This window comes from Camelus dromedarius, chromosome 3, assembly GCF_036321535.1.
Source record: "Camelus dromedarius isolate mCamDro1 chromosome 3, mCamDro1.pat, whole genome shotgun sequence".
In the NCBI taxonomy this organism is placed as follows: Eukaryota; Metazoa; Chordata; class Mammalia; order Artiodactyla; family Camelidae; genus Camelus; species Camelus dromedarius.
The window spans coordinates 51987493-52490089 of NC_087438.1; the positions used below are offsets into that span (position 1 = coordinate 51987493).

Sequence of the window (502597 nt, forward strand, 5' to 3'; positions counted from 1 at the left end):
TGAATAGCTTCATATATAAAGCAATACCTAGGGCTTGTGATGGAGAAAAATTTTACAAACTGCGCTCAAAATTTCCTTGTCTTTGACCACTATATATAATGCTGCTATGAGCATTCATGTACAAGTTTTTGCATGCATATATGTTTTTAATAATAATGCTTATATACCTATGAGTGAAATTGTTGATTTATGTAGTCACTCCATGTTTAGTCTTTTGAGTAACTGCCAAAATTTTTTCTAAAAACACTGCACCATTTTACATTCCCACCAGCAGTGTATGAGGTTTCCAATTTCTCCACATTCTCATCAATACTTGTCATTGTCATATTTTAAATTATATCCATCCTAGTGGGTCTGAAGTGGTATCTCATTGTGGTTTTGATTTACATTTCCCCAAGGACCAATGATGACCATCATTTCATGCCACAGTCCTCTTACTACATCTTTTTTTTAAAGTTATTTAGTGGATGCCCTGGAAATTACAATTAGTATATTAACTTGCAACCATTAAGTTTTTTTTAATAAAGTCTATTAATTTTTTTAATGGAGGTACTGGGACTTGAACCTAGGACCTCGTGCATGCTAAGCATGCACTCTACCACTGAGCTATACCCTCCCCCGCAACAATTAAGTTTAGATCAGTCGCAACTTAATTTTAGTAGTATATTGAGCAAAAACTTTGCCTCAGTATAGCACCATTTCCATCTTCCTCCTTTGTGCTATTATTGTTACATACATTACATGTTTATACATTATAAGCCTATGAACACAATTTTATAATTATTGCTTTATGCAACTATCTTTTAAATCAGAAGAAAAAAAGAGTTACTAACAAAAATACATTTATACAATCTTTTATATCTACGTGTGTAATAACCTTTACTGGCGCTTTTTATTTTTGGCGGGTAACTCTGAGTTACCACCTAGTGTCCTTTCATTTCAGCATGAACTCCCTGTAGTTTTTCTTGTCGGGCAAGTTTGCTAATGAGAAATCTGCTGCTTTGCTGGTTTTTTTAAAATTGGGAATGTCTGAATTTCTCCTTATTTTAGGCTGGCTGGATATGGAATTCTTGGTTGATAGTCTTTTTCTTTCAGCACTTTGAATATGTTATCACACTGTCTTCTGGCCTCTGTAGTTTCTGATAAGAAGTCAGCTGTAAATTTTATTGAGTATCCCTTGTATTTGTGAGTCATTTTTCTCTTGCTGCTTTCAGGATTCTCTCATTGTCTTTGGCTTTTGATGGTTTGCCTGTGATGTATCTAGGTTTGGAGCTCTTTAAATTTGTCCTACACATTGAACATCTTGGAGGTGTAGATTAATATCTTTTATCAAATTTGGTTTATTTTTGGCTATTATTTTGTTCTCTCTGCCTCTTTCTTTCCTCTCCTTCTGAGACTTTTCTTATGCACACATTGGTATGCTTTATGATGTTCTGAAGTTCCCTTAGGATCGTTCATTTTTATTTCTTTTTTTAAATTTTTAGCTGAAGTATAATCTACTTACAATACTGTATTAGGTGTACAAGATAGTGATTCAATATTTTTATACATTACAAAATGATCACAATTGTGTTCCCATTCAAAATTGTTACAATATTATTGACTACCTTTGTTATGCTGTAATTACATATCTGTGACATTCATTTCATCTGTTTGTTTTTATTCACTCATTTTACTTTCTATTCCTCAGACTAGATAACCTCAACTGACTCATTCGTCTCAATTCACTGATTCATTCTTTTGCCAGCTCAAATCTGCTGTTGAACCCACTGAGCATGATTAATAAACGTTATTTTATTTAAAAATATGAACATATATGTACCATACAAGCAGTGAATACTCGCTTTTTTCACATTGCCAAAAAATGTACCACTTACGAAAAAAAGGATAATATTTTAGGCCAAAAAGAAAATAACTGCAAGAGGTATAATTTGTATTGACTATCTCCTAAGATCATAAAATGCAGTAAATTCTAACCACTCTGAAATTTAGAAACTCTCTTAAATAAATACTGGGTTCAAAAAATAAAACTATATTGGGAATTACAGATCATTTGTATTTGTCTTTATCTGCCTTATTTCACTAAGCATAATACCCTCCAGGTCCATCCATGTTGTTGCAAATAGCAAAATTTCATTCTTTTTTTTTTTTACAGCTGAGTAATATTCCATTTAGAGTATGTGTGCTTGTGTGTGTGTGTATCTCACATCTTCTTTATCCATTCATCTGTTGATGAACACATATGTTGCTTCCATACCTTGGCTATTGTAAATAATGCTGCTTTGAACGTTTGGGTCCATGTATTTTTGAATTAGAGTTACCATTTTCTTCAGATATACACTCAGGAGTCGAATTGCTGAATCATATGGTAATTTTATTTTTAGTTTTTTGAGGAACTTCCAGAAGGGATGCATAGGTCTAATTTCCCCCTTTCTGCATACTGAAGAAAAGACTATAAAATGAAATGGCACTGGATTGTTGCAGCCTACTATGTACTGAATGATTAATGTCTCGCATGAGATGCCATTTATAACTGAGTGAGTCAGAGTTTGGGAAGTGTACCGTCAACTACTGTACTTATTTATTCTGCATAGGTTATGGGGTTCAAAGGATCTCTGAGATGAGGATGGGGATATCTCTCCTGCAGAAATGGTAGACTTATTATTAGTTTTTTGGAGAAAGAATAAAAGTAGCTTTGGATTAGGGGAGGGGAGGACTTCACCCTCTTGCTTGGTTGGTGGCAGTTGGACCTGACTCTGGTTAAGGAGGACATGACTGAGATAATGACTGTGGGAGATAAGATGGCTTTGGCTACTTGTGACATGCTAAGGGCTAAAGAGGAAAATCGCTACAGGGGATCCTCAGTGCAAAGCAATGGCTGATTGACTCTAGGACTAATATCTAAATTTCCATTTTATATTTTTTCTTGTGTATGTTCTACTTCCCCTTTAATATTTTTCAACCTTCACTAAAGTTTCAAGTGCTACGGTCCAGTGTAATCCACATGGTGGGGCATTAGGAATATGCCTGTGTTTACAGCTGAAACAGAGTAATGTAGGAATGTGAGTTTTCCCCCATTACTCCCTCTCCCCTGAAGTCAGCTTGGTGGTAGTTGTCAGAAAACTGAATGAACATCTTGGCTGAGTAGAGAGTATTTGTCATATGCCAGGCAACAGCTCAGTGCAGGTGGACACCATATTGCCAATGTGAGATATCTTCCCTACCAATATTCCAAACAGAGGAAACTGGTCGGTGTTGCAAGATATTCTGTTATCATGTAGATGAGACTGACTATCTAGCCAGTGGATATTTTAGTTACAGCACATCCATCACGTAGAAAGAGTCATCCATGCCAGCTAGGATAATGTGGCAATTAGATTATTCTAGCTTGTGGTACTTAATAACGACCACAGAAAGTTCAATAAAGAACTAAATTACCCATGGTTAATAATTACTAATAAAGTGAGTTTATTACCTTCTCAAAAATGTCTAATACTGAGAAAGAATATGACAAGAACAGAAAATTCAGTTTACACCAAAAGAAAACCAGATTTAAAATGAGTGCAGCCTGTTTCCCCTATGATTTTTTCCCCTATAATCTCTTTGACTAGAATGGAGGGACATAAGTTGACCAAGATATATAGACAAATGTTTTTATGTTAAAAACAGATGTTGTTTGGCATTTCTTTGTTTATGGACCAAAGGTACAAAAATGTTCCTGTTTCCCAGGAAAATTCTAGGACACTCAAGATTGTTAATAACCCAGTGTTTTCTGTGTGTGTGTTTTTTTTTTTTTTTTTTTGCATGTCAGGATTCCAATTACACTGCATAGTAGTCCTAAACACATGCTGAAGGGATTATTTGCTTACTACAATAGCACTGTGGGAAACTTAGCTTGATTTACAAAGTATTATAGTTCTTCAAAGGCACAAACATTAAAAAAAAATTAATTGGAGATGGGCAGCAAAGAGGGAAGCACACATACTAAGATACATGTATTATTTTGTTTTCAGCATCAGTTTTGTCACAAAAGCATTGCAGTTCAGTTACCCTGTGTATAGACAAAATATCTGCAGATTTTTAAAGTTACAGATTCTATTCTGATTGGTAGAATATTGTACTTGTGTGGACACAACTATGCATTGTACATGCATCACAGCAAATCATAGGTACACTTATGTTGTACAGATATTTTAATGAACTAGAACAAGGGCTGGCAAACCTGAGGGTCAAGATCAGCCACACATTTGTTTACATATTATCTTCAAGCCTAGAGTCAGTCAAACTGCAGAGTTTGAGGGCACAGTCCCCAAGACTGCTGAAAGTTTGAGAGGTTCCTAAAAGCACCCTCATGTTTGATAATTCACCAGAAGGATTCACAGAATTTACTGAATATTGTTATACTCATGATGTGGTTTAATACAGGGAAATGATACAGATTAATACCAGCCAAAGGAAGAGATGCATATGCCACAGTTGGGAGTTTCAAAACAAACGCAAAGAGAGTTCCAAATGCAAAGCTTTTGTTGTCCTTTCCCATGGAGTGAGGACCCATTAACCTCCCAGCATTGATGTCTGACAATATGCAGGGAGTATCACCAGGGAAGATCACCTGAGCCTTGGTGTCCAGAGTTTTATTGGAGCTTCATTCCATAGGCATAACTGATCAATTTCTCACTTCTATGGTTGAACTCGGTCTCTGGGTCAACTGATACCATATGACTTAAATCACATGGTCTTTCTGGTATGGCCAGCTTGCACCCTAAACAACAATCCTAGTAGTTATGACATAGATCACTTTCCAGAAGCATTCTTGTGCCTGCTGATCAAAAATAAATTAATTACAAATTTAAAATATAATTAATGCCAATATCAATATTTGGTCCTAAGACATTCAGAGGCAAATAACACTGGCAAGAAAAAGGATGATATGTAGGGAGTCTCCTTTCTAAAGCTGGATTTAAACCTCTAAACATTGTTTTGTTTTGTTTTGCACTGAGTAGGGTGATTAAATTTTAGGAAAGAGCATAGTAGGGACCTACCATGCCATCAATAAATGTTTACTGAGGGCCTCCTTTCAGCAAGGCAACTGCCAGGCACACAAGTTCTCTAATCTTTCACATACCTGTTCCAGACCATGTAGGAGAAAAAAGGTGATTTACAAGCTAAGGTACAGAATTATTTAATTCAAAACAGTTTATCTAGATCTGTAAAGTTAACTTTTTTTCAAATCTAAGCTCTGTGAAGATTTGGGGTTTTTTACTCACATCGTTTAAATCAAAACTAAGAAATATTTTTTCTCCTGAACTTATTTTTAGGTTGTTAACATAATGGATGGTCATTAAATAAATGAAAAGCATTGTAGAAAAAGAAAAATAGTCCGTTGTCTCATCTACTTTCTTTTCTAATTTTAGGTTTTTAAAATGAAGTTGTATCTCTACTCTTTATATACAATATTCAATATATCTTACCTTTCCCCTATTCACTATTATACTTGTTTTTCCATGTTATTACACATTTTTAAAAACCATCATTTTGAAGGTTATATAATAATCTTTGTGTGGACTTAGCATTATTGATTCAATCATTTGAATTATTTTTCTATATTTTTCTCAAATGGTTTTATTTCCTTGTTTGTTTGGTGGGCTAAGTGTAAAATGTCACTTCAAAAAAAATTTTTTTCCAAATCATTTCAAGACATAGGGTAATCTAGAACCTTTCTTCTAATACTTTTCAATTGCTTATATAATAAAACACATGTATTTACATATGAATTAAGTTTAATAATCAATTGAAATAAGCTTTCTTATTTATATATTTCTTTACTTTGACAAATATTTAGAACTATTTAATACTGTGTCTCATTTGTATGTTTAATCAAGTCGAATTTTCAGAAACTTTCCACATAAAGGAACAAAAACCAGCGTTGTCTAGTAAGAAGAGATTGTCTCAATCAGTGTGGTTTAGCCTGAGGTGGGCAGTCACAAGGTTCGAGGATGAGAGGAGTCCTTTATGATTCTGCCCCACCAGAAGGCAGGAAGTGTGGTTTGAGTCTCAGCTCTGCCTCCGCCCTCTCCTCTTGATGTTTCTACTTCTCTCTGCAGGTCATTTCATCATGACCTCCCTCTTCTTCTGCATGGAAGTGCGTGACATTTATTTACCCCCTGTTGCTCAGCCTAACCCCTTCTCTCCACTTTCCCAGTATTGTCAAGGTTCTTTGTTCTGAAGTGAGGTTGTTTCTTCCCTCACGTGACACAGAGCAATCTGTTCTCAGTATCTTGCTGTGCTTCTAGCGATAATAGCTCTTTATTTAGCTTCCTCTCTATTACAGCTTTTCTCTCCCTAGGAATTTGGCATGAGTTTCCGAGGGCTGGATGGGAAGGCAATCGAGTGATGAATCTCCCGCTGCACCCAGAATTGTCCTCTTTCTCAGACCTCAGCCCTGTTCACAGAACAAGCCTGGGATCTCCCATCCCCTCCTCTGGGGCAGAATTCTTTCCCCACCAAGCACATTGCCTGTCAGAGGCTAAAGGAGGAGTTTCTGCTCCCCAGTGGCTTCAGGGCCTCAGGCTTAGAGGCTGGCTGTCAGCATCTCCCACTGTCTTTCCCATGATGCTCCTCGATCCTCTTAAAGTCGTGCTCTGGAGAGCCTGTCTACAGGCTACCCTGACACGTTTAGACTTGTCTGAATTTTCAACTTCTCAACTTGAGCGAATGCTCTGGGACCCTCACTCCATTGATTTAGAAATTATTGGACTGATTATTCTTGTGTTAACATTAATTTTTAAATCTCACATCACTAAATCTCCATTGAGTTTATTTTTCAAATTCATTTGTGTACCAAACTACAATTTAATCAGGAAACTAGTCCAATACTCTTGTGAAAATGTGATTAATTTCTTTGGAACCTTGCCTGACAAAGTAGTTATTTTCTGTTCTTATTTTATGATCACTCTTTTTCCTGTGCTCTTTATGGGGAAAAGTGGATGACAATGCAGGCAAAGGAAGGCAAATAAATTTAAAAATTTTTAAATGGAAATTTCATTGTTCTTAAAATCTTTTTAGAAACTTTTACTACAGATTTTATGTACTATGGTAAAATGTAGCATTTATGGCAAAGATTTAGAAGGTATAGCAAAAACTACTATTAACAAAGAAAGTAATTTTTAAAAAAGGTTAGAAAAGCTGTTAGGTGAGTGCAAATCTGATGTGAAAGGAATTTCTTAATTCCATCCATCCATCCATCCATCCATCCATCCATCCATCCATCCATCCATCCACTAATCCATCCACCCATCCATCCATCCATGCAATCATTTAATTTCATATTATGCTGGTTGCTGTCCTGAGTATCAAGGATGTGAAAATGATCAAGGTATAGTGTGTACCCCAGAGGAATATATAATCTTTTTTAGAATTGGTTTTAATTAATTGATTGATTTTTTAGTTTTTTTGGGGGGGGGTATTTATTTATTTATTTATTTATTTATTTACTTACTTATTTATTTAAATGGAGGTACTGAGGATTGAACCCAGGACCTCATGCATAGTAAGCATGTACTCTGTCACTAAGCTATACCCTCCCCCTGAGGGATATATAATCTAAAGGGGGACAGAGATACATCAAAATGTATGATAGACATGGTTGATGCCCCAGATCACATTTTTTGGCCACTTCTGGCTTGAGCTATGGTAGTCAGTAACCATGAATGTTGATGGCTTGTCATTACTAGTGTCCACTGAGTTTCTCAGCTTTATTGCCTCAGGGATTTCCCTGAAGCTACTCTACTGGCATTGTGTGTGAGTGTGTGTGTATGTGTGTGTGTATATGATGAATGCCCCTGAGAAAATCCCAACCAATACCCACACTTGCAAACTTCTTAATCCCTCCTTTATTGGCTTTCTCTCTTTATCTGACTCATTCTTCCCTCTCCCTCACTCTGGCTTCCTGGGAATACCACCCAAATAAACTACTCATACCCAAGTTCCTTCTCCCTTTCACCCAAGATCCTGCTTTTGGCAGAACCCAGTTCTTATATTACCAATACAAAGTAATCATATCTATAGATGATGGAGATATAAACAGAGTGCTCTTGTTCTACAGAGGGTTGAGCAACTAATTCTCTGAGTAGGACTTGCCAGGAAGGACTATCACAGGAGCCAAAGAAAGGGAGAAATTAGAGATTGACAGTTGAAAGATAAGGCTCTCCAATTTCTTTACTTATAGGTCAATATGAGATAAACAGTCCTGGGATGATGTAATAGAGACTACTTTGCATATCTCTAATTATTTGCATGAGTTATACTTGCCTGAGCCCTTCTGGACCTTCTGGAAGAGTGAATGATGAGACAAGTTGGAGCTAATGCCCAGTTCTCAGACTAAGCAGCTTTTAGAACTAAGAATAGGAACAGTTCTATGCTTTGACCTTTGAAATCAACCCTTGACCAGGGAGGTTGCTTCAAGGTAGGAGAATGTCAGGATACCCAGGGTTGGTCCAGGGGTTATGGTTGTGGTCAGGGATCAAATAACAGTTTGCTTGCAATGCCTTGTGGTGGCTTTCTATTGTCTTGTAACCAAGTTCCCAGGAGAATGTGTGCCAGGTTTCATGAGAGAGGGGCTGTGAAAATTTAGAGAGGGTCAAAAGGAAATACTGTGATTCATCAGATCATAGTCGAAAAAAAAAAAAAAAAAACCACCTGAAATCATGAGAACCTCTCTGTGGAAGTTGTATCAGAAGAACTCAGAGCCTTGGCTAAGACCTCTAGAGAGTATGAGATTTGAGCAGGTGGACACTGGTGTTAATGGAAGGAACATTGTCATCTCTCAGCTCTAGAGCCTAAAACCATGCCAAGAGGCAGACAGAACCATCAAAGTTCCTGAGGCCACAAATGGGGGGAAGCCAACTGTGGCAGCTGCACCATCCTTGGACTGGTCAGACGGAGGAAATCATTCAGTGGGGGTGGAGTGAGAGCTCGGGCTCTCAGACAGAGACAATGAATATGGTTATCCACATTTCTGTCACTTTTGCTCCAGTCATTTGATAGACACTGGGGAAGCATGAATTACAAAGGCATGCTTAATAAACCAACAAGATTATGCTACTTCTTTAGAAAAATCAACATGGATTTCTCCATACAGGCAACAGAATAAAGCCTAATGTAGAATGCCAGGACAAACAATACAAACCCCCAGATATGAGGCCTCTATTTCTCAAAATGATTCTTAAAATATCTTTCAGATTCACCTCACTTCTCTGAGTTTCCGTTTTCTCATTTGTATGAGATGATAATACATCCGGGAAGTATGTTGCATATGAGAAAACATCTGTTGAGCCTCCAGCATCTCAGTGCCTGACATATGCCAGGCCTTCAAGACTTTTTGGCTATCTCTACCTTCTCCTCTCATGAGGTAAGGAAGAGAAGAGATTTCTTTAAAAAAAATTCTCAGCATTAAAGTAAAGGGAGAACCTGAAAGCAACCTTTCTTTCCTTAAAGACCTAAAAAAGATTTGGGGTATTTCTTTCAGGAGATCAGAAAATGGATTAGATTGCTGTGATTATTTCCTTTCTTTCAGGAGTTTCCTGAAAATTTAAGCCTAATTTGCAATCTAAGAATTACAAACTGTCCTTACTTTGAGGCCTTTCATGAAATTGTATAGACATTAGGTAATATCAAGTATGATTATATAATTCATGGTTCATGAAAAAAACAAAATCAGTTCTCTGAAAATGTACTTAGATAAAAATAACAGTAGTCTTCTTTTTATCTATTCACACAGGAACAGATTGAATATCCAAAGTAGTCACAGGACGTAATACTTATTTTACTGTTTTGCTATATTTATATATTACCATATACTGCTATATATAACTATATATATTGCTATGTTTATATACTTTCTTACTACTATATAATTTACTATATACTATATATTATATACCATATATATCATATACATTATAAATCATATACTATTATATATTATATACATATATTATATACCATATCCATTATATACCATACTTTACCACACCATACATTATATACTATATACCATAATTTACTACATAATTTATATATTTTACTATAATACGATTTTACTTTTTTAAAAAGTATTTTAAATATGATCACTGGTAAATGCCTCCTTGATATTTAGTTATATATATATATATGTTGTGTGTGTACCTAATGTATATATATGTGCAAAAATGTCTTTCTGTCTTGCAAAATGAGGATAATTTCACCTAATGTTCTTATGCAGACTGTTCTAGGTAATAAAACGAGCTCTACAGTTAGTTTTTGCATCTCATTGGCTCTACCATTTGAAATGCTTCCATGGTCTTCCTATGAAGTCATCGTTTAGAATTCAGATTTTCAGTCCAGAAGATTTTATCACAGTAGCTGCACAATTCTGCTTGTATTGACCGCTAAAATGCTTACTCTTAATTTTATATTTGGGCTTACTCTGACCAAAGATGTTAAGTGGCAATCTCTTTTTTAAGCTAAGGAATCTTAACTGTAAACACAACTATTTCTTGAATACCTTCTTTGAGCAAGATGCCGTGCTAGGCTCTGTAAATAATATAAAGATGAAAATTTCTCCCTGCCTTCAGGAGCTCACATCATGGACAGAGACACATACATTCATTCACTCCAAATATTGAGAATTACCATATATGCTGGAAATGTGCTAATAACTTTATACCCATAGGTGATGGTATATTGTGAATTCTATAACAGAGATACAGAATTATTTTAGATACTATGGGAAAGCTGACACAAGTTTGGATTAGGGATTGCCAGTAAGGATTTCATTATTCAAAATTGGCCATGAAGGGTTGATTGGACTTGACAAGTGAGAATGGAGTGGGAGGAGGACATTCTTGGCAGCAGGGACTCTATGTGCATGTATAGTCATAGATAAACTGAGACTCAAAACGTACATTTATTTTTGGTAAGTTTATTGTGTTCCCATACTACACAATACTTCTATCCAATCAATTATAAAAGAATGCCACTATGATGTAATGATCCAAAGGCTACTCAGACCATTCTGCCTCTTGAACAGCATATAATCACATGGGAAAAGGTGATTACTTTAGTGGCAGCTGGTTGGGCTAGATAATGGGTAGTGATATGAATCTGTCTATGGGTCTCAAGGGCTATAATCAAGTTGCCAACAGGGCTGGGTTACTTTTTGGACTCTCAGGGAGAATTGTTTCTTTGCTTGTTTAGGCTGTTGGCAGAATGTATCCTCATGGCTTTAGGACTTATGCTTCCATTTCCTTGTTGGCTGTCAGGTTGGGGGTTATTCCCAGTTTCTAAAAGTCACTCTCATGCCTTGGCTCCTGAACCCCTTCCTCTGTATTCAAACCCAGCAACTCTTCTGCCTTCCCTTCCACTTTTAAGGGCTCACATGATTCCACTGGGCTCATCTGGATAATGCAGGATACTCTCCCACCTCAAAGTTCTTAGTCTTCATCATATCTACAAAGTCCCTTTTGCCATGTAAGGTGACACATTCACAGGTACCAGGGATTAGAGTGTGAACATCTTTGGAGGACCATTATTTGGCCTACCATATGGTGCCTTTATCTCCTCAGATCCCTCCTGGAAGTGTAGCCAGTGGCAGAACAGAGGGCCACTTATGCTTCTGTTAGTGTGTGGTGGGTATCAGCAGCAGCATAGCTGGAGACTGAGTCCACTGTGAGAGATGATGGATTTCAATTTTAGTAACCCATTAATGAACCCAGAGTCCAATGACACTTTTGAAATAAGAAATGTAAATTTCTTTTCTTTCTTTTTTTTCTTTTTTTTTTTTTTGCAGGGGGGAGGTAATCAGTTTCATTTATTTATTTATTTAGTTTTTCGATGGAGGTATTGGGAATTGAACCCAGGACCTCGTGCATGCTAAGCATGCGCTCTAACACTTGAGCAATACACTTCCCCCAAGGAAATGTAAATTTCTAACTTGACATTTTCTTAACACTTAACAGCCATAAGCTAGCCAGTATAGAAAACATGGAATTCAAACGACAGCCCTGGCCCAACAGATTCACAAATTAGTAAGATGGAGGGAGAAGCAGCATGATGATGGTGAGGCAGACCCTAAGGTAAGGAAGAAACAGAATTAGGGAGGGCTGAGCCACTGGCACAGATTAATAGAATGTTAAAGCTGTTTAAAGTACCCGAGATATCATTTAGCCATGTCCTGGGCTTTCTAGGAAGTTTCTTGGGAACAGACCCTCCCCTTACAGCTTGTTCACTGCTTCATCTCCAACATCAAAGACATTTTTCACCACTTGGTAGGTGCTCAACAGATACTTGTTGATTGACTAGTGTGGAATTCAGAGAGGTGAACTGCTATGATCAAGGACACACAGCTGGTTTATGGTAGAGCTGGGTCTAGAAACTGGTTTTGATTCTTCATTCTTTTATGAAATTTAGGAGGCAGCTCCTAGAAAATGAACTACTCCAACAGATGAAGCCTTCTGTAATGCACTCTCTCTACCTTGTACATAGCATTTCTTCTTCCTATATGAAATATTACCAACCAAACCTATCAATTTAATGTCTGAAATGTGAGTTAAGAGACCCGAGTTCTGTTCTTAGTTCCTCTAACCACTTCCTTTGTGACTGAGGCAAATGACATAAACTGTCCAAATTCAGTTTCTTCTTTGGTCATGAGAGAGGCTAAAGGTCCTTTCAGTTCTTGTGTCCTGTAATTCCAAGTTTCATGAAAGGTAATTAACAAGCTCACCTGTGGACCGTGTGTCTGCATGTCCTTATATCAGTGTTCTTGAGGTGTGGTCAGCACATCACCTCTATCAGAATCACCTGGGGTCCTTTAACTATACTGATTTTGTAACTGTTAAAAAGAAAATTAGACACATAGCCGTTGATTCAGAGAGATTTCCATTAGGTTATACTTCCCAATCTTTTTCACCTTTATAGTCATGCTACACATAAAAAGTGATAGTATTTATGTGGTGTACTAGGGTAAGAAACCTTAGACTGTCTCTTTGCCAATGCACATCTCACTGAGAAACTTCGCCACTGAGTGAGAAAAACAAGTTGCAGGAAAAAAAAGTATGATCCCGTTTTTCAAGACAATGCCAAAACTCTGTATGATTATATAAAAGCATGTCTGTATGAATATGTATTATATGTTTGTATACATTTGTGTGAGACGTATTATGTGCTTGTATGTATACAATATTGTAATATTGAAAGGAACGTACTAGGTTAAGTGAAGTGAGAAAAGAAAACAAAAAAATTTTTTTTAAAGGTTTAAACCTTTTTAAAGCTATTCGTAGCATAGTATATGCTATGAATCCATTAATGCATTTATATAAAAGAATGTATTCCTATATAAAGACATTTTAAAATAAAATTAAAAATGCAAGTCCAGGGCCCCCTACCTTAGATCCTGTAAAGCCAAATCTCAGGGTTAGGAGATATGGAGAAGTGGGTGTCTGCATCCTTACAAATATTCCAAGTGATTCTGTAACAGTGAAGTATGTAAATCTTTGCATTAAGTGCTAATATCATTAGCCAAAAACAGCATAGTGGGAACTTTCCATCCTGCAATGCAGGCTCAGCTGATCCTCATTGTCTTGGAACCTAGTAGATGCATAATAAATAGAAGCTGATTATTTTGAGCCATTTGGAGGACAGGTGGAGGGAGTCAGGGCCAAAGTGGTGAGAGAAACCCATCAGGCAATCAAGCTCAGAAGAGATGAAGAAAAACACCTAAGAACAACGGACTGCGCCCCCTTGGCACTTTTGAACATTCAACGCTATTTGTTAGGCACTAAATACATCCAAGACACTTTTCTGTATCTTATTTAATTCTTAAAAAACCCGTTACAGACTTAGAGAGGTGAAGTGGGTAGCACAAGTAGTATCAGAAGTGGGATTTGAACCTGCCACGTTTTGAGCTCTGAGCTATAAACTAGATTCCTGGCAGCTGGTGAGGATAGGAGGGTGAGCACAATAGATTGCTCTTTTTCACATCCCCAGTCTTGCAGCTCTGCCATGATTATTCCCGCGTGCTGTGTCTTATTAGTTGACACTCCGAGTCAGCTGCCTAGAAGCAGCTTCTTTGTCATATATTCCATTCTGGAACCCCTCAAAGAGAGATTACAGCAAATGTGGTTTTTTGTCTATCATCTGTAGCTAGTGTTTTCACAGTGAGGAGAAACTATTCCCAGGTGACTTTGTATAATGCAAAAAGGCCAAGACTAACTCTAGTTCCTTCCAATTCTGAGTGAATTAGACCTACCAAGTGAAAATAATTCTGGCTTTTTGTAGTTTTATCTGCTAAGTGTTTTGCCGTTAGAGCAAGAGGAAGAGAGGGAGGAAAGAGATGCCCTCTAACTGAGTTCAGGGGTGGGGCAATGAGAGGTACAAATAAGTTCCTTACACATACTCATTTTTGGTCATCTCTGGTGTTGGGTAGTGAATAGGAAAAAATCAGAGGTGTGTATTTTGCTCCTAAATGTTAGAAAGAAAACAAAAATAGCATCTTTCCGTCATCCACTAGCATTAACTTAAGGGTCTTGATCTCTGCACCTGTGCACCCTCTGCGATCATTTCCGGGGAAGTAGCCATTTTGCAGATTCTGGAGGATGATGGCAACGGCTGGACACTGATACAGAATCTCTTTTCCCCAAACCTACGTGGAGCCAGTCGGGATCCGCAACGCCAATGCTGGTTTCCGGGATTTAGCAGCTACCTAGAGTCTGAAAAACCGGAAGACGGGAAGCTGGGATTCCCAGGTGTGCCAAATTCATTAGCTAGGATAAGGCCTCGCGGGCGTGATCTTTGGAGACTCGTGAGGAGCTTCTCCAGTTTCCCGCGCCTCTCCGCCGGGTTAAGCAGCCATTCCTTTCCTAGGTGTGCAGCCTGCGTCCCAAGCTGCATTCCCAACCTGGGGCAGTGGGGTCAGCCTACGTCTTTGTTGCCCACAAAGTGCCACCTCTTCCCTAGACTACGCTCAGCCAAAAAGGGGCCGGCCGCCTTTAAGTCGATTAGACAACTCGTTCCGTCTAGATGCAGAATCTCGGTCGGGCCTCACCGCCGCTCTCTGCTCCCAGCTCCCTCCGCCCCTAGTTCCTACTCGGTCGTAGCCAAAGCCCGGAACGCTGGATCCCGGCGCGAAGGAACGGGGCGGCGAACCAAGAGCGGCGCGGGCGGCCGGGAGCCCGGCGCACCGGGCATGCTCAGTGGCACGGCTGGCTGGGTGGCCTCGCGAGCGGCACCCGGATCTGTTCGGCGGCGGCGGCGGCGACGTGAGCGCGCAGGGGGGCGGCGGCCTCGCCTCGTCTCTCTCTCTGCGCCTGGGTCGGGTGGGTGACGCCGAGGGCGAGATGTCGGATTTTGACAGTAACCCGTTTGCCGACCCGGATCTCAACAACCCCTTCAAGGTGAGCGTGGTCCCCGGTATCTCCCGCTGCCGTGGTGCGTCGTTGTTTGTTTAAACGGACAAGTTCCTTCGCGCCCACTGCGCCCGCCACTCGGCCCCCCTCAGCCGCCTAGACAGAGGTCGGGGCCGCCGCACTCCTTTTGGGGGTCGCGCCTCGGCCCCCGCGTCACTCGTTTGGAGGTCGGAGTGGAACCTCCTCAGCTCCCCGGCCGCCTTTCGCCAAGTCCCTGACTGGAGAGGGTCGTGCCCTGGCCCGGGGCTGGGGGTTCCCGGCCCGCCTCTCGGGAGCGGGGAGAGTGAGAGCCCCGAGAAGGTGGAGTTGTCACCTGTCTGGCAAGTGTGGCGGGCCGGGCCGGGACGCGGACCGGGACGCGGCGAAGGGGGGCTCACCCTGCCGGGGGGGGGTTGTTATGGGGACCCGAGGCGGCGGCGGCAGCGGAGAGCCGCGCGGGGGTGATGGCAGAGGTACAGAGGAGAGGTGAGGGCCCCCAGTACGCTGCAATTAAAAAAAAAAAAGGTGGTGTTTTTGTTTTTTAAACTTGTGTTGCACCCAGATACCACCAGCGGCGCTGCCATCCCTCCTCCCCACCATTTGTCTGTGATTGAAGGTAGTGATATCAAAGCATAAGTTAAATATAAGTGAACACACCTGGAAAACAATAGTGCACGTGGACGATCATTTTCCTACCTAACTGCTATTAGCAATGTAAGCGACGGGATATTTTCCAAGCTCCTGGTGCGTCCGCGGTTCTCTGGGCTGTATGAGGATACCATTTTCCACATGAGCGCCTTTCCTTCTTGGAGGCGACCTTTATCAACCCAGCTTCGAAAGGTCTTGGCATAGAAATGGGCAAACGAAGGCGGCTGAGATATTCATTATCTGCGCTTAAATTAATACAACATATAAATACTTTTTTAAAAGTACCACTCCGGGTTTCTTAATGAGCTCAGTTGCTTTGCACGTGTCGTTTGTATCCGACTGTTGGTTGAAGTTGGTTGTTTAATTTCCTCTGGATATTCCCCTGGATACGTAATTTGTGGTCACACAAATTTCACTCCTGGCTTGTTGAGTTTACATCTCTTCTTTTTTACTCCTGGTTTTCTCTCTTATTAAGAATCCTGGAAGAGGAAAAGTATCCCTCTTCTGATATTTCTTGGAGGGTTATGTTAATGAAATGATTCTGGTTGTTACTGACAGCTTGACTGACTGTAGAAATGAATAGACTCAGTCAGCTATTCCTTTGCCTCTAATGTCACTTAAGAAAATTCCATACAACTGGCCTGAAACTTTAAAGATGAGATGATTGTACTTGGAGAATTTTTTTTCCCCCCAGAAGTTTAGTATTTAATATTCCATCATTCCATCTTGTGGAGAATTAGATGATTCTTAAATCATAGACATTCTAAAGAGACATTTCATAACTTGCCAGATAGGTGTTATTTTAGAATATTTTGAAGGTGTAGCATTAAGAACTTATAAGTTAATTCAGGTAATTCATTGATGCTGTTTTATTCAGCATCTGACAGTTTGGCTATTTTCTATTTGGTCATTCCATTTCCTGGATCATTTTTTATATCTGGTTCTCTTGTAAGAGCAAGACATAACTGCTGTTTTGTGACATCTAATGTTGCCGTGACACTTCTGCATATAAGGTTGCTGTAGTAATTCTAAACCCAAAAGTAGGTTTAAATACTCATTCATTGTAGCATAAAATTATAAACCTTTTTTGTTCTTTATAAGTGGATGCACTCAGAGGACAGTGATTATTTAGGTTCATAAAATGCTTCAAAGGATGGATAATTTAGGCCTAAAGAAGTCTTGGTTGTACACGTTTCCTGTTTATGAGCTTTCCCTATTTTCGGCGACTCTCCGCACGGCGTATCTGACCTTTTATCTTTCCATTTAAGTTCAGCTCCCTTTCCTCTTCTCAAAGTAAAGATTTACATTTGTAGACTGTTCTTTCTACTATTGGTTTCCTTCTATGTAAATGCGATTTTTGAAATAGCATTTCTGGTCCTCTCTACTTAAATAAAAACAGTTTCTAATTCATCTTTGTGTTATCTTATCATTATCCTTCTTTTCAAATCTGTTCTTATTTTCAATATTTAAAATGTTCCAATATTTAAAAGTAAAGTTCATGTTTTCAAATATGTATTTCACATTTGGCGACCATCCTAATTTCTTCTTGATTAAAAACTGATTTCCATTGCTAGCTAATTTGCTAACTTGCCCATTGTCTTACATACAGCTGTAGGTAGTGTAGAATTTACATTAGAAGTTAGATCACCTGATTCGTGGTTCATTTCGGATGGCCCAGTATATGCCTCCATTTACATTTCTGACAGTAAAATTCTTGTTTTGTATTTGGAACTTGGACTTCAGACACTCGTCTCATATTTGAAAGTTGTGGACCAAGACTTTAAAACAACAAACCTGCATTTGATTTTGGCTTTGTCACTGACCAGCTGTGAGACCTTGGAAAGTTACTTAGCCTTTCTATAACTCAGTTTACTATTATGTAAAATAGAGTAATAATACCTTCTCCATAGGATTGTTAATCTTTAGGGGAACATAGATTTAGCGTATGTATAAGTGCTCAGTGCATGGTGGCTTTAATTAGATAATAATAAATAGTATTAATAATAATTCAAGAAACTGTAATTATAGCTAACCACATTATTCTTAGCTTATTAATTAGGTGAAGCTCATGTTCTCTTTGAATCTTCTAGAGTGCTAGTAGTAGCTGTTAGGTGGATCATTGTTGAGGAATCAAAGTGAAAAAGAATTAAGTGCTTTGTCCTAGCTCACTCTGCCAGACTAGACCCAGGTTGCGTGAGTTCGAGTGATTTGTTAACACACATTTCCTTCCTAATAAAAAAACCCGCTATATTAAAATTGAGTACATTGTCCATTTTATTTTGGCCTCAAAAATTAATTCTACTTTATTGAAATAATCTTGTTAAAATGGCCTTCATTCAGTGTCCTCATTTATATTATTTTTTTAGTTGTGGTAATATCAGTGGTATTCTAAAAGTTTATTTGAAGTTGAATGTTGAAGACTTTGTCATTAAAAAGAGGCCCATAATTCAAGGATTTTATCCATTTTGTTTTCATTTACAGTAAATAGACATCACTCATCCCTTACCCATTTGAAATTTAAGACTGGAGGTTGGATAGCGCTAGGAAAGGATGCAAACTATCTTTCAGCATCCATCTAGAACACAGAGGTAGTAATTTATGGTCTATGGTATTTTATGTTCATGTCAATTGCATGAATTTCTACTCTTCCTCAGGTTGTTTTTTCTTAAAGGTGCTTATCGAGCTACTGGTTTTATTTCATCAAATTGAGATGCATCATTATTTTATTTACATCTGTCTTAGTTATCTATTGCTATGTACAAATATATGTAAAATCCACAGATACGGAGGGCACTACACCAGTTTATATAAGGGACTAGAGCATCTGCAGATTTTGGTATCCGAGAGGGCTGCTGGCACCAATCCCCTGCTTCTACCAAGGGACGACTGTAATCCCAAAATGTAGTGGCTTAAAACAACAATTATTTTCTCAGTATTCTGCTATTTGAGCTAGATTTAGCTGGGCAGTTTGCTTTTAAATGTTACTGTCTGGAGTCAACTCATGTGGCTTCAAACATCTAGCAGTTTGACTGGGTAGTGCTGGGTGGTTTAAGTTAGCCTCAAATATCTGGCAATTACGTGGGGCTGTTGGTAGGGGCAGCAATTGGTTCTTTCATGTGGCCTTTCTTCTAGGAATAGCCTGGGCTTTTTACCTGATGGCAGCAGTGCTCCAAGAGGACAAGAGTGAAAGCCGCAAGGCTTCTTGAGTCATTTCACTTTTGCTACTTTCTGTTAGTCAAAACAAGCCACAAAACCAGCCCAGATTAGAAAAAGGAGTGAGGAGGATTCGACTTCACTTGATGGAAGGAGCTGTGTCTCTCTTGATATAGGTCTAGGAATTGAAAAGATTAACTCAGCATAAAATGGTAAGACAGGTACAGGATAACCTCATTAGAACTTCCATCCAAATAAGAGAGGTGTGGGAGGTGTGTAGCAGTTTCTGTACCATATAGCAAACCTCTGAAATCCAGCCAGGCTTATTAGTCAGGATCCCTTGCTTTGCGGGCAACGAGTGTTCCTTGACCAAGACCCAATTCTACTACCTTCAAAGTCTTTAATATTTTATTTTCTTCTGTTTTTGGCTCCACCCCCTGAGAAGTCTTCCTTTTCTATAAATTACCCCAGTTTGTAACTGAGTTGTATTTTCAGTCTACTTCCTTCCCATTGAAAATTGGGAGCCCAGAAATCTCTTTTCAATTTGAAATGTCTGTCCTTTTAGTCCAAGCTGGTGCAACTGAGTTACCAATTTGTTAATCTTATCAGGGTTCGAACTATCCCTTAAAACACATCTGTGATTGTTTTTGAAGACAGTCTTCTTTAGGGTAGAGTGTCAGGGTGCTATGGATGAACACTCTTGGGTATCTGAAAACCTTTTGTCTAGGTTGGATGTCTCCTATGGCCAGTGAAAGCTCTCAGGTAGGTACAATGGGAGGCTGCTAGTGTAGGTGAGGTACGTCTCACAAATGCTGTATGACAAAACTAATATTTGCACATGATTGTATTTTGGTCCCATGGCTTTAACAGTAATTATAATAGAGATGATGGTGATTCTGAAAAATTCTGACTGTAAACTGTTCTTTTGCTGATATTGCTCCCCAAAAAGTTTTTTTTTGGAGTACAGTTAATATTTAGTAGTGTTGAATGCAGATCCAAGAAACTTGTTGGATATTTTCTTAATAGGAATCATAGTATTTTATAGTTCCTGAAAAATATTATATTAGACTAATGAAGTTAGTGACCAGTTCTTAAAAATGAATCTGTAATATTTTGTTCTCTTTCTCATGGTTGTTGTCTTCAATTCCAAGTGCATATTTGAAGAGTGGTTTGAAAAAGATAGGTTATATCTAAGGGGTCAGAATGACAGTGAATGAATCACTTCCTAGGACAATGAATCAAGTCCTAGGAAGCATAATACAAATTTACTCAGTGGGTTTTGTCTACAGAAGGCTAAAGGGAAGTCTGAGATATTCGGATACTTGAAGGGTTCTTAGTTGGTTGTCTGAATAAATGTGTTCTTGCTTCAGGGGAAAAAAATAAGGCTAATAGGCAGAGTTTACTTGAAACTAGATTTTTGTCCTAACATAAATTTGAAACTATTAGAAGAGCCTGACAGTGCTTTTTTGGTATGGAGTTCCCAGCACTTGAAGGAATTCAAGCATTAGAGATGCCAAGAGCTAACCTCTCAGAGTTTCTACTTTGAAACTCTAATCGTTACATTTTTGTACCATTTTGTGAATGCATAAATTCTCTCATGTTTTAATCTATTGGATATTGGGATTGAGTCTGATTGTCTCAGAGAAGAGGGTTCATGTTCTAGGATGCTATGGTCTGAGCCCCAGCATCTATGGAGGGAGCACCCTTAAGTGATTGCTTACATTTGGGTGGTCATGTCCTTTATTGTGTGACCCTTGGTATGCTGGCCTTAGTGACTGATCTTATTGAAGGCACCTGGCCCAGCAGAGCCAGCCTTTGGGCTGATCAGATAAGTTCGCTTGGTCTGAAATTTTGCCCCAACTAGAACAGTAATAGTTAACTGAGCTGTCTTTTGCAGAAATGTAAACTAAGAGCACAGGGAAAAGGCAGGTAGTTGTAGTGGGAATAACCATGGAAAGATATGAGAAAAGAGGCAAATTATCTTAATCATGAAGCACTGGAGTGGGAATCATCTGACCAGGGCTTCTGAGGTAATTTTCTAGAATTCCAGTCCCTTACTAGAGCTGCTCTTGAACTGCAAGAGAAAAGGCAGCCTGTACTGGCCTTTAGCTTCTAACTTGATATTGTAGACTGGTGTTGGAGACCCTGTTCCCATTCCCAGTGCAAGAAATACCACAAGAAGTCCTTGTATACTACATGTATACAGAGAGCAGTCCAATAATTTCCTTCTCTCTAGCATTTGGCTTTGGGTGCTTTTAAGAAGTAGTAATGCCTATTGATCAGTTGATGTACTTGGGTTGTTTCCACCTGTTGACTATTTTGAATAATACTGCTATAAACATCAGTATACAAGTTTTTGTTTGAACACTTGTTTTAATTTCTCTTGGGAATGCACCTCAGCGTAGTCTCTGGGTCTTAATGGTAACTACATTGAATCATTTGAGGAACTGCCAGACCCTTTTCCAAAGTGACTGCACCATTTTATATTCCTGCTAGTGGTGTATGAGGGTTCCACTTTCTCTACATCCCGGTCAACAATTGTTGTTACCTGTTTATAGTTCTAACCATTCTAGTGGGTGTGAAGTATCTCATTTTGGTTTTGATTTGCATTCCCCAGATGACTATGATGTTAAATGTATGTTTACTTGCTTATTGGTCATTTGAAAATCATCTTTGGGGAAATGTCTATTCAGATCTTTTGCTTATTTTAAAATTGGGTTTTTGTCTTTTTATCATTGAGTTGAAAGAAGTTTTTATGTATTATGGATATAAGTCCTTTGTCCAGATATGATTCACACATATTTTCTCCCAGTTTGTCAGTTATCTTTCTACTTCTTGTTAATGTCCTTTGAAGCACGAAAGTTCTAAGTTCTGATTAGGTCTAAATTACCTGTATTTTGTGCCTTGTATATTGATATTGTATCTAAGAATCCTTTGCCAAATCTGAGGTAGTGAAGATTTACCCCTATGTTTTCTTAGTTTTATAGTTTTAGCTCTTACATTTAAGTTTATGATTCATTTTGAATTAATTTTTGTATAGAGTGAAGTAAGGTCAAACTTAATTCTTTTGAATGAATATCCAGTTGTTCCAGCACCATTTGTTGAACAGACTGTTCTTTCCCCTTTGAATTATCTTGGCACCCTTATTGAAAATCTCTATTCTTAATCTGTGTTTTTGCAAAAGAAATGAAGTATGTTAGTTTAGAAAGTCCTTCATGTTTTATGCACAATAGCTCCCAAATACCTAATGAATGTCCTTAGAGTAAATATGTTAGCTTGCCCAGCTTCCCAAATTGCCAGACCTAGTGTTGCAACTGCTCCTAATCTCTACTTGTTTCAGATTTTTTAAAAATAGTGTAATAATGGGTTTTAAACTTGTTTTTAGAATGTAATTGTGAGTACATCAACATTACCAACCTGATGCTTTTTCTTTTCTTTAAAAGAAACGCTTCTATTTATTTCACAGAGTACAGATGAATTAATTGCTGAATTTTTTTGCATATCAGCAAAAATAGTGGAACCTCTTAAACAAATAAAGCCAGGGATAGGTGTATATTATAAAGTGTGCGTTTTGAGTATTGGTGAGATCGAACTAGGAAGAAGGAATTTGTGATAGTCATACACTGATAATTTAACTTGATTGATAATAGAAGAAAAAATTAGACATTTGAGCGCAACTGATTTAGTATATGAAGTTATTAAAGATTTTTGCTTATCACGCTTAGTTAAAACAATGCTTATGATAGAAACAATATATACACAACAAATGCTGGAAGTTCCCACTTTCACATAAGCAAAAGCGGAGTTTGTACTTGCTACTGGCAGTCATTTTATCTGTGGGAATCCACGTGTAGTGATTTGGAATATATATGGAAGTTAGTAGGTGGCAGGAAAAGAGCATCAAGAACATTGGCCAATCATGGCAGGGGCTGGTATCCTAATGTATTTTACTACCATTTAGCAGTTTTCCTGAAGCTGCTGATGCTTGTTTTAGGTTGATTTACCTAGTCTTGTGGTTTTATTTATGGCCTAGCTTGCCTAACTTTTGGCATCTCAAATAGTCATAAATTTAAGTGCATTGCTTACAAGTAAGTAGTGTATTGTAAAAATGTAAATTAATGTATTCTCTAAGCATCAAAGATGTGTTACATGCCTTTTCTACTTGATTAAAAAATTTTTTATAGGAATGTTTATATTTGAATCTCAGGGGAACTTAACAACCATTTAGACTTGAGAGCATAAGAAAATGTTCTATGGACTATATATATTGCCGACAGACATTTCTGTGTTCTTCAGAGGAAGGAGTTAATGAAGTTTAGGGAGGTTTGTCTTCCATTTGTCTGGTGGAGTAGGTAAGATGGGTAGCTCTGGAACCAGGCAACCTAGGTTTGCTTCTCTACCTAACTAGGTGATCTTAGGCAAACTGCTTAATTTTTCTACCTTCGGTATTTATTTGTTGTTGTTGGGTTTTTTTTTACATTTGTTATAGTTCCAGGAGTTCAGCGTTTGATAAAACAAAGATAGGAAGCTCTTAAAATAACAGATAAAGGAAATAAATAATGGTGCAACATTATCTTTGGTTGTAACATGTGATTATTTATTCTTCTTTATTTCATCCCTAAATTGTGCCTGTATTTTCTAAAGCAGACTCTAATTTTTATTAACTTTTAAACTTTTTGGTATTAACAGAAATAGCAACGAAAACAAAACATAGAAATTACTGGTTGTCTTACAAAGCTTGGAAATTTTAGAGGCTATTATATATCACAACTTGAACTGAGAGTAATAATGAAAGCTCATTTTATTTTTATGACAAATCACTTTTGATGAAAGTTTTGTTTAAATGTTGGAAAGTTGTGCACTTGATTGTTTAATATTGGTTATTTTTGAAAAGGGTATCCAGTGGTTTTTTATTATATTTGAGTCTATTAGTCTTTTTTTAAATTGAAGTATAGGTTGATTTACAATATTGTGTTCCTTTCTGGTGTACAGCATGGTGACTCAGTTATATATATATTCTTTTTCATTATAGATTACTGCAAGATATTGAATATATCTTGTTCCTTGTGCTATACCATAGGACCTTGTTGTCTATTTTATGTATAGTAGGTAGTATCTGCAAATCCCAAACTCCCAATTTCCCCCTCCCTTTTCTGCACAGTAAGCATGTTTGTTTTCTGTGTCTGTGAGTCTCTTTTGTAGATAAGCTCATTTGTCTAATTTTTTTAGATTTTACATATAAGTGATATCATATGGTATTTATCTTTCTGGGTTACTTAGTATGATAATCTCTAAGTCCATCCATGTTGCTGCAAATGGCTTTATTTTATTCTTTTTTACAGCTGAGTAGTATTTTATTATATACATACCACATCTTTATCCAGTCATCTGTCGATGGACATTTAGGTTGCTTCCATTTCTTGGCTATTGTAACCAATACTGCTATGAACATTGGGGTGCATGTATCTTTTTGAATTAGTTTCCTCTGGTTATTTGTTGAGGAGTGGGATTGCTGGATCATATGATAGGTCTATTTTTAGTTTTTTGAGGAATCTCCATACTATTTTCCATAGTGGCTGCACCAAACTACATTCCCACCAACAGTGTAGGAGGGTCCCCTTTTCTCCATACCCTCTCCAGCATTTATTGTTTGTGGATTTTTTAATGATGGCCATTCTGACTGGTGTGAGGTGATATATAATTCTAGTTTTGATTTGCATTTCTCTAGTCTTAACAGTTTTTAAAGTTACCATTATGATTGCTTTTTTAAAAAATTGAGTTATAGTCATTTTACATTGTGTCAAATTCTAGTGTAGAGCACAACTTTTCAGTTATACATGAACATACATATATTCATTGTCAAATTTTCATTATGATTGCTTTTTGAAGTCATGGGAAGCTAGCAGAAAATGAGTCCCTGGTGTCACAGTTGAAACTATGAACATTTTATCCCCTTCCATATATTGTTGTAGAGAATGCTTGGCTTTGGTGGTGCTATGATTTTAACTGCTGGTCTGAAGAGCTTAACCACGAAGTTAACAAGAATAGGTTATTTGTTTAGCCAGAATTCCTTTCATAAGAAAATGTTCTATGAAACATACATTTTGCTCTGAGATGGAAAAACTACATGTAAAAGTTGACTACCTATAATATGACCAAAATACTGAGACCTTTTAAAATTTGTTCATAGGTCTCTGCTTGCTGCATTTAGTGGTAATTGTTTTGCTATTTCAATATTTAATATATTAAAGGAGAATGACAGAAAACTCATTAATCTTGGTAGAGAACCACTATGTAAGATAAAGCAAACTTTTTTTTTGTGGAAAAATTTCATGAGAGCGTACTGAAAATAAGGGAGGTTCTCCCATCCCTAGGATATGAATTCAGTGGCTCATTCATTAGTGGTCATTTGAACTCACTGGTCAGTTGAACAGACATATGACCAAATATTTTCCTTTTCTTTGTGATCAACCTTTTTCTTTTTATGTCTGTATATTTTAGTGCGTTAATATTGGGGCACGTAGCTCTTTTAGCTGCATAACTTCTCAAATTTCAGGGGAAATTTTCGTGATTCCATATAATAGGATGCTAAAATAAAGTATCCAGTTTTTAAGTATTCAAACTCTGATGTCAGTGTAGTGTCTGATTGCTAATCCCCCTACTCTATCCCTTTTTACTTCTTAATGAGCATTTCTGTATTTACCAAGGGCAGTGAGTGATTTGGCATTTAGATTTTGAAGACATATGGATTTATAGTTGGTTGTTAACATTCTTCCAAGAAATGTTACATCTAATTATCTTTTTTTAACACAACTTTGAGATGTAATTCATATACCATACAGTTCACCCATTTAAAGGGTACGAAGTGATTTTTAGTATATTCACAGTTGTGTTATCATTGCTGCTATCAATTTTAGAACATTTTCACCACTCCAAAAAGAAACTCCGTACCCTTTACAGCCATTCTCCATTTCCCTTCCAACTTCAGCACTAGGCAGCCACTGACATGCTTTCTGGACATTTCATATAAATGGAACCATACGACATGTAGTCTCTTAGGACTGGCAGCTTTCATATAGCATCATGTATTTAAGGTTTATCCATGTTATAGCATGTATTAGGACTTCACTTCTTTTTATTGCCAAATTATAATTCCATTGCATGGACATACTACATTTTATTTGTGTGTTCATTAGTTAATATAAATTTGGATTGTTTCCCACTTATGGCTGTTAGGAATAATGCTGCTATGAATATTTGTGTACAAGTTTTTATGTGGACATATACATACATACCTAGGAGTAGAATTGCTAAATCATTTGGTAACTGCTAAAGTATTTTCCAAAATGACTGTACCAGCAGAGTATGAGGATTCTGGTTTTTTAACATCCTTGCCAATACTTTTTATCTTTTTGATTATAGCCATTCTGATAGTATGAAGTGGTATCCCATTATGGTTTACATTTCCCTGGTAGCTAATGATGTTGAGTATCTTTCCATATATGCCTTTTGGCCATTTGTATATTTTCTCTAGAGAACTTCTATTCAGATCCTTTGTGCATTTTAAAATTGTTTCTTTTTCTCATTGAGTTAGAGTTGTTCATGTATTTTAGATACAAGTCACTTATCAAATATATGATATGTGAAAGTTTTCTCCTGTTTTGTAGGTTACCTTTTTACTTTCTTGGTGTATTTTATGGCAGGAAGGTTTTTAGTTTTGATGAAGTCCAATTATTTATTTTTTTCTTTTGTTGCTTGTGTGCTTGGTGTCATATCTAAGAGGTCATTGCCTAACCTGAGGTCATGAAGATTTATTCCTGTGTTTTCTTCTATGAGTATGTGCATGTGTTTAGCGCTTTGATTCATTTTGAGTGAACTTTTGTAAATGGTCAGAGGTATTGATTGTCTAAAGTTACATTTTAAATCTTAAGAATTTATTATAGATGTAAGACATTTTGGTACTAAATATTTAGTTTGTTATCCTGTTGATTGGTTTAAAAAGTCATTTGGTTTCTTGACATTGCTCTATCTTTAGACATATTATCTCTCTTTTAACTGGCTTTTGTGTGGTTCATGTAGGTCAAATACGGTGCCACATAATAAATAAGCAATTTGAAATAGTAGGACCCCTTTACTTTAGTGGTATCTCACAGCATATGCCATGGACCATCTAATTCTTTGGCCAGTGGACTAATTTCTGTTGTTTTGGCTAGATGGTTAATGTGACTGAGTGGGTCCAGTGGCCTGGTTTGAAAAACAAGCAAAGCATATTCTCAGTCTTTATCAACCATTATATTTAAATTGTAGAGTTTGCCAGTTTGATAAGATCTCTGTAGTTACTTAAAATTTTTGTGTAATTGCTGTCACTGTATTTGAGATTAAATAGAGTTTTAAATTCAGTTGTCTTCCAGAGATTTGTTACCATTGAAGATGGAATAAGGTTAGATTATTTGTGTAGCCAAACGTATATGGAGCTCTGAAAGTGAATCAGACACTGTGATAGTCACCAGGAATACAAAGATAAGAGAACTCCCTCATGTCAAAGAATCCACACTTTAGTTGGGAGACATAATGTGCAACTAAATGCTTGGATGCTAGAGAAACAAGAATAGAACGATTTTCAGATTGCAGGAGAAAGGTGGTTTCTGAGAAGGTGATGGCTGAGCTGTCTTGAAGGAAAAGGAGGAATTGGTCACTATTGTAGCCTCAGTTTCCCTAAATGCAGAGTCTAAGGCAGAAGGCTTATGTGTTATAGTTTGCTGCCCTCATTTAATAGATGGGGAAGTTCAGACACAGAGATTAACGGTTCCAAGTTTACTCAGGAATTATAGAACTTAAACTAAAACTATTCCATGCATGGCTTTAATAAGGATAATGCTGTGAGAGGATTTCTCACAGCAGCTGCTCAAAGTGCTGCTGGCAATATGAAATAGAACAAAGAAAGGACCAGATCTCTTAATTTGATTTTGACTGGGCTGAGTTTCTTGCTTTCTGTATTAAGTCCCTTACATGGATCATTTTCTGGATGAAATTTTTACCAAATTATACTATGTTCAGAAATTAAGGGTTTTTTCCCCCCAAAGAATTCTTTCTTTAGAATGTAGAGGGGCTAGATAATGAAATAATTTTTTTGGCACATTATGCTAGTGTTAACATGGGCAGATAGTGCAACTTAAGATGTGGTTGTTAACTTTTAAGTTACGAGGTAAATCTGCTTAATTGTGTTTGCTTCGATTTCTAACTTACTAAGGAGTAATTTGGGTCCATAAAAATTAGTTGTGTGACTCTTTCAGGTTTGAGTAAGACTGTCTTGATTTGCAGTGAAAAATGAATATTAAGTTTTCAAAATCATGATTTATTGAAAAATTCCTAGTAGTCCCTCCCCCGCCTTTTTTTTTTTTTTTAAATGATTAGGACATAAAAAACTGTAGTGTTTCTCCGGGTAGGTGAAGTTCTTGGTGTCTTTTAAATTCATATGATTACAGTAGCTCTGAGAAGTATAGAGTAGGAAAAAAATTTAACTCTCCGAAGGTAAGGCCTCTCATAGCCTCTATCTTGGGAGTTTTCTTGTTTAATCAAGTTGCCTAGTCTAGTGTATAATATTGATTGGATTAAGTAGAGCTGTTGAAGAGTGTTTTAATTAAGTTTTGTGGAGCAATGCAGTGTTTAATTCAGCCTTTTTCTTTTGAAGAAATATTGTTTGAAACATTAATTTGTGTCCTTTATTAGATTTTCTTCTAAAAACTTGGCCTTTGGAGTCAGATTTGAAACTGAATCCTGACCATGTCACTTACTAGCTGTATGGCTGTGGGCAAATTACTTTCATATCTCTGAGCTAGTATTCTTAGCAGTGAAAGAAAGGGTATAGAATCTAAGTCATAGGGTGTTCTGAGGATTATAAGATAATTAAAGAGTCTAGTTTTGAGCTAAACTAGATGAATTCTTTCTCTCCTCGAATCTATCTTTACTATAGCCTTCGTAAATTTCCCATAGGTTTCCTTGACAGAATTGTAAATGTGCCTTTTTTTCTAAGTGTTTTTTTTTTTAATCTTCATATTATTGTCTTCTGATATCTTATGTGAAAAAATCAAAGGAAAGAGAAAGTCTGCTGTGATGTATTAAAACATTAGCTTGGAAAGCTTCTGATCAGGTCTCTTGCCATCTTTTGTAGTTTTGAAAAACTTAGAGGAAATTTAGCTTTAAGTCTGAGTTTCTTGTTTTCCTTTTTGCTGACACAGTTGAATTTGCTGAAATGGATGAAAGTGAAATTATAAGCCAGCCCTGAATAAATCAGTGATTAGATCAACACTGTCCAATGGAAATGTAATTTGTGTCATGTATGTAATGTAAAATTTTGTAGTAGCCATATGGAAAAAAATCAGGTGAAATTAATTTTAATAATACAATTTATTTAATCCCATATATGCAAAATGTCTTTCAACACATAATCAACATAAAAATTATTGATGACATCTTACATTGTTTTGTGCTAAATTTTTGAAATCAGAAACATGATGTGTTTTAGACTTTCAGCACATTTCAATTTGGACTGGTTATTTCAAGAGCTATGTGGCTAGTGGCCACTACATTATATAACACAGGTCTAGATGAATAAAATATATCACAACAGTAGTAAGCTTTAGCAGTGTGTAATAAAAGAATGTCAGTTGTTATCACTGATTTAAAGTTTGTCTTTATTCCTTAGCAGTCACTTACGTGGATGCTGAGAGTTTACCTATCTTTGCAATTCCTGTCCCATAAATGATTTCACCAGTTACTCATAGTCTATTCCCAAATTTTTATAAATTTTCATAGGCCTAAAATATACTCTTTGGTTATTGAGAGCATAGACCAAACTTTAATTACATTTGTTCTTGCCACAGTAATCAAATCTGTAGCTGTGAGATGAGCAAGTCTGTATTTTGAGAAGCTTGTGTGGTTCATTGTGAAGACTGGGGAAGGGGTCAGAAGATGGGAGGGGGAACAGTAGGAAGGGTATTGCAGTTTACAAGTGAGAAATACAGGCCACTGGATGGAAGGGAGTGTGGGGTGGGAGATGGAAAAGTGGATAGAAAGAAGGGGTCTGATAGTTTGAGGGTTATATGTGTTGGAGGGAATGTTTTTATTTCTTTGCTTGTGTGCATTTTAAAGATAATTGAGACTTGAAATGTAGATGTGAGAGGAAGTAGATGAACATAGAGAAAAGGATAAGTTAGGATAATCCTGGGAAAAAATGGGAAGAGATGAAACATATATAGAGTTTTTTCTTTAAAACAGTTTTTGTCAGGTTGGCTTAAACTTTTGAACAGTGGGGAATATCTATCACTGAGAAAAATAAAGGATACATTAAAGATGAGTTTTATTTGTAGTCTCCTCCCACTTTTTAAATTAGAAAGGAGAGAAGGTAAAACTAGAGTTATATCAAGCAGTGATTTAACAGCAGTTTTTAATCAGTAAGTATGTTTGGGATCAGTATGTATACTCTGGATCAGTAAATCTTCGTACTTAGTAAAATCTTTCTCACCCAGCAGATTTTATTTAAATATAGTTAATGACAGTAAACTGTTTTTACGTAGAGTTTTATTGGGGTACAAAATGGCAAAGAATATTAGTTCCACCTGTTGTGGTTTTAAGACAGGGAGGTGTGCTCAGGTTGCCTCAGGTGACGGAGGTTGATTGTTTGGATTCTTGGGAAGGGAAGGAAGGCCAACATAGTCTGTCTCTGCAATTGTGATGAAACAGTTTCTGAGAGCTAACAAGGTGTTTCCTCAGTCCACACTCCCTGCCTTTTACCTCCCTCCCGCCAAGCAGTGGAAACCACTTTCATGTGAAATCAGTATTTATAAAATATAAAAATTGAACTGCACTGATTCAAGTGAAGGTTGGGAGGCTGAACTCTGGCCACCTTTTCCCTCTTCTGCCCCATTACACTTCCTCCTCCTTTTCCCTTCACCCCACGGCCCTCCTGAGGATCTGTGGGACCATGTGAAAACTTCTGTAACACCAGTCATGCCTCTTCAACTGGAAGAGCAGTAACTCTGTTGGCCCTGTTTTCATTTTGGTGACTCATTGGCAACTCTAGTAAATGCCATTCCCTTCAGACACTGAACCTACTGCTCCCTTTTCTGGTCACCTCCTTCTGACTTCGCTTCTATTTATCTGTCTTTCTACTGTGACTAGTGTCAGCTTCTACTGTTGCTACTAATTGCAGTATAATCATTATGTCTCATATTAAAGTGCCTCCAGGAATAGGCTCTAACTGGATTGGTTAGTTATTATCCAAAATACAGTCACTTCTGGGGTTGGCCAGGCTTCCTCATACCCAATTCTAAAAACGGCTACCATTGGCACAGAGGCCAGTTCTTCATCCTTTCGCAGGCATCTAGGCTAATTGGGTCATGTGACACAGACTGGGAGGAGAACGTCTGATTGCTTTCTTCAGAAGGTAGCAGTGGGTGTTTTTTGGCCTATTCATTACGTAAGATGTGCTATCTTGATACCTCAGTTAATCAAAAATGGACAGCTTTTTTGTTTGATTCTCTTTTATTGCTGGTAGTAATGATAACAGCCTCAGCTATCACTCGAGTATTTTACATGTGCAGAAAGTGTATTAATTATTTTACATATAGTAGCTCATGAGCTGTATGAAGTGCATCATTTTACTGATGAAGAAACTGAATCACATTGAAATATGAAGTGCCTTGTTCACTGTTAACAGCTTTTCATCAGTGGAACTGGGGTTTGAATACAGGCAGTTAGCTTTCCAAATAATAAAGACTTACGTTCTATAGCATAACATTTTAGAGCTGCAGCTGACCAGGGTGATCACCTATCATATTTCCTCTTTGTTAGATATGAGACAACTGAGAATTGGTGACTTGCCTAAGATTGCAGAACCTAATCATTTCCAGGAACCCAGAGTCTCTAACTCCTAGACCAGTACTATTTCTACTTCGGAACAAATACCTGAAATGCACAATGTTTTTTGAGTGTTAATCTCGAAACCCAAACCTATTAAATGTTAACAGATGAATTACGTGGATACATAATATATGGTTGTACACAATAATCCATGTAAGCTTTTATGTTTTTAAACTGTTTAGCTTGTGTGTTTACACACACACACACACACACACACACACACACACACACACACACAGAAGAGACTGAGGTTAATTATCCACAAGAAATGTTTATTGAAGAAATTATTATTGAATTAATATCCTCATGTCTAGCTGAAGGTAAAAGTACTTTCTTTCCAGGTTGGAATCTTGTGAGGTTGTATGTGGCCGTGTTTGAGAAATGTCCAACATAAAGCATGATGGAGGAAATCAATTGAAATACAGTGAAGATGTACTACCCTGGAGGGTTTGGCAGAGAAACTTGGATTAAAAATATGAAGAAGCTAATTATGCTAGACATAAAATATTTACTTATATTCTCTTCTTTAAGAAAACATTTATTTTTGTAATGCACCTTGATTTTTTAATGAAACATGACCTTGAAGTTAAGTTGCTTGCTAAAGAGAATCGCCCTGGCTTAACTAAATGACATAACTTATGTATCGTCAGGTCCAAATAGGATATTTAAACTCTAAAGAATGTCTTGCTTCTTGAGAGTTAATACATTTTAGAAGCCTTCTCTAAGTCAATAAAATAAGACTAGCTCAGAATGTTTTCCTTGGTGGAAATGCAAATTCTCAGGCACCATCCTAGACATCAAGGTACATTGAGAAGGCTCAGCAATCTGGGTTTTAACAAGCCCTTCAGGTGATTCCAATGCTTGCTTAGTATAAGGACCACTGTCAGAAGCAACCAACTTGTCAGTTGAAACAGTTTCATTTTGATTGTGTTGAAGAGGAAGTGTGGTATCTTCCTGCTAAAGTTTTGAAATCAATTAACAATCAGCTCAGTGTCTTCCCTCAATAAAGTTATAATTGTGTTAAACTATTTTTAGTATATCTGATGGAAAGAATATATATAGACTTTGTAAAGTTCTGGCTTCATATTTTGTCTCAGACATATGCTAATTGACCTTGAGGCAGTTTCTTTTTTTTTTTTTAAGATCATAGCTTCTTTTTCTGAGAAATGGAACAATAACGTCCACCAGGGATAATCATAACAAGGATTGGAAATAATATAAATTAAGTACTCAATACTTAATAGACATGGAAATATCATTCATTATTACTTAAATCATCAGCTTTGTTGTTTTTCTCCCAGTTTAGAGACTACAGCCTCCTCAACACTGTTTACATTTATTAAAACCAATTTTGAAATGTTAATTATGTGATAATTCAGAGATAGCAGTTCTTTATCTTCCTAAATCATTCTTAGCATATCCTGTACATAGTCTGCTGCTTGGTCACTAATACTACGTTTGGAGAAATTCCAGACAGACTAAGCATGAACTGAATTGACTTGAGACAGTGATTTTGGCAAACTGCCAGTCAACTTTCAGCCTGGATTAAACTTTTCTAGATCTAAAAGGAAACAAGGCCATTTTAGGTATTGTAGTCAAAAGTAGAAAATTGGAAGAATGATTTCATTCTGGGCCTTTTTAGAACTAAGTTATACCTTATGTAGGATTTAAAAAACAGAACTTAATGTAAATTTGAACTTGAGGACCCTTGATAATTGGATATACATATTTGCAGAGAGTTGGGACTCATTGTAGCAGCATTGAGAGCATCACTTTGATGGTATGAATGTTGGCTAGGCAGGATCCATCTTTCTGACCTTTCTTCTTTTTTCTTTTTGAATTAATTTTCTTATGTGATTGTGAAAAACATTTTCATGGTTTCAAAGGAAAAACTATACAACCAGGTACATTCAAGGGAAGCCTAGCTTCTAAGCTTATGTGGTTTGCTCGCTGTTCTCTTCCTCTCTGTATAGGTAATCATTTTTGTTCGTTTTTGGTTTATTCTTTTTTAAAAATAAAATTAAAACATTTTATCTTCCTTTGCTGATAAAAGGCAACATTATATTTACATTGTTCTGCACCTTTTTCACTTATTCCATGGCATGAATAGATCTACTGTTCTACAACTGCATAGTACTCTGTCATAGAGATGTATCATAGTTTATTTTATTTTATTTTTTACACTTTTTTATTGAGTTGTAGTCATTTTACAATCATAGTTTATTTAGTTTGCTTCCAGTCTTTTACTATTACAGATAGTATTTTGCAGTATATCTTTGGGATAAATTCCTAGAAATGAGATTACGGGTCATAGTTTAATTTTCTTATTTCTAGTCGTGGCCTTTTCTACTTAGGGAAGTTCCTTTAGCATTTGTTGTAAAGCTGGTTTGGTGATGCTGAATTCTTTTAGCTTTTGTTTAGCTTTGAAAATCAACTGATAACCTTATGGGAGTTCCCTTGTATGTTATTTGTTGCTTTTCTCTTGCTGCTTTTAATACTTTCTCCTTGTTTTTAATTTTTGTCAGCTTGATTACTATATTCCTCGGTGTGTTCCTCTTTGGATTAATCCTATATGAGGCACTCTGGGCTTCCTGGATTTGGATTACTATTTCCTTTCCCAAGTTAGGGAAGTTTTTGGCTTTTATCTCTTCAGATATTTTTTCAGGTCCTTTCTGTTTCTGGGACCCCTATAATGGAAATATTAGTGTACTGTATGTTGTCCCAGAGGTCTCTTGAACTGTCTTCATTTCTTTACTTTCTTTTTTCTGTTCTGTAGTAGTGATTTCCAGTACTCTACCTTCTAGCTCACTGATCCGTCCTTCTGCCTCAGTCTACTCTTGGTTCCTTCTAGTGTGTTACTCACTTCAGTAATTGTATTCTTCACCTCTGGGTATTCTTTATATTTTCTCTTAGCTAAAAACTTCACTCTATGCATCTATTCTCCTCCCAAGTTTTCTGATCATCTTCCCAATCATTACTCTGAACTCCTTCTCAGGTAGATTGCCTACCTCCTCATCTCTTATTTCTTCTTCTGGGATTTTATCTTCTGCCTTTGCCTGGAGCATATTCCTCTGCCACCTCATTTTGTCTGAATTTCTATTTGTATTTTTATGTAAGTTTGTTACATTTCTTGACCTTGGAGAAGTGGCCCTCTGTATGAGATGTCCTAACGTGTCCCAGCAGTGCATTCCCCTCTCATCACCTGAGAGCTAGAGTCCAGCTGATCCCAGAGTAGAGTGTGGCCTGCATTTGTGGACTCCTTCCACAGGCTGTGGGGTTGTTACTTTCTTTCTTCTGATGTCTCCCCATGGTTGGTGAGGCTGGACTAGAGGCTTGTGCAGGTTTCCTGGCAGGAGGGGTGGATGCCTGCCCTTGCTGGGTGGAGCTGGGTCCTGGCCCTCTGGTGGGGAGGGCCGTGTCCATGGGTGTGTCTACAGGCGTCTGTGGGCTCAGGAAGTCTGCTGATGTGTGAGGCTTTGCTCCCACCCTCTATGTTGTTTGGCCTGAGGTGTCTCAGCACTTAAGCCTACAGGCTGCTGGGTGGGGCTAGATCTTGGTGCTAATGACCCAAGCAAGATGTCAGCCTCCAGGAAACCTCATGTAGATAAATATTCCCTGTGTGTCCACCACTAACTTTTATGTCCCCAGGGTGAGCCACAGCTGCCCCCTACGTCCCCAGGAGACCTTCCAAAACAACAGGCAGGTCTGGCCCAGGTTCCTATGAAATAAATCACTGCCTCTGCCCTTGTTCCTAGTGAATGTGAGATTCTGTGTGCACTCCTTAAGAGAGTGGAGTCTCTGTTTCCTCCAGTCCTGTGGAGCTCCTGCAATTAAGCCACATTGACCTTCAAAACCAAATGCTCTGGGGACTCCTCTTCCTGATGCTATTAGCATACAGTTGACTCTTGAACAAGGCATGGTCCACTTATATGTGGATTTTTTCAACAGTAAATATTACAGTACTACATGATCTGTGGATGCAGAACCATGGATATGGAGTATAGGGAGGACCAGCTCTCAGTTACACAGATTTTTGACTGGGCCAAGGTTTGGTGCCCCTGACCCTTACGTTGTTGGAAGGTCAACTGTAGTTTTAATTAGTATTTCTCTTATGAGTGAGATTAAACATCTTTTTACTTACACTTTTTTTTAAACATTTAAAAAAATTGAAGTATAATTGTTTTACAATGTTACATTAGTTTCTGGTGTACACCATAGTGATTAAGTTATGTATATATTCTTTTTCATTACAGGTTACTACAAGCCATTGAATATAGTTCCTTATGTTACAGAGTAGGACCTTGTTGTTTATCTATTATGTAAATAGTAGTTTGTATCTACCAATCCCAAACTCCCAATTTATCCCTCCCCACCCCCTTTCCTCCCAGTAACTAAAGTTTATCTTCTGTGTCTGAGTCTTGTTCTGTTTTGTAAATAAGTTCGTTTCATTTTTTTTAGTTTCCACATATAAGTGATATCATATGATATTTGTCTTTCTCTATCTCACTTACTTCACTTAGCATGATCTTTAAATCCATCAATGTTGCTGCAAATGGCATTATTTCATTCTTTTTTATGGCTAACATTCCATTTTATATATGTACCACATTCTTCTTTATCCGTTCATCTGTTGGTGGACATTTAGGTTGCTTCCATGTCTTGGCTATTGTAAATAGTGCTGCTCTGTACATTGGGATGCATGTATCTTTTCAAATTATAGTTTCCTCCAAATGTATGACCAAGAATGGAATTGCTGGATCGTATAGTAACTCTATTTTTAGTTTAAGGAACCTCCATAATGTTATCCATAGTGGCTGCACCAATTTACATTTCCACCACAGTGTAGGAGGGTTCCCTTTTCTCCCCACCCTCCCCAGCATTTATTATTTAGACTTTTTGAAGATGGCCATTCTGACAAGTGTGAGGTGATACCTCACTGCAGTTTTGATTTACATTTCTCAAATAATTAGTGATATTGAGCATCTTTTCATATGCCTGTTGGCTATCTGTATGTCTTCTTTGGAGAAATATCTATTTAGATCTTCTGCCCATTTTTTTTTTTTTTTTTTTTTTTTTTTTTTTTTTTGGATACTGAGCTGTGTGAGCTGCTTGTATATTTTGGAAATTAATCCCTTGTTGGTTGCATCATTTGCAAATATTTTCTCCCGGTCTGTAGATTGTCTTTTCATTTTGTTTATGGTTTTTTTTGCTGTACAAAAGCTTTTAAGTTTAATTAGGCCCCGTTTGTTTATTTTTGTTTTTATTTCCATTTACTCTAGGAGATAGATCCAAAAATTATTGCTGCAATTTATATCAAAGAGTGTTCTGTCTATGTTTTCCTCTAGGAGTTTAATAGTATCCAGTCTTAGATTTAGGTCTTTAATCCATTTTGAGTTTATTTTTGTATATGGTGTTAGGAATGTTCTAATTTCATTCTTTGACATGTAGCTGTCCAGTTTTCCCAGCATCACATGTTGAAGAAATGGTCTTTTCTCCATTGTATATTCTTACCTCCTTCACTTACACTTTTTGAATTAACTTCATATTTATGCTAATTTTTTTCAGGAAGTATTTCTTGATTATTACTGCTCCTACTATCTTAAATAATTATTCTGGATTTCTTCCCTCTAGAGGTGGTAATAATCACTCAAGAAAAAATGTTACCTCGCACGTATGATTAAATTAAAAAACCTATTTACCTATTTCTTGTATTCAAAGATGTCAGTCTAATTTGAGAAAGAATATTTGCATGAAGATCATCATGGTTAAGTGAAATAAATGCTAATGGAGATAGATAAATACCAAGTTCTGTGGGAGCATCGAGATTGGGATGGAGTGACTTGAGTATCAGGAAGGCATCAGGAAGATTATTGGTTAGCATATGAAGTAATTTTTGGATTGAGTCTTTCAGGAAGAGAAGATTGCTAGGCTGACCCTGCCTGGAAGAGTATTACTGCCAGAGGAAACAATGCCGAGGAAGAATATGGTGTCTGAGGATTCACAGGTCACCGGATTTTGTGGGTGGGGGTGGGGTGGGATTGAGGCTGCAGCTGGACCATGTGGATTTACTAAAGCTCCATTTTTTGACCCTGAACTCACTTCTGAATTTAACCACAACTATGCCAACTTGAAAAATTTGATTCAAATATTCACGTTGCTGTTTTCTTAATTTTCCCCCTAAAGCATACATCCCCTTCTGATAACCTTCCCACTCCTCACATTTTTGGATAAACTTGGGAGGGTAACCCTGGGAGGTAGAGTGATTTCATTCCCTCCTTCCCATTTTATTGTTGAGCGAGCCTAAAGTCTTTATTTTTCATCTGTGCCATATTTTTAGCTTATTCTTACCACTTACTGCCAAGTTTGAGGCTCCATACTCAGTAGCTTGTTTCGTTACATTGAGAGAGAAGAATCTGGCAAGGTGAGGGTGATTATGAGAGTCGGTAAGGCTGGGAAGGTAGGCAAAGGCTAGGCTAGTCAGTCAGAAGCCTTATATCTCACTTTGAGGAATTTGTATTTTATAGTTCAGAATCTCTAAAAATCTGAAATGGATGAGGAACAGAGGGGTTGGAGGAGGGGAATGACAAAATTAGCTTTACATTTTTGAAAGATACCTTTTTTTTTTTTTTTTTAAAGATTTTTAAAACCTTTATAGTTACTGGCTAGAGAGGCCCTCATTCCATCTGACAAGTAAAAATCATGCTTAGAATTTTAAAAATTCTCTTGAAACCCTCCTCATAATGTTTTTTTGATGACCAACATAGAAACTGAAAAGGGTTACAGAGAGGTTGAGACCCTTGCAGTTCACACAACTAATTGGTGTTTGCCAGTAGTCATGTTTTATTTCAGTGAAAAGGAGCTGTAGAACAGATAGTCTAGACTTGTATATTATTTGGTAACCCTTCCTAGGATGTTACTCTATGTCCTACATGAGGACAGCTACTAACAGATTACTGAGCAATGACTCTGATGCAGAGAATTTGGGAAGGAAAACCTTAGTCTAGCAGCCACTATTTATGGCTGGGCTGGAAGCAATGTGGCTTAGGGGCCAGGGGCCAAGAAACTTGATGGAGAAGGGATTTCACTTAACAGCTGAGTGTCATCCCCTTCTCTGAGATCCTCTTTAACTGCTGTGGGGAGGCACTACAATGCCTGATAAAATGAAGAAAACTAGCTTCTTGTTAACCAGGAATGTCTCAAAATGGAGAAAAATAATTTGTACTGCAGATGTTAGCATTTGGGGGATCAGAAATTGCCTGTACTTGAACTTGCTGCTTTCTTGCTACAAAGCAGCTAGAAAAAGACAACACATCATACTTGAGTTTCTGTTAAGGTGGTGAACTAGCAAAGGTTGCTGGCTTTGCTCACCATAAAAATCAATTTTGGAAGAATTATAAGTCACAAAAATTTTGTTAAAATATTACTGGGGTGGTCTTGGCACCTTTGTAAATCATTTGACAGCATTGGCGAGGGTCTATTTCTGGCTTCTCTATTTTTATTCCGTTTGATTGTATGTCTGTATTAAATATGTTGAAAGGTAACTTTGATGACTGTTGAAGAAGATGGATTGAAGAAGGTACAGTGTAGATAAGAGAGCAGTGGTCCCCAGATCAGCAGAAGCATCTGGGAACTTACTAGAAATACAGATTCTAAGGCCTCACCCCAGACTTACTGAATCAGAAACTCTAGGAGTAGGGTGCAGCAATCTGTTTTATCTGATTCTAGAACATGCCAAAGTTTGAGACTAGGGGTATGAGGGCTGATGAGGCTGTCTGTACATTACAGTTTGCAAATGCGTTTCACATTAATTACGTAGTTGATTTTGTGAAGATGTTCATTATATTTGTGTCCTACATTCATAGTCAAGAGAAATAGAGTAACTAGGCTTGTGTGATTTAGTTATTTATATGAAAGCCCAATATTAAGATTTGAAAAGCTGGGATAATGTAATATACTTGAAAAGGGAGCGAATCCAGGATCATGTGGAACAACAGACTATAGTCAAGGTGAAATTTTGTAGTAGAATAAAATAAGAGATACTTAATCTTGAATACTCTAGATGTTACCTGTATGTGACATTGATTTCTAATGTACTTAAATCTGCAGTAGGGAAAACTGAAGATATTATTTTTAAAAAAGGGACAGGGGAAACAGGAACTCTTTGTGGAGTACAAAGGAAAGGATGGCTGTACCCAAGATTTGCTAAGATGCCCTATGCAAATGGTTTCACACAGCTATTAAGAGGAGGTCTATTTTCATTCCTTCAGTAATAGCTAACAGCTGATTTGTATCTAACCCAGTTTTCACTTGTTTGTCTTTGAGGGTGTGAGGGCTGTGGGTTTAAATTCCAACTTTGTTGAAATGGGGCTGAATAAATCTGATAATCTTCTTTATTTTCCTCTGTTAGCTTTGGTGGGTGACTAAAAGTACAGATAAAGCAAATGCATTGTAAATATCAAAATTGCATCTTTAAAGGATAAGTAATCTTTATTTTCTTTCAAATTTTATTCCAGGACCCATCAGTTACACAAGTGACAAGAAATGTCCCACCAGGACTTGATGAATACAATCCATTCTCGGATTCTAGAACAGTAAGACTATTCTTAATTGGACTACTTTTAAATATTAAAATTGAAATTAAATAGGATTTCTGTTTCAATTATGGTTTCTTTTTTGGTTGACTGGTTAAACTTACATAAAACAAGCTGTTAGTGTTTTATTTAGAATTTAGCAAGTTCATTTTTTAAAAAATAGGGATTAGTAGTGATTAAAAATTACCATGATGGTCCTACAAATTAAATTGCTAATAACCTACCTAATATGTTAATATTACTACAGTTCTTTAAACAGAAGAGGGAAATGTTTTTTGGTATACATGTTGTCTTCATGGTAATATGGGGGGATGTTTTCTTACAAAGAAGGACCTGTGTATGGAACGGTACTGTGAATATTTGTACAATTGTCATTTGAATTAGGTGATTTTGAATAGGATCACCCTTCTACTCTGGTAGACTAGAACCTCTGGAATTTTGTTGTTGTTTTGGGGGGTAATTAGGTTTATTTGTTTATATTGTTATTTTTTATTTAATGGATGTACTGGGGATCGAACCCATGCCCTCGTGTGCTAGGCATGCGCTCTACCACTGAGCTGTACCCTCCCCCCGTAGAACCTGTGGAATTTTATCTGGCCTAGGAACATATTTTCAAAATTTAGTATTGATTTATAAAATGAAGGAGTATGAAAAAATCCTCATAGTACAGGTTTCTCTACTGAATGCATATTAGAAGCAACTCGGGAAACTTTATTACAGTATCCATTAGGGCCCTAATCTTTCACGGTGCAGTTTTGTTTTTTGTTTTTGTTTTAGCCCTTTTGATGATTTTATTGTGAGCCAGTTTTGAGGACAACTGAACTAGATTCTGTTGAGAATTCTCCCTCAAAATTTCTCTCGCAAATAATTTTGTCTCCTGTATTTGAGTCTTTAACTTAAACATCACACTTACGAGGCCCCTAATTATAAACATTGTTGACTCTTGAAATGTTAGTCATCCTCTTACAAATAATGTTCTTCAGTTGTATGCTTGGAATTACACGGCAGCATAAGGATCTTTACCTGATCATCTCTTCCTGAGGTATGTTTTTCATAGTCTTGAAAATAATTCTAGAAGATTATGTAGGCTTTTGCTTGGAAATTTCTTAAAGATGTATCAACTTTTTAGTTTGAGGAAGAGCTTTGTACAAAGTAAAAGAACTGAAAAGAGTGAATTTAAATTTAACTTTATTTCAAAGCCCTCCTTAAATAGCCTCTATTTATGTGTAGCATCTGCAACCCAGGCTGGGATCATTGAGTGTTCATTGAGCATGTAAATTTCAGATTGAGCCCTGTGAAATGACCAGTAAGTCGACCAGTTTTGATGTGTACAAATAGCAGTCTCATATGGCTCAACCTTATAGTAAGCTGTGAGAGTGTATGAGAGTGCAGTTTGGTAGGAGTTGAAAGGGAGTAAAAAGAAGAGCCTGGTATATTTTATTCCACTATGTGTAGATCTTCTAACATGATTTCTGGTGGGGAATGGAGATGGGAACAAAACTTTTTAAAGTTTGCTGGTAAAGAATAAAAAAAGGTTTTTATATACTTTTTTGGAAGATTTCACTAGCAAAAAATATGCTTAACCTTCTTCCAGTAGCAGTGCTAGATGATTCTTTTCAGTACTAGCAGTGTTCTTTAACGAGCTGTGTGCCTTGTGCCATGTGCTTTGCCTATATTATCTGATCAAATTCTTATAACAACATTCAAAATGGATACTTTTTGTTTCCAATTTACTGATAAAGAATCTGAGCCACAAGTCATCCAGCTAGTAAGTTACTGGCAGAACTGGTTACGTAACTCATCTGTTTTTGTAAAGTTTCTGCCTTTTCCATTTTGTCTTTAGAGTAGATGCCTAAGAAATAGAAGATAAAGTCTTGAGTCTGTGGACAATTTCTCACCTAATTGGAATTTTAGAAGTTACACAAAGAAGGAAAAATAAAATAAAAATGTAAATTATGGTTCTAAATGTTGAAACTTTACAGTCTAGGAAAGGTTTTCTGAAAGAGAAAGGCAATAATGACAGCCAGCTTACAATGAAACACTTCTCTTAGACTCAGTGAGCCTTTTTTTTTTTTTTTAAATAATGCAAAACAGGTTAATTTGTATGTCAACAATGAGGATTAGGATTCTAGATGAAAAAGGAAAGCAGTCTTGTGTTAAATGGAAAAGATCAAGATTCTGGACTTGGGACCTGCTAGTGGGAAGACTCAGATGTTGTCTCTTCACCTGATGCAGCCTTTCAGCCTGTCCTTCCCCCTTTGCTGTCTTCTCTAATTCCTCCTGATAGCCAAGCTGGTATTCCAGATGTCTTATGTTCCTGCTCTGTCCACCCAGAAACCTTTTCATGGAGCGTTTTTTGGCTTGTTTTTTTCCGAGAAGCCAAGGCCTTCAGGTCTTGCAGGAGCCTGTTTAACGTGTTCTCCAACTGCAGGGCAGACTCTATAGCTTTTATGCCAGTTTCCCAGTTTTCTATAACTAGCCTCTGTTGGAGAGGAACAGAGGAGTCACTCTCCTACCTGAGGCATACATAGGTTGATTACTTACTACTTCCTGGGTAAAATTATAACTAGGTTTGCAGAGGTCAATAGTTTCCACACTTTGTGACACAATAGACTTGGCAAGCACCTTTAATACTGATGTCTGGCTATAGTTACTATAGTGATACGGTGTCAGAACCGGGAAAATCATTGTTATGAGAACATTTTTGCATTTTCCACTGAACTTTTTACATAATGGAAAATACAGATGAAATAATTTGAAAATTAAAAATTCTTTTGTTTGCTGTATGTATGGTTTCAGAAATTTGTCCTCCTCCCCCTTTTTCTTTTTTCAGCTATAACTGTTTTCCAAAACAGATCAGATGTACTTGGATAATTGATTTGAGTGATATGTTAGAACTCGGTCCAGGTACTATTTTAGGTGATTGGTGGTATCCATATTTGTCTTAGAAAAACATTTGTGAAAATAAAATTTCTAGATTGTTGCATAAGAGCTGCTTGAGGTCAAGTAGGACAATCCTTCAGCAGAATGAGTATATAATATTGTTACGCTTTTAGAGAGTTCCTCTCATTTTATTTTAAATTCTTTTGTTAGATTTTATTTTAAATTCTTTTGTTAGGTTTCCTTTTATATTAGTTTTCTATTTGAATGTAAATTTTAAGGAAGGCAACAATTAAATATTTAAATAACTTACATATTAATTCACTGTGTTATAAATTCAGAGAAAGGAGTCCTCATAAAACACCATAAAGTATAAACTCATTCAATCTGTTGGCAGCAGAGTAGAAGGCTATTTGGCACTTGAAATGTGGTAGTCTGAACTGAGATGTGCTATAAAATGGAAGGTAGTCTTTGGTTATGAAATAATTTTTTTGTTTGAACTTAAAATGCATTTTACCACGAATTGTTTTCAGCATGGTGGGTAGGTTCCCTGGACTACCCTCTACAACTTAATACTAGAAGGATTAGCTCATCCTTTAGAATTGGTATGCATTTGTGGGGAAATATTTTCCTTTTAAATTAGGCAACAGTTTAAAATGCCAACTGCAGCTGATTCTCACTAGTTTCAGACACTGGTCATAGCATTCATGGCTTCAGATAGGATTTCTTCTAGTAGGTGTTGAAATATAGGGATAGGGAGATCTATGTATGGGGGAGGAAATGTGGTGCTGTTGATAAAATCCTTAGTGACATTTCTCAGGACCTACTTTGCTGTCATATTTTTTTTCTTTAGGGATAGGCTGCCTCATACTTTTTCTGTTCTGCCGTTGTTGACGTATATGATTTTTGTCACATAAAGCAGCAAGATCTTTCTAAAGGAAGAAGCAAAAGTAGAAAATTCCAAGTACTGGCATGCCCAAGTAGTCATTTCTGAGCATAAAGGACATAAATAATTGATTTATATATAAATAAGAACTGCCTCTAACTAAGTTAATTTAGGACGTGGAGTAGACTGAGTGTCATAAGACCTGAATTCTAATCTAGGCTCTGCCACTAGTTGGTAACTAGACAAACCATCTAACCTCTTAGGGAATTTTTTTTTTTTTTAGTGTGTAACAGTGGCTGCAGAGAGGAAGATGTTGACTTAAATGATTTTTTTTTCATTTTTTCAGTTTTATTAGGTAAAATTGTTATAGTTTGACTGCATATATAGAATGTATTGCATGTAAATACATATACACAACATACTGCACATATTTTTAAAATTTACATATATGTACTGTTCATTGTTTCTAGGAACATTTAGAGCTTTAGCTTTTTAAACTGAGATTTATCAAAGGAATAAAGCCAACCACAAAATAAGAATTAATTCAAAAAGATACATAAACCCAGATGTTGAGTTAAATAATTTCTAATATCAGTTTCTCTTCTGAAAATGGATAAAACTTTTAGTTCCAGGACTGGTTGGTTGTAGTTGTACTTAGTAGTTTACCTATCATTAGTACTGCAGAAGCAATTTCTGTACTGTAATACCTGTCTTTATTTTCTCTCACCAGACGTTTCTTTTTTAATCTTTTCCTTTTTCATTTGCTTCTCACTGTCTTGTCTTTCTTGGAGCTTGTTATCTGTCCCTTGTGGAACCAGTCTTCTTTGTTTCTAGTCTCATTTAATCATAACTGTTGCCTTCCGTCCTTCTAGTGTCATTGGCTGGAAGTACCTGAGTTCTCTTTGGCTCAGACAGCTTCTTTTCCTGTATCTAATCAGTAGCCACGTCCTGTCACTTGCACCTCCAGGAGGTATTACCTGTCCTTTTCATTACTCCTGAACTGTCCTAATTCAGGTACTCATGTGAGATAATACAATGGCCTATCTACTTACCTGTCTTCAATTTCTCTTAACATCTTTTTTTTTTGTACTGTGATTAGAATTATTTTTTTAAAAACAGAGTTCAGATTAGATTTTCTCTCCTTAGAAATGTGTACACTGATTATGCATTGCCTCCTTGGTAGTGTGCCATGTGCCACCCTCCATGATTTGACCTCAGATTATCTTCTTTTATTTTTTTCTTGACTTTATTTATTTATTTATTGGCAGGGGGGAGATAATTAGGTTTAGTTATTTATTTATTCATTTATTCATTTGGATGGAGGTCCTGTGGCTTGAACCCAGGGCCTCATGCATGCTAAGCATACATTCTACCACTGAGCTATACCCTCTGCCCCCACACTTTATTTTTTAGAGCAGTTTAGGTTTACAGAAAAATTGAGCAAAAAATAGAGAGTCTCCATAGACTTCTCCACCAGGCTGTCTTTTTTTTTTCTCTCTTTCTTCTTTTTGTTCTCTTTTCTTGTGCTTTGATGACTAGAGAAGCTCCTTTAATATTTCTTGTAAAGCTGGTTTGGAGGTCTTGAGTTTTTTTAGCTTTTGTTTATCTGTGAAACTCTTGATTTCGCCAAGTCTAAATGAGAGCCTCACTGGATAAAGTATTCTTGGCTGTAGGTTTTTCCCTTTCAGCACTTTAAATATATCGTGCCACTCCCTTCTGGCCTGAAGAATTTCTGCCAAAAAATCAGCTGATAACCTTATGGGAGTTCCCTTGTATATTATTTGTTGCTTTTGTCTTGCTGATTTTAATATTCTCTCTTTATCCTTAATTTTTGTGAATTTGATTACTATGTGCCTTGGTGTATTCCTCTTTGGGTTGATCCTGTGTGGGACTCTCTGAGCTTCCTGAACTTGGGTGAGTGTTTCCTTTCCCAAGTTAGGGAAGTTTTCAGTTAGTATCTCTTCAAAAATTTTCTCAGGTCCTTTCTCCCTTTCTTCATTTTCTGGTACCCCTATAATGTGAGTATTAGTGTGCTTCATATTGTCCCAGAATTCTCTTAAATTATCCTCATTTGTTTTCATTCTTTTTTCTTCTGTTTGGCAATGGTGATTTCCACTATTCTGTCTTCTAGCTCACTAATCCATTCTTCTGCCTTGTTTAGTCTAGTCTTGGTTCCTTCTAATGTGTTACTCATTTCGATAATTTTATTCTTCAATTCTGTTTGGATGTTCTTTATATTTTCCAGCTGTTTGCTAAAAACTTCACTCTGCATTTGTCAATTGAAAGTTGAGAGTTATGTTTTACTTGGTGGGAGGACCCGAGCTGGGATGACAGCCTCTCAGATTGCTCTGAGGGACTGCTCTGAAGAGGTAGGGGAGGAGCTAGGATATATAGGAGCTTTACAACAATTACCAGGTAGTTGGAACAATAAAAGATGACTTGTTACCTAAAGAAAACCAGGCATCTCAAGTTGCAGAATTTTGTGCTTTTCTATGTATGGGAGGAAGCAAACATTTGGGTTCATTGAATTCATTCCTTTGACAAGCTTCTAGGTATCTAGGGCTAGTATCTTGCGTGTTATTATTCTGAGTCCGCTCAGAGTACACCATTGTGAGTGGCTGCAGAGGCTGGGCTACAGGCTTGTCTTCACTGGGGGGTGGCGGCTGATGACTTGATGGCTTCAGCATTCTTTGTTTACTGATACGGTTTACAGTATTTTTCTTTCACACATCTACACTTCTCTTGAGTTCTGTGAACATCTTCACTATCATCATTTTAAACTCTTTCTCGGATATATTGCCTATTTCCTCATCACTTATTTCTTCTTCTGTGATTTTATCTTGTGCCTTGTCCTGGAGGATATTCCTCTGCCACCTCATTTTGTCTGTCTTTCTCTTTGTGTTTTTAGGTGGGCTAGTTATGATTCACGACTTTGGAGAAGCGGCCTTCTGTGGGAGATACCCTATTCGTTCTAGCAGTACACTCTTCTCTTGTCACCCAAGGGGCAGGGGAGAGCTGATCCCAGTGTAGAGTCCAGCCTGTGTTTGTGGATTCCTTCCACAGGCTTGGGGCTGTTTTCTTATTTCTGATATCTGCCCCCTGGTGGGTGAGGCTGGGCTACAGGCTTATGTAGGTTTCCTGGCAGGAGGGGTGGTGTCTGCCCACTGGCTGGGTGAAGCTTGACCTGGACCTCTGGTGGGTAGGGCCTTGCCTAGAGGTGTTTTTGGCTCAGAAGGTCTGTAGATGGGTGAGGCTGTGTTTCCACCCAGTATGTTGTTTGGCCTGAGGGTTCCCAGCCCTTAAGCCTACAGGCTGTTGGGTGGGGCTGGGTCTTGGTGTTATTGATCCAAAGTATCAGCCTCCAGGGAAGCTCATGTAGATGAGCACTCCCGGAATATCCGCCACCAGCTTCTAAGTCCCCTGGGTGAGCTACAGCAGTCCCCTAACTCCTCAGGAGAACTTCCAAAACCAGTAGGCAGGTCTGGACCAGGTACCTATGCAATCACTGTCTCTGCCCCTGTACCTGGTGCACTTGAGATCCCGTGAGCACCTCCCAAGAATGTTAAGTCTCTATCTCTCCCGGTCCTGTGGGGCTCATGAAGTTAAGCCCCACTGGCCTTCAAAACCAGATGTCCTGGGGTCTCCTCCTCCCACTGCCAGAACCCTGGTCTGGGGAGTCTGACGTGGGGCTCAGAACTCTCATTCCTGTAGGAGCACCTCTGTGACTTAATTGTGCTTCAGTCTGTGGGTCACCCACCCAGGGGGTATAGGGCCCAACTATATCGTGAGCACACCCCTCCTACCATCCTGTTGTGGTTCTCTCTCAGTATTTCCAGTTGAAGCAGATCTTTTTTTTGCTAGGCTCCAGTCTTTTTTCTCAGTGGATGTTCAGAAGTCAGTTGTGGTTTTGTAGTTGCGAGGAGAGGCGAGTTCGTGGTCCTACTACTCTGCCATCTTGATTCCGGCCCAAAAAACTAAGCAACTGAGTTGAAGCTTCTGAGATGCTCAGGCTCATTTCCTTCCACCTCTTCACACATCACACTTCAGCAAACAGTTGCCCCCATTCAAAGAATGGAGAAGGCGGGGACGATGGATGCAGCGGAGGAGGTGCCAACCTCTTTGGTGAGGCTGGGGGCAGAGAAGGGAACGACTGGCCTCAGCCTTGAATCTCGGCAAAAGGAACGGCACTCCACTAAGAAGGCACAGAAGAAGACCTCGTACAACTCTTCTCATGTCCCTGCTCCCTGCCCACTCCCCTAGGCTATCTTTAGGCTTATCCTCTAATGTGCTATTTGCTCCAGCTGAAGTCATCTCCCTTCTAACCCAAACTCCATTGATACCACCACCCCTGGGTCTTTTATTGGTTATTGAATGGAGTAAAGAGAGACTATGTGTGGTCATAATGCCTGGCTTCCCTAATATATCCTCTCCTCCTTCGGTAGGTCAAGGTAAACCTCTCATACTAGGTATATTCATTTTCTATTGCTGTGTAACAAATTACTACAACTTAGCAGCTTGAAAAAACACGTGTATTATTTTACCACTTCTGTAGGTCAGGAGTTTGGGCACAGCTTAGGTGTGTCTTTTGTTTAGGGTTTCATGAGGCTGTGATAAAGGAGTTGTCTGGGCTGCATTCTCATCCAGAGGCTTGACTGAGGAAGGATCTGCTTCCAAGCTCATTCAGGCTGTTGGTTGACTGAATATCCTGTGATTGTATGACTGAGGGCCCCAGCTTTTGGTTTGCTATCAGCTGGAGACTGCCCTCAGGTCATCAGTGCTGTCCACAGTTTTTAGAGGCTGCATGGTTTCTTGCCACATGGGCTTCCCCATCATGGCCACTTATTTCAGAGGGTCTGTAGAGAATCCCTCAGGCTAGTCTACCAATATGGAGTCTTACATAATATAACCCGTAACAGAATGTAATCAAGGGAATGGTAGCCCATCACTTCTACCATATTCTGTTGATTAGAAGCATGTCATAGGTCCTGCATGTACTCAAGGAGAGAGTATTATATAAAAACGTGAACACCAAGAGGGGAGTATCATTGAGATTCACTTTAGGGTCTCTGTGCCACACTAGCAATAAGGTATGTATTACTTCATATCTCTTCATGCCCATTTAAAAGGATCAAAGTGGGGCCCCTAGAACACCTGTCCCTCCCTGCCCTCAACACTTGACTGCCCTAAGTTTATCTGGACTAATCTTATTATGCTCTTGATTCCTATTTATGTCGTTCTTTACTAGAAGCCCCAGACTCCTCCTCTCTTGGATTTTGATCTTCATGATGTTCTGCACATTATTTATTCTGAACCCTTCTATTTCCTTAATTCCTGAGACATTCCATTGTGCTGAGAGTCAGTCAAACTTCATCAAAATCCCCCATATCTTTATCTTTTTCTCTGAATGTTTTGTCCTTTGTTCTGTAGAAACTGGCCTTTGTATGAGGACACTGCTTCCCCTGTACTCTTCCCAAAACTAGGTGATTTTTCTCTCACAGTTCTCAGCTGATCATAAAATTGGGGTAGATACCGTCTTTGTTTCTAATTGCTGCTTCCAGACTTTCTTCTTGTCCAAAAAGTCCCATGTCATCATTTGAATCTCAGAGGGTACCAGTTATAATTGGGTGCCACAACTCATTGTGGCTGTCTTCTACTGATCCCTGAATTACTACTCCTTATTTCTCTCTCTCTTTCTTTTTTTTTTTCTTCTTCATGATTTTAATTCTTGGTTCACTGTTACTCTTTCTAACACTATTCCTGTTTTGAAATCTTAGTGTTGTTCTTTCCAGCATCTTGCTTCTCAGTACCTTGACCTCATCTCTTTCATTGATTTTTGCCTTTTCTGTTACCTCAAGTCACTCACTCCCATGGTCATATCCTAGACTTTGTCATTATAGTTACTTAACTCCTATAAAGTCTTAATTTTGTGTATCTTCTCCGTCACTCTTCTAGTTCCTCAATTGTAACACATCTTTCCACTTCACTAGGACCTCTAGTTTGTTGACCTTACAATGTCACTGCCCTTTATCCACTGGATATTACTCTCTTCTCTCAGCTTAAATTCCACATTCAGTCGTTTTAATCACTCTCTTGCATGCACGCTCAACTCCCTTGCCTTCCCCCTCCTATTTTGACATAATCTTGGCTAAAAGCGAAGCCCTGGTTAAATACAACTCTTTCTGCTCTCTGTCCTTACCCTTGTAGCTAAATATGGAGACACACACATAACCATGCTGAATGGTCTCACTTTTAGTTCATGGCCAGCTCTAAATTGTAGTGAATGTCTTACTTATTTATTTGTCCACTCTCTTCTTCTCTCTCCTCATCTTTAAAATCTGTCCCGCTATCCTCACTCTCAGCTAATGACCTTGCTTCTCATTTACTGAGAAATTTGAAGCAGCCTGTAGAGAATATACACAGACTTCCAGCATCACATCTACTTACCTACCAGTATTTATACCCATATTTTCTGCTTTCCTGCCTTTTAGTTACAGATGAACTATCTGTGCTTCTACCCAAAGCCATTCCCTCTTTTGTGCAGTAGATTCCACGCACTTTTACCAAAGAACTTTGCTGAATTGCTCCTCACCTACATTACTAGTTTTCTTCACTTTCTACTGGATCATTCATATCATCATAAAAACATGTTTCCTTCTGTTTTTTTTTCCTTATATTTTTGTTTCTCCCACCCCTAAAAGAAATCCTGAATCCTTTATCAATTACTTCACATTTCCTCTCCCTCTCCAGCCATAAGCAAGTCTTGATTACCTTCTGTCTCTATAGATTTGCCTATTCTGGACATTTCATACAAATGGAATCATAAAATACGTGGTCTTGTGCGACTGGTTTCTTTTACTCAGCATGATGTTTTCAGGGTTCAGCTGTATTGTGGCATAGATCAGTACTTCATTCCTTTTTATTGCCTTTTTATTTATTAATTTTTTTTGGAGCAGAGAAAGGTTTTTTGCAGGGCCAAGCAAAGAGGACCAGGTGGCTCATGCCCAAGAAAACCCCGAACTCCTTCCCCTTTTTATTGCTTTTTATACCACATTTTACTTATCCATTCATCAATTGATGGATATTTAGGTTTTCAATTTTTGGCTGCTCTAAACATTTGTGTGCTAGTTTTTGTGTGGACATATGTTTTCATTTCTCTTGGATATATACAGAGGAGTGGAATTGTAGGGTAATATGATAATATGTTTAACTTTTTGAGGAGCTATCAGACTGTTTAACAAAGTGGCTGCACCATTTTATATTCTAATCAGCAGTGTAGAAGGGTTCCAGTCTCTTCACATCCTTACCAACACTTATTATTGTCTGATTTTTTGCTTACAGCCAACCTAGTGGATGTGAAGTGATACATCCCTGTGGTTTTGATTTGCATTTCCCTGATGGGTAATGATGTTGAGCATTTTTTTCAAGTGCTCATTGGCCACTTGCATGTCATCTTTGGAGAAATGTCTAGATTCTTTGCTTACTTTAAAAATGGATTTCCTTTTAAATATTAAATTGTAAGAGTTGTTACATATTCTGAACACAGATCCTTTATGAAATAAGTGATTTGTAAATTCAGTAGACCCTGAACAACAACACAGGTTTGAACTATGTGGGTCCACATACATATGGATTTCTTTCACTAAATAGATGCTATAGTACTGCACGATCCATGGCTGGTTGAATCTCTGATGCAGAACCTCAGATATGGAGGGCTGGCTGTCATGTTATACATAGATTTCCACTGTGTGGAGGGTCAACATCACTAACCCCTGCATTATTCAAGTATTTTTTCCTATTCTGTGGAATGTCTTTTTACTTTCTTGATAGTGTTCTTTGACATACAGAAGTTTTAAATTTTGATGTCAAATTTGTCTATTTTTTCTTGGGTTGCTTTTTTTGGTGTCATGTCTAAAAAGTCATTGCCCAACTCACAGTTGTAAACATTTACTCCTAAGTTTTCTTCTAAGAGTTGTATAGTTTTAGTGTCGATATTTAGGTTTACCATTCATTTTGAGTTAATTTTCATGAATTGTATAAGATAGGTGTCCAACTTCTTTCTTCTGTATGTGGATATCCACTTGTTCCAGCACCATTTGCTGAACAGACCTTTTTCCTATTGGATTTTTTTTGGCACTCTTGATGAAAATTAATTGATTAACGTAAGAGTGTATTTTTGGACTCTAAATTCCATTCTGTTGATCTATGTCTATCCCTATGCCAATACCACACTCTCCTGATTACTGTAACTTTGTAACAAAACTCTACCTTGACCTCATTTCCCTTTCCAGTCTACTGCTCACATCACTGCCCTTGAAAAACTTTCTCTGCTTCCAATTGCTGTAGAACTCATCTGAAGAGTTGTCTACTTTTTTTTTTCTCAGACCTTTTTCCTAAACGATATTTCAGCACTCCACCAAAACGCACTTGTCGGGGCAGTCAGTGACTTCCACACTGCTAAATCCAGTGGTAAATTTTCAGTCTTAACCATAACTGATCTATCATCAGTTGATCACTATTGCTTTCTTAGAAAACTTTTTTCATGTGGCTTTCAGAGCACTTAAGTTTTTCTTTTTCAATCTCCTTTGCTGATTTCTCTCTGTTCCCTGTCCCTTCACCCCCAGTATTAGAGTATACCAGGAGTTAGGCTTTGCTTCTCTTCTCTATCTGTTGTCCCTCGGGTGGTTATTTCATCCAGTCTTACAGCTTTACATACCATCTACATGCTGATGACTCCCAAATCTACATCTTCAGGACAACCCTCTCTTCTGAACGGCAGACTCATGCATTCAGCTGCCTCCTACACATGTCTACCTGGATGTCTCAGAAACTGCACATTCAGCTTGTTGAATGCTGAACTGAGCTCACTCCTTGTAAACCTGCTCATTTTGTATCTTTCTCATTTCTGTGTTGCTTAGGCCAAAACATTGGTGATAGTTGACTACTTCCATTTCCTTACATAACATCTTTCTGTCAGGAAATCCTGTTGGCTCTCCCTTACAGGCACCTGCAGACCTGATGCCTTACCTTCATAGCCACCACTCGGCTTGAGCTGCCATCATCCCTTGTCTGGATTACTGGTTTCCTGACTACTCTTCCTTCTTTCGCTTTGCCCTGTTTCGGTCTATTTTCAATTTAGTAGCCAGAGTGATCCCCTGAAAAAGAGTTGATCATTTCAGTCTCCTGCTTAGAACTCTTCATGAGCTTTTAATTTTCTTAAGAGTAAAACAAGGAATGTTTAAATAGCCTATAATCTGGTCTCTAATGTGTCTCACTCTTATCTCCTCACTCCTCTCCCATGTACTCTTTCTCAGCACAGTGGTCTTCCTAAGGCCAAGCATTCTCCTGACTTTGCCTTGATTGTTCCTTCTGCCTAAGATGGTCTTCCCCCAGATATCTGCAAAGCTGACTTCTTCACCTCCATAAAGTCTGTGCTCAAATATTGGCTTCCCTAACCACCTTTGCAAAATTAGCCCTGTTCAGCTTTTACTCATGACCTCTTTACCCTGTTCATTTTTGTTTTTGTTCCATAAAATTTACTGCCTTCTAAGATACTCTATAACGTATTTATTATATGTATTGTTTATCTTACATTGCTAGACTATAAGCTCCATGGAAGTAGGGATGCTTACCTATTTTGTTCATTAATGTAATGTCTGTAATTGTGTCATGTTGTAGTTGATCAGTGAATGTTGTAGTTGATGAATGAATGAATGTTTGGTCACACTGCTCTTCCTCTATGTGCCTTTCTCTACTTGGTAACACCTGTTCTTGTATATCCCTTCTTTCCTCCTATTGTGTATCTCCTCCCTCAGTTCTAATCCTTAAAGCCTTATTTTAAAATGTTCATCTATTATAAAATTATTTCTGTTTGTCCTGACTCTGACATTATGTTTCATTTTCACCACCTTTAGTAACAGGGAAATCTTTGTTAGGCATAGCTACAATCAGTTCTTGTCTACTCAGAGACTGATAAAGTCAGTGAAAGCTGCAGAACATTTTAGGTTTCTTTTGGCAGTCTCTCCATTAGGTAAAAGAATATGACAATGGTTTATAGAGGCTGTAAACTTTGTTGCCTTAAAGGGGAGTTCTCAAATTTCAAGGTGTATAAGAATCACCCTGGGGAGCTTACTAGAAATGTGAGCTTGTTAAAAACGCAAACTTCTTTTCTTCAACCCCTGAGTTTTTGAATCAGTATGTCCACAGTGGGGCCTAGAGTTTGCATTTTCAGTAAGCACCAGGGCTTTATGATGCAGGAGATCTATGAACACATTAAGAAACATTGCTTTAGATGTGAGTATACTTAGAAACATTTTTGGTTCACAGATGGCAGAAAAAGAGCAGGAAAGAACAAGGAGAAATTTTCTTAAATAGGTGTTTTGAATATGGAAGAAAACCAGGAAGGAGACCATATTTGTTTTATGCTTGAGAAAGACAACTTGGGGACCTCCTATGCCTTGAAGGGATCTTACATACCTATTTATTTACTAACAAAACATCTTTGGAACTTACAATGCAGAGAGCTCATTATGTTATAGAAAAGTCCATCCACTATTGTATTTCTATGATTATTATAGTATTCTTAATTCTATTGAGTGGAAATATATCTTCTTGTAATTTTTAGTTATTGGTCCTAGTTGAGTTCTCCAAAGCCACACAACACAGAGTAGGATCCTGGTGGACTACCTTCTGTCACCCTTGCCCAGCAACTTGCCCTGCTTTAGATACCCTACATCTGTGCTTTTACAACATATCTCAATAAAACATATCCCACTGTAAAAAATGTGATTTGTGTTAAAATATAATTATAACCACATAAAGTATATAAGAATTATAACTTCTACAGAGATTTAAAAAATACATTCTATTCCTAACTTGCGAAATTTCACCCACCATGAAAGTAGGATATTGAGCCTTGCTCTGGCCAGTTCTCTGTCCACAAGGTCGCTTCCCTATTCTCTTGGCTTCTCTTAATTTTTCTCTCTGTCTCCCATTTTTGTACCTTCGGTGCTTTTTTCAGTACTTCAGGTTTTTCCCAGGGGCTGCCAGAGAAGTGACAAACACAGTTTCAGGACTGTCAGGAGGAGAAGAGCTCATCTTACTCCACTACATCCAGTTGCACTAGAGTATTCTCTTTTCTTCTACAGTTAGGTTGACTCTCCTGGGTCTGCAGTTTTGATGAGGGTGAAGTGGAGATGGTATACTCTAAAGTGCCCAGTGAGGCAGAAAAATCCTCCCTCTTGCATCTCACATATTCCTTCTGGTACTATTTTTCCTATTCCGAAGGTAGAAGTTCCTTTAGTGAGGGTCTGTTGGTAGTAAATCTTTTAGTATTTATAGATAAGTATATATTATTTCACCTTGGTTCTCAAAAGCTAATCTCACTGGATTTAGATGTCCACATTGACAGTTATTTTCTCTCATCAGTTTGGCACATTCTATTCAGGCTTCTATTGTTGCTGTTGAGAAAATAGCTCTCAGTCTTACTGGATTCCTTTGTGTGGGTATTGTGTCTTGTTTTTTTTTTTTTTTCTTCTGGTTTTTATTGAGACATGGCACTGTATAAGTTTAAGGTGTACAGCACAATGATTTGACTTACATGCATCATGCAATGATTACCACACCAAGTTAAGTGAACATCATCTCATATGGATACAAAATGAAAGAAATTAAAATTGTTATCTTTGTGATGGAAACTCTTAGGGTTTACTCTCTTAACTTTCGTATGTAGTATGTAGTATGTAGTATTTATCATGTTGTACGTTACATCCCTAGTACTTATTTATCTTATAACTGGAAGTTTATACCTTTTGACTCCAACCAGTTCCCATCTCCCCACTCCCTGCCTCTGGTAACCACAAATCTGATCTCTTTTTCTATGAGTTTGTTTTTAAAGTATAATTGACCTACAGCACTATTCTTGTTCCTGTTATATAATGTAGTGATTGGATATTAAATGATCACCATGATAAGTCTATTTACCATCTGTCACCATACAAAGATATTACATAGTTCTCAGTTCTTTATATTTATGAGTCTGTTTCTATTTTGTTGTTTCTTCATTTGTTTTGTTTTTCAGATTCTGCATAGATTGAATTAGTGTAGTATTTGACTTTTTATGTCTGACATATTTCATTTAGCATGATACCCTCTAGGTCATTCCACGTTGTCACAAATGGCTAAGATTTCATCCTTTTTTATGGCCGAGTAATATTCCATTATATATGTTTACATATGTACACACACACATCACATTTTCTTTATCCATTCATCAATGATTCTGAGCCTTCTGGTGGGCAGAACTATGTCCTGGGGCAGCTGGAGGCTCAGGGGGATCTAGGGTACCTGGCTTCCTAGTGAGTGGGTCAGGTCCTGGCACTAAGAAGCTAGTGGGAGGATTCCAGAATGGTGCTTGCCAGCACCAGTGTTCTCATTGTAGAATGTGCTCCCCAAATGGCTGCCACCAGTGTCTGTATTCCCAGGATGAGTCCCAGTTGCCTCTTCCCTCACTGAGAGGCTCTCCAAGATAAGCAAGTGGATCTGGCCCAGGCTACTTTCAAAGGACTGCTTCTGCCCTGGGTCCTGGAGCAGCTGACATTTAGCATGTGCCCTTTGAGTGTGGAGTCTGTTTTCTCCATTCCTCTCACTCTCAAAAGCAAACCCTGCTGGCCTCCAAATTCCAGGGGCTCATCTTCTCAATGCAGGACCCACAGGGAGGGGAGCCCAATGTTGGGCTCAGACACATCATTCCTTGGGAGAATGTCTGCAGTTGTGATTATCTCCTGTTTGTAGGTTGCCTACCCAGAGTATGGTTCTTGACTGTACTGCGACTCTGCCCCTGCTAATCGTCTCATTGCGCCTCCTTCTTTATATCTTTAGTTGCAGGGGATCTCTGCTAATCTTCAGGTCGTTCCCATCAATAGTTGTAAGTAGTTGTAATTTTGGTGTGCCCATGGGAGGAGGTGAGCTCAGGGTCTTCCTACTCCCCCATCTTGATTACACCCTGCTTTCTTACGATGGTTTTAAGAGCTCTTGTTCTTAGGTTTGCTCTTTCACTATAGTGTGTCTAGATGTTAACTTTTTAAAAATGTTGTTTGGGTTTTGGAGTTTTGAATCTGAGAATTAGTGTCCTCCCATTCCCCTTGAATGTGGACGCTCCCTCATTCTCTCATTCTCTTTTGGCTCTCTTCGTTGTACCTTTTCACTCAACCTCTCAGATTTCGTTTTCTTTCTCCCGCTACATTCTGTGCAGTTTCTTTAGAGCCACTTCCATTTTCTTATCTCTTCATCTTTGTATAGTCTGTCATTTCACTTGTCTATTAAATTTATAATTCCGATTTTTATAGTTTTTATTTAAGTTCCATTTGTATCATTTAAAAAAGATATTTGGTAATTTCTTATAGTCTCTTGTTGCTTAGTGACAGTTTTGTTACCTTTTATTTCTTTATTAAGCATATCTGTCATTTTATATGTAATTCCAGTATCTCTAGTCTTGTATGTCTGAGGACCCTTGCTCCTGGTGGGCTTGCTTCCTTCTGTGTTTAAATCATGAGCCAAAGTTACTTGAAACTTTAGCTGTGAAAATTCTTTGAAGCCCAGCTTTTAAGTGTGTTCCTTTACTTTTGCCAGGAACATGAAGTCACTATCAACCTGGGGTCCTTGAAATGAAAATTTCAACTTGAAGTATTTTGTCTGTGGTGGTGGTGTGAATTCTGGCCCCAAGTCTACAAGTTGGCAGGTTTATGATTAGAAGTAATCAGGGAGGATTTCTTTCTTTCTCCCCCCCCCCCTTCTGTATACAGAGTCAAGGGCAAGACAGGCAAGTATTCATACTATTTCTTTCTGTGAAGCTGCTTTTTTGCTTATCCACTGGGAGTGTTGCTTTTTAGGAAGTCCTAGCTTTATGCAGCAATCTCAGATTGATTTTACCTTGTATGGGCTCCCAAGCTTTGTCTCCATCTTATTAAGCCCTCGTGATTTTGTTAATGGCATAGCATCAAGGCTCTTCTTTGTTTGGATTTGCAGTTTTTCCCACTTTCTGGCCTCCCATGATTTCCTATCAGTTTAGTCATGTATTTACAATATTATTCAAATGAAATTTGAATCAGCATTTTTAGGTACTACATATCAAAGGTGTCACTACATTTGTGTAGTCTGTTGTATTGTCACAAATGGAAGCATTGAATGGATTGTTTTAATATGCTTTTTATTCATAAGTGTAAAAGTGAAAAGTTGGAAAATAATTTGGAACCATCATCAGAGCAGGTCTTTAGTTTATGACAAGAGCTTGTACTTGGCTTGAGGTGGCTAATCAAGCATGTTGTGGCTATTGAAAATACTGGGTTCCAGAGCTGAGCAGAGATTTAGCTAGCATTGACAAATAAGAGGAAATTATTGAGATACTAGCTGTCAGATTAATACCATTGGTATCAGAGATTTGTGCTTCTCCAACATTTCTCTTCATTGCTATAACACGAGCAACTGTTACCTCTAATATGTCAAGTTACTAGCTCTATCTGAGCCTTCTTCCTTATCTACTAATTCATTGTACTTAGTACTTCATTTGTTATTTAAAGCAGTAAAGAATTGACAGTATAGTTTCAGCTGGGAGAATTCTTTTTTTTTTTTTAAATTTATTTTATTGAGTTATATGTAGTTTACAATGTTGTGTCAATTTCCAGTGTAGAGCACAATTTTTCAGTCATACATGAACATACATATATATATTCATTGTCATGTTCCTTTTCACTATGAGCTACCACAAGATCTTGTATATATTTCCCTGTGCTATACAATATAAATTTGTATATCTATTCTATATATACCTGTCAGTATCTACAGATTTCGAACTCCCAGTCTGTCCCTTTCCACCCTCCTCTCCCCTGGCAACCACAAGTTTGTATTCTATGTCTGAGTCTGTTTCTGTTTTATATTTAAGTTCATTTGTCGTCTTTTTTTTTTTTTTTTTTTAGATTCCACATATAAGCCATATCATATGGTATTTTTCTTTCTCTTTCTGGCTTACTTCACTTAGAATGACATTCTCCAGGGACATCCATGTTGCTGCAAATGGCATTATGTTGTCATTTTTTTGGGTCAATTGAGTAACTTATTGTGTGCTTTTCCTGAAGTGTGCTGCCAAACTAACTTTGTCAGGCATTTTATTTGGTCATTGTTTTGTGATTGTTACTTATTAAACCAAGAGAATGATGCTTTAGGACCATGATTTTATGGTTGGGGAACAGTTAGGATTGATCAGCTTCAGTTTTTCTGCCTATTAATATGAAATATTTGAGCAGGGAAACAGATAATAGGAATAGATAGTAACAAAAGATTATAGTAGAGATAAAAAATACAAGAAAAAGTTTTTAATTCCACTATCCAGAAATAATCACTGTTAACATATTGATATATTTTAAAATAGAAAATTGGGGACAGAATATAGAGCCCAGAAATAAATGCACACACCTATGGTTAATTGATCTTTGACAGAAGGCAAGAATATACAATGGAGAAAAGACGGTCTTGGCAAGTGGTGTTGGGAAAGTAGGACAGCCACATATAAATCTGAAATTAGAACACTCCCTCACACCATACACAAAAATAAGCTCAAAATAGCTTAAAGATTTAAACATAAGAGAGGATGCCATAAATCTCCTAGAGGAGAACATAGGCAAAACATTCTCTGACATAAATCATAGTGCTGTTTTCCTAGATCAGTCTACCCAAGGCCATAGCAATAAAAGCAAAAATAAATGGAACCTAATTAAACTTACAAGCTTTTTTGCACAGCAAAGGAAACCATAAACAAAATGAAAAGACAACCTACAGACTGGGAGAAAATATTTACAAATGGTGCATCTGACAGGGGCTTAACTTCCAAAATGTACAAACAGCTCATATAACTCAATAACAAAAAACAAACAACCTAATCAAAAAATGGGCAGAAGACTTAAACAGACATTTCTCCAATGAAGACATACAAATGGCAACAGGCACATGAAAAGATGCTCACCATCACTAATTATTCAGGAAATGCAAATGAAAACTACAATGAGGTATCACCTCACACTGGTCAGAATGGCCATCCTTAAAAAGTCCACAAATGATAAATGCTGGAGAGGATATGGAGAAAAGGGAACCTTCCTACACTGTTGGTGGGAATGTAATTTGGTGCAGCTACTATGAAGAACAGGATGGAGATGCCTTAAAGAACTAAAAGTAGAGTTACCATTTTATCCAGCAATCTGACTCCTGGGCATATGTCCAGAGAAAACTCTAATTTGAAAAGATACATGCACCCCTAGGTTCATAGCAGTACTATTTACAGCAGTGAAGACATGGAAGCAACCTAAATGTCCATCAACAGATGACTGGATAAAGAAATTGTGATAGATACACACACACACTAGACTACCCGTCAGCCATAGAAAAGAATAAAATAATGCCATTTGCAGCAACATGGATGGACCTAGAAATTATCATACTTAGTGAAGTAAGTCAGACAGAAAGATGGCTATCATCTATCCCTCATGTGGAATCTAAAAGAATGACACAAATGAACTTATTTACAAAACTGAAACAGACTCACATGTAAAAAGCAAATTTAGGGTTACCAAAGAGGAAGAGGGGATAGGGATAAGTTAGGATTTGGGAATAGCAGATACAAACTACTATATATATAATACGTAAACAGTAAGGCCCTACTGTACAGCACAGGAAACTATATTCGGTATCTTGTACTAACCCATAATGAAAAAGAGTATGAGAAAGAAAATATATGTATAACTGAATCACTGTGCTGTACACTAGAAATTAACACAATGTTGTCAGTCAACTGTACTTATGTTGAAAAAATAAAAAATTGGAACTATACTGTATCTTCAGTTTCATTTTACAACTTATAATTGGTACAAGCTTTTCTCATTTCATTAAATATTCTTTCAGAACTTTTAAATAACTGCATAATATGCTCTCCTATGGATGGATCATAATTTATCAATTTACCTGTATTTTATCTATTCTTGGACAGTTAGGGTATTTCTAACTTTTTTTGCTTTTGCAAATAATGCTGTAGGGAGCATTTTGGCATACATAGATTTGTGCATATCTTGGATTATTTCTGTGATTTTTTTTTTTTAAGGAGTAGCTATTTATGGGTCATAGAGTATAAATACTTCAATGGCTGTTATACATAATGTCAGACTGTGCCCAGGATTATTATATGAACTAGTTTGTATTCCCATTATCAGTGTATGAGAATACCCATTTTACCATATCTTTTCCAAAATGTGCTGGTTATCTTATGGTAATAATCATTTAAAAAATAAATTAGGTGAAATTTGCATTTCTTTGATTACTGATGAGGTTAACATTTTGAATCTTTATTTTCCTTTTGTATTTCTTTTACAAGCAGCCTATTAAAGATTTTTTAAAATGCATTTTTCCTCTGTAACATGTGCTTCTATTTCTTACTGATTTGTACTTGATGAAATGTATTAACTAATTGTCTATGTGTTGCTTATTTAGATTTTGCCTCTTAATTTTGGTTATGAAATGGTTTATGTCATTAAAATTCTAAATTTTTACGTAGTCATATATATTTCCTATTCATTTTAATTTCTCTCCCTTCACCCCGTGGCTTTTCTCCAACCTAAGATCAGATAGTCATCTATATTCTATGTACTATACTATTTCTATTATCTTTATACTTTTTTTTTCTTTGGACTTTAATTCATTTGGAATTTATTCTAGAAAGATACAGGGATCTGATTTTTTTCTCCCGAACATTTAAATACTTGTCACAACACCGATTTATTGATAATCTTTACTTTTCCCCCCTATTTGGAAAACTGTCTTGGTCATACGCTTTAATTTTTATATACACCATCATTGTATATCTACCATAATTACAAATTTTTGTATTTGAGTTTACATTTTCCTACCTAGTGGTTATGAAATGATGTCACTATTTTTGTATTTTTCTTGTTTATATTTTGTTTTTGTATTTCTATTGAGGTTTAACCATTAGTTAATATTTTTATTGTATTTATTGTATTGCCTATTCAGATCTTTGGCCCATTTTTCTATTAGTATTTTGCATTTCTATGGATTTGTAGCAGTTCTTCCCATATTCTGGGTTGCAGGGTTCTTTTTTTTTTTTTTTTTTCCTTTTTACTGTTGTTATAGCCATATAATCAGTTTTTCCCAGTCTGTGATTTGACTTTTCACTTTGTTATTACATTTTAGTATAGTTGAACTCATCAGTCTTAACACTATGGTTTATGTTTTGCAACCTTAATTTTACAAATCCTTATTGATCACTTACTGTGTTTCAGGCACTGTTTTAGACACTTGAGATACATTGTAGACAGGATACACAAGCTTTCTATAGCTTGTATTTGAGAAGCTCTTCTGTACCTTGAGTTCATAAAAATATTCATGTATTTTTTTCCCTAAAAGTTTAAAATTTTGCTTTTTCACTTTTCAGTCATTAATCCACCTGGAATTTATTTTTGCATATTATATCAAGTAGGAAATCTAGTTTAACTGTTCTATCTGAATAACCAATCATCCCAGGATCATTTACTGACATTTATTGTTATTTCTCAACTGTTTTGTGGTATGACCTCGGTTGGGTATCAAGTTTCTGAGAGTTTGCTTCTCTCTACTGTTTATTGGCGTATTTCTGTTATCTTTTGCATCTGTACCACATTGTTTATTACTATATCCTTATAATAAGTCTTTATATCATAGGTCTGCCTGTCTTATTCTTCAAAATTGTCTGACCTATTCTTAGCTCTTGGCCTTCCCTTATGAAATTTAGAGTCACCTGTATTTCAGTTATATCCTTGGTTGTGTCTTTCTTGTTGTCTTCTTTTTATTATGACCATTTTAAAGAGTAGTTACAAATATTTTTCAGCTTAAAAAAAAAAGTAGTATAATGGGGAAAGAAGGCAAATAAGAGAGAAGCATATAAAGCAAAAGTTGCAAATCGCTTTGATAGCAGTTTACTGAGACCTTCCAGATATTTTTCTGGACGTGTACAAATGTTTGTTCATAAAAGAAAAAACTGGTCATATGGATACTGTTTTGTAGTTGGATTTATTCATTTGATATTTTAAAAGGTATTCTTCTATATCTCCAACTCATTCCTCTTGATGGGTGCATTGAATGTATATACACAGTAATTTAACCAATTCTCATATGATGGACTTGTAGATAATTTACCTACTTTTTGAACTTGCAGTTATTTTCAATTACTGTTGATTCTCACTGGAAAAGTGGAGGTTGTGCAGTTTATTTCCCATCTCCCTAATGACTCCCCTCTTATTTTTTTCAAGGAGCATTAGTGGAGTTCTGCCAAGAGCTCTCCTATTTACTTTTTAAGGGCTCTGGAACATAGCTTTGTTAGGTTGGAAGAGTTGACAGTTAACCTAGTTGGCAGTTTCCGTTGGTGTAAATTCTTCAGTTTGGTGCTATCTGTATTATATTAAAAAGAAATACTTAGAGGCTTTTGTTTTGTTTTGTTTTTAATGTATAGTATTCTGGAGAAGAGTGTTAATGGTGTAGTGTTAGAGGTAGCAGCCATATTGAATAGTTGAGAAATGAGTGAATTTATGAAAATGAGATTGAAGAGTTTAAGTAGCTCTTTGCTACACACTTGATTATGAGAATTTAGGGGAGGAAGTGCGGCAGTTCTTGCCATTTTGGTTTTTATTTTGTTACACTTTCTGAAACAAGTTGAAGTTGGATTTTGATGTTACATAACTTGTCCTTTTCTTAATCTTCTTAGCCTCCACCAGGCAATGTGAAAATGCCTAATGTACCCAGTACACAACCAGCAATAATGAAACCAACAGAGGAACATCCAGCTTATACACAGATTGCGAAGGTTAGTCCATGTTAATGTGTAAATTTATATTGGAAGTTACAATATCAATAACATTTGCTTTCAGAGCGAAATAATTCTTTATGTAGTTTATTCCTTATTTAATTTTTAACTCACTTTTGAGTCTGGGTTAGCTAGCTTCTCAATCCTGTAATACTCATAACTCTTTTTCAGCTTAATAACATTTGCTTTATTCCGTTATTAGCAGTTACTGAATTCATATATCATCTTGGTGTACAATTTGTGTTGTGAAATTTTTATTGCTTTTGGTTTCACTTTTTAATACACAGTTTCATTACAGTAACAATGATAGATCAATAGATACTATTGAAAGAGAGTTATGATGGTTAAGCAGAGCACAGTGGTAGGAAGTAGAATGTGGCAAAAGTACCAAGAAAAAAGGAGATAAATAGGATGCCCGGTATTACATGAAGGCAGATGGAGAATTTCTTCTTAAACTGAAATCAGAATTTCTTAACCATAGTTTCCTTTCACCTCATTATCATATAAACTAGAAGATATTGTACAATATTCTTGCATTGGGAACCTTAATGTACCATTTAACCCAATTCACAGGAGCCAGCTCAGTTGCTCATTTCTCCATGTGTCTGTTTTCCTCAACTGTTCTGTTTCTGTCCTTTACTCTCACCTTAATTTTGTTTTCCCAATTACCTTAGGATTTTGACTGTTCTTGCTGAGAGAATTTTTTCTTGTTCTAATGGGCCCAACATTTCCACTGAGAGTTTTCATAACCAAAAGGCCAAAATGGGCCAAATATTTCCATAATACTTATGAAACTGTAATATTCAGTGAATTCTTATATTTTGGAAGAGCATTTGAATTAGGTTTCTAGCATAGTACAGAAGTGGGAGTATAGTAGAAGTATAAATGTTACTGTATTTTATACTTCTGAGACCCTATTCACTTATTTTTTGTTTAGGAACATGCCTTGGCCCAAGCTGAACTTCTGAAGCGCCAGGAAGAACTAGAAAGAAAAGCAGCAGAATTAGATCGTCGAGAACGAGAAATGCAAAACCTTAGTCAACATGGTAGTATCCAAAGAAGTTTAGAAGTTTTTATTTCAAACACTTTAAAAGAGGCCTGAACTAACTCTAGGTCATTTGTTTTGTGGTTAAAACTCTGCCCTGTTATTTTAGCAAGTAGATCATACATGGCAGATTTCCTCTTTGATACTCTGTAACTCTCTGATCTTGGCTGATTTGCATAGTATTTTGATAGATTAGAACAGCCTCTTTACAAGTGAATGCAAATGTGGTAATTTTGGTTTACTGTAAGGTCAGGAGCCTTTGATTCTGCACTTGGGCCCTCTTTGGGTCATTGGAGCTTTATGAGTACATGGGAGTGGGCCTGACATTTGACAGCATTTGACTATTCTAGTTTATTCATATCAGTTTCAAATTAATCTGCCCCTGTCCTTACAAGTATATCCATGTATGTCATACCATGTTAAAAAAGTGTTTGTGGTGTCTCCAAGGAAGCCTAGATATTTTGATAATGTCAAAGGAATAAGTAAGTGGTAGATTAATTATTTGCTATGAAATCTATTCAGGTTGTCACTACCAGAGCTTATTTCAAGGGAGTTTCTTAGGGGAAGCTAGCAAGTCTCTGGGTAAAAACGGATGAGAGAGCTAGACAAGTCATTGTTAGTATGTCTGGATAGTGATGGAGTGACAGTGTTAGGATGATGATAATGTACTGAAACGGTTTCTTCCTTATCTTAGAATGTATAGGTCTAGGGCCTCTTGAGGACACATTTATTCTGGGCTGTTTTCTTGCTTGCAGCAGCATCTGTGAAAGGAGAAGCTAAAGGTTTAATTGAAATAAAACATTTCTGAAATACTAACAAAAATCTGTCTTATTTTCCCTTAGCTTTGTCTAATACAAATTATTTCTATGAGCGATGTTTTAGTAAATGAAGTAGTAATGAAGTGTGGGAAATTAAGACATTTAAGTACTTTTCATCTGTTAACCCATTTCATCATCGGTACAATTCTGTGAAGGGTGGTAAGTTGTTCTCACTTTACAGATGTAGAAACAAAGTCTTCAGGAGGTTAGGTTGCCCAAGGCCCCCCAGCCAGTAAGTGTCTAGGTGCGTATAGTTTCAGAGCCTTGGTTCTTTACTATTATTTTCTGCTTCTCAAGTAATTATGAGACTTGTATGAGAAATGTATAGATTATATGAAGTTTGAAAAGAATGATAAAACAGTGGAGACATGTTGGGAAGAATCAGAAATAGATGATGCTTTTTCCCCTACTATGAAAATGTTCCCGGTCTATGAAAAAGTACATAAAATCTATTTTTAAAAATTGTGGGATATAATATCTAAAACAAGAAAATGGCCTTTAGGTGCTATTTTTAACCGTCTATTTTTAATGTTTGACTTCTTACTTTAACTTTAGTTTTTTATTTCTCCCACCACTTCCCAAGCCTTTTTACAGTCTCATTTCTTTATATAGACATATATTCTCCCCTTACAGTTTCAATATGTTTTTTCTCTAGGTTTTTGAAGGTGCTATAATTCCTTAGCTTGTTTCTCATGACTGTTTCATGTTTTTGCATAGTTTTATGCTTTTCTTATGTGTCTTTGGATATTATTTTTTCCAGACTCAGAGATTTTAAAATTTGATTCTTTGGTATTGGTTATCTTGTGTTTCTTCACTTGTGTTAACAATAGAAAACTTAAAAGATTCAGAAGCTAGTCTTCCTTCTCCATATGGGCTAGGAATTATATTTAAAGAGTTAAGATGCTGAGGAGGAAATTGTAGAGTTGGCCTTCATGTGAGAGTCAAATTCTTGGGACTTGAAAATAAATCCATCTTTAGGGCCGAATCACAGAGTATGTCCCTATGCTCTTTTTTCTTTTCTTGTTTCGACTTACATAAGTGATGAGACACTAGAAAATTATTTTACCATCTAATGAGTTCTAAATTGGGTTTTTTGGGAAGATTTTTAAAAATAAGAAATTTGATTTTCAAAGTTATGGGAATGTAGAGATACAGTGTTATATTTTCAAAACACGTGTTAAAAGAATAATGTTCTTTGTTATGAAACAAATAATTATGTGCAAAAAGAATAGCACATACTTGTCCTAATATAAATAACTTCTTTTTTTACTTTCAGGTAGAAAAAATAATTGGCCACCTCTTCCTGGCAATTTTCCTGTGGGACCTTGTTTCTATCAGGATTTTTCTGTAGACATTCCTGTAGAATTCCAAAAGACAGTAAAGATTATGTACTACTTATGGATGTGTGAGTATGGAATAAATTATATATTTGTTTGACAGTTTATATTTTATTGTCAGAATCCACTTTTTAAAAAGTCCTATATTAAGGATAGTATCATAAATTGGTCTTTTCCCATAGCTCTTTTAATTTGAAGTGCAACTTATCATATTTAGGTGACTTCAGAATTTTACACTAATGTGACAATCTGAATTCTTAGCTGAGGGAGACCTACATATTGAGAACTGGCATTCTTTTGAGGATAGGATTTCCCATATAGTAGAATTTTGCAATGATCGTTTTTCCCTGAAAAATGTTACCTAGGCAATATTTGCTTTAAAAAAATGATTTATACTATTTTTATGCAAATGAAGGTGATTAAAGCATTATGACTATTTTTTAAAAGGGACATAAAGTATTGAAGTATTATAAACTAATTTTTCTTATAGCTTTGAGCACAATTTATTTTTCATTTTCAAGTGGTGATGAATCCTTTTATTATTGAAAGTACCTAATTAATATAGGATGTTTCACTGAATAGAAAATTAAGACATTAATTTTAGGCTGTGATGCTCAATTGCTTTGAATATAATTGCAACACATGGAATACTAAAACTAAATGTCAAGCTGTTACCAGTTTTTTGTATATACACAGAATTCCCACTTACTCTGTTTCGTTTTTATTCCAAACAGCAGTCTCAGCCCCATTTAACATCATTGTGTCAGTAGGAGAGGTAGCTGTCATGACTTATCTACACAACTGCTGGGTTAATGAATACTTTTAGGGTACATTCTTGTTGGAAGAAATTTGTGTGTTCTTAATGTATGACTAGGGAGCCTCCCTCCACCAAATACATGAGAGAATTTTCCTCAAAATCTTTTAGGAGCATTTTTCACATACGTGAATGTGAGAAGTGATTCCTAATGGATAGTACTTTTTTTTTTTTAATTTATTCATTTATTTGAGGGGTAACCAGGTTTACTTATTTATTTTTAGAGGAGGTACTGGGGTTTGAGCTCAGGGCCTCATGGATGCTAAGCATGCGCTCTACCCCTTGAACTATATTGTCCTTTCCCATGGATAGTACGTTTTTAACTCATATTTTTAGTATTCTTTTGAAACAATGTTGTTGATCTGATTTCTTTGGTTAATCCTGAGTGTCAGTAGTATTACATAATTTTATTATTAAAGGTTTTGATTCCATATATGTGCGTACTAAACAACTCATTTTATTTAATTGATATATCATAAAGTATATGCATTTGTCAAATAATTATTTTTTAATGAGCAGAAATTGGCCTAGAATTTTAAGTATAAGTTCTTTGACTTTAGTGAAAAAACATGTTTTTGATGGGGGAGATGGGTGTTGGAAGAAAATTCTGTGAGGAATTTAGTAAACAGAAATTGAATGGGGAAGATGATTAATTTTAACTGAATGGTTAGCTGCTTTACAATGCTGATTGTTTCAAAGTAGGCCTGTTTTATTTTGAAAATACATAAGTTAGAGGTTCATAGAAATAATTTGGTTGGCTATAGTTTTTCCTAACCCTGTTCAGTTGCCAGATCTGTTAACTCTATTCAAAGAGGGCTCAAGATTCCATCCAGGTAAGGCTCTGATTTGAAGCATTATCTGAAATAAAGTAAGATCTAGTGCTAACTCAATAATGTCTCTAAATTTCATAGAATATAACCTGCTTTAATAAATTATTTTCAAGAAGCGTCAGCTTGTTACTGATTTTGGAGTTGACTAATGCTTCACATTGTAATAATGTAAGAAGAGAACATTTATTAAGCATTTACTTGTGCCAGGCACAGTGCTAGTCACTTTATAAACATTATATTATTAAATCTTAACCACACTGTGAAGCAGGTACTCTGTTGTCTAGTTTTGTAGATTGGGAAACTAAAGCTTAAGAGAGTTTGAGGTAACTTGTCCAAGATTACACAGTAAGTAAGGTTGAAGTTGGATACCTTGACTCTAGACCCCAGAGTCCAGATTTCCACATTATTCCACCTACAAAGTACCAAAGGAAAGAAGTAATTTACATTTTAAACCCAAATGGGGTAAAGATATGCTTTCAAATGCGCCTTACTCGAAGCAAATAATTCACTCTACAAAAGGACTGAAGCATTTAGAACTATCACTTTGAAGTGAATCTCAACCTCTTTGAATATACTCCTGAATTTAAAGAAAAAAATAAAAATAAGCCAGCTACATTAAAGACCATTTAGTGAAGAAAATAATATACTGTTATAAAACAGTTTATTTTAGTATCCGTTTTGTAGTGCAGAACTTAGCAAGAAAAGTAGTGTAGTGATAGTTGCAAATTTAGGTCTACTAATACCAGATTTGAGTGTTTAATAAAGTAAATTAAAATTTTATATGAAGGAGGGTTATTCAACTTGGAAAACATGTAAACAAGAGGGCCTAAAATATTCTTAGTGTTTTACCTATGCTTGGAATTCACCAAACAGGTTGGATTGGACTGATATTGGCAACACAGAACTGTGCATTTCACATTGCCTTGTCTTTCTAAGTGTTTTTTGATCTTTGTATAAGTGAACTGATTGTTTAGTTAGTAAGCCTAGATGTTTTACTTTTCATTGGGGTACAAATAAGTGACTTACTGATCATGATTGTTGGTTACTATGAAAACATGTAGAAAAAATTTTAATAGATTATGCAGAATTTAATTGATATTTTAATCTACACTTGGAAGAATTTAAAAATACACATATTCATATATTTTTTTTTCCTTAGGTGGATTAGGAGATACACCTTTAAAAGTTATTTCTCTGAAGATTGAAATTTGAGTTAGAATGTTGTGAACATTTAAAACTTTTTTAGACAGTTGGATGCCCTTTAATATTATAGAATAATACCTTACAACCTCTTGAATTCTGTTTTTAAGCCCTTAACAGAACTACTTTTATTTTGAGGCAAAGGATTTTGAGTAAATTTATCAGTAAGCTAACTTTCATGAATTAGACGTCTTAATAGGAATAAAGTCTTTCCTCTGTAGTAGAATGGAATGGAATTTTAAAGCTGGAAGAACTCCTGCATTTCTCTGCTTGAAAAATTGAAATGCATGAAGGTTTATTAGCTCAATGTTACATCACTATAACCCTGGTGCTTTCACGCTTCCTCTAGAGCTTTCTTTTCCACAGTGTGTATATTTATCTACTTGTTAGAGAAGAGCAAATTAAGAGGCATCCTAAAATGTGTTTTTATCCTGTTTCATTAAGTATTAATTTTATTTTAGTAATAATTTAAAGAGAAAATTATTGTTTCAAAAATTATTCACTAGGTTTTCCATTTGTTATTTTTAATTAAAGTAGTAGTTTGTTGGTAGATTTTTATTGGTAATTTACATTAAACAGTATTTTAACTTTTGAAATAATTTATTTCTGGCAATAAATTAAGCTTATGAGTAAATTTTTAAAAATCCTTTTTAAAAATTATTAATTATGACAGGTAAATATTGTTCTTTAGGATCATAGTGTACTTACATGTTAATCAGATTTATTAGTGTTGGTCTGTCAGGGAAGGCGATTATTAACAACATAGGAGCGTTCGCCAAGATCTCTTTGTGTTAAACAAAAGAAAGGTCTGCCACAGCAGCTGAAGTGCATCATAGTGTACTTTTTTTTCCCAAATAAGTTTAGTTCTCTACCAAAACACTCTTTTTATCCCAGGACTTTAAAAAAAGGACAACTTTATGAAGATGAATTAATAATCCTTACAGATTGGCTATGTCATCACTGGAAATTTCTACTATTTTAGTGTTTTTAGTCTAATGATTTTAATTAATTTTATTGCTTAAAAATATTACAATGAGATTGCACAAGGCACTTCTCCAATTTTCTCTTCTCTTGTGTACTTTGCTCTGGGAGGAGTCTGCAGCCTCACTCTGTGAAAATATAATTCTGAGTAGAGGATCGTTTTCCTCTCACATACTGCCAGATACTGCTTTTCTGCTTGGGCCTTGGATCAAGAGACACATCACATGTTTCCTTCTCAGGGAAGACCCCCCCCCCCCCGGGATGTGCTTCTCTGATTTAGCTGTGTGATTGCCCGTTAGGAGAGGACCAAAAGAATTTTTACCAAGCAGTGCATGTATTAGAACTCCTTTTCCTGTGAATACTCTGTTTGCAAATTAAATGTGTGAGAAACAGCAGTGTTTTGAGAAATCTTAAATGGAAACCATGAGGTAGAACACATTTGCTCTTAGGAAGTATTTTTTCATTTATAATTTTTGTTAAATGAACATTTAAATTGAATGTAAACATTTCTTTTCTATTTTGTTTTTTGATTCCACAGTCCATGCTGTAACACTGTTTCTAAATATCTTCGGATGCTTGGCTTGGTTTTGTGTTGATCCTACAAGAGGGGTTGATTTTGGATTGAGTATCCTGTGGTTCTTGCTTTTCACTCCTTGTTCATTTGTCTGTTGGTACAGACCACTTTACGGAGCCTTCAGGTAAAATGTGTGTAATTTAAAATACACTCTTTAAAACCTGTGAAGTAAATAATTTGTAGTATACTTTAAAGGGAAAATTGATATATTTTCATTGAAATTTTTTTCATTATTGTACAACATATCTTCAGGAAAGTCTGTAGATATCATCTCTGTTAAGTATTAAGTCCATGTATAACATGCTTGTATATTCATTAGACTTTGTAACTAATAATATCCTGTTCTTTTTCTCCCACTTGAGAAAAAGCTCAAACATGAAAATGAATAAGGGGAAAATGAGAACAATTTTAGGCCTTAATATTTGTAAAAGATTCTATTCTATATGATCCAGCTGACTTAAAAGAAAATTTTACTCTTTATTCTCCCCTTCAGAAAAATCGAAAATGGTGATTACCTAGGTAACCTGGGTAAGGTAAATATACGTGTGATGTTTAAAGTGAGTCACTTTTCACCTAGCAACTTGGTAATTATTTTCTGTGTAAATTCATTTTTCGTTTTTCAAAAGGCAGCAACATTTTAAAACTATTTAGACTGTAAGGTTAAGTATACTATTTTGCATGGTATATTTTAATCAGAGGTTAAGGATTAACATTTCTTAAATGCATGCTCTGTGGGATATTACTAGGTGTTGTAGGGGGGAAAAGATTGATTAGCTTAAGTTTGGAAACAGTTGGATAACAAAATTAAATGTTTCTTTATTTCAGAATTTCTTAAACTCTAAGAGCCTAATGTGCTTTGTGATATGACCATGAAACCATTGTGTGTGTGTGTGTGTGTGTGTGTAGTACCTTGTTGGGCTATTGCTTTAGAAAGTAAACATTGGGAAATGCTGATTTAGATGATAGCTATGTATGAGTATATATATTCAGTCATTTATCAACTTACTTGAGGAAGCTCATTTGTGAAGAGCAAACCTCTTTCAACTCTCATATATGAGGAGCAGCATTACTAGGAAATTGCTTTTTTGTGTGTGCAGATGATATTTTAGGGAAATTAGAGGGCCATATTCAGCTGTTGAACTTTTTTTACCATTGCAACAAAAAATTTGATTATCTGAAATGTTGTATCACCACCCTCTCCCAATGGAATTAGAAATGCAGATATGCAAACAGACTGAAAAAAGAAAAAGGGAGAAGATTAGGTAATTTGGATTAAAAAAAAGGTGTAATTCAACAGGAAACTAAATTGGTTAGAAATGGAATGAAGGAAACCAAATAGGTGGGAGGAGGAAAAGGGAGGAAAGAACCTTTGGGTCTATTGGAATATGAGAGGTTGTTTGTCAGGGAATGGGGAGAGGCACCCGGGTAGATGTAGTCTGGAGAAGAATGAAAAGGACCTGTTTGCTCCTTGCATGAACAGGGCATGAGTTACTGCTGCTCTTTTCTGTGTTATCTAAGTCTGGCTTACAAAAGTTTTTAATTTTTAATTTTTTAACATCTGGCCTCTATCTGCCTACTTCTGTCATGTTACCAGTATACCTGTAATGATGCTTGTGGTTGGGAATGGGGATGTCTTTGAGACTTTAAAAGTGACCTGAACCTAGAGCCTGGATTTTAAATCTTCTGTGACAAATGTAGCCAAAACAAACTACAAACTACTAAAAGCCAGCTTTCTGCTGTTTATTACTTCAAGTCACTCGGTTCCTTTTATTCCCTTGCTTTACTAGTTGAAATAAAAATACTTTGTGGAACATTTTTACTTCTGGCATTATTAATTTCTAGGCTGAATTCTTAGCTGCATCTCAGTCAGAGTTTATCACAAGTATGTTAATTATCTGGGCTTCACTGTCAGAGCAGAACTGAGAGGAATAATTTTTTATGTGGAAAGTTGAAATTAAAGTACTTTAAATCATTAACGTACCTTCTCCATGTGTAACTCTGGCATTTCCTTCATCCAGATTGCGAAGGGTTTCTGGGTCTATTAAGTCTCTCCTGAAGTATCCAGTAAAGTTTCTTAAACATTTATTGATGACAGATTTCTCCCTTAAGTATGAAAATCTTAAACCAGATACATTGGATATGATATTTTTATGAAAAACAGGATTTTAAATAGACTTTACATAGTCACACTAGTGCTTTATTTGAGATTAGTTTTGACCGGGATTACTGCCTTTTGAGAAGGAGCAGAGTCAGAGGATATGCAAGTGTTTCATATTCTGTTTTAAGAGCATTGATTAAGAAATGAAACACAAGCACCTAAACATACTACATAAGTCAGTAGGAAATGGGTAACTAAAGTCTTTTTGGCCAGATTCACGTATTTCTTAAAGGAAGTTGTTATTGAATGAAAGCATTTCGTTTTTATTAATCAGACTTTGGAGTGAAGCTAAGGTGCTTTTTAAAAGTTTTTCAAACTTTATTCTTCTCTGGCTAATGATACATTTGCCTCTACTGCTATAAAATTATTTGAATATCTACTGTGAATTTTATTTGTTCAGGTTTCCCTAGAAGTGAAGAAAAGAATAGTAAGCAGTAAGAAAAACATGGCAGGGATTTTAGAATAAATTAGTCATTGCAAACATACAGATTTGAGGGTACCTTAGGTTTGAGAATGTGATCAGATTTTTTTAAGTTGCCCTGTAAATTTTGTTTTTCCTTGTAGATGGGTGGTAATTCCAAATTTCTAGAGTAGCTGTTAGCTTTGTGGTAGAGTGCTAAAAAATAACTAGAAGACATGTTAGTATATCTTTATTCTAGAATGATCTGTTTTTTGTTTGTTGTCCCTTAGGCAGTTGAAGTTGCATTTTTAATTGCTGTATGCAGTTTATCTCCTCTTTTGCCTTCCTGTTGACTCATAGTCTAAAAGTAAATAAATTCAATTTTGATCAAGAAAATCCTTTTTGAAGGTTAACAGTTAACCTTGTTATCAAGAATTTGAAATTTGGTTACTATGATGGCTGAGTAAACCTTTTTTATATTAACTTTAAGCTGAAAAATATAGTAATTTTAACTGAATTATAAAATGCCTTTAGATTGAGTTGAGTATTTGATAAAACTTTAAAGCTCATTGAAAAATTTAAATATATTTAAGTGATTATAGTCAATAATCTAATACAATAAAAATCATACTGATGATTACATATAATGACATTAAAATGTGGTAAAGGTAGATTTTATTTAGGAATAATCATTTTAAAATTAGTTATTACGCATGAGAAGTTGGTTTTCCAGTGTCATCTGAGTTTCTGTTTTAGTACTTTATTTGCAAGTTCTTTTATTGAGATTACTTGATTCTCTTAGGGAGATGGTGATATTAAAATAAATAACTTATGATTGCAAAGCAGTTAGAAAATATGAAGTACCCTAAGGTTAAATTAATCACCCATTGAACGCAGACAGTATGTACTAGGTTGGAGGTACAAAGGAGACATGGTACTTGCCCTGTAGAAATGTATAATATATAAATGATTTAAAATTAGGCATTTCTGAAAGTTTGGCTAGTAGAATTCATATATAAGAACAGTGATACTTAAACACCTCAAAAATTTGAATTACAAAGTAATATTGATATCATACCTGTGATATAGTTCTAAATAGAAGATTAGTTATTTTCAAGTTAGTCATCTTAAATTACCTTTTTGAGGATTCAAGTTTTTAATAAATATTTTTCTCTGATATCAGAAAATTAACAAACCTCGGTTTTACTGGCCCCATTGAAATATCAGAATGTTCATGAAAAAGATGGCTTTTAAACTGTATAAAATACTATTCATTATGAATATGAGTTCTTAGTTTTCATCAAAGAAGCTCCTTTTACTGATATATGGAAAGGACTTTGTCCTCCTAAATGAATATCATTGCCTGAATCTGAAGGAGAATTCTATAGAGACGTTTCAAGTGTGTATGTTTTAAAAAGCTAGGTATATTAGGTGTCAGAATTAAATTTAGAGTTGTCCTTTTGTCATTGACGTGTTTTTAAAAGACTAACTTTGTTCTTAATTTTATGCTTCCACAAATCACTAAGCGTTATGTAAATTCTTTAAAATATTAGATAATTATGAATGAGGCAGTGTTTTGTTGAAAAACTATAACTGTTGGAAACAGACCAATGAAGGGTTAGAATCCTGGCTTCCCCACTTAAAAGTTCTGTGCTCTTATGAAAATGCAGTAAAACTTTTCAGTACCTCAGTTGGTTGAGTGTAATTTGGGCATAATATTTGCAGAGTTGATAAGAAGATTAAGGATCATGCATGCAAAATATTTGACTTTAAAGGTAGCCTACATATGATAGCTGGAATGTTTTACTTTTTTGTTTTTGTTAGGTTTTATCATTTACTTTTGATGATCCATAAAACTAGTATTTGTTATCAATTATTTATTTTAATTCATTGCCCTTTGGTGTCCCATTTGGTGTCTTTTTTGATAATAGCTCTTCTAACAGGCATATTTCATTGTGGTTTTGATTTGCATTTATCTGATGTTTAGCAATGTTAAGCACCTTTTCATGTATCTTTTGGCCATCTGTATGTCTTCTTTTGGGAACTACCTATTCAGATTTTCTGTCCATTTTTGGAGCAGATTGTTAGGTTTTTGTTTTTGTTTTGTTTTGTTTTGTTTTTTTTGTATTGAGTTATATGAGTTCTTTATATATTTTGGGTATTAACCCTTTATATATATGATTTGCAAATATTTTCTCCTGTTTGGCAGATTTCCTTTTCATTTTGTTGATGATTTCTTTTTGCTACACAGAACTTTTTTTCTTTCCTGTAGTCCTACTTGTTGATTTTTGCTTTTGGTGTTGAATCCAAAGAATCATTGCCAAGTCTAATATCAAGGAATTTACCACCTATGTTTTCTTCTAGGAAGTTTTATGATTTCCCAGTTTGATTTAATTTTTGTGTATGGTTTAAAATAGTTGTCCAGTTTCATTCCTTGGTATGTGGCTGTCAAGTTTTCCCAATACTGTTTATTGAAGAGACTGTCCTTTCCCCCATTATGTATTCTTGGTGCCTTTGTAGAATGCTAATTGACCCTGTGTGTGGATTTATTTCTAGGCTCTCTATTCTGTTCCATTGAACTATGTGTCTATGTGCCAGTACCATACTGTTTTGATTATTATAGCTTTGTGATAATAGCTTGAAGTCAGGGAGCAAAGCCTCCAACTTTGTTGTTCTTTCTCAGGATTGCTTTGGCTATTCAGGATATTTTGCAGTTTCATACAAATTTTATAATTGTTTGTTCCATTTCTGTGAATCTGAAAAACGCTATTGATATTTTGTTAGGGATTGCATTGAATCCGTAGACTGCCTTGGGTAGTATGGTCATTTTACAGTACTAATTCTTACAATCCAGGAGTATGGAGTATCTTTCCATTTGTTTATGTTGTTTTCATTTTCTTTCATCAGTGTCTTACAGTTTTCAGTGTATAGGCCTTTTACCTCCTTGGTTAAATTTATTCCTAGGCATTTAATTTTTTTTTAATGCAATTGTAAATGGGACTTTTTTCTTAAATTTTTCTGTATGTTCATCTTTTGTATAAAGAAACAAACAGATATTTGTACATTGATTTTATGTCCTCTAACTTTACTAAATTTGCTCATTGATTCTAACAGCTTTTTGGTGGGGTCTTTAGGGTTTTCTATATATATCTTGTCATCTGCAAATAGTAGCTATTTTACTTTTTCCTTTCTGATTTGGATGCTTTTTTTTTTTTTTTCTCCCTTGCTTAATTGTTCTGGGTAGGACTTCCAATAGCATGTTGAATAAGAGTGGTGAGAATGGGCTTCCTTGTCTTATTCATGATCTTAGAGGAAAAGCTTTTAGCTTCTCACCACTGAGTATGATGTTAGCTGTGGGCTTGTCATATATGACCTTTATTATGTTGAGATATGTTCCCTGTATACCCACTTTGTTGAGAGTTTTTATCATAAGTGGATGTTGAATTTTTGCAAATGGTTTTTCTGCATCTATCGAGATGATCATGTGATACTTATCCTTCATTTTGTTAATGTAGTATATCACACTGATTTGTGACTGTGGAACTATCCTTGCATCCCTGGAACAAATCTCACTTAATTGTGGTTTATGATCCTTTTCTTGTGTTGTTAAATTAAGTTTGCTATTATTTTATTGAGAAATTTTTCCCTCTGTTGCCTGTAGTTTTCTTTTTTTGTAGTGTACTTGTCTGGTTTTGGTATCAGGGTAATGCAGGCCTCATAGGATGAGTTTGTCTTCCATCCTCTTCTGTGTTTTGGAATAGTTTGAGCAAGACTCTTACTAATTCTACTTTAAATGTTTGATAGAATTTACCAATGAAGCCATGTGGTCCTGGACTTCTGTTTGTTGGGAGGTTTTTATTACTGGTGCAATCTCCTAGTGATGAGTCTGTTCAGATTTTCTGTTTCCTCATGATGCAGACTTGGCAGGTTGTATGTTTCTAGTTTATCTGAGTATAAACTCACGTATTAAATTCTTAATTTAAGTAGTTTCTTTCAATTTTACTATGTGTATTTGAATTTTTTAAACATTTTATTCTCTCATGAAATTTTATTAATGTCTTTGTGTGCACACTTCAGTATCTAGATTGCTTTGTGAGTCTCTTTTGTATTCAGATTTTTTCTTGGTTTTTAATCATATGGTGCATCTCTCGGCATGCTTAATGGGACTTGAATGAATCTGGATGAATCCAGATGAGTAAAGAATTGTGGAGGCTTCTGATGATGTTGTTTCAGAGAAAGTTCATCTTTGCCTTGCTTGTCGACTAGAGTATACATCAGAGGCTGAGCTGAGCTAGGGCTGAGTTGCAGTTTTAATTTCTGTCTATGTCTGGTTCTCCCACCAGTCCTAGAGGTTAACTCTCAAGGTTTTAAATTGAGAACCTGATATTTTCACTAGGGCTTCTCCCTCAGCAAGTCCTGGACTCATATCGTGTAATCCTGTGATCCCTAGAGGAGGGAAGGAAGGGAGGACAGCATTCTATGACATGACAACTATTTCATAGTAACATGAAGATTTTGTTCTCTTACAAGTATACAAGTTTTCCAGAGGCTCATGTGACTTGTGATATTGAGAAGAGTTTGAATGTAGAAGCAGAAAAGAGAATGCAGCTATCCTTTATTAAGCCAGACATTAAAGAGGTTTGCAAAGATATAAAGTGATGCTACCCTTGCTGTTTTTTTTTCCCCCAGGGGAAAACAGTTTTCATTAAAATGTTATTTTATTGTAAGAAATTTATTGTCTGAAAATTAATTAAATGCTTTATTTTTCGGTTTTAGTTTCTAATTTAGTAAAGCAAGAGACATAACCTGCATAATCAGAAGTTCCTTGTGATGCTCAATAGTAAAGAGGTCCTGAGACCAAAAGTTTGAGAATTGCTGTTCTCATCTTTTTTTCATTTGCCTGGATCCCATTTGCAATCAGGCCCCCTTTCCACCCACTACTGATCTGTTGTCTGTCTCTAAAATTTCCCTTTCCTGGACATTTCATGGAAATGGAGTCACAGAATATGTAGTCTTTTGCTTGTATTCCTTTACTTACAGTAATGTTTTTGAGGTTGCTCTAGGTTGTAAAATGTATAAGTAATTTTTTAAAAACTGCTGAATAGTCATTCATTGTATAGCTATACCACATTTTATTTATCTATTCATCATTTGGTTTCTTTTCAGTTTTTGGCTTAATGAATAATGTTATGAACATTTGTGGCAAGTCTTTGTGTGGACATGTTTTTATTTCTGTTGGATTGCTTGTTAGGACATTACTCAGTTGTAACCTTTTTTGTTTAACGTGTTCAAATTTTTAAAAAACTACCAAACTTTTTCCCAAAGTGGTTGTACCATTTTACATTCTCATCAGCAAAGTTCAGAGTTCCAGTTCCATCCTGACTAGCACTTCTTATCTGTGTTTTTGATGATAGCCATTCTAGTGGGCGTATAGTAGTACTTTACTGTGGCTTTAATTTGCATATCCCTAGTTACTAATGATGTTGACTATCTTTTTATTCTCTTATTAGCTATGTGTATGTCTTCTTTGAGGAAATGTTGAAGTTTATTGCCCATTTTCAAGTTTGTTTTGCTTGACTTCTTACTATTAAGTTTCAACAGCTTATATTTTATGTTCTGTTGTGAGAGTTACATATTCTGGATACAAGTCCTTTATATGATTTGCATATATTTTCTCGCAGTCTGTGGCATCTTAGTGGTACATTAGGAAGCACAAAAGCTTTCTTTTTTTTTTTTCAGTGTTGTTTTTGTTTTTAATGAAAAGTAGTTGGCATATAATATTATGTTAGTTTCAGGTGTACCACATAGTGATTTAATATTTGCATACATTATGAAATGATCACCATGATGAATCTAGTAGCCATCTGTCCCCATATAACTTTATTACCATATTATCAACCATATTCTTTATAGTGAACATTACATCCCCATAGCCTCTTTATTTTTTGAGGTTTGTACGTCTTAATCCCCTTCTCTGAGTTCATTCCACCCTGATCGCCCTCCCCTCTGGCAGTCACCCATTTATTTTCTGTATCTGTCATTCTGTTTTTATTTGGTTGGCTGGTTGGCTTGTAGATTCCACGTATAAGTGAGATCATATGGTATTCATCTCTCTCTCTCTGACTTATTTCACTTACCATAATACCCTCTAGATCTATCCGTGCTATCACAAATGGCAAGAGTTTTTTAATGGTTGAGTAGTATTTCATTGTGTGTATGTGTGTACATATACACACACACATATATGTATCACACATCTTCCTATCTCTTCACCTGTTGATGGGACGCTTAGGTTGCCTTTATATCTTGGCTATTATAAATAATGCTGCAGTGAATATTGGTGTGCATATATCTTTTTGAATTAGTGTTTTTGTTTTCTTTGGATAAATACCTAGAAGTGAAATTGTGAATTATTTGGCAGTTCTATTTAAAATTTTGAAAAGTTTTCTATAGTGGCTGCACTAGTTTACAATCCTACCAACAACGTACAAGGGTTTCCTTTTCTCCACATCCTTGCCAACACTTGTTATTTGTTGTGTTTTTGATGCTAGCCATTCTGACAGATGTGAGGTTGGTATTCCATGATGGTTTTGATTTGCATTTCCCTGATGATTTGTGAGGTTGAGCATTTCCACATACCTGTTGGCCATCTATGTCTTATTTGGAAAAACGTCCATTCAAGTACTTTGCACGTTTTAAATTGGGTTGTATGTTTTTGTGATGTTGAGTTGTATGAGTTATTTGTATATTTTGGATATTAACCCCTTGTTGGGATTAAAGCTATCTATATGTGCAGGGCTTTTTTGCAGACATAACTTTTCATCTCCTTTTTAGTAAAGAAATCTGTAGAACAAGTTGGGAAGAACTGACATCTTGACAGTATTGACCGTTCCTATCCATGAACATGGAGTCTCTCCCCATTTATTTATTTCCTTAATTTCTTTCATCAGAGTTTTGTAGTTTTCCTCATGTAGATCTTGTACATATTTTGATTTATACCTATGTATTTCATTTTTGGGGTCATAGTGTAAATGGTATTGCAGTTTTTAATTTGAAATTTCATTTGTTCATTGCTGCTGTACATAGCAGACCAATTGGGTTTTGTGTATTAACTTGGTATCCTGAAACTTTGCTATAATTGCTTATTAGTTCCAGGAGTTTTTTTGTTAACTCTTTCAGGCTACACACACAGTCATGTCATCTGTGAACAAAGACAGTTTTATTTCTTCCTTCCTAATCTTTATACCTTTTATTTCCATTTCTTGTAGTGCATTAGCTTGGATTTCTGATACTGAAGGCTGTGGTAGGGGTTGTCCTTGCCTTGTTCTTTGTCTTAGAGGGAAAGCTGCTTGTTTCTCATCATGAAGTGTGGTGTTGGCTGTATATTTCTGTGGATAATCTTTATCAAGTTGAAGTTCTCCCTCTTTTCCTAGTTTCCGGAGAGTTGATATCATGACTAAGTGTTGGATTTTGTCAAATGCTTTTTCTGCACCTGTTGATTCCTAGAGTTTATGATACACATTTACAACTAATCCACGTCCACTTTTAAATAACATTAACTACTACTTGGGTAGTATGAGTACCCTATAATATCAAAATAATCCTAATTCTTCCCTTTTTTCCTTTTTATCATTGGTGTCATGCATTTCACTTATACATGAATACACAGGCACACACTCACACATGCATGTTTAATTGAATACAGTGTTACAGTTACTGTTTTGAACAAATTTAGATGAGAATTAGAAAAAAGTTTTTAGTTATCTTCACTTATTCCTTCTTCAGTGCTTTTTATGTAGATCTTAGTTTCTTACGTTTTCCTTCTCTCTAAAGAACTGATCTCTTGAAAAAGCTAACATTTGGTATGATTTGTCTATTTTTGATTTTCTTTTTCTTCAATTTCTACTCTGATCTTCTATTTTTTTCCTGTTTATAGTCTGTATATTTAAAAAATTTCTCAAGGTAGAACCTGAGGTCACTGATTTGAGACCTCTGTTCCTTTCTAAGGCTTATTACAAATTGTCTTCTAATAACTACCTTAGTAACATTCCACAAAATAGTTATATATTGTGTTTTTAGTTTCATTCAGTTCCAAAATAATTTCCAATTTCTTTTTGCATTTCTTCTTTGATTCATGTTACTTAGAATTGTGTTATTTAAGTTTTCAAATATTTAGCAATATCCCAGATAGTTTTCTGTTATTGATTACCTAAAATTTAATTTTACTGTAGAAAATATAGTTTGCATGATTTTAATCCTCCTATGTATATTGAGACTATTTTCTGCTGGTGTTAGGTTTGAAGTGGAGTGTGCAATAAATGTCAATTGCATCCAAAAAAACAAAAAAACCCCAAAGCAATAGATTCCATCAATTTTTGTTATCTGAGAAAGTCTTTTTTTTTTTTGTCCTTCACTTTCAAAGAATAATTTTTCAGGGTTCAGAATTTTAGGTTGGTGAATTTTTTCCACAAACACTAAATGTTTGCACTTCTTGTTTGCATGATTTCTGAAAAGATGGCAGATGTGTGCTTATCTTTGCTGCTCTGGAGTTAAGGTCAACTATAGTTCAGGTGTCCCTACTGGTTCCTGCAGAGGTTTCCGCTTCTGGGTTTTTGCTCTAGGAAGTTTTAATTCTCTGTATCCACCTGTCTTTCCAGTTTTGGAGTTTCAGTTTGCCCTCTGACTTCACTTCTCTTTCACATCTGAGAGAGTTGTTAATTTTTCACTTTGTTCAGCTTTTTGTTTGTAGTTAGGTTGACTGGCTACTTCTAAGCTTCTTCCAGTTATACTTTTTTTAAAAGTAAGCTATCTCTGGGCAGTAAATTGTATTTTTTGGTCTTTTTTTCTTTATAACATACTTAATATCTGTGGGGATATTGCACCTTTTATTTTAGAATGTTTTGCTAATTGAAATTAGAAATTAAATGTAATTGAACTATAACTCCATTTTAACATCTTGAAGAAGCTATACTAGTGTATGAACCAGAAAGTCAAGTAAATTTGTTCTATAAAAACATATTTTATATTTGATTTTAAGGGTAAAAACATATTCAGAACTTGAGAATTGCTATTAGTTCATTTTTATGTTTTTTAAAAAGTCAAGATAGTTTAATGTAACTTAAAATACCACCTTTTATAGTTAACTTTTTCATCTTCTCTGTATAACCATAAAAAGAGAATTTTTCTTTTTTGATTCCAAAGCAAAGTCTCAAATTAAATTTATCCTAAGGAAAGATAATATTCTTTTTATACCTGTAAGAAGAACCTACTATTTATAGTTTCCTACATGTGCAAAGACTATATAGTGCTTTAGAGTCTATAAGTCATACTCAGTACTTTATATTGTTTAATATTTATTATCTTTCCAATGGGTCATTAATTGCTGAGATTTTCACCTAGGTCTTCAGACTAGAAATTTAGGGCGTCTGTGCTCCTTTCTACTTTGTTATACTTACATTATTATTTAATTTGTAGAGAATCTAGGTAACAATGATCTCCATTCAGTGGGTTAATTTATCTTAGAATACAGTTGAACCTTGAACAAGATGGGTTTGAACTGCTTGGTTCTGTTTATATGTGGATTTTATTCAGTAAATACTGCTACAGTACTACATGGTCCCCAGTTGGTTGAATCTGTGAATGTGGAACCGTGGATACAGAGAGCTGATTGTAAAGTTATGTGCAGATTTTTGACTGAGATGGGGTGGAGGGGCAGTTAGTGCCCATAATCCATTGTTCAAAGGTCAGCTATATTTACTAGCAATGTTGATTTCTTGAATAATTGTTTAACCAGAGTAGTTAAGAGCTTACTATTTGTTACAAATTTCTGTACCAGCTCAGTGTTGAGAATGACGAGAAGGAAAATGACCTGTTAATTTTTATGTGGCTTATTTCATAATAGTTTTTCTAAGTGATGAAAGGACCCTAGGTATTCTCCTTTCAGGGAGCTTAAGTTTCTCCCTTTTCTGACTCTATATCTGTATGAAGCTGATTTTCTTAATTTTCAACCATAATAACATACATTGAGGGCAGAAGCTGATGTGAAAACCCGTATAAAATGTAGCAATGCTGGGGATTTAAAAACTCTGAGACTAACAGTTCCTTCTGTGTGCACTTGGAAGGATGTATATCCTGCTTTGATTGGGTGAGATGTTCTGTAAATATCAGTGTAGTCAAAATGGTTGATAGTGTTGTTCAAGTCTTTTGTGCCCATACTGATTTTTTTTGTCTACTTGTTTTATCAGTTTTCCTGAGAGAGATATGGTGAAATTTCCAACTTTAATTGTGGATTTTTCTATTTCTTCTTTTAGTTCTATTTTCATGTGATTGGACAGTCTTGTTAAGTAGATATGTATTTATGATACATTTTCTTTGTGCTTTGACTTCTTTATCAGTATGTAATGCCCCTCTTTACCCCTGGTGATAATCTATTTCCTGTCATCTATTTTATCTGCTATTATTCAACTACTTCAGCTTTTTTTTGATTCATGTTTGTATATTATATCTTTAATCTATTTTACTTTTAACCTATTAATGTTTTTATATTTATATTGACTTTTCTGGGAGGCAACCTTTATTTAGGTCTTGCTTTTACATCCAAGTTGTCAATCTACATTAATTGTGTATTTATGTCATTTACATTTATTGATATGATTAGATTAAGATCTGTCTTTTTACAAGCTATTTTCTATTTGTTCCAACTGTTATTTTTCATTCCCTTTTGCCTTATTCTGGATCAGCTGAGTATTTGTAAATGATTTTTATGTTCTATGTCTTCATTATTTATACCTCTTATCAAAACCTTTTTCAGTGATGCCTGAGTTTTTACAGTATACTTTTTTTAATTAATCTTGGTCTATGTCCAACTTATAATAGTCTTATTCATGTGTATTGTAAAGATCTCCCGAAAGATTACTCCCGTTTTCTTCCCCCATCCTTTGCACTATTTTTATTAGACATTTTATTTTTTATATACTAGAAACACAGTACATTGCTATTACTTTTGCTTCTGACAGTTGTCTCTTACAAAAATTAAAAATAGAAATGAATTTATATTTGCCTTCATTAATACCATTTCAGCACTTTTCATTTTCTCGTTTAGATCCCTGTTTCTGTCTCCTTTCGTAATTGTATTGCCAGAAGAATTTCCTTAAAATAAACATATTTTAGCACAGGCCTGCCAGTAACCAGTCCTTTAGTTTTTCATTTTTGAAAGATATTTTCAATGGGTATAGAATTTTGGGTTTGCAGGGTTTTTTTCCCCCAGTACTTTAAACATCACTTTAATATGTTCTGACTTGCAGAGGTTTTGATGAGGTATCTGGTATAATTTTTATTCTTACTCTGTTTTATTCTTTACTCTGTATTTTTTTTCTCTTGATGCCTTGAAGATTTTTCCTTATTTCTGATTTTGGGCATTTTAATTATGGGGTGTGTGTGTGTGTATTTTGATGTGTATCTTTAGTGCTCTCTGATGTTCTTGGATTTGTTGTTTGAAGTGTTTCATTAATTTTGGAAAGTTCTCAGTCATTACTGTTCACGTAAGTCTGCCACTTTTTCTTTTCTTGCTTTCTGGAATTCCTATTACATGTATGTCTGACTGTTTGATACTGTCCTTCAGCTCTTGGGTACCCTGTTCTTTTTTCTTCACTCTTTTTTTATCCTTGTATTTCATTTTGTGTAGTTTCTAGCTTCAGGTTCACCCTCAGCTGTATTGAGTGTATTGATGAGCTTGTCAAAGGTATTCATGTCATGTTATTCATTTCTACTGTATTCATTTGGTTACTTTCTATAGCTTACATATGCTGAGAGTCATCTTCTCTTTATTCATGTTATCTACCTTTTTGACTGGAATCATGAACATATTAATAATAGTTATGTTAGTGGATGGAGGGACCACTAAATTAGGAAGCCCACCAAGTGTGGCTTCTTGCCTCCAGCTGTGAGAGAATTCGCACAGCAGAGACGGGGACAGAGCGAAACTGCTTTTTTTCTCAAAAGAGGAAAAGGACGGAAAGTGCTTGAGGAGGGAGAAGGAAAGAAAAGCACTTGAGCAAGGAAAAGGCGCTTGAGCAGGGAGCTGTCAGCCAAGATGGCTGGTAGAGACAGCTCTGGCCCAGGTCCATCCATGTGGACTTTTACTGGAGGCTTCTTCCATCATGTCCTCCCTTTGGGTGTGATAGAGCCATTCAGTCCTTGTTCGAGTTTTTCAGTCCTTATATGGTCTGTTTTGGTTGTTATAGCAGTCGTCAGCTGTCATGGCGCTGGTGGGTGGGTCACTTAGCATGCTAATACATTACAATGGGCTTATAATGAGGCTCAGGGTGCACCATCTTGGACTGGGTTCTAACCAGTTGTTTTTTCTCTGCAGCTGCTTCTTGAGACTTAGATAAAAGTAAATGGTTTCTAGTCAAGAGAGGGGCAGGGGTATGATCCTGGGGGCAACAGCCTTGGTAACAAAAAGAAAAATTGCTTTTAACCAGAATGTCTGCAATCTGGTGGACCCAGCATCCTCCCCCCAAAAAATGTCTCCAAAGATTCTGTTCAGCCATGAAAGTTTTAAAGGGAAATGAAGGAATAATCTCAGTTAATCATTGAGATAGGTGGTCAGAGTCATCGCCATCCCCCAATGCTAGCAGGCTTGTCCTAATCAAGTGCTTGAGCCTGCTCTTCTATGACTTAGGGAGGCCTGGGAGACTTCAGCTTGTCTGGAAACAAGAGGCAGGCATTCGAGGGGGTGGCCATAGGATCCTGCTCCCTTTGAGTATTTTACATTTCTTATCTTACAGTGCTAAAATGTGAGTTATGCCTAGTTCTATCTGAGTCAGTTTCTTCTGATTGCTTTGTCTTGTCAGTTTTTTTTTCTTGTTTTTTTTTTTTTCCATGCCTTATAATTTCTTGTTCAAAGCTGGGCGTTTTTTTGAAGATAATATAGACAGTATTTATGGAAATGGACATGCCTTTTCTGTTGCTAGTTTTTCAGTGTGTCTTTGTGTGGGCGGGGGTGGGGAGTGAGGGGTATGTCAGGCAATCCACTGTTAATAAGTAAACTGTTCTTTGGGACAGAAGGCAAAAGGCAAGATTTCTGATGAAATATATTCTAGTTGTGTCAGAACTCAAGCTGTATTATTGTTTAGTATTCTCTGTTGACAAAAGTGTTTTAGAGTTACATTTGTAGGAAAAAATATACATTGTTAAGTTGTTTTGGTAAGAGCATAGCCTTATATAATATGATGAAAACAGTTTAACTGTGACCTCAGATCTCTGATGTTGACTTCTGTTTTGCTTTAAATTAATTTTGTTATTTAAACATAATTTGAAAATGGTTGGCTATTGGCTGACTTTAGCTGTTTTAAAGTTCATTTCAAATTGAATGACAATTCACATATGAGATTTTAGTTGTCACTCAAGAAAATCTTTGACTAATCAAGTAAAAGTTTCTGTAAATTTTGGGTTTTATTTTCTTATTAGCTGCAAAATACTATTTTGTCTATTGTATCATTTCTGAGTCTTTCTAGAAGGGAGTATTTTAAAGAACCTGAATTACTACAAATGACAAGAAAATTCAGAATCTTCATACAAGAAAGACTACACTGAGCATTTGGGATTAATTCAATTTGGATAGTGGTATTCTATTGATTATTAATTAGCTTTCTTGGACAAGATAGAACTGAAATAACATCCTGGAGATAGTTCTATCACATGGTTCAAAATATCAGCTTTGCAGATACATAGACAGATCTCAACATTTCTGTTACTAGCCCAGTTTTTGGATCACTTAATCTCTCCAAATCTGTTTATTCGTCAGTAAAATGGAGTCAATATTAGTGCCTACCTCATGGGGATAATGTAAGCATTAAATGGGTAATGCATGTGTTTGCCATGGTTCCTCACATGTAATGTTGAACACGCTAGCTGTTGTTACAAAATATGGAGTCATTTAAGTATAGAAGGTCCAGAGGTTGAACCCAGGTTGTGGACCAGGTGTAAAATTGTCCAAGATCAAAATTTCATTACATGCGAACTTTTTATTATGCCCCTCTGCTTTTAGTGGAACACAGCTGAAAGAAAACAAGGTCTAGGGTCTCTTCCATCCCAGTCCTAAGATTTTTCATTTAGGCTAGTGAGTGATTTTAATAGGTTTTATGCCTCCATTATGAATCGAAAAATCTATGAGTCCACTTCCTAAGAAAAATATACACATGCAAAATTTTATGCACAATTTGGGTGGGTTCATGGTGCTGCCTTTTAAAGCCTACCTATGGGACCTCTGTTCTTGGAGAAAGCATTGAATCTGGCACAAAATTATTAGAGGGAAAATGGGGCTGTCTAGATAGTCTTGCATCTCAAAGTAACTAAGACAAGGAAAGCAGCTGTATTTCCTAGGCTCCTTTTATATCATCTGCATCATCAAGAATTTCATGTATTACTTGATTCTGATAGTAATGAAGTTACCAGCCATGTCCCAGAGATTTTTCAAGATCTTACTAGAAGCCACATGTTCCTTCTGTAAGCAGAATACTACTTCTGTGAGCAAAACTGTTTGCAGTGCAGTGTTGTACTCGTGTAATAGAGGTATCAGCAAGTAATATTGTACATTGTTCCCTATGTGCATATACATCCCCTGCTAAGCACTTTACATGTATTATTTCATCCATATAGAGGTAGATTCCACTGTTACTCCCAATTTGCAAATTAAAAAAATCTCAGGTTTAGGCCTAAATTTTCCTTTAAGTTACACAACTTTAACTGGGAGTTGGGATTCAAACCCAAGTTTGACTATAAAGCTATATTGCTGAGTTATCAAAGGTAAAATGTTATCAAAGGTAAAATGTTTAGTACTTTAGCTAAGTTGTACCCATTTATTGCGGTTAAATGTAAAATTTCTGTTTGCCCTTTTGAAATAATGAAAAGCTTGTCTTCCCTGTTTCCCCAAACTGTAGTTCTAATTAATATCTGATATTGTATGTAATGTGAAATAAGCTTTATAAAGTTCATATGAATCTATTTTCTGAGATTTTCAGTAATATATTAGGGAAGAACTTTTTTATGAAGGGTGTGCTGTAACTTGGCAGTATGTTATTTGAAGACATTAAACCGAAAACAAATGGCTTATTCGAGATTAAGTTTTGCAATAGGCTGGAAGGGCCAGGATGGCAAGCAGTGGGAAACTTTTATAACTTAGTTATTTATTCTGATGAAGAAATAGATTATTTAGTTGAATTTATTATGAATAAATATTAATAATACCACAGATACTTCACTGTAAACTGAGGCAGATTACAATATAAGACTGCTTAGCTTAAATTAATTGATAGTGTTTTTCTAGCTATAGTTTTAGTTTTTCTTCTTTGGCTTAAAATGACTATGCATAAACTGGGTTATTTAAATAGTCTGCTTCCTAATCTCTTTCTGCATACAAGACCCATCACATTTGGTTTTGGATGCCAATAAATGTTGTTTACACTCCCAATGATGTTTTTTCTCCTAGACATTTTTCTGATTCTGGCTCTGATACAGCCTTCCACTGGGGATTGAGGAGGGGCGTGGGTATCTGGCCCTTTAAGAGCTTCACAGCCTTACCTGGCTCTTTCCTGAAGCAACTCAAATGAATTTGATATTCATTTGATGATTGTATTGTTCAAGTTTGTTAATTACACTTTACAGAACTTTATACTACTTAGTATATGAGAAATTATTTATACTTAATATGATTTCTTGCACTGTGACTACCTCAGTTTTTTGCATATAAATCTTTAATACATTTTAGGCTTTTGGCAGGGAATGCAACGCCATACTGTAAAATTTGTTTTTACAGGGAAGTCAGATTCATTTTTTTATACTATTGTGGTATGAAGAACTGTATTTCCAGTGATTGCTTGTATAGTTAAAAATGAGGCAACCTTTAAAAAATTTGAATTTGACTGATTTTATGTTTGTTATAATTTGGACAGATAAGAGACTAGATAGAAGAAGATTTATGCATTCTTGGGGGGAAGAGTCAGATAGTTCAGTAAGTGCTGGCATATGGAGTTTATATCTCAGAGAAATTTGAAGTGTTTTAAAATGATTATACTAACATGGTAAGTATACAATGAAATGAGTTTTACTGTCTTGTCTTGAAACAGAAATGTTGGTTGATCAAATAAGGCAAAGTCTTTAGCCTCCTTAAAGACTAAAAGTAGAAAAAAAAAGTTTCAAAGACTTTGAGGTTTCCATTTTATCAATTTAGTATACTGACTGTGCATTTATATGTACTAATTGTACATGTAAAGGAGAAAGGCGAACCAATTTTTACATCCCTCAATTTGTATCTGAAACCAGTATTTTAGAAGAATTTTCCTAGTAAGGCCACTTAATTTTTTTTTTTACAGATTTTTTTGTGGGGGAGGTAATTTGGTTTATTTAATAACTTTTTTTTTTAATGGAAGCACTGGGGACTGAACTCGGAACCTTGTGCATGCTAATCACATGCTATACCACTGAGCTATACCCTCCCCCCAGGCTGCTTAATTTTTAAAATATATTCTTTACCCTCTAATAGGTTTCTGAGAGGTTATTATTAGGCATTTTCAGATTCTAGACTGTATCTGTGGGTTTGGAACTAAGTAGAAAGATCCCCCTGGTAACTGAAATAGCTGTTGTAAAGCCTTTAGACATTATTCTATTTATGAAGCCCTTATTCAGAGTATATATAACATATAATTTTCACCATTCTGTTAGTCTGTTTTCTTGGTACACACAAAATAAAGAAAAAAGGTTAACAAAAAAGAAGAAAATATTAAGTTACAGTCTTTATTTTCTACCAGAGGGATGGGGAAGTAGAAATATATTTTAGATGTATTTACTTCATAACAGAAAAAAAACTATTAAAAGTGATATTTATTTACCTAATGAGTCTGGAGAGATGAAGCATACATGGGGTTTCTATTTAGTATTAACTTAAAAAGTATTTTATATTGTGGGCTTTGTTGTCATTGCTTTTTTTGTTGGTGTTTGGTAATTTTTCTAAGTGTTATGGTCATTAAGCAAGTACCAACTTTGGCATAATATATTACCGATAGAAATACTCTAAAGGTAGAACTATTTAATTTAAATCTGATTGATATAGAAAATACTATTCATGAACCATTATAATCTGCTTTTTTGCTCTTTGGAGTAATGACTGATTCTAGGGCTGGGATAGGGAAAATACAAGATGACTGGAGATCAAGTGCTTAAGCAAACAAATTCTGAAAAACTAAAGCTGGAACAATTTGAGCAACAAAATAATCACAGTGTTTAATTTTAACATAAAGAATAAAATAAATATCTATGAGTCCATACTGATATAAACAAATGATTAATAAATAAAGCAGAAGGGACAGATCTTCCTTACAGAACACTTCCAAATAATAATTGTGGATTCTACTCCATCTAAGAGGTGGAGCTTAACTCTCCTCTGTGTGAGAGTAGAATGGACTTAGTGACTGATCTTAAAAGCTGAGTACATGTTTGCCAGGCTGAAAAGAGGACTGTGTCGGGCATTTTAGGCAGAGTAAAATTAAAAGTAGAGATAGCAAGATACATTCTTCCAGTTTAGAGCAGCTGGAAGAGAGGTTGAATATATGTATTATGAAGAGATGTATATGCTGTGTTACATTATTTAGACTAACTTCATCTTGTAGTTAGTGGTTTTCAAATATTAGAAGATACAAGAATCACCTAGGGAGCTTCCCTGTAAAAACAGTTTTACACTATGACATAGAGGAGGTGGATCTTGAAATGATAGACCGAGAAGCACTCTAGATCAGAGAAGTGACAGAAGTAGAAGTGAGTAATAGTCTGGAAGCCAAGGTCAAAGAGTTTAAGAAGGGTATTCAGTGTCAAACGTCATTTAAAAAAAAAAAAAGTAAAAAGACTTGAGAAATTTGCTTTGGACTTGCCCATGACTTTGAAATACCTCTGAAGGAGAATGTGAGGATAAGCCAAGTTGCAGTGGATTGAGAAGTGAACGAGAAGAGGAAGGTAGAAGAAATCGGAGGTAGAATCCTCCTTTGAGACTTCTGTTATTGATGGGAAGGAAGGAGATAGAGTGTGCATATGTTTACACACTGAAAGGAAGAACCTAGCAGAAGAGGTAAAGACATGTTAGGAGAGAGAATAAGTAGGTAGGGTGCCCCAGAGGAAATAGAATATAAGGAACTATTTCTTATGCGAGTGTTAATTTTGAGAGGAGAGAGTCTGCCTTCTCACCGATAAGCAGTTAGGAATATTGGTGGTACATACAAACATAGAAAGTCATTGTGGAGAACAGGAAATTGAGGAGGCATATTCTTACGGCTTCTGTTTTCCTCTCTGATGAAGGAAACAATTTAATGCGGTGACTAAGTTGAAATGTTAAGGACCTTGGAAAAAATGTGTTGGAATAGTGGCTGTGATGAACAGAAATGGAGTAAACTTAGGACAGTTGAAAATCTTGCCAAACAAATCAAATTCAATGGTATATTTAAAGATACTATGTCACGATCAAGTGAGTGGAGCTTATTCTGGCAATTTAAGGTTGGTTTAACATTAGAAAATTAGTTATTGTTATTCACCATATTACAAACTAAAATGGAAAAACCATATGATTATCTTAATTGATGCAGAAAAAGCATTTGACAAAATCCAACAATTACTTTCATAATAAAAGCACTCAATAAACTTAGAATAAAAGGTAACTTTCTCAACTTGCTAAAGGTTATCTGTGAAAAACTATAACTAATAACTAACATCTTAAGGGTAAAAGACAAAAGTATTCTACATATGATCAAGAACAAGATAAGAATATTCATTCTCACCACTTCTATTCAACTTGTAATGGAAGCTCTAGCCAATATAAACAGGCAAGAAAACCGAGTAAGAGGCATCAAATTAGAAAGGAAGAAGTAAAACTGTCTTTATCCACAGATTACATAATCATCAATGTAGAAAATATAAATGGAGACATATGCCTTGTTAATGGATCGGGAGACTCAATATTATTATTATGTAATTTCTCTCAAAATGAATCAATGGATGCAATGGAATCCCAATAAAAATCCCTGTAGGTTGGTTTATAGAAATGAACCAGGTGATTCTAAAAGGTATATAGAAATATAATAGCCTAGAATGGCCAAAACAACTTTAAAAAGGGCAACAAGGTTGGAAGATTAACACTAACTAATTTGAAGACTTATTAGAATACTCCAATAATCATAATAATGTGATACATAAAGCAATGGAACAGAATAGAGTGTCCAAAAATAAACCCACCCATATGTAGATTACTGATTTTTTAGAAAAGTACAAAGGTAATGCAATGCAAGAAGGGCAATCTTTTAAGAAATGATGCTGGAATAATTGCGTATCCATATGCAAAAAAGAAACTTTAACCATACCTTGCACTACATTTTAAAAATTAACTAAAAAAGGAACATAGTCTTAAATGTAAAGCCAAAAGATATAAAAATTCTAGAGAAAAACAGGAATAAAATTTTTGTGTCCTTGGCTTTGGAAAAGATTTCTTAGATACAACAATAAAATCAAGCTCCATAAAAGAACAATTGGTAAATTAGAGTTCATGAAAAGGCAAAACTTCCTTTCTTTAAAAGACACTCTTAAAAGAATGAGAAGACAAGCCACAGTCTGGGAGAAACATGCAACAAAGTGAGTGATCTGAAAATAATTGTGCTGAATGAAAGAAGGCAGACAAGAAAAAAGTATATACTGTGTGATCCCATTTAAATAAAACTAAAATATGAAACAGTAGTGACAGCAGTGGGGAGGGAGGGATTAATCAAGTGCACAAGGAAATTTTGCGATATGGTCACTATTTTGATTAGAGAAAGTTCACAGTTAAATACTTATGTCAGCTCTTACTGAATTGTATATTACAAGTATTTGGTTTATTGTATGTTAATTATAATTCAGTTATGCTATTTAATTAAAAATAAAAAGAAAACAAAATTTTTCTTTCGTCAGGATGTTTTGTGGTGTAGTTTGAAAGGACAAAGTGAGGTTGGAATAATATCATCTAGTATTTGGATAATGGGTTCACCTACATTATTATGTTATATTAATTTGAAGTCTCAGTTGCCATTGGTAGTTTGTTTATTTTTGGGGGAAGGAGAGGTAATGAGGTTAATTTGCTTATTAGTTTTGGGGTTTTTTTTTTAATGGAAGTACTGTGGATTGAACCTAAGACCTCGTGCGTGCTAATTACATGCTCTACCACTGAGCTATGCCCTCCTCCCAGCCACTGGTATTTTAAAAGGTGTTTTTTAGTGTTTGAATATCAATCTGCATGCAAATGTAAAGGTATCGAGAAAAATGACATTTTTCCCTTTCTTTTTCTCTCTGCTCCCTTTCTTTTTAAAAACAGGAGTGACAGTTCATTCAGATTCTTTGTGTTCTTTTTCGTCTATATTTGTCAGTTTGCTGTACATGTACTCCAAGCTGCAGGATTTCATAATTGGGGTAACTGGTAAGTCATTTACTTTCATCACTCCATTTATAATCTGTTCTCTGGTATCTTTATACAGTTTTTGGCTTCCTAAAACTATTTAACATAGAAAAGCCAAACTAGCAAAAGTAAACAAATAATAAAAATGCAGTTAAGGAATTTCCTAAGGAATAACCTTTGGACAAGCCATCTATTTGAAAATTATGTTCCTATTTTTAAGAACAGTATATTGTATCTAGTTTAAATAAAATGTGTAGATAATTGGCGCTAAGAGGAAGAGTAAAAGGAGATTGAGGAGTGGTCTGATAGGAGGGCCAAGGATTGCTGAAGGGGGAGAAAAGAACTTGAAGGGATTTAAGGAAAAGGGTACCTATTATGTGTAAAGCACTGTTTTAGGCATACAAACATATGTTCATACACACACATGCACGTCTTTGAAAAGTACAGTAAGCTGCACGCACATTTTTTAGCCATTCTGATATGTGTGTAGTGATACTTCACTGTAGTTTTAATATTTATTTCCCTAATCATAATGATTTACATCTTTTCATGTGCTTATTCGCCATCCTTATATCCTCTTGGTGAAATGTTTCTTCATGTCTTTGCCCATTTTCTAATTGAAATTTATTTATTCACATATTTATTTATTTAAAGTCTGTACAATTGTGTAGTTTGAATTGTTATTTTATTTTATTTATTTATTTTACTTTTTTATTGTGTAATAGTTATTTTACAATGTTGTGTCAAATTCTAGTGTAGAGCACAATTTTTCAGTCATACGTGAACATGTATATATTCATTGTCACATTTTTATTTCGCTATGAGCTACCACAAGATCTTGTATATTTTTCCCTGTGCTATACAGTATAATCTTGTTTACCTATTCTACATTTTAAAATCCCATTGCTGTTGACGCTAACCCTTTGAATATGTGGTTTGTAAATATTTTCTTACATAATTAAGCAAAATTTAAAAACTAATCGTGAAATCATTGGCATAAAAAAGTATAAAATCTGGTAGTACACATTCAAGGCTTGAATTTGGTGTTTGACTTGAATTTAGACTATGCTGTTCATTACCTATATGACCTTGGGCAAGTTACGGAGTATTTCTGTGACCCAGTTTGTCACCTGTAAAATAGCGATTAAAAATGGCATGTATTTTATGGGGTTGTTGTGAGAATTAAATGAGTTAATACATACAAAGAACTTGAAAGTTGCCTGGCCCATAAGTGCTGACTGAATATGTATTAGTTGTTATGCTATTGTTTAAAAGCATGCATTAATTTAGTTGCCTACTTTTACTTTATTTTTTTAATTTCATAGTGGTTGGATTTCATCCCTTACTGGTCTCAACCAGAGTATTCCTGTTGGAATCATGATGATAATCATAGCAGCACTTTTCACAGCATCAGCAGTCATCTCACTAGTTATGTTTAAAAAGGTAAGTGAAATTTTATATCTGTAAATTTTCTAGTGAACCTGATGTTCGGTTCTCATTTTCCCATTTTGCTCTTAATTTAGTGTAACCTCAATCCATTTTGTTGTTGTTCTTATGCAAGTTTGCTCCCTGAGAATTACTTTTTGCAATTAAAAGTTACATATAGATAAGTTTTAGAAAATTGCATCACATTTTAAACCCCTTGTAAGAAGGGAATATTTTTAAGTCCTGTTAACTGAAAGAGTCTTTCATGAATTGAAGAGTTTAACTCATTTTTTAAATTTGTATTTTTTATATATTCTGATTTCTTTTTTTGAATATGAAGCATATTAGCGTGATTAATAAATAGAAGTAAAACTATTGTGTGGTGTGTGCATTTTATTTGTATTTAAAATTTAAAGACACTAAATTATTTAAGAGTGTAAAGTGAGCTGGTGACAGATTCAGGCTAAATTATGGCGTGTATTTTGTCTTTAGTGACTGCCCAATTATCTTAGCCTTACAGTTGGCCTTCCACGTCTGAGCAACTATAGTTTGAAAATATTAGGAAAGTTCCAGGAAGTTTCAAAAAGCAAAACTTGAATTTGTCACACACTGGCAACTATTTACATAGCATTTACATTATATTTACAAGTATTTGTATAACATTTACATTGTATTAGGTATTGTAAGTAATCTAGAGATGATTTCAAGTATATGTTTGCGGGTGGATGTGCTTAGGTTATGTGCAAATACCATGCCATTTTATATAAGGGAATTGAACATCCTAAGATTTTGGTATCTATGGGAGTAGGGGTGAGGGGGGTTGTGGAACCAATACCCCACGGATACTGAAGGTCGACTGTACTTCTTCCTGTAAAATTTCCATGGCTGTTGTCACAGCCTTAAAAAAAAAAATCATTACTTAGGGTAGGAAAGAAATCAATGTTTTTATTTGTTTATATAAAATTTTATTGTGTCTGGAGTATGTATTTTGGATATTCTACATGTGGTCCAACATGATATTGAAACCCTGGGAATAGCACCTATGCTTTAAAATGATACTTTTTTTTGTGGGTCTCACATTAAAGAAGTTTTTTTTTTTTTTTTTTTTTTTTTTCCGTTTTTTCCTTCACTTTTTAAAAATTGAAGTAACAGTCAGTTACAATGTGTCAGTTTCTGGTGTACAGCACAGTGTCCAAATCATGCATATACATACATATATTTTCATATTCTTAGACAATAAGTTCTTAAAACATTTTTTTTTCTTTTCTTTATTTTTTACTGTCTGGTAACTTGAGAATAGGTATCAACAATGCATTTAAATAACTCCCTGTATTTAAGAAGACTTCAGACTCTTGAAATATTTCACTTGTACATTTGTCTTTAATCCTTCTTATAACTTTATGAAGCCCAGGCTATGTTCTCTCCATATTTTGCTACTCATTTTCTCTCTTAAGCACTTTTACTTCTTTTGTGGATCTACACACACGTAACTATTGAAACTCAGCTTTCTAAAGTTACTAAATCCTATAGCCTTTTTTCCATTTTCCTCCTCCTTGAACTCCAGCCTTCTACACTACAGGTGGCTTCTCTTCCTCAGCCTTTGTAGTTGTGTTCTGATTCTCCTGCCTCTGAGGCTAGTCTTTCTCCTTAAGTAAAGGCCTTCTTAAATGCAGTCAGCTCCCTGCTCTTTGTGCTCTACAGTCTTTTTCCTTGGGAATTTTCAACCTCCTTCATTGTTTCACTTTCTTCCTTACTTGAATGACCTAGAGTCTTGGAGTGGAAAGACATAATGCTTTACCCAAGCAGTTGCATCTTCAGGTGCCTGTCTACATCTCATGTGATTGGTATCATCATCCCCCACTAACGCATCATAAACTCATTCTCTTCTCAGAACTAGCACTCCTTCCAGAAGTTCTGCTTCATATTCAAGAAACATTTAGTAAGACCACATATTGTATGAGTCCATTTATATGAAGTGTTCGAAATAGGCAATAGAGACAAAAAGTAGATTCATGCTTGCCTATAGCTGGGGGTGGGGTGGAGGGTGACTGCAGATGGTTATAGAATTTCTTTTTAGGGGGTGATGAAAATGTTCTAAAATTAGGTTGTACATAGATACAAACACACACACACACATAAATACACATATATTCACAGCACTATGAATATACTTAAAACCATTGAATTATACACTTCACAAGGGAAAATTGTAGAATACAAAAATTTATCTCAGTGAAGCTGTTTTTTAAAAAAAGGAAGTTTATTAAATACCTGTTATAAACGAGTGGGTCTCGGTACTTGCTTGTGTGGTTCCATGTAACATTTATGCCAGCACTTTGACTGCTTCTGTCAGTGCCTCCATTACTTTTTTAGTCACTTTCCTAGATATTTTCTTAGTGTCTTTTCCATCTTTCTCTTCCTTTCCATTCCCAACTTCAGCTAATCCAGAAATTTTTTTTTTTTTTTACAGGTCACTCATATCCCACCCCTAGTTCTTTCAGTCCGTTTTGTGTATAGTTACTGTATTAATCTAAAAAACCCCAAACAAACCCAGTCCTCTGAAGATTTTTGAAGTGGACTTCGGGTTGGGACATGGGATTGTGGTGGTTGTGGTAGTAGGGCTGGGGGTGACTTTTCACAACTCCCATATCCAGACTTTCTACTCACTCAAAATGTACTACTCAGTTTCTTTAAATATACCATGTACATTCCTTTATCCCAGTTTTTCTTCGTGCTCTGCTTCTTAACCTCTGGGTTGCTTCATCTCTGCCAGGTAAGGCTTACAAATACTCTTCTAAGACCTAGTTTGCCTCTCCCTGCCTGTCCTACAGATCTTTCGCATTCCCCATGTCTTAGGGATTAAGTTGTACCTTTTGACTACCTTCATCCAGTTCCCCATATTCCCGACCCCTTGCCTCTTATAACCACAAATCTGATGTCTTTTTTTAATAAGGATCTGTCTGTTTTTAAATAATTGACCTACAATGCTATGTTAGTTTTTGGTGCAAAACATAGTGACTTGATATTTCTTTACATTTCAAAATGATCACCATGATAAGTCTAGTTAGTTACCATCTGCCACCATAAAAGATGATATATTTTTATAGATTTTATTACCCATACTTTACATGTTTTTTTGTTTTTGTTTTTTCTTTTAAAAGTCCTTTGTGGGTATGTAGCCGTAGTTTATAACCACTAGGGGTCAGGTTTTTCATAAACAGTTAATGTCCTCTGGAAGTTATCTGTACACACTATTTTGGCTCTAGAATAGTAGCTTTTTCAGTAGGCTATTCTGTGTCTCCAGCACCAGCTAAACCATGCTCTGTGGTATATATTTATTTCAGTTACAATGAATACAGTTTTGAGAATTTTGTTGGCATTCTGAAGTCTTGCATACTTCGTGGAGTTAGATAATCATTGGTGTTGAAAGTGCCCAGTATAAGTGGTATAGTATCTTTGTTCCCCCCATAGTGTCATCATATAATCCAAATTTAAAATAATTGAAATGCAAGAATATCTGTCTTTTGTAACTCTTCATAGATAAAGGAATAGTTTAATCCTTACTATCTGCAGATAGATTTTTAAAATTTTCTTTTAGTTTATTTCCAAACAGTATTTTTTTTTAATAGGCTCATCTTTTTATAGTAAACTATTAGAAAGAATTGAATAATAGTTTTGGGCTAAAGGGAGATTTATAAATGGGTCAAATAACAAATGAATGCGTTACTGGAGACTGTGTATCAGGGGAATCCAAATTTTTCCCTTTCTTTGAATTGGTATAAGAGCTAGAATAACATGAGTATGGATGAGATAAATAGATAATACATAATTTGTATTTCCTTTCAGACCTAGTTTGAATGGTTATTTTTTCCATAAAGTTTTAGAAATTGTTTGGACTTTGTGTGTCCACGTTAACAAAATAATTATTAATAGTGATTTTTTACATTTCAAGAGAATTTTAGGAAAAAGTTATTTCACTTCTTTAAAAAAGTTTTTTTTAAGTGCTTTAAAATTTTTTTATATGCCAAAATAACTATTCGGCAAATACTTTTTTATTTTGTGTGAGAGTATAGAATTGAGGTGTATGATCTAGAATAATGACAAGGCTCATTTATTAGTTAAATTGGTGTTTTACAGTAAATGCTTTGTGAAGATATCCTATTATATATAAAGCAATAGTCTTCTTAGATTAAAAGTGAATTTTACTTTCTTTGAAAGCATTATTGTTCACACTCCCCCCACCCCCTTTTGCTTTATTCTGGCTCTAGGACAGAATGCTGATAATTTTATTATCCTATTTTTCTGTGGTCACAAATAGACATGCTGCTTTTCCCTCTGATTCATCCAGCACTATAGTCTTTCCTGATTAGGAATCAGTTTCAGATGATTCACATCGCCTATTAAATGCTGATCCACATGCTTGTTATCTTTATCCAGGGGACACAGAATAGGTACAATAATACTTTTGAATCTCTAGAAAAATTGGCACTCTGAGCAGGTACTTTATATCTTGTCATTAGTTGGTATCCTTACTACATTCACTTTTTTTATTGACCAAATTTTAATTTTGTTATCCTTTCCTGTATGTACTAGACTAGTTACTTAGTAGAGCCGAAGTGTAGGTTAATACAGCTAAATAGATGTGAATTATTTTTACCTAGGCATCTTCAAATTTGGTAGATCTTCTTGTTTATACTGCTGTACATATGATACTTTTACCCAAATCATCTTTATATGTATATTTTAACAGCTTTAATGAGATGTAACTCATAGATCATGCAGTTTACCCATTTAAGTGTACAATTTAATGTTTTTAATAAATTACATTATTTTTATAAATTATGGCAAAATATATAAAACATTAAATTTTCCATTTTAACCATTTAAAGTGCACAATTTGTTTTTATTTTTAATTTTTGATTGATGTATAGTCAGTTACAGTATAAATTTCTGGTGTACAGCATGTTTCAGTCATGCATACACATACATGTATTCCTTTTTATATTTTTTTTCATTATAGTTACTACAAGATATTGAATGTAGTTCCCTGTGCTATACAGAAGAAATTTATTTTTTAATCTATTTTATATATAGTAGTTAATCGTTGTAAATCTCAAACTCCCAATTTTTACCTTCCCCCCCTTCCCCCTAGTAACTATAAATTTGTTTACTGTGTCTGTGAGTCTGTTTAAGTGTACAATTTAGTGGCATTAATTGCATTTACAGTGTTGTATAACCATCACCACCATTTCCATTTTTCATCATCCAGCAGAAACTCTGCAGTCATTAACCAGTAACTTCCATTTCCCTCTACCTCTAGTGCCTGGTGACCTCTAATCTACTTTCTGTCTAATGAATTTGCTATTATAGTTATTTCATATAATTAGAACCATTAAATATTTTCCTTTTGTATCTGGCTTATTTCACTTAGCTTAAAATTCTTAAGGTTCATCCATGTTGTAGCATGTGTCAGAATTTCATTCTTTTTTATGGCCGAGTAGTAGTCCACTGTATGCATATATTACATGTATTACATGTGTTTATTAATTTGTTGATGGACACTTGGGTTGTTTCCACCTTTTTCTATTCTGAATAATGCTACTAAGAATATTAGTGTACAAGTATCCCTCTGAGTCTCTGCTTTCAGTTCTTTTGGGTATATAAGAGAATGGCTTGGTGTTCGTGACAGTTCTGAGTTCAGCTTTTTGAGGAACCACCAAACTGTTTTCTGCAGTGCCTGCACTGTTTTACATTCCTGCCAGCAATGTGCAGGGGCTCCAGTTTCTCCACATCCTCACTAGCACTTACTTTCCATTTTCTGATTATAGCCATCCTAGTAGGTGTGAAGTAGTATGTTCACTTTTTAAACTATTAACCTCTAAGGTTATTGCAAACTAAGGATTTTACTTTGTAACACAGGTATAGTCTGCTAGAGTAGTAGTGAATTTATTTGGTAACTTTTTTTCTTTAATAGTGAGGATAATTTGAGGCCATTTGTTTAATCTCTAGCAGGTATAGAAACAAATAACTGTTCAGTGGCTTCTACCACAAGTTACTATGTCTTCTAGGGGATATAACAATGAGTGGAAATTATGCTTCCTCTCAAGGAACTAAAAAAGCATGTGGTGTCTAAAACATGTAGATAAACCCTACAAAAGAAGAATCAGAATATATATCATTAGAAGTATGAGGAGTGTTCACAAAAGGGAGAGCCACAGCTAGTTTCAGCAGAAAGGCGACAGCAATATTTCAGATAGGTCCCGAAGGGTGAGTGGGATTTCAATAATGTGAATGTAGACTGGTAGTTCAAGAGGCTACAGAAGGGACATCTGACCCAGATCGATGGCAGTGGAGGTTTCTAGGAAATGTTTAACTGAAAAAATTAGGCTTAGAGATCCAGACTTTCTAAAATAAATAAATAAACAACCAAACAAACAAAACCCCCTCAAAAACTAGAATAAATATTTCAAAAACTCATTTTGGTATGACAAGGATCTTAAAAGCATGATTTCATTTTTCCTTCAGTTTTATTGAGATATAATTGACATACAGCACTGTGTAAGCTTATGGTGTACAGAATAATGATTTGACTTAAATAAGTCATGAAATGATTACCACATTAAGTTTAGTGAACATCCATCATTCTATCTAAATACAAAATGAAAGAAATAGAAAAAAATTTTTGCTTGTGATGAGAACACTCAGGATTTCCTTTCTTGACAACTTTTGTGTATAATATACTGCATTGGTAATTATATTTTTCATGTTGTGCATCACATATGTGTTTCTAATTTATCTTATAACTGGGAGTTTGTGCCTTTTGCCTACCTGTATCCAATTCCCCCTCCCTCTATCCCTTTGCCTCTCATAACCACAAATCTGATCTCTTTTTCTATGAGTGTGTTTGTTTTTGAAGTATAATTGACCTACCACACTGTGTTAGTTCCTGGTACACAACATAGTGGTTTGATATTTTTAGACATTTCAAAATGATTACCATTATAAGTCTAGTTGACATTTGTCACCATTCAAAGATACTATATAATTATTAACTATATTTCCCACACTGTACATTTCATACCTATGACTCATTTATTTTGCAACTGGAATTTTACAATCTTAATCTCCCTCAGTTGTATCTCTCCTACCCCCACCACCTTCCCCTCTTGCAAGCACCTGTTTGATCTTAGTACCTATGATTCTATTTCTGTTTAGTTACATTTGTTCATTTGTTTTGTTCTTTCAGTTCCACATACAAGTGAAATCATACATTTATCTTTCTCCATGTCTTAGTTCACATATTATAATACCTCTAGGTTCATCTATATTGTCACAAATGTCAAGATTTTTTTTCTTCTATGGCTGAGTAATATTTCATTGTGTGTGTGTGTGTGTGTGTATGTATCTATCACATCTTTTTTCTCCATCTATCCATGTGCGCTTAGGTTGCTTCCATATCTCAGCTGTTGTAAATAATGCTGCAGTTAACAGCATTCCATATATCCTTTTGAACTGGAGTGTTTTTGTGTTCTTTGGATAAATAACCTAGGAGTGGGAATGCTGGTTCCTTTGGCAGTTTTATTTTTAATCTAGTGGGGAATCTCCATACTGTCCTCCACAGTGGCTGCTCCATTTACATTCCCACCAAGAGTGTATGAAGGTTCCTTCTCCTCGTTATCACTAGCGCTTGTTATTTGTTTTTTTTTTATAGTAGCCATTCTGACAGGTATGAGGGGATATTTTCACTGTGGTTTTGATTTGCATTTCCCTGATGATTAGTGATGCTGAACATCTTTCCATGTGCCTTTTGGCCATCTGTTCATCTTCTTTGGAAAATGCTTATTTGGGTCCTCTGCCCATTTAAAATTATGTTGTTTGTTTTTTTGATGTTGAATTTTATGAGTTCTTTGTATATTTTGGATATTAACCCTTTTTTGGATGTGTCATTTGTAAATATCTTTTCTCATTCAGTAGGCTGCCTTTTCATTTTGTTGATGGTTTACTTCACTGTGCAAAAGCTTTTTAGTTTGGTGTAATTCTGTTTATTTTTGCTTTTGTTCCCCTTGCCTGAGGAGATACATCCAGAAAATATTGCTGAGACTGATGTCAAAGAGCTTACTCCCTGTGTTTTATTCTAGAAGTTTTATAGTTCTAGACTTACATTTAAGCCTTTAATCCATTTTAAACTTATTTGGTATATGGTATGAAAGAGTACTCCATTTTGATTCTTTCACATGCAGCTGTCCAGTTTTCCCAGCACCATTTAGTGAAGAGGCTGTTTGCCCCCCCATTATATATTCTTGCCTCTTTTGTCATAGATTAATTGTCTGTTTAAGTGTGGGTTCTTTTCTTTGCTCTCTAGTCTGTTCCACTGAGCCATGGATCTGCTTTTGTGCCAGTACCAGACTGTTTTGATAACTGTAACTTTGTAATGCAGTTTGAAATCAGGGAGTGTGATACTTCCAGCTTTGTTGTTCTTTCTCAAGATTGTTTTTATCTATTCTGTAGGGCCTTTTGTGTTTATGTACAAATTTCAGAATTATTCTTTTATAGGTCTGTGGAAAAGAAAATGCCATTGCTATTTTGATGGGGATTGCATTGAATCTGTAGATTGTCTTGGATAGTATGGTTATTTAAACAATATTACTCTTCAGTTCCAATGTATTTTTCCATCTGTGTGTCATCTTCAGTTTCTTTAATCGGTGTCTTAAAGTTTTCCAAGCACAGGTCTTTTACCTCCTTAGTTGGATTTATTCCTAGGTATTATATTCTTTATGTGATTGTAACTGGGATTTTTTTCTTAATTTCTCTTTCTGATAGTTCATTGTTAGTGCATAGAAACACAACAGATTTCTGTATATTAATTTTGTACCCTGCAACTTTATCAGATTCATTGATGAGTTTTAGTTGTATTTTGGTAACATCCTTAGGATTTTCTATGTATAGTATCATGTCATCTGCAGTGACAGTTTTACTTCTTTCTTTTTAATTTGGATGCCTTTACTTTTCTTTTTGTTGGTTGAGTTGCTGTGGTTAGGACTTCCAATACTATGTTAAATAAAAGTGGTGAGAGTGGGTATCCTCCTTTTGTTCCTAATCTTAGAGGAAATGCTTTCAGCTTTTCACTGTTGAGTATGATTTTGGCTGTGGGCTTGTCATATGTGGCCTTTGTTGCAATGAGGTATGTTCCCTCTGTACCCACTTTGTGGAGGGTTCTTATTATTAATGGATACTGAATTTTGTCAAAAGCTTTTTCTACATCAATTGAGATGGCAATAGTTTTATTCTTCAGTTTGTTAACGTGTGTATCACATTGATCAATTTGCAGATATTGGAAAAATCTTTCCATCCCTGGGATAAATCTTACATAATTGTGATGTATGATCCTTTTAATGTATTGTTGGATTCAGTTTGCTAATATTTTATTGAGGATTTTTGTATCCATGTTTATCAGTGATGTTGGCCTCTAATTTTCTTTTTTTTGTGCTATCTTTGTGTGGTCTTGGTATCAGGGTCACGTTGACCTCATGGAGTGAGTTTGGAAGCGTTCTTCCTCAGAACGCTTTCTCTGAGTTTTTTGGAATAGTTGAGAAGGATTGGTGTTAACTCTTCTTTAAATGTTGGTGGAATTCACCTGTACAGACATCTGGTCCTAGACTTTCGTTTGTTGGGAGACTTTTTGTTATTGATTTAATTTCATTCCTGGTACTCAGTCTGTTCATATTTTCTATTTCTTCCTGATTCAGTCTTGGAAGACTGTACATTTCTAGGAATTTATTTGTTTCTTTTAGGTTGTCCATTTTATAGGCATATAATTGTTCATAATAATCTCTTATGATCTTTTGTATATTCTGTGGTGTTGGTTGTCACTTCTCTCTTCATTTCTGATTTTAGTGATCTGAAGCCCTCTTTTTTGCCTTTTTAAAAAAAATATTTTAAGGGGTAGGTATTTAGGTTTACTTATTTCTTTCTTTTTAGAGGAGGTACTGGGAATTGAACCCAGGACCCTTGTGTATGCTAAGCATGCACTCTATCACTTGAGCTATACCTCTCCCCAAAACAGATACCTTAAAGTCTATTTTTAGATGATAAGGTATGGAAAATAAATTTTTTAAGTCCAATTTCTACATAATGATAAAGGAAGGATTACTTGCATACAACTACTAAAAATGATTTGATGATGAAAGTAAAATTAACAATTTTAAATAGGGGGGGAGGGTATAGCTCAAGTGGTAGAGTGCATGCTTTAGCATGCCCGAGGTCCTGGGTTCAATCCCCACCCAGTACCTCCTCCAAATAGGAATAAGTAAAAATAAACCTAATTACCTCCCCCTCATAAAAACAAACAAAAAAATTAAAAACAATTTAAAATAGTGACAGTGGCTAGATAAGATAAAATTACCTATAACCTTACACAGCAGAAAAAAATACATATCTGAATAAGCAATCTGGAAGGGAACTGGCTGAAATCAAACTAATAGCATAAAATATGATGTCAAAACCAGTAAATATGGTAGGGATGGGTAAAATGCAGGGTTGTTAAAATGTGTTCAAACCTAAGAAATCAGCAACTTAAAAATAATCACTTATATACAGATTGCATATATAAACCTCATGGTAACAACAAACCAAAAATCTATAAAAGACTCACAAATGAAAAATAGAAAGGAATCTAAACATAACACTAAAGATAGTCATCAAATCACGAGGGAAAACAATAGAAGAAGAAGGTAACAAAAAAAAAGAACTGCAAAACAGCTTGCAGTATTTGAGTGTTGTGCACTGAATGTGAATGTTAGTCTTTTCCCTCTAGGTGGCTCTCTGGGTCTGCATAGATCTAGACTGTGAAATGTGCTATTTCTACCTTTATTTTGCCTCTCTTCTCTGTGGGGCTATGAATTACGTTTTAAGTAATTGAACTGTGAAGCTTATGAATATATAACATCAGCCACACAATTTAATACAAGTTTTAAAGCAAATTAATACAATGTTTGTTAATTACATGCCCATGAATTTGGGGGGAAAGGAGGAGAGACAGAGAAGTTAACTTGTAATTACTGGCACTGTGACTGGGTCTCATAAATAAAGATTTATTAGATTTCTATCATACCTTCATTCTAGGATCTAATTGTATGTACTCATTGTGAGATAAATTTCTTGAACAAAGGAGTAGTAACTTACCTGTATGTTTAATTTTTTATAAAAAACTTAGTTTGGAAAGGGAATAAAAATAGTTCTATACTTATGATAGTGCTGTGGTACTAAAAGAAAGAATTCTAGGGTTTACCAGAATATGTACTTGTCAATGCTCTTTTTCTCCCTGACCCTTTAATACTTTGGCCCATAGTAAAATGGTATTTGCTTTTGCCACTTTATCAGAAGAACTTGGGGCTGGTACCCCTTCTTATTCCCTGACAGCGCTTCATTCCTTAACTACTTTCTTCCCTTGGCATCTGTGAAAAGGTCCTTGGTTTTTCTCATTCCCCCCAATCATTTCTTGTTGTGGGGACCTCTTAAATATTGGTGTCTTAATAGGCTATGGTACTCAGCTCTCTTCTCTGTCTGCTCTGTGTTCATGGACAATTTCATCTATGCCAGAGTTGTAGGTACCATTTATGTGCCAGTGATTTCCAAGTCCGTGCCCCTAGCCCATTCCTCTGAAGCTTCAAACCAAAATTTTACCTGTTTGCTGCGGCAGACTTAGAATAGGTATTCAGTAAACATTTATACAGTGTGTGAATGTTTAGAACTGAGTGTCTCTCCTCCCAGACCAACCCATCCTTTCTGTTCTCTGTCTTCTTGAAACAACTCATCAGTATCCAAGCTTGACTTGAAAGTATTTGACTCCTCCTTTTCCTCACTCCACGATTTCCAGTTCCTATCTGTCTAGGTTTGGGGAAAGAGCTGACTTTGGTGCACTGCCCTCATCCCCCAAACCTGCTTTGATAACAGTCCAGTCAGGCTTCTAATTTAGACGTAATCACACTGCAGTGTAATTACAAGTTCACTTTTCTGTCTCTTCCTCCCTCTCCCCAAGTGTGTAGACATGTGATAAATATTTGTTCTAATTTGCCTTTTATTGCTTCCTTTCTCAAATTGTATTAAGTTGGTTAGCTGATGTTATATATTGACGTGCTTGATAGTTTAGGCATCTTAAAACATATGCTAATAGAGTATTTTTGAACCCTACTCATAAAAATCCACAATTTGAGTGATGAATCATTATGGACAGATAGTTCTCAGAAGTGTTTCTTCATAAATCCTTCAGGACTTGACCATACACAAAAAGTTTAAATAGTATACGGAGTGAATAGCAGAAGTATCTTTAAGGGCATACATATTGCTTGGCATGTTAAAAGATAAAATGGTACTATTTGATAGAATAGGGCCAGTGGCGTAGATATAAGTAACGTATTATTTTCTTTTATTTGTCTAAGGTAGTAAATTAGTGTATTAAAATCAGAATGTCTCTGGTCATGTTTAAACCATTCTTTTGTAGGTTGTAGTATATTAATTAGGAATAGTGGAAAACATAGCTTTTTGCATTTGGTTAAGAAGTTGTTTTTTTTATTACTTTTGGTTTGGCATACACATAATTATCTCTTCAGCTTTGAAGATAAAAAGGAAAAATCTGTTAAGAAAAGAGTTACATAGAGTATTGTGTGCCAATGTGGTGGCTGATGTCCATGGTCTTAGGAGTCATGCCTAGAATCTGGTCCTTTTATCTCTGTATTACTGTTGAGAATAATTGAAGAGCTGTTGATAATGAACGTGTAGGTTACCCCTGATCTTCTCCCACTTTTCTGTGCCCCTGTAGGTACATGGACTGTATCGCACAACAGGTGCTAGTTTTGAGAAGGCCCAGCAAGAGTTTGCAACAGGTGTGATGTCCAACAAAACTGTCCAGACCGCAGCTGCAAACGCAGCTTCATCTGCAGCAACGAGTGCAGCTCAGAATGCTTTCAAGGGTAACCAGATTTAGAGAATCTTCCATCCATACACTGTTACCTTTTGACTGTACTTTTTTCTCCGGTTACTGTATTCTATAAATATTTTTTTGTTCAAAACACACAGTACACACAGCACGTATATTCCCTAATCACTTGTGCATGGGCTAAAACCAGAAAAACTTCCTTGTCTTATTATTTACCTAACTGTTTCTTAATATTTCAGTGCCCCTTGCAGAAAAAAACATTACATGCTAAATAAATATTCTCCATATTTTTGGGGGGATAAATGTTCAGCGAATTATTTCAGTGGTGACACACTGAAATTAACATGGCACTCATGATTAAAAATGCAATTAGTACTTTGCTGCAGTCATTCTTTCAAGAATCTTAGACATAAGGATTATACATTGGAGCCGTAAAGCAATGCTTCGCTCTTTTTTCCTTATTTATATTGAAAGAAATAGGACTTCAGAGACTTCCGGATTTTTTAAATTGGCTTGCTTTTAGCAGTTTCAGTCACCAGTGAGGAGCCTGTGTGCATAGTAGATATGTAAATTATCTTTTTATTTTCTTTTTTTTAGAGTAGGCGATATTTTGATTATCAGTCTCTGATCTTGCATGGGCACCATGTTTCTTAAGAGAATTAGTATTTTGGGTTATGCACTGCCTGTGGTGATAGGATTGGGGAGTTGTTTATAGAATCAATAGAATCAAAGAAGTGATTTCCTGTAATAGTTTCTTTTAAATAAAAATTTATTCGGGTGCAATGTGAGCATATAATATTGCAGTGCATTATCCAAGAGAAAAGGTAGATAATTATGGCATAGAATGTAGTGATGATACCTTTTTTTTTAAGTTTTCAGTATTCATATCATAGTAAAATATTATTCTATGAAAACTTTGGTATACTCTCGTGGCTACCCTTTTTAATTGAACTGAGAATGTGTTTGGCAGCTCTTTTTTGGGGTATGTGTGTGTAATTTTTAATAGAGGTATTAAAGTCTAGCCTAACTCCATGTCCAAAAAGAACATTACAGTATTTAAGGAATTTTTCTTTTAGCCTCTCATCTCTAGTTGGCATTAAAAATAGAAAGACCCTGGCACTTCACATATATTTGAATCCCTAATGCACTTCACTCTTCAAGTTTTTGAGACAGACTGAATACATCAGAATTTTTTAGTAATAGAAAAAATAAAACATTTCACTTGCACCAAGCAAGAAGATACAAACAGTTGAATGCATTAATTATGAATATAATCACATTAAAGTTATACTATGTGGCACAGGAATTCATTCTTATAGTATACTTGGGTTGAAACTTTGAATCACTTTTAATACTGATTAAATGACTCAAAGACGCTTGTAAAGTCACGATACTGTGTTCAAGGAGTCATTAGCCAACCTAAGATTGCAGAATAATAGGTAGTGATTTATTAGACTTTATTTTAAGTAAGGGTAGTCTTTTGGATTATATTATTTGAGACCAAAAAATCATCTGGGCATAAGTGGTTAAATCGCTTTTATTCTTTCCCCCCAAATCTGGAGTTAAAATGAGTATCATGCTGTGGATGGGATTGTGAGTTCTCACCATTTATGAAAGAAGCTTTGTGTGATACTGGATAACACAGATCCATCCAGATGGTGTTTACATTTGATTTATTTGGGACTTTATTGACGTAATATACTTAGAATTTATTTCTTTTATTCTGATGAAAATAGGATTCAGAATATGAATTTAAAGCTGTTTTTATTAATATTTCTGATCAGTGATAATCTCCACCTACTTTCACAACCAAATAAGCCAGTTCAAGTTTTTCAGAGTCTATAATCTTACTGCAAATCTGTTTTGTCAGTGTGCTTCATTGAGTGTGGATTTTACAGACATTCAAAACATTAACCACATAACACAGAGAACTTATGTCCATCATGAGTTTATATCTTAAGTCGATAGCTTTATCATAGAGACTTCTGAAAAGTACTGAGATTCTTTCCTTCAAGAATTATGAATGCTTCTCTCTATTCTTTGGATGTCCTGTATTATTAAACATCAAAGAATGATTACCACCAACAGTACCCTTTTTGTGTGGATGGGGGAAATTGTTTTAAATTCCAGTTATTTGGATTAATACAAGCTTATGAGATAAATTGTTTTTAAAAACATAAATGTGCATTAAAATGATGGCACTGCTTAACAGTTTAATAAAGAGGGATTTTAAATTCTTACATTCTCTATTCTCTTAATAGTAATTATTAGTAAATAGTCACATTTGCACTTAGCAAACGATTGGCATTTGTTAATGTTTAATACTTAATATTAGCATCACCCAGTATTGTAATCATGAAATGGCCTTCACATTGTAAGGCTCCATGTCATTTTTCAGTTTGTGATACTAAGTTTTGGCTACTTTATTTCAAACTGAAGTTTGAACACTGGAAAATTGTCGCTCAGTGGTTTGTAATTTGGGACTTGGATTATTTATCTAGGGATGTTTGTATATTTTGTCATTTAGTAATATTGCGCTGCCATTGTGGTGACTCATGGTTCTATATAAATGCTCTCCATCTGTCCCTCTAATGTTGCATGTTTTCAGTGGTTTGGAAGTTTTGTATATTTATTGTATTAACACAGAGTGTCATAGAATAAAATGCTGTTTACTGGATGTTTGTTCGTACAATTTTAAATGCTGTATGAGCACTTCAGAGGCAGAAATTATGCTGAGGGCTTAAACATATATAGAAATTTCACATTTGATTTTTTAAAAATAATCTATGTATAATTCATCATGTGCTACTAGACAAAATAAATAATATAAAAGAATTAAAAATTCTCAGCGACATAAGATGACAATTTTTTCTGTTTCATTAGACCTTAGTAGGTAGTGGAACATGAGCTTCACTCATTAAATATTTTGACCACTTTAAGGTCAAAATACATGAATTGTCGAGAAGTTAGAGAGATTCAGAATGGAAAACTTGTGGCCCAGATTTCTCCTTGTGGGATACCTCTGTACTAGTATTGATTAGATTGGACTTGTGTTCTGTTTCCTAACCTCACTCACTACCTGTTGTTTTATGTACTGATGAAGGTACCTATTTGCCTATTGTTGGATTTTTCACTTGGTTATCTAAAGAGGACATAAAAATATAGTCTAATAATGTTCATGGTAAATCTTATTTGAGAAATGCATGTTAAATTAAAATGGGAACAGCACTTCCAGTTTTCTGGGTGTTACCTAAAAAAAAAAAGTGAGTTTGGATTTTCACTGTTTGTATCTCCTATACATCGTGTCGAGATAATGTATGGTTTGCATTGTAGAGGGAATTTATGTTAAATTAAGTTTCTTAGTTGTTTCTGTAAATCGTTTGTAGTAGCATAATGCTTTTATAGATAGTGCTTTATCTTCTGAAAATGCTGACGTTAGCATCTAATTTTATATCTTTATTGGTAAAATCTGTCTTTAGACTGTTTCTGCACAGAATTTGTTAGTTTTTTGTACAGTTTTCCCTTGTTAGAATTACCGTGGCTGTCACACACACTTCACTGTATCTCCTTCCACTTTTTCCTTAAGGTAAATGTTAAGAGGAATTTGTTGATTCCATGTGGTTAAGAATTTTAGAGGTAAAATCAGAGTGGTTAATGTAAAAATAATTGAGGATGGTTAAAAATAAAAAATACTTTATTCTGATAGCTTTTTAAGTACCATAGTATAAATTTATTTAGAATAGAATAATATGTTTTAAAATGTTAGAGTTGTTTTCAATTCTTGTTTATTAAACTAAAAAGTTGTATCTCAATGGTCAAATACTATGGAAAGTAAAATAGTTCTACTGGAATCTCAGGGTACATTTTACAAACCAGCATGCTTTTTATAAGGATGGATATTTTTAAACCTTATTTTAAGGGTTTATAACAGTATATAGAAAACAGGAAAGGAATCTATAGAAAATTTCTAAGCCAGGCATTGCCACTAATCCCCAGATAAACAGGTATCTTTATTTTGAAGACTATAGGAAAAGAGGGAAAGGCTCTCTAGTGTTCTTACCGTTCCTATGGGTTTCATAGTTAGAATTTAATTTTGTGGTTTTGGTAAGACAGAGCCTTCAACTTGGAGAATTTTCATTAGCACTGTTCTTTTTTTCAAATGGCAAGGGACATGGGAGCCATTATGTAGCAATGCAGTGAGTGTTACATTTTAAGTTTATCTAAATCTTGATTTATATTTCAGTTTCTTTCTTTCTGACCTTGGCATGGCTGATAGTATAATTAAAATCCTCCTGCCACTAAAACCCATTTTATCTTTTCTCTAATAGGGATAGAAAATAGTTAATTGTCTTCTACCTAGTAATGTTTCATATAATACATTTGTATAAAATTATTCTGAATGTTATCTTCTCTATGTTCAAACAGTTCAATTTGTAGAGTCACAGCATGCAAATTTCATTTTTTAAACTCTACTTGTGTTTAGCTCTTAGATCTTATCCTAGACTCCCTCCAGAACCCTTTAAGAGTTGTGGGCCAGTGATTCTCAAAAGATAAATCATGATTGTGAGTGGTTGCTAATGTAGGAAATTTGTAGTATTCTTCAGGTGTTTGGGGGCTAAGGAAAAAAATGCCCCGAAGCACTGTTTTTCATCTGGTGATCACAGTGGTTCCTCCAATACTATAGTCTCCTACACAGAAACTGAGCCACTAGGCATATGCGTCCCTCAAACTAGTTTTTTTTTTTTCTGGTATGAAGCAATATACATCTGTTGTAGAACTGTTGAAAATATGGAAAATGATAAATGAGAAAATAAAAATAATCCATAATTTTATCCCGTAGGGATACCATTACTACTGTTTAATCATATTTTTTGTTATTTTTCTGTGCACACATACTTTACAGAGTTCAGGGATATAAACAATGTGGATTTTTTTATTCTATTTTTCCTTCTCTTAGCATTGTATCATAATGGCCATCATAGTTTAGCTTTTAAAATTAACTTTAAAAAAATTTTTAAATTAATACATATTTCATTATAAATTATAAAAAATATTCATATAAACAAAAGAGGATAAAGTTGTTCATAATTTTATACCCATAAATAACTACTATGAAAATTTGGTTTGTATCTTTCTTTTAATTTCTAGGAAGAAACTTTTTTCCTAAATTAAAAAAAAATTATTTTATGTTGGCAGGGGTGGGGAGATAATTAGGTTTGTATATTTTTAGAGGAGGTACTGGGGATTGAACACAGGACCTCGTGCATGCTAAGCATGCGCTCTGCCACTGAGCTATACCCACTCCTCCCCAAAATTAAAAAATAAGATTTTCCTCTACATCCTTGTAATAGATCCTTTAGCGATGTTTATCTAGCTCTCACAAGCCCCATTTGTTTGGTCCCTGAACACAACATTGGTACTGGGTGTCATCTAGCCATAGTAGACTTAGGCTTGGCTCATTAAATTTTTATTCTGAATGTAGATTTGTATAGAGCTATGCTGTTTCAGAATTGGGACATATGGGTTGCCATATTCTGACAAGAGGAAGAGTTACCAGCAAGCTGATCTGTAATGAAAATGAAGAATGAAGTAGACATGCAAAAAAGAGTAGGATGAAGGACATATAAAAGACCTTAATTAATAGCTTTCTGCTTCCTGTACAAGGCCTGCCTGTTCACCCACATTTCATTCTGTTACCCAGGTAACATTCTTACTGTTTTCTATCTGAGCTATGTCTTTTTTTTGGGGGGGGGTACAGATATTTTTATTGAAGTATAGTCAGTTTACAATGTTGTCAATTTCTGGCATACAGTATAATGCTTCAGTCGTACATGGATGAGCTATATATCTTGAGTTGGCTTCCTACGACTTTTCACCAGAGAATTTTAACTAACCTAATGGTTTGTAATCTTTTTTCAATTATGACATAAATGTTGAACTTTTTCATATTTATGAATTATTTCTGTAACAGAAGTAATATAGCCACCTTTATATCCATGTATCATAAATTATTTTTCTAAATCCTTAATCCTTTAGGTTCTGATTTTTAGCTTACTATAAATAATTTATCAAGGAATATATGGTTGCTAAATTTGGGGGCCCAAGCTTTTCGTTCTTTTCTTAGGACAAATTGCTCAGTCAAAGCATAAACATATTTTAAAAGATCTTTGATGTGCATTGCCAAATTGCTCTCCAGAAAATTGTATCAATTTATGCCTCCATCCACAGGAAGAAGGCCTTTATCCACACTGTGCCAGGATTGGATGTGACAATCAGGAAGTTTTCTGAGCATTCTGGTTTCCTCTGGATGATGGGCTCACCCGGCACTACATTTATTTTTTTTTGTTTTGCTAACTAGGAGTGACCGTGTATCCTGTATCCACAGAGGAATTTTCTACTTCCTGAAAGCACTAAACTCAAGATGATTAGTACAAGATGGAAGAAAAAAGGTGGCTTCAGGTAGCCAATCCATTGAGTGGGCCTCTCTAGGTAAAACTAGATAAAACTGCTTTTAACAAGTTATGTTTTTCTTCACAGTTTACAGAACAACTCAATTTTTAAGATCAACTCTAAATGATATTAGTCTGGGCAGACAGAAAATCTGTTTAATTTTTTTCTAATAATAACTTTTACTTATGGAGGACTTACTGTATACCAGAGACTATCTAAGTGTTTTACATCCATTACTTAATCCTTACACCAAACCTATGATGGAATTTCCATTATTGGCCTCATTTTTATAGAGGAATGTGAAATTAGTCACTCAGTGAGTGGTGGTGATGGGCTAAGGAGGGGCAGCTAGACCCATGTCCCCTGACTGCTGCCAGGTGTGGGATTGCTTCTGCCACTGAGTGTCACCTCTTTCCAATTCTCTACTTACTTTTCATTCTTCCACATTTCCAGTAATTCATATCCATCCTTTAGGGACATTGGAGCCTAGGAAAAAAATCAGTAATCAAGAAAAAAATTACAACATGTAATTTTGAAATTTCCAGACCAAGGCCTAACTGCACAACGTGTGGGTAAGTACCTTCTGCCTGTCTTTCACAGCAGTGTTCACTTACTTTTGTCTTTGTGTGTGTGTGTGTGTTTGGACAAACTTTAGCTGAAAACAAATCTTGATTAGGTTAACAATGAATAGGCCTCTTAGGTAATCATAATAGCTGCGTCTCCAGGATGAGAGATTATTTACAATAAGAAAACAAAAACTCATTTTTTTTAAACAACTGTCATATACCTGATAAATTTTTAGTGTCTGTTTTTAGGAATATGGGAATTGAGACATATGGTATCATCTTGAAAAGCATGAAAAATTACCAGGTTTTTCTCAGCAGTGTTTTCATCACTTGCCAACTTACAGTGCATCCTTTTTGGAGTTAAACTTGGAAGTCATCCTAACAGTATACTACCCAGAGATGTTGGTGTTCCCAGGTGGTTTGTATTTGCCGTCTTCTCACCCCGTACATCCTAGGTAGAAGGAAACTACAGCTGCTTGAGAATGTAGACTTTGGTATCAAACCTGTATTTGAGCCTTGGCTTTGCTACTTATTAGCTTCTTAATGTGGGGCAAATTACTTACCCTCAGTTAATTTACTTAAGTGATAGTTACTTTACCTATAAAATGAAGATAATTTCTGTTCATAGGGTTTTGATGAACAAATGAATTATATGAATTGCTTAGCACAGCACCTGTACATGGAAAGTGCATAATAGTTAAAAACTCTTATGGTCTGTCCATATGTGTATAATGACTCCCAAATCTCTATCTCCAGTCAGGTCTCCTCTCCACAGTGTATTCGTAGCTGCACACAGGACTTCATTGGCAGCCTGAGCTGAACCTTCAACCTCAGTGTCTGCTCTTGTTAGGTTCCTGATCTGGGTGGTGGCATCACTTTCTACCCAGTGCCCAAACTAAATACCTGGGAGTCATCTTGGACGCTTCCCTCCTTCCTCAGCTGCTTCTGATCAGTCACTAAGCTGGCCGTTCTTTGTCGCTGATATCACTGCAGTTCATCTCATTGTCTTCAGTATCGGCCGCCTTAATTCAGGCTTGTTTCTCTTGAGAATAAATTTTAGTTGTTTCTTCCAAACCTAGGTATTTGGTGGACTGCTTGCCTGTAAGTATTAGATTTTTCAGGATATTTGGCTATAAAAAGTCAAAGAGCTGCTAACAGTGACAAGTTACTGATTGATTTTTTCCATGTGGTTTTACTACTTCCTTATTTATCTGTGCTTTTATTTACATTCTGTGTATCTAAGCAAAATGAGCAGTTCATGTCCGAAAGACTTATCTTGCTAAACTCTGTAGGGTGAGGAGGAAGCTGCAAGGAGGAAGATAGCACTGGACGGCCCCACACAAATGACTAAGCAACGGATAAGGGCTCTGAAACAAAGACAATTACTGGTTCTTACTGCTTTGGAGAGTAGGCTAAAAGTTTGCTCTGATGGTTTTGTGCTTTAGTGTCTGAGAGTTTAAAAAGGTACTGAATTATTGGAAAGTACTGAAATAACCCACTTAAAGGAAATGTTCAGGATGGTCAAGACTGCTCTTAAGTGGTTTTATGTTAAGCAGAGACTTTAAGGAGAGCTAGGAGTAAGTTGAATGCACTGTGTTCCAGGAAGATCAATCATGGAAAGTTGATGCAGTAGCAGAACTGCTAAGTAAAAACTACGGAGAAAACGGGAAGCATGCACGAGGGCTCCCCAGCCTCTGCTGAAATGTAAAGCCGGGGTCCTTTCTCATGTGGATTAACTTTTGAGAAAGATGTAGTAACAGCTGGAAGAGCAACTTTATCATGTCCACTTTTGCTTGGATTGTTTAGATCGTAATTTGGGAAAATATTTTTCTTTATTGATTTGGATAATTCCGTCAGCATTTAATTTTGATTGCTATTAGAAATCTGGCACGTGTCAGGTATGTTTAGAAGCCAGATCATAAATGTAGTTTCAGCTGTCACAGGCCCTGGATCAGGGGGAAAAATAGCTGTTTTTGTTTATTCTATTACATAAGTGCTTCGTGTGATACAGAGAGTTGAGTTAAGAGTTTTTGAAGAGGATTGTTGGTGTTTTCCTTGAGTTAATAAGTTAGAATTCTGTTCCTGGATGAGGCTTTTTGGGGGCAAGATTACCTTCAGGAAACATGGGAGTGCAACTGCACCATCACTGGCTTTTAATTTTGGTGTATTTGTTGGGAGAGGAGATTGTGTCCCTCAGTTGACTTTTCTCTTGTAGTTACTGTTCCTTATTTATAATTACATTGATGCTTCTCCAAGGAAGAAATATCTTGAAGTTAAAGCTAACCTAAGGTAGGAATGTATGTTACTAGTGAACAGTATAGTTAAAATACCTGAATATTTTTTTTCCTATCATCAATATTACATATAAGTTAGTATTTAAAGTAAAATTTGACTGGTTGATCAAGAAAATGTCTAAGTATACACATCATATTGAAACCAATATACTGAGACTTGAAAGAATCAGAATGAGTTTGTAAAATCTGGTTTAATTCGTATCTGGGGAGGGAAGCATGTTGTGAAAATACATATGCACGGGAACCTAATCAATGCTAGACAGACAATGTATTAGTTTACAATATAACAGGATAACCACAAATTCGAAGGCTCAAATTGAGTCCATCAGTGGTAAATACAATTCTATATTTGGCTCAAGTGGCTGTTGAATATCAAGTGGTGCTGAGTTCCTCCAAAGCACCTGTGACCCCCCAGCCTTGGGAGGAGTTTCACCACAGTCTCAGAAGAAATCCCAGTCATGCCTTTAACTCTTTTGGCCCTTGGGAGTCACTGCTGCCCAAATACAAATGCAGGCCAGGGATTTCCAGTGGCCACATGTTATTGCACAGAGAGGTCTGTTCTAAGCCAGACTCTTACGGCCAAGCAGGTGTGAGATTAGCCCTTAAGTAGTGGTCTAGCATTAACGTGGTCTATCAAAGCAAGTTAAGAAATAGCTCCTTAGTGATTATGTACCAGCTACTAGTTATCACACTAACAGAAAAGGCAGCGTGGCAGCTTCACATTTCACATGAAAGACTAGCATTAACTGGGCCTGCCTTGCTGGCTTAACCTTCACATCAGTCTAGTGATTATTTTAATTTAGACCCAGGAAAAAATGATTTCATACCAGTCTTTTCTTCACATAGATTTGTGTAGCATTAAAACTGTTATGGGTTAATGACTAGGCCATGAAGGCAAAATGTTTAACTCTCCTTTGCCAAAACAGAAAACAGCCTCTGTTCTGACTCCTGTCCAGTTTCCAAAAAAACAAAACATACATACACCTTTGTTATTGCACATCTTTCACACAGACGTGTGTATGTATAATATACATATATATTTTTAAATATGCTACACATTAAAAAAGGACTATGGCACTTTACAGAATACATGTTTAACAAAGATCATTACCCCACAGATGTTTGATAACTATACAGAAACCCTTAAGCAATTAATGTAACATTGTTGAATTAGCACACAGGTTTAAAGAATCCACAGAATCCAAGGCAAACACTTTCTTGGAGTTCATTGAGAAGCCCAGCCCCACTGCAAAACTTTTAAGCACAAATGCAGGCAAAAATAAATAAGACTTTTCTGGTAGTAGTAATGGTCCAGGTATATTAGATTTTTAGACTGAGGCAATTACATGACTGATAGAAATTTATTAGAATAATAGGTATGGGTCACCAGTCTGTTTTTAATCTATTTCTTTCTAACACATTCCTCATATTTAGTGGTTTTTAGACAGCCGTGCAGTTTTCGTCTAGACTAGCATGATTTTGCATATTCCATTTATCCCAACTGAAGCCTTGCTAAATGGACTGCAGGTTTAAAAGGCCCAACATTACCTTTCACTCTCTCTGCTAGAGAAATTCCATCTCTGCTCTGCCTAATCAATCAGTGTTTAAGTAGTTTTTTTTGTGGTTTGGGATTTTATATGTGTGCATGTACTTTTTTTCTTCTTCTATAGCATTAGACTAATTAAATAAACACCGTTAAGTGACTTTCTTCTGGCCAAGAGGTCACATTTTCACTTACGACTTTTGTTATCAGTGTGATCTAGGGATACACCAACCCCTTAGCTAAAATGCAAAAACAGCAGGCAGTAAAGATGATGGACATGCTTAAGAGGATCCCCTGGGCTTATGACTTGTCTGTGAGGAGTGTGAGATTGTAAAATTAGTGTTAGAAAATGGGTTCTCTATCGTCAAAGAAGAAAAAGAGTGAATCTTCTGATGATAAATTTAAGAAAAATAGTGAGTTTTTAATCAAGATTATTTGCCGGATCAAGGGAACTGCTTTTTTTTTTTTTTTAATGAAAATTATTGCCAAGGGTTAAGAAGTAGTTACAGTGGTGGTATCAGGCCTTGGTTAGAGCATACAGACACACAGTCAAGGCCAGGAGTCCTGTCCAGCGGCTGCCGTAACAAGTTTCTGTGTGGTGTCAGAGACAGGGTGGTTGTTTCCTGAGCCCTTACCGCAGGCTGCTATGAGGGTACGTATTTACTCCTCTTTTCAAAAAAAAAAAAAAAAAAAAAAGTCACAGATTTACACTTTGCTTATTCTGAACTTTGGTCTAAGAAGGGTGAGCTCATTAGATCTGGTTCCACAGCCCCACCCCTCCTACCTGTTAGCTCTTAATGGTTTCTGCTATAGGCCAAAGGCTGGAATGGAATAAAACTTAGTTGTTCCATTCCATCTATATATAAAGCAATTAGTTGTTCCGTAGCAAGGCATGGTTTAGACTCACACAGCTTTAAGGTGATTCATCCAAGGCAGGGCTGTAAAATCTGAATCAGGTGGCATTTAGCACACAATACCTTGCCCAAACAAGGTGTGTCATTATTCATTAAATTTTCAAAACAAAGCAAGCCCTCGAGTAACCAGATTCATAAGCCCAAAGAGACGTATACTTGTAATCCTTCCAGAAATCTGGCAGGTCCACTCCACTTGCTTAAATTGCAAAGAAATGTCTTTATGTCATTCTGCAGTTCTGAAGCTCAGGGTAATACCAGACTAAGTTCTTTCTGGTCACTTTGATCATTCCAAAGTAAATGTGAAGTGATGGCTAATACCATTTTCCTGAATCAATTATGTTGGTAATTTACAGAAACTAGATTAAGAGCCCCTGAATCCTTTTTAATAGTGGTGTTCTATTCTTTTTGTAAACAGGTGTATGCAGGTGCTATGAGCTTGGTCTAGCTCTCATTTTTACATTAATTTTCTACTTTGTGCTTTCCTGGGAATGAAGCCTTTGATGTAACTCACCAGTAAGAGCAATTTAATGTTATTTCAGTCTGCTTTCAGGATCAATACCATTAACTAGAAACATTGAACTCCCATGACTAGCTCCTTTTTTCAGCACAGAATGCCATGCTGCTGGCGGTGGGGACACAGCTGACCACAGCGTGGTTACCGCACAGTGGGAAGAGGTTTCCCACAAGTGCTGAGAGTCTTGCAAACTCTCCCGGTCAACATCTGAATGAGCCACAGCCGGCTTGGAGACCTCATCCTTGGAATGAGGAAACTAAGTGAGGTTCCCTTCGGCAGTCAAAGCGCAGTCCTGACCCTAGAAGAGAATGAAACGTGCTCTCTGGAGAAGACTGGGCCAGTACTGGTGCTAGCCTGGCTGCTGGGAAATGGAATGAATTTGCCTTCATTAGCAGGATTTTGTACTTTCATTCTCATGATTGGACAGGTCCTTCTTCTTTCTTTACTTAAAACATCTAAAATCTTGGAGTGACAGTTCAGTTGATCCACTTACTCTGGAATTTAGCCTAGAATCAGTTCCACAACAGGATTCCACACTGTCCCTGCTGACCCCTTGGGTCAGCTAAGCAAGAGACAGTGTCTTGCTATGCCTCTGAGCACACATCCTCTCCCCAGTAAGTGTGCAGTCTTTGTTGTAGTCTCTGAGTGAGACAGTTTGAAAGAACTAGGAGGAAATAAAAACACCATTCCCAGGCCTCACTCTGAGGCAGAGGTGCTCACAGGCATGAAACCTAGTGGCAGAAACACATCTCTAAACAGCCTGCTAATCTGGCTAACAGTCTCTTGTTACCAGAGAAACTGCTGCTTTGACGGTTTAGCTCATCATCCTTCATAGAGCCTCGGGGGAGATGGAGTCTGACAGAACTTAACTGCAGGTTAGGGCTTCTGTATTACTGTCATGTTCCATCTCTCACAGCTGGCACTGTGGCCTTCATGTGCAGTCACTGCTTGGCTGATGTTGCCTGTCCCTGGTCCTGTCAAGGCTCTGGGCTGTGGAGTGTGGCTCTGGTAGGTAAAGGCTAGTTCTTCATTTGACTCAAATGATGAAACCAGAAGTGAACTGTTTCACAAGGTTACACGAGCAAGAAAATGGCATTAATGTCTCTTCCAAACTAAAGGAGGCAGATAAGGTTTTTCCCCTCTTCTATTTCCTCCTGTACTTTGTCGCTGGAGGTTGCGATTTCTGCCTGTGCGGAGAAGACGGCACAGATGAAGGTGAGGACCGTGCCCCCGATGGCGGTGTAGAAGGCCCAGCCCAGGGAGCAGTCTCCGGGTTTGTAGGCTGATGCATAGTGTCCACAGTAGCCTATGGCCTTCTGGCAGCCCCAGCCAGCAGGGTAGAGTATCAAACCGAGGATGAGGAACAGGCCTGCGGGGCAGAAGAAAAACACAGCTGAAACCCTCAGGGCTCTACACTGTCCGGTGAGTAAGTGTGCAGGTCTGTGTAACTGTTCCTTGGCTGCCCGCTCTGGGCTCCGGCAGCCGTTCTGCATACCAAGTGTTAGGGGCTGTTTTATGCAACTAAGGTGACCTGGTCAAGAAAACCACTGTATTAGAAACATTTTTAGCCTCTTTTGATCATGTTAGCATATGACCCACTAATAATTTCTCTTCTGGAAAAGCAGATCGCCTTGTTGCTGTTCCTTCCCGCAGGGCTCTTGCTGCAGTGAGCATTTCCCTTTTGGTTTAAGGCAGAGGTTGGCAAACTAAGGCCCCCAGGTCAAGTGGGGCTTTGTTCTTGTAAATAAAGTTTTCCTGGAGCACAGCTCCACCCATTCGTTTACTGACGGCCTATAGCTCTTCTGGGCTGGCCCCGTGCAGTGAGTAGTTGCTACAGACCGTATGGCCTGCAAAATCTACATGATTTACTATCTGGCCTTTGGCAGAAAAGGTTTGCCGACACCTGGTCTCAGAGAGTTCACGTAGAACTGTGGTTAAATGCAAGAGACCAGATGCTTTAAAGATAAGCCCAGGAGGCGTCTGTTTGCTGGCATTCACCAACAACCAACTGCATACCTAGGACAGAGATTTCTGTATTTACATATATATTTAGAAGCCACCTGCAAACGTCATAAGAATTTTTTGTCTGATTGCTTTTAAGTAAACTCAGCCTTGAGTAGACACTACTAAGCTCTGTTTCCATTCTGCTGATCCCATCACCCTGTCACACCAAAGGTCCATTTTTCTGTTCCTTACAGCTTTACTGCTATGTGATTTATTACATAAATAAATGGCTATTTTTCCTGCCAGCCCTGGTGGGTTAGGAGCCACTCCAGGGCCAGGAATAAAGCAAGGCAAGAAGGTGAGGTCACTTTCAGGTGCGTGTTCTGTGCTTGCAGAAGCCTGAGGGTGAGTGCCTGCCTCCCCCTGAGCCTGGCTACCAGCCACACGGGAGCAGCTGCTTCTAAGGAAGTCCAGATCCCAAATCTTCCCTAACCAAGCTTTCTTGGTAAAAGAATGCTGCAGGAAGAAGATGGCTTTATTCCACGTGGCAGGAAAAAACAGTTTTCTCAGAAATGACTGGGAGCTTGGAGCACAACCCCCGGGGACGAGGCAGGCCAGAGAGAAAGTGTTGGTACCCTGGAGTATGCACGGTCCTGGGCTGGGTGTCGAGTCAATTCAAAGGCTAGAAGTCACACAGCAGAAAAGCCCCTACAGTCTTACGCCGGGATACAAACCAGCAGGATAATGGGCCACGGCCCAGACTGAGAGATTGGTCAAAGTTTGGAGTTAAGACAAGAGGTCTATGAGCTGGGTGGCCTTAGGAAAGTCTGTTAACCGAAGTATAATTCCTCACCTCTAAAATGGGCTGATCTCTAACTCATAAGGTGGTTGTAAGTATTAAAGTCTGTAAAGAGTTCTTTCTGTACCCCTAACAACATGGCTGGAACATAAACTAATGCTAGACAACAGGCTCTAAAGCCTTCCGCAGGCCCCTCCCGCACCTCAGCACCAGCAATGTAAAGTTCACCAGTTACGAATAAACAGCTCAGCTTATTTGGGGGCATTATATCTTGAAAGGTGTAATAATGCAGGAGAGGCCAGGCTACAATTCAGCACCCTTCTGAGCTAATTCTTCTGTATTTCTAATTAAGGCCTCTGATTAATCCCCATCTTGTCTCCTAGGAAACCTCACCCAAGGCACATGGAACCCTGGCAGTTTCCCCCCTCAGGTCCTCAGTTACCGGTGGGGAACAATGAGGCACCATCGCTGGGACTTCCATAAGGATTCAGAGGCACTCTCTGCATGCAGCCTGTGGGTGAGGGAGTATTGGCTGTTCTTCCCTTTAAAAGACCAGAGTGGTTATATTTGAATTGTGGCTCCAATTAAATATTAATTGCTCACATCATTTGTATTCTGTGGCTTAAACAAGTCCAATAAGTAAAATTAATGTGTTTTAGGATGGATAGGGACTAGGGGCAGAAGACTCTGGCTCATAGGATGCATAGGATCTGTCTCAGATCCTTTTGGAAGCTGGCAGTTTTAAAATAAATAATGTAATCCTTATTTTAATAGCATTGGACCCCTTTTCACAGCACAGTCAGGAACCTTCAACTCCAGTACTTTTTACCTGTTCCATTTGCTCAGGTTCCTAAAGTGCTTCAGGCTGTCTTAAAATCTTGTGGCTGCTACTGGCCCATCGATTGTGCATAATGACAGTAGGGAGAGTTGTCATAAAAGGGTGCCATGCTTAAGAGTAGCAGAAGCCTCAGCTTGATTATTTATAAGCCCACCGGGAGTCCACATGGGAGGGTAAGAGAAGGACCACACGCTCCCAGCCCAGGCAGCCGTCCCTACACACACAGGGGAGCCTTTCCTGAATCTCAGAGCATCAGTGGGTCGGGAAGGAAGTTGCCTCTGTCTGCCTCGCCCTGGCTGGTGGGCCTCCTCCCAGCACTCACCAGAGCTGCCCTTAGCGTGGTTGCCATGAACATGCAGGACCTCTGGCTGAGTGAGCACGTGGCCTTCAGGTGAGCAAAACCAGAACAGATGTTTGTAGTCTTCCTGGGTGGTTAGGTAGAAAAAGGCTCTTCTATTAGAGGAATTCCAGAAAGTTTAGTGAGGGAGGTGGCTACACATGGTCCTCACCTCCCAAGGTCCTGATTCTGCGCTGCTCCTGGGGCCCGACAAGCGTTCCTTAGTCACAGCCATCGTCCCACAGATTCTTTTTGCTTCCTAGTAAAATTGAGACCGGGAAGCCTTTATGGGCTTCTTCCCTCTAGAGTCAAATCGTTTTCCCTCTGGGCACGCAAAGGCCCACGTGTTCTAGCTCCCTGCTTCCCACCCTTGCCCTCTCTGCTCCTGTCATATTCCTCTCCCCTGCAGTGCCTCCTTACAGACGGCTTTCCGAGGTCTGCAAGTGCCACCTCCTTGGTCTTCCACTTCAATCTATTTACAGTTTCAACCACCTACCTCCTGCTTGCTATCCCCCTTCCTCTGGGGTGGCTCAACTTGATAGGATGACATCCAAGTAGGTACCATTTTCTCCAACCTTAAAAGATATCTCACCCTTGTATCTTTTTTTGGAGGGACGGGTGGAGGGTAGGTAATTAGGTTTGTTTAACGGAGGTGCTATGCACATGCTCTACCCCCGAGCTGCACCCTCAGCCCCACCCTTGTATCTCCTCACCCTGTCTTCTCTCTTGTTAACAATCTCCACAGTTCGTTGTACCAAGAGGACTAGAAGATGCCAGCATACGCTCACCATGGGGTCACTTGGGGGATGACTCAACCTTAGCTGGGGAAGAAAAAAATTTAATGAAAGGAAACTGAAGGTTTGTCACTTGGAACTACCCTAAAGCTGCCACCCCAGGCTGGAGGCAGAGCCCTGACAACTGCACTGAGGCCCTCCACAGGGTGCTGGCGCTCTCATGACCCTTGGGCGCCAGCTATCACCGTGCCACACCATCCTGTCCCTTTGCTATTTTAGTAGTGTTTCCCCTTACCTGGAAGGAGCTTTCAGACTAACCCAGCATTTCCATCCTGCTACACAGGAATTCTGAGTCTGTATGGGCAACTTAAACATTTGGTTTGGGTTTATCTCCAGTAATTAGACTCCATGGGTTCCGAAAGGGAGAGGGTAGGGGCTGCTTCTCATCGCTGAGTTTCCAGTGCCTCAAACTAAGGTGCTAACAAATAAATGAATGAAACACCCCAGGAAAGTCAAGTCATAATCTTCCTGATCAGCAGTCAGCACTGGCTGTGATTAGACCAGCCACAAAATTATATGTTTTAGGTAATTTTCTTGCTACTGCCCTGAAATCAAATACGTTATCAAATGTAAGTTTTAATCAAATCCCTTAGGTGGGGGAAAAACACTGTAATCCTGCCAAGCTCCTAGTTTTGGAAAGACTAGGAGTTGCTGAAATAATACATAATATTTTACTTGGTCTGAAGATGACCACCTTAAGCTTTAAGAGTGTGGGATGCTAGGAATGGGGGAGCCAAGTCTGAACCCCTACTCTTCAGCTGGTGAAGGCGGGGGCTCCAGGGCACCTCACAGTCTTCCTGCTGCTTTAGCGCCACCCCCCTCCAAATCTGTCACACCGTCACCACACACTTTCACTACCTTCTGGCCAAGGGAATGGATGCCAGGTTTCTTGCTTTTTGTGGGTCACTCCCTGTTTGGACAGAAGGCGGCCTTTTTCCCTGGCCTGAGGAGTGTGAGAACTAGAGGCTGGCTTCTGCTGGACAGAGGAACAAGTGAGTCTGTGGACATCACACTCCTGCTTCCTCACTAAATAGTAAAGACTGACTAGACCTCAGTTTGCAAAAGAAATTTTAAGGACAGGAAGCAGAGACAGCCCTCTATTACCGCTACCGGCAGCCTGTGGGGAAGCCCCCAGTGAGGGCCACACTCAGCCCCCACTAGGTCGTAACAAGCTCACTCCCGAGCTGCGGGACCTCCTCATCTCTCTGGACAGTGATTTCAAGCAGACAGTGGATGGCAGGCTTAGTGTTGTGTGATAAATCTGGGCTCCAACTAGGTCATCCTAAGGAGTGTCCAGACTGTGTGCCCATCCTGGTGCCAGGCAGTCATGAGTGGCCCTGCGGGGACGGAGAAGGCGGCAGTGAAGGGTGTCACAGGCTTTAAACACTCGGGCCAGTGCTACTCGGGGAATCTGGTCACACTGCAGTATCACCGCTTCCTGAACCCGGGTCTTCCTCATGCTGACCCCGTGGGCAGTCATCTAACTGGAAATAACCCCTTTCATCTCATTTCAAATGTCACCTCTGTGTGACACTGGTCGTCACTTCCTGCCAGAATGTTATTCCGTGTGTTTCCACTGGCCTGTGCACATCCCTCAGCTTTTTATCATATGTTGCTTCGGTGTATTTGTTCAACAACTGTTTACTAAGTTACCTACTAAGTGGCAGGCATTATTCTCAGCCCTGAGGCTACAGTAGGTCCCTAGCAGGACTCTGAGCTCCTTGAGGGCAGAAAAGCTTTCTTCTTGATACACATCACACTCTTATCACTTACCATAACCCTCTGATGGGTGTGTCAGTGTTAACCTTGGGCAACAAAGATCAAGAGTTCAACATATTTCTGGCTTTAAAAGAGCCACTGACTCACTTAGGAACCTAGCAGGAAACCATCGAACTATCAAACATCCATTTCCCATTCAACAGTGGTCTGGGGAAAAAAAAAAATCACCTGATGGTGTTTATCTCTGTGCTTCAGAGGTTTGGGATGTAGACTTAGCTCGGTTCACTCTAGCACAGGGCCAGGAGGCTGCCCCTGCCCCGGCACCTGTCTCTCTAGCAAGAAGTGCGGCAAATCAGACAAGGGAGTGACGGGCTTCCTGTATCCCATCGCCATTCTGGGACACAGCTCAGAAAGCATTCCAGGCTTACAGGGGGTGACAGCTTCCAGCAGCAGCTCAGAAAGTAATGACAATACTAGATTAAAAGCAAACTAAGGAGACAGGACAGTCCTCGCATGAATTTAGATCGTCTGTCAGTGTTCTGCCTCCAGGTGGGAAGCCTTGTTAGCTTTCCCATCTCAGTATCCTTTGCTGTTCTTCCTCACCTGCCAGGTCTCCAAACACCGGGGGGCCCCGGCCTCAGGCCTCTGTCCTCCTCTCCATGTTCCTTATTGATCACACTTGGTCCTACAGCTTTAAATGCTACCTGTTGGCTGACATCTGAATTTTCACCTCCAATTCTCAACTCCAGATTTGCAGATCCAGTTCATCCTACTTGAACTCCACCGGGATGTCTAACAAGGTACTTGAAACTTACGTACAAACCTAACTCTTGATTCCCACTTCCAAACCTGGTCTTTGCCCCTCATATCTCATCTCAGAAACAGGAATTCAGTTCTTAGATCTGTTCCAGTTAAAAACCTTAGAATCATCTTTGTTTCTTCTCTGTCCCTGAGAACTCATACTGCTCTGCTGGCAAAGCCTACCGGCCTTCGTTCTGACTGTTCCTGCTCCTGACTGCCCACATGGCTGACTCCTCTCTCTCTTCTCACTAAATCCTACCCTGACCACCCTGCTTAATACTGCAGTTTCCCCCCCTTATCCCAACCCTGCTTACCCTTGGCTACACGTTTTTTCCTTCCATAGGACCCATCACTTTTTAACATATAATTTACTTACGTGTCTGATCGTCTGTCTCGAGCAGCTTGAATGTAAACCCCATGGGGACGGACAACTTAGTGCACTTTATCCCAGCTGCCTAGAGTAATGTCTGACACGTAATGGGTGCTCAGTAAATATTTGTTGCATGGGTGAAAAGATAGAGTGCTGTGATGTAGATTGTTATATTTTAAAATGAAGCCATTTTAAGTTCTTGCCAAGTTTTTAAATGGTCGGAAGAAAAGCTTCATTCCATAACGTGACTCCCAGGGGCTGGCCATCCTGGCCAAGAGCACACCAGCCACACTTACTAATGAAACACACACAAGGACCAAACCACGGGACTGACTGCAAGCACTGAAAACCTCCTTTCTGACTACAGAAAATAGATGTTTGTTGGGAGACCACATAGAAAAAAAGTGGTAAGTCAATTGAATGTAGTAAGTTTTCCATAATCTAGAGGTCATTTAGCCTCAAAACTCTGAAACTGTTTCCAACTACGCTTGGCTGTGGCAAGGACATCTGAAAAGTCAAGCTGCACTGACGCTGATGGTGGGGACCGCCCAGGACGCCCGCTGGGCGGGAGCAGCAGTGCAGGGATGAACCTGGGGAAGTTCAGAAACGTGACGAGTGGCACAGGGGTAGTGGGGGAATGAGGAAGAAGGAGGACATGGCCGTTTGCAGAAGAGATAAGGATGGTGTCTAGAAGCAATATGAGCCCGGAGACTGGAAAGACCAAGAGAAAGTGCCAGCACTGAGGCGGGAGTGGAGGACTGCCACCGCCCAGGAAATTCGCTCTCCAGGCAGCAGCCCTGTGGGCTGTGTACCAGACCAGCCTCGGGTGGGGCAGGGATGGGGCGGAGTCTCCCCTTCTAAGAGGAATAACCTGTGTAGTTATTTAATTCTAAGTCTGGGGCCCTCAGGTGGCAGAACAGCTGATGTCAGGGTGATACACAGCAACCCTATGCCTGCCTATGCTCTTTTCTATCTAAATTTGTAGTTTTCCCCAAGTCATCTTCCATACTGACAGTTGGAAGTCATTTTGGCAGTCCCTAGTAGCTAGTTGTAAGTCATCAACTGCTGTTAGATAGGGACAGTTTCTCTTTTCCAATAAATACTCCAAGGCAAACTGTCAGGTATTAACACTGTGCTTTGAGGAAGGGACTACATTAAACCACATCCAGTTCCCCATCCAACGAATCTACTATCAAGCTCTTCTCTTCCCGAAGATCATAGTATGAACCTGTATGCATCTCATAGGCGGGGACTTTGGAGACACTCTGCAGTGATCATTCTCACCAAGACAAAGCTAAACTAGGCCACATACACTGTTTTAAGCAAGAAGAGAGAGAACAGAATTTCATAGGTAAAAAGTGTAAATAAAAATTACAAATAAATGATTAACCAACTATCCGGAAAATTATCCAGAACAATGATAATAAAAAGTCTTACAGTCTATGCACTTGTCCAACAATAAAACACTGGTTCCAAGTTCTTTCAGATGCTTGAAGTATGCATTTTTGGCTCAGATGAACTCCTATTTGATTGTAAACTTGACAGCAATAAGGAGTATGTCCTATTCCTTGGCTTCTATGTCTCCATCTCCATCCCTAAAACACACTAAGTGCCTGTGACACAGTCCTCTACACATACTGTGTTGCTGACCTACTTCACATATCATTTCTGATTCTCCTTTCCTTTTGAGTCTTTTCATCTTTGGAAGAACCTCTTAGAAAGATCTTCTAAGGTAAAAAATGGTAGATTCCAAGTAAAGATGACATGGAGTTTAAACTATAAATACCCTCCCCTGATTTTATACATTCACAACTAATCCTTTAACTAAAGCTGGAAGTTTGAGCAGGTGATGAGAACCTTTTATATCGTAATGGTAACTGTTCTAATGACAACGGCAGCCATGAATGCTTACTGAGCACTGCAGTGTGCCAGGCACTGGCTAAGTACTTTAATGTAACTCATTTAGTCCTTGTGACAATCTTATGAGGCTGGTACCAGTAATATTATCCTTGACAGATGAGGAAACTGAGGCACAGGGGGATCAAGTAAGGTTCCACAGCTAATCAGTGGTGGAGCTGGGACTCCAGTCCAGGCAGTACTGGTTCCACAGTCCACTCCAGAGCCCCTGCCCTGGACTGCCGCTTTACTGCAAACCAAAGACTAGCTTCCAAAACAAAAGCATTTGTCCAGCTGAAGAGGGGAAGACCAATATGTACTCAAAAGCTGGCTTGCTTACCCTATGCGAGGTTATAGAGCAGACGATGAACAATTATCAAGTGGCAAACCCACAGGAGTGCTGCAAGGGGAGGATGGGGCGGGGAAGGCTGCCCCAAAACAAAAGCTCACCTATTCTCAGGCCAGTGGATTTGCTAACCCTACTGCAAGACAACGACAAGGTAAAGAGGTTCCATCCACCCTGTCTCTTACATTACAATCTGAGTGTCACCTGGAAATGGCTGCCATTGGCCAAAGAAACTTCTAGAAGGAAAACCTATGAACAGGTCAAAACAATGTGAGGTTCACTATGATGTCCTCTTCTGCAGGATTTGTGTGAGCATGTAAGTGCAAATAAAGCACAAAACCCATCAGACCACAAGGAGAAAGTGTAAGCCGTATAAGCTGCTCACATTCCAGTCTTTGTTCTGAGGGTCTGTGTGCTTGGGAACCATCTGAAATTGCACATCCACCTACAATACTAATGCCATCCATAGAATGAGCCACAAAAAAAAAAAAAACAAAAAACCGTATCCCATGAACTTGCCAGGAGAGACATCTGCAGCCAATTAGACAAAATCGAGCACCGAGAGCATTCTCAGACAGCCCCCAAATTACATCCTTCCTCCAGCAGGCCAGGCCAAGGTTTAACCATCTCTCCTCCTACAACTAGCATTTCTTAATTCATAGAACAGAGCTGAGGATCTTTGTCTTGCCTCCTCCTAACCCTGACTTCTTGCACCATGGCCAGAAGGCAGTAGGTATGCTGTAGGTTTTAGTTAATCCTGTGTTAACGAGAGATCTGCCTGTCTCGATGTCTGCATTCAGGGGATGCTGCTCTCAATCTAAGGCATCGGGCTCTCATGAAATCTTAGTTATGACAACTGCAGACACCAGGATGGTGGCCCCCAGGGCTCTTCCTTCCATCTAAGAAGAGTTCTGCTCCTTGTCTCCCAAGCCCCCAAGCTAATTAGCAATGGTATTCCAGCCTGCTTGACCTCCAAATGCCAGGACAGGCCGCCCTCCTCAGTACCAAAATGTCGGTTAACCATTCAGAGTCAGAGGAGTATTTAATCAGTACTTATAGATAAGAGTAATATAAATTATTTGTTACAGCATGAATCAAGGGGTTCTGCCCAAGAATTGCCACCTTTGGTTAATCTCTCTTTGAAATCACTTTGGCCACTAAGCTTTTTCAATGAAAATTTATTCTTTAAAGCCCAAACAGAATTTGGTTTTAGTGATTCCTAGTTTTGAAATAATTCTTATTGGTTCTTCAAATAACCGTTAAGCCCCATTAATGATGACTCCATTAATTATGCTCTAACTCTTTGAGAGGGCAGAGTACATGCCAGAATTAAGCAGCATTTGCTAAATCCTTTACTCTTTCCTAGTGCCTAGGAAGAAACAGTTTCTAGCATGGATTCGTGAGCACAGCACAGACTGTTTCCGTCAGTGAGCAACACTGAGCACCTAGTGTGCACGCAGCAGGCCTCATTCTGAACATGAGAGAGAAGACTGAAAAAGTCACAATCCAGACACCCTTGCTCATATTCTAGCAGAGTGGTTCCCACGCTTCTGGACTTCAGACACTAGCACAATAGCCAGAAAAACACCTGGTAGGTCCGTATTTTTTCTTTTGCTAATATAAGGACACTTAAAATAACCATTATCTCCCCTCATTATCATTTCATAAAATAAAGGGTATTTTAACACAAAAAGGTAAAGGATGTAATCTGAGAATAAAGGACAATTCTTTCAACTGAATACATTTAGCACTATGAAATCTTACTACATTGTTCTTATCTTTCTCATTTTTGCTGAGGACTAGTGGAAACTGCCAGCTAAAGATTGGCACTTGCCATCTGCCTCTACAAGGATGAAAGTCACTAGCCACTGCAGTCACTGATCATCAACACACTCTGAAAGGAATTCAGGGTGGAGATCAGGAATGAGGCACTCTGCTCTGCGAAAAACTGGCAGAACAGGCCCTCAGATAGTTATCTATTTTCAGAAGGTTTTATGAGCCCAAATTCTTTCATCTTCCCATATCTGGAAAAGCACTAAAATCATTAACGTACACATCTGCTCCTTGTGACTAGCAGCAACCTTCTGCAAAAATGTGTGCTCGATTGCCTGTACCACCTCCACCAAAATCACACATATACTGACCTCCCCACCTACTTCTTCAGAGTAGTTACTCAGAGCTACGTGGGACACTGTCTCCTGGGCTATAGTCCTCATTTTGTCCCAAATAAAACTGAACTCAATTCTCATGTTATTTTTTGTTGACAAAACCTTAGCAGAGTGAACCAGTGATTGTTCAAGGGCAGTAACTAGTGAGTGAAAGGCTGCTGGGTGTGTGGGTGGGTGGGTGGGTGTGTATGTGTGTCTGAACAGTGCCTGTGTTAGGATGGGGACACCTATCTAAGAAGGCTGTTTATTGTGCAAGTAATAGGGTAAAAAGTAAAGAGATTCTGAGTTCTCTCTATTTGGAATTCAGAATCTAAACCTGTTTTCACTGCACCTCATTTTTCAAGTTTCAAGGGTTTATGGACAAGCCAGACTGGGCTCACCTTTGACGTTTTGTAACTCTGCTTCGAAGGCCAGATCAGAAATGGGAGGTCAGTTCACTGGTCATGAAAAGTGTTTTCAGCTGATGACCACAGTGTCTGCAGAGCAGATTATATCTGCATGTCATTATAGTACATATTCTATAGCAGTAGAGGCTTTTAACCAACAAGACTTTCTGAGGGGAAGGAGAGGAAAAGTGAAGGATCAGGTGTCATTTTTTTTAAAGCTTGAATTAATGCTTATACCGTCTCCCTGATGGAGTCTAGTAGGGTACTTGTGTTCTACTAAAAACACTTCCATGGAATTGTAAGTGGCAAGAAAACTACTCTTGCGGCGGGGGTGGGGGGGTGGTGGTGGTTAGAGAACGGATGACAGAGCAATAAAGAGAATTCTTTGGAAGACAATCAGAGCATAGTTGTCATAAAGAGACCTCACAACCAAGGCCCCCAGAGGATGCTTCTGTTACAGTTACTCAATATTGATGACCATCAATTAAGAGCTGCTGGATGCCCCTAGAATATGTGGAGAAGCAATCTGTAAGAAGGTTGCAGTTTCTCCCGCACGGAAGCCTCCCTCAGCCTTTCTCAGCAATGATTCACGTTTATATGCAAATTACTTCCCTGGCAGCTTCCAAAGCCTTAACGCTTACCTGTTAAAATGCATCCCAACAAACTACTTTAGCCAGATTATTCCTTCCCAGGAGTTAGTGGTAAAGTTTTACTTTGCATTCCACGTGAGAAGCTGTTTGCTAAACTGTTTCTATGCAAATGGAAGAAATTTATGAAATATTTCTTGATAAATTATTCATCCAACATGTAGGATTAGAAAGAGCTCCTATTTGACTATGACCAAAATACCCTGACAATTCAAAATAAGCTACCAAAATAAATAAAATGCAGTGTATAGCAGAATAAAAGACTCTTTAAAAACTTAGTGATTGAGCTCTGAAATTTTCAGGACAGTAAATTTCTTGCCAACTAAAGTTCTGGGGTCCAGATAATGTTAAATAATTCCTACAACCAAGCCGGTGCCATCTTTTCAACACAAGGGCCCTGAGGCTGCTTCTAAATTCTGAACATAGAGCCACTGAGTATTTCGGTTTGAAGTTTTTAACGTTGGCTTCATTTTCTCAATATGCGTATTTTACCTTTCACCTGTACTGAGGGCTATCTTTTAGAAAAAGAAATGGCGGGCCATTTAATAAAGCTACTGGCAAGACTAGATACAACAAGTGAACTCAGACATGGCTGCCTGGGCTACAGCACAGTTCTTCCCGGGAAATGCTGATGACACCTAGAGTGATGTCACAGCTTAGCAGAATACCTCCCTTGCACTAAGCTCTTAAAACAGAGTAGCTGAACCGCTTGTGAAAATGTTCAGAGCCATACTTAAGCAATTATTTGTTAACGAAATTTGAACATACATCATCTGTGGCTTCATGATAATTTATGTATACAACTAAGTGGTTACCATAGCAAACCACTATTTATTTGTGTATCAATTGCATATTATATCTGAATTTGAAGAGAGTTTGCAATTTTCTTCTAGATTTTCCAACTGATTCTTTAAAGAGAGCCCCGTCCCTAGATTTGCTCAAATTAATGCCTGCTTGGTCTATTTGCTCTTAGGCAGTTTTCATCTAATGATACAGTTGAATTCTTTGTTCCTTTATATATGATGGTTTCTTTTTGTTTTTGTTTTGTTTTGTTTTTTGCTTTTCTAGGGTATACCTTATGAAACAATGACTCTCTAACATGGCTTGGGAGCAGAAACTCAAGGAACTGTAGACCTGTGTCTACAGGTTTTGGCACTTAGTGGGCATCCAATAAAAGCTCCTTGCACTGAAATTTAATTCTGGCCTGCCTTGTAACATTTCTGCATTCTTTAGTTTTTACCAAGGGATTCCTCAAGGTTGATGAATTAGTAAATGTGTCATCATCATCAGTGGTACTCATATTGATTCAGACACATAACTGACCTAACTTCTGGTGGAGGCATTACCTGTCTGGAGAGCCAGAAATTGAGCGCCTCCTTCTGACAGCCAGAAGCTGCCAGTGTCTGGTTCTGAGGAGGAGTGGAGGATGCTTCCTCTACTTCCCTCATGCCTTTTCTTTGAAGCTGAGCAACGCAGGTCACACTACTTTCTGAAGAGGAAATCAGGTGAGTATTTCAGGTGTAAAATTATGGGGCCAGATCTCTGCGAGAGTCAGGAAACTCGTACCCTCTCCCTGTGTGTGCTTCCCAAGCCCTGTCCTCAGTTCTCTCCTCTCCAGGGACTGACCTAGTCTTTTTGGCTGGGAGTGAATAGACAGGATATGAGATAAGTCAAAATGGATGCTGCGAGCAGGCTGGGCTGCGGTTATCTTGATACTAAGATTATCCTTCACCCTGTGAAACACAGCACCGAGAATGCCAAGCCTCCGACAATGATCGCCGCGTCTCATACACCAATGGGTACTTCCACACGCGTGCCCATCGACCACAAAGCACATCTACGAGCGGCAAAGACAAAACCTTCCGCTGGTCTTCCCTCTGATTCCTCTCCTTTTATTCCTTTCCCTTCTTTTTTCATATTGTCCTTCCCGCTCAGTCACTGTGCAGCAGGCCCTGAGCTCCCCCTGCAGAGAGTGAAGACCATGAGCACAGCCTCCAGCCCTGCCCAGCGGCGCCCGAGTCCGCCCCACCACGATCGCTCCAGACTCGGGGAGTGGCTCACCAAGGCCATCCTGTTGGACTGAAACGGGTGTAGACAGACAGCGGGCTACAGCGAGTAGAGGGCGTGAGAGCCAGCCAGACCCGACGCAGCACACAGCACCCGAGGGGAGACGGAGATGGAGACGGCAGGCCGCCGGGCCGGCAGCTTGTGTGCGGTTCCAACCCCCATGGCAATCCCAGTGGAACAGCCCAAGCCAGCACGAGCGAGCCAACTCCTGAGCTCATGGGAATGGCTCTGTCCCAAACCCGAGTCACTGGGGATTCCACGGACTTCTAAGAGGGCCCTACGTGCACTTCCAAAACCAAACTGCTCAATGCTGTCATGGAAAACCTGCATCTCTGTGTTTGACGCTTTCACTGTGGACCACATCCAGGTCACAACCTAAGGAAGGCAGCTGGCAAAAACGACCCTGCTGGCTGACTCCCCAGCTTTTTTAATGAAACCCAGAGGGATATGAACTGATGTGTGTTTCTGGTCTGACTAGTCCTGGATGAGTCCTCACCCAGTGAAAACCAATCAGCTTGTGATTTATTCCGCGAGGGGAGCCTGAGAAGCCACTTGCAATCAGGACTCAGCCGCTAGAAGCCGTCTCCAGAAAGGAAAGAAATGGAGAATGCGTGTGTCAGGGGAAGAGGAGTGAGAGGAAGAAGTTCTTTGTTTTCCTGTCAATTCAGCTGCCATCTTCAGCTTTTAAAAAAATACCCGAGGACACCCAGAGGCATGTCAGAGCCACGGGACTGCTCTGCGCTCTTCAGCTGAAACAGGGGCAACTATTAAGGGGCCAGGGAACGGCTCTGTACGACGGAGTCATGTTTGATTTCAACAGAACAAGGTCAATTCTAAAGACCATAAAAGACACCCCTATTCCTTAGAATGCAGCAATTCTAGGAAATGAAAAAAAATGTACTAAAACCTGCCAAGAAAGCAAAAGTGCTTTAACAGTCATCACATAGCTACCACGTACCATTTACTATGTGCCAAGTATTATGCTTAAAAGGCTTTCTCAACGTGTTATCTAATTGGATCCTCAAAACAACCCTGAGGTGTGTACTACTACTATATCCATCTTCCAAGTGAGGAAACAGAGGCTTAGAGATGGGGTGACCTGGGTCAACATTCCACAGCCACTTTAAGTTGGGGTCAGGGCTGATCCGGTGCCAGGTGAGGCTTGAGCTCTAATTGCTGCGGAGGGTGGGCACTGAACAGCTAGGGCGCCTGCGCACAAGTATGTAGGAAGTGTCAGCTGGGTGCCCACCATGAGGTACGACCTTGAAGGCAAACCCTGCTTACCTGGATTAGCTTAATAGTCAACAGTTGTCTTTTTATTTTTTATAAGTAACCTAGATTTTGAGATCTCCACTGAAGTAGCAGATTCTAAAATGAAAATGCTAAGATTTGGATGATTTACATTATACTCTGGACAGTGACAGCTATACAAGCAAGCCTGTGGCCTTTAAGCTTAGGTGTAGTAAAGAAATATGCTTACAGTATCTTGTAATTTTTCACCCAGTTACGTTTTACAAAAGTGTCAAAATGCAAGTTGTAAGAACAGACACAATCTGAGTGTATTTCTAAAACAGCCTTTTGTTGCTCTGCCAACAGCCTCCTTTCTCACCCTTTGTTTCAATGTCGAATAAATCCAGGGTTGAGAGGGGAGTGTGGGGAGAGGAAAGACTGATGCTCACAGCTGCAGCAAGTACTTGGCTGAGGCTGACCGGATGCTCTTACAGACCGGCCAAGAGGACAGAAAGCAAGCCAGCTGCCTCAGACACTGGGAGGTGGGGGAAGGGGCAATTCTCTCACCACAGATTCAAGGACCATGGGGGCCATTTCTGTTGGCTTGAACTGCCTGGTATAGACCTTTATTAGGGGAGAAACAGCCCACTGAGCATCCCTTACAGATGTGCCCCCCACCCCCCACCAACATAAGGGAGTTGGCTGACCAGCGTTCAGCCCAGCTCTCCCACAGTTCCAGTTCTTAGCCTTAGATCAGTGACCCTTCGAGAGGCACAATATGTCTATACAGGAATTGTGAGTAATTTCAGACTTTCAAGATGCTGTATGTATGCATGGGGAACAGAAGCGAAAGGGCTGGGGAGAAAGATTTCTTTTAGCAAATCAAGACTTTTGGAAGAGACAGGTGACCAAAAGACTAACACTGTCATGGGCGTGCTACCACTTCCTTCTCCCCAACCCTTCTTCCCAGAGGCCTGATACAGAGAAAGAGAAAAGTCAAGAATAAGTCACTGGAGTGTATGAATAATACCTAAAATATGTACTAGTCTTTGTGCCAAAATGAACACTCTTGCCATTTATGTGAAATAGCAAATGAGAGCACCAAAAGATTTGGTGGACTAATCCACATTCTTAGAGACTAAATTCACTGGACTAGCCCCTTATTAAAAACTGCACATAAACAGGCTTTGAGACTAAAGGATAGCTGTAATTTGCTGCAAATTGACTGCAAAAGACGGACTGTGGTGATACAGCCCAAGATGTCCCACCCTACTGCACACTGCTGGAAAGCACTAAGTTTCTCAGGCTGAAAAGCATCCCTAGGGGTGACAAAGCAGGAGTCTCACCTGCATGCCAACATATTGATAAAACTCATAATAAAGGCAGGAAGTCATCCAAAATCAACAAATACAATACAGTCAGGGCAAACTGAGCAGAAATATGCCTCTCTGGTCAACCAGGGCTCTTCCGAAAGATTAATAAATGTTTTGTGCTAGCTTCCCTTCATTGACATGGTTATTTTGACTTTCCCTAAGCTTTGGTAATGTTTTTCAGTGTTTTGTGCGTGAGTGTAATTCTGCCGCCCAGAACAAGTTTTCAGACACGCTCGCATATATGCACCTGCCCGGGAGGCACTGTGCGCCTAGGGGAGTGAAGCAGGGGCATTTCTCTGACAAGGAAAAGATGAACCAGTATGGAAACCTAGCTGAATGTTTCTGGGAGCTGGAAAGCCAAGCTGAAGGAGATGAACTTCCGATTTCAGAAATGAATCAAAAGGGGAACAATAAGCTTCACAGAATAAAAAATCTAAGATAAAAAAAAAAAATCTAAGATAAGAACATGTCTTCCACTCTCCCTATCTTTCAGAAAAGGAATGCCAAGGATCCAGAGAATTGGTGCATTTATCTTGAATGAAACTGCAGAAGCAAAGCTGAAAATCAGGTTCCTGGCCTCCCAAGCCCCGCAAGTGCCTGTGCCACTACATAGTACGGCTGATTTTGGCAGATAACAAGGTGAGGGGCCTGAAATCTGAGTATATCCCCCATACAAACAGAGCAGGACCGTGGAGCAGGTCCTCTGTCATTTCTCTGGGCCTATTCCCACCACCCCCACCACATACTCGCATGGGGCCTCCTAAGATTTGAGAAGAAAAAGCCTTATCTTATCAGCAGTTTGGAAAAAACCTCTTGTTTGACCTGTTTATTTAGAAGCCAGCCCTGCCAAGCTCAGAGTTTGCTGTAAGGCAGGCGAGAGCTAATTCATTTGGGGTCTGTCTGCTTCTTATACGCCTGGATGCCAGGCTCAGTGTTTATCTTCACTGTCAGGAGCCCCGGGCACACAGCTTGAGGATGAGTCACCTGTCCCCTTCAGTGCGGGTGGTGGTAGGTGGATTGCTATTTCTCCTGTTAGAGTTCAGATTAATACATACCTTGGTTCTGGTTGTTTAAAAAGTGAATTTTTTCTTTCCTGAAAATCAGAGCAAGAGTCTATTCCTCTCCTTACTAAAGATGTCTTCAAACTCTGCTCTGTGTGTGTGTGTGTTACTTCTGCTGCCCAGAACAAGCCCTTGAGCGTGAACAGACTGATACCCTCTTGGTTCCAGATCCATTTTTCAACACCACATGGGACAATCTATGGAAACGTGGTGGCCATGGAACTTTTCCTGGAGCTCACAGCCTCCCAACTGAGATCCCTGTAAAGAACTCACACTGTACTTTCCACCAATTTCTAACAAGCTCATTAGCGAGAAACTCCCAGAAAGTGGAAGAGTTAGTTTGTAATTTCTGATCTGAGTGCACAGAACATTCTGTCAGGCTCTAGGAGACAGACAATTTAAACCAGAACATTATGAAACACAGAGCAGCGGATACTAATTCCCTCTCAACCAGCTTCTTCCCCTCCCAGAGCTGAAATCATCCTGGGGCTGGGATGGGGCTAAGAGTGGGTGGCAGCACCAGGCTCGCTGCCTGTGAAGGACGTCCCATGCTCACACTCCTCCCCAGCACACGGTGCCTGCTGCAGGTGGGCCTCTCACACTGCAATTCCCCCCTGGTTGCACGACGTGGAAAGCATGTTTTTAATTTAACGAGAAAAGCAAAAAAGGAGTAGTTACTCAGACAAATCTAGCAACTTAGAACCCCAGGAAATAAGCAATGAAGAGCAGCCGGTGAGAGTGGACACTTTGCTTCCGGGGAGTCAAAGTGGGAAAGGGAGCAAGGAGGGCAGCACGTTGCTGTTGCCTAGAACCCGACAGAAGACAGTCCTCCTCATGAACCAGGGAACAGTGGGTGTGCTGCACGCACGCAGGAGCACGCACATGGCTCTCAGGTCCCTCCCTCTCCGTGCCCGCTTACCTGCAATTCCTTGTAACAGCCCGCAGACGTTGAAAATACTCTTCTTCATGATGCTCTGCACACACATTGTGAAGACGGACACCAGGGCCACCGTGCAGAGAATGAAGATGCCCAGGGCTAAGAAGATAGCAGTGGCCTGCCAGAAGCCGCTGGCAATCTCGCCGAAGTTCTCAGCGTAGGGCCCGCACAGCGTCTCCCGCTGGAAGTGCTGCACCCCGGGGTTCCGGATGCAGCGGGCATAGATGCCCAGCGTGGGGTGGTAGGGCTCCGGGTAGCCTCCGCCCTGCTCACCTTGCTCGGAGCTGCCGCGGGTCTTGGCTTTTCCAATCAGCCAGTCTGCGCTCATGAAGGCAATGAGCTCGGCGAAAGCCACCACAATACTCAGGAGGGTCCAGAGCATCGAGCGACAGGTGACAATGACATGACACATATTGATGTTCAGGAAGGAAGAAGTCGGGAGTCCGCGGGGTTAACAGCAGAAATTCGCCGGGCGGGCGGTGGGGAGGGCGCGCGCGGGAAGGCGGCTCAGGCGGCCTGGGCAGGCGGCGGCCGCTGCTCGGGGGCTCCCTCGTCCCGGCGTCGGGCGGCGCGGTCCGCGGCTGTCATGCTGCCATGTCCGAGTCTGCGGCCGCAGCCTCACCTACGGAGAGAGGGAGGAGGGCGGTTAGCGGCGCCGGCGCCGGCCCCGCCCCTGCCGCCCGCCCGCCGGCGGGTCCCCAAACCCCAGCCCAGCGCGCCTGCCTGCCTGCCTGCCTGCGACAGGGCGGCCCCGACGCCAGCCTCTCGCTCACAGCCGCCCCTTCCCGGCCCTGCCGCTGCTTGTGCGCACACAGCCTTGCCTCGGCAAATCCTGGTGGCCGGCCAACACGCCCCCCTCGAGGCGGTGCTGGTGCCTTTGTTTCAGGGTCTCCCTCACCACGCTCCCAGAAGCGTCTGTGGTTACCCTTATCTGTAGGCAGCACGACAGAGGGGGGCCAGGCCACTTCCTGCACCCACCCAGGGGCAGCCTGCGGCCGGAGCTCCCGCCCCTGCTGCGCACTCTGCGGACGGGGCTCCTGCTCCGCTGTATCTTACCAGAAAGAGCTAAAAGGCACAGGGATGCAGGCCGACCAAGAAGTGCCTGCCAGTGAACCGTGTCAACGGACTGGTCATGCTTTTTAAAAGTTTACAGGACTCTTTGCCTGCTGTTTTGGTACTAGATGAGCTCAGTTTTGAAAAACTTGCATCAAAAGCTTCTGCTTACCAGTAGAGAGTAGCAACAACCCAATTTTACTGCCCAGGAATCAAATTACCAGCAGAGACAGAAGACTGAGTATTTGCTTCAGAAGTAAAGGAGCATATAAAAGGGCACAATGCTATGATAAGTAATAAAACTTTGCTACCCAAATTTATTTTTCACTCATTTCTCACAGGGCGATTTTAGACAAAATAAACTACACAAATTAAAACTCAAAGAAGGAAAAAAAAAAGCTCCAAGAAGAGTTGAGGACTTACTTGGGAACTTATTCAAAACAGAGGCATTAATGACCGTTGACTAAGTATCATTATCGCTGAGAGGACTTGATAACAGAGACTTGCCTGTGAAGAATGTGTCCCTTGAACTGTCCCAGTTCATCACATGTGCCTCTGCCTGAGCTCCGATTCACCCCAGGTCTGAAACTCAACATACCCATTGTTTCTGATCCCACAAGGGCTCATTCTGTTTCCAAGGACAAATGGCTTCATTACCAGAGGGCTTTGCTCTGACGGCTCAAACCTCCTTCAGAGAGGCCTGAACCCTGAAATGGGCTGTGGTGCTCCTCGAAGCCCCATTTTCTGCCTCCCTCTAAGGTCAGAAAGAATTGCAGCTTACATCTGACATCTGAGCACATGGCTCTGTTCTGAGTGATTAAATCTTATTAACCGAGGTCATGTCAACTCCCTAAGAACTACAAAGAGCCCCCTGGCATGTGGGCAGCGGGTGGGCAGGGAGATATGGAAGAGGGAGGGAAGGGTCGGGAGAGAAGGAAGTGGGTGTCAAAGCTTCTCCACCATGCGGACCACATTCTAGTGAGAGGTGATTACCTACCTCCCTTATAAAACTCAGGGTATTTAAAAACCCTCCCATCACTGTGCTTATACTAGATGCTGTTCCGGGAAATTAGCTAGCGTACAACTGTGTGTGTGTGTGTGCGTGTCCGTGTCCGTGTCCGTCCGTGTCCCCACCACGGACTCGTGTGTGTGTGTGTGTGTGTGTGTGTCCGTGTCACCACGGACGGGCCACATGGTTCTCAGAGCCTCAGAGTGATCAGCTTTCAGTTTCCTCATGTACCATATGGAGACAAGCATGGTACCTGCCTCACAAGATTATTGTGAGAAAGTAAGAACCTGTGAAGCACCTCACACAGGGCCTGGCATAGTAAGTGCTCAGTAAACATCAACTCCTTTCTCTTAGAAGCTTTTCCCCTAACGTGGGTGACCCTGGTCAGACAACGGTTTGACCCACGGAAGTGCTCGGTGGGTAACAGAAACCTGGCCATTAAGAAGCAGAGAAAGGTTAAGCAGAGACTAGTTAGAGAGGGATGAGGTCACTGGTGTCTAAGCTTCCCTGGTGGGCTTTGAGGGTGAGGTCCTGGTCTTACATCCTATTTGCCTACATCCTAGCACAGCTGACAAGCTCAGCTGGGGAAAATAAATTAGTGTTAGGCCAGAAGCATAACCTACTCCCACTCACTCGTTCTCACTGCGCCCCACCTCAGTATTACCAAATAGAAATGCCTTTTGAGTTGAAAGTTACTGATATAAAAGAGCTTTGGAGGAGACGGTTTATAAGGAAAGCCGTCATTCTGAATGAGAACAACAAAACAAGCCAGGATGACTCCGAGGAGGACCCACACCCCCAACCCAGAAGCTGTGCCCACTCACCAGACTCACAGACACTTTCAATCCACCGGTGGAGAGCCCGCTTGTTAGGAGAAAATGAGGCTCTACAAAATCTTCCAATTTGATTAGAAAGCCAAGTTACTGATGTACCGAGCTGATCTGGATTCCTGCCCCTCTACTGGATCTTAATGAGTGTGCCAAGTGTCTACTGTCCTGGTCAGCCAGCTCAGCTCTGAGTCAGGGATAAAATTAGGCTGCAATCTCCGAAGAGAAAGGATGTGAAACTTTTGGAGAAGGAAAGATGCCACATTCAGGATTAGCCAAGTGGTCCACGCCAAATTTAAGGCAGGATTATTTAGGGACCCACGTGCTTAAATTTAGAAGATAAAGTTCCCTGTCCACCTGTGCTAAAACAATCCCCCCAAAACGGCACCAAATTCTCCCATCCACACCAGGGTGGCTGCAATGAGGCCTTCATTCTTTTGTTTGGAACAGGGAGCTACGATGCTTTGGTCTCACCAGCAAGTCTGCCTATTAGTACTAGAAGAGGAATCACCACGATATGCAAGGCTGAATGACAAAAGCTGACTTTCCTGAAGATCCAAGAAGCGTCCGTGGGTCGGTGGGACAGGGGAAAATCTAGAAATGCAGCAAGGGGCTTCTATCAGTGCTCTGTGGTCTGTACAACACCCCAGTTTGGCCATGTCACATACGCAGGGAAAGGCACCTGCTGAGGTTGCATCCACATCAAAGGGGAAAGAGAGCCTCGGCACAGATCGCGTTCACCCAGGGATTCAGCTCCGAGCTCCTCGGCACTGCTTCCACTGCTGTTCACTGTAATTCCTGCTTCTCCAGAGATCACATAAGACCAGGCCCTCTTCTCTCCACTAAATACATTTCTGCTCCAAGATACCTGGCTTTACTACCACATCCTTGACAGTTGTGGATAATCTGGACAGCCTCTGACTTTCAGAAAACGATGCTATGATTGTCACAAAGGTCCACAGAGTAAAGCCTCTTAGGGACTCCTGCAGAAACCTAGAGGAAGACCATAGTCAGAGTACAGGAGGACTGATACATTCGGGGTCCATGGGGGTCCTCATACACGGTTCTCCACAGAGCCCTAACGCTGAAAAGACGGGGGAGGTGTGAGCAGAGCTGAACGGGGCTTGCAACTTCCATCACAGGGTCCTTCTCTTGACTGCTTCCTGCTGTCAGTGAGAAGGGAAGAAAATGCACATGAGGCAGAACCGCCCAGGGCCAGATGGCTAGGAGCTTACTGGAACAGAAACCTGGGTGCAAAGTTCAAGTCTTCTAGAAAGGCGGAGGCAGACGGAACCGACTTCAATCTAAGCTGCACCAAAAGCCCACACTCTCCCTTACAGCAGCAGCAGAGCCCGAGAATGAGGCCATGCAAACCAAGTTTTGAGGACTGTCACCTCCTCCCTCACTGTGGTTCTGTTTTTCAGCTTCATTATGAACATCTGCAAGCACAGATACGAGGTGGAGAGAATAGACTGAATGCCCAGGCTGAACGTGGCTTAACATGTTGCCGTGCCTGTTCCATCCATCTACTCACAACCATCACACTCACGCTCAGACTTCTTTTCTGGGCCGTTTGAAAATGAGTCACAGATGTCGACATTTCACCCCTAAATAGTTTGCATACACCTCCTGAAAATGAGGACATTCTCCTACATCGCCACAATAAAATTAACACACCCAAGAAAACTGACAATAATTCCCTTATATCCAAAGCCCAGTCCACACTCAGATTTCCCTACCCTGCCCCAAGTTTTATAGCTGTCTTTTTAAAAACATGACTCAACCAAGGCCCATGCATTGCATTTAGTTATGTGTCTTTAGTCTCTTTTAGTCAAAAATAGTCCTTCCAATCCTACCCTGCCCTGCCCGTATTTTTTCCCCTTGACATTGACTTTCTTTGAAGACGCCAGACCAGTGGTCTTACAGGATACCCAACGATCTGATCTGTCTATTTCCTCATGGTGCCATTTAAACTCGTTCTCTATCCTATTATAGAGAAACTGGAGGTTAAATCTAAAGGCTAGTTTAGATGCAGCATAAACATTTTTGGTGAGAATCCTTTGTAGGTAATGCCGTGTAATTCCTACTGAATCACAGCTGGAATATGATTGAGGCTGCACCTCAGAATCAGAGTAATTTTACACGTACATACACACAGGCACATGTGTGTGTGTGTGTGTGTGCACAGAAAAAGAAAGACAAGGACAAAAACAAACAGACAGAACAAGCCTGTCCTGTTCCCTCCAGTCCTAAAGAATCCAAATTTGGCTGAGGAAGTGGGCAGAAGGTTGGTCTGGGCAGGACACTACTGTTTAAAGAGCTCGTCAGGGGGCTTCTGATGCCCCAGTTGAGAAGCCCTGTCCTGCAAGATGCCATCCTGGAAGCTGAAGGAACGATTCATCAAAGAAATTTCACTTCCAAGAAATGTTTGCTGTATTTCTTTGAAATAGAACCATATTTCATGTATAACTTATGAAAACAGAGAAAGATCTGTGGAGTCAGGGAGGGAGAAAGAATTTTAAAGAAACACAGCTCTTCTGGGGAGGTCCAACTTGAAGCAAGAAAGCGCAGGCTGTGGCGAGGAGGACAGCCCCCCTTTCAGGAGGGTCAGCCCTGGCTCCCGGACGCTTCTCTCAGGCCTTGCGCTCTGCCCGCCATCACCGCGCCCCTGCTTGGAGGGGGCGTTAGGCACCGGGCAACACCATGTGCGAAGCAATTTGGGACAGCACTGTTTTAAGAGCTTTGTAAACAGGTGGGATCAAATCAGCTGCATGTCCTTGAACAGGGTATCTATATTTAACTTCTGCCAGCCTCAGTTCCCTCATCTGCACAATGAGGCTATCGGCATCTTCCTCACAAGGCTGCCGTGAAGATTCGAGGGGAAAGTTTACGTAAAATAATCAAATCCGTTTCTACTTTATTGCGCTCAACAGACATTAGCTTTTAATCATTATCATATGATTAGCTCAACACAGTACTTGTGGTTCAGTAAGTACTAAAAAATATTAACTCCTATGATTAATAATAAATTTACTGCACTGACCCACGTGGCCTAAGTAATCGATACACTTTGGCGCAGACTGCATTTTGCCCCCACGTCACTGGGAGTTCCTTGGCCAACATCCATGTTCATTATTACCACTTCCCTCAGATACACAAGTCCCACAAAGGTTCAGCAACACGGCCTCCATCCCAGTGTCTTCTGGAAGGAGAAGTGGATTAGGAAAGTGGAATTTATGTGCTTTAGCCTTCCGAAAGCTGGAAAGACCCTCTAGAGTGCTGCTTCTTAGAGTGTGGTCCCTGGACACCCCCCCCCCATCTACTAGAGGGGGATGTCAGCCACCTGTTTCAAAAGTGCACATTCCTGGTTCCCACACACTGCACCAAACTTGCTGGAGGTGTTGCCAGAAACTGCATTTTTAACAAGCCCCCAGGAGATTCTTTACACACTGAATTCTGAGAGTCAGCTGGGAGGAGGTCCCACACTGGCTGAGATCAGCTTGCACCGAGCAGTTCCTTGGTGCTGGGGGTTGGGGAGGTGTGTGGTCCAGCTCACAAGGACAGAGCCAGACCACCTGTCCTCAGCACAGCTCACAGGGACGAGTGATTCTGCAGGGAAACCAACCATCCCCACCCAGCTCCCACCGGCTTGCATGTTGTCCAGTAATCCTCGTCCGGCACGAGGGGCTCCCCACCCATTGGGACCTCCTCTTCAGAGCACCAAGCAGTGTTAGAACTGAAGAGACAGTACTGGCGTGAACAGCTCAGAACCCTGAGTGATCTTTTTTAAAAAATCAGCTGCCTAAGGAGGTTCTGCAAACTCTCATTTGCCCTGGCCACCCCCTAAAATACCCTGACTATGGAAATGCAGACATCTTGACTCTATTTAAGAAGAGGGTCCAAATGCACTAATAATTATACTGTCCTTCAAGTTATGGTCTCAACATGCTCAACACCTCCTGCTCATCGCCAACATCTTTTCCTCAGAGATAAACCCCTCTCCTCCCCTCCCTCCCATCTCTATGCACAAACTCTCATGCTGCGGTTCTCAGCGGGAGTAATTTTGCCCCTTCCCCCCTTGCAGGGGATACTTGGCAATGTCTGAAGACATTTGTGGTTGCCACAGCTTGGGGTAGGAGGGGTGCCACTGGTACCTGGTGGGTAGAGGCCAAGGATGCTGCTAACACAGGCAGCTCCCAGGATAGAGCCGGTCAGTGGTGCTGGAGGCTTCCTGCGCTTTTTTACATTTGTAAGTGCAGCCCAATACAGAGCTCTGAAACCTTCACATTTTATAAAAAGTCTGCTCTAATGAGGGAGTCATGTTCTATAATCTGGATGGACAAGCACGGAATTTACTAAATTAGGTCTATTTTTAGTTGTTTTTCCGATATTTTTTTTAAGGTCCATGCTAATCTGTATGTCCAAGATGGCAGGCTGACAGAATGTGGAATCCAACTCGTCAGAACAGACAGAACCTTGACCTTGCCTCTCATAGGGCTTCCCCACAGTTTCTTTGGACCACACACCAGTCAGCTTTTGTTTTGAGTAATCTCTATCCTACAAATGGCAAAACAGGGCTCACAGAAAATGCAAGTTTGGCCACGTGGCCTTCATTCTCTCCAATTCTCCTCCTTCTGAGCTGGCCTGGCCAGTGGAAACGTGAGGGAACCTCGAGGAACTTATCAAGCAGACCTCAGTCATTTCAGGCATCCTGGTTATTACCTGACCCCAGCATGGCCCCCCCACCTCTGCAAGATGCTCCTCTCCTGTTGAACCTAGTGGTAACTTCAGCTGCCTGGTGGCCCCTCCAGAGAAGCAGGGGCTCCCCTCTCCAAAACATCTCAACGAGCCTCGTTCTCTCGGGTCTGGAGCACCCAGTGAACTTGTGCTCACTGTCAAGTTTGTTTTCTAACTCACCAGTCCTGGTCAGTCATATATTTCTTCTTCAATGCCCACTCCAATTCCTCTCTACCCAATTAGCCTGCTTTCCGAGCACCCATTTCTAGAGGGGTCATTTGTACACTCTGTCTGGAAGCATCAGCAGCCAGAGAGAGCAGGTTCACTTGTCCGGCCATATTTCCCGAATGATTCATTTTTTAAAGAATTCTCAACCCCACTTACCTATTTATAACCTTTTTTTCCCTTTTATGAATGTCATGATCTAAAAATCTTAAGGAGTAAGTCTTTCTTTATGTGTCTTTCTGTTTTTGTCCAACAGGAGGGACTGAGAAACCAGCTTGTATGGGAGATGCTAACGTGTGATGCAGCACAGAGCCTATTGGCCGGGGGCCACGTGCTTATGCCCTGTACGCACTGTGGGGTCAATGGTTCTTGGTTTTTTAAATGGAAGTAGAACTTGAGCTTCAAGAGCTGCCTTTTTTTCTTCTTCTTTCTTTCAATGCAGCATAGTTGATTCACAAAGGAGCTGCCTGTTAATGCTACCTTTTAAACAAAAGGTAGTTTTCAGATTCGTAATGAATTCTGGCAAAACAGAAGTCTTTAAGTGAGCCTCACTAATATTTTTAGAATCAGTAAGAAAGCAGAGAGTTTTAATGGACAAGAGTAACAAAGGGTGGAAAGCAGAGAACTTAAAAAAAAACTTAAACCTCAAGCTTTTCTTTCTTTGTGAACTCCCTGGTGTCACAGAGGGGAGACTCCAAATGCTCTCTGTTTAAGTGACTCAACTCTGAGAATAAATCACCCTCAGAGGATGCGCTTCTGGCTCGTCTCAGTGGACAGCTGGGCAGCCTCCCCCTTACCGGGGAGCACGGATGTTCATTCTTACAGCAACTGCAAGCTCTCCAGTCCCTTGTTTGGAGAGGCAGAAAGAATCGTTGCTTGTTCACAAGATACGAGCCCATCAGCCAGGTTCCCTTCCAACAGCTTAAGGATGACCAAATTCGATAAATGCAGAGGATTATGCCATCTGTTATTTCTGAGCCTCTCACACAAACCCGTAAAACACCAAGTGAGCGCAAGAATCAACTAGCACGAGAGTCCCTTCCTGACTGAAGCTTCCGGGCAAGCTCCTGAGAAAGACTACATTATTCCTTCACATAGTCTGTCGCTTCCTGGAGGAAGACGGTATTTTTCTACCCGATGACATCAGGCCTGACCAGGGGACTTGTCCAGCCAATCCAGCAGGCAGAAGTGACAAGTGCCACTCCTGGTAAGAAGAGCTCACGAGCTGGTGCTTTGCTGTCCAGCTTTCTCACCTCTCCCATGAAATCAGAAATCCCAGGCAGAGACCTCTCCATCGGGCTGGGTCCTGACAACATGAAGCAGAGGCACAGCTGACCCTTGACAGACACGCAGTGCGGGTGGGAAACCAAAGCTTGGTCACCGCACTGCTGAGATGTTAGGGCCACAGAACAGCCCAGCCTCCTCTGAGGGCTGAGCTCCGGCAGAGCCAGCGCCTGTCCATCCTGTCTGTCTCTGATGTCGGGTCACATTCGATTCCGCCATCCCCGACCACATACACGGCAAAGAACTCCGAAATTAAACAACAATCAAAGGCATCTAGTGAGACACGTTAAAGCTTGGCAACCATCTCAGAAGCATTCACTGTGCAGTTCACTGTGGTAAGCTGCTACGAAAAAGTTTACTCTCTTAATGTGCTTATTTTAGGGTTAGCGAATGAAAGTACTAAGAAAGAAGAAAAAGTCCCTATTGAGTAAATGAGGACAACAGAAGTGACTCTGAGAGCAACAGCCAGAAGGATCACTTCCCACATCAGGCGCTTCTCCGAGGTCTCCTAGCCACAGAGTCCTGACCACTCGGAGCTGGCGCGGCCTTCCTCATCTGCATCAATTTCTTCCATCCTGGGGCACCTCCAGTCACCTGGTGCCACCACCACTAGGAGGTGTGCTTCTCACAAGCACAAGAAGAGAGCTCTGAGCTCTGCCTGAGGGGAGGCTTGGCCAGACCTGCAGCTCAGGAGACACCTCGAGGACCAGCTGGGACAAGGCGTTGGCCCAGGACAAACGTGCGGGGCTGCCCAGAGGCCAGTCTCCAACCTGTGTCAGGCCAGGTCTTCCTAAGGAATGGGGCCCACAGGGCTGCAGGGAGGGTAGCCACGCACCGATGGGGCAAGAGACCATAGAGGAGGGCAATGAGGATGACCGAGGCCCTGATCAGCCCCAGCTGCAGGGAAGTCAACGCAGCGAGAGAGGGAGAGCTGAGCCACCAGGGCACGAGGTGGAAGGGGCAAGTCACAGGCAGACAAACAGCCATGAGCACACGAGAACTGTTTTCAGGCCATCTCCACCATGAGAATCCGAATATTCCCTCTAGGAATGCAGTCATTTCAGAGACGAAGAACAACATGCGGAGTGTTAGGGTGAAAACCGGTGGCTTCTATAAGGAAGAGCTTCATCAGCTCATGAGAACACTTGTCACTTTAAAAATAAAGTTAAGTTAGGTATCAGCTCGTTTTAAACCATGCCTATTATAAATACATACATATATATAAAACTGCAGTATGGTATCATCTTATAAACTCTGTGACTAATATTAGACAAAAATGTTAATCTGGAAACAATCACAGGGAGTTAAAGAATGGCAAACAAGATTTTCTCCCCTTGCACCTCCACTGGCCCTGAAAACCTGACCCATTAGTGCTACGGGAGCAGTTAATGTTCAAGCTGAGCCTCGGTGCCAAGTCTCCAAGCGGCCATTGAGGAGGAGACGGGTGTGAACACAAGTGTGGTGGAAACCTCATCCCAACATGGCCCAGGGGACAGGCCAGCTGTGTGACTCAGAGAGGGGTGCCAGCCCAAACTCCAACCCAGGAACTTCCCAGAGGGCAGAGGGCAGGAGCAGCTCACAGCAGCAGCGACCTTCACCCAGGACCCCATCAAAACAAACAGCCCACGCACATCACAAAGCTCTCAGTGGCCACAGGCTGTGCCGACAAAGCTCCCAGCAGAGTGACACATTTTTAATTACCCCACTAAACGATATTATCAGTGAACTGAGTCTAACGATGTAAGACAATCCATATCCTTAAAAGCCAAGACCAAATTTGGGATTTACCCAGGGACCAAGACAATGCTAGTCATTGCTCACTTTTTTTTTTTTAAACCTTCTATATTCTCACTGAGGTCACTTCTGTCTCTAACAAACATTGCTAAGCAGTAGCAGAATTTCAAAAAGTGTTTGAATGATTTCAAGGAACAAAGTCTATTGTAAGCTGTGTTCATGTTTCTAAGTGCATCACTAAAATATTCAAACTCACTGTTTTTTATTACTTCACTTACACTGATGCTGGCTTTTCACAATGAAAGGGATGACCTGCAGCCTTAAGGTCTGCACTGCCCTGTCTGTGTCCACCGTACATACTTCTTGAAAGCCAGCGAGCCTGGAGAAGGATCTGGAAAGGGGCTATGGCTTTATGTATTGAACACACAAGAAATGAAGAACAAAACGTACTAGTGAGTGTTCACAAACATGGCTCTTTATAATTCTGTTTATATATCAAAAATCTCCCATCTCTAGTGCCTTATTTATAATATTTAAAACCCAGGAACTACTGTATGAACAGGAATGCACAGAAACACACACACACACACACACACACATATACACATTCGTAATGTCAGATTTTTTTAACATCTAAAATATCAGCAAGACAGATTTGCACACTGCATCCATGCCAAGTTCATTAAACACCGTCCACGTCGGTGATTTCACAGCCAGAGATCAAGCTACCCAGCATTTTTCAACCCTAACAAGAATGCCAAACTCAAAGCTGTAGACAGGTTTACGCTTCCTTCATTTATTAACTAGAGGAATTCCCCAGATATTTAGGATTCAAAATGTGTTTTGAAAACAAATGAGCTTAATGCACACTCTTCTAGGAAAAGCAAGTTCAACACACAGCTGCCGGCAGCTTCGGGTACGTGCACACAACACCGACCTTAAACGCAGGCAAGGCCTTGGCCCCAGTACTGACCCGGCCTAACGACGGCGCAGGAACGTACCCGCGGGAGGAGACCAGTGAGCCTTCCTCACTGCAGCCTGGACCAAGTCGGCACAGATGCACACTTCAAGCTGGTCAGAGAGAAAAACCCCATTCTGAGGTCTGAACCCTCGCACTTGTTCACAGGACCCAGCACTCCCTTTCCGGGAACAGGGGCTTATTGTTACAGCTTCTATGAACAGCAAGGCCTCATAAACGGAGATGAACTCAGAAGAAGAGAGTATGTGTCAGAAGACCAAGGCACTTAAAACAAAAGCCAAGTGCTGGCAAGGCTGGGAACACAGATGGCTTTAGGTCCCCATCCCTAAGAAGAGACACCCCAACCCCATGTTCCCCAGCATCTCACCTGTAAGGGCTGCTACACAAGGTGGGCAAAGAGAAAGCCCGATGCACGTGTCAGAGCCATGGGCTCCTGCCCCTGAGACCGGAGGGAAGGGGGCGGGGCACGAGCACTGAAGGACTGACACAGCAGTTGAGGACGGGACAGACTGGTTACAACCAAGACGGCGGAAGATCTGACTTCCAGTAGACCTGGAGCCTCATGCTCACCCACAGGCGCCATGACAGGTCCTAGGTGACCTCACAAGGCCAAAAGTGGGCAGGGCCCAACTCCTGGAAATCCCCGTCCCTTCCAACATAGTTGGACTAATCCTCTTACTTGTTAACATGAAATTACTAAGCCCATAAAAACTAACCATCCCGTACCTCGTGGTCACTCCCTCTCTCGCCTTTGAGATGGTCTGCACTCTGTCTATGGAGTGTATATCTCTAAATAAACTTACCTTCACTTGACTACATATGCCTCGCTCTTGAATTCTTTCCTGTGAGAGAAACAGAATAGTGCTCAGCAGGGGAGCCGGGGGTAGACAGCGCAGGGAAAAAACGGACTATACTTTGGTGAGGTAATAAAAAGGAGCACCCCTGGGATGCTGACACAGATTTCTCTGAGGTGGTTGGAATTAACAGATTTCATCACAGCAGACATTTCCCACAGCTCTGATGACCTCGGGCCTCATGCTGAGACACCCACACATGACAGAGAAAGTCCCTTTCTCCATGTCCCATGTGCCAACCCTCCATGAATAGGGTGGCTGATCGATCCAGATCCTGGCATAAAATGTGGGCAGGACAAAGTTTTGGGGACAGTCTCTCAGGCTCACACATAGGATGAGGGTGGGCTCAACAGCCATCCTTTCAAGGTTGCTACAAAACCCACTGCCCCACCCTCCCAGTCAATGAGCTCATCCAGAAAGGCAGCCTCGGGGAATGAGTCAGTCTGGAGCCACCATTGACATGTGAATCCTGGTTCTACCACTTTCCGGGCGGTAACCTTGAGCTCAGATGTGCCGCTGTACCTCAGTTCCTGTGTCTGTAAAATGGGGCACTAACAGAACCTACCACATAGGCTTGTTGCAAAGACCCACTAAGTTCAAGTAAGCAACAAGCTTGGAACAGTGCTTGGTGGTCAGTAAGTACTCCAAGCAGGTGGGCTACACTCTCGGGGGCAGGATCCAGCCTCCACAGGCCCCACATGGACATGGCCACTCCTGCAGTCACGCCACCAGCATTCCTTTCCCCTTTTAGACCTTCCTGTTCTTGGGTCCGCCTGTCACATGGGTAATCAGCCTTACCCTCAAATACCAAGTTTCTCCATGGAAGTTGTACAGCAGAAAGGACAAAAACAAATGCAAAAGGATACAAAATACCTATTTCAATGCTATCACCCTGGCTGTCCCTTTAACTAGCTCTGTGTCTTTGGACAAGGATGCAGGTGACAGAAGTATCTACCTCAGAGGGGGGTACAAGGATGACAAACTCCCGTGGGTGTAAAGCAAGGTATAATTTTAAGTACTCAGTAGGTGGTAGGAATCATTACTACTATCGTATTGGTTAACATTTATTTTTCTGCTCTAGGAAGGTTATCTCCATGTGGTCACAAAAAAAATTACGTTCTAGTATCAGTAACTGTAGACTGAAATTTTTTATCAAATGGCAAAGTCATAGTTGGGAACAAAACACTAGACAGGAAGCAGGCAAAACATGGGCTCTGGCCTAGGCTCTTGGCTAACGGCAGGTGACCAGACACAGTTCCTTCAGCTGCTCTGACTTCAGGGTCTCAGCATGAAGCAAGTGGTCAGACCTGCCAGTCACCACTGTCACCATCACTTTCAGCTCCCAAACACAGTCATTTCAACCACATGACCACCCTTCATCACTTTCTCCCAGACCAGGGCTCCTGCTGGAACAGATGGCTCTCCAAGTCCTGCATCTCTGGTTGGATGGGAAGGGGGAACACCCTGTAGGTTATGAGGAATACAAGTGTAGAGGCACAAGAGAAGGTCTCCTCTGAGCACAGGGGGCTGTCCAAGGGCCATGGTCAAAGGGCGCAGGCTGGACTGGCTCCCTCTTCTCAACATCTTTTTTTTTTCTGGGGAGGGAGAACCTACCTCTATCCTTTCATTTCCAGGTCCAGAGTGTCCTTCATTCTTGGAAAACCAGCAGAGCAGTCCCCACTCCAGTCTTTGGGCTAACAGCTAAAAATGAGGCCCCCTCTGTCCTTAGCTTCAGAGATGGGCCCTGCAATTAAAGAAGCCTTACTTGGTTATGAAAATCCACGGTCGTAAAAAGGGTCCTCCCTTTCTTACATACGTTGGCTTCTGTTCTAGACAAGTAAAATGCTTGCCTGTGAAAAATTCCATTGCCACATGACAGAGCATATGATAGAATACAAAGTTTTGATCATTTTTTAAAGCGTTTATATTTTGGTATCTTACGTATTTCAAGAAGGATGCCAGCTGATTAACAAATGCATCTGAATACTGGTTCTCCAGTTAGAGAAGCCAGCAATACAACATGAGCGATTCCTTTTTACATGCTTTAGTTTCAGGCAGGAGTTAAGTCATATCCCTTTTATTTCAAAACATAAACCATATGAAATTGTCCAATAAAATTAATGTTTGCTGCTGTTTATTCTCTGTTCCTTGGTGAATTATTAAAGTTAAGCAGTGCAATTCTCTCATCAGTTATAAATGGCCCCAGAAGGCTGATTTGCATCCATCCAGGACCACTTATTTCTGATAAATATCCTTATTAATGATCTAATAAAGTGTCTTATTTTGTTACGGTCATTTGAAATGATTCAAATGATGTTTAAAAATTCAACGCTCCAGCCCAACAGCCTGGTGGTGAAGCTGCTGAGTTGACACCAATTTAAAGAGATTTTTCAGTTTTACTCAGTACTTATCAGTGAGATCATGGACGAATTAAAAAAAAATTTTTTTTTTTAAATTTTGGTCTCAATGTTGTCAAAGGCAGTATTTTACAAAGGTTTGGTCAATTTGACCTGATTACAATGATAACTGCAGGTAGCAAAGGCCAGGGGTAGGAGGTTCTGGTAGACGAATTACCGGGCATCAACCACACACATCCTAAACTGCAGGCATGGGCTGGGAGAAGACCCGCACTCACAAACATGCCCAGCGTCACTCCTCCTAACTTCCTGAACAGTGTTGCAGACTAAGCTCTCACGGAGATGGCCATTCACAAAAGCAAGGGCTAAACTGTTTCGGCCTCTGCGACTTGGGCAGGAAGACAAGTGCAGCCCTCCTGAGGCCACTGCGTGTAGGTGGGAATGAGCTGATGACTGAGCTGTGCACACACAGACACACCTTGCACCCCTGCCGAGGAGTCAAGGGCCCAGAGGCTTCAATGAACAGAAGCAATGCACTGCTGAGGTAACGGGTGAAACTGCACCAATTCTGCAAAAAAATAGCTCTTACTTTTCCCAGGGCCCAGAATATGTGATTTCTGAATCTTTCCTCTGTTCTTATCTCATTAAACCTCACCCTTCTTGGAAAATAATGCTCATTAAACATCTACGGAAACTTAAAGAGGAGTCACATATTGCGGTCTCCCCAAACTGGAGAATTCCTATTCATATGCATGGGTGCTCCTCGTTTATCATGGTGACTAATGAGCAACTGATGCTCTAAAGTGGAAAGACAAGGCAGGTGCCCTCTGCAAGCTCACATCTAGTTCAAGGTCTGACAGTCTGAGGTGTGTGGAGGACACACTGGGTTATGGAAGGGTGCGGGGAGGGGACACAAAGACACTCATGGAACCGATATTATAGTTGGAATCAGGAAACACACAGATTTAAGAAAGACCAAGGCCGAGAGGAGCCTGATGAGCCACTGAGAAGTCCGTGCGCTCCGGTGGGTGGGGCAGCACGAGAGCGGGGAGAACTCCAAGGAAACCATCAGGAAGAGAGTAACTGGGAAGGAATCCTACCCTTAGTTCAAATGGGAAAGTTGCAGTTGGAGAAGGGGGCGGGGCCTGGAGTTTTTCTGTTTCTTTCGGATCACTCTGGATGGTGGCGTAAAAACATTTCTGAAGAGAAAGCTGAAGGGCTGGATGGTGCTTATGCTCTGAGCAAAACAGGAGTGGCTGATGCCCCTCAAGTTTTCTTGGTGTGTATAAGTAGAAACAACAGCTGAAAGGGTGAATGATTGTTCATTCAGGCATATCTGCTGGTTATTTAGTATGACGAAATTTAAACAGAAGGCTGAAAATTAACCTTAGGTTTTAACAGCCCCCTTACCCATTCAGATTCCCTTTTGAACTTACAGGATTATTTGTGAACTTTCTGTAACAATTTCAAGGAATTAGGATAACTTTTAAGTGTGTCTGGTTTTCCGATCCAAGTTTGACCAAGAAAGAAACTCCTAGGCCACATGGGGTTTCGGCAGTTCTGAGAGGTAAACATGCCCCTGACATCAAGGCTGATGGGGTAACACTGGCAGGTCTGCTTCACCCTCTTCTGCTTCTGTTCCAGAACATGGCATCCTCTGGTCCTAAAAAGAATGGTGCTGGTAGGACTCTTCATTACTCAAAGAGGCAGTCTGCCCTGGATTGAATATGTATTAATTTGGCTCAGGGGAAAATTAATCACCACAGTAGGGGAAGAGTCTGTGAGTACAAAGTGTGATCCTCGAAAGGAATCTGCAATCCTTTCTTCAAGCTGTCCCTTCCCACTAAATTCTCTCTTAGCTCCCAACCAGGTGGGACCTTTTCAGGAGAGGAAGGAAGAGGGCTCTGATGGATGTGATGGAGAAATCTACAAGTTTTCATCTTATGTAAGACATTTAGTATCTAGGAGACCCTAATTTCCTTAGACAGAAAGCAAAACTGAAGCAGCCTGGCTGGTAGGGTTCATTCCTCAGAAACCACGTGATCTCATTTCTGATAGTGAAATCCATACCATTCACATTCCACTGACAGTGACTTCTGAAGGCTATTCATGTGCCTGGTGTGGAACCAGTGCTGAGATACCAAAATGACGACTCCCCATCCTCAGAGGGGTCACAGGCTAGTAGGGTGACAGGGAAGTCAGCAGGTGGGCCCTGCACAGAGCAGCTGGTGCCATGGAAGTGGTAAGGAGGGGTGCTCTGTGCTGCCTGGAGGCAAGGAGGGCCACCAGAACAAACACTAAGTGCAGGGCCTGCTCAGATCAGGGTCTTAGCTCGAAGGTGGGGCCGGGGGCATGGGCAGGAATGCAGTGGGAAGAGAAGCAGGCACCATCCTGGGAGGGGCTGAATAGCTTACGTTTGGGATTTCGATCTGTGTTTTAGACATTATGATGAGGAGCCCCTACAATATTTTCAGCATAGAAGAGACAAAATCAGACTTGCGTTTTAAAAAATTTGTCTCTAGGATACCTGTGATGAAAGAAATTTTCACATACTGAGGTATGGGGAAGTCATTCTGGCTTATACATCACTTAACCCCATTTTATGCTAAGACAGTCTGCTTGTGGCCTATCAAACATACATTGCACTTCTGATTTAATTATTAAAGAAAAGGATGCAGTGACCAGAAGTAAAGAATGTCCATGTTAAAAATAATGATTAAATGCCTCCGTCCCTGGGATGTCAATGCTGGTACTCCTTCGATGATAAGGTTCCCTTCCTAGGTGCCACGGCCATACTGACTCGCTTTTCTGTATGCTTGCTAACTTGTTGTTTTGAAACCTTGAAGGAACATAACCTTGACTTGTTTGATGTTCTTTATTCTGACAAGATATAAAACTGCTGAAAGCCAGGCTGCTCCAGAGCATCTCAGAGTGAGCTGAGAGGCTGTCTCTGGGGCTGTCATCTTCTTTCCTATTCCTATTACAGATTCTCTATTGATCATTTCCATGGACACCTGTAAGGTTCAGGGAAGTAACCAAAGGAACAAACCTGCTCTGACTGTGTTTGCACGTACGCCTTGCACACGGCACATGGGCTGTGCCAGGACCTGGGGATCTCCAGGTCTGTCCAAAGAGGGGCAGCAGACCCCAGATCCAGCAGATTGCTGCCAGTGTTTCCGAAAGGGGCACACCTGCAGGGCCAGGAAGGCCAGTTAGGAAGCTCCTGCAGGGATCCAGGCCAGGAAGGAAAAGGCCGGAACTACCGCAGAGGAGGGGGCAGGATTAAGAAATGTCAATGAGGGACCGTAAGACTGAGACTAGCTGGTGGTGGAGGCCGTTGAGAAGAGGAGTCAAGGATGACTCCCAGATCTCTGTACAACTACTTGAATGTTCCCATTCCCTGGAGTAGGACTATAGGAGGAGGGCCACGCTGGGCAACCTTATGAGTTTAGTTGGGGTGGAGGAAACCAGAGGTCTCTGAGGACACACACCAGGCACTGGGGAACCTGGGGTCTTCCGGGGTAAGGATGAGATCTCCCGAGAGACGGTGTGGAGTCAGAGGGCAGGAGGACCAGGATGTACCCTGGGGATAGGAGAAAACTGCCAGACGGCCCAAGGAGCTCGCCAAGGGGGAAGGAAGAACTAGGCACCCGCGGTCCAGTCTGGGAAGGCAAGGCGGAGGGAGATGGGGCGGGGGGTGCGTGGTCCGTAGAGTCCAGCGGCCGGCGGCATTTCACGCTGCAATACACAAATACTCAGCCCTAAAAAGAGAAAAGGAGATGGCTGAGCAGGAGCTACAGCCAGTCTCAAAGTCGTGTGAGATACACTTCAAAATGCTGTGCGTTGCATCTCAGCTAGATTCTGAATTTCCCGGCCCCAAGCATTTCATCAAAAGAAAAAGAAGTCCCAAGGAGTGCCTTATCTGAGTAGTCTTTACAATCAACAGGCAGCCCAAGGTCAAGATGAGGAAGAATGTGAACAATACAGCACTTTGAGGCCGCTAGGGGCGTGAGGAGGGGGCTGGGGGAAGGAAATGGGCCGGACAATGCACAGATGTCCGCGGTTTCGCTGCCAGAAGTATCAGACAAACAGGAAGACCTTAAACTTCTCGAACTGGGAACTCTCGGCTAAGCCTGTTGAGCAGAAGAGTTGAGCACATGACGGGAACACGAAAGCAGAAGGTTGTGATTAAGGCTGCACAAGGACCCTGCAAACAGCCCGGGCTGCCGAGAAACTCCGCGGCTTGCCCTGCGCAGCCTCTGCGCCCTCTCCTGGCTGGTCAGTGGGGCTTTGTGCACGTGGCTTGTGGGGCCACGTGAGCCTCATCCACTCAGGAGACCCAAACAAAGCTAGGACACCCGATTTTAAAACATCCTGCTGACACCTAGCAGAGAATTTACGCGGATGAAGCTTCGAAGTGGCAACCGAAGAAAAACCCTCTGGCCTAATTATCCAAAAGGCATGCTCTGTTCCAATAACCAAATCACAACGGAGGTAGAGGAGGTGTTGGACATCCTGTGCCTTTCAAAAGTTAGGCATTTCATAAAATGTTTTCTCCCTGTAAACAGATAGATATTTTCTCCCTGTTGAGCAGTTTAAAAATATTTTAAACTATGCAAACAAGGAATATTTCTTGAAATAATTAAACTTTCGGAACATCACCTGGATGGTACCCCTTAACTATTAAACACAAACGCTCTGCTGTATCTATAACAGGGGTTCTCAGCCTCAGCACTGTGACATCCGGGGCCGGAAAATTCTTGGTCCTGTAAGTTGGAAGATGTTCAGCAGTGTCCCTAGTCTCTTCCCTCCCACTATATGCCGGAAGCACTCTCCTAACTGTGACAATAAAAAGTGTCTTCAGATACTGCCATATGCCCCTTAAAGACAATTCTGCCCTAAAAGGTACCCACCTGTGGTTGAGGCGCAGGATCTAGACTGAGAGGAGACTCAAGTCCTGGCAACGGCATATTCTAGCAGAATAAAGTTGGGTACGTCACTAACCCCTCCATGCCTCAGTTTCCCCAGCTATAAAACAGGGCTAATGCTACCTACTTCGTAAAGTTGATATGAAGATTAAATACGAAAATACATGTAAAATACTTGGCATAGAGCCTGACACAGTAAGTATTTAGTAAATGGCAGCAAAGATATTGTTAAAAAAGAGAGTTTTAGTCCCATGACCTTGGAAGACAGAATCCAGCAGGCCATTTCTTTGGCCATCGGGTAAGAACAAACTGCCCACATAAGCTCATGTCTCAGCGGTCTGTACAAGGGCACTTGCAGGCAGAATGTTAGAAACACAACGACTATGATACCAGCCTTGATGGAGATCAAGTCGCTTTAATCCCTGTGGGGATGAGAGAGGGGCAGGAATAAAGGGAAGAGAAAAGAAATGAAAAAAGAGCTATAGACCAAAGAGCAACATCCTGGCACAAGGGGGAAAGGTGAAAATCCACGCCTCTGAAAAACGACTTGGGCCACCAATCAGATAAACATGCTGAATCTGGGGAGAGGGTCCCATGGGAAGAGGTGGTGAGCGTCTCAACAGTGACAGCTGGCCACTGGAAGGGGAAGAGGACAGTCGTTAGGGGAAGCAGGAAGGAGGAAAAGTAATGCGGGCAAAAGTGGGGGAGGTGAGCATGGAGAACTGTCTCTCTGGCCAAGCCCTGTCTTCTAACCTGTTTCTGTTAACACAGCTGGGCTGGCAGAGGAAGGTGGTCCAGCCCCCAGGGCTGCCCGGAGGCCACTGCCTTTGAGGAGAGCGAATAGGAACCTTAGGCCAGGACCTCTCCCACCATCTGTTCCCTGGGCCCTTGGCTGGGGGTGGGGATGGGGGTGGGGGGGACACGGGACTGATGGGATTTGACACTGCTTGGTGGGCAACCCTGCCACACCAAGCCCCAGTCCCGGGCACACCTGCACCACCTCTCCACACCCAGGGAGCAGAAGAGCCGCCTCTCCCGCCCAACCCCATGTTGTTTCTGCTTCCAACATAGACTGGCCTTGGATGGAATCATCCAACGCAAACACTGTGAGTCAATCAGCATCCAAGCAGTCTTAGGCTGGGAGATAGTCAGTGACTTTATCCAGCAGCTGAAATCTGAAAGAAGCTGTTTAAAACAGGCATCTGACTCACAAAGAATGCAACACTAAATTGGATCTATCTCCTTTTAGCCATTCAAAACTACAACCAAGTCTTTGTGAGACAAAGCCTGGAAATATTTAGTGAAACACCCTCTTCACTGTCTTTTTCTGACCCATGATTACTGGTATCTTGAGAATATGCAGTTGCCTATTATTACGTCATTCAAATGCACTGTATTTTCCTTTGTTCATTATAGTAAAATAAATAACCCAGAATAGTAGTAGCCTGTGCCCTGCGTTTAGGGCTGCACGCATTAACATGTGACCATGCGCCCACACATCTATAATTTTCCGAGTCCGAGTCTTGTCCACACAAAAACCCCGTGGAGGCGAGTAATTTTTCACCCCGATACACTGTTATGTTGTTGTCAACTGAATGCACGCTGAGAACCACGAGGAAACTGAGACAAGCCTCCATTCTTTCCTGAAGGAAGGCCACGCAGCGGCCTGCATTTGACCCCAACATCAAACCAAAGATATCACATGGCATTGACATTCTGGGCCAAGTTTTCCAAGATCTAAACTTTCGCAGCACAGCTTAAAAAGTTAAGTATCGGACACAAATGAGGCACCCAACAGGTAGTAGAGGTAAGAAACTGGAAAAACTGAGCCTCAAACAGAGAACTGACTTAAAATCTCCTAAACCACTTTGGGACACTTCAGAAAGTTAAATCTGAACCCCCTCTGTCAGAATTAATTTGGGAAACGTTTAGTCCTGCTTGAAGGAGAACTGGGCCTCCCCAGCCAACACTTGGTCACCATTTCCAGGGTTTGTTCCTGTCAGTGTTTCGTCTGAGTAACTGAGTGTTCCTCTCCCACCGGGGCAGGGAGGACGAGCACGGGGCCAAACACCTTGGAGACAGAAAAACAAACGAAGTCAGTTACTATGTTTTTAATGCAGTTCTGCCTGGAAATCAGGATGTGAGACTCTGAAGATCCAGCTTCGGGGAAGTTCTCCATGCTGAGGAGGTTTTCCAAAAGTTCAAATGAGAAGTCCCAGAGAGCTCAGACCGGAGGAGGCTGAAAAATGGCAACATGACTTTCCAAGTGCCTCCCCGGAGGCACAGTCCATCCCTGGCACTGGGGACAAGTTTTAATTCAAAAGGATCAAAATTTGGCTCAGCTTCCTGTCCTGTGATTCTACCTGACCCTTCTGCATTTGCAGATTTTACACACAAAGTCCACTGCTTAAAAATGGGTAAAGACGGCCAGGGTCACCGTACTTCCTGTCGAGCCAAGGAATGAAGAGTTTTAGATTTTACTTCATTTCCATGGAAAGGAAGGAAAAAGATCATTATGAAATGTTTGGATTTCATTATTACAATAGTCTTTCATCTTAATCAAAAGAGAAACTGGCCAGTGTCATTCAACAGGAAGAATCAGCTGTACCCTTCCACCTAACCATCCCCCCAGCTTTATTTACTCAGATCAACCATGTTCACCGACTGCCTGGATGACAACGTGAAGTGTCACCAAGACTGCAGTTCTGAGTCCAGAAGAGGAGGGCAAGTGAGGGAATGGGAGCTGCGCAGACGGAGAGCAACAACCAGTATTCACCCATCTCCACTTGCCATTTCTCCTATTTCTCAGTTCTGATAACCCTCCTTCTTTATTTTCTCAGCTGCCAGGATATTTCATTGATTTACAGTTGATCTCTGAAGCACCACCATCTGTCTCAAATTGGATCTCTCTTGAGAGTAACTGTGCTCCCAGGAACAGAAAATCCTGACATGCTTAAACCAATGCATTTCATGTGGGCATTCTGCCACAGAACTGTATCTGCTGTGGACTTGTGAGTTAAAAGGCACCGTACGAAATAATAACCACGGTCCAAACTCAACCCTGTTTGCACGCTCCCCACTTCATGCTCTCATTCCTCTACTACATTCTCCTCAACTCATTGCCATGTTTGTGCATCTGGTGCAGAATGAGTTCATGCAGCAGAACTCACAGCACAGGTGCCACTGACGGGCTTCCTAAAGCGGCAGGCACCGTGCTGATCGTGCACCACGCACATACCTGCTGCTCAACTTCCTCTCGCGCAGCTTTCAGGAAGGTGCTGGTATCTCGTTTCATGGGTGGGGAAACCGAGGAATGGGTCATTTAATTAAGTTAATAAATACAAAGCATTCCCTCCAATATCTAAGATACAGTGTCCACATTCAAAAGATGCTAATAAATACTGATAATCAAGATACTTCTATTTTAACTAGGCTAATGCTAACAAATTTTGAAAAATTCTGCTTTAGAAAATCATTTTTTTTTGCATTCTTTTTTATTGAAGTATAGTCAATTTACAATGTTGTGTCAATTTCTGGTGTACAGCATAACGTTAGAAACTCATTTTTCAACTGGATACAAACAGATGTTAATTGGCAGAGCCCTGTCAAAGGCAAGCATCTTCATACTTCAAAATTAAAAGTTTATCCATACCAACACCTGGAATCCTACAGCAGGTATATCTTCATGAGAACTGAAAATTAGTTTTACCAGTCACCCCATTTTACTGTCACAGCGTTCCTGTGAAAGGCTCAGAAGAACTGATAAAGTATAGTACTTCTCCCTGAAGCATGAAGCCACAGGCTGTCTCTGAAAAGTGTTTTGCAGTCTGCAGGCAACAGGGCTCAGTGCAGGATGGAGCCAGACCACGCAGCAGGGCTGGCATGGGGCTGGATGATAAAGTGCTCACAGCTTTAAAAACAGAAAGTATTACACAAGGAGACAGATGAAGGGATTTGTGAAACAAATCACTAAATTTTCACAACACTGTAAGAGTCTCAAGAAGGGAAATCATCTGACAGACTGAATCATGAATTTCTGCAATGTAAGAATTTATAAACGCACCAGGGGTATGAATCATAGCCACAATTTTTTTTTTTTTTAAATTTAACATCCTTGCAAAAATCGGCCTTGTGAATGTAGCAACACTTCAAAAGCACTTGTCTTTTTGTTTTAGGTACTGACTCACTGAACAATATGTAAAAGTAATTTATAAAATCTACCTGAAGATTTTAAATTTCTGGAAACTAGAAGAACGAGGTAAAAAAAAAACTAGTTCCAACCCCAGTAGATTGTTTGAATGCTATTCTGTCTACTCCTGAAGCATTACCAAAAAGGGAGATTATCATGTTACTCTTTCTGATGATACCAAGTTAAGCCATAAGATCCATCAGACACTTTAGTTTTTAGTATAATTATTCAAGGACACTCCAATTCATAGCTAAACACCCTCAGTAGGACTTTTCTAAAACTACAAATAGTTTTGTCGTGAAATTTAAAATGAGCTTCTCTGGAATGCCAAATGATTGTTTAAAATTATGAAAAAATTCTAAGATATCTAATAATCAGTCTACCCTTGAACAACAGGGGGGTTAGGAAGTCCGACCCTCTGCATAGTCAGAAAATCCAAGTGTAACTGATAGTCAGCCCTTCATATCTGCAGTTCCTCTGTATCCAGGAGTCGACCTACTCCCCAGTGTCTGGGACTGGAAAAGTATCCTCATATAAGTAGGCCAGCACAGTTCAAACGGCTGGGTTGTTCAGGGGCTCCACTGTACATCTTTAGGATTTAGAAACAGCAAATTAACACTTTTGGTTTAACATATGCACGTGCCCTTAGTCTACTGTTTCGTCACACTCCTCCTTGTAGAAGGCCATAACCACTAAGTGCACACAAAACCAAGATGAACCATAGACATTCATCCTGAGACTTATGCCTACTCGGGGAGTGAGGATGGAGAGCTCCCCTCTGACGTGGTGTCTCCATTAATTTCTCTCCCAATAAGGGCCCATCCTTTAGTGAGATCATCTTCCCAGAGTTCTCCAGCAACTGATAAGCTGCTCTAAGTCAGGGGTCCCTCCCAGAAGCTCCATGCTCCATGGCTGTTGCCTCTGTACCTCCTGGGTCAGGCTGTTGGACCCCAGAGTGGCCACAACACTCTGATCACACACCCTCACCCTTGGTCACCAACAGCACCTGCACCCATCTGAGAATTCTACATGCAGAGATAAAGGTGCTACTGCAAGTTTACTCCCAGATGACTGGGGTTGTTTCTGAGTAGTTCTTGGGTGGTAGGAATAACTCCCTGAGCCCTGCCCTGCCAATAGTGTCCCCCAAATCACAAGCCTCCTCATTTCACAATCAGCAATGGGTAAGGATCTGGGTAAGCAATGGGGACTCTTTCCTTGGCACAGACTATTGGGTCTCTACCCAACATCCATTCTCCTCTGGCTGGGGCTGGGGTGAGGAGACTAAGGCACTTGCCCTGAGCACAAAATTTAAGGGGATGCCAAACATGGATTAATCATGATAAATATTTTAATAAGCAATAATATAAAAATTTTAAATTAAAAATCCACTGTGAAAAAAATATCAAAATTTTAAATAGACTGAAGCAGATTTACCAAATTTTTCTTTTTCCTCAGACTCCAATATGGCACTGTAACATCCCATTAAAACATCATTTATCTTGACTACTGAGTATTTTGGTACTCCCTTATGTTTTACACCAAAGGGGAATGTTTTGTTTGTCTCACTTCATTCCTGGCCCTGAAATAAACTCTATCTTGGGGTTGGGGGTCGGGGGAGATGGTAGATGTGCCCGGCTTAAAAAAGTTCACATTTCCCAGCCTCCTTTGCAGATGGGGTGGCCAACGAGATTTAAGTGGATGAAATGGGTAAGGGTTTCTGGAAGAGCTTCTTTAAAAAAAAAGGACCTGGATCTCTCACCAAAACAAAAACTATGCGAAGTGATGAGTATGTTAATTAACTCAATGGTGAGAATCCTTTCAAAGTGTAAATGTATATGAAATCATCACACCATAACCTTAAATATATTACAATTTTATTTGTTAATTATACCTCGATAAAGCTAAAAAAGAAAACAAAACTGAAAAAAACCAAGGACCTGACTCAGCTTTGATGCTGGCTCCTCTCTGGTTGGGGAATATGATCATAAAGGCTCCAGTGGGGACTTAAAGAATGAAAATTCCTGTGCTAGTGACAGGGAGCAAAAAGACAGAAGGAGCCTGGGTCCCAGACGACATCATGAAGCTAACATCTGATCTGCCTACCTCAGGATTCTTTATTACCTGAAAACATCAAAAATCTTAGTTTGCTTAAAGCGCTGCCAGTGGGTCTCAGTTAACTGACAAAGGCAGTTCTCAACCAATAGACAATTGACCCTTGAACAACATAGGGGTTATTCGACCTAAAACTTATCCACAGTTCCTCCACATTTGCAGATTCAACCCACCACGGACTTTGTAGTACTGTAATATTTACTAGAGAAAAATATCCGCCAGTAAGTGGACCTGCGCAGTTCAAACTCATGCTGTTGAAGGGTCAACGGTACTAGGAATACTTAAAAAAAAAAAAAAAAAAGAGAGAGAGAGAGAGACAAAACAAAATGAGAAAAACCATTTAAATGGGTTGTTCTGGAAAGGTACCACCAATATCTCGGAAAACTCTGTTTCCATCTTATTAACCAAAACACCAATGCTCCCATCCAAACGTTTCTAGCGTCAGTTTACTATTATGAGGTCCATTTCATAGGCTTTCCAGGTAATTACAGAGGCAAAAATCAGGGAAAGACGTGGATGAGAAGCACCTTCCCTGCTGTGTGCTGACAAGCCGACACGCTGAGGCCAGCCAGTGGTGCCAAACGACCCCGTTCCGTGTAGACCTGGTGCCGCGTAGCCAGGGCAGCACATCAGCTGACTTCAGAGGCTCGCCTGTTCTCTCCCTCACCGCGTCCACTTCCACCCTGGCCAGCAGGGGCCAGCGGACTGAACTCTGGCGCTTCCTCGGGGCGTTCGGGACTCACCGCTCAACTGCAGGAAAAATTAACTCAGGTCTACCTCAGTGCAGTCATCCTTTCAAAAACCAAGACTGGAGAAGACATCTTTCACATTCCTGGTTTTGCTCCCCCACAAAGGAGTAACACCTCTATATGAAGATATATTGGGGAGTACTGACCATGAAACCGTAACTATTGAATATTTTTAAACAAATGAAGCTTTGTTCCATTAGGTACAACGGTAATTCAAACCATATGAACAAAGTGTTACCCCGTGACATTCCTTAAAATACGTATGACAACTATACATGAGAATAAATCGGAATGAACAATGCAAGTATTCGTCAGTAAATGTGAGAGTCGGGTGGGAGGTATGGGACACCCTGGGAAAGGTAAGTAAAAGCGTAACTTTTCAATCTCCTTGAACAAAGGAAATAGGGGGAAAAAGCCCTCTCTGGCTGGAAAGATGTCAGTGCTTAAACTAAAGGCTCATATTCCAAGGTCAGAGCCCCCTTTTCAGCAGAAGAAAAGAAAAGAAAGCGTCGTTTACATTTCTGCCTGCTTGTATGGGCTGTTAAGTAATAAACCATGTGCCAAAACCCTAATCTGCAGGATCAGCTCTGAAAAGAGGAAAAGGGCCCTGCCAAGCATTTATCAACACCTTAAATTGTTTCTTTTCATTCTCAGAACTAAAGCTGTTTTATTAAATTTTTTAAGCCCAAGGTCCACCATTCCCTTCCAAACCTGCAGGCACGGCCTCAGATTGTAAGCCACGGCTCTAAGAAAGAAAGGGAGAAAAACAATGCCAGAGAAGCTATTAGAACAAGAGAAGAGTGGGGGCCCCGAGCCGTCCCAGCCCTGCCGGGGTGCAGACACCAGTGCTCCCACTGTGAGTCTGCGCAGGGCTGCTCCTCACACAGCCTTTCTGGGCAGCACCCCAGACGGACATCCTCGGAGGGAGAAGCTGGGCAGCTGCGGCCAAACCATCACGGGATGGTGGAGGGAGAGGTGGGACAGGAGGACAATGACACTGGTCGCCAAAAGGTACAAGTGGGGGAGATCTCTGGAAACAGAGCCCTGAAATCATATTACCCTAGAGTTCCTTTTAGAGGGAAAGCAGAGGGGCTCTCGGCGTCCAAAGAACAGGCAAGGGCAGCTTCCCGGGCCTGGACCCCACCATGTACACAGGGCCACAGGGAGGAGCAGGAAGTCAGTGGATCCTGAGAATCACGTTGGAGCACTGGACTAGGAGTCCAGGAATCTGCTCCTCTTCCAGCACTGTCCCCAACCAGCTGTGTGTCCCTGGGCGGGTCCTTTGCTCTGCCAGGACCCCTGCGGCTCCCTGACAAGTGAGGCAGTTAGAGAAGGAGTTGGTAGGACTCAGCTGCAACGCCTGTGACTCAGTGATTCCCTGTCCCCACGCCTCACCCGTCCCCGGCGCTGACTCACACATGTTGTGACTGGGGTTTCTCTCCCCAGCCGTCCTTCAGATTCAAGGCAAAACAGGAACACAAAGGCAGAACTCCAGACGGGGATCCATCTTCCCTACTTTTCGTGTTACTGAAGCAGCTGCAGAACCTGGGGGGCCTAAGCTTTGGCCCCCAGGGCCTCCTCTGCCCAACCAGGCCTTCGCCATGCCCCCCTCTGCTCCAGCAAAACTCACTGGTCCTGCCAACTTATGACAGGGGAGGCCGAGGTTGGGACAAGGCCCAGGGGGTTCACGTAGGGAAACACTGCCAAAATCACACAGCCACCTTAATGTAAGCTTTTCAAACTTTAGAATATTATTTTTCGCTCTGTACTGTAAGTCCATGGCGAAAACTGAGAAGCTCTCATGGTATTTTGTTTCAAATTGAACAAGTGTGCTGGAATGTAGGAAGAAAAACCATCAACTTCGTTGGAGTAAAAAGAAAAAAAAAGGCCATTTTCTAGTGTCCCAGGACTGCTTCCCATTACATTTTAATTATTTGTATTCCACGGAAGGAAATGAGGCTTCGTCTGAGCCCTGGGACATACTACAGGGTCAGACGTAAAGGAGTGGGGCTCCAGAGAAGGTGGTTTTGCCAAGGACTCGTCAAGACGGCTCTGAAAGGGAACGTGACCCCACGTGCAAGCGGTTGGTCCTTCCACTCAACTCTTACTGTGAGCACATCACTGAGGTGGGGGACAGAGAGAAAGACGATCCCCTCTGTGCAGAGACCCCCTTCACGTCCAGTCCCATCACCCCAATGCTCCCTAAAGTGGCCAGAGGGAGGGGGGAGGGATGGAGAAGCATCCTTCCCCAGCAGAGCTGCCCAGAGCCAGAGGAGTGTGCAGGGACCAGGAGGGAAAATCCACGCACAGAGCTCCTCTCTGGCAGCCCAACCCCACCTGCTCAGCTGAGGCTTTCCCGGGTCTGGAGCCCCATCACAGGAAGTGGGAAGGCCTACCCTGTGCTCCCCGGCCAAGCCCAGCTGGGGGTGTCCGTGGATAACCACAGACACATCCTGACTGCTGCCCACAGCAGTACTTAGATTCTCATCAAAGTTTTAAAATTATCAAATTGACTTTCATCTCCCAGCTTTAACTTAGGCTATTGTTTTGCTCTGAAAATTATGGTAAAATCTGCTCCATCATTTTAGAGAGCCTCAGTTATACATCAGCCAGCACAAGCTGCATTTTACAGAATTAGTCATTCCATCGCCAGTAATCAGAGTCTGCCAAACCATACGCATTTTTACCAGCAAAATTATCATACACAACACTCATCATCTTGTTGTTATGTTAAAGTGTCACCACCACCACCAGGCAGGGAAAACATCTCAGTATGATGAGAAACAGCTGTCAAAACACTTGCCATGATTTTTTTTTAGCTTTGGCCAAATACAAGATGTTAAAAACAGAGTGGGGGTAACCCCCCTGTCTGTGTGCCTTCCTCAGAGCCCTGAAGATCACAGTAGACTTGAACCTTCTGCCCCTCACCGGCATCCCCTGAGGGCTTGGCAGAACTGCAGAATCTCAGATGCCTGCCGGACCTGAAGCAGAGTCTGCACTTAACATTCACAGGCACTGAAAGTTTAAGAAGCACTGCTCCAAGACCTTTCTCCCACACCCCTCCAACCCCCACCTCGTGCATATCCTCTGGCCTCAGATCTGACATCAGCCCCCAACTCCCTGGAGGCCACTAACGCTTTCTCCAAGGGGCCCCGCTGCCGTGGCAACCCCACGCTGGTTGGAATCCACCCACCTGGCCACACCCTGGCCCCCAACGGCCTCCTCCATTGACCTGTCTGGGATAGTTAGAAATGTGCAAGGCATTTTGCCCCTCAAAAATATTTATTCATGAGGAAAAAGATCTATTTTTAGGTGTCAACTGCCAGCCCATCCTGGCTCACCGGGTCCCTCTCCTCCCACTTGCCCAATTAGAAAGATCATATTGTTTCCTGGCATACAACTCCAAGGGCACTGAACACAGGCAGGGGACCCGAAGAGGGCTCCAAGAACAGCTCTCAGTGAATGGAAACAAGATGATTTCTGCTCAAAGCAATTTCCTCAGCACCCACCCTTTCCTCCCACCACGGACCCCATGCTGAAGGGACGCCAAGGCCATGTGGAAGTAACAGAACACCAACATTTGCAAGACATATTTTTTTTTTTTATCCTCAAAATACAGCAGGAGGAAGGGGAAGCCAGTTGGTTAACTCTCCTTTTCTCCCACCCAAGTTGAAAGCTTAATAGTCTAATCCCAATTTCCCAGATGACAGAGAGATGAAGCCAAGCTCTTCCTGTACGGAGGAGTGCGCAGAAATAAGCAAGGAGGATGTAAGAGTCCAAAGCTTCTGACCTAGCTATGTTCTCAGATTCTGACTTTTGGGTGGGATCCTGGAAATGACCACGAACACGATTTATCTTATCATCTTGCTGTACTACAGGGATGGCAAGTATGGCAGGCCGTTTCCCTTTGCTTTGCTCACAGTGGATAGTACTAATTTATCACAGTGCTTTTCCTCACTAAGCCTAGATAATTGCCTTAGAATTCTTTTCAACAGAGCCCCTCATCGTGCATAATCTCAGACCCCCACCCTTGAACTTCTCAATCAGGATGCGCATTTGAACAGGACCCCAGGTGATTCAAATGCTCGCTGACATCTGAGAAATGCTGGTGCAAGCTGGACCTGATGTAGATCCACAAAGTGAGGTGTACTTGCTACTCTTAGTCTGTTTTCTTGGGGCTTCCAACCTCTAGATCCCCATTTCTATTCCAACTTCTCCAAAAGTTTCAAAAACTGAAGGCTTATATACAGCAGGTGATCCATTAAACTTTTCAAAAATTAATGGCAAACATTCAAAGACTGGAAGACAATGTGAAAACTCAAGATTTCTGGCTTTTCTTTTAGGGAAAAAAAATCAGTATACCTAGCAATACTGGACTTACATGTCTACATGACAACAGATGACTGGAGTTAAGTCGTAGCTGTTCTCTTTGAGGCAGGGCATGGATTCTCCAATTTGCCCCAGTCTCCACTACTCCATAGTGTCTCACAGTACAGCTTACAGTAAAGCGGTACAGCAGCCTGTTTTACTCCGGCATGTGTGACTGCCTACCATGCAGTCTATGGTAGTCTGCCATCATGGAGACTATGTCTCCAAACTCAGCAAGAACTGTTGCCCGTGATACCCACCTTTGTATTCAACTCTCTGCACTAATTCTGAAGGTAAGCAACCGCACCTGTAACAGCACAGGTTCCCTCTCCCCCTATGATCCCTGCACTGGGGTGAGAAGCACCTGCAGTGTGAGCTGCCTCTTCACCTAGTTCCCATTCTGCTTCAGGTCCACAGGGTGCTGAGGTCTGCAACCACCCACTGTAAATCCTCTGCACTGTCTGGTGCCGAGCACCGAGCCCTCACCAGGACACACAATCCTGTCTTCAAGCTAGTTCACATGCGAGCTCTGCCACTCAACAGCAGAGTGAGGGGCAAGCCACTAACACCTCCTTCCTCTTCCCGCCAGCTTATTTCCTCATCTGTGAACCAAGGAGAAGCACTTAACTCAGTATTCCACTGAATTACCGCGGGAAACAAGATTGCTTGCAAAGTGCTTAGCGCAGTGCCTCGCCTACGTATGTCCTCAATAAAAGTGGTTATTTGTATCATTATACACAGTTGGTGCTGGACAAAGATTTGTTAACTGTCCTATCACCCTTGACCACCCCATCCCGCAGAGAGATTATGGCTTCCACACCCTCTGCACTGTCACCTAGTGGAGGAGTGAAGTGTTGCAGCCCCGGGGGGCTCATGTTCAGACAGGTGGCCGACACCAGCAACTGATGATGTGGGCCTGTGGGATGGACGGAGGCCGACCTAAACCCACGCAGCCATGCCTGGCATTTTCCTTTCTCCCCTTTCTCAGCTTCCACACAAACCAGCTACACGTTTTGCTTTTTTTTTTTTTTAAAGTTATTAGCATTTCCATATGCCTCCCTTTGAAGTTAATAAGGTATATTTAAAAATTCCATTCCAACCCACACAAAGCTCTCCCTTCTCTGATCCCACACTGCATGGTGAGCACCACACAGTCCAGCATTTAAGGCTCTTTCCATATTTCACATAGGCCGTGGGACTCTCCAGAAAAACTCAAAGGTCACCAGCACAGTGCATGGCAAATAGGAGGTGTTTTTAAAAGTACACACACCTACACATATGTCCATACACAACAGTGTCCTCCTTTTAGGAAAAACAGATTTTTTGTTTTGCATCTATTTCGTACCAGCAAAGCACTAAGCAAGTAACAAACATAACACATGCCATGCCCCTCAGTATCCATCCCCTCATTTGCTAAGAGACATGTTTCATGTTAACTGAACTATGAAATGGAACTCACCCAGTTTTCTCTGGTAATGTTTGAACCATACACTGTAAAATAAATGAAAAGGGACTGAACTGGGTCACCGTCTTGTTTCCTTAAAAAGGGACTGTCTGAGCTGCAACATTTTATCTGCCGACGCTGCAAAATTGATAGAAGAAACATGTGTCTTTTCAAAAACAATGCAATTTTCCATGTAAGTTCCCCTTTTCGGTTCTAAAATATCAGTCACTGATTTCAACAGGCCACAGACCTTGGCCTCAGCCGTCCTTTTTAGGAGCAGCGATGGCCTCCCATCCACAGCCGGAAGAATGCAGAGGGCCAGGTGGCTACTCATGGGAACTGGCTGGGAAGAGAACCACCCTGTCCATTTATAGTCTTCTGGGGATGAGGAGGAAGTGGAGGTGTTTGGGGTCATGCCTGGCACCTGTGGTCCACGGCATTTATTCCAACATCCTGCTGCCGCTGCTGCCCAGTAACCTACCTTGACTCGTAAGTGGCACGTCAAAGCAGCAACAAAATTCACCGTTTTAACAGCAGCCCTTGATGACGGCCCCCCCTCCGTGGGGCAGACAGTGGTCTTTTTGAAGCAGCTCTCTGGGACTGATTTGCAACGATCGGCTTGTCTGAAGAAACCACACAGCCCTGCAAGGCAGACGCTACCTTGCTATGGGGACCCGGGAGGTTGACATCCCACCTTCCTGGCCTTTGACAACAGGGAAAACCCAATGTCTGGGATTTCCCTGTGTCTTTGGTGAAGGAACAATGCTGACCTCTAGCAATGCCAGAGGACACCATGAAAGCCTTTTTGAGTGGAGCCTGAGGTCTCCACGAGGGAAAATGGCCTGAATGTTAGCACGGAGAACAAAGGAACAGAAAATCCTGGACCTCCTACGGAGAGGAAGTGTGTCCCTGGATTAACTGCTCAAGGTACCACCAGTGGGGCCCAGCCCTACCTCCCCATCATCCATCGCCCCTTCACCCCAGACCCGCTGGCTCTCAGGACAGACTCTAAATCAGCTGCTTTGAAAGAAGTCGTCTAGCAGGCCCTCTCAGCTGGCCAGTAGCGAGGGTGGGGAGGTGACAGATTTGGGGAACTAGAGGGAGGGGGAGGGAGTGGGCGAGCATCTTCCAAGTATTTGCTGCGAGCAAAACACAGACGCTCTGACTGGAGGCCCAAGGCCTTGCGGCGCTTCCTGTGCGGTTTCTCACCCCTCCTGAACGAGCGCAGGCATTAGGTGCGTGAGCTGCTGAAGGGGGTTACAAAGCTCCCACGTCAAACACGACTGCTGCTCGTGGCCGCCGTTTCATTTACTGCCACGTGGTGAACATGCTGTGTCGCGCTCACGGCTGAGCCAGCCGCGAAGTCCCCGGAAAAGGAGGTGGAGGTCCTTACCATACACTCCTGCGGTGTCACCAGCCTGGCACCTGATAAATCAGTGACTGAAACAGATCCTGATCCTCCAGTGACCAGGGATCCAATAACACTCAAAAGCAGAGAGAAACATAAAAAATAAACTCAAAAATAAGACTGTGCTGCAAAATCCACACAAAAGAGAACTTACAGTTCAGACTTGCATCACAGAAAAATGGTAACAATTAAAGCAGACACCGAGTACCTGTGGCCTTACTTAAGTGAAGGCAGTCATTGGCTTGTACATACCTAGCCTACTGAGGGCAGGAACCAGAACCACTGAGGTTAAGTTAAACTTAAAAAAAAAAAAAAAAAAAAGGAAAAAGAAAAGCAGCATACCCATCTAAAAATGTATCTGTAATAAACTCACAGACACAGAAAACAAAATTATGGCTACTAAAGGGGAAAGTGGCGAGGGGGATAAATTAGGAGCTTGGGATTAACAGATACACACAACTATATATAAAATAGATAAACAACAAGGTCCTTGCTGTATAGCACAGGGAACTATATTTAACATCTTGTAACAACTTACAATGGAAAAGAATCTGAAAAAGAATAGATATATATACATATATATAACTGAATCACTTTGCTGTACATCTGAAACTAACACAGCATTGCAAATCAACTATACTTCAATTTATAAAAAGGAAAAAATGTATTTCTATAGAAGTAATAGCGTTAGAATGCTTTTAATTTGAATTATGACAAGGCTCCACTTTAAGAGGGTAGCCATTTGTAATTCTAAAATCCTTAAGTAACAAAATTTAATAGGTCTGTGACCTTTGGATGTTTAAAAAAAAAAAAACTATTGTAGTTAAGCTTTTGTCCAACTACCTCCACATCCTTCGGAAATAAATCCTTCAGCATTGTGTGATGGCTCCGATTTGCCACCAGGGACCTCTCATTCCCCTAGAGCGTGCTTCCTCCAGCAGGGTTCCCAGGGAGGCTCGGGTTTCTGAATGGGAAATGCTGCTGTGGCCCCGGCAGGACAGTCAAACACACCCAGTTTCACAGAGCTGCCAAACCCCTGTGCCTCTGTGGAGTCGACCAGCAGACGGCACTTGTGAATTGCTTCCTGGGACATCCAGGAGTCGCCCTGCTGGGCTCCTCCCTGCTGCGGCTGCTCTGTGTCCTGGGAGCTTGGAGCTCCAGCCCAGCAGGGTTGCCACATGTGCCCACGGGTGACCCTCCCACCTGTCCTTCAAGGTCTAGCTCAATGCCATCTCTTCCAGGAAGCCTTCCCTTTAGGCATTTGCCTCACCTGAGCGGGGCCTGGGCTCAGCAATGGCCCAGGCCCCTCAAAGGTACAGCACTTCCTAGTGCAGGGTGAGTTAAGAACACGACATTTCTCCCCAACTGGACAGTCCACACGTTAGTTCCGAATCCTTGTCACATCCCCACAGGGCTGCACACTCTGCACCTGCTCAGGAAGCATCTCCGGAACCTCCATAGAGCTCTGGCCGGCCTGCAGGGAGGGCAGGTGTGCCCACAGGCCTCCCTGGGACAGGTGCTGGACAGGTGCTTCCGCCGAGGCGCTCTGAGTTCCCCACCTTTCTCACTGGCCCTCCGAGAGGGCAGAGCGCGGCCGGATGGTCGTGCCCTCAGCCCTGTCCCTGAGAGACAGCTCTCAGTCCCCAGGCCTGGCCTCCCAGGTGTAGGGGGATAAGGGGAGGTACAGCTCTTTTCCCAGGCCCACCTTGGCCCCCCCGGGCAAGTCCCCAGAGCACAGGTAGCACAGGGAGGCCATACAGGGGCTGAAAAAAGAGCCTTTCCTTGGCCAGTCAGGTCCCCTTCAGGTACACACAGAAGGGGGCCTAAAGGAGACAGGGAGATCTGCACTGTGACAACCAGCACAAAATATCACGACTATCAGGCAAGCCCACAAGCACTGTGGTATGTGCACTCAGGGCCAAGAAGGTGACTCGGGGAGGCAGCAGGAAGAGTCTGCCTTGGCCCTGATAGTTGGAGGCACGCCTGGGCCAGGTGGGAGGGGCGGGCTGCAAGCACCCTCTTCGCTGGCTGTCCACAGCCCACTGACCTGGGAGCAGGGTCGGGGTCCGAGGGCGGCTTGGGAAAACCACTGGTCAGCCACCCGCACCAGGGTAGCGAAAACAAAGAGACGGCTGACTCGCTAACAGTCTCTGGTCCTCAGTTCTGTCCAGCCCCTTGGGTGTTTCCCTTTCGGGCAGAAAGCAGCTCCCTTACTCCAAGTGCCCAGGCTGGGGGCGCGCCACCTCCCGGACAGCTGCAGACAGGGAGCTCCATGAAGGCAGGGGCTGCATGCTTCTCCCTCGCTCAACGCCACATCCTCACACAGCGCCTGGTGCACACAGCACGCGTCCAGTAACTACCTGCTGGCTGACTCCTCAGGAGGTAAGACAGAGCTCTTTGGTTTGGAGTCATCAGAGGTAGCACATTGCGAACACCATGCACAAAGAGCAAATCACTGTCCCCATTCCTAGATTTATACAGAGGGGCAGAGTGGTCATATAGTCTCCAAATCAAAACCCATAGACCCCCTCTCATAACTTAGCTGGGAAAACCTCGGCTGTGACTGCTGTCAATAGGACAAATGCATATCGCACCAGTCTCTCCTTTTCCATGGGTTTCCCATCCTGTGGTTTGTCACCCACAGTCAACCATGGCCTGAAAACACTACATGGAAAATTCAAGAAATAAAACAGTTCACAAGTTTTAAATCACACGCCGTTCTGAGTAGCAGGATGAAATCTTGCAACGTCCCCTTGAATCGCCCCCTTGTCCAGCATGCCCCGCCCATTAGTCAGCAGTGGCCCTGGTCTTGGTTGTCAGAGTGCCCGTCCCAGTATCGAAGTGCTTGTGCTCAAGTAACCCTTATTTTACTGAGCAGTGGCCCCAGAGGCGAGAGCAGTGAAGCTGGAAACTGGGATCTGCCAAAGAGAAGCCGTAAAAGGCTTGCTTTAAGGGAAAAAGTGAAAGTTCTCGACTTAATAAGGAAAGAAAAAAAATCACATACTGAGGTTGCTAAGACTCAGTAAGAATGAATCTTCTATCCTTGAAATTGTTAAGGAGAAAGAAATTCATGCTAGTTTTGCTGTCACACCTCAAACTGCAAAACTTACAGACAGCGCGTGACAAGTGCTTAGTTAAGAAGAAAAAGGCATTAAATCTGTACCATGAGATGTTCTGAGCGAGACAGAAACTACGCTCATGTAACTTTTTGTACAACATATTGTTATAACTGCTCTATTTTATTACTAGTTATTGTTGTTAATCTCTTCCTGTGCCTAGTTTGTAAATTAAACTTTATCATGGGCATGTGTGTATAGGGAAAATCACAGGACATACAGGGTTTGGTGCCACCCAAGATTTCAGGCATCCACTGGAGGTCTTGGAACTGTGTCCCTGTGGATAAGAGGGGCTACTCATATTTGTCTGAATTTTCAAGTCACCGATCTGTGCAGATGCAGTGAGGATCCACAGCTCTGCTGACGACAGCAGTTTTAAAACGACTCATTCCAGTAAGGTCAGGCCACCTTGGTGGGGAAGTTGGGCCAAGGGCAGAAAAGTGTGCCAGTAAGTCCTGGGCCATTACACACACATACACACACAAACAGGACACAAAACCAAAAACAGTGAACTGAAGTGCCTGTTTCGACAGGCGTTATACTGCATCTGAGTCTGCTTTTTAGTAACTTGGTCAGACTCTAAGCTTTCCTCTCTCTTTTCTTTTCTAAAAGAAAACATTTCCTAACCAAAATATGGAATTCATCTGCATTGTAATCCCTCGTGGAGCACAGACTCATTTCCTCTTGATCTGTGTTTCACTTACTCCTACTCACTCTTGTTTCTCATGGACAATGACTGGAAACACTCTCCGGTAAGAATTCCAACTGCCCTCTTCGAGACAGATGTTTTGGGAACTGCTGACAAGCTGCCTGTCACTGTGAGGCTGACCCCACACCCAGAAAACCACTCAGGTCCAAACTGTGCGTGCTTCTCAGGCCCAGCTCGACCAGGATCTGCGCGCCCTGAGGGATCCGTTACATCAGATCAGACAGACACCTGTTACGAGGCAACTTGTTCTCGTCCCCTTAACCAATGCCTCCCCCATCAGGAGGCCACATCTAAGGCCCCGTCTCAGCAAAGTCATCCTCGTCTGCCACTGCACCACGAGTGGGACTTCTCGGCTGTGTTTCTGTAAAGATCTGGTATGGCCAAATCTTTCAATGAACACATTACTTTCAGGAAGGGAGCAAGGCACTTGGGAAAGAAAAATGAACTTTTGTAAGCCACCAGGGCCCTGTTCATAAATGTCTGCTCGGCAGATGGGGCCCTCATGGCTTGGGAGAGTTATTTGCTCAGTACCTCCTAAGCACCCACACAAGTTCATGTTTCTCCTGGAGCGCCTCGCTCGCTCCGCAAGAGGAATGCGCTAAGAGCTTTAGTCTTGTTTAAAATTGGTGTGATGCGTGGAGGCAGATCATTCAAGCCACCTGGATGTGCTGCGAAATAGTTTCTCCAACCGTTCCAGGTTTTCCAAATGCACCTATAAAAACAAAACTAAACGCCTGTTAAATTCACTCTTTAGGGAACCTACTTTGCTCCAACAGAGTCAACTGACAGGAGAGAAGTCTCAGCAGAACCTAACAACACACTCACTTGAACCCCCTGATTATTAGCAGGAATAAGGAACAGGTCCACACACATATGACAGGGCATCTCACAGGTGAAGAGCAGACCTGCGCCAAGACCACCCTCGCCCAGCCTCTGCTAAGGGTGAGCTGGAGAAGCCGAGGCACAATCCGAGAAAACACCCAATGTTTAAAAACTGAAAACCTGGGCAAAGGTTACTCCCATCTGCCTTAGCAATGCTACCTGCTGCTGTGGCTTCAAGAGGTCTAATTTCTCCTGCCCCAATAAAACGCTGGAGTGACCATGAGCCACTGAATCCCAAGACAAACACACACTCCCAGAACTGCACACGTCTGCTTAGGACTAGTACGCGCTGTTCCGGTTAGACTGCTGGCTCCTGTTCCCTACCAGTGAGGATCACTGACATGCAACACGAAATTTCAGCTTTATATGGAGCAATCTTGTGAGTGGATTGATCATAAAGTTGTAGCTATGACAAGAAAGACAACTTTCAAACTAGGTATCCTTAGGTACTCCACCTACCAAAACCACAGGGAGGAAAACACACACAGATAAAAATTAAAAATGGGGCTGCTAACGGAGAGAGACACTGTAGCAGAACATTTAAGGACATAAAGTCTAGCCCAAGGGGCCCCTCCCCAGCTCCATAACTGTATCAGCTGTGTGACCTTGGGCAGATTACCCCATCTGTGAGCCTCAGTTTCCCCATGTGTGAAATGGGGATAAGGACAGAACCTGTGTTTCCTAGCACGGACGATGCATCCGAGGCACGGTGCTCAGCAAAGGGAAAGCTCTCAGGAAGGATAGCTTTTATCACGTGACTCTCACTGACCTCTGCCCCAGGGCCCGCTGGGCTTACTTAAAGATAACACAATCTGGTCGAGTCACCTGCACAGATGACCAGAGCTGGCCTGTTGTTCCCCTTGCCACTCAGAGGTCACAGTCTCCACGTTCTGTTTATACTAAGAGTTTCCTGGTGACATAGCAGTTACCCAGAAACATCTATCTGTTTAGTTCTTTGCTTTCTGCTGCTTCCAAATGTCTGTGGATCGATCTATGTGAATCCCAGAAACGTAATCGTTACTTGCTTGGCTAAAGAGGCTTCTCCTTCTATTTGTTTTTACTAGAAGTCAGTCCTCTGAACCTGCGGTTTGCAAACTTTCTTCTGCCCATAGAGCACTACCTATCAGAGAGAACCTGACAAGCAACCCCAGTGCTGTATGTGAAAGGGATCAAAGCAGACAGTGCTATTAAAAAGGAAGAGGCTGACGAGGGCCACCACGCTCCCGACGTGACCATCACCTCTCGGTAGCCCTGAAAACGGCCCCAGGAACTGCAGCACTCTGTGGGACATGCTCAGAAAAGCCCTGATCTACACAGCTCTCCCTACTAGGACCTCATGGCCCACAAACGCCACATGGCCTGAATGCGAAGGGTCTCACTGCGGGGCCCGCTCTCCAGCTCCCAGCTTCGCTGGTGACAACAAAGTCAGAGACCACAAACCACAACCCCACCCTTACTAACTGTCCCTACCATGGCTGCGGTCCATGCAGACACACAAGCCTTATCTTCTTTGTTCTACTGACAAACTGAGATAATCAACCCCCAAAAGAAACGCCCTGGGACCACCGTGTCCACACGGCTGCACCAACCACTGTGGATGATGTGCGCTGGCACTGTTACTGGCTTCCATGGGAGTCAAGCCCCAGTCACAGGTTTTGTGTACCCAGTGGGCCATGACACATAAACCAGGGTTGATCTAATCTAACATAAACTCCAAACAACTTTCAAATACTTTTCAACAAAAATGACATTCCCATGGCAGACCACACAAACACACACACACACACACACACACACACACACACACACACACTCCTTACAGGGCATGTGATGTGTGGGCACAAGTTTTCACACGTATGAGACGTAACAGGAGGGACGAAAAGTGAGAGAGAAATTTGGAGGAGGGGATCTGAACCCTGGGGCAGCTGGAGAAAGTCATGAGCTGAGAAAGCACAGAGGCTGGGACGCAGGCCCCCCTCCCTTGCTTCGCGGCGGCTCGGGGACGCCTGACAGAGATTGAACTGTGGGAAGGCCAGGGGTGGGGGGCCTTGTTCAGGGTGGTCTGAGGGAGACCAGCCAGAAGTGATGGGGCTGCAGCCAACAACGAAAGGTCCCAACCAATCGTGCGGAGAGTATTTCCTCCCGGAGAAAGCCGCTCCACCTCCCCAGGGGACGTTGGAAGACTCCCAGCCTGAGTCATTCGGAAACAGATTCTACAAAGCGCTGCGGCGTTTCCCAGGGGAACCATCGGGCCATGATGGAGGGAAAGGCTTCAGGACCAAGTGGTCCCTTCCAGCTCCAGCTCCCAGGTTTCTCAGGTCCTTCTGCTTCTTCCTAGCTCGTGGCGGCCAGCGTGGCCATGGCCTGACTGCTTGACTGTCACGATCCTCCATTCGGAGCCTTTTAAGGTCTGGGCGTAGCTATGGACGGGCTCTGCCTGAGGCCTCACGGCTGCGGCCCCAACATCGGTGTCCACAGCTCCCCCGGCCCCCGGGAGCCAAGAGGATGGTGGGGGTGATGCCTAAGCACGCAGTGCGGCCAGGACCACCACCGACAGGCCTCAGCAAAGGGCAGTGCCCAGGCTTCTTACCTTTCCCCATCTCACAGGGCCTGTTGACCCTGGGCCCCTGTGAAAGCAGCTAATCAGATTTGCTCCACAGAGCCCAGCATGATTAAACCTGCCCTATGACGGGGACACTGGCAAGATCGCACATCCTTGCAGCCGGTCGGCAGGTGGTGCAGAAATATGCTGAATCTAATTATTAAGCTGAAAGGACGAGCCCTCAGTGACACTGGTCACCTGCAGAGACAGCTGTTGGACAGCCCTCGGAACACGTCGCTGAGAGCGGGTGGGAGCACGACAGCTTCTCCGTCAGTTAGCTCCTCTGACCTTCCCGGGGCAGCGACAGCAGGACCACGTGGGCCCGCTCCTTCTGTGATGAGGTGCCGCTTTCTGGTGCTGCGAATCACATGCCAGACACATTAGGTTCTTGTTAACCGTTCCTGTGACTCACATTTCTAGAAAATCCCTGTCCAGAAATTTAGCTTTAAGCCAGAAAAGCTACATAGAAAGTATCTGAGTAGATAAACAGCCATCTTTTTTCTGTCTTGTTTCAAAGTTTTTTTCGGGTGCACTGCTGACGTTAATGTGTCTGTTAACTATGGTTGTGTAACAAAGCTCCTCATTCAGCAGCTTAAATCAACAGTGATTTATGACTTCTCACGATTCCGTGGGTTGCCTGGGCTCATTCACGCACTGCTCTCAGTAGGGTCAGCTGTGCTGAAGGCCGTCAGAGGCGTCCGTCGCACGCCTGGCAGTTAAAGGCTGCTTGTTGATGGGGACACCTCGGCTCTCCTCCACGGGCCTCTCGCCCGCTTGTAGGCGAGGCCGGCCTGCTCACACGGCGGTCAGAGGGCAGAGCCCCAACAGGGCGAAAGCAGAAGCCGCCAGACCTCGAGAGACCTGGGCTCTGGAACTCGTGTGACACTTGGGCTGCATCTGTCCCTCCAAGTCAGAAGGCCAGCCCAGATTCAACAGGTAAGAAAAGAAGGCTCCAGTTCTGGAGGGGAAGCTCTGAAAAGGATCTGCGACCCTTTAAATCCACCACGTCGGCATCTTCCTCACTGTGTCAGTGACGTGAGCTCTGGGAGACGGCTGCAGGTGCTTTCAGATCAAAGGGGTCCCAGGACAAGTGCTGAATCTTATATCCCACCCTTGAAAAGACACTGTTACACATTAGTATGTTAAAGCCTCTGAGAAGTTCTGCAGTAAAAATAAATCCTATTTAACTTTGTTTAATGATGAACAATTATGTTTATAGATGCCAAGGAGGACCACTTTCCTGTAACAACATTTTGGAAAGTGCGGTCATGAATCCTGGATTTTGAGAACAATTCTAGTTCAGCATACTTTGGCTTGATGTCTTTTCAAACATCCCAGAAATGTCCCAAGTGTCTAAAATACCCTCTAGTATGTGAGACACACACTACTGCGAGTCCTGGGTTGAGGTTATAAAACTAAAGGTCACCAGTTATCTTCCAGGTAATCAGACATGGAGAAACTTCTACTCAAAATCATCTTGATTAACCCTAGAAAACTTTCCTCAAAGTTGTAGGCACGAAGGTTTCGGGTCTTCATCTGTAGATGTAATATTTTAAAACATTAACAAAAGCCTTGATTCCTAGAGCATGAATGCTAGGGTTTGCTCTAATTGGCTGTCACAAGCCTAAAACTCAGGGAAAACAGCATTGCCCATGTTCCCCCACAAGGGGTTGACAGGCTATTCAAGAACTACTCTCCTTCTGATCTACGGGCCCCCAGTCTGTACCCTCCCATACAATCTTCTGCTCACTCAGAAAGAAAAAGCTCATCCATCCTCAAAACCAGGCTTTGCACAGTTTTCAATAGCTATGGCATAGAAATAATTAATCCAATACTCTGGCCATGAGACTATGATGGTCCTAGCAGTGGGTGAAGATTCATGTGGGCAAGGCCAGGCCAAATCAAGATTTAGGGCTGTGAGGACGAGAGCACTCACAAGACCTGGAACAAGAGCAGACTTCTCAAATTCAAGGACAGGCTCCCATCACAGCCCCTGCACCCAGAGGAGAGTGCCCGCACACAGTGATGCACACTGCAAACTGGATGCTAAATCCAAGACTCGGAAAATATCCCATTTACTTATGTTTTCTTCTCTTGCACTGGGGAGAATGACTGACAAGGGGAAGAGAGAAAGATCTATGCATCTGATTGCGGGATCAGTTTCCTAGAATTGATAATTCATACCTTCATTCGTTAAAGGACAAATGATGCACTCAGAGACACACAGCAGTCAGGGGCCAATTTGCTAAATCAGACTCAGAACATCCTAATATGTCTTTCTTTGGCATCAAATACTTTTAAGTCTTTATCTTTTGCTCTGAAATCATCAGGGAAACATCTCCTGGAAGCCTGAATGCAGTTTCAAAGGCTGGAATAGAAATGAATCTACAGAAGAATGGGGAATTCCATGGGAAAAAACTCTCCATGAATGATAAAAGAGGAAGTGGAAATTCCTAAGGGAGAAAGACTTGTGAGCACACTGGTCAGTCTAAGATATAAACAAGGTGACTGTTTAGGGGAATTCTACAGCAAAGCCATTTGGAGAGCCTTTTTGAGAGTGGATGAACTACGTGCAATTTTTAACTTAAGCAGCCAGAGGCCAGTCAGTCCAAGATTTGGTGAGATAATAATTGAACCAACTTTCCTTGGAGTTTCTAGAGGTGTGTCTGGGAAACACTTTCAGCTCCTGCTCCTAATTCACCCTGAGGAACGTCCCCAGGACCTGCACACCACGTTGAGTTCTCTTCCCCTCTCCCAAGACAGCTACTCCATCGGAAACAAAAGACAATGATGACAACTAACTGGATTTAACTGCTTAACGTAATATGAGGGAAAAACAAAAGCCTATTACTCTGTTCCTCTCCTCAACCCACACAGCGCAGGATTCTAACAGGAGGCGTGCTCCTCAAGCACAGCCAGAACTCCAGCACACTAATGCTTGCAAGACAAACAGCATGGAAAAGGGAGGGGATTAGGAAAAAATAAGCACAACCAATTCTATACACTGTTAAACATAGCTGGGTATTTCCAAAAATGTAGAGCTCTTTAGAATGAATGGAATGATAGAAAATACATGGAAAATAGAGGATACATAATAATTTTTTGTGCATTAATAGACCATCTGCATGAAGCATGTCAATTTCCCTTCAGCAAGGCATCCATTAGCCATACAGGGATCGCTTATCAGTCACTTAGCACAAAATGTAGGTTTCACTACCAAAAGATTGCATCGATGAGATTTTGAATGCCACACAGGGTCTCTAAGCTCCACTCATCATCCTGCACCTAAGTTGTTTGTTTCTACCATGGCAGGATGTTTGATGGGAACGTGGTCATGAGCCAAGGGGAATGCTTGGCCATAAGTGGTACACATATATTGACACTAGTGGAGAGATGGGCACAGGCAGGGTGAGGCCCTCAGGACTTCCACCGGCTGACTTCTGCCTGCCTGCCCGCACAACCTCACTGCATCCTGTATTTCAGTCATACCAACCACTCATGGCTGCCTGACCACACTCTGCACTTTCGGGCCCCCGCCTTTGTCCTCGCCTGTCTCCGCCTGGGCTGACATTCTCCTCCTTCAAGCCTGAGTGAAACCTAGCCATCTTAAAGCCTCAACTCAAATGTCACAGCTCTGAGATGCCTCCCAAACAGCAGAATTCATTGCTCCTTCCTCTGTCCCCCACGTAATCAGTTTATCACAGTAGCATCTACTTCTCTGTCTCATGGCTGGACTAGAGGCTTTTTAAGGACAGGAACACTCTCCTGTTGTCCTGCCATCACAAAATAGGCCTAAATAATTTGACATCTGATAGCTTCAAGATCTTACCCCCTCATCCCCTAAATGACACCAGTAGAACAGTCAACAGGATATTAGGATGGATTTTCCATGTTAAGATGTGTCATCGAGACTGCTGTACAACAAAAAAGAACAAACGTGGATAGAGGATTCTTCTTAAGGTCCACTAGCAGCACTGGATTCCACCTTCTTTCCTTCCCCAGGAATTTCCCCAAGTAATGAAGGTGGCTCTGTTCACATTTGGCTGGCCACAGATTTCCGTCACATTTTTGTTTTCTTCCAGATCTGAGTGCCTGGAAAAAATATCGTAATTTCCTTGTGGGCCTAGTAATAAATCTGTAGGCTGATTAGCACTGAGGAAACCTCAGCCCCACAAGGAGCCCGCACAATCCAGCTGTTCCACTAGTTACAATAATGGCTTATGAACCCTCGTGACTGAGTCACAACATGTCATTTTAGGAACAATAGCTAGACAGCTCTCAGAGGTTCTCTCCATATCCTCCTTTCCCTGTTTTAGGATCAGGGGCAAATTCTCAGTATCTTTTAAATTCACTCCGACATCTATCAGGCACTGATGAGATTCAAGTACATTCTACTAACGATTTCTGAACGCTCTTTGCTTCTGAGCATCTGAGATGTCTCTCTCAAGTGAACTTATCTATCTGTGTTAAAAATGGTAAAGCAGCACACTCAGCAGGCACTGCCGCTGCCCCAGCCAGACTCCCTGACCCCCCATTTCCGCACATACTTGTGGCAAGCACTCAGGATCTCTACCTCCACTCTTTTTGGCTCCAGGAAAGAACAGATCTTAAGTGCTGGCCTCAGAAGAGCCATCAATGATGAATCTGAGTTGGAAGAGACATATCCCAGCATGCTGGCCCCTCAGATGGGAGGATTCAGAAGAACGTTTCTTAGAATTCACCAGGGATTCAGCCACCTTCTCAAGTGCACCCGGTTACTGGCTCTCTTCTCCCCGATTCACACGCCTATTCCCTTGACGATGCTTTCCAGGATTACCTCCCAAGCAACCTACTTGTGCTGGACTCCTTGTCACAGGATCTGCTTCGGGGGAACCTAGCCTAAGAAAAGTACCAACAATGAAGCAACTTGATACCATCAGGGGAAGGCAAGGCCCAGGGGACATCTCACAGTCAGGTGCAGTGAATATTCACGGTAAATAAAACATTGTTATGGCATGTTCGTGCTGAAGAACCTTTCTGTGCCTTGGTCATAAGGAGCCTGACAGCCTCAGGAAGCAAACTGAGCTGTCCTAAATCTCTGGAAATTAGTGTATTGTAAGTGTTCTAAAGACAGACTGGATTTCAGGGGATGTTTCCAGCTTCCATGGTATTAAATTTCCTTTTATCCTTCCCAGCACCATATTTCCAATAAGCTCTGAAAAAAAAAAACGTAGCCCTGGGGAAGGATATTTTGCTATCTTAATAAAGTCTTTCAATCCTTAGGAGACAATTCACTGTATTTTCATTCTCAAAAATATTAATTTTACTCCCTCAAAGAATCTTGTAAAAATATTTGTATTTCTTGCCTGAGTTCCCTGGGAGGTGAAGTTGAAAAAATTAGCTAATAAAGGATAATTTCAATATTACAAAAAAAACCCCAATACATTTGGAATATGGAAATAATTAAGACCCAAAGAATAATTTCAAGCCCTCAAATCAAAATGAGAGTAATGCCCAGGACCTCTCATTTGACTAATATGTACTAGATATTATTCAACATGTATCCTGCTTTAAACCAAGCAAGTAGGTGAAGAATTCAAGTTTCTACAAAAGGTAAATTAATGGATGAGGATTTACTTTATGCAAAGAATTAATAAATATCCCATTACAATTCCATGTTCTGCAAAATGTCAATTTTATCTTAGAGAAACCTGATTTACTTATTTTTAAAGACTATACCTTCAGGGAGTGAAGCCTGGACTAGGGCGGGAGGAAAAGGGATGTGGATGAAGGGACGTGAAGAAGGCAGAGCTGACAGGACTTCACATAACTCATGGGATGTGGGCAATGCGTGAAAAGCAGGGTCTCAAGATGCTGCCCACATGTCAGGTGTGGTGGATGAAGTGGAGGAGAAGTGAGATCTTGTTACCAGGAGAGGGGATCCAGGCTGCAGGGCCAGTCAGGGAAAGGGAAGAGGTTCATCTGGGGGCACACTGCTGCAGAAGTGCCGGTGAGACACCAGGGGAAGACCCGCCACAGGCAGCTGGCTGCGTGGGCCTGCAGCCCAGAGGGGAGGTCCGGTCTGGGGAGGTCTGGCCTGTGGGCGGCAGCTGAAGGCATGGGGTAGGCCTGATCATTTGGAGAATGCAAGGAGATGAAGGGGAGAAGGGGGTCAAAGGCTACCTAGAAACAGTACTGAGCAGCAGGCAAGAAAAGTCTTCTCAGGCAAGCAGCCTGAGAAGAAATATGAGGAGAAAAGAAGCTGACAAGGATCACTTCCAGGGGTCAATGAACACTTTTTTGAGCCCACGTGCTGCGTTTATTGTCATCATTCTGTCAGTGGGAGTTACACCATATCTGCCTGGACAGGCAGGGGGACACAGAAGAAGAGGGTAGGACGCAGGGTGGTGACAGGGTACCCCTGAGGTCCAGGTGAGGGAGGACGGGGTGCTCGCTGGGAGAGCTGACTTTCCACATGCTGAAAGTCTCAACCAACAAGTCACATCCAGACTTCTGAATGTGTTCTCTTTGACATTTCCACACCTGATTTTCACTCAAATATAGGACAATCTGGCACACAATTGATTATTACCAAGAAGACAGGACAGTATGCACAAAGTTACGCATTCCAATAAATCCTTCTAGGAAAATGGGACAAGATCGTAAATGTCACAGCTGTCATAAATGACAATTTCACCCGAAAAGGACATACACAATCACAAAAGAGAAAAAACAAATGACTGTTCTATTTATGAAAAACACAGAATTTCATCAGTAATAAAAACAGTAAAAACTAAACTAAGATGCCATTCTCACTTCCCAAACTGGTTCATCCATAGGCTAGGCTTGTTCCTAGCAGTGGAATTAAAAGTAGTGCTGTAATGAGTATTGTGTTTAGATTATTTGTTTGAGATGCTCATGGTAGAGGCAGGAGGAGGACAATTTCTAGGTCAAAGAGGAGAAATGTGATCGCCACTAAGAAAAATTTTATCAAGAAAGGTATGTGTGATGACTAGAGGGTCAAATCCACCTTCACAAGGACTTGTTTTCTCTGAAAATAGTTCATTGGGAAGTCAGAATGCGATGAATACAAGTAGTGACGTTAGCGCTATGTTTGTGGACAATACCAGTGTGACTTTTTTTTTTTTTCAGATTATACCAAAGCTAACTTACTAGAAGTCAACTGGACTCTTTAATACTAAAAGAATAAGAACCTTATCAAGAAATGGAGACATAAAGGAACAGTCACACGACATCTATGAAATATCAGTATCAAGTGGCAGCTTCAAACCCAAAATGATGATTGGATGCAAAGTGAAATTTTGAATTGACTCAAGAAGCAGACGATGAGGAAAGCGGCGCCGACAATCACATGCAGGCAGTGGAGGCCGTGGCTGTGGAGGACGCCGGCCCACATACAGCATCTGAGAGCAGGGTGGGTGTTTCCTAATACTCTGAAGCCTACGGTAAGGTAACGTGAAGTAAACTCTGCGGGCAACTGTAATACAAAGGGCTTGAAGTAGATGCATGTGATTACCTTCTATGAGGCTGTGACGGGCTCGGGTAACGGATACTCAGAGGCTAACAGGACAGAGGTATTAAGCAGCAGCACTTCTAATGGATTTAGAGGGCAGATGCCTGTTAGCGGTCAGCATCGCCCAGTGCAGGTGTGGGAACAAGGCTTGAACGATAAAAGGCCCAGAAGAAGCCGGTAAAAGAGGACTTCTGAAATAATGAGAGTCATTCCATAACAAAGTCCTTTTTGAACAATTTAGGGGCGTGGGGACTTTGAAAGTGCCCTCTTGGACGACATCTCATAAACACCGATATATTGTTAAGGTATTGGCTAGTAGGCCTAGTGACAGTGGTAACGCTGAACTCAAGTAGAACCGTGTAACTAGACCAGGGGTTATTAACAGGGCTGAGAGGGCTCCGGTAAAGGGTTAGGGGCTTGGATTTGCTGTATGATATGCATGGGTTTGGTGGGTCATTATCATAGTGTTAAAAATCAGGTAGGTAAAGGCTCACTAGTAATGTAGTCACACAGAAATAGGGCCACTGCAAATTCAAGAATAGAAGTAAAATAAGAGTAATGAATGCAGTAAGAGCTGGGGCAGGAATGATACTTATTAGTGCTCGAGTTGTTCCTTCAATTAAGTGAAAAGGTGACCTGCTGTAATATTAGCTGTTAATCATACAGCTAGAGCTACTGGTTGAATGAACAGGCTGACAGTTTTGAAAATTCCAAGCATGGGGATGAGGAGGATTCGCATTCCTTGTGGCAGAAAGTGAGCTAGTGATGCTTCTGTTTTACGGCAGAAACCAGTAATCACAGTTCCTGCATAAAGAGAAACTGCTATACCTAAATTTACTGAGAGTTGTGTGGTTGGCGTGAGTGTGGTAGGAGACCTAACAGGTTTGTTGGGCCAATAAATAGAGTGAGTGAGATGAGTGTTAGTGTTCATGTCTGTCCTTTGTGATCATAGATGGCCACTGTTTGTTTTGAGTTGAATTAATTATTGTTGAATAGAGATTATACGATTGCTAATTAGTCAGTTAGGTGCAGGAAATAGTATACTTGGAAATACAAAGATTAAAATTACAATAGGAAGTCCTATTAGTGTTGGGGTAATGAAAGAGGCAAATGAATTTTCGTTCATTTCATTTCTTAAGGGTTAGATTGTTTTTTGTGTTTTGTTTGATTTTAGTTCTGGAATTGAGGGGTAGGTATACTTTGATATTTTTAGTTGAAATATAATGAATGGAGCTAAAATTATTGATATAATAGTGATACATTATGTTGATGTGTCTAGTTGTGGTATATCATTAAGGAGAGGCTTAAACTCTCATTCTTCAACTTAAAAGGTTAGTGCTATTTCGCTTCTTAACGAATTTATAGTATAGATGTGGATCATTTCTGAAAATATTTTAGTGGCACTTATTGGAGCAAAATAGGTATATAGCTATGATTGGATCCACAAATTCCTAAGCACTGTCCGCAGTATGGACCTGGTCATGCTGATAGGAGCACTGTCCGGTTTAGGCGCCCTGGAGTAGCATCTGTTTTTAACCTAGTGAGGGGTCGGCTCATGAGTGCAAGACATCTTTGGATGAAACTGATATTTGGATTGTTATTTCTACAGGCACTACTACTCGATCAGACACTTCTCGTTGTCATAGTTCTCCTGGTTTTAGGCCAGATGTGTATTTTAAACAGCCAACAAGCTGGCTACTCTGATCTGGAATAATGAGGAGGAGTCCGTGAGAGCAGCTGAACACCTGACCACCACCCCAGGCTGACTGTGTCTTTCTAATCCATAGTCACTCCATGAATATTAGGGGAAAAAAATGGATTGAAATTCAACTGAATCAGGAATGCAGTTTGAGAAAGAAACAAGAAGAGAGAAACGAGGTGGTGAGGCAACAAGAGAGAAGCCAGCTCTTTCAGATTAGTCACGCTGGATTTCCGAAGTGGATTTTCAGTCATATTTGTCTTCATTAGCTGTGAGTTAATCACAGGAAGGGTCCATTTCCTAACACAACTTGGCTGTGTAGAGAGAATAATTTGGATCAAAATCAGGTACACTTACAAGTCCACCTGAACTTGCCAACTAGCTTTAAGAGTTTTTCACAGGCTGTTCTGGGCTGATAACATAAGGTACAGAGATTGGGGGCCAGTCCCACTCTTATAGGCTGCCTGGCCCCTATAACATGTGGTGAGGGGTTGGTCTGTGACTCCAGGGATCCTGGTGTCTGGAAGGACAGGACCTGTATGACTTCTGGTCCCCCCACAGGCCTGAGAGCATAAGAGAGGGAAATGATTACACTTTATTCTGGTTATTGAATTAAGCCAAAAGGAAATGTAGATTATATCAGTATTTAATTCAGAAGAAGTTAGCTTCTGTTAGAAAGCCATGACGAAATTTCAAAGAGTGGCCAGGGTGTTTATGGGGACAGGATCTCGGAACTTCAGAGCTATATACTTCCTTCTTTTGTAGTAAGCATGGATTGCTGTGGTTTGACATGGGAAATGATTACAAAAAAAAAAGAATATCAAATAGAAATGTATGCACCTACTATTAACAAGCTTCATATAAAAAGCATAAGTATACTTTGTGGTGACAATGAGACATGTCTACACTATCCCAGGGTATACTCATTCAGCAGGTCAGTTCATCCCCTTCCTTCCAAGGAACAATTTAAGGAGTAGACCATTAAAGTAGAAAAGCTTTGTATGTTAGGATCATGGCATTTCTTCATGCCGATTGGATGAACAAGAGAAGCACCAGTGGCCCCAGCTCCTGTCCAAAGCTAACCCCACAGGCACCTCCCCCTGCTGGGGACTGGGCTTCCCATCAGTTAGCTGCAGCCCTGCCCACCCTCCCCTCCCCAGTCCTCATCGTTTGCCAATGACACATTCCTACCTGGGCTCCTGGCCTCTGGCCAGCCTGTCACCTGTGGTGCCTCCTCAATGCTCAGCTTCACCTCTCTGCTTAAAAGAACTTTCCTGGCTTCCCAAACTACAAATGGGTTACATTCAGATGGTTGCTAGACTTATCATGGTGATCATTTCCTAATGTATTCAAAAGTCAACTCACTATGTTGTATACTTGAAATTAATGTAATATTGTATGTCAACTATATTTCAGTTTTTTAAAAAGTGAAGATTAAAAAAACATAAAAACAAAGTAGTTGAACCTAATTTTATCCTCACCAGCAGTATCTGAGAGTTCACGCTGTTCCACATTCTTGTCAAGACGTGCCATTATCAGACTTAAAAATGTCTGCTTATCAAAATGGGGTGAGGGCGTATCTGGCAGGGGGTTTGTACTTGCATTACTCATGCGGTTGAGCAATTTCTCATTTTACCGGTTCCTCGTGGCTCCTCCTCCTTATGAAGTGCCCTGCCACCCTTCTCCACTCCAGGATTTCTGTTCCCCTTGGTTGTCCATCCTCCTTACTGACTCGCAGGAATTCCTTACATATTCTCCACTGTGAATTTATGACTGTTTTATTAAATATTTTATCCTTTCACTCTCTACACTGCCTTTTGATAAACTTTATAACTTTAATGTAGCCAAAGTAATCAATTATTTCCTATGTGACTTATGCTCTTTGTTTCTTGGGTAAGAAATTAGTCTCTATCTCATGTTAATAAAGATATTTTAGGGAGGTAGTTATAGCTCAATGAGAGAGTGCATGCTTAGCATGCATGAGGTCCTGGGTTCAATTCCTAGCACCTCCATTTAAAAAAAAAATCTAAAAAAAAAAAGTTTTAAATATCAAAAAATTAATAAACAGCTCATACTTCCAAAAGTCATCTGTAAATGGAAGTTATACTTAAGCCCACATTCATGCCTCCATTTGTCCAACATTTACTGAGCACATAACATGTGTCAGGCACTGTGTTAGGCAGCCTATAAGGTACCTAAACCAAAGTTCTCTTCAGAGAATGCAACAGAACCAGCTCTACAGTCTAACCATCATTTATCCTCCATCCATTCAACCAATATCACTCAGCACCTACCATGCATCAGACATTGTACTGGGCAAAAAGGATAGAAAAGACTCAGACTGGCCCTCAGGAGGTTTACAGTCTACTAAGGGAAGCAACTTTTCATAGAAAGTGCCCCTGCTGGGAAGCATCCTCAGGACTCTCCTTCAGACAGGCACAGTGTCTAACCAGACTTCTTACCAGACAAAAGACAACCTGTCAACATGCAAACAACAAAAATGGAAAAAGAAAAAGAACTGCACTCACCTTAAGTCTTTGATGCATTTAATCACTTTGATTTGCTTTTGTTCAATCTTGTAAACCTCTGTCTTTATACTTTATTTGATCATTTTTCTATCCAGAGAGCACATATTTCATCCAATTTACCCTCAGTAAAAGGAGAAGGCTATTACACCCTTTCTTATTAAGTAGTTCCCATCTCTTATTAACTGCTTCCAAGCTGCTGGTAGAAATGAATTCTGTACTCTAATATGGAATTTAAAAACCTCAAGGTCATAACAGTGAAATTCTCTGCAAGGAAAAGCCACCTTTCTTGAGCTAAAGATCCTTTGTGAACCTTGATAATGGTTTCTATCTGGTATATAAATATCAATCCTGCTTAATTCCTGGATAGAGCTTACAACCCTGGAATGTAAACCCTCACTCAGTCTGGAAAAGAATGAGGAAGGCAAGGTATTTGCCACGTTTATTACACAAAGGAGTATGGGTGTCACAGATCAAGTACCTACACTTGAAGAATTCTGACAAGGAAGGTGGTTAGTGTTTGTTGGCACCAACTACACAGGAACAGAATCAGAGAAGTTAGGAAACCTCACTACCATCACTTTATGACACAGCCAGGACTCAAACCCAGACCAGCATGATTCTGAATCCAATACTCTTCTCCCACCTTAGAGTACACATGAGAGTCACCCAGGGCATGAATGTCAAACAAAATACTGATAACTTTAACTGTATTTTCTCCTCATGTTTCATACATACATGGGTTACAGCTAAATACGAAGCCAGTAATTATTCCCTTAGGAATACACCTCTGTATTCCTGGCACTGCAGTAAGAAGAGAGTACTATTCGCTATAGGTAATTAAAAGTCATTCTCTCCTGGATGACACGTCCTAACCCGATCTCCTGTGGCATGGCGAAATGTGACCTGGGGAACAAGGTATCTGCATCAAATGTCAGAGCCAACAGTCACCAAGGAAGCAGAATATCCAGCTGGAAAATAGTCTGGGGGTTCACATCCTGGTGGATGGCTGTGAGTGCCTCCCTTTGCACATTTTGTAAGAAAGCCGAAGGGAAGGACTGCAGCGAAGACATCTAGATGGAGCTTCAGCACCAGAAGTAAAAGCAAAAATAAACAAATGGGACCTAAGTAAACTTACAAGCTTTTGCACAGTAAAGGAAACCATAAACAAAACAAAAAGACAAACTATGGAATGGGAGAAAATATTTGCAAACGATGTGACTGACAATGGCTTGATTTCTAGAATATACAAAGAGCCTGTATAACTCAACAACAAAAAACCAAACAACCCAATCCAAAAGTGAGCAGAAGACCTAAACAGACGTTCCTCCAATGAAGACATAGAGATGGCCAACAGGCACCTGACTAAATGCTCAACATCACTAATTCTCAGAGAAATACAAATCAAAACTGTAACGAGGTATCACCTCACACCAGTCAGAATGGCCAACATTTAAAAGCCTATATACAATAAATGCTGGAGAGTAGAGAAAAGAGTAGAGAGTGGAGAGTGGAGAAAAGAGTAACCCTCCTACACTGTTGGTGGAAACCTAGTTTGGTGCAGCCATTATGGAAAACAGTATGGAGATTCCTCAAAAAACTGAAAATAGACTTAACCATATCATCCAGCAATCCCATTCCTGGGCATATATCCAGAAAATGGATATTTGAAAAGATACATGCATTCCAATGCTCACAGTAGCACTATTTACAATAGCCAGGACATGGAAACAACCTAAATGTCCATGGGCAGATGAACGGATAAAGAGGAGGTGGTATGCATATATGTGTATGTGTGTGTGTGTGTGTGTGTGTGTGTGTGTATATATATATATACACACACACACACATATATATATATATATGATGGAATACTACTCATAAAAGAATAAAAAGCCATAAAAAGAATAAAATAATGCCATTTGCAACAACATGGATGGACCTGGAGATGATCATTCTAAGTGAAGTAAGCCAGAAAGGGAAAGACAAATACCAAATATCACTTTTATGTGGAATCTAAAAAAAAAAAAAAAAGACACAAATGAACCTACTTACAAAACGGAAACAGCCTTTGCAGACATAGAAAATAAACTTATGGTTACCGGGGGAAAAGCAGGAAGGGACAAATTGGGAGTTTGGGGTTTGCAGATACTAACTACTATATGTAAAATAGACAAACAACAAAGTCCTACTGTATATATAGCACAGGGAACTGTATTTAATACTTTGTAGTAACCTATAATGAAAAAGAATATGAAAAAGAATATTTATGTGTATATATACGTGTATAACTGAATCACTATGCTGTACACCAGACTAACACATTGTAAATCGACTATACATCAATAAAAAATAAATAAACTGGTAATAAAAAATAAATGGAACCTCAGGCAGAATCAAATAAGGTTTAGGTAATACATCTGCTATATGATTTTCTTCTTTCTAATTTTTAGTACTTAAAAAAATTCCTCTAAACTTGTTAATTGGTAGACTGTAAACAAAAACCTTAAAAGCAGAAAAAAAAACCCACTTCTGTAATTTGCATAGTTTACTGGGAAAACTTGTATGAAATTATCCAATTCTTTCCAAGGGTCACCCAGTGCAGCACTGTCCAATGGAATTATTAATGTAAGCTCTGTACATTATTTAAAAATTTTAGCAGCAACACTAAAAAAGAAAAAGAAATTAATTTTAATAAATATATTTAACTCAGAGTATCCAAAATATTATCATTTCCACACAGAATCCATGTAAAAATTATTTAAATAATGACTTTTTCCCCCTTAATACTTCAGAACCTGCTGTGTATTTTCCACGTAAAGCACATCTCAACTCAAGCAATAAATTTTCATCAGAAATATCTGACGTGATTTACACTATAAAATTTACAGTTGAAAAGTAGATCTACACGCCCAAGTTGTCCCAAACATACATCAGTTTTCCAATAACTGAATTATCAGTTCTAAATTTTAAATTAACTAAAATTAAAAATTAAATGCCTTATTCATACTAGTCCTATTTCAGGTGCTCAACAGCCATATGTGGGAAGTGGCTACCATATGGACAATCCAGGTCTACAGACTCATTCCCCTTTGCTTATTTGGTCAATTCTAGGAAGTATTTCTACAGATGGGGAAAGATCTATTTTCTTTTGAAGAAAACCCAGGAAGACTAACTCCCAATGCCCTGCCCTTCTCCTGAGTGAGTCCCACATTGCGGGATATGATCGCTCTTAGTTTATTCAGGACAAAGATGATGTCCCCAGGTCTAAACCAACATAACATGATAGAAGAGGCAGTTCAATAAGCCGAAGTCCCAACCTGAGATATTAAAACTATGGATATTCTTTCGAGTCTGATTCTTTGCTTCTCTTCTAAAAGCATCCTGGTGAATTTATCAGCATATTACTTGAGATTCACATGCCACACACAGTACATCATTTAATCTTACAGCAATCCAGTGAGACGGGTAAGAGCCAGAGAGGGTGTTGATAATTTGCTCAAGGTCATACATCTAATTATAAGGTGGAGACTAGGATTTTCAAGCCCAGAAAGTCTGACCAGATTGGAAAAAAAAAAAAAAAGACTGCCATTAAAAGCCCCCCGATGCTAATAACCCACCCTGAACTCCCACTTTTCAAGGGTCCTCACAGTTCTCACAGAGCAGGCAGAGCAGAACAGAGGCTCAGGAGCTGCCTGACAGACCAGTCCCTCCAGTCTTTGTCCAGTGCTCTTTCCAAGATCCCTGATGTCCAGAACCAGGCAGGAGCACCTGTCATCTGCTATGTACCACATACATTGCCATCTTTGCCTCCTTAAATCTTCCAAACCACGTTGGAAGGAAGGCATATCCACACATAAAGAGATGGAGGAGCCATCAGGTAAAGAAACCTGCCTTAGGTCACACAGCCAACGAGCACCTCCGTTGGAATTCCAGCTAAGGTCTGCGTCCAGGCAAGGTGGAGCCTCAGCCTAGGACCTCCTGATGACAAGGCGCTCCCCAAACCACCATGATTCTCTCTGCTCAAGAGAAAACTTCCACCAGGTTGACATAGTGCGAGTGAATATATAAAAACAACAGAAAGTAGGATTGGATTTTTTCATAATTCAGATGATATTTATCAGAATGGCTGTTCTTGTGTCTATCTTATTTGGTAACATTTTATTGTATTTATATGGGATGAATTCACAATTAAAAAAAATACAGAGAAGGTTGGTTTTATCTGGTTAAATCTTCAGAGACAGGAATTTCAAAGGTAAACACGACTTAGCTCCTGAAGGCGCTGGCAGAATAGAATTGGCTTTTCCCCAGATCTGAATTAAACAGGCCAGCCTGGCCATGATCCAGGGTGACAATCCACAATGGGGGACTAAATCATCACTGGACTACATCGGAAACACGGAGCCACTTAACTCGGGGGTGCACTCCACTCCTTACATAACAGGCTAAATGGCAACCGGACCTGTTTCCACTCAGGCAGTTGGTGCCTCTGAGTGGAAATTAACACCCTGCTCACCAGCACAGGCCTTTCTCTGCTGAGAATACTCCCTTCGCAGAGCTGCATGTGTGAAAGGGGGCCTCACCACCCACCCCAGTGTCACCCGGCTGGCAGGCCTCGGGAGCTCTGGACCTGAACAACGCAGAGGCAGTGTTACCACCGGCCAAATCTTACACAGGTTTACGAACACCTGGTTCAGAAAAATCACATATAATAAATCCCTTGTTTTCAACGTTCAGGAAAAGCTATGTATTTTTTTATTAACAGTCTTTACTGGCAGAAAATCAGTTTCTCCCGCCCCCACTGAATAACTATGAAGCAGATATTTAAGGATTATCAGTTTGATAAGGTGCCAACGAGTAGCTTTCTCAGGACACCCACCTTTCCCAGCTCAGCCCCGGCTCTCCCACGAGCAGGAACTTTCCTCAAATAATTGCCTAACTCGCACATGCTTATAGTTTCCATTAAAAAAAATAATATAAAAAACAAGTCAAGCTTCCTCATCAACCCAGGCAGCAGTTACTGGAGCAATTTAAGAATATTTGAGAAATCAATAGTTCAATTCATGACATAAGAGCAATTTTTTCCTTCCCCAGAATCTATAATCTAAAAAGATCACCTTTCCACAAATAAGACGGTGTCTGTGAAAATACTCTGAGAATCTCCAGCACATGACAGACTCTTCTGGATAAGGTGTCTGTCAGTCCCAAATACACACCACGCACTGGCTCTCTTGGCCTGAGCTGCATCCTCACATTCAAAACAAGGCGGCCCTACAGGACCAAGCTGAACAGGCCTCTCCCTTTTGAGAAACAGGACTGGAGCATAGTCTTTGGGGACAATTATCTAACATTCCACCACCTTGGTTTTCTTGAATGCATACTGTAGAGGGTTACTCAGCCCCTATTATAGTTACTAGTATTTTCCCAAAGTGATCTTAATGAATTAAAATCAATAGAGTGAAACATAAGTCACCTATTAGTCAAATGTTTTCGATTTTTACTTAGGCAATTCCTCTCCCTGAGCTGTCTTAGTACTAGAATTGGGTAATCTGAATTGGCCATCTCTACTTCCCCCTTCAGAGAGAAATGATCACCAAGGGTGAATGGTCTACAGAGAAGCTCAAAAGGAAAGACAATGTAAAGCCAGCCATGCCCATTATAAAGAGCTCTGAAACCTGTTTACAAATGGTGACAGAACAAACCACGTCAGAACTGAAGCATGGGCATTACAGCATTCAACCTAATACCATTTATGAAACCTCACAGGGTCCTATACAACATTCGTGTATGCTCATCAAAGTGGTGTTTCTCAGCAAAAACAAAAACAAAAAAGCTACTGTTTATCATTCAGGGCCCAAAAGTTTAAAACACTGCACCTCCTTCAAGAAGTAAGTTGCTACCCATCTGGAAAAGGTTTCCAAAGAATCACTGCCAATAAGGGCACCTGACTTCATTTACTCACCTTAAATTGTATCTGCAGGGATGTCAGGACGTCTCAGTGAATGACTTCAGAAAAAGGCTGCCTGGAGAAACAAATTGGACAAAACATTACTTTTATTTTTTTAAAACACATAAGGAAGACTTACCATGCAATTTTATGTCTCATTAAAATATGTGATGTTTCAAACATTGGTCCCTGGGCTGCCTACAAGTTCAGTTCAGCCTGCGTTAGAATGTAGCCACCCCTTCCTGGGAACACTGCTACACTAACATGAGGTCCAAACCATCAATGAACCAGGAAAAAAAAAAAAAGACGTCAGTGAGGAAGATGCAGCCCAGGAACATGCACCTTACAACATCCTTTCCTTTTCCTTCACAAAGGGACCAACTTGAAAATACAACCTGTGACCTTGAGGGCACTTTATGAACAAACATAAAAGGCTCAAATAATCCAGAAACGAATTACGGGATGAAATACAAAATTGTGAATGAGGCATTTATCCTGGAAGCACTTTAAATCCTTTTCAGTTACTCTGTTAACTTTTTTTGTTTTAAGCTACATTCACAAGGATGTCAAAGACTGGAGAAATGGAAAAATGGTCATTAAAACTCTAACATAGTAAACAGAGGAATCCAGAAGAATTTCTTTAATGATTAGTTAATTTATCTCAAAATCAAGTATTCCTTTTGGTGTTCTCAAAGTCTTTAAGTAACCTAAGAAGATTATAAGTTTATTTATACAGTCACAGAACAGACCAAAATGTCTGTTCAGCATTGCTTTCAAATATTAAACATAAATGGAACAAATTTCTAATATAAAATATCACAGCTGCCACTTGTTGGGCACCCAGGACTGTGTGGCATCAGATTATAATCTTTCCAGACAGCCAGTATGTCCATTAACAGATGAGGAAGCAGATGTTGAAAGAAGTAGAGAACCTTCCTCAGTATCACACAGATCCAGGGTTTCCAAATCACACTCTTTTCACTCTGCCATGTGGCTGTTTGAAAGCACCCCTTCCACTGTAGGTAGTCTATTCATCACCTTCCCAAATAGAAACCTGACATTCCTTAATGTAAAAGTCTAGAAAAGAAACGGACTAGCAGATAAAATGAACCTATGCTTTCTGCATGTTTAAAAATGTTTAGCCTAATCATGTCATTTAGGACTATAATGTAATATAGCGCATGAGCAAAAACTTGTATCCAGATTACTAGGTTAACATGAGTGGCATCAGTGTTCATCCAGACCAGATCTGAGGTTGAGAAGCCAGCACAGCACTCAAAGGCTCCTCTGTCTAAAGAAATCATTTTAGTTCAGTTACAAACTCGAAGCTATTGGACAATACTCACTGGGTTTCAGTTAAGAAAAAAAATATATACATAAAAGAATTCTGAATTCATAAGGTCATTTGTCATAACAGCTTAGGGGAGTTATGGGTTTTTTAAATGGTTCTTTATAAGTTAATTGCTAGTTAAATTCCAAACATTTCCCACAGTTTAATTTTACCCCTTCGGGGAACTTCATGAGAAGTCATGATCAGCATTTCTATCTGGAAACAGCTTCTGAAAGAAGCCACTAGGATTATTATGAACAGGTCTGTTATAAATGAAGTTCTTGATCAACATCTCATTACTTCTAAAAGCTAAATGGGTCCCCAAAATACTTGAATTAGCACAGTTCAAAATATAAGATAACATCTTAAAAAATCTCTTTTGTTACATACAACACAACCAAAGCTCTGGACAGGTGAGATGGATCTCGAGATCCTAACAACAACAGAGAAAGGAGGGTCCAATCCTGATTCCCACCTGAAGTTTTCCAAACTCACACTGCCGAGAAAAAGCATCTCCCAGAATATATAAATTTGGCCTACGCTCCAAAGAAGAAAGGCATTTGGGAGCAAGTTTTCGGTATCACAATTCATCTTTTCTGATAACCAAGTCATATCTTGTGAAACCATCAAAGTGATGAGAAAAACAAACCACGCTAATTTTGTTACTGGGTTTGGTTGGTAAATAGGGTGCTACAGTTATTTTTATTTTGTTAAATGCTATTTCAAAAAAATATAGTAGACTAAATAAAAATGTATCAAAGCACAGAGCCCTCAAAAGTTCATTAAAAATAGTCAATGTATTAGGCATTAACTGTCAAGCACTGTTCTATGCACTAGATGGAAAGTAACTCATTTATTTCTCACAAACCCTGCAGTAGGTCCCACCTAGTATTACACCCATTTTAAAGATGAAGCAGGCACAGAGAAGTTTAAAAAACTTTCCGTGAGTTACGTGGCTTAAAAGAAGTGAAAACTTGAATCCACCTAAATTATCATACTTAATCCTAACAACTATATGATGCAGGCAGGGCAGAAAATTTTGGCCCCATTTTAAATTTGAGGGAAACTGCAATTCTGAAGAGTAAAGGCTGACTTCCCTACGTCACACTGCTAGTCAGTAACAGGGTCAAGAACAGGAACCAGGGCTCTAACTCCCATGCCGGTGTTGCTTTTCTATTTGCTTATTTTTGTTTTAAATTCTGTAACTCAAAGCAGAGAGTGTGTTCTGCCTTTAATCTCTAAGACACCACAGGGTCCTCTCCTGGGCTGTGGCAACCAGAAAGACATCAAATGCAGTGCTCACAAAGGCATTATCATGCTGCCATATCACCATTTTTCCATTTCTCTACGTGCAAATATGTTTTTCACTTACTGCCTGTTAAACACACTGGAGCTTATTTAAAAAGTCAGAAATACCCGTCTTTCTTATTTATCATTCTTATGTCTTCATTTTTGTAGATTAGCAGTCTGCTTAGCTATTTAAATTATTCATAACCCTATAAATTGAGGTACTATTTCTTCTAGCTAGTATTCTAAAAAAAATTTAAACCACCATATTTCTGCACATTAAAGAGTTAAAAAGTTTTTGCTTCCCTTTCATCCCCATTTGGTTCCCTGCCCTTCGGTTCCACTTCCGGAGATCAGGAGGAGAAACAATAGCTGCCTTTAGTGCCGGAGCACAGCACTCACGTGATGGGCACCAGCTCTTATTTACTGAACCGCATTGCCAAAAACAGGAAGCCGAGTTTAAGACCCCTCTCTCAGTTATAAATTTCTACAGCTTGACATGCACTGATTTGAGTTGTTTCATGTTACTCTGTAAAACTAGAACCAAGAAGAGTAAATTATCTTGGAAGTTATGAGGATAGATTTCAGCTTGGCTGAAGAAAGACTGTCATAACAAACAGTTATCCCACCGAGGTCTAGACTGCCTCTGGGTGGGTTAAGAGGCAGCTGCTTGGGCAGACGCTGCAGAAGGGGGAGTCCCAGCAACTGTCCCCCAACAGAAGGGCATTCCCTGCACCCTGCACCAGCTCGCGATGGCCCTGCTTGGCATGGATGGGGGTTCCTGAGGCAGGAGCACTGTGTAAGTTACAGACATTCCCCGATTCATTTTCTCATTTGATCCACACCAGGAGGGGAAGGCAGCTGGAGTGGCGCAGTAGGGGCAGACGCCAGTCATCATCCCCATTTTACAGACTAGGAATTTCAACGACTTAAGTTGAATCACACGGTAAATGCTAGAATCCGGGTTCTAACCTAGGACTTCGGATTCCCAAGTCCAGTGTATGTCCAGCTAGGCAATACTGCAACAACAAAGACATGAGGCTTTTCAACCAACAAGGACAGGGGCAAGGATGGGCTCCAAAGCCATGAGGCATGAAGTCAGTACCAAAGCTGCTGAGCTGAAAGCAAAACATGGTAAGAGCCCTACTAACTCTCACACACCATCCCCACCACCTCACTGAGACACAGTCTGCATTTCTGGTGGACATGGTCTCTAAGGCTCTGCTTACACGTGTCAGCTCAAGGAATAACTGTCCAAATCCCACTGTACTGTGCTGTGTTGATACAACAACAATTGCTTGGAGAAGTTGGTTCACAGTTTAAGGGGAGCTGGTGGCAGCAGAATCAACACAAAGAGCAGTGTCCCATTTCTGCATCCAAAGCATCAATTGTCACTCAAAGACTAGGCTGGTAGCTTATTAAAAAAAAAAAAGTCATGAAATGCATTGACTATTCTGACAACAGGTCCAGGACAACCTCACACTTGGGTCTGATAACAGGAGTTTAACAGAAATAGGTCAGTCATTGAAGAACTGCTGAACCTTACAAGATTTTCCAGGAAAGATGTAAGTGTGTCACATTTCACGAACCTGTCTACCAAGTAGAGAGAGTGGCAGATTGCCAAAGGCTGGGCTGTGTTAACTCATGTGAAATGCTGGGAACCTGAACCTCTGCAATGCCTGCCCTGCCACTCAGCCACACAGGGAATGACTGAAGTTCAAGTTTCCAAAGACCTCACAGACTACACGCCAAATGCAGTCCATCACAGAAACTTCCTCTGACTCTGAAGGAAAGAAAAATGACTTGATTCAAAAATCCCCGTATCACCGCAAAGCTGTTCAAGGGTAAGTGTTTAAATATCTGGGTACAGCAGAATAGCCAACCAATGAGCCAGAAACAAGTCAGACTGAATGAGACTGCCATGCAACACAACAGGCGTGTGCATCAAAGCACCGCTACTGCTCTACACACATGGCCGGGACCAAGTTCATTCACGTAACTGTGAGCCCTGCGCCCACATTTAGTTATAAATCCACCAGGTCAGAAGCCCCTTGAGAAGGAAACGAACTGTGCTCACTCCGCTCTCACATCTGCACTTAGCACAGGCGTGGCACAGGGCAGACGTTTTATGAATGTTTACTGCGTAAACGAACGAATGATCGCATTAGGACAATTTCCCACAGATGGTCAGAAAAGGCAGGATATGCAGAAGAGAAAAATACTGGGTTAACAGGAAGGAGAAAATCATCAAGCAAAGGTGACAGCAAGAATTCCAGAATGAGGCGAAGGGGGACTCGGCAGACATGGAAGGAGCACGGGGTGGTGATTCCGCTGTCCTCGGGGGGTCCTCCAGTGGGTGTTTTTTCAAAATACCAGTGTCTGGACCAAGTTCTGTGACCTCCTTCTGTCCTGGAGTAGCCTTAGAAAGTGGACGTGGAGGAGGGTGACAGGGGTGGGACTGTGCACAATTCGAGGGCTTTTTAGGTCATTCTGAGGAGCCTTCCTCCAGGTGACAACTATTCTTAATGTTCCTGCTTGTCTTTTAAACTTGAACATGAAGGTGTGATCAGTTTGCAAGAGAGGAACAGTGGTGAATATCATCGGGCACCAGAAGTGAGTCAGCCTCATCAAACACCCCCACCTCTTGCTCGAGTAAAGGTCAGCAAGACCAGCAGACTCACGTCGTCACAGCGAGCAGGTGAGCACGCAGCCGGGGCGCACCGCGAGGGACCCGGACTGCGAGTGCTGGCGAGCCCTTTCTGTGTGACATTTCTCACCAGTCTGCGTTCCAAATCCGGGCATACACTTTAATAACAGACCAACGTTTCTGAAAATCAGATGCCAAGATGAAAACTCAAAGTAAAAAAGCCTACTCATTAAAAGGGTTTCCAAACAGGGTCATATGGACTCACACAAGCCACGACATATATTCAACAAGTGGAGAGCCTGCTCCCAGCCGGGCCGTCAACGATAAAGCCCTTGGGGTCCAGGAACAAGCCCGTGTGACCTGGGCGCTGTTTCACACGGCCTTGCCTTCACACAGGTGAAGCTCACCGAGGGGCAGGGCTGCCACACCATCAAGACACGCCGACTCAGCATTTTGGAACTGCTTTTCCTTCAAAGGATTTGCAACTTCCTGAAAACACAGAAAAAAATCAGGGAAAAGGAGACTCTGCCTCCAAGCAAGGCCAGCTCTCGTGGTGAAATGGATAGTTGTTTTTGGAAGCCCAGCTTCCCCATCTAAAAATGTTTACCCTTTTCATTATCTCACATACTCATAAAAGCACTTATCTGTCCATTATTTTATCCAAACAAGATCTACTGGGCACTTGGGGAGGCATCCACCAGGGCCTGGGGAGGCCAAAAAAACAAGGCATCCTGCTTCTCAGGGAAGTATTTTCTCCCGTGGCACTGCTCAGCAGTCCTCTGCCCGGGTGCCCTCACATCACCCTCCATGACCCCAGCTGCAGGAAGGGCCTGGTAGCCATCGGTCACACCACAAGGCACATGGGTCACTGCTTCTCTCCCAGGTGCATTTGAACCTTAAGTTTAAGTCTTTGTAATCAAAGGCTCTGAGCTTAACTAAACCTTTGACATTAGTGAGCAGGTAACAGGATTTTAGCAACACAGAGCCAAAGGGGATCCTCAGTTACACCACAGAGAGCCCAGGAGGCTGGTGTCACCTGGGCAAGAGGGAGGACATCCTCGGAATGAAGGCCGGAGGAATGAGATCACTTCAAACACTACTTGCAAGAGAACCGTATGACTGAGCTTTTACCACTTCTCAGGGAAAATATTACAAGAAATTCGTAGAAAATCAGTATCACAACAAAACAAAGGGTACAAGAACCTTTAATAAAATAGTCTTACAAAGCTTATGATAGCACTAAATCTCACACAGTAACGTACCGTATAATTTACCAATAAAAATAGATCCTAGTACGCCTCGGCGTGGAGTCCTGGAATAAGGCCTGCTCACTCCAACCATGGCCCCACAGGGAAAATGGAAACACGGCTGCTGCCCTCCCAGGAGGGAGAGAATGAGGTGGGCACTGAACTCCTGACTTCTCCTCCAACAACTCTGCTTACCTGAGCACAGGAGTATGCACACCACAAAGAAACACAGTGTCTTAGGGTTAAAGAATAAAACCATTATACGTAAAAGAAATCTTAGCACTGAATCACTGTATTTATAGTCTTCCCAAGAAAACAAAGCGGGGTGGGGGGGGTTGCAGTGGAAACCTGCCGTGACAGATTAGAGAAAATGCAGGCAAGTACACCAAAACCAGAGTAACGCCAGCGCTGTGTGGAAGATGCCAGAGCTTTCCTGGAGTGTCCCCAGGGCACGTTCATCCCACTCCTAACAAGTGCTCAGACCCGGGGTGAGCCCAGCGCCCACACGCCCTCATCCAGGAGAGCCACAGCCCGTCCTGCTGCCCTCCCTCAACACAGCCCCATCCTCCTGCCCCTCCCTCCCTCCCTCAGGCTTTCAGGCATCACAGCCAGGCGCCTGTCCGGTGACATAACACGGCAGAGTCCTTTCTCAAAACACAGACATGACTGACCTTCTGGCCAAGAGGGCAGAGGCTTCTGCAACAGCTCTGAGAATTGGAACCTTGCTGAAGTTGCCTTTAAAGCCAGAAAAGGGCACAGGATAAGGGGTGTGTGGGGAAGGAACACTCTCAGAGGCGCAACTGGGAAGGGGAGGGAAGGGGAAAACCTAAGATTCTTTTTCCCATTTTTCCTTTCCCAAGGACAGCATTCAAGGTCAGATTAATGAATTTATCCTCTTAGAACACACCTTTCCAGCTCACCTGACCACTCCCCCACCAGTCACAGTGCTGTGCTCCCCTCCCTGGTGGCCTGCTTTGACCCCAAATCTGATGCTGTGCCCTCCAAACCTCAGTGTTCAGGCCCCAGGACATCTACCCATTTCTGTCTGCCTCTAGAACCTTCCCAAGTCCATACATGGAACTCTGTTCAAGACCCCACTCAACTGCCATCTTCCACGAAGCCATCTCCACGCTTACTCTTGCCTTTGCCCTCTTCCGAGCCCTCCCTTCTCTGAGCCCATGCAGACCTCTGGGCATGGCTCTGTCATACCCAGCACACTGGGTAATAATTGTTTGCTTGTCTGACTCCCTGGTCCAAGTGCATCCATCCATCTGCTGGCTAACATTTACAAATTGTGGTTTGGGCAATGTGACAATAATGGCCATGACTCAGTCCTTGACTAGGAAGGATGAGGCAGAGGGCGAGGCGGGCCCTTCTCCAGATCATACGTATTGATATGGTTTATCCCCTCACTTCATTCAGGTCTCTGTTCAAATGTCACCTCGCTCCCTGACCACCCTAGTGGAAGAGCACAACACACATCCTCTCGGTCTCCAGCACCACCTGCCATCCTTCCCCTGCTTTACTTCTCTCCATAGCTCTCACCACTAACAGACAGCCATCCACACAGAAGGAGGAATGGGTAGATACAAACGTGTCTAGATATACAGGTACAGACACAGATTTTTTTTTTTAAGTTAGTTATCTGTTCTCTAGAATGTAAGCTCCATTCAGGCAAGGCCTTTAATGTTTGGGTTTGTGCTGTAGAGACCCCTAACTCTGTCTTAGGTGAGACTTCTGTCTCAAGCTCTCAGTAAGGTGAGATCTCTGTCTTACCTGAGACAGAGTGAGTTCTCAGCATCAGTAGATGAATACGTGTGTAGGCAGATGATAATGTCTTGACCAAGGTAAGAAACTCAGGGAGGGGAAAGGAGATCAGTTGATGGTAGCCTCCATTTGCTCACTGAGGCTTTTTAAGTTTGAAGTACAGGTGGCCCTCTGCATTGGCAGGTTTTAGTCCAAGTCTGGTTGACTCTGCAGATGCAAAACCCGTGGATACAGAGGACCGACTATAACTGGTTGGGCAACCGGGGAGAGGGGATTCCAGCAGGCAAAAGGTCAGGAACTGAAGAAAGGAGTTTAGAGCAGACAACAGAGTTTAAGAAATTATCAGCAGATAGGAGGTGATTGAAGCCACAGTTAAGCATGAGACCACCCCAGAGGAAAGGCAAAGCTGGCTACTGTATAGTTTAAAAACATAACAGCATCTACCTCCTAGGGATGTGTACCAAAGGAGCTAGGTGATCTCTTCAAGGCTCAGCCATATTACTCTAGAGAGCAGGTGCTCGAAAAATGCATACTGAATATATGAACACCTTTTAAGACAAAGACCAACCATTCTTAGCGCCATCTTACTCACAGCATTTTGCTACAGCACAGATTCAAGAATCATACCTTTACAAGAGGCTGTTTTTCCTGTGTAGGACTCTGAGTTACTCGAGTCTGATCAAAGATTAAGAGATACTCCAGGATTATCTACAGGGTAAAATAATGCTGTATAACATTTTATTATCCAGCGGTGGAAAGAAAACAGGCAGAAAACAGACACTAGAATGGCGTCTAGAAGGAAAAAGCTCCTTCCCACAAGGACAGTGGGCATGAGCCTCTACCCCAGCACAAGCACTGCAGTTACAGATTCAAACATCAATCCACAAGGAGAGAAGATTCCTGGCACAGACTGAAAAGCAGTGACAAATGTGGCATTTGAGCTAAACTCAAAAGATGAGTTAAATGTAAAGGTCCAATTTCAGGAGAGAAAAAAAATCACTGGTTGGCTTAGGTGGTTTGCTTTTAAGCTGGTGACTAACTGTAGCTGAACTAAAAATAGCCACCCAGAGTCAGGGATGGGGAAACAGACATCACCGGGGGTGTGCCATTCAGAAGAGTGAGTCAAGGAGGCGAAGGAAGGCCCAACACCAGCACCCTGTACGGCGGAAGTCGCTGGGTTAAGCGCCCGCTGTAAGTGCTGCTCAGAGGGTGTCTCAGCGCAGCGGGGGCGTCGCTGGTGGGGCAGGGGAGGAAGGGGGCAGAGTGTCTTCCCAGCTGCAACTACAGGGTCTCTGCTTTTATCTTTTTTTTTCTATATTAAAGTTCCACTTAAAATGTCGTTTGCTGAAAGCACTCACTGTTAAACACTTTGGAAGCCACTGACCTGGAGCAAATTAATTCTGGGGCTAAAAATCAACAGAAGTCTTTATACCCATTTTCACAACTGGCTCAACAGCACAGTGATCACTGTGGGGGTTGGTTGGTGCAGAGATGAACAGGCCCGTAAGTTTTATAATTCTGTAATGTTCATAATGAAAACGAACACTTTTCTCAAAAAAGTGTTAAAAATACTTTAGTTCAGGTGATTTGTCTTTCCTATCTTTCATAGAAAACAAATTAAGTTGCTTCCCAGGGCAAACATTAAGTCATACTGAGGCCTCATACGTTACTGCATTTAGGCTAAGAAACAAGAGAAAATGTTCCGTGTTTAATTAGTACTAAAAATTTATTCCTACAGAACCATTCTCTGGGGGAACTGTGCGCACTGGAATATTTTTTTCCAAACAACTTTCTTAAGATTCCTGTACGCTATCCTTTTCCACGTGAAAATGGAGTGTTTCAAATTTTAACTACAAAATGGTGTTTCAATGACGAAATAAGAACTACAGAGAACAATGAGCTTTCTTAAGTTAAAACTGAAGCCGATTCCTCTTCTAACGCCAGCCTTTCTCCCAATCCCAAAGAGGAGGAGGGTTCATGCCTATCAAGAACTATCTGGCTTAATTTCAATGATCTCCAGCCCAATTCAGCCTTGGAAGCTCTGTCTTCAGACTGGACACCCCCAAGCAGCAGGCACTTGACCCTGGCTCACAGGAGTATTCCAGGTTTCCCTCACAGCTGTTAGAGGTGTAGACAGGGTGCCCCCCATCCACCTAGATGAGATGCCAAGCCCCTGGCTACCAGGACTAAAGGCCCTGCTAGGTCCCAGGAGGAAAAGCTGAGCTGGAATATTCTTCCAGACTGTCTAACCCTGCCTGTGACCCATGGCACACATGTGAGAAGCAGTTGGTCAGGGTTAAAAGTACAGTCTGGCCACAGAGCCCCACCCAGTTAACTGGCCCACAGAACGACTGAACCCTGACCTTGGCCTCACCATCCCCATTCTTTAACTAAATGTGTTAACTGGCTGCAGATTCTTGAACTATCCCTCAGATGCATTTCCCAACACACACACACATAAAATGATAGAACATGATTTTCTCTACTGAGGAAATTCTATTTTATTTATTAATAGCTAACCACTTACCAGCAAATGTGACCACAATCAATAGTAAACAACAACCCACAACTGTTGCTGTTAAATCCCTTTCTCCATAAGACCTGCCTGCATTGGAGGATGCTGCATTGAAATCTCCAGAAAACATTTTGCTCAGAGGTAATTCCGCAGATGCGTCCGTGTTGGCTCCTGAGCTTTCATCGGCACGCTAGAAAAGGGCGAGTCCTCCCCTAGCCAGGCCTCCGCTCTCCCCATGAGTATTCCTCAGGCACAAACACTTCACCACCCCAAAGCTCTCTGTGGAGGGCCCAGAACTGCTGACTGTTAGGGCGGGAAGGACCTCAGAGATGATCTGATACAAAGCCATCATTTTTTTCAAAGAGTAGACTCAAGTCCAGAGAAGTGAAGTGACAAAAAGTCTTGGAAGCAAACTGGGCAGTCCCTCCTAATCCTGTGGTCATGCCAGGGAATTAAAACCCAGGTTGCTGGGGTCCCAGGCTCTCAGATGAGCCTCAGGAACTATGAGGCTGGAGGGGGCAGAGGGGCAACCCCCAAAACAGCTGCAGTTTATCTGTTTCGTATATTAAACACAAGATTTCATTGGAAAGAAAGGGTTTCACTGTAAATAAACAAACATCTTGAAAACCACCACATGGCAGAACTAACTTCAAATAAAAGGAAACTTAAAAGAGAGAAGGAACTAAAAACATAAGAGTCTTACTTTAATGAATGTGTCCTTTTTAAAATGGAACAAGGAAAGAAAACAGCACTAAAACCAAATGTTATAGCTTAGAGTTCACTCTTTTATTTCTGCCTGCCCAGGACAATAAAACAAACAAACAAAAAAGACAAAGGGAAGAAAAACAAAGAGAAGATAATACTTTTTAGTTTCTAGGTCCCTGGGACTGTCTTAAATCCATATTGTATTAACTGGACAATTTCAAGAAACAGAGTCACAGAGGACATTAACCTAACTGAAATTCTCAAGATAAATCTTTACTAAAAATAATGGAAGAAGGGTTTTCATAAGCTACTGGTACACACACACACACGCCTCCCAATTTTACCTTTGGTTTTCCTGTCTGCTGAGCACATTTAACAGCTTACACTTTCCCTCATTTCTAAAAGCAAATTCTTACAGATGCTCACAAGCCCATGGACAGTGTCTCTTTAAGGTCAGCAGCGAGAAGGGAAGCTGGTTTGACACTATGTAGTAGGTGAGAGCTGGACACAGTCTGCAGAAGGAGACGGCCCCGGGGACACTAGGAATTCAAACAAGTCACCAAGAACTATGCTCACTGTGGTCTGGCATTCCACAAAGAATCTTTCCTTTGACTTTTTAATTTTTGTCATTCTAGACTCACACTGAAGCCAGATGACTTTAAAATCCTGTTTCAGACAATCTTCTTAACTTTTTAAAGTTAATAGCTTCCAATGACATTGAACCAACCAACCTCTTCGCATTTTATAGACCATTTAAAGCAGCCAGCTTGGCCATTCAGTAATGCAACAGTTCTTCACAGGAAGTGCCCTCAAGGTAAGTACTGTTCTTCAGGGAGTTTGTTAACACGCTCAGTCAAGTCAGCTCTGTCAAAGCCAAGTGTCCCCTCAGCACCATCCCCTGAAAAGATCGAATGTCATTTCTAAAAGAACAACTCCTTACTTCCTCCCTCCTACTCACTCCCAAATTTCCACAAGCAACATTAGCATCCAATGCAAATGAAGGGCACAGTCATTTCAGGGCATGGAGAAGTCAACACATGTTTAAGACGTCAAAAGATAATGTAACAAAGTGCTCATTTTCCTTATGCTCTAAGGATATATGACTATTAATATGAGTTGTTTCTTAAACTTGGAACACTGCAAGATGTCATCTTGGTTAGCCTCCAAACAAACTTACTGAAGTGACCTAAGTTTCACGTTCTACTTTTGAAGATCTCCAGGACAGATATTCCACAATCTCCATTTGTAGGCTGACTTGTGGTTTAATTTCCTTCAGAGTCAAAGGGGACTATTTCTCTCAACTTTTTTAAAAAAGTTAAATGAGAGCTAAACTCTTGCTGAAGATGTCATCTGAACTCTGAAACTAACAAATGGAACAACACAAAAGTGGACAAGAACTCTGCTCTATGCTTAACCACAGACACAGGAAATGTGCCCGGCGTACTAAGTCACACTGTTCTCTCTTCCCAGATGAGTCTGCATGCACCATGGCTGTCTGCATTCACAACCCAGATTCACAAATTAAAGATACGACTCCACAGCTTCTAGAAAGGAGGCGACTAATCTGCAACGAAGATGTATTTCCTAGCCACTGGGGGAAGTCATCCCCAGGCTCTCCACACTTTCCAAATGAGAAGAAATTTTGGTTTTGGATGTCCTTTTCCTTTTCTGTTTTCCTAAGAGTCCCTTGAGCAATATCATACTCAGGTTTTCTACATTTTTTTAAGGTGAACTTTCCACTGAGCTACACTCCTTGAAACAGGTCTTCTGGAGAATTTCGCCTTGGCCTCCTGGAATTTTTCAATGAAACTCAAAAGAGATGTTTACCTGACCTCAGATGTTATCCTAATGAAAGCTCTGTTTCTAATTCCTTGAACTCTTCTCTCTGTCTTTTCTTGTCATGCCCCCGGGAAAGAAAGACAAGTACAGATGTTGGCTTGACCTCAGCTGGCAAACACCAAGATTATCCATTTCTAATAGCTTCTCAAGAACTCGGACAGCATCACAAAGACGTCAATTATGTTCCCGTTTCTGGCATGGCCGTCTGCACTTCACCTTTTGAGAAGATCAACGTAAAGACAGGAAATGCCAGCATGTTATCTTTGTGACAAAAACGAGATGTCAATCACAGGAAGAATAAAAGGATTATTACTGGATTTTTCAAAAGCAGTGAGAAAGCAGAAAAAACTATGACCTAAGGGACAGAGAGAAAGAGGAGTGAGACCATGTTTTGCCAACTCAAGAGTCCACATGAGGCTGAGTTCAGGCTCTCTGGCAGGGGGCATTCAGAGATCTTTGGAACTGAGCACCTACAATCAGGCTGTAGTTGATAATTTCCTTTTCGTGCCAGAGGGAAGGTTCCTTGTGTGGAGGTTTTGGCAATTCCGTTTCAAGTAGTCACATTTACCCCTACCGGAGAATGGCCTGAGTCATACATATTTCAGGGGCTTCTTCCTCCACCTGGGGACAGGCACTTAGTCTAGTAACAGATCAATGGGTGAGATGAATGGCTTCACTTTACTGCCAGTTTTCTCTGGGCAGTGTCTCCCAGGAATCAGTACAAGGCTTCCGACACGACTCCACTCGGGCCCACACCCTCGGCTCCCAGCACTATGCGTGCTCTTAGCCACATGCATGTCTTGGAACAAGGAAACTACCACAAGATCCATCAACAATGTGCGTGAGCATGTGGGGCTCAGGGGCGCCAAGTCCAGCTCCCTGCTGCCCAGAAGCTACAATTCAGGAGCAGGGAGATTATGCTTTTCCATAAATAGCTGGGTTTCAAGTGACCCTTCTGAGAAGGTACACCAGGTATAATACTGAAGGTTAACTCAAATCTCAGTCCAAAAGTGTAGTTTATTTCCTCTACCTTTTTGAATCTGACTCTGCTTAAAAAAAGAGAGAGAGAGGGAGATGAAAACTGCCCTCAAACAAAGCAAAAAGGCCCTCACATGGCCTACGAAGGGCTCCAAGTTCAGTGATCATGCCATTTGTTACAGTCTGGCCATCTCCCTGCACTGTGGGTCAAAGCATTCACCTCTGGAGCCGTGGTCAGAACATCTGCAGATTTCAGGACCGAGCCAAGCAGAAAGACGCATCTGACGAAGTGCCCGTGGTGGTGTGTAATTTACACTTGCTGACTGAGGGGGCTGACTGACTTGTAGGACTCTTGAAATACCGCTCCTGCAATCTCATTTGACACTTGCATTTATAGTCCAGCTCAGTACATCTACCCGAGGATTTAACAGGGTTCTTCAGCTGAAGAAGAAACCACGCAAGTCACTGGAGCTTCCTCATCCACAAGAATCAGAAGGACGAAGTCTGAGGAATGTGATGGTACAGGAACTGATTTGATTAGCAGTACAGCTAAATGAGCAGGCAAATAAATAAATAAATACAGGTTTTCAACTTTTTTGTTTATCCTCATCCAGCTCGCTCAGACTGGCTCCTTCTTTAACCCTGGGCCACTCGGCACAAATAGGAGCCCTGCAATTAAAAATAAGGGAACTGAATTTGTCCCTGTTTCATTCAAATTGTCATTGGTTAAGTTAGTATCAATGGCTTCGTTTCTTGTTTTTTGAAAGGAGTGACAGTTTTCTTCCAGATAGTAAATAAGGGACCTTCAGTCTTAGTTTACATTGAAACTATCTGGCGTATATGAGGGTTCTGAGCTCTTGGCAAGAGGCTGATCAGTAGGACCTCGTGAAAGGAGACAGAATTGTAAACTCAGGAAGATTTCAGTTGGGGAGGGGAGGAGCTAACCATTTAGGATTTTCAGAAAATTCAGATTAACAGTGAAAAAGCTGGAACAGAGTCTCCTATAGTCCTTCAATTTCCCATAAGTAAATAAGGAAGAAAAGACAATCAGGATGAAAAATTTCTCAAGAAAGGTTAAGGAAAAGAGCAATAACATGTGCTGGAAAGCACCTCTCACTGACAATGAAAATGAAGGAAGCAGTGTGACATCAGCTTTTAGGTCCTTCTGTTGGCCTGTCGCTACCTGTTTCTAGGAAATGAGGCAAGATGATCCTGGCCCACTCCCAGGATCCCAAGTGATGCAGAGGGACACAAAGCATTTGGTTCTGTTTGGGACAAAAATGCTCCATAAATCTTTAAAGGTTGAATTAAAAGATTAGCTCTGGACAGAGACTGTAAGTACCACTGGCCTTAGGAAGGTGTGAGGGTCACATGAACCAGAGGCCCAGCTGTCTCCACTGTTTGATGAGGTATAAGGATCTTGAAAGTTTGAACTCGGGTATGTGAAATGAATAGGAAACAGATGATGAGAGAGGTTCAAAAGCTGTCATCCCGGGAAACCAGCCCCCAGGAAGCTACTGTGGGTGTGTGCAGCATGGGAGGGACAAGAGTGGATGTTCAGCACGGAAACATCCCAGCCATGCATCCATGGAGACAGAACCCTCCACAGCTAAAACCTCAAGGGCACTGAAAACCGCAGCAGTAACAACAGTCCTCCTCTTCCTCCCCCTCATCGTGTGTGGACTGAGACCCTGCATTTATCTCCATGGAACACGGACAACAGTTAGATGAGACAGGCTCTGAACTCCATGTTACAGGGGGGCCTGAGGTCACACAGCTCACAGGTAGCACAAACCCTTCTCACACTCCCTCCCAGTGGTCTCAAAGGCCATGCACTGTCAGAGCTTAATGTGGAAGGGATGACAAGGCCAGTTTTATACAGTGCTTGGGCCTCTCTAAAGGACTTGGGGAGGAGGAATGGTGTCGACTCCAGAGGTCTAATTCTTAGGTTTAAGTACCAGCTTCACCATTTGCAGTTTGGGGACATCACCACCACGGGTGGTCAAAAACTGTCCACGTTAGTCTGCTCTCCCAGGGGCAAGTTACTCAGACCTCCAAGAGCTTATTGCCTCATCTCTAACACGGGCTCACCATGGTGCTACCTCTCTGGGCAGCTGTGAGGATTGAGTGAGAGGCTTCCACGATGATGACGCAGTAGGCGAGGACTGGGGGTTGTCACTTCACATCGTCCCACTTGAGCTCCACGCCACCTCATCTGCAGAGGAGTGCGCCTCCGCCTGGTTTTGCAGAGGCACCGGGCGTGGTACAGAAGCAGTGTCTGAATGCAGTTCCGGCAGTAAGTGAACCCCACAATCGGAGCCAGCACAGAACCGGCAGGCCCCAGGCTCTCAGTCACCACCAAACAGTAACATGCTCGGCAGCTGAGCCTGCAAAGAGGACCCCCACTCAGCATGTGTAAGTGTCCCACAAGTGACCCCATCCACGCAAGCCCCACCCACACCCTCTCCGGGTCCTCTCCCCCACAGAGCAGGTACATACATTTAATAAAACAACAGCAGAAACTTCCAGATTTTATACGGAAAATAAAGCTGACCCCAAAGTCCTGTTGCACCCTTACCTTAGGGTTCTCTGCTTATTAATATAAGCTGTGTTTTCCAGTAAATGTTATTCGAAAAGCTCTAGAAAAGGGCATTCCAATATAACAAGAACCAGAATATCCTTTTTATATATACTTAGATTTGGAATATCCTTTTTCATTGTTTTTGCCTAATAAACACTTAACTAGATTTTTAAACTCAGTAAGCTCACTTTTTTTATTGAAGGTGGGGAGAAACCTAGTAGCTATGGCTTGAAAAGAACTGTTAGATTATTATAATTACACCTATCCTTTCAATCTTGTCCTTCATTACTAGTAACAAAATGAAAGTATTTCGTACAGTCATTAAAGTTCTTACCATATAAACTGTGACAAACAGGTATTAAACAAGGCAAGCCTGAATGCTGTGAACTTTGCTAACAATGTCAAAATGGCTGTTGCCCAGCCAATTAAAGTTGGCCAGAGACTCACTTTCTCCACAGTCCACCTGCTGGCATGGTTGATGCTTGTTGACAAAGAAACCAATTCGAGTCTTCTTACTAAATAGGACGACAATGTCAGGCACTGTGCACGAACTGTCCTGGAAGGACTTCACCACTTGTAAGGGCCTGGGGGCCAAGAATGAATGATACAACAGGAAAAGACCACCAGAAAATCGTGAAACCTCCAATCTCAGCATCCCCCACCTCCTGGACAGAGGGACTCAGATCTGAATCCTGAATACTCTACGTCCACATGAAAGCCATTATGAGTAACTGTGCTTGAAACTGAACTCCACATCTGCTCTTCTGCAGCCTTTGGAAATCTTATGAATTTCCCTGACAACTGTTTGCAAAGGCCATAATCACAGGCATCTGTAACTGGATCCCCAGCTACAGGGCAAAACACCACATAATTCCAAGAGGCTTTTGGTCCAACCTTATTTGGTTTCTTGTCTCTCTTGCTTTCTCTAAAATTGCGCTGAGCCTTCAATTTGCAGAGAGCGTGATTAGCATTGGAAGAAGGCGGCCCAGGTCTTCCGTATCATCCTCACCACACATGCCAAAGCAAATCCTTATCATCTCCCTTCTGGCTGTAGCAGGAGGCGATTTGGACTAACAACAAGTGAGGGTCCCTGTGCCAGTTACATTCCTCCCTTGTGGCTTCAGAATCCTGGAAAAAGGCATGAGGAGGCACCTTGGCTCCAAATGGACCAGAAGACAGATGCACTGGTACTTCCCCAGCTCTTCACCTGGATTGCTTTGAAGCTGTGTGGCTCTGGGGCTGAGCTGCCCTTTCTAATTACAGTTGGCCACTGACATGACAAGTGATCTTAAACAATGCAATTAACCCCCCTGAGTCTAATCCATATTTAAAAAATTTAACACCATCCACTTACTAAAAGGATTCCTGTACTGTTCTGTCTTTTACTCTATAAACACTCACAAGACTTGAGCGGAAAAAGTTCTTGCACCAATTCAGCCACATACGGATTCAGTAACCCTGGGCAAGCCATCTCCCGTCTGGGAACCTCAGTTTTCTAATCCAATTTCTAGTCATCCCTATTTTTTCTTATGAGGAATAAATGTAACAAGGTACACAGAAGGGTTCCTCAAAGGATGAATCATATTATTACTGTCATTCTCATTATCCTCTTTGGAAGCTCCATTCTGACAGGTAAGTGCGCTGGAGCCAGACTGGCAGCGTTAACTCAAGTTACATAACGTCTCTAACCTCGATTTTCTCCTCTGTAAAGTGGGGATGAAATAACAGCCCCTCACTCTGAATTACTGAGACAATTAAGTGAGGAAACGTGAAGAAAGCACTGAGAATAGTGCAGGAACAATAAATGCTACCCAATATTAGCCACGCTCATTATCCCATCATTAGCCCTGCTTTCTTTCTTGTTTTCATCAGGCAACGTTCAAAATAAAACACCTTTTTCGAGGCCTTCAACTTCAGCATGCTAATGAAAGAGGAGGGACTCATACTGATGGTTCCGTAACCCACCTCATTCAATGCCACCAACCAATATGTGCCGCATATCTCATTATCACCTTTCATGTGACATTCAGAAAGGTCAAGCGGCTATGAGCAGGCAGTCAAGATTCAAAGTCAGACCTGAATAGCCCAGATCAAGCTTCCCATTGCATTGTTTCCATTTAGATATGAAGTGGGAGAGTAATCAAGGTTTCCCTAAAAAAATCAGAAAGTCATTTGATTTATATGATACAGTGTGGTTCAAAGGTTATTGTGAAAAACAGCTTTAGATTTGGACTTAGGTGGTCAAGGTTTAGCTCAAATGGTACCTAGTCTTGACTTCCCTCCCCTGCAGTGAGTGGTGCGTGGTGAGCAGACACTTCTGTGGCACAGCCCAGCCTGTGTGGACTCCGGGCAGCACCTGTCACCTAGCAGCATACCTCCAACAGACCACGGGTGGGTTCACCTCATGTGCCCAAGGCCCCACCTGACCCCAGCCCGGCGCAGGGCACAATGCTGTTAGCAGAGTGAGTGCATGAATCCTGGCTATCCACATAGTTCCTGCTGCATCAAAGACTGAATTACTTGACAGTTATGAGACAATCTGACAATTAAAGGTGCCAGATTTAAACCTGGCCCCTGCAGAGCATCACTGCAGAAGATCACCTTGGTAGTATGCACGGTCACACCTCACGGAGAGTGTTTCCTAAGTCCATGTAATTAGAAAGACATCTAAACAAAACACATTTTACCTTTATCAAACATGACTTGTGTCTGCCGTGAAATGCTCTAGCATCACTATACAAATGCACACACTTCGCACAGATGGCTGCACTATGCCGAGCGCCACCGTTTTGGGGGGTTGGGGTCGGGGGTAGTCCAGGAAGACTCGGTCAGTAATGACAAACAATTGGGCAATACTTTTAAAAGTATGTTGTAATGAAAGGTTACCTTTGGATCATTGTATTTCCTTTTTACAAGTACCTAGCCAGAGAGCAGATACAAACTTAGGTAAAGACACTAATTGATTATGTAAGTAAAACAAAATCCAAGTTCTTTATAATGTACTTAAAGCCTCAAAGTCAATTTATCTTGCCTCTTGATTTTTATCTTTACAAACTATATTGAATTCATTTTTTCCTTCTCCCTTTATACATTTTTACAACTAATGAATACTGCAAACAAAGTTTCTATTTGAAGAAAGTTTGGAGAGTGTTATTTAACTCCCCCACCTCTGCTAGTTTTCAATTAGATCTTCCTCCTGGAAAGGTTGAGAATCAAAGAGACATACAATAGCCTCTTGAAATTTAAATGAAAAATTGCCGGACAATTTTTTTTAAAACCTCTATAATGCTTACTCTTGGACTTAATAAAATAAATATACTTTAGTCACAAAGAAAATTTTATATGAAATAAGTTTACACTTCATTAAACACTCAAACAAAACCAAGAAATAGTTAAATTCATGTTGGAACATTTAGTCTTACCAACATTATCTAGTAAGTAAGGTCATAATATCCCCAGAATTTGATACAGAGAACGCAGATCATGACTTCTGCCACCACAGGCTTATAGCTAAGGATGTTTCCTATTCTCTTAAGCTTTTGAACTATTTTGGGATCTTTGACCCGTTACACCTGGGGGTTTGTGACATTTCTATGTACTAGTAAAAATTAACCAAGTGCTTCTTGGTGCTAACCTAGTGGCACATTTAATGCGCTAGTTTGTGGTGGAAGAGGGAAATATCATTGACTAATACTCATCAAGCCACCTCATACAGTCCGTGTCCGCACTGAAAGACACTCTACAGAAGTCAGACACCCATGCTTAGTATGTATGTCTAAGTGGACATAACCCCTAACTGACCACCGCGTCTGTTCCCATGACCAAGCAGTAGACGAAATGCAAGGAACAGGGGGAAGCAGTTGACCTACAAGAGCCTGAACATTTTTCCCTCTGCAGCTTTTGAAACAGTTTACAGTTTCTTTATCTTTATTAAGACATTTTCCTCATCAAATTAATGAGTCACCAAACAAAAGGCTTACTAAAATGTTTACAGTTGGGAATAAACGATCTGTTAAGGCTCTAGCAGAAAAGACAAGTCATAACTTGCCATTGCTTTTCAATGAAATCATCTGGGAAAAGCAAGGCCAAGTAGTTGGGACAGAAACACAGGATGACAACATGCAATTCTCAGTAAATCCTGAGACCAACGCAAAGAAAATGTCTGCAATCCTCTGGGCCCTGTAATCCTTAACATCATCACCTCCACCCTCCTACCTACATGGAGCTCATTCTTTTTGACAACTATAGAACACAGACATTCTTCTGGAACAATCAGCATTGTTAAAACCGAGTCCTTTGCAAGGTGAGGGGAGGGAAAGTAGGTGGAGACTTTGTCTTGTGAGAACTTAAAGGAACAAAAGGGAAGCTTGCTGGTTGAGGCAACAAAAAGTAGCCACAATTTAGAACATGAATAGAAAAACATAATGGATATCACATGCCTTCATCAATTTTTCTTACCGTTCTATCTGGGCACACACAACTGGTATGAACACGTGGCTTGACAGAGCTGAGGCTGACTCCTGGATTCAAGACTGGGGGCCAGCAGAGGAGGGCTGGGAAGGGCGTATTGTACACTGCACCTGGGAAGTTCTGCAAAGAAATGGCTCCCTTCAAATCATTTCCATCTGGTGGTCTTTTCACAGTGGTCAAGAACACATAATGAATTAGCAAAGAGTACAATATTCTTTTTAACAAGCAGTACAGACCTACATTTAGAAGTCAAAGGGAAGATACCTGTGTGCAGCAAAAGTCCAGCCAAGGAACTCTGGAAGAGACCAGAAGTACCGAGAGATGGCCAGGCCTTCGGTTCCAACAGGACAGGACGCACCTCCAGCAAAGAAGTGGGAGGGCGAAGGCCTCAGGCAGCAGGAGGAGGCCTCTTCAACCTGCAGCCGGTCCTGGGAGGGGATCCCCATCTCCAGGAGACACTCCGGTAGTTCTACTACGTGAGAGCTAACCTGGGGTCATCTGCGCGGTTCACATTTCCCCAGGTAAACTGCATAAACTCTCTGCTCTGTGGGGGGACTGGAGCTCTTTGTCCCTTTTCTCTCTACCAAAGTTTCACAGTAATGTGTCAAATGACCCTTTCTGAACATCTTTCGCTTTCTTCACTTCTAATTTCATCGACATTAAGTGCTGCCTCATCACTCCTCAACTTAGTGATAAATCCAGGTCCACAAACGTGGCTGAATCACTCCTGGCAATGAGGTGGTTGTTCTTTCTGAATTTCAACAAAGATTCAAAGTTGTACAAACAGAGGTCCCTTTGCACAACCAGTCAGAAAAGAATCTACTCCTGGGTCCCTAATGTCCCATCAGAACAAGAACCAATGGGCAGTACACCCGTGTTCACAGCAATAGCATTCACAGCAGCCAAGGTGGAAGCCGCCCAACTGGCCACCGACCGACGGGTAAATGAAACGCGGCTCATACACACAATGCAACACTGTTCAGCCTTGGAAAGGAAGGACGGTCTGACACAGGCTACAATGTGGATGAACCATGAAGACATGCTAAGTAAAACAAGCCAGTCACAAAAGGACAAATACTGTATGATTCCTTTTATGCAAGGTCCCTAGAGCAGTCCAATTCAGAGAGACAGGAAGCAGAGGGTGGTTGCCAGGGGCGGGGGAAGGGGAAGTGGGGAGCTGCTGTTTAATGGGTACAGAGTCTCAGTTCTGCAAGATGAAAGAGTTCTGGGGACAGACGGTGATGATGACTGCACAAAAAGTGCAAATTAACCTAATGGCACTGAGCCATGCACTTAAAAATGTTAAGATGGTTAATTTATGTTACGCATATTTTACCACAATTAAAAACAACACAACCACCAACAGGCCATTTTCACACCTGGTTGTGGCAATTTGTGTATAGCCTCCCTCACTGAAGATTTCTGGCTGGGAGGGTCATTCCATAGCAGTGCCGGGTCACCAGCAGCTTTTGACAATCGTACGGGACATTCAAGGGAGCTGGGCCATTGCTCTTCCCAGGGAGTCCTTTCCTGGGAGCAGCTTCGGCAGCAGGAATGCCTGACTCACTTCCCTTCCTCATGGGAATCAGAAGAGAAACGGTTCACTGCCCTGAAGTGGGACAGGTAATAGGACCTCCAGGCTCCCTGAAGTAAGGACGGGGGAAGAGCTGAAGTCAGGAGCCCAGGGCCCTCGGATCCCTGGGGGCGCGACCACACCTTGCAATTTCACGGTTGAGGAAGAGGCGGCCTCCTCCCGTGGGTACCTTTCCCTTCATGCTCAAGTTCCCATAACAATATCATTTTCATGATTAAAGGCTTAAAAAAAAACAAAACAAAACTGCTCAACATGGCCCTCACAGACGTGGTCCTTGCCTCTAGGAGGTCATAATTTATGATCCACCACTGTGTCCACACTGGCTAAAACATATGGCCGACAGGCTGAGATACTCAATCAGCATTTGATGGGCAATGATGTATTTACAGCACGTGTGGTAGAGGTTGAGGACACACATTCTGGGGAAAACAGGCAACCAGACCAGAGATCGGACAGACCAAGAATGGGAAGAAGCTGGGAGCAACACACACACAGTCCAGGGGGTCAAGGCTGGACCAGGGGTGGGCAGGGCCTCCCTCACCAACCAGCAGTCCATGACCCTCCCTGCTCTGACGCACTCCCACGAGCTGACCCGGGGCTCCCTGCCTGAGGAGGCAAGAAAGAGGGGAGACGGAGAGAACCCCTCATTCTAATCAGACCTCGAGATGATATACAATAAGAGTAAACACTCACATACTGCTTCCTAGGAGCCGTTCTTCTAACACTTTATAGATATTAACTTCTTTGAGCCTCACCACCACGGGCACCGTCTCATCCACTGACGCAGAAAGGGAGACGTAAAACGGCTAAGGAACTTGCTCAAGGTTTGAGAGCTAGTATGTGTGGGAACCAGTCACTGACCTTGCTCTTGCCCATTACACTATTCTGCTCCTCTGAAAGAAAGGTGGAGAAATGAAGGAGGGCCAGCACTGGTCATGCGGTAGCTCTGCCCTCCTTGTTAGGGAGGGAGGCAGGAGAGCTTCTCGTTGAGACATCCTCAAAGTCACACCATTGTGGGTAAGATGTCAGCTCTTACTTGTAAGCTGTGTGGCCTTGGGCATGTTAATTAACCTCCCTGAGTACTGGCTAGTCACTGTATCTGTAATACATGCTATCTAGTGTATCTGTGGGGATTAAATGGCGCTCCTGACACATACCCAAAACATCAAAGCTATTATACACCCAGCTGAAAGCTCTCAAAACAAGCATTTGACACACAGTCACATCTAATAAATTAATCAAAATTTGATAACAAAGTAATAACAGCTTCAAGTCTATAACGGAATCCAACAGTGGGTTCATAGTCACAGCGCTACAAATCTTGAATGGTTCCTTTACCACACTGTTTGGGGGAGGGACTCAGTAATTTTTCCTAAGTGTTCCCCTGGGAACAGTTAAGAACCAAGGAACAAGAAAAAAGAGGCAAATTTACAAGTTAGCAGAATGTTTTACTTAAAAACATAATGGAAAAGTTGAAGCTAATTTTTTAAAATATTTTACAATTGTCCTCCTTTGATGCTAAAAAGTCAAACATTCCATAATTACTAAATCACCTATAGAAAATGGACAGCCTCCAATGACCAAAGAAAGAACATAATTGCACATCACATCCCAAACTTGAGAGAGAAGCCATCTGACAAGGTTAACCTCTGGAATGGGGGTGAGGACTGTGTTTACTCCCCTCCCTCAGAATGGAGCCTGGGGACCGGCGCCTGGCTGGCCCATCCTCAGGGTAAACAGCTCTCTCTCAGCGACCAGACAGCAAGCTTTGAACCCAGCATGTTCTGAATTCACAACCGAGAATGTAAAAACAGCCGGCAATGCCACTGACACACGTGCCGATGGACCGTTTCCAGGGCTGCTTCAAACCAGGAACTAAGATAGAACAACAAGCTACATGAGCCGTGCGCAGACATCCCACCCTCGGTCAGGACGCAGGGATTCTCCTTCCTGGAGACAGACTGTATTTTTACAACAGGCTTTTCTATTTTCCTTACAGATTGCTTCAACTATAAGAGCACAAACCAAACATCTGAAATAATGAGTCATCTACTGGCTTGAATCCGAAGCACCAGGTCAAATGCAGTTTAAGCCACGTCGGTGCTTAAAGGCAACTCTAGTGCAGTGAGTGGACGGATTTCTGCCGCCCGGAATCTGCACACATTCTCATAATGGACAACGCCTCTGCATTAACAGGCATGACGAGCAGTCCCAGCCGTTTAGGATGGTCTACAGGATTCCTTCTCTCTGAAACTGCCCCTCTTTAGAGGGGAGTCCAGATAAGGAAAAGTCAGAAAAGAAACTCAAAATTAAACAGCATCTTTTCCTGTATAAGCACCTCTGGCAAAGGGTAGCCTGAGGGAAGGGGGGTTTAAATTAGCAACAATGGCATTAAGTAATAGCACTCCCGATCTGCAGTTTTAAGTTAAATTTGTTCTCAATTATATTAGATAATAAAGATGAAACATTCCTTCAACACTTTAAAACTAAAGTGGCATTCTCAATTCTCTAGCTATTCTGGACTGAAGAAACAGATCACAAGAGTTGTAATAAATCTTATATAAGCTATTTAATATGACATCCAAATTATCCGGTTCTTTTCCTCCACTATCATTATAATATCTGCATTTAAAGCCAGACAAACATGATTTGAAATTGCAATGAAAAGATCACTTCTCGAGGGAGAAGGCTGGACTTCGAGCACATGCACGCCCGTGTCAGATCACCAAGTTCAGCCTCATCTCACAGGAGGTAAGAGGCCCCTAGGAGGAAGACTGCTCAGAGAGATTTAATTCAGTTGAGCAGGTGAAGCATGCAGGCACGAATGAGTGGCTGAACATCTGAATGAAGTAGCCCTGGAATCGAAAAGTTCCAAGACTGCTTTTCATGAGTTTGTGTCCAGTTTTCTTTTAACATAAGTCAGTCTAACCTCTTCTAAAATATACCAAAATGGGATAAAGAGAAGCACAATAAAAATCACTGGTCTTCCTTGGGCAACCCTTGTGATTCTTACCTAATCACTCCAATTCTGCTTAGGGGTGAAGATGACACACACCTCATGAAAATGTCGACTCCAGCCAAGTCCCACCTGTGCAAAAGGTAGGCCCCCAGAGCCCAGCCATTCAGAACCCAGGTAGGAACCCAGAAGGAAAAAGAAGCTCTGAGCAGGGAAATGTTCAGCTGGTCAGCAAGTCACACGTGGATGCTAGTTGAATATGATTTATAAATAAGCATCCAGAAAAGACAAATTCCTCTTTTTAGGATAATGTTGATAGCTTCTTCTGCTCTCAAGTTTTTGCCTTCTTCCCATCAAAACACGAAAATTGACTCTAAGTTGTCCATGTTCCATAGTAAATTCATATAAAATCAAAATCCAAACATTTAAAAGGAAATTCAGTTTGATTAAATAAATCGCAAAATAATAGCTAACATACTTACACCCGATACTTGTGTGAGCAAAGCGAACTGCTAAGCCCAATTCTCAGCCCCTGTTCAGTACCAGAATTACCTGCAGGACTTGGAAAACTCACAGATGACCCCAAATCACCCCAAGAAAGGAGGAGGGGCCTGGCCTGGAGCTAAACTACTCGGGCTTGGCTCTTCACTCCCCGTACGACCTCAGGTACATCACAGCTCTTGCTTGGGTTTCCTCAGTTCTGCAATGGGAGCACTGTATCAAATGATAACCTAAGTCTCTTCCAGCCTAACATAAGTTTTTTCAGTTTTCTCCCAAACCCAGTTTTTCCCACTTAGGAAACATACATCTCTTAGTGTGGGACAAAAGCAAGGAAAAGTAGAGACAAAGGTACCAAGTTTGTCTCAGGGAATGTGGGTTATTGATCCAACAAAATGAAAGGATGTGTGTGGGAGAGGGAGGAACTGGCAGGGGGGATCAGAGAAGGCTGCGGACAAGAGGCATGGAAAGCCCCAAAACTCAGACCCAATCCTTCCTTTTTCCCCTTTTAAGGGACAGAACAAAAGAAGTTGGTAAGGAGAGAGAAGCGAAGAGACAGTAAGTTCAATACATTCAACGAACATCTGTCAGGTGTACATCATGCTATCTTGTAGGTGTAAGAAGGGGTTTAAGTGAAAAACAACACGGTCTCTGAACTTAAGGGATTTACGATGGAATTCAGTGGTTCTCAAACTTCATACGCATTAGTGTCAACAGGCAAGCTTGTTGAAAATGCTTGGGTTCTGCCTACTCACCCCAAACATACTGAATCAGAATTTCTATGAGGCAAAGTCTAGAAATGTTTTTGTTGTTCACCAAAAATTGACAACAACAAACTAAAATAAAAATGGAAGGCAACAGCAGTCACTATGAAGGACAGTATGGACGTTCCGTTAAAAAACTAAAAACAGACTTACCATATGATCCAGCAACCCCACTCCTGGGCATATTTCCAGAGGGAACTTTAATTCACAAAGACACATGCACCCCAATGTTCACAGAAGCACTATTTACAATAGCCAAGACATGAAAACAACCTAAATGTCCATCGACAGATGACTGGATAAAGAAAATGTGGTGTATGTATGTATGTGTATATGTGTCTTTGTGTGTGTGTGTGTGTGTGTGTGTGTGTGTGTGTGTGTGTGTGTGTGTGTAACAGAATATTACTCAGCCATAAAAAAGAATAAAATAATGCCATTTGCAACAACATAGATGGACCTGGAGATCATCATTCTAAGTGAAGTAAGGCCAGAAAGAGAAGGAAAAATACCATATGATACTGCTTATATGTGGAATCTAAAAAAAAGACACAAATGAACTTATTTACAAAACAAAAACTGACTCACATACAGAGAGAACAAACTTACAGGTACTGGGGGGGAAGGGGTGGAAAGGGATAAATTGGGAGTTCAAGATTTGCAGATACTAACTATTATCTACAAAACAGATAAACAAGTTTCTACTGTATAGCACAGGGAACTATATTCAATATCTTGTAGTAACCTATAATGAAAAAGAATATGGAAACAAAAAAAAAAAAAAAAAGGAAGGCAACTTTTGGGTAATGCAGTTAAATACCAGGCCCTTTAAGGCAACTCTGGTTTAGTTTTACAGAGAACAAATACAGGTTAACCCCGCTTCCCATACTACATGCTCAGGTGCCCAGGAGAGTCACAGTGAATTCACAAGAGGATGGAGGAGTATTTCAATATTGCAAGGAAAACACAGGGAAGTGTTGGACTCTTTACAGACTTCTAGGACAAGTTAATTCACAGATGTACTATATTCCTTTTGATGACACTATCTTTGCAAGAAATCGAGTTTTTTGGTTTTTTTTTTAACAGTTGCTATGATACTAAGCCAAGCATATCTGAAAATCAGTGTGGAGCAAGAAATGAGGGTGGGAGTGGCCAATCTAATACCTAGGTTTTAGTGCCCAATGAGTGGACACATTCCACTGGTAAATAATGGTGGTTATTCAAGAATGAAATAAATTTTATAAAGAGAAAAATATACACTTTGTCTCAATTTATACGTATTACTTTTTCAAATGGCAACTAAGTTGTTAAGACAAATACCTTCTACGTTGTTGGTACTTATCTACTTAAACAAATTGGTTAGATGCTTCTTTTTTAAAATTTTTATTAAAGCATAGTTGATTTACAATGTTAGTTTCAGGTGTACAGCAAAGTGATTCAATTATATATACATAATTTCTTTTCAGATTCTTTTCCATTATATGTTATTACCAGAAATCGAATATAGTTCCCTGTGCTATACAGTAGATCCTTATTGTTTATCTACTTTATATGTAGTAATGTGTGTCTGTTAATCCCCAACCCCTAATGGTTAGGCATTTCTTTTGAAAAAATTATCAAGACACTTAGGGCACCATGAATAGAGACAATTCAGCGAGATTCTTTTCACAGCACAACTTAATTTACTTGATCAAAACAGATCTGTCTAATGTTACATTCTGGTAGAGAAAGTATTCTAGAGGAATTCCGGAATAGTGCTTTCCCGAGTACTCTCAACTGAGAACAAACCGATAATCCATGTGTCTATCTACAAATTAACCAACAATCTCATGAATTATTTTCTTTCATGTTAAATTTCAAATAACAGCCCCCCGAAAAAATCATGTTTTCATGATTAGCAACATTACATTTCTGCAAAGCCCTCAAACATGAGAAAGTCTCAAGAAAAACCAAATTCTTCATTTTTCAAGCAACGAGCAACAGGAAGTGCTGAGCTCTAACTGCTGGTGCCCCAAACTCTCAGCCCGGCGACTTGATCTCCAGCCCTTTTTTGGCACAGCAGTGTTCTTTGTTTTGTTACCCCACATCATGACTCTGTCCTCCCAGGGGTTATGGATATAGTGTTACTTTCTCAACTGATGTGAACTGGATTTTATTTGAGACTTCCATGATTCCCAGAGAGAAAAACTTCCCAAGATTAAATAGTCAAGGATAAACCCTCCTCCTAGCAGGTATTAAGAAGAGGTCAGAGGTCTACAAACAGGCTCTGCCTGCCAGCCCAACACTTAAATGAGTAACAAACACCAAGGCTTCCTGCCCAGGTCTGGGCTCCTGTCTACTTGTGACTGGGCACCAAAGGTGCAACAATGGCCAGACGCCCTTCTGCACGTGTAGCTGCCTCAGCCACTCTGAACGCTTCTCAGTCCTTCAAGCTGGGATTTTTCAAACTGTCCCCCGAATAACTGGCAGTTTCTGGAGTTCTCTTTAGAAAATGCCTGAAAAGACAGAATTTTTGATGTGGCTAGTCAGAAGTCAAATCTCTGACTGAAAGAAAATTTTAAGTGACCAAGCAAGTCCTAATTGTGACTTTCAGCAATTACCCTCTTACTTAGATTAATAATGAGCAAGCAATACACTCATCAGAAAGAGGTGCTTCTAGGAAATGGAGGAGATCAAATAAAGGGAGCTTTTTCATATATGAAAATTAGTATGAAAGACTGAAGTTGAAAGCACGGCACTTACTAAATTCCTAAATACTTTTGAAAATTTCAAGGTGAGGTTTCTTCACTTAAAAGTGAGCCTTTCTTGTGGGGACGGATAACTTAGGGGTTGGGGATTAACAGGCACACATTACTATATATAAAACAGATAAACAGCAAGGACCCACTGTATAGCACAGGCAACTACATTCAATTTCTGATCATAACAGAAAAGAATCTAAAAGAAAAAATATATATATATGTATAACTGAATCACTCTGCTGTACACTTGAAACTAACATTGTAAATCAACTATACTTCAATTAAAAAGTGAGCCATTTTTGCCAGGAAATTAATAATTTAATTCACTTCTCTGAAAAAAAGTGAGCATTTCAAATAAAATTACAGATATAGTCTTGTCAAGTAGTAAGCAAACTTGAACCCAGTTCTAACCAAAGCCCTGTTACTTTATGTTTTTCTCCCATTATACGGCCACACCAAAGCTTCAGAATAAGAGTTCATCAGGAGGCCCTTCAGCCTGGGGTTGGGGCTTATGAAAAGAGAAGCTAAAATTATAACTTGAGCCAAAGGATAATTTCTCTACTTTCTGAGTTTCAAAAATCAAATCATAAAGCTTTCATAGAGAGAAATGACTAATGAATGCAAGCAGACAACATACTTACTCCTTCAGACAGACATTACTAATACAATACTATGAAGCTGGCAGAGAAAATACTTTCCACAATGGAACATAAACAGCAGACGACCAAGACAACACTCTATTTTGGCCTGTGTCTGAACTTAAATTAACTGTGAAAAAAAAAATTAACTGAAACTCCCAAACACTAAACAGCAAAAGGAAATCACATTTAAATCTGCCCGACACTTGACCAGCACGCTTGCCATTTGCCCGACCCCGCAGGCCAGGCAGGCGCTGGAGGCTGAAACATCACGTGACAGCAGGCAGGGAAGCCTCAGAGGAAAAACCGTGAAAACACAATTAAGTAGAGCAACTCCCACCATTTGGTTGGCGATGAAAGGAGAGATGAGGTGTCACTGAGGATGACAAATATTTGGACCCTTGACTTCTTTGTGAGGGTAAGGTAACAGAACAAATGTCTGTTCTTGAAGGGGTGATTTGGTTTGCCCTGAGATTTATTAAGCTGAGATTGAGTCTACAGTGTTCACAAAACCACCATTGAGAACGCAGGTCCCAGAGCAGGCGGTCCCAAGAGTGTCGAGTCACGGATCATTTGTTGAATTTCTCTGCCCAGGACAACTGCCCATTAATGCAAATTATTCCCAGGTTTGTACAGGAATTAAGAGTCATAGTGAAGATGCAAGTAGGTTAGCAGGCAGAACCCCAACAGAAACCCCAATTTTAAGAACAAGCAGTTAAGGGCTAAACCTAATTAGGGTATCAACATTATACCACCGATGATTTCAACAGCATTAAAAGGGAAAACAAAACAAAATGAAACAGAACAAAACATAACTTTCCAACCTCTCACAAGCACTCGTCAGGGCTAGAGCCAGCACAGGGTGAAACGCCCCGGGTGGACTACACTCTCCTCAGGCCACTTGCTAACCTGCTGGAGAAAGAGAAGACACCAAAGGACCGAGGAGGGGCGGGGGCCACTTCTCCAGCCTTTCAGTGTCCTCACATTAAAGTTGTTTTTCTCAGCGCCTCAGTTCATCCAGCAGTGGAAACACAGGTGTAGGCAGTCACCACATCTCTGGCCAAACACTGCTCAACAGTTGCAAAGGCTGTGGCTGGACCCTCATTATGAAGGGCTAAGTAACTAGGTAGAGACGTTGAACTCTTTAAAAAATTTAAAACTGCTTTTTTTTTCTTCAGTAGTATTAACATATTTTCCCGCTTGTTCAGATTATTTCCGGTGAATCTTTGTCAACAGTTCCTTTAAATGCAGATCAGTAAATTCCAAAAAACTACCACTTTTTGACTTCTTCAATGTAAAAATCTTTAAAAAGAAAGGCTGTCTCTTTAAAAGGAAAAAAACTGCTTTTAAAATAAATAAATGTATGTGGAAAACACACCTACACACATTAGTTCTGACTCTTCCCCCCAAAATACTAATGCAATATGGTACCATATTTAGAAGAGGTTCCACTGAAATCTCCAGAAGAGGAAGGCACATCAGATACAAACTATGGAGAAAGACAAATCACTGATCCAAAAATATACACACAGTTAAAGGGGATGAAGAAGGCAACGAAAAAGGGAAATAGGAAAAAAAAATTAAGGCCCAACTGACATTGACACTTCTTTGACTTTTTTAAACTAGGTGGTTTCAAGGCAGAAAGAGTCGAACTGACGTCACAGGAAAGTGAAAGATGCATCATTTTCTTACAAAACTCAAACAACTTAAAATTCTTATCTGCCAGCTTCTCTAAAGGCATTTTTTTTTCAGAAGAAAAAAGAAAATGGAGGATTGAAAGGAACATCTCCTTCTCAAATTCTCCATTTTTTCACCAAACAAAAAGGGATGGTACCAGAAAAGAAGGATCTAAGTTTGCTACATAGACACGTTGACAGTCTTATTAGCTTTAGTCCTGGGGGAAGTCTAGCCACAGAGACCCTTCACCGCCAACGTTCATGCACGTACAAACCGGAGAATGAGCCACGTGTGAGGACTCACCCCAGGCAGAATAGTGCTGACGTGGACTTCAGTGAAAACACCCAAGAAGACCCCAGAGCCCAAGGACTTGGGGTCCAACCTGCCAGCACTGCATGAACCCCACCTCGGAGGTCTGCTGCCACAGGCCCTCAGTCAGCGCAAATCACACAGCAGCTCTCACTCCTGAGCACAGACCTCTGCCGATGACTCACTTTACAGCACATCATTTCATTTAAACCCCACCGCTGCCCACAGTGAGGCAGGTGTCATTATACACACTGTATGAAGTGGAAACTGAGGCTCAGAGGGCAAGGAAACAGAGCTGAACCCGTGCCGGGCTAACTCCACAGCCTGTGCTCCGAACCACTGCATGCAACTGTCCAATTTATTGATTAGCAGACAGCAGGCAAAGTCTGAAACTAGAGATCTGAAAACTATTGTTCTCTTACCAATAAAAAGGTTTCAACATCAGAGACAATGTCTTTTCCTTCTGGTCGTCTTTTTCTTTCCTGTTACATCTTCTCGGAGGGCGCTTGAAGCAAATGGGAAGTAGTGACACAGAGGCATCTCTCTTTGGGGAAACAGATCCCCCAGAGGGGATTCCTCTGGGAAAGGCAATCTGCTTCAAGATGTTTGCAGAAGGATTATTTACGCCAGTCTCAAACTGGAAAAGAGCTCAAATGCCCTAATACGGAGCTGGCTGAGCACACTGCAACACACGAAATGATGAAATACTGTTGACCCTTGAACAACACGGGTTTGACCTGCTGGGGTCCACTTAACATGTGGAGTTTTTTCAATAATAAATACTGCAGCACTACATGATCCCTGGTTGGTTGAATCTGCAGATATGGAGGAACCGCAGGTACAGAGGGCTGACTATAAATTATATGTGGATTTTCAACTGCGTGGAGGGCTGGTGCCCCTAACTCCCAAATTGTTCAAGGGTCAATTTACTAAATGGGCAATTCAAAATGAGCAGAATGTGGTTAATGCATCTATATGGAATGTTAAAGTACAATAACGCTAAATATCTCAACTGCAATGTATTTGCTCACCACTTAAACCCATAAAACAATCCTGCATGGATGCAATATCGGAACCAAACCAGAGAGATATACATGAGAATTCAATCTGACCGTAAAGCTGCCAAAGAAATGCAAACTGTAAAAAGTCAGAACAAAGGCCAATAAGAGATTGCTGTGTGATCAGAGAAAGCTTTATTCATGCCAACATCACATGCACACTCTGGTCACTGAAATTAATTTCTTAATTTGTGTTATTAAAATACCTGCCTGCTCAGTGGCTTCTTGAAGGGTGGCTTTACAACAAAGCCAGCAGGATCCCTGGAGTGAGTAATGAGGTATGAAGTTTTACATCAGTGCTTCTCAGGACACATACCTTTAATCCTTTTTGTTTATTCTATTTCTGCATTCATGAACTCTCTAAATCCCTTCTACTTAAACCATAGCACTAAACCAGTAGGATTAAAGATGTGGTGAATTTTCTCAAGAATGTACTTAACTTTATGTCTGATCAGTGTGTTTAGTTTCGTATGTGAGTAATCTGCTGAATGAACCTATACAAAATAATGTGCCTGAAAACTCATCTTTTCAAATGTGTCTTATCAGAAAATGTGACAGGAGGTTTCCATTATCTCCAGAGTAAGAAAACTTTCTGCAGCCCCACAGTAGACTTTGCATGTGTTAATGGGCTTCTAAGAAGCCAGGTGACAGAAGACAAGGTACATTTAAACAATATCAGAGTTTAATGAAAAGTGATCCGATTAACTGTGGATTAGCTGACAAAATCAGACATTCAGCAGGACACCCAGGCAATCAGTGCAACTTCAAAAGCTGGTAGCCATGAGGATCAAGACAAGCAGTGATGCACCACCCGCCTCCAAACGGGAGGACATCTATCCGGGAAATGGATGGCACCGATCTGGGCATCAGCCATTCTAGGAACCTGTCTCAGGCACCACTTCTCTGTGCCATTAGCTGTCAATCATTCCTTCACTCAACCTTCAAAATACTCACCAGGATTTTTAGGATCTTGTATGTCGTCATTACTACCACCATGACCACGATACCCATGACCACCTAAAGTGGACAGAATTCAGACAAGTCACCGTATGACACATCTGGCTTCTCTGCTGGGCAAAATCACAGAAAAGGCAGCCTTTATGCTTCCTTTTTCAAGTATCAATTTTAATTAAAATAAATTGCAAGACTTTCTCCTTTGATCTGTCACAAATTTAACTCAAGAATCAGGACACAACAACTTACAGATGAGTTATCTTTTGATTAGTTAGCTCTACATTTTAGAATTCTCCAGAACTTAATATAATTCCAGAGCAATCATTACTGTGCAATACCATCAGTAGACAACATTAATTACCTTATGTTTACAATCTGGTTTGAGATCCTTCCAAAGCTTTCACATTTGCTGCTTAACCCTCACAATACCCACATAAAGTGAAATTTCTTTAGTCAGCCACATTCAAGAACACATTTTACAAAATTAACATCTCTAATATGAGCTCTGATGAAAGAGTACTACAATTAAACAGGTGTCACCAGCAAAAAGTCTGTCCTAAAATGCACAACTCCGTTCAACTCAACCGGTATTTACCAGCTGCCCACTATGCCCTAGGCAACATACTCTTGAGTTAGGCATCTTTAGGGGGAAAAAATGGACAAAATAAAAAATTTAACAACCTGAAGTATGTCTCTGAACATTAAAAAAACAAGAACAAAAACACTAGTCCATGAAATCCAAAAGGCTAGGTACCACTGACTTGAAAGATTTTATTGCACCTTTACTTTCCTTACGCCTAAGTGACCGGCTGGTTTCAGCTGAGCATCTCTAGAAGCGGCATTAACTTTTTTCAGCCACTAGGGACCAGGCCATGAATTACTGCACAGGGCGATTTAATGTACAAGGCAGAAATTTATTAAATAGCAATGAAGTAGTAATTACTAAATGGTTCCCCAGTGGCTCAAAGAGTCAGTAATTAACTACCACTTACTGCACTAGGATTGTGAGTTATTAAATAGCACTAAAGGAACAGTTCATTAGTACCTTAGTGTCCTGAAAGAGTCATTTTCATACAACTCACCATGAGGAGGCTTAGACACTGGGGGAATCCAGCTGTTTGCTGGAAAATGATATGACCGTCACACAGTAGTCAACTCGAGCCCAGACCCCTGGCACTTAGCTGGATGGCTGAGCAAGCACTTTGATTCAGTGTCACCCAGTGGAAGCCCCCTGCACTCTGACTTGCCCCGCAGCCTGAGTACTGCTGTGACAAGACAGCAGCCCCGCAGAGTCTACCACGACCCGTCTCTTGTATGAACACACACTCAAAGTTGGTGGGCATCTTCTTCCACAGGTTTATATTCTGCCATTCTGACATGAACAAAGGACATTTAAAAAATAAGTTATGACCTAATTACAAATAAAATTTGCCATATTTGCTCCAACAACCTTCTCCAAAGTGTCTTTTTTGTGCCTCCTAGTGGAGTACTCCCCTCCTCTTGTTCCCCACTTCTCATTCCCATTTGATTCTAGCCTCGCCTCTTCATTAGCCATCCCTGCCCTGCATTTAGTAAACTCAGTTCTTTAAACCAAAATTCAATATGAAAAACCTCTCTCCTCTAGAAGGATATACCTAATGAGGAGACAAGTCATTGAAAAACTCTCCCAAACTACTTTAAAACTCATCCCTTCAAATTCCAAATAAGGTTCCAAACAAACTAAGTTGTTTTTTTCCCTTAAGCTACAGGTGTCTCCACCTTGGTATTGCAATGGTCTCAACAGCAAAGTCTGCGCTTCCTGGGCCTGTCTGAGGCCCAGACAAAGAGCGCACGTAATGAACTTTGAATGTTAAACCACTCTGGGCAGTAAAAGAACACAGACCAAAAAAGCTTTTTAGGAAGATACATGATACCCCTATCATTAGATGAACTCAAGAAAGTGTAAAAGAAAGATAAGTAATTAACTGATGAACTGGTAAGAAGTTTCAGGTGACACCAGGGGATGGACAAACGAGATCAAGGAGATAAAGTTCAAAGAGGTGGAACAACAGGGCATTAATCACACGGACCTGGGAAACCTCTCACAGACGGAAACAAATGGAGAAAGCATTCTAGAAGAAACCAGAGGCGGTCATCAAAGCAGTGCTTCCTCAGGAGAAACGCTAGAATACTCACCTGAAAACTGTACCTCCAAATAAGAACTCAAGAGTTATCTTTTAAAATTTCTATCAGATTACAAAATAGTATTTGCTACTTTTACTGTCAAAAAGCTCTCTTTGGCTAAGTTTTAGGAGTAATGTGAAAATATGGAGCATGACAGGTTGTCCAAAATAAAAACTGAAAAAGGGCATTGTTTTAATTGTACAACCTCCAATATGGTGATTACTTAGTATGAAAGCCAAAAGCAGACATAACTGCATATTAGAATAATGTGAGGGAAAATGCATACTGGGTATATGTTTTTGGGGTTTTAACCGCTGAAGCTACAAAATTAATCATTAAGTCTCTCCTTAAGCAGTTATCCCAAACGTATTTGTCCAAAAAAAAAAAAAAAAAAAAAAAAAAAAGCTAAAAAGTTGGGGAAATGTAATCATTTAAAATACATTAAAGTACAACACTAAACAAAGTCAGCAAGGCTCTTCCTTCATTGTGGGGTAATAAAAAATGGTTCAACCTTTCCGATGGTAGTTGGTCAACCTGCATGAAAATCCAAAATAGTTATACTCTGAATCAGTAGTTTTAATCCATTTACCCTATGAGATAATGTCTAGACAAGTATAGCAGAAGGCTGTTTAATGGAGCATTATTCATAACAGGGAAAAATTCATCTATAAGAGATTGATTAAATAAATCACAGTATGTTCAGAAAATGGTGAACTATTCTTCATATATTAAAAAGGAGGTGTCTAAATTTATTGACATGGAAAGACTATCACAATTTATTGTGAAGAAAAGAAAACAATGCCTTAAAATATGACTTCATATATCCAAGATCGTGTGGGTGTATGTATATATATACATATGTGTGTGTGATAATCATCAAAACTATGGGCAATAATTATCTGTAGAAGGTACTTGACATGGTTTGCCCTTCACTTATACTTATGTACTGTTTGAACTTTCTACATTAAGCATTTTTTAAAACAACAGAAAAGAAACCAGAAAATTAAGAAAAGAGTCATTAATACAATTTTTTTTTCAAAGAAGAATCTTTTTCTAGAGAGAGTAACAGTCATCCTTTATTTATAGGATGAAAATTCACTACCATGCTCCAGAAGCTCCTGAGTGGAAGCAGCCTGATCTGTGGACTGGGAAGCATCTGTCTGGCTGGCAGCTCCCAGCACAACTGGAGTCCTCCATCTAGACTGGCCTGCCAGGGCTGGGCAGAGCTACGCCAAGTCAGCCTCCCTTGAACCCACCAGACCAGCCTCCTGGTCAGCACATGTCCACTCTCCTGCTCCCAGGGCAGGTGGGACAGCACGCCCTAGGTCCTAGGTCCTCAGTACTCAGCATGCACCCTGTCTGGGCAGAGAATGGTGCTAACATGAAACTTCACCAAGAGGGACTGGGAGAACAGAGAGGATAGGAGGCAGCCAGGGGCCGCTGGAAAAGACTCAGTCTGGCGAGATCAATAAGCAGACCCACCAAATACAGTTGACTCTTGAACAACATGGGTTTGAATGGCACGGGTCCACTTACACACGGGTTTTTTTCAATAAATATATTGGAAAATTTTTTGGAAATCTGTGACTATTTAAAAACTCACACATGAACTGGGTAACCTAGAAATATCCAAAAAATTAAGCAAAACTTAGATAGTCGTGAATGCATATAAGTAGATACTAGTCTGTATCTACATAGGCATAAGGTAATATTTAATATAAAACTAAGTGTGTTCATTTTCTTACTGTATTATAATTTTGCTTTCAAAGAATTACATTACTGTACAGTGTGCCTCTCTCTTCTAACTGGAGAAACTGCATATCAGCCTATCCTCACAGGTTTTTTTTTTTTTAAGTAACGGTGTTTCCAATAGGGCATTATGAATATGACAGCAATACCGCACGCCATGACACCGTGTAACGATTCAATCATCAGTGTGCAGGCTAGCCTACTGTGAAGCAACCGTACTATTACACTAGGCTACCATAAAGCCATCATATTGCTGCTTCTTCATTATCAATGCATGAATTGTTACATCTGTAAACAAAACTGAATTTCTTTTTCATATTATCTTTTCATTTCTGATGTCTGGTGTCAGCAACATGTATAACATCTACAGTGTTCTGTATCATATAAGACAATGTTGATGCAGGCACTGATAGACAATTCATCTTGTAAACAGGTGATGAGAACTTACTATACCAATAAATACAGTACAGTACTGTAAATGTATTTTTCTTACGATTTTCTTAGCATTTTCTTTTCTAGCTTACCTTATTGTATGAATACAGAATATAATATATATGACATACAAAATGTGTACTAGTAGACTATGCTATTAGTAAGGCTTCTGGTCAACAGTAGGCTATCAGTAGTTAAGTTTGGGGGGAGTCACAAGTTAGAGGTAGATTTTCAACTGCATGGGAGGTTGACACTCCTGATCTCTGCGTTGCTCAAGGGTAAGCTGTACTGGCAAGATTCTACTCAAGGATCAAAGGATCTAAGAAACTACCAGTCACCAGGTCCACAGCAGAGGCCCGCTGTGGATCTAGAACCGTGGTACACGCTGCAGTGGGTGGGGGGAGGGGAGGGGAGACGCCCTCTCCATATATTCCAAAAATGCAGGGCATCAGCAAATAAGATATTAAGCAAAAAGGCACAACACTCCAGCAAAAAGGACGCCACCAGTGGTCTCTCTGTGGTAGACCAACCTCAAAGTCTGGTCTCATTAACAACTAAAGCAGCAAAGAAGAGTTTCTCTGGCAGTTACTGTTCTCTACCCCCCACCCCCCACCCCCCACTCCCTGCTCCTGTGCATTCCTGAATAATTTTTAATCTGTTTGAAAAATGTGGTTCTGGTCATATTCTGGGATTGTACTAATATTCTGACATCTATCATGCGGCAAACAGAAGATAGGATTAGGCCCTAAAGAAAGAAGCCCTGCATAGGCATTAACAGGATGTGTAAGTGTTTCTCCCCAAGAAGCCAGAAGTAGAATTAAGTGGTACAGCTCAGATTCAGTTTTCATTGCTTAGTTACTGGGGGGAAAAAAGTTGGATAAGGGTATAAATTCTTCCAAGGCACTAGTTTTTAAAATCGAACAAGTCATAATGCCAGTGTTCATCAAGCAAGGGACCACAGTCCCTGCCTGTGACTGGGCAGAGCACAGGCAGCTCTGAACTTGCGACCTGGCTCCGAGGGCAGGACAGAGCAGGGCAAGGTCAGCGTGGGCGGAGGCACGGAAGGAAGACTTCCAAAGTGGAGCCCAGTTTGGGACTTGAACTCTATTTCGTGTCCGCCTCTACACCCTGATGTGGTAAGAGTCACCACCTGACCCCAGCTCCAGGAGGCTTCTGGGCTGTCTTCTCAATAACTGACACACAAGAGCCTGAGGAGGTCGTGCTGAGCTGAGCCCCAAGTCCAGGAAGCCACACCCGAGGCGCAGGGCAAGAGCATGTCAGGTCAAACTGTCACACGTGAAGGTCCTGAGTAGGGCAGGAACTTGGTGGCTGAGGACGGGAAAGAAGGTCTTAGAGCTCAAGCAGGACGAGCTGGGGCTGGCGAAACCGCCAGGACCAACCACACCCATCCTCGTGCGAACTGACAAGGTATTTGGATTTTATCCTATGTGCACCCAGGAAAGGGCTGGAAGATTTTAAGCAATGAATGAATGTACTCATTGACATTTTTAACAATCCTGACAGCTGCTGTGTGTATAATGGATCATGTGTGAGCACCAACTTTCAATTTTACTGAAAATTTATTATTAAAACTCAGAATGTATTAAGGCCACTAAGGGGGCGGGGGTATTTTTCTAATTCCATTTTCCCCACATGTGGTACAGACAAGCCCTTAGAATACACACATCACACACACACCACACACAGACACAATAGGTGCTTCACTCTTTAAAAACCCACAGTAGTGTGCTTTCACTAGACACTTCGTTACAAGCCAATGCAAAGGCAACTGTTCATTGACAATACAGCATTTCCTACTATCTACTTAGTATTCAAACGCTGGTACTCTGGAAACACCTCCTCTCAAATTAAAGAGTTTTTTTAACTAGTTGAATAAAGTTACAGAAATACAAAAATCACTCCCAGTCTTTTGCATAGATGGATCTTTAGAAATTAAAAATAGGAAAATAGCCATAAGGCAATTGGTTAGTAGGAGAGCATGACGTGCATCTTTTAGAGGTGGAATGCCGCTGTGTAATCATTCCTCCAAAACTCTCAAAGTATGACCACTATTTATCCGGAGCCTCCTGTTAAGCAGTTAAAGTGCTTTACAAATATCATCCTCATAATAAGCCCATAAAGAGAGGAGAGTTTGCTATAAAAGTTCATTGGGCATGAAAACTTGGCTCAGTTATTCAACAGCTTGATCCAAAACCAATTATTAAAATTAATTTTTAACAGCAACAAAAATAATTCGGTTGGAAGAGTAAACTAATAAGCAGTCAGCTACCTACCCACGGCACATTTCCTCTACACAAAGGCTGCCCGTTCCTTGCCCCAATACCCAGCATTACTTCTATGAAAGCAGCTCCTGTAATGATGGCTCAGAGGCCTGGTGCCAGGGGCTGAATCAAAAGCACTGGACTCCATTTTACAGCTGCACTTGCTTCTATATTTACAGTGCCCTTAAAGCTGGCACCAAATGAGCTGGAGAGAGAGCAATTTCCTAATAAATTAAGGCTGAGCAAAGAGCCCGCCTTCATGATGCACATAGGATGGTCCACTAATTGCTCGAGGACAGACAGACTCATCCCAGCCTCTCCTCCCCAGTGAGCTCCACCACACGCACACCTGGCAATCCCGAGGTCCTCCTGGCAGATAAAGCACCGAAAGGATGGGGAGGCTCAGTGGGGCTGGCAGTTGTGCACAGAAGCTGATACATTTGCTGGTGTGAAGAATGCAAATTGTCACTGGCCCTCTTCCAGGTTCTGAGGAGCAGAGGCCATAGGAATAAGACCAAGTCCATGGAATCAACTACTTGGAGGTCATGCCTCTTTTGCCAGCCTTCTTCTACCTCCCTTGTTGGCTATTTTTCTCTTTAGCCATGGGTAAATTTCCTGGGTGAGAAATGAATGCAACATAAGGCAGTTGGTTCTATAAGACAATGAGAAACTTAGAACATACATATTTGGTTTTCCTGGTTCATAATTCCATGATCGTCCCTTGTACCCTATGGGATGACTGGAAGTAACTAGGCAATGAGACCTTCCCAGCCTTCCCCCCTTTAACAGCATGGTGTGGTGAAAAAAGGATTCAGATCTCTGCTTTGTCACCTGCAGGCTGCGTTATTCATATAAGTTTCTTACACTCACTTAGCCTCTATTGCCTCATCTGTAAAATGGATCTAATACTCCATAGGGAGGCTGTGAAGACTGGCATAACATAGATGCTAATTAATACTGTCTTCTGTTTACATAAAGCCAACCTTCTACCATCAGTGATTTCCATCCTTCTGTTCCATGTCTATTTCATAGTAAGAGGAAGGCCAGAGCAGTGATTTAAAACAAGCTTTGGATCACGCAGAGCTGTGGTTCAAAATCCGGTTCTACTGCTTACTGGTTGTACCATCCTGGGAAAGATGTCAGACTTTTTGGGGGTGGAATTGTTTTGGGGAGAAAGTTGTTTTTTGGGGAGAGGTTTTTAGGAAACTTCTTGGGGGAAGCAGTTGTCAAACCTGAGACTCAGTTTCATCAGGTACAAAATGAGGATGTTAATATCACCATTAAAGGATTACTGGGAGGAAGGAGTAAACAGCTGCCCTATGTAAGAGAGCCTTGGTAGGCATTCTCCCTGGGGCCTAGTATACCACAAGCAAATGCCATTTAATAACAACACTTTCTTTCCTAGGTCACCAGAGAGTACAACAGTTGAAGAACAGAACTTAGAAACAATACTTTCTGACTGATGCTGATTTGGGCGCCAATGCTATCATGTTAGAAACATTAGTGGATGATGGGGTTTAGCTCTAAGATTTAAAAGCCTTCATGAGTAAAATATATCTGGACAGCCCTGGCCCTGAATCTAGTCTGGTCCCCCTCAAAGCCACTGGGCAGACTGGCCTGGTTTGCATGGGCACTTGCAAAAGGATCAGGACCATTTCTAGCTGGCCCCCTAGGAAGCAAGGTCCAACAGACAAATGCCACTGAATAACTCTACCCACCTTCTCTGGGTCTCAGGAGGGTGGGGAAAGTCAAGAAAGCTTGTTATTACTCATACTCTGAACATCTGAGGCACTGGGTAAAACATACTCATTTTAAGGAGAAAGAATCTACCTTCTATCCCCACCTCTAGAATTAGAAACGCAGTCCCAACCAGAGACTGACACATTGTAACTGACTGTACTTCAATAAAACAAACAAATAAAGATAAATAAAAGGGAATTTTGAACCTCAAAAAAAAAAAAAAAAGCAGTCCCAAGCAGACAAGTGCTCTCACGGTATCTGGCACACAAACATTGTTTCTATCGCAAGACTCGACTCATTTTAAGTCTTTAAGAAATACTCTAAAATAATTGTTATATTTGAACTTAAAACTGATGAAATTTACATTGGTTCTGTAAATTATATATATGAACATCAATATAGCTCATGTTTAGAAAAAGAAAACAAAAGACTAAAAGATTTAGGAATAGGGGGAAGGCCTTGGGATCATTTAGAATGATATTTTATCAGAAAGTAGTAACTACCAAATACTTAAAATATGCCAAGTATTGTTCTAACCCATTTGATTGTCACATAAACCTATAAGGTATTCATTCCTATTTACAGATGAGAGGACTGCAGCAAAGAGACTTCAAGTTGCATCTCAAAGCTCACCCAGCTGGTAAATGTTAGAGCTGGTTAACGTCCCAAAGATCGTCCAGCTGGGAAATGTTAGAGCTGGTTTCAATCCCAGGAAGTCTGGCTCCAAAGCCTGGCCTTTTAACCACTCAACTCTACTAGCTTGTTTTATCTTAGCTAGTCACAGTTTATATATCAAGGTTCAAGATTCTCTCTCCATCATAAATTTTGGGAAAGTCTTTGACTTCCATTCTACAATGTGGGCAGAATTAATTAACATTTCAGGAGGGGTCCAACGCAGACATTTCGGATCCCGGGTCTCTATTTCCTAAAAGCCTTTGCCAGATTAATTACCCTCCCAGATCCAAACACCCAGGGTGTGTGGAGGAGGAATTCAGGTCTGTCTCAGTTGAGAACCATTATAGTAAACAGAAAGGCAAATTAAAAGGACATTTAGAAAATTTAAAAAAGAAATACCTGTTAGAAAGCAAAGGAAGATGAAGAAAGAAACAAAAGGAAGACACCTACCAGATTTCCTCCCTTCTCCTGCCTCAAACCCTGCACTGTTAAACTGGCAATTAGATGAAAAACAATCCAAAGTTTTGAAAAGTCATCAGGACTCAGCAGCTAATGGAAAACTGTTTTCTAAAAACAAATCCATATATGGTAGGCATTCTTAATCTGTTCTTTCATAAAGTCTAAGCCCAAGACTTCAAATTAACTGAGGACCTGCCAGACAATCTCCAATCTACAGAGCTGTCCTATTGATGGGAGCATAGACAGAAGCCCTTCCTTTTGTTCAGCCTAACCCAAAAGAACTCAGATTGTCCTAAAATAAAAAATAAAATTTGGATTCAAACCTTGATGCTACAATTAATAAGAACCTATATTCTGGCACAAGGGGAACCACTAATTTGGCTCCCAAAATGTAGAGAGAACTAAGAAGACCAAGCTGATGGAGACAAGAAATACAACCCCCACGCCCGCTCCTGAGCCCGCCCTCTCTTCTTTACCATCCAGTGGGGGCAATTCGCTGGGAGACCAGCCAAAGGAAGTGCCCCAGATGACGACACAGAGAGCGCTCACCTTTCCAAAGTGGTGCCGGGATGCGGGATAAGAAATGCCCAATGGTCCTCACGCTCTCAGGACCAGGAACGCTTCCACGACAGTCACACTGTATCCTCCACCCCATCCCCCTCACCCACTCCTCCATTCTTCCCTCTGCTCCTCTCTTCCCCATTCTCCCACTCCCCTGAAAAATCTAAACCTCTTTTCTCAGGTTTTCTTTATAATCATCCTGACTACAGATTGCTTCTGAAGACATTTTACGCAAAAATCACAAAGCCACAAAGGGATTTTGGCAAGAATTCCAAGGTAGTCTCATACAGATTTCAGAACAACCTGCCAATAGATGCTCAGCCCCTCTAATCCCCGGACAGTGTACTGTGTACAGCGAGAAAAGGAAAGGACGCTACGAGGGATTCAGAATGGGCATGACCCCCCAGCTCTCCCTAAAGCAGCCCGATTTTCACCAGCAGCCCCTGTCTGCCTAGGTGGAAGGTAACTATCGCTCTTCTTGCCAGATTCCAGCCAACAGGTCCTGATACTAGTCTGACTCTCCTCGCTGGCATCAGCATCAGCGGGGACGTCCCGGATGCTCACACTCCTGACAACCTGGACTTGCTTGTATGTGGGCACCATCTCCGGAAGGGCAGCTTACCTCGCCCACTGGCCCTAAGTAAGGAGAAAGGAGCCGTGCAGGCGGACTGTCAATCCTAACTTTCCTGAAGCAAACTCTGGCTTCTAGGAGAACTCGCTATGTAGGCTCAAAATCTGAAGCATCACAAGTCTCTCTTAATGATGGTCATTGTGTTGTTTCCAGGCTTTCTTAGAAATGCCAGTAACCTCACGTTTACAAGGACACTATTAGCTCTCTTGTAAGAAAGAGGTAAGTGAAAATAGTTGTTTGTTTTCCCCCTCAACCAGGTCAGCCTAAAGGACAGACATTCTGGCTGCTCACAAGCACACAGACACGCATCGATACTCCCAAAGATTCCATTTTTACAACCTACACTTTAACGCTGTTCACCTCCAGGAGACACACCTTTACAGTGCATGCAACCCCAGAACTGGATTTAGGGCAAACTGATCTAATCTCATAAGTATAATTTAAAAGCTTTTTCAAACTGTGCACTTCAGGGAGGATTCAAAGAGTTGACGTGGGACATTAACCTGAGATAAGGCACCAGAGGAAGACAAGGGCTCTGACACTCATCTCCAGATTAAACCATAGAAATTTCACTTTTACTTGCTAAATAGTTGTTACTAAGCAATATTTATTAAAATGAAAATCTGTGATAGTTTAATAGACTATGGCAGAGAGGCATTTAAATTGGCAGGGTGAGGCAAGGCGTGTACACAGTCACAATTACCCTTAAAAACTTCTTTAGGAAGACCAAGAAACCATCTCTCAAGAAGCTTCTAGAGTAAGTTTTTGTAGAGCACTAGACAAAATGGTTGATTTATTTTTATAGGGGTCATTTAAAACAATACCTTTTTAGCGTCTCACATTTTGTGAGATGCCAGGAGTCTGGGCAAGGAGCAGCTGAGTGCTGCTTCTACTCCCCAGGGCAAGGGCAATGGCAGAGGGGGTTAGGTGGTGGGTGGACAGGCCAGCCTGGAAGGTCCACGACAGCTTCATTCCCATGTCAGTAAGAGGGCCTGGATTGTTGGGTTTAGCTGAGGCTGTCCCCTGGAGCACCTGCCACGATGACCACAGGGTAGATCTCTTAACAACGGCTCAGGACTTGAAGAGCAGTGTTCCCACCAGCAAGGCGGAAGCTGCATGGCCTTTTATGAACTAGCTTTGGAAGTCACATGATGACACTTTTTGTCACACTCTACTGGTGACAGCAGTGACAAGCCCACCCAGATTCAAGGAGAGGAATCTTGCTTCAAAATCCAAAACCTCTCCAGCTGTATCACATAAAAAATGATTCAAATGCTCTGACAAAGGCAGTTTGCACTGAGCCTTGAGCGTATCCATTCAGAATTGCCTGTTTGGGGATGCTGGGCCTGAGATCAAGGAACCAGAGTGACTGCTTTTCAGAAAACAGCAGGGAAACAGCCCAGTGGTATTATCTGGACTCAATAAGCAGACTTGGGGTTTAGGAACTGGCCATGAGCCCCACTATTTCCAAGAAATTCTGAACTGACAAGGCAAGGATCTGTGTAAATGGACCAATCACTTTTCTTTATAAGGTGCTGGCTTTTTTTAAAATTCCCTGGGAGACATTTCACTGAGGTGTAATCCCTAATGCTTTAAATGCATCGACTGAGTTATCTTTTGCAGTTTACACTTATTATGTCTCAGTTTTTACGTCATTTTAACTCAGTCATACCCAGTAAGACAAGATGACGTACAGAGGACCTGGACCCCAGAGTGGAAAGTGCCTCCTATCATGCTCACTCTAAGGCAGGGGTTCTCAGCCAGGATGACCTGGCCTCTCCGCCACAGGACAAGGGGCAACATCTGGAGACATGCTGGATCTTCACAACTGGGGTGTGGGGGTTTCTACTGGCATCTAGCCAGCAGAGGTGAGGGATGCTGTTAAAACCTGTAATACACAGGACGGCGCCCACAGCGAAGAATAATTCAGCACAAAAACGTCCACAGGGGCAAGGTTGAGAGGTCCTGCTCTAAAGCACACACTAACTGAGCAGACTGTTAAATTGCTGCACATTATTTTCACTCTTTCTCTCTCCTGTTTTTGCACCATGCATGTAGAGCTGAATTTCTATGAATTAAAGGCACAGATGCCGTGGCTCCACTGGAATATCTCATTTAAAAAAAAAAAGAGTTCTCCTCAAAATCTGAAAATCATAATTCTCATCATGAAATCATTCTTTAATTAATTTTTTAAAATTTTAATTAAAAAAATTTTTTTTTGCATTTTTACTTTTTTAATTGAAGTATAGGTGGTTTACAACATCATGTTAACTTCTGGTGTACAGCGTAGTGTTTCAGTTCTACACTGCAGGCTATTACAGGGTATTGAATACAGAATATACAACTATACAGTGGTGCTATACAGTAGGACCTTGTTTAGTTCTTTAACTCGATTTTTAAGAGTCACCTTTAATTCAGATGACCAGTCACATCAGTAATGAGATAGACAAAAAAAACCCAAACTTTAAAAGGATTCAGAACTCGGGGGCTCCCCAGGCTCTGGTCTTTCTGTTTCCTGAAACAATGGGCTGAAATGTTTATGCATGGGTGCCAGCAAACCCGAGTTACAGCTTAACAGGGCTCTTTCCGCACAGCCGCTCCCATCTGTCACCTCCCAGCAGGAGAACAACAGCAGCCAGAACACAGACACAGCCTCATCCAACCACACACCCCCCGGTCCTCTGCCACCTGTCATGAGACAACACAGATGCCGGCCTGCCTGCCCCATGGACTGACTTTTCTTCCCTGCAGTAACATTCTCGCATGCCCTGCTGTGTCTGTGGCAGTCCTACTTTGGTTTATACTGACAAATCAAATCACTATTTATAAACCCCAATGTTTACCTTTAGGGGAACTTCTGACAGTCATTTTTATTGGGTCTCATACACCATCAATTTGTAAAGCTATTGCCTACTTCTAGCATTAATTGCTATTTCCCTCTTAAAACAAGCCTTCAATGACACCCATCCATGGCATGTAAAACCACAATTCTCTCAGTGAAATTACATCGCTGGGTTGGTGCAAATTGCAGCGCGGGCCAGGCCCGTTAACAGCGTGTGATGTGTTATCACTTTCCCAGGATGAACATAAACACTTTTTATACAATTTTGGGGTTTCGCATCCCCCTTTCCAACTCAAATTGTCCCTCAGGAGGGAGAACCTTAGCTGTCACACCCAGCACATCGCCACCGAGCACAGCCCTTGCTGGGCAGGCAGCCCTCCAGAGAAACACACACCCTCTAACGATTCTGACCACGGGACTAACTTCACTTTTAAATGACTATTAATTTTACCTCATGTCAAAATACATGCTCTAGAACTCCTTTGATGCTGCAGGCAAAGGAAGCGCTGGGAAATGCCAGTTCACAGATGCTGCCGGCTGAAGAAAGGGCAAGCAAGGCAAGGGGCTCCGGGAAACACAGCAGCGAGCTCCCACCCAGGCAGAGCGGCTGGCACCAGCGCTCAGTGTACCCCGTGCTGAAAACAGCAGCTGCCAAAATGCTTTGAGCACCTTCGGCTTGAGGGGCAACAATTCGGGAGAAACTCTGAGAGCTCTTGGGCTACACAAAGCTGACTTGTTGCCAGCGGGGATACTGAACACTAGCTGTGTTCCAGATACACCTTAAGCAGGGGCCGTAAGTAGGTCATCTCCTTCACCATTGTTAACAATTCTACAAAGTGGGTACAATTATCGCCATTTCACAGATGAGGAAACTAAGGCCTGGAGAGATTGGTAACTTGCCTAAGGTCATGGATTCTGGGAGTGGGAGGCGGGGACTGGATCCCAGGTCTGCGTGACCCAGGGTGGGGTCTTCCCCACCATAGATCCTGCCCAAACACAGAGTCCAAGGCCCCTGTGACAAAATGGGGCTGAGAAGGGCTGCCTCCCGAACAGTCTGTCCCCCAAAGAGCCTGATGTATATATAGCTCTCTAACGTTTGTTAACTGGTGAAATACTTAAAACAGGCTGCTTACTCACTGAACAAAATCGAATCCTGCGTGTTTAATCATTAACATGTTTAGGCTACAGAAAATGCCTGCTCTTCAGAGTCAAGGTGAGCTGGGCTGCTTGTTAGGTACAGCTGGGCTCCAGGAAGAACCAAAGACACAGACCAAGACATCTTTGGGCCCTGGCCCAACTGAAGAACTTGGTCCTCTCATAAAGACCCTATGGCTGGGGCCTTACAAACAGGGGGCGATTAAACTGGGATGATGATCAGGCATTTAATCTTGCTGCTGGGGAAAGAGCACACAGGGGAGGAAGTCACCTAGAGAAAATACAGAAGGGATAAACAGAAGACAGATGGGCAGACAAGCACAACAAAGACTTCTCTGATTTGTTATAAAAACAGGAGCAAGGTGCTTGCAAAACAACTACCAACTTTGATTATTACACCCCTACTCCCTATAAAACTATACTTACATGATTTATATCTTATTTGGGGAGTTATTAATGAATGTATATATACACTATGATTTCACTTTACAATAAGAAAATCATGAATAGTAATCTACTAACTTATTAAAATTTTTATAGTAAGGTGGTACCCTACAAATACATCACATTTCCATCACATTTCAGCATTTAATTTTGTAAACAGGAACACTGCTATATATACCTCCACTAGCCTTTTTCTGCCACTGTGGTTACAGATCACCATAGATAGCTTAAAAAGAAGAGAAAAAAAAAGATAAAGAGAACTACTGAATTGAAATTATGTCACATGCAATAAAATAAGTAAATAAATAAAGTGTGCCTTCATGAACAGGCAATACCAAGACACTTATCCACTGAAAGATTTGCTTTCTAGATTACCCTTCATAAAAGCCCCCAGCTGGGAGGTCCGGCACTCCCACCTTACTTTTGTTTGTACTTTCAAGAATCCTAAAGAGGATAATCAAGTTTTCCCCACATGTAAATGAATTCAAGAAACCAGATGTTCCAAATACACTGTTCTTATCAACATACATGTATTCTTGAAAACTGAATTTGTTTCTAATTTGCATGGTTTTCACACAGAATGTTTTGGGTTCAAGTATAATATTTACCGTTCACTTCCAAAGCGCTACACTGGTGCTGGGTATGAGGACAGGGACACAAGGAACCACACCAGTGCCAAAGAGGAGCCCTCCGTGCGAAGTCTAAGCACCAGACTACGCAGGCACGACGACACGACCACTTCCCAAGGCCTGACTGTCACCAGAAGTAATGATTAACGCCACCGTACAAGATCAAGCCTGCCCTTTTTATTCAAGCTCTAATAATTTATCCAACGGTCACCACTCTTCTTGCTGCTATGCAGACCGAGTCAGGACCCCCTCCGGCCTGCAGAATGCCCGCAGCTTTAGATCAATAAGCCCTGTGATCTATAATCCAGAGCAGAAACCAATTACCCTGCTGACTCTTCCCGTAGTCATCAGTCAGGGTGAGACTACAGCTTGTCTCTGACCCACCAGGAGACTGAACGTCCGCTGCATGTTTCCCGGGGAGCAGCGGGAGGAGACGCTGTACAAAGTCAGCTTCAGCAGGAGGCTGGTGAACCTGTGAAGGGACTGTCGGCTGGGACAGGTTTCCAGAAGGAACTGTTCTCTCCCTCGGAAGTGACACAGAAATTCCACAAGGAAGTGGTCGGGTGCCAAGGGTTCTAAAGGAAGGACAATCACCCTCAAGACATCAAGGCATGTGGTGAAGCCTTGAGGTCAATTTAAAGAGAACAAACACTCCCAGCCAGGCTGGGAGGCAGGGAGGCTGTGCCAGGGTGGGCGGACAAAACCTACCAAGCAGCAAACAATGGCATCGCTCCAGTGTTTGTGAATGTAAACAAAATATCTTGACCTTACAAATGCTCTTTGCCAACTTTTCATCTTGAATTAATCTCCTCTAACCATGCTAAATTTTTAAACTTGCCTGCAATGGTAAATCTTTTCGTGAACTAACTGGGAGGTTAAATATGGGAGATAAATGAACAGCAATGCTCTGAGTCACCAGCCTAAAAGCATCAGTGTGGCTTGCCACCGTGGGTCTCTAGGCACAGCACATTGCACGACTTGGTTTACTTGTCTGGAGCCACTGACAGCAGGGCTGCAATTTTCAAAATGAGGCTGGGAGTGGTGGAGATCCCGATTTACTGGCCAACGGCATCTATCAGTGTAAAGACTGAGTCTTCCTCCTGTGGCTCCAGTGCTCAAACCTACCTGGGCCTTCCACTCACACCTACAGCATCTGGTACACACGTGCACGCTCCCAGCAGCGTGTCCTTCTGAAGCGGAAGCACTGGGCACAAAAGGAGTGGCTCTGGCCACTGGGAACTGCTCTGAGGTACAGGGGCAACTTCAAGCCCGACTTCCACAGTTGGCTCGATTCCTCCAAGGAGGCTGAGTGACTGGGGCCATCACCTCCGGACAGCACAGGCTCCGTCCAGCTCCACGGGGCATCACTCACACAGGCTCTCATGTGGCATCCCACCTCCCAGCCACGCCCAAACCTTAGAAAGCCGGTCTTCCCCTCAACCGCACCACTGACTTCAAGCAGTCAGTTTAATCTTGCTGCGTCTCAGTTTTCTAAGTCTACGTGTAATCTCAAGAAAGCCTCAACTGTGTACATGCTACTTGACACCACTTCTTAGACTCTTCAACCTATAAAAGCATCTCCAAGAGCACTAGACCAGGAGTCAGGAGTCAGAGCTTCGTGTGTCCCAGTCACTCACCTAACAAGTGGGTATGAGGCACTCACTACATGCCAGGGACCGAGGGTAAGGACGGTGAACAAACAAGACAGACAAGGGGACAGAGCTTTGGCCAAGTCATTCAGTGTCTTGAACTGAAAGGAAAGGGCTCGGACAAGAAGCTCTTTTAAGTCCCTCCCCAGGCTCCTATTCTCCACTCTCTGCTTTGGTGCCAAGAGGGGACTGAAGCGTTCTGGAATGTTCCGCTTCCCTGAACAGACGTTATTTTTACTCCACATGCATATAGCTCGGGCTGCAGACGTGTGACTTCTCTGCACTCCGCCAAGCATAAACGACTCGTTTTCATCCCAGAGTTTATGAGACGACGGGAGCCCTGATCTAGAAGGCCCACGGGCAGGCACGGCTCAGGCTCCTCGGCACAGCGACCCTCACGGCCTCATTCCTTCTACACGGAGGAAATCTGGTTCCCTCAGATCAAAACTACACAAAAACAAGAGCAAGGCTGCCAAGGGTTCCTCACATGTTGCCTGGGTTTATTTATTTCTTCATCATCAACTCACATCATTTCTGACACTGCTCTTCAACTTCCTGGATGCAGCCAGAGAGAAAGGCTTTTAAGAGGCACTGAAGTCCAGCCAACTTCTGATTAGCCACAGTGATGAAGGAGAGGAACAGCGCCTGCCCAAAGCAAGAGGACCCTTGCCTCTGAGAACGGCAGGGCAAGGATGCTTGTGTGGGATACGAGAAGCCTTAGTGAAACAAGTGACAGTCTGCCCCTCTCCCCACCCCCCGCCCCGAAATCCCCCTCAAATAGTATTTCAGGAAAACATTCGGCTGGAGTTCCGCAGGGCACCACGTCCACCAGAACGGGAGCAGTCTACAGCCTCCTTTATCAACCTGCATGGGGAAATATCAGCTCCCAGATCAACGGGGGGTAGGTTTTGTAGAACTATACAGGCTCAAGCTATGAGTAAATGCACTTACCAGTGGTGAAAGTGTCTATCAGCACATTAGCACTACTAGACACCAGAAGTCTTCTTTTTATTCAGAGCTAAGTTTACATTTATGAAGCAGACATTTCTGCAGGAGAGAGGGAGAAGCTGGAGTCCAGAGAGCAAGCAGACATGAGATGGTAAGAGTGTGAATGAAGACGGACGTGAAGGCTGGGCCCAGAAATATGCCAGCCAGAGGCGGTGATGCCTCGGGCCTTTCTGATCACAGGCTCAGGGCCCCCAGAAGTTACTCAACAATCGCCCAGACTGTTGCAAGCACTGAAAGAGCCCTTCCCATCCCGCTCCCTCCCACCTCCCCCAACCCCCACTCCCCTTGCCCTGCCCACCGCGACCACTCTGCTCCTCCTCAGAAAGCAAACCAAGCTGCCCTGGGGATGGTGCCAGCTGGTGGCTGGTACAGAGAACTGTCTATCCATCAGCACACTCTTCTCTCTCCTCTCTTGGAGGATTCTTTATCATTCACCTCCTCCTCCCCTTTCCAGTTTCCTCTAACAAGATCATAGAGGGCTTAATCTGAAAGCCTGAGGTCCAGGAATAGAATCCCAGATCCCCCACTTCCCTACCTGGAGACCTAGGGCAAGTCACACAACTTCTCTCTGCCTGGCTCCCTTCTCTGTAAACATGGGTAGAAGTCCCTGCCTGTCCAGCAGGGCCTTTAGGAAGCAGCAAAACTGCAACTGCACCATGAGCAGAAAAGTGCTCATCAACAGAGGGCCCAGCCTCACAGCCTCACCGCTCCTCTCACTCCCCACCACCTGGGTCGCCACTGAATGCTGCTCAGCTCACAGGAGCTTCACGGCCATCATGCTCCAAAGCAACGACGTGGATGATAGATGAATGGCAAGCCTTCCCAGAGGTAAAGACACCATCCCAGCTCTGAACCAGCTGTCCTGCTGGCGGATGTCCGTCTTTTCAGTGTAAATGCTGTGGTCCTGAGTAATGAGCTAAGCGGTCCATCGGGACCTGCATCAACTGTCTATAAGTTACTGACTCCCAAGGCAGGAGGAACTCCACGTTCCTGACCACAGTGCCCTCAGTGACCACTGGGCCTCCCCGAGCCCTCCCTGAGCTATGGAAATTGGGCTCCAGGCTCCCCGGGAGGGAGATGGCCAGCTCTTGTGAGGCCCCACTACATCCCCAAATGTCATCTCACCGTGATAAAGATCTCAAAGGGGCTAATGAAATTATCTCCTCTCCCTTTTATTCCTCAGTAACAACCACAAAATTAGATCAAATGACCCCCTGCTCCTCTAATTTAAGGCCTATTTTATTACCTTCAACCCCAGTTCTCTCTCTTTGAAATGGATATGAGACCCTGAAGACCCCACAGGCCAGTGGGATTAGTAATTGACGGCTTCCTCCTCCTGGCCTGTTCTCCGGAGGGCGCTTCTGCTGCCCCACCTCGGGTGGGGTCACAATCAGTTCAATCTTCATGCTTCAGAGACATCCCCTTTGAACAAGATCAAATGTTTCCCACCCCTGCCTGGTACTCTGCTCAAAGGAACAGCAGCCCCCTCTCTCTCAGAGCAGGAACATCAACCCGGCCAGAAAGGCACAGGCAGAAAGAGGAGGTCAGCACAGTTAACTGTCCACCAGGCTCAAACGCAGGCCCACTCAAACCAGCACCTTGGGAGGGCTGATCGCCCCCAAAAAACGGGAAGCGCACTTTGAACCCAGGAACAAGGAGGGTGAGAAGGACCGTCCCAGCCTGCTGGGCTGTGGTGGAGCATCGGCAGTTTTTGGGGGGGTTTTCTTTTTTTGTTTTTTTTGTTTTGTTTTTTTCAGAGTGTAGCCACTAAGGGTAGCAGCACTTCTCTGCAGCAACCCCAGGCAGGCAGATAAAATGCTCGGAGGTGAGCACAAGGGCTTGCCCATCAGGAAATGAAGGAGAGGAAAGATGAGTATCAATGGCATCGGTCTACAGGGAGCAGAACAAGGCTTCCTCTAGCTCTGAAGGAGGAAGCTGAGAACAGAATTCCCAAAGTCTCAGAAACCACTCCATCTAAGAAATGCTCTGCAGAGAAAAGGCATCGTGTAAAGCACAGGGTATTTACTTCTAGTTAAGACATGGAAGAGGAAATTTTCCCACTCTCTTTTGCCTATTTGGAAACGTTACTTTTATTAACTATGGATTAATACTTTTATTAACTAGTTATCCAAAGGTCTCTTTCCAACTCAGATTCATAATTGTAAAGACTAATAGAAAGCAGTCATTTCATAATTGAAAGAGGACATGAGAGTGATCAAAACAATGCCTTCAGTCTTTCTGTAAAGCCAAAGTCTTAAGATACTCCATTTAAAACCAACTTTTCCTAGAAACAAGTACTTTTAAGTTTTCTTCCACATCCGTGAAGCTCCTATAGTGGACAGACTCCTGCAACGGATAAGACAAACCAGCCAACAGATCACAGCTGACAAGTGACCTGATCAAAGTAAAAAGTGGTTCCCAAATTATGCAATGATTGTGCTCTGGAAACAGAAGAAAGCAAACTCTTCCTGAGAGATGTCAATACCTGGGTGCAGCTTTACAATGAAACGTGAAAATCAATTTTGGAGATTTTGCTTCTTCTTTGAGAAAAAGATGTTAAGATAAAGGCTCACCTGAAGTTGAAGATAATGGCTTCACCTGGAAGAACCAGTGACACCTGAGGGAGGATGTGCCATTGTGTGTGTGTATCTGTCACGAGCTGCAAGTCTGGGTTCCCATGCATTTCAGCAACAAATCTCTGGTTGGAGACCAGCGTGCTAATAACACTGGAGACCGAGACCAGCACACCAGTTGCCATGTCCGCTAGTTGCCTTTGCTCTGACTGCTCCCAAGTGTCTACCCTGGATACAAGGCACCCATGCTGGACAGTGTCTTTGGATGAAGGCCGAGGCTTTAAAACAGCTACATCAAACACAAATACACACACACACATCCTGATACACAAATTCTACTGCTGAGGCACTAGCAGTCCCCAGTAAAACTGTTTTTTTAGAAACAGTAAACATTTAATTGAAAGAAAGAAGACCGTATTAGAAGTTCCAAACAAAGTTCAGAAGCACTAAGGAAACTCAGGAACTGTATCACTTCCTGGACTTTCTGATTAGGATGGTGTGGGGCTGTCAAGATTCAACCAGAGAGCTTGTGAAGTGTGCGAGCCCCTGTGTAGAGGAGACCAGCTCAGGACCTTGGTGATTTGACCGGCCTCATTTTTTTTTCTAACCAGATTAGAACTATATGGGAAAACAGGTGACACCCCAAGAATCAACGGTCCCCGAGAAGCTCAGTGAGTAGCTAATTATTATTAAGTGGTAAGCGCCCCCCATGTGTTTGGCAGCATGACATGCTCACCACCTTGCACTCAGCTTCTGCTGGCGGGTGCAACACAAAACAGGCGGTAATATCCCAAATTCCAAAAGCAACTCAAAAGCTAAAACCCACTCATATTTTAACATCTGGGCTTTTAAACTGCAATTTACTTTCTTAGTTTATTTTTCAAGTATGATAGACAAACTGGATTCCATGGACACTGGAAATTCCTGAGCTAAGCTGAAACCCTCCCTCTTCCCAAGCCCTAGGAAGCTTCAAGATGAATGGGGTCAGGTGAGAGTCAAACTTCTTCACTGCTTTGCCTTTCACTACCAGGCTGGGGCTCAGTACCTGGCAGGAGAAGCCACGGTGACAGGACTGCTTTCATGTGGGACTTGTTGGCAGGTACCTCTACTAGGTTGCGGAATGCACACACAGAAACCAGAGGACAACTTTCTCTTTGCTTTAGGGCTGCACACACCCAAACAAAGCAGCTGGAAAGGCTGACCAATGCGTACTGTTACTGCAGAGGCAGGATGAGAAGGCAGAACAGATGCTCAGGCCGGCATTCCCTGTGTAAGAACGTCTCTGGTCAGATTGAAGGATCACCTCCCACCACCCCGCCTCCACTGCAGCTTCTGTGAACTCAGCCGCCAGCCAGTTCCTGAAAGGACCCAGGCCCCACTCTGGCTCCGATATTCAGATGAACCTCTGCCCCGGGGTTTGCTACTCCCAACCCACGGGTTAGAGCAAAACCACTTTAAGCATCTCTCAGAGATGCCAGTGTACTAAGGCTACAGGGAAAATGGACATGCACCATTTAAAAGCTTTTTATTAAAATTATTTAAACCTAAACTGTGTTTTAAAACATATCCTCAAGCCATTTAGAAAAATTTTTATTTCCTCTGGGTTGTAAATTGGTCAAGTCTATTGTTTGCTCCCTTACCGCCTGGATAGTTGGTTACACATTCAATCCTAGGGCTGCCCAGGGCTCCCAGGGGCTCGTGTCTCCCCTGGGCAGCCAAAGGCCGCAGGCTGCCAGTTAGCACATCACTGACAATGCCACAAAAACTCCTGACTTCTTATCCTTTTCAATAGGGGTAAGAATCTAAACTCCTGCCAACCTGACGTATTAAGCTGATGGTAAATTCTCAATCACGCATGGTAATGTGAGCAAACAGCCATGTAATTAATTTTAAAAGGCCCTCTACACATCAGTTTACTGGCTTAGGAATACATTATCTTTTTTTGTGGCTGTGCCTCAGTTTAGTTCACTAGGGTATTTTTTTTTTCTCGGACGAACATGCATTCGTTTACTGAAAGTCTGTTCCATGCCAGGAACCATGCAAGGTGGGCGATGCAAAAAGAACTCACAGACTAGGGGTAAAGACGTGTACAAACAAGCAAGTAAAGCTCATGGCGGGCACGTGCAGTGTACTGAGCAAGCAGAGACTCAGCGAGCCGTTCTGCTGGAAAGCTGGGAAAAGGCTACACTCCGAACACCCTCTCCTTCAGACGGTTTGTAAATAACAAGCGCAATGTGGGCTGAGCCTTAAATGAGGAACAGGAATTCTAAAGTACCAACTCAAATGGGGAGAAGGGTACCCAGCACAAAGGAAGGAGTGCTGGGTGCTGAGAGGGCCAGCAACGCCCCGGAGAAGGCCAGGCAGGTAAATAAACATCTTCGCCAGTAACTCAGTGGGGAAGGTGCCCACTTTACACTTCCCTTAGAGGGGGGGCCGCCCTACACTTAAGGATTTTCTTTGTAATGCATGAGATCTTGGGGGTGGTTACCAGAGAGCATCACATGGCTAGAGTTTTCTCACAACCAGCCTGAGCAGGAGCAGGTCCAGGAAGCAACCCCTTACCTGGGTGAGGAGGAGCTCCTTGATGGGATGCGAAAGCCACAGGCCAGCTGTGAACTCAAGAGTCTGCTTCCCGGTTTACCTGAAAAACAACAGGAAAGGGCCATTTGTGTTAACACGGAAGAGGCAGTCCTTTAATGGCCCCAGGAGAGACCCACAGACCATGCCTAAGACTCCTTGGTCTCGGAGCAGAAAACCTGGCCAGCGTCACTTGGCCAAGGGGTTGGAGCAAAGAGACCTGGGTGAGAATCCTGATGTTTAAACCCAGTGGCAGGGTAACGGTAAGCCAGACACTTAACCTGTGCCTTGGTTTCCTCCCCGGCAGTATCGACCTCACAGAATGACCGAGAAGGCCTTCCTCACGCCAGGCACAACGCCAAGCCTGGAGTCGTGTGAGTGACCATGTCACGCATTCCCCGCCCTCAGGGAGCTGACAGTCCACAAAGACAGAGGAGTAAACAGGTGGCAATCATGACCTTGATGCAGCTGAAAGAAACTGAAGTGAGGAAATAACAAGGGGACAAGGCGCCTCTGCAGAGGCACCAGCTCGGAGGTCAAAGGGAGCTCCCCCAGAGCAGGTGACGGCTACGTGAGGTCTGACAGCAGGAGCCGGCCAGACTAAGGCGGCAAACCAACAGCACGCCCGGCGGAGGGAACAGCAAAACGGGTGCCCAGGAAGCAAGAAGAACACAGAGCGTCACAAGCAAAAGGAGTATTTCAGAGGCTGAGAGGGAGACTGGCAAGTCATTTGAGGAGAGTTTGGATTTTTTCTTAAGGCCGATGGCAAGCCCGTGGTCTCCTGTAGGAGAGCAGCAGGGTTCAGAAAGCTTTCTGCAACAGAGAGAAGGGACTGGAAGGAGGCAACAAAGGCCCCACTCAGCGACCCCGAATGCCACATCGCTGGTCTGTCGTGGAAAGGCCCAGGAGGCCGCAGGGTAAGAGGACAGAGCGAGGGTTCCCTCTAGTGAACCACGGCTTCTGAACCAGGGGCCCTCCAGCACTAGATGATTCCGCCAGGCAGACACCCCATCAGAAGCGGAGTCTGCCTGTCCCAACAGCCCCTCCAGAAGGTGGAGAAGGGCCTGATGTCACAGGGGTTCCCACATCTGCTCCCCAGACCAGCAGCGGCAGCACCTGGGAACGGGCTGGAAATGCAAATTCTTGGCCCATCCCAGACCCAGTGACTCAGAATCTCCGGGAGTGGGGCCCAGCTGGTGTGTAATTTAACAAGCCTCTGGGTGATTCTGATGCTTCCTAAAGGCAGGAAGCACTAAATGGGAGCAGTGCCAGTATTGGGGGACAGGGAGCAGGGTGCAGAGTACAGAGCTGGCCCAGCCTGATACCCTACAGCGCCTCCATGCTCAAGGCCTCACACTCTATAGGGCCTGTGATGTCCATTTCTGCTTAAAAGGAAATGCACATGCTGGTCTTATAGATGCTTGGAACTATTCCTAGCCGCGTGGACCACGGGGAAGAGTACACAGGCCCACCTCTGGGGTGGGAACGTGGTGCTGCAGGGGAGGTGGCCCACCTCCCTCAGAAACGCCCCACCCTCTTCTGCAGCCCCAGTTTGTCTCAGGAGAGACAAAGGAAACTCCAGCTAGGAACATGGATGCACGCCTCCTCTTTCAGACGACATTTCTCCTCCCAGCTAGACACAGAATCTGACCACCCCGTAAAAGAAATGGGCCATCCAGAAGGTTCCCGTGGTTTCACCGAAGGGTCAGGTTTCTTTCTGGAGTGTGGAACAAACTGTGGTTACAGAGATCCCAGGCCTGGGAGCCATAAAGTAGTTCAGGGTTGAGAAGGGATCAGTTCAGTTGCCTTTCTGTTTGAATATCTATTTTCTCTCTATAAGAAAGAAAAAATTACCAAATTACCCCTCCCCTCCAAAAAGCATGTTTCTATAAAGAGCAAGCAGATTCTCACATTGTTGTTTGTGTTTCTATAGCTCTTGCTTTTCTTTATAAAAGGCCAAAAATGGGGTACAAAACATAAAAACAGTGTTCAGATCAACCCAGATCATGGTGATACACTGCACAGCCCAACCACACTCAGCTCTCCGCGAGGATGGCTGAGCTGCAGGACCTCGTAACAGGTCAAAGGACCACGTGTGGTCCAAGGGCAGGGAAGACCCCATACTCCTAGCACACAAGCAATGCTGCAGAAATCCCCACTGCTGTCTGGGTACCGCGCCCCATGTCTGCACACCCCATCTCTCCAGCCTCCTCACCTGCCCCTGTGCAGATGGTGCCACACCTGTAAGGGCCTTTCACCTGTCCCACGTGGCCTATTCACACAGCCCCCCACAACTGCCAGCCCCACTGAAGATAATGGCTGTTCTGTCATCTCCCCACCAGATAGTAAGCTCACTGAGGAGCGCAAGTAAATAAATGACTAAACACGGGGACATACAGACTCGCCTAGAGTAAGAATTTCAGGCCTGGATTCATCCCCTCACCTTCTCCAGCCCAAACAGAGGAAATGACTTGCCCGAGGACACTGAGCAAGCAAATGGTCACCCCAGGGGAGAGTGTATAGATGGTTCTCATTGTTTTCTGACATTCCTGGGCCATTTCCCCTTATTTCCTGGGTACCTGTAAACCATTACCCTGTGCAGGTAAAGGCATTTTACTTGTGATAAGAACAGATTCATTTTTGTGTGTTTCAAGACCCTGCTCAAGAGCCTGGAGGAACATCTTGTGAATTTTAGAATTTGGGGCACTAAGACCAATCTAAGGACAGAGCAGGGACTCTGGGTGGGGGGTGAGCAGGGCCAGAACACGGCTGTGGGTCGGGGAGTGGGTCAGTCTTCCTAGAAGTTCTCAGTGTCCTGGTCCCTGGGACATACTTGTGTGTAACCTCCCAGTTGGCCCAGGAAAAGCAGGCAGCGGTGGCAAAAAGGCTCTCCCCACCTTCCACCTCCACACTGTTCTGAAAACGCGCTGGATCACTCAGACAAGCTCTGACTTGGCACCAGAATGGCCGAGTTCAGAGTCCCTTTTAGGCAGCCAGGAGCCAAGAAATCCCAAAAATGTAAATATTTTTTGCATGTATAAGAAAGAAAGCATGCACTAAAGCACTTTCTAGGTGGCATGGGGGTGGGGGGTCTCAGAAGAGTCAAACCCTCCTCAAAACTGATGGGAAAAGCCCCTCAGTGGAGAAGGGATGGTGGCTGCTGCTGGCCAGGTTCTCCTGGCCAGCAGCAGGTACAGTAGCTGGATTGTTTCCCGGGCTTCTCTCTCAAAACTGAACAGACTGAAAAAAGAGCAAAATAATCCCAAGTATAATCATGGCGTTTAAAAATCTTAATTTTCATATCTAGACCACCTGGCTTTTCATTACAGCTGCTCAGGCATATGTGAAGTGGCCACATGAGACAGAGGTATGCCAGATGCGTCGTGCAAGACAGTGAAGCCCCTATTATACACCACACCACACACACACACACACACACACACACAAATTAAGGGCCTGTTCTTCCTAGTGCCCTCCTGGGCGTCCTGGGCTCCTCTGGACACCACAGCTGCCCTAGGGCCTGGGGCCTCCGGTCTCCCTCGCAGCCCCACCCCCAGCCCCGCCTCCTCACCCCACCTACGTGTCACCCCATCAAAGTCCACTCTCTTCACACCCTGATCCTGAAATTATCCCTGTCAAGGCCTAAATAACTAATGTTATTACCTATTCTATGAATGCTTACATAAGGTTTAAAGAGAAACATTTCACCCATACTCCTCTAATGATAAAATTTTAGGCACAACAGCTTTTGGGCCGAGAACCCTTTCCACGCTCCACTCCCATCACACTGACCGCTTCCCACTTCAACTGTTTCATAAGCTGCCCCTGCCCCTAGGGTGGAGCTGAGATGGAGCCTGCATGGGTAGAAATGGAGGTTGACGCTGATACAGTGATGTGCAAAGTCCAAGTCCTCAATCTGTCAATTCACCCAGATGAGAACCAGTGTCAGCAGAGGATGAGGGGCCCTTCTCCAGCCATTTCTGGTCTGTGCTTCCTTAGGAAGGGGATGCACTAACACTGTCTCCAGTGTCTGAACCCAAGGAGGGGAGAGGGTGGGAAAAGTCAGCCTTAAGATGGTCCTTTCTCTGCCGAGGCCCAAAGCTTATAGCTCAGGATCTCTAAGAATGCCCCAAAGCACTTAACAGTCAGTGTCTGTAAGATCTTCCTAAAAATAAGGGCTTCAGAATTGATTCTTACACTCTTGACAAAGGTCTCTCTGGTTTGGTCCCCTCCAAGATAAGAAAGAGCCTCACTGGAAGAATGAAAGCATGTGTCAAGATAAACTGAAGTGGCTGTCCAAAGGGACAGAAGCCAGCCCTTCACAACCAAGTATCCAAGAGGCCAAGAAAACAACAGGTGAGGGTGCCCCTCTGACCTGGCCAGTATCACAGGCTCAGATACATGTATTTCTAAATCGATGTTTCTCTAACCTGGTGTTTCTAGAACGTGTCCAAATATAAAACCATCAGGACACTTTGCTTTAAAAAAATTCAGACTGCCAGGACCTAGGCCAAACCTATGAATTCAAAACTCGAGGGGAAAGTCTGAGAATACACAGGTCTAGTCAGCACCCAGCAGATTATCAGGCAAGTTTCAGAAATAATGTTCCAAATGAAACAATAGGTAACTTTTTTAAAATGTTGTAACCACACAACTTCAAAGTGACAGGGTATGTGAGAAAAGGCAGGCTTAATTGGAGGAAGTCAGAGCCTTCTTTTATCCAGTTAAAAATACAGAGTATAATCATTATGTAACAGGGAAATAGATTCAATTAAAATGTAGCAAAAACAAAAGCTCTCTGTTTAGCTTAACCATGTTTCACCTGGAAGACCATCCATCACCTTCCTCCCTGCCCCAAGGCCTGCAGGGGGTCCCCACACAGCTGCTCTGCGTGGCTGTCAGAGGCCCAGATGGAAGTGGCAGGGCTGAGGGCCCTCACTGGCATCCCAATCAAGACCAGTCCCAAGTAGCAGGCCACCAATTCCAAGTCAGACCCCACAGCTGCGCCCCCGCTGTCAGCCTTCACAGGCCTCTGCCGCCAGCCAGCTATTCTGTGATCTTAGTCATGTCCCGGCTTTATGTGAGGCCATGCTGCTCAAAACGCGCTCCACAGAACCAGCAGCACCAACGACACAGGGAACTTGTCAGAAATGCAGACTCCCAGGCCCCACCCAGGCCTGCATAATCACAATCTGTGATTCAGCAAGATTCCAGATCATTCCTATGTACATTCAAGTTTGAGAAGCCCTGCTTTAAAGCATGGAGAGAATGCCCCCCGCCTGTAGGACACCAGCTCATCAGCCCACCCCCTTCTGCTCTGGACTCCAGGAGGCCTTCTTCCCTCACAATCCTCACACGAGTCCTGTCAGTCCCGCTTTGTCTCAGAGCCGCATCACTGTCAGCAGGGCCCAGGGACAGCGGACAATCCACAGCTCAAGCTCAGGGAGTTAAAAGGAGGTGGTAAGTAGTGATTGATCGTCTCTTGCTTTCTCATCTGGCTCCCTTAGGAGGCAGGAATATGGACTCTGTGACCATAAATCAGTAGAGACAATCCAAAGTCAAACAATACTATGGAATGCTGGCGCTCTCGGTTCCAGCACAACGTTAATGAGGTCGAGGTCATGAGTATGATTAGCTTCCTCTGTAACTTGGCACAGACTCCAACGCTCTGCCCTCTGGCCGCCTACAAAGGCTGACGCACCCGTGGTTACTAAGAGGAGAGTGACGAGGGGAGGCTGAAAAGAGCAGCGCCAGTAAACAGCTCAAAGAACGTGAATGACTGATGAGTGGAATGTATCGAGGAACAGCACGCAGCCCAGAGGGACGGCTGACGTGACAGGTGACCGCGTGAGAACGCAACATTATCCCAACAGGCTCAATAGCACACACCAGAATGAGAACGCCAAAATGGGACAAAAAGAAATGGGAAGGCCTATGGCCAAGACTTTAAATGTCAAATGCACAAATAAAAGCTAGAGGGAATCTAACCTGATGGCAGTTGTTTTAAAATGTTGACACTTTTTTTTTTTTTAAAACATGCAAGTTATGTTGACTAACCTAGTTGCTAAGAAAGCTAACATACTGAGGGTCCACGAAATCTAGTTTCCAGACCAAGGGGAGCAATGGTCCCTCCGTAGTGGATCTGATCAGACTATCCTAAACAGTCCCCCAGCCACCTGTCCACACAGGTGTGTACATAGCCTGTCCCACCTCTTCATCACCACCGCCACATGGGTTCTTACTATTCAGTGTGACCTCTGTTCCTGGCTACAGCTCTTTTTTGGCTTTGGATTATAGCTTAAACGTTCCCCACATCAGCTTAGCTCCCTCTGACGCTGCCCTTTCTTTATTAATCAAGAAAAGAATTACAGATACAAGCGCAAACTGGAAAAAAATCACATTAAAAAAAAAGACACCCTAAGCAATCCTTATCAAAAGGATTCAGATCCAAAAGCCCTACGGTCACCTGCGTGAGCTGACACACTACGCTATGTATTACAGCACAAATCCGTGTGGAATCAGTAATTAGGTCTGTAAATTACGAGCTTCCACTACAGAAAAACCCTGAAAGGGCTACTATAAGGACAAGCAAACGACAGAGTAAATACCTGTTCAGACATACTTCCCTATGTAGACGCATCCTCTAGAAATGGACAGTTAGCCATTAAAAAAACCAGATACGATTTTAGATTGTTTTTCAGGTAGTGAGCCATGTTTTTCTTAAGTTTATATTTCATATACAAAGGGTAGCCAGTTACAAACACAAAAAGACCACTTACTGACAAGTCTGTAGTTGCCAGACTGGCCAGTCTATTATTTTTAATTTCAGAAAATTTGATCCCTATGGGTAAGAGAAAAAAAATTACAAATTTTTAAGAGGTTAACTTGTCCTGCGTAATAAGTGTGTCAGTAATAAGCGTATCTGAAGATCAAATGAAGCTGCTGTCTATGCAGTTATAGGTGTCTTTAAACAACTGGCAAATTGCCTCAAAACTGGAAAACAACCATGTGAAATCCAGCCCAACTAGCCTGCCCCAGGAGAAAGGAAGCTTGAACTCCAGGTGCCCCTGACAACACAGCTCAGTGTGGAAAGAAAGAGAATGCTGAACAATAGAATCAGGAGAGGAAAGAGCTCCTCTAATTTTCCGGGCGTGTGGGGAGGTTGCTGCTAAAGGGATATTTAAGATCTCACTGCCGGTTCAGGTTCTATTGAACACTGAAACAATTTATAACAAAGGGGAAAAAATCTGACCGTATCAGTGTAGCACATATTTAATTTAGTACATATCAATCAGACAGACGTTTACACATTTAGATACAGAAGTGAAACACCCCTCAAATCACACTTACAATGTTCATAAAAACACACAAAGCACACCCACGGGAAGGAGTGGGTTCTTCCCTGCTGTAGGAGGAAGCCACCCACCCTAGCTCGGGGTCACAGCACCCAGTCCTGGCTGCATTCCTCCATGACGATATTTACAACAAATAGGGACTGCAAGTCTTTTTAAAGACTGAGACCAGCTTTACAATGTACCACAGATGCAAGGAGGTATGCACTGTTGTGGCCAAAACTGCTGATACGGTTTTGTAAAACACAAAACCAAAAAACACCAACAACTGTTTTGTTCTGGTTTTTAAAGTAACATGCTACTCAAAAATCTGGAAAACACAGAAATAAAGAAAATAGTCACCTGTATCCCCACGAGTCCAAAATAACCAGTTAGAATTTTAGCCTATATCGTTCCAGTCTGTCCATGGCTATCACTTTTCCTTTCAACAGCAGCCCAGTTAATTTTGATGGAAATATATTAAATAGTGTCTATAACACCATTTAACCAATAAATGTGGTATTAAATCAAAATCAGAATGAACCCATAGGAGAAAAATTCAAAAAACACTGAAGTTCTCCTTTCTTCTCTGCCAAGTTGCAAAGTCAGAGTCGGGTGTTTTTCTTGACCTAGTTGAAGGTATTACAGTTAAACTATGAAAACATACAGATAACACAGCTCTTTAACTATGTTCAGTATTTTGTGGATGCACACAAAACTAGTTTACATTCTCAGCAAGTGAAGGTTATCTTACATTTTCTTAAACAAAATATATATCTGCATATTAGTCAGCTCAGGCTGCTTTAACAAAGTATCATTAAACAACAAACACTTATTTCTCACTGTTTCGGAGGCTGCAGTCCAAGATCAAGGTGCTGGCAGGTCTGGTTCTTGGTGAGGGCCCTCTTCCTGGCTTGCAGATGGCCACAGACTCATTGCAGCAGAGAGCATGCTCTGGTCTCTCTTCCTCTTCTTAGGAGGACACTAATCCCATCATGGGGGCCCCACCCTCACGAACTCATCTAAACTTAATTACCTCCCAAAGGTGCCACCTCCAAATACCATCACAATGGGGACTGGGGCTCCTACAGAGGAATTTGGAGAAGAGTAGTCTGGTTAGGACATGTGTGTGTGTTGGGGGTCAGGCGGAATCAACTGCATCAGTTATACATCCTAGCTTTTAAATATGTTCAGAGTCCTTCTATGTACATTCCTCTAAACTATCTCAGTTCAAAATAACACAAACAGATCTCACCAATTCTGCAAAATAACACCAGTAAGAGTCTGGTCATTTAAGGCCAAAGTCAGGGGATTCATTATCCCCTATTAGGCCTGTTGAAAAGGATGAAAGAGAAAAATTCTGTTACTAGGACACAGATTATTCTCACCATGAGCTCTAGTTAGTTGAGAGACTAGGCAACCACTTGCCACTACTGTGAAAATAACTCCATCTTTCATCTCCATCTCTTCCTGCCCGTTGGTCCAACTCTCTGCTGGGCACCTCTCCCTGGAAGGCTCATAACTCAGTTCTGCATTCAACTGAACTCATTACTCCTCACCATCTCCCTGCACTGAGGATCCTCCCCAAAGCTGCTGACCTCAGGGCACAGAGTCATGACCCACGCCAGTCACCCTGAACTCCCTCTTGGTAAGAGCCCACCCGGGGAGATGACCGAGAAAGTGCAGTCAGTCTCTCCAGGCCTTTTCCACTCCCCTTCACCAAGTCCCACCAGGACTCCTGCACTAGCCTCCCAACTCACCCGCCACCCCCAGCGGCCACTGACTTCTTCCTAAAGCACAAATCATCACCTGCTGCAAATTCCCCATCTTCCACACAGCTTTTGAGATGAAGTTCAGACTCCCCAGCTCAGCACCCAAGACCCAACACCCTCAGGTACTTCCCTGCACAACTCTGCCTCTAGTCCAAACAACTACTCCCTGCTGATCCTACACCATTTCAAGTCTCCTAGACTCCAAACGTATGCATTATTATTGCATCATGTATTACTGTAACCTTAAAAGTAATGAAAAAGGGGAAAAAAAAAAGGAAAAAAAAACAAAAAAAAACCTTAAAGGTATATGAGGAACCACGTATCCACTCTTCCCTTAACTCTCTCACACAGAGCCAAGTATTTCAAGTGCCAGACTAGACTCTTCCCTGGACCCAATTTGGGTTTTAAAAGCTGATGATCAGAGCCGACCTCTGATTGCTCCTTTGCCTGTTTAAGGCTGAGAAGTCTCACTTCTGAGAAAACTGCTGCTCGTTCTCCTGGTACACTGGCTGGTCATTCTGCTCAAACAGGACACGTACTTCATTATAAAGCACAGAAAGAAACAGGCCCCCCTTTCTCCCTATGGAGGACCCAGAGGACTGGCTGCCCCAGCCAAGCTGGCTGGTGTGTAGATGAGAAGCACACCCAGCATGCTGCTTTCCCAGGGCAGGCTCTTCTAAATAAAAAAGAAAGCTTCTCGGGTTTATTGAGGTCCTTCCCAAACAGAGTGTGCTTCTCCAACTAGAACATGTGCTCTGGGAGTGGAGAGGACTGCTCTTGGTTCTTGCTATGTTACCAGAGGCCAGAACAGAGCCTGGCCCATGGGAGAGGCTCCACGGGTATTTGCTGAATGATCAGATAAAAGAATGGATGAATGAGCAAAGGGCATTCCTCCCAAAGTAGGAAAGTGATATACAGCATCGTTCTCCAGCTCAAAACCTACTGTTCTGCTGAGAAGGCCTTTTGTTCACTCTGCAACTAGGGACAACCTTAGTGAAAACTGGGCAGTGTACCATTAACCCCAAGACACATTTTAAAGGTGCTTTTTGAAATAAATTCTAGAGATCAGATATTTACTCAATATTCGTATCTTTCTAAGTGCAGTCAGCATTGAGTAAAGCATTGCTTTTAAAATTTCCAAGAGAGACCTCATGTCCACCATTCAAGTTCTTTTTCTTAAATAAAATACAGGTGTTGACTTTGGTGGGACCTGGAACCTGAGAAGCTGCCATTGCAAAGGGGCAGCAGAGCCTGGAATCACAAGCCACACCTGAGCTCCGGCCCACAGATCCACATGGAGCCTGCACTGCACATCTCCTGCCATGGGAGTCCTAGGAAAAGTTGAGCAGAAGGGTCCAAAAAGACGCAGCCTACAAGTTCTAGAAAGATCAAATGTTTCTGGGTGTGTGCTGCTGGGGGCATAGGAACAGCCTCAACTGAGCCTCAACCCAGAAGCAGACCTAAAACCAGCAGTTGCTCTAAAATCAGCTATCCTAGCAGCCCAGCTCTTTGAAGGGCAACACTTTCCTGGGGCATTTGAAATGTTTGACGACCATCATTAACATTTTCTGAGCAATTACTCAGCATGAGGGACTACCCTGTTTGAGATTTACAAATATTAGCCGCTATATAAAAAAAAAAAAGATTAAAAAAAAAGTTTCTTCTGTATAGCACAGGAAACTATGTTCAATATCTTGTAATAACCTTTAAGGAAAAAAGTATGAAAACAAATATATGTATGTGTATGCATGAATGGGACACTGTGCTATACACCAGAAATTGACAAATTGTAACTGACCGTACTTCAAATTTTAAAAAAGCATGTAATCATAGTTAAACTTCAAGGTGGTTCTTTGACTTGAACTTTTATTACCACCATTTTATAGACACAGATACCAAGGCTGAGAGAAATCAAGTAACTTGCCCAAGGTTCAGGTAGTGACAACTCTGGGAAGCTCAATAGTCCCAATTTGGGCATCCTATATTTTGGTCTCCTACTTTGTCAATTCTTTGCAATGAAGAAGTCGAGAGGCTGTATACACTGTTCATTAAAAATGGGTACTTTTCTACATAGTCATTTTCTATCTTCTCCTACTATGGACTTTTCCTTCCAGCCCCGCCCAAACACTACATGGAGTAAAATGTCTTTAATTCATCAGTCCACATCAGAACCCAGCCGCATGGTTGAACAGCATATATTACTCTTTCCAGAAGGCTCTGCTTTAATCTACAAAGATCCCTTTTCCTTCCTATAGACAAATTACTGGTTCATGTATCATGACAAATTAGATTATATTCAAGAATATTATATTTGCAGTGTAATTATTCTTCCTAATTGGACTGCTCTGAAAACAGATGATTCCCCCCTTGCCACCTCCATCGTCTCCTGCAACAGTGTCTTTTTTTCCTGCCATAAAATGTTTGCTGCACCCTTTGCAAACACTCCACAACAGGCCACACTATCTTATCTCCGTCTGACCACTTAGGAAAAATATTATAACATAGAGTTTCATCTAGTATAACCTCAAACTCCTCTAATGTTATTTCATCAGAATCAGACCTCTGACAAAGACTAGTAACAAGCCTATTGCAGTGTGACAGCAACAAGAAGTGAGAATCGTGGGTTTTATTCTTTTCCCTAACTTTAAAACATTTAATCTCCTCACCAGCTTGTGCTCCCTAATCTCTTACATTTGAAAAGAAGTCGTTTTTAAAGAGGACCGGTAGAAAAGAGTCAGGGATACTCAGGAAAAAGCTACACCAAAGAAATCAGTATCCATCATTGCTTACACCTGGCGGGGGTGCGGCTCCCAGGCGAGTTGGTGAAGCAAAAGCAACGTGCGGACTAGAAACTTCCCTCGGAACTGGGTTACTCAGGTTTAACTCTCGGGACCAGGATCCAACAACTCCTCCTCCCACTCCCGCCCACACCTCTCCTCCCTCTAGCTCCAACACGCTCCCGTCTATAGGGGCCGCTTTGCGATTTTAGACAGAAGTTCTACTTTTGCATGTGGGTCACTGAATGGCAGCTTACATGCACGCACACAATCAAAGCAGAGAAACTGGGAAATACAGGAAATGGCCGGGGTGGGAGTGAGAGTGGGGGAATGAGACTTTACTCCCATTTACTCCCATTGATGAAACCGCGCATCAACTCTCATAAAACTCCTGACCCTCCAGAAATAGAAAAGTTGAACAGAATTGAAGAATATCCTCTCGCTCTTCCGAGTTCAAAGAACACTAGATCGCTGAATGAAGGGGGGGGAAAGGGACACAAACACACAAAAGTTTGCCTAAAAACATCCAGAAACCCATCGGCTCAACCCACCCAGCCCAGATGTGGTCTTCCTACTCCACGCCCACCACCTCCTTCTCTAGCCCGCACCCCCAATCCCTGAGCTGCCCACAAAAATGCAGCCCAGATCTGAGAAGCAGCTGACGTCTGTGGCCGGCGTGACCCACACGCCACAGACCAGGCCCCGCGGAGGCGACCACGGGGTGGCCCCCGGGCGCGGTACCAGGCGCGCCGAGCCCGGCGCCAAGCAGAGCCCAGGACCCGTGCGCCGGTCGAAGCCCGCCAGCGGCGGCGAGAGATTGGGCTTCCGCCGGCTTCCCGGCCAATTGCGGTTCCAGGCACAACTTTTTTCCACTTCTGCTGCGGGCAACCACGGCGGCGAGAGCCGAAACGGCGTTCCCTCCCGTTCCCACCATCCCGCCAGCACCTCCCCGGCCCGGTCCTCCCTCCCCGCGGGCTCCGCGGGCGCCGGGAAGACGTTCCCGCGCCCGCCGCCGCGCATGCAGCCCGGGCTCCGCCGGCCGCGACGGCTCCGCGAGCACCGCGCCCCGCGCCCCACCTGGCCGGGGCTGCGGGCTCTCCCTCCGCAGGCGCGCGCGGGCCCGGCGACTCCAACTCACCCAGTCCCGGCGCGGCGTCCCCGGCTCCGAGCCCGTAGCCTTCTCCAAGCCGGGGCTTTCCGTTACGCCTCCCCGCAGCCACCCCTCTCTCTCTCTGGTCCCGCCGGCTGCTCGGGAAAGGAGGAGGAGGAGAAGGAGGGAGGGGAGAGGGGAGGAGACGGCGAGAGGAGGGGGCGAGGGAGGGAGGGGAGGGGGTCCCCAGGCGGGAGAGGAGGAGGAGGAAGAGGAGGAGGAGGCGAGAGCGCCGACCTCGGCCGCCCCCGGGGCTAGCACGCTAGGAGGGGAAAGAGGGGCGGGGGCAGAGAAAGAAAGAAGCCGCCGAGCCTCCCTGCCCAGGACCCGGCCCCTCGCCGCTGCCCAGTCACCATCGCCGCCGCGTCCGGCTCTCGGCCGGCGTCCGGGGGGAGGGGTCGGGGCCGCGGGCTCTCCCAGCGCGGCGCGCGGGGCGGGGCGGGGCGGGGCGGGGCGGGCGGCCCGGGGCGATGCGAGGGCGGGCGGACGAGGCCCGGCCTCCGGGGGGAGTGTCCTGCGGGGCTCGCGAGGGTGTGGGCGAAAGGGGATCCCCGAGCGGAGGGGCGGAGGCCTGGGGGCCTGGAAGCCGGTCACTGAGCCCGCCGGGTGGCGGCGGCTCCTCCCGGAGTCCTGCGAGGGTTCCCGGAGCCGCGTCGGGGACCTCCCCGTGCAGTTTCGGGAAACCGTCTCAGGAGCGCAGAGAGCGCGCACTGCCGGGCCTGGGAGGCGGGGAACGGCGAAGTCGGAGTCGGGGGCGAGAGGCCGGACTCTCGGAGGAGAGCCGGCCCTAGAGCGCCTGGAACGGTTCCCCAGGCCGGGCCCGAGCGAGAAGAACGTCCGTCCGCTAATCTTGGGGAATCCAACGCGGGAGGGTGGGTTGGAGTAGCTGGACCCCCATCCTCGCCTTCCTCCTCTGGAGTCGAGGCTCCAGGAGTAAGTTTCCTTGCCGTGTGAATCTCTAGGAAAGGAAACTGTTGCGAATAGTCAGTTACAAAGACTATTCGTAAATTGATTGCTTGAGGTCCTGAAATATCCTCCCCTGAATTCAAAATACGGTTTCAGGGTGAATTTCGAAGCCAGTAGTTTGAAAAGGCATCCTTGTCCAGAAAGGGGACTTACCAACTACCCCACCCACCGCACCCAGGGTGGGAGCAAAGAACATAGCGTCAAAGGGCCACGAGTTAAGGTGACAAATTTCTTGTGATTCAAACGTCGGGACGAAGCATTTAGCCACGCCAACCTTTCTTGTCTTTTTTTTTTTTTTCTTTTTCCTGTCAATCTTGCTCCTGACCCCAACGTCTCAAACTCTTGTATAGGTCACCTGTATCCACTGATTGCCTGAACTCAGACCCCAGCAGTCAATTCTGGGCCGCTCTCCTCCACTGTCAGTCGCCGCCCTCATTGATTCTTTCCAAACCTACTGCCACCTTGCTGGTTCTTGCTGTTTCAGGACTTCATAGCTTCAGTGACCTCCTCCCTGATTCCCTGCTCTGGCCCTCTTGGCCCTGCCATCCATCTGCACACGCCTACAGATAAATGGTTCCAGAACACCGCTTGGGCAGGCTACTTCCTGTTCTAGAGTCTCTCAGAGGCATCTTGCCGTGGAAAATTCTGAATTACTACCTCAAAACCTTTCTATTCAAAGACATCCACCTACCTACTCCTTGGAGCCTGGCACTCTAACCCACCGGGGACCCCCCCACCCCAGATTCCATACTGTATCCACGTGGGAGTTGCTGATGCTCTTGCCAGACTGGCATGCTGCCTTTTATCTTCTCCCACAGCCGAATCCCACTTATCTTAGTTAAAAATGAAGTTTGCAGTACAACTTTTCTTCTATAAAAGGATGTGTGCGTCCCTCCCATTTTTGAAATCATACACTACAGATCACAGAGTTTATGCGGGAAATAGAGTTGGGAACAAACATCTCAGAATCTGTGTAACACTGCAACCAGAACACTAACAAAAACAGTAACCATTCCAAAAAACACCAGCAGAGTTTATGAGCCATGTTCAATTCCTAAGAAACACTATAGTAAATATAAACATAGGACTTTACCTTTATAAAAAGATGGAAGTAACTGGTGAAGAGATTGGAGGAGAGTTGTTTGAGGCTAATGAGTTAGGAAGATAAGCACAAAATGCTCAAATAAGAGGTGAATTCACCCCCTCCCAAGTTAGAGCTCATGGCCAAACCAATCCAAGAGAAAGAACATAGGGTGAACAGGCATCAGGTGTAGAACTGTGTGTTCTCCACACCTGGCATTCCACAGTGTTTTGTTTGCAGCTGCTGTTATTTGAGGGTGCAAAATATTAAGATATTGACAACAACTGCGTGTAAACCAACACAACCACCCCCTTTTACTAATATCCTTTCCCTCCATGTCAATCATGAATGAGTTAATTTCTATGACATATGCTTTCGTTATAGAAACATGCTTATGACAGATTAGACTGTATTGTACTTAATTCTATGCTTAGAAAGACTCTACTTCATTCCACACAAGTTGAGCACTTATTATATGCCAGGAACTGTTTCAGGCACCGGGAATGCATCAGTGAACAAAGAAAAACACAAAAATGTCTGCCTTCGTGGACTGTGGGTACTTGAACACAGCATCACAGGATACGCTGTATTATGGTGTTGTATTATGCTTCATATGTATGTAACTTGAAGCGATGCCTCATCTACATTCGTCTCTTTGAGGGTTAGAGTTGAGCCTTATCTCTTTGTGTCTTTCACAATGTCAGACACAGTAAATATCTACTGGGACATGTAAATAAGGGGGGGTTACACCCATTTTATACCTTGTGTTAGTGAATTCACAGGAGAATCACCTGGGAAATCTAAAACTCAAGGGTTTGTTTTTGTTTGTTTGTTTGTTTTCCAGAGCCGTGTTTGTTGCTATTTGGGCTAAAATCAAAGCGCACATCCCCAGATATTTAATTTGGATCTGAAGAGTAACTAAACTATGCTTAACAGGAGGCAAGAAAATAGGGATGGGCAGGGGAGGGAGAACAGAGAAGGAGAGAGATGCTAAAAGGTGTAGTTCAAGAAGAAAATACCTGCTAAGTTGTCTGGAAAGGCAGGGCTGGAGAAAGAACAATACCAGGAACTTCGGATTATTGTGAATGCTGCTTCTACCGTGCGCTTCAGCCAAATATTCAAGAAACATTTACTGTGAGATAAGCTAGGAGGAAACTATAAGAAATGAAAGGGTACCCGCAATGTTTGATCAGATGACAAGGGGCCTTGGAAGAAAATAATTATGAGCCGCAGGGTCGTAAGGTAAAATTACAGTGGTGCCTGGCTAACATGTTGTGATTCTCAACTTCCTTGCCTGTGCAGATCACTCAGTTCTCTGAGTATTATACCCAACCTGGTGTACCTTGCATCAGCAAGGCTATATATCTTTCATGTGTGAACACTTTGTATCCTATTCGGAGTGTGAACCTGCTTGGAATGTAAATAAAATGTGCATTTATGACGGATGCATTTGATATATTTTCATGATCATCAGCACATTGACTATTGATTAAATTTTTCTATTCATCTTCATAACAATCTACCTCTCAAAAGAAACCACCCCCATTTTGAGAGACTGATATTTCCTAAAACTGTGATGATAGGATTTCAGTGCTAGACACAAACTTGGAAATCCATGTCCTTTGAAGATCACATGAAAAATTAAACAATTTAAGCTGAGAATCTCTTCAAAGAAAGTAGCAAAATTGCAGTTCACCAACTTGGAATCCTGTGAAAATCAGGCTCTTAAAAATTTTCGTTCTACCTTTTTATTCCATGGATCTAAATATACAAAGAAGCCATCTGAGATTCTAGGAATTCATTCTCCTTGACAAGTACATATTGAAAAAGGGCAATTTGAGGGGTTCTACTGATTTAATAGGGCATTGCCAATTAAAATCAGTGCTCTCTGATATACGTGAGACAGAAGCCATCCTTCTGGCCATAGGAATGACCTGACCAATGTCTCCAATGGACTAAGTAATGTCATATTTCAATTTCTGCTTCCAACTGGCAGTTAAGAGTTAAAATTAAATGTATAATTTTCCCTATTTTCACTGAAAGCCCATTACCAAGGTGCTAGACTATCTCTTGAACAAGAAAAATAAAATGTCTCCAATTGAAAACAAATGTTACAAGTGCACATGGACACTTTTCCAATAACCACATAAAGGGAAGGCAGTAGAACCAAGTCAGACACACAAAGGGCCATGGGCTTCTGATAAAATCTCAATGAACTGTAGAAAAGACTTCCTTTTTCTTCATGGATCTACTAAGGACACTACCTACATTCAAGCCAAGGAGAAACAGGGCCCTGAAAATATGCCCTGGCTAAGTCATGAGAGAAAAAATTACACAGAACTTTGGGCATTTGCTTTCTTCTGGTAAAAACTGAGGGCTGTTGGCCACTTTTGTCTTCTGACCACAGTCTCTACCTCCAGGCCTTCCTTTCTTCTATAAATGAAACAGTAGTTTTAATTTGCCACTGACTTCTCTTAAAGTAGTAGTCAAATTTCCCGCCTCTAGTTCTAAAACTAGATTCCATGTGATTCTGGCAAAACTCAACCCAAGAAGGTGCTCCGTTCATTTCCTCCTATTATGTCACTAATACCATAAACAAATGCATCTGGCCCTCATCCAATTGATCTTACCCCTGAAGTGAGGTGGGAATTTCCATACAGGGAGAATGTTTTATTATGATATTACTTTATAAGTTGCATGCAAATTCTGCAACATTCTTAGCTGCTCAATAACGTGTAGCTGGCAAATTCAATTCACTGAATCTTTATTTACACTGAATCCTCACCTGCAGACATTTTCCTGGATTATAAACCTCTCTCAGAAGAGGCACAAAACACAAAGAAGCTTGGGGGATTAGCTGTCTTACAGTATTCATGACAGGCATAAAACCACCCAGAGAAAGCACACTTTAGCCCTTTATAACAACAATGCTGTGCATCTGGCCCCTGACTTGCACTTTTAGGAGCTTTATGTTTTTGATTATGAATTATGTGTTGCATTCAAAACCTCGAAGAGGTAAGGTTTTACTATTTTACCCTCACTAGTACTTACAATGAAATTTGGGAAATAGTCAGCATGACTCAATAGCAATGCTGGGATGAGAATTTGAGGACACCAGTGTTCTTCCTTTTTTGCATTGTGAAGAGGATACTTGTTCCTAATGTGGCCCAGACTGAAAAACCTAACCTCCAATCTGAAAACCTGGCCTACAAGGAACATTTTTTTCTTTTACTTCCTCTTACAATGTTTTTCCTGGAAACAAAGAATACAAACGTGTATCTGTAAAACTAGCAACTGTAGGGCACCCTATTTTCACGTTGTGCTAGATTTAGAATACATTTTGTTTTCTATTGATAATAAAAATATTTAGTATTATGGATTATAACCTGTATTCTGCCTACTTCCGTGGAATGACTTATTATTAAGAATAACAGAAGAACATAAGAGGTCCTCTTACTGGGGTCCTGGCTTACCATAGCTAAGCTTTAAATTTAGCTCTAGGCTTCCCAGAGTCAAGACAAGAATGACGTACAATGAATAATGGTGAAAGAATCATAGTTGTTCTTAAGTTAGGCAAACTTTTTCCTGGCAATAACTTCTAAGAGGGATTGAGTCATGGGAATCTTTACATAAGAGACACTGGACAGTCTAAACATCTAGATGTGGCATCTTCACTGAGAGAAAGCAAGAGACTCTTGCCCCACAGAGGAGAGAGGGTAAAAAATTAACGAGAGGAGAGATAATTGGGAGCTTGGGATCAGCTGATACAAATTGCTATTTACAGAATAGATAAACAACAAGGTTCTACTGTACAGCACAGGGAACTATATTCAATAACTTGTAATAACCTATAATGAAAAAGAATATGAAAAAGGATACATACATATGTATAACTGAATCACTACGCTATACACCAGAAACTAACACAACATTGTAAATCAACTATACTTCAATAATAATTTTTTTAAAAAGTTAATAAGAGATGACATTGTCTAGACTGTGTTTCTGTCATGGCTGAAACTGGATTATCTAAACTTAACTTCTATCCAGACTCTGGGACCCAGAGGATACTCTCTGTGCCCTCACTTAAGAAAAGAAAAATAAAGGAGTCTTGTATTAACCGACTTATGCAAAAAATGCCATTTCTTCATTGACTTCACAAATCTTTCTCAATTCTAAATCTTCTATTATTTCACATAGAACTCATTTGACAACTATGACCTGTATTCATTTCAGAGCAACCTTGGGAAGATTTTCAACGAAAACAAGCATTGAGGACAAGGCTAATCCACCCACATAGCTGAGATTAGTTCTAGCTTTTCTTCCAACAGGATGGCATTGTGCTATACTAATCATACAGAAGAATGTTCAATCTCTTTTGAGGCCACATAAATGAGAATAACATAAGCTGTGAAATTAAAATTGACCATAAAACTAGTTTTTATAGTTGAAGAGTGATTTCTTAAAATATCCTGTGAAATTCTGCTGTTAGACAGCTGTCTCAAAATAGTTACAAGTACCCCTTTAATTTCCTAGAGTGTCATGAGAAAAACGTTTGAGATTAATCGATTCAAGTCCCTCCAGTGCCTTCAGATTCAATTTGTGTTCACTAAATGTGTGGTAAGAAAAGCTCCTTTTTATGAAAAGACCATGAGTTTGAAGTCCTAAGGACTATGTACAAATCCCACTCCTCCACTAGTTACTAAGTTATTTTAGGCAAGTTACTTAACTTCTCCAAACTTTAGTTTCCTTGCCTTTAAATGAAGATAATACTACCTATTGCATGGGATTATTACAACTCTTACATGATTGTTATTACAATATGTGTGAAGGAGTCTACGGTAGTGTCTAATATAAAACAGTGCTCAGTAGATGTGTATCCCCTTCCCTGACATCCATATTCCTGCAAAAAGAATCTTCTTCCAATTCAAGGAGACCACTCTTTCCAGCTTAGCGATACATAGCTTTCCTATTCTTTTTTTTAAAAATGATATGAGAATCAAAACACTGTAGGGCTGGCATAAGGATAGACATGTAGATCAATGGAGTAAAATTGGAAGTCCAGAAATGAACGCTCATATTTATGGTCAACTGATTTTCAACAAAGAGCCAAGACATTTTAGTGGGGAAAGAATATCTTTTCAACAAATGGTGCTTGGACAACTGGATACACACATGGAAAACAATGAATATGAACCCCTACTTCATGCCATACCAAAAGATTAGCTCAAAATGGATCACACACTTAAATGTAAGAGCAAAAACTATAAAACTTTTAGAAGAACACATAAGAGTAAATCTTCATGACCTTGGGTTAGGCAATAACTTCTTAGCTATGACATCAAAATTATAAGTAACAAAAGAAAAAACACATAAATTGTACTTCAAAAAACTAAAAACTTTTATGTGAAAAGAGGACACCATCAAGAGTGAAAAAAAACATAAAATGCATTAAAACATTTGCAAAACATGTATCTGATAAAGGATTTGTATCTAGAATATATAAAGAATGCTTACAAGTCAATAAAAGTAATAATAAAATTAAAAATGGGCAAAGAATCTAAATAGACATTTTTCCAAAGAATATATACAAATGGCCGTTAAGCACCTGAAAAGATGTTCAACATCATTAGTAATCAGGGAAATGCAAATGAAAACCACATTACACATTCCAGGATAACTAAAATAAAGAAGACTGATAGTAACAAGCCTTGGTAGGAAATGGAGAAATTGAAACTTTCAAATTTTGTTGGTGAGGCTGTCAATGGTGCCACCACTTTGAGAAACAGATCCATCCCTTTGCCACCAGACTGGGGATTTGGGCCTAGCTGTACCTTCCTTGGTACTCAAGCCAAGAACAGGCCTTCGGGCACTAGAAGACACCAGCTTTTGTCTCAATAACTTGGACTACACCAAGTTGGACTAGACGGCGGTGAAAAATCTTGGCATACTGCATGCTTTCTAGCCAAACGAAAAATGTCAGCCAACAGGCTGTAGGAAAGACTCTCCCAGGGGATTTTATGATCCAGGTTTTAATAGAGGCTGGGAAACTATCTTCAGAAGTTTGCCTAGGTTGAGTTAAATCAAATATCATTGTCATTTATTATGGGGACATGTGACACCTACTAGTGGTCTAAATCAGTACTCCTGGCGGGCACCCTCTCCTTAGCTAGGTCAACAACTTAATAACAAGTAAAAAGAGAATTTCCCTTCTTTTGAGTTGCCCTTTTGCAGTTATACAAAATACTACTTTATAAACCCTCATAACTTTGTAAACCATATAAGGCCTTCAAATCCTAATGGAATTATTGACTCTTAAGTCAAAATAAAGTTTCGGTGCAGCTCTTAATGCATTTATTGATTGCCGATGGGATCAAAATTAACATGAAAAAATAATCCATAAAAATATCCTAAAAATAAAGTTACGTCAGAAACCATCTCTGTGTCTTCTAACGTGGGATTTTATCTGTCAGTGCAAAGTTTCCTTAGAAACCTGAACTTTCTTTGACCTGATAGAATCTAGCCACTTCAGCTTAGAATGAAAGACAATACAATATGCCTATTCAAAAATAAACAATTATTTACAGAGCATTTTCACCCCAGAGACCTCCAAAGAAAAAGCAACTTCCATGTTTACTGATAACAAAAATGGAATTCAGGAGAAGCATTTCAAATTTAGAAAACAAACTGTTAAATCTTTCTTATTCTTTGTCTAAAACTGGCTGTGGTCCAGAAGCACAGCTTCTCTTTCTTAGCCCAGAACACTTTCCAAAGTTTCCAAGCTCCTGACATTGCAAGCAAAGAAAATCTGCCAATGCCTGCGGGTAGCAATGACAGCAACCTGCTGACATTTGAATGCAAGAGACAGTGCATTTACTATGTTCTTCAAGGAGCTAGCTTGTGAAAAAACCTTGAGGAAACGTACTAATGTCTCTCATTTCTCAATATTGCAAAATAAAGCTGTTTAATAACGCTTGTTTATATGCATTCATTGGATTTCAATGAATTCAAAGTTTTATTATATTTTTAAACCCCAAATCTCACATTTTATGGAAATTATTAGCAATAGTTGATAGCATTTTACAAAGTTCAAACTGCAGCTGTGATGGTTCAGTTATTATCTCGAGCCATGTCAGGTAGTGGTGGAGTAGCAGAACCAAAGGTTGATTTCTTATCTCACAATTTACTATCCAAGCCCTAGGAAGGACCATGATTTAACTCTAGGCCATTTTTCTAATAAAGTAATCCCACCAAACATTCTGTATGGCAGTGGGATTGTGAGGAAATGCTTTTAAAAGATTCATTTCTAGGTTTAGTTTTATTTATATCTTGAGAGAACTTATGTTAGAACATATCCCCCATTGAGACAGAATCATGATGAAATAACTCACTGAGCAGGAAGTTCCAGAAGCGACCAAGTGCCTGCTGACCCAAGTCTTCCTCTTCATTCAGTATCTCATGACCAGTTTACAGTAACCTCTCAAGTGGAAGAGAAAGTTGGACCCTCACCTCACACCATATAAAACAATGAATTCAAAATGGATTAAAGACCTAAACGTGAAAGTTAAAAAGATAAAATTCTCAGAGGAAAACATGGGAGTAAATCTTCAAGAGCTTGCATTTGACAATGAATTCTTAGACATGGCAGCCCAAAAGGAACAGAAGAAAAATAGATGTTACATTTCATCAAAAATTAAAACTTCTGTGCATCAAAGAACACTATCAAGAAAGTTAAAAGATAACCCACAGAATGGGAAAAAATATTTGCAAATCATATATCTGATAAGGGTCAAGTATCCAGGACATATAAAGAGTTCTTTTAACTCAATAACAAAAAAACAAACAACCCAGTTAAAAACAGACAAAGGATCTGAACAGACATTTCTCCAAAGATATACAAATGGCCAATAAGCACATAAAAAGATGCTCAACATCATTAGTCATTAGGAAAATGCAAATCAAAACCATAATGAGACAGCACTTCATACATACTAGGGTAGTTACAGTAAAAAAAACAAAGGGAAAACAACGTGTTGGTAAGGAGAGTGAGAAGTTGGAACCTTCAGTCATGGCTGGTGGGAATGTAAAATGATACAGCTGCTTCAGGAAACAGTTTGGCAGTTTCTCAGAAAGTTGAATGTAGGGTTAAACATGACACAGTTCCACTCCTGTATTAAAATCCAGTGGTTTATCTTGCAAAAGTTGAAAAAAAAAAAAAGATGAGATTGAAAAATAGAAAGGGAAGGCTTTTTTCCTTTGTGTATACACATATATATCACACTGATTTAATTTCTATAAAGAATACATAGAAAAGGATCAATAATACATTCAAGGTTATTTGTTAATGATTAGCAGTGGAGTTGCTCAGCTTTAAGGAGCACTTGATGTTGAGTGACAGGGAGAGAGGCATTTTATGTTTAAAGATATGAAATTCCCTTCAATCTGTCAGAAATGTGGCAGGGCAATAGGAGCAGGATGCAGAAAGGAGGTGGGCTGAAGTGTACAACAGAAGCCTCTGTTTCCTTCAAAAGTTCACCCAGCCAGGCTGGGTTAAGGCTGCTTCCCCAGGATCGGGCGGTGGTGGTGAGGAGAGCTCGCAGCCCTGCCATCCTGCACCAGATACAGACTTCTCAGGACAAGGCTGAGACGACAAGAGCACAGCAGGTGCTCAAAAATCCTTGCTAAACTATATGAATTAGAATAATGTATACCAGCGAAAAGATCTTTCTTTACTGCTACTTGACTTAAAATTTTTTTTAAATCTGGGGAAGGGTATAGCTCAAGTGGCAGAGCACATGCTTAGCATGCATGAGGACGCACATGCCGAGTGCTTGTAACAATACGTGGCAGGTAATAAGTACGCAATGTATCACAGCTGCTATTATAAATCCTCAGCACAGACAACCTGGGCTGGAAGCCCCCATTTTCCACTTGTTCCCTAGTGTCAGCAGGCGCCTTGTTGAACGTTTCAGTGCTTCGGTTTTCTACCCTCTAGAGTTGGTATGATGACACCCATCTCACGGGGTTGTGAGGATGGACATCTAAATGAGCTCAGCGCAGAGCAGCTACAGGGCTTGGTCCCAGGGGGCACACAGGAATTGGCGGTTACATCTCAGGCTTCTTTTATAAGCCCCACCCTGCAAAACCACAAAGCCAGTGCTCAGAGAACTGAGGAGAGAAGTTTGGAGACAGAGGATTTTCAGGGCAGGAAGGGGGCACAGTCGCCGGCATTTGGGTGGCTTCCTTCTTAGGTCCAAAGGACGGCTGAGTGAGAGGCCCCAGGGGTCTTACCCACTCAGGGAGGCGAGAGGGACTCCCTGGGCCAGCAGACTGTCTGAGTTTCCTTAATTTGTTTCTAATCAAATGTTCTGGCTGGAGGACTGTTCCAGCTGTGGGAGGGTGGGAATGTTTCAGTGAATGTGTTATCAAAAATATCCAGTTTCTCTGTTTAAAAAATATCTATCACTTGCAAAATCACAGAAATGGAAGGGTTTGTGATGAAACAGGCACCCCAGGCTGTTCCCAAACAGAAGGCTTCTTTCTAGAGTTTTCTTTGGGTGACTTTTCAAAGTCTCCTGCCTGGCTGGCCTGCCTCAGGCAAGTCTGCAGAGTGTGGGACAGAGGTTGGAGACTAGGTGGCTGTCAGCAGACAGGGCCCCGGGCAGCGGTCCCTCGCTTTACCCCTTTCACTCCAGTACAGCACGGAAGCTCAGCCAGTTTTTAAATGCCTAAGTACTCTGGGAAATTAGGAAAGGGAATAATAGGAATCAATTAATATGTAAGTCTGGTACTCAAGTATCTCATGAATGATTAAAACATGACTCAAGAAGTTTATCTGTCTCTCTGAGGCAGGCCTGCTTCCTCTTCCCCTCAAATCCCAGTTCCTCCTCCAGCTCCATCTTGGAGCAGCTCCTTTCCTGTATTTCATCTTACTTCCAGCGCCCTATTCAAGTCTGGGATCTCTCCTTTAATATCCTTAAACCATCCCTGTAGACTCAAGTTGTTGCCAGAGCTGCTCTATGTCTTTGTTTAAAACCTACCAAACCTTACCCTTAGCAGGAGTTAACATAAGTCTTTAGGCTAAAGGGTCCAGAGATAAGAAAGGAAGCTACAAACAAACAAAAAAACAGACAAAAACCCCAGTTGGAGAGGGTGTGGAGAAAAGGGCACCCTCCTACTCCGTTGGTGGGAATGTAGTTTGGTGCCGCCTTATGGAAAACAGCATGTAGTCACCACCCTCCACCCTGGTTGGAGTCTTAGTTTGTCCAGAACAATTCAACGATATGTGTCAGCTTGTTGTCTGTGTGCCTTCGGGAGGGGCTAGGACGCTCCTGTCTGAATCCTTCACCTCATCACTTACCGAGCCTGCTCTCTGGGCCCGGGGGAGGGCCTTGGACACAGAAGCCTTTTGTTTCTACAGACAAGAAACGGGGGATATAGGGGGCTTTTGTACCTGTAAAACTCCACAAGGTCCTGCTCAGTTTCAACCCACCCCTTTTCTTTGATACTTCTCAATCCTGAGGGGAGTAGGGTAGGACAAGAAAGGGGAATAAAGTTTTGGATAGAGGGATTAATCATAAACTCAGTAAGGGAACTCGGTTTCAGGGGGACTTGGTTGCACTAGTGGCCTGAGAGTAAAATGTTGTAAGACTTGGTTTCATGGTCACTGAGCTTCTGAGCTAACTTAGGGTCACATAAGGCGACAAGTGTTAGGTGCCACTGAGTGTACTCATCCTGGCAAGCAGGAAGGACTTTCCTCCCCGGCATGGTCAGGGAAGTCTTCCCAGAAAAGGTAGGATTTGACCTGAGTATTAACAGAGTAGGCAGGATAGTGGTTCTCAATGCATTTTATTTATTTACTTATTTATTTTTCAATGCATTTTAGAAAAATAAATGTGTTGGGCTCTACCCCGAAATTGGGGATATAGTTGCTGAATTCTTTTTCTTTCTTTTTTTTTTTTTTTTTAAGTTTCACAGATGATTGAGTCAGGTGATCAGTGTTGAGAATTGCTAGTTTTTGCCAGGCAGAGGGAAGAAAGAAGTCATTTCAGACGGAGGAAACAGCTGTAACCAAAGAGGAAAGGCAGGAAAGCACAAAACTTTTATTTTGGGGGGGACAAGTAAGAAATAATTTAGACAAATTTCACTGGTATATATTTAGTGCTTGGAAGGCTCAGAAGTTTAGATTCTATACTTTATGCAATGGGGAGCCATTGGTGGTTTTTAGGGAGGGGAGAATTTCTAAGAGATAGAGAAGTGTTTCTACATCAGATACTCGCTCTGCCTGGAGCCAGCAGAATTAGACTTGGAAGAGGCATACTGCTTTCCTGTGTCCACAGCTGTTAGTCCCAGTCTGTTTTGTAAATTGCAGACGAAGCTAAAACTAAATGTCATGTCGAATCCTGCCCCAGAAAGATTGCAGTGATGATACCCACTGTTTTGTTCCTACGTTTTCCAAAAGACAATCTGATGTTCTCACGTTCCCCAAACTTTCAACTGTCTGATCATGTCTATGGAGAGGTAGTGAGTTTTCACAGAAGTACAGGTACATGTGTTGGAAGAGGAAAAAAAGGGGGGGGGGACAATGTAAGAGATAAAGTAAGGGAAGAAATTTAAGATTTATTGTTCAATTGGATTGGGAAGCAGGCAACCAGGATAATAAATAAGGAATTCTTAAGGAAAATGGGGAGTTTTGATCTGCAGAGCAGTGAACTTCAAAGACCCAAAAGGTCTCACAAGGTAGAGGCACTAGGCTTGTTGTATGTACTGGTAAGCTTCCCCAAGAGGTGATGAGATGGGAATGTTCAAAACAGATCATGGAAACGAAGATGTAACATTGGAGGATTCCAGGTACTATTAAGGGCTTAAACATATAGAGTCAGCCATTATCTTCAGCAAAAGGCCATTAGTAACACAGGACTGCAACAACTGCGCTGCTTATAATAATGATGGTAATAAATACTTTGTTTATATAAGGTCAGGCATTAAACTTCTTTTGGATGCTGCACAAAACCAAGTATGATTTTGGGCTGGAGTAGTTGCTGATGAAAAATATATTTCTTAGGGCTCCTTGAACCTAGTAGCCCAAATGAGCAAATGCATTATTTAAAGAAAATGCATGTTATACTTCCAAAACATAATCTTTTCCCCACCCTTGAAAATTAAAAATATCTTTTTCAAGTGTTGTCCACTATTTTTCAGGATATACCCCAGTGGTCAATTCTCTCTGGAGTCAAGGAAGCCCCCTAGGGACAAGTTAGATGCTCGACAATATCCATGAGCTCTGCAAAAACTCTTTCCAAATAAGACCTTCAAGAGATAGATGGTATAATAGAAAAACAGGAAAGGGGCAGCTTGATAGCTATTCTACTAAAATATAGAGAGTTCCCATTAGGAGGATACTAAGCAAAATGTCTTCACGACTGTTGAGAATAACAAAAAAATAGTCCTAAATTTAACAGTAATATCAAGAATGAGCCTCAGGAGGATGTAATAAAGTATTTTCCAAGTAAATCTCTGAATAATGCAATCTTCTTCTTTGAGTCTGGTGTTAAACTCGGCCTCTAGGGGTTGCATCTGAGTCCTCTTAGTACCTCTCGTTGTGACACATGTGCTAGACTATGAGCACCATGAGAGCAGGTGCATTGTTGTCACCGTTTCTATGATTGTCATCACCACATCCCCAGAATCAAACACAGTACCTGGCTCATGGTAGGCACTCACTGAGCATTTGATTAAACGGGAAAAAAAGGATAGATTTGATTACCTACTGCCTGAGAGTATTACATAGCTTATTTTTTTATTTGTGAAAGTAAAGAAGTAGCCAAAAAGAAAACCACCAGCACCACCAATCTCCCCACGTAATATGATTTTGGCAAGTAAAGAAGAATCTTGGATCACAGAGAAGAGCTATGAGGAGGCAGTCACTGGAAAAGGTACAGACTTAGAGAAGGACCACAAATGTTCAGGCAGGTCCTGAGTTCAGCCAGCACAAGATTAGAACAATAAATTGAGCATATTTATCACTTAAATGAAGAACAAATGGGAATCTGAGATAAGCTGACATTCAAACTCACTTAAACTTTGTACTTACAGAACGAACACTTTGCAAATGGCCTTAGGGTTACAGTTCTTTTAAACTTTTCACATTCTTATCTAATATGTGGTGGACCTGAAATACCACAATGGTGTAATGACTGTGCCAAAAAGCAAGCAAGGTAGGTACAATCATAAAAATGAGCCTGACGTTGTTCTGTAAAGGAGATTGCTTTCTTTCTCCCTGACTGCTTGTTTCAGAAGACCAGCTATTTTTACAGATGGAAAAAATTTAAAAAGAAATTTTCTAAAAAGTAAAAACGAGGTTGATAGAAAAGCAAAAGTGAAAAAACAATAGTGTACTTGGAAAAAAGAAGAAAAAAGATTAAGGAATGGCAAAGGACAAGAGAGCAGGAGGATGAATAAAGATTCTAGGACCTTATAAGAGGAGAAGCTTTGAAGCTCTATCTGCAAAAATAGTCCAAATACAAGGACAGAGCAAAAGCCTTTGGGAAGTCTTGACATTCAAAGATGGACCATATACAAGTCTTGTAAGCGCAGCTTGATGTTTTATGTTCACATTGTGACAGCGGATCCAGATTTCCTGTGAATCCCCCTTTCTCTCAAAGAGAAATACTATCTCCAAGTAGGCACAACTCAGTTGTGAATAGGACTTAGAGAGCTGTGCATGGTCAGAGCCAACTCTACCACCCCCCACCCACATCAAAATCCTTCTTCCCACGGACTCCAGATAGTGGCCAAACTAAATGATGAGAAGCTTGAATAATAACATTTCCTCTGTTCCTTCCTCACCACTTCTTTCCTCTCTCCAGTTTTGATCTTGGACATGAGTCCTTTTTTACCTCCATTTTCCACCATTCATAGGACATTGACTTTTACCTCAGGCACTTTATTTTTCATAAACTGAAAGAACATAATAAGATGCCAGCATCATTACTCTCTAAAGACCTTAAGCCAGCCTAAAAATTCTATTCAGGATTTTCAGAAACTTTCTGATGGCTTATTGCTGCGTGCTCCAGCCTTCACCATAAGTGAACACTATTTCTTTTGCTATTTATCATTCTTTCTGTCATGTTTAAATACAGGTGTGTTGCTTTCTAATCCTCTTCACTCCCATTACATTTCAGCGACCTTTTAAATGACATAGCCTTTCTTGGAGTTGAGCTTGGCATGGTGACAATGGATGTGGTCACAGACAAGGCACCTCATCTGGCTCTCCTTGCTTTGACGTGCACCTGTGCTTCAAGCCTAGACCAGTATGGTGCCCTCATTCATGTTTCCAAGGTAGAATCTTCCTCACTGTCTCTGTTTCAACTCTTAACAATCCAAATGGCACAGACCTATCAGGACCTTACCTCTCTGAGGTGAGCAGGTTTGAACATGGCTCTCCATCCCTGTACAAACAGCTGAGAACAGGGCTAGGAGGGGAAGCAGGTTCTAGAATGAGCAGATGTGAGTGGGGAGGAAGTGACTGGCATCTCTTCCACAATCCGCTACAGTCTCCTGCTCGACTATGGTCCATGTGGGTAATGAGCAAATTCCTGCTGATTTCTGCTCTTAACCTTAACAGTTAATGCAGTTATCCATCAAATCAGTTATCAAACAGATCCTGTGAGAGTTTGATTTTATCTGATTTTCCTCCCCCTGGCTATTTGTTCTACAGAATGATGAACTCTGGGAACACTTACGGGGTTAAGTCCCTTCAGGTTTACACAGAGCAACAGATCATGGTACAAAGATCATGTGTATAATGACTTCTATGTGTAATCATTTAGAACAGGCCCCAGGAAAACATCCAGAATGGTGAGGTTTATGTGTCCCTCTTTGGGACTTCTCTCCCACCTCCTTGCAGGTTATTCTAATGACCTCTATTTGCACAGCTCCTTACAGTTGACCCACATTTTGACATAGATGATCTCATCTCATGCTCAGAGACACCCTGAGAAGGGCCGTGTTACTGTCAACCCCATTTTACAGTTGAAAATACTGAGGCTCATGGCTCAACCAACTAATATTACAGAGTGAAAACTATGGGTCAGGCCCAGGGGGATACAATGATGAACATACAAAGCTCCTCCCTCCAAGGAGGCCTGTAGAGAACACTGACCACAAACAGGAAGTGACAACACAGCCCTTGACCACGAGGGCTCAAAGAAGAGCCCATGATCCAAGACTGGAAAGAGGTTTCTGCAAGAGGTGTTACTGATTTTTATAGGACCAGGTGAGTAAGGTAGCACGAGCTACAGGAAGAACATTCTAGGCCCCCAACTCATTTTTTTTAACTTTTAATTTTTATACAATTTTGAAAGATTACTTTCCATTTACAGTTATTACAAAATACTGGCTATATTCCTTGTGTTGTATCCCACTCATTCTTACTTGACCTCATAAAGAGGAGATCTAGCAACTCAAATGAATTGCTAATGGTGAGATTTCAGAACTTACAACAAAGCCAGCAGGAAAAGGCAATGTGTGGGGAAGTTTGGGCTCAGAGGTCTCACCCTGTAGTCCCCAGATTGGACATGCCTCCTTCTGGGGATCCCAGACCAGCCACCAGGGCACTTTTCTGAGTAGTCCTGTCCGAAAACTGGAGCCTCCTCTCCAGAGGTAGAGCACAGAGTAACTCACCCTGCATCTTCTCCTCAATAAGAAAATACACATATAGAACACATCTATCATGTGCCCTTCCAGAGGTGACAACTGGGAAAACAATGTCAAAACTTTTCAACCACAAAGATGTAGTCTAATAAAATCAAGCACCAAGAAGTATTACTACCAATTGTCTGTGGTCTGGCATTCTATCCAGAATAACTTTTCCTGCTTCTTCTAATCTCCCTAGAAGAGGTAGTGTTTGAGTACCCCATTAGTTCCCTGAAACAGGGGTGCAAAGACAGCTAATCCTCCAAGGCTGCAAACAGAGCTCCAGAAATTTACTCCAAGAGACTAGTCCAAAATTCCCAAGGATAGTCAGGCATTACCACCACGGCACACCTTTGATCTTCATCTCAGTTGGACAAAATAGAAAATTGGAATTATTTTGAGGAAAAAGAAAACATCACTTGCAGCCATGCTAACTGCCCCCCTCCCCTTAAAAACATCTGGGATAGCAAAATGGGTAGGATAAGTGCAAAGTAATTTTGGAAGATGCTATTCCTAGAAATAGTACAGAACTGCTTCCTTATGCGGCCTGCCTGGTGGCCAGGGGTCTGCAGGCTGTCCTGGATCCAGGCCCAGGAAGTGATTCAGATGCGGCAAAGAAGCCACATTGTTGAAGAGTATCTTGGGGCTGGATGGGAGAATGGCACGGATTCGATGATGATATAAATTCTGGTCTTGTGCACATATTGTTTTGCAAAATCCAGGCATGAGATCATTTGGCCTGAATGTTTTCCCTGAGGGTTTCTCACAGACAAACAGTTATCTGGGTTGAGTTAGACCAGGGGAAAGGCATTTTGGAAGTTATCTGATGGTGCATGTGGACATTTAAACATTTCCCAATCAGGGCAAAAACCAAAGGCTTTCCAGAGGGCCCGTAAAAAAGGAGCCCACAGATCTCTAATCATATCATCTTTCTCTACTACTTAAGAGATAAGCACTGAAACGCTCTCTCCAATCCATGGGCCAGAAGCTGCTGCTGTTGTTCCAGGCAGCATTTCTTTGATTAGATGGGTGGATATTTTTGTTCTGTTTTGTTTTTTGCTTTAGACTATTCAGGAGAATAAGAGCCTCTAAGGTGGCTCATAGTTTTAAGTGGAATTTTCGATGACAGGGGGAGGTTATGAATCGTCCTAGTTTTAGATCCACTGCACAGCCTCTTTCTAGAAGAGAATGGTTTGATCACATCACACCACTGCAGCGCTTCTGACCACCTGCCTCAGAAGTACCCCAGGGGGCAGAGGGAGTTACATTGAAGATTCCTGGACTCCACCCTAGAGAGCTTCATTAATTAGGTCTAAGGTTGAGCTCAGGAATCTATGGTTGTTTCCAAGGCCCACGGCCCTTGTGATCCACAGAACTTCTGGTGATCAAACAAGGTGGTCATTTTCCCTCTCTCCCACATCCTTTGCTTGATTCTGCTCAGAATTTTTTTTTAATATAACAGTTTTCTAAATCTAAAATGTTAGCACTCATCAGAAAATAGGAGATATTTTGTCTTATTAACAGTGTGAAATACTGAAGGGCAAGAAAGGACCTAAATTCTAGCTGGTTATTAGTTCCTTGAGTGGAAAGACAGAGGAGAGCAGGTGTCCTAAAGGCAGACGTGCAGGACACAGGGGGAAGGAGACCACATCCAACCAGGGAGAGGCCTGTGAAAAAGGCCAGGTAGGCAGGTTTCATTTTTTCCTTCATCTGCAAAATGTTCAGAGTCAACTTCAAGCAATGAAGATACTTGCTTATGAGGATAGATTCAGACTCAGAAATTGAGTATTCTTAATTAGGAAGAGACAAGCAAATTTTACACAATTCTGAAAGTATGGATAGGGAAAGAATGTGTACCCCAAAATTTAGAACACTACAAATGGGGACTATTCATTGAAGTTTGAAAAAAATATTTTAGGTTTATATAAAAGCAATACTAAAAATCACAACTGACAGTAAACTTAAGGTACTTCTCATCCCAAGAGATATTCTAGGTTGGAACTGTAAATAAATTTAGGAAATATTAAGAAATTTATGCATTACAGACCTATGTCAGATTTTCTCAAATATCATTAGTGATATTTGAGATGCACATTCCAATTTTGAGGTTAATTTCCTTGGAGAACAAATGAGATATTCCTTCAGTTCTCCCTGGGGTCACAGGTTGAAGTACATTATTTCTAGAGTTTTTAATGTCCTTAATTCCCTGGGGTATACATCTGTTATTTGACAGTAGCCACATAACAGGACCTGAACTGCAATTCTGTTTCTCCTGCTTACTAACTATGAAATGTTGGGTAAGTTATTTTACCTTTCTGGGCCATGGTTTTCTCAACTATTATATATATATATATTTATATATTTTATATATATATATTTTTTCATATAAAAATAAAAATATAAAAATATTTTATATTTTATATAAATATATTTATATATATTATATATGTATTTTATACATATATATTTATATATATTTTTATATGTATATTTAATGTAGTGCTTAGAATTATCATGAAAATGAAATATGATCACCTTTGTGAACATGATTGTCTTGAGGTAGATGGGTGCTCAATGAATGCTTCTGAATTGTGACACTTCCAGGTTGAGTTCTGAGTAAACCACACCTTCTATGTGTCTGGCCACACATAGTAATTTCAGACCACATAGTAAATATCAGAATGTCCACACTAAAAATATATGGGAGAAAAAAATGGATGAATACATTTATCCATTAGCAAATTAAAAATACAACTTAGTCGATTTATCTCTGAGTTTTAAAAATCATTTATGGCAAATGCTCTGACTATGGTAGAAAAGCAACTTATTAAATAAGAAATGCTGAGTGTGTGCATCTGAGAGTCCGTATCTGATAAGACAAGGCTGGGGAGCAGCTGTGTCAAAGGTTCCTATTGCTATCTCCCGTTCCTGGTGGGTGGATTGGGTGGAATTTGACTTCCTCCACAGGACAGGTAAAACCTTGAAGGTCTAGATCCTGAGGAAAAGGACATGACTCAGACACTTAGGCCGACTGCCCAGCAGTGCTCATAAAATTATGGAAGGCACAATTAATTCTTTTCCATTCTGAATACACATTACCTCTCTGTTCCTAAATGCAACTTTGTACTTTATATTCTATTCCTCACATGGTTCCAATGAAGAGTTAACTCATTTATATTTTTATTAAAACTTTCCTGTACTGTAGAAAATGCCATTGGGTAAACAGCTTTTTTTTTTTTTAGGCAATTAATTAGGTCCCCAAAAAAGATTTCAAGTGGCATGTTCAAATTCATGTGTCATCTAAGGAAGCAACCGCAAGCAGATGTTTGGATGCTTACACAGGCAAGGCATTCTCCTGCAGTCACTGAAAGACCATGGTGAATTCAGCTTGTTAGACCATTGTAGGTCTGAAAGGAGCTGGTGTGTGCTCTTTTTTCATTGCATGTACACTGCTGGCTTAGGACCTATGTGGTAGTCTGAACTTACTGTTACCGTCTTCTTACATGTTTTATCTTAATAGCATTTTGTTGCAATTTTCCCCACTGTCTATTTTTCCTATGTAACACTGGGAAAAGGACATTTTTTTAAGGACACCATTCTCTGATTATTGCTAACTAAATAATCTCTTATGAAAGCTTTCTTCTAGAACTTTCACTGGTGACAAGTATTTCTATAACACTTAACACTTTCTACTGTTCAGTTTTTCCTTTGATTTCCACATCAAACCCGTGAGAGAAGCAGGCAAGAATTATTACCCCTCTTTTAGGGATTAGAAAACTGAAGTCAGAAAGTTTAGAGAGGACATAAAAAGACTTGCTGGTTTTTCATTCCCGATAACTACAAAGATCTTCTTTCAATGGTAAGACCTTTTCAGCTTCCTGTGGTTTTCTTGAGTTCTAAGTTATTACTCAAAAGAAACTCTAAAAAAGTAAAGTCCATAGTATACATTCCCATATAGTTAAACCCTGCTGCAACAAATACTATTTCAAAGAAGGTAATTAGAATAACAAATATATTGAAATTTTTTTTAAAAAGAAGCAGAAGAAAAGAAAAAAAAAAGAAGAAAAAAATTTTTTAAAAAGACCAAAAATAGGAAAAACATAAACCAAAGAGAGAGAAAGAATAAGAATAATTTACATTAATCACTTACTATGTACCAGGTTCTGTATTAAGCACATTATGCTTTTTATCACATTTAATCCTCACAACAAACCTAAGTAGAGAGGAACTATTACTTTTCCCATATTACAGATGAGGAAAATAGGCTTGGAGAGATCTAGTGACTTTTCCAGAGTTATAGAGGCAATATTGTTGAATGTAGTAAAGGGCACAGCTCAGTCTGACTTCAGGTCCAGGGCTCTTAAGCATTGCTTCATAAAAAGCTAATTCTCTGTCCCTGCTGATGACACAAAATAAAGGTGTTTGTAGATCGGTCTGCAATTAACCGTTGTACATTATGCCTACATCATGTCTTTGACAAAAAAAAAACCAGTACTACATTGCAGCTGCAAATAAAAAATACTGCAGCCATTGAAAAATAGTTGGTCAATTTCTCATAAAGGTAAACACACACTTAGCCTATGATGCAGCTGTCCCACTCCTGGGTATTTTCCCAAGAGGCATGAAAACACATGTTTGCACCAAGACCTGAGTAGCAATATTCACTGCAGTATTATTCATAATAGCCCCATATTGGAAACAACCTAAAAGTCTATTAACTGGTGAAAGGATAAACTGTGGTACATCCATACAGTGGAATACTAGTCAGCAATGGAAAGGGAAGCCTACCAATAGAGGCAGCAGTGTTAGATAAATCTCAAAAGCTAAGTAAAAGAAACCAGGCACAGAAAACTACATTCCATGTGATTCTATTTACACAGAATTCTAGAAATAAAACCATACCGACAGAAAACAAATCAGTGGTTGCCAGGAGCTAAGAATGGCTGAGGGAACTGACTAAAGGGAACTTTTGAAGTAATGGAAATATTTGGTGTCTTGATTCTTACAGTGGTTGTGTGAGTTTATATAGTCATCAAAATTCATCCAATGTTCTACTTAAAAAGGGTGAGTTTTATTGTGTGCAAATTATACCCCAGTTAGTCTGACATAAAAACAAATCCAGTATTAAAAACAGGCACCAGCCTCTACTCCCGCTGCTTTCCAAAAGTATTTGTCATGGGTTGTTGTCACAGCAAGGTTATTACAGCACTTCTGCTCACTCACAAAGCAGCAGTAACTTTTCAGTTCCCCTTGTCCCTTCAGAAGAATACTACAGCTCTCTTCATTTCTTCTCTTCTCAAATATTCTATCCACTCCCCTCAGGAAAGAGCCATGCGGTAGTTCAAGTCTGAAGGCCACCTGCTGCAGAACTCAGTCTTGCTCAAGGGACATCAGCCTTTTGTCCTATTTAGGCCTTCAACTGATTGGATTAGGCCCACCTACATTATGGAGGGAACTCTGTTTTACTCAAAGTCCATGGATTTAAATGTCAGTCTCATCCAAAAACACTCACACAGAAACATCCAGAATCATGTTGGGCTACATATCTGTGCACCATGACCCAGCCACGTTGGCACATAAAATTAACCATCACAATCTGCATTCAGCTCTTTTTCTTCTCCAAATTTTAAAGACAAGGAATGGAATTTCAGGCAATGAACTCCTCAAAACAGCCTATGGAAAGGCTTATTAAAACTGCAGTTCCCTCCCCTGCAGATTCTGATTCAAGAGGTCTGGGTTGGGGTCCAGAACTCTGTAGTTTAAATAAGTTCCCCAGGGGCTTAGGATCAGGTCAATTGGGGCAACAGCACCACAAATCTACTTACAGCTGAGGAACGAGGCTATCTGGTGGGATGTACATGGGTCTTTGCTCAATGTGAATCTATCATTTGAAGTTGCCTTAAGGCACACAACAGAGTCTACTTAAGAACCCTTTTATTAAGCAATTATTACTGCCCTGAACTCTTCTGGGTCTTCTCTTGAAGGAATTCCATTAAGGTTTGTGCAACTTCAGAGGCTGATGTATGAGACTCTCCCAGCTTATAAAGGCCCATCTTGGCCCTTTGCAACCATGGGTTTAGGGCAGAGTCATAGCTGTTTTCTGGACAGCAGCTTCCACCCACACACCAAAGAGATCCAGTGTATGCCTTCTCACAAGGCTGAGCCTTTGGTCCCACAGCCTCACAAGTAGGAAAAAACCTTAACTGAAACCGAAGGGAGAAATACACTTAATACCTTTAAAACAGATACTGATCTTCCTTTCTTTTCTTCTTCTTCCTTTTTTTTTTTTTTAAAGAAAGTTTTAGCCTGGAGTAGAAAGGACATGAGATAAATATCTTGAAATAGCTGAAGAGTGCTCATGTGGAAGAGAGGTTAGGTTTTACCCTCTATGCTCCCAAGGGACAGAAACAGCTCAGGTAGATGAAAGTTTAGAGGAGGGGTGTGATAAGCTTGACAAAAGGAAGGACCAGTAGAAAGAATGAGGAGTTACAGCCAGAGAGATCATTGTACACCTGCTGGCGCTGCTACTCCCTAGCTGTGAGATCTTGGGCAAACAGTTAACCTCTCGAGTTTTCTGAATTGTAGAATGGGAATGATAACACTTCCAGGGCTGTGGTGAGGGTTAAATGTAAAGATTTTGGCAGAGGGCTAGGCCCATAATTGAAGTTCAGTAAGGGGTAGATAATAAAAATCAGAACAGTTGAGCTGTGAAGGGTGAAGGGGTTGCCTAAAGGAAGAGTACATTTTCATCCCCAGAGGAGTTCAAGCAGAGTCTCCACCTCCTTTACAGACTGGCGGGGATGATGGCGGGGATGATGGCGGGGATGATGGCGGGGTGGGGTGGGGTGGGGCGGGGCTTGAAACACTGTATCACTGTATGAGTGGTTGGATTGGACAGCCTTTGATTTCTTTTCCACCCTGAGTAATTTTATGGCTCTTAGAAGAGGTAGAGAACACAGTTTTGTGCTTTCAAAAAGATTGTTCTGTTACTTTTAGTGAAAACATTTACTCTCTCTAGGCAGCCTTTGAGTTTAAAGTTCTGAGGACTTATGATTTGAATTTCTACTGGGAAGTTAGGATATTACATAATGGTCACTCCTATTCCACCCTTAATACCAAAGCTTGGAATATGAATCACAAAAGAAAGTCATGGCAGAGTACATTCCAAATTAGTAGGGAAAAAAACTGAACCAAAGTCTTGACTGACATGCACCCTGCACGACGAACACTGTGTGACATCCAGAACAATCAAGGAAGCAGATTTATCAGAGAGTCATGGGATGCTGGAACTTCAATTTTCCCTAGATATGTAATCAGGATGCCCAGATGTTTGCAAGAATTAGAATGAAGTTAAAGGGAAAAGATTACGGTCTTCCTGTAAGCCCACTGGAAATTCATGTCAGGGATTTTCAATTAAACATGGTACATTAAATACATGCATTTATATCTCTTCTGTCTAAAAGAGTGCTAGTAAAGACATGTTAAATATATATATATATATTCCAAATAAAAGAAAACAGCCACCAAAAGGTATGAAAGTCTTGGAAGAGTGGACCTAGGAGAAGTGACTGATACAGCAGAGCTGAGAAAGCTGAAATGTAAGAATGTGCTGGAAGAGGGCGGTGCGGTGAGAAGCGAGCCAATTCACACTACGAAACCCTGGAAAGTCTCAGACACTGGAGTGTTAGTTGTTATGGAAGGTGTCAGTTAAATATGGAAATGAAAACAGGGGACTAGTTGAAAGTTGCATAAAGATAATTTGTAGTCCTGTATCTTTCCCCTCCCCTACCCAGCAGGCAACAACCTCCTACCTCCAACCTGTAGTTAATTTGGAAACTAGATATTTATTCTCTGGAAAATTTGAATGCAAGAAGTTCCCCATTCTGGGACCGCAGCACATCTTAGAGGAGGATGGGAGGGAGATGCCCTATTGGAAACAGGGAGGCTGAGTAAAAATCTGTGTGCTAAGTGGAGAGTCTCTCAGCCCATTTCCTTCCTGGTTTTCGAAAAATTGGCAGCCAAGATTGCAACACACAGACTAGAGTCTTCTTCTTGAAGAGAAACTTAAAGATTCCAAAGAAAAGTTCTACAGATCCCAACATTTTAGGACCCCCAATTAAAAGGCCCGCTTGCCACTGGGTCTCCCCAGAAGGCCTACCATTTAACAAGCCCCACCTGTACACCTTTCAATAGCTCTAGAATATTCCACTCTTAAATCTGATCAGACAAGGAAAGATCACCAGATGTCTGAGGAAAACCTACAAATTGAAAGACAGAGAACAAAACATACAAGAAAGGAAAGGGGGAAAAAAAAAGAACCTGGAGGAAGTTGAGATAATACAGAGAGCAGAATTAAAAGCAAACAAACAAAAAAAACCCCAAGACAACTCTAACTTCCTCCAAGAAATGGAGATGTTGTGTCTATGAAACAGGAACTGGATGTTATGAAAGAACAGTCAGAGAATAAAAAAGACCCTTGAAAATATAAGCCATGATAGCTGAAGTTAAAAATTCAACAGAAAGATCAGAAAATAAAATCTCTTTTAGAGAGGTTATGAAGAAAAGACAAGAGGCAATAGGAGAGAAAAAATAAAAAAAAGAATCAGTCCAGAAAGTTCTACATCTGACTAGTAGATGCTCAAAGAAGAGAGAACACAAAAAATTAAGTGAAGAAATTGTTAAATAGAAAATTTAAACAAAATTCTCACTGTATAATGACATTATTCTCCAGAATGAACACACCCATTGTATGCCGAACCTAATGAATAAAAAAGATTCACCAAGTCATGTTATTTTAAATTACAGTGGGAATTACACTGAGAATAAAGATCCTAAAAGTTTCCAGAAAGAGAAAAAAGTAGGGGAAAAAGTGAAAATACAAGGAGTGGGAAACAGAATGGCATCAAGTTTATCAACAGCAACATCTGAATCTAGAAGACAATAGAGCAGTTGTTTCCTTACAATTACGTCAAAATGACAAGTCAGAGGAATGGGGGAATCCATACTCAAACTATCAAGTATGAGGGTAGAAAAATGACATTTTTAGACACTCTAGGTTTCAAAAGCTTTATATTCTAATTGTTCTTTGGAACTACTGAGTGTGCTCCAACAAAACGAGGGAGTAAGACAAGAAAGAGGAAGATATGGGATTCTGAAAGCAGGATCTGTGCACAGCTGGAAACGTGCTGCTCAGACCTCCTTCAGGATATGACTTGTTGCCCAACTGAAAGGACTGTGGTTGCCTCCAGCTGGTAGCTCCTTTGGGATATACTTCAGCTTTCAAGCCTAAATTACAGTCTTCTTGGGGTGGCCCTTGGTCAACAACTGAGCAAGGGGGTGATGAAAGGACCTAGCCATTTCTACTACCGTGAGGCCTCTCAAGAAGACACTGTTTGCACTGCCCCTCCCCATTGGGCTGATCGAGTCATTGTCTGGTCTGCAACGTGGCCTGACAGCTCTCCTGTCCAGTCCTGCTCCTTCCTTTCCTTGCGCAGAGATTACTCCTCAGTAAATCTCTTCCTTGTTCTCTTGATTCTGTCTTAGTGTCTCCTTCTCAAAGAATCCAACTGGCCCAAGACCTAACATCGGACAGAAGTAAAAGAGTAGCTCCCGAACGATGTTTGTTCAGCAGGTCTGGTGAGTCACCAGCCCACATTAGGGTAGCCTTCAGGCTCCCTGAAGGTAACCTCCAGATAGGAGAAGGAGGAGAAGGAGAAAGAAGAAGGAGAAAGAAGAAGGGGAAGGAGAAAGAAGAAGGGGAAGGGGGACGAGGAGGAGGAGGAGGAGAAGAAAAACCTGATTAGATAACCTCAGTTTACTATGTGGAAAATTGTTTTAGGAGAAATTTTATTTACAAGTCTGTGGGAGAAGTCTACAAAAATTCAGGGACAATATACATAAGGCTAAGAAAAAGAAAAGACAAATAACTAGAGACAAGACAAAAGGCGTAAAAGAGAAGAAATATAATTACCTTACACTACTTAGCTTGGCTGAGAACATAAAAATATAAAAACTAAATGCCAATTGTATGTTTTAGAGTTTTGATATTGTATTGGGGGAGGAGAAAGGAGGGATGGTATTAAAGAAAGTCAAATCCCCATTCTACCACTGGTTAGAATGTCAACAGAAAATGTAGCTGTGTCTAAAACGGATGTATCTGTAACAGCAATATAATTATAGCAAATAGGAGAAACCACCAAAGCAATCAAAAAAATTGTTGCCTCTGGGGAATGGGACTGGAGTAGAAGATGGAAGAATGCTGTTTCCCTTCACAAGTCTTGTGATACAATTTGACTTTAACTTTGTGCCTGTAAAGAAAAAAAAATGAATTTACAAAAAGAAAAAAACTCATAGGCAGGAAGGAGGAACCTCATCAGTGGGCAACAGTCCCCAGCGGGAATCTGCGGAAATGGTCAAGGGAAGAATGCGGGGAGGAAACTGCCCTGGTTCCAGGCGCCATCCCCGGTGTAGTGTGAGGGCAAGGCCCCTTCCACCAAGAGTCTGTGACCCTGTATGTAAGCCTTGAGTCCTGATCAGTGAGTCCTTCCTCCATTAACTCCACCCCCTGGTTTATCAAAGTTGGAATCTCCTGGTCTCTTCAGGGGTGTGATTGATCCTGGCTGCAATTTACTTACTGGAAGAGAAGAGATAAAGAATTATTATTGACCAGCTGGCTAGGGAAAATGGGAATGTGATGATAAAAGAAGAGGAAATAAACACAACTCAGTGGGCTGCTTTTGTCAGAAAATATTTTTAACCAGCTTCCCAGTGGTTAGTGTCTGTGACAAGGGGTAGGATGGCAAGCTTGGCCAGGGATTTAAAGGTGGGTGGCAGGAGGAAATTTCCAGCAGGTCGGGGTAAGGAGGAAACCTTGTGTTTGCTCCCCTTAGTGATACAGACTGTCCTGGGGAGATTAGGAGGGTGCTTGCTCAAGATAAATCACGGCAAAGGGAGCCAGGGGGAGGTTACACAAACACAGCAGACAGAAAGGGAGAAATGCGCGAAAGGCATCTTAAATGATGGCCCTCAGAAAAAATAGATTACACAGGGAGGAGGGGTGCTCAGTGCTGGCGCTGAACAACTGTGGGTGCTCTGATTTGGAATTTAGCCTATTTGGAAGGGTGATCTGGGGGAAACCAAAGGAGGTATCAGCATAGAAGTTAGGTTTTGAGCTGAGTTTGTAGAGGAAGGTGTACAATTAACTGCAGCTTTTCACTTTTTCACTTTCTCCTTTTGAAAAATGTAAATTTCTTTTACCTTCATTTAGTTTTATGAATTTAGTTACAAGTTCTCAGGAAATGGCAACAATAAAATAAGAGAAGTTCCATGTCCCCCTCACGTGGTTTCTCTCAATGGTAACATCTTAGGTAACTATAGAGTATGTAGCAGAACCATGAAAATTACATTGATCCAATGCATATCTAGAGTTCTGTTCCATTTTGTCACATGTGTGCATTCATGAAACCACCACAAAGATCAGGACACTGAATAGTCCATCACTCTTCTTCCTACCCTGGTTTAGTCTCACTCACTACCCCTCCTCCCTCCACCATCCCTAACCCCTTACAACCACGGTATGTCTCCCCCTTCACAATTTTGTCGTTTTGAGAATATAGTATAAATAGATTCATACAATATGTGACCTCTCATGATTGGTTTTTCTCATTCAACATAATGCTTTTGAGGCCCATCCAAGACTTTGCATGTGTCAGTAATTAAACACAGTAGTATGTTTAACCAGTAACCTATTGAAGGACATTTTGGTTGCTCCCAATTTTTAACTATTTCCAATAAAACTGAGGACATTGTGTCCAGGTTTCATGTAGACAGCAGTTTTTATTTCTCTGGGATAAATTCCCAGGACTGCAATTGCTGGGTTGTATAATAAGAATATGTTTCGTTTTGTAGGAGATTGTCATACCATTTTCCAGGGAGGCTGTACCATTTTACATTCCCACCAACGATGGATGAAAGATCCAGTATTTTCACATCCTCACCAGCAGTTGATAAAAGTTTCTTTCTTTTTTTGAAAGATCAGAAACTTCATTCTGCCTTCCATTTTTTCCCTCTTTAAATAAAAAAAAATTCAGTATTCTTTTAATTAATTAATTAATTAAATTGAAGTATAGTCAGTTTACAATGTTGTGTTAATTTGGTGTGTAGCATAGTGATTCGGTTATACATATATATATATATTCCTTTTCAAGTTCTTTTTCATTGTAGACTATTACAAGATATTCAGCATAGTTCCCTGTGCTATACAGCAGGACCTTGCTGTTTATCTATTTTATATGTAGCAGTTAGTAACTGCAAATCCTGAACTTCCAGTTTATCCCTCCACCTCTCCCCTTCCCTCCTGGTAACCATAGGTTTGTTTTTTAAGTCTGTAACGGTTCCTGTTTTGTAAATAGTTCATTCGTGTCATTTTTTTAAATCTAAAAAGAAATCAGTATTCTATATAGATGGTTATGTGTACACATACACACACACACACACACACGTTCAAGTCACAATAATAAGGCAAACATCTGTCAACTACGAATTTAAAAGCTAGAGCATTACTGAACCCAATTTCACTCCTCTGCCTCCCCCACCAAGGGAGTAACCACGCTCCTGACAGTATAAACCAGTTCTCTGGGGAAAAGCTCTGATTTACAGTGCTTGTCCGTTTCTGTAATGTAAATACTCCCACATGACTGACTTCAGGCTACCAAGCTGAGGTAGCCGAGCATGGAGCTGGGAAGAGATGTGCAAAATCAGCTCTTACAAGACTGCGTAAGCCTGTCCCACGACCACTTACTCCTGAATGCAGTATTTATCATTCTAGGAAGAATTATGTTTGGTAGGGGTAGGCTGAATAATGGACCCACAAGATATCTTAATTCCTGGAACCTGTGATGTTCACCTTATAAGGCAAAGACATTCTAGGTGGGTAAACCAAGGATCCTGAGATGGGGAGATCGGCTTGAATTATCCACGTGGGCTCTGAATACAATCACAAGCATCCTTGTGAAATAAAAGCAGAGAGAGGTTTGACTGTAGAAAAGGGGAAAGCAATGTGACCTTGGAGGCTGACATTGGAGTGACGTGGCCAAGGAATGCTGGCAGTCGCAAGAAGCTGGGAGAAGCAAGGAAAAAAACTCATGAACTCTTCCCTAGGACAACCAAAGGAAGCACAGCCCTGCCCACACCTTGATTTTAGATCAATGAAACTGATTTCAGACTTCTAGCCTCCAGAACTATGAGAGAATGATAATCTGTTATTTTAAGCCATCAAGTTCATGGTAATTTGTTACAAGAGTCACAGGAAATGAATACACACACAGAGTGTTTTAACACATATGGACTACTAAAATATCTATCTAGTTCACTTAGCTAGATTTTATCTTTATAAAATTGCTATGTTGTTATATATGTGGACACTGGAAGTTTTTTCCCTCAACATTGATTTTATAACATCTATTTTATTGCATAGCTGTAATTCCTTTATTTTTCACTGCCAGGTAACATTCCACTATGTACTTAACCACGCTCAGGAGGTTTCTGGTAGGTATCCTTTATCAAGTGAAAGATGACTGGTTTCTTTCCCAGAACCGAGTTCGTACCCAGGATGTCACATTGCCTACGCTCTTTCCCTTCAAACATTGGGTGCCATAAAAATGCTGGAAGATAACAAGTTGGAATGAATGTTTTAAGATTATGGGATTCCAGATACTCCACCAAGAGTAAATATGAGTGAGGCACTTCACCAGCAGGGAGGAAGAGCTGGGGAAGGTAAATTGAGGTGTGGTATGGGCGGGTCCCTCCTCGGCCACCTGCAAATGTGCTCAGCCACGGAAGAGAGGATGCCTGTTCTGCTCCCAGCCCCGCCCCAGCCCACCCCCGCCCCACTCGCTACTGTGATTAGTAAGGAGTTAGTATTGCTCTGGTCAAGTAACAGGCTGAAGTGGCTAGAAGGCCAGCCCGAGATGCAGTGATTCACCAGTGGGACAATGATCCATTAGATGAAAATCAAGAATAAGATGACCTCAAAAAGATTTCTGACTGCTAGTTGGACTCAGAACCCCTGCTTCCCTGAATATCCAGGAAGATCAATGGCGTGAAAGGACCTAAATGAACCAAGGCTGACTCAGCCTGGGAAGAAATGGGTGAGTGTTCACGAGACATTTCTTCATTCTCCCTTTAAAGGTTTGCCCTAGACTCAGTCTTGCGTGACTGGCAGGGAAATCAGTTCACAAACCTCAGAGTTATCATCCCAGCTCCCACTACCTGGCCTCCTGTTTCTTCACCCCTCACTGTAGATTTGAGCTCTTTCTTCAGTTGCCATTAAAATTACCCCCTTTCATGAGAATCATAGAATTTATTGATGATTTCAGGGGGACATATTTTGCACCACAGCCCAACCACCTGAAAAATCTATTTCAGATTCAAATTAATGCCCTCATAGGTCTTCATTTAGGAATTGCTGAGTTAAAGGGCAGGTGCATTTCTTATTTTGATGTACTTCCTTTGCCTTGGAGCATCACCATTCTTTAGCTCATGAATCCCTCAGCACTTCAGATGGAGGAACAGCTTCTTACCTCTCCAGAGGCAGAGCCACAGATGGGGCTGGGTAGGGGGACACTTGGCTGGGCAATTCATCTTGGCAGAACCCAGATGTGCCAGCAGCAAGCACCTTAGCTCCTGGGCAAAGGCTTCCTTGTGGTCATCCTCACAGCACCATCTCTGGGGCTGGGGAGCTGGCTGAGTTCAACCCATAGCAACATCCTTGCTATATAATTAGGGGCAACTTTCAACTGCTTAGCATCTAGTCCTCCAGGCTAAGGATGACTTTAAATTTTTTCCTTCACTCTTTTTCACTGCTTGTCCTTTAACCACTAATTTCTCATGTGCTGTATGCAAGAGACTAGGTAAAAATCTGGAGGATGACTTCTGGGGAAGAAAGGTAAGTTAAGATAGCCTTCACTGTCCACATTACCCCTGGTCCTCATCATTTAGGGATAATCGAGAAGAGTCTGTATGATACAACCTCCTACTTCTAAATTATTCAGCAGACTTCTCCAGAACCCGGTGAGGAATTCCACCCTGCCAGGGCCCATTAAGATTATATTCTAATGATTTGCCATCCAAAGTTCTCTTTCCATTGCACCATATCCTGTTTTTTTAGGGTGGAAATTGAAGACACGTTTGCCATCAGTGGTTCGGTAGGACATTCAACAGGTCACTTCTGGTTCTTGTCACGAATGGGCAGATGTTAACTCTGAAGGTCTTTGCCAAAAGCTGTCAACAGTCTTTATTGCCATAATCAGACTGAGACAATAAACTCACTTGCAAGGGAATGTCTAATGCCTTTAGGAGCAACACTAAGATTGGCTATGTCGCCAAAACCTCCCAACATTTCTAGATCTATTCAAAATCAATAGCTCTCTTTGCATAGCATGAAGGCAAACACCAGACCATCCAAAATCAATAGAGAAGAGTGATAGACAAGGAAATAGAACTGGGTAGCACAAAGGATTAAAAAAAACAACAAAGCCAAAGGTTATGGAGTGATTGCTTTCTAATTTGTCTTTATAAAAAGGGAAAAGAATCAAATGAAAAACTGGCAAGTCACAGAGTGAAAATGTCAGAAACGTTTTATAGTCGAAGACTTTGCCGCACACTGTCTTGCACAATGTTAGAGGAAGTGAGGTTGAAATTGAGAATATTTTTGCAAGTCTGAGCCAGCCAGGAAGCCAGGGGAAAATACTCTTAAATTTGGGAAAATTACAGGCCTGCTATTTGACATTAGTTGGAGGAAAACATCAAACCTCAGAACTTCTTCTGAGAACTTCAGCAGGAGAAGTACTTGGATCCCTGCATTTGCTCCAGGGAGGGTGGACCCTTCTAGGACTTGGAAGCACTGTTGGTGGAGGCCTTTAGCGAAGCCCCTGCTGGAGGAGGATGCATGAAGGGGGCTCACGTGTCTGCTAACCTGTCTTCTAAATGTGCACGGGAACAAGACTACAGAGATCCTGACTCAGGACTGGGCCTGGGAGGACTATATGAGCTGCTTGGAGTCCTGAAGCCTGGGCCCAGCACCACAGTTAAATTAAGAATAAACAAGCTCACTATTTTGAGAAAGAAAAGTGGTGAAGGAAGGCACAAGCTTTATGTGATAATAAAACATGTTATCAAAATGTAATAAGCAAAACTGTATGATACTGACACATGAATAGTCCTAAAGGTCAATGAAACAGCCTTGAAGGTCCATCAATGGACCCAAATCCAAACAGAAATTTAGTATAGATGGACTTATAGATAGTTGGCATTTTAAATCAGCACAGAAAAATGATTCTCTTTAAAAATGCTATTGGGACAACTGGGTAGTCATCCAAAAGAAGACAAAGTAAATTTGAGATAATTGAAAGGCTTAAAAGGATCATATAGTTTAAGAACTATAGGCGACTTTCAGTTTTTACAATCTGGGAGGATAGAAGTCCTAAGTGTGACGCAAAAACCATGAAAGAGAAGACTGACCAGCTTGACCACATGAAAGGAGGACATTTCTGCATGGCAGCTCCTCCAGTGTGTGGTGAAGCCTAAGCCACTTTGCTAACTCTGCGTAAGCAAAGTAAAAAAGTAAACAAACAGGACAAACTAGGGAAAAAGTGCAGCTTAAATTACAATCAAAAGAGCAAGATCCTGTAATATATAAAAGCTCCTACAAATCGCGAAGAAAAAGATGGACAACTCATGATCACTCTTATTTATAATATGAGAAAGGCAAGTTAAAGCTATAATAAAATACAATTTTCACTTATTAGTTTGGCAAAGATAATAAATGTAATAAAGGCTCTGGAAAAACAGGCACTCTCACAACTATTGGTGATGGTAGTATAAATTTGTTCAAGTTTCTGGAAGGTAGTTTGGAAAACATTACTTGAATTGTAATTGCATAAACCCTCAGATCCAAAAATTTCACTCTTAGGAACTTAATGTACAGATATTATTGCACACGTGAAATAAAGTATGTGCGAGGATATTCCTCATAGCGTTAGCTTTAATAGGCAAAAACTGAAAACCTTAATGCCTATCAATGGGAGGCAGGTTAAAAGAATTTTTATTGTACTCAGTCAATGGAAAACAAGGTAGACATTAAAAGAATAAGGCAGCTCCCTATATACTAATATGGAATAGTTTCTAAGATGTTTAAATGGAAAAAAATCAAAGTGCAAAATAGCATGTATGTGTACAGATACACTATATGCGCATAGACACTTATACTTCCATAGTTTACTTTCAGAAGGGCACATAAGAGACTGACTGGTAAAACTGGGACGGGGTGGGATGGAGGCTTACTCTTAACTGTACACCCTTTTGTAACTTTGACATTGGTACCATGAACATGGATTACATAAAATACATAAAATAATTTTGAAATCAAAGTGACTGTTTTGAATGATTGTAAGACTTGAATGTCATGATCATGCATAGGAAGAGTAAATGTCAAGACAGTTAACTCTTTTCAAAATTAATTTATGCACGAGAATATACAATTAAAATATCAAGTTCTTCTTTTCTGTTCAGAACATGATTATGTGATTTTGTTAGTTGAACTAGAAGAAAAATAAGTGAAATAAATTTCCTTTTTTTTTTTTTTTTAAAGGAAGAGACAGTCAGTTACAGTAGTTCAAAGAATAGTCTTTGGAACCCCACAGGCCTGGGTTTGAAACCTGGCTGTGCCACTTACTAGCTTGTGATCCTGAGTAAGGGCTGATTTCTCTGAATCTCAGTCCTCAGCTGTGAAAGGGGAATAATCACAATACCTACTTCATGTGCGTACTGGGAGGGACCCACGTGGAGATCTTAGCCCTGTGTCTGGATCACAGTGAGTACTCAGAAACACGGGTGTTCTTCTTCCTCCTCCACCTCTTCATTATCACTAAGCACAATAAGGAATCACTGGCGTTATCAGCTATTGAAACATGTTGTGAAGTCGCCACAATTAAATTAGTGTGACTTTGGCACAAGATGAACACACAGAACAACAGAGTTGGGCAACTTAGCAAGAGATCCCAGAATTTTATGAATTTAATGAATACCATAGGAGGGTGCATGAATTGGTGGGACAGGGAAGAGCTTGTCAAGATATAACACTGGCATCCTTGGTAACCGTGTGGCTAATCATGTGGCTATAAATCAATTCAGGTTCTCACCTCACACCATATACAAAATACATTTCAGATTAATTAAAGCATTACATGTTTCTATCAACCTTCTATTTTGAAAAAAATTATAGATTTATAGGAAGTTGCAAAAATGGTAGGGTCCTGAGGGCCCGTCCCCCAGCGTCTCCCAATGATGACGTCTTCCATAGCTGTTGTACGAAACCAAGAACTTGACAATGAAAAGTTACTGTTAAACCAGACTACAGACTATACTTAGTTCCTACCATTTTAAATCTGCATTTGTGTGTGTGTGTGTGTGTGTGTCTACAATTTTATCCCATGAATAGATCTGTGTAAGCACCACCACAAACAAGGCACAGAATCATTCCATCACCACAAAACTCCTTCATGCTGCCTCTTTATGTTCTTGCTCAGCCTCAACCATTCCACTCCCCCAGGCTCCCCAACACCCGCTACTCCCCACTAATCACCATCCCTCTCCCCTGACAACCACTAATCTGTTCTCCATCTTACGATTTTGCCATTTTGAAAATGTTATATGTAACTGGGATCACACAGGTAACCTCCTGCAATTGTCCTTTTCCACTAAGAATGATGCCCTTGAGGTCCATCTGGTTGCATGCATCGATAGTTTATTCCTTTTTATTCCAAGTAGTATTTATTCTGCTGTATGAATGGACCTCAGTTTATTCACCTATTCACCAACTGAGTGAGATCTGGGCTGGATGAATAAAGCTGCTGTGGACATTCACATGTAGGTTTTTGTGTAAAGGTAAATTTTATTTCTCTAGGACAAATTCCTAGAACGCATTGCTGGGTTGTATGGTAATGTTCAGTTATATAAGAAACTACTACACTGTTTTCCAGAGAGGCTGTACCATTTCACATTCCCACCGGCAAAGTATGAGAGATCCAGTTTCTCCATATCCTCTCCAGCACTTGCTGTTAGTGTATTTTTGATGTTAGTGGTTCTATAAGTCTACATGAGTTAAATGTTTTTAAAATATGAAATCTTTGAGGAAAAAAAAAAACTAGAAGAAAATATGGTTGAAATTTTCTAACTTCTGGTAGGGGAATGACTTTCTAAAGTCCACAGGTTTGACCAGGTAAAAGCTTAAAATTTCTAATGCCCTGAAGCATCACTAACAATAGCGACAACAACAGATACAAACAGCGAATTAGGGGAAATTGACCATGAAAAGTCAGTCCTGCGTCACTCATACTCCCAAGCCAGGCTCCCTGAAACCCACCCTGTTCCAGGGCCCTAAGTCCTGTCTGTCTTAGAGAGATGTCATATGGTAGAAACATTAAAAAAATTCTTGATACACACTGAAAAAGGCTTGCCGGAAATGTTATATCAGTATTTAGCCCACCAGGAATGTATGAGAGTGACTGTGACAATGGTTATTTGAAGATATTTTTTAAAAAATCAAACTTGGCTCTTGGTAATAAATGAACAAAGGACAAAAGAAAAAAAAAAAAAGCCCAACCAGAATAACAATTTGAAAACATGGGGAAAAGATTGCAACTTCATTAAAACTAAAAATTCAAAATTACCCAGAAAGGATATTCTTATCAAAATGCTCAAGACATAAATGGGGTGTAACACTCAGTCTTTAATAGGAGGGGAGTGAGGCAAATGTTGTTACACATTGTATTTTTTTTATTGGCTTTCGCTCCTTCCCAGTGTTATTCCCCTGGTTCCTCACTCCTACTCCTTGAGCTCACACCCAAGTAAATCAGATGATGCAAGCTTTTATCTCAGACTCAGCTTCTAAGAGGCCAAGGCTAAGAGAGCTGGTAGGAGCAGTTCTAAAAAAGCAGGCTCTCTGGATGGGATTTAGGAGTATGACGGGGATGCAGCATGCGGCAGCATCGTGGTCGCTAAGACTCTCACCTGTACAGGTGTAGGTACGAGGTGAAACACCGGGTTACAGGGCAGCTATGACACTTGAATGGAATGGGGGTAATGGAGGTTACAAAGGTTGGGGAGCTGGCCTGATTTTAACTTTTTGGAAGCCTTGAAAAGCAAATGATTCAGGTTAGCCAACGGTCAACTGAAAGTATGACATGAAAACCAGAAGGCCTCGAGCAGCTGCAGGGTAGAAATGTGCTCCAAACTGGCCCCAGCGCAGTTATAAGAGTGGCAGAGCTGCAGAGGAAATGAATTCACAGCTTTAACAAATTTCTTCTGTCAAAGTCAAGGTAAAAAACAAACACAAAAACAAAAAAACAGTAAGACTCTGAGATTGGGTTTGGGGATGTTTGGGTGGATGGGCCTGAGAAGCACCAACCTTCATGCAACTCTGAACCCCAACCCCTGCAGAGGAAAGCAGACACGTGATGTCTGTGTGCCTCAGGATTACCCTGCCTCCTTTATGGTCTTCAGCAAATAACAAAGGCTAGGTCCCAGCATAGTCTGAGAAACACAGCTCCTTCTTCAGAAGTGAAAATCTTACACACCAGAGACATTGCAGGACCTGGTTATTATGGACCAGTAGGAACCAAGGATCACAAGTGGGAACCAAGGTGGCTTAAAGGAATCAGATGGTGGGGTAGGGGGTGGAGGGGGAGGGGGAGGTAGAATTGGTGACAAGAGAGAAATAGAAGGCTGGAGAGGAGAGTTCACTGACATGGGCGCCCTGTCCCATGACTGAACACTAGGGAAAGGATATCTAGGGCTGATCCTAATACACTGCTGGAATGGATGCTTTAAGTTTGGGCCAAACAATGGCCACAGGGAGTGAGGTGGAAAAGCTCGAATTGCCGCAGCATTGTGTTGATGAAGGGCTCAGAAAGCTCAGATATGTAGGAATGTTTGAAGAGACTAACTGTGCAAGACCACAGGAGCCAACAATGTACTGTATTCTGCCGGAAGGCAGAGAGAATGTTCCCTTCACTAAGGTAATAAGGGGTACAGCTGAGGGAGGCACTGACATCCTAGAGGAGTTGGATGGTGGTTGTCCTTGTAGGGACCAGGGTTGATAGTAGGAGATGCTGTCATAGAAATGGGCTCCCTAGAATCAATGGAAATGACAGAGACTGGAGGGTGGCAGTTAACCATCAGAGCAAAGGAGGCAAAATGGCCATAGTGGGCTGGGCAGCAAGACCAGGGCAGCAGTCAGGGTGCACTGTCCTACAGGGAGGGGTCTATGGACGGCTAAGAGATCACGGTGTCCTCAGAACAAGATACATAGACAGCCTGCTAGGATGTTACTTGATTTGTCAAGAATCATGAAGGGCCTGAGATTTTACCCTAATTGCCTACGAACAAGGTAGTCTGCCATCACTTCATGGATGCCGGCAGAAGACTCCTGAGTCAGAGACAAAGAATTTGCCTGTTCACAGCACAGTGAGCCGCATGAGCTTCACATCTGCATTGGTGCCCCTGGCCCCCAGGTCGCACAGGGGCAATGCTGAGGGACACAGGTGAACAGCGCACATACTGTGGTTTGTGTCAAAACTGGGAAACCCTGGGGTTAGGGAACTTGAATATTTTACAACAGGCAGTAAGCAAGTCTGCCTGGTCTTTGCTCTGTTGGAAAACATCTGCTCTCTGCCCTCTGCCCACAGGGAGCCACTCTCTCTACCTTCCAAGGCTATATGCTACATAAACATACTTGAAGATATAATTAGGAACAAACAGCAGTTAGTGCCTCTGCTCATAAGACATGAAGAAATGAGAGAGACCCGTGGAGAACGAGCTCCCAACACCTGCCTAAAAAACCAAAACAAGCAAGGAAAAAACCAACTTTGTGGTAAATACTGCTAGTAGCAGTATTAACAAAGTGAGCTTTCTCTAGATCATTCATGGATTCTACTTTGTGGGATGTAACCATCACTATGTTGGAGTTGCTATTATAGGAGTTGATCTTCTCTATGGAGTGGGCCTACCCCTAGCTGAGACCAGGAGGGTGTGGTGTGTGCAACCACCCTCCTGAATCCAGCACCCTTTGCCCCATGTCACTCCGTAGTTCCTCTCCCTAAAGAGGTGATATATATCCTTGCTCCTTGAATCTGAGCTTGGCTATGTGACTGACTGCTAATAGAATGTTAGCAACACCTCACAAACAGAAGATAGACGAGCTGGCATGATTCCACTCCCTCCCCTGGGTTCCTCCACCACATCCACACCCTGAGAACACGCCCGGGCTAGCCTGCTGAACTGAGTCACCTCGGTCTCCCAGCCAACAGCCAGCCAGCTCCTAGATGTGTGAGGCATTTCCAGCAGAGCTGCCTGGCTGACCACCGCAGACACCCAAGCAAAATGTTGTTCACCATTATATGTCATGGAGGTTTTGTGGTTATGTATTACACAGGATTTTTGTGGCAAGAGATAAGTGATACAGCAAGGCTGACGTATAAGGATGAAAATGACTTTTAACAGCAAGAAGACATGATTACCTAAAGGAGTCTTCTGCTCTTCTTTACAACCGCACAGTTGGAACCTGGTTAGAGGAGTACTTCCGGTGGGGTTTAATAATAATAACAACAACACATACTAACCCTGTACGTCCAATCTGAGAGGACTAGGCCGGGACAGAGCTGAACCTCACCTACTACCTGGAATATGACTGTGCAGAGAGGAAGAGGTGGGTGGTGTGGATACCGGATGACAGGGAACCAGGAAGCAAGATAATATCAGCTTTATTCAGGGCCACTCTAGGAAGAACTTGGCCTCAGGGTGGGCATTCTGGGGGCACATGCTTCTCCAGGCCTGGGTGAGACCCCCTCAGGGGGCTGGTCCTTTGCCCATGGCTGTCCTGTGTCTTGCATGATGAAAAATGCACACCCTTCCTTTGGATTTGCTGGCCACTTGGGGAGTATCTCATCTGGTTCTTCCTGACCCAGAAACTTGACTCCCTGGGGCAAGCCTGCTGGGTTTGCCTGGCTCCTTTCCAGTACTCCCTGCTGAGATTCTGCAGCACCAGGCAACTTCCAAAGACTAATTCAGCCTCAGGCATCCACCCCCTCTGAATCAGGGAAGAGATCCCCTACTTGGAGACAGGAGTTTGCTGGCATCCTGAGTAACAATTACTCCACAGGGACAACTTTAGAGGAGGAGCATTCAATACAGAGGAGGGCTTAGAAACCCAGCCAGGGACACTTTGAGCTCCTGCAGACCAGCTCAGCTCTATGACAAGTGTCACATTATAACTGAAACAGATTATGACCCCTCTAGACCCCAGTGGACAGAGGCTAGATTTCCTATAAACACTATTTATATGAATAGAAACTAAATAAAACTGTTGGTCTGGTAGCCATGATTATGGGAACTCAGTCCTTGGTTTTTATCTACTCAGCCTGGGGACTTTGAAGAGGGTACCTTTTCCTCCTCAGACTCAAAGGCAGCCCTGTTGGGACTCTGACACTGGTACGAACCTGTCTGTTGTTCCCAGCTCTGGCTGGGTACGTCCTCACAGACTCTAGCAGAGACGTGGCAGCTAAGCTTTTAAGTCCCTGTTGTGGTTCCTGTTAGATCTCACTCAAAACTCTCTGGCAAAGCTCAGGAGTTGCCTGCACTGTCCAGAGTTCAGCCGGGCCCTGTCCTGTGCAGAAAATGGAAATCTTAAGGTTCCAGGAGGCACCTTCTTCAGGCAATAAAGGCTCTTAACAAGCTTTGCAGTAAAAGACACTGAACCAGAAAAGTAAACTTTCACGGAGGGGAGACTGCATTAATGGACTTGTCCCGTCATTAGTACTAACTCGCTAACTTTAATGATTTGCACAGATGACCTGGACAGGAAAAATAAAAGCAAGCCTTCCAAAGAGGTATAGAGCGTCGGAATTCAGAAAGTGGAGCCCACAAGTGGGAAATTCCAAGTAACTATTGAAGGGAATGGAAAAGAAAAGAAAAAAAATGCACTGAAACTCTTGAAGGAAACTAAAATATAAAAGGAAAAGCGAACGAAAGCAAAGCAAAGCAAACCAAAGCACAGTAAGGCCATCTCGTCTAGGGGAGAATGACCTTCAGGCCGACCTAGAAGGCCAAACAGGCATTGGGAGCAGGTGATTTTCCAGTGTCAACACCTAGCAAACAGCTGCAAGAAGAAAAGGTGACCAGGAACCCGGAATGAACCAGAAGATGCTGACAGACCGGAAGTGCTACTGCTCCTGTAGAAGGTGCAGATGAGAATCTCACTTCGTTTCACTGCTTGATTATCTTGAAAAAAGCTTTCATGTTTCTAGCCTTTCTCCCAGGTAGAGAATTCATCAAATGCCCCTTTCAAGAAGTCACCTCTGCCACATCTGAAAATGAACCACAAAAAGGAAAAAAGAGACACCTGTAGAGAAACAAGTACCTTTATGATTTTGAAATACGGAGCTGCATTCTCTCCAATGCTAGATTTTTCCATTTGGTAATAATTAACAACTTCAGGAAGAATATTCATCTTTTTAGACCATAATAATAACAGTGGTTACTCTTTTTTTTTTTTTTCCCATACATTTTAGCAAGAAAAGCTAATTCTAAAATAAGAAGAAGAAGAAGAACATGGAGAGGAGTTTCCTGGCGGCACATGCTAAATGCTATTCTCTCTGCTTTACGTGTAGTAACTCTTTTAATCCTCACACCAATTGTATGAGGAGCTCCTGTAATTACTGCCCCTTTACAGGTGTGGAAAGCCAAAGCACAGGGAGATGAAGTGATTGCTCAAGTTCACACAGCCAGTAAATAATCAAGCTGGGATTTGAACTCAGCCTGGTTCCAGAGTTCAAGTTTTGGACACTAAATTGTGCTGCTGTAACCAAGCAGGACCAGGACCCTGAGGGGCCTTCCAGGGTCAGACCCTCCCTCATATCCTCTGCTGTAGGTCCTCTCTGAAGTCCCCAGATAACAGTATGTCATGTATATTTCCTGAGTTTTTTCAGATGCTTAAAACCGCCACCAACAGGAAGAAATGAACTACTTGATGATCCAGAGCACGTGGCTCCCAGAACTTTTGGCACCTAGGGGTGGATAGTGTTGACCACCCTGTTACCTCAACATCAACCAGTCAGAGAACTGTGCACGAGCTGCTCATGTACCCTGCGATCCCCCTTCCCTTACCTGGGCTTTAAATATGCTTTGCTGAAACCATTTGGGGAGTTTGTGGTTTTCTTGGGCATGAGCCACCCCATCCTACTTGCTTCTGCCCTGCAGTAAACTTTTCTCTGCTCCCAACTCATGTTTCAGTTTGTTCGGCCTCATGGTGCATCGGGCACACAAAGTTGCCTTCGGTAACACTATTAGCAAGAAGATTCTGTAAACACACAGAAGAACTTGTGTCTAACAGTTGAGAATTGACTGTAAATGAACATTTAGGTGAACTGCTCCACCACAAGCTAGGATGCAACATAGGGTTCATTTCACATTAATTTTAGAGAATCCCAAACATGTTTTCCTAAAGTCAAAAAAGTCAACCATTCAAAGTTTTGTTTTCCCTAAACTCATCTTCCTCCTGAGATGAGAGGGACCCTAGTGTATACTCTGCTTCCTTCTAGGAACAAGAGTCACTTCAGTGTGTCCCATTTAAATCAGTTACCTCCGTGGCAACTGTGAAGAGGTCATCATTACATAAGACTAAGTAAGAGTTAGGGAAGGAAAAAAAAGGTCCATAAAATCACAAGTCTTGGGCGTAATTTTAACCTTTTCAATCCTCCCCTCTCCACTTCGATTTTGAAATACTTATTTCAGTTACATTAAAGAGCATTTTTCCAGACCAGAGACCATCAATGAACTGCAAATGAGTCAAGTTTACTCCTAATCCCATTTTATCAAACTCCTCAAAGCCACTGGTCTCCAAGGAGATCCCATTGCATCCCAGGGCCCATCTGGAAACATGTGTCTCAAGTGAGCCAGCCTTAACACTGATTTAGTGTGATCATTTTCACCCTGTAACCTTAAACCCAGCAATGAAATAGAAAGCAGCTTGTTTGTGTGATTACCATGATGTTAGAAAGAAACAAAATCTGATGACCACCCAACCAACAGAGTTGAGAAAAATGGAATCTATAGTTTTAAAAGTTTTAAGATGCTTACTGGAAATCTTATCCCATGCATTCAATAATCACTTGGTCACAAAATATAATTCAGAGTCACTGTTTCCCTAAGTTCTGAAACTACAACCCAAGTTCTCTAGATGGTCATTTTCACGTGTGTGAATGTTTTTGATCAGTTTTGTAAATCTCTTAAGAATCTGAAAACCAATTTTAGTTGAACATGATTATGTGTTAAGAAAGAGTGCTTAACTGCTCTAGAAATTTTCCCTTTATGCCCTGGTCTCCAGCCTTCTTTAAGAGATCCTTTGCAATCTTCTAGGGGAAAACAGATTTTTATCGGCGGTTATTTTTATTTTTTCAAATATACAAATGCTAATGAAGATTTGCTTGTTTAAAGAAAGTCATTAAGGAATTTTAAAGCATCCTTATGGGCCTAGTGGCAGATGTTTTCTGTCTGACACTTGGAGAGAGAGAGGGTAATACCAACAAATAACACGCGAACAATTCTACAACGCGTATTTGCTGATCTCAACAGCATTTTATGAATATTGTTTATTATGTAAACTAGAGGGCCTCTGTTCTACAGTGAAAAGGAGGAGACAAGTTGATCACTGTGGAAAATTAATTTCTAAATTATTTTTAAAATAAAATTGTATTCTATTAACACGTTTTATATATTCATTGTAGAAAATATAAAAATATTTTGAGAGTATAAAGAAAACATTAAAATCACCCAACCTCTCGGAAAAAAGAAACCAACATTTTGTCTCACTCCTTTTCTATGCATATACACACACGTGTATTTGAAAAGTCCGTTTTGAGACCCAGAGCTCTGCTCAGGTTTGCCCCTTTCTCCAGTGATCAAGGCTTGGTGATGGATCAAGCTAGTCACCTCAGTCTTACTCTTCTCCTTGGATGAATTCATTCCTAATAGGATCTTCACAGACTCATTCAAACAGACTTCTGGTGGATATGCCCCAGCAGTTTCCAGAAAGACCCAGGTATTTCCTTGGACCCAGTTGGGGCCATCCTCCCACAACCTTGTCCCTGCCTTTAGTGTGAAGACTAACAGAAACATGGCAGCTGACTTCAAATGTTGGAAGGGTGAACATGGGGAAGAATGAACATGATGCTTTTGTGTCTTTCTAGGGGGCGAAGCTGGAACTGATGGGAAGAGCAGTCCTACGTGAGAAGAGTGAGTTCTCTGCCACTGGCAATACTCACTTGTCGGGATGGATATGGGATGGAGCGTGGAGGCAGAGACAAATGATGACAATGTCTTTGCCATAAGGTTCTAAGACTGTATTTCTCTCCAGGGTTGACCTTAAATCTATATGGTATGATTTGTGGGTGTCCTGAACCTTCTTCCTCCACACAACAGCTTTATCACAGGACCCAGAACAGTGTCTGGCACATAATAGATACTCAGCAAAAGTTTATTGGAATAAATGAGCGAATGAGGCTGGCTGCTGTGGTTGCTCCTCTGCCCTCCACTTCTGGAGACCTTGGACGGGCAAACAAAGTGTTAAATTTTGAACAGGCTTTGGTGGGAAGGATGGAGAACTGTTGGCTTCTCAGCTCACAGAATTACCCATTTTCTCTTGTTTCTTGGGAGGACGCTTGGTCTTGACTTTCACACGGTGGTATGTAGACTGGACTGGGAAACAGCCAATTGGGGCTTTTTCATTGACCAAACAAAACAAACCCAAACATTTGATCTGATGGATGGAATCCCCAAGTGGATGATTGCATTCAGTCCTTTAAATGATGGAATGAGACCACTGGCCTCCTGCAGGCTTTCTCTTGGTGGGGGGTGTGGGGGGAGTGGTGGGCTGGAATGGGGAGATAGCAAGAGTTAAAGGATGAAAAAGGCAGAGAGTTACTTTAAACTGGCAAACACCCTTTTCAGGGATCAAACACCACATACAACCCTAACAATACAGAGTCCTAAAATTAAGCGTTGCTATATTTTTGTGGCTTAAGGAAACATTGTATTTTTTAACTTTTCTACCAAATGGCATTTTAGAAGTTTATAATATTAATATTTTCTGGCCTGCGTAAATGAACACAAGTAGCAATTCCATAAGCAGAGATCAATGCACACGTAGCAGATTTGAAGCCATAGCTTTAAAAGATGACATACCTGAGTTAATTCTACACCTGAGACTGCAGGTGAAGCCTGCCAGCCATGAGTAAATGTCTTTTTTGCCTTTGTCAGGTGCCAGTGGGCTGTGCCTGGAATCTCACCAGAGCTGCTGCGGTTAGGTAAGGTTTTAGCTTGGAAGAGTGGTAAGAGACGGTGGTGTTTCTCAGAAAGGTGGCCTCAGAAGTGAACCAGGTAACTAGAAATACCTTGCCCCACCCTCCACGAGAATGACAAACATAACTGTGGTTTGCGCTTCATTCACACCAGTGTCGTTTACAGAAACTGAACATTAGTGGACACATTCTTCAGGTTGCAGGGGACACAGTGTATCTTGAAGTATGTCATCTGTAGACTCTGTTTAGGTGGGACATTGTTGGACATTTACTTCAGGCAAATAAAAACTTCCGTACTACATGAAAGAGAAAATGTGCTCAGAGTCCGTTTCTGGAACTTACCACAACATGCACTTTGACCCCAGACCAATATGACTACAAGGGAGTTCAACCAACCATACTTACAACCCATCCACTAGTTCCGTAGAGATAACACTTTCTAGACTAAAATGTCAATTCTCAGTGTTTACTGACTAGGAACGTAATGAGGTTATACCCATCAGCAAAATATCCAGGAGCCAGAGAGAATGTTACAGGGCAACAATTTTGAACCTGGTTAGGAATAGCCCAAAGCTGGCCCGGCAGGAGGAATACAAGTTGCCTGACTTTAGCCCCAGAGACTCTCAGGGCCTTATCTGCTGTCAGCCAGGAGGGAACCGAGGCTTCAATACCCTTCCCGACTCCTCCCCTGGCCTCCAGAACTAAGCCAACCTCAGTCCTGCACACCTCCTCTCTCCCTAGTAACTGGACCCACCCCAACCAGACTGTGCCAACCAGCCTTTTTCCCCCATTCCTGAATTTTTCTAAGCTAAAAAACCAAAGAGAAATGTGAAAAATTTTCACTGTGATTTTTCTGAGGCTGCTCAGCTCAGCTGCTCCCTTCATTTCAGTGAGATCTGTGGAAGCTTCTGTCTCCGTGCTAACATACACCAGCCCCCACCCAAACCCTCTGCTCTTGCCTGGAATAAGCATTTATCTTCATCCCCCCTAAAGAAAGCTCACTCCAAAGATTCCTGAGAAGTCATTCCTTCACCGAAGACTTGACAGGGTGTGGGATAGGAGTGGGGTTAGGGGTCAGTTTCCCCACAGCCCCCCACAAGCCTTAACCTCCTGGCCAATCTGCCTTGCCTGCCCTGGCCCCACTCATTGCAGGGCGCTGGGCCAGGAAAGGGCAGTGGTGCAGCTGGAGATGGTGGGGACCTTCCTTTGCTCTAATGAAGCCACAGAAACCAGGGTCCCTGAGGAAGAGGGGAGGGGGACAGGACAGGGAGGCCTCTGTAAAATCCACCCCACCATGTGCCAGTTCCAGAGATTCCAGCAGGAGAGAGAATTCCTTTGTGATAAAGCCCTTCCCAAGTGTTTTAGGAATAAAAATATTCCTGAGAGGGTCAACACCCCCACACGACTGGGCTCCACCATCCTGTGAACCAGCTTGTAAGCTGTCGTAGCTGATCACGGGTGGAGGTCCTGGGAGTCAGGATAGGGGCTGGGGGTACTGAAGGGAGCAAGGAAGCTGTGAACTATTTCTTCTGCTTCACAATTTTCCTGGATTCTGAGAACAAAAGCTTTTCTGCTCAGCTTCTCTTGACAGGTAAAGAGGTCCATGTGAGTTTCCTGTGGCCGCATTTTCCCCCCAATAACAAATTATCACAACAAATTACCAAAGGGGGCTTAAAACAATAAAAATGTGTTCTCTCACAGTTCGTGGACTAGCAGTCTGAAACCAAGATGCCCCAGGGCTGGTTCTTTCTGGGATCCAAGGGAGAATCCCTTCCACGCCTAGATTTCAGGCACCGCCTGAGTCCGTTCGTGTTTTCTGGGTTGTAAACACATCAATCCAATCCCTGCCTCCATCTTCACACCATCTTCTCTCTGTCTCTGTATGTCAAATCTTTCTCTTATCAGGATACCAGTTGTTGGATTTGGGGCCCACTCTACATGCAGGATGATCTCCTCTTGAGAACCTTGACTTAAAATCCATCCATGATGACCCTGTTTCCAATATTCAGTAATACTGACTCATACACTTCAAAACTGCTAAGAGACTAGATCTCAATTGTTCTCACCACAAAAAAAGAAATGATGGTTGTGCAATGTGAGAGAGATATTAGCTGAAGCTGTGGTGGTAATACATAAATGTATCATCTCAACATGCTGTACACCTTAAACTTACAAAATGTTATATGTAAATTATATCTCGATTTAAAAAAATAACTTGAAAAAAGAAAGACCTTACTTTCAAATAAGGTCACATTCATAGGTCCAGAGGTTAGGACTTGGACATATTTTTTTTGGAACCACAATTCCATATACAACAGGGGTTTTAGAGCTTCAGTTTCTTTTTGCTTTTTAACAAATATATCTTTTAGACAGGGTTTTTTTTTTTTTTAATGAAGGTACTGGGGATTGGTCCCAGGGCCTCATGCATGCTAAGCCCGCACTCCACCACTGAGCTATATCCTCCCCTCTTCTTTCCTTTTAATTCATGCTTTACTTGAACTTTTGAGCTTTGTTTTTTTCCCTTGGTAGAAATCCTGAAATCTTGAGACCCATTATTAAATAATAATGTCAAAAACCTCTGCAAATCCGAGACATTTTACAAGTATGCACTGCAAGAGACTGCAGAATCTCCCAGTATCCCGGGAGAATCAGGAAGGAACAATAGCAAATGCCTTTGATCCCTTCGGCAGGGAAGTTGCAACAAGAGCCAAGTCCTGTGCTTTTAATATTGTTGTACATTAGTCAGAACACAGAAATGTGAGGGTTTACAACCCTGAAACTGCAATGGGAAAGTAACAAAAATGTGCTTCTAAGAGACTTTCATTAGATTCATTGGTTTGTTGAAAAATATGGAAAAGCCTAACAAAATGTTTGTGAATAAAACCTCTAAAAACTGAATTCCATTCACCACTCTCTTACCAAGCTTTTAGAACAATTTGCTTTTTAGCAAACTATACCCCAATAGTACCACAGATGAGCAATCAGAAATTTTGCATGATTCCTAATCATTAAGAAAGATTCAACTACCCTGAGAGAGTTGGCTTCCTAAAATTATTAAAAGAGAAAAATGATCTTATAAAAAGTTGGGGTTTGTTTTCCCTCATTAATCTTTACCACTTGGGTCATTTCAAGTATCACCCTGGCTTAGTTCAAGGCCACAGAATGCTCTGCAGATGTGAGATTGAAATTCGTCCCTCTGAGCGCCAGTTTTCTTTCTAGGATGTCAAGTTACCTCCGACTTTCTGCTTTTGTGTGCAGAAAAAAATCCCAAACATCTTAGCCTAATCACATTTCATGATTGGTAATATCACCATGCAGTTACCTTAAGAAGCTGTTTTCATGGAAAAATAAACTAGAAAGAGTAGCCCAGATAATTATAAAAATGATAAATAAGAGGAAGCAGTCCCACCAGATATTCAAATGCATTACGTGGCTGAAATACTCAAAACAGTGCAGGACCATCACATAAAGACCTGCACAAACAAGTGGAACAGAAGACATGGAGACCTCATGAATGTGACATGATTCATGCAACATTGCAGGTCAACTGGATATCCATGAGAAAACAGAACATTTGAATCCTTACTTTATCACACCTTAAAGTAAAATTAATACCAAATGCATCATATGTGACCTCAGTGTTACCACTGGCAGAGGTTAAACTAGTCAAATTATTTAATTCTGCACAAGGAGAAAAAGTTTATTAGGTCTAAGATTACAGTAACTCAGGAAAGAAAAGCAGGACAAAGGTTATACAATGGGAAAGCAAAAGAAAGGATAGATAATCTGTTGAATCTGTATTTAAAAATCACTAAAAATGTGAAAACCAAACCAAACACACACAGAGTGGAAGAAAACATGAAAACACTCAAAATTTCAGAGTGAGAAATGCCTTTCCAAATATGACCCCCCAAAAATCCAGAAGGCTAAAAGAAAAGAGAAATTTAACTACACAATTTTTTTTTCACAGAAAAGCCACCATAAGCAAAGTCAAAGGTGAACAATAAACTGGAAAAAGTGTTTATAACTCACATCACAGACAAAAGACTAATTAGTTTCCTCTCCACCTCCCGTATTAGTTTAACCAATAGAAAAATGAACAAAGGCCACAAAGGCAGTTAGCCAAAGAGGAAGAAAATACTCAAAAGATATTCATCTCACTCACAATAAGAGAAATGAAAATTTAAAAGTACAATTCAATTATATTTAGAAAGAAGTTTATTTTAAAAAACAAATAGAAGCAATCTACAGATTTAATGCCACCCCTATCAAATTACCCAGGACATTTTTCACAGAACTAGAAAAAATAATCCTCAAATTTATACGGAATCACAAAAGATCCAGAATTGCCAAGCAATAGTGAAGAAAAAGAATGAAGCAGGAGGAATAACCCTCCCAGACTTCAGACAATACTACAGAGCTACAGCAATCAAAACACCATGGTACTGGTACAAAAACAGACATACGGATCAATGGAACAGAACACAGAGCCTAGAAATAAATTCACAAACTTTTGGTCAATTAATCTTTGACAAAGGAGGCAAGAACATGCAATGGAGTAAGGACAGCCTCTTCAGCAAATGGTGTTGGGAAGACTGGACAGCAGCATGTAAAACAATGAAGCTAGAACACTCCCTTACACCATATACAAAAATCAACTCAAAATGGCTTAAAGACTTAAATGTAAGACAAGACACTATAAACCTCTTAGAAGAAAACATAGGCAAAACATTATTTGACATAAATCTTAACAACGTTTGCCTAGGGCAGTCTACCCAGGCAATAGCAATAAAAGCAAAAATAAACAAATGGGACCTAATTAAATTTATAAGCTTTTGCACAGCAAAGGAAACTATAAGCAAAACAAAAAGACAACCTATGGAATGGGAGAAAATATTGCCAAAAGATGAAACTGACAAGGGCTTAATTTCCAGAATATATAAACAGCTCATACAACTTAATAATTAATAATAATAATAATAATAATAATAACCCAATCCAAAAATGGGCAGAAGACCTTAGCAAGCAATTCTCCAGTGAAGACATACAAATGGCCAATAGGCACATGAAAAAATGCTCAGTATTGCTAATTATCAGAAAAATGCAAATCAAAACTACAATGAGGTATCACCTCACACTAGTCAGAATGGCCATTAAAAATTCCACAAATGGGAGAAAGGGGAATCCTCCTACACTGCTGGTGGGAATGCAGTTTGGTGCAGCCACTGTGGAAAACAGTATGGAGATTCCTCAAAAGACTAGGAATAGACTTACCGTATGACCCAGGAGTCCTGCTCCTGGGCATATATCCAGAAGGAACCCTACTTCAGGATGATACCTGCACCCCAATGTTCATAGCAGCATTATTTACAATAGCCAAGACATGGAAACAGCCTAAATGTCCATCAACAGATGACTGGATAAAGAAGAGGTGGTATATTTATACAATGGAATACTACTCAGCCATAAAAACCGACAACATAATGCCATTTGCAGCAACATGGATGTTCCTGGAGAATGTCATTCTAAGTGAAGTAAGCCAGAAAGAGAAAGAAAAATACCATATGAGATTGCTCATAGGTGGAATCTAAAACAGACAAACAAACAAACAAAGCATAAATACAAAACAGAAATAGACTCACAGACATAGAATACAAACTTGTGGTTGCCAAGGGGGTGGGGGGGCGGGAAGAGATAGACTGGAATTTCAAAACTGTAGAATAGATAAACAAGATTATACTGTATAGCACAGGGAAATATATATGAGATCTTATGGTAGCTCACAGAGAAAAAATTGTGACAATGAATACATATATGTTCATGTATAACTGAAAAATTGTGCGCTACACTGGAATTTGATACAACATTGTAAAATGATTATAAATCAATAAAAAATGTTAAAAAAAATTCCACAAATGATAAATCCTAGAGAGGGTGTGGAGAAAAGGGAACCCTCCTACATTGCTGGTGGGAATGTAGTTTGGTGCAGCCGTTGTGGAAAACAGTATGGAGATTCCTCAAAAAACTAAAAATAGACTTATTATATGACCCAGCAATCCCACTGCTGGGCATATATCCAGGGGGAACCTTAATTCAAAAAGATACACACACAGCAATGTTCACAGCAGCATTATTTACAATAGCCAAGACATGGAAACAGCCTAAATGTCCATCAACAGATGACTGGATAAAGAAGAGGTGGTATATTTATACAATGGAATACTACTCAGCCATAAAAAGAATAAAATAATGTCATTTGGAGCAACATGGATGGACCTAGAGACTGTCATTCTAAGTGGAGTAAGCCAGAGAGAGAAAGGAAAATACCATATGATATCACTCATATGTGGAATCTAAAAAAAACGTTAAGAAGCATAAACAGTAACTCTCCGCCCTCCCACTCCTGTCTGTCAGCCATCAGCTCTCTTCTCCAAGCAATGGATTTTTGTAAAGATTCCTGGTGTAATTTGTGAAGATAACCATAACTTTAAAAATTTCTCTCTCAGTTGTTTTGCTTCAACTTAACACTGTTTGGACTTCTAGATATTGGCTTCCTAAAATTACTAAAAAAGAAAAATGATCTTATAAAAAGTTGGGGTTTGTTTTCCCTCATTAATCTTTACCACTTGGGTCACTTCAAGTATCACCCTGGCTTAGCTCAAGGCCACAGAATGTTCTGCAGATGTGAGACTGAAATTTTGTCCCTCTGAGCGCCAGTTTTCTTTCTAGGATGTCGTTACCTCCTACTTTCTTCTTTAATGTGCAGAAAAAAACCCAAACATCTTAGCCTAATCACATTTCATGATTGGTAATATCACCATGCAGATATTAGAGCTGAATCTTCAAACTGAAGTGCATTCAACCCTGAGGATCAGGAAGATTTTCTTCCAGGGTATATATTCATGGGGTAGGAGGTGAAGGGAATCAGTTTCTAGATAAAGAATGAATACAAGAGCTCAGGCCTAAAATTCATTTGCCTGGGAAAGTACCTTGCTGGGCTGGTTCCACCTTCTCTCTTCTTCTCTCCCAGCCTTCCTCTTACTTGACAAAAGTCAGTCTCAGAATATAAATGAATATATGTATATATATACATGACTGGGACATTATGCTGTACACCAGAAACTGACACACTGTAACTGATTATACTTCAGTTTAAAAAAAAGCCAGTCTCACCTGCCCTGATTTTACTTTGGATGTGGCCACAGAGAGGAAAGACCCCTGAGAGGCCTAACAGAACAATGCAAAATATTGGCATGGTTTTGAGAAAGTAAACGACTTTACACACTGGGAAATAAATTCTTTAGTAGGTCTGATTTCTTGCAAAAGGTAGTTTCCAAGATTTTGCTTTCAAAATAATCAAAAGAAGACTTACTGAGTTGTCAGCTGATAGAACATTAAAAATAATTTTTGATAATGGATCACAGGGCCATTTTTATATATATTCAGGATTTCAAAGACATGAGTGACATTGCTATATGAAAACTCCTTCCATTGCCCCATTGCTATCTGCTCCTATATAAATAATGTTCCTCAGCCCTGGCATTTTTAAAAATGAAAAAAGGGAATAAAATTGATGTGATAAAATATACTCAATCATAAATAACTCAGTTTGTTTAAAACCTGAAGCAGATCTATCTATCTTACTAAGCGATATATTTCCAATAAAATTTTACTTTTATGTTTGGTGATTACAGTTGGCCAAAACAATTGTAGTGATAACTCCATCTAAAGTGTTTTAATTTTTATTGTTTTTTGGGTTTTTTTTTTTAAGCCTTAGAGCTTTACAGTCACAGGAAATTTTTAAAATTTCAATGTGTTTGCATAATTCTGTTACACTGAAGTATGATAATATGGTTTAAAAAAAAGACTGTCAAGCATACAGATAGTTCAAGAGTAAAATTCTTTGGAGGAAGTAGAATGAAATGAGTTCAAAGTGAAAAGAGAACAATAAAATTTCCATGTATTGAAAAATAATTTTTTATATATTTTAAAAAAGATGATGGTGGTTATAATATGGCTGTGGTATTTGGATATATTTTAATGAATGATATAACAAAGTTTTTTAAATGCCCATATTAATCATGTGTTGAAAATTACATCTTGTGTTAAAGAAACATTTTAAATAATATAAAATGGCTTAAGGGAGAAGGTTCTTCAGATTCTTTAAGTAATATGTAAATATTTTGAACTATTGCCTTAGAGACTATCTGGTTTAGCTCTCTTTCCTTTGCAGATTAAAAACTTGCCCATCAAAGTGAAAATAACTCTCAAGATCACCAAGTGACACATGGGACCAGATGCTGGTCTCCTGCCTCCTGGTCTAGGCAGCCAGATCTAATCCTGCCTGATACAGGTGAGTCCTCTCCCATCCTTGGCAGGAACACCTGCGTGGTAAGGAGCAAAGGGAACCAGCCCAGATGCCAATGTTGTGCACATTCACCAACTCCTCAGGCATGGAGATTAAATTCAAACAACAAAATACTTCCTGCATCATCATGGGGTGTCCGTAAACTTTTGATGCCCTCTTAAGACCATCCTCCATTGTCTTTCACATCTTTCCACCTCCAATTTCTATGAATCTTCTGCTTTCAGTTTGCTTACCAGACACTTTTCCTGACAACCAGTCTCACCCCCACTCTGACGCCAGCAGATGCCAGCCTGGGGCCAGTGAGTGGGAGAATGCGGCTGTAGGAGGGACAGTGGTCGGCACCAGCTCAGCTTTGCCTTAAAGCTCTGCTTTTTCTCTTTCCTCACCCTCGAATTGCCTTCCGGCTTTGCTCACATTCATTCAGCCACAGGTGGGGTTACCATATAATTTATCTTCCAAACTAGCACACATTTGAAAGAGGGATAAATCTATTGATAATTATGCCAGAAAAACAGGTAGAAACCAGGATCATTGGGATGTATGGTCACCTTAGCTATATACGTATCCTAGTGAGGAACGAAGGAGAAAACTGCTCAAAATGTTGGATTAGGTGTGGGCAGTGTTAGAGCAGCAGATAAATTTGGGAGCTGTGGCCTGGAATTGGGTGATAAGACCCAAATGAGGGGGAAACTGTACAATCCATGTTGTTTTGTGTTGTTTTTGTCTAACATTCTGAGGCAAGCCAGCACTACCTATGGACAATATCAGCAGCTATGCACTCAGTGTAATTTGAGGAGTCCAGAAAAATCCATTTTTTTTTTCTCTATTTTAATGATGACTTCTGCAGTACCTAACATTCCACAAATTCAAGATTTTGCCTAGGCCTTCTGGAAACTAGTGCATTTTACCTGGGTGGTCTAATTTGGTGGGAATACCATAAATGAACCCTTCTTTATCTCACCAAGAAGAATCATGAGAACCTGGGTCACAGGACAGGGAAGTTTTGAAGCGGGGACTAAAGGTGATGTGGTTAATGTAAACATTAGAACCGAGGGCACTGAACCAAGCTTAACAGGAGGCGGAGGCCACAGCCCCCGGGGGGATGTCAGGTGTGGCACATACACACATGCCCCTCCATGTACTCCTTCCTACAAGCGGGTTGGTGGGCACAGGCTTTCCCCCTTACTCAGGATGTCTCACCCGGATGGCCTGCTACCTCTCTGACGTTTCTTTGACAGGATGACTACAGGTGATTGTGCCAGAAATCAAAAGAATGACACCATGTACCCGTGCACTCCTCCACGCTGACCAGAGCTCTCTCCTGCATTCATTCATCCAGACCCAACAAGAGCTTCACAAAACGGACTGGCCAGGCATCATTATGATCCCGCTGTCATGAGCACAGCTGAGGCCCACACTCCAGATGGGCTGACTTCCAGTTAAGTGATTTGGTGTTTTTCCCAAAACCTACAGACCTCTAGGCAGTTTATGACAGATCAGTGCTGACAAATTTCCTCATTCCATATCGGAAGGATAATTGGATCTCTCCATACTGAGAAAATATTCACTTACAATTAGAGTCACATAAACCTTTACCAAGGTCTCTAAGTCCCCAAAGACCTGATTCCTGCTCACCTTTCCAACCTCTCATTTAATTTTTTCCCTGTTTTTTCTATATTTTACTGGGCCCACTGGGTGTTCCCTCCACCTGGATGTCTCTCCCCTCAGATCTGCGATGGCTGACTCAACCTCACGCCTCAGGCCAAGGCTGATTCCTCAGACTCTCCCCTCCTCCTTATCTACAGTGGACTCTCTGGATACTCTCTTTCACATCATCCTGTTTGTTTTTTTGATAACACAGCCCAACCTACAATTCCCTTGCTTATCTGTTAAATACTATTATCGTATTTTCTCTATTAGAACACAAGTTCCATTAGCAAGGACCAAGTCTGACTTTTTACTGCTCTATTCCCAGTGCTGCTGGTACATAGGAGGTACTCAGTAAATGTGGTTTCATGAATAAAATGGATAGGCAACTTTAACTGGGATTGCTTGTTCTGGGTCTGTGGCCACTAGCATCTCCAGCAAGGATGGTTATGCTCTAATTCCAACAATAGTTCATTCAGGAAGCTGCAGTCAGTCAGTCACTCAGCTAACCAAGGTGCCCACTGCAACAGGAGGGAACTGTCATCTACTTGAAAGGATCTTCTAATCTACGTGCCTCAGAAAAGGGAGCATCCAGATCGCATTGGGCAAACGTGTCGGGTCCAAATCCTCCAATCTATGTATATAAACTGCTGGATTTCTTTAAAAAGCACATCTCATATGCTCAAATCCAATTATTATGGTGCAGTTAGGAGGAAGCACAGTGTATGACATTATTTAATTGGAAAGTATTCAAGCAAAGACCACTCTTCAGTCTGCTTTGACAAAATACTGAGCTCAGGAATTAATTCAATTCCAAGAGATTCCAAAGGCTCCAGGACATGTTCATCTCAAAGATTTCATCGGGCTCTGGTCAGCTCAGACCTTAGATGCTGTTGTCTGTTTAAAATGTTTAAAATTCCACTTTTACTGCTGTCTTATGATTGATGTTGGTTCCTTTAAAGTGAGAATTCCCTGGGATTCTGGCCTAAGACAGCAACCTTGAAAGGACTGGAGCTAAATACTCTCTGGGAAGGAGGAAGAATCTTAGAAATACAAGGTAGAAAAAAATTTGAAGTCTGAGCTTTTCAAGGGCCAAAACATTTTCAGATTTTCCCTGAAAGAATAAAGGCCAACCAAAACTTATGCAATTCTAAATTTATATATTTTTACCTGGTGAGAATATATCTAAAATAAGTTTTAAAAAATTCCAGTTGAAGACTGAAAATGGAGAGAGACCTTTTTTATCAGTTTACTTCATCCCATCAGAAAAAAAACCTAGCAACCCCAAATTATGACTGTAATTTTAGCAGTTTCTTCCTAGATTCTATTACAGGAAAAAGAATCTTTATCCTCTAATATTGGTATAGAAACTGACTCAATCACCCTGGAACTGAGATCTACATTTTTTTAACCCCTGTGATGTAATGACGTAGTACAATTAAATAGATTTCATACTCATTTTTTTAAAATTACAGAGATTTTGGTGAAGGTAGACTGGCTAATTTAAGCCAATACACCACTGGGGAAAATTACTAGAGTGGGACAAAATATTTTAAATACCTGCTCAAAGGCATCTGAGAAGAATCAAGATAGTGTAGAATTCCCAGGCCAGAGGAAAGAGGCCATGGGGTGACCCAGCATGTGGAGATGGTTTTCCCTGGGGACTTTTGCCATTCTGAAGGAGTGTTGAGAGGCTGGAAGCCACTTCTGACTGTCAGATTGGACTAGAGGGCCCAAGGTACTACCTACCAAAGGGACCTCTGGTGAACATTAAATTGAGACCCCAAAGGGATCAGTCTAGGAATAAGAGTGAACAGCAGTTAGAAAAGCCTTACAAGTGCTGAAGCTCAATTTCAAATAAGCTCATTTCTGAACTTAGGTTGAGGTAACACAATTGGTGGTATTTCTCCCTGGAGGACAATGTCACCCTAGACCTAAAACTGATTCTACAGACAATGCTACAAATACAGCACTGGGCACACAATAAAAAATAACTGAGCAGATGATGAGACAACATGAAACAAACAAAAACCCAGAAACAACAAACCACAGAAACAGACTCATGGGAGCTTCAGATACGGGAATTATCAGTAAAAGTCTCATATTAACTGCTGACTATGTCCAGAGAGACAAATGGAAAGACTGGTAATTTTGACAAGAACTGGAAACCATTAAGAAAGAACCAAATGGAAATCTTAGAACTGAAAAAGATAAAAACTGAAATTAAGAGCAGAACTCAATAGATGGATTGAACAAAGGCTTTGATGCTGATAAGGAGAGATAGGTCAGAGCAAATAATTCAGAATGAGCCATGAAGAGATAAATTAATGGACAGTATACAAGCAATGACAAGTAAAGGAAGATACAAGAAGATATAACAAACTTGAGGGAGAATGAGGAAAAAGTAGTATTTTAAGTAATAATATGAATTTAATCCATATAGTCAACAAATCTTACCAGATTTTTTAAAAAGAAAGCAAAAACCACATCTAGTCAAATTATAGTAAAATCTGTAAAACTAAAAACAGAGAGAAAAATCTCAAATAGAGACTGATTATGAACGACAACATTCAAGGAGCAACAATGAGACCAACAACTGAGTTTAACAGATGGGACGTAAAACAAAAACAATGGAATGTTTTTTTTAAAATGCTGCCATTTGTGACAGCATGGATGAAACCTGAGGGCATTATGCTAAGGGAAATAATTCAGACAGAGAAAGACAAATATTGTGTGATCTCACTTATATGTGGAATCTGAAAAATAAAAACACCAAACCCATAGAAAAAGAGATCAAATTTGTGGTTACCAGAGGTGGGGTGGGGGGCAGTGGGGAGGAATTGGAGGAAGGTCATCAAAAGGAATAAACTTTCAGTTATAAGATACATAAGAATTAGGAATGTGATTACAACATGATGACTGCAGTTAACAACACTGTGTAATACACTGGAAAGTTAAAGAGAGTAAGTCTTAAGAGTCCTTATCACAAAGAGAAAATTTTTTTCTATTCTTTTTATTGTATTTGTATGAGGTGAAGAATGCTCACTAACCTGTGGTCATCAAATCACAAAATATGTAAATCAATCCATCATGCTGAACACCTTAAACTTACCTAATACTGTATATCATGTACCAAGAAAACTGGTAAAATGAAAAAATCCAACAGAAACAAAGGAGAGAAATAAAGAATGTAGGCCAAATAAGAGTAACCAGCTACTCAATAAAATAAGATTATAAACCCCAAAATAGCTGTAATTACATACAATACAATGAGACAATTAACAGTCAAAGATCTTCAAACCAATATTTAAAAAAACTATGTTTGTAAGAATTATCCATATCTATATAAATACAGAAATGCTGAAATTAAAGAGATGGATTAAGAAACATAATGTAAATACCAATGAAAAGAAAGCTTTATTATTAACATCGGATACAGTAAACTGTGCCTGTAAGGAGACACAATAATGCTAAAATGGGCAATTTATTAGGAAGATACGACAATTCTAAATTTGTATTCCCCTAAAAAATATGGCTTAAGTATAAAGCAAAAGTTGACAGAACTAAATAGGAAAATAGTCAAAAATATTCTTTTACTGGGAGTTTTTGAAACATACTTTGTAACTGATAGAACAAGCAGACAAAAATTGGTAAGAACACAGAAGCCTTCAGCAACATGATCAAGTAATCACCTAACAGACAATGTGGAACATTCAGCAACTGCGGGCTATCTAATTTTAAGGCACATATGGAAAAGTTGATCAGATACTGTGTCATAAAGCAAGTCTCAACAGATTTTTAAGGATTGAAGTCATATGGCATATGCTCTTTGACTATATTGCAGCTGAAGTCAGTAATAAAAATACACTAGAAAACCTCCATATATATGGAAATATGCCTCTAATATATTAGAAATATGCCTCTAAATAATCCCTGGGTCAAAGAAGAAATCACAATGGAAATTAGAAAGTAATTTGGACTGCATGAAATGAATGACAATATTATATATTAAAATATGGGGAAATTTCTTGATTTTAAAATGTTAGACATTGTCTATTGACTTTCTATTATGAAAGAGCTAGATTTAACTCTTTAAAACGTTCTTATGCGCCCCATCCCACTCTCAATTTATCCTTTCTCTCTACTCCCCATCCTCCCAAATAATTATAGCATATTTTATTTAAATTAATATTAACTGTTGATATTATTTTGGCTATATAAATGTTTTTCACAAAATATAAATGGGATAGATGGATGTTGCCATCAAAGCAGACCAGTCTTTACCTGTTATCTACCCAATTTCCTTTCTTATAACTTTGTTATCTCCCAGACCTCACCCAGACGCCAACATCAACTACCAGTTAAGTAGTTTAAAATCTCCACAACCCAGACTGCCAGGGCAAACACTTCCCTGAGCTTACTCAAGGTGGAAAGAGATGCGTTTGCATATTGCAAGATGGTAAGAGCAAGCTAAGGAATGCACAAATGAAATTGTGTTAAAAAAATAAAAATAAAAAGAGAAAGAAATAGATATTTTCAAAGCAGATAGAAATAGCTATTTCTTTTTAGCTAACTGTAAGAGCACAGAGTGAGACTGGACTGAGTTCAGCATTCTTAAAGGAGAAAGAAAGAAAGAGGAAGAAAGAAAGGAAGAGAGAGAGTGTGTAAAGGGAAAGAAAGGAAAGAAAAGGAGGGAAAGGGAAGGGAAGAAGGAAAAAGGCAGTTCCCAGGACACAAATTCATTACTTAAGGAATGTCCCAGGATATGAGCACGTGCTTCTCAATGTGAATAGGTGGCGTTCTTTGTGCTGTGACCCCTGGGAGACATCCTCTTTATGCGCTAAGTATGCGGGGTGGGGGAGGTATATAAAGAAGAGACAGAATCCTCTCTCACTGCTAGAACACGTGGGGAGGCAGAAAGCAACTATCTTCCTTAAAAACACTGAAGCAGGATCAGCACATTTTGGGCATCCTGAGATCCTGGTTAAAGCTAAAATGCATTTTCCAACAGAAGCAATGGAAATCTGTAGCATTATTAGGAAAGGTCCCACATAGGGTACACTCTTACATCAGGATGGGAGAAGAGAACAACAGATATTATCTATAAAAACAAGAGTTACGGTTTTATTTTTTGTTTGTTTTAATGTATAGGTTCCTACAGAAGAGCTGGAAACTTAACAACTGTTCTTTTTTTTTCATTCGTTCAATAGATAGTTATGGAACTGTTACTGAGGACCCAGTGCTGAGCTAAAGCAAGAGAATTTTCTCAAAATGAACTTAGAGTCTATCAGGGGACACAGATACACAACAGCAACCACAACAGTGTAATAAGGTGAAAGCGGGTGGATTCAGGTGCTACAATGGTCCCAGGAAGAGGCGGTCCTCAGTGCAGGCTGGGTGGATGGATGGGATGCTTTTGGAGAAAACTTCATCTACATGAGGATTTTTGGCCCTCTAACTATGGGAAAATGTTTCAAGTCCAAACTTCGGACTTATTAACTAAAGACCTAACCAGCATATAAATTTCACATTGCTTGTATATTATTTCTTTCTAACACAGAGAAAAAAGTCAATCATACTCATTGTTGCTAAGACTTCTGATTTTTACCAGCTGTCTTAAACCTGAAACCATTTCTGTTGCTTTTCTTTTCACATTGCCACCTAAAAAGGTCCCAATGCACTCATCTGCTTGGCTGTACTTCTTCCTGACCCGTTATGTAGTGTCGCCTCAAACTATGACCTGGGAGTCCAAGAAGAGTTGATGATGGGGAAGGCTGAGAGCTGCTTTTTAGAACTTGCTTTCAGAAAATGCCATCAAAAATTTTTGATCAAATTTTAATGATCACACTGATCTAAACCACTTTCTGTTCCTGATCTATTTCCCAGGATCTTTGCTGCAATTAATCAGCAGCTGAATGGAATCTGGGGCTCCAGGCCAAAGTGAAAATGCTCTGAGGCTTGCAAGCATCTCAGTTTGTGCACGGATATTACAGAGCACTTTTATTAGCTCTGACTCACCCTGGGCTGACTCCACAGCCTGAAGTCAGGCTGCCTGTTACCTTTATTTCTTCCAGTTTCCATGGATACCACGTGAAGGGGCTTTGAAAGCTTCTGCTATAGGCTTCCTGTGTCTTTTGGTACTTCCCTTGGCAATCCATGGTGGGGTCCATCTGGCGCTTAGTTTTCCAACAATACGGCATTCTCGTGGTCCCTTACCCCAGGGTGGCAACAAACCCCTCCAGGGTTCAGGAAGGTGACACTGTAGTGACCAAAACACCATGACTGCCTCTAGAAGCAGCCTCTTGGACTTGGGAGTTGAAACTTGTCAGGAACAAGGCAATTAACTGAACTTCCTATAGGCTAGCTGAACGAGTAAAGTGGGGTAGAAAACTGAGGCAATTTTCTGGGACAGTCAGGATGGAAATGAATAAATAAAAACAACCTAGCTTCAACTCTCTAGACCTTTCAGTAAAAGAATTTTAGCCCAAAGGATCAGAATTGCCTCCACTTCTCCTGTGTGTGTGTGATCGCGGCCTCAGGCAGTCCATCCCACCCCCCAACCCCTGGACATTTCAACCCTGCAGGCGCTTTTGTACAAGTGCTTGACTGAAGAAGTGCTTCTTGGTTCCCCCATCTTCCTTTACAGTCCGTGCAGGGGAGACAATCATTCCTACTTCTTTCCCTTTCCCAAGCAATGCTTATACACAAGTGGTCACAGCTGGAAACTGTAACAAGCAGGGTGGAAGGACTCCTGTCCTAGTCACAGCTGATGGGTGAAACTGCAAGTTAATTACTGCTGCAGCTGCTCAGGGTTGCTAAGGAGCCAGGTAATGTTTGCGGATGAGCTAAGTGCAGGTGGGCTGTCCTCAGCACGGCCTGATTCCGCCCCGTGTCTGGGCGGTCCAGAGGGTGGGGTGAGGGGCAGGGGAAAGGGCAGCGGTGAATTTTGTCTCCTTGGCAGCCCATCTGCTGAGGTCATGAACAAGCCCTACTCCGGCCTCCCTGCCATCCCAGCCTTGTGGGTGGTCTCTCATACTCACACCCAGCTAGACAACACAGCCCACCCCCTGCTTATGGCCTCTGCCAGAGTATTTATTGGGAACCCTGTCCCCTTGGAAGACTAAACAGCGAGGACTTTATAATTAAAGACTTCATTAGTTTCCCATAGCAAATTTCCATGGCTAATGGGATGTAGGCCTGCATTATTTATGGCATCAGAAGGTGTACCATCAATCAACCTTAGCGGTCCTCTTACAGCCAGGTGCCTACCACACCCCGCCTCCCTCACGAGCCTGCCAGCAGAATAGGAGGTAGTCAGTGCCAGAGTTAACAAGAGAGGCTCCCAGGGTCTCCACACTGGTTTGCATGAATTTGTAATGTAGCCAAAACTAGCTGGGCAATGTAACAAGTCTAACATCCATTTATCATTTAATTGTCTTCTCTTCTGAGCTCATCCCATAAGTCAGTGGGGCATTCCAGCAGATGATGCTGGAACGTCTCCATGGCTTGTCTTTCAAGATTGTCACTCGGGAGTATTTTAGGAGCTCTCTGGGGCAGAGGAATGGAGGCCCGTAGAGAAAAGGGGCTGAGTGATGTGCTCAGAGCTGCCAAGGGAACCTGGCAGAATATGACCATGAGATCAGAAACATTTTTCCTAGAAAGAGTCATTTTGTGGTCTAGTTTGAGGAAACACTTTTTTTCCTTATTCTCACTGCATGAGAGAATTAACAATACTGGAACAGCGAATGTTTGAGGACTACCCGGTGGTAGAGAATATTCTAAGCACCTTAAATGCATTATCTCATTTACTCCTTGTTCAGGGGCTCTCTGCCAAAATCTGTTCTTCCCCCCTTCCCTGGCAGGAGTTGTACCTGGACCACAGCTGTCCAGCCTGGGAAAGTGTTTCCCATCCTCCCTTGAGCCAGGTGAGGTCCCATGTCTACACCCTCACCGATGGATCCTGAGCAAGAGTGTACCACACTCAAGAGGAGATGCCTCTTCCAGGCTCTTTTCCCTGTTGGTTAAATAGATGCAAAATGTAGTGGTCTTAAAATCCATGAGTTGCTATCAGATTTGATGTCTAAGCCACCCACCAACCCAAGCATGTGTCCTGGATGGTTTCATAACAGAAGTAAATCACTTCTTAGCTCACTATGTTGTAAGGATCTTTGTTAGAAAGCTTTGTTAGACAGCCTAGTGTACTTTGTAACAAACCCCCCAAGGTTTTTTTTTAATTAAGTCCATTTTACTAATCATAATCCTGCAGCTCAAAGAAGTTAGTTTGCCTACAGTCATACTGTTAATAGTTAGCAACACTGGGATTCAAATCCTGGTTTCCCAGCGATCTACAGCGATAGAGGTCAGACGAGTGGTTCCTTTGGGTAGAGTGGACTGGTTGGGAGGGTACATGTGGGGACTCCCTCGCTCCTTTTCTTGTAGGAGAAAGGCGCTTGGATTAGTAATTAACATTCAGGCAACGCTTTATCCTTATACAAAGCACCTTCACACAATTAACTCATTTAAGCCTCACAAGTACCTTGTACATTGTACAGATGAAGAGACTGAGGTTTGGACAAGTTAGGTATCTTGAACACAGTTAATAAGAACCAGCTCTAGGCTTCAAACACAGGTCTTCACTATGAATCCTTTACCCAATCCATTATACGTATGCTGAAGCAACTCTCTCGGGTGTAAATTACAAAAACCAACTCATATTAGCCTAAGCAACAACCAAACCCCTCCCCACACCGTACATCCCCCCAATATGTCTATTCACAGAAGTGGGGTGGGCTGGGATGGGGGGGTGGGGAGTCATGCTACTTCGGAGAACTGGCCAAAATAGCATGACTGTCATCAGATTTCTTGTTCTCTCACTCTGCTAGTGGTCTTCCGCCACATGGCTGGAGGAAAGTGGGGCCAAAGACAGCTCTAACTTACAGCTTTGAAGCTTAGCAACTCCTTAGGAAAAATTGAGTTGTTGCCTGCTACTTTAATATAATAGATAAGGGAAACCCCTAACTGGCCCAGCTTGGGTCTGTTGCCTTTTCCATGAAACAATCATTGAAGCCAGGGGCACAGAGCAAAACACTGTGACTGGCAGTCCCACTGGGACCACATGCAATGGTTAGCAGGACACTTCACAGAAGTGGAGGAAGGTGGATGCTGATGCCAGAATCAGGAAGGGCTGTTGGACTGACATAAACAGAGCTGTTATGCATACTTGCATTATAGAAAGGGTTCAGCACAAAACTGGCAGCAGAAATCCATAGTTTGGAAAATAATGTATGTATACATGTAATTACATACATATAACTGTCTCTTGGTCTTACTATAGTAATCCTGTTGCCCGGTGTGGTCCAAAAAGTTGCACTCTGTGATGTGCCTATTCATTCAAAACCCTCTCTAGAACTTCTGAGCAGTTCCCTTTTAATTACAGCCCCCAGTGTGTGTGCACACAGTCCTGTCCCAGGGAGACAGAAGTTCCTGATTTAAGGGAGAGAGAGAGTGAAATAACTGCACACAGGTGTGGGTGTCTGTGTGGGGACAGGAAAGGAAGGGTCACATATACCCTGAGTTTCCTGTCTCCAGGGTTTGTTTCCCATTACTCTTGGAGGATCAAAATTCATTTTCACCATAGTCCCTCAATGTGAAGGGAAGACTTAAAAAAGTCAGATCTGCCATTCTGTGTGCTCCTCAGGTGGGCAGCGGTTTTTGACTGCCCTCAGCCAGGCACTTGGTTACCCTGTGGGACCAACTGCTGGGCCACAGACATGAATGTCATGTGCTGGGCCGAGAAGGCAAGCAGTCAGAGCTGCTGGCCTTGCGGGGACCATCACCTCTCTGTTCTGGCACGTGGCCTCTCTAGCAACTGGTGATCTAAGACTCCAGACATGTCTGTTCCAGGCTTTGCATTAAATAGTGGCTTTTAAACTTTTAAATGAAAGAAAATTAAACCCATGGTAAAACATCAGTTGTACGTTGACTTGTGTGCAAACACACACACAATATAACCAAAAACATTTCTTTAAAAATGCCTAATATTTACCCTGACCCTGTGTATTGCACCCTGATATGTTCTATTCAATTGTATTTCATTTTTTAAACATTGCTGAGTACCTGGATTCTGTGACAGGTCACCACCTACAGTTCGGAGAGCACACAGCCCAACCATCCTACGTGCTGCCCCAGTACATCAGCAGCTAAAACTGTGAGCACCGTCCCATCAAATGCTCCCAAAGGGCTCTGTTTCAGGGCTCTGGCCCAGGAGAGCATGAACTGTGCTAGATCGGGTAGGCGGGTCCTGGGCCTCAGACATCATCTCCCTACTCCTTCATGAGGTGTCTCATGTTGGAAGGGACACTTCCTCAGCTGCATAAATTCCTTCCTCAGTATGTCACCACAGGTGGTCACCCAGGCTCCGCTCCACTCCTCCAGCAGCCAGGAGCTCACTGCCTGCTGCTTTAGCTGACTGAGTTATTTAAAAAGTCTTTGACGTTTCCAACAGAAATTCCATTAGAGGAATGCCATGTGCATTCCTCCTTCCCGGGCCTGCCCTTTGAAGCCAGGTGAGTTGAATCACTGTTTAGTGGGTACAGAATTTCAGTTTGGGAAGATGAACAAATTCTGTAAATGAGTAATGTTGATGGTTGAACTACATTGTGAATGTGACTGAACTGTGCCTTAAAATGGTCAAAATGATAAATTTTATATAATGTATATTTTACCACAATTTAAAAAATGGGAGTGTTAGATATAATAATCTCTAAGATTCCTTCCAACATTTCTAAGCCTTGACCATGACCCCACACTACTTTGGTTTTGTAGGCCCCAAGGGCCAGTCTCAGATCTGGGCCTACTGTGGAAAGTGGTGGGAAGATGCTGACGGAGATTCTCAGTCCAGAATGGGGGTAGGCTGGCATTCAGCCCCTGGTGCACAACCCCTCACCCACATTTTCATGGAATTGAGACATCTAGTAAAGCCTGAACACTAAACACATCCCCCAAGAAATCAGAACAGTGATTCTGGCTAGAACCGCTGGGCTCTGGGTCCCTGCACAGCATTTAAAACAAGCAAATGCTCCTCTGATAGCCTGAACTCAGAGAAGACCCAGAGACCCAGCCCTGAGAAATTCCTTCCCTGCTCCTTGGCTCTGTTTTTTAAATTTTATTTTATTGTTTATTTTTAATGGAGGTACTGGGGATTGAACCCAGGACCTTGTTCACGCTAGGCACACACTCTATCCCTGAGCTATACCCCACCTCCCTGGCTCTGCTTTTTAAAATCATTTTTCTGCTGCTGTCTATTTCAGGGTGGTGGTGGGCTCAGAGAGGTGTTGGGGTGCGGGTGGGGAAACCATCTAGTTGGGCTTTAATTCCTTTTCTCTGGTTTTTGGGAAGCAGCCTCAAACTCTTCCATTTAAAAGGTGGAGGGAAGGGGAAACAACCGAACCGCCAACAAGCTGAATCTGAGGACTGAACAGACAGCCTCACATGGGCTGGCACTGGGCAATCAACCTGGTTGTGTAACGTGAGCACCCACGCCTTGGTGATCAGCACCCTCAGGCTGCCCTCCCCTGGGCTGCACCTGGATTCCCAGACCTTTGGAGAAGTAGCACCCAAGTCTGAGGGCTGAGCACCACCCCACCCCCAGCCCCCACAGCCATCCCCCTCCCACCCCTACTGTGAAAAGCACCAGTCAAGAGATATCTAGGGTCTTTGAGGACACTAATGAACTCATCTACAAAACAGACTCACAGACATAGTAAACCATCTTACGGTTACAGGGTGAGGGGGCTGGGAAGGGATAAATTTGGGAGTTTGAGATTTGCAAATGTTAGCCACTATATATAAAAATAGATGTAAAAAAACTTCTTCTGTATAGCACAGGGAACTATATTCAGTATCTTGTAATAACCTTTAATGAAAAAGAATATGAAAACGAATATATGTATGTATATGCATGACTGGGACATTGTGCTGTACACCAGAGATTGACATATTGTAACTGACTATACTTCAATTAAAAAAAGGTATCTTGGGTCTTTGAAGTGAAGAAGGAGGGGCTAGCACATTTTATTTTCAATGATTCTTTTTTCTTTTTACAAACTTTGGGAGAGCCCTCAGGCAGCTGAAAACTACCTCAAGGATCCTGATTTGGGGAATGTGATCATATTTCATATATTCAAAAAACGTCTGGAAGCAAATCCAAGGGGCCAACAGGAGGCAAAATGAGATGATGTTCATTCAGTGCGGATCTGGTACCTTCTTATGAATCAGCAGCTGAGGAGACTGGAGCACTCAGGCCGACAGAAAGCCCATGGAGGGAGTCAAGACTGAGAACCAGGATATTAACTGAAGGCAGCTGGTTCTGTGCTGCAGATGAAAAGGCATTTTTATCCCACCTAATGGAAGCCTGCTGTAAATGACAGGGTTTGTCAATGATGCAGACCAGATTCTGATTTGATGGGAAGCCACCCAATGAAATAGACACACCTGCACAGGTGGAAATAGATGATGAAGCTACAACTGATGTGTTCCAGTAGTGCCTACTAAAAAGGAACCTGTTACTTCACTCCAGCACTCTGTTCCTACAGACCAAGAGTACCAATAGGAAACCACAATTTGTTTTCACCATACCCTGACGATTACAGTACAGTTTTCTCTCTTCTTTTTCCTTTCCCTATTCCTTTACTGTACATCCAGAAACTGGTGTGTGCGTACAAACGGTGCTGCATTTAAAAAAATCTAAACAGCCAATGGTATGCTTTGATCGATTTCAAGATGGGACAGGGAAAACTTGCTGGTTCTGTGGAAATGTTCCCTTTCCATTAGCGGTGTGCTCCTTCAGTTCTTATCGTTACATTCCAGTGAGTTATTTTGCTCTCACTGTTTAACAAAAACAACATAAAAAAATCCTTGCATATTTTGTTTGATCGTCGAATTTTAGTGTTTTTCATGTATCATTGTAAAATCTAGGGCAATTTTTTTGTATATAGCTGTTACATGCAGGATGATCTGTCTTTAAGTGGAGATAAATTACTTTAAATGGAATAAATTCTCTATAAGCAGCTTGTTGTTTAAATAAACTTCTTGTTCAAAATGGAAAAAAAAAAAAGCAAGAGACATGAAATGAGGATTAAACTCCCACGTGGTGCTCTGGGTGTCTATTAACAATGAAAGAATAATTAAAGAACCAAACCATCTGAAACCCATTAGAGGGGGGAGAACAGACTAGCACTCCGGCAGCCCTCCCACTTTCCCCCAAACATCAAATGCCTTCTTCCCAACACAAGGCACCGTGCCAGGCAGCCACATCTGGGGCCCAAGTGTGGTGCATTAGTCATGACTGAGCTCTGGAGTCAGTCAGACCTGGGTTCAAATCCTGTGCCTGACACTTCCCAGCCATGTGACTCTGGGCAAACGTCTCATGCTTCCTGGGCCTTTGCTGTCCTATCTATAAAGTGAGGATGATGGTACTTACTTCATTGCTGGTTGTGAGACTAAATGAAACAGTGCATATGAAGTGCTTAGTGAGCAGGGAGAACTCATAAACCTCCATCATTACATTCTGTGGTATTCCAGGTCTGTGAGAGCTGAAAGCCATTTGCTCTCTTCAACAGTCAGAGCTACGTGGATTTCTTTTCCCCTGATGTTTTATTATAAAAAATCTCAAACATACAGAAAAGCTGAAAATTGTACAGTGAACACTCATATACCTATCACTTAGATTCTGCAATTGGCATTTTGCTATATGTGTTATCATGTACCTTTTTATCTCGTGTCTACCCATCCATTCATTTGGTTTTTAAAACGCACTTTGAAGTTGCAGACATCAGTACTTTGCACGCTGCATATCATCATGCAGTGTTTTCAGAAGTAACATTTATATCTGGTGCATTACACAGACCTACAGTATACCATGAATGCATCCATCTTGGATCCTTAGTTCTGTATCCTTACTCTCCACCCCCTCGTTGCCGGAGAGATTGTTTTGCTATAGGTTGGGCTTTCCCAAGGGACAGGTAGCGGGTGTTATAGGAACACACAAGTAGGGAGGGTCCACCCAACTAGAGACCATTCATCCTTAGAGACCCAACACAGCTCCTATTCCTCTGGGAGGTCCAGACTGAGTTTATGCTCCAGTCACTACTTCATAGGTCCAAGACAGTCTCAGAGGTCATTCATTTTATTCAGTGTAGAAAATCCTTCTGCAGCATCCCTAACAGATGATCATTCAGTCTCTGTATGCCTCCAACAACCTCACCAGGTTGGCTTCCCAACTTAGAAGTTCTTTTTGTTAAAGAGCTGAAATTCTTCTTTCTGTAACCTTCAAGTTCTTCCTTCTGGAGACAGATCCAATATCTCTGTAAAAATAGGTAGTCTGGTCACTCACGTGCCCTCTGTTTTCTCTTGATTTCTACAGGTCTTTCCATCCTTCCTCATGTGGCACTTCATCATGTCCCCTCTGGATTGTTCATTAACATTTCACACAGTTCTGTATCTTCTCAATGAAGTTTCCCAAGGGCAAGGACCCCATGTAATGCTTCCGTATGCTGCCCTGAAACACCGCCCTCCTTGAAGGTGCCTAATGCATGTGTGTGAATGACTTCGATGGAGAAAAGTAAGGATCTTACATGTTAGATATAAATATAATTGATTTTTTTTCAAATTGAGTTATAGTAAGTTTACAATGTTGTATCAATTGTAATTATGTTTGAGTCCAAACAATGTAATGAGCTTTAGTCTTTTAAACATATTTTGGACCACGTATCCTGACTAGGAAAGCTTGTGCCTCAGTCAGTCTACAGCGCGTAGAGGAAACAGCCATAGAATATAACACCTTAACTGGACTGAGCCTTGATTCACGAAGCTACAAACAAAAATATTGTTCTGCTAACTCTTTTAAGGTAGGGCTGGCTGGCTGGGCCACCATGGCTGAACACTTTGCGTTATTAGCATCATAATCTTGGAGGAGAAAACCCTGCCATCCAAGAACCTTCTCTGAAGTGTCAGCCCAACCTTAGTGCCCACCCCAAGGCTGAAGGCCAAGGAAACAGTATTTCAAAGCAGAGCACATCAAAGGGCTTTCTGGTGTGAGGTTTCTTCCAATGCCCCAGACCCATCTTCTAAACAAAACCTTCCTGTTTTCCATTGAGGGCACTGGTCCTTAGTGAACTGTGTAAAGGAACAAAGTCCAGTTCCATCCTGGTCTTATCAGTTTGCTTGCTTCCCAGTTCATTCACAGGAAACCCAAGTTGAAACGACTCTAAGTAAACTTTCCTTGATACCATAAATGCCTCTTTGGGGCTGGGCAAAGACTCTGCCGATTCAGCTGGTTGACATTTTTTTCAGGCTGTGTTTACAGCAAGGAAAAACTGAGCTAATTTTTACCAAGGCGTCTCCTCTCTGCACCCCATGAGATCAAGAGTTAGCCAGAAGCCAGATAATCCCTCTGACAACATAACTGTGTCCTTACCCTACATATTTTTCTTTTCTCCCAAAATTAAGGAAACAAACTCAAATATCTGGTCATGTATGGTTTGCATGAGAGGAAAGAACTTTGACATCACACAGATGGGCCCTGGGAGGCAGTGGTTCTGCCCTGGGGCTGGGGGAGGTTTCCATGCAGCGGAGACGATCAGAGTAGGAGTCTGTGATGCACTTGCAATGACTCAAGTCCACTGGGAATTTAGTAAAGCCTATGTGAGTTTTTACTGCAAATGTCAGGGTACAAAGGCACATCTCCAGCAGCACTATGGTGTTCAAAAGAGACTTTCTGGGGAGATAGCTCCTTGAAAAAAAGAGCAACGCTTTGGGAGAAAAATGTTTTGTTTACTTCCTGCCACAATCTACCTGTTACATATGGGCCCACGGTCAGCACAGGAGTTACAGATTATTATAGTTACTGGTCATTCTCCACACAGGCCGGGCCTGTCCGGTGGAGGTACTCAGAGGTGGTTCCTGAAACAGCCAAGAACAAGAAGGCCAGAGGGGGCAGGTCCATCGTGCCTGGAGTGCACCAAGGGTCAGGCCTGGGCAAGCTCGCGCCTGTGTCCAGTGCACTTAACATGGCGCCTGGAACAAGCACAAAAAGATGGACGGACAGTGAAGGAAAGGATAGGAGATGGTGGGCGGAGATCTCTTGAACTAATTGTCCTGAGTCATCAGGACAGTTTCCCTGAGAAGAAAGAGTGTCCTGGCTCGTATTTTACTTTTGCCCAGTGCCTGGTGAGTCCGTTTGGTTTACATTAAAGCACAAGCACCCAGGAAAGCAGCCACCTTCAAAACAAAGTCATTTTGCTTTCTGGAGCTGACCTATCAGCATTGGCAGTTTTACCTTCGCTCCGGGGTCAAAAAGATCTGCCTCTTGTATGCACAGGTCAAAGCTAAACTGTGTCAAAATTTTTTAAACCTACGACTTTTAACCACACTGTTGATTCATAATGTCAAAAAGCCTCAATCTTCTTTTGGACTGGAAAGTTTAAAGATACTCAGCACAAAGTTGGATAGTGAACCCATATTTAAAAATATCTTTCCAACTCAGCAGGAAGAATTTCATTTTTGCAGTCAGAGCACAGCTTGATGGACTGCATAAACTATGATCATAAAACAGTGAACCTTTTTCACAAGCACATTAGAATGCATCACCCAAATATATGTATGTGTACCCAGATAAATGCTGGTCTTGAAAGCATCTTTTTAGTCCAATGACACCATTATAGCTCAAAGCATTTTCAGAATTTCTCTTGCAGAGTAGCCTTCAAAACAACTGGTACAAAAGCAGAAAGATGTTGCCTGACTTGACAGTCACAGGGTTGCTTCCTTGATCCAATGCAATTTTCTGCCTTTCACATTTTTTGCAGCTTTAACACTGCCCTTCTCCCCTCTTTCACATCATGACGAACCACCAGGGGATACCAAGAGATGTGCTGTTGGCTACAGGTGCTACCTGAGAATGGAAACGTCAGGGAGAAAGACCATGGGACCATCGACAGCCTGGAATCTGAGAGACTGACGGAGCATAGCCACTGCCCCACGTCCTTTGGATATTGAGCGTCTATAAGAAAGTTAAGTGGGTAAGTGGCCAAATCATCTCAAGTTGAATGCCGATTAGGTCAGGGACTATTCCTTGGCTATAGCTAAGCAGTAGCATCAAACATCTAATGTAGATCTGGATTTGTTCCATGTCCTTTTTTGTGACAGATCAGGACATGAACACTGGCCAGACATGCTGGTGCTGATGCCACTGGATGGCAGAGAAGTTTGTGGCACAGAGATAAGGTAGAAATGAACCAATTGTTGTTTGGATCCCCTCAATGGCAGCAGCTGTAAGAGAAACTTATGAGTTGGCTTGGGCCAACAAATGGGGAAAGATTAGTCTGAGAGAGTTCTAGTTGTGTGGGAGGATGGAGCACCAACTCAGGTAGCCAAGAGTAATAGAGAACCTGGGGTGTGTACCCAGATTTGGAACCAACCAGAAGAACTGTTTGGCTTGTTGTGAGGATTAAATGAAATACTTATGCAAATATTTTGGAAGTATAAAATGCTTTCCTTGCAATGTTATTCACCAACCTTCTTACCTACCAGGAAAGCAAACAAACATAACCTTTCTGCCCCTCCAGTTATCACATATCTATATCCACCCCATCTCCTCTGCTCTTTGCTCCTTCCCTGGCTTAGTGGAAAAACCGTTCCTGTTCTTATCCGAGGCTAATCACCTGTGTGACACGTTGCTCTTCTAGCTCCATCCCTTCCTGCTTCCCGAGTCCTTGTTCCATCAGTCATGACCCATTCGTTCATCTCTTCAACCTCCCCCTCCCACCTCCCTGTCATCATTCAAACCGGCTCTATGATTTCCCAACCAGATAAAGAGAAAAACCCTCTCAGGCCACCAATTCATACAAGTACTCCTTGTTTCTCACACTATTGCCTTTTCTTCCCAGACAGCCTTCAGGAAACGGCAATCTCTACTCCCGACCTCTGACTGCTTATGTCCCATCCCTACCTGGGCTCACTGCAGTCTGGTCTTGAACCCATCACTGCACTGGAGCCACATCCAACTAGATGCTTTTTGGATCTATGAGTCAACTTTCTAAACTCTTTCCCTCCAGCTTCTATGGGAACACACTCTCCTGTAGCTTCCCTCATGTTTCCAACCATTACGTCCCATTTTTCTCTTTTCATCCCTCCTGGGCATCCCGCCTGGCCTCTAGGGGAACTGATGGCTTTTTAACTCTTAGGGGGAAACTGGCTGGCATGTAGTTACTTCGCGGTCAAGACATTTTCTTGAGCCCAAAATTTTGGAGTTGGTGCCTTCCTTCTCTTGGACCCGCCTGTGGGGTTCGTAGCCTGAGGCCATCTACTGCTGGGAAAGCACACGCCCTAAGGTGCAGTTTCCATCACCAATGCTCCAAACCTGGAATAAACCTCTCCTGGTTTCCTTACCTTTTTTGCTATGCCTTTTCTAGGGTTCACCTTGCCTCTCTCTAAAAAGGATATGACAGAGAGACTTGAATCTGGGCTTACGAAGACAGGTGGCCACTCAGTCTGTTGGATCTAAGTCTTGGGTTTGCCTTTCACAGTCCAGAGACTCTGTGTGGCTCCATTAGTAAAGACCAGCTCTGCAGGGCTAGTGGTCTTCCCTGAAGTCAAGGGCCAAAGCCCTCAAACATCCATTCCTTGGGGGAATCCTCTGCTATCTTTTTTATGTATACCTGCCCCAGGGTCCTAGAACAGGATTTAGGTGTTGGAGGTCAGGGGAGCAGGCATTCTCAAGTGCATCTGACCAACTTGTATCCACAGCCTCTGTCTTCTCTGTGCGCACTTGTTCTGAGAGATCTGACCCACCCCCAGGGCTTCAGATACCACACGGGGGGGGGGGGGGGTGCTGCCAGGATCGCTAGTGCGCAGACAGGGCTCCCGACTTTCAGGCCCATGTTCACTTACATGACCAGCTCAGCTAAAAGTCAATTTGTTGTCAACACTCCCCAGTGCTACCCAGTCTGTCCCTACCCTACCTCCCACCTACCCTTTTGTCTGGTCAGCTCTTTCTTTTCCATAAAAACCAAGATAGCACCTCACTGGAAGCCTTGCCTAGACCCCAGGATCGAGTTGGTGGCCCTCCTCTATGTCCATATAGTGCCCTGTACATTCTCCCAATATGACACTGTGTTCTAATCACTGCTTTCTTTCCAGGTTTCCCACTAGACTGGGTGTTTTTTCAGGGCAGGAGCTCTGTCTTGGGTATGAAAGTCCAAGCATAAGTGCACTTGCAAAATGGAAAAACTCCCCTGTTGCAACTGGAATATTCCTCTTCCTCAAACATGCCACCAGTTTAGCAACCTGAACTTGGTAAAAGTCAATATTCTTTTTCCCCGCCACTGTTTTTGAAGGAGCTCTGTCTGGATCAACTTTCTTGTTCTTTGGTGATTCCTCCAGGCAGATCTCAGGACTTTGATCGCTTTCAGATATCAGAACAGTTCCATTTTAGGGTATTAAAAGTTCCAATCTGCACCCAAACTTGAGTCTCACCTCCAATTTAACGTTTCTTTCCTCTGCTGGCTCTGGTCTGACAGAGGGGTTAAGACCCTGCAGTGGGGATGGGGGCATGACTTGTTCCTTCATTCTCCTCCACTCTCCTCCCTCCCACCTTCTTCAGGATCCTCCAGGGCTGAGCAGATGAGGAAAAATGAGAGCAAAGGGGCAGAGGCCATGATGATCAACATGTATGTTGTGTGTGGCTTTTGTCTGTGTCTGGAGTCCCCTCTTTTCAGGGCAGATGAATGGGACTCTTGAGATACCCATTCCCACCCCTACTGCGGAGCCTTCCCACACTGCATTCTCCAGCTGACCTCTCAATCCCACTCTGCGGGGACCCTCTTTTGCAGAAGGTAGCCCTCTAACTCCCAAGCAAGCATGGAAGTCTACTCACTCGCAGCCTTTCAAGTGGCAGAAATGCATCTTACTATCCCTGCTGCCCTTAAGGTACGGGAGTTAACCCCCACCCTGCTCCAGCCAGCCTCCGGCTTTCCCAGCTCCCAGTCTTCATGGCCCCTAACTCTAGGAGGCACATGGCAAGCTCTCTCAAGGCCCTTGACTCCCTCCACTCTGGCAGCAACAGCACGCAGGCTGAAATGTTTTTGCCACTCAACAAGCTTCTATGTGATGAGAGGCAAGTTTTTCCCCTTCCCTGCAAGACACCCCCAAACCTGAAGTTCTCTTGGACCCCCCCTTCTTTGCTTGCTTTGGCGGGGGAGCTAAAGCTCCTTCCCTCTGTGGAAGGAAGGAAAAAGAAAGCTTGCTCCTCTTACAAATTCCCTTCCAAGAACCTTCTCTCAGGAACCTCTAGCCTTGTCTTCTCGAGTCCTGTGGAATTTTCTTCAGCACCTCTCTTTAGAATGTGGGGGTCCTTATCACACATGGACTTGAGCTTTGAAGCTTCAGCCAACACCTGACACAACAGGAAAAGTTCCATTCTACATCCTGTTAGCTGTTGCCTCTGCTTAAAATATTCTTTTTTTTTTTTCTTCCTCAAACCTGCCTTTGGCCCCTTATCACTGCCCTCACCAACCTTATCTAAAATGGCATAGTAAGTAGTAAGGAGAAAAAAATAGGTTTGATCGGAACTTTATCTTCGAACAAAACTGAAAATTATAAAAATATATTTTATCTGTTTTATAAACTGGATGTTGTGTTGTGTGGGAATTGTGCACTTAATTTTTAGACAGATAAAAAGAATGAGTTGTGGCTTTTGGCATTAGCTGTTTGAGAACATTATATGACAACACAGTATGTCTTCCTTCATCCACATTCAAGGACAGGAAGTTAAAGAGGAATATTTTTGCAAAAATATTCATGAGTTTCATCAGTTTCCTGAGGGCTTCTCTTCCACCTTTGATATTCAAATCACCTTCTTTTGAAGAGCCTGTGCGGTCAGTGTCCTTGTCAATTTTCTCTCCTCTGCTACCTGCTTCAATTCTGCCAATTCCTCGTTAGGGGGTTTACCCATGAGCAGTAGTTCTCCACCTTAATGAAAGTGCATTTGAATTGCATCTTATTCTGCGTTTGTAAGACACTGAAAATCAGCTGGAGGGTGGCTGTCAAGGGGATGTGGCTGGCTGGGAAGGAGGCTGGTTTAATTAGGGTTGGGGTATTTGCATGACACCTTTTATGAATGGTGGCTAAGTTCATCAGTCACTATTGTGTTCTAACAACTGTTTCTCCCCCAGGCCACCTTATAACTTTGGGGCTCAGATACTGAACCCTGGGTAATCAGGGGCATCTGCCTGTACCCCCTCCCTCAAGGAATTGTACCTTAAGTGCTTCTCAGCTAAGAAGGAGGCAAGGACTGGCAGAGAGCTCACAGGAGACCAGGATGACCAGGGGCTAAGGGTGACTATGCTGAGTCCCAGAGCCATGAAGGGAGTGGAAGGTCTGAAAGGGAAGGCAGGGAAGGTACCAAGACCAGTTTGGCCTCTGTGGCCGTAAGAGCAAGGCTTAGCCCTGAGATAGCACAGAAACTGCACAATTCCGTAGGAAAGCTATTTGGCCCTGTGCCTGCAAAGGGACTACAAGTATCTCTATAAGACAGCAGATGACTTGGCAGCATCAAGGGACAGGCTGGGGCTTCAAGTCATAATTTGAAAAGTGGCTCCCCTCTAGCCACACACTTCCAGAAAGGACTTCTTCCTAAACCTACCACCTTCCATTCAGTACTCGGCCTCTTGAGAGGGGGGCTCTTCCAGTACCACCGAGGCCTTCTGGGTTCCCTACCTATACAAGCAGAACAGCCAACCTTATGTCCTGTTAGGATCTAAGACCATTCCCCACTCATGGTGACATAGAGGAAAAAGGGAAGCAATCACCAGTCCTTTCCATAAGCACAGCCTGAAATGGGAAGGAAGCAATGAGACCCGGAGGAGAATGGGGCAGGGGGGGAGGGGTGTGGTGGGCAGCCCCTAAGATGGCCCCCAGGGACCCCTGCCCCCCGTATCCATATCCCTGAGTAATCCGCTCCCTTTGAGGACAGGCTGGGTTTAGTGACTAGCTTCTAACAAACAGAACATGACAGAAGTAATGGGTGTCCTTTCTGAGAAATTAGGTTATAAATGACTGTGTACTCGAGCTCACACTTGAATCGTACCACCCCCAATTCAGTCGAGTCTTCAGTTGAGATGGCCACCCCATGAGAAACCTTAGCCAGAGACACACCAGCAAGATGCCCCCAGATTTCTGACCCTCAGAAACTGGAGGACTGAATTCAGTCACATTGTCCACTGGAAAAAAAAAAAAAACACAATGTAAGCGCTGGGAGTTGTTCAGTGTTATTCAGTGTCTTACTGAGGACTCCAGCCCAGGAGGTGGCCTCTCAGAGAACTCTGAGGAACCGCTCTGACGAGGCAGGGGGAGGCCAGTATACACATGCCTTTGGCTAAGGACTCTGTGCGCTCAGGCGCACATCTCTGTAGAGGGTCACTGCTAGTCCCCAGGAACTCTCTCCACGAGTGGTTGCAGTGCTTTTCTAAGTCTTGGAAGATGCAGGAATCCAGGTTCACATAAAAAGTTTTCCTGAGCTCCCTCTAACTTTCTAAGGGGTCTTTTTACCAAAGCACAGAGTGCCTCCTCCTGAGCTCCTCTCACAGTGTACTGTCGATCAGCAGCTGCAGTGGCCGGTGACTTGTCCCTTAGTTGAGACCTCAATGGTGGGCAACAGTTTTTGTTTCACAAGATACTAATTTTATTTTGGTTTCCAGATGTAACTTTGCAGTAATTTGTTACACAGCAATAGATAATTAATACATGGGGCTGGGGTATTGTATGCAGGTCATTTCCCTGGCTTTTGAGTCTAGCTGAGAGAAAAACAGGAGACTCTCCAGACAATCGTGATGGTCATGAAGATGTGATCTTGGGCTCCAAGGATTTGAGGGTTTTTCTTTAATCGGCTTTCTAGGTCCCACTGCCACAGTCAGTATCAGTGCTGCCAGGTCAGGGGACATGCGTGTAACCCACGTGGTTCTGCTCTCCCTGCCCCTGGCTCCCACGCTCCCACCTCTTTGTGGCCTTCGCCATCCTGTATTGTCATCGTCCTAACAGACTGTGAGCTCCTTCAGGGTAAGGACCACAGCTTATTTATCTTTGTTACCTATGGTGCCAGACACTGGCGTACACAGTAGGTGCTCAACAAATGTATGTGCGTGTTTTAAATACATCCATGTCTTAACACTTCTTACCAAGCAAGGTTCATGCTATCCTAGTCTGCACCTCGGTGACTAAGCTTAGATCTATATTAATCCCAACTCCCACCTTGTAAAAAAATTTCCAACCCCACCTTCCTTAAGGAAACCACTAGTTTACCTCCACTGTATCTGCATCAAAAAATCCCCACCCACTCCCACCCTGTGGAAGGAGAAGCCTCTTAAAGATGGATCAATAACTAAAGAGCATCAGGAAACATGCCATCTGCCCTTTGCAGCCAGTCCTTGGCGTCGGCAAGACTTCTCAGCACTAAGTGTGAGCTACCCAGTCAGTTTTCTGCAGGGAAAGTCACACAAGGAAAAGCATTTGCAAGAAATGTTGAACAAATGAAGGGGGAAAATCTTAGGGAGGGTTTGGAAGATGAAGGAGGAAAATCTGAGTCTGTCCAAATGTGGACCATAAAAAGTGTTTGAAGCCATCAGCTGATATCTTGGAGGAGATCCCAGTGTAAACAAAACCTGCCTGTGCAGTCTGGACAGTGTAATGTTCAGCCTGATTTGATGAAGGCGCTGAAGTCCTTCCAGCTGATTCAAACAAAATCCTTTGAAGACAACCTTCCAGACATACACTTCTCCAGAGCGGGCAGCAGGGTGGGGCTGCTGTCAGGCTGAGTAAACACCGTCAGCAGGTAGGATGGAAGGGTTGGGAGCAAGGGCCCGACTTTGAAGTCAGGGGCTGCAACGTCCTTCTGAAATCAGAAGGTGGTTAGGTCCTTTGAATTCAATAGAAGGAACGTTCATTCAACTAGTCCTGTCTGAGTGCCAAGTGCTGCTCGATGAGACCAAGATATTCCATTAAACAAACCAGACATTAGACTTCCACCTGGTGGGGAAGATAGAGATTTTTACACGAATAACAATACAGTGTGATGTCCTCTCTCACAGGAGATAGGCAAGTCAGGAATACTGTTCCAGGTCAGCAGGGACAGAGGGGAACCTCCCCAGAGGAAGGGACCTTAGAGTTTACACCTGAAGGATGAGCCGGTCCAGCCAAGGAGAAAGAGAAGAGAACACTGCAGAGGGCTTAGCCTGTGTTAAGGCTGGAATCATGGGAGTGCTGGCAGATTGCAAGAGCTGACAGAAGTTGAGGAAGTCAGATGAAAGGCCCTGGGATGATTCACAGCGGGAAAGGAAAGGCTAAAAGTGGAACGAAAGTTTTCAGCTACAGTAAGTTGTTTATATAGAGAGCAACAACCCTTCTCCACTGAGGCTCGCTTGGAAGAAAGGGGCTTCAGGGGTCCTCACAGAATAAATCCAGACTCAGGGATGGGCGAGCCCATGGATGAGGGCCTGAAGGTGTGAAAGCACCGTTGCCAGGGGGAGAGAGTTGTAATCATCTAAACTCTGCTCCTGCGGAGGGCTGGGTGGGATCTGGCCTACAGGGGTGCAATCACCCCAAGGCGTACGCTTCATAAGGCAAGGGGTTGTTAAACTGCCTCTAAGAAGGGCGAGTCTGTGGCCCGTAGGGCTTGTGCTCTGCCAAGTGGGGTGTGCCAACTGGACCAGACTCGCTGAATTTTCAATCACAGAGGAGTGACTGGCCGGCGGCTTTCCCTCTTCAGCTCTGCCCCTCCCCCCAGTGTCCAGTGCTCCTATTCCAATATTAATATTCCAATCTTAAAAGAACATTACTTTAAAGGGGTGCCAAATCATTAGCCTTCCCAGGGGGCTCACAAGTCTCACTTTGGCTCTGTCCACGAGAAAGGAAAAGGATCTTGTCCATTCCCTCTCTACCTCTTTACTTTGGCCTGCCTCCTGACACGGGTCCAAAGACTGAATGTAAAGCAGAGGCAACTGACCACTTGAGAGGCACCACCTGGAAACCAGCAGCCTCAGCTGAGATGACGGTTCAGGTCCAAACAAAGGCTGGTTGTGCCTTGCACTAGCCTCAACTGGGGCTCCTGTCCCTCCCCCTCCCCCTCCCCCTCCCCCTCCCTCTAGGACCGGGTGGGAGAGATGGGGGGAGGGGAGAGGGGGCTGATCAGTCCACTCAACAAAGAGCCATAGGGGCCAATAAATATTTGGAAAAGTCTAATCTCCTGGCATGGAAAAAAACACAAAATAATGGGCCATTTTAAGGTCTGTCCAACCAGCAAGAATTTTTAAATTGTGTAATAATAAGTAAAGGTCAAGTTCTACTCCCTGCTGGTGTTGTACGTAAAATGCTAGTGACAGAGGAAGAGAGGGTGATGGCACTATCTGCTCATTTCTCCCTACTGCCATCCCTGCCCCAAGATGGCTTTCTCCTTGTCTGGGGACGGACTAGCTACACCTTGGCTTGGCTGTGCTTAGTAACTGGTGAGTCAGCGCAGGGGTGATCATGGGGATAACTTAGTAAAAAGCCAGCAGAAGCCCAGCGCTCCTGCAGCTCCAGACCAGATCCTGCCTTCAGGGGCAGACCCCACCCCCACCTCCTACCTCTGCTGCATGAGACGCAGGGAATTGCCTCTCACAGACATTTTTTCTTCCCAACCCTTAAGAGGAGTTGTGGGCGTAATTATCATGGCTCAGCTGCTTAACTTTTTGACTTAAGGCAACGACGTTTAAGTATAGAAATCAAAGCTTTTCTCTAATCAGGCCCCATTGACTTAGTACGGAGCCCTCTAATTTCTGTAACATTTTAAACCAAAATATACCATCTGAACCTAAACGTAGTCATTATTTGTTCCTCTTTTCAAAGAGAAAACAATACCCGCAAAACAGTATTCCTAGTAAGAAAGTCCACACACACAGGGTAACCTCCGCATTACCTCTATCATCCCAATCCCCAAAGATAAATCATGACAGATAGAACTTTACAAAATATCCCATGTATCTGAAGGGTTTGTTTCTCTTCATCTCAGAGCCCTAAACACAGAGCTGGAATGAGACTCTACTGATTTTGTATAAAGGACAGTAGTCAGTCAGAACCACTAGGAAGTTGCTAGTAAGAACCATTATCTCCTCCAGAATTCAGCAAGATGGTAACTGATGTAACTAAAAGTGAAAAACTGGTTGGTGCCAATGGGTCATAGAGCAAGACTGGATGTGAAATTCCATTTTCCAGGCAGCACCCACACCAGAAGCTGCAGTGTGCTTGGAGAACCCACCTGCAAATCATTCTGCTCCTCCTGCAATCAGCATGGTGCTGTTGGTTTTGCCTGTGCGTCCACACACAGGATAGTAACCAGCCTCAGGGACTTGTGTAGGGGAAGGCGCTTTTCCTATGAAATATATGAAAAACATTAAACTTCCTCTCCAGGCTAATCCCAACTCCTTTTCTGAGCCTCCAGTTAGCGTTTTCTCCTCCTGTTCTCATACCTCTTTCGTTGTCATCACTTCTTACTAAACTGGTCCGCTAGCCTCCTCACTGGCTTCCCTGCCCTCCACTCACCCCAGGCCCTCTGCAGGGCTGATGGGCTTAACTCTAGCTTTAAGTATCTCACCAGAGCCTCCCCGGTCCTGAGTGGTCAGAAGAGGACTTCCTACAAATAATCCTTAAAGGCACAGGACAAAGGAAGGGCGGGAAGGTGAGGACCCGAGGTTGCAGGGAAACATAGTAGAGAGCCAGGGCTTTTTAAGAGCAACTGGGGCTCCAATTCCAACTCTACTGGCTGTGTGACTTCACACAAGATGGTTTCTAAAATGGCAAAACCATTTACCTAGTGATTAGATATTACTGCGAGGAGTTAAGTAGCTATCGTAAAAGTAAAATGGTGTCTGGCGTTCCAGGAAGGTTAATTCCTTGCCTTGCCCCTATAATTAGCAAGATATGACACAGCTGATGTGCTAAATTACAGTACCTAGATGAGGCCCACGTGGGCACCCAGGGGGCCTGAGCAGGCTGTGAGGCAGGTCAGGAGCCATTTCCAGGCATTGGTGACACCGAGTCTCCTGGGAGGGTGGCTTTATGATCCCTGGGACCACAGATTACAATCCTGGAAACAGAGGCTCAGGGAACTTCTGAGTCCAAGAACTTCCATGTTGCCTCTTTTCCCCTCCTCTCAGTGTTTATTTCATCTCTGTATGTTGCATCTCCTCCAACTTGTTTATTGACTTTCCTGGCTTCTTCCTTTGCTTGGATCCTCTGTGATTTTCCTACTGTATTAAAGAGGATGTGTATGTTGGTTTCTTCTTGTGTTTATACATTTAACTCATTTCAAATGCCTCCCTTGCTTTGGGGTCTCCAGGCACACGAGCAAAACAAACTGTTAGAAGAAACGTGCAGCTGTGATTCTTCTTGGAGGAAATGGCAGACGGAGGGGACAGGAGCACATTACCAAGTAGTTACCAGTCACCATGGAGCAAACACCCAGCACCACCGTGGGGCCTGGACACACCCCAGAGACAGCAGGCCAGCCCTCAGGGACCCTTGTCTCCAAGCCAGTGTTGCCTGAGTCACGGCCTTGGCACTCATGACATTGAATCATTTAGTGAAAAGGTTATTCATTCTTCAATACTCTATCTTTCCTTCCAGGCCAGGGACAGTTCCTAGCTCCAGTTTAATAGCAACATATTTATTTATTGGGAGTATTTATTGTATGTATTTTTATGACTACCCATGCCATTAGTTTTCCCCTTACCATGGTGGTTAAAAAAAAGAAGCATCTCTTTAAATTACTTATTCTGGTAAAGATGAGAATTTAAAGAAAAGTACCACATTAAGATGCCCAGCAGTGAACACAGCCTATGTGAGCCACAGAGGTCTGGGGGGAGCTGCATGGGGCTGTGGGGACATCCTCCTGGCCCTGCAGAGTTCACATCACTTTTGGTGGGGAGGAGCTTCTGAGGACTTCAGTGACAGGACACAGGCAGGTCCCCCGGGAGGGGCCCATCTCCTGGTCCTGTATGTTGAGGCCACATATTTCTGTTACCTGTATCTGAACACTTTCACTCAAGCCCTGGTTTAACAACCAGGAAAAACCAGCCACCCTTTTGGGTGGTCTTCAGACCAAACCAGCTGCTTTCCTCACAGATTCAGAGGATCCTCTAATCAAATTTAAAAATAGTTCAGAAAGAACTCACTGCTCTCATGGGTGTAAGAAAACAAGAAGCAAAAATTCGGGTAAAATGAATTCCTTTGCCAGGCATTAAGGGGCATTTCCGCTGACTCTGAGCCCCCTCCTCTCTGCCCTGTCCGGGACCTCCTCTTCCCGTCTGCTGGGCCTCCCATCTGTGCTCCCTGGTAGCGGAGTCTGATCCTGGGAGTGGGGTCTGATCCGATGCACCCATCCTGCCCCTGTCCTGGCCTCCAGTACGTATCCCAGTATGGACTCCACTACAAAACGCTGGCAAAAGGGCAATTCAAAATTCATTTAAAGTAAATAAATCACAGTAATTCCTGTTTCCCTACGAGAGGAGGAGCATGCATGTTTATGCTGAGCCCCTCTGCTCTGCTCAGTAAGATGCTAGTGTGAACAAGAGGCTGGTGCCTATTTGCCGGTTTGATTGACAGCAGGTTGGCTCCTCTGTGCCCAGGTCCTCTGTTGAGACTCACGGAGAGGGAGGGAGGGAAGGGCAGTGGGGAGAAGTTATGTCCCTTTGGGGTAACAATCCTGGGATCATCTATACTTCATTCATGGGATTAAAATTAAGATTTCCAAAAGCAGATATTTTATTTATCTACCATCTTGAGTCTCCAATGAAGGTTCAGTTGGGTACAGTGGGATATGGAAACCAACCAAGGGGGTTACTTAAATACTCTCTTAAAGGGGTGTAAAAAAAGGTGAATGATGGCTATCTCTGGGTGGGTGGTGTATCGATTGCTTAATTTTCTTTTATGTGTTTTCTGTATTTTCTAAAATTCTTACAGTGATATGTGTTATCTCTATTGTCAGAAAAATAATAAAGCTTATTAAATGAAAGAACTTAACCTCAGTGATTGGTTACTTGGGTGAATTAGTTTGAGAATGAAATTGTCTCTCCGGTTCCCTGATGGTCACAGAGCCCTGACGTCAGGACCAGGGCAGCGTGAGGCACTGCTCTCCTCCTCTGCTTTGTGCCATCTGGTAGGTGGCTCCTATGGGGCTAAAAGTGAAAGGGATGTGGCAGGTACCTACCTCTACATCAGTCAAACCTACCTGCTCTTGGTGATCGGTAAGGGTGACAGCCAGGGTGAGCAGGCTGGTCTCTCAATGGCCTGAAAATTAATCAACCCATACAAGCGATGACTATTCTCTGCTTGGACAAAAAAAAAAAAAAAAAAAAACATTTTAAAGTTTAAGTGGTGATTGGGAAGGATAATTACTACTTCAATACATTTAGTATTGGCTGGAATGTTCTTAAAATACTGTTGAGCTGGAAAAAAACTTGGTACCACAACATTCAATCATAAGGCTCTTAGGGGCAGAGGCCATGCCTTCAGTTTTGTTTGTGTCATTTCCTGGTCTCTGTGCCCCTCCCCCAGCACCAATACATGGCTGTGACTCCTTCAGGAACACCTGGGTAGCAAAATTTCAGTTTAGGAAACTCAAATTGATGTATTCAGGTTTTGTAAGTACAAAACCCCCAAATTTGTGTTTTCGAAAGGATTCACAAAAAAATTTTCTTCAAATAGCAGACCTCCTTGCAGCATTTAAAATGTTTTATTAACGAATGTTTGTGTGTTCCAAGTACAGTTTGGTAACATGCTCTTTCTGCGCTAAGAGCAGATATTTTTTGTTTGAAAGTACTTTTTAATTAGGTATAACATATAAACTGTAAAGTGCATTAAGTATACCTCTCAGTGAATTTTTACATATGGATACACCCATGTAAAGACCACCAGATAAAGACATAGAGCACTTTCTGAACCCCCAAATTCTTCAGTATGCCCTTCCCTAGTCAGCATCCCCCCCCCCCCCCAGGAAAGGACTAAATTCTATCACCAAATGAGTTCTGTCTTACATGGAAGTACTCTCTATAAAATAAAGTGCAGCTACTTTGGTTAAAGTAGGTTGGAGGACCTACCCACTCCTCTGCTGATTTCTACTTTCCCCCTACTTCCCAGTCCAGGATCTCTCTGATGCCCTCCCCCCCTCCATTTGTCTATATTGTGGTTTAAAAAAAATATATATATATATATACATAAAACATAAAATTTGCCATTTTGACCAATTTTAAGTATACAATTTAGTGACATTCATTACATTCACACTATTATGCAGCCATCACCACTATTTCCAAAACTTTTTTTTATCACCCCAAAGGAACTCTAGCCATTGAATATACTCCCATTTTCGCCTCCCCTCAGCCCCTCATAACCTCTTAAGTACTTTGTGTCTCTATGAGTTTGCCTGTTCTTGATATTTCATAAAAGCAGACTCATACAATGTTTGTCCTTTTGCATCTGGCTTCTTTCACTTGGCATAATGTTTTCAAGGTTCACCCATGTTGCAGCCTGTGTCAGGACGGCACTCCTTTTTATGACTGAATAATAGTCCACTGTGTGGCTATACCACATTTTGTTATCCATTTGTTGGTGGACACTTAGATTATTTCTCTGATTAACTTTTTAAAAAGACATAAAATATTTCTTCTTTTTTATTTTCTTGATTTAAGTAATTTTATGCTTGGAGAAAGATTGGATATTTTTAAAAATGTAAGGGGTGAGAACTTTTACAATTAAGATTGAACAGATTTTATAAACATTACCTCTAGTTATTTTAAAATTATATTAAACAAGATAATCCTTTTTAGAGCACCTAGTAAATGCCTGACATACAGCAAGCACTTAAAAAATTAGTTTTTGTTATAATACTTCTAAAAATGAATGATTTTCTTTAAAGATTGAGTACAATCTCAGGCTATTTTTACCACAGTACTATTTCACACCCTTGCATTGGAGTTCAGTCAGTTGAGAGTCAATCAACCAGCATTTACTGAACATCTACTATGGGCCAGGCTCTGTTCCGTGCATATATGAGACTTTAGGGATTATCTAATTCAACCATCACTTTACCAGGAAAAAAACTGAGGCACACAGGGTGAAATGATTTTTCCATGGTCATTCTACCCCTAAACAGCGAAGATGGAAGCTTTTCCTACTCTCTCTTTACAAATAGCAGCATTCGATAAATGCACGTGGACTTGACTGTACAGTCGATTCCCCAGGAGGCTACGTTTGTCAGTTCTCCCCTGTTGTCTGTGGTGGTGTCAAACAGGTCCACAAATCTAACAGTTCCTTTACAAGGTGAAGCCTAACTCTCCTCCTCTTGTGTATGGGCTGGACTCAGTGACTCCTTTTTAAGGAAGTGAAAAATGGTGGAAGTGACGGTGTACAATTTTGAAAATCAGGTCATAAAAGGTACCACAGCTCCCCCTTTCTCCCTCTTGGAATACCTGCTCTGCTGGAAGTTAACTGTGGTGTGTTTGATTATACACACAGCCCGTGGAGGGGCCCACAGGGCAAGGAACTGAGGCCTCCAGCCAAGAGCCTTGTGAGTGAGTTATCTTGGAAGTGGGTCCTCCAAACCCAGTCAAGCCTTCAGATGTCTGTAGCTTGGCCAACTACTTAACTACAATCTTATGAGAGACCCTGAGCCATAACCAGCCAGCTAAGCCACTCCTAAAGTCCTCAGTCTTATATAATGTGTGACATAGGACATCTTCACTGTTTCAAGCTGCTACATTTTGAGGCCGTCTAGTATATACCATTAGAGAACCAACACACTCTCTTACTGTCACTTTATATTTACTCCTACCCTCTCTTGACCTTCTTCCAATATCCTATGTTACAGTCTGTATTTTGGGGGCAATGACTGACACGTATGTTTTACCGCTGATATTGTTTGCTATATTTATTTATCTAATAGCTTTACTGAGTTGTAATTCACATACCATAAAATGGGCCACATGTAAAAATTGTGGTAAAATCTACATAACTTAAAATTGATCGTTTTCACCATTCTAATCATTCTAAAGTGTACAATTCAGAGGCATTAAGTGTGTTCATGACGTTGTGCAACCATCACCACTAGCTACTTCCAGAACATTTTCATCTCCCACATGCAAACCCCATACTCACAGCCGATGCACTTTAAAAGATTATTTTTTTGCCCCCCAAATCTGGAATAGGCATGAAGTGACAAAGAAAAACAATAAAATAAAACCCTTCTTTAAAGGTAAACGAATTCAGAAAGAAACACCATTTATACTTCTAATGACAAGATATGAATCTGTTCACATTCTTGTACAGAATAAGAAAATCTAATGAGATGCATTCTCTTACAGCTAATACAAAATCTCCAATCAAAGGTTTACCAAAAAATCAGTCTTTAAAATTCCTTTTAAAGTCATGGAGTGCAGAACATCCACATATGTACACAGCAGTCAAGGAACAAGAATTGGGAACGGCTGCTGGGAGAACAGCAGGGGGAGCAAACAGGTGTCATGTAGTGATGGCTTCCAATCTTACAGTATTAGTGGTACCTGCGGCTCTGGGGTTAGACGGATCCAGAAGGAACATCTGGGCTCAGTTAGTTCATAGCCACAGGCTTGGGAGTGAGAGGTAATAGCATTTTGGCCAGCTGTATGCCAACCTAGGAGCCGAGGACAGGTTAGTGACAGGTGTCATTAGTTCTAGCACCATTTCCTTCCATTCGTTGTATTTTAACACAAGTTAGTCGTCACCAGAGATTATTGCTCCTGAACTGAAGGATGGCTGTACTGTGACCTCTATCTCATTACTTGGTGGTTTTAGTTTCTAGTGTCCTCTGAAGAACAGAACTGAGGATTATTGGCAAAAGGGTACCATTAGAAGGCATATTTCCCTCCAGAGAAGGGGAAACAGAGGATGTTACAACTTGACCAAGGCATGTCCCAGACTGCCCAGAAAAGGAAACTGGGCTCCTGCCTCAGATGGGCAGCTTGAGAACACAAAAGCCATGGATGGAAGATATTTATATTCAGCCCTGCATGCAGCTCACTGGACTGGCACCTTTCATGGTGTGAGACTTTCTCATTGACTCATTTGTTCATTCATTCATTCATTTTTTTTTTAAAGTGTATTCAGTACCCTCTGTGTGCCAGGCACTGGTGATCAGCAGCGAATGAAGCTGTGGAGCTAATGTAAAAAAGAAGATAATTTTTGGAATACATCTCTGAGTTTGACACTCTCTGGCGCTAATTTGGACTGGTCCTTGTTAGGACACTGGTGGGACTGAGAAAGAGCTGGCAGGTCAAACTGTGCATCCTGTTTCCCCAGCCTCAGAACCTCAGCACAAGCAGTCAAGCTGAGAGAATGTGAGAAACGTGGATGCGCCTCTTCTGCATTAAGGCCCAGGATCCCAGATGCCAGCCATTTCCTTTTTCAAACTGCCCACTTACATCATCTCAGGACAAGGTTATCCCTTCCCCAGGTTTCTCCTCACTGCGAGGTAACAGCAGTGCAACTGGGTATCTAATGAGACAGCCACGATCATGAGAATAAACTCCATGCAATGAGGAAAAATGCCAGCAAACAGATGACACAGACCAAGCCCCGCCCACCCAGCCCTCTGGGCGTCTGCTGAGAGGGTGCTCACAGAGCCAGATGCACCTCCCTCTCTGGGTAGTGCTCTAGCTTCAGTGTCAGGGGCAAACGGAAGGCAGGCCTCAGCAGAGTTCCAGAAACCAGTGGTGCCCAAAGTGGAGAAGCAAAGCTGCCTTCCCAGGCATGGGACTCCCAGGTCAGAAGAAAGGGTAGAAAAACAACCATAAAGGGGGTTGGGGGTTGCAGGCAGTCCAGACAAAATGAGCAATGGCTGGGAAAAAACCTGGGGGTAAAAACACATTCCTCTATTGTAAAAGTGAAAACAAGGAGCAGGCATATTGCCACGCCAGTCTCAACAACGAAACGAGCCTTATGCTCTATGACGGGATGAGGGACGAGGTGAGTGGTGAGATGTGTGAGCGAGGGGCGAACCAAGGCGAGTTCTTCGCATGGAATGCCCGAACATGATCTCTCCCAGCCAGGGAGAACCTCTGGCCAGCAGAGCCATTAACAACTGTCTGTTCCTTTCATTTGTTACAAGAAACATGAGTCACCCTAATAAAACCCAGCTATCGGCAGAGGGGTATCCAACATCTGACTTGTGAGGCGAAAAGAGCCAGCTGCTCCGGCCTCCAGGACTCGAGAACTTCCTATTGCAATTCGAGTTCCTAGCGGTCCCACAGTTCAGGAGAAAGAGGATGAACCCAGTCACCCTCTCCTCCTCTGGACACATGCCCCAGCCAAAAGCAGAAGTGTTCAGATTTTATCAGCTTCTCAAATGTACTAGGGGTTGAAATGAGACACCTACATGTGGTTTAGGAGCCAGACAAGGGCCAGGTGAGCCCAGGATGAGAGAACAGATGAGACAAGTCACACAGTAAAGTCCTGAAGTCCAACCTGCAACAGAAGGAATATCTAGCCACCACTGCCCACCCCCATCCCCTGCCGGGCTGCCTGGAATCCTACATCCAAGGGCCCCAAGCCCCAGTGGCCTTGGGGTCACAGCGGGGATCTTGCGCCGGGAAGTACACAGGCACTGAGTGTTTCTGGTAGAACTGCAGGCGGGAGAGGAGCTGCCTGACGATGTGTGGGTATTCCCTTGACAGGTCGTGCCTTTCCTCGGGGTCCTGATCAATATCAAAGAGCCAAAAGGTCTTGGTCGGTGGGTCCGGTGAGGATATCTCAGAAACATTGTATTGAGACGGTGGAGGAAACCAGTAACCACAGCCTGGTGAAGAAATATAATAATTTATTGGGGGAGAAGTATTGTAGACAGGTTCTAATTTTAAGGAAGAAGTCTGCGGGACAAGGCTGAACTGGGCTTGGGTCCGGACATGGAACAAAGTTGTGACCTATATCTAGATCTGCCTCAGATTCTGGGGCTTTAACTAAACATACCTCACCGCTTCACCACCAGGGCGTCTGGAAACACGCATGCATGTATGTGTGTAGCAGGGGGATTGGGGAGGGAGGTAATTTTTAGTCTTCACAGTGACTTGGGTGGGGGAGGGGGTGCGATTGCCATTCAGTGGTCATGGGCCAAGGATGCTAAAGTATCTTACAACATAGGGGACAGCCAAGAATGTCCTCATTATAAACATGGCTTAATTGCATCAAAGTCCTAACCATCATCCCACATACCAGGAAAATATTTAAAAGATGTCACTTTTAGAGAATGTACACAGGGGAAGCAACCTCCTCCCGTGGCTGCACCATGGGTTGCGGATGAAGCGTTCGGAGGTTCTCTTTGCTAGCTGGATGTGCCGTGCATGATGGCCACACAGATCTGAAACTTATTTGCCACGAAGCACTAGAGCTGCCTTTCTTCCTCTTACCCCTCCACCCCTACAGTTAATTCTGAATTGCTTAAAATTCAGAACCAGATTACACTCCTCCTCCTCATTCAGCAGCCCCAGAGATCCTGTTTTACAAAAGGCCATTGTTCTTTGGTAAAGTTTTCCTTGCTGTCCTGGTGGGAGAAGCTAAGTATTCTACCTGGGTGGCCCGTGAGGAGTTTCCAGTTCCTGTGTCTAATTGCAGCATGGACAGATGTGTTGAAGGCTGAATGTTCTGGAAGAGAAGAACCATCCTTTGCTGGAGCCATGCTGTTCCCAGGACCTGGGGAGAAAGAGTTTGGAAGAATTAGATCACTGTTACTGGAATGTGTCGTTATAAATCAACTTTTTATACCCCTCTTGCCGAACAGTAGCTTTTATTCAACTCTGGCGCGTAAATGTGTGTCCTGCCACAGAAACGAATCTTCTATTAAATACAAACAGAAAGCTACAGTTACGTTAAACGTCAGTCATAAACCACCACAAATATAAAGGAAATCCCAAAGAGATTAGAACACTAATTCATCCTTAAAACCACTACGTTCTGCCAGCGTACAGCTGGCCATATGGAGCTGTGTTCTGCGACAGCACACTGGCTTGTTTTTTTGGTATGTTGTGGTTTTGCTTTTAAATGATTGAATTCCATAAATACATTTTCTGTGTATACTTATACCTCTGTAGATAGTATAAGACATTATAAAGTGCACATTTTAATGGAGTCTGTCTCAAGCCATGAGAGTTCAAGCATGCCATGATAATCGTACACGTATACTTTTTCTGGCCCCACTTATGAAATCTAAAAGTAAGTAAGCAATGCTCAGTTAACTATTCAGACACGATAATTCTGGGTTAAGAATTAGTTTGGTATATAAATCATTGGTTGGCATCATGGATTACATTAATCTATCATCTTGATAGATCTTATATTAAGGTCTTGAGGTCTTATATTAATTGATCATCAGATTTTGGGGGGAACAATTAATAGTACCTGCTCTTCTTACCCTCTCGAGTTTTAGAACCAACTGAGAGGTAGAGGCCAGACAGATAGAGTGAAAAATATTGCTTTTGTTACTGATAAAGTTGATTGGAGAGAACACAGCTTCAAATCTGTGGCAGAGAGGACTTGCTAATAACTGACCCTTGACTTAGAAAGACTAAACCAGTCATCACTGATCTTGCTGGACAACCACTGGGCTCCTTCAGAGCACACAGCCCAGAACCAACCAGAGTATTGCCATATATCCTGCGGACAAGCTGGCTCCAAAAGTAGACAAACAGAAGGGTCTGACTGAGCATGCTCAGTTCCTTCTTTCGGATAACTTCCTCCTCTGCCTGGTTGTGAGGAGGAGTGAATGAGGTGCAGCACGAGAGAGCTGAGTTCTACTCTAGTTGAAGACCCTGGTGGATTCCTGACCACAAGGTATGCAGGTCCCCACCTCACTCCTACCTGTGCCTGCTTAAAAGCCTCAACTTAGGGCCTAATTGTGTAATATTCAGTCTGTCTTAAATCCACATTTATCCATTAACTTTTCAAATATGGTCACAGCAATCATCTTGGGTGCACTTTCAAGGGCTGCCAGGCTGCCCTTCCAATGGCTCATAGCTGGTGTGTGAGATGCACTCTCCACCATCTGTCCAGCATCACCATCGTGGTATAAAGGATGCTGAAGAGTGTCCCCCACCCTGCAAGAGCGGGACTTCCATGATGCTCAGGGTTTAAAGCGGGAAGCACCGTCAGTGGTGGAAAAGGCAGGGGGTCCCATTCTTTTGTAGTCCTGTGGGAATGACCCTGAAGAGGCAAACTGAAGACTGAGCCAAAAAAACATTGGTGGTTTCAGACCTTCAGTCTTAACAATCAGTACCAACAAATCGTTAGCACCAAAGAGGAAATCTTTGGACTTCTCATTTCTCTGTTTGTTTATGGCTATTTTGGCTCCAGTACAAACGGATGCTTCTTGTGATGGAGGCGCACAAGGACGTCTATCATAGGAAGTACGTTAACACACAGACTGTGGATGAACTGCGAGCCCTCATCTACTCCTCACAAGTTTGTCCAAAGACCACATTCTGATACCAAAGAATGTTAAATTAAAACAAGTATGCTTTGTGAACATAAGCAAGGAAGGAAATTAAGCCATCTCAGCTATACTTATATTTATATACACTTATTTTTCAAAACAAACAGGAACATAAAATACCCAAACGATAAATAAGTCTAAGACTAAATGATAAAAGATGCTGTTATCTCAACTGAATTTTTTTCATTTTGAGAAATAAAACAAAGAGAAGAGTACAAAGAATAACACAACGAATACCCTGTGAGCCGTCACCCAGAATGAACAGATGCTAACATTTTGTCACACTTGTTTTTTAACAAAAGAAGTAGGACAATTAAGATAAAATGACAGTCTCCTTTCTCCCCCAATCCTCAATCCCAGTCCCTTCATCCACTGATTCAGAGGCTGCTGCTGTCATGACTTCAGGGCATAGAGTATCTTTCAGCCATTTAAAAAATACAGTAACATATGTATGTGTCAAGGAATAATATATAATACTTTTATACTTTAGAAATGCACACGTATGTGTTATGTTATATATACTTTGTAACGTGCTTTTTCATCCACTACTATGTTTTTAGAGCTGTGTGATAATGTATGTATATAAGTGTATATACATATATATGTATCCCTTTTAACTAATACTTCACTATATAAAACTACCACATTTTACTTATGCATTCCCCCTTTGAAGGGAATTTAGGTTACTTTATTAATTTATTTATTAAGCTATTACTGTTGATCCTTGAGCAACACAGGTTTGAAATACATGGGTCCACTTACACATGGGTTTTTTTCCAGAGTAAATATTACAGTACTACAGGATCTGCGGTTGGTTGGATGCGTGGATGTGGAACTGTGGATATGGAGAAACCATGGGCACAGAGCACTGGCTGTAAGTTATGTGCCCAGAGACAGAGACTAGTGCCAAAGGAAAGCTGTAGCAAATGAGGCAGAGAAGAAGAAAGTAATATGAGGAAGAAAACCAATTCAACAGCACATCACAGATGTCAAGAGAGCAGGTTTCAGACCATGTCCAGAAGAGCCAAATATTCCGTCCATCAGCTTGATGGATGAGAAAAGGGCACGGGATTTGTTAACCTCCAGGCAGAGATGAGGGAGTTCAGACAGAAGCATAAACAAACACATCTTTCGCTTGCCTTCTGAGCTGAAAACCACCTCTGAGATAATAAAGCTTTCTGGCCGGACTGAAATACTCAATTATAAGATGGACTGGTCGTGTATATTGATTTTGGATGTAAAGGAGATCAGCAAGAAAAAAAAAATTAAGGCAAACAAAAGAAATCACTGTCTTACATAATACACAGTCAACTTATAGACCTTATCTGAGCAGCCTCCAGAAAACTAAAGGAGTTCAAGTTTCCAGAATGAGCTGTCCAATGGTTTTCAGTGGAGAGCTATGTTTTCTGGAGCCAGAAGGTTTCCGGAAGCATCTTGGGAGTTGCCTCTAGAAGGGATAGTGAGTTAATGGGTGAGAATCCAGGTTCCCCATCTCCATTTCAATCTGTGCAGTTTAATCCTTAAGAAAGAATCTGAAGTACTTGATAAATATATTGTACTTCTCTACATTTTTGTTTGAAAAAGGGTCTGCAGCTAAAATATAACTTGAAAGACACTAATTAGTGATTGGCGATGGATTCATTAAACTGGGAAGGGACTGAAGGATGCCTGGGACACTTCTGATCTTCTGGTGTTACGAAAGGCAATCTTGCCCTCTTGGCTGTTCAATGCAACCTTCCGACTCTTGGGAAGCTACCATCTCATATAATCTATGATTATTATAAAATACATTGATATTTTTCTGACTATATATTTAATATGCTTATTGAATATAAGTTGGAAAATCCAAAAATGTATGAATGGGAAAATTAAAATTACCTATGAATCTATTAGCTGCTGTTAATATTTTGGTGTATAACTTTTGAGATGTTTAACTACACAAGGCTTAAATAAAATAAACATGTTCACTGACTTACAAATAGGAAGAAAGTTCGTAAAAAGCAAAGTTTCCATGTCTAGAGAAAACTGGGCAGGGTGGTGAGGAGTGCTTAGCATCCAGGGGTGATTGGGACTGTCTGGGTCTCTCCCTCTATGTAACATTCAAGTGGAATGAGCGGGGTGTCACTGGAGAATGGGGCCTTTGAAGAGTGAGCGTTGTGACCCTGAAGGACAGCACTGCTAGGGATGGTAATGAGGACAAAAGGAAAGGCTGTGCCACTGAAGTGAGTCCCTGAGAGCCCTCTCCCAGAGGGTCGTGGTTCACAGCAGTACAGAGCATGCCCTTTTGGAACCAGACAGCTTGGTTTCGAATCTCTGCTCCATGACTCACTGGCTGTGTGACCTTAGGTATTCGCTGACCTCTACAGGCCTAGGTTTCCTCATCTGTAAAACCAGGATAATATAATCTATTTCATAGGCTAGTTATGTGGCCTAAATGTGATGATGCATTGAAAATGTTAATTAGCACTATGTCCAGCATATAGTAAGTGCACAATAAATGTTATTATTTCCAGTTGTGCAATCTTGGGTAACTTTCTCAACTTTCCAGGCCTCAGTTTACTATCTATAAAATTAGTATAACGATGTCTCCAGTGAAGACATACAAATGGCCAATAGGCACATGAAAACATGCTCAATATCGCTAATTATCAGAGAAATGCAAATCAAAAGTGCCATTAAGTATCACCTCACACCAGTCAGAGTGGCCATCATTCAAAAGTCCACAAACGACAAATGCTGGAGAGGGTGTGGAGAAAAGGGAACCCTCCTACACTGCTGGTGGGAATGTAGTCTGGTGTAGCCATTTTGGAAAACAGTATGGAGATTCCTCAAAAGACTAAAAACAGAGTTACCATATGATTCAGCAATCCCACTCCTGGGCATATATCTGGAGGCAATTCCAATTCGAAAAGATACACGCACCCTACTGTTCCTAGCAGCACTATTTACAATAGCCAAGACATGGAAACCAACCTAAATGTCCGTTGACAGATGACTGGATAAAGAAGTTGTGGTATATTTATACAATGGAATACTACTCAGACATAAAAAATAATAAAATAATGCTATTTGCAGCAACATGGATGGACCTGGAGATTGTCATTCTACATGAAGTAAGCCAGAAAGAGAAAGAAAAATATCATATGATATCACTAAAAAAAAAAAGACAAATGAACTTATTTACCAAACAGAAACAGACTCACAGACATAGAAAACAAACCTATGGTTACCGGGTGTGGGAAGGGATAAACTGGGAGTTCAAGATTTGCAGATACTAATTCATATATGTAAAATAGATATACAACAATTTCTTACTGTGTAGCACAGGGAACTATATTCAATATCTTGTAGTAACTTGTGGTGAAGAAGAGTATGAAAATGTATGTTCATGTATGACTGAAGCATTATGTTGTACACCAGAAACTGACACAACATTGTAAACTGACTACACTTCAATAAAAACACATGTATACAAAAACTAGTATAACAATATCAAGTGAGACAAGGCACATACAGTGCTTAGCACAGTATCCAGTAAATTGTAAGACTATTGTCACCCTATCAACAGTAAAGATAACAGCTAATGCTTATAAGCACCTACTACCTGCTTACAAACAGAAAACCCTGTGTTAAGTGTTCTGTGTATACTAACTCATGTAATCCTTGCAATAGCTCTATGAAATGGGGAATAATGTCTGGCTGTAAAGGTCACTGAATGCCAGCAATTATCAGTTTAGCATAGGTTTTTTTCTTTTATATACTGTTCTATTCAAGATTTTACACAGAAAAGGAAAGTGGATGGAATTCCTTATTATACCAGAAAAAAAAAACAACCCCAAAATAAAACAAAACAATCATTTCTCTGGTCTGGGTTTAAAGAGAACCTACTTGTCCTCCATTCGTGTTCCAGAGTTTGAGCAGGATTAGGGTGTGGGAAGCACTTAGGGGGGGAGCATTAACCCATCACTTTTAGGGTTTAGTCTTTTTTTGGCCCTGTTGAGTGGCCTGCCATTCATTTCCACTGAGCTCTATTTGTTTCTGCTTTGTTTGTTTTATAATTCACAAAGATCAGTTTAAAATTGCATTCTACCTCTAATGACCCATTTTATTATTCCTGCTAGTGTGATGCATCTTTGTACTTTGATGACAATACACATTCACTTGTGGCAAACTTACTTGGGCTAATGGGGGAAAACCCATTTTATATACATACTTTTTTTTAAATGATTGAACCCAGGACCTCGTGCATGCTAAGCATGTGCTCTGCACTGAGCTATTACCCCTCGCTGTCAGATACTTTTAATCAACAGGTTGGATTTAAGTTTAATTAGCAACAATTGCCTCAACTTTTGTGCTCAAAAGTTCTTGAAAGCAGCTTGTTTGTTAGTTTGTTATGTGAGTCAAATGTGTCAAAGTTTATTACACTAAGGTTTCATTTACACTAAACGCTTGATTTGCTGACCATTTCTTCAATCCAAGGAAAGTTCAAGGGAATCCCGAATTCAAAGCGAAGTTCAAGTCACTCAGGACCTTATTGCGCCAGCCAGTCTGAGCCCCGCTGCCCACTGCTGGCGCGTCCGCCCCATCACAGCGCATGTGGGCTACACGTGGAGGCACAGGCTGGACGCAAATGTGGATCAAACCTCCAGTCTGCTCATGTGTTACGTGTCCAGAAAACTGCGGGCTCACGCCACGGCTGCCTCTCATCTCGCTGTGTGGTGAGGACTTACATATCCAGATGCAAATGTGCTCACAGTTGTCTTGGGTTTTGTTTTTAAATATCGTTCTGGATCTAAAAACAGAAGTTCTTCTCTAAAAAATACTTCCCGAGGAACACTGGCTAGAACCCCTACACTCTGAGCTGACGCCTTACTGACCCTTTTTGCTTAATTTTCCGAGATGAAAAAGCCCCTAATAGCCATATGGAAAGCTGGGATCTACAGAACTGTTGGAATTTAGCAGCAGCATACCCTATGCCATTACTCTAGCTCTGGAAAGAAACTCAGAGAAACCACTGTGCATTTTAGCAGCCTTTAGAATAATCTCTTTTTATTATCTTATTAAGTCATTTAACCACTCTGAATTCCTGTTTCCGTGTATGTAAAATGAGGATAAAACAACGCCTCCCTCACAGGACGATGGTGAGGATGAAGCGAGATCCTATAGGTGGTGAGCATTCCACGCACTGTAAGTATAAAAATCCCAGTTACAGGTCTCCTGAATTCCCACAGCACTTGCCGCAGGACTGGGCACACAGACAAATCGGATGCACATACCGCAAGAAATCGTTTCACTTTCCGTCGAATCTATGACCTTCGACTGATAGCCTCAAAATCGAGGTGTGATCAACTATTCAACCCTCTCACGGCTGAGATCTGTACCAGCTCTGAACCAGCTGCCAAGGGAACAAAGTATTAACAGACAATTACAGGGAAAGGGGGGTGGGGAAATCAGGAGGCATTAGTCAGAGGGTACACAGTTCTGGTGATGCGAGATGAGTATGTCCTAGAGATCTACTGTACAGCATGGTGTATACGGTTAACAATACTGTGCTGTGTGTTTACAAAACTGCTAAGAGGGTAGATCTTATGTTAAGTGTTCTTATCTCACATGCACACACCCAAAATAATAATAAAAGGGCTAGGAGGAAATGTTTGGAGGCGATGGATATGTTTACGGCATAGACTGTGGCACCGGTTTCATGGATGGATACTTATCTCAGAACTCATCAGGTTGTATACATTAAATACGTCAATCACACCTTCATAAAATGGTTGAAAAGCGAATGAATGAATACAGAAAGAAAAAAGAAAAAAAGAAAGAAAGGAAGAAAGAAAAAGGAAGTAAAGGGAGAAAGAAAAGAAAAGAAAAGCAAAGAGAAAGAAATAAAGAAAAGAAAAGAAAAGGAAAGAAAGAAAGAAAGAAAGAAAGAAAGAAAGAAAGAAAGAAAGAAAGAAAGAAAGAAAGAAAGAAAACTATTTGATAAAAATGTGGTGACACCATCTGAAGTCTATATACTATACCAGAGGTCTAGCCAAAATTGTGAAAATAGAGTGAAACAGAACAGGGCTTCCCAACTCTGGTTCTACGTTGGGATCACCTGACCGCTACATGCATCTTAGTACTGAACTCTGGCTCCCTGAGTTCAGCACAGCTCAGCCCTGGTCTCTTGCCTGACCCAACATGGGCTGCCCAGCCTTCAATGACCTGAAATCACCATCTTCAGCAAGCAGCATCTATTGCGCTTGCTGTGGTCTTGCTCTTCCCTCCAAACAAACTCTGTGGAGCTGCCCATCCTATAAAACAGCTAAAAGCAGAGCTGTCCAGTCTCCACCTGGCTTCACTGTCAGCAGGTCCCAGAGGACCTCTCCAGCCCACAGGCCCCAGGGTAAAAGCCAGTGGCCCAGAGCACCCTGCTGGATGCACCCACGTGGACACAGGTAAGTAAGGGGGCTGGGGGTCTGGGGAGCACATCGGCACTGGGGGACGGTGGAGCTGGTTTGTGGGTCTGGGTTAGAGTAGACCACATACCCTCTGCCCTTCAGGGCCAAACCTACCCCTCAGACCTGTGTAGCCCTGCTGGTGTGTGTGTGTGTGTGTGCACGCGCACGCTGGTGTGTGTGTGTGTGTGTGTTTTGTAATTAAATACTTTATTTTATCACAATATAAACTGCCTTAAGCTGTTTGATCATTTTCAGTGATTGCTACAGAAGTAATTTGCAGTATTTCCTTTACTTTTAGATAACTTACATTTAAATACAACCTAAGGCTTCCCTGACCATAAAAATATAAGAGATGTTCAGGCTTTAAAAAAAAAACAAGCAGACAAAATCAAATCTCAAACATTCAAGTGCCCCCAAAACATTCTGGAATAGTATGGGATTGGGTATGGAGGTAGATACACAAATTTGTATAGTTTAACCTAACAACTCCCACATAACTTTCATTTAATCTTCCTCACATTTAAGAATGAACAAATATTCAACAGACCTAATCTAATTATGGAATCATTTCAGGACATTCTGAATAAACTTTTCATTTATTAATATAGAGGCAGAGCAAAATCTGAATTATGTAATTAAATATTTAATTTTTAAGGCATTAAAAAAATTTCAGCCAAGGAATGATGCCTGCTACAGATTAATGTTCACTCTTCCCTACTTGGTTTTTGGAAGGATACCACCATTTCAACCCCCTGTGAACATGGCACTTGTCTGTTTCCTCCCCTTCTAATTTATTTCAGATTTTCAAGTGTTTTCTTCAGTAATGATGCTTTCTCCTGCAGCTCAGGTTTCCTGCAGCTCAGGTTTCCTGCAGCTCAGGAGACGGGGAAAATAGGGAGGCCTGACCACCATTAAAAAGCCCTCGTCAAACTCATCCTGCCCCTCATTTCGGGACTTGAACCTGATTGCTGCAAGTTTACTGTTACACCCACACTACTTACTTAGAATCCTATCTCTCCCTGGTGAAATCCTTACAACACAAAACAGGAGTGTTGGGGAAAATATGGCAGACATAAAGCTAATCAGAAAAAGGTGAGGAGGAATATTACAGATGTTATTTATTACCTACCAGGGAAAAATCAAAATGCCCGTAATTTTTATATATCCACTCCACATGACACATTTCAAATGAATCTAGGTTTATGAGTTTTGGTTTACAAAGTCAGCTTCTCCAACACCTACTCATTCAGTCCATATTTGATATTTAAAAGTCCTAGTGAAAAAAGGGCTTTGATGCAGCTTGCCCAGCCTAGACAGAGTTCAAATGTTAATCATTATTGAATTGCACATAATAAGTGTGCAGAGAACGTGTCTGCATTACAGGGAACTTCAACATTTGGTTAAGGTCTGACATGAACCACGAGTGTCAACTGAGCAGCATAAACCAAACCAACAGAAAACCACCATTCAGTGAATCCTCAAATCACGACTGTCCTAGTGAATTAGGCCACTTATATCTGTAATGGGTTGATGAGAGATCTTCTCATACTTCGATTCAAATGGATCTTGAATAAATATCCTATTTTATATTGCTCATTCATTTGCCTATTAAACACATATTTATTTGTTGATCACTCTACATGCTAGATACCAAATCATCAGAACAAATAAACTGGAGTCCAGCTGGTAATAATAAAATAATTTTGTTGAAACAGCAGAAATTCTAAAATAGTGGAGTGAACAAAGACACCAGCTGCCTGGGAGGATGCAGAAGGGCGGTGCTCACTGAGGTGGGCCCTAAAGGACAGGATGCTGTGACAGCAAAGAAAGGGTGACAAAGATGATCCAAGAATGAGGAGTGTCTCTCTCCTTGAAATTCCCTTCTCCCTGTGGTACCTTCCTCCTTTTCAGTGTCTAAATGAGGAAATGCATGCAAGGCATTTACTAGCGTGCAGGGCACAGAGAAACTGCTCCACCAGAGTTAGTTATTATTTCTATCTGATACTGTCTTCCAGCCTCCTCTGCTTTTTCATCTTTCTCTGTTCATCTCTTAAATGTTTTCCTTCCCCAAGCATCAAAGCTTAACATTCCCCTGGGTATCTGAGACTCCACAGTCACCTCTCACCCAGACATTCTTCTGCCCCTCCAATCCCCAGTGTCCCTAACCTGGACCAGCCTGCCAGGCACCACGCAACTGGAGCCCAGCCTCTCGCCTCATTCACACCTTGCCCTTCCAGTCCTGCTCCATCCTGCATTTGTAGACAGGGAACCTGACATCCATCTTGGCCATCAAGACAGGTTCAACGCTTCAGCATGTCCCGCCCCTCTCCTCCATGGACAAGAGTTTGAGTACTCTCTCTGGCTCCACCACCTTTCAGCTGCCCCCACGAGCCACCCTGCCTTTCTTTAGCCCTGGGGCCTGAGGAGTAGGGACAGGAGTCAGAGCAACCCTGCATATCCGACTGCCCGCAGGAGCTTCTCCAGACAGCTCCTCTCTGATGTTCCGTAGGCAGTGCCAAGTCCTGGCCTCCCAAGCTTGGTGTTTGATCTCCATATCTTCCTGTTGTCTATAAAGTGGTAGAAACATATGGACTGGGAAGAAAAAGGGGCGGGGGATGGAGCCCTGGAGAAGTTTGAAAGGCAAAGCAGAAAGGGAAGGAGCTTCCAAAAGACTGAGGAGGAGGAGTTAGACTAGAAGAATGCTGCAGAAGCCAGGGGAAATATTCCATGCAGAAAGCAGTTCATGTCAAAGAGAGGAAAAGTATGAGAAAGCAGGGAGGGGGAGTGCTTTTTGGCAAGTAGGATGTCACAGATGGCTGTGGCGACGGCACGTTCACTGGGCTGAGAACATATAATGCCCATAAGAAACATGAACGAGGGGGCCAATGAGCTTGTAATAACAAAGATACGACATAGAAGAGCGTGTATTTTCTCTAGTCAGCCTCCCAGTAACGTGATAACAGACGATCATTTCCAGATCTGACATCATTATCCACGTGCCAACCACGGTCTCCATCCTGATCCTGCCCCACGACAGGCTAATCTAATGAAGAACCATGGTTATCTACTGAATTCACAGTTTTAGTCTGTCTCTCTCTAACTACAAGTTTTTCAAGTAATTGGTAGAGTCCGTCAGCAAATAGCTATAAATAGGCACTGTGTATATAAAAAAGGGGAAACTAACCAAAAATATTCATCTTCAGCCTGTGATTAAGATGATGAGCATGAATGAGGATGAGTTGTCTGTTCTCTGGCCAGGGATGAAAGAAGAGAGTCCCCTGCCCCCAACATGGCATTCACTGAAATCCCAACCACAAAGCCTCGCAGTCCAAGACGCCTTGCTGAAGGCCGTGCTCTTCCGGTCTTGCACGGTCTATATTCCAGTGCACAGGAAAGACGTCAAGGCGCTGAGCACATCTTTGGATATGGATGAAATCATGCTAATTTAATCTTTAATTTGGAAAGGGGCTCCTGCCCATGGATTCAGCCCATGATGGCTGTCAGGCAGGCCTGGCCCCTCCGGGCATCTGGTGATGCCGCCCTTCCTGACCCCAGGAGCTCAAACTGGGACAGCAGAGGCAACAATTACAGTGCAGAAAACTGAAGCTGGCTGGCACTCTTGCAGGGACAGCCCTCCACAGCACTGCTATGCCACGGCCCAAACCCCAGCATGTTACACAAACCCTATAATCACTGAAATGAGGGCCACTAGGTGCTGCTTGCCAAAGGTAAAAAAGCAAGCATTTGAGACAACTCTCTCTAGACTAGTCTAGTTCTCAGCAGCAGTGCCGCTGAAACTGAGGATATTTTATATTTTGAGACTATCAGGTTCTCACGGGAACCGGGATCCAGAATACACTCTCTCTTTCCAAGGAAAACTGCAAACACATCCAAGACAGTGAGCAAAGGTGGTGTCTTTGCTCTACGACTGATTAAGAAAGAATGAAATGTTAAAGAGGTCCTAACTACTCTTCACATCAACTTGAAAAGGTTCAGTTCCAGACAGCACCTGCCTTAAACACTCATGGATTCGGAGGTGCTGATTAGAATTTGGCAGCTTGATTATGGAGTCCAACAGACAGACATCCTGAGATTCCTGACACCTCAGTCCTCTCCAGGAAAACCCCGTGTTAACTGTCGCATCCATGGTCCGGAAAGTGCTCCTGAAGAATGCTGGCTGTTAGGTACCTCACACAATTCATGCAATTGCGCACAGAATCATCTGAATCCGTGCTGGCCACCCCAGTCTGGAAAAGTGCTCTCTCCTTCACAGTCATGTTGCCGTCTTTTTGAAGACAAAGCAGGTGCGAGGGACTCAACTCTAAACAATACTCCCTATTTCTCTTTCCCCTGATACTAGCGTCAGCCTCACATGGGAGGGTGTGTACGTACAGCAAAACCCCACTTCTGAAGCCTGCGTATGGAAAACCAATTAAGATGGGGAGAAAAACAAGGCAGTACTGAATTCCCCGTGTGACTCAAATGAGGATGTTGAGAAGCAGGCAGATTTGGAAATGGAATGGAGGGGCCAGCTATACCACCAGGGGCTCATCTCCCTCTAACGGTTTCAGTGATCAAACCCCCCCCGAGTCGGAAGATTCTGCAAATATGGTCGTTTGGTCTGGTGCTCTCTTCTGGTTGTTTTTTTTTTTTTTAATTAAAAAATTCTTTATTGAAGTATAGTTAATTTACAATGTTGTGCTAGTTTCTAGTGTATAGCAATTCAGTCATATATATATTCTTTTTCAGATTCTTTTCCAATATAGGCTATTACAAGATACTGAGCACAGTTCCCTGTGCTATACCGTAGGACCTCGTTGTTTATCTATTTTATATATAGTAGTTTGTATCTGTTAATCCCAAACTCCTAAGTTATCCCTTCCCACCCTTTTCCCCCTTCAGTAATCGTAAGTTTGTTTTCAATGTCTGTGAGTCTCTTTCTGTTTTGTAAGTAAGTTCACTTGCCTCATTTTTTTAGATTCCACGTATAAGTGATATATACTATTTCATGTGAAAAATCTTGATAACTGGGAAATTTAAAAGACAGACCTCTAGGGCAATACCTCTACTCCCTGCGACCTCTTTCTTGGGGGAAAGGAGCATTGTAAATAGGACAATGGGAATATCTGTAACTGAACCCTCTATGACAAACCCAGGGTTGGCCTTCTGAATAGACAGAAGAAACAAAGTAGGAAGCTGCCTACAGACAGCTAGAGAGTCACTGGCAGGATTGGCTCCCCATCAAACATATCACCCAAAGGTCTTCCTTTGGGGCTGGAGTTCCCAGAAAAAGCATCCCCCCTTAACTGACTAAGACTTTACATTTCAGAAGGGGTCATATATTCAAACAACAGCAACAATGACCACAACCACAAGAAATCAAAAAGAATGGTTCTGGGCATCTGCTGTGTTGAGGGAACCGTGTGTTACAGGAATTACAGAAAAGCATCGATTAAGCACTTCTTTTTTTGAGGATGTGCCAGGTACTGTTTTAGATATAGAGGAAAGTATCTCTACTCCTGAAGTTTAGAATGAACTGGAAGGATAAATGTCCATAAAAGGCAAAACACGACAAATGCCAAAGGAGTGGTAAGATAAAATGTAAATAAATTAAGCACAAACCAAGCACCTAGTATTTGCAAGCCGTTGTGCAAAGGACTTTGGGGAGTGTTACAGAACTCTACAGACAATAAGAAATGTATTTTCTAGTTGGTGGGGTAAAGGAAGGCTTCCCAGAGAAGGTGAGACTTGGGGATGAGTGCTGGCACTGAATAATCGCAGAATTCAGAGAAGTGGAGGAGTAGGAAGACGACGTCCCAGGCAGAGGGGAGTAGTATGAGACAGGAATTCACCAAGTCTGTTTGACTCTGGAGGATACATGGACACCCCAGCTGGCTGGAGAGGGCCCAGGATAAGAACAGCTTGGAAAGGATAGGCCAATTTAGTTCCCCCAAACTACAGAAGTTAGAACATTTTTCCAGTAGGTAACTGGAAGTCAGTAACATTTTGAGCAGGCACATTTTTAGAAAGGCACATTTTAGAAAGATTCATCTCTACACTCACTATTGAGACAGGAGGGAATGGGGCAGGGCACAACCATTGAAAGAATGATATAGCCACTGAGGATAGGACATAAAACTGGTTAGCACCACCTAGACCCAAGACAGAGGAAGATTCCACTTCCAGTAGACCTTGAGGCTCATTATATGCTCACTATAATAAAATTAGTCTTGTAGATAAGAACTACCCATCTTGAACAGGTGCCATGACACTTCCGATCAAGACTAAATAAAGATAAAAATCCCTCCTCCCTCAGGAAGGTGGAGCTGGGATGAAAATCAGGAAATACGATCCCAAACCCCTCCATCCTCAAAGAATATTCCACCCATTCATTTTTACATCCCATACAACCAGCTTGCCAAAAATCTCAGCACAGTTGCTCACCTGAGTCTACCTGCTCTCCCTTTGAGAGCGTACTATTACTTAATAAATCCCCACTTTACTTTCTTGACCCCCGTGTCTTGTCTCTGAATTCTTTCTGTGACAAGAGAGGAACCTACTCTCCAGTAACACTATGACTTGATTATTAAACTTCCCAGATGACTTGATACTGCAAAAACATCACAGCCAGGAATAACAGTCACACCGAGGGGATATTCCACATTGCAAATGTGCAAATTAGCGTCTGTATTAGAGCCAGAAGAACCCAATGAAAGGACCTTGCTGGCTGAGTACTGAAACAGACCAAGCCTGGGAGGTAGAAGGAAAGTCTTTAGACAATAGAGCAGGAGAAAAGGACTCTTAGGTATGGACCAGCATTGCTGAAGGAAGAAGAAAACACTGAGAGGACATGTTGCTATTTGAGGGGGATGATGAATTAGGTTTAGACACGTTGTGTGACATAAGCAATCGAACATGTAGGTTTAGACGTGATGATGGATGGACCACAGGTGCTCGAGGAATGGAGCCTAAACTCTGCAACACGGCCCACAGGGTCTGCACGATCTGCTCTGCCTCCTTCCAAGGATCACAGTCCCACCACGTTTCCTGGCCTCCTTGTAGTTAGGTATGTGCCAGTGGAATGTGGACGGGGTGGGAGCACAACTCCCAGGCAGGCCTGGACCCAGAAAACCCTCTTGTGCACAGACTTCCTTGCAGACAAGCATGCCTGCCTCGGCGGCTCATTAAAACTGGCAGAGCCAAGGATGGAAGGATCTGTAGTCCCTAAAACACTGCTGGGAAGATTGCTGTCTGTTGGTCAGGAGTACCTGTCCTGTAATTTACATGAATGAGAAATGTCTTCATTGTCTGGATTATCACAGAGTTTTGGTTTGTGCCAGCAGCCAGCATTATCTAAGCGAATCCACTCCTCCTCTGGGCTCATCCACTCCCCTTACTCAGTCTGTTCCATCCACACTGGTTTCTTTCAATTCTCTGGACACGCTAAACTCTGTTCATCCAAACGGTCCTCCCGGTTGCAGGCGTCTTTGCATTTGCTTTTCGCTCTCCCTAGAGCACTTTCCACAACTCTTTGCCTGGTTAACTCGCTTTCCAGGTCTCAGCTCAAATAGTACTTCCTCAGATTCCTCAGAGCAGCCTTTTTTTTTCCAAATTGTAGTTTCTAGAGCAGCCTTTTTTGACCTCTGCAGTGAAATTAGATCAACCCCTGTGTTACAATCTGTAATTATATATTTCTTTGTTTCTATGTCTCCCTCTAAAAGGATAAGATCCAAAAAAGGCAGGCACGGTGACTACAGTGTTCACCAGTGCACCGTACACTTGACTCAGCACTGTGGATGGAGCTGATGAACATTACTGAGTAAGTGAATGAGCTGGAGCTCCCAGTGATGGTCAGACTTGAGAGGGAGCTAAGTAGGGACAAGATGGAGAGAGGGCAGCGGGCTGAGACACGGCTGTGGGATATGCACATGTGGGTGCAGCACTGTATCTCACTCTCACACCCCAAACAGGGTCATTGCAGAAGGATAAGGTTTAGAGAAAAGACACTAAAATAATTAAGGAGATAATTACTACAGAATGAAGAATGTTAGCGCTCCCACTGGGCCTCAGACATCATGCAACCTGAGCTCCCTTTGCAGAGATGAGGAGTTCAGCTCCCTGTCCCAGCTAGTTGGAGTCCAAGGTGGGAGATGCTGCTCAGGCATCCAGCTTTGCATTAGGACATACTGAAAATGTTTGGTCTCTTCTGTTTGCACAGATAGCTGAGAAGGAATCTGTGGCCAGGATGAACCTGCAGTCCCACTGCTCTATCTAAGGACGTCTCCAGAAGTTCTCGCGATGGACTTAAACGAACTGGTATCTTCTAAGATGTTAACTCCAGAATCTTTTCTCCTGACGGGTCAAGAGAAGGGGGACTGTTTGCAAGCACAAGGAGGACACTTCTACATCCTTATTTGGTTGTGTTTGCTCTTCTGAGAGCGAAACAAGTACTTACCCGGATGAGATAAAGAGCTCGCCTCTGGGGAGTAAAGAGCAGGCGCCCTGGGATGGGAAAGCTGCACTCCCCCTCCCCGCGCAACTCCTCTGCTCTCCCGGAGAGTGTTCTCACTCCTTCATTGGAGCTGGAGCTCCAGCTCTGAGGCTGTCAATTTACCACAGTGTACTTCCCTCTGCACTGGGGATGCTTCTTGTATTAAATCCGATTAAACTGGCTTGTCAGTCCTCTGGTAGCCTGTGAACACTTGAGAAAACCAGCAGCTTACTGGGGCTTTTCCAAAAGAAATATCTGCTACTAAAAAGTGATTTCCACACATATCCCTGCCTCGCTTGATCAGGAGATAATTACTGGGCTGTGCCGGCTGCTGAAGCTGGCGGCTGGCACAGTGCAGTGCGTGCTGCTGCTGATGCCAAAGGCGGCAGAGAAGCCCCTGGATTTGCGTAATTCCAGCCCGCTCCACTCTTGCAAGCTTCTGCGAGGTCAGAGTATCCAAGTTCCCACAGAAACAGTGCTGGTTTCCTCAGCTGGAGGGCTCAGATCAGACATCTGCTTCTCTGCTTAGGGCTGCTTTCCTATTTTATCCAGCCCAAGTCCTTTCCAGAGGCTCAAACGATGCCAGCTCTATAAAGACTGGAGTTCTTCCTCCATGGAACACAGCAATTTATCCATATCTCAACACGTGTTTATTGAGCATTCATTCTATACTTGGTGTCATACCAGGAACTGGCTTTATTCCATTCAGTGATTATGTACCGAGCACCTCATCTGTCCTGGGAACTGTGCTCCTGTGCCGTTCTCTGCAGGCCGGGAGCTCTGGGCCCAGCACAGGGCCTGGTGCTCACTTCAGTGGCCTCAGCCTCCCACCTGCAGGCAGCCGGCAGAACCAGACAGGGAGCCTGGCTGTCCAGGTGAGTGAAGGGTGTTAGAGTCACGGCGCTAAGACTTTTTAGCCATTAATGTCCTGAGAATAGAAAAGAAATGCCCCTGAGTTTCAAGGAGCTCACCTAAGATATATGCAAGGTTAGACTCCTGCCAAAAGAAACAGAAACACCAGGGGAGAGTCTCTCTCAGAATTAGTCAGTGCTCACGGAGATGTAACCAAACTGTGAAATGGAAAGAAAAAGTGTTTTACTCCAGCTCCAGTGAATTTTTTCAAAACTAGTTCGTTCCTTTCCTTGCCTTGCCACTCCCTTCAAACCCACCTGCCACGGAGGCAGGAGGATTTGGTCGATGTAATCACATAATCTTCTCTCAAGGGAAAAACTGGAGGGTAAGTTAGAGGGGAGAGGAAGGTTGAAAGCTGCCTGATTTTCATGTGCCACCGGAGAAATGGAAGCCAGGGAAGGACTCTGACCTCACAAGCAAGGTGCAATGGCCTCTGGAAGGAAGAAGGGCGAGAGCCCAGAGGGATCAGGGGAAATCTCTTGACATGGCAGATAATTAATACACTAAAACTAAGAACCAAAGGTAGAAATGGAAGCTGTAATTAGCCACATGCTTTCAGAGTGGATCCTGGAGAGAAGACAAAGTGGGCGGTTCCTACTTCCACAGATGCTGATGGCCCAGCAGGGACCGGCCCTTCTGTCTCCAGTGACATCGGCTAGAGTTGTCAGGCTGTCTCCACCTCCCGGCTTGCGCACAAGCCTTCCCACTCAGGGGCAGGAGTCCTCACACCCATGCACTCATGGCGCATCGGGACAATGAGGCCAGGTGTTCCATGTGTCCTCAGAGGTCTCTATCAGGTCTCCTATAAACTCAAAGCCACTCTAGGGCAGGGACTATGCCTTCAAATGTCTTTCAGATTACAAGGACTTACATTATATGCAGATGACATACTATATATAGAACCCCCTGAAGACTCCACACAAAAACTACTAGCGCTGATCAGCAAGGTAGCAGGACACAAGATGAACAGACAGACATCTGATGCACTTCTTTACACTAACAATGAAAGATCAGAAAGTGAAAGTAAAAAAATCCCTTTTAAAATTGCATCAAAAAAAATACTTAGTCGGGGAGTGGTATAGCTCAGCGGTAGCATGTGTGCTTAGCATGCATGAGGTACTGGGTTCAACCCTCAGTACCTCCATTAAAATAAATAAGCAGTAAATAAAAATAATAACCTCCCCCAAAACAAAAATAAATAAATAAATAAAACACTTAGGAATAAATCTGACCAAGGAGGTAAAGAATTATATGCTGAGAACTATAAAACATTGATAAAGGAAACTGAAGATGACTTAAAGAAATGGAAAGCTATTCCATGCTCTTGGGTTGGAAGAATTAATATTGTTAAAATGGCCATACTACCCAAAGCAATCTACGGATTTAATGTGATCCATATCAAATTACTCAGGATGTTTTTCCACAGAACTAGAACAAGTAATCCTAAAACTTATATGGAACCACAAAAGACCCAGAATTGCCAAAGTAATACTCAAGAAAAAGAACAAAGCTGGAGGCATAACCCTCCCAGACTTCAGACAGTATTACAGAGCTACAGCAATCAAAACAGCATGGTATTGGCACAAAAACAGACAAATGAGTCAATGGAACAGAACAGAAAGCCCAGAAATAAACCCATACGCCTATGGCCAATTAATCTTAGACAAAGGAGGCAAGAATATACAATGGAGAAAAGACAGTCTCTTCAGTAAGTGGTGTTGGGAAAGCTGGACAGCTGTATGCAAATCAGTGAAGTTAGTACACTCCCACACACCATACACAAAAATAAACCCAAAATGGATTAACTGTAAGACTTAAATATAAGATATGACACCATAAAACTCCTAGAAAAGAACAAAGGCAAAACATTCTCTGACATAAATTGTAGCCATGTTTTCCTAGGTCAGTCTCCCACAGCAATGGAAATAAAAGCAAAAAAGAACAAATGGGACCTAATCAAACTTACAGGCTTTTGCACCATAAAATGAAAAAACAACCTATGGACTAGGAGAAAATATCTTCAAGCAATGCAACCAACAAGGGCTTAATTTCCAAAATATATAAACAGCTCATACAACTCAATAACAAAATACAAACAACCCAATCAAAAAAATGCACAGAAGATCTAAAAAGACATTTCTCCAAAGAAGACATATAGATGGACAATAGGCACGTAAAAGATGTTCAGTCATTAATTGTTGGAGAAATGCAAGTCAAAACTACAATGAGCTACCACCTCACACCAGTTAGAATGGCCGTCATCAAAAAGTCTACAAACAGTAAAATGACTATAACTCAATAAAAAAAGCTAAAAATAAAATTAAAAAGTCTACAAACAATAAATGTTGCAGAGAGTGTGGAGTAAAGGGAACTCTCCTACACTGTTGGTGGGAATGTAAACTGGTGCAGCCACTATGGAAAATACTATGGAAGTTCCTTAAAAAATCTAAAAATAGAGTTACCATATGATCCAGCAATCCCACTCCTGGGTATTCACCTGGAGAAAACTCTAATTTGAAAAGAAACATGCACCCCAATGTTCATAGCTATTTACAAAAGCCAAGACATGGAAGCAACCTAAATGTCCACAGACAGATGAATGGATAAAGAAGATGCGGTATAGATATTCAATAGAATACTGCTCAGCCATAAAAAGAATGAAATAATGCCATTTGTAGCAACAAGGATGGACCTAGAAGCTCTCATAATAAGTGAACTAAGTCAGACAGAGAAAGAAAATACCATATGATATAACTTATATGTAGAATCTAAAATATGATACAAAGGAACTTATTTACAAAACAGAAACAGGTTTATAGACATAGAAAACAAACCTATGGTTACCAAAGTGGGGAGGGGAGAGGGGGGAAGGATAAGTTAAGAGTGGGATTAGCAGATACAAACTACTATATACAAAACAGATAAACAATAAAGTCCTACTGTATAGCACAGGGAACTATATTCAATATCTTGTAAGAAACTGTAACGGAAAAGAAAAAAATAAATTACTAGAACTTAGTTTAGTAAGAGCCCCATAAATATTTGTTGAGAGACTGATCTTTCCCTGCCACATTCCTACATCTCCTGGCCAGAGACCACTAGTGGGGTCTCAGCGACGGCTTCCAGGGTTTTGTGAGAATGACACATAGACACGGTTCCTCAGAAACAGGAAGCTCCGCACAGGTTTACTCAAAGGGATGTGCACTGGAGAGTGAGGGACCCCAACTAAACCATAAATCACATTTCAGAGGGACAGCTGAAAATACCAAAGCTTCTTCCTAATGATTTCTGAGTCATATAACAAACATCAGACTGAATCCTACAGTCATATCAGGTTTACCTGTATACTGACTTACTTTCTGCATTTGCCACTTATCTGCAGTGAAAATCTGACATTTTAGCTACAAGTCAGAGCAGAATCAAGTCAGCAAAGCCCATAGGCAGCTACTAGCACATTATTAGAACCTACACTTTAATCAGTGATTTTATACTAGGTATGAGATGAAGATTTAGTAAGCGCAGAACAAAATGAGGTGACGAGGAAGAAAAATGCCCTTTTTTTCCTATTCATTAATTTTTTTCCCCAGGATTTTTTTTTTATTGAAGTATAGTCAGTTTACAATGCTGTGTCAATTTCCGGTGTACAGCATAATGTTTCAGTCACACATATACATACATATATTTAATATCTTGTAGTAAAACCTATAATGAAAAAGAATATGAAAAGGAATATATGTATGTACATCTATTCATTAATTTTATTTCTAATTATTTTCCTTCTACCCATCTTTCACTGTGGAAGGAAGAGGCAAATGCAAACTTTTCCTGTTTTCCAGGCTGTAAGAACTATTTCTCTTAAAAACAAATTTTTTTTTACTTTATTTAAAAAATTATGGGAGGGAGGTTACTAGGTATGTATGTATTTATTTACACACACTGGGGATTAAACCTAGGACCTTGTGCATGCTAAGCATGTACTCTACCACTGAGCTATACCCTCCCCTCAAAGAACTATTTCTAAGAAAGCAAAACTCTCTCCTTTGCACAAGATCTTTCTGGTTCTCTCTGACCTTGACTAGACAAGCCAACAGGAAAGAGAGGGAATGATGCTATGTGTGGATAAATACCTGCTGAACATGCCTCTGATCAGGAAGATGGTGGGGTGAGCTGGAATGTCTGCTTGAAGAAAATGCCCCCATTTTGGTCCCGTCAGAGAAACTGGATCCTGGGCTCTGGTATGTGTTCACCTAGAAGAGATGCCAGTGGCACTCCCCGCAGCCCTGAGTCCTGCAAAGAATACTCCAGGGAACAGTCCTTCATGCTGGGAAGGGGGCAGCACTGGAGAGGCAGGAAGTGCCTGGATTCTGGCGATAAAGGACGAATCCCAGCTCTACCCCATTCCAGCTGTGCAGCCTTGGGCAAACGACTTAACATTTCTAAGACCTACTTCTCCATAAAATAGGAAGAATGCCACCACCTATTTCCCTGCGGTTTCAATGGAGATTAAATGGGCCAGTGAATACAAAGTGCTGAGCGAGTGCCTGGCACAAAACAGGGAAAATATGGTGGCCTTCATGGTTATTGTTATTATTATTGTTATAAAATCTACTCCAGCCTCAGCCTCTTCTCTACCACCCTATAGTGTAACTTAGGAACTTGAAGGAGCACCAACATTTAGGTGCTTCCATGTCTTGGCTATTGTATTTTTTTTTTTTAATTTCTTTTTAAATGGAAGTACTGGGGATTGAACCCAGGACTCCATGCATGCAAAGCACACACTTTACCACTGAGCAATTTCCCTCCCTTTGCTATTGTAAGTGGTGCTGATCTGAATACTGGGGGTGCACTTATCTTTTCGAATTAGAGGATTCTCCAGACATACACTCAGGAGTGGAATTGCTGGATCATATGGTAGCTCTATTTTTAGTTTTTTAAGGACTCTCCGTACTGGTTTCCAGAGTGGCTGCACCAATTTACATTCCCACCAGTAGTGTAGGAGGGTCCCTTTTCTCTACACCCTCTCCAGCATTTATCGTTTGTAGACTTTTTAATCATGGCCATTCTGATGAGTGTGAAAAAGAATATATATAACTGAATCACTATGCTGTACATCAGAAACTAAGACAACATTGTAAGTCAACATTACTTCAACCAAAAAAAAAAGAGAGAGAGAGAGAGAGACAGCCACCACAAAACTGACTACTACTGAGAAGAAATGAAAGGCTCAGTGCCCCCTGGCACACAGAACGATCTGAAGGATGTCACGAGGCTGTCATAAGAAGGATCTTTATGGACCATCTTCTGTAGGCAACGCACAGTATCAGGCCCCATCACAGAAATAATCACACCTTTCACACTAACAGCTCACATTTATTGAGATGGCCCCCTCAGAAGCTTACAGGAACCAAAGCATGGTGTCTGGATCAGCATTCTTGGACACATTACAGCATCTATGCTCTCAGTCTCCTTTATCCATGCAAACGGATTTAAAAACCCTTGCTTGTGGGTCCCTGCAGCCCCATCATACTGTTGCCTCATATCACGTTCCCAGTCAGCTATTCCTTCTCACACGGCTCTTTGCAAAGGGCCCCAAGCACAGCACTTTACGTTTCCCCAGCTCGCATTTCAACAGGTTAAGATTTGCCTCATTATTCTCCATCCTCAGCATCTCCTGGAACCCGACTGTATTCATGATCACCCATGGCTCTTACGGCATCTGGAATGTGATAATATGGCTTTGGCAGCTCCCTCCAGGTCACCCCACCAGAAAATGGAACATGAACAGGGAGTGAGACCAGATATTAACTCAGACAGAGGGCAGGCATCCCCCAAACTCTGAAGCTTGTACATCATTCCACTTACAAGTCCACTGGTGGGCACACACTTGCCATGCTTACCCCTCCACTTCCCGTCACCCTCCGTGAGCTATTCTTTCTCAGCTCTCTTGCAACCATGTCTGCGGGTTGCACAGGCAGAAAGCAGGGCCATGGAGCTGGGAAGTGTTGAGGACCCTAGAGTGAGCACAGAGCTTTCCACAGTGCAGGGTGCCAGTGCACGTGCAGGTGGGTGTGTGCCTGTGTAACAGGGGGAGGGTGTTTTAGAAACAAGAGGGTGGAAAAAGAAACTGAGGTCAACGAAAATCTACTTGGGAAACATTAAGCTGATGGATTTCAGAGCATCCAGGCTGCAGAGGGAGAGAAAATGGAAACATTGGAGAGATTCAGTGATTCAGTGCTGAGCCTGCCCTCCACACTGTACATCCCTAAGTGGCTGGTGGACCCCGGGCTCTAATAACACATCTTCATCAACTGGCTTCCAAGTAGTCAGCCCCATGAAAGTGTCTTTCTTTTAAAAGGTTCCCATGCCAGTTCCACTGGGATACAGGCAGAGTGAAGCGGAAGGCTTCTCTACTATAACCTGCCATCAAGGAGGTGGTGACTCCTCACTGGGGAGAGGCAATGCTTTGTCCCAAGAGGAGGCAACAGGTCATCAGGCTGTCCCCCGCCCCACCTGACCAACGCGAGTAAGTGTGTCTCCTTTACAAAGGCCTTTAAACATATTTGAGAAACCCAAGGGAAGGCCTTTTAAGAAGCAGCTGGAGGGATGGAGAAGCCATTGATTTGGGTCCTCTTCCTTAACTAGGTGATCCTCAGAGGTGATCGGAGGTAAGGCAAAGAGATGTAATAAAACGAATCCAAGAATTAAGGGGATGACAACAAAACTTCCACTTTCTTTCCTACATAATTAAAAAAAAACTCATTATGAAAAATTGCAAACATACATAAGGGTAGACCGAATAACATGATAAACACCAAGGCACCCAACACCCAACTCCAGCAATTATCCACTTGTGGTCAGCCTTCCTCCGCCTTTCCCTGCTTCCTCTCCTCCCCACATCATGTCAAAGCAAATCCCAGCCATCAGAACACTCACCTATAAATGTTTCAGTGTATATCTCAAAAAGACAAGGATTCTTTAAAAAAAAAACCCATAATCACAATACTATTATCACAATGATAGTGATTTAATGGGCAAAGATGAGCAATGTTTCCTAGAACATTAACAACAACTCCCTAATAGCTTTACATCCTCCAGTGGTATGGTCTGAATGTTTACGTCCTCTCGAAATTCGTATGTTGAGATCCTAACCCCCAAAGATGATGTGATTAGGAGACAGGGCCTTTGGGAGGCACCACCTAAGTCATGAGGGTGGAGCCCTCGTGAATAGGATTGTGCCTGGATAAAAGAGGCTCAGGAGCTAGCCCCTCCCCTCTCACCACACAGGACACAGGGGGAAGGCACAGGGTACGAATCAGAAAGTGGCCCTCATCCGGCTGTGACCCTGCTAGTACCTTGAATTTGGACTTCCCAGCCTTGAGAACTGTGAGAAATACATTTCTGCTGTTAAAAGGCACTTAGTCTGTGATATTTTATCACAGCAGCCTGAACAGATCAAGACATCCAGTTAGCGTTCAAATCTCTGACTCCACGTGGTTTTAAAGACACTTTTCTGCATCACCTGCAGTGTGGCTGGGAGGACCACGTCCTAGTGCACGTAGCTGGCTTGGGGCTGCCCAGCATGCTTGCCCAGCACATCCTGTACTGGGTGGAGGGAGATTCATTTCATGTTGCATTTACACCTCCCAGCACAGAGAAGCACTCCCATTAAAGCATTTCCCTGATTTCCGGAGCCACAGGCAGCTTCAGAAAGCCAAATACTTTGGAAGGCCACCAGGGACCAATCTCACTCTGCCTTCAGGACAGCTCAGAACTCAGAATGGGCTGACACCTCTGCCCCATTTGCAGGGTCACTGGAGGAAACCCGGATGGCCCCTCTTCCCATCCCTCTCTGCTGAGGCCAATGATGTCCTGGCTGACACTTCTGTCGGATGGAGGCAGGCGGCAGGGGGTGGGGGTGGGGGGGATTGTGGGCGGGAGGAGGCAGCACACAGAAAGGCATGAATGTTAGCTATTCCACTTGCCCTGCTTTTGATTTTCTCAACTAATCAGAGCTAAAACGTTAATGAGTGCTCAAGGCTTCCATCTTAGGTAACAGACCTGCAGTACAGACAAGTGTAAATTACAAACTATGTCCTAGGTACTGCTGGGAGGGAATATAAAGATGAACAGACAGACATTCAGGTCCCAGTCTTTGAGAGGTTTGGAATCTAACCAAAAATGTGTATGAATAAGTCTGTCATAATGGGCTAGAGGTGCATCTAAGTGCTGAGTGTTCCTTCATTCCTGCAGGGCAGGGCGGTGGTGCTGGCTGGGAAGCCTTACCAAGGAAAGTTTTTTGAACTGGATCTTGAAGGATTAGCCAGATTTTATCAGGCAGAATAAGGCAAGAAAGGAGAGTCAAGGCGAAAGGAGCAGCATGAGGAAAGCACGGAGGCAGGAGAGCATACGGCATACCTGGGGGGACAGGAAGAACATGGCATTGTTGACCATGAGAACCAGTGGGAGGGACGGCCAGGACTCTGTGGCTGGCCCCACCCGGGCAGGGGCTCCACAGGGTGGACTTGAACCCAGCTCTACTCCGGAGCAACACTGGGTTCTCACTGAGGGATGCTAATCAGGCAAGCAGCTCTTATGGAGAGAATTTCAGGACCCCCTCTAGCCAGCGGGAGAGGCATCTGGTGGTAAACCTTTTGGCACATGTTGTGGGTGACTCTTTCCTACACCTACACCAGAGAGGGACAAACAAGGACACAGATGGTTCTGAAGCATGTTTGGGTAGAGGGAAGGGGCTGTCAGGTCTGGCTCAGCTCCACAGCCAGCAGCACTTCTCGCCCTTCAGCTGGAGCTGGGAGACCCAGGCCGCAGTCAGGCTGAGTCCGGCCAGAGCCCCAGGACCCGGCCGGACACCGGGCAGGCGCAGCCCTGCGGCGCTCGGTAGGAGGCATCCGGCCACACCCGCTGCCTGGAGGTTTTCACCCCTGGACTCCTGCTCTGATGACCACGTCCTGACAACCTGCCCACAAGACCTGGGGCCCGCCCTGCTCTCCCCACAGCAGGCGTGGCTCTGAACCCCATCCCTCTGAGGTGCTTCTTAAACTACAGGTCCATTTGCCTGGCCCTGTGATACTGGCTGACCCTGGGACCCCAGTCTCAGGGAGGTGTCGGTGGCGGCTGGATGTTGGCAGAAGGTGTAGACTGTAGAAGCCGGGCCCACCTCTGCCCCAGCCCCTTCCTCCCCTGTGAAACCACAGTCTGGTGACCCAGCATGGTGAGCTTTCCACTGGAGCCCTGGGTCAGGGAGACAGTGGCCCATCTGCTGCCCCAGGCGAAAAGGCACTGCTTCTCTTCAGCAAAACTTGCTCTCCTAATCTCTATTTGCTTCTCCAACTTCCTGTCACCCTCATGCCTCACTGTCCCCCTCAGAACATGAGGCAGAATGTTCATTTGTCTGTTCTTTAAGTGCTCAGAGTAGGGCAGTCATTTTTCTTTTGGAGACAGACACAGACAGAGCCAGCAATGCAGGGAGTCAGGACAGGAGGGGAAGTAAGAATGGAAATGACTAAATTTACATCCCAAACCAGCTCTCTGATCCCATGAATTTCTAGTACCATTGGTATAAGTATTCCAGGGAGAACTCAGTTGTGAAAAGACAGGTAGAAACAGCACAGTGAAAACTCTCCTTTGAACTGAAAAATGAAGCTGGTGCCGGGGAGTTATTTGTTTCTCACTTGCTTTGGATGGAGATGGGCTAGAGAATTCGGAAACCTACATCCCATTTCAGAAAGCAGACGAGGTTTCCGCGGACGGTCAGTTTGGCAGGGTGGTAGATTTGGTCTATTTTTGCCATGTGAGCTCATGTTCTGGGGGACACACTCTGCAGTTCTAATTCGAGATACCAACAGAGCTGGACCTTCAAGCACGTAACTGTAATTAGCACGGAATGGCTTTTGAGCTTTTATTTTGGACCTGTTTTCAAAAAACACAAGCGCTTCCTTCTGCAAACAGTGAGCACTGCCAGGAACTTTGTGAGTTAAACATCTTCAACCAGGAGCTGCACTCGGCCTGCCTGTGCTTTGAGAGTTTCAGGAACTTTCACCCACTGAACACTCCCATGTTCAACTGTATCAGAAAATGATTGTGGTTGGATTTCTCTCGAACTCTCAAAGGCTTTGAATCTTTGAGCTAATGTTAGCGAAGTTCAACTTCTTGCTATGCAGAAGGCTTTATACCATGTAACAACTTTGCAGTACAAGAAAAGTTGCGAAAATTTCTGTGGAAAATTTAGGTCCCAAAGGGTTGGGTTAAATTTAAGGTTTGGGAAAAAGTGTCTGGAGCTGCGGGTGTGACAAGAAATGGGCACTCCGTTCTCATGAGGCAGCAAGAACACAAAGCAGGCCTGGTGACACAAAGAGCCCACACTTAGCCCGCCCATTGTTATTTTAGATTTCCTCCGTCCAACTAGACTGTGCATTTTCTGAGGTTGGCTTCCATATATGATCTCTGCCTTGCCCACATTCCCTAGCAGAGTGAAGCAAGGGATGTTCAGTCATGTTTTTGATTTAATAATGGAGGGCACACATTGACAGGTTAAACTTTTTTGGGGGGTGGCTCTTCTTTTGGTGAGTGGGATTCTATTATGGGTCATGAAACTGCTTCTTTTATTCCCTCCCCAAGAACCTAAGCTCTATCAAGAAGACACACTCAAACTAGCAGTATAAACTAGTGGGACCTTGAAATTCATCCTAGGAGGCTACTAAAGAGTTAATTCAGTTCTTATATGAGACTTATGAGGCAAGGCTTTAAGAATTACACACAATGGATTTATAACACAATAAGATTTTTTTTCTAAAGGACAAAAGTAGTGGCTGGGGACGTTTCAGATGAAGAAATAACTATGTTAACCTCCCTGCTTTTTAAACATTTGCATCTGTGAATTGCAGAGGCTCAACATAAAGCAGATTGCCTATATCCACTGAAAGTCATTCTGGCATGAGAAATTTCTCTTGCATAAAGCAAAACAGATGTGTGAGAGGGAAAAGCAAACTCTCTTATGGGTGTATCGACATTTGGAATTATACAGTTATCTTAGGAACTACATATTGTGTGAAGCAATGAGTATGAAATCTTGCCCATACTCATGTTCCTAAAAACTCAATATAAAAAGCAGAAACTCAATATCTGGAAAATACTAATTATTAATGCAGATGAAAAATCTAACAGTGGATTCATATTTCATCCACTTTTTTTTTTAAACTGGAAGTATACCAGCCAACTGAACTAAACCTACACCAGAGATTAAACATTCAGAATTCTTGGCCAAGTGCTGCCTGAATGATGTGAATTCAGATTCATCTAACTGTTCAAGCGAGTAGAAAAAGTGCTACCTCCTTGTAAGCAGGAAAGAGTGCACCAGGGTTCTGTGCATAGGTGTCTGCATATTGAGATTGACAAGCAAATCAATTTGGAAACAGGAAAGGGCTCAAAGGCTGCCCTCCTTGGGGTACAGGTCAGACTCTACACAGCAGTAGGCAAGTGCTTAGTGTCTGCCAGGTCTGATCGTGGGAAGCACACAAGAGAAGCACAAACGAGAACGCAGGGACTGAGCCCAGAAGGAAGCACAGTGTCCAGGGGGCACCCACCTGGCCTGAGAGAAAAGCATTTACGGTGAGAAGAAGAGAGAGCAGACCAAATCCTCAGTGAGCAATCATTGTGAAACCAGGCTGGGAGAGTTGTCCAAGGAAACTTCAAATATGATTTTCATGTTAAAAACAAACCAACCATACATATACATGTATATATACATATATATACATATACATACATATACATATACATATACATATATGTGTAATAGATGGGGAATGGCAATATAACAGTCAAGATCAATTTAGTAGAAATTAATGCTAATACTATTAAAATAATCCCAAACATTTGATATGGATACATTACAGAAACAACACACACACACACACACACACACACACATAATATAGCATTTGCTGCAGCTTAGAGGGTTCAGAATTTTCCTAGACACACATGAACATAATAAGAATTGGTGATGTGAGAAATAAAGTTCAGAAAATATGAGTGTACATAGAAAGAATAAGTAAATATATTACCACTAGTAGTTTTTCTACCCATGCAGTTATACATACTAACTTTCAGATACAGTCTCTACCTGAAGCCACACAGCATTAATTTATCACTTAAAAAAAAACCCACAGCGGTGATCTGTACTCTAATTTCTCAACTCTAAATAACAGAGTCATGCAGTACCATACAAATACCCACTTTTCTCATTTTGTACTTATTACAAGTAAAGCAAAACAGAGAGCTCTCTTCATTTTCTTCTGATTTTACTAAACATATTTTCTGAAATTGTGTTCTGATATTCAAAAGTGCTTGAGTGAGAAAGAATTACAAAAAGTATCAAGCACTCTCCGATAAAAACACTTGGGATAGTGATCAGTTTAAAAAGAATGAACCCCGAACATGGGTTCTAGGAATAAACAAAGGCTCCACATTGCAAAAGGTTGATAGAGTGTCTTTACATTTAATTTTGTGACCACTTCCTTGATTTCACTGATTGGCAGTATAGTTTGAGACATCTGTAGGCCTGCCACTCCTGATGGAAAGTATACAGAGCAAAAAAGTACACTGGAAAAAAAAAAAAGCTCATTGTTAGCGAAAGCCTCGGCATCTGAATTTAATAATCAGATGCCATTTGGAGCCTACATAGTTTTTCAACAATAGAGACACTTAAATCAGGCTGAAATTATACATAACTCATGCACAGATTTAAATGCTGATTGATTTCTCTCTATATGTACATGTGCAATCTCTTGTGAGGGATTCTTAAAAGGAACCTACTAAGGCAGAGGAATGAGGTTGTGGTTAAAGAGGGGTCATCAGCGATGCAGAAAGGAGGGATGAGTTCAGTGTCCCCTCCGCCGCTATGAGCTGTCTGCCCACAGGAGATCACAGTGTCTTCATTCATGTATTTCCGCCACCTGAAATGCCGCCTCCCTCCTTTAAAAGCCACGCTGAAATCCAATCTCTTTTCTGAAACCCTCTGAGAACTCTATTCAGGAATCTCCTTCTTCTCTCCCTGTACTATCTCACCCATTAACCACTTTCTCTACCATTCATCTAGCTCTTCAGCATCCTCTGATGCCTATTATTTATCTCGAAATATGCCTACATTTTATTTTGCTGACTCATTCACATGCTCTTTGAGGACAAGGAACTCTGGCTTATGCTCTTTCCATCCCGGAAGCAACCTTTTTCAAAGTGTCATCCTTGTATCATTAGAACCGCCTGGGTGTTTGATCAACCTCTGGCTTCAGAGATCCTGCCGCTGTATGGAGGGAGGGCCCAGGAAGTTGCGTTTTTAACGTGCTGCCTAGATGACTTTCATGTGCTCTAAAGACTGAGGACGACTGTATTCAAGGACTATATATAAGAAACAGGAGAGTGCTGTAAACATAATCAGTACCAAGAAGTGTTTGTTGAATATGTAAAGGCACACCAAAACCCTACACTAAGCCAAACCAAAACAAAAGCAAGCAGACAAACCAAACCCTCCCAAAAAAGGTGTAAAATTAAAGGCATTAGGCTTAATTTTACGTCTATAAGCTTAATTACAATGCAATTACCTTTTCACGAAGTTGACTGAACATGAACTTTATTTCAAAGAAAATGCTTATTTTCTAGTCTAGTCTAGGTTGCTGAACAGGGCAAACCATCTTTCCTAAACTCCTAATTAGGAGGTCACATGGCCACCTCCTTTTTCCCTCTCTGCCCTTCCTTCCCTATTGACTTCCCCCAAGAATTTTTTCCTTGGCTTTCCTTCTTGTCTACTGCTCCTTCCCTGCTTTTTGTCTAAGAAATGGATTACTTTTTACCCATTTCACTGTGACTCACAAGATCAAGATAAGGAGAGAGCAGGCATAGAGAGCAGGGCCCCACAATTTTATATAGTACCTTATTCAGATCAGAACAGGACCCCCTTCCTGTGCCAGGAAGCATGAATTGGCAAAAGAAGGACAAACTGTACCCTTGCACAGTTAGCAACCTGTGGAACTGTGCATGGCAGTTTGTCAGAAAAGGGGGAGGAAAATATCTGAGCCTACTATTCTTGCTCCCACATTTTCCTGAAGATCACTTTTCTGGATCTCTATTTTTATCCGACTTTAATTTTTTTTTTTTAACTCGGGTCCAGGTGCTACTGAGTAATAAGGAAAGTGCCAAGCATTGTTCATTTGAATGAACAAAGGGAAAAGAATTAACACATTGGGAAAAGTGAAATAAAGAACTCTGGAATTATGAGGGAGACTGAGGAATTCTCACTTCTGGAGATGTTTTGAAATAATACAGGGAAATGATGTGTTTTTGGTAGTTTATGGTTGATCTGAGCAAGGTAGCCTCCTGGGACCCCTTCTTCTCCATGAAGGCACTTTCCCTACAATGTGAGGCTTCTGGTCCCTGCCTCAACTGTCATTTCTGCTGGAGCCCTGAGGCCTTGAAGGCCCCTTTCGGAACCACAACCTGAGCTCTGATGTCCCTGCTTCTCAGGGCCTGAGTGGCCTCCTTTAGCAGAAAGCTGGTGGCAGGAGCAACAGCAGCAGGCCCTCAGTCATGTCTGGAAAATATATAAAAGCATCTTCCTAAAGTCATGTAGATTTCTCAGGATACAAATTTGATCAGGACACCATACCTAGTCTAGGAGGTATCTCATAAACCACAGGGACCCCACGTTCCCCTTTGTTATTCTAACGCTTACAGGGCCTTGCAAAGAAACTTCTCTGCAAAAATGCTTATTGAGTAAAGGAGTTGAATTCCTCTTCTGATTCTGCCTCCAAAAGTCCTTTTGTGTTTGGCTTCTGGAGAACATTTCCTTCCTTGTGTCATTTGTCATCCCTCAACCCTTGATTATGGTTTTCGGGGCCCTAGGCCCTGGACCTCAAGGTGTCATTTCAAGGTCAGATGGAGCCACACCCTGGGTGGCTGTGGTTCTAAGCCCCGTGACCTTTGCCCCCTGGTATACTCCCTTGATTATGTGACTTACGTGGCAAAAGGGACCCTGCAGATATGATGATGGGAGATTATCTGGGTGGCCTAACCTAATCACAAGCCTTTAAAAACAGAGATTTCTCCTGCTCAGAGCAGAAGAAAAGTCAGAGATTCCAGACCTAAAACGGATTTGATAAGAGGAAGATTCTTTCTGGCTTTGGGGTCAGCGGGCAAAGACATGAGAACAGATGCTAGAAGCGGGGAACAGTCTCTGCAGGGAGAACAGGGACCTTAGTCCTACAACCACAAGCAACCAAATTCGGCCAACCACTTAAAGCGCCTGGAAGCAGATTCCTCCCCAGAGCCTCCAGGTGGGAGCCCAGCCTGATTGACTCCTGGGCTGCAGCCTTGGGAGGCAACCCAGTGGAGCCTGCCCAGACTTTTGACCTGGAGAACTGTGAGGTAATAAACGGGTGTTGTTTGAAGCTGTGAAACTCATGGTCATTTGTCACACAGCAAGAGGAAGTGATGCCAGCAGCTCCCTGGGCGTGTCTGGAGCAGGGCTCCCCATGCCTTCCGACTCTAGTCCAATCACTTCTCTTCTTGGAGAGATAAAGAATGGGCATTTGTAGACCCCAAACAAACTCCAGCTCTGGTTCATATTATTGTTGTCCTTGTTCACTGACCCGTTCAACCAGCTGCTTCATCCTCTCCCCTATTAGCGCTGCCCTTCCCGATCCCGCACATCCGTCAAATCTTCCTTTCTGCCCTCTGTCTAGCAGGGCTTTATGGTAAAAGCCTCTATGCTCCAGCTAATCCTTTATGAACTCAGCGCTCGGCTTCAACATAAGCACTTAGAAATACAAATACAGACCTTGGAGTTCTACACACAGATCTGGAGGGATCAGTGGGTGTGCCTTTAAGAATTAGATTATGTGACTTGCATAAAATGAACTTGACAGAAATGAATCAAATTAAGACCCCCGACATACAAACAGGGTGGCTCAGACTTGAGCATGTGGGACGAAGACAGCCACAATCCTGGATGCTTTTATTCAGACTTGAGATAACTATCTGAGATAGAAACTCCACGTCTAAGGTTTGGAGCTTCACCCGCACTATGCCGTGCTCAGCGTAACAGCACTCTAGAATCTAGTTCTCTTCACACTTCATCCCTCCTTTTTGAAATCTTACTTCCCTTGTGTTTAAATTGAAAGAACCCATCAAACAAAGCTGCTGGTATTTCGAAGAGAGAGAGAGGAGACAATTTTCAAGTGCCTTGTTTGATCCTCTATCATAACTAAACCCCCCCTTTCTCCTGAAGCAATTTGGCTCAGTCCTCTTTTTAGGGTTTACTGTATTCTGCCTTGAATTCTAAGTGGCTGCTTATACATGCTCCCACCCTTAGCTTCCTCCAGCTTCTCGGGGGCAGGGGCCATGTCCCCTTTATCTTTATATCTCCCCGGGCTGCGCACGGAGCGTTCAGAGTGAACTTCTAGTTCACTGCTAGTGAGCACTGCTTGGATTTATAGTGGAGCTCTGCCTTGCTGTCAGGTTTCAGGTAGGGGCTTAACATCCCTTGATCCAGGGAAATAAGAGCCAGGCGGCAGCTGCACTCAGCGCACTCCTGGAGTCCCCTCACAGGAGTGACGGGCTGGTGGGAGGTGACGGTCCCACAGCCCCAGGAGGCTGAAAAGAACACCTCGAGGATGGAGGCTCCAGATGGAGAGGAGGGCGTGCCAACCTCACTTCCCGCCCCTCGGCCCACAGCAGCAAGCAAGGTTGCTCTCTAATTTGATCTTTCCTCTGCCTTGGCCAAGGCCAAGTGCATTCCCTGTAGAGCAAACGTGAAACAATGCAGTTGCTGTTTCAAAAGCAGAAAAAGAGAGTGGTGGTGGGAAAATGTGAGGAAAGTATTTTTCTTGATTTATTTTTTTAAAATCTACATTATGGGAGAAGTAGTCATGAAGATAAATATAATATGCAGTAAACTCTGAACTGTGAAGGAAAAACATTTTCTATTGTCCTTTAAAATCTTTGACAGCATTGCAAATCAACTCTACTTCAATTTTAAAAAATGATACTGACAAAAAATATGACAAAAATGATACTGTCAAAAATTATGTTAAAAGATGTTTGCATATTAAACTACTTATATTTAAAAAAAAAAAAAACAAACCAACTTCCATACTTTAATCATTCAGTCCCATAGCAAACTTTGCATACACCCTGACCAGGACATGCTTTGCTTTGTGCGACTCCTGTACCTGCTTGATCTTTGGACCAGAGGGTCTCCAGGGCAGGGACCTCTCAGTCCGCCTTCAGATCCCCGGTGCCTAGCACAGTGCCTGGAGGACAGCCAGAGCTCAGGAAGTGGTGGTTGGCCAGCCAGGGAGAGTGAACTGGGGCAACAGAAGCAGAAAGGCTAGGGCAGAGCCTCAGGGGGTGGGGCAGGGCATGCTTCCCGGAGAAGGGTGATGAGCACAAATGTGACAGAAAGGCCAAGTCACCTCACCCAGAAAAGGAGCCAAGGGATTTGGAAATTAGGAGGCTACTGGTAACCTAGGGGGTATTTTGGGGAGAAGGCAGATTGTGGTTGGGTGAAAAGTAAATGGGAGAAACACTCACTACTGGGCACAAATAAACATGTTTTGGAAAATTCATCTGAATGTACATTCTTGCATGACCAGTGAAATAAACTGCAGAATACTATGCAGCAGCTAAAACAATAAAGTAGATTCATATCAGGGTTTCTCAACCTTGGCATTACTGATATTTGGGGTGGGATGTCCTGCATCGCTGGTCTCTACCTACTAGATGTCAGTTGTACCTGAAGTCAGGTTGTGACCATCAAAAATGTCTTTAGAAATGGACCCCAGCTGAAAACCACTGCTTTATATGTCCTGACCTAAAAAGATCTGCAAGGTAGATCATTGAGTTAAAACAAACAAACAAAAAAGAAAAAAAAATGCCGAAAAACAAAACAGTATGGCAAAAAAGTACATTTTATGGTAGCATTTATGCCCCAAAAGTATTTTATATACACACGTACATCCATAAATCCATATTACATAAGTACATCTACAGTGGTCTAAAAGGACAAAACTGCTAACAGTGGTCATCTCTGGGGAGGGGACTGGAGCTGGGGGTCATAGTGAATTTTGGCTTTACTGGTACAGCCTGTGGTTTTTTTGGGGGGGGGTAATTAGGTTATTTATTGTTTTAATGGAGGTACTGGGGATTGAACCCAGGATCTTGAGCATGCTAAGTGTGGTCTATCACTGAGCTATACCCCTCCCTGCTTGTATTTTTTTAAAACATGAAAACGGAAATATACTTGGTGTTAAAATTATATAGTTTGTAAATAAATGGAAATTGACAATATGGAGAAAGCACATGTAAGTCACTCCTTGACAAATTTAGAGATGAAGAAAAAGATGGCCAGGATAAAGCTGAATTAAAGAAAGGAATTTTTAGGATGTGAGAAAACTGAGCACTGCTAAATTCAGTCAACTTACAATTTTGTATAAAGCGTTATGAAGGGGGGGGGTGAGTAACTTCTAGAATGCTTCCACTTATTAGCTCAAGATTTCAACAATGCTTTGCCAGCAATGACTTTCCCACTCCAGTTAAATTTGCACGAAATGACAGAATTTCTCTTTCTGTTTTTCCACCGCATGTTTCTTTAATTTGTGTTTCTTTGGTGTGTGTACAGCTTTCTGTAACTGAAGTGCTGATGCCATTATGGAAACGGTCACTCTTCAGAGTTGGGAAGACCTGGACTAAGAGCTGACTGTGACTTGTGTTTGGTCTGGCATGGCTGGCTACACTGCAGGAGTGTGTTTGTTTTTCATTAATTTGTTTGTCAGTTTTCTCCATGATCTATGGAACATTTATTTCCCCTGAAGCAAATGTCAGAGGTTTCTCTTGGTTCTGCCGGGGTAACGAATTGTTGAGAAAAAGAAATTTTTCTTATGTGCTATTTGATTGTGGAAGAAGACATTTTGTGACCTTTTGCTATTCTACAGTGATAATGAATTTCCTGACAAACGTGGAAACTTTGGGCTTCTTTATTAAAATAATAAGGTTTGAGGAATAACTTTGACCTGGACCTTTGTAGAATTAATCAAATACAGATTTGGGAAAAATTGATGAGTTTGGTCTTTACCGAGCCACTCTAATTTATTCCTGTCACTGAGGCAGTACACAGATCTATACCACATAAAAACATCAAACAACTACAGACACAAGTTCCAGAACAGAGATTTAGACATGTTTGGTGGGAGAGGGTGCAGGCTCCAGGACTTTTCACCTGATCGCAGGGTTGCTTTGCTTCCTGTCTCTCTCTCTCTTTTTTTTTTTTTTTTTTTTGGTGAATTGCAAAAGTAACAGTGTATACTTGCAAAAAAAAAAGTGGGCTTTACTGAACAGAATGAAAAAGATAATAAAAATCATCTATAATTGCATTCTCCAAAGCGAATGGACCATCATAACATTTTGGTGTATTCCTTCTAATCTTGTTCTGATGCCTGTATTTCTGTATATAATTGAGATGATACTGAATATAAAATTCTATATTTTATTTTTAAATTAAATAACGCATGTAATGTTTTGTTTCTAATCTCTATACAGTTTAAAGGAAAACTCTCCTGAATCCTCTTAGGATGTTCCAAACCAAGGCATCAATTCATGGGGAAAAAAAAGAATAGGTTTTCTTCTTTCCAACATTATACGAACAACAAATTCTACCATTTTCCCTCTAAATGTGGCAAGTGACTAGATATTTTTCTCAGATGCTCTGAAATTGGAGACATGTTTATGCTTTTATTTTTGAGAGGTGAGAAGAGAAAAGAAGCTTTCTGAGTCCAGGATGCATGATGAACTCACACAGGGTCACTGGGTGAGGATACTCCGTGTTCCTCGGAGACAGAGAGACAGAGAAACAGGTGTCCCGGTTCTTGCTTTGACCAGCCAGATGGGTGCATGTACGTCAAAACCCACCCCAGAGTAACCTCTCAGTCATTTACAAAGGCATGAACCTGGGGAGTTTCCCTACTTTTCACACAGAAGTAGCTCTGTTAGTCACCTAGTGTCTCCACGCATTCTCTCTGGGGATTCATCGGAGTTGGCTTATATTCATCCCCAATACTCTGCGAGATCAGAGGAGGTACCTGAAAGGAGTCAGAGCCCACAACCCAAGCAGCCTCTCAGAGAATTTGGGGAGAAGTCTGAGGAAGTTGGCTACCTCATTCTTGACTTGGGAACCACTTCCTGGGTGGTAAATGCTCAGTTCACCACCATTTTTTGGAAGTTTGGGTTTTCTTTCTGAATGGTGGCAGAATGAGAACATCAGGAACAAAAGGAAAAAGAAGCCAAACTTCTGAAATAAGCTCTAAACTCTTCACTCCTCACTGGCTGGAATATATTTTGATTTTTTTTTTAACCAAACACTAGATTACTTTAGGATCAGAAAACAATTTGGCATTTGGACAATGAGAGAGACAGTGTAAACTGCTATCCAACTGGCCTTAATAGTAACTTGGGTGGAAATTTATCAAGACCTGTAAAACAGTTCTCAGATTTAAGGTCTTGTATCTCTGTCTTCAATTGCATATCTCACAAAAATATTTATTTAGTGTTAAATCAAATATTTATGCATATATTTTAAATTGTAAACCTTGAGCTTCAAATCAAATGTAAGTCCTTCTAGACTAGAAACTGGCTACTCAAAGTACAGAGAATCAGCAGCATTGGCACCACCCGAGCGCTTGTTAGAAATCCTGAATTCAGGCCCCGGCCCAACCCAACTGAATTAAGTGATCCCTGTGCTCATTCAAGTTAGTGAAATACTGGTTTAGAGGCGGGTGACAGACAAGACTTTTGGAATGCAAGTGTTTCACCTGGTGTCACAGGGGTTTGTCGGCAGTGCAGGAAAGTTGTTAGTACTGTTCACAGACTGCTTTTTTCTCCCCCAATAACAGCCTAATTTCTAGGATTATCTTTTCATCACCACCTCATCGATGGTCAGAAGCTGCCCCTGACTGTTGAGAGAGACTATAGCTCGGGTAACTATCAGTGATTTTCTGAGGTGGGGAAACAATACCAGGATTATTATCCTCTTAATGTGGGGTCAGGTTAAGATAGAGAAAAGAGGGTGACTGGTGTGAGGCTGGAGTTCTGCACTGATGAGACAGTGCCCTTCGACAGACATGATTAGGAACTCTAAGGAGTGTTTTTTTTTCTCACTTGCTCACTTCTACTTCTAGAAATAAAGCAGCCTACGTGCAATATGTGTTTTCTAGAGGGCTTAGAAATAGTCCCAAGGTCACAAATGTGTTTGGTTTAGCAGCTAAGGGAATTTAAATTCAAACCCAGTTGGTTTTTAACTCAGCTTACACACCAAAACTTGATGAAGTGCCATCACGTTATCTAAAAGAAAGCAGATACTGCGCAATGGAGGAGCTGATGTCATCCTTGGAACTGCCAAACCATCAACAATTTGGAAAGTGAATTTTTTTTAAGGGAAAATACAAAATTATGAAAATATGGAATTCTTGATTTGGTACATGCTCTTCCAAGTGTCTGGTGATTTATGTACATCTCTTTCCATTTTTTTCTAATTTGGTTTCCACTGCCAATATTTTCACTCTAAACGAATGTATACTCATTTGAGCTCAATGCAGGAAATATGCCACCCTTTATAATTTGTGGAGCGGGTAGGAAAAAATAACTTCATATAAATTTGAAAATACAGTTCAAAAAGGGAAAGGTTTAGATTTTTTTCAGTCTCTAACATTAAAATTTTTAAGCATTAGTTATTAACAGTTAGAAATCAGGTACTATATTCTAACCTGTCCAGGAAATGACCAAAATCCAACCTTCAACTTTCTTTAAATGAAATCTATATCCTACAAATAATTCTTACATCTCAAGCAAAAGATTATAAGGCAAGGTGGTACTTGAGCTGAGTTTCCTTCTCTTTCCTCTTTAATTCTTAAAAATATGGACTGCGTCACAAATTTGCATGTCATCCTTGTGCAGCGGTCATGCTAATCTCCATATTGTCCCAATTTTAGTATATGTGTTGCCGAAGTGAGCACTCCTCTTTTACTCTTATTTTCTCTTCTGAGAAAGGAGCTAAAAGTCATAGAAGTACCAAATTATCTTCTGGAAGGAGTTTTTACAAAATGATATAAAAGACAGGTTCTGAAATGAGTTTTTATAAGTGGTCAAAATAATTGGGACTTCCTGCCTAAGTCACTCTAGATCACACTAGTGTCAGACTCTCACTTGCTACCCACTGAGCCAAACCTAAGTTTTTTGTCTTACTTGATGAACAGAAAGTAGCTGTTACAAATCAAGTGCCTCTGACATCTGTCCAATCTCTTTTTAAAAGATCTGTTAAAGCCTCTCCCAAGTCTTTCCTTTTTTCCATTTCTCTTTAAATAAAGGAAGACATTTATTTGAAAAGTGCTTTTTGCTGTGCCACGGCTCCAGATGCTTGAGTACAGTGATCAATACAAAAGACAAAAACGTCTGCCCTCACGGAGCTTAGATTTTAATGAGAGAAGAAGATGATAAACAGATAAGAATTGAAAACATAATTATGCCAGATGTGATATGCACTCTAAAGAAAAAAAGCTGGTATGGGGGACGGGGTGGGCGGGTGCCTAGATAGCGTCTAGAACACAGTGCACTGTCAACATTCTTTTCTTTATTTCCTTCCATGTGAGTTTTCACAATTCTCTTTCTTAATCATGTGTGTACCCTGTTCAAAACTGCTTATATGGACACAGCACAGAAAGGGGGCAACTAGCACAGGTATCTAACACCCCTCACATTTGAAAGGGAGGCGCTAAAGCTGACTGAAAGCTCCTTTCCTGAGAAAACTGTAGGGCACCCAGGGAGCTAAGAGTCACACTAGACACTTTAACAAACATTCCTAATTTGGAAATCAGGGCAGGTCATGTGGCAGAAAGGAAGCCTCCAAGTGAGAACCCCTTTCATGACTATGAGTCAAGAGTATTAGAAATCACCTATGCCAGGAAGCAGAAGAGCATCTCTAGCACACTCAACAGGAAGACTGGAAGATTGCATGCAAGGGGGCCATCTTAATCCGGGGTACAGCAGCACCAGGAAAGGAACTGGACAGAGTCACCTGCATACCGGAGCAGGACCTGGGCTGATGAGAAATGACCATAAAACTGGCACCACATCAATGGCTCCATCAAATACAAAAAGACCACCTAGAGATTATTTTCCCTTATCAGGATGGCTCACCGCACGACACCACTTCTCCTCATTTATAAGCTATTAGATCACTGAACCAGCTCAATGTAACTCATATAAACCAGTCCTCCTGCTCTTGTAGTAGAGATTATTCTAACAGCATGCAGAGATAAAACCCAAAGATAATCCATCCCTGCCATGTTTAGCAAAAAACAGCTAATTTATACTCAGTAACAAAACATGGAACATACTAAGACATGCAGAAATTTGAAAATATTTCACAACATAAAAGGAGGAGATGAGCATATCATTGTGGAGGGAGAGGCAGAGTACATCTGAAAACTAGTTACTGAAGAAAAAGAGGAAACTGTCAGCATCAACTCTGTGTACTAAATACAGTCAAGTGAAATATTAAATCTGTGAAAGAAGATGCAAAAGATACAATGATAAGTTTAGTAATTTTTTTTAATAAAAAGAACTGAAAAGCCTACAGAAAGGCAGTGAGGAGAGGTAAGTGCTGTACTACCTTTTGAAATGCCATTGGAAGCAAGTGAGATCTGCAAAAAAAAAAAAATTAGCAAAATGGAACTCACCCCAGACTGCAGGTGAAAAGGGCAAAGAAATAAAAATGAGAAGTGAAAGAACACATATATGAAGGAGAAAGGCTAGCCAACATACATGTAAGTGGTGTTTAAAAGACCAGAGTACATTTAACAGAGATAAAAATCCAAACATACAGCAGCTTAAAACCTTCCTGGGATTAAAAGAAAAATAAACTTGAATTGTTTAGTGATCACTGTGTACCAGGAAAAACTGGTGAAATAAGTCCAAAATATGCAGATGATATAAGTGTTTTTAACTATCAGTACCAAAGACAGAATACTATAATTATCTAGGCAGAGGGAGAAAAACTGGATACCTGCAAAGCAAGGCTATCAGGCTGTACTGAGATAACAATGGATGTCAGAGACCGTAAGCAGTGTCTACAGAATCGTGGAGGCAAAAATTGTGACCTTGGGATGATTTACCCAACAAAGTTGTCATTATGTGTGAAAGTAACAGAAAGACAGATTCTCAAATATGCAAGGCCACAGAAAGCATACTACCCATGAATTTTCCATGGAAAGAAGATAATTCAAAGATATACCTAAGTCAACCTAAAAAAGAATCAAAATAAAATTTCTATTTCAAAATAAAATTAGTTATAGTAAAAGGACGTAAGCATTGAAATCTATAAGAAATTTACATAAAATTAAATCTGTTCCTCACTCCAGCACCCTGAGATCACTTCTTTAGTAAACGGACTACATGCAACTTTGTCTCATGTTCTGCTTTTTGTGAACCAAGACAGCGAACAAGAATGAGTAATTTAATACATGATGCTGAAAATATTAACTAAAAAAACACTTTAGTTCTCTAACTGATACCTCATAGTAAGCATTCATTTCTGGCAGTGTGTTGAACTAGAAATCTCAATAGATCCTCTCTCCAAAAGCAACAAAATTAGCTATATAAGTTTATTTTTAAAAGAAAAAATTTTCAAATGCATTGTTGATAATGTTAAGAAGTTAACCTTGAAAATTATAAGGTGGGGACTGCCCCTCCCAACCAAGTAGGAGAAATGGGAACAGCAGTCGAAAGGTACAAATTTCCACTTGTAAGATTAAAAAGTTCTGGAGACCTAAAGTAGAGCATCGTGAATATAGTTAACAACCCTGTACTGTATACTTGAACGTTACTGAGAGAGTGATCATAAGTGCTTTTACCACCACCAAAAAAAAGAAAAGAAAAGAAAAGAAAAAGGTAACCATGTGTGGTAATGGATGTGTTAACAAACCTTATTGTAGTAATCATTTTGCAATATAAACATATATCAATCAAATAATCACACTGTTCACCTTGAACTTACATAATGTTATATGTCAAATATATCTCAATAAAGCTTGGGAAAAAAAGACAAATATCTCTAGTTCACAGAAACTCTTCCAGAGGACACAAAAAAGGGAGTGCTATTCAAGTTATTTTATGAAAACAGCATAATCTTGACCAAAACCTTACAGAGACAATATAAGAAATCATAATTACCAAATACTCTTATACATACATATGAATGCTTATACATACATAAAAATGCTGAATTAAATATTAGCAAATTGGATCTAGCAATGCTTAAATTGAGTGTATCTTAAAAATGCAAATCTGTTTAAAATCAGAAAATTAACAAATCAAAGGAGAAAACTGTATGATCTCATTCATAAAGGCAGAAAAAAACAAGCACCTATTCATGATTTTTAAAATTCTACAAACTAGGAATACAAGGAGGTTTTCTTACTCTGATATAGAGTGTAAAAAATCTACAATAAACGTTATGCTTAATGGTAAAACTGAAAGCTTTCCCTCTGAGATTAGGAATGAAACAAGGATGCCTGATTTCACTACTTTTATTCAGTACTGAGTAAGAACAGTACAATAAGACAAGAAAAAGTAAAAGATATAGGATGGGAAAGGAACAAATTGTCATTATTTACAGATAAGTTCCTTATTGATATACAAACCCAACAAATTATTAGACTTGAAGACAGAGTTGAACATCATTAGTTGGATATAAGAGCAAATGTCAACTGAATATCCAAAAGTCAACTGAACTCCTCTATACTAACAATGAACAGAATTCAAAAAGAAAAAGGGACCATTTATAATAGCCACAAAACCATGAGGTACCTAGAAACAAATCTGGTAAAAAAAAAATCTCGAAAATTGTAATACTTTACAAGGAGTCATTAGCAAAGATATCATCAAAGGAGAGATACACAGTGTTCATGGAGGAGACTTAATGTTGGTACAAAAGACAACACTCCAACTGATCTACAGATTCAGTGCAATTTCAGTCAAAATCTCAAGATAGTGGGCATAAGAATAACAATTTTGCTATTTTTAAACTATAAACTTATTTTGCATTTATTCTATACCTAAAACATATTTTTTGAAGGACTAGATGTAAAAGATGAAACATTTGTAGGATTGGAAAAAAATATAAGTGAATATTTGAACTCAGGAAGAATTTTAAGAAATATATAAACAGTGGAAGAATTCTACAAAGTAAAAAATTTTAATTTTTAAATTTAAAAGATATTGTAAATAAAATTAAAAGAAAAATATTTGCTATGCAATAGCAAAGAACAAATATTTTAATATATTAAAAGTTCTTAAAAATTGATAAAGAAAAATCCTTTTTTCTTAACATGAGAAAAAGACAGGTACTAGTCATTATGGCCTCTAAATAGCCAATTAACATGAAAAGTGACCTAGGCTCAGCAGTAATCAAAGAAATCCAAATGAAAATGTCCATTATTTTATTTACAAAACTGGAAAATTTTTAAAAAAACTCTAATATACCCTATAGCCAAGATTCTGAGGAATAAGCATTCTCATACAGTGATGGCAGAACCGTATCAACTCATACAACATTTCAGGGAAGCAAATGGGCCATATATGTCAAAGAATCTTCAAAATATTTATGCCCTTTGACCCAGGAATTTTGCTTTTAGACATTATCCTTCCAAAACAATAGATGGTCCTTGCAGCTTTATTCATATTAATGAAAAATTGAAAATATCCTAACAAATGCAAAGATGAGACAATGGTTAAGTAAAGAACTTCCACATGTTAGAGCAGTCCATAGAATACCATGTTGTGCAGCCATTAAGAAAATTGTTACACAAAAACGTTAAAAATAAAATATTGCTACACTTAGTTATGCTAAAAAATTAGGTAATGAAATAATATATCAGATGATCTGCCTTCTGTAAGAATGTGTGCATATTTTATGTCAGTCAATGAGTAGAGGGTCAGGAGAGAGAGAGAGAGAGAACAGAAAAGCACGCCAAATATTAACAATGCTTACTTCTAGGTGGCAGGATGGTAGAACTAAGTGATTTTTATCTTTATCTCGGAGCTTTTCTGTATTTTTCAAAATTTCTACACAAAACCCTCCCATGTATTACCCGTACAAAACAGGGAGCTTCCCACTGTGAGCAGGATCAAGCCTAATCTCCTTTGTCTGACAAACTATCCGAATTTATCTTTCCTGTCTCCTCTTTCCCACCTTCCCTTTATCCCAGGAACAGATTTACCCACATGCCCTTTTACTCATACACATCTATATCCCGGGATTGCCTTTTCCGTCTCAGGAACTCTTACTTCCAAGGACAAAGCAAGGCTCCCTTCCCTTTGTGAACCAGCCTGTGTGGTTCAGCCCTCCTTCTTTCTCAAAGCCGCTCTCAGACTCGAGGGCAATGATCTGGCAATCAATCAAGAACAACCTGTAATAGCTCTACCACTATTGCCTTCAACTGTTATTTGATTTTCTTTTAACTTTTTGTATGTTTTTGTTCTTTTCTCCAACTACGTTATAAGTTACACTTTGTATTTTTCATAAAGTCTAGTGCAACAGAGAAGTTGTCTGTGGTAGGAAGAAGAATGGCTCCCCAAAGATGTCACCTGTGAACAAGGGACTAGGACCCGTGAATACATGAGGTTAGGTTGCAAAGGGGAATTCATGCTGCAGATGGGGTTAAGATTGCTTATCAACTGACCTTAAAAGGGGGAGATTATCCTGGATTATCAAGTGGGGACTAATGAAATCACAAGAGTCCTTAAAAAGTGGAAGAGCGATGGAAGAGGTCAGAGGAGGGATGTGATGGTGGAACCAAGGTCGTAGTGATGCACTATGAGAAGGCTCCCCTCCATTGCTGGCTTCCAAGACGGAGGAAGGAGGCCACGTGCCCAGCAAGGTGGGCAGCCTCTCGAAGCTGGAAAGGGCAAGGAAATGGATTCCCCCCCTAGAGCCTCCAGAAAGGAACGCTGCCCTCCTGGATTTTTGCCCAGTGGGACCCACATCAGACTTTTAACCTACAGAAGATAAATTTCCGTTGTTTTAAGTCACTAAGTTTATAATAGTTTGGTCTAGCACCAATTGAAAATTAGTACAATGTTAAATATTAATTTCATTCATTCAAGAAAGATAAAGCCAAGGTTGTTGAAGTCGCAAATTTAAAACTGTACTTTTTGAGGAAGTCTATCCTAATCACCCCCAAATGCCTCTCAGTATTTATTTCTCCTCAGTGCCTATGTACTCGATGGATATTGCTTATCATTTGTTGCTACTTTATAACTGTGTTAATATCATTTCCTGGGCATGTATTTTTCCTCCGATTCAAAAGGCTCTTCAGAAGTAGGAGCCATATATTCATTCCCTAGGTATTTGCTGCCAGAGGTAACAGGCTTCATTCTATAAATGCCTGATCACTAACATCTTAGATTATGGGTTACTTGAGGCAGACTATGTGCTTGGCTTTCTACAGCTCACTTCTCAGAAATGTTTTTAAAACTTTCATTTCAGCTTTACATGTAAGCACCTTAAAAGCCTCTAAAAAATCTGACCTGATTAGTAAATATTTAGAAAGTGGACTTACTACACTTTAATTCCATTGGATACTACACTTTTATTCCATTGGTCCCAAACAATTTAGTAAGGTTTTATGTTTTTCCAGAATTTTATGTTTGACAATTTCAAGAATGGTATATATCTTCATCCACACAGATGCTAAGACTGGGGAGTTGAGGTAGGAAGATGTCTGGTCTGGACTGGGGAGAAAGGAGAGTCTGGACATCCCCCTATCTTGGGTACAAAGAGGCCTCACAGCTGCTGAATCTGAAAGCGACTATTTGGAGCGCAGTCTGTTTTGGTGTCGAGTATCAAAATTAGCACAGACACTTAAATAAGCTAGAATCACCAGGGTACTCTTGGAAGCCATTGCTACAATTTCTAGGCTCTACCAGAATTAAAGAAAAGTAAGCAAATAAATTAGAGGCCAGTTGGAAATGAGAGGATTTGGCATCTTCATAACCCTGGGGAAAAAAAGAAAAGCTGACGTGTAAATGGGGTTCTGGGCAAGTAACCACATGGCCGGATGCCCTTCTCCCAGAGGCGGGCCCAGCCCAAGCCCCTCAAGTCAATTGCTTTTATCTGGCCGCTAGAAGCCTTCAAAAAGGTGCTTACCCTGGTTTCTCCAAACATAAAACTGGGGCAGTGGGATTTGCCGTTTCTGTGTAGTCTAGGCCTGTGGTGAGGATTAATTAGTGTTTTTAAAGTGCTGTGGGTTTGGTTTGGTTTATTTATTTTCTCAGGATGAAAGCCAGCGCGCCAGCACCAAGTGTTAACAGCGAAGGCTTGATGTATGTTACTTGAGATGCATTGTGTGAAGTGGGGTGGATGGGAAACGAGGCTTGTGGGACTGCCTCCGGCGTCCAAAGGGCCACGTTTCCAAACACACTTTAGTGCTCCCTGAAGGGAAGGAGGCAGAAGAAAAGCCTTTGGAAATTAAAAAAGGAGAAAAGTTACCTGTATTTAGACTCTGTGATCGAGGCCATGTACCAACCCACACCAAAAAATATTCGACGAGTCGCTAAAGACAAATATTGGCAGCGAAAGAAGACGCAAAATTCTGCTGACTTTGTGCCAAGCTGTAAAATGAGCTTCTACACTTGATAAAGAGAAAGAATCTCAACTCAGGGTATCGGGGCTAACAGCTGAGGAGAAATGCTGTCACATGCCAGCTTCCCTGACCCAGGACAGGCAGGCGTGGGGACCAAGAACTCTGGTGCGGCCCCCACTTCCACTTACTAAGAACCCAGCAGCTTTCCAGATGTTACCATCTCACCAGAACCCTCTAATCTGGGTTTTAAAAATAAATCTTTATGGCTTTATTCCAAATTATGGAAGTAATATGTGCTCACTACTAAAAATTAAAACTGCAGCAGTACAGAACATAAAAAGTGCAGTCACTGCACCTCCAATCCCAGCAGCCAGGACATGACGTTGACTATTGTTTGGACATATCTGCAGGAGACACTGCAACTGTTCCCAGTTTATAGCTGATGAAACAGATAACTCAAAGAACTCATCTGCTGGCTCAAAGGAAGTAAGTCAAAGCTGGAATTCAAACCCGGGCCTTTCTGATATCCCAGAATTCGGCACATTCAGTTAGGCGGCCCTATTCCCACACCCTGCTCCCTCGTCCCACCACCAACCTCAGGTGTAAGTACTACAAGGCACCGACAGGGTTTCCACAACTAGGTTTACAAAGAGGAGCTGCCGTCATCTGCAGAGTCAGCTCACATGCGCAAGGTTAGTGTCATGACTAGATCTGTTTTCCCAGCCTCTTGGAAATGTGAAATCCTCCATCAGCATGCTGTTATTTGAGGGAGATGACTGTACTTTTCCCACAGAACCAGTGCAGAACAGAAAGCACAGAGACGCCTGAAGTCAGTAGCTCATGACTTCCATGTGAGGCCCGGACCTGGAGAGCCCTGAGTTCCAGGGCTGTGATTTATCAGTTGTGTGTGACCCTGTGCCTCAGTTTCTCCATCTGGATTACAAAGCGAGTGGATGAACCGACTGCCAAGGTGCCTTCTAGCTGCTAGTATTCCACACAGTGATGGGCGACCTCATTAAGAGCTGGTGGGCCTCATGCGCCCCACCTAACTTTTTTTCATTCTGCTCGATAACTCATTTCAGGTTGAAGGATAGAAAGTGGCTCTGCGTTGCCACTTCTCAAATATGCCCAGAAAGAAATGAAAGTGCTTTGAAAATGATGTATGATCCTATTGTTCTTGTAGATTTATTCCAATTAAATGAATGGATGATAACCATCTTAAACGACTCATTTGTTAGCACGCAGTCTTTCCGTTTGTAGAAATCTCCTATTCAGGGGGCATCAAGAGAGCTGTGCAGATGAAACCTTGCCCTCCTTGGAGCTTTCAGCTCTGGATGGGGAAACACACGAATCTAAATAACTGCAGTATGAAGAAGCAAGAGCTCAGTGTCCCAGGATGCTCCGGAGAGATTCAAGGGGCTCAAATTTGGAGGGACCAGGAAGGGCTTCATGAGTAGCAGGGATGTGAACTGGGCCCTCAAGAAGGGTCAGAGAAGCCAAGGAAGACAGCGGAGGCATTGCAGCGGTGCTGAGGGCTTGACTCAGCGGAATGACAGAGGGTGTAGGATGCAGGCTAAGGAGGCTGCGTGTGGCCGCGGGCCATTGGGAACCACTGACAGCTGTCAAGCAGGGACGTGGGAGGCTGTGCCTGTGTCCCCTTCTAACCAAACCCACAGCCTAAATGACCTCCAGCACCTACAACCCTACCGAGCACATCGAGGGCCGTCGGCATCCACTCAATAATCCCCTTGGAAATGGCAAGCTAGTGTCAGGAAACGGATTTGAATTTGCTCTAAAGGGGAAACAGAGAGCAGCTCCAAGCATGCAAACCTGGATGACTCTTGGACCTCAGGCACGGAGTTGGCAATGTTACCAGAGAGAATGCGTGCATGGGAGAGGAGAGGGGGCGAAGGCCGTTCTTGCAGCCTGTAATCATGAGCAGAAATAGCATCTCATTATAACCTTTAAAGAGAAGAGGCCCTTTAAATGAAATGGTAACAAAGCTGCAGAGAATCACTTTGAAGACTTGGCCTTTGGTGTGGAAAATGCTACCATCTGTCAGGGCCCTTCATCTACAATCAAGCTTCCACCAGCAGAATCTGAGTGCTTCTTACGTGTGCCTGTGTGTCAGGTACCCACGTACACGTTACACAGTGGGATTGGACGTGAGAATTCTAACGATTCCACGTCTGGCTTCCAAGGTGAGTTGCGGCTGCAGACGGAGCAGTGTCTTAACCTCAGAGCAGCCCAGGTCAAGGCTGGGGCCTGTGGCAACCTAATGCTTTTTCTCTAAGGCAATCTCATGCCTTTGAAATCATTTCTCCTCCTGGTTTGAGGCAGGCAGACTAGAACTGAGGGGAGCCACGGAGTCTGGGGCTGGAAAGCCTCAGAACCAGGCAGAGCTGAACTCATACCTGCAGGACCTCGGAGCCTAACCTGGGGTCACAGCTGCTCCCCACCACTTTGGATGTTTCCAGGCTTTCCTATAAATCAGCTTAAACGGTACTATCCTGCTCCCTCAGGCTCTCCCACAGGTTCCCTCCACAGCCCATCCGGGATTGCTGGAGAAAGACACTGTGTAGGTCAGCCTGCTAGAAAGAAATATGTTATGGTAGGGGGCACAGAGATAAATAATTCTTAGGAACTATTCTTAGAAAGGAAGGAGGGAAGAGAAAAAGGTACTAACTGAACAGAGACCAAAACATGTCCATCCAAGGTCACCTCAGAGCAGAGCCTGTAAGGTTGAATAACAGGTTTCCTCAAAGAACACAGGAAAGCAATTACAGCCACACGTGTGACACCAGCCATGGTGGGTGAGGGCAGGGTATTGAGATAAAAGCTGAGCCAGATTTGGGCTACTGAGAGGACCAGTGCCCAATGTAACGAAGAAAAGGGAAGTTTCCAGAGAGGCAGGAATGGGAACAGAGCATAGAGAAGACACCAAGAAGAAGCAGGGCCCTAGACTCAGAGGGGAAGTCAGGTCGAGCCGAGACCAGAGGTGGGGGCTTCATAAACACATATGTGTCTGTCAAGGTTGGAGGGGTGGGGTGGGGTGGGGAACAAAGGAGTGAGTGGCCAAGGCCGCATCATCTCTTGGCTGATATTTTCAATTAGGGGAAGGGTGGGGTGGGCATTTATATGTTGGGCACAGAGTTTCAAACATTTGTATGTGATCATGTTAATTAAAATAAAAAGTAGCTTGTGACTCATATTTTTTAGGCACAAAATGTGGGCCACAGGTTCAGGGATAAGAGGAGAGTGTGAATTGCCATCTGGAGGCACTTTTAGCTTCAAGAAAGGCTAAGAGACAATAAAACAAAGACTTTAACCTGTTGATCTATTCATCACTCATTAACAAACACTTACTGAGAACTTAGTAAGATGGTGGGCTTTGTGCAACACGCTGGGAAGAGGGCAGAGAATGAAAAAGATAGAGACCCTGTCTTCATGGAGTTTCTATGCTTTTTCTTTGGCTTTACATTTTATTTATTTTTAATTTTTTTTAACTGTGGTAAAATAGACATAACATAAAATTTACTATCTTAACCATTTTTCTTAGGTGGTATGCATTTTATTACTATTATTTTTTTATTGAAGGATAGTCGTTTTACAAGGTTGTGTCAGTTTCTGGTGTATAGCATAATGTTTCAGTCATACATATGCATAAATTCCTTTTCATATTCTTTTTCATTATAGGTTACTACAAGATAATGAATATAGTTCCCTGTGATATACAGGAGAAGCTTGCTGTTTATCTCTGTTACATACAGCAGCTAGTATCTGCTAACCATTTTTAAGTGTGCAGCTCAGTGGCAGCAAGTGCACTCACACTGCTGGGCACCGTCGCCACCATCCGTCTCCAGAACTCTTCTCATCTTGTAAGACTGAAACTCTGGACACATTAAAGAGCGATACCTCCACTCCCCTCTCCACCGAACCCCTGGAACCCACCATTCTACTTTCTGTCTCCATGATTTTGACTACTCGAGGTACCGCATATAAGTGGAATCACACAGTATTTGTCATTTTTGGTGACTGGCTCATTTCATTTCCCATACTGCCCTCCAGGTTTATCCCTGTTGCAGCATGTGTCAGAACCCTCTTTCTTTTTAAGGCTGAATAACATTGCACTGTGTGTATGTACCACATTTTGTTCATCCACTCCTCTGTCAATGAACACTTGGGTTGCTTGCACCGTTTGGCTATTGTGAATATTGCAGTTCATGTCCCTGCTTTCAGTTCCTTTGGGTATACATCCAGGTATGAAATTGCTGGATCACATGATAATTCTATTTTTAATTTTTTGAGGACCTGCCATACTGTTTTCTACGGAGGCTGCACCATTTTACATTGCTATCAGCAGTGCACAAGGGTTCCAATTTCTTCACAACCTCATCAATAGTTGTTATTTTCCTTCCTTCCTCCCTGAAGCCATTCTAATGGGTATGATCTATGGTTCTTTGGATCTCTTTATGCTTTATTGCAGAATCTCCTGATCTGTGGGAGATCCTATAACCTCTGGGGTGTGTGTGTGTGTGTGTGTGTGTGTGTGTGTGTGTGTGTACATCAGTCTTTTGGGAATAATTTTACTATTACATACTACCAAGGGTATGTAGCCATGAAAAAAAACCCTAACTCCACCAGTAGGAAGGGCTCTGTGGGTGCCGTATATCTTAGAATAAGAGGGAGGTGGTGCAGATGCTAAAACCTAAGAGGCCAGCTTTTTAGGGGATATGGTACTACTTAGAAAGTAGGGCTTCCCTGGGGAAATTCCTACGAGTCATAAGAGGAGGAGACACTATTCCACCACTGCCAACAAGACCCACTAAAGGAGAGGGAGCAGATGGCAAAGTGGATTGATGCAGTGATATTTTAGAACAGGGATCAGAAAGGTGGGCAGGATGTGGTAATAACAAAATCATATAATAATTCACATTACTCTAGCACTTAAACATTTCTAACATTTTCACTTGTATTCATCTATTTACACCCATGCCTTTGGCTATACGTGCACATTTCCCAGCAGAGTGAAAAGGGGAGAAACTGAGTAAGTAGCTTTGCTCCTTTGAGGTCCGAACATACAAAGCCCCACAGAATGCGGAAGTTGGAAGGGGCCTTAGAGATCACGTAATCCAGTCCTCACTTCATAGACGAGGGAGCGAAGAAGTGGCCTTTGGGAAGGGGGAGGGGGATCCTACTCTCTTCTCCCGTAAGTAAGTACAAATTGTCTAGGAAGTGCTGGAGTTAGAAACCAAAGAAATGTGTCTGTGGTAACACTAACTCCATTGCCAGGCCTAATTTATGCCCTGGATTGACTCTTCTGATTTTATTCCACAAAAGCCTTTAGAGCATATTCATAAAACAGATTCTGTGAATATGACTTGCAGACTTGGTGTCCTATAAACGTGTATTTTCTTATAGCTGGATTTAATTTCCCCCCACCAATTAATTGCACAGAAAAGGAAATGGGCTTGTGTCAGCAACCTATAAAGGAGCTGAATCCCACAAGTAGCTCCCCTCTTTTCTAATTCTGCCACACAGTGGATTGAAATGGATATAAAAACTGGGCAGAAAAGGCACACCACAGTGATGCCCACGTGTGAGGAGGGGGGTGTGGCACGTTGCTGCCCGCAGGCAGACAGTAGAGAATGTCCTGTTTTGTGGACCAACAGTGGATGTGGTGCTATGTCAATGCCGGGGCCTGACAACATCCCTCGTTACACACAGGAGTCAGAGCAAGAGTTCCCAAGCTGGCAGGGAAGGCCAACAGGAAGGCCTGGAATGGCTTCAAGAAGGGGAGAAAGAGCAGCTGGCGGCCGGAAAGCACCCCGACAGCAGCAAAGGGTCTCAGTAAGTCCATCAGTTAACTGGTGGGAAACTGAGTCCAAGAAAACAAAAGACCGTACAATCTATGAGCGACAAGACTAGGACGGTGGTCTATTCTGATTTCCATGCCCTAGTTCTCACACTGGAGAAAATTTTCACCTGTGCTGGCACTTTGCTGGAGGCACTTTAGGGAAGATGGCAAAAATCCTAGCAGGTTATACCAGGAACCCTGTGGCAAGCAGCACTACGGCCACCGGGTCACACGGGAATGTAGTTCTCCAGCTCCCATTCTGATGCCAAGACCAAATACAGCTTAGTGAGTGAAGGGGCGCATGGCTTTTCATTTGTAGATGAAACTTAGTGGGTGAGGACAGCTTACAACCATTGTAATGCGGGCAGCATATTCAGCACTTCCCTGGTTGCTGTACTGAGCTCTGCAGTGCACTGAATTACTCAGAAGTTTTAAAAACCATTCCTGCCTCCCCTCTATTCCCTTCTGGCCACTCTGAGGGATTCTGATACGACTGACCCCTGGTTAAGAACCGCTGCTCTAGCGAGCCAGTTACTGACTGGGATGTGTCACCGCCCTAGGTGTGCTGGGGCAGAGAGAAGTTTAAACCACTGGCGTGGCTCCACAGTAACTAACTGTAGGTCTGTGATCCTCTTACACAGCTGATCAAATCATTTCCTGGCACTTCTAGAACAATTCTTCTAGACCAATAGAAATGCAATGCAAATTACACGTGCAATTTTGAATTTTCTATTAAGCACATTAAAAAAGGAAAAAGAAATTGGTGAAATTAATATCAGAATATTTTAGCTCAGTATATCCAAAGTATTGCCATTTCCACAAGTAATAAATCTGTATTATATTTTTCATTCTAAGTTTTCAAAATCTGATGTGCATTTTACACTTACAGCACAGCTCAACCCACAATTAGCCACATCTCAAGTGCTCAAGAGTCACACAGGGCTAGCGGCTGCCATACGGGACATATGACTACCCTTGCCTCTCTCACTGACATATTTTACTCCAGTAGAAATAGAAAATTCTCCATCATATGGCCATTCCTACCTATCTCAGGGCACTTTCCTTTCCAAGTCTAATGATCCTCTCTGGTCTTTATTCCATCCCAGCTCTCCTCCAATTGTCCATTCAGTCATAAGTAGTCATTACTGAGCACTGACCAAGTGCTGGGTGTTTGTGTTAACTTAGGAGGATGTGAAGATAAATCCGACACAGACTCTGACTTCCAGAGGCTCTCAGCAAATTCACCAAATTCTCTTGTATGTTGTGAATGCTCTACAGAGATACATATGAAGGGTGCACAGAAGAAGGAAAGAGAGCTTCTTCTGAGGCTTCTGGAAAGCACTCACAGAGATAGGGCACTTGGACTGGGTTTTAAGGGATAAGGAAAATTGTGGCGAGGCCGGGAAAGGTGTTTCAGGCATCGGGAAAAGCATATTTAAGACATAAGTATGATGATCTGCATGCTTGGGAATGACAAGTGTCTAGTAGGGCAAGAAGACGGTAGGGAGGGCCTGGAGTGAGGCTGGCAGGGTGAGCTGGATCTCGAATGCCCGATGACACATTCAGGATTACTGTGGGCTCCTTCTCTGGGTGGGGAAATCATAAGGCCATAAGCACAGATTGGAGAGGACAAAAGAATAAGAAGACCATCAACCATGGGGTAGCAGCATGTCTGGAAAGAAGGGGCTGTGAGCACCCAAGTGAACGGAGGGAGTGTGAGGAATTATTTTCTGAAGACAGAATGCATCTCACGATGAAGCATTAGGATGGAACGTGGGCAAAGGGCCTAGGTAAGAATTTTCAGGGCCTAAGTCACGATGTAGGGGCATTAGGGCTCCCGTGTGGTATTCACACAGGACTATTACAACCTGTGGGATATGACAGAACCAAATAGTCTCTTTTCCTGCAGGAAGTAACAGGGTTCCCTAGGGGTTAATTTAGGCAGGAGGCAGAATCAAGCTAAGTTTTGGGATTGCCAGGGAAGTCATGGGTTTATGAGACCCAGCAGGTCTGGGCAGCACCTGGCCAGCCTGATCAGATGATGCGCTTGCTTATCTGACCTTGAGTTTTCTGGAAGGAGGCTCTGACACTCTCAGGTAGGGACAGGGCAATAACAACATGACATTTACAGTAAGAAGGAGCCTCTGAGATCCCATGGGTTCTCCTTTTATAGATGGGAAAGCGGAGGCACGGAGAGGGAAATGCTTATAAGGTCACAGAGCTAATAAGTGGCATTCACTCTGTGGCACCAAAGCCACAGCGAGACTGGTACAACAGGCACCATGGAGAACCGTCTGCCTGTATAGCAAACTCACGTGGAAAAAGAGAACGTTAGGCTAGAGACACCCTAGATAATACAATTGTCTTTGTGAGCCAGAGAGATTTAATTTAGTAGCAATAAACAAGGTACTCACACGGCGAAATGTCTACAAAGTTTGGGTCGATATTATGCAGCAGCTCCATTCTGGGGGATGGGCTTCCTTCACTAGGAAAAAAAAAATTTAGGAAATGTTAATTTCCTTTCTCAAATGAGTATGAATGATTTTAATACCTCCTTTCCTTGTACTTACAGGAAATGACAAGTGAGCCAGTTAACAACTTTGTCAGGAATTCAGAGGTCTCTGAAATCTGTGGCTGGTGCATCTTTTAAGTAGTCATCACTTGTCTACATTATCATCACGACTGAACATCCACATAACAACTCCAGTGTCAGTTTTTTAAAAATTGAGTCCTGTGGCCCTTCACAATAAATAACGTGGCTACATTTGAACAGGACCATTCATTACAGCAGTGAAATGAGAACTCAAGTCATCCAGCATAGACTTTACACAGAACCCTCACAGGGAAACGAAGAAAGAGCGTCTGCTAAGACGCCAGCGCCAATATCACAGATGCAACATGCCTTTTAAATATTAGCCTGGATGAGAAAAATGAATGCCTTCCATATCTAAATTTACTAGGTGAAACTTAATATGTAATACAAACACATGTTAAGTAGTTCTATCTTATTAGATTTTTTACAAAGTGCACGTACAAATACAACCACAACCTATGTTAGTGTTGGAAAGAAACCTGGAGCTCACTTAGTCCAATGCCCTCACATTACAGATGAGAAAGGCACATAGTAAGTTATCGGCCAAAAACTGGGCTGTGGGTGTTCTTTAAAAATGGGGAGCATAAACACCATGAGATGTATGCGGGATGTGCATGAAACACCCGGGTCACCTTGCTACTACAGACTCAGTCTTATGGAAGAAGTTATTAGACATAACTGCTATCATTTTTGCTGGGATCACTGTAGTTTGGTAGCATAGTCTGAAGTCAGGGAGCGTGATTCCTCTAGCTCTGTTCTTCTTTCTCAAGATTGTTTTGACTATTCAGAGTATTTTGTGTTTCTACACAAATTTAAAAATTTTTTGTTCTAGTTCTGTGAAAAATGCCATTGGTAATTTGATAGGGATTGCATTGAGTCTGTAGGTTGCCTTGGGTAGTATGGCCATTTTAACAATATTTATTCTTCCACTCCAAGAACACAGTATCGCTTTCCATCTGTTAGTGTCATCTTCCGTTTTTTTCATCAGCATCTTGTACTTTCAAAGAACAAGTCTTTTGCCTCCTTAGGTAGGTTTATTCCCACATGTTTTATTCTTTTTGATGAGATGGTAAATGGAATTGTTTCCTTGAATTCTCTTTCTAATGTTAAGATATTTTAAAGCAGTACATAACTTGTGAAAATTTCTATGTTCCCACAAAAACATTTAAAAGTATAACAAGGAGAAAACTCAGATCTCAGATTTACAGAGCAGGATCACTGGAGGTGGAACCCAGGCATCAGTATGGGTTTTTTTGAACTCCCAGATGATCCCAACATTCCAGCAGACAAGACTGCAAACCACTGATCTGAGGCAGTGCTTCTCAAACTTCAGATCACTTGGGGAACTTGTTAAACTATGAAGTCTCATATATTAGAGCCAGAGGTTGGGGGAGCCCAGGAATCTACATTTTTAACAGGTTCCCAGGTGATATGTTGTTGTTCCTGGTCTGAGGACCACACTTTGATTAGCAAAATTGGGAGAAATCTCCTGGAGTCCTCTTACTTGGGATCAGAACTCTTCTTAGGAGTTTCCTAAATTAGAAATTCATTTGGATTAGAGCTGATTCTAGAGCACGAGTCTCAATCTTGGCTACACGATGCAATCACCTGGGGAGCTTTAAAAAATACTAATGCTTGACTTACACCGTAAGAGAGTGATCTCATTGATCTGGGGTTCAGCCTGGGGCAAAAAGATTTATAAAAGTACCCAAGTTGATTTTTTTTCAAATTAGCTTTCGAATTTACAAACCATATGACTCATGATGTTTTCAAGGTACATCCATATTGTAGCATGTATCGGTACTTTCTTCCTTTATATGGCTGAATAACATTTCATTGTATGGAGAGAACATATTTTCTTTATCTACTCATCATTTGATGGACATTTGAGTTGTTTCCACTTTTTCCACTATTATGAACAATGCTGTTGTGTTTATTCATGCATAAGTTTTTGTACGGACATTTGTTTTCATTTCTCTTGGGTATATACCTAGGAGTGGATGCACTACATCACATGGTAACTCTATATTGAACCTGTTAAGGACCTGCTAATCTGTTTTCCAAAGCAGCTGCACCATTATACACTGTTACCAGCCATGCATGAGCATTCCAATTTCTCCACATCCTCTCATTAATGACACTGATTAATGTCTGTCTTTTTGATTACAGCCATCCTTGTTGGTATGAAGTGATACCTCATTGTGGTTTTGATTTACATTTTCCTTTTCATGTGCATATTGACCATTTGTATAGTTTCTCTGGAGAAATGTCTAGTCAGATCCTTTGCTCATTTTTAAATTGAGCTATTTGTCTTTTTTATGATTGAGCTGCAAGAATTCTTAATATATTCTGGATGTGAGTTCCATATCAAATACACGATTTGTTAATATTTTCTCCAATTCTGCGGGTTGTTTTTTGTTTTTTTGATGGTATCATTTGCAGAACAAAAGTTAAAAATTTTCACGTAGTACAACTTAACTATTTTTTCTTTCATTGCTTTTGGTATTTTATCTAAGAAACCACTGCCTAATCCAGGCATAGAGATTTACTCCTAATTTTTCTTCTAAGATTGTTACAGTTTTAGCTCTTATATTTATGTCTATGATCCACTTTAAGTTAATCTTTGTGTATTCTGTAAGGTAGGGATCCCATTTCTTTCTTTTGCCTGTGAATATCTAGTTATCCCACTAATGTTTATTGAAAAAATCATTCTTGCCCAGTTGAACTATCTTGGCATCCTTTAAAAAAATGCAGCTGATCCTAACACGCAGCTTAAGAGGAAAACCACTAATCTCAAGCCTTGCTGTATGATGTTACCACATTTGAGTATATGTTCTACATTCTTGATTTTTTTCTGTAGAGCAAAAGATGGATGTCTAGCTTTCAGGGTGTTGATGTAATGAGCCCAGATATAATGATAATGGCTTCCCCTTGAAAGGAAGTCTTAGTTTCTCAGAATATACCTTAAGAAATCTAGCGATAACTTCCTACAATCAGTCCCTTTATATGCCCCAGTTAGGGATAGAAGTATCTTAAACACAAATTTTTAGCATATGATACAATTTCTTCCTTAAAGTTGTGTATACCAAAGTGAGCTGGAGGGGAAAAAAAAGTATTTTGAATACTTATAACACAGTTTTCAGCAATATCACTGTGTGATCATTACAATCCAATTGAATAAATAATGGCCTCATCAAACTCATAAAATGTTTACAAGATTGATCATTGCTATGTTATAACACGTGTTAACTTTTACCTTCTACATGTATCTATGTATTTATAGGTAATGCTTCAATTACTGTGGTATTTCATGATTCTTTTGTACATCATACTTTCCCAAAGTTTCATTTCCATACAACCGAAGCACTAGGAATTGGACAATGTCAATTACTTCAATAGTTTATGGTCTTCCTTCCACCAATTCTGAGGGCCTCACTCTCTCGTGGGCAGCCCTGCGCTGTCTTTAAGAGCGTGGCCTTTCAGGGTTTGCATCTAAACTCCACAAGGTTATATAAACTGGAGCCTTGTTCTTCTCACTAGCAGGAGGTGGATAAAAGTACCTACGTACAGGATTGTTTTGCAAATTATATGAGGAAACACATGTAAAGTGCTTGGGATGGAATAAGTGCTGAATAAGCCAGTAGCTTAAAAACTTAGATACAGATACAAGAATAATATGTAGATACGATGGAACATGAGTATTTCTATCCATTCCTCTTGCTGGTAAGAGTTCCCTTATGAAATACACTGGTGTAGCTATAACGTTAATTTCTAAGACATATTATGATATCCTCTTCCATGGGAGGGTCTCTTATTAGAAAAGTATCAGTGTCAAATATAGCTAAATCACAGTCCACTCATGAACTGCATATAAAAAACATAGACTGCAATCTGTTATCTAGGATTTCCCATTTTTTGGATTAAGCATGTGGTATAGTTTAGCTGTATAAGTGACATCATCTCTATTAGACTGTTGATTGCATTTGTAAAACTTAAATCTCTGAATAATGACCAATGATGTTCATGGAAAAGGACTTTTCAATAAGCACGCAAGTCCATGAAATGCCTTGGTTTTATTATGGCAAGAAAATGGGTGTTTTTATTAGGGCACATGTTTGGGCTCCAGGCTGAAAGGAACAAAGCAGAGCCCTCTAATCAGCTTCTTTAAGGCAGGCACCTAGCGGAGTGTTCAGAGGCCCTTCCTTCCGCACAGTGCTCACTGCCCACCCCAGCACGCACTAATGGTCATGGCAGTAAGGACAAAGAATTACGCAAAGAAAAAGAACTGTAACATGTTCACACTGGCCACTTAATGCAGAGACCTACCTTTAAACCAGTGAAATGGGCATGTTTCATGCACATTCATAACAACCAAGCTGGAATTAATTGTGGGCAGCAGGGGAGTTGTTTGTTTTGGCCAGACTAGTTTGAATGATAGTAGCTGGAATCTATACAGCATTTATTCTGCGCCATATACCATTTCAAATGCTTTGCATGTACCATCTCATTTAATCTTGGACATTATGATGTAGATACAACCTTGGCACAGGGCAGTTAAGTGACTTACTTAGAAGATCACGTGGTTGAGAAGGTGACAGACTTGGGGTTAGACTCAGGCAAACTACTGAATTCCCCACTCCTAACCACTATGCTAAACTGTCTCCTCAGTCAAATGTAGACATGGCCTCAGTATCTTTCTGAATGTTTCCATTCATCAAGTTTATTTTTAAGGCTCCATTAACAAATATCTCTATTAACTTCAAATGCCTCTGTTAACAAAAGAGTTAATCATTTTTTGCAATCCTCTTCTCTTAAAGATGTACAAAATGGTATATAGTTAATTGTCTCTGATTACACTTCAGTGTTCAATTTTAATTTACCCAAATTTCATGTTTTCTGGATTAGTTTAAAAAGGGGAGGGAGTAAGGATACACTGATTGGTAACTAGTTTCCAATCTGCTATAAATATTTTCTAAAAGTCTACAGTTTCAGACACTGAGATCACAGCACTGTCCATTTATAAATAGAGTTTCCAGTTTTTGACTTTCATTTTCCAACTAGTCTCAGGGTGGGGCAGTAAAACATTTTCCATAAATAAATGAAGTGCTATTATATTCCACACTTCTTTCACCACTAGCTGCTGACCATCTGTTATAAAAAAAAAAAAAAAAAAAAGAGACACCCTAGAAAGCAGTATCAAATTTTTAGAAATAGAAATACCCATGGCATATTTTCTGAGACCAAATTTTGGAAAACAAAAAGTGACTGATTAAAAAATTCAAGAAACACTCACAGAGTAACATCCATCCTGTTAACCTTTTGTAAGTGTCATCATCATCCTCATCACCTTCACCTCAGGCTGCTGAGTTGTTACCATGTCCAGGCACCGTGCTAAGTGTTTTCCACATATTCTGTCACTACATCCTCACATAAGTGCCTGTGGTAGGCACCACTGATGCAACATTTCACACATGAGGAAGCTGATACTTAGAGATGTTCAGTAACTTGCCCAAGATCACACAAATAACAAAGGGACAGGACACGGGATCTGAACCGGTTCTAACCACAGGGTTCACATTCTCAAGCATTATACTATTGAAGTTCCTCGCAGGACTTATTTTCTTTGTTATATGGGTGAGGGTGATATTGTGTTTGCAGAAATTTCATGTTCCTTTAAAAAGCCATTTTAACATGCAAACATTATCATGAAAGAAGTTTAGGCATGGATATAAAATTGTAGCTAAATTTGCTGAGGAAATACATAACTTAAATTCATTCGACACAGAGTCATATATGAGGAGAGAAATTTTTCATGCACATTTTTATTAAGGAATCATTTATTTTTTTAAGTAGGCTACTTAAGCAATATGTAGTATTATTAAGAATAACTGAATCACATCCTTATTATACTCTTTTCCCATTCATCACTGAAAAATAATTGGTAGACTGTCTGGGTTAGTATCAGGGCAAACCAGCAGAACCCAATACGCCTTTTTTCCAACTTCCATTATAATCCCCAAGAAGAATTACAAAAAGATGAAAACTGGCAACAGTGTTGGAAACTAAAGAGAAGACCAGATGCCAAAGTCCTGAGGGGATTTTCACTAATGCCAGTGCTGAAGAGATTAACGGCATATTCTTGGATTCTACCGTAAGAATCAAAACCTGACCCCAAAGAAAATAGAAAAAGATGGATTCACTTTGTCTACCTCCAGCTATAGAACTGAGGGGCGGCATGAAATAAAAAATGGGCAGGGATCTCCCATTAGGTGTCTTCAGAGCCGGCCCATCACGCCTTCCCTCCCTCACCGCCAGCCACAAACACCAGGCCAACTTGGAAGGAATAGGAAGAAACAAGGCAGATAGGCTGCATTCTAGAATGTGATGCAGCCAGACAGAAAATATCTGAAACGACCCTCAGAACACTACATAACTGTGGACATAGGGTAGAAGCTCTTTTGTCAAAAAGGGTAAAGGAGGGAATCAAAAAAGAACACACCATTCCTTAAATATTTTGTTTTAACTTAAAAAAATATAGAGAGAGAGATAGATAAATAGATACAGAGATATATACATTCACTGGACTGCAAGGACTATATGCAGTTTTGAATGCAGGGCTACCAGTTGGGTTCCCTATCAACCTCATCTCATAAACCATCACAATGCTTCATCTCCAGTTTCTAGGGCTGTTTTCCTTACGCTGGAGCAAGAGCCTAAGAACAAGTGAATTTCTAGATTTCCACAGAATAATGGTGGCCATCTACATTTGAATCTTTCCACACGTTCTCCTTTAAAAAAATTTTTGAAAAGGAAAGAAAGTAAAATCACCCAACACCCAAGCTTAAAACACAAGCAGGAGACAGAATATATTTAAACTCTGGATGGATGTGAGGAAATAACCATCTAAGACCCGAACGGTCAGTACCAGGGCTCCCTCTAGGGAAGAGGTAGGCTGGGATCATGCAAAGGAGGGTGTGGGGTATGACAGGGGAAGGGACTCAGATAGTGTCTGATAAAACAAACCCCGGAAAGAGAAGGCCCCACCCCGAGTGACCAAAGGCCTGGTACCTAGTGGATCGGCTGACTGGCTACCGGGCAGTCACGAGGAAGCGGCTTGGAAGGTGTGCAGGATCTGAGCGGCAGTCAACTGGTGTCACAAAAATGTCATACAAATTGGTGCCAATCCTGAGAAAGGGAGTTGAAGAACAGGTGTCTTCTAGCAGGTGGATGGTAAGGGACAGGAGGAAGAGGCAAAAGATCAGGGTCCTACTGAACAACACAGTATCTACCATAGGATCCTAAGGAGGCAGACCAGAAAGAAAGGGGCCGCGTGAACTTTAGGCTCCACGGTCTAAAGTGTGAGACTAGAGAAACTGCACTTCCCTGCAGCCACAGAAGAAGCAGGCTCTTGAACTACAAATAACTATCCAAATCCCAGCCCCACAGATCACCTGCCATTGCGGGTCCAGGAAAGGGCTAATATACATAAACACGGACAACAGAAAGGGTTCAGCATCGAAACAAAGTTACCATAGAAGTTAAGAAAATAGCAAATGAGAATTCAAAATTTTGGCAAATGAAAATATTCTCCCACTATGGAAAAAAGAAAGCCGCAAAGCAGAAGAAAATATTTCAATACAAATTAAATATAATTAAATCAGCAACTGTTGTTATTTAAGAAAATGCCATGAATCAAACATTTATGAGCTTAGACACTGAACTAAGGGAAGAAACTGAAAGGAAAAACAAAATCTCAGAGACAAAGGGATATTGTTATATAATTGAAAGTACATGAAAACATATAATGGGTAAAACTGAAAAGGGAGAAGATGATTCAAAATAAGGAGGAAAAAAAAGAAGTAAAAAGGCTCAGAAAGAAACTGATAAAAACAAAAGATATATAAACAAGATTCAATAATATTTATAATTGGAATCCCTGAAAAAGAAACACAAAACAATAGAATATAAATTTAAAACGATAACTCAAAAAAACTGAAATAAAAGACTTGAATGTAGAGGCCAAAAGAGCCCCACTGTGTATCTGGAAAAACTGACCAGTTTGTTCAGCTTTAAGACATATCTAGCAAGAGTCTTAGACTTTAAATAATACTAGCAGTGATAATACAAAAAACCTTCTGGATCTCCAGGCAAAAAGGCCAAGTCACTTGCACATGAAATAATATCAAGGTGACATTAAACTTATCAACAGCAACATATAAAACAAGTAAAGAGCGGGATGACATTTTCAAGAAACTCAAGGAAAGAAAAGTATAAGACAAAGATCTTCTGTCAGTTGAACTGCTTTGCTATTATCAAGGCTGTAGGAAAGGTTTTAATACACAGGCAAAGATTCAAAGAATCCTGAGAAATCTATTAAAGAATGAATTCCTCCAACAAAGAGATAATTGAGAACACTTAAGAAATGGACAAGTGGTTAGCACAGAAAATATTATTGTAGATCTAAGGCAAAAACAAAATTGTGGATAAGGACAGAAGAAAAGCATTATACGTTATAGGCTCTGACAAAGCAGAAGTAATACCACAAAAAATAAAACTGGAAGGGAAAGGGTAAAGCTGAATAAGCCATTGATTTTCTTATGGGTAATAAGTGGGAGTCGAAGATGGTGTTTAAAGCTGACAAACCAAATAGCACAACCTAAAAAGGGACTAAGAGAATTACGTAAAGATATTAGTATAATGGTGACACTAGAATAAACTATACAGTGTTCTAAATATTAAAAAACTAACAAAAGTTCAAAGACAAAAAATAAATATAATGGAACAATACCACAAAGCTAAGAATAAAAATGATAGTTACAGTAACATATAAACTCATCTGCTAAAATAAAATATTTTCTGATCGGATCACAAAGAAAAACCTAATACTACACCCCAAAACTACAAAATACACATTCGTTTCAAGTCCACATGGCACAGACACTAAGAAAGTAGTGCCGAGTCTCAAATTTAGAAGGATTGAAATGATAAAAAATATGTCCTCTGGCAACAACAGAATTAAACTAGAAATCAATAATCTAACTAGAGAAAACCTGAAACATTTATAAATTAAACAACACACTTCTAAACACATAGGTCAAAGAAAAAAATCACTATTTGCACCATTTTCACCATTATACTTGGCAGTAAATTTAACACAAATTCTACCTTGTCAGATACCAAGATCGTCATCTCAACTTTCTTTATGTTTAAACCTGGGATGTTTTGCTGTAAGGGTACTTGCCAGAAGACAACAAAGAAATGTCTATAGAATCTTAAGGAGAAAAGATTTGACAACAATTCTTTGTCAAATTATTATTTATGTTTAATGCAAACAATTCAACCAAGGAGGGGTTAATACCCAAAATATACAAACAGCTCACACAACTCAATAACAACAACAACAAAAAAAATCAAACAACCCAATCAAAAAATGGGCAGAAGACTTAAACATTTCTCCACTGAAGACATACTAATGGCCAATAGGCACATGAAAAGATGTTCAGCATTGCTAATTATTAGAGAAATGCAAATTGAAACCACAATGAGTTTAACACCTCACACTGATCAGAATGGCTAACATCAAAAAGTCTACAAATAATAAATGCTGGAGAGGGTGTGGAGAATAGGGAACCCTCCTACACCGCTGCTGGGAATGTAAGTTGGTGCAGCCACTGTGGAAAACTGCAGCAGTTCTTCAAAAAATTAAAAATAGAATTACCATATGATGCAGCAATCCCACTTCTGGGTATATAAGAAAGCAGAGTCTCGAAGAGATATTGTACACCTACGTTCACAGCAGCATGACTCACAAGAGCCAAAAGGTGGAAACAACACAAGTGTCCAACAATGGATGGGTGGACAAACAAAACGTAGTATATACTTACATGGAATATTAATCAACCTTAAAAAAGGAAGGAAATTCTGACATATGCTACATGAATGAACCTTGAGGACACTATGCTAAATGAAAGAAGCCAGTCACAAAAAGACAAGTACTGTAGGCTTTCACTTAGGTGAGGTATTTACAGGAGTCAAATTTGTAGGGACAGACAGTAGAAGGCTGGTTGCCAGGGGCTGGAGGGAGCGGAAGTGGAGAATTGTTCAATGACTAGAGAGTTCCAGTTTTGCAAGATAAAAAAGTTTCTAGAGATTAGCTACACAACAATGTAAAAACACTTGACACGCTGAACTGTACACTTTAAAATGGTTAAGATAGTAAATTTTATGTGTATTTTAACACAATTAAAAATAAATTTTAAAAAAAGATTAAAAAAAGAAAAATATACTGGATGGAAGAAATGGAAGATTAGGATAATAAACTTGAAGTCAAAGCAACAGAATCTATCCAAAATGAAATATAAAGAGAAAAAATAATTAAAAAACAAGAAAGAGCATAAGGAAGCAGGAGGCAACTTTAAGCCTCCAGGTGAAAAGACTGTGTACCTCCATTCTTCCCAAATTAGTTTTCATGTTTAATCTCATCCACAAGAAGCTTTTCCTTTAATTTAACAAAATAATTCCAGAGTTCGACTGAAAAATTTCAAAAGTGGGACTTGTCAAGAAGCTTTTGTAAAAGAAATATAATGGGGAGGTGGATAGCTGTTTCTAGCAGGTATTTAAATATACTCTAAAAGGTATATTTACAACAGATTAGATTACACCAGTGAGGTGCTACCACGAGAACAGCTAAAACAGACGGCACCAAGACAGATCATAACACTAGTAAGAACTTAAAACATAAAGTGGTACTACCAATCAGTGAAAAGGGAATATTCAACAATACTAATAATGAAATTATATTCAATAGTAATTACTCAAAAATCAGCCTGGGTTGTCATGGTAATGTTTGAAATAAAGCATCATTTTAGTTCAGAGTTTCTTAACCTTTGGCCAATTAAGTATTATACTTCATTGGGCTTCAAGCTAATTGTGAAAATGGGGTGAAAAGTGACACATCCTTCCTTTAACTTTTCTCTTGAAACTGAATCCATAGGTGGGGAAAGTCTTTACAGTTTCATAAAAACTTACTGTTTTTTAACATATTTTACATCATCAGGTAATATTTGATTGTCACCACTGTCATGTTATAACATCTAGAAGAGCTCTCCTTTGATTAGAAGGGAAAAACAGTCCTACCATTATGATCAGGGGTTCTGCTTTTGTTTACATAAGTTTAAGAAATACAAAATAACTTTAAAAAATTATGAAGTATGAATCCTTTGAAATATTTTGAAATAACCTATAGGCTGCTTATCAAGTTGAAAAGCAGAAATACCACACAGAATTGGAAAGAACCTGGAGAAGCCACATCCCCTAGAACTGACAAACATGCTCTGTGTCCTGGGAACAGAGTTAAAACTGAAGCAGTCAAGGAAGTCCTATGGCAAAGAACATCACCCACTCCTGAATAGCTGTTTCTTCTAAAATTTTAGTATTTTGAAGCAGGTCTAAGAGGAAGTGAGAACCATGCAACTAGCAAATCTTTGGACGCTCTCAGCACAGCTGAGAGCTCTGTTACTGCTATTATTGGCATTCCTATTTCATCAGTCCCTTTTGAAATTTTCAAAACTACCATCATTTTGAAAATGGTATTTCCAAGTAAATATCTTACTGGAAAAAAGTTCCAGAATTTTGGGCACAGATCAAGTGTCTCTGACATTTGGCTGTCCCTTTGTTTTTACTGCTTTGGAGAAGCTCCCGACGTCAGTGGGACTGGTTGCTTAAAAGTCTGTATCAGCAGGCGTGGGTGCCAGATGGGCCCCTGGTACCGAATGGACAGTTGCCCAATGCCAGGAGAAGCATCGACTTCCTCGGGGCTGGGGGTGGGGGGTGGAGTGGGGGCTTAATTATTGTTTTCAGGATCTTTGATCAAGAAATGGGAGCAGATGAGAGCACTTCTTCACTTAATAAACAGGAATTTGCTGGATTTCCAGATGAAAGTCTAGAAATGCTTGATTAGACTTTGGGCAGAAATTTTACTTTCTTTCATATAGAAAAGGAAAGCCTACTCTCTCGTGGTTTCACATACCTGGACTATATTATTGATCATATTCTGGTTTCAGCCCTGTAGTCAACATTATGTCCGCCACTGAAGAAGGAAGAGCTCCTACTCTATTTGGGATGGGCCACTATGAGTTCAGTGTTCTCTGACACTGAGGGAAGGCCTTGTGCCATCTGGAGTTAAGAGTGACCAAACTTTTTGCAATTTCTCTGCAGGCAGAAGCAAATATGCACCCAACTCCTAAAGGTGACTTCTGATCAAGACAATCTTAAGATTGAAAGGTGGATTTATAGTCCAAAGTGTGGTGATATGGACGAACACCAATGACTTGGGCTTTGCCAAAGATATTAATAACCTCAGTGAATTTGTGGACAGAGGAAATTATTCGCAATAAATTCAGCTGTTTCTCAACTCAGGCCTACTCTCATTTGGCCAAAGTATGCCACAGAGCTTTGATTCCACTTGCTATTGTGTGCTTTCATAAGCTAGGGTTTGCAACACTTTGCCACCAAAACAAAACACTCAAAACTGATTGGAGGTCAAGCCTGACATGTATGTTGTCATAACAAAATCACTCAAAACTTTCTCCTGCTCCTGTAAGTCAAACTTGAAGTCTTCACAGTGAAAGTTGGCAATAAGCTGAACTGAAGTTCAAGGTTTGCTTTGCTTAGAAATGTTTGTTTTACTTCCCTTTAATCATAAAGCAGGTATTAGTCTTTGTATTAAAAATAAGTGAGAGAGGCAGAGGTTTTCAAAGAATGTCATATTTTCTGTGCGTACATAGAAAAGAATGTGTAATCAATATCTAACATCATAAAAATAAATTCTATCTAAATTTTTGTGCATATGTATAGGTACTTTTTTTTCTGTAGCCTCATAGCTTTCAGACTCTCAAAGAGGTCTATAATTCAAAAGCCTTGGGGGAAGAAAAACCCATTCCTCTGATTTAGATGTTGACTTCATGGAACACACACAATCATCTCACAACAGTTCAAGAATTGCATGGAAGAAAATCAAACCACAACACTTGGAAGAAAATATAGATAAATACTTAACACATTTCAAATCCAAACTATAGACAGAGGAGGTCATGTTTCCCTGGCCACTAGGGGACCAATCAGCTACTACCCCTTGCTATAACACCCAACAGAGGTCAAAAACTATTACACTAGACAACTGTAATCATAATCTCTCCATTGTAAAAACAATACCTCCAGTATATGTACATTTATTTACATTTATTAATCAATTGGGTGTATGCACTCATCTATTAATATCTTATGTATCTTATAAAACATATACTTTAAAAGGCTGAGATAAAGTTAACTACAAGTTTTTAAGGTTTCTTCATGCACCCTCGCAGGTGTGCACCTCCCCACTCTGGGGGCCACGGTTCTACACTGTGGTGGCTAAACAGGGAGGGACGGCCACCACTTCCACAGCCGAGTCCAGTCTGCTCCCCAGTTGTACCTCCTTCACATCTGCAAGCTGTCTGGATCACAACACACTGTTTTACTGCCTTCACAGCACTTATCATTATGGGAAGTCACCTCCTTACGTATGTGTTTACTTGTTTATTTCCCCCCACCCTCACTAGACTATAAACTCCATGAGAGCCATGATCTTGCCTGTCTAAGAACAGAAGACTTCTACGTGTATTGTTATAATTCCTCTGCCGTGAGACCAGGGCTCGGTACATAGTAGGTGCTCATTAGATACTTATTGTATAATAAGTGTATACAGTTGCTCCCCCGCTCAAATTCCATCTCTTTCCCCCTGCTTGATCCTCCATTCTCCTAGCAGCAACAGGACAGGACCCCTGACCCCCTGTAGAAAGCAAACAATACCCTATGCTACTTCTTAGCACAGCTTCTCCACCGCCAGTAGAGGGTGAGCCACTGAGGACAATTTTTCCCTTCATATAAAACACAGGCCCACAATCTCATATCCAGAACATAAAATATATATATATATTATATATATAAATAATATGTATATTTACAGTGTTTCTAAAGGCGTTTCTTTCTTTTTTTTTTTTTTAAATCATCTGTTTGTCAGCTGAACCACCATTTTCACACAAAGGCTATCCTTCTCAGCCGAGATATGCTGATCTTAGAGCTCCTATGCCGGATGGGAGAAGAGAAAGGTGGGCAGGTACCTGATGGTTTTCCACACATCGAAGCCATCCAGAGGCTTGGTGCCCTTGGTGCTGCCCCCGGCCAGCCTCACCAGGGTGGGCAGCCAGTCGGAAATGTGGATGAGCTCCCGATTCTTCACGCCCTTCTGTTTCAGCAAGGGGCTGGCCACGAAGCCCACGCCGCGCACGCCTCCTTCCCACAGGCTCCACTTTCTTCCTCGCAGGGGCCAGTTATTGCCCCCCGCCAAAGTCTGCCCTCCGTTATCTGAAACACAATCAGGTCACGGCGTGAGGACGAGGTTAACTATGAGACATGTTTAAGAACATAAGACTTCTATGTGTGTTGTTATTAAATGGTGCTTAAGAATTAAAATAGAAAATTTCTCTTCAGCCTTTCCTGCACCAACTACCTTCTCCCCACCCAACACGACTCTCCATCACACACAGACATGACCAGAGTGTGGCGCGGCTTCTGTCTGACACAAGACCTTTACATCCTCCGTGGGTAGGGCCACTGAAAAACAAGTCCCCGGAGGATAACAGCACAGAGCCCTGCACTGACCAATGACCAGGGTGCAAATGTATGTGTACAAATGCATGTAACACGGGAGAACGAATCCAGGTAGGTGGAGCCCCTCCCGGTACATGAAAAGATGCCTCTGAGTAAGTTTCACTTAGGAACTTAAAGCTCCTAACAAGTGGGGATAGCGAGCCTTTTTATTTTCCTCCTGGAAAAATTTTCTAACATTTAAACTGGTAACGAAATTAATATTCTGCTCCCTGGTGATCTGAACTCTTTTGTAAGTGTGAAAGTTAAGACTTCACCAGTGGGATGAATGTCTGTGTACGCAGAGCAGTCAGGTGAAAAATTAACTGCAAGAAAAATCCCTCCCCTCTTGATAGGATGGCAGGACAAAGCTTCATCATGCGCTGTGTGCCTGAGAAGAGGTTTCTCTTCCAGACAACCAAAGGAATGGAGGACGGTGGTAAAGACAGAGAAGTTACGAGAGTGATATAAGTTAAGTATCTTACCAGATGGGTGGGGCTCAGAGTTAGAAACTAAGACTGAAGAAAGTAAAAAGTCATATTTCTTAAATACTGAGGTTGTAGAATCATATTATCTCCAAAAGTACCCATACACTTGGTTGACTTCAGAGACATGTTTTGAAAATAATGCTTATTTCAATGTATATTATACTCCAATTAAATGTCTTTTAAAAGCCACTGTTATCCAAATGAACCACAGGAGGGCAGTATGACAGATCTGCTCTATAGAATGCCATGTATAAAAAAATCTGACACAGAAATCAAGATCTGTCAAAAAAAATTTTTAAATAAATAAATTTTAAAAAAGAAAAAAAAAATCTGTCAAACCCACAGGATGCAGGCGGACAGAAAGAGAAGCAACATCTGTTAAGCACCTAGTCCACACCAGGCCCCGCTTTAATTTCACATTATCACAGAATCTGGAGTCCACATTATCACAGAATCTGGAGTCCAGCAGACCTGGAACTGAAGCCTGATGCCAGCCACTCACTAGCGGTGTGAGCCTCATCTTTAATGTAGAGGTAACAACCCCTATCTCATTCATGTATTACGGTGGGAATTCAGTGACACCATTTATGATCATTGTTTCGCTGGGGACCTGGCACAATCTATGTGCTCAATAAACAGCAGCTAATATTTACAACAATACAAATAGTCTAGTATTATAACTATTTTGTCATGCAAGAACAAGAGAGAGAGATGTGAAAATGCCAAACAGCTAATAAGTGGCAAAGCTAGGATTCAAACAAGGTCTGTGCGACTCCCCAGGCGCCATCTGCACCCAGAGCGCCCTGCTCCTGATGTCCCTGGTGTAAAGTGGGTTTTATATCTGCGGGCACATAAAGCCTCACTTCCCTGGGAAAAAGATAAGCACAGTCAAACCCAGCCAAGTGTACACTCTTTCTATGATACAGCAGATGAAGAGGTGTCTCGAGGTGATGATAATTCCCTTTAGAGGAGCCTCTGTCGTGGTGGGTAAGAAAGTCCAGACTCTACTGCCAAGGAGACTTCTCATCAAGCCCTTACCACACCAGACCTTCGGTTCTTCTCTGCTTCCTGAAGGGGAGGGAGAGGGTCTTGAGCTACACTAGATGAAGGTACCAGTTCCTCAACACACGGGTGGGGGACAATCGGTCTTATCATTTGCTATCAGACTTACAAGAACATTTTCTGAAACCTCACATCTCTTCTGGACAAAAACTCAAGGCCCAAAGAGTCATCCAAGCCACTTTATTAAATACACATTCTATTTCACATAAGCATGTTCAAAACAGGGGGCACCATCTCTAGATAAAGGGAACTCCTCCAGGCTCTTCGTATTTCACTGAGTATCAGTCACCAGTAACCAATTAATTAATCAAAACTTAAAAGAAGGTGCTATTCATGTGATACAAAAATACCCTGTAGAGAAATGTTTGCTCTCCACCTGTGACATCAAGAATGGCAGAGACAGTACTACTATTTCCCTCAGTTGTCTGGGTTGCTATGAACGATACTGGCTCAATGCTTGTAGAAGATGTCTGCTGTCTCCATTTTAAATAGATATGCCTCTTTGAAGTATTATGTAATGTCTCTTTCAGTTCCACATATTAGTGCTTAAGACAAAAATGTTGGATGATGATGGTGGTAGAAATAAGAGTGGAGGTGATGGGGATAAGGGCGGGCTGGGTCTGGAATCTGATTTTAGGAGCAGCCCCTGAGGTATGACTCAGGAAGGAAAATACTCTGGGCTGTAAAGAGAACTTGGCCACTGCTGCTACTGTAGGAGCTGGAAGGTGTTTCCGCATCTTATTTGGGAGGTGTCAGTGCAGTGAGTGTGACTGTTTTTGCCATCAGCTTCTATGGTGTTTTTCCCATTAGCAACGATAAGCAATTCTCTCATCGGTTATCAATGTGGCTTCCTCCATCATTTTTTAAAGAGCTCTCCAGAGAGAAAGCACTGTTAATTAACACACCTGCAACTCATTCTCTTGGGCTCCCCAGTCACAAAGCCAACTGCAGAATCCACAGCATGAAGGGGGCCATTCAGCTTTGCCAGGTGGTACCTGGCCGATGGTCACCACTTATCAGCAAAAAATCCAGAGACTTCAAGGCCTCTGAGGAATAGGGTGCTAACCATCAGTTCCAGTACAGCCTCCCAGGTATTTCAAAGAGCTGCACATAAATCTGATCAGAGTAATAGCAAGAATAAAATCAGCTCATTTGAAACAAGGTAGAAAGGGGGTTTCCTATGTTGTTCACTCAAGCCTGACATAAACTAAAACTCAGAAAGACAATGGAACCATCATCATTTCAAACACATTTCTTTTCATTTTCTCTCCTAATTTTCTATTGGGCAAAAGTCATTTTTTTTTTTGTTCTTGCTAAGAATTAATTTTCAAGAGATACTTCTCTAGTTTCATTTCCTGACTGACCTATGAAAAAACTTCCAAATCAAAATAAGATGACTCCAACTGGTAAAGGAAGCTAGGAAACTTTTTTTTCAGGGAAATAGTTTTTCAGCGATGTTTTTGGCAGAGAGAAAACCTAATTATAAAATCTTTGCTGTCTAGAAAAGAAATGTCAAAATAAAACAAATGTTGTCATCTACAGCTGGTAAATCTCACTTTATTATTCATTACTGAACAAAAATAGCTGTCAAAAAGTCATGGAAAAACATCGGTTAGCCAAAGATCTGAGCAAATGCATTAAGTATATGACAATGAAGCCCCACTCGTATCCAGCTGATAAAAATTAAGATGGAACCATGACAACAACCTTAGACTTTAGGACTCCTCCCCTAACAGTGCGATGTTGTGGCTTGGCTGTGGAAGGCTGCCCTGAACCTTCAGTGTACCTCTCCATCTTCCTGCCCCACCAGATCCTTCAACCCTGGTTTACCCAAGGCAGCCTCCTCACTCTGACTTGGGGATCCAGGAAAGAAAAGCCAGGAAGGTTCCAGCAGCCTTGCACTGGGGCCTACACTTCTTTCTGAACAGGGCCACCCACGGGAGTGTGACAGATGAGTAGACAAGAGGATTTCAAACACCAAGAAGTCTCTTAGTCCAATAAAAGGTTTTGTTACTGATGGTTGATTCTTTTAGGCTATTTTTTTTAAATGACTCAAATGCAGATTAGAGAGTTAATGCACGTCTTAGCAGTCATCTAAAGGGTTATGTAAATTCAGTCTTCTCCTCCTAAAAGGCTCTGGAGAAAGTATCTACCCAGACACTCAATTTACAATCTGATGTTCTCTTTCCCTCCTGTTCTATATTCAATGCCTCCACTTGGGCCAAGTCTATTTTTAAAATGGGTTTCCAATCCACCTCCCCCTTTCTCTAGCCCCATTGCCTTGGGTCTGGCACTCCTCTTACCTGGACTCTTGGGGTAACTCACAGAACGCTTCACACTGCTGTCAGAGGCATCTCTGCGAAGCCCCAAACCAACCAGGCCACATGTGTATTTAAAGACCTCTAACTGCTTCCCAATCAGGAAAATGCTCAAACTTTAGTCCAACACACAGAATCCTTCACACATGGCTCCAACCTACTTTTGGGGCATCAACTCCTGCCCTTCCCCATAAACTGTGCCCTGTGCTTCAGTCACGGAGGACACACTTCCTGTTGTTAGAATACAGTGTGCTGACTTTGCCTTTGTACATGTTGGTTCTGTTGCCTAAAATGCCCTCCCTGTCTTTCCTGCCTGACTTAAATGGCACATCGCTGTTTTCACTTACTCCCCCAGTCTTTGTCTCTCCTCTGTCTTTCTGCACTTTATAATTTCTACTTTTCTATCACACTTATTTCTTTTCTATCACACTTATTTCTGCATGGTATTTATTAGTTGTTCATGGTTTGTTTTTTCCAAGAACTCTGGCTCTCTAGGACAAGAACAGGTCTCATTCTTCTTTGCATTCCCAGGACCTCGTATAGGACCTGTCAAAGAGAAGGGCTCCCAAATTGGAGGGAAAGGTGGGGGACAAACAAGTGAATGGAAAAAAGACCACCAAAAATGGAGACTGAAGGCATGAAAAATTAACTCTGATGACTGCATAGCGTTTTCTGAGCCTTCATCCAACTGCTCCATGACCTTGACTTTTAGGAAGCTGTTCTGCACACAGATGCTGCTGATTTTACAGGATATTGGCAGGAGGGACTCTTGCCATGCCCATGAGGATTTAAGCAAATCAAACCCACAAATACTGGCATTGTCATTGTTTGTCCAATCTGGCACCTGATCAGTGACACTGATGTCAAAGGGGTTGCTGGAGAGCCTTTGAGGAAGCCCGTCCTGGCCTGGAGGAGAGTCCTCACTAACTTTTAACAAATCTTTCTGGAGTGACCACCATGTACCAGGGACCCTGAGTTTTGGGGAAATGACAATAAATAAGACAGACAAGGTGTGTCACACGGTGTGAGTAGAAAAAGAGATAAGATCTCCCCACTGGTGTTAAGGGGTGACTGGGCCTCTCAAAAGTGCTGGAACCAGAATGACCAGGCAGAGCCAACCACCAGCAGAAAGAAGAGAGCCCAGGCCTGGGGAGTACGAGGGCCTTATTTAATTACACATGAGATAGTGGGGTGTTCTGCATCACAGCTTCTTAAGACTAAATTAATCATACTCTTAAGAACACTCTAGTGCTAAACTTAAGGAAAACTTGAGTCAAACAATGACTAAATATAAACAAAAAGGTATCTAGCCATTTTATGACTAATATTATTTTTCTCTTTCATTCCTGATTGCTACACTTCTAGTTTTACTAGGGTGTCCTCCAGGGATGGGAGTTAAGTACTGTGAGCCTGCGCAAATTATTCTATCTCTGCACCTAAGTTTCTCATTTGAAAAATGAGGATAATAACAATACCTGTCTGAGCATAAAGCCTGGCACAGAAGTAATGCTCAATAAGTATTAGCTATTTCACTGACGATAATCACCACCAGCAGCAGCATCAGAGTATGCAGAACAGAACTGCCTCCTATCTGGGTATTTATTGAACAGATGCCAGATTTAGGCATTATAACCACACTCTAAAATGCAAGGCTCTTGTAAGAACAAAGTATTCCAAGCACACACACTTCCAGGGTGCACTCTCTTCTCTGTATGTAATTTCTTGAGCATCATAAAAACATGATGAATTATGAGGGGTTTTGCTGTTGTGACTTCTTTCTGTTTCCATGAGTTTAAATAAAGCACATTAATTATCAAAGAAAGTGGTACAATGGCCATAGCTTGTCATTCAAATTAAACTTCAGAAACGGAATCTTTATTCAGATATTTATCTGAATATTTGCAGGGGTTTTAAATGGTTTGCAGCATTCAGGGCAGATCAGTGCTCTGACCCCCAGCTGCCAGTCAGACACAATCAGACTTTACATCTTGATTAAAAGAACCAGCAAGGGGAGCGTTCCCGCTGAGCCAGCATTAGGGGGATTCTGGTGGAATGGAATTGGCAGCCAGACCCCAAATAACTGATGTAACCACCAAGAGAGCAGAAGATAAAGGAAGATGAATGCAGAGAAAGGGCAAAAGCAGGAATGAATGGGGATTAAAAAAGAAAAATGTAACACGGGGCTGTAGCAAAAGATTTCCTCATTTTAATTAGGGCTAGTGTCATTGCTTAGAATGATGAGAGTCTATCAATGGGATTTTATCTTCTCCTTTAAAACTTATTAAGGATGAAAAGACTAGAAGTCTGCTGACAGATTGAAAACATTTGGTCTCTAAAAGTTAAAATGGAACTGGATACTAGAAAACTACCTTAATTTATTACGTACTGGTAGGCAAACAGTTGAACATTTTTCTGTCATTTAAATTATAGGTAGTCACAGGCCTTGGAGATCCTTAAATGAAAGTTTTAAGTACAAAATATTATGAGTCACTCTCACTTAGAAGGCATGGGTCATGCTAGATTTGATCTCCATATCCCGGATCTCCTCACAAGTAGCACAGAAGCCTTGTGTTTGGAATATTTAGGGCCAAGAAAAGTACCAAATGTTTATTCAGCCCTTTCTTACAACTAAAGCCCTCCTTGCTTTTCCTGCAGTTTGATCTTGAAAGAATGCTTGATATTTTTTACTAATGAAGTTATGAATTTCAGGGCAAACTAAAATGTTTTGGCACCTTGAGGGAGTGTCATGGTTTACTCACAAATTATTTGGCTCCCCTTCCAGACTTGAAAACCCTTTAAGGTTGCCAGAAACTTTTTGCCTAGATAGCTGTTTATCTGTCAGTCATGCCAATCACAAAGTGATAGGTGAAAACAGCATCACAGAAGTGCTTTAGAGTCTGGCAAGTTCAAGGACAGCAGGAGAGAAGTGAAAATATCTTCAAGAGGTAGAAAAATCTCATCGGCAAGTGGTGTTAGGAAAGCTGGACAGCCACATGTAAATCAGTGAAGTTGGAACACTCCCTCACACCATACACAAAAATAAACTCAAAATGGCTTACAGACTTAAATGTTAAGACAAGACACCATAAACCTCCTAGAAGAAAACATAGCCAGAACATTCTCTGACATAAATCTCAGCAATGTTCTCCAAGGGCAGTTCACCGAGGCAATAAAATAAAAAAATGGGACCTAATTAAACTTGTAAGCTTTTGCACAGCAAAGGAACCCATAAACAAAACAAAAAGACAACCTATGGAATGGGAGAAAATATTTGCAAATGATGTGACTGACAAGGGGTTAATTTCCAGAATATACAAACAACTCATACAACTCAATAACAACAACAAAAAAATAAACAACCCAATCAAGAAATGGGCAGAAGACCTAAATAAACATTTCTCCAATGATGACATACAAATGGCCGATAAGCACATGAAAAAACGCTCAATATTGCTAACTATCAGAGAAATGCAAATCAAAACTACAATGAGGTATCATCTCACACTGGTCAGAATGGCCATTACTAAAAAGTCCACAAATGATACATGCTGGAGAGGATGTAGAGAAAAGGGAGTTTCCTTAACTGTTGATGGGAATGTAGTTTGGTGCAGCCATTATGGAAAACTAAAAGTAGAGGCACCATATGATCCAGCAATCCCACTCCTTGGGCATATATCTGGAAAAAAACTCTAATTTGAAGATAAATGCACCCCAATGTTCACAGAAGCACTATTTATAATAGCCAAGACATGGAAACAACCTAAATGTCTATCAACAGATGACTGGATAAAGAAGATATAATATATATGTATACACAATGGAATACTTCTCAGCCATAAAAAAAGAATAAAATAATGCCATTTGCAGCAACATGGATAGAACTGGAGATCATCGTTCTAAGTGAAGTAAGCCAGAAAGAGAAAGAAAAATACCATATGATATCACTCATATGTGGAATCTTAGAAAAAAAGACATAAATGAATTTATTTATAAAACAAAGACAGACTCAGAGACACAGAAAACAAACTTATGGTTATCAGAGGGGGAAGGGGGTAAGGAGGGATAAATTGGGAGTTTGGGATTTGTAGATACTAAGTACTATACATAAAATAGATAAACAAGGTCCTACTGTATAGCCCAGGGAACTATATATTCAATACCTTGTAATGACTTGAAAAAGAACTGAAAAGGACTATATATAGAGAGAGTTGAATCACTATGCTGTACACCAGAAATTAACACAACATTATAAATCAACTATACCTCAATTTAAAAAAGAGAGGTAGAAAAAAGTATAATTGTGGTTGCAAAATAAGAATTGTACTAACTACTTGTATGATGAGGAAGATGGGCATTGAGGTTGATGATTTTTCGGAGAGAATGAAACTAGAGAAAGCTCACATACTCTATTTGGGCAAGCATCAAGTACTTTAGTTTGTATGCAACACAAATTAAATGTTCTGATTTAACCCTTGAAGCAGAAACAACGTTTTATTGGATCTCTACTTAATAAGTACTAAGATATGATTTTAGGGTTACTTGGAAAAACAAATAAACCAAACTGAGTGGACAGGCCATTTTGTTTCCTTAAACTTACAGAGAGCTGTATGTCAACTATATCTCAATAAAACTGTAAGAAGGAAAAAGAACAGAAAAGTGAAAACTTTCATGGCCGAAACAAACAAAATCTCAATACACCTAAATATTAGGAAGTTTGTTAAAAGAATTTCAAGTGAATGCATAATTAATAAAGAATAAGAATAAGATTCCCTTGGGAACTGCAGATGACACCTGGTCTAGCGGCAGAATGAACCAAACTCTGAGTTCTCACATTCCTGGTCCTCCTGAGCACGTGAGGCCTTCTGACCCCTTCTGACCAGGATGTACACAGTGAGAGGGAGGAGAAATCCGCTGACAGTGGCCACCCCAAGCAATGAAGACAGCACTAGCTACTAGGAGCAAGGACAGCTGGAGAAGAAATGTGGGAAGCAGCTGGGGTCTCTGTGCCCAAAGAGAGGCAAGTGGTTAAGTAGAGGCATTTTAGCAGGAGACAAAAGGATGCTGAGAGAAAGAGGTCCAGTATCTGGGAAACTCAGTGTCTCTTTAACAGCCATGAACTGGGATTAAAAACCATGACCAAACAATCGAACAAATTAAAAAAAAGAATGCCCCCGGTGACCACAATAGGCATCACCAAGTCCGTGCAATCAGATCCTAACTAAGGGCTCACTGAGTCTCAGACACAATGCAAATAATCTGTATGAGAGCTGGCTTCCTAATTTCAGAGCAGGCTAGAATCTGCAAATCAGGAAGGTGTAGATGGCTGGTCTCTGTTGGCGGCCTAAGAATGAGGGAAGGAAAAGAAAAAATACAAATTTTTTAAGAAAAAAATATGAATTTTAGTTTTAAAACTAAGAAAGTTATTTTCCTGTTTTTCCAACATCAAGTGATCCACACGGACATCACTGTATGAAGCATAATGCAGTAACTAAAACATGAAAATGATAACCCTACACCATTAAAGACAGTAAGAAGCTCACGGTATAATTAAGGATGGCTTAGACCTAGAAAAAGCTGTATAGTCCACATTCATGTCACTGATCCACCTATATCCATACAGTGTGACCACCTCCACCGGTCACTGATCTAGCAGAGGTCACAACCAAAGGCACACAAAAACTTACTATCCTGGTATAGAGTTAAGCCTACACACAGAAGAGAGAAAAGTGATTACAGGTCAGAGTGCTTCGAGTGCCTATAACTTTACCGGAATAATGTTTTGAAACAGTAAGTCAGTGCTTTTCTCATTCCTGGCAATGCCTGTTGCCTTGTGACTTTCCTCCACCCAGGAAGTAGGCAGGGAAATGGGTGAATGGCCTCAGGGAAGGGATAGTCAGCAGACAGAATGGCTACAGGTTTAGCGCAAACAATCCCTCAGAGCCGGTTAGGGGAAGAGAGAGGAATGGAAGTGGAGACAGAGGACACGACTCTGATCCTAGGAAGGCACTCTGGGCCCTGCCCCCAGGCCGGCATCGCAGGGCAGAGGGAACAAGAGCTGTGGGTATCCAAGAGCGGAAACAACCCGTGCTTCATCCCCCAGTGAAGCCTGGCAATAGAGGAAGGGACAGCAAGGGTCCCTGCATTTCCCTGTGCCCGGTGCGGTATCGCAGCAGAGGGTGGCAATGGCTGCAGGCTTAGAGGCTCTCACACCACAGTGTGGAAGAGGCTGCAGCCCCCAGGTGAATGTTTTTCTTTTGCTGTTGAGAAGAGCACAGATGTGGCAAGAGATGGTGCAAGTCTGCAGGCAAGGAGGCTGCAGCGTGCTCTTAGAGGAATGACACACAGAGGCCAGACAAAAACGGGAGGTTTCTGCAGAGAGCTAGTGGGAATGATGTCCAGACTACACACTCCCCTCAGTTCCAATGCTTTAGCTTCCGGAGGGGAGCTAGAGATGAGACAAAGAGACCCTGAATTAACCAACATGGTCTGAATGGACTGAAAACAGGTTTCCTCCAAGCAGAGTGGGGACCCCAGCAGAACTGAGCTCATTTACAGGGGGGAGAAAAGAAGCAAGTAACACTTTTTGCACGTCTCTCTTTGTGATTGAAATCTGTGATTACTATGCCGATGTGTGAGCATTATGGCTGAATGCCCTATGTTTGATGGATATAAGAGCTTTGTTAAGTCATTTTGCAGGTGAAATAGAAAGATTGTGGATGTGGTAATACGTGACCCACCTATGGACTCACTCACAGATTTTACCTTTTTATACAACATCAGCTATAATGGGGATAATTCTGAATTAGGGGAAAGACAGCTTAAATCATGGTTCACAAGCTTTCCAAGCCAGAAAGATACTGCAAGCCTTTCTATAACAAACATTTCATAATGCTCTTTTTACTTCCCTATAATGGAGCTCATACACAATAGTATACTTGTGTACCTAGTTTTTAAAATAACTCTAAATGTCATGTAAAGAGAAAAGGCAATTGATAATAAAATAGCATTTATTTCACATGAAAATGTGCAGGAACAGCAGAAATAGCAAAGTGGTTAGATAATTGCACGTAACATCTATGAATACATTAGGACTCAAAGGAGACTATTCTACACGAGACATACAGAAGAATGAAAAAGAGCAGGAATGAATGCTAGAATAAAATCAGAACATCTCGTTCAGAAAACAAAGAGGAGCCTAAACTTCCCAACTATGAGGCCAGCATTACTGATTCCATAACCAAAGACATTACCAAAAAAGAAAACTACAATGAACAGAGGTGCAAAAATCCTCAATAAAATTTTAGTAAATCAAATCCAAATGGTAATGCATGAGTGTGTTAGTTTTCTATGGCTGCTATAACAAATTACCACAAATTTAGCAGCTTAAACAACATAAATTTATCATCCTACAGTTCTATCAGTTAGAAGTCGTGAAGCAAGTCTCATTGGGCTAAATCAAGGTATTGGGAGGGCTGCATTTCCTCCCAAAGGCAACAGAGGAGAATCTCTTCTTAGCCATTTTCAGCTTCTAGACACTGCTAGAATTCCTTAGCTCAAGACTTCCCCTTCATCCTCAAAGTCCATAATGGCGGGTTGAGTTTTTCTCACTTTGTATTACTTTGATCTCCTCTTTGTCTCTCTCCCACTTTTAAGTGTGATTATATTTGGCCCAATCAGATAATCTTCCCATCTTAAGATCAGCTGATTGGCAACCAGTCTGCAACCTGAGTTCCCCTTTGCTGTATAATATAAGATATTCACAGGTTCATGGCTTTAGGACGTGAACGTCTTTGTTGGGGGGAGAGAAGAGGACATTACTCTGCCTACCACAATCATGATGATCAAATGAGACTTACCCCAGGATTGTAAGCAATTTTCAAACAGGAGAACAGTGTTAAAAGAATTACAATACCCAACTTCCAAGATGTCCTATAACTCTACAGTAATCAAGGTAGCATGGTATTGGAAGAGGGAGCCTAATGAAAGAACAACCCTTAAATGATTATTCAATATTTAGTAAAAGTGCCAAACAAGCCACTTGAAGAAAATGTCTTTGCAACAAATAATTCTAGAGTAATTCAATATCAAGGGGGAAAACAAGGAGGAAAAAAACCTTAACTAATCCCCACTTCACAACATACAGAAAAATTAATTGATGATGGCTTGTATTTCAACCGAATAGTAAAAACAAAACAATTAAAATATGGGTAATTGAATAGATATTTCTGCAAAGAAAGATATACAAATGGACATTATTATGAGCATGAAAAAAGGTCTAAGAAGATGTAAACCAAAACCACAAGAGATACCACTTCATATTACTAGGATGGCTATAATATAAAAGACAGACAGTGACAAGGGCTGGAGAGGATGTGGAAAACTGGGACCCTCATATGTTGCTGTGGGAATGTAACATGGCATAACTGCTTTGGAAATCGTTTGGCAGTCCCTCAAAAGTTAAACATAGAGGTACCACACAACCCAGAAATCCCACTCCTAGGTGTATATTCAACAGAAATGAAAACATATGTCCACACAAAAACTTGTGTATGAATGCTCATAGCAGCATTATTCATAATAGCCCCAAAAAGTAGAAACACTCAGTGTCAATTAATTGATGAATGGATAAAGAAAATGTGATTTATTTCCAGCAATATACAGAAAAAAAGGAATATTATTCAACAATAAAATGAAGTACTGACACATTCTACAATATTGATGAACCTTGAAAATATTATGCTAATGAAAGAAGCCAGACAAAAGGCTACATATTGTATTATTCTATTTATATGAAATGTCCAGAATAGGCAAATCTATAGAGACAGAAAGTAGATTAGTGGTTTCCAAGGGCTGGGAGGAGGAGGGAAATGCTAATGGTACCGGATTTTTTTGTGGGGGTGATGAAAAAAATTGGATAATGGTGATGATTGTACAACTCTGTGAATATATTAAAAACCACTGAATTGTACACCTTAAAAGGGCAAATTTGATGGTAATGTGAATTATATCTTAACAAAACAAAATTGTATGGAGGAAAAAAGATGGATCAAAGACCTAAATGTAAAAGCTAAAACCATAAAACTTTTATAGAAAAATGTAAGAGAATATCTTTGTGACTTAGAGGTAGGCAAAGTTCTTAAAACCAATAGGTTTTGTAATACACTTCTGTATTAAAATGGATAGCTCTATCATGGTGTAAGAAAAAGCAAAGTGACAGTATAACTTTAATGGCAGAATGAACAGTAGGAGAAAGTACAGCCCTGGTCACAGCTGGTGGGATTTCACTGCAATTCAGCATCCTGCCTGCATTTTTTGCCCTGTGGATGAGAGGTGGTTTAAGGAAGAGGCCTCCATTCAGGAAAACTCTTCCTGTCGCCCCAGGAATTGATACGATCTGCTTCATGGACACAGTCCAAGCCTGCCCACTCCATGTATATTTCAGAACACAGGCAAGGATGCACCTCAGCACAACAGATGGGACTCTTCTAGACAGGGCCTTCTAAACACCCCCCGAGTTATCAGAACCCAGAGCTTCCAGGACACGTCAGATTCTTTGTTCTTGTTTTCACCAGTCCATCCCATTGACTTGACTTTTTAAAAAAACAATAGACCATTTCCGGAATCAATGTGTCTCTTTTTCCCTTACAGATCCGTACTTTTTATACCTCAATTTTTGATCAGAGCCTTCTGTGCTAAGCTGACCCTACAAAACATCTGCCTGGCACGTGAGACACCAAATCCTTTTTTGGAAAGCTTTTTGTGTGTGCCCAAAGAGACTGCTTCATTGTTTATTCCATTTTTGGCTTCCTGCAAGTTTAAATGTGGAATCAAGTGGAAAACGACTTCAAAATAGACAAGAGATTACATGAATCTTTCCATGTTTCATGTAGTCATGAAGATACATTAACCCTATCAGATATGAAACAGTGTGCCAGCGATGTGTTTTTTACTTTCTGATTTATGTACAGTAAAATTCACTTGTTTTGGTGTGCTGTTCTATGAATTTTGACAAATGGAGTCATATATCCAGCACAATTAAATGTGACAATAAAGGGAACCCTCACTAAATTGGAGTCAGGAGGCCAGAAGGGGACCCTCTTGCACAGTCCTCAGGTCAATTACAGGAAGACTTGTCAATAACAGACCCAACAAAAGACTCAGCAAATCCAGGCCTCAGCAGGAAAAGATGTGGTTGCATCGCTTACAGGAAATCAACCACCCCAGCAATTCAGCCAATGAAAAACCATCATCACCTTGAACTCTCACTTTTCTCCAATGGACTTTCATTCAAAACAACCCTTCCCAACTTCCTCCTTTTTTCTCTATAAAATAACATTCCCCTCCTTTGTTAGACTTGCCTATGTCTTTCGCTTTCGCTATAGCTTGTTGTCCTGAATTGCAATTCTTCACTATCCCTAAATAAATTCATTTTTGCTGGTAGTGTGCATAAACTGGATCCAGTACCCTAATAGGGTATATTTATTTGTTTATCATCTTCTCCCTGACTTGGGAACACAGGGTCTGGTTATTTTGTTCATTGCTGAATCTATAATCATAAGAACTGTGCTCAAGACAGGACACAGAACAACTCCACCACCCCAGAATCACTCCCTTGTGCTGCCCCTCTGCAGTCAAACTCTCCACCCTACCCTTAACCCCTGGCAGTCACTGTTTTATTTCTTTTCTATCTTCAAAGTTTTGCTTTTCCAAAATGTCATATAAGAAGAATCATACAGTGTATAACCTTTTGAGTCTGGCTTCTTGCAATCAGCATAATCCATCTGAGATTCATGCATGTTAATGTATGTATCAATGGTTCATTACATTGCTAAGTAATAGACCACTGTACAGATGTACCACACTTTCGTTTAGCCACTTGCTAGTTAAAGAACATTTGAGGTACTTCAGTTATGAGCAATTATCAACAAAGCTTCTGTAAACACGTGGGTATAGGTTTCTGTATAAACATGATTTCATTTCTCTTGGGTAAATCCCCACAATCATGATTGCTGCTTTCAAGGTATTTTTCCTTCATCCTTGGTTTTCAGCGGTTTGATTACAATGTGGATATGGTTTTCTTTGGGTTCATCTGATTTTACTGAGCTCCATGAGTCTATACATGTATCTTTCACAAAATCTGTGAAGTTTTCAGACATTATTCTGTCATTTTTTCCTGCACCAATATTTTTCCTCTTCTTCTGGGACTCTAATGACATATATGTTATACCTCTCAATAGTGTTCCATAGGTCCCTCAGCTCAGCTCAATTTTTCTCCTGTCTTTCAGACTATGTAATGTCTACTGATCTGTCTTGAAGTTCACTGACCCTTTCCTCTATCATCTTCATTCTGGGCCCAGAGAGTGAATTCTTAATTTCAGGTACTGTATTTTTCAGTTTTAAATGTTTAATTTGGTTCTTTTTTTCCCCTTCTATTTCTCTGTTGAGAATTTCTATGTTTCCATTCATTCCAAGAGTTTTAAACTTTGTCTCATGGAGAATGGTTATAACCAACCCTGTGAGATTCAGACTACATATTTCGTCTCACCTGCAGACAGTGGTCGTAACATCAGTTCAGTTTTTAAAGCCTGTGCTATGATGTTTGGGTTTGCCCAGTGTGTGCACCACTCAGGGATTGGTCTGGGGCTCGGGCAGTGGTTTATAGTGAAGGTGAGTTCTCAGAGCCTTTGTGTGGCTTCTCTGGGCCTGGGTGGCACAGGTGTGGCTTGGGGCTGAGCCTGAGACTTCTGTCAGTTCACACACAGAATCAGCAGACCCCCTTCTCCAGCTCTTTACTCTTGGGGACTCCCTCATACTTTCCAGCCCCCAGGGCTCCCTTTTCTTGGTTCCTCTGGTCAGAAAGACAGGTTTCTCTCAGGTTTTAGCCCTCTAAAACCTGAGGTTGTCTTTGAGAGTAAACCAGCCAAAAAAAAAAAAAAAAAAGAGAGAGAGTAGTAAGATTCTCCCACCCTCTCTGGACTAAAGGGGCCCATTTTCCCTGGTCCTCTGGTCGGAATCTTCCCGTGGGTTTTTTTAGGAGCCCAAACTCCCACCACAAAAGCAATGCAGATCCTCAACTGAGACTGGCCTTGGGGCAGGATTAGGCGAGAGAATAGAGAGAAAATAAATAAATAAATAAAATGGGAATTTCCCTGTATTCTCCAGCGAAAGATTCCTTTCCCAAGCTTCTGGTTAGAAACAGTGGGTTTCACCTGGAGATTTGTTGCCAAGTCTGCTACAAAGTTCCACGATTCCGTCAGCCCCCTCGGGTCAAAGCCAGGAGAAAGAGGATTGAAAACAAACCACGCAAAACTCACCCTGAGTGTAAGGGACTGGTGGTGCTCTGACTTCATCCTCGTTCACCATTTGCCTGTTGTTTACTTTCCAGGTGCCCCGGGCAGTTGTTTTCTGCATTGTCCGGCAATTTTAGTTGTAATCCATGAGAGACAGGCTCTAGGTGGCTGCCCCAAATAGCCCAGCACCAGAAAGATATGCTCATGACTTTAACGCGAATAGGCCAACAGGATCTATGATATCTAGTCTTGGTTTTTGTTTCACTTTTTCTTTTGCTGTTTTGTATCTACCTTTGCCAGAATTAATACAGAAGCAGAATGCATGACACCGCATGTCAGGTAACAATAAAAAAGAATGATTATTTGAAGGCCTTAATTAAGCACCTGCTCGGCACCCACACCTGCTGTCAGCACTGTGGGAAAAGACAACAGAGGCTCAATACATGGTCCCTCCTCTCAAGGGACACGTCAGCCATGAGAAGCCCTGCCCATGTGAAAGATACAAGACTGTCTGCTATTCGGATTAAAAAGGATACAAAGGAGAGAGATGAAAACGAGGGAATTAGAGAGGGTGACACAGAGGCCTTTCAACCTCGGGCCAGACCTTGACCGAGAAGAAAAGGCACATGCCACCCGAGGGGAAAAGGGCTTGATGGGCAATTATTCTTCTAAAGTTGGTTTTGTACCTTTTTATTATGCGTTGAGTTTATTTGCCCAAAGGAAAGCTAACAGGCGGTTTCTTGGGGCCCTTTTATTACTCCTGACCCTGTTCTTCACCGCCCCCTTCTCTCAACTTGGTAAAAAGCATTTCCAGGACTTTGGTTCAGAGGGAGGACTGGAGGCCCAGTCATGCTGGAGTGAGTCATGGGCTCTTTCCTGGGGAGTCTTGAATTACCACGGACAAAATTCTCAATAATGGTTGTAACTCGGCTGGTTGCTGGCATTGTTCGTGTGCTTCAGCTGAGTTAAAACATTCGGAAGTTTATTTTTCATATTTTATTTGGGTTGATTCCTACAATCACAAAGGCAGTATCTTTGTTCTAGGACAGCATCTATTATATTCAAAAATATTTTTTGTCACGTATCCAGAAAGGCTTTGCATGGAGCACCCCTGTGAGCAGAGAGCCACAGAGGAGGAGAGGCCACGGGCAGAGCACTTGCACAGATGGCCAAGTCCACTGTGAATTTTCACTTGCAGCTGTGTGGAAAATACCTATGCCAGTGACTCAACATCTTTGGACTTCTAGCTTTAAATTACAGCATGGAAGAGAACATTTTCAAGTGCTGAGCAGAGAGAGAGGCAGTGAACTTCAGCCAGCTTTGAGCCAATCAGCTCCCATGCACTGCAATACGGTTGGACAATTAAAAAATAATAATTCACGTATCCTGTCACCACCAGGGCATGAGGCATGGTCTGTGGGCAGCTGGCACGGCCACCGGGCTTGTGGTGGACAGAGGAATCGTCTCTATTTCCAATCATGGAAATTTCGCTTCCTGCTTGTGTGACTTAATGCTGGGGTCTTAGTTTTCTTTTCTGGACTGACATGTGATCAGACCCAGAGTCACTGCTTGGCCAGCCCATCGGGATCACACGTAAATGGCAGGACCCGTGACTGCATCCCATTTGTGCCTTTCCACGGTTCTGTCTGGGGACTCCATTCATCTTTCGTACAAGACCTTGCCTGTGTCCCTCGGTGATCCCCAACCCCCCACTTCCACCCTCCCCCCGACTGGCTGCTGCGACTGTATTTTGTCGCTTATCTAACACAAAATAAACAGAACAATCTGGAGCTAATTTAAGTGGTTTACCATATCAGGATACAGCTGGGAAAGATTTTCAGAAAAAGGCTCAGCAGGAACAATAGTACTGTGAAGTCGAGCGGCGGCAGAGCGCACAGGAAGGCGCTTTCAGACAGCCTGGCAGACAGCTGTCAGCCACTCCAATAACAAGCCCCGAAGCCAATGAAAACGGGCAGGGTCTGGACGCGCAGCTCAGCCGGAACCCTCACAAGGAAAACAAGGGACCCGAGGGCGCTCCGAGTGAGTGGCTCCAGTGTCGGGGCCACCAGCCTCCCGGGAGCCCTTCGGCAGGGCTCCCAAGCAGCAGGGACTCAAGAGGAATCGCAGATGAGGGACGATACTTCATTTCTCCTCAAAACTGGCCAAGACTTTTTTTCCTTTTTGACGTGCACGCATACATGCTGGCTTTATCCGGACTTCGGAATCCAGCAAGGCCCACGGAGGCACATATGTTTTTGACATCAGTTTCTTCTACTCTGCAGGCTGGTTGTCTTTTTTAACTCTTTGGGGGCCTCTGGCTAGACCTTGAATTTCCTGGTGCAACTTGACAGAGGCAAGAGAGCTTGAAGGAGTTAAATGAAGCTATGTGCTGCCCTTGAAAGAACTTGCAAATGCTTTATATATTAAAACTGAAAAAAAAAGCCCACTTGGATCAAGCGCTTGACAAAAATCCAACCAATTAAGTAAACGACATAGTCCTGAAGGCAGTGGCATTCCGTGCAGAGAATACTGGCTTGGAAGCAGGCAGCCTTTGACTGGGAGTCTACTTCTGCCACCACTGAAGGATCCTGGGTCAAAGTTTCCTCACTTGGGACCAGATGCCCTATTCTCTTCTTCCTCCTCTAATTCATGACATTAGCTTCTGCTCGTACCTTCTTCCAGAGAGCATTCAACTCAGTAAAAATTTCCCTCTGACAAGAGAAAATTCTGGGTCTATTATGAAACAATTCCATCTGTGTTTGAGGATAACTTTACAAAATAATACTTGTCTATATTCTAAAGAAAGAAGAATGTCATCTGGAAGATTCAACAAAAAAATTAAAAAGTAGAAATTAAATAAATGTTTTATCTGTCACTTTCCATGGACTGTATCATGCATCACAACAGACCATTTAAATAGCATTGGTTGGTTATCAAAGTTTCTATGATAATAGAACTAACTTAGGACTCAAATTTCTCGGTGTGCCACTAGGAAGAGATATGGATAGGTTTTCTAAGAGCAGAAAAGAACATGAAAACTTCTAAAAGACAAAAAAGATAGGAAGACAGAGAAATATTCCCTTTAGAAATGTATTTCCCTTCCATTTCCAGAGCATGTAAGTTTGGACAATGATTATTTCACAAATAACTGAGCACACTTTAAAAAAAAATCCAACTGCCTGAAAATATAAACTCTTTCTAGAACAGCACTCAAACAACAGCGCGTATCAGAATCACGGAGAAGGCTTGTTGATGCGCAGGTTGCTGGGTGCCACCTCCAGACCTTCTGGTCCAGAGAGGGGCCTAAGAATTTGCATTTCTAACAAGTTCCCTGGTGATGGTGACAATGATGCTTCTGAGACCACGCTCTGAAAACCATTTCTGCAGAGAGAGATTTAATGGCTGATACATTAAAGTCAAACCAGTTTTACTCTGTATCTTTTTTGTTGTTCTTGTGAATCACTGTCAAGTGAGGCTGAAGAGTGAGACTGGAAAAATAAGCAAGAACACAAGTAGGTACTGACTCAATGCAGAGTATTCATTAAAGTCACACAAAGAAAATGGCTGGAGCTTAACTTTTGTGAGGATTAAATTATAAAAGAATTATAAAAGTAGTTATTTTCTGAAGGGCAGAACTGACCTTTGCTTAAGGATGAAAGATGCGGCAAAGGAGAAATTTCTATAGTAATGAGTCCCTGGGTCTAGACTCTACATCTGTGTTTCTCATCCTGGCCACACAACAGAATCACCTGGGGAATCAAATCTTTGGAGAGGGGCTTTGGAAATAAAGAAAAGATTGCAAATCTGCCTAGAAGGTGTTTTGCCCTGTAGAAAAGAGTGAGTTCATGATTGGACCACAAAATCTCAAATAGTATCTTAGAAATCAACCCAAAGATAATGATGTCAAGGGAGATTAAATGGCATGTGAGAAACTGCACAGCTAGTTAGAAGCAAAGCCACAATTAAACCTCTTTTCCTGAAGCCCATCCAGATTTCTATCATTATTTGACTACAATGGCAATAATAATTTAAAGGATAGGGAAAAAAAGGTAATTAGAGAGAATTTAAAATAGAGATCTCAGTACACAACAGTAAGGTTAATAATCACCTTGGAGATTCCAGTGGTGTCATTCAAAGTACCTACTTTAAGAAACTGAGGAGTCAAAGCAGGCTTTTGTCAAGTCTGAAGGCACGCTTCTAATGAGTGGTTATGTAACCAGGCCTTCGCTAGCTACAACCTAAGTGGTTGTGGTGAGGTTGGTTAATAACATTATTGTAGGACACGAAGACCATATGTACTTGAAGAATAAGGAAAAAGAGAGAAGATGGACTAGAATGATGCTGTCTGGCAGCCTTAACAGTTCACAGGCAAGTTCTTCTCAAGTAAGCTGTTTCCGATACTCCATCCATGAGATCACCATATTGCACCAAGAGAGGTTTGCCAGAGGGAAAGTGAGGTCATGGAGGGACTGGATGAGGCCCACAGCTTGTCTGTGACTCAGCCTACTTTATGGGACTCAGATGGAATTAAAACTGCATTTTAAAAGCTGTATCTTCCACCTGGTTCCCATCACTGTTTTTGCTTAGCAGGAAAAGGACCTGTCAGTTTTTATCTGCAGGAGGTAAAAAGGGACAGCACATTTCAGGGAAAAGCAAATAAACACACTTGCCATGATGCCATGATGGTTTTAAGTTTATCAACACAGTAGGTGGGTCAGGAAGCCCTGCACCCATCCAAATAATTGCAACAGCAGCATGTCCTTCAGCCAGACCACATGGCATCACACAGCCAAGGAGAAGGTATGTTTTGAGCACATATTATGGAACAGAGATCAGACAGGAGCTTCTCCAACTATCTGACTAGGGCACTTATATGTTATGGGAACTTTTTTCTCTTGGCGTCAATTCACAATACCACTGTCCACTCCTGTTTCTTGATTAAAAAAAAATAGAAAACATACAATCAGAAATTATTTTTCAAGCAGCTGTGCTGAAAGAATATTTGAGGCATCAGAAAGAAGAATCAATGTGTCATTTTGATCACTTAAAAGCTTTTTTCATGGTTACTGAAAACACACTGAGAGCGAGGGGACAGGTCTCAGTGAGCCAGTGGGATCCACGAATGTTTCCTGATCAAGCCAGGGCAGTGCCTCCCCCACCAGTCCTTTTCTTACCAGCCAAAATCATGATGGGAACCAGGCTTTTAAAGTGCAGTCTTAATTCACTTTGACTATCACAAAGTAGGCTGAGTCACAGGCAAAAGCAGAAGTTTGGGGTGGACTCAGTATTCTTCCTATCCTGTTGTATGAAGGAACCTATTTATTTCATTTGATTCTCATGCTTCTCAGACTATGATCAGACACAAATGTACTGGTGCATTCTATCTGTTTGTTTTACAAAAGTGCATTAGAGTCTTTTGCTCCACATTTCACCACAGGCTCGGTGTTGTATATTCGTGCTTGGAGCTGAAATGTACAGACTTGCCATCTTAGATACATCACAGTTATTCTCTGACACTACGTATAAGTGTTGATGCCAAAATATCAGATTAAGTTACCAAAAACTTTAGCAAAAAAAACCCCAAAAAACAAAAAACCCAAAACCCTCTCTTTTCTAGCTGGAGTCACCCAGAGCATGATTTCTTAAAATGCTGGCAATGGCTAAAACTTATGTTTTAAAATAATTTTTAGTATCAGAGAAATTGTTGCCACAGAGAGTTAAGTATTTACCTCGGGTAGTAGAATAATGAATAATTCAGTTTCCTCTTCATGCCTTTCAATAGTTTTCTAGTTTTCTACCATGATCACATATTAACTTTTTTTTATCAGAAGCATGATTAATTTTAAATAAATGAATGAGAATTCTAAGGATTTCTTTTGAAAGCCAATATTAAATCTAAAATAAGTGTGGCTCATTGTATAAGTAAAGTCTACTCTGGCAAACCAAAGGTCAGAAAGTATTATTTTACAAGTTAATTTACAAAGAAGAAAGAAATGAACCGGAAAGTACATTTTTCAGAGAGAAAAGTAACACTTTAGACCCAAATTATTAAAAAATATAAAATGAAACAAGCCCTCGAAGTCTCCCCCAATCTTTGTCTAAGCCACACTATGTTGGAACAGGGCGGCCCGTGTACCCGAACGGAGTGGCCCCAAATACCCAAATACTCATACAACGGCACTGAGATACTGTATATTCATTGTATTCCATGAAAGTCCTTTTACGGATATTAAACATGCCTGTTAATTTTTTAGGTAACGTGCCAACCAACAGACTACTTTCTTCAGCTCTTGAGCTTGCTCCGCATTCCTTACCTGTGTATTTTTAACTAGAAGAGGCATGGTTCAATGCTGGTAGCATGTCCCCTTTTCTCAAATAAATGTGGTCTTCACTATCAACGTGCATTCTGTGTGGTTTCTGTTTCCCATTCATTTCCTGGATACCTTCTTGAGTTATCTGATAATTACCTGATCAAGTAACAATGGCTGCCACTTCAGTTAAAACTGACACAATTCATCTGGCCCATATATCTAGGCCCTCGGCTTCTTTTTTTGAGCTGCACAAGGGACTTTTCAGAGCTGTGTGGATACTGTAACTCAAAGGAAACCAGCGCTCCCAGGACAAGACCCGCTACATCGAGGATCGTGATAAGTAAAGCATTTTGTTCAAGTCAGTTCAAGGCAAGCTAACACTAAGATAAATGAGTCGTTGTAGTTTTAATAGGAAACTGAAATTTGGGGTGAGGATAACGTGTGGCAAATGAGGCATGACTTCCACAAAATTCAAAATATCCCAGACATTTATGAACATCTCGTGTGTGAACAAATAATAATGCTCATACAGTCTAGCCTACGTTTCTTATAAGGATCTCAGCAGGTCTGCGAAGGCTTCCCATGCGAGTTCCAAGGCCGATAAGCAGCCAGCTACATCAAGATGCCCTGATTTTTGGCACAAGGAGAAAGCACCTCCCCAGCCTGTTCCACTTCAGAGTGAAGAAGACTAGGTCTGGGCACATGGACAAGCTTTCTTTAGTCTAAAGCCAAGAGCAGATTTTTGATCAAATTTCTGGGTTATTGTGGTAAAACATTAAACTTGCCTGTCTTCCGGGAATATCTGGGTAGTACAAGAGGTCACCGAGATAACACCTCCAGGAACCCTACCCCCAAACTGCCTATGTCACCCCAAGTCATTCTTCTCTTACTGACAAAAACCAAAAGATAAGAAGGCAGCCTAGAACATTAATTTGTCCTGTAGATAAAAATGTTACCTTACGGCCAAGTTTTCTCCTTGAGCTTTATCATTTCCCTATTAAACTGTATCATTCATCATGCCCTAAAAGCAATGTAAGTGTCTAAGGAAATCAGAAACAGTAAGGAATGAGGGAAGGACTTAGTACCTGGAGGTGGTTACTCATCCTGGTGGGGAGGGTGTGGGAGGGGGATCTTTCCAGCCTGTTTTCCACCAGGAATTACACATGCACATATACCTACACAAACACATTGCAAACGTTAAAATATCAACCTACTATGTGCAGCGTGCCAAGCACAGGGCTAGAGTAATGAACAAGACAGTCAATGCCCCTGCTCCCTTGGAGCTTAATTTGGATGAGGAAGGCAGGTGATAAACCAGTAAAGAAAAAAACCAAATACAAAAGATGATGTGGTAAGTGTGCTGTGATAAGTGTTATGAAGAAAGCCAACGCTGTGATGTGACAGACAGTGTGGGAACAGGGAAGGCAACATCAGACGAGGAGTTGACTTGTGAACTGAGACTTAAAATGACAAGGCATAAGCCCTGGGAAGGTTAAGATGGGGAGAGTTCTATACAGAGGGAACTCAGGTTCAAAGGCCCTCTCTAATACAATATTAGGGTAGTGGGATACATCATGCCAAAGTTTCTTTAAAATTAAAGATTGTATTGGGGGTGAGGGTATAGCTCAAGTGGTAGAGCACATGCTTAGGATGCACAAGTTTCTGGGTTCAATCCCTGGTACCTCCTCTAAAAGTAAATAAATAAACCTAATTATCTCCCCCTCCCAAAAAAGGTTTTTAAAAAATAAAATATTGTATTAACTATATTGCTGATAATTTGTCAAGAAAAATGCAAGCTAGATGATGCCTGGCAATCAACCACAGAGAAATGTCAAATCAAATTTTACAATCATCGCCACTTTTCTTCCATTATCTGTGCCACCCACCTACTTAATTTTATTGAAATGTATTTATATGATCACATACATAACCGTTTGAAATCCTTTCTTGAATGCAGTTGTGTTTAAAGGTAGCAAATTAAACCACAGGTTTGAGGGGAATCAAGGAAAACCAAATACTCTTCAATTTGGCCAAAATCAGTTAATTTCTTAGAAACTTACAATGGAACAAATCAAGAGAAAGTCACCACACTTCCTCAGGTTGGCCCATCAGCTTCATGAGACTTCCTTTCAAACCTCAAGACAATTAATTCATAGTTTTTAACTGTAAGTTTGAGATAAAAAGTAGATTTACTAGTAAACAGAAGATTTATTGTTTCTCTTGGGAAGGTATCTCCTTGTACATGGCAACTAAATATTCCACACGCGGTTTCCTAGCTAATGTATTTGCACATCGGGGATTTCTGACGGCACTACTAGGAGCTAAGACTGCCACTCCTCACCTCCTAATGCTTCTTTCCTCCTAGATGGAGTCAGGAGCCTTAGCAAGGCCACATAGTGTCAATTTTCTAAATGAAGTAGAATTATTTTAAGTGGAATTATACTTACGGAAACTTTTCAGGGATGTTCCCTTTTAGTTTATTGTAGACTGCATCTAATTTGATTTTTAAGGGCCTTTCAAATATATATACATATTCAACTTTTTATTTTAGAATACCGTTAGAAGCACAGAAAACTTGCAAATGTAGAACAGAGTCCCCATAGACCCCATACCCAGTTTCTCCTACTGTTAACATCTTACATTAATTATTCCTACATATTTTGGGTGACAAAAACCTTGATTTCATGTGCACACACACACTTGAAGAATTTTCAACCCAATTTGGTATTTCTTGTATGGTTTAGTATGAAAATTATAATCTTTCAAGATCTTAATGTCTGATTTTTTTTAAATGTTAGAATAATAGTGATTTATTCAATTAAGTAATTCTTCTCCAGACATTTTTAGAGTCAAAGCAATTTTTCTTCATCAAAAGGTCACTACCAAATAACTATCTAATTAGCAAAAACACATTTTTTCTCAGTTTCAAAAGTAATTAGAAATTACAACCGTGAAGGGTGCTGATTGGGTTTTCACAGAAGCATGAAGTGCCTGAGCCCTTTTGTTTGTTTCACTCCTCTGCTGATGAAGGGTACCTTCATTAACCCTTTGTATTCTGCATGACACTGCCAATGCTGCATTTCTGTAGGTGGTAGAGGAGCAGGAATAAGACAGACTCAGGTGAGCTCTGAGGTTGTCTTAAGCGTGAGGTATTCTACAGATGGGCAGAGTTTCAATATAGGAAATTAGGAACCCCATTCTCCAGTCTGGGAGAAGAAAGTGAAGGTGGGGTGGGGAGAATGGTGCTCCAGAGGCCTCATGGGAAAGCCTGCTGCAGTGACAGCAAGTTAGAGTGACCATGTACATGCCAGTGAGCCTGTGACAGCCCAGACTGGAGAGTGCCGGGGACAGGGCACTCTGTGGGGATCACACAGTCTTTACTCTGCACAGATGATGTCTACTCACCCCAAAATGGCAGCGCATTTGCAACATCCTGGTGGTTCCTGAATTTGGAGAGACTGCCACTGCTGACAACGAGCCTGGGATGGACTTCAAAAATGATCAAGGACAGTCCAAATGCCTGAGGGAGTCTGGTCAAGTGGGATTCACTATTGTGTGCTTAGCATGAAGCCTTGCATAGAGGAGCCAGTGAATATTTGTTGGGTAGATGAAAAATGGAAGAGTTTACTCACCCCATTAAGGATGGCAGAGACTTGGGGTTATATGCAGTTGTTAGAGCTCAGAAATCAAGGGCTTTCCAATAAGGCAACCACAAGACTGCATTTGCATTCAGAGCATTGGCTGATTCGAAGTTGCATCTTAATGTCCAGACTCCTGCTTAGCAAGCCACTGTACTGGAAAGCGTGAAGACATTTTCAAAAGAAAAAGGCTCCTTCACATCCCAAGCCCCAAGAGGCAGGAGGAGGGAATATCAGGGCAGAAGAGCCCCTACTACAAATGAATTCTGGAACTGGTAACCGTGGTGTTCTCTGGGAAAAGAAACCGGGAGGCTGGAGGACTGCAGTTGGTAGACAAACTTTTTTTTCACCCACTTTCGTACCCTTAAAAATTTTGTACTTCATGCATTACAGGTTCAAAAAATAAAATATGTTATTATTTTTAAATGAACTCTGTATTAAGTCATATATCTGGAACAAGACTACTATGAAATAATCAGAGACATGTCTACAACAAGAGACAGGACAGAAGTGAGGGGTCCAAAGATATACTGTGGACTTAGGTCCCAGTCCTCTACCCTCTGGCCACAGGCTACCTGAGCAGGTACCTGGACAGGTGCATCAGTGGATGATGAGGCTGGGTGAGTAGCGATGACCCACACCTCCAACAGCAGGTCGGGTAAGATCATCTCTCAACACCTGGACCCTCATTTCCATAGAGCTCTGCACACCTGGTGATCTGACTCCACATCCTAACCTCTCAGCACCTGAAACTCTTTCTCCTTGCTCCTCACAGACTGTCGTCAGCAGAAGTTCCTACTTTTAGGACTCCTGGCTCTGACTGAAATCTGGCTCTCCCCTGAGGACACCACATCCTCTACAGCTTCATTGCTCATCACTGCACTCCCTAACTTTCCCCACCCTCCTCCCTGCCCACCACGCTTCTCCCTCCAGGTCTGAAGTTCATGCCATCAGACTACACCACTGACTCAACTACTTTCTTGTAGGTGTTTACAGACTCCTGGATGTATCCTTCCACATTGCTTGAAGATTTCAGCACCTAGTATCCTGCCATTCTCTCCAGTACCACTCCTGTCATAATCCTTGATGATTTCAATATTGATACAGATGATCTTTCCAAAACCCTCAGTGACCTGACACCTCCCCCCCTTCAATGATCTTATCTTCCACCATTCTATAGCAATTAATACTCCCGGAGTCACTTTAGGACCTTGCAGTGACAAATTTTGCAAACCCTCCACAATCTCAATTTCAAGCATTACACTTGCCAGCAACCACCAATCATCTTATCAACTCAGTTCCAGTAAAACTGAGCTGTTCAAAATGGTAACCACTAGGAAACTGGGTAGTCACATGTGAAAGAGTGAAATTGGATCCCTATCTTACACTACTCACAAAAATTAACTTGGAATGGATTAAAGACTTCTGTGTAAGACCTGAAACCAACAGCTCCTAGAAGAAAACAGGGAAAAACCCCTTGACTTTGGTCTTGGCAATGATTTTTTGGATAGGACACTAAAAGCATAAGGAATAAAATAAAAAATAAACAAATGGGACTGTATCAAACTAAAAAGCTTCTGCATAGCAGCAGAAACAACCAACAAAATGAAAAGGCAATCTACAGAATAGGATAAACCACGTATCTGATAAGAGGTTAGTATTCAAAATACACAGGGAACTCATACAACTCAACAGCAAAAACAAAACAAAACAAAAAAACAAATAATCCAATTTAAAAATATGCAAAGGACCTGAACAGTTTTTCAATTGAAGTACAGTTGATTTATCATATTATGTTAGGTGTACAGCAAAGTGATTCAAGTGTATACACACACACACACACACACACACACACACACATATATATTTAAATAAAAATAATATATACTAGTGTGTATCTGTTAATCCCAAACTGCTAATTTATCCCTCCCCACCCTTTCCCCTTTGGTAACTATAAGTTTGCTTCCTATGTCTGTGAGTCTGTTTCTGTTTTGTAAATAAATTCATTTGTATCATTTTTTAGATTCCACATATAAGTGATATCATGTGGTATTTGTCTTTCCCTGCCTGACTTGCTTCACTTCGTATGATAATCTCCAGGTCCACCCATGTTGCTGAAAATGGTAATATTTCTTTCTTCTTTACCATATCTCAACAACCCTCCACCAAGTCCTAATTTCCCTCCTTAGCCAGCTCATATTACACCACCTTCCCCGTCTGTCTTTTCAGTGTATTCACTTGGGCAAAGTCAATCTCATTACATTCAGCCTTCTGTGGCTCCTCAGGTATCCAGAAACCAACTTTCATCAGTGCTTCCTTGGCCAAGTTTTATAGCCACAAATTCTCCTCTTGCTGGAAGCCCACGTGGCTTGACAGCCAGCACATAACAGAATGAGTGAGCGTTGTAAAGGGAAGACCAATAGCCAAAAAACCGCATCAGGGTCCTACACCCACATCTGCCTCAGCCTAGCTGTGTGACCAGAGGAAGTCACTGAAACCCTTTGGGGCTCAATATGCAGAGTATGAGATTTTCAGCCTTTCTAACTCCAACGTGCTATGATTTGATGAAGACAATGGGAGTCGGTATGAACTTGGGGCTGTGAGTAAATGTTTTCTGACACTGTCTCTGCTTGGATCAAAAGCAGCAGCTTGCATGCCGGTAGTTGGTTCTGGCAGTGATCCTCGGGGGCAGGAGTGAGAGGCTGGGGTTGAACAGAGAAGGAGGGGAAAGCTGCCCCAGGTGACTCATGCTCAGTCTCACTGGTACCCTTGAGAACCCTGATGATATTCATCTCAGAACTGTCACTGTGGGGAACATCTGGGGGAAACATTTATCCCCTGGCTCCCAGTGAGTGAGGGTGGCCCCACAGGCTGGATGAACTCCTGGCACGTGGGTTACGCACGTGTGAGTCTCTCAGTGTTAGAGAACATGTGGGCTCAGGACAAGGCACGGTGGATGCCATGTGTGAAGATGACCAAAGCCTGCTTTAAAGTGGTCACTAGAGCAGCAGCTGGAGCGAGATGTGGGCTACGAGGATCCGCCGTGATGCAGAGGCATCTGTGACAATTGTCTTAATAAGTGCGGTTTCTAAATGAAAGCCTAGAGTCAAAGGATGCATTTATGGCTTTGCTTTTAACTACAGATCACTCACTGTCCTTTGAACCCATCTCCTCATCTGAACATGGAGACTAACACCGCTCACATTCTGGGAAAGGCTTACAATCGAAGTGTCACAATTCAATGGTTTTAAGAACTTCAGTAATACTTACAGACAGAAACTGACTATTGGGCCATCTGCTCCTGCCTGTCCCAGGCTGCCTGGGTGCAGATCCAGGCTCTGCACGCTGAGATGCCACACTGGAGTCTACGGCTTTCCCTGCCACCCGACGCCCACCCACCCTCAACTGCAGGGTTATGTGTAGGCCTCTGCCTCGTTTCCAAATGCACATTCCAACAGCCTGCCCAGCCCTTATGAACCTCCTCTTTTAGGAGATTCTGGGCTCTGTTCATGTAGCACGACTGAACGGGGTCCTGCTTCAACCTAAACACAGATCCAACATTTGTCCAACATATTGCCCAGAGATGTCTGCTGTGGTGTCCTCCCCAACTAGTGCCGAAGGCAAAAGCTCAGACAGTGATGATAGTAAGAATGGTAGCTGCCATGATTAAACCCCTACCTTAGCCCAGGCCAGCATCAGGTGCTTTATATGAACTGTATTATTTAATTCTCACAACAGTCCTGTGACTAAGCTTTATCCCCATTTTGCAGACAAGAATACTGATGCTCAGAAAAGTAATTTACCCAAAGTCACCCAATTGCTAAGTGGCAGGATGGGATGTGAACTCAGGTTTGTCTGATTACACAGCCCCTCTGTCTGCTACACTGTCTCTCCAAGATGGGTCTCAAACTTGCCATGTCTTCCAGCCCAAATCAGACTCTTCACCAACCTTCTGGAGCCGGTCCTATACTCAACTCAGCCCCCTATTCCTGGCTTGGCCCAGACTGGGCTTCCTGCCCTTTCCCTGTTCCCAACACGCCAAGAAGTTGATTTTCCAGGGAGTTCTATATTGACTGAAACTGGAATCTTTTTTTGGCGTATTATACTGCTCTATCGGGCATTTGACTTGGGCAGCCTTTTGAAGTTAAAATGTAGTCTCAGTTTTGGTGTGTTCCTTTGCATTGGGAGAAAATCGAGGTCCTTTACTAAGTTCCTATGATGAGCAATGTATGCTCAAGGCCCAGAGAGTAAAGGAGACAAAGCAAGAGCAGAACGTGCTTCAGGGAACAGACTGAATTCGAGTTGAGATAACAGCACGGAACCTGAAAAGCAAAGCACTGTCCTGAAAGACCAACATTTTAAATCATTTTTCTTTTCCAAACTACATTTCTTCTTACTCAGCACACGGGATATAAGAAAGAGCCACTGACCGTTAACATACTCTTTGTATTCTATACATTTTTCAAGCTCTTGAACACTTAAGGAAACCAACGCTGGCTGACTGGCTGGGTGTCTCCCAGGAAGAGACTGCTTACGTCTGCTCCTTTCTGAATCCTCAGACTTTGAGTCTCATTATCACAACCCATCACTTCTTTCTCATTTACAATTCTCAGCAGGATCCCTGGTTGATGGTTACACAGACTATGCACGAATCCACAGGAACTCGGTTTCTGCTCTCAGTGTAACAAGTGATCTTGCTGAAGCTCCAAAATCAATCCGAGCTTCAAGACTTGAGAAAAGATTAATAACAAAGGGACGGCCATATCTAAGAGCAAAGTAAATAAATTCCTGCAGAGAAAATAAATGCCATTGGGTTTTAGTCAGACATAGCGATAAGACTGATTAATGCCACAGGAATATGAGCTGACAAATAAAGCAGTGGGATGTGATCATGAAGGCTTCAGAGCTTCACAGCAACAAGCCAGCAAAGATGCCTAAACATTTTTTTTTAATTATGTTTGGAAGAAAGTAAAAGTACCCAGATCAGGAATTCAATTTACCTCTCAACTTTCTAAACACTGTATAAATAACTGTACTATTGAACAAAGCATGGTGTACGATTTAATACAAGGAAGTGTACATGAAAATAAGACGTGCATTCCCACTTTTCAGAACAGCTTGTTCTCAAGTACAAAAGACACTTGAGTACTCAGCCAGCCATGTGATACTATGAATGTAGTAGCTGGAATGGAAAGCAAAAGATCTACATTTTCAAACCATTTCTGTTACTGGTCACGTACGCTTTTCCAACAAATCACCTCCCTTGTGATTATATCCCTATTTACAGAAAGGTGATAATTATTTCTCCTCTGCTCCAGAGAATTAGAAGATAATGTGGCAGTACAGCAAAGGGAACATTTTAAAGACTTTAAGAAGCAATAGCACCTTGGTGGGGGATGTCGATAAGGGGGGGAGGCCATGCATGTGTGGGGGCAGGGAGGATGTGGGAAATCTCTGTATTTTTCTCTTCATCCTGCTGTGAACGTAAACTGCTCTCAAAAAATAAAATCTTTAAAAAATTTTTTCTTTTTTGGAGAAGACTACTTCTATTTTATGGAGAAATACTTTTCCGAATAGCGAACTTGTCCCAAAAAAGACAGTGTAATCTTAAAATAGAAAAAGATCACTGAAAATGGAACCACACTGAGCTACCACCGCTTCACACACACTAGGACGGTGATAATTCAGAAAATGGAAAATGGATACAGAGGCCTTGAGAGTATCTTCAACCTATGTAAGTACTAATGATTAAAATTTCAAAGAATATGTTCTACAATGTGGGCATTTAATAATATGCTGATTCAGGGTCCCATAACCCTATTTGTTGTATGTTGCAACAATATTTCTTCTGGCACCAGGAGGGAAGTGTTATCACATCATAGCAAACGAGTTAAATATTTGGGGTTTTCTTTAGAGCAGTTGGAGAAGACTTCCTTTCCCCCTTTTACCTCCATCATGTTGCACTCTGCTTTTATAAAATAATAATAGGTATGATCTTGGTTCTCGCCCAAGTGTGTTTCTACACGCTACGGCCCACTGGAGGTATGGACTTCCAGTAATCAGACTGCCTTCTTTCTTTCTTTCTTTTTTTTTTTTTTTGAACATTCCAACTCCTGATTTACGAACCTAAATGAACCACATCTTTCAGTGGAATCGATGGGAGGTAACACCCTTATTTCAATAATGCTGTCAATGCTCAAAATTGTTTTTGGAAATGCCTTCAAAGCCAGTTTATGAGCCTCCTAAGCAAAATGACCTCACCATTCATGTCTCCAAACAAGGAGGTTAACAGACACAGCTTTTGCCTCGAAGAAACCTACAGTCTACTATGTGTTATTCCCAGCTTCACCTGATCATTAAGGGAGAAAATTTTCAATTAAAAATCCCTGGGGAACTCCCATGAGTTATGAATTATTGCAAAGCCACAATCTAGAGCAACACTGTCCAATACAAGTATAATCTGAGCCACATATGTAATTTAAAAATTTCTAGTGGCCACATTTTAAAAACGTAAAAAGAAACAGTTAAAATTAACTTGAATAACATATTTTATTCAACCCAATATGTTAAAAAGTATCAGTTCAACCTGTAATCAATATAGAAATTACTGAGATTATTTTACATTCTTTTTTCATACTAAGCCTTTGAAACTCAGTATTTCGCACTTACAGTACATCTTAATTCAAATTATCCACATTTTGGATATTCAATAGCCATCTGTGGTGAGTGGCCACCTACTGGACAGCCCAGATCTAGATCTTTTTCTCCCCAAATAATGAAGGCTAGTGTGCTATTCAGTATTGGGTTGACTAACGGTTCTTCTTGGCATTTTCTTAACTCCTTTAACTTGTGAGTACATGACCATGGTATAAGAAAGCTATTTATGACATTGGGCAGAGTTTGGTGTTATAACAAAAAAATTCTATAATAAGGTCAATTTGATATATGCCAGAAAACATGAAAATTGAAACAGCACTAGTAAAGAAAGGTCTAGAAGCTCTTTCATCCACCAACAATTTGGCCTCGGTTGGCCTCTGAGATGCCACCGTAGCTTGGAGAGGCTGCTTGTGGCCTTCTCAAAACTAGGAAAAGCTGGAGACAGCTTGGAAGAGGAGGGTTATGCCTTTTCCCAGGAAAAACAGAATCTGTGATCTAAGCTGCCTGATCATTCATAACCCAAACATCCTGAGAACAAAGGAATAGTGTGGGGGCAAGGACGTGAGGAGAGCAGGAAGCTGGAGGGGCTGGAAAAGCTAAGACAGGAATTTAGGGCTTAGAACCAGCAGGGGAGAAAGAAAAGGAAATTGAAGACTCAGAAAGTGCCCCTGAAGACACTTCATTCCATTATGCTGGGAGACCAAGGCGGCCAGGACTCCCTGTATTCTTAGCAAGAGCGGAGACTCCATCCACGGCCCAGACCTTCGCACAGAGGTTCCTCATGTCTGTTGTGTGGGACAGAGGCTCATCCTTCAGGGGGAGCCGCACTAACCACCATCAAGATTTCTACCTGAGGTACGCAGTGTCGCAGAGCCTCATGTGAGGTTCTCTAACAGCTGAGCAAAATCCTGGGCCACTTGGCCAAGGGCTGGACTGCTTGCCCCACCTCCCACAGGCACTTTGGAGGAACCACAGCTCCTACCCCAAGCTCTAGGTAAGGATCCATGAGCAATTTTTTGCGAATGAATGGAGTTGCTCTCCTTTAAAGAATTTTAAACTCTTCCATCAAAGGATCAAGGGTGGAAACTTGAAACTTTGAACATTAAAAAAAAAAAAATCCATGAAATTAATCGTGTTCTGTTTCATAATTTGCCTCATTTCTTTTACAATCAAAATGTTTCAAATTATTAACTAGTTAAGTTACGTAATTTTCCTTCTATATATTCAAGCAAAATTAACATCCTAGGAGGACACATCTGTGGTTTTGTATGGCCCTCTGAACACCCACGGGAAGGCCAGACTGGCCAAGCCACCACTCCCAGAATACGCTTCTGCTTCCCTCCTCCGGCCGGTCCGCTCATGCACTCTCCATGCCCAGAACGCCCTGCCCTCTCTTTCCATTCACCTACAGATACCTTACCCATTGCTCAGGTGCAGTTTAATTTACAACCCATCACCTCAGTGAGGCCTCCCTTGCTGACCCTGATCCAGAGGCTCTCTCCTCCAGCCTGCATCATTCCATTCCGCCCTCTCTAACTTTAACCTGCGGACTGTTGGTACGTGGGTGTGTTGCTGTACCTAAATGCAGGCCCAGTCCTCCACCGGCAAACACATCCCGGTCCTGTGCTGGGCACTGCGCTGGACCAGTGGCTCCACAGCCCCTTTGTCCTCCTGCTGACCCTTCCCTGCCCTCAGTAACATTTCTCCTTCACTGAGTGATTTTCAGCCTGGAGGTCAGGGAATAAACACAAGTCCTTCGAGAGCCCCAGACATGGGAAATGGCTTCTCCAAACCAGACACTTGCTTGGCCTCTGCCTCCCCTCCAAGGGAGCGTGATACTTAGGCCTCACATCTTTAGCTTTGCACTCTCCTCAGGACCAGTGCATTGTCCTAAATAAAACTGAGTCATGCTTATTAACTAATTCTTGTTGTCAAGAAAATGATGACTCACCTGGTCAGGTGGCCTCACTTGGTGACAGCCTGATGACCACACCCCACCATAGACACCAATCACACCACTCCCTTCAGGGACTCACAACGTGAGCTGCATAGACTGCACACAGGGCATTTTGGGAATGAGATTTTCAATGGACCCCACCATTCAGCCTGCTCTACTATCTCTGGACTTGAGAAGGACCTTCTAACACTAAACAAGACACCAAAGTGGGATTCTATAGTAGTACCTCAGAGCCAGCATTCTCAGTCCAAATACAGTATTCCCTTCTCCCCTTACCCCCACTTCTTTTACACTTTTGACTAATGTGTGTTTCTCAGAGTACATTACCAGATCACAGGCTGTTTTGAAGACAGATAAAACTCTGGGGTTATTTGCTAGTCTCCACAGCAGTGGATGTCACTTTTAATGTGTGTGAAGATTTTTGAAGCAAGTTTTATTTTTTAAAACTCTGCACAAATAAGAAAGTACTTTGGGATGGAAATGATAACAACAACAACAAAATCACTGTACTGGGAACAGTCATCCTGGGAGAGGTGGATCTGATGCGGCCCTTACTGTGAAAGAGAAACAGGAACAAGATCCTGGAGATTACCGCTGGTTAAGAGTGAAAACCGCCAGAAAGGAATCAACCTGTGGTGCCAATAACCTCTGAAATATTTTCTCATTAAGAAAACATGAAAAAAGAGCCCCTGCTAGTTTAAGAATTGTTCTGTAAGAAAGGAACAAGCCTGGAAGGCAGACTTCTGTATACAACGTTCTGTTGATGCTTTGTACTGAAATGCCAAAGTCAGCAAGAGAAACGATGGGGACTTTTTCAAATGTATTTTTATTGTTTTTAGGCCTGGCAGGGGGAAAAGCAAAGGGTGAGCAGCCTGTTTGAGGCCAAGCACAGAAGAGCTGTCTCCCGCGAAGAGCTCTGGCCCCGGTTCCCAGGCCCTCCTTGGAAAAGCAAGTCTCCTTAAACTCCTGGGAAAGGAGGAGACGCGGCCTTTTCTCCGCTAAGAGGGGGCCTCGGATCAAGTCGGAAAACCACAGCAATCACTGTCTAAACCCAGAGTGGAGAGGAATCTGGGACAGAACGCCGGCAAATGCAGCCCTGGAACTCTCCATTTGGGGAGCAAATGCCTTGTTTCAAATGCAGTCTGCACACAGGCACAGCAAGCGGTCCACTGCCTCGAGGAGAACCCCACACGTGGAGAATAAAAGGGGAAGAATGAGACTGTTTGGGTTCTTTAGTAGCTAAAATTTAGCCACTCTCATTTTTTTGTTTTCTTAAAAAAAAAAAAACAACAAAAAAAACAAACCTACCACAGAGTAAATCTCCATTACTCCTCTCTGGAAGGCATGAGTATAAACGACACACAGCTTTTGTTTGTCAACTCAAAATACTGGTCCCTCTTCGAAACCTACATTTTTATCTCCCATCTATAATGAATGACATTGATTTTTTTAAAATCCCAGACCAGAACCACCTGAAACACAATCCACTTTCTGCTGGTTCAGAAACTAGTAACTCCTAGGCCACCCAGTCCCTTCTCTCCTCCTCCCGCTGCCCACGTGCGTTGGCATCTGTAACCTGGGGAGACCTGGCTTCATTTCAGCCCCTTCCTCTGCTGTGACTGTGGCTCCAATGAGTTCTGCGAGACATGTATGGTCTAAGAAATAGATCCGTTTTAAATGTGACCTTTAAAATGGAGAGCAAAACAAGAGGAGAAAGTAAACCCAAGCACATTGGAGAGCTTGCAATTTAGTCAATAAATGTGCTCAGTTCAACACATAGTTTCCATTAATCATAAACTCAGGGAGAGGCCGCCTCTCATAGCATGAGGACAAAGATTATTTCATGTTTCTCACTAAATATAAGCGTGATACGAAGAAGACAGTTTAGGTCAGGGTTTTCTATACACTAATGGATTCAACAGCTATTTGTTTGGAGGTACCCAGTATTTTCATGCTTATAAAGAAGAGCAGTGCTAAGTGAAGTAAAGTGAGAAAACTGGAACAAATGAATCACCACTCTATAATCAGCCAGATCTTGGGCCTGTTTCCTTGGGTTTTAATCATATTATTATAACACATTATTAAATTCTGCTTTCAGGCAATGAAATTGTCAATAAACACGGAAAAAGTCTCCAGAGGAAGAACTGCAAATTCCGTTTCCCCTTACAGTCAGCCTCTCTCCTAAATGTAAGTGAAATGGTTATTCTGAAAAGAGTTAATACAAATATATAATGGCTGCATAAAGATGCTGAGATGGATCTCTGTTTTCCTTTCAAGGTTTTAGAATCAGTTTTCTGAGTTCTAATTCACGATCTAGTTGCTTCAGAGCTGGCCCTAATTTTAGCCCATTTTATTCAGGGTCAGACTTCTGTGACAATTCCTGGAGTTTAGCAACTATAAAGCTCTGCCGTGGCGATAAGATCCCAGGTTAAAATGGTATCTTCCTGAGGGGGGAGGGTATAGCTCAGTGGTAGAGCGCGTGCCTAGCATGCACAAGGTCCTGGGTTCAATCCCCTGTATCTCCATTAAAAATAAATAAATAAAAACCTAATTACCTCCTCCCCTGCGCCCCCTGCAAAAAAAGTTAAAAATAAATAAATAAAATGATATCTTCCTAATAGCTGCTAATTAACCAATATCCTACTAAAACAACACAGATACAGAATAAGATGAATAATATCATGTTGTGATGAGTTAGAACAAGACGAAAACTCATGCGAGAAACCAAGACTCTGGCAACCTGTAATGCCAGAGGGAACCTTCGAGAAATTTCCATAAGCTGGAGAAGCTGGGCTGAAGGAACAAGGGCTGGTCTCCCCTGTTTGCCTCATGATGGGGAGCCACCTGCCTACCTGAAAAGAGGCAGGAAGGCAGCCCAGGAGGGGACAGTGTTAATTTTTGACATAACCAGAGGATTACTACCTTCTCGATTTTTCTGTCTGCACTTAGAGATCACAACTCCCAGAAAACAATGGGCAGGAGAAGACAGGGTCTGGCAGTGGGGCACACTACCCTGGCAGTGCCCCTGAAATAAAGCCCTGAAGGTATGGAGACAGGAAGAGTCTGGAAGTCGTGCCAAAGAACCAGACAGCCCAAAGAGAAGAAAATGTCAAGTGGTCAGTCAGGTTCACTAGAGTGCAGGAGACTCAGTGCCTGTAAAGGCGCTGGGAACTGAGAGAGTCGTGTGCATCAACCTGACCTCAAGCTACAGATGTGAGAAGGAATCAAGAAGGGAACAGTGGCCAGAGACCAAGAGACAGCCAGGCACTCTGGGTGGACAGATCCTCCACTGTTCACACGCAGAGGAAGCATACACAGCTGGTAAAGATTTACTATGAAAATGAAGATTTTAGAAAAGTTCTGTTTAGAAAGATTCAGGAAAAGCATAGATTCTATGAACAGAAGTGTAGAAAGCCAAAAAGGAGAGATTAGGGGAAACGGGCTGAGACAAAAGGAAGAGACGCGATGTAACAGCACAGCTGATTAGGCTTAAGAGGTGTTGACCTCAAGGTGATCTGGGTTTGAATTCTGGCTCTTCCATCTGCTAGACGTGTGGCTCTTACTCCATTTGGCTGTATAACAGAATGCCATGGACTGAGTGGCTTACGAACAACAGAAATTTGTTTCTCACAGTTCTGGAGGCAGGGAAGTACCTGATCAAGGCATCAGCATGGTCACCTTCTGGTGAGAGCCCTCTCCTGGTTCACAGCCAACCCCTTCTCACTCTGTCCGCACATGGGGGAAGGGGCTGGAGATCTCTCCGGTGCCTCTGTTACACAAGCACGAATCCCACTCATGAGGGGTCCTCCCTCATGACCTCATCCTCTCCCAAAGGCCTCACCTTCCATCATCACCACATATGAATTTTGGGTGAATACAAACATTCAGACCATAGCAGCGGCCTTGGGCAAATCACTTGACCTCTTTAACTTTTGGTTTCTTCATTTGTAAAATAGGGATAAAGAAGCCTATTTCCCAAGGCTACTTGGAGCTTTAATGACTAAAACATGACCAATAATGGGAAAAGTAGAGGAAAAGCACCAAAACAGCCTGGGCATGCAGTAAATATTTACTAAACAGTAGTCATTATCAGTACTAACAAGCTTAGATGAAAAAGAACTGACTGAGGCAAAGAAAGGGTTGCAAAGATACTAAAAACAATCAGTAATAATCTACAGTGGAGATATTAAAAACCAGAATTAAAACTGAAAAATATCTAACTGGTAGTACAGAGGAGCTCCAGAAGGCCGAGAAACAGGACAAAAAACTGAAACTGGTGAAAGAAAAGCTGAGTCAGTAATTCAATCTACTAATTAAAGATATTTTTGAGAAATAAATCAAGCAGAACAAAAGCAGTAAGCTAAAATATGAACAAGAAAAACTTCCTGGAGTGAAAAATAATCTCAGTACACAGATCAAAGGGCTTCATTGTATTTCAGGCAAAATTAATTTTAAAAATATTTTCAAGACCCACCCCCTTAGACAGAATTCAGCAAAAAATTTAAACTATGCCGATAATTTTTTTAAGCCTCCTAAAAAGGTCTCAGAGACCAGCTTACCGGAGGGATCTTTCCAGAGCATAGAAAAGATGGAAAAACCATTCAAACTATTTTATGATGTGGATATAACCAATACAACAAAACCCAACAGAGAAACTCTACTCCACATTCACTTTTAAATTGATGCAAAAATTCTAAATAAAACCCTAGCAAGCTGAATTCAGCAGTATAATAAAAAATACATACACACTAAAAGTTGCAGTTAGTCCAACAAAGCAAAGATGGTCTGAGACTAACGTATCTATTTATACATCAGAGGATTAGAATATAAGACAACCCTATTATAGGTAATCCAAATTTTCTTAATGAGAAGCTCTCGATACTATTTTTGCTGACTTGGATAAATAATATATTATGGATATTCATGAAATAGTCAACTATTTAAAATACAGCTATGTATATACATTTGAAATCATATAATAAAAGAGATACCCATCTCTTAAAATACTGGGTTTTTTTCCCACTCCCACATATCATGAAAAAATTTTATCCCATCTCTTCCCATGCATGCTTGACATCAATTTCTGTTGTCACAGGAGCCTTTCTGGGATATTTAACACTTTCCCAGAGCTACCACTTCACTTCTGTCTGAGTACTTTTCAGTCTCTGTATCAATCCATATGTACCTTCATTTCAGGAAATAATTTATCCTTGAATTGTGTAACTGTGATTTCTACAACAAAGGCTTGTTTTACAAACTTACAACTTTCAATTCTTGAAACTTTGAGGTCATTTCCCAGGAATAATCACTAAATCGGTATTAAACGTCCTGGCCTCCTTTTTAATTGATTCTTTCTAGTGACTTCTACAAGCATTCAATACCAGCCCTGATCAAGGTGCTTTACCAGGCTGTTCAAAACAAAATAAATTGAGAAAGACTCTCAGAATATGAGAGAACTTATGTATAAGATGTTCTCTCTTTTCTGAAGGGTAAATTTTTGGGGGAAAAACACATGTTACACTCAACCTTTTTCAGAGTAGGACATACTTAGAAAATTATAGTACATGTATGGCACTGAAGCATCTGAACGCTGCTGCTCAGGGCGGACGCTGCCCCGGGCCCTCCCAGGCTTCTTAATAGATCAGTGCTGCAGCATACCTTGGGGAATGCTAAGTGCTCAGAGAGCACTCTTTCTGAAAATGCAGCTGCCCTGCATTGAAGTGATGTCCACTCATATCTGCTCAGTTACTGAGCACTTGTTTTCAAGCATAGTCCCAGAATACTTTGATATCTGAGGGAAGAAAGGGAAGGCCCATAATTCTTCTTCCTTAGACACATTTTTCCAGCCATTATTATCATGTCTCCACTCTTGCAGTTAGCATTTATTTTAATAAGGAACTGCTAAATGTTCCAATTTGTCTTCATTCTGTTTATCGAATACCATGTCCTAGGCTTTGCCAAGAGATGATTTTCCTATTGACAGACTTACCTGTGGAGAAGATGAACACCGTGTTGTTCCAAAGCCCGTGGCTTTTTAAGGCTGCAGTGACATTTCCCACCGCTTCGTCCATAAGGGACACCATTCCTGCATAGTAATGCCTATTCTTATCTTGGATAAAGTCGTAGGGCTTCAGGTATTCCTCGGGGACCTGAAGGGGCTCGTGGACAGACTGGAGAGCAAGGTAGAGAAAGAGAGGCTGGAAAGAGAGTTTGTGCAAATCAGTTAAGAAGGCTTGGAAGCATTAAATATAAATATATACAAGCGTGAAATATATATCCAAGTTTATCAGTTAGTAAAAGCAATATTCAGTCAGCCCACAGATTAGGTTGAAAATATTTGTAAATCATTTGTCCGATAAGGGACTCGTATCCAGAGTACATAAAAAGCTCTTATGACTCAATAATAAAACACGATTACCCCAACAACAAAATGGGCAAAGAATCTGAATAGACATTTTCCCAAAGAAGATACACAAATGACCAACAAACACTTGAAAAGATGCTCTCCATCATTAGTCACTAGGGAAATGCAAAGAAAAATCACACTGAGCTGCCACTTCACACCCACTAGGATGGTGATAATTCAAAAAATGGAAACTAAAATGTGTTGGTGAGGATGTGGAGAAACTGAAACCCTCATTTACTGCTGATGGGAATGTGAAGTGGTGCAGCCAGTCTGAAAAACCACTGGGCAGTTTCTGAAAATGTTAAACGTAGTTATAATGAGAGGCAGCATTTCTGTTCCTAGAGAAATGAAAGCACATATCCACACAAAAGCCCGTACACCAATGTTCACAGTGGCATTGTTCCTAGTAGCCAAGAAGTAGAAGCAACCAAATTGTCTACCAACTGATGAATGGGTAAACAAAATGTGGTGTATTTCCAGCAATATACAGCAATAAAAGGAATATGACCCAGCCATAAAAAGAAATGAAGCACCGACACGTGCCACAACACAGATGAACCTTGAAAATATTGTTAAGTGAAAGAAACCAATTGCAAAGGATCACATTTTCTATGAGTCCATTTATATGAAATCTCCAGAATAGGCAAATCTATGGAGACAGAAAGTAGATTAGTGGCTGCCCGGAGCTGTAGGGAGTTGTGGGAGAAAGGGACAGCTAACAGGTAGAGGCTTGTTTTGGGGGGGGTGAAAATGTTTTAAAGTTAGATTGTGGTGATGGTTGCACAACTCTGTGAATTTACTATTGAATTGTACACTTTAAATGGGTGAATTTTATGAAAACAAAAGGTTGAGTTCTAAGATGGCCTAGAAGGCTCGGATCCAAAAAAATAATATTACCAATAATTCTGTCTCATATAATTCTCAAAAAAAACCCCACCTTTTAATACCCATTTTACAGGTAAGTTAATTGAGGCTTAGAAAGATTATATGACTTGCACAAGCTCATATTTATTGCAGAGCAATTTCATAGTGGAAACCCCCCATTCTGGTGTGGATATGCACCAATAGAGGCTTTAGTTTTCTGCGTCAGCTGAAAAATAAGTTCCCACCTTTTAGGAAAGGGTTAGGGAGTTTTTTTACACTTTTATGAGAAAATAAGTGAACACCATGCCTTGTTAGTCTTTGATCTAAAACTAAACATAAGGTCAATTTAATTCCTAGAAACTAAGGCGTGTGATACACTGATTCTATTGTACTTCCTACACTAGTTCACAGAAATTAACATTAGTGATATTCTGGGTTAGCCTCTTCCTTTTAATGAGTCTTTCTGAAGGCACTCTCTTCATTGTGCTCCTATAGAATTCTTTCATGAGTTGACAAGCCCTCAAAGAGATGACAACTGGTACAACTCAACAGTCAAAATATAATTCTGTTGAAGTATTTGAGGCATTAAAAAAAATTTTTTAATGGAGGTACTGGGGATGGAACCCAGGACCTCAGGACCTCGTGCATGCTAAGCACGTGCCTACCACTACACCCACGCCACTGTGGTTGGCTTTGATCAAGAGATGATCTTAAGATTTTCATTTTATTTTATTTTACTGCCTTAATGAAGGTACTGGGGATTGAACCCAGGACCTCGTACATGCCAAGCACGTGCTCTACCACTGAGCTATGCTCCCCCAACCCCTATTTGAGGCATTTAAATCTCATAAATGAATGGGGAAAAGTTACAGTGTAGACTAGGAGGCAGGATCATATTTCCTTCTTCATTACTGTTGATAAATTGTTTTAAATTATATATTATATATTCCTGCAATTCTGGGACCATCGTTAATGGGTCTTATAAATGCACCTACCACTGAGCTATACTACCTTTTGTTATTCTATTTTTGACTTCCAAATTAAGACAATTCTTTCCATGTTGTGGCAGGGAAAATTAAGTGTCTACCACTAGAAATTCACATTTGCTTTAAGAAGCTTCTACTAGACTAGGTGTGTGAAAAAAAACATTGACTTTCATTCTGTAAAGTCTTGAGGGGGACTATTTTTAATCAAAAGACGTTTTGTGAATGTGCTACCTTCCACAGTGCAGTGTTAGTACTAAGGGAATTATCCGGTAAAAAAAAGAGAAAAGACATGCCTTCCCAGCACATGTGCAATGGTTATTAGCAATGTCTCCCTGATTCCAGCACAAGCTAAGTTTCTGTTGCAAAACAGCTCCATATGCTTTTTTTCCCCTCAAGTGCTCTTTAAAATAGACACATTTAAAAGTCAGCTTGTGGATACTTTGTGTATTTCTTTAATGATTTCTATCTTAGAGCAAGTTGCCTATGTTACAGTCTATACATAGCACAGAGAAGTAAGCCTAGAATTAGATTCAACGTTGGAATAAAATTATGAAAATCCTGGAACTGGTGTCCTGCATCATTTTATTGAGAATTAACAATGGATACATCTGCATTTGTTGTCTTAAACTTCTGGGGGCTAGTACTCCCTATTGACTATTCTATTCATTTACATCTATGCTTCAAACTTGACTTTGAGGCTGCTGGAAATGCTGGATACTGCTTCAGAACATTTCAGTCACTGTAGGGAGATGACCACCTCTCACCTGGCAATTTCCAGAATGCGACCTATGCGCAGCACCATTACAATCACACAAGTTTGGAGGCTTCTGGGCTCTTAGGGCCTCCAGTTTTCTCAGTTGCTGGGCTTTCCTCACTCTACCAGTTAAGACAGCCTGTCCACAAAGAATGATTTCACCCCAGGTACTTCCTCTTGCCTTCTTCATGTTATGGGCACTGTGAAAGAATATTCTCTTGCTCCTTAATAGGAACTAATTTTTATTGTAGGCATATTACAGTTATTGCATGATTAAGGTAGTGTTATACAGTGAACCTGTAAAGGACAGCTGGCTTCTGTTTGTCCCCCTGTGTTGGAGGGGAACCAATAGTGACTGGACATCAGAATTGCTGGTGGGGGAGGGGGAGGAGGGGTAATTAAATACCGGTGACAGGGTCCCCTCCCAGACCAATAAATCACAATATTTGAAACTGGTATTTCTTACAAGCTTTCCAGATGATCCTAATATACTGTCAGGGTTGGAACCATCAAGCTGAATCATACACTGGGGCTCATAATGCCTGGTCTTGGATATGAATTGTGAACTAGGGAGGCTTATTAAGTGCATTGAGCTCTGGAGTTAAATGGCATGATTTTAAATTCTGACTCTGTGAGCCTGAACAAGTCACCTCACTTCTATAAGCCAGTTTGCTTATCTGTAAATTGATGCCCACCTCGGGCCTCAAAGGGTAGGAGAAGGACCATAGTTCCTTTAAGATCTTATCTCATTCTTTGGATTTTCAACTGTATGTATGATATGCCAAGCATACAGAAGAAAACTGAGAATTTACACCATTTACCAAGCAATGCACTTTCCAACTATCTGAATATTGGTTTAGATCTAGATTTTAAAATCTGCATATGTCTACATATTTGAAAGAATGTTCCAATTTCTTCCATGTTCCACAGCAAACATGGCCACTCCAAGAGGTCAGCATGTAAAAGTGATAAAAAGCCGAAAGTGGGGCGAAGTTGAGGACAGATACCAGGAGAGACACTCAATACTGAGTCAGAGAAGGCAAAGACAGAGCCAGGAAGAAACCACATCAAAAAGGGAGCCAGCAGCTAGGTACCAAGTCTGAGCAGATATATAAACCAGAATCCAAACCGTGATCTGAACTGAGGACCTTCATTAACTGTCAAAGAGGCAAAGTGCAGGAAATTGGAAAAACCGAGTAACACTGCACATTCTGTAATTTGCTGTGTTAGGGTCCTACTGAAGGTCTAGTTTCGAGGGTATGTTAATACAGTTCTTAACAAAGCCATATTTTGAGCCCGACGTCTGACAACACAAATATCTAACCCATTTTCAAAGGCATTTGTAAGCTAAATCCAGAGAATTCAGCTTACACTTTAGCACATAAGGTTAACTCTAGGTTAACAAAAAATGTTAAAGGTATTCAGACTCTTTTCTATTTTTACCTATAGATTAAGTCAAAAGATTTCAGCACATGACATATACAAATGGCTTCAGTATCAGAATATCATGTTTATAGATTAGAAGACTCAATGTTGGCAAGATGTCCATTGTCCCCAAGTTGGTCTACAAATCCAATGAAGTCCAAATCCAAGCAGGTACTTTTTTTTTTTGGTAGAAACTAGCCACCTGAGTCTAAGATAAACATGGGAATGCAGAATATCTAGAATAGTCAAAATAATCTTGAGGAGGGTTGGGGAATACAAAGTTAGAAAACCTTCCTTGAGCCTGAAGTTTATTGATACCTTAACAGAAAGTTTGCTATAATTATAGCTCATCTTGTACATAAGCCCATTACTTTAAAAAAAAAGTCAATGTACTAATTACCTACAGCACAGGCACATAATACACTAAAATAATAAAACTACATTTGTACTAAAACACTATATTCACAGTGTTCCTCAAGGTGTGATCTGGGGACCACCTGCAGTAGAAACATCCTTGAGGAGTTTCTTTAAAATACTGACATATGGATTTTCCCCAGACTTAATGACCCAGACTTTTAGAGGTAGGCTCCAGGAATTTCTATTTCTAACAAGTTTCCCAGGCTAATATTGGTATACTCTAAAATTTGAAAGCCACTCCCTTAGAATTTATTAGATTTTTTCCTTAAGGACAGTGGCCTTTTCCTATATTCATCTGAAGAGATGCTATCTTGACATGATTTTTATATCTATAAAGAAGCAAGACTTACCTTCTCTGGTGGATGGTTAGTTATGAGGGCTGCAGCCCTTTCAGTAAATACGTTTGTTGAATACATATTTTTGTATCCAGTTGCAACCTCTTCACCATCTCGAAAATCAAGAGCACATCGTGTAACATTCAGAGCATTGATTAACGTACAGCGCTCATGGGAATAGTAATCTTCACTACCTAGGAGATATCCTACAATGAGAATGGGAGAGGAAGGTAGTCAGCATGGCATAAAACTTGTTATACAAATGAATGCTTCAGCATTTAATTGCCTAATGCAACTGATTACCCATGACAAGGCTAATCAAATGACAAGGCTAATCAGAGCACTACTCCTTAATATCTCTATATGTGCTAGCAGAAGACATTAAAATGCTATTGTAAAAAAATTCAAATCCATCCCTCAGTCTAGTCTTTCGAATGTAAGCTCTATCATGTAACCTTCCAAGTGGGTGATTCCAAGTAAGTATGTTTTTAAAAATCAGAGTTTAAATTCAGTCATAGTGATGATATCTTACTCTTTTAAAGTTATCTAATGGCTAAAATAGCATATGGTTAATGTGATTAGTTTCAAATTTTTACTCTGAGATGATCACATAAATGAATGCAGGATTCAAGTAACACTGATATTGACCTTGGCTGAGTGGCTTCAAGGTTATTTACAGAAGTGGCTCTTGAAGGAATCATCTTTAGGCAGATGCTGACACCCACTGGTGAAAGACACAAACCTTTCCAAACAGAGGATCTCTAAATATAACAGAACCAAAAGAGCAAACTAACATGTGGTGTTGAAATTTGATATTTCCACCTACAGTGATTTCGATACTGCCCCCAATTTAAATGGCATCAACGGCCTATCCCACAATTTAAACTTAAACATGGGAGAAAATGGGTTTCCTCAACTTCAGTTGTTTCTGCAGATGTTCCGTATTTTCCTAAAATATTAAAATAAGCTGTGCTGCATGTTGTGTGATCCTATTTCTATGACATATTCAGAATAGGCAAATCTATAGAGACAGAAAGTAGGTTAGTGGTTGCCTAGGGCTCTGAGGGTTGGGGAAGACAGGGAGTGACTGCTAATGGGGATGGAATGATGGAAATGTTCTACATTCGGATTGTAATGAGAGTGGCACAACCCTGTGAACTTATTAAAAATCAATGAACTGTACACTTTAATTGGGTGGACTGTATGGTATGTGAATTACACGTCGATAAAGCTATTTCAGAGAAATAACTGTGTGGGACTCTGAGCTATCTCCTGACAAACACTGCTTGTTAACATTAAAATGAAAACAATAAAATTGACCCAGTTCTGAATGTTCCCTATAATCACAATTAAAAGCCTTACACAGCTTACACAGTAAATGAATTCATTTTTTTCTTTGGGGGGGTAATTAGATCTACTTTATTTATTTTAACAGAGGTCCTGGGGATTGAACCCAGGACCTTGTGTATGCTAAGCACGTGCTCTACCACACAGAATACTATGAACAACTATATGGCAATAAATTGGACAACTTAGAAGAAAAGGACAAGTTTCTAGAAACATACAGTCCACCAAAACTGAATCAAGAAGAAACAGATCATTTGAGCAGATCAATCACTGGAAATGAAATAGAATCAGTAGTAAAAAACCTCCCTGCAAACAAAAGTCCAGGACCAGATGGCTTCACTAGGGTATTCTCAAACATACAAAGCCCTTACACCAATCCTTCTCAAATTCTTCCAAAAGACTGAAGAGGAGGGAATACTCCCAAACTCATTCTATGAAGGCACAAATACACTGATACCAAAGCCAGACAAAGACAGGAGCAAAAAAGAAGACTATAGGCCAATATTGTTGATGAAAAAAGATGCAAAAATCCTCAACAAACTATTAGCAAACAGAATCCAACACCACATAAAAAAAAGATCATACACTGTGATCAAATTGGGTTCATCCCAGGGACACAAGGATGGTTCAACATATGCAAATCTATCGATGTGATACACCACATCAACAAAAGAAAGGACAGAAATCACATAATCATCTCTATAGATGAAGAAAAAGCATTTGTTAAAATTCAACACCCTTTTATGATAAAAACTCTTACCAAAGTGGGTATAGAGGGAACATTGCTCAACATAATAAAAGCTATTTATGACAAACCCATAGCCAACATAATACTCAACAGTGAAAAGTTAAAAGCGTTCCTGCTGAAATGTGGAACAAGACAAGGATGCCCACTCTCACCACTTCTATTCAACATATTATTAGAAGTCCCAGCCACAGAAATCAGACAAGAAAAAGAAATAAAGGGGATTCAATTTGAAAAGAAGAGGTAAAACTGTCATCATATGCAGATGACATGATACTATACATAGAAAACACTAAAGGCCCCAGACAAAAAATACTAGAGCTGATAAAAGAATTCAGCAAGGTAGTAGAATACTAGCTTAACATACAGAAATCAGTTGCATTTCTTTACACTAGCAATGAAATATTAGAAAAGGAAAGTAAAGAAATAATCCCTTTTAAAATTGCATCCAAAAAAAACCACTTAGGAATAAATATGACCAAGGAGGTGAAAGACTTATATGCTGAGAACTACAAAACACTGATTAAGGAAATTAAAGATGATTTAAAGAAATGGAAATATATTCCACAATCTGGGATTGGAAGAATTAATATTGTTAAAATGCCCATATTATTCAAAGCAATCTACAGATTTAATGTGATCCCTATCAAATTACTCAGAACATTTTTCACAGAACTAGAACAAATAATCCTAAAATTTATATGGAATCACAGAAGACCCAGAATTGTCAAAGCAATACTGAAGAGAAAGAATGAAGCTGGAGGAATAATCCTCCCAGACTTCAAACAATACTACAGAGCTACAGTAATCAAAACAGTGTAATACTGGCACAAAAACAGACATATGGATCAATGGAATAAAATAGAGAGCCCAGAAAAAAACCCACACACTTATGGTCAATTAACCTTCGACAAAGGAGGTAAGAATATACAATGCAGAAAAGACAGTCTCTTCAGTAAGTGGTGTTGGGAAAGTTGGACAGCCATACATAAATCAGTGAAGTTAGAACACTCCCTCACACCATACATAAAAATAAACTCAGAATGGCTTAAAGACTTGAACATAAGACAAGACATTAAACATCCTAGAAGAAAACACAGGCAAAACATTTTCTATACTTGATCTTAGCCAAAAGGCCGAGAAGCGATGGCAAAACATTTTCTGACATAAATCTTAGCAATGTTCTCCTAGGACAGTCTACCCAGGCAGTAAAAATAAAAGCAAGAATAAACAAACAGGACCTAATTAAATTTATAAGCTTTTGCACAGAAAAGGAAACCATAAACAAAACGAAAAGACAACCTATGGAATTTGAAAAAATATTTGCAAATGATGTGACTGACAAGGGCTTAATTTCCATAATATATAAACAGTTCATACAATTAAAAAAAACCAATCCAATAATGGCCAGAAGACCTAAACAAGCAATTCTCCAATGAAGACATACAAATGGCCAATAGGCACATGAAAACATGCTCAATATCGCTAATTATCAGAGAAATGCAAATCAAAAGTGCCATTAAGAATCACCTCACACCAGTCAGAGTGGCCATCATTCAAAAGTCCACAAACGACAAATGCTGGAAAGGGTGTGGAGAAGAGGGAACTCTCCTACACTGCTGATGGGAATGTAGTTTGGTGCAGCCATTATGGAAAACAGTAAGGAGATTCCTTAAAAAAGAAAATAGGCTTACCATATGATCCAGCAATCCTCCTGGGCATGTATCTGGAGGGAACTCTAATTTGAAAAGATACATGCACCCTACTGTTCATAGCAGCACTATTGACAACAGCCAGGACATGGAAACAACCTAAATGTCCACTGACGGATGACTGGATAAAGAAGTTCTGGTATATGTATGTGTGTGTGTATATATATACACATACACAATGGAACATTACTCAGCCATAAAAAATAATTTTAAAATGTCATTTTCAGCACTTGGATGGACTGGGAGATTGTCATTCTAAGTTAAGTAAGCCAGAAAGAGAAAGAAAAATACCATATATTATTCATATATGTAATCTTAAAAAAAAATGACACAAATGAACTTATTTACAAAACAGAAACAGACTCACAGACATAAAAGACAAACTTATGGTTACCAGGGGGAAAAGGGAATGGGGAGGAATAAATTGGGAGTTTGAGATTTACAGATACTAACTGCTATAAATAAAATAGATAAACAACAAGTTCATATTGTATAGCACGGGGAACTATTCTCAGTATCTTGCAGTAACCTATAACGAGAAAGAACATGAAAAGGAATATATGTATGTATATACGTATGACTGAAACAGTATCTTGTACACCAGAAATTGACATGATTGTAAACTGAGTATACCTCAATTAAAAAATAAAAATAATAAAAAGAAAATTGTCAAAGGATATATGGGCTGTTTTATCCTCTAGAATTTCCAAGAAGACAAAGAAGTCTTATACCCAAGTCCTATTTCTAACAACCATTTGAGTATACCTAGGATATGTCCAGGTTCACCAAGAAAGAATGCGTGATTGATTAGCAATTTCTGCTGAGAACCCAGATGAGAGCGGGGCATATGGTCTCATGTCTGCATATTCTTACATCCAGACTTTAACCCTCTTCCCAACAAGGCACACAGAGCTGTTAGCTTTGACTGCATTATTTGGGCCCCCGCATAATCACTTTAACTGAAATGTACTTTGGTTCTCTGGCCCTAGCTTGAATAAAGAGAATGTCTTGAAAAACATTTACAAGACAACCACCACTTTATTACTAAAATGATGTTTTTGAGGATGCTGTCCACCTTACCCTCTCCCAAGGGAGAAATTTCTCTCAGGTCTAAGAGCCAGAAAATGCTTTACTCTTCCTGAACATCTGGTTTCCATTTAACTTATAAGTAATGTGACTCATAGACTTCTCTTTTTTTTTTCTTGCTTTGCCCATAGGACTCGAATCTCAGAGTCGAATGTGAAGTTCGCCTACAGCCGTGCAGTTTTTTTTATAACTTGGTGCCAAGCAATTATTTCACCTTTTTCTACTCACCCTCATTTTTTATTCTATTTATTTTTAAAAAATTTATGTCCAGTGTGTGTTTCTTTTTGGCAGGTTGTAAATAAATGAAAAGACAAGTGGGAGGCAGATAGGCAGCTAAACAGCTAGACAGATAAAACAGAATCTCTAGCTAGGTAGAAAGCAAAACAGGTAAAGAACTTGACAGAAAGATATGTAGCCCCTGGCAAGATTAATAGATAAACAGGTTGTTAAGACACAGTTTGTAAAAGGTTTAAAGAGAGCATATTTTAAAACAAACTGTAAGTTTTACCTTTATTTTTATAGGGCTATCAAATTCATAAAATACTTATTATTTCTTACTATCCTTCCTGTTACCATTTGCTATCTACCCTCCCATTTTATCTGTTTGATCTATCATCCCCACTCTAGTGATTTCAAAAACAGATCTCACAGAAGGGGAGAAGAATGCCAGTGGAAAAGAGCCCTTTCCAGGAAAATAAACAAACAAACAAAACAAAGACACACACAATTCATGAAGAGAAAAAAATATTCTGAACCTTTGTGAAGGAAGTACTCTTGTGTTGGGTTTTGCCTGGAGTTTTTTTTTTTTTTCAATTAATCCCTTTTGGTAATAAGGTTCCCAAAGAGAACAGTGGTCTCTGATGTGGAGGTAACACTCTTCAAAGGCCCCCACATGGCGTTAAGAACCCTGGCAAAGGCCTGTCCCACCAGGAGCTGGCCACACAGCCACGTTCATGGTGGCAGCATTAGAGAGTGGCCATGGCAGTGCTGACTGATTCACTCTGTGTCCAAGTTTCCAGTTATTTCATTTGATTACACTTGGGTGTGTTTTAAGAGATGGCTGCAGTGGGTGGGAGTTGGTAAAGAAACGTGCATTTCCATTACCAAAGTAGGTATCAAACCCTCGGCGGGTTGGAAGACATTCTTTCCGGTACATTCCCAGGTGCCATTTTCCGACCATATGGGTGGTGTAGCCTGCTTCTTTTAGAAGCTGGGGCAGGAGTTTTTCATCCAGAGGAACGCAGCTGGGCTGGCAGGGCCAGATAATCTGATGCTGTAAACCTGTGTGGATCTTAAAAGAGATAAACAAAAAATTATGGATTAATGATGTTGAAACATTCTGAACAAGCAAAGTGGTTGCCTAATTTACTGGACATATCTGTAGACCCAAATGTTTAATTCTGTTCCTGTACCGGTTTAAGGCATTTCTGAAAGGCATTTTTCTCATTCAAATAAGGTCATAGACATAAATAAGGATTTGAAAAAAATGAATAAAAGCACTCTAACAAACGTTAGACAGTTTCAACAAATATTTATCAAGGAACTATGTCAGAAACCATTAACTTCAGTTTTCACTTCCTACCTCAAAAAAGTAGCCTTAATATGAAATGTGGATCTATCAAGGAAAAAGGGTTCCAATTTCCCTGCACTTGAGACATTGATGTTTGATTAGAAGGAGCTTCTGTAATCTTTCAAGACTTGATTTTTTTAAGGGTATAATGAAGGCGATGATTTGCATTTTTCATTCCAAATTATATAAACCATAATTTCAAAGGACAGTGACCAACATTTTCTTAAAAAAAAAAAAAAAAAAAGGCAGCCATGTGATCCACAGGTTGGGAGTGGCTCAAACCAGTACGCCCAGGGTGCAAGCAACACACTTTAAGAGATGATCACTTGTTGAGTCTTGGTATAATGTTAAAATAGAATATCCACAATTAAATGAAAAGGCTATTAAAATAACCTTCCAACTACGTATCTGTGTAAGGCTGGATGTTCTTCATCTACTTTTCCAAAATAATATACACTTGACCTTTCAACAACTGGGAGTTAGGGGCACTAACCTCCATGCAGTTGAAAATCCGAGTATACTTTGACACTGACTGCATCTGCGTCTGGGGATTCAACCAATCACAGATCATGCAGTACTGTAGTCTGTCTTTAGTGAGCAAAATCTGTGTATAAGTGGATCCTCACAGTTCATATCCATGCTGCTCAAGGGTCAACTGCATTGCACAGATCGAAGGCAGAAGCAGATGTAACAGTTTAGCTATCTTCTTTTGTCGGGGGAGGGAATTAGGTTTGTTTGTTTCTTTGTTTACTTACTTACTTATTTAGTGGAGGTGCTGGGGATTGAACCTAGGACCTTGTGCACACTCAGCACACACTCTACCACTGAGCTATACCCTCCCTCCTCTAGCCATCTTCTATTAATAGAAGACATGTACAAAGATATAAAACAATACCACTCTTCTCATGTCATTCTTATTTTAGAAAATATAATTATTTTTCCAAAGTTATTTATGTTAATACATAATAGAATTATTATTGCTACTTTTCAACAAATAGTATTTTTAAATTTCTATTTTAACTTCTGATACAGTAAAATTTGAAAGCTATAATCGCATAAACATAAGTGCTCTGAGGTCCTCAACTTTTAAGCAGGTACACAGGTCCTAAGATCAAAACGTTTGAGAACTGATGCTATGTCTGACAGTCATCACTGCTATGAGGAAAAGCAAGCAGGAGAGGGAGACAGTGACAGAAGTGATTCTTTAGAGAGGGTGGCAAAAGAAAGCTTCTTGGAGGAGGAGATACCTGAGCAGAAACCAGAATAAAGTAAAAGAGTAAGTGAGAGCCTTTGCAGAAATCTGGGGCAGAGCAATCTAGGCATAAGAAATGAGAAGTACAAAGGTCCTGAACTTGCTAGGTAAGTTTGAAAGCCAGATGGAAACCAGTGTGGCCCTTGTCACAGCGCCTATGCTGAGGGACGCCACTGTGCCCACTGCTGGGGCACAAGGGGGATCCCAGGGGCTTCTCTCCTTAACTGCCCAGACCCTCCCTTTCCTAAAACATCACTCTCATCTCTTGTCCTTGCTTAGCCAGAAGGGTGCCCTTCCTTGGATAAAGTGGGGCTGGGGTCTCACATTCAATTCTGCACTGATGCCAGAGTCCCCTAACACTCACTGGGTGCTCCTGATTCCCCTAGAATAAACAGAGAGAGCTCCAGGACCAGGAGGTTGACAGTGCCAGTTCTCAGCCCAACCATGACTCTCTGGCACCTCCATCAGCTGTCAGGTGGGTAGCAAGCAATTATTAAGTGGTTTAAAAAAAAATTCTTTGCAAATGATTTACTTGCTTTTATAATTTAAAGGAGAATAGCGCGAAGCTCAGAGAATTAAATCCTATCCCTTCACTCTCACTAAGCACATACCAAACAGTCAACAACTGTCACGGTTATGACTGTAAGCACTGTCATCAATAACACATCCCACCCTCTCACCTACATCTCAGTAACACTTTCTTGAGGAGATGAGGTGGGATTATGTAGAACATGCACCTAAGCCTGGGCCCACCCCCCGAGTGTGATGTGGTGCACATGAACATCTAACGAAATGCATGCTGGTACCAATCTCCAGTTTTACTGGGGCCATTAAATACTGATTTATCATCGATTTTCTCAGGTTCAAGTATTGACTACTCAGACTGGACAGATTTTTGTCTTGTTTGGTTTTAAATTCATGGCAATAAACACATACAAAATAAACACCAAAACAGAAAAGCTTCAAACTCACAATCTTTTTAAAAAAATTTATTATAAGCTATTTACTATTAAATAGTTTTCTCATAAACTTTGACATCTTGAATTTCATTGTGTGTGTGTGTTTTTCCAGAGCCAACACTTTTGGAATTTTGCCTCCTATTGCTTGATTACATGATGCCTTTCCCTGCCCTCCTAAAAGAATCACATGGAATATCTTAAATGTTTAATTAAAGTGGGTTTATTTTGAAGGTGATGGATATGCTAGCTGTCTTGAATGTGGTAATGGTTTCACGGGCATACATGTATTAAAACTTATACTGTATTCTTTAAATATGTGCAGTTTGTTGCAGGTCAACTACACTCCTATAAAGCTGTTCAAAAATAAAGGTGAGGTTAAGTTTTCTATTGAGATTTTTATGTCTTGCCTAGAAATAACTGGACACTTACACTGGAATATGTGCCAGCTGCCTTCCAGGTGCACTCCAAATTCCCAGTCTCTTCTGTCCTGTCTCCACCCTGGGAAGCTGACCTATGTGACCAAATCAAAGGGTTCCCATGCCTTCTGGCTTCTGATTGGGTTCAGCCACTGGGGAGGTGGGACAGGGGACTGGAGGGAGGGAAGAGATGAGTGGGCCTGGGTTGCCAGGCGCCTCTATCCTGCTGGCCATCCTGAAGGCAGCCTTCTCTCCAGGACTCTCTCTTTCTAGGTTCTGGTCAATCCCCCTTCCTTCCTTCCAGTCTAGGGATAGTAACAGCTCCAGTGGGTAATACACGACCCCTTGTGTTTCTCCCATACACTCACACCTTTTAAAATAGTCCTTTTGTGAATAAACTCTCCCTAAATTATCCTAATTTGAATGTGCCACCTTTTCCCCAGCTGGAATCCTGAATAATAAGGATGTTATAGCAACCAGGCTGGGAAAGGGAAATACCACTCTCTAAACATACACACACACATATCCCCCAAATAATATCCTGTCCATGGGTAACACCAGAAGTTTACTCAATAGAAAATTAGTCCTGGGTTCAAAACTTTCATAATGCATACTAACTGGTCACAGCACAGGATAAGAAAAGATAATATTTTATGAATTCAAAATACCCAGTGGAGACAAGTGCTGTGTGCAAATGTCTTTAAATGGAAAGCTCATCCATCACAGGCAGAGAATTAACTCCGATCCCTGTAAGGCACTGCCAAGGGATGCTGTGTAACCTGCTTTTCCAAGGCCACAGGCGCCACGCCAGGTGGTCAGCTGAAGCCGGCCTCTATTATCTACAGTCATATGGAGCAGGGAACATTCTTTTCAGTGCCTGAGAATTTATTTGACAGAGCATTTTTGTGGCATTACTGGGGAAGTGGAACCCAAAGTCTGGATGACAGCCGAAAACATGTTTTTGGTCTGTTCGAACACTATTTGAAGTAAGAAAGCTGCAGTGTGTAGAGAAACAGTAAACAGGCCAAGGCTGAGCTGGTTCCAACCCAGAACTTGAGTTTTGCACAGAACTAGGGCTTCATGCGACAGGAGGACAACAAGGCATCAAGAGGAATCAAAAGGAAAAATAAGTGTCTCCCTGGAAACACAACAGCATCTAAAACAATTCCATTCTGACACCCATCTTCAATGTTTGGAGTAGGTATGAACGGAGAGGGCCCTATAGATAATAAATGAAAGTCCAATGGAGTTACTCTCTCTCTACCATGTGTAGCCATCCCATCTTCATTAGACCAAATCCTCTTTCAAAAAATTTCTAAGCTTTTTCTTGACTGTCAAGGATTCCCTCCACAAAAGCAAAGGGTCTGCAAATTTAGTAAAGGACCTGGCATGTCTCTGTGTTCTTTCTATGAGACAACTGATGAAAAATCCTTTGTTTACATGCTTTGTTGCATGTAGAGGTTTATTTGATCCTGTAAGTTGTTCTGTCCCCTATAGACCTAGAATATGCTATCAGTCTAGTCTCATGAGCGCCAAAGACAAAACCACTGTCCTGGAGGAGGAGCAGTTAGGGTGACTCCCACATCAGAATTCCTTATAGTCCCTCTCTAAGAGGTCCAGGTAGTCTAGCGGCTAATTATCTGTTTGGAAGCTCAGGGCACTGTGCTTCAGCAACACTTATAATAATAACTCTTCCAGAGAGCAGATGACCCGTTACTACATACATGGCAATGAAGGCTATTTCTCTCCAAACCTCAGCAGTGTTGAGATAATATCCAGGTGAACAGAGGAAGATCCTGTCCTATCGGTCTGACTCATTGCACCCATGTATCTGCAACATCTCCTGCTATAGTATTTGAAAATCAGGAAAATGGGCAGCTCTACTTCTTCACTTTATATCCCAGAGAGCCTAGAGGGAAGCTCTGTAACCAGAACACAATCACAGAACACGCTGGCGGCCAGCCAGGAGTTCAGAACCTCCAGCTTGGGCCCAGGCCAGAGTGCTACAGGTTTTAACCAGGGTCAAGTACCACTCAAGTCACCTCAGGGCTTATTCCTGGAGATGCCCCACAGAACAAATGGAGAGTGGAGAATCTGCTCCCTTGCCCTGTGAGCCTTCTAAAAAGCAGTCAGCTGCCCGTGCTGCTGAAGCCAAGAGCTACAGAACACACATTATATGTGCTAGGGGCCTGGCTTTGCCATCTGGCCTGGTCCTGCAGAACTCGGGCTGCAGAACTGGCTGGCGTCACTGACAGTTTTAAGGGTCTATTTATTTTGGTGTTGATTAGCAAAGAATGTAAATCTCTGACTAAACCATAAAGGGATGTTGTTTGTAAAAGGAATAAATATGGCAAAAACTGTTTCAGGGCCATCCTCTGTTTAAATTATAAATCTAACCAAAAGCCCACAGTGAAAAAGATGGAAAATACAGAGGAAAAAGAATTTTTAGAAATGTGATATGATTAAGGAAACAAAAACAGAGTTACCAGGCAGTAACAGCTTATGCTCAAACTGATTCTTGAAATAACAAATTTCAGATATCAATCAAAACCAAAAAAATCCCAGAAGTCAATGGGTCATATTTCACTCAGCCCCAAACTTATTTCCTTATTTCCTCTTTTCCAATTACTTGGGAAGTAAAAAAGTAAAAATTAGAATTAAAAAAGAGTATCTTTGGAAAGGGGGTGGGAAGGGATAAACTGGGAGTTCAAGATTTGCAGATACTGACTGGTATATATAAAATAGATAAACAAGTTTATACTGTATAGCACAGGGAAATACATTCAATATCTTGTAGTAGCTTATGGTGAAAAAGAGTATGAAAATGAATATATGTGTATTCATGTATGACTGAAGAATTGTGCTGCACACCAGAAACTGACACATTGTAAACTGACTATACCCCAATTAATAATAATAATAAAAAAGAGTATCTTTAACATTTGCAGAATGAGGCCTCTAGCTGTCCCTTCCCTTTAAGGAAAACGCTTCTGGGCCCTGGCTAGGCTTGGGAGGGGCATCTGGTTTCAGCAAAGACAAATGACCCATCAGAAGAAGTCATCCCCAGGCTCCCTGCACTGGAGCCCTCATGAGTTCTAGCAGGCAGTCATCTTACTCCTGAGCAGGGAGCTGATGTGTCCTTTACTCCCCCTCTTGAAGGAGGACAGGAATAAAGACCAGCAAGTGCTTTCTCTTTGGAGGCACCTATGACCTCTGGACTACATGCTTCTCTTATCGCTCACTCCTTGGATGCCTTTGCCAGGGGGTTATATGAACACTCCCAGTGTGGGACTATCTTTCCCCAAGACTCCGTCCCTTTCTTCCAACTCTTGACTCATCTTTGCCCCACTTCCAATCTCAGAGTCCAGGGAGAGGAGACCGGGGACAGGAGTCAGACAGAAGTCACTGAGAGGCAAGCAGGAGAGGGGTGATAAGGAATGGGCAGGCAGGACACTGAGGGCACTCAGGAAAAGCAGGAGGTGAGGGCATCCCCAGGCAGCCCTGCTTCCTCTTTCCATGCCGCAGTACGCAATGCCCCATTCTACCTGCAGCCGTGGGTCTTACCTGCTCACATTCTTAAAGCAAACTTGAAGCAAAAGTCAAAAATTACCCACAGTGCTCGCACACAGCCTCCTTCCTATGTTTCCTGTCCAAGGTTCTGCTTCAGGGATGAGTGAAAAGCCGTGAAAGTGTCTTGTCCATTTAGCAATGTCATTAAGAGAAATGTGGCGTGAGTCCCTTAAGAATGGAACCTTGGAGTCATCTTTCATTCTCCTATTCTCTGCCAAGGTTTATGGAGTTCTGGTGGAGTGGTCCCCTCAGGTGCCAAGGTAAGGATGTTCCCAGGTGAGGACCAAAGTTACTTTACCCTTTTTTTCCCAGAAAGAAATGTTTCTACTAAGACCTACCAGTTTAGTTATCCTTGCATCCTTTTACTTTCTTAAAAAGGAAGCAAGGGCACTAGAAATGACAAATCAACTCTAAGCAGTTAGGATAGCGAGCTCTTTCAGGAAATGCGCAGGTGTTAAAGCGCTTAGCATGTTCATTCATTTAGTTTTTCATCCCTGGGTGCTTCTCCGGGCCAGAGACCAGCAAGGCAATTTCATGGAGAAGTCAGACCTGAGAACAGACAACCATGCTTAAAATGTGAACCAAGACTGCAGAGGTTTCACAACATTGTAAAATGACTATAACTCAATAAAAAAAAGTTAAAATAAAATAAAATGGAATTTGCTAATCTAGAATAAAAGAGTGCAGAGGTTTATTGAACACTTTGTACTGAAAAAAGTCAATTTGTAAGAATATGGAAATCCAGTATTTTCAGGTCTTCTCTTTGAACTCAAAGTGGTATACAAATTCATTAGAAAAGCTGAAGGATCTTTATTTATTTACTATCTTAACCACTTTCATAAACATCTTTACTACATGTGTCTTTTTATTGAAATACATTTGACATGTAACACTGCATAAATTTAAGGTGTCCCACATGTTAATTTGATACATTCACACATGGTGATATGATTGCCACTGTAGTGATAATTAACATCTCCACCACAGTACATAATTATCCTGTCTTTTTACTGGTTGGAATCATTAAGTTCTAGTCTCCTAGGAAATGTGACGATTATAACACAATATTGTTGTCTACATTCACTATTCTGTGCATTAGATCTCTACATTTTATTTACTATCTGTTGCAAGTTTGTACCCTTAAAAATCTCTCCTAAATCCCACTCCCAAAGGATTTTTAAATTAATATTTTTAATCTTGAGATTTTAAACAAGGGGAAGGTGAATATAAAATCTATTCCACTATATGTATAACATGCCTCCAAAGGATACAAAAAATTTAATAAACAGCAGCTACCTGTGGGAGGGAGGTCTGGAGGAGAGGATGATCTATTTTTATACATATCTCCCTTTTACAACCTTTTAGATTTGAACATTTTAAAAATAAGCTTACCCTTAAAAAAAGGGAACATGTAAAATTTAATTCCAACTGGAATCACAGGTTTACAAAGAATGCCACCTGGCACTTCACTGTGGTTCCACTGTCAGCATACAGGAGTCTTCAGTGTAACTACTATGAAAGCAGACGCAAGTAGAGCTGAAGTTTAATGTTTTACCATGAGCGGGCAGTACCAGGCACAGGGAGACCCTGCCCCCCTCTCTGAGCGCTCCACATGCCTTTCACACCCTCCTTCACTCAGCCCCAGCCACAGGGGCCTTCTCCCTGTTATTCTTAGAGCAAGCTCATTCCAGCCTCGGGCCCTTACTTGGGTTAAACTCTTCCCGGGGAGTCTTTGCACGGCTGACTCTTCATGCAGGCGTCCACCCAATCACTGCCTTGGAGATCCCTTCTTGAGTCACTATCACTTTACCTACTTTATTTTCTTCCCACATTTATTGCCATGCCATTTACAAATTCACCTTATTTATTCATTTACTTATGTGTGTGTGTTTCACGCCCTCCTGGGTCACTCCTTTCCCTCACCTCACCCCTGCCAGACTAAGCACCAGGAGATGCCCGGAGTATATACCCGACATCAACAGTGGCTCAGTAAATACTTGTTGAATGAAAGCATGAATGAATGCACTGTACTTAACAGTAATAGACTGGAAGCTGTCCCTCTAAAAGCAGGAATAGGAAAAGGATGTTCACTCTCACCACTTCTATTCAACATTGTACTAGAGCTTCTAGTCTTGGCAGGTAGGCCAAGAAAATGAAATAAAAGGCATCCAGTTTGGAAAGGAAGAAGTGAAACTAATTCTCTTTGCAGATGACAGGACCTTGCATACAGAAAACCTAAAGACCTCACACACAATTAGAACTAATAAGTTCAGCAAGGTTGCAGGCTACAGATCAATATACCCATGTCAGCTATATTTCTATAATGAAAAATACAACTAGGAATGAACAATCAAAAATGAAATTGAAAAACAATTCCATTTACAATAGTATCAAAAAGAATAAAAACTAAAAAAAAAATGTAACCAAAGAAGTATAAGATTTGCATGTTGAGAACTACAAAACATTATTTAAGAAATTAAAGAAGACCTAAATAAACAAAAAAGCATCTCACAGTCACTGATTGGGAAGACTTACATTGTTAAGGTGGTAAGACTCCCCAAATGGATCGGTAGATCAATGAAATCCCTATCAAAATTCCAAAGCCTTTTCCACAAAAATGGACAAATTGATCTTAAAATTCTTACGGAAATGCAAGGGGCTCAGAAGAGCCCAATCTTGAAAAACAACAAAATTGAAAGACTCAAAGTTTCTGATTCTGAAACCTACTACAAAGCTAGTTACTCAAGACAAAATGGTACTGGTATAAGAATAAGTACAAAGATAAAAATACTTTCAAATCATCTATCTGAAAAGGGTTTAGTATCTAGAATATAAAAAGTGTGGCAAGGATGTGGGGAAGTTGGAGCCCACATACACTGTTGGTGGGACTGCAAAGTGGTACAGCTACTATGGGAAGTTTGGCAGCTCCTCAAAAAGTTAAACATAGAATTGCCACATGACCTAGCATTCTACTTCTAGGTATATGTCCTAGGAAACCAAAAATAAAAATACGTTCATACAAAAACTTTACATGGCTGTTCACAGTGGCATTATTCATAATAGACAAAAAGTACAACAATCCAATGTCCATCAACTGATGAATGTATAAATAAAATGTTGGTATTTCCACATAATGGAGTATTACTTAGCCACAAAAAGGAACAATATATATATTACAATGTGGATGAAAGGACAGTTACTGTATGATTCCATTTATATGAAATGTCCAAAACAGGCAAATCCATAGACATAGAAAGCAGTTTAGTGGCTGCTAGGAACTAGGGAAAGAGGAGAATGGGGAGTAACTGCTAATGGTTATGGGGTTTCATTCTGGGATGATGGAAATGTTCTGGAACTGGATAGTGGTGATGGATGCACAACCTTGTGGACATTTGAAAAACCAATGGCATATACTTAAAATGATTAATTGTATGATAATGAAATATAACTTAAAATATATACATGTGGGGAAATAAGCAATAAATATATTGCTGGTAGGAATGTAGATTGACATAACCTACTGAAGCACAATTTTGCAATATTTATCGAAATTACAAATGCCTCTACCTTTAAATCCAGAATATTCCTTTTCTAGAATTTATCCTACAGATATATATTCAAACATGTGCAAAATGACATATGTACAAGGTATGGACTTCAGCATTCTTTGAGATTGCAAAAGGCTGCAAACAACCTGCATGTCCATCATTATGTGGCTACTTAAATAAATTATGATATATCCATTTAACAAAACAGTGTACATCCACAAAAATTAATGAAGATGCTCCTTATGTAATGATAATAAAATTGTCTCAAATATTAAATCAAAAAAATGAGGTACAAAACAGTATGAAGAATATGCTTCCACTCTGATCATTTTGTATGTATAGAAATACAGAATCACTATGCTGTAGACCAGGAACTAACAGAGTATTGTAGATCAATTATGCTTCAAAAAAACAAAAAAACTCACAGAAAAAGAGATCAAAATTATGGTTAGCAGAGGCAGGGGGTTGGGGGAGAGGAAATTAGATGAAGGCAGTCAAAAGGTACAAACTTCCAGTTATAAGATAAATAAGTACTAGGGATGCAATGTACAACATGATTAATATAATTAACACTTCTGTATGTTATATGTAAAAGTTGTTAACAGAATAAATCCTGAGTTCTCATCAAAGGGAAAATCTTTTTTTCTTTTTGTTTTTTTATCTTTATGAAATGACAGATGTTCAGTAAACTTTTTGTAGTCACCATTTCATGGTGCATATTCATCAAATCATTGTACTGTACAACTTAAACATATACAGGGCTATATGTCAATTATATATCAATAAAACTGAGAGAAAAAAGAATCTCCCCTAAAAAGAGTATGTTACCATTCAAATAAAAAAAGGAGAAATATCTACATATGTATTAGTTTGTATATGCATAAAATACTTTTGGAAGAGTGAAGCCACTATGGAAAACAGTACGGAGATTCCTCAAAATAAACTAAAAATGTACTTACTATATGTTCCAACAATCCCACTCCTGGGCATACATCTGGAGAGTACTCCAATTTGAAAAGATACCTGCACCCCAATGTTCATAGCAGCACTATTTACAACATCCAAGACATGGAAGCAACCTAAATGTCCATCGACAGATGACTGGATAAAGTAGCTGTGGTATATTTATACAATGGGATACTATTCAGCCATAAAAAAGAATGAAATAATACCATTTGCAGCAACGTAGATGGACCCAGAGATTACCATACTAAGTGAAGTAAGTCAGACAAGAAAGACAAATATCATACATCACTTATATCTGGAATCTAAAAAAAGGAGACAAACAAACTTACTTACAAAACAGAAACAGGCTCACTGACAGAAAACAAACTCATGGTTACCAAAGGGGAAAGAGGGAGTGGGTATACCTTAGGAGTTTGGGATTATTAGATACAAACTGCAATATACAAAATAGATAAACAACATGGCCCTACTGTATAGCATAAGGAACTACATTCAATAGCTTATAATAAACTATAATTAAGAAGAATATGAAAGAGAATATATATATATGTAACTGAATCTCTATGTTGTATACCAGAAACTAACACAACATTGTAAATCAATTATATTTTAATTTTTTTTAAGTTTAAAAAAATACTTTTGGAAGGATATGTACATGGCATGGATCTGACAGAAGTCCAAACATATGGAATGACAGAGACCTGAATTCTAGTGACTGGATTATCAGTAACTACTTAGCTCATCTGCTGATCCATCTCCCTCTCCCCTCCACCCAAACTCTAAGCATTTTCCAGCAAAGCATGCAAGTTTATGAAGGTTCATATATGAGGATTTTGAACAATTAAATGTCTCAATGTAAAAGGTTGAATTCGTGTTCTTTTTTAAACAAGCAGCTCCTGCAACCTGGTAAGGGACAACTTTTTTGGGCAAGATTAATCTCTCTTCCTACCAGTAGGTGGAGATAGTGGGTACAATAATATGCTTTTGCCAAGTTAGAAACTTGCTCTTAATGGACACAAGACCCTTAGAGTCGAAGAAATTTAGAGCTAGAAAGAGCCTTAGAGTTCTGCCCAACTCCCATATTTTACAGATAGGGAAAATTATGTCCTGCAAGGTCAGATTCTAAAGGCTGACATGGCAAAAACTGAAACCCACATCTCATAATTCTTAACTGGACCTCTTCACTAAAGACTTTTTATAAGGTAAGACCCTAAAACTAAGAATTTCTTGGCAATACAAAGTTCAATCAGTCAAAGTTTATTTATCACTTTGTGCTTTTCTTTTCTAATATAAAGTTAGATGATTAAGGGAGGGGGCACCTCTATTAAAGCATGATTGTTCAGTTCACAAACATGACTTAAACAGTTCTTTCAAGTACCTAATTTTGCAATAGTCAACAAATTTCCTCATTTTATTGTCTAAAATTACATACAACACATGACTCGTTCTGAAATAAAAACTCTCCCCATTTTCACTTTACATTTAACATAGGCAATTCCTAACTTGAAATGTTAACAGGTTAATTTTTTTCATTGAGATGCTTAGGAATGATGTAAATGTCAAAAAATAAGAGGTTATTTATTGAGTAAATCTGAAGCAGCTCTTGCGATGATATTTTAAATAATTCTGGGTAGGCAATGTGGTATAGTGGTTGTAGAGCTACTGCCTGGTTCAAATCCTGATCCACAACTTACCAGTCCTGGGACCTTGGACAAGTTTCTTAACCTCTCCCAGCCTCAGTTTCCGTGTTACCAAATAGAGATGATAAGAGTAACACCTACTTCACTGGGCTGCCGTAAGCGTTAAATGAATTAACACATGTCAAATGCTTGGAATGGTACCAAAATATAGTATCTGAGGCCAGGGAGGATTCTTGGCTCTCCTAGAAATATTTACTCCTTTAAAAGAGGATGCTTGCTAACCCAAGGTATTTCTAATTAAGTCTCCTGACCTCGAAGAGAGTAAAACTAAAGAGAAAAGTCAAACAAAACGGGGAGGCTAGCTTGCTACGTTGACTGGTCTCTAAACTTTTTTGGAGCATACAGCCTCTACCCTTAGTTCACTTCTTCACTTCAGGGTACTGTAAATACTCAAGGTTTGTTTGTCCCCTCCCCCACCCCCTACCGAGACAGAATATTGCTGACATTGCGGGGAATGTTCTGGGGCAAAAGCAGTTGATTATATGAACTAGTTTTTGAAGTGTGATATTTGCTTTCTTGTTGAAGACTGTTGGAAGAAAGGAAGTTGGAGAAATGAAAGGCCCTCCCATTCTTCCGCAATTTGAGTTCAGTTCTCTTACTTCAAGAGATCAAATGCAGAACCATTTGGGCAGACCTTGTCTTCCCTCTTCTCCCCTTTTACTCAAATACCCTTTTACTCCCACAAAGGCAAGGGTGAGATGTGCATTAAAGCAGGGACCCCTGATCCCACATAGCAGCCAGTTAGAACTGCGGAAAGTACATAGGGCTGATAGTGAAGGGAATCACCCTTGACCTCCACTGCAAACCTTGAGCTACTTCTCAGTCCGTAGTAAAACTCTATCTTTTCTGTTTCTAAAAGACTTCAGACCACTGTGCAAATCTTTACTGCAAGTGAACCCTCCCTTCTCTTGATCTCAGGACAACATGAGGTTGGGGTTGATCTGAAGCCTACATGAACACAGATTTGGGAGGGCAAGGTTCAAGCACATCCTGTCACTGGCACAATAAGGGCCCAAAGCAGAGCTGTTGAACAAACAGTATACATATACAGAGGTATGCCTGTGTTCTCAAACAAGACCTGTTTATTGTATTTAAAATGGTCATAATCACAAAATGTCAATCTTATTCAGATTAAGGGGAAAAATAAGTCCAATTTTAGAGGCCTGAGATTACCAGTGGATGCAGGAAAGGGACAAACCCCAGCCTTACCACTTTCTAGCTTTGTGAGTCAACATGTCATTGAACCTCTACAGGTCTACTCTCTCGTGTGTAAAAGGGGATTCAAAATAACAGCTACCTCATAGGATGTTTCAAGAATTAACTTTCAAAAAATAAGTAAAGCACTATGCAAATGTTCTTGATATTCTTAATTATCTAGCGTATGCACGCTCTCTACAAATATACTTTGCTCTGTTAACTATGGAGAAGTTTTTAAAGAGATAATGAAGATGCTCAGAGGCGTTGAACACGGGTTAAACCTTGAAGGAAAGACAGCAGCCCAAGAAAAAATCAACCCTTAAGTAGGTTTCATTCCAGGGCTGCTGAGAACTTGGAAAAATTAATCTTTGGTGGGGTAGTCCTCACCTATGTTTGCTGGGTTCACAGGGAACCAAAGGCACATCCACTGCGGACTCTCCTTCATTTCAACGCTCCCCTCAGCTTTTCTGGCTCCCCACCTCTCACTGCTCCAGAGCTGAGCGCCCGGCCGCGCTCCCTCCAACCTCCCACTTCAGGACTGCTCCGCAGCGTCCGTTCTGACCGTTCCGCCTACCGGCTCACAGCGCCCAGCATCTAGCATTGCCCAGAACCCCTTCACCTCGACCTTTAGAAATCAGAAGACAGAAAAACTACTCGGAGAGGTGGGGCGCCAGGGGACACGGGGAGCCCTGAAGCCGGGCATGCGCAGAGGCCCCCGCGGGCCGCGGGCCTGGGAGGAGCAAAGACCCGGATGCCGGGGCGAGAAGCCGCCACTCCTGAGACCGAGTTCGGGGAGCCGACCCCGGCTGGCCAGTGCCCGCCGGGAGCTCGGGGCCCACTTCTAGGAGGCTCGCGGGCCCCGCGCGCCTGGAGCGGTGCCGCCGGAGGGGTGGGGCCGCGGCCGGAGGCGCAGCGTACCTGGTAGCGGCCGGTGAGCAGCTGGCTCCGCGATGGCGTGCACAGCGGCTGCGTGTAGTAGTTGTCCAGCAGCACCCCGCCGCCCGCCAGTGCGTCCAGGTGCGGCGTGCGGATGTCAGAGCCGTGGAAGCCCACGTCGTTCCAGCCCAGGTCGTCCGCCAGCACGAAGACGAGGTGGGGCGGCCGGCCGGCCCCTCTGCCCGAGCCCGGCGGCGGCAGCAGCAGCAGCAGCAGCAGCAGTCCCAGCGCGTGGACGGCGGGGAGGAGCGGCCGCCGCGGCCCGGGGCCTGGGTGCAGGCTCGCCGCGCTGCGCCGGCCCATCGTGCGCCGCCGGCGGTGCCCGCGCCTGTGGCGCCACCAGCCCCGGGCACCGCTTATAGAACCAGGAACTGGGGCGGCAGGGGCCTGCCCCGCCCCGGCACGGGACTTCACCCCCAACGGGCCACGGGCAGGAGCGGCCCGGCGCCGGAGCCCCCGCCGCCTCTGACACGGGCCCGGCCGGTGTGGCGGGGGAGGAGCCAGCGAAGAGCTCGTGGAGCCCCTGCTGCCCTGCTCCGTGGAAACTACACTGATGTTCGATGCGAGCCAAGATCTCTTATCTTTCCAGCGATGAACTTTGCCTCGTGGCGTTCTAAAAGAGTAGATTTTTTTTAATAACTCATCGCAGTTTACAAAACATTTTCCACAGCCCTCATCTTTAAATCTTGCAATAACCCTGGCAGCTACGAATCGTACTTATTGCCTGCTCCTTTAAAATAAATAAATAAATAAATAAATAAATAAGCAAGCTTTTAGTTGGTTAAGCTCAACCCAAACCCAGTTCTGACTCCAGATCCTGACCTATGATGTTTTCAAGATCCTAAAAGAGTAATTTCTAGCTGAATTATTTCTGGCAAAAGAACTCAGCCTCGTGCAGGTGGGAGGAAGATAAAGAGGCAGCGGTCTGGATGACGTTTCTGATTCATTTATGAATAGCATAGGCCTGTGAAGCCACTTCCTCCCCGCTAGCAAAAAGGAGACAAATATACACGACTGCACGGTGCCCTTTTGAAGGTGTAGTTTTAATTAGGCTGCACTAGGAGTTGGAGGGCTGTGGGGACACTGAGTAGCTCATTAGCTTGAACAGGCATGAGCCCCTTCAGAACTGGCTCTCCCACAATTAAGTAGTGGACCAAAGCAGTACAGGGTCTAATTTGCTTGAAATAATCTGTGCATAGAAGGGAAAATTTCCTTAACCACATGCTCATTGAATGGGGAAGTTAGCCTTATGATTAGTATTAGTCCCATTGCCATCCAAGACTGCCTACTCTGGAGATAGACAATAACTGTGAACAGTTGTAGGGGAAGAAATTTTGCACTTCATCCTTTCAGGTTATCTGCATCTGATTCCACTGGAATCATTTTACAGCTTTATAGGCTGTAGATAACTGACAGCAGTGGAAACTAATTCCTGTCTATACACATGCAAATGACTTCTATCCAGTGGAGTGACACTCTC

The 502597-nt window shown here is 41.4% G+C and overlaps 3 protein-coding genes, 2 long non-coding RNA genes, 1 other non-coding gene and 1 pseudogene across 12 annotated transcripts; 2 read left to right on the top strand and 5 right to left on the bottom strand.

The window, feature by feature from the left end:
- Window positions 1–4711: 4711 nt before the first annotated feature.
- LOC135319853 (uncharacterized) lies at window positions 4712–14612 on the bottom strand. The gene is made up of 4 exons (XR_010378792.1): window positions 14426–14612; window positions 13422–13623; window positions 12761–12868; window positions 4712–4819 (listed from the first exon to the last, which is right to left on the bottom strand). It is a non-coding gene; the product is annotated as an uncharacterized LOC135319853 (long non-coding RNA).
- Window positions 14613–14662: 50 nt separating this feature from the next.
- SCAMP1 (secretory carrier membrane protein 1) lies at window positions 14663–112597 on the top strand. Of its 3 annotated transcripts, none has more exons than XM_064481822.1 (9): window positions 14663–14780; window positions 40655–40732; window positions 64291–64389; window positions 65327–65435; window positions 67529–67657; window positions 71953–72112; window positions 94930–95031; window positions 96336–96453; window positions 109253–112597. In XM_064481822.1, exons 3-9 carry the CDS (start codon window positions 64312–64314, stop codon window positions 109415–109417), a joined length of 861 nt encoding a protein of 286 aa, XP_064337892.1. In that variant the 5' UTR covers window positions 14663–14780; window positions 40655–40732; window positions 64291–64311; the 3' UTR covers window positions 109418–112597. The 3 variants fall into 3 exon arrangements, with proteins under 3 accessions (XP_064337892.1, XP_031302895.1, XP_064337881.1); XM_031447035.2 differs by lacking the exon at window positions 14663–14780 and adding an exon at window positions 15270–15428; XM_064481811.1 differs by lacking the exon at window positions 14663–14780 and adding an exon at window positions 38036–38145.
- Window positions 112598–114721: 2124 nt separating this feature from the next.
- Window positions 114722–125000, top strand: LOC135319852 (uncharacterized). The gene is made up of 3 exons (XR_010378791.1): window positions 114722–115828; window positions 116294–116391; window positions 124777–125000. It is a non-coding gene; the product is annotated as an uncharacterized LOC135319852 (long non-coding RNA).
- Window positions 118852–272140, bottom strand: LHFPL2 (LHFPL tetraspan subfamily member 2). Of its 5 annotated transcripts, XM_031447047.2 has the most exons (7): window positions 271753–272140; window positions 258720–258798; window positions 200629–200689; window positions 155680–155809; window positions 154015–154053; window positions 141346–141985; window positions 118852–123019 (listed from the first exon to the last, which is right to left on the bottom strand). In XM_031447047.2, exons 6-7 carry the CDS (start codon window positions 141773–141775, stop codon window positions 122763–122765), a joined length of 687 nt encoding a protein of 228 aa, XP_031302907.1. In that variant the 5' UTR covers window positions 141776–141985; window positions 154015–154053; window positions 155680–155809; window positions 200629–200689; window positions 258720–258798; window positions 271753–272140; the 3' UTR covers window positions 118852–122762. The 5 variants fall into 5 exon arrangements, with proteins under 5 accessions (XP_031302907.1, XP_031302904.1, XP_031302916.1 ...); XM_031447044.2 differs by lacking the exons at window positions 154015–154053; window positions 155680–155809 and adding an exon at window positions 221968–222099; XM_031447056.2 differs by lacking the exons at window positions 154015–154053; window positions 155680–155809.
- On the bottom strand, window positions 183599–192189 carry LOC116149675 (ATP synthase subunit a-like; annotated as a pseudogene).
- An 87786-nt stretch (window positions 272141–359926) lies between the features above and the next one.
- Window positions 359927–501603, bottom strand: ARSB (arylsulfatase B). Its single transcript, XM_031447069.2, has 8 exons — window positions 501100–501603; window positions 486108–486294; window positions 480129–480319; window positions 474916–475123; window positions 433680–433923; window positions 419342–419412; window positions 363608–363730; window positions 359927–362840 (listed from the first exon to the last, which is right to left on the bottom strand). The coding sequence occupies exons 1-8, from the start codon at window positions 501418–501420 to the stop codon at window positions 362575–362577; spliced, it is 1611 nt and encodes a 536-aa protein (XP_031302929.2). The 5' UTR covers window positions 501421–501603; the 3' UTR covers window positions 359927–362574.
- Window positions 403341–403444, bottom strand: LOC116152431 (U6 spliceosomal RNA). The gene has a single exon (XR_004136062.1). It is a non-coding gene; the product is annotated as a U6 spliceosomal RNA (small nuclear RNA).
- Window positions 501604–502597: the final 994 nt, after the last annotated feature.

Bases quoted from the DNA above. Each gene is read 5' to 3' on its own strand.
- SCAMP1 (XM_031447035.2), top strand. From the start codon at position 15,372: ATGTCGGATTTTGACAGTAACCCGTTTGCCGACCCGGATCTCAACAAC. The intron at 65,436-67,528 runs GTAGTATCCAAA...TTTTACTTTCAG, and splicing joins GCAAAACCTTAGTCAACATG to GTAGAAAAAATAATTGGCCA. The intron at 95,032-96,335 runs GTAAGTCATTTA...TTAATTTCATAG, and splicing joins TTTCATAATTGGGGTAACTG to TGGTTGGATTTCATCCCTTA.
- LHFPL2 (XM_064481852.1), bottom strand. From the start codon at position 141,775: ATGTGTCATGTCATTGTCACCTGTCGCTCGATGCTCTGGACCCTCCTG. The intron at 123,020-141,345 runs GTAAGCGGGCAC...TCTGCCCCGCAG, and splicing joins GCTGTTACAAGGAATTGCAG to GCCTGTTCCTCATCCTCGGT.
- ARSB (XM_031447069.2), bottom strand. From the start codon at position 501,420: ATGGGCCGGCGCAGCGCGGCGAGCCTGCACCCAGGCCCCGGGCCGCGG. The intron at 480,320-486,107 runs GTAATGGAAATG...TTCTCATTGTAG, and splicing joins AGGGTTTGATACCTACTTTG to GATATCTCCTAGGTAGTGAA. The intron at 363,731-419,341 runs GTGAGTACCTTG...CTTTCTCCCCAG, and splicing joins CTTTGTAGACATTTCGCCGT to GTCCTGGGAACAGCATGGCT.